General features: G+C 32.1%; 10 protein-coding genes, 2 long non-coding RNA genes and 1 other non-coding gene across 20 annotated transcripts; 8 read left to right on the top strand and 5 right to left on the bottom strand.

Moving 5' to 3' along the window:
- Positions 1-8781: 8781 nt before the first annotated feature.
- Naa15-16 (N-alpha-acetyltransferase 15/16) lies at positions 8782-102396 on the bottom strand. Its single transcript, XM_067278683.1, has 21 exons — positions 102214-102396; positions 62187-62271; positions 61982-62086; positions 60618-60706; positions 60462-60530; positions 53105-53239; positions 51046-51193; positions 49414-49533; positions 47654-47749; positions 45821-45927; positions 42730-42802; positions 38892-39067; positions 36715-36867; positions 34043-34171; positions 32550-32699; positions 28879-28942; positions 14862-15055; positions 13151-13358; positions 12206-12349; positions 11128-11225; positions 8782-10474 (listed from the first exon to the last, which is right to left on the bottom strand). The coding sequence occupies exons 1-21, from the start codon at positions 102268-102270 to the stop codon at positions 10253-10255; spliced, it is 2622 nt and encodes an 873-aa protein (XP_067134784.1). The 5' UTR covers positions 102271-102396; the 3' UTR covers positions 8782-10252.
- On the top strand, positions 18096-23596 carry LOC136982196 (uncharacterized). Its single transcript, XM_067278629.1, has 3 exons — positions 18096-18113; positions 18601-18664; positions 22745-23596. Exons 1-3 carry the CDS (start codon positions 18096-18098, stop codon positions 23512-23514), a joined length of 852 nt encoding a protein of 283 aa, XP_067134730.1. The 3' UTR covers positions 23515-23596.
- Positions 102397-123356: 20960 nt separating the features above from the next.
- On the top strand, positions 123357-171108 carry LOC136982234 (scavenger receptor class B member 1-like). 2 transcript variants are annotated; one of them, XM_067278692.1, is made up of 15 exons: positions 123357-123503; positions 131233-131297; positions 139179-139270; positions 147177-147334; positions 150849-150990; positions 153014-153220; positions 155750-155841; positions 162570-162616; positions 162893-162962; positions 164775-164947; positions 165029-165147; positions 167862-167935; positions 168093-168150; positions 169799-169954; positions 170035-171108. In XM_067278692.1, the coding sequence occupies exons 2-15, from the start codon at positions 131276-131278 to the stop codon at positions 170170-170172; spliced, it is 1548 nt and encodes a 515-aa protein (XP_067134793.1). In that variant the 5' UTR covers positions 123357-123503; positions 131233-131275; the 3' UTR covers positions 170173-171108. The 2 variants fall into 2 exon arrangements, with proteins under 2 accessions (XP_067134793.1, XP_067134791.1); XM_067278690.1 differs by lacking the exon at positions 123357-123503 and adding an exon at positions 124508-124633.
- Positions 171109-183971: 12863 nt separating this feature from the next.
- Positions 183972-184043, bottom strand: TRNAQ-CUG (transfer RNA glutamine (anticodon CUG)). Its single transcript has one exon. It is a non-coding gene; the product is annotated as a tRNA-Gln (tRNA).
- A 274-nt stretch (positions 184044-184317) lies between these two features.
- LOC136982229 (ecdysone-induced protein 74EF-like) lies at positions 184318-283506 on the top strand. 4 transcript variants are annotated; one of them, XM_067278681.1, is made up of 12 exons: positions 184319-184490; positions 195106-195207; positions 213175-213356; positions 227660-227761; positions 244643-245090; positions 276915-277100; positions 277179-277283; positions 277557-277664; positions 281130-281558; positions 281645-281707; positions 281783-281975; positions 282050-283506. In XM_067278681.1, the coding sequence occupies exons 3-12, from the start codon at positions 213309-213311 to the stop codon at positions 282156-282158; spliced, it is 1791 nt and encodes a 596-aa protein (XP_067134782.1). In that variant the 5' UTR covers positions 184319-184490; positions 195106-195207; positions 213175-213308; the 3' UTR covers positions 282159-283506. The 4 variants fall into 4 exon arrangements, with proteins under 4 accessions (XP_067134781.1, XP_067134782.1, XP_067134783.1 ...); XM_067278680.1 differs by lacking the exon at positions 195106-195207 and having other exon boundaries at positions 184318-184490; XM_067278682.1 differs by lacking the exons at positions 184319-184490; positions 195106-195207 and adding an exon at positions 198594-198701.
- An 848-nt stretch (positions 283507-284354) lies between these two features.
- Positions 284355-331798, bottom strand: Sgt1 (suppressor-of-G2-allele-of-skp1). The gene is made up of 12 exons (XM_067278697.1): positions 331740-331798; positions 318051-318099; positions 317842-317932; positions 317687-317756; positions 315237-315307; positions 313579-313643; positions 307180-307265; positions 303108-303204; positions 302911-303018; positions 290834-290921; positions 287132-287331; positions 284355-287068 (listed from the first exon to the last, which is right to left on the bottom strand). The coding sequence occupies exons 1-12, from the start codon at positions 331766-331768 to the stop codon at positions 286964-286966; spliced, it is 1059 nt and encodes a 352-aa protein (XP_067134798.1). The 5' UTR covers positions 331769-331798; the 3' UTR covers positions 284355-286963.
- A 157-nt stretch (positions 331799-331955) lies between these two features.
- cu (curled) lies at positions 331956-395163 on the top strand. 2 transcript variants are annotated; one of them, XM_067278695.1, is made up of 4 exons: positions 331956-332042; positions 366241-366305; positions 393093-393316; positions 393936-395163. In XM_067278695.1, exons 2-4 carry the CDS (start codon positions 366253-366255, stop codon positions 394754-394756), a joined length of 1098 nt encoding a protein of 365 aa, XP_067134796.1. In that variant the 5' UTR covers positions 331956-332042; positions 366241-366252; the 3' UTR covers positions 394757-395163. The 2 variants fall into 2 exon arrangements, with proteins under 2 accessions (XP_067134796.1, XP_067134795.1); XM_067278694.1 differs by lacking the exons at positions 331956-332042; positions 366241-366305 and adding an exon at positions 390495-390901.
- A 10834-nt stretch (positions 395164-405997) lies between these two features.
- LOC136982172 (uncharacterized) lies at positions 405998-407742 on the top strand. The gene is made up of 4 exons (XM_067278605.1): positions 405998-406142; positions 406218-406340; positions 407249-407368; positions 407439-407742. Exons 1-4 carry the CDS (start codon positions 406095-406097, stop codon positions 407631-407633), a joined length of 486 nt encoding a protein of 161 aa, XP_067134706.1. The 5' UTR covers positions 405998-406094; the 3' UTR covers positions 407634-407742.
- Positions 407743-409008: 1266 nt separating this feature from the next.
- On the bottom strand, positions 409009-429841 carry LOC136982242 (acid-sensing ion channel 4-A-like). Its single transcript, XM_067278703.1, has 10 exons — positions 429210-429841; positions 429024-429136; positions 421672-421835; positions 421457-421585; positions 421280-421388; positions 413710-413794; positions 411976-412155; positions 410610-410685; positions 410232-410539; positions 409009-409712 (listed from the first exon to the last, which is right to left on the bottom strand). The coding sequence occupies exons 1-10, from the start codon at positions 429815-429817 to the stop codon at positions 409604-409606; spliced, it is 1881 nt and encodes a 626-aa protein (XP_067134804.1). The 5' UTR covers positions 429818-429841; the 3' UTR covers positions 409009-409603.
- Positions 409658-412912, top strand: LOC136982244 (uncharacterized). The gene is made up of 3 exons (XR_010881863.1): positions 409658-409788; positions 412562-412724; positions 412897-412912. It is a non-coding gene; the product is annotated as an uncharacterized lncRNA (long non-coding RNA).
- Positions 425194-498036, top strand: LOC136982245 (uncharacterized). 2 transcript variants are annotated; one of them, XR_010881864.1, is made up of 3 exons: positions 425194-425299; positions 484880-484936; positions 497999-498036. It is a non-coding gene; the product is annotated as an uncharacterized lncRNA (long non-coding RNA). The 2 variants fall into 2 exon arrangements; XR_010881865.1 differs by lacking the exon at positions 497999-498036 and adding an exon at positions 485022-485132.
- LOC136982235 (scavenger receptor class B member 1-like) lies at positions 441824-500607 on the bottom strand. Its single transcript, XM_067278693.1, has 13 exons — positions 500256-500607; positions 475683-475843; positions 468300-468441; positions 465107-465313; positions 458375-458469; positions 457292-457338; positions 456662-456734; positions 454409-454581; positions 452071-452189; positions 451867-451940; positions 449487-449541; positions 444024-444179; positions 441824-442471 (listed from the first exon to the last, which is right to left on the bottom strand). Exons 1-13 carry the CDS (start codon positions 500373-500375, stop codon positions 442424-442426), a joined length of 1470 nt encoding a protein of 489 aa, XP_067134794.1. The 5' UTR covers positions 500376-500607; the 3' UTR covers positions 441824-442423.
- A 35246-nt stretch (positions 500608-535853) lies between these two features.
- LOC136982239 (adult-specific rigid cuticular protein 15.7-like) lies at positions 535854-536989 on the top strand. 2 transcript variants are annotated; one of them, XM_067278698.1, is made up of 3 exons: positions 535854-536173; positions 536269-536364; positions 536451-536989. In XM_067278698.1, exons 1-3 carry the CDS (start codon positions 536162-536164, stop codon positions 536871-536873), a joined length of 531 nt encoding a protein of 176 aa, XP_067134799.1. In that variant the 5' UTR covers positions 535854-536161; the 3' UTR covers positions 536874-536989. The 2 variants fall into 2 exon arrangements, with proteins under 2 accessions (XP_067134799.1, XP_067134801.1); XM_067278700.1 differs by having other exon boundaries at positions 535854-536177; positions 536273-536364.
- Positions 536990-540136: the final 3147 nt, after the last annotated feature.

Genomic DNA, 540136 nt, shown 5'->3' with positions numbered 1-540136 from the left:
CAAGAGTCTTTTCCGACTGTTCTCGCACAGAAAATATTATTTACTATAACTAAATTCTTTTATTATTTGTATGTTTATGTATTTTATATATATATATATATTGGTTATTTATAATGTACATTAATGTATTTAACTATTCTTAAAGCAAATTTAAGGCCTCAAATTTGCTTTAAGAATACAGAAACCTGCAGTAACTCCTAAATATCCTGCTCTTCTACATCTCCTAGTCCCGCTGTGTCGATTAGGCTCTTCTCACCGAGAATTCTTGGGTACCTTCAGCCATAACTTCTTCCACACTCCGTTCACGCATTTATCAGTAATTCTTGCCAAACCAAATCGATATTGTCCACGGATTCGCGATGGACTCGTTAACAAAGTAGGCTCGAAAATTCCGACGTCATTGCGTGATCTCGGAATATAAGCTTCGATAAATATAGTTCTAATAAAGATAGAACGTAAAAACATTTTTATTCCAAGGCTAAAAGACTCCTCTAAGTAATGACACGGTCAATATATAAAAATGTATTCGATAATTTTTACTTTCCCGGTTGTTATATATAACACAGGAAAAGTGTAGCGACGAGTCAAAATACGATCCCACCCTAAATTTTTACAATTTTGGACTCGGGACACTTCGAAACGTCGAGATATGCAAAACATTCGGGTCTTTTCCTGTACGTACGAATGTTAGACTGTATGGGGGCACGATTTTGAATCCGAGTCGGATGGTTTAACGCGGGAGTTATTAAGCTCGAAAGTGGTCGAACTAAATCGTTCGGTACACATTCTAAGGTCTACGAAATAAAACGATCTTAAAAAATTAATTAAACATTAAAATTTGACACATCTACCGAATATATAAGTTCGCATTTATTGACTCGTTCGAGGATGGAAATGGTATTCGGTAAGCGCGTATGAATAAAAATAGTAAATACATTCGTACACAAACAAATTAGTTTAATAAAAATGTCGTATATAATATACGAGTATATTGGACGCTCTACCGAAACTCGGTCGGTGGCAAAACTGTGACAATCGGTGCCGTATCTCGGGTCATGTCCGGATAGTGCAGCATTGCCATTTTAACATCTAAACTCGAGGAGTGGTCAATGAAATTTATTTTTTCCAGTGCATAGTAAAAATCATCTTCAAAGATTTCCTCTTCTGTCTGTACTCGTATTAGAACTCGGGCTTAATTCTGAGGGTAGAGACAAGTTTTATATATTAAAAAAAAAAAAAAAACTAGCAGTGAGCCCGGCGTTGCTCGGGCAAAAGGTAACGATAACGAAGATTAAAATTATTAGATTATAGCCGATTCTTACCCGTTTTCACCGGGTGCAAGAATTACGTCCTCTCTCTTTTGAGATTAACTAGAGAATTTTTAGATAGGTCTAAAATATGTCCGATTTTCCGCAAAAACGCAAAAAATCCCGCATCTAAAATAGTAGGGTAGAAGCGGAGTTCTTCGGGGTAATCCGTAATCCTCTTCCTCTTCCCCCGCCAGAGGAATTTCGAAAAATCCCTTCTTAGCGTACATTTTTATGATGTACCCTAACTGTGTACCAAATTTCAACTTTCAACTCCTAACCGTTTGGTCTCTCTAAGGCCGGATGGCCGAGCGGTCAAGGTTAGCAGCCTGCCGAACCTATCTCGATTATAAGAATGCGAATGCGAAAAACGAGTAAAATATTCATTAAGTCCGACCACTCTGTAGATATGACGCACGACCCCTTCCGTGTCTCTACCCTGTCGACCTTTAATTAAGAACCAACATTTAATAGAATTAATGCCCTTTATACACAAGCTGCCGGCCGGATGGCCGAGCGGTCGAGGTGGCAGCCTACCGCTCTGGGGGATCCGGGATCGAATCCGAACGGGTCGAATAATCCCCAGGAATTTTTCGGGGGGTGGTCCGTTCGGATATGTCGGGCCCCGTCCCTCACCACCCGGTCGCCCCATCGTGGGCCTGGCCGAACCCATAATGGGCCTACCAAACGAGGCCCTCTTAGTGCCGACAGGGCGGAAAGAGCTAAAAAAAATTAAATACACACGCTGCCGTGCCAAATTTCTTTTCTTAAACATTACTGATTCTGAGATATTGTTTGATATTTCAGAACGGAAAAAAGAAATTAAACAAATTTAAGCCTAAACTCGATCGGCGTTAGTGTTACGTAAGTGTTACGTTCCATTCGATCCACCATTGTGGAGCGTGCTATCGGATAGGCTCGACCAGTCTTGTTTTCGGTCGAAACACCTGTTTAAACCATCAATTATCTTTTGTCCATACTATTTTCAGCTTAATCCATAAATATTTAAATTAGATAAATTAAACCAAATGAATGTTTGAGTACGTGATTCAGACCCGCATTTTAGTTTCGCTTTCTATTTTAAATGTTTCGACCTTGTTTTTCATTCGTAATCTTCGGCGGCCGGTCGGATAGCCGAGATAATTAAGGTGTCGTCGGCCCGCCACTTCGGGGGATCCGGGATTAAATGCGGGCCGGCAACCTTTCCGAGAATTTTTCGTGGTCGGTCTCCGTCCTTCGTCATTCGGTTGCCTATACGTAAACTATCTCGCAATGGGTATGAAAAAACCCTCTTAGCGCCTACGGGACGGAAATAGCCCAGGAAAAATGACGAATGAATTTTCTGAGAATCTGTAAATAAAGGATAAACAATTTTGCGGGAAAGTCAGAAAGTCGAAACAGTAAAGACACTAATCTGGCAATTTTGGGAACTCTGGCTCACTCCGGGGCAATTCACAAATTTCGTAGACGGTTCTCTCTTATGTGTCGGCCCTAGATCCCCGGAATTTTTCGGGAGTGGTCTCTCCATATATGTTTGGTCCCGTCCCTCACCTTCCGACTGTCCCATTGTTGGCCGAAGCCGTAATGGGCTCGCTACCACGCTTCTCGAATAGTAAACTGTTGGCTAGTCTTACAATCCATGTCGGTCGTATAAAAAGGCTTTTTTTAATGCTCCCGGAAGGGAAAGTTGTAAGTAAAAAATTTCAATCGAGTATCAAATCGCTACTGTAAATTCGAAAGCAACTTTGTAGCTTACGAGAGAATCGCAACCCTTTGCAATTTTTAAGTCTGGTCATCCGAAAGAGCTCTTCGAGCCAATCACAATGGCAGTAGAATTTTGAAAATGTAATTCTGCTGTTGTCGAAAACTATAGCGAGATCGTATTTTTACATATTTGAATTTTTCAAAAGGCCGTGCGAAGGAAGCGGTTTCTGATCTCGAATTGGATTCGACGCGGTAGCTAACTCCCTGTCCATTGCACATAATTGGTTGAGGCTTTATAAAACAGCGTTTAGTAAAAAAAAAATTAAAATTTGGGAAAAACTTCGAAGTCTCTAACTCTACCGTATGTATATCTGGCAAAAATTCTTCCACCATTGTGATCTTTGCCGTCTAACGCGTAGGCACTTTCTTTGCCAAATTTAACACAAATTTCTCGACCGGTGTAGGCAGGCCCGGTGCGCTGCGCCTATAACGTCGTTAAGACGGTCCCAATTGTTATCGCCCGGAAGAACTCTTTCGAATGACCTCACCTCGACCAGATTTAAAATTGCAAAGGGTTGCATCGCCCTTGTTAAATCCTTTTAAATTTTTAACAATAATTTAACACGGCTAAATATTATTCATTTATTTCGCGCTTTGTTAAATATTTAACTTAACAATTAACAATAAATTTGCTTATTGTTTCTCCTTATTGTTGTTCGAAGGATTCGGATAAGCTGAGAAAAGATTTACTTCCCTGTGACCGATTTGTTGAATTAAGTTTAATCAGTTTTATTCTTATGGAATAAAGTACACCGCGATGAATCCGATGTGATTTTCATCAGTACGGCGACCATTTTCCCGATTTCTCGTCAAAAGAAAAAGATCTCGGATAAATAATGAAGTTGACTCAAAACTCGTTCTGAAAAATAATTTGAAAAATAGATACAAAGACAATTCGAGGACCGATGTTTTCAAAGATCATTGAATTAGCGACTTTTATTCGAGACAAAGGAAAGCCATTGTTAGTCATTCGGGAAACAGCCACAAAGATTTAGAGAGAACCGACATAACACCCAAAATAAGAAATTACTACATCTTTACGTTATTTTAGTGCTTTTGTTCGATACCGACCATCATAATCTACTCAATTCTCCTCTACTTAATTTTTCTTCGTAAGAGAAATTCTTCCAACAAAGAGAATTCCGATTTAGAAGAACTAACATCGCATTTATTGAAGCACGGAGTATCTAAAAGTTATCTACGTTGTCAAAGATTCCGATGAGACGATAACAAAACTTGTTACGAGATCATCGGAGGCACGACTCTAATCAAAATGGAGTCGTTAAGGTGGGGCATCGTACTACTCTGGGGGACCCGGAATCGAATCGGAATGGGTCGAAAAACTTCGGGAAATTTTCGAGGAGTGGTTCGTATGGAAGCGGTCCCTTCCCTTACCACCCATTATGGGTTCAGTCTGGCCCATTGTGGGCCAGACTGAACCCATAATGGGCTTGCTTAAAGAGGGCGGAGAGTTAAAAAAAAAATAATAATAATAATAATAACCGCTCGGCCATCCGGTCGATCTCGTACACTAAATCCCTCGCGTTGGTCCATGGTAGTTTTACCACCAATTCGGCGAATTGGAAACTCGATCGTCTCGTCGACTTGTCTTTGAAAACTACGTGTGAACGTCTCTCGCGGGCTATTGAAGCCTGCTCTGTATTTGAATAATCTTTAGCAAATATCAATTTGCTCATACTTCAGTAATGATTAATTTTGATTCCAGTTGTCCAATGTTCTTTCTTCCATTAATGGTCCTAAGAAACCAAAAATGACCGTATAATGTTGAAAGTGGTTGATTGTTGTAAAGCACAAATAGAAAACTAGAAAAGCAAATCAAATATTTTATTCGAGTAGAATCCTCACCGATAGAATTCGTTGTAGATCTATATCAAATATCAGAATCTGTATAATCACTTAAGAGAAACACGATTAAAAAATCCAGCAGCGAGTTGCATAACTTTCCCGTGCGAGACTTTTAATAAATAAATTGTGTGTAGCGCCATCTGTAATGTGGTTTTATTTAAAAAAAATTAATCAAAAAAGCCTATCGTGGGTTTGGCCAGGTCCACAATGCAAAATATCACTTCTCGTCACGCAAAATCAACACGCAACGGCGATATTTTGCACGAGAAGTCCATATTATCTTATGGTGTAATGCTTTCACTTTCTTCTCGGTATCATCGTCGCGCTTACATTAAAAATGGAGGGTGTGGGATTATGATACAAATCAAACTTCTTGGAGTGGTCGGCATTATTTGTGCGGTAATGCAATGAGCGCATCTCCACAAAACAGAAATCTCGTATACTTTTTATTCATTCTGCATCGAAAACAAAAAATCAAACGAAAACCACGTAGATGAACGTCAAAATTGTATGAAAGCGAGGAAGTATGCAGTGGTTCGAGCTCATTGGCCGACTCGAATTTTCAGCCTGTCACTAAATTGTACAAAAAAATTTACCATGATCCAATTGATTTTGAGTTTTTACCTGCAATCGAATCAAAAATTTCTAAACAAGATAACATTTTACAAAGCAATTCCTGCTCGGGAAAGGTTGACATTACTGCCTAAAAAACGTCAGTCTTCAGTACCTTTTCAAAATTTCAAAGCGAGCGATCAGCAGGATCAACGGCAATTATGGAAACACTGAAAAACTACATTCAGATGGAATGATAAATTCATTGATTAATCCCACTCACCGTTTTGTATTATTATTTTATTATTAGTTTTATCAAAAATGGCTTGGATTACTTTATTTCGACGAAGAATTTTGCAGTAACTACTGCAAAATTCTTCGTCGAAATAAAGTAATCCAAAGTCTTTTCTTTGTATCAGTACTTTTTTTTTAGCGTAATTTCCCCAGCATCCTAGAACAAGCACTTCAAAACCATGATTATTTAACATTCGCAATATATAAGACTGAAGATCAGACTGTCAGAACACTTGGCTGCTGTAAGGTTAAAAGTTAGTAATTCTCCTATCTTCCGACACTGTAATATTAATAATTTTCAGATCAATACTAACAAGTTAAAAATTGTCTTTAGGGAAAAGAACAATGTAAAACGGAAAGTAAAGGAACATTTTGCTATCGTTATGCAAAACAACAATGTAAATTTGAATACCGGAATGCTAACAGCGGAATGCTGGGAATTTTTTGTGAACTATGTAAGTGGTTTCTCCTAACAAGTTATTGTCGGAATATGAACTGTGTACGGTCGAACCTACTGAAGAAGCCTTTCGTAAGAGGCGAAATGCATTTGGGAAGTTTGTTAAAGTAAATAAAAAGTTTTTTCTCCGCAAGTTGATTTCCTTTTATCTTTTTAACACAATGTTTTAGAAAATTTTTTAGTTATACAATATCCATAAGTCAGAACTAGGAGAAAAATATAATTTTTTTCGTATACTTTAAGGTTAAAAAGTAAGAAGAATAGAAAGTCTGACTCCATCGTTTTTTACATTTATTTTGAAATTCACAATATAGTTTGAAGTGCTTTTCTGGCAAGTAAATTAGAACAGTTAAAAAAACTCCAGTCCCTCGAAGAAGCTCGTTCTCTCGAGTGACGTCCATCCGCCGAGGGACCTTCCTACAGAGGATGGCGATAAAATGACTTCCTACGCCTCTGGAGCATAAATTGATAATTTATGCCAAGATCATTCAGAAATAAATTGTACGAAAAAGCATAAAATACAAAAAATAATATATGTATGGAACTTTGAAATAAAATTTGCTCCAGTAAGATTTATTAATCTAAGCTCTTTTGTATTAAAATAAATTTATTTCCAAAGAGGAATAAAATAAATTTTTAGAGCATCAAAATACCAACACCCAAAAGAAAAATAGTCACAAAAACGCGATTATTTTATCTTTCCAGTGAAGAAGTTGAATTGATATGAAAATCGGCATTTGGCAATCATATAAACAGAGAAAAACAGAAGAAATTACAGCCAAATTATTTCACCACGATTGTATATGTACAGTACTATATTCGAAAGCTGTAGAGCAGCGATTCTCAAAGTGGGGGTCGCTGAAAAATTGATGCCAGATCAATTTTTTCAAATATTTTATAAATTTACTACGGATTCGTGTTTAGAAATAATAGAAATAAAAAATACATAAAATAATTTTTACTTAAATAAATTGCACATATAAATAATATTTAAATACGAGCCTAACCCCCTCCCTCCGGGATGTTTTTTGACACATACTTATTCTTCGGGGGTCCTTTGAAATTTTTTAGTGCATAAGGGGGGTCGCGGTCCAAAAAGTTTGAGAAACACTGCTATAGAGGAACCGAGTCACATATTAATCAGACGGATAGTAAAAACTGTACCATATTGCAAAAACTTTCACCAATGCCAGAATATCTTTGCACATTCACAAATGAATAAATGGACGAGCTGTAATGTTTTTTACAGTAAAAAACAGTAAATTCTTACCAGGAATGACTATGCTTAAGAAACGATATTTTCTGCACCGTAGAAACTTACAAGGGTATAATTTAAAACATTATTATTTTCTTTCGTGTACCGTACATTGAATGCTTGACTGCAGAAGAAATTATTGATTTAAAGCAACATTTCCCAACTTATCACTAAATCCTTTCAACTTTGATTTAAAAAAATTTACAAATAATCAAATACATCACTCGACTCAACAGATTTTATTTTTCACAAATGCAAGCTGCGTAGTCTTTGAATGGGTCCCTTCTCTCTGAGAGTTAATAACTTTTTAACCTAAATTTTCACACATATTTTAAACTTTGTTATAACTCAAATACTAATTTCGGATTAAAAGTGTAAACATTCTCATTTGCCCTTTGGGAAAATATAGCAAAAGTTGTGCGTTGTCAACGCACTTTGTGGAAAGTATGAACAGTTGAAGAGGCAAAGCGCAAATAAAAATTTAAGCATTTCTTTCTGGCAAGAGCAATACTTCTTGGGCACGTACTCCACGCAGAAGAGATGCATTTCAAATGTAAACAGCAGATCGGTTGGCAGTTTTAAGAGTTCTACAAGTTGCCAAAAATCTATTTCGTTACGGCTTGCACCCGTAACGATGTCTGTTTAAGTGCGACCTGTGAAGGAAAGAGTAAAAATTCGGTAATAAAGTTTACACGTAACGTCGTATTAGTCGGATTTTGATGTACCGCACCGTTTGTTTGCCTCTAAACGGCACCAAATCGACCGTGACCTCGAACGAGCGTCTCGAACTATAATTTATAGCGACGAGGTTCGTATCCAAATTTGTTTCGAAGACATTGTAATTTGCAGATAACGAAAGGATTCTCTTTTATGAGAAAGATCAGTTCACCAGCCTTAATTGGCATTGTAAACAAGGTATTTCTATAAGAAACAGATAAAACACACAATTCAATTCCCAAATCTATGAAATCTTACAGAAAACTTGCTTTATGTTGATTTGGGTATGTCCTAGTTTTCTTATTTCTTTTTGTAGTTTAAATTTGAAATCATCTTTTCCGATCGTAGTATTGAAACTAAAGAATTCAAATAGTAAGTTAACTGAAATGCGTATATTTAAGAACAGTTTAAAACTAGTTTTCAGCAGTTTCATTGGAACTAACACAATTACTATCGTCATGCAGCAGTCTGAAACCAATTTTAACTATTATCTCAGTAGGAGTGACTTTTTGGGACATTCTGTATACCTTTTATGCAAGCTATTTGTGTTAAATAAACATAGCATCGACACCCTTGACAAAACATTTTAATTTAGCATCCTTTACAACGCATTCAAACCCAATTTTGCATTTTTTTTTAGATTTTTATACATATGCGCACACATACTATCTTAATTTACTTACATCAGTTATCAGAAGGAAACAATTGTGAAGTTTATTTATTATTTTTTTTTTTCTTATTATTATTATCATTTGTTTTTTTGACATTAAAGTAACAATCTAAAAGTACGAAATGAAAAAAGGAGCAAAGTAACTGACTAAATTCATTTCGTTTCTGTATATCAATCATTATAGAAAATAAAATGCCAATTCGAATAATTAAAGTTGAGCGCGCACGCACACATGCAAAGAGCAATATTTTTCGTTAGTTTTCATTCTTGACATATGACAATTGTTCTAAAAACGATAATTCTTAGCAATACAACAAACAGAATTTGATTTTTTTTGTTTTCCATACATACTACAGTAATTTAAGGCAGCAAATTTTATGAGTTCAAGTTATCTATAGGGTAATCAATCCTATAGATCATAACAAGTGGATTGTGAAATAAGACCAATCATCCCTTGCTGATCTGGTATAAAATAAAAATGACTGATGACTTCAAAGATAATAGAAAAATCACATTGTTTGTTTATTTTTTTTTTTTGCCTTTTTTTGTTTTTGGATTATTTGTCTAATTTGCAAAGGGGGTAGGATTTCTTTAACATTCTTGCAAATCGACGATCCTGTAGGAAACTATTTGTTCTAAGTTTTAAACTAACCTGTGCAACTATCGTGACAAGTACAAATCCACTATATCTTCAAATAAAGTGCTTATCTGATTGATTTTTATTTATTTATTTATTTTTTTAATTTTCGTCTTAAGTCTATATCGTCAATCTTTACGAGAGAGAGAGAGAGACTAGCTTAAGAAAAAAATGAGCTGTTTTGGCTGCTGCTTGATTGTACTTGGAATATTCTTAAGATCCTTTTGAGTGTAGAAATGTTTTGTTGCACAAAAAGGAACAAATTGATTTTCCAAGAGTTCACTCCGTATGTCCAAAACTATGTAAAATTCGACAGCACAAGTAAGTTAAATAGCAAAGATTAGTTTCCTCTTCGAAGTTGCTCGGTAACTGATACAAGGTATATGTTTATTTTACGAACTCCATAAATGTCTCTCTTTTTTTTTTATTTTTCAATGTCTGGATGAAAAACAAAACAAGGAAAAAAATTTTTAAAATAATAATAATTATAATTAATAATCGATCACACGTCACTATTGTCATTCTCGAACTAGATCAGAGTTCAAAAATTGTCCAACACTCTCTAGGCAACAAATAAATCAACATTTTCACTTTTAGCTGTTTAACCTCAATATCATTCAACACAACAGTCATATTGGGAGATTTGAGGAACGACAGCTGGGAGTGTCCTGTGTTCGTTTTGAGACAAATATGATAATTGGAAGAAAACAATTGATTTAGATTAAAGGAATCATCATTCCTCTTTCGATAGCCCGTCCACGTGATTGGTGGTGGGAGTTTCGGGAGAACTTGCGACTTTGTCGGTTTCGTCCTTTTCTACCGAAGAGGGCTGAATTTGGAAAGCGGAGGCATTTGTGAAGAGTTCGTGACACTTATTCATGTATTTCCTAATTTCTTCGTCGGTGCAATTACCGAGATCGCCTCTCCTTAGCGAATTTAACACTTCGGTACATACCTGTAATTCAAAGAATACTCCGGTTTAGTATAATTCGGATAAATTTAATTGGTAGTTTGTTAAGAATTCAAAACACAAATAAAAATGCAAGATTTAAATTCATTTCCGAGTATAAAATGCATATAAACAAGTAAACTAACTTCAAAATTTGGGAAATTAAAATTGTTTTTCTTGATACAGATGCATTGTAAAGTAATATTGAAGTTGTAAGTAAATTATTATTAAACCCCTTTCCAAAATATGTAATAAACCCTCATTCTTTCAATCTGATTAATTTCTGAAAATTGTAATTATGCTGTAGCAGAATAAACTAGTTTTACATATGTTCAATGTCATAAAATGAGATTGCTTCCAGGAAACATTGTTTCGACTATGTTATAATAAATAACCGTCGCACTTCTGTTGGCCATCTTCAAGTACAACAACAAAAAACTTATAGTAATTGTGAAAGGAAGGAGTGTTAAAGTGAGCAGTTGTAAAATAGAGGAATCTAGTATACTTCAACTAGTGAAAACAAATAATCTGATCGATTTTAAAAAGTGTTTTTAATTTATCTTGTGATGTGACAATTACAGTATATTAGAATATTTTGTACTTTATAGGATATTTGATACAAATAAATAAGAAAAATGATAATTATTGGATTGACTTACCTTTATTCCAACAGATTCCATTTGATTGTTTAAGTTTGTTGCTAATTTCACAGCTTTTTCTTGAGATGAGTTATCAAGAAAATATAACATTCTTGCTCCTAATAAATAAAAAAATAAATAAATAATTAGTGAAGTATGATTGTGATTTAAAATATATTTTAACTCTGATTGTGCATGAACATTTTCATGTAAAATTTATCTTACAAAAATACTACTAATGTAAACATGAAATTTGATATAACTATCACCGACTAATTGAGTAAAACAACATCTGTCAGTTATTTTCAGCCAAGAAATATAAATAATTAAACAAGTGGATTTGAATCTATAGATGCAGGGCTCAAGAAAACACTGAGTTATGTAGTCGGGTTCAGTTTTTTGTCCTTTACAGATAGAGTCAACCAACATGGATTAGAATATTATTTGTTTCATTAACAAAGTATTTTATTTTTCAGTTTTTGTATCCAAGGCTCCATTCGATTAATCTAAATAAACCTGCCATTAAATGTTAAGCTACATGCAAAAGTAACACTGTTAAAGATGTTTCGTACTTGCTATTATTTTATAAACAATGTAAAGTAGGTAAAAATCTTCATTATTATGCTAACGTCCCGATCTGTTTATATTTATAACTCTCAATAAAGAGAAATTATTGATAATTCTCCTGGCAATGTCCAGCAATAACTAGTCTGGCAAGGAAGTTATTGATATACTTCACAATAAAATTGGTTTATAATCTAGTAATGTCATTATATAATGCATAGTTAACATCATTCTTGCCAGATGGTGCCAATACCCAACAATCATTGCAATGACATTCCCGACCTATTATACCGACAATACGTTTCGGAATTTATTTTAAATTACTTAAAACTAAACATATTTACTTTAAATAATTATTTACAATTTATATCAAATATTTGCTTAAGAAATGGCATTTATAAAAGAAAAGCAAAAGTTATTAACTTATAGATATTCACGTTAATTTCGACTACCATTTAAACCGGAAAGGAAGGTGTTCGGAAATTACTAATTAATTTACTTTGTTACGAAACATTACAAAATTATTTGCACAGACCTTCTAATATATGAGGCAAGGAATTTGCATGTTTTGTAAGAAAATCTTCGTTCAGTTGACAAGCATCTTTCTTTCCGTAGATTTTTTCTATTTCCTGCTTTAGGACGGTACTGACTGGTTCGGGCAAACCTACTTTTTGCGATACTGAAAATACAATGGGCAAATTAATAATTTACAAATTACAATTACTAAAAAGTCTTATCAATTAAACACTTACTAAAACAAACAATTTTATAAATTAGAACAAAGAAAAGAAGACCCCGGGTACATCCCAGCAAAACACTTTATGAAAAACTAGTACTATTTAGGTGTTAGACACGGGGGGGGACTTGAAAAATTCCAGCCCTTCAGACAGGCACAACCAACTACCAGCATTTGGTGGTTTTACTTACTTGGCCACCGGTTGGCATTAGGTCCTTAATAGTATTTAAATTACGTAAATTAGTATGTGTGTCATAAACTTAACATCAACAAATAAACAAATACAAAAGTATCAATTTCTAGGATTTAATAAATGACCGACCATCGATCAAATGCAATATAACAATACATCTGGGCTATACAAATAGTCGCAATTACACTCATTATGACCAGATCAGATCCTGGATAAAATCAGTCGGTACGTACAAGAGACCGAAAATGTGTGCCCAACTTGTACTGTGATAAAACTTCCAGAATTCGGGTTCAAAATCATTCTTTTAGAGCATCTTAGCACATGCAACTATCTAACCAATCAGATATTTAGAAAAAATTTGAAAACTTCTTATGTCTTACTTTTCCATGCACTTGTTTTTACAATTGTTGTAGCATTTTAGGTTTTTTTAAAAAATCCAACCTTCTTACAACAAAATCAAAAAAATATTGTAAGTATTTTAGTCACAAACTAAGCACGATTTGTTCAAATTACTTTGTTCTTACAAGAATATGGAGCAATTATTAACTTACCTCTAGCGTGGAAGCGCACTAAATTACAATGCACATTAGGATGTGTAGGATCAAGTGACCAGGCTCTTTTTATCGACTGTAACATTAATAATGGTTTATCTTTGCGATAGTATATTTCGAATGCTAACAGATGAGTTTCGAGCTTATCCGAAGCCAGGAGCTGAAGCGGCTTTAAGAACTTAATCGACTGTTCTAGCGGATCCTCCACCTGAAATAAAAAAACAACATATTTTGATTGAGTGTCATCTGTCGCCGTTTCCTCATTAATACTTTTATTATCATTTACTAATCAATAATTATCATCTTGATGAATGCTAAAATTAAATTAAAAATGACTAATTTTATCTGTTAAAAAAGTAATTTAATTTTTATCAAACTATGCTTTTAGAATATTACACTAAATGAGCAAAAGCATTATACATTTTTTTTTTAATTATTTTAATTTATTCATTTCAGAATATAGAAAAAAAACGTAACAATTCGAAGATTTCTTGAAATTTCAAGAGCTATTTGCAGCAGTCAAAGAGACTATTTCAAGATTTCAGACTCCTCACACTGCACTTTGTCTTCCAACTGTACCATTTTGTTTTTCACAAGCTGTCCGAAGTCTGCCTCCACTCTAACATTTCACGTCAACAAGAGAGCGAAGCAGCTTCACGTTATTAGATACTACAGACTGCCAAACCAGAAATATTAACTTTTTCTATTCTGACATCTTTAAGTTGTGGATCTAAAGCCTAAGGTTTATTCCCTTAAATCCGATATGCAAGAATGGTGTGAAAAAAAACAAATATGTTTCAAAGTAGAAAAAAACAAGGAAATAGTTTTTTACTGTAAAAAAAAAAAGACAAAGAAAATAAAATCAAGAAAGTGTTTACATTTTTGTACTTTATTAAAAAAATAACAAGAAAACCTAAAAATTTGAAGTATGACCAAATGCTTTTTACTATGGTAAAAAAGTGTGTCCACGGAAGAAATAGCAACGATATTAAATTTTGGCAAAATGTCGTAGCTTATTATAAAAATGAATTTAAAAAATATTTTTTTATATTAAATTTCTCAAAAGAGTAATTTTAAAAAACAAATAAAATGGCAGCTAAAGTTAATAACCTAAGTGACAATTTTTTGAATTTTTTAAAGAGTTATGAAAATATTTTCCTGTACTATATTTTACTTGAACAAACTGTAAAAAATGCAGGAATTTCATAAAACGCACGCATGCACATACATGAAGTTAAAGTAAATCTTAACCCATCCGCATTCTTAATTCAAATTAAATTAGAAGACTCGAATAACGATGCACGGTAATTTCCGAAGAGCCGACGTAAAGTACGAGCAATAGAATGGCTTAAATTCTGGAAGCTGCTCTAATGTAAACTTTGAAACAAGAGAGAACTCTGAGCTAAATTTTATATTATTTAAAGTAATTTTTATAAATAAGATAAAATATAGAGCTGGCCCAGATACAGAAAGTACTAATAGGACTATCGATCCATTTTGGAGATAAAAAGGACCCCAAAATTTTCATTTTTATATCTTTCTGAGGGGGTAGAGCCAATATCTGTGACTCGCTGCACCCGATCTAAAATAAACTGTTTAGAATACAGTCTTAAATAAAAATTTCTAAAAAAATAATTGAAAAAATTTAAAAATAAATACACAATAAGTAAATATTTTTTTGGATACGAAAGAAAGCATTAAACTTTTATACTCTGGCTAATTTTTCGGGGATTAATTCTTCTTCTTTCACCCCGTCTATTTCTCCGTCCTGCTGCTGTCGCGACTTAATATGCTGTTCCCTTTTCTCTTGAGCGGCCGTCTGTTTCTCTTTCTCGAGTTCGGCTTTTTTCCTGGCCTTTCGCTGTTTGTTTCGTAATTTTTTCAGCTCCGAAGGTGCCATGTTCGCTGCAAAGAGATAAATATTTTTAATTATTTAGAATAACGTACAATTATCCAGACAAATTTAATTTGCACGTTTGTTGCACGACTCGTTTTATATTTAATTTTTATCTCGTAACTATATGTTTTTTACGGCAGTCGCATCATTTTACTACTCGCGGTCGTAAATTTATTACACGACCGCGAGTTTTAAAGCGACGCAATCGTTTGCAAACCGCGTGCTTACGGCAGACGAAATCGGAAAAAGGTGCAGATTTCTTCTTCTAATCCGACATAATTTCAAACATTTATCAAAATAACCAACACCATTCTCAACAGAGTCTAGTGGAGACAATTTATGGATCCATTTTATTCCTAGTAGAAAGTAATTCAATTGTTTGGCGATCCATAAATTGTCACACGACACTTCTGACTTTAATGATCACAAAGGTATTATATTTCTTTCCACATCATTAAACTAAAAATCATTTTTAGATTTCTAACCCACAAAATGGGTTACATTTCAGATAAAAGACATTTTTTACCTTGCAAATAAAAATTAAGACAAAATCCATCAAATTCGAGCCGCTCGTTAACGCTTACTTTCGGTTCCGAGAATTCCACCACGACAACATCGACCTTTCTTTTTGTGCTACATTTGAAGATTTTAAGTAAAACTCTTCGTAAACTTTTTCGCCAGAGAATGCTTCGGAACTTTTCTTATTAACGGCACTTTCTAACCGGACAAAAAGTTTGAGATGCGCGTAACGGAGGCACGGCGCAACCTATTCTGCATCCATTTCACTTTTACAAAAAAACTCCGTTAGAAATTTGTTATTTTTTCATCGTTCGAAAGATAAATAGTCCAAAAAAGGAAAGGTCGGCGTCGTCGGGGTAGGAAGCGAATTAAAAGGGACCAAATTCGGCAGATCCGATCTTAATTTCCTAGCAACTTTTCACTCGACCAGAATAAAGAACAAAACACCTCAATTGTTAAAATACATCAAATTCCAGTCCGTATTAAAAAATGCCATTCGAGACTCGACTTTCCATTCCAAATGCGTAACTCTGCCCGCAAACCCGTCATCCGGCATAATCGAGCGCACGCGTCCGACACTTTACCTATTTGTCGACCGGACAGAAAAGTCCTATTTTCTCCAGCCGTTCGAAGCCTCCCCCGAGCAAACTAAACTCGTCTGTTGCAGTAAACGAAACGAGTACACTCGGCAATCGGCGCATCCGAGAAATCCGAACGTCCAGCCTACTCTAAGAATGATTTATTATTTTTTTTTTTTTAAATTTTAAAATAGCGCATAAAAATCGAAACTTTTGTTGTGCCCATTTACCCAATGGGCTACTTCCTAGCTTAAAAATTTCGCCCCCCCAAAAACAGAATTAATTTTGTTTTTAAATCTCTACACAGATTCCACTACCACGCGAGCACGACGTCGTAAATTACGCAAAATTGCAGTTTCTACATCGAAGTGTCGGACACTCCGCTGAAAATCAGGTTATCTTTCTTCCCCCTTCCTCTTTTTTAATTCGGATTTTATAACCCTTTCAATTATGTAACGTCTGAACCAGATCTAATAACTCTTATTTACTTTTTAACTATTTAAAATATGCAAAACGAAAAAACCGTTTCGAAACCGGAGAGTTAAAACCTTCGCGCGACTCTCGCCGGCGACACAGCGATAGCTTGATTTTTTTTTAAAGAGACGTGGCAAGCGCTCGAAATCCGATCTGAGAAAAAAACGCGCGCGCACAAAACACGAGAAAACAAAGAAAAAGAACCCTGGCAAACCGCATTTTTAACAGATAAACGCATTTTAATCCCGTCGCGGGAACGTCGTAGCCCAGTTTCGTCGGCGACGGCAGAGCCCGTTCTCGCGAGGTTTTTACGATTTCAATTACAATGCGCGAGCTCCACCCTTCCTCTACACGGATCAAGACTTTTTATTCTTCTCCCCTCTGAACTAGATACACTAGACGCTAAATTACGTATCTTTCTACGTAATAATACGGCAATTTTATGAGCGAGAATGCCCACAAAAGAAAAAAACGCGCAGATTACACTTCCCGCTTACAATGTTCCATTCGTTGCCGACAAAAGTTAACTAGAATACAAAACACACAAAATCCCGGTTTATCGCTTAACAATGTTATCAATTTTCACTTCCCGATACGGAAAACCGAACAATTTACTCCACACAATCGAGGGAAACCGCTTAGTTTTGCCATAAAATCAACGACACTCTGTGACGAAACAATGGGCTATTTGTAAATCCCGTCCGGGGTATTCACAGAGGATTTTTTTCCCGAAGGTGAAAGTGTGTCCGAACGTATATTACGAATTTTTTCGAGAAAGGAGGACACGCATCGCGCCGTAAAAATAAGTAGGTGGTAGTCACGTCGCTTCCATTGTTTAAACAAGGGAGATTCCACCGGGATCAAGACGGGTCGTGGGAGAATATACGACCTCAGCCAACAGTTACATCACACGAAAGTAGGACGCAAGAATGAGAAAAATGAAGAGGTGCCGAAAGTCTACTCTTCCTTTTTCCCCCTTAAGCTGTTCGATTAAAAAAAAAAAGGTGCCACGCACCCGATACGATTTGCGGAGGAAGAACGAAACCTTGACTTTCCTCGAACGAGTGGGGAATATTGTTTCTTGACCTTAATACGAAGAATTTCCCCCCTTAAGAATTTCGCGCCCGAACCCCGATTTTCACTAAATTTCGCGTGTTGAGATACAGAAAACTGGCACGCGAACCGTAACGGGAGCGTAAAAAGTAGAAGAATATCCGCCGTTTTCACATAGTTTTCCGCAGATCGATGATCGAACGGCGAATGATAAGCGCGATTTTGATTTATTGTCTGGCGAGTGAGTCATCTATGACCCAATTCCAAACAAATTCTAACAAAAAAAATAAATAAATTACACTTTTAAATAAACCGCACGCAATTTCGCTCGGATTTCTGCGCGCAGACTACACAAAATCGCCGTTATCTACTGAAAAGAACCGAATTGTATGTCACCCGACTCGCTTTTTTCCCCGCTTTCGAGATGTGGAATTTAGTTCCAGTAGGTCACGGTGGCTTTTAAAACCGATAAACTTGTAACAGGGTGTAGCCGCCAGTCGTACATATTGTTAGGCAGAAATATGTCAGCATAATGTAAAACCCTCTTCTGCAGCACCTCCGGAGTAAAAAAACAGAAGGAAAATCGAAGCCACGGACGAGGAGAGCCAAGCCAGTTTCTTCGCCAATTTACAATTGGAGGATTTTCGGGAGGGAAGAGCCGGGAGATTCCTCCAATAGGCACGGACATTGCATATCGCACGCGGCGCGTACACGCTCGAGTAATATACGCGACGACCCAGTTTTCCCTCTCCTTTCACGGCGCAGTCCAATCAGAAGCGGCACGGAAGATCGCAAACCTCTGACCTCGGGACCTCCATACGACCGGTAAGAGCCATATCGTCGGCATTAAACACACGCAACACGCAGCCAGTTCTCGAGTAACCGCCAATCGAAATGGAAAGTTGTGAACGGTAAACCGATCCCGACAGAGAGATGAAGCTGTAAAAACGACAGCCAGAGCGAGATCCTCGGCCCATCGTCGTCATGGCAAAGGTAAGTGCTCCACCATTTCTTAAAGTTAGTGCGAGCCGGCATTGTTAATTCGTTTACGCGTTTTTTTTCTTTTGCCTCCTTTCTTATAACGGGGTTTTCGAGATCCGGTTTCGTTTCGAAACGTTTTAACGAGATTTTGATGGACGATCGAACGGGTAGATCATCGGCGGCTCCGTTTCCTCGTGTGGAAATCGGTGTCACTTACCCACAGATAAGTTGTTACAAAAAACGGGAGTTTTCAGAAAATCCGAACATTTCGTGAGATTTCTGGCTTGGCCGCTCTTCTATTCGACCGGGGGGGAAGGGAGGAAATCGGGCGAAACTCGACACGGGTTTCGAATTTTAATTGTTCGGAAGTCGGACGACGGTACAGAACACGGCGGCGGCGCACTCTCGCACGCGTGACGCGATGGCCGTGCGACGCAATCGACGACGCACCAGTTACGCGCAAAGCGCGTAACAATTGCAAACCCGCAGCGCTAGCGATAAAAGCTCACGGGACGGATAAATCGTAACACGACCTAGGGGCAGCATCGAGAGAAAAAGTTATTTAGTACAGGAGAAACGTTGCGAAAATCGAAATTCGAATGGAAGAAAAAACGATTGTAGGTGAAATAAAAAACTAAAGCAGCCGCTAACTTGTCTCAGTCGCAACACTCGACGTGACCCCGAACCGGAGGGTTGGGGTTTTTATTAATACATTACTTCCGGGTCTGCTCATCACACGTACTTCGCATACGTGCATACTTAAGTAACGGCGGGACGACACCTTAATTGCCGCATCCGGGTGGGTTCGCACAATTAACTATTAACTAATTCTTCCGAAATAACAATAGTTCGAAGCGCGGGAATGCCGAAAAACAAAGCCGAGTATCCGAATAATTGGCCAAGAAAGGAAAAAGGTGTCGTAATTATCGCGTTACGTCGCGCTTAGCGATTTTTTTACGCCTCCGGTTAGAACACATTCGTAACGAGATGCAATTAGGATTCCCTCCCCATACAGAACTTGGAACGACCCTTTACGCGAACACTTCCCCCTTTCACAGACATCCGAACTTTCGTATTTAATGCTAAAAAATAACAAGAAGAGAAGTTTAACATTAAGTAGAGCCCTTCCTCCCCATCTACGAAACTGCACACGTTTATAACGGAATTTGGCTAGCGGGGTGCTTTCGATCGACGTTTCCCACGGCATCCGTATCGAAGATTCATTTTCTAACAATAGGCGGAACGTTTCAAATTGCATTTTAGTCGCTACCAGTGGAACAGGATCCGCAATTTCGCACGCTTCATCGACTCGTTTTCGGGACGGGAAGGAGAAGGGAGCGTAAACACAATATCTTCCCAGTGATACGGTTATACGACCGCACGTTCTCGCGGCGCATTACTCTCGAACACGCCCACTCGTACGCGTGCAATTAAATAGACGGTAAACGGTGTGACGAGGGGTTTTACGACGTCGCCTAGAAAGTACGCGAGCAAAGGGCGAATTTTCTTAGTCGTGTCGTCACGACCGGTTAGAGAAAATCCTCTCGTATCGCTTACGTCCTCGACCTTACGGCGACGCGTCACGTTCGTACTTAAAAATCCCTCATTAAATAGTTTCTCTCGTGACGTTCGTCTCCTCGCGGATCACCCCCGTTTACGTTTCGCCTTCGCTTTTGCCACGCGCAGAGCGCTACCTCGCGCTCCGATGCGGAAAACATACGTTTTACGTAGCGGCAGCGGCGGCGGCGCGCTCTCGCACGCGTAGCGCGATCGACAACACGCTAGTTAAATACAGAGAGCGCGACAATTGCACTTCCGCGAGTTTCACGCGGCGCAAGCTTATCGTGTTCGAAACCGTTCTAAAAAGGGAGCAAACGTTTTCGTCCCTCCCGAAAATTCTAATCTACTTTGCAGTCTACGCGCGGAACTTGGACAATCGTAAAAAAAAATCTTCGTACGAATCACGATCGAAGAATTTAGACACGAGACGATTCCTCTCCCCTTCTCTACAAGGTGCATTTCTAGGCAAGGGGTTAAGTCCTAAAAAGTTTACGAACGCTGCAAATCAGCATGTACAGGTACATACATTTAGTTCTTTACAAAACAAACAATACTCGGCCATACAATACAAAAAAACACGACTGTGTAAAGTACGAAAAGAACGAGTTTCTCTGGAGAATTCTACAACTATTATTGTTATTTTCGACCACAGATTTACCTTACAATCCGTGACAATTAATAAAACAAAATACGAATCGTCACACCGGAGACGAACGACCTTTGAATAAACAATTTGGCATTGTCCGGGAGACAGGCACTTCCAGTATTTAAATACGTCATCGATCGAGTGTGTCGATCGAGGTTAGTGTTCTATTCAAATTAAGACAATACCCGAAATTTTCGGCGGCGATACATCACTTCGTTAAGTCGCCACGCGACTCCGCGCGCCGTTTCATCACTCCACGGTTTGCGACGAGATTCCGTCGTATCGCGCGGAAACACGAAAGAGCCGAAGATTGCACCTCGTTGGCTCTGGTACGTCACGAAGAGAAATTCGACCTCCCCCCATTTCCGCAACGAGGATGTTTGTATTGCTCGACCGGCAGACGAGTTGTTAACAATTTAAGTCACGAAATCCAGTCAAAAGAAAGGACATTTCTATATTTAAAAATTCTCAGCACGCACAGCGGAAGCCGATTAGGGCGAACGGAGACATCCCCCCTTCTCTTCCCCCAATACTTTACCACCGAAAATTTCTTCTTCTTCGTTCAATTTTAAGCATTTTTTTTAATGGGGAATCTCTCTCGCTTTATCGACACTTCCATTAAATTCTGCGAGATTAAATCTCCGTTACTCGGATCGGTCCGGACAGAACGTAACTTTCCTTGCCCATTTTTAAAATTATTTTACAAAATTAAATAATTACATTCTTTTTGTTTTTAATAACTCGTCGCCGAGAGAATTTTCCTACATTCGCGACGTCGCCGGCGATTTTTTCGAAGCGTTTTTCGTCTCCTGTGGTCAGCCAGCCTAAAAAAGTATTTCGCGCTCGGTCGAATTCTTCCCAGAATCCTCCGAAAGCCGGCTTTGCCGACCTCTTAATCTTAACCCGGGTAGAAGACCGTGACGTCACCCGAGAGTTCGCGACCTCCGGTTTGGGAAATAGACTTCCTCCCCCCGTAATTGCGCGCGGCGAGTGAGCGAATGGCGTTTAATCGCCGCTGTTTTCGTACTCGAGTTCCTCCCCTTCGTGGCGTGTGGCAACCGTGAAATTAAATTAACTCCCGAGATTGCTAAACGCAGAAGACCTTGGGTGGATAAATGGTTTCCGGTCCTTTTACAAAGCGCGAGGATCTCCCACCGTACCCGATAATTTAAACTTTCGACAAATTTATGGCATCGCGAATCTCGTTTAACCACACGTTAAACACCGAGAGAGCCGGTCCGAAAACCACCGTTCTGGGTAAAACCGAGTCGAATTTTTGGGTTTCCCAAACATTAGAATGCCATCGTTTTCGGCAAACTTCGGCCAACAATTTAATTAAGCATCCTCCACCCCGGCCGAGTCTACGGGATCACGCGCACACAAATGGCTTCGTAAAACGAAATTGCTAAATTAGCCAAGCAGATCTCACGAAGAAATTAAGCATTCCGCACGTTCGTGGTTAAGCCATTAGAAAAATTAAAGGGGGAAGGAAGTGCCGAGATAAAGCGATAGCAAAGATCCTCGGAGCGTTTACGTTCTACTCACGTTCCCGAAAAATTATTTTAAAAATTGCCAGGTATTACTAGCGTTCCGGAAGAATTTTAACTGGAACGGTGGCGGCAACGGGACAGAACGATCGTCGACATAACTTTTAATTGCAATCGTACCTTATTTATTGCCAGATAAACACACAAATGCGGGGATGAACTCGTGAAAGATAAACCAGTCGAAACGGATGACGTCACAATTTAATTCCCCTAAAAACAGGTGAACGTCGACGGATTTTTTCGGACGTGTTTTTAACAGAGAATCCGTTACTCCGAAAACGCGAGAATTTCGAAAACGTAGTTTTGCAATAACCACTTAAATCTCGTTTAACATTTCAGGAAGGAATAAGGACCAAAGCCCTATTAATTTTGGTCGCCTTAAAACTGATTGCGGCCGGACCCTTACTACAGAACGAAACCGAAAACAAGAAGACCGAAATACAAAGCTCGGAGGACAGGATCCCCGACAAAGACCAGAGTTTCTACTTCGCCAACGTGGGCCTCACGGATTCGAGTACCACGCCGTCCTGGACCACGACCACAACAACCCCTTCAACCTGCGCAAACAGTTCGGATCCTTCTTCGAGGGGCTGCCGGGCTTCAGACAGTTCCCCAACTTGAACGCCTTCCCGGGAATAACCGAAATTTTGGTCAAACTGACGCCCACCACCCCCAGGCCGGTGTACAGGGACGTACAGGAAGTCGCCCCTCGGCCCACTCACTCACCGCGGGCGCGTTTCAAACCGGCGGAGGGTCCACCGCCCGTCAACGAACTGTTCCGCCGCAAGGACGGGATGCCCGCCCCCAAATCCCTCGGCAAAAACAAACTTCTGGCCGAGGAATACCCAAAAATCTTCAAGTTCAACGACGAAAGGATCAACATCATCGACTTCGACAGGAGCAAGAAGTACGGAAGCGATCACGCCAGTCTGAACAGGGGAGATTATCTGGATCCGGATAAGATCCTGCGTGACAAGTTCCTCATCTTGCACGGTGGAGTTTTCAAGATGGACGATTCGGGACCCGTCGAAAGGAGCGAGCCGTTAACTGGAAACCGCATCGAGTTCGAAAATCTGCCAAAACCTCATATACACTACTATTATACCTAGTAAGGACAATAGAATTCGTCGCCGTTTTACCAAATACTGTATATGTATATAATTATCTCTAATTAAAGTACCCGTCAATTAATCGTTATCCATTTATTTTCGGTAGAATCGTCTTAAAAACCGTGTCCTAATTTCAATTGCATTCACAACAACGCGTGTAACTTGCCGAGAAAGTAAATGGCTCGACAAATTCGCCATCTTGCAAAGCAGTGTAGTCTAGCCCCGTTTCTACCGGGCCATACGACATTCTCGAAGGCGATTCTTATCCATCTTTACATGTTAATTATACCCGAATAATTGTAAAGGAAATTGACTAGTAAAAGCTAGAACTAAAAGTCCTTTACTACGTCCTCACTCAACAGTAATAAACTAGCAACCAGTTGCTCAACTTTCGCGGCAATATTTATAATTTTGGTGGTGCCATCCATTATCCAACTTTACACTACTCGATACCTTTATATTTTTAACTATTATGAAATGTCAAAAACCTTAATTTGAGGCTAAGGACGGCTTTTATAAAGAAATTGTAAATGCTATTAACGACTAAAATCTTCATTAAGTCCGACCTTACCGGAGATACACACGATTCCCTATTATCTCCCTTTAACCACCAAAATTTAACAGCATCAGTCCGCCCGATACACAAATCTCCCTGCAAAATTTCAAAAATTTTCCACAAAAAGCACAGGAGTTAAGCTTCAAAGCGGGTGAACAATATCATGCCCAATTATAAATATCCGAAGAATGGACCGAAGTTACTCTCGCCTCTATATACTCGTTTCCTCCGAAATCGCTTATAACGTAACCTAAGACACGCGCATCATACCGCAATTTTCCCAACTGAACCCGTGTAAAAATAAATTCGTTAAATCGCGATAATGTGGCCCAAGATCACTAGCAACACACTACAGCTCAAAGAGCTGCTATATTGCTCCTTGTCAATGTAAAACAAAAAGCTGAACGAGAACCAAATTTTACGAACCAAACTAAGAATAAAGAACGAGTATTATCACACGTGGCACTGACTTAAATATCAGTGGCATGTGTGATAATCCTCATCCTTCTATATGCATGTTATTTAAAAGTATTAGAAGAACTAATTGCGTAAAAATGTTATTCGTGGGTGGGGAAAAAAACACACAGTTCTTAAACTTTAATTTCAACTGTTACTTCACTTCTTAGAATTTTAATAGAAATAATCATTAATTCTATTGGGTTACTAGCTGTTACCCGCGGCTTCGCCCGCTCGGATTTTGCAATTTGATAGAAATAACCCTCCCTCGGCACTTCACTAAGGTTCTCAATTATTAGTTGTTACTAATTTGGTAAAATTACTGATTTTTGTTTGTTTCAAACTATGGACTGCTAATGCACCTAAATTCGAGTTTCAAATATTATGAGATTCTAAGATACGATAAATCCGAGTTTAATTTTTTTCGAAACATAAATGACGTTATCTGAAACTTCCTTTTAAATAAATAATAAAATGTAAAAATACGGAGCATTCACAAAGACAAAACCTTTGTCGTTGCACACTGTTACGGTATGTACTGGTGGCGACACCAGCGGCGAAAGAGCATCGGTCGTCAGTCGTCCGTCATACAACTTACCGTGTGTGTGTCCACTCGTAACGTATTCAAGTTTATAATAAATAGTTCTTAAACGTTACTAGTCTTAAAGACAACCAAGATCCAACATTATAATACACACCATCAATAGTCCATCGGAAATAACTAGTGATGTAACGAATAGTATATTTGGCCTCGGCCGAATATTCGGCTAGAAGCGTGGCCGAATAGCCGAATATTCGGCCAAACTATTCGGCTCGATTAACGCGAGAACAAAAATTGGCGCGCAAACCGCATTATGGCAAGGATCGCGCACCGTGCTCTCTATCGGCCCGCTGTCACTACGATTTTTTCTTCCGGTAGGTCTAAATTATTTAAATTAATTAATTAAATTATAATTATTAAAGTTAATACGAGATGAAGCCTAACGTCTACCTCTCCTGCCAAATTGGTTTATAATTTATGTAATAGCCGTAAATAGCCCGCTATGATTCGGCAGTTGTTGGTATTTAGATGTAAGTTATAACTTACGAGTTATTTTATTTGCAATCGATCTCTAAAATTTTGTTTTTAATACGTATTTGTAGACTGAATAGTGCCCTAAGGATATACTTTAGTGGGGACATACGGTCTAGTTTCTCCCCAGTTGTGGAACAGTTCAAATATATTATTGGGGGTTTTCTATTTGTGAAGTTTTGTGATATTTTGTCGCTATTGTTTTTGTCAATATTTTTAAAATTTAACATGATTTCAAATGTTATCTTTTGTATATAATGAGAAACGCTCATTCTTTGTTTTATATATAAAATAAATTACATATTAGTTACTCGTCTTCTAGAAATAGATAAATAATTCTTTCATTAAATACGATAAGTTTCAATAAAACGTTTCGTAAATCATTTTAAAATATCGTAAAAAATATTAAAATATACGCGAATACGAATATAACATAATTAACTAAACAATAACATTAATGCCCGATACATTCTAACCTACGCGCCATCGATGCCGTAAGATATCGGGCTAGATAAAGGCTATAATATTATTTAACTACGAAATAATTTAATACTAGAGTTAGATGCTATTTCTTATTAACTGTAATAATTATAGTTTAATTTTCAGCATTAATAAAAGTTACCAAAATGATTAATTTACTGTGTTTTTGTTATTTCTTACTCCTGTTTTTAGGTATTCGGTATTCGGCCGAATAGGCCGAATACCGGGTAGTAACCGAATATTCGTTACAACACTAGAAATAACAAAAATTACGGAGACGACCTTCCCTTTTAGGCAACTGCCTGGCAACAAACATGCAAAAATGGTAAAACGTCCTCTGGCGTTTCGCCACTATCACAAGAATATTTTTTTTTAAATTAACAAAGTAAAATCGTGGCCGAGGTTATTTCAGACACCATAGTAATTATAACAATCTAAATTTATAAAATTCTCACACGCGCGACAATCAAACGCAGGTCGTATCAGCTTATACTAACTTATAACTTTCTTACAATTAAGGAAAATGGAAAAAAAGCAAAGGCGATAGGACACCACTTGGAAACTCTCTTTTATTCGTGACCCTCTTTTTGTCGTAGACCTTTCGTCTATTCCTGACTTCGTCGTTTGTCCTCGAGGTTTTTTGTCCGTAGTCTATTTTTTCTTTCTAACTTCTTTGGCACCTCTCGGTCTCGGATCGTCTTTCTCGAGGTCTGGAGCACTCTTTTTCCTTCCCTACTTCTTCGAAGTTTTCACCAAAAGCGACTCTTTCTCTATCCGTTTGGCCGCAGGACCCCACACCGTCTTTTGTTCTACTTATTTTCGTGGAATAGATAATCCTACCCAAGGGCAAAAGAGTTAGACGGCCACACTATAATCGAACAAATATGTAATAACATTTGGTTCAAAAATCGTAATACGTAAATATTGTACGTTTGGAAATTACGTTATTACCATCAGAAACAAAAAATCGCATCTGAAATAGTAGAGTGGAAGCCATTTTTCCGGTTAAGACTTAATGCTCTCTTCTCCCCCCCGCGGGGGAATTTCGAAAAATCCCTTCTTAGTGTGCGTTTCCATGACTTACCCTAACCGTGTACCAAATTTCACCACTTTAGGTTCAGCAGTTTGCTCTGGGCGATAGTGAATCAGTCAGTCAGTCAGGACAAATAGTTTTATATATATATAGATTATGCCCTATTCTTATGCTCAACCAAGCACCTTCCTTCCACTGCGGTTTTCAAAGAAGTGGAGCTCCGTCACGTCGATATATAAATTCAAAGTTTTCTCCCCATCTGCTGCCATAATAAAATTGTGCAGTTGGGATTATACACAAGCAGTGGCATTTGTTTCCTTTAAGAAAACACTACAGAATGTTCCATACACCGTTATACTTGGGAAAAATTTAATTTACTGGCTTAGCAAGCTGCACGATATTTTTAATCCGTCTGGCGAATAACTCGTCGACGGCCATCACCTATTAACGAAAAACACTCGCTACTAAACAAAAGTGTCTTCCACTGTTCTGTAGTCCGGTTTTTGTGTTCGGGTGCCCGACGCAAACGATGTGTTTCGTATGTTTTGTTGGAAGCAATTTATTTAATGCGGACGAGAAACCGGCCCTAATTCCGTTAAATGGCAGCTTGCAGCTTTAACGGACGTCTCTTTGACAGACTTGTGATTTGTGTCAGTGTCTTTTTATTGGCTCAACACTTCCTCGAGTACGTTTATCTTCATCTGAAGTTGTTTACTCTTCTTCCACGAGTTTATTTCACATTATGGCTTCCAGTTTACCTAAATTCTTTTGTAATTTTGCCTATTCAACTTTTATTTAAATGTAAATCAGTAGAGATATTTACTCACTTCAAACATTTTGCCTTTTATCAATAATTAAATAACAAACTTTTTGCAAAAGTTACATCAAAAAGTAGCAAATTTTATGTGAAATTATGGGAACAAAGATGGAAATTGTCTAGTACACATGATAACCGGTGCCATGTGGTGACATTTGATGATAGGAAAGCTGTGCCGGCCGTGGATAGAATCGTTGAATGTACTATACGATATTTTGGCGCGTAGCATCCATCGGCCAAACCACGTGAGGTTGGTGCTCTCTAAAGCAAATGCCCGTAATCTGGCTGCATTACACGATTTAAATAATTTCGCAGTGGAAGCCGTGCCGTATTCGACAATACGGTGCTTTCATTGGGAATATGCGTATACGAATTTATATTCGAATATACAATAGTAATCTTATCATTGTTTTCACATGTATAGAAATTTGTAATAAAACGCATAATGCAGTCATAGTAAAATATTAATTTTAAGTAATTCAATGTTAAAATGTGAAAATAATCATACAATATGTATTTATATTTTAGAAAATACAAGGAAAGTGATGCTTCCACAGCTTCATGGACAGCACACCACTGATAACTCACATTCACAAATTATGTAATGTTGGTTTAAAAAATAAAATTGCCATATTTTTGTATTGAATATGAATTTTGATTTTTATTAAAAAATTCTAGGAAATGAAATAAAAATTAGTTAAAAAAATAAAGCTTAAGAATTGTACTTCTTCTTCTATTAAATACTTTTTTTATACTTTCAAATTGCTGCAAGGAGTACTTTTAGAAAACTGAAAGTTTCCATAATTTTGTCAGCATAAATTTGCACATGACATCTTAGAAAAAAGAATTAACACCATCATCTACATTTAACTACATTTTCCCTATTTGACAGCTCTAGTATTATGACAAAATTTGATTCCTATAAAAGGCAAAACATGTTCTGAACTTACCTGTGTTAATTTCTTCCGTGGTCTCTCTTTCGGTGAGAGGTTTGTCGTGCAACCTGAGATAAACCTGAAAGTATTACAAACGACGTCGTCATAAATATTTACTCGAAACATATTTTAAAATAACTAACAATTTTATGTCACAAAATTTTAAGTGAAAAATGGTCTTAAACAGCAATAGTTGCAGTATAAAAGATAACTGTCGTAAATATGGTCAAAAATTCAAATAATAAATTACAAAATGAATAAAAATATTTTTTCTATTGGATTATTCTATTTTAATTCCAACACCTTTTCTCGTAGGCTACTGCTGGATCCAAGAGTTTCTCTCTCTCCGTAGTCCAGTTTCCAACAATAACATACAAGAGGTCTGTTGCTGCTCTGTGTATTTTAGTATTTAAGAAACTGTTTAATCCTAATTAATTCCAGAACATTCAAATTTTTGTTAGGAGAAAGCTGCATACAAAATTATTTCCATTTACTTTTAATGAAGCTTAAACTATTTATTTCACTAGATACGTATAGTCCATTTGCTATAACTTTGAGCATGTTTCCGCAAGAAATAATTCACGAAAAAGTTCTCTTTCTTATAAATTGCCTTCGAAACTAAATTTACAATAATTAATAAACGTTCATAATTTTATTAGGACACTGCTGTTGCTACTACAGTGAGAAAAATGATGAGGAGGATACATTTTGTAGCATACTGCAATGAGTAGGCCACTTTACTTCCTCGTTTCGTACACAAAGTTATGGTGAACTGACTATAGTTACTAACAATTAAACAACCTAAATACACTAGCAATGTGTTTAATACACAAACATTTTGAATCCCATCCACAATTACTCGAGGAAATTTAAAATATTTAAAGTGGAAAATCAAGCGAGTGCACAAACACGAGAGATGTGAAATATTCGTCCAACGCTCGGAAGTCCTTTTACGTAGACAAAACAATCCACTTTAGAAATTTGGAAGTTTAGAAACTTTATTTAGAAAGTTACAAATGTTTTGTACAATATAAGTCATTTGTACTGTTATATTTTATATGTTCTTATATTTAAATGATTTACATCTGCATAAATTGTAAACATGTGTGAAGATAATAGTTTTGTATTTAAATTTGTATCATCCAAAGTTAAAGGGATTTGCCAATAATCATTAAAAATAATTTATGTTTACTAAAACAATTGCATATGTAAACAAAATTTAGTCTGGTATCATCAGGGGCACGATGTTTTCAAGATTATAGATTTTCCCCAGACACATGGAGGATTGTGTGGTTTTATTTTAATTCAAATGGTATTTGCATTTATGTTTTAGCAACAAATTTTATAATTAATGAGTATAAGAAATAATAAAAAATGTAAACTATTACACTTAAAAATTTCAAACAAAAATTTAAACAAATTTAAGCCATTTCAAACTCCACACTCAAAGGAAATGAAGGCGACAAACACTTCAAAAAAAAAAAAAAAAAAAAGTTACTCTTGTTAACTAGATATAAATTTAACAACTCGAATAAAAGAAAATCCAGCAAAAAGTTGCATAACTTTCCCAGCTATTACGAGATCTTATTTAGAACATAACTTTTATACTTTTAATTACAATATAACTTACCAGATGGCACCATACACAATTTTATTATGAGATTTTGTTATAAAAAACTTTTTATATTTTTAATTACTATAAAAATGGCAAAAGGCTTAATTTTGAGGATAGGAATGCGTTTTATAAAAAATAGTATAAATGTTAATAATGAGTAAAATTGTCATTGACCCTATTGGAGATATGCACGACCCCCTTTATCTCCCCACCCCTTGACCTTTAACCTTTCAACAGTGGGATAGTCAGGTATGGTGCTACCCCAAAGTAGTGGAGAATAAACATGGAAAATTTTTAAAGTATTTTTTCACACATTTTTCTCATTACCGTTTCAGAAAAAAATTTTGTAAACAGTTATGTCTAGTAAAGAAAAGTCTGTTTTTATTGTTACATAATTCATTTTTTTATGTAAATATTTTTTTCACGGTAGTTTTTGGCAATACCCCCAAAACAATTTAACGGATATATCGTTCCCTCGCCACTGCCATACGATCACCCTTGCCGGATATATCCGTCGGTCACCGTAGGGTGGTTAATTGCCAAAATTTAATAGCATCAATACTTCATATACAAGCCAACATGCCAAATTTTGTTTCTTAATCTTTACTCCATCCTAAGATTTTAAGTGAAATAGATGCCAACCCACACAAATGGAAATTTTTGGCTGTTGTTCTGATTTTTTTAGATTCAGGGTCTCAAAACATGAAAATTTGCAAAAACATATGGAAATCCTGTCAAATTTGACACGATTCCCATACTCTCTCTTATGATACATAACAGCCAGAAAAGTAAAAATGCACTTTCAAAATCTCTGAACGTAATGGTTTTTTTCCCACATTTCTCAAAATTGTAACTCACAACTATGGCAAAATTATATGCCTAGCTTTAATTGTTAGAAAATTTTGTTATAACTGTTTTGTAGAAAGTATTATTGATTGATTAAAAAAATTTGTAAAATTGCAGCATAAATTCCTGCAATGAAAATTAATTAGATCGCTTTTCTTTTGTAACTGTGCTCGTAACCATTGATTATAATTTTTAATTATAAATTTCTTTTTAAATATCGGTAAACTATAAAACACAAGTTTACATTACAAAATAATCACTTAATGAAAAAGTGATAACATACAGATTTATTCTTGTAAGGTAGTAGAGGAGCTGTAAGTTTTACTCACCCTGTAGTTAAACTTCTACCATTAAATTACATGGCAGTAAATATTTACAATTATTGTAAAAAAAAAATTCTTGTAAAAATGTTCTGGTGAAATATAAACTAAGCAGTATCCTACAAAAAAAGAAAAAATCTGTTGCAAGTTGCTACCTTGCAATTAATTAAGAAACTATTCCATACCAAACACAAATTTGTTCTTATAATTTACTAAATTTTTTTAGTGTCGAAAACTGCAAACATCTTTTATACAACTTCTTTTTTTCTTTTACAATGTTTGTAAGTTTTTTTTAAAACAATTTTCTTTTAAACTATGAGAATAGTTATTCTCGGTTTCTTCATATTTCGATACGGCATCGAGCAAACAATGGTTCTATTCGAAACTACTAGTTGTTATGTCTGTCCAATATGCTCTCAACCAAAATGCCATAAATTGAGATGCTCTATATTAAATCTTATCGAGAAAGACGGTTATTTTCGATAAATAATTCTACATTCGAGAGTCTTCAAAAACATTTATCTGATTTGTTTTTTTCCACCAACATCTTTACTTTAATGAACATTTTTAGACCTAAAACGTTTTTGGGAGTATTGAACAGGACAGCTCAATTTAACTTTATAAGAAAACAATTGATTATAATAGCTTACAATCAAACCTACAAAGCAGAATCTTAAAATAAATCTAAACTTAAATATTTTCAAACAGTTCTGATTTAAACTCTACAAATGATCTGTATAAATAAATTTGTATTTTAGCTTGATAATATAACATGTAAGCAAAAATCTGTAAAAAAAATTCATTTCTGTAGATCCTTGCTTACTTTTGATATGTAATTACTTGAATATAAAGTGCAATTTTTAAAAATGATAATATTTTAAAAGTAAACTTGACATAAAACCAACCTCGATAGAAACTTTTGCTGCTTTAAAATAAAAGGGATGAGCACGGAGGACGTCTTCTAGCCTAAGCAATCCTACATATGCTCTTAATGTCATTTTCCTCATACAATATGTATGAAAATCAAACTGATCTTCTATGATTTCTGAAAAATGCTGAAAATTGAATTTCTTCCATTAGGCAATAACTACTATTAATCATATCTTGTTGTTATTCTACTAATCATAAAATAACATTATTAAAATTTAATATATTTATTTGTTTTAATATCTCTAAATAAATAAATTTCAATTTTTAACAACAAACTACTCAAATACATTCACTGCTTATTTCTAAATATTATAATTAAGTAAAATTAAACTTGCTGAAAATCTAAAATGGTGTAGGTCAATGATTGAAAATTAGTATGCTCCTTTGTCCTAGTTTAGAAGAACAATTTTTAAAACACTTTCTGCGGGTACTGTGATAGCCTTTGCTTGTATCTATAATAGATACAAACAAGGGCAAGGTGAGAGGGCATATCCAGTCGAGCGAACTGTTAAGATTTCTAAAGACGGATGCAAAATTTAAGTGACACCAAACATCAATGACTGGCACCACCAATTCTCTCTTTTGACCACAACAACTAAAATTATCAATTGGTCGAGCCTGTTGTCACCTTAATTTTGCTGTGATGTGCATCCAGTCTTTTAACTGGGTCCCATTCATTTGAATCTGTTCCACAGATAAACTTCAGCCATCCAAATGGGTACAGTTTCTCTTTATCTATACAAGTATTTTCTTAACATCAGAGTACTAAGGAAGCATCCATTAGTTCATCTGATTAGGCATGAAAACATTATCCTAATCTGTGTTACACTATAATTTCTAGATAGTAATCTATAAGTAATAGAAATTATACAATGATATAAATTAAAATGATGATAATAGAAAAATTTGCAAATCAATCAGCAATAACTGAACAACCATAGACTGCAAGATATTTGCATATCGTACCTTCCATAGTCATCCGGTCTGCAAATTGATATAAATGGGACATTAATTTTAGGATATATCAGTGTTTATGAAATTTTGTGCACATATTTTATTCAATTCTAGAATATTTTTAATAACATATAAGAAGTGAACTTACTGATGTTAATTTTCATTTTTAATTTGCATAATTATATTTAAAACAAATCAGTTTGCAAATATGTTTTTCCCTCAAACACTAAGGCCTCCTATTATAATACATCATCGAGTCCAAAGAGAAAGCTATAATGTCAAAAACTAAACAAGCACCTGATCACTCGCTGAGAGATATTTATTCTTAACACAAACGTTTGTGTTAAGAATAAATATCTCTCAGCGAGTGATCAGGTGCTTGTTTAGTTTTTGTATTATTTTCTGCTGAGCACGCTGTAGGTTGTTTATAATGTCAAATTTAATTACTTTTTAGTACTAGATCTCATATAAGAAAAAGTCAACAGCTTAATGAAAATGAAAAATTTTTCCTTACCCTGTCAATTTCGTGGCATTTCTTTAAGGAATCTCCCCATCTTTCTAACCTCTGATATGCCTGAGCACATTCCGTCTGAAACCACATACATTGCATTTCGTTCAAGTTTTCCATTGCAGAAACACCCTCCTGAAAATAAATTAAATATTACTCTTTTTATGTTTCAAATTAGTTCAAGACAGTAATAATCATTATTATATATATAATCCATTGAACGCGTGTCCGTCGTCCGTCCGTGTAACGGTATGCCAAAAACGGGCACTAGAGGCATCCCTATCGTGTGTCATATTTCAAACATTTTAATTAACAAAATAAATTATTATTTAAATTAACAATATAAATTATTATTATTCATTTGGCCAATAAATTATTATTTGGTCAATATAACAATCTATCTATATAACCCATTGAATGTGTGTCCGTCCATCCGTCAATGTGCCTCGTAGGAATTTGTAATGCTGCTAGAACACCCACTAGGGGACGTCCTGGGCTACTAGTAAACTGTATTTTATTAAAATGTTAGCTTTTCTTGTTAGCATCTTAAAATTACAGCTTTTTTATAAAATGTATAAAATGTGGATTCTTATTTATTCATTTCACAATTTATCCTTAATCCCGATTTGAACATAAATGCAAAGCATTACAATAACAGATTTTTCTATTCACGTTTTACTCTGTTACTATGAGGCTTGATTGGAAACAATACTCCCAACCCGTAAAGCCCCCAATAAATTAGCTGTAATTTTATTTTGAGAAGTGCAGACAATTACACAAAGCAAATAGCTAGGAGTGCATTTTTGCATTGGCACCTGAGAAAGAAAGTTACTTATTCTTTGTAAACACATCTATCTGACAATGTTATCAAGTGTTGTCGGTGAAGATCAATAAGATTGATCCTAGTATTAAGCTATAAAAGTAAAAATTAGATAATGTGTATTTCTTTTTTTGGACAACATGAAGTTTTACAGAATGTCAAGTTATCAAGAGCAGAGTTTCTGGGACTCTACTATACTAACCTTTTAACTTGGCATATTATTTATCTATTAATGCATTTAAACTATTTACAATAAAATTTATAACAAAATAAATCTGCAGAATCACAAATTTCCTATCTCTGCCAATATCTAAATATATAAAACAGGTCAACTTAATTAATATATTTTGAAAGGTTTAAATTCCGATAAAAAACATGATATGTGCAATAGTACGAAAAACAACACTGTAGCTAATAACAAGAGGTCATAGAGCCACAATAATTTTCAAGAGAATTTTATCATTGTCTTCAAAACTTAAACAAACAAACATTTCATGAATGGAGGTTCCTAACTTATCTAATACCCATATTAAATATAAAATGCATAAAGGAATGCATTTAAAAAAGTTTTTTGAGAGTGATTTGTATGCCAGACAGCATTGTTAGATAACAGCTGGAAATTTTTTTTATATCAGAAACTGCTTTGTTTAGCTTTCTTCTTTATTTTCAATTTGCAATATCCAAGATCAGAGCTTACTACCTTAAATAATAGAAAACAAAGGAAGGGACTTCACCAAACTGGCAGAAAGATTGGTTGCAGTTGTTTCAGAATATCTTATAGATTGATAAAGCAGTGTTTGTGTTGGCGGCTTTGTCAACAGATATAACTGTCACTGTTGGTCCAAAGAGTATCAAAAATCATAGCAAAAAAGTCACAGTTTGGGTTGGCATCACAATGACACATTGTTGAGTCTTCCATTTAGAAAGATAAGATGAATGCAAAGCATTACCTCAATATGATGGATATAGTCTGGGGCCTGTGACTATGCAACAAAACATTAAAGACGATCTTCACTTTCTGTAAGATGGTGCTTCGTCACATTGCATCCACCTGGCATACAAGTGGTTCAACAAAATAATCCGAGAAAAATGGATCGGAAGAGGAGGACCATATGAGTGGCTGGCTACAAGTCCAGATAAAACTTCCTATAATTTCTTCTTACAGGGATAAGCCAATGAAATGGTGTATCATATCAAACAACATATTGTAGATCAACCAGAGGGAAGAATACAAGTGTTACAAGTTTTCCATCTCCATTCCTGCAGGCAGCCATTGACATAATATATGCATGTTTTGCAATAGCTAGTGGAAAATGCAGGAGCATATGTTGAAATTTGATTATTTTATGTTATTTTCCCCATAATACTCTTACCATTAATTCTTGTTTTATTAAATTAGGTGAAATTTAAGAGTTTTATAGTATTAAAAAATTTACTAAATACTTATCAGACATCCTTCATAAACAACATAAAAGTTGTCTTTTATATATAATAACCTTCTTTAGTTTAAACTTATCTTGTCTACTAGTACTTTATCAATTAACAGAACTTATTATACTGGATTTATGGATGCAGCAATTAGGTCTTACAGATCAGAAATAATATTGTTTATTTAAATCACAGGTGATTTAGATAAACAATAATATTTCTGAAGTACTAGTAGATGAGATAAGTTTAAATTAAGATAAAGACACAAAGGCATATTAACTAAACCTTCTTTAGTTATGTAATTTATGAAAATATAAAATGAATTATAATTATTGCATTTTAAGTAATGCAACAATTATAGTTCAGTTTTCTAAACAATACATCCAATTCTTATTAAAAAAAATCAACAATTTATTAAATTAAAACATACCCTTGTGAACTTTGAACACATTTCTTCTGCTTCTTTGACCATATTAGCTCTTAACATGTACTTGGCACACTTGGAATTTATGTAACGGTCAGCTGTATCCAGTGCCTGAGCTTCATCTAAACACTTAACTGCTTCCTGAATGTTTCCTGCATGCTACGTAAAACAAAATTAATTTATCAGAGTGCTGATAAAATTTGCATAAAATGTTTTAAAACTAAGTTATAAATAAGCAGTTACAATTGAAAATCACTGCCGACTAGTACTTCAATAAACAGTTGTTGCGTGCTCAACGTAAGGCTACATGTCACAAGTAAATGTTTAGTATTCAACAGCAAACTGCTAGAAACATCTTACTGTATTATTCTTCAGGGCAATCTTCCAAACCAAAACAACAGTTGAATAATTACAAATATTTTATTTAGGGTAACATTCATTTTCCTTATTGTTTCCTAAGTTTTTGAAAGTGTTAATAAGATTAACCCTTTCAAAATATTTGAAGTAAGAAATATTGAAATAGCTGTCAAATTGATAGCTGGAAATTACATTTCAACCTACCAATTTAACTATACAAATAAATATTTAAACCTGAAGATGATCTCCATTTGTAACAATTTCCAAGATTATAACTAATAATTTTTAATAAATAAATAATTATTCATATATACAATAATATATAGTTATAAATTTGCATAACATTACTAGCTTATATATATATAAAACAAAGCCAATAAAGCACACTTTTAATTCAGGCCATGAACAACCCATGGCCTGCACTTAGCCATGAGATCCTATAGTGCTGTGGTTCCCAACCGGTGTTCCGCGGAACACTGGTGTTCCGTAAGCATCTTCCAAGTGTTCCGCAGTTTTAGTCGCAAATCGAAAAGTGTACAATCGTATTCGAGCCGCCGAATATAAAAAAATTAAAATCATAAAATTTTCATAAACTTAAATATATATGTAAGACTCGTACTTATAAAGTGTACTACTGTTTCGAATAAGGTAAAGGCAATGAAAAAAACTGAATGAAATATGTAAAAAACATCAGGCACAAGTTTCCCATTAAAGTTATTTAGGTATATTTTTTCCTGTCTTAGAATTGGCATTAATAATATGAGTAGAGATTTTGAATTATAACTGCTCAATTCTAATAAAATAACTGATGACAAGCTTATGTATTTCATATTAACTTAAGTAAGTGTTCCGCTAAAGAAAATTGCTCACGAAAGTGTTCCGCATCCTAGAAAAGGTTGGGAACCACTGCTATAGTGCAACCCTTGGGGCTTCGGTAACATTACCTTTCTGTTTATTGCCTCAACCCTACCTAAACCGATATTTGGTACATAGAACATCTGAACTAAACTCAACCATGGTCTAAAAAATTAGGAACAAACTATATATTATCAGTTTGCACATCATCAGCATGTATTATTTTAGTATCTAGTGTATTGACAGTTATGGATTATGTTAGTACTCAGTTGGCTTAACACTTGTAACTAAGAAAGAAATGCAAAAGTCCTGCTGGAAGCTTACAAAGTTTACTTTCAAATCCATACATTTGATAATGGAATGCTTGAATAGAACAATGACAAAAACAAAAAACACGTCATTTGTTCTATCTATTCAAGCATTCCATCATTGAATATACAAACCTGAAGATCTCCATTTGTAGATCAAAAACATTAGTCCAAAGTTCTATTTAGAATTAAATCTCTCTGGAATTCAATTAAGGTTCTTGAAAGACATATTTATTGATCAAACAATATAACGGTAAAGCAATCTCTCATCCGGAGATGCATAGAGTCAGTGAATATACCATATACAGCTAGAAAGAATTGGCATAAAGTAATGTAGTTATCACTACATCTCAGCTTTATTTTTATATTCTGCAATAAACTCCATCTTCAAATAAAAGTGCAGGTAAATAGTTGCAAAAATATATGCAATTGCAAAGAAAGCTAGATAAGTTCTCATCAAAATAACATTACATGCCTCGCTTCTGCATAGAGTACAGCAACCAGTCCAATATTGCTCATGCGCATTAGAGAATAATAAAATGAAATCACACTAAGCACTAAATAATATAAAATCAATTTGGATACTTTAATTTACAAATAATCTCATATAATCATTCCTTAGATTTAAGAGAAAGTATTAAAACATACACTAAAATTACTTACTTTATATATTCTGGCTTTAACTACAAATAATTCAATTAAGGTCGGGGTATGTTCAATTGCAGTATTTATATATTTAAGTGCTTTTTCTGTACAACCTAGATAATCATAATGTTGTGCTAGAAAATAATATGCCCATAGAAGAGCGGTTGCCGGTTCCTTTTCGCACGTGTCTTTATCTACAAAGAAACACAAATTACATTTTTTTAAATTAATAACTATTTCTAGAACTTAACAGAATTGTCATTGCATTCAATTTGGGAATGACTATGATATAATATAGTGATAATTTTACTTTTCTACTATTTAATCATTTAAAATATAAAGATTGTTAATGAGAAATTAAATTATGAAAATGTGAGCAAATACACAGATTTGTTTATTGAAATCAAGTGTGTGACATAAAAAAAATAAACTGCTATTTTATGTAGCATATTAAATTAATAGTTCTTTGAACTGTGATTAAAACAAGTACATACACCAACCTTTATTAACTCTTTGATGAGTGAGGTTTACTGATGACTCTCTCCCCTCCCAAAGTGAGTTTTAAAAAAATGTAACTTACAAAAAACATTAATTTCTCATCTAATTCATATTTTTTTTAATAAACTAGACAATATTTCTTCTTCCAATTTGATTGTGTTGAATAACTCCAACAAGTCAGGAGACAGCGAGTACTAACGACTACTAGATATCATGTATGAAAATTCTATGCTGAATCTTGACACCACGCAGAAAAAAATTTTCTAGACCAGTCAACAAATGTCACTAGCAGTTTGTAAAGATTCACATTTGCCCATAAATATACAAGCATACTACAATGAGATAAACTTGAAGAATGTATATTTGTGCGCTTACTCTGTAGAGCCCACCACTCATGCCACGTATATATACACAAGTATTTGTCAAAGGGTTAAATATGTGCAATACATTCTAAATTACGAAGACACGCTATACCGGTATTTTACATTACAATATTTAAAAAAAATGTAATGAATGTTTTTACTAATAAACAGCCACAGGCAATTCGCTTATGCCAACGATAGATCTGACACCTAGCAGTATTAGCGTGAACTACATAATAACGGCTGCTATGGGTATAAAGTAGTTTGTTAGAATAGAAAGTGTTCACCCTATCTAATATAGGCCATCGTCAGGTTTAATATTATAACTGTTTCAAAATGGAACGTAATGTTTTCGAATATTTTACATATTTAAAATTCAAAAAAATAATTTAACTTTAAAATAAATTGAAAGAAGTGTGTATATTAAATAAATAAATAAACAAATAAAACATAGAAAACAAAGCTAAGTAGAAAGAAATGATTTAAGGGTTTTTAAATGCCATTCTTTTTTCTATTATATATTTCCACGCTGTTGGAAGCGCATTAGCATCCATAGCATTTAGGCAATGGTTTTTCATTTTACTTTTATAAAGTTCCACCTTTTCCATCTCCAACACAATGGATGGAGAGTGCACGTTTAAATGACTAGGCTCTTCCCATTTAACAATCGTTCCTCCAGTCTGTGCTATAATTGATAATATTGTGTTGTTGTGTCGTTTGTCAACGTTGTATCAGATGCTCTTTTTTCTTATAAAAACCGAGAATGATCGATAAAAAAGCACCTAATATCTGTAGCTTGCTACGGAAGATAAAGACAACGTAAAAAAGGAAGATAAAGCTGGGGTATATAAAATTCCATTTGAAAATCAACAGTTAGGAATTGAAAAAGATTATGTGGGTGTGACTAGAAGAAACCTGGCGGTACGTCTGCGAGAACATACATACAATTTCGACAAAGGACATGACACTATTAGCAATTATGGCACAGACTGGAGAAACGATTGTAAAATGGGAAGAGGCTAAAGTCATTTAAACATGCACTCTCCATCCATTGTGTTGGAGATGGAAAAGGTGGAACTTTATAAAAGTAAAATGAAAAACCGTTACCTAAATGCTATGGATGCTAATGAGCTTCCAACAGCGTGGAAATATATACTGTAACTGTAAAAAAAAATGGCACTTAAAAACCCTTAAATCATTTCTTTCTACTTAGCTTTGTTTTCTGTTTTATTTGTTTATTTATTTATTTAATATACACAATTCTTTCAATTTATTTTAAAGTTAAATTATTTTTTTTGAATTTTAAATATGTAAAATATTCGAAAACGGTACGTTCCATTTTGAAACATTTATAATATTAAACCTGACGATGGCCTATATTAGATAGAGTGAAAACATTTGTATAAAAGAATTTTAAGCTCAGAAAAATTAGCTGTAGTGAAACTGAAGTGAATTGTTTGCTGAGAAAGAGCTGGATATATGTGAAGTTATCAGTTTTAGTATTTCCTCTCCTTCTGTAAGACATCTTTTTCGATCAGCAACATATTCTAAAATGTCACAAAGTGTAATGTCATCGTGACTTAAACAACTACGAAATCAACTAGGATTAATGTCGGATACAAATGCGAATAAAACGTGTTGGCTACAGAGATACAGAGAGAAAAGTTATTAAAAAGACAACACATAAGTAACTCTCGTACGTTGTCGAGCACGCTATACCCTTTGTGGCAGCCATTTTGGTCGACTCATACGCCACCTATATTTACTGGCACAAGCGAATAGACATACAGTAGTGAACCGAAAATTGGAATCAATTGGGGACTGGGGTTGTTCAGATTAGGGATTTGTTCCGATTATGGATTATGTACGAAAAAATATATTAACCTGTCCGATGTTCAAATTTTTCTCCGTCGCGCGTTGCTTCGTGTTGAATTTTCGTCGATTTTAAGCCTAAAGGAAAATTTTATAATAATAATCGAGGCTATCGTATTGTTAAAAATTATTTCTGCATTTTGTACAAACAAAATAAATATATTGAAGAATATAAAAACATGAAAATTATACTTTAGGAGTAAATTTAGTATCAAAAATGTTCGATTCAGCACGACACAGTCCGACTGAAAATCGTGCCGATTACCGGCGATTCCGATCACCGGGGTTCCGATTTACGAGTCTCTACTGTAGTTATTATAGTTGCCCTCTCAGAATCAGTTCGTTCATCATGCACGTATCCTCCTCTTCAGGCAACTTGTCAGTTAAGTGTAAACATTTTGTTTGAATTTTGTTGTAAGTTTATTTTCATGTGCTGTTTGTTATATGTAATTAATAATACTTATATCTTTTATTTAATTTATGCTTAAAACTATATTTTATGCAAATTACTTCATCATAAAATTTGTTAAAATAAAGTTTTTACTTTAATCTAAAACATGCATTTAATTAATTGCATATATTAAAATGACAATAAAATGTGTTGGCTGTAACTAAAGAGTAATTTTTATGATAAAAGTTATGCACTCCAGAAATCGAAAGTAGGAAATCGAGTCTCGGAAACCCTACCGACAATTAATGCTTGTAGTTACCTAATCCAGAATGTAATGTTCTCGTGTCACATAAGCATTGATTGAGCACTTCCCACATTATATTTGATAGAACGTTTTTAAGTAGTCAACCAATTTCTCTTCATGCAAAGAAATTAAATGTAGATTGGTGAAGATGATAATCTTAAAAATTTCTGAAATGACTTTACATGGGGCATCGAAAAACATATCAAGACTTTGCAATTACAAAGCCTACAATTACTTTCACCAATGTAATTAGTATTTTTTTTTTTTTATATTAAAATAACAAAATTAAACAATTTTCTAATTGATAAACAAATCAGAAACAGTTACACAGTTAATAACATTTTAATAACATTGATACTTTGAAAATTCATAATAAAAATATCAATTGTAGATAAAAACTGTAAGAGCAAAAGAAAAAACGAAAGTTACCTTCCTCACTAAAAACTTCCCACTTTGTCAAACATGCAACATAATTAAGAACGAGATCTTCTATAATTTTAACCTGGAAAAAAATTTATCTATCAATCAATGTATTATTTTCTATACGTAATCATCCAAAAATTATTGTACAGTGGAACCTTGCTTAACGAGCATAATTCGTTCCAGAGTCTTACTCATAATGCAAAACAGTCATTAAGCGAAACAATTTTTCCCATAGAAATTAATGTAAAATACGATAATGCATTCCACACCAAAAAATATACTCAAATATTTTATGTATAATGTTTATTCAAAGAAAATTATACGATAAACATCATTAAGGAGCGTGAATCATCATCTTTTCTTCTAGTATGGAATGAACCAACCTGAAATGCAAACTCGATTTGCAGGAAAAAAAAAAAAAAAAAAAATCACATATGTTTGATAAACACACCAAATCATATGCCAAATTCTTGGGCTATGTAAAGGCTATACTTAAATAATAGAAATTAATTAATCTGACTAAAGGTAGGCAGTTATGCTTCCATCTCATATTAAATTTAATAATTATAAATAGTTAATTTTTAATTCAGACATTTCTAAAATTTAATTTGGAATTGGTCATTAAATTTAATATGAAATGGCAGCATAACTGCCTACTTCTAGTCAAATTAATTAATTTATAATATTTAATTATAGCCTTTACGTAGCCAAAGAATTTGGCATATTGTTTAGAATGTTTATTTTATAATGGGCTAGGGTTGTTGATGTTTATACGTAATATGTGTTGGAAAAAGTTTGGAAAAATGTGTCATCACAAGCGACACTAAAATGTTAGCTAAACAAATGCTAGATGAAGCATGCACACAATCCGGGACTTCCCCTCTCCTAGCAACTCGTTATGTGAAAATTTGCTTGTTAAGCGAGCCATTTTTTCACAATTTATTTTGCTCGTTATACGAAACACTCGTTATGCAAGGTGCTCATTAAGCGAGATTTCACTGTATATTAAAATTTAACATAATAATACATCAACACTTATAATATCAAAAATATGTCTCCTCTTATCAAATACTTCTTCATTTACATACATACACACAAATAATTACATTATCACACTGCATATTGAGTAACATATATTAACATACATGCAATATATTATTTTTGATACATTCCATTAGAGACATATGGAGCTCAGAACAGACTTTAATAAAAGAACAGTAAATAGAAGACAGAGTAACTCCTTGATATATTATTGGTAATAGTAGTTTTCCTCTCAAGTAAAAAAAAAATCACCAAAATACATATCAAAATCTGTATTTTTTAAAAATTTTATTACATTAGTAACAAATTACTTTATATCAATCATTTAATTAGCCAATTTATAGCCCAATTTTTAAGGTGATTGTTGGTATTTCATTATTTTATTACATACAAGAAGCATTGAAAAAGTCCCTGGAAAATGTAAAATAAGCCCTTTATGTTTCAACATATGTTCCAATTAAATTAAAACACTTTTCTGTATGGCGTCACAGTCCTTCTGATTCTAGCCACGTCTGACTGTCAATTTACACAACAGATTGGATCTGCCAACATTTCAAATAAAATGGAATCAAGTAAATCAAGACTAGTATTATGGAAAATACAAAACTCTGGAACCCATCCTCCTATTACCCATATAAATGTTAGTTTCGAGTTATACAGTTCCAATTCACACAAAACTTTTGCAAATCAATCTACTGTATACGTTGAGGGGTTAGGTGTGTATGAAGGATTGAAAGCTAACAATAACTGTAGTGAAAAAGAATTATCATCATTAATTATTGATGCAGTTACAAAACAATGAGGTAATGTTGTTGGTGATAATAGCTATAAATCAAGGCTCACAAAGTTGCTAATTTGTGATCTAGTAACGTTAAATCAATGCTTCCTCGAGACATATTTCTAATTATAACTCACCTAGAGACCAACAAGAGGATATATTGTAACTAAGTGAAATATACCATTACATAATTTAAATTATAATCAGGGCTGGATTTACATAAGGGCATTTGAGGCCGGTGCCCAGGGACCCACAAAACTAAAAAAAATTGTTTAAACATAATTTTTTTTTTCTATTACCGCGATAGCCTAGTGTGGTCTAATCGTGAGGTTCACAGGCAGAGAAAACCAAACCCGGGAAAAAACCTATGAAACATCGGAAAATTTCGAGAAAAAATTTCACGTAGGTATTTTTCAATTAAATTAAAATAATTAGTTTTACACAATAAAATATATGTACTTATTGTAAACAAATATAAAATATATTTGTTTACAATAACCTTATTTTTAAATGAAATTTACAACTTCCTAGTTGAAATCTAATTGAAAGTACTGTACAGTATTTTGTGTAAATTTTCTAAATCATCAAATTTGCCTACTCTTAAAGGGGGCCCCCACCGTATCTGTGCCCAGGGCCCCCTGATTGTTAAATCTGGCACTGATTATAATTCACAAAGAAGTTTCAAAGATAAAATTTGAAGCCCAAACATGACAATTATTTAAACTTTGACAGAACAGTTTTCTTTTACTGTGAGAAATAATGATTTGATGAAAGTTGGATCACAGGTCATAAACAGCCAATTATATATGGATTTAAATCTATTCTAATTGTCAAAATATTCTAAAAATTTCATGAAAAAGTAACCATAGTAATCAAATCCATAAAAAAATAACTTCACTCCAAGTCCCATGAACATTTTTTGATATTTTAAGTACTGACTAGTTATATTTATTGTAATATATATATATATATAATATAATATTACTGTACATTACAAACATTATACGCATACACACAGCATATATATATTTTTTCTGTAATATTTCTATTCAAATATTTGATATTTTACAAATATTTTGATGCAAAAGGTGTATTTACAATGGGTAGATGATACTAGATAAAATATACAAGTCGTTTCTTGTCACGTGAAACATTTAGATATCTCGCAAGACTACACAGAGAAACACTTACAGTAGATTTTACTTCATCCTAATCTGTATTTATATTTATTTATTTCACCTTAACTACGCGGGTCTTTCTTCATGTAAGTCCTCTTACCTTTTTCGGATCAGAATATAACGATCTTAAGTCTACAAATAAGGGAGGAACACCTTTATGTAATGCTTTCCTCATGTATTGATCGACTAAACTACGAAACTGCTCGTCTGAAAATTTTAAAATTTTAATGTAATTAGAAATTTATATTATAAAAAAGTTAAGAAATTGAACAATTTAATATTGATAAATATCTAATTTTAAAAAATAGCAAAATATTAATCTGACTAGAACAACTTTAAAGAATTAACTACAATAAATTGCATAAATTTAATGTTAAATATAATTTGATAAGAATTATAATTAACATTAAATTTATGCAAAATTCTTTTAATAAAATTTTTTTATAAATTATCTGAAGCCAATATTAAATTCTGCCTTTTACCCAAACTAATCTATGAAAATTTTCTGTGCATATTGCAAACCTGTTTACTGTTCCAAAAAGAATGCTACCGTTTTAAATTATTCTAATTACTATCCAAGAACATTGTAATGCACATTACAACATTGGAAAATTGCCCAAGTGTCACATTTGCCCATTACGATTTCTTCGTGCATGCACCTCGTGTCACACAACGCACATCCAAACAATACCCAAATTCTTCCTATACCCAACTACAGTGTATCCATCGTCACTCTACCAAGGCAGCCACAATCCTACAGCTCCAGCAACTTACTTGTGTTGCACAATGACAAGCAATTCCAACTTTTCAAACTGAGGGAACACAAAACACCTTCTGTTGAAAAGTCGCCATTTTTGTTTGCAGTGTTTCCTAGATGCCGTAGACAACAAGACATTTAAATACAGACGGGAGACAAAACTCGAATGGTTACTCTATCGATTGATGTACATTACATACTTCTCGAATAGTAATTGATATAATTTTAATAATTTTAAAATGGTAGCATTCATTTTAGAAAACCCTGTATATTTATAGTTATAAACTGTAAGACATTAATTTAATTATATTTCAGTCTTAAAAAAATATATATTAAAATGAGTTGAAAAGCATTGGGATAAGTGAATATTTCTTCAAGCTCAGATTTTCAGTTTATAATTTCAATTATTGACCTTTATTCTAAATATATAAATGTCATTCAAAAATTTAAATAGAAACACTGCAAATTCTCTAAACAGATTGCACTCTCACTTCTCCAAACAAATTATTTTATAGAATTGTTTGAATTAATGGATTATACATAAAGAAAGAGTAAAAAAAGGTCTACAAATTAATGTATGCATTAAAATTGTATTCAGTGTGCATGGTTATGTAAAATGTGCAGAGCATATTAGTTTTACAAATCCCCCTTATTTTAAAAAGTAATGATTTAGTGCAAAAATAAAATTTGTTTAATTTCATGGAATTTGAGTTAGCAAGAACAATATAAAACAGAAAAATAAATTTTCTTTTAAAGTCTACCTGCCCCGTGGACACTAAGAGGGCCTTACTTTTTATAACAAGCCCAGTATGGATTCAACCAGACCAGATCCTATATATCTGGATGGACCACCCCAAAAAATTTCTGGGAGTTTTTGACCAGTCTGGATTAAATCCCAAAGTCCCCAGAGTGGTAGGCCGACACCCTAACTGCTCGGCCCTCCAGCCACAAAAAAATAAGTTAGGGTTCTTAGCTTTGCACAAAGTTACTTTAGAAATGCCACAATTAATTTTATCACCATCAAATTTAATTTTTCTACATGTAAAAAAAAAAAAAATAAATAGTAACAATTGCTAATGCATTTCTGTTTTTTTATCATTGATAATTTGATATTCATGAATGTAAAATCAAAAAATATATATATTTTTAATGAAATTTTATTCATAAAATACTTACCCATTGTAAAACTAATAGGAATTCTTCTAGGAGTTTGAGCTCTAGGATATTTTAATTGATATTCCCTATAAATTTTCAATCTATCTTCTATTAATTCTGAAAATATAAAGAATTTTCATGAAGTATAACCTGTCTTTAAAAATGAATCTTTAATGACAAAATTTGGTTAAACATAGCAATAATATACAATTAAAAATTTCTCAGTTTGACTAATCAAATAATCCAACTGAAGGAAAACATACAAAATGTTCCTTGATCTGTCTCAAAATTTTAACTTATAATCAATTAATTGTTTACTTCTAGATCTAGATTAATAAAATTTAATGTAAAATTTATTCACATCTTCCATTTATAAGTTTCATTTACAAATTAGAGATGTACCCCATAAGGTATCCACCAATTAATAGCTGCAATTAACATATGCAAAATATATTATACATAATAGCTATAAAAGTTTCATAAGCTAATGTTTTATGACAATTATGCCATAATACTTTCACTTATTAAACATAACTGTCAATATTTAGGCTTTAAAAACATAAAATATGTGTAAGATACAAAATGTTTTCACAAATTAGTCTTTCTCAATCACCAGTGACCACGGATCTACACGGATGATCTTTTTATTGATTAAAACAAATTTAAAATGAGAACTGGTTAAAACATCCTATGGTAACAATGCCATAATTAAAAATAAACAGTCAATTTGGCCAATTTTAATCAAATATTTGTTTTTTGTTACGACATTTTAACCAACTTGCATTTCTTCAGAGCATAACCTCTAATAAAAAGGTGGTTATACTTCCAATAAAATATAATAATCACAAACTGTTTTTACATTTTAAATTCTATTTAATATGAATACAATACAATTTTTTTTTTTTTACTCTTTTCATCATTTGGACATTGACACAGTCTTTTTATCAAGTTCCATTATGGATTCATCCAGATCTATAATGGGAAGATGAGGCCCAAACTATCCAAGATAAACCACTACCCCAAAAAAATTTGTGAGGTTTTTTTTGTCCTGTCTGGATTTGTTCCCAGGTTCCCTACAGCAAGAGGTCAATAGCTTAACTGCTTAGCCAGCTTCGTAAATTCTTAAAATTATACATGTTCCTTATTAATTAATTAATTAATTAATTATTCTACTTTTATTTCTGCAAGATCTTCACTATCAATCACGACTGTTACCAATAGTTTTAATTGCATCTATTCACGTTATTTGCGACTGTTATCAATATTCTTATCTATTCAAGTCATTCACATGATTACATTGCTTATTTGCAAATAAATAAATCTGCATTACTGTCTTAATTAAAACATTGTTTTCTAAATATTTATAACTCCTCTTTCTATTAGCTCTAGTATAACATGTACAAGTATTGCTATTTGCGCTGTGATTTTTATTTTAAAAAACCAATTTATTTTTTTTACAATTTATTGTTATTTTATTACCTAATAGTAAATGTATTAATCAATTTCATTCACACATTTATTAACATTTCAAACAATTTTCTCATTTATCAGAGTATGATTTGAATCAACAAATTAGGAATATATTCGATGAGCTTTTAATTAAAATTGAAGAATTTCCTAACTTCGATTAATAATCAAATTTTTAGTGAGAATTATAAAAATTACTTTTTACTCATTCCATTAAAAACCTGAGATGCAATTAAAATTTAAATTTAAGACAAATCCAGAAAAGTATTTTATTTATAGTAAGGTAAGAATAAATATAATCAAATCATTCTTACCTGGCCTTAAAGCGTTTTCTAGACCTTTATAATAAGCATGATTTTCTGGATTCCTGTTAATTAATTCTCTAAATACCTTCTCAGCTTCGTGATACTTGTGTAATTTTAGCAATAAATTGGCTAAAAAAATATAAAATATAAATTATTAGAGATAACTTATAAACACACCTTTCTTGCCTTAAAAAGAAAACTTACTGCAATTTCTTATACCTTTTATATGACACTGATTTCATAATAGTACATAAATTTATATAAATGCATTACAAAACTAGAAAATCATTTTGTAAATTGTACAAATGATTACTGCAGTGTTGGTCCTGGCCCATAGTCCAACCAGATGGATAAAATTGCAGGACGTTTTTTTGAAACCCACCCAACACTTTGGGACCAACCAAATGCCATTGGTATAGAAGAAAAAACAAGTAATTTGTTTCAGGAAAAGCATCAAACTGTGAAATGAAGCCAAATCCAACCACTTACTTACTACACACCTATACTAACAAACGACACGATATGTCAGCAGAATATAGAGTGATTAGTAGCAGTTATTAGTTAAAAATTATTACTTTATATAATGAAAATCAAATAAGAATTCATTAAATATTATAACTAATTCTATTAACTTTATAAAATTCTACAATATTCAAATGCAAAACACCCGAAGATATTTCTTACTAAACATTTACCGAATAACAGAACAGTTAACGTTTTCTTCTTCCCTGCTTAACAATTTCAATCCTGCTTTTTGTGTGGAATTTACTTGTCAGTTTATCAAATTTAACATCGATAAAGATAAACAGTTGTGTACAAAAACACTAAATTGCTGTAATGCATACAAACAAATGTAAATATTAATATGTTTGTATAAATACTTTTATACTGCAACTGTTGGTAATTTAATTTTTACGTTAAAATTGATTCTTTCATTATTAGGGATCTGAGCACTTTATGATATTTGTAGATTACTTTGAAAAATTACTAAGTTCAAAATTGTCATCATTAAATTTATATTAACAATGAAAATATAATTCGTTATTCTTTCGTCCAATGGTTCTTTTAATTTTTAACATTTTAAGACAAAGTTTGTACAAACAGAGACCACCATTTATTAGTTTTGTGTTCCAGACAATACATTTCTGGCGACTGACCTTTTAGCATTTTGGCAGCTAGTAGCCTAGAAAGGAAGGTTGGTCGCCAGGAATGTATTGTCTGGAACACAAAACTAATAAATGGTGGTCCCTGTATGGGCAAACTATGTCTTAAACTATTAAAAATGAAAGTATACTTAAAATTTAGTACCAAGTAACTAAGAGCCACAGTGAAATCTAAAACTTCTACATTTTAAATTAAAAGAATAAAAATGAAAGAGAAAATTCAAATGAAAAAATTTTATGATGTACAGTATTTCTATCAGTCATATATTAATGATTTTTCAAGCTTAAAATGCCAAACTTTTCTCAAGCTTAAAATGCCAATATATTTTCATTCTATATATTCTATTAACTGGACAATGTGATGTGACAGAATTTGTCGGCATCAAGTTGATCTATTATTATTAAATGTGTGTGCCATAAAACTGTTTTGGGTTGCCAATAAAAGAAAATAATCTCTGAAAAGTTATTGTTTAAATACCTTTGGTTTCCATAATAGTTAACCTATCACAAATTTGATCTTCATATTTTTCTAGATGTAGTAATGCTTCTTCTAAATTTCCAGCTTCTTGTAATACTGTGTTCTGATAGAGTAGTAATTCGCTGTGTTCGTAATCATACCCACGCTTCTATAAAAAGTAACACTAATTAGTTTAACTATATAAAATTTGAAATAGTTTATTAAAAAAATATTAAAACTATTTTCAAAGTTTACAACTTTAATTACTATATTCTACATAAATTTTATATGAAATTCAATTTGTTCAGAGGCAAATGGCTGAATACCATATTTTGCTACTATTTCTCAAAAGTACAACACTACAGCAAATCCACGAGATGAGATCTACAGTCGACCGATTGAGGGATGTACAAACTTAATCCCTTAACTATGGCAGAGACCCAAATCTGAGTCAGAACAGCATTAGCCGTTTGGAACATAAAGTCAAGACTTAGATCACATGCATAAAACCAGATAAGGAAAGGTCACAATCCCTTGCCTCATGAAAGCTTGGAATAGGAACTGATAATGTGAAATCAACACCAATAGCACAAGTAAGAAACACTGTTATCAAAACAGAATGGCTATCACATGGCTGATGGAACCATCTGGCCAAACTAGTTTTGCTCAGGTACCCTACTCTCAGACATAAATTTCTTTGGCAGTGAAGATTTCTCATTTAATAAACTGCTTTGCACTATGGTTACAAGTATCTCCTTTCATATCCACACCATTGTGTAATTTCACTACAAGAAATAAAATTTTTTAGTATTGAATTTTCAGTGTGTAAGGTCATGACATTACATTACAATTCTTAAGTTTGTTCCATAACAGAAAGAATCTAATATCAAGCTCATATTTATATACAGACTGCTCTCATTTTACGATTATTGACAGTAACACCGGTATCAAATTTTTCTTTCTAGTTCTCAACAAATTCTTCCACAATGCATAGAACATTTTTAGCAACTACTAAAGCAAATATTTTTTTTCTTATGCCTGATGGTAGCACTAGTAGCAACTTCACTTTAATAGCGATTCTAAACAGTTCTGGTTTCTTTATTATTCTAAAGTGTTTATTGTTCACACAGTATTTTACGATTCAAAAATAAAATTTTAACAATATCTTACTACTTTAAAATAGAAAAAGAACAGCCAAGTCAAATAAAAAGAATTTAGTAAACCTGAATGTTCAAGTCTGTTGTGTGAAATGAATCCTGACTGAGAACAAAGTGTCTTTGTGAAGAGGAGTTTAAATAAAGCCTTAACACCTTATTATGATATTCCCAAGAAGGAAAGATAGACACGGTTGGCAACTTTGGATTCGTATTTTACATGCACGATCCTCTGTCTAGCCCATTATCAATGGATGATCCTAAGCCAGTTCCATCCAGAACTGAACCAAAGTTTAACCCAGCAGCACTGTTATATGAGATCAACAGTGGCTGAATAAAAATTCATTGTTGATTTCAGCTATAAATAAATATGATTAAGACCTTATTTCTTTATAATTATTATTATTATTTTGTTTTAGTAAAATTTTGTTACTGATCATGTTTTTATTGAAAAATACATATATTCATCATGGACGCCCAAAATGCATCCCTATTTATTTCATTACAAAATGAATTTATTTTATGCAAATATTATGACTCTTTCTCCAAGAGAACATATTATTGGCATAAAATAATGGCAGTCATAAAACAATAACATAAAAGTTCTAAAACATTTAAATTTTAAACTAAATTACGAGAAACTATTTGTACACTTTGATTGATAACTTTTGTTTTTAAATTCTATTTAAGATACTTAAAATCAATATTCCATCTTAATTGGCCAGAAATTTTAATTCTTTTAATATTCAACTTTAACAAGTTGTACTAAAAACTTTTTTATTGGAACAAGTAATTTGTCATAAATTAATCTTATAAGTCTAAGTGAAAACAAATTATCATTATTAACTACACTCACAAAATTAATCAAAAATGCCTTGCAAAAGTTTTAATACAAAAAGTAATCATTCACAAATATAAATGTTTACCGTTTGTGTTTTTCGAAATTCTTCTAGAATTTTTAAAGCCATATCATAATCTTTTAGTAAATGATATGCCATTGCAAAACCAATCCATGATGCTCGTTGTGTCGGCCGCAACATGAAGAGCTGATATCTGGTATCCTAAATTACAAAAGAAAAAAAAATTTACAAGTGATTTCTTTAATTATTAAAATTTATTTATAGAAATATAATGCAACGCTAAAAAATTCACTTTCTGTTTACTTTATATTTTAAGTACAGTAGAGCATCGATTATCCGACTTAATTGGGGACTGGGGTTGGTCGGATAACCGAAAAGTATGAAAAAATACATTATTAGTATAGTGTATTAGGCCTGATTAAAATACTAGCCTCCCTTTCATGGTCGAGCCAGTGCTGCCAGCTAAAACATGCAAAAATTTAACAAAAATAATATTAAAGTAGACAAGACATAACCAAATATTGTAGCGCCACATCACTAGCGGACATTTGAATTTGCCGACTAGAACGCAGTCGGTTAATTGGGAGTCGGATAATCGATCCTCTACTGTATATATATAGTCTGTGTCTCAAAGATCAAAAAGCTGGAAATCCGAACCACTTCCAGTCTCAATCTTGTCAAATATTTGGTCCATAATGTACTTGTTTTTGTCTACTCTCCTCCTCATTATCATCATTAGATTGTTAAACTAAAATACTTTTTAAAGTTTCACCACTGCATTATCCAGAAAACTTAACATTACCTTTCCCTTCTGATTCATTTAATTTTTATTGTAACAACACAGAAATTAAATGAATCAGAAGGGAAAGGTAATGTTAAGTTTTCTGAATAATGCAGTGGTGAAACTTTAGAAAGTATTTTAGTTTACCCCTAAGACTACCCCTTCATAAAAAACAAAAATGAATACTGTAACTAAAAAATGTTTTTGAATTCTTGTAAACAGGGATATGGAAAAATGTGAACAAATTTTCTACTCTGATGTACTGTACTTTTAACTTTAGATGAAGAATGTAAATAATTTTGATACATGGATTTGTTTATTTCTGTAACTTTCAATAAATTTTATCATCATTTTTGTACATTTGTCTGAGAGATTTCTCTGAATCCAGAACAACTAGTGAGCCAAAGCTCTCAAAGAATTTACTTTTTTAAATTATGTTATTTATTTATTTTAGTGGAACAGAAAATATCCGAACTGTCAATTAACTAAATTCATTGTGACAGAAGAATGAAAGCTCAATCTTTAACGTACACTCTTCCACTTGTCAAGTCAGCCCAAGTAATTGTTATCCCCATCCATTTCATCTTAACTAGTCATTGTTGTTTGTAGTGTTGTAATCTGTTTGATTTTCTAACTCAACATTATTTTAATGTCCATAAAAATTAGAATAATGTTAACAGCAGAAAATAATTTGTTGAAAAGAGAAAACTGTAGAAATTCACTAAACACACAGTTTTATTAATATAATAGTGTTTTTCACAAATACAGATACTTTATCTGAATTTTCAATTATTTGAACCATCTTTTACAATGAATTAATTTGGATAATTAGTGTTCAACTGTAATTTTATTAATATTAGTTTTTCTTTTAGTAAAATGAATATTTATCATACCATCAGAAATAACAATTAAACATGTTAATTAAAGATTTAGTACAGTACAGTACATATAGTACAAGAGGGAGCAAGAAACCTAGATTGTCTTGACGTAAAGAATGTATTGTGCACCATATATAAAGGGCGCGCAGTAAAAGTCCTTATAGAGAGGTTTCGTGTCAACATCACGAGAGACGTCACGAGCACGCGCAATTGTCCAGCGCCATCTTTGTGACTTGTTTACGTTTTGTGTGTGTTCACGTGCGTTTTAGCTGGAGTTCTTGTGTTGTTTATTCTCCCGAATATCACTATGGTAATTTGTTGTGTAATTGAGTGTAATGCTAGTTCACTCAAGAACAAAGAAACATCATTTTTTAAAATTCCTGGCAATATTTGTCATCAAGGTCCCCTAACTGAGGAACTTTCACGATGAAGACAATCTGCATGGCTCTCAAGAATTAACTGGAAAAATTTCAATACGGATAAAGTGAATATCAATACAAGAGTTTGTCAGAAACATTTCATTTCAGGTAATCAACAATTCACATTACTAGTTATCAATAAATTAGATAAACTTTTGCATGAGTATCATAAAGTGCCTGCTTGTAGAGTTAATATTAAAGTGTTAAGCAAAGATAATCGCTTAGCAGATAAAGAATTAGAAATGCATTTGAGCCAATTGTTTTTCCAGTATAATTTACATAAATAAAAGCGGGCATTTTTTAAGATATAAACCAATAATTTCCATTGTTCATTTTACAAATAGCTAAGTTAGGTTAACTTGATAAGAAACATTAACATTTCTTTAAGATGCTACTTTTTACAATGATTTTTTACATTAGTAACAAATAATCATTATATAGTAACCTTCAACTTTTTCCCGACAAATTCTTATTTATTATTTATATACGGTATAACATACCATAATGATAAGTTCTTTTAATATTGTTTAATGTTAGTAATTTTACATACAGTATATTAATAATAATAATAATACAGTAGAGAGTCGAAAATCGGAATCAATTGGGGACTGGGGTTGTTCAGATTACCCATTATGTACGAAAAAATACATTAACCTGTCCGATGTTCAAATTTTTCTCCATTGCGTGTCGCTTCGTGTTGAATTTTTCTCCGTTGCGCGTCGCTTCGTGTTGAATTTTCGTCGATTTTAAGCCTAACGAAAATTTTTATAATAATAATCGAGGCTATCGTATCGTTAAAAATTATTTCTTTATTTTGTACAAACAAAATAAATATATTGAAGAATATAAAAACATGAAAATTATACTTTAGAAGTAAATCTAGTATCAAAAACGTTCGATTCAGCATGACACAGTCCGACTGAAAATCGTTCCGATTACCGCGTTCCGATTAACGACTCTCTACTGTAATTTAATATTAAATTGTCATAATATATTTTTTAAAAAGTTTTTTCACCCCAAAGGAAGACCTTCCTAATTGTACAATGAGTCATCACCAGACTGGGTGCCAACATTATACATGGGGTATGAGAGTGGCCACAACCCAACTGCAAAACAGGAGTGTTATGAAAAAGCACATAATCGCAAGAGACAATGAGTTGCCTTAGAACCTAAAACTTCTAAGGCAACTGAAGTTTGCTCCCAACCTACTCTACCAGCTCTACTGTTAAAGATGTAGAGATCACAACAACTGCAGAAGTGGAAGAAGCAGAGCGTTTAAAATCTAATGCATGGGTACAAACAATGACTTTAGTTGAAACTGTCACTTGCCAGACTGAATTTAAGGATAAGGGTTTAGAAAGCTTGCAAATGAGTGTACAAACTTAAAAACCGAAGTTTTATTATTAAAAAAAAACTGTTCTCGATGAAGAGTTTTTTGAGGGTGATGCCACAAGGTTCACTTTTTACTAGATTCAGCAATTTTAAATTGCTTTCATTGGTGCTGAACCTTTATTGCAAACAAATTGATCATCCAAATTCCAGAAAATTAACTCCTTTTCAAGAGATGATAGTATGTTTGATGAGACTTTGCTTAAATTTAAGTTTGGAAGATTTGTCTTACAGATTTAATATTTCAAAAACCACAACTCTTGATCTACAACAAAATCTGACAAGTTGGCTTCATATGGCTCACCATAATGAAATTTTCTCTTCCTGTAAAACTGCATCTTGTCTTGTTAGACTGCTACAATAGCTCACAAGAAAAGAATCTTTGGTTAATGTTACCTTAGGATCCAAAATGGCGGCCAGGGAAATTTTTCCATACTTTGGAGACTGCAACGGGGAAAAAATTTTTACTTAGAGTCGCGACGTCGACGACGTGGGGAATTTTTCCCCGTTCGGTTTCTACCCTGCGTTCGACGTTGCCGAGTATCCTGTAACCTCGAAATGGAGACGGTAGTGTGTAAATTTGCGACGGTAGAGGGAGCCTTTTCGTGAAGTCGTGCAAGAGTAAAATCGGCGAGAAATTCGTAGGTGTGTTACGAACGAATATGCAAATGCATGATCTGTGATGTGATTTCTGTTCATTTCTGGGCAATTTTATGCAAATCGACTAGTTTCCAGTTGGAATCGTTTACTGCTGTGTTGCGACGAATTGCGTATTGGATTAATTGCTTGTTTTTTTTTTTTCGTAACGATATTTCATTCGCACAAAAATTGCTATCGTTGAATATTTTATTATTATTATTTCCTCCAGTATTAGTAAGTACTGTTATTTCTTTTAAACAATTTAATCCTAAAAGTTAGAGAACCAAGTAATCAGAAATTAAGAAAAAAGCGTGTTTTTTCCCTATTCTTACCTCCCCTCGTCTAGTTTATTGCCAATTGTTCGATAATGACTAGTTTTGCCGATTTGAGTTGCAACGACGAATTTTGGTCGAGATGCACTTCCCGTGATTTCTACAAGTTGATGGAAGACGACTTTTCGAAGCTAGGTTTGCCTCCCCGTATCGATAACGCATCGAATTTTGCTGTAAAATTAGGCATACAGCCGACCGAGTCCGTTTGCATTCATTGCGATGAAGATAAGAATTACTTCATATGTCAGGTGAACGACAGATCAGAAAACACTGTGAATTGGATCGTTTATAAATACGTGAATTCCGGCAATACGATAATAACAGACGAATGGAAAGGATATATGCATATTGACGACATAGAAGGAGTAGTGGTCGAACATAGAACTGTCAACGATTCGAAAAATTTCGTCGACCCCAAACAGGAGATCATACTCAGAATATCGAACAATCGAAAAGTGAGTAAAAAACTCCTCTTTTTGTTGTTTTTTATTGTTTATTTCGGTGAAAAAATCCACGGAGTCTGCAGAGAAATTCAAGATGGCGGCCAGAACCGCAGCCATCTTGAATGGAGGGAAAAATTTTTTCCCCGTCGCAGTCTCCGAAGTAGGGAAAAATTTCCCTGGCCGCCATTTTGGATCCTAAGGTAACATTAACCAAATCTTTTTTCACTTTATCCATGATAATAGAACTGCAGTATTTTTATAAGTTTAAACCGAAAAAAAAGCACTACCAACCTGTCAAACAGCAAGCTAAGCAAGTGGAACCGACCACAAAAATGGCAAAGGGGCGGAGCAAACGTGTGTTTTATCACGTGACATGAGACCTTAAAACCTCTCTATACACAGATATATGTGAATGGTGCACAACATATGACATGTGGTAACGAATGCAGTACAAAGACATAGGAAAATGAAAAAATGTTACAAATAAACACACGAGAAATACACATTTCACTGTCTGTGCACAATGTACACATTAGCATTTCATGCTTTCTATTCACGTATGCAGTGTGTCTTTCGAACTGAAATCAGTTGTGCTCTACGACTTTGTAATTGACCTTATTTCTGTATCATGCAATGTTTTGAAAACGGGAGCACTAATTTCTGAGTTTTGCTACTAGTGGCTCTGTAAGAGGTCTTGTCTGGTAGTGACAGTCACTTTACATCATGTTCATCAGTTACATGGATGTATAAAATCTTTACTATGCATCCTGTATACAGATTATACATATACAATGAATTCTGTAAGTTCAAGTACATGTGGTTGTAGACTAAGAAGAAAACAATAGTATTAACAGCATGTCCAACATGATTTAATATAATTATGTTCAAAGAAAGTACTCAGGATGTCAAAAAAAGGGTGTTATTATAAAAGGTGCATATTGTCTGAGGACATGGTTGTACAAAAAATCCATAATACTTACTATAAACAATCCTGAGCATCATGTCAGTAAGGGATATGGCCACCGTGAAGTGCAATGCAACTTTGTACACAATGTGGCATACTCAAAACAATATGACCCAGAAGCTGTTGAGGCAAGTTGTCCCATTCCTCTTTCACTGCACGGATGAGGGTCTCCTTGTTTGTCAGTGGATATTGTCGACCAGCAATATGTCTCCCCAAGGCATCCCATACATTTTCAAATCGGATTCAGGTCAAGAGAACAGACTGACCAGACTATGTGATGAATATCCTCCTTGTCAAGACACTCCTCTACAGCTTGTGTGCGATGACAAAGGCATGTTATCATCCATAAAAGGAAACTTTTCACCAACAGCACCTTGGAAAAATCAAACATGTGGGAGAAGAACTTCATCAATGTACTGTTGGCCAGTCATGGTCCCTTGGTCAACCACATACAAGTCCATACGACTATTGATCATGATGCCTGCTCACACCACGATACTGCAAGTCGGATATTGATCCCTTTCCTGAATATCTTTGGGACAATAAGCACTGCTAACCTCACACCATATCAATTGTTGTCTAGAATCAGATGGTAGACTGAATTTACTCTCATCTGAGAAGAGCATGGTAACCCAGTCGTCATTAGTCTAATTGCGATGCGAACGGAACCATTGCAAATTATTGCTCGGTGAACTCTTGAGAGTGGGGACACACACAACAGGTCTTCGGACATATAGTCCTTTCTTTCGCAAACATCTTGCAACAGTTTTACGGGATATCTTAGTTTCTGTGGCTACCTGTAAATGCCAGTTACCAGCTGTGCTATGTTGGTTCCTTTTTGCTGAAAGAACAATATACTGATCTTCTTGGGGTGTCTTACTGTTAGGATGACTTCCCCCATTGCACCTGCTGCACATTCCGCTAGTTTGAAATGCTGCCCATAGTCTAGAAACGACACTGTGCGCAATGTTAAATTCATGCACAACAACTGGAAGACATGTCCAGAATTTAATATTGTAACTTCATTTCTTCCCATTCAAATTTCACATCCAATGAAAACTGACTGCACACGCAGATTGCCTGAAATCTGTTATATGTGCTGTCATGTGACCAACACATGTGAAACTCAAACATTTGCATAAGTTTTACATAACAGAGTACATCACATATTTCAGCAGGCTGCTGCAGTTCAGTTTCTAACTGTAATTGTTGAAAATAGCATTCATCCTTAGGTTTTGTCCACCAGTGTGTGTGTGTGTGTATATATCTAAATGTATGTAATGATCCATGTTTATGAATAATTTATAAACACAAATCCTTATATGTGTACATAAAAATATTACATACAAATAAACTGTACATAAATTTATGTAGAAAATAATGTAGTTACATTCTTAGATAAATAAATTCATTACTTGCTATTTACAATTCATACATTTCTCTTGCTATTATTCATATATTTATAAAATTACAGAGATAAATGTAAATGTTAACATTTTATTTTAAATAATGTATGTACACTTTTCTGCATAATTACAGAAACTGAGAATTTGAACAGACATACATATAAGAACTTACCCTGTAACCTTCTAGATCCCTCATCTGAATTTGTAAGAGAGATAAATCTCTTAAAATCTGTATATTATCCTAATAAAATTAGAAAAATTTGAAATGAGATGATATTAATAAGAAAGTATTTTACTTTAGATAAAGCAAAACAATTTTTTTTGTTACCTTATCCCATTTAAGCGCATTTCGATAACATTTAATGGCCTCGTCGTATTTTCTGTCAGACCTTTGAAGAAGACCATAAACGTGCCAACCTAAGAAAGCCGTTAAGGTTAACAAAGCCAGTTTTTGTCATAACAATTTTATTTTTAACCTGGACTGAAATGCCATAAAATGCAATTTAATAAAACATTTTAATAAATAAATAATAAACAGCAGTAGTAAAGTAATAATAAAAATTTAACAATAGCAGGAAAGGTGACATTCATAAACTCTTAACAATGTGTTAAGAATTACTCAAATAACTTTTGCTAATATGAAAATTATTTCCAGATTATTGAATAAAAAATAATTTTGGCCTGTCTCAAGCCAATTTCAGCTTATATATGGGATGCCAAATGTCGAAAGAGAAGAAAAATGAAGAACAACAACCAATTGAAGGAAGAAGCCTTGGAAAGAGTTGATCAAACACTTAGAAAACTGAAAAGAAAGTTCAAAATTTCATACCAACATAAGAGGAAAAAAAAGGAAAATATTAAACAACTTAAGAGCTTTTTAAATGAATACATGTGTAAATCTCCAATGTGGCGTCCACGGCTTTCTTGTTCATCAGGTAATATTTAAAAGTTTCAATAAAAGTTCTAATATGCTTAATAGTGAGATAGGGATGTAATAAACATATTAAAGAGGTTTCCTTTCAAAAAAAAAGTCCTACTTTAGAGGTCTTCTAACTGTGAAGACAAACCAAAATAAGAGAAACATTAAAGTTAACTAAACACTTTTAAGAACCCTCAAATACAAGTTTTTCTATAATAAAAACAATCAATTCATTTTTTTGACAGGATCTCATCAAATTAAATATTCTTGGTCGATTCTCATAACAGATTCCGTCACCAACCGATAGAGAAACAATCAAAAATATCAAACAACTGGAAGAAATGATCCTCGTAGTCAAAAATCCTTCAGTTAAACAACTGAATTTTTCTATTCTTTTATGTTTCAAACTTATTCGATATTTCATCAACCAAAGGAGGTTAATTTGGTCGAAAATGTTAATAAAATTTTTCAAAGTTATTAAGATGTGAAATTTTGACTACAGAAACAATGCAGTAATGAGTGAAGAGTCCATAAACTTCAACTAACAATGCAAAATAATCACAACTTTTGTCAATTTATTTACAAAATATTTAATTTTTACCAATCTAAATAGAAACATTAAAAAAATTATTTGCAATGCAACTATTTAAGATATTTTCAAAATAGTTTCCATTTTTTGTCAGACAGACATACAAAAATACTGAAATCATATATATACACACACACACACACACACACCATTTAATGATTTTAGTTTCATACAGAAAGGATACAGACATGACTTTTTAAATCATTTCTAAGACCTCTTCTGACATATTCATATGCTTCTTCTTTTCTTCCTAAACAATTAAGTGTAAGACCTTTCATAGCAAGGGTTTCTGTTTAAAAATTAAAATAAAATTTTAAATTGACATTGATTAAATTACAAAAGATTATCTGTTAAAATAATTAAAACTTAAATTATTTTTAATTACATACCTCCATGTTCTGCAAATTTTGGATTGGACAGAATCTGTTTGGCAAATTTAAGACCATTTTTGTATTGTTTCTGCTCGTAACATTTCTAAATGTAAAAAAGAATCATCGCATTAAAGCGCAAATGTATTAGGTTAAACTACAAATTAAAGTAACATATATTTATTCAAGAAGAGCATTATATGGTTAAATATTGGTGAGATGGCCAAGCAGTTAAGTTACCCCAGCCTATCACTTTAGGGGACACAAAAACAAATGCCGGCAGGCTGCTTGGGGAATTTTTCAGGGGGTGGACCATCCTGGCTATGTTAAGTCCCACCATCCCTCACTGCCCCATTGTGGGCCTGGCCAAACCAACAACGGATATGATTAAAAAGGACCCTCTTCATGCCCACATGAAGCAGAAAATATAAATAAATAAATATTGATTAGCCCTTTTGAGCTATCCATTCACTCATCTACAGATCAAATTTCTCAAACAATGGGTATTCAAGTTGTTGCCAAGCAACATTACAATACTATGACAATTATACAAATTATCATTAAGACTTAGTGTAATTCTATCCAGTTAAGCAGATGTTGATAAAATAATTTTCTTTCTGTTAACCACTTCTGTGGTTTAAGTAACAATTCACACTAATATTCTAGGCCGAAACTTCACTAGCATAAAAATCTTTGCCGTAATTATTTTTAATCGTGTGACCTGTTTGCATTTGTGCTTTGGATTGCAGTGGAGGTCTGGCTCCACTACTTCTTGTCATAGATATGAGAATATTTTTTAACATTTTCAATAAACCTAGGAAGGTTTATTGAAACTTCTTACGGCAGCAATTCTAATGCTAAAGCTAATTAAAGATTTCAGAAGCACCAAAACGGCAAGAGCAACAGATCAAATGGAGCAAATGTGCTAGTTTCCCACAAATATTCACCAGATGTCATAACAAGATAGAAGTCTGCTGACTTCTGACTGATCGACAGTACAGTTTTACAGACTCTTTTTTTTTACAAAAAAATGAATCAGACATATTCATGTCAAATACTGAACACTGTTCAACTTGCTTTATGTTTGTTTTATGCCCCGCTCCAATGTAAAATATCACAGTCACATGATTAAAAATAATTAGGTAAGGATTTTACACTCATTTTTATGCTAGTGGAGTCTCACCTTAAGAGTTAATTAGCAACAGCCTTGTTCGTTCATTGTTTGGAAATCATGAAACTAATCTGAAGACTAGCAATAGCTCAAAAGCACTTACTGTGTTATTTTATCATTATTTTACTTAAACAAAAACATTGGCATTTTGCATAATTTTTACTTTTAATATGAAGAAACAAAGTCAAAATGGTTCAATTCTAGATGAGTCCTCAAGAAGATTGCAGACTTCTAGAACCAAGCCAATTTTAACTTCATTTCTTCACTGAATGTCAGAGTTGGTAATAGTATTCAAGTTACGATAAATCAAAATTATAGTAACAACGATGTACAATTTATTGATGATAATTAACCTTCAATAAATGTAGCTATTAAACTCCAATAATATATTCGGATGTTAAAGTAATTCACACGGAGAAATAGTGACCGTAAATAAAATTACTTTTAAAATAATAGTGAACTTTTTTCATTTTTAACCTATTTCCAAATAGGTTTTTCATTTATTCCATTTTATTAATTATAATCAAGATAAAATTTAATTACTTTAATTGCATATTAAGTATTACACAAGCTAGACTTTTAACCTTTATATTATAGTTCGATAAAAAAAATCTAGTGTTAAATAAAGATAAGAATATTATATAAGCAACAACACTTGTATTTTTGAATTATTTACGTAAATAATAAGGGGGCAATAACTAGTTTCTGCTAAAGTAGCACACATTCTTGTCGTATCACCAAAGTTTAATAGCAATGAGCCTGAAGAATATTCCAATCAGAAACAACACAGAATTCTTAGGTGCTTTTTTTTTAAGCCTCCCAGAGTCTGATGGCTCTAAGGTGACCCCAAATTCAGAATGGAAAGATAGAAGAATGGCAACAAGAAGCTCAGAAAAAAAAAAAAGCAACCCCACAGAGAGTGGTAACTAATGATGCTACAGAAGGAGAAGGAACAGGAGAGAGTTTTGTAAATGATTCTTCATTTGATTATACAAATAAAAATTAAGACTCGCAATAAAAACATATTCACATATAATTACGAATATTTAAAAATTATACATAAGTCACTATAGTTACACATATAAAAATAAAATAAAAAAATTAAAAAGTTACACATTTTATTATTTCAAAAAAAAAATTTAGTTTTTAATCAAGTTTAACTACTGATAACTATAATCAAAGAAGATATTTATTATTAGCATTAGATTTAATTCTGTAAATAAGTGATAATTTATCATAAAAATACAATAAATAAAAGGATAAATTGATGTTTTTCAGTTTAATTAGGGAATAAAATACCTTTGACCATAGAAACATTCAGTGGCATTTCTAATTTATTTCTTAAAGCATAAACAGTATATTAAAACATTCTTCTTATAGCAAAAAGAACATTAGTTAAGTGCACTGTACAAATTTAAAAATCAATTACATTTAACTATAAATATAATTTCTGAATTTTCTACCCTGAAGACACTGCAAGAGCTTTCTCTCTTTTCATTTCCATCAAAGATTTAGCCAGTCCCATAATGGGAAAACTAAACCATGGCTGGACTCACAAAGATTTGAAAATTCAAGTTAATGGGGGACAGTGTCTGAATAAAAAGTAAATATTTTACATAGACTTTAAGTCTTTGAAAAATATTTACCTTTATTCAATTTATATTTCCAAAATGATAATCTCTTATTGGTTTATAAGTGCAAGTGTCTTAGGGGGCAAGAAAGTAGATATCCATTAATCTCTTTCTGATTTTTTAGTGTTTCAAACTTTTAAAAGTATTTTCCCCATGTTTTTAAGGAAATTTTTATCTTTACAGAACAGTGAAGCAACCTACAATAAAATATTATGCCAGAAAATATGATAAATTATAATAATCTTAGTAAAATTATTACCAATTAAAGACTAAATACTAAACATTTTGAAGTTTTCTTACAAATGCCCATTTGCAGCTATAAAAATATGATTAACATTAGCTTAGTGTGAATAAACATTTGTAAGAAACCATCAAAACTTTTTTTTACATTTTGCTTTCAATTTGTAATACAACGTGTCCAAAAAGTTATTGTGTGGCAAGAAATTTGTAACGACATTAAAGTTATATGTACGATATTGCATACAAAACCCATAAGTTGTCCTTTCGGTACCACTTGGCCAGTAATAAGTATACTGGTGCGGAAACAACTTACGGGCCTCTAAAGTTACGTGTAGTGTTGCATACGAGGCCCGTAATTTATAAGTAATACCATACTTATAACTGGTATCGAAAGAGCAACTTATATGTACAATATTGCAGCGAGACCTTTAATGTGATTACAAATTTCTCACTGCACAGTAACTTTTCAGAAACATGTATTTTTTTTTATTTTTTATTGAAACTTTTCTTATAGTAATCTTTGTCATATTAAATTATATAAGACACTCTGAAGAGATATTTTAACAAATGTCTAACTATACTCTGTTTCTCAACAGATTTATAAACATTCAAGTTGCACAATTCAAATGTAAACTCTTTAATTAGTCTCCACTAAACATAAATACATAAAAATCCAGCTTAAACTTTATCTTTTCTGATAATTTGACATGTATTAATCTCATTCAGATAAGACAGATTAAAATGCTAAATAATTTTTTGCCATATCCTATAAATATATCTTATTTAGATTAAAGCAAGAACTTGCGATAGAAAATAAGCAATTTGGGTGACAAAACTCAAGAAATAGATGACCGCTTGATAATTTCTAATGAACTGTACGTAAATTTGTTGGTTTTAGAATAGCAGCTTTAAAAACAATATAAAATTATATTTTATTAAAGAATACATTAAATGCTACTTCATTCTGGAGAATTAGCTTTCAGATTTCTCTATATTTAAAGGGCAATATCATTTATTTTCCTGTTAAATGTGCATATATATTAATCATCATGACTGGCATTATTTCTTACATACTATCTTTTAATACTGCAAAGTTTGCAATTAAAAATATACAATTACAATTAAAGTTTAGATCAGAAAAAATTGAAAATTCTTGCTATTTGATTAAGTTAAACAACATGTAAAAAAAGAAAAAATTCAAAATACAGGAAAAGTATACAATACAACTACATGGTTGTAAACACTGATAATATAATTTAAGCTATACAAGATAGCATACATAATTTAATAGATAGCTATATAGATAAATTATGTTTTTGTATCAAAAAATATGTAAGCTAAGATCTAAAATTCTAATATTTAATATTAAAATAAGCAATATTGTTGAATACACTGTTCTAAATTATTCTTCAGAGCTATTGACTCCATTTCTTTACATAAATAAAAACAAATCATAGCTTCAAGTTCGAGTCAAACATTTATTTGCAATTAGATGTTTTTCATGGTAATTTGTGCCTTGTCATGGATTGAAAAACCTCTGTTAACAATGTTATAGTGCAAGATGAACTGTATGTCCTATACTCCTGTTCCAAATTTTAATGTAACCTAGCATACTTATGTGAGATCTGGAAATCCTCCTGAAAGTAAAATTATGATAATTGTTCCCTATATTGAATTGAAAATTTTCCTATTATAAACATCCTGCCTAAAAAAGGTCCTGGACAAGAAAATATGCGTCCCCGGCCGTATAACTGTCAACTATCCGTTGTTCTTACGCTGAGTACAGATCATCTTGCAACTTAAGTTTACAGTTAGCGCCCAAATTCCCCGTATTGTTTCCAATCCCGGGAACACCTGTGACCTAAGCACATTCACGTGACCAACTTTCCCAGCAAAAAGCTATATAAGATGCTTCCTTCCCCCCTCAGGGGAGTCCATCATCGACCTAGATTGAGTCACGATCTAGTCTATTTTGTCCTTTGTGCCTAAGGGAATATTTCACTTTGTGCCTCAAGAGTTACCGATCCTTCCCTTTAAATGAATTATCGATCCTTGTGACCGACAGAATATTGGAAATACTGATTGTCTAAGAGGTATGGAACCCATTTATGTGAGCTCTCTCTCTCTCTCTTCGCGTGGTGGGGATATATAGCTTTTTATATATGTCACCCCTTTAATGTCAGATTTTGTAACGTATTTTTTTCATTAAATCGTTGTTATCCTGTTACATGGTGTCTTGTTTGCTCGAATATTCGCTTATCGCCTTACCACGACTCCACCTTCCCTCCTACACTCGACCGGATGAAAAAGTAGTCCTGTCCCTACGGGATCCCTACCGACAAATAAGCCATCTCTGACTCGTGGGCAAGTCCCTCCGACTTGTTAGCCGAAATTAGACAGAGGTCTGACCTCGTCGTCCCTCCTCGGTACCCACACTCATAATATTAGGAAACCTAAAAGATATGAACTGATGAGGGATGTGACACCCAAAATGCATTTTTGTAACACTTATTCCAATATAAAATCTAATTTTATTTCTGTCGTCTCCAATGCCTCGTGTATGGTAAGTCCATAAAAAAGTGACACTATGCTTAAGACCTTTCAATACTGATATTAAACGAAACAAAAAGCTAGATTATCAACATTTAATTTTGCGTTTTATATTATATATAAATTAGACATAATACAATACTGAATTCTGCCTTACAATCTGATGCATTCCCAGCTGGCATCGTAATAACCCGTCAATGGTTACAACGTAAGCTTATACATACCGGAAGAGGCAGTCAGACTGGAGTCCGGGTAGCGTAATCGGCAACACATCAATTTAAGGTGCCTTTCAAAACGAGGCACTAGAGAACTGTAGTTGTCTAGTTTGTCTACTTGTAGGAAAAAAAATTCAAACACACCTTGAATAAATTTATAAAAGTACAGAAAAAATTGCCAGATTTAAAAAAACCATTGCCAAAATCACCAACAAGCTTGAAATATTATCCAACTGGCAACATTGCTCTGGCATTGCCTATCTATCACTATGTTGCACTTCCACCAACTCAGCATCCTTCAAAAGCAACAAAAACTGTATCACCTGGCCATCACAGGCAAATCATGTACAGAGAGGACAGTGTATCTACTGTTAGTTAGTTTTACAGCACAATATATCCATTTCTGTATTTGAATGTTTGTCATAACAAAACAACACAAAAGAACGAATAGTATCTACAGTACGATTTTTATAGTATAAGAAATGGACGGACGTATACGTGGTCCACGATTCGTCTATGACTAAGTCGGGGGTCGCCAAACTTTTTTAACTATCGACCCTATCAAGAATTTCTCAACAATTTATCATCTTCCCTTTTTTGCTAATACAGTTAATAAATAAATAAATCTAATGTGCCGATATTAATGCACACACTGTTTTCATACAAAATATTTACTTACAACATTCTGAACTAATATTGACACAGCCCATTGCACTAATAACTTTTTATTACCCATTTCCAAACTGATTCCCAAAAATGCCTTGGGGACTGTGGTTTAAATGGTCCAAGAACTATGTTTAAAAACAGGCAAAAGAATGTTCTTTTCATCAGCTTATGATAAAATAATTATAATTATGATAAACTTTCCTTTCACAATTCATGTTTTTAATGAAATTATAAGCAATATTTTTTATATTTCAAAATCATCTGCTGCACTTGAAAAGCAAATTAGCAATTTAAATAGACTAACTTAGCATATTAAAAATCAAATAATGACACAGAATAAAGAACTAGCTTATAACAATATTTTAAATATAATTAAACATTACATTAATTTATTGCTAAACATTTACAAACAAAAACAGTGACTTTTTCATGCCTGAAAATATTTAAAATAATAATAATAAAAAAATTAATCAAAGAACTGTTTCATATTTATTACAATTACTTGTTAAATTTAATCACATTTTTTAGCAAGCTAATTTTATTACAAACAAAAATACAGGTAATTTTCAATGCATTATGCTCAAATAATAACTTCCATAATGAATGAAATTTAAAATCATGTGATATGAATGGTTTACTTCAACCTACAACTACTTCAAAAGTACTTCAAAGATAAAATTTCCTTAAATTATTAATGATATAAATTATAAAATACAAAAGGAAATATAAGTAGTTATTAATCATATACTAGCTATTTGAATGATTTCTCACTGAAATATATTCTAACCTTTCAAACTCAATATTATAAGAAAATTATACTTTTTGTGCTGCAATTTGAAAAAAATCATAGACCTATAAATTCCCACCGTCGTCCGTCCATCTGTCTGTCCTTTAATCTCGATAACAGAGTTAGATACGTGAAAGTCGAGACCAGATATAAAAAGCCGAGGGGGAGGAGGCCCTGATTAACTATACATGAACTTCTGACACAAACCAGAAGTCACATTATTTCAATTTAAAACTTTTCTCCCAAAAGAAATTAGATAGATGACCGGCACAATGTCGCTAACAGAAAAAAAGTATGATATACAAGGGCAAGACACTACTGGTTTGAGGTGGAGAGCATATATTTTAAATTAAGTAAATTAAAAAATACGATTAAAAATTAGCCCAGCCCAGCATTGTGACAATGTCACAATAAATAATTGCTGGTTTGAATTAAAAGCTTAAAATCTAAAATCCAAAATATTTTGTGTATTGCTGACATTGAACTGTCATCAGGGCATAGACTGTCAAACGTTCTAAAAAAATTTCAAAATTTTCAACTCTAATAAAACAAATTTCTTATAATTTTAGTTAATTAGACCTTTCGTAACGTAAATCCGAGGTTGGTGAAGTAGGAAACGACATTAACACATCTGAAATTCTATCACCAATTAAAGCTATTGAGTGCATAAGAAAGATACTACATTATTTACTGAACAGAAGACTGCAAGAAGACATAAATGACTCCTTAAATATTATACAGACAACTGGACAAAGGATGCTATGCAAAAATAAACTTCGATTATGTTGTACTTCACACCTCAACAGGTATGCATATTTGTATGATTTTTTCACATACTGTATGTGTATATATATATATATGTATATATATATATATATATGTATATCATAACTCATTACTTAGTAAACAAACAGTCAATATTTTAAAATTACAGTAAAGCTTATAGTATGTAAAATACAGTTTATATTATTTTCTAAACCTTGAAATATAACAATAAATTTTGACTATCATAATGTAATTTTGAAAAGTTGATTTTCTTTTAATGTTCTAAATGTAATTAAATTTTGAACTAGTTACAATACACTCCCTTAATAATCAGGCTTCTCGATTACCCGACAGTCCCCGTTACGATACGTTTCACTCTGTGTTTAAATTTAAAAGTTATTTATTTATAATAATTTATTTTATTGGTAAATTATTAAAAGTCTAGAATTAAACATTTTTATTATATGAGAGCAATTTATTCTGTTATAAATCTCCAACTGAAAAGCTATACACCTAGCTCCAAAAAGGAGTGCGCTTTGCATTTATTTATTATTAATGAATAAATACTGTGATCTGTTACAAAAGTAAAAATATATTAAATTTGTTCTAATTTCCTGAAGTTTATAATACATTAATAAACTGGAAAAATTAATTTAATTGGAAATTAATTTTTTTATTACACAATCAAAATTATTAAAACGACAAACAGTATCATCTAAATTTCTATCATTTATCACTTTCGGACGTTTCATTTTTAGACCGATTCATTAATAATAAGTCACACCTTCCACACTACTTCCAGCAAAACAGTTCAATAAAATTTAACTAAATGAACATGCGAGAGAATCGATTTCACTGTTAAATCCCAAAGTAGGCCACTTAATGTAGCTGAAAAGGTCTATTTAGTTAAATTTCATTAAACTGTTTTGCTGGAAATAGTGTGGAAGGTGTAACTTCTCAGTCACACCTTCCACGCTATTTAGTAGATTACACCTCACTGCATAAAGAATTAATTAACATCTACCATCAAACTGAATGTGTGAAGGATAAGGATGATGATAATAATAATCTAAATAAATAAAGACTAACCCGTTACAAAGCTATACATCCACAAGAGCCGAATTATCGGGCTAGAGTTGGCTATAATAAATAAATAATTAATAAGACAATTTGGCACTAGAGCTTGGCGTTAGGCGCCATCTCTTACTAAACTTAATAATTATAATTAAATTAAATAAATAATTTTAATAATTTGGAACTGGAGGAAAAGAAATCGGCCCGAAGCGGGACTCGAACCCGCAACTTCTGCTATCCGTGCAGACACGTTACCAGTTACGCTACCCGGACCTTCGGTCCGATCGCCTCCTCCAGTATATATAAGCTAACACGACGACCATCGACGGTCTTTTCCTCCAGTTCCAAATTATTAAAATTATTTATTTAATTTAATTATAATTATTAAGTTTAGTAAGAGATGGCGCCTAACGCCAAGCTCTAGTGCCAAATTGTCTTATTAATTATTTATTTATTATAGCCAACTCTAGCCCGATAATTCGGCTCTTGTGGATGTATAGATAATAATGATCATCAGAACTACTAAAACTAAACTTTACAACAATTTCTTACCAAAAATCAAATTTAAACAATGCAATAACTGATGATATTCTGCAGTACGTATCATCAGTTAGCATATCAAAAGTTTTAATATAATGTTGAAAGATAAATGATAAAAATAGCTACTTGAATTATGTGAAATTGTAATAAATATTTATGAATGATTTAATTGATTTTATAAAAAAAAATTAAAAAATTAATTTATATCTGAATGATTTAAAGACAAAACCTAAAACCACAAAAAAAATTAATAAATAATTCATAAAATTAGATTTCCTCGACTAATATGTTAACTTTTTTACGATAAGTATTTTACTTTATTTATTTATTAGTATATACATTAGTAATGACAGAAGAAAGTGATAACTAAACCCATATAAAAACCAAGAAAATTTGGTAAAAATATGATAAAACAATATGTAATTTAAAATACAGAAATACTACTTAATATTGTACAATTAAATCCTTATGTAAACATAAAGAACAAAGGAAATCTATTATTTACAAAAATATATTGATAGTTTTCTTATAAATTGTATATATAAATGGAGAGATAGTAGTATATATACTGCAACAGTCTGAAATGTATACTGTATACGAAGTTTCAAACAGTCTTAAGAAGTTGCATCTTTTCACATTAGTTCAGAAAATAATTTTGAACCAATGTAAAAGGATGTCTGCATCAGATGGGTCTATTTAAAACAAATGCTACAAATGTTATCTTATTGGTTTCACTCCAAGCTGCAAGTCAGTTATCTAAACTTTTACATTCAACTCCTTATCTAAAATGTAACTTTAATAGAAACAACTTAAGATGAAGAAATCAACAGTCTGGTCAGTTTCTACATTTTAAATTTTTTTTATTAATGTTGCAATCAATTATGCCATAAATAATTTCATAAACAAAATTGTAAGCATTAAGTTAACTTGGTAATAATGATTATTTACTGCAAAATCACCACACTTAAAATTAAAATGATATAGGAAGAGAACAAAAACTGAAATATAAACAGATACCATAAAATGGGAAAAGCAAAACAACTTATTTTAAATTATAAAACAATAACATTTAACATTGTTAAGAATAAATTAAACTATACTTTTGTAGAATGTTTATCTGTACAGAATGTCCCAAAAGTTGTAATACAAGAAAACTGGACCCATGGGCCACAACAACCAGTTTCATGAATGGTTGTTGTGGCCCATGAAGTGGCTCCCAAAGCTCCTCAGATTTAACACTTTTCACTTAACACTGAGTACTTCCACAGGTAAGAATTAAGAAAGTTAATACTCTTGGGTAGAAGTTTACCTAGGTAGTCCCAATGGCAGCACTTCTGGAATCTCAACAAAATATGTTTTGAAAGTTAATTTAGGTGTTGCTGTCTTTAGTTTACAACTTTTCTGAAGTCATTTCAGTACTAGAATAATTAAGAGTAATTTAAATTTTTAGGTTCAAAAAGTTATGTATTGTTGTATGAATCATTTTTTTCAAAGTTTATAATTCATATTTTGTCATTTATTGTTGTAATGGCAGAGCTTGGAGAACATCAACAATTTTTTTTGGCAAAAGTATGCTTCAAGGGATTTTTTTTTCATTTTATAATATTGGAATATTTGAAATTTAATTGTGACAAGAGAAACACATCAGTTGGTTGTTTGCCATAAAGTTTGGTATGCAACCTGCAGATGCAGCTTGTTCGAAATGTGATGGTTGTTGTAAATTAAATTATTGAAAGGATTGTGATTGTTTCTTTTTAATGTCACAAATGCAAAATGAACAGTTCGTCATTTGAAGTAATTTTTAAATGTAAATTTGGGAAAATTTCTTGGGGAACTACTTTTTTGTTTATTTGCATCTAAATTGCATAGAATGCATGTTGAGCATCAGCTGTTTGGCTGTGGGCACGAGTAGTTGAACAGCTGTTGAATGGGGGGAATTTCACACGACGCATTATGATTGTTTCGTCGTCTAATTTTACCAGAATGAAAATTGGATGAACCTTGAAAGGTTGTCAAAATCAACAAAATTGTTGTGAACAAAATGAAAAACTAGGAGAAAGGTTCGACCTATTTATTCGGCATATGAGTAAGTATTATCCGGGAGTGAGATGTGTTTTAGTTTGGAAAGAGCCAGACATTGTACCTTCAATCCTAAAAGTAAGTGCCAAGTAAATCCAAAAATCGTAAGAGGAAGAATGTAGATGTGTGTTAAGAATACGGAAAAAGTTTCTACGACGGAAAAGGACAAAGTTACTATAGCATCATCCGAACCATGTCTTTTACCGAATAAATTGGAGAAAAGGAATTAGAAATAAATACATCAATGGTAAGTGAAAGATTATTTCTTTAAATGCCGACGTAGTAAGTAGGGCTGGTCGCCATCTTGTCTGTGGACATTCACAAACAAAATGGCGACCGGGAGTGCTGCTGTTCGAACTACCTAGGTAAACTTCTACCCTCTCTTGATTTTTATCTATGGAAGTACTCAAAAGCTTCAATGTATCAGGAAAAGATTTGAACATAGATCTAAAAGAACAGATTCTATAAGGTGCATAATATCTGGTGTGTTAAAACAAATTCAGCTTGAGAAGGAAAAACAAATTTGTGTGTTTAGAAAGAAACGGCAAAAACAGAGATAGTTTTGTAAAGTCACATTTTTCTGAAAAGTGTTAAATTTTACTATATATTGCAACTTTTGAAGCATTCCAAACATACATAAGAATAAATTGATAGATAAAAACTTGCAAAAATTTAGCATGTTTTTCATTCTATGGCTTTCCATGATCAAAAACTCTGATATAGGTCTTAAAAAAAATACCATTATTATTTTCTGCCCTTTCATATGCAAAACAAATTTCTTAAATATTCTAATTTTTGCTTTTTTTAAAAGATTTTCTAATTTTCTTTTCTTTAAAACATATCTCAAACAGTAGCAATGAAATATAAATGAAAGTAATTTAATTAAATATAAATCCTACAAAATTCTATAAAAACAGTAACATTCAAGCAACATTCTAATTTTTTATAAATCCACAAGCAATCTAAACCTACTTTCTTAGAGCCACAGCTACTACTTCCATTCATAACTTCTTCTGAAAGTATCATTCTACAGCAACAACTTCCATTCTTAACCTCAGAATGTATTTTCAGAGTGAATAAGTACATCTTCAGGAAAACACATTAAAAATCTTTTTAAAGCACTAATTCAAAGCTATTGAATATACCACAGTACACTATCAACAAAAACAGGTAAAAATAACTTTCTAAGACCAATGCTTTCATCAATAAAAGTTTCAATCAACAAAACAGATTTCGTATGGATTTAAATATGATAAAATCAAAACTTTCAATATTAATGTAAGAGCTAAAACACCATTTTATACACAAAAAAATGATGCTTATCCCTAAGATGAGAATTCACAACTCATTATATTCAAAACAACTTTAGATAACACAAATATATCAGATTCAAAAACAACAAAATAAAAATAAATTTACATATTAAGCATTATAACAAAAAATTCTTGAAGTTCCCTGAGAAAAGAACAATAATCTTTCAAAAAAAAAGTCAAGCCAAGATGGCTTACATGCCAAGAATTTCAAATTTAAGTAATTCTGAATTCGGAGTCAAGGAATACCAATTTTCATTTAACTAAAAGTAATTAAATTATGAAAAACTCTTAATATACATGAAGCACAATGGTTTATTAATAAAATGTATTCCTGGAACACACTTATAAGTAATCACACACAATGTAATTACCATAAAGAAACAAATTAGTTAAAATTCAGCAGAACATGCTCTGTGAATGCACAAGTAGTCATTAATGTAAAAAATTTCTGAATATGTATGTATATATTTACACACACAAATTAAAATTTTATAGTTAATGCAACTTAGCAAAATTAAATGAAATTTTTTAATAAAAATTTGCAAATCTCAGGAAATTTCAAAATTATCTTTACAAGTACGAAGAGAAGTAGCCTATAAATATCATAATGACATTCTTTCTAAATCTTCTCCTTTACCAACAATACTTTTCTCTAATTTTGACTATGTTTTATTACAGGATGTCCTTCTTGTCCCCAACTTTCCCTTTTTTAATCTGGACTTGGGATCCACATAAAACACCAGGCTTTGGATTAATTAAGACACCCAACAATTCTATATCACATGTGATCAGAATATTATCTGAACCTATCATATTTTATTTCAGTGAAGTGAAAGGAACTGTTGTGTTTAACAAAGGCTAACCATTGTCCAACATTCTTTCCAAACTTGAGAAAATATCATTTAATTTTTCTTAAGATAGAGATTGATTTTCTAAACTTTGTTATAACCCCATATAAGTGTATTTTAATTTTTATGCATATAATTACAAACTATTATTATTATTACTTATAAGGGATGCATTATTTTGAAAAGTTACACAGAAGAATAACACATTGTACAATTTTCTTTACCATCAATATAACAATCTTGTCTATAAGGGGCTGTCTGTAAATGATGTTCACACTGAAGGGGAGGGAAGGGATTGAACTTCAGTGAATGTCTGTTTATTTCATAAAATGCATAAACTGTAAAAAATTTAATTACATTTGTTTCAAAATTTCTTAGCTACATGAGTAGAAATGAAACACACATCATTCATAAGGTAATAAGGTTTAAAGAGGGAGTCAAGTTTTGTTGGACATCGAAAGAAGAGAAGCAGTTACAGAAACTTCAACAAACTGGGGCAAGAGGAGAAGGGGAGTAAAAATTTCAAGAAAAATGCAGACAAAATTTATGAACAGCTCCTAATAGTCAATGAAAGTTCACTGTGAATTCAACAGATTAGACTAAACACTGATTGCATTTCTTTGGCCTATATTTAATTACAATAGAAAGTGTTTTCCAAAAATTAGACAATAATAGTAATTTAATTAATTGAATAAATGTTCATGAATAAATTTGTTAACTAATTTCCAAAGTTCTTAACTCTGCAAAAGTTAACATAGTGCATCTTGGATGCCATGACAAATATTTTGGAGTGTTTTTAAAAAAGAAATTGCAGTTTGACCTTCATTCTCAGAATATTTTTCTAAACACTCACTCTTCCTTATTCATTGTATTTATATCATTATTAACTTTTGATTGACAATAACTAAAAGCAATTTTTGATTCAAGCAGTCTAAAAGACATCGTGAGACCATTCCTGTAACAAACAAGGAATGTTTTATGCAGTAATTTCAATAAATTATTTAACTTTTTTAACTTAAGTAAATGTAATTTCTTAACTTTAAAGCAAATTACTGGTGATTTTAAAATTTTTAACTTCATTAGAATTCTGATTTGATTTTTTTTTTTACAGACATTCCTCAACTTACAATGTTTCAATGTATGATATCTCTCACACATGATGGCCAATGCGAGCGAAACAGAAGCACAGGAAAATGGTTAGAAATTGAATTCGAGCTGCTCTGCTCAAATGTGCTTTGTGTTAATACTCTTTCTTGAGACTTTTTATAAATAATACTTTATATCATCTTGTGTTTTACAGCATACTCATTATGTCTGCAAAATGCCTCGCTATGTCTCTGCTACTGGTAAGAAGAAGGCTATTACTCTCAATAAGAAATTTCAGATAATATCTGAACAAGGTAGTTATGGCAATCACTCCTGAGTTTGGGTTACTGAATCAATAATAGCCCAACACATGTTGGGGTATTATTGATGACCTAGTATTGTATGACCTTACATATAACCTACTTTTTATTTATTTATTTTTTCAACTTACGATACTTTTGATTTATAATGGGGTTATGTTCCGAAAAACAATGTAAGTCGTGGAGAGACTGTATACATCATTAAGTCAAAAGCATTGTCGATTTTTGGATGTTTTCTAGAAAAATGGTAATTCAATTCATGAATGACTGATGGAATATAAACCCTTATGTGACAATTTCAAAAACAATATATCAAATTCACTTGTTCCAATGCATGTTTTAAAGTGAAAATACAGAATTTGAGAGTATTAAACTGAGCCCTATGCATCTTGTAGACAGAAACTGTTTACATCCTGCTTGTAAGTGTAATGTTTATCATCATCACATTTACCACAATACATGTTGTCTCCATTATCATATCTTGTATAGTTTGTTTTGTAGCTGATTATGATATCATCAAATACAATAGACCAGAGGTGGCCAACAAGTCGATCGTGAAGCCAATTTTGGTCGATTGCTCGCGATGTCTTGACTTAATGTGTTACACTTGTAACTGAATGCAACACGTGAACGTAATGCACAAATGCAACAGTATGCATGCAGTTATGACTTGACTCAGAAAAACACAGCCATTTAGCTTGAATATTTGGTACTGTCATACAGTAGCTTCTTTTTTTTGGTTAATGTTATCTAAGGTAGCGAAACATGGTGGCCCTTCCGGTAATCTTGACATCACAGGCAATTAGAAATGAAATGTAGATGGTGCTCATGGTAATGATGATTTTGTATGCAAATTTTCAGCAAAACTATCCGAACTGGAAATATGAGGAATAATGTGAATATCGGTTTTGGTTATGATGTAGATGGATCGTGCATATTGTTAAGTTTTCTAAAGGTGTCTGTGTTTATTTAAAGTTTGTACAATTTTATCTATTTTTTTAAATTTAACAAGTAGGAAAATTTAGCTGATGTTAATTACCATTTTAAATGTGTCTTAAATGTGTTAAATGGGTGTTAAACATGTGTCAAACGTGTCATAACAAGGGATATGTTTCTCGTGAGTTCCGATGCCATGAGACAATGCAAATGACACATGGAAGGCGAGGAGTGCGTACATCGCAGATGCCAACCTCTGTAGAAACACTGCCTCTCGTAGTCGAAAAGGCAAGAGATGTGAATCACAAGGTTGCAGTTCCTTAGAGGCTAAACTTTTATGTACTTTCCAAGCAAATTATGTTTGAACCACTGATGTATCCATTCTCATAAATCACTACGTCCAGTTATCAATGGATTTGAGGTAGAATAATGAACTTTTTATTTTTCGTCTTCGATCCAAAAAAAAGGAAATGAAACCAAAGTCTCGGAAAAAAGTAAGTAGCAAATTTATGTTTTAAAAATGCTTTAGTTTAAAAAATAGTTAAAAAAAAAAGTTTAAATATACTGTAGTTGCGTATTGGTTAATGTTGACGGTCGCCATCTTGTTTGCACATATGCGTGCGCAAACAAGATGGCGACTAGAAGGGGCCACAATATTTTGCTACCAAAGGTAACATTAACCCTTTTTTTTATTATTAACAATATTATTATTATTAAGCAATATTATTTATCCACAGTGACAACGTTGAGTTTGAATTTTTCTTCTGTTTAAAATGTAAGTACTTTTTCTTTGTTTTAAATTAAATTGTGGCTTTTCGTACTCATCTATTTACTTGATAAGCGAGCTTTCTCGGCAACAGACCTATAAATTGCAGTCATTAATTATTAATTAATGGAATTAATTACCGCAGTTCATCAGTTTTTTAATTTTCTAGGAAAATATTTAATTCAATATTTATTCTTTAAATTGTCGTATTTCTTTCGCATTTTAGTATACCCACAAACACGAGTAGTAAACCAAAAAAATCAAAAAACTTATCATTTCAATAAAGAATGGGAACTCGATTACTTTTTTACAACGGCGAATGATAAATGTCGTTGCTTAATATGCCTTACCTCGATAGCCATTGCTAAAAAGGGTAATCTGGAGAGACATTTTTAGCTTTACATAACAAGTATGAAACAGATTATCCACCAAATTCCGAATTGAGAAAACATGAAGTTAGGGATCTTAAAACTCAATTTTGAAGTCACAAGCAGTAACTACTACATCATTCAAAGCTATCTCTTAGCAAAGTAAGCTATCTCTTAGCAAAAAAATGTAAACCATTTTTCCACGGTGAATTTGTGAAGGTTTTTTGGAAATGTCAGATTCACTTTTTAACTATTTTAAGAACAAGAGTGAAATTATTGCTGCAATTCATGATCTACAACTGTCTCGAAACACTGATGCGATGAATCGAGAAGATGAGTGGAAATGTAAGGAAAAAACAAAAAAAACAGTTATATAATGATATTAATAGATGTTCTTGTTTTTCCCTTCAGTTTGATGAATTGACAGATATAAGTGATACAGCACAATTACTTGTTTTCATTCATATGGTTTTAAAGGATTTTATATGTAAAGAATTGTTGGATATGATTTCTTTGAAAGAAAATACCAGAGGTGAAGATATATTCAAAGCCCTTAAAAAATTGCTCAATGATTTGAAAGTACACTTTTTAAATTAGTTTCAATAACAGCAGATGGTGCAGTTACAATGATAGGTCGCACAAATGGATTTATACCCCTACGTCAAAATAAAGATGAATTCCCAGCCGTTTCAGTTACCACTGCATAATTCACCAGCAAGTGTTAGTCAGCAAGAGACTAAACACAAAAGAGGTAATGGACGTATGTAATGTTTAATATTGTTAATTCAATTCGAGGAAGTTTCCTCAAATGACATCTCTTCCAACTGCAGCTCAACGAAGGCCAACCTGAATTATTACTACATACCAACGTAAGACGACTAAGCAGAGGTAAATTTCTGTAATGATTTCGTGATTAATTGCCTGAAATAATAGGTTTTCTTTACAAGCAAGATGGAAAAAGTGAAAATTTAAATGATGAAACTTGGCTTAGTGACTTAGCATTTCTTACCAATTTTACTTCAATATTAAGTCATTTAAATTTAGAATTACAAGGTAATAATAAAACAGTAATTGATATGATCAGCTGCATAGATGCATATAAAACAAAATTTATTTTGCTAATAGAAGATCTGCAACAATATAATCTGAATCATTTTCTAAATACGGCAGATAACCTACAAAAACATTAATTATAAGATCGACAAATACATCACAAAAATCCAAAAAGTAATTGAAGATTTTGAGGTAAGATTCCAAGATTTTAAAAAAATGAAAGAAATTGTGGAATCTATATCTTTTCCTTTTAAAAAAGATTTAAGTGTGAAATGCATTAGCCAAAAAATTTCAGACATATTTCATATTCAGAAAATTCTAGTCCAGCCTTTCCAAACTTTTTCAACTAAGAACCAGATATTTTCATTAATTTCTCTTGAAGTAACCTCTAATATATTAATATAAATAAGTTATATTTGCACAATAATTCTATCACAACTAGTATCTTACCACAATCATAATGGTTATGCAATATCATATAGTAAGATTTATTTAAATAATAATAAAATTTTAAAAGCATCAAATTATTTCAATTATAAATTTATTATTTTTTACTACTTTTTTCTAATTATTAAGCATTCAGCAGCCAGCTTTTTCCACATACCAGAAAACACTATTCTATTGCTTTAGACTATAAGCCAATCACTAGGAAACAACAAGAAAAAAATTAAGAGAAAACTTTATTTAGATTGATCCTATCAATCTTTATTTCCCTTGTGGACTCTATTGATGGGCATAAGGCCAAAAAGCACAAATTTTCCAAGTTTTCCAAGAAAACAGATTGAATTGTAAATTTGAAAAGCTTTGTTAACAAAATAGTTATTTTTCAAAATTTAAATATATAGTTTTTTGTATAAAGTTTTGATAATCACACTTTCATTAGACATTTATTCCATTTCATTATTTCTATTTATGGAGAGGGGAAAAAAGTTAATTCTACTATTCAATTATAAATATTAATCTTTCTGAATAAACAGCAGTTTGCTTCACAGTGATATTGTCATCAATATCAAAAGGTTAATAAATTGTCATCTTTGCATTTCATAATAGTCTTTTTTCTTATTTAGAAACAATAACTATTCTATTCTTCTAATAAATAAATACATACAGATATTCAAGAGCAAGTAATTTAATTATGATTCAAAAACATTTAAGATTATGAGCTCTAAACATTTGAACTTATATAAATTTTCAAACCTTACTCCATAAATTATTCTATTCTTGTTTAACAATTCAACTTTAAAATAATTGAAACAATTTTTAACACATTCAATCCTACATAATGAACCTTCTAAACAGCACCATCCTTGTAAAGACTCAATAATACTTTTGATTAGTCTTCCCTATAAATAATGAAAAACCCTTCAGTATCTATGAATTACTAAAAAAGATATAATTTTGCATTATAAACATTTTTATATCAAATTATGACTTTAAAACATTCAAATACATGTATACCTCATTACTATTATTATGCCACATACTTCAGTTTACAACACATGCTATTTCACATCAGTTTCATACATGAACAAACTACATCAAAGTTTACTATATTTTAAATAAAATTATTTATTTATATCTACAATAGAAACTGTCAATAAGCACAGATCTCCCCACAAGAGCAGCTAAAAGATTTTAATTTGATGCATAGTCTCTTCTCATTTAGTAGTGCACTTAACTTGTGGCTATTGTTGCATAGTTTGGCACATGTGATAGAGTCATTCCAATCACCCGTCCACAGCTCCACATCACTAATCATCATGTTTAGTCGACGTTCTTTTAAAATTCTTGATATCTGATAAACCATTTTAGAATCTGTAGAAGCCTATTACCCCTTTGGGTAATAGACTTCTACAGATTCTAAATGGTATGTAATCTTATAAATATCTTTCCATAGCGAACACCCATCAAAAGGTATTTAGATAAAAAATATCCAATGATCCTCCTGTTCCATTTCTTTCCACTAAAAAATAAGCTTTCCTTCTCCTTTATCTAAATGTAAAATTTTTCAGATTGACACCATTTTATAATGAACTATAATATCTAAAAGACTTATATGATAGATATGATATATATGACTGAAAAAAATTCATTTCTATCAGAGTATTTGTAGAGATGGAATTCAGCTCTGTTATACTTAACTGTCATGTTTTTAGGCAATGATTTAATAATAGTATAAGTGAATGCGCATTTTGGAAAATTTATGTTTACAGATAGATTGCATTATTGCACCAAGTTTTTAACTGGTTTGTGACCAAAGATGAGCCTATCTTTAACTTACTGACATCCATAATAAATTTACCATCTTCCTATTTAGACTATCTCAGCAACAAAGACATGCTCAGAAGAGCATTGTTATCATGACAGTGCTTCAAAAAGGGACCCCCCCATAGGTCCATACTTTATAATATAGCATCATTCATTCATCTGGTGACATCATTTAAAAAATATGCAAAAGGCAGTAGAAATGTCTCTCTTCATTTTTAGGCAATCATGTGTTATGTACTGTACAGTTAGTTATAAGTATATTATAACTTCTCACACAATCCCTGGAAAGGATAAATCAACAAAATAAAACCTTTTTTATATCCCAGTACAAACAGATTTAGAAACTAATGTTTTTGACCATTATCATGGTCTTCATCAGGCTATTGACCAGTATAAGATCTTATACTGGTCAATAGCCTGATGAAGACCATGATAATGGTCAAAAACATTAGTTTCTAAATCTGTTTGTACTGGGATATAAAAAAGGTTTTATTTTGTTGATATAAGTATATTATATTCACCTCTATCAGGTTATACATTAAAACACTTAACAAACAAGTGAATATCCTTTGCACCTCTCTTGCTCCTAATATATAGTTCCTGTAGCTGAAGATATGATTGAAAGGCCCAAACTACTTAAATTCATCACTTCCTCCAGTTTTAAGAATAATCCCTACCTATGGTAGGATTTTCAAGAACCATTATTACCAGAGATCCAAGGCTTTTCATCTTCTTTCTTAGGGTTTCCAAAGGTTTTAAATTTAATGTTTTAAAAATGTTCTGTTCTAGGCATTCCAATATTGGAATTTGATTGTTCTCTAACCTTAAGCAGACCTGGGGTAAGATCAAAAGCATTCACTGGATGTTTTATTAAACATTTTGTTACTGGATATAAAGATTCTTTACAGGTTGTCATTAGTACTAGTAACTGAGTTAGAAGATACCTTTATTCAAACTCCAACAAATTCTATTTGTCACTCTGGGGTAGGGCTACAGTTTGTTTTAAAGATCTATGCAAATATTCTTAAAATAGCTATCTTATTTAAATGCTCCAGTCATCTAGGATATTCTTCAAGTAAACTGAGTACATGATTAATTAATTAGCTTATTCTAATTCATCTCTACGACTGATAATTAATTAGCCTCAAGTAGCCCAATAACAATCCAACTATAATGTTCAATTAATCAAGTCGAATCAGCTCATAGTCCACATTTTAATCTCAGGAAGAAGTCCATATCTTCAGACCAATTAGGTCAAAACAAGAAGAGTTATAACTCCAAGCATTATTCTTTTGACAGATATAGGTTATCTCAAATTTGTCATCATATAGATATCTTCCTGATCATCCAGGTGATTCAGACAGATTGTACCATTTGTCTCTTGTTTAAAATTAATTAACTATAAAAAACAATCCCAGGATATTACTCTTTCTGTATATAATAATAGATATGATAGTATTTTGATAAAAAGTAATCTATGCTAACAACAGCTAGTAATTTAACATTAGTTCATACCATGTAACTAGAGTGCAAGTAATGTTCTAAATTTAATTATAGTACAGAGCTTTCAATTGATGTCTTAAATATATAATGCATTAAATTAATCTATTACAACAGAAGAAACTTCATAATGCGTAATAACATGTAAAAATAATACTTCTAGTACAAAATTATGCTAATTAATTATCAGTTAAAACTAGCCCTTTAGTTTTGGAAGGATATTAGAAAATATTTAATTTCATATCATAAACTCAACATTAACTACTGTAGTTAATATAAAAGCAGGAAGAACTAGTTTGATAAATTTATGTATTGAAACAAACATTACGAGCCACAACAAAAAAATTTTACAATAATTCACTTCATAATTCATTACAAATTTTAATAAGATTGCCACATAATTTACAAAGGAAATTATATAGTTATTTTATTGAAAATACAAAAATTAATTAAGAAACAGGAAGAATATTTTTATATATATAATCTATCAATACATAAATGCTCTTTGTTTTTGATCTCCTCTAATGTTGATATTGCTTGCTCTCTTCATACATTAGTCATGTGTAAAATTAATCGTAAATTAGGTCGTAGAAAATTGTGGTTGACCTAATTTAACTTTTTTAATTGAAATACACATATATTTACTTATACACTAAAGAGGAGTATATATTAAATGCATCTTGAAAAATATGTAAAACTAATTTATGCAACATAATAGAAAATTTGAAGTTTTTCATCTAGTACTCTACTAATTTAGTATTTTTTAATAAAGAATAAAGTATAAGAAACATAAGCATTTCAAAAATATAGTTTATATATATAAAAACTATTAAAATAAACAATTTTCATTTAATGTAATCAAATGATAATGCCAAATTCATGGAGCCTGTCAATACATTTATAAAATTTTGTTTTAAACCATAATTCACTGCAATAAATGAACTGCAAATAAAATTAAGTGTTTTATTGCATAATTTAGAAGTCATTAAATTATGCTCAATAAGTAAGTCTAATTTAAAAAAAGTACATTGTAACAGGTGCAGAACATTTTCAGGACCCAAAATTTCCCCCAAACATACACAATTTTCCTGAAAATTATTGCACACAATACAATTTTACAAATTTATTAATAATTATTACTATGTAGTTTGGAAAATACAAATTAAATTATACAAAGAAATAGGCCTACTCTATAATTTGCCACACAATGATATTCATTTTTTATGGAGATAAATTATTGTAAATATTAAATTAAAATGCACTATCAGATTACACACACCTGTCATATCTAATTAATATCTTTAATTGATACTGCCCAATATCTCATTATCTAGTGTGAAAAATCTTCTGAAATAGTTACAAATATTTTTCAAGCTAAATATTAGGTGGTTACAGAACCACAGTTTTGAAACCATGATTCCATAACAAGACCACAACTTCTTACTACAACTGCATAAGCATGTAAGTAGGCAGCAATATAATACACATGACTGACTGCTCAGAAACAAAGTAAAAAATGTGTCAATATCACTTTTAATTAAAACTTATGATCCCCACATTTTAATGATTTCCCCAGGCTTAGCCAAAACATTACATTTTTTTGCAGCTGCTGTCATAATAATTTTTCTACTGCAAATTTCCAAGATTGTTTTATTTTCCCGACTGTTTGCACAACTGGACACATTCTGTACCTCCGCATTGTAAATGTTAACGATACCGAATTGAGTTTATTTAATAATTTACGAAACATTGAATTATGAGTTTTTATTATCTGATCCTCATTCCATATTACCTTCAATAATCAACATTCTAAAACTGCTTCAAATGCCATTATTAACAAAAGTATGGGGATGTCTGATCAACTATGAGAAATATTTCAATGTTAATTACATGAGAAATTTTAGACTTACATATCTGTTCTGTAGACTTGATGTCATCCTTGCAACTTGTACTTTTATTTTTTTCATTGAAAAAACATGATTCAGAATCAGCAGTTGTCAGACATTCAAAAATACATTTAGTAAAGAAAAAGTTTTCTTTAACCGAATGTACTTCTGAATGCCTGAGACAATGCTGATAAAAATTATGTATACCGACAAATGAATACTCACCAATATCTTTCAAAATGCATGTAACGAGATCCAAATAGAAATAAATTAGAGTTATATTTGGACATATAATCTTCATTTTCTCATTGATAATTTAGAGTCTTGCTATGACTATCTTATTTTACTTAGCCTTGCAGAACATAAATCATTAATCACTAATGACTGTAAAAATTACTGATGTCAAAATCTGCTAAATTCAATCAATCACTTACTGTAACCCTAAACAGCAATTTTACTTCAAGTAAGTGATTAAAAAAGAACTTTTTAACTTGTAAAAATTACATAAAAACAGTCACCACTCATCAACAGCTTGTAACAAAAACTCAAAAGTACCTATTAAACATTAGGCTAAAATTTATCATTGGAAATATAAATTTATGACCTTTTTCAGAATAATAAAGATACTCATAAGGTTAGGTTTGATGATGATATTTTAATTTTCTGTTATTAATAAAAACATTAGTAATAGAAAATAAGCAAACAAAGTAAAGCATAATGAAAGCAAAATTTATTTTTAAACTTACTGGACACCAACTAGATAAATTAATAACACTAAAATGAGCCTTTGAGTCCAGAAACTAATTTTATTTTGTGCTAATGTTTACAGCCTTCTTTACTAGTTGTCTTCAGGCTGTTTTAGAATGATTAAAACATTTAAAATTTATTAACTCAAACAATAATTCAATGCCATCAATTAGAAAGTTTTTAATGTTCTATAGTTCAATTCCATTAGTGTAGACTTTTATGTTTGTTCTAAAGCTGCTCGAGGATGGCCAATAGATAGCCAAAAACATTAGTGTGGAATAAAATTAGTTGCTGGATTCAAAGACTCATTTTAGTATTATAATTTTTTTCAGTTTGCATAATATATTTTGAATAATACAGTATAAAATTCTATTCAGTAATGAAAATTAAAATGCCAAATTTAACCATTCTAAGATTTATTTTAAAAATATCTACTAAAACATCAATTTTATTAATGTTTACAAATTCAAGATACAGGTTTATATATCAGGGAAGTAGACTTAATTAGAAGCAAATTCCTTACTAAAGGAGTTGGAGTTTGTAAAAATGGACCAACTCCAACTCTTCTTTTTTCATTATGTACTTTACATTAAACTCTTAACAGGAGCATTAACCTCCTCTCATGTATTGTAGGAGCCAACTGTAATGCAAGATCTTATTTCATGATAATTTCATCATCTTTCTTTGCATATCATTAATAACTGTTGATTTTCTTTTCATAAATTTTTATTGTCGAAAGACCCATACAAAATAGCTAAGAAAACTCAGGTTTAATCTAACGTTTTTGACTAGGGACTATAACCACAGACAGAAAACATTTTGTGTGTCAATGTGTGGTTGAAGACGAAAATGATAGTGGTGATAATGAAAATCGCTGAAAAAAAATAAGTACTTTCAGTTTTCATAGGAATGCCTGATAGTTCACTTAAAAATTGCTTAAAAGTAGCTTGATGATTCACTTAGTAGGATAAAATAACTATTCTTGGATAATATAATGAATGTATATTTTAAATTATTATTTAGAGGTAGGTAGGTGGTCAGAACTAAAATTGTATGGTTGGAGTCAGTTAAGGGTTTGGTCTAAAGACTCCACAGCCCTGTTATACACATTATAAAATGATAGTGATAGCTTTTTTTGTAATGATTGAGGAAGATAAACTCCATTAAGATAAGATTAACTTTTTTCTAAATAACTCACCACACCGGAATTACTTCAAAAAATTACGCACACAGAACCTTTTACGGTGTGATAATGCATAAATATCGACAAACACGTTTTCGAATCCCTTCTGGGCTCTGCATCAGGTACCAAACCAACTTTTTTTTCTAAACTTTTTGATATTAAAACTGACTAACTTAATTTGAAAACATCTGTATAAAAACTAAAACTGATACAATCCTTAATTTATAATTCTTGATTACATAATATAAACAGTTATATTTACAGAACCATTCTAATTCTTAAAATTTCAAAGAAAGCGCCGAAAATAAACATAATGTTGGAAAATACTACAAAAATGAAAACTTAAAAGTAAATACAGCTTCACAAAATAAAGTAAATAAGAAACTATAAACAATAATATAACACTAATAATATGTAGTATCTTAACATACAACAGTTTTTACAGGATCTAAACAAAAATGAAAAACTAAGTTCAAATTAATTATTTTAAAGGATTAAAATGAATGAATTCAAAGTCAATTAAGTGTCAATATATTTATATGAAATCACACATACACAGGTAAGCATGACAAGTTTGCTTGCTGTGCAATATTATTTATAAATAAAAACTGATTAAAAATATTGGGTTGTTCGGAAAGTTCGTAGCGATTTTTGATAGCCGACAGTTGAGACACCGATTGACGCAAAAATGATTAAAATTGTACAAACCAATGAATATTACGATAAATGACCTTGAGACGTGTCCGTTACAAAAAAACCATTAAGATTATTCAAATAGCGTTTAATTTGGCTCATTGCAAAAATGGATGCGAACAACGTGCATTATCGACACTTGTTTCTTTTCTTTTTTCGTAAACGCAAAAATGCTGTACAAACAGCAAAAAAGATATGTGATGTTTATGGTGGGAGTGCTGTATCAGAATCAACTGTTCGAAAGTGGTTTGCAAAATTTAAAACGGGTAATTTCAGCCTTGAAGATGCTCCTCGCTCAGGAAGACCTCCTGTTATTGAAGAGGACCAAATCAAAGCATTATTGGATGAAAACCCTCATTACACAACTCGAGAGATTGCAGACATAGTAAAGTCATCAAACAGTACTGTATTTCAACATCTAAAGAAGCTCGGATACGTGAATCGTTATGACATTTGGATACCTCACGACTTAACGGAAAAAAACTTACTGGATCGCATCTCCATTTGTGATTCTCTTGAAAGACGAAATGAAAATGACCCTTTTCTGAAGCGTTTAGTGACAGGTGATGAAAAGTGGATCATTTATAACAACATCAGCCGAAAACGATCGTGGGGTAAGAAAAATGAATCACCATTAAAAACTCCAAAGGCCGGTCTTCATCCAAAGAAGGTCATGCTCACTGTCTGGTGGGATTGGAAAGGAATCCTGTACTATGAGCTGCTTCCACAGAATCAAACAATTGATTCTGATAAGTATTGTTCCCAATTGGATAAGCTGAACATGGCAATTAAAGAAAAACGTCCGGAACTGGCCAATAGAAAAGGCATTGTGTTTCACCAAGATAATGCCAGACCTCACACGTGTTTACGAACACGCCAAAAATTATTGGAACTAGGCTGGGATGTTTTACCCCACCCCCCCTTACTCACCCGACCTTGCCCCGTCGGACTACCATTTGTTCCGTTCTCTACAAAATTCCCTTCATGATAAAAACTTTGATACTTTGGAAGCTTGCAAAAACCACGTGGATCAGTTTTTCGCGGAAAAAACTGGAAAGTTCTACGAAGAGGGTATCATGAAGCTGCCCCATAGATGGCAACACGTCATTAAAAACAATGGCGCATACATAATGGAATAAAAGTATATTTTTAGTATTAAAACAATTTCTTTTATTTCTCTTAAAAATCGCTACGAACTTTCCGAACAACCCAATAACAATTTTACTATTCATTGTTTTAACACATCAACCACAACATATTTAAAATACACATTAAGAAAAAGGTTCACTAAAAGCAGAAAAGCTCCTTGTATGTATTTATATAGTTTTGGCTAAGTACCATATTTTCACAAATAATAATCCATGAGTTTTTTTGTTTTTAAAAGACCATTTGAAGGAGTGTAGGTTATGCAATAGAACAGGTTATATGCCAATTTTAAACTACAATTACAAACTCACACCTATGGAGCAATGGCTGTGCCACAGGTGTGGGTAAACAGGACATGTTATGCAAAATATCTTATTTTCATTACACTAATTTTCTGCAGATTATATGCATGAAAATGAAGAACGTGTAACTTCAATTTTATATAAATTAGCAAGAATCCGTTAAACATTCAGTTCGATCAGAATATGACTTTAGAATTAGTTCGAAGTCACGGTCATTAGACTTTTAAATTGTATTCATACCGAATGAAATCTCTAAACATTTTCATAAATGCTATTCATCTCATCTTCCTTAACTTTACAAAAATCAATTGTGAAAGGAATGAAAATTTTTGAAATTTTTTAAAATACAGGTTTTTCTTTTTATTTTAAAATCGGTTTATTATTTTTACATATTACGTTTTGAATATCACACTGTGTACAATATTTTTAATTGAAAACTTATTTCCATCCATTTTTGTGAATATTCAAATATTTATAAAAGATTTCACTATGAATAGAACTACTTCATAAAAGTATCTTCATGTATTCTCATACCTGTTTGATCAATTCCTTTCTATTATATAAAACCATTTTAATTCTTGTATATTCTACATTATTACTCATTTACAGGTACTTATTCTAGCATTTATTTCATTTACCATAACCCTGCCATTCTAAGATAAAAAAATTTTACAATTTCAAAATTGTTGTGTAAGAGGAAAAAACTTTCTAAATAATCAATTTTATTATTTTGTTGAGTAACAAGTGAAAAAATATTACATAAATGCCATGAAATAAGTAACATTTGCAATTCCAATTCCATGCTGTTCTGCATATGTAATTACTTTTAATCCTGTATCATAAACCCTCATTAGTAAAAAAGCTCATCTGAACTGAAACTGTTGTTTTTAGCTAGACTATGTGTAAATTATGTAAATTGTGATATTGTGTAAATTATAGGATAAAATAACATTGTTACATCTATTATTGGTGTGTAATGCATCATGTAATCTCTTATGATGACTGCTAATTTTTTATTTTATTTTAACGAAAGACAACGGCCATACAAAGTGTTTAGCTGGTGGAAGAGGGCAGGAAGACGAGATGGGAAGGAGGAGGGTGAGGAGATAGAGAGAAAAGGATTCCTCAGAGCAGTGTATATGAAGTTACTACTCCCCCTCTACAATTAATGACTGTGATTGCTGTTTGAACTGTGAACTTTAAGACACCATCAATTGTAAGAGGTATCTCTATTTTCAGACAAGTAAAAAAAAAAAAAACCAATTCTTAGAATCAAGAAAATACACTATTTAAATATGAATTTTTTAAAACATATTTATGGTCTTATCTTTATACCAATATGCAGTATATAGCAAAAAAACAGCAAATTTTCTTCCAAAAATAACAATGAATTTTAAAATCTTTATAACTTTCAAAAATGAAAATGCAATGTGCATATTTTGGCAACCATTTTTGTAAATGATTCTTGCAGTAGGTTACCTACAAATTAATGCATAATTAGCAACACGAAGACAGTAGTCAGTTAACATATGTTTCACCTGAGCTGTGCAATATAATAATGTTTTCTGCATATTAAATTTTATATATAGTGAATGGCCATAACAAACTAACAAAAATATTAACAAAAAAAACTAACAAAGTATTTTTTTAATACAAAAAATAAATACTTTTTATATCTATCAGATAGTGCTAAAAATTACAACACAGCTATATATATATATATACACACACACACACACACAGAAATCTTGATATAGTAATTAAAATTTTATATATTTTCTTTATAAAAGAATAATGAAACTAACTGTTTTTAAACAGTATTTTTTTTGTTTATGTTCAATTATTGATAAATACTATTTTTAAAGTAAAAGGAAAAGTTTTACTTTAAAATCAACAATTTTATTTTTTGATAATGATAATACTTTAGAAAAGTGGTGCCCAAATTTGCTAACAGGCTGGCCAGATTGTATTTAAATCATAGGTAGGCAGGCCACAGTATTTTTAAACATTCCAAGTATTTTTCATAGAACATTTGTCTTATCCAATCACCTCTATCTGTAAAAATATATAAAACTTTCCTTTATTTGACTTGGCATAACCAAGAGCAAGTATTACGAAATTATATAATTTTTTGTTTAAATTATGGCTGATGTTTTAATTATCTCTGCAAGCCAAGTACTCTATGAAACAGCAAGATCTGGCAATAGACCACAGTTTGAATATCACTGTTTTATGATAACAAAATTCTAGAAATCTTAATACCTGTCCTTATATATTCTCTCTACTTATTTCAATACGCTGTATAAATTTTATATTGTGTAAATAATGAATAATGCTCTGCAAATATTGTAAATAAGCATTTATATAACACAAAAATAGACTAATTAGATCAATAAATTATTTACTTAGTTAGGCTTATATCTACAAATAATTAGTTTCTTACCATATATTATTGATTTACATCTACATTTAATCTAATTAATTATTGGAAAGCAATTCTTGTTATAAGCATGTCTAACTTCTAAATTTGAATCAAGATTATTGTTATAAATAAATCTGTAATTTAAATTAAATTATAAATGTTAATTAAAAAAAAACACTAAAACTTAATTTAATAACTAATTTCATAGATTCAGTAAACACATTGACTAAAATGCATATTTTCATTTACAAAATGTATTCTAATAAATCAAAGTATTCAATAAAAACTGCTTTTTAATTATTATTATTAATTCATGATAAATAAATTATATCACAATTTAAAAAACAACAAGTCGATCGTCCAAAGTTAGTCTGTCATTCTCTGATGAAATTCAAAATTACCGGCACATACTTAGAATAATTAAACGTCAAACTGAATAGAATAAAATTCCATATTTTAGTTATAATGCATGTTCAGCAATATACCAAAAGATTTAATAATGTATAATCAGAGTTAAACAGTTTCTACCTTTATACTGAAGTTACTTATAAGAAGCTAAACTTTGAGAATGATTTACTTGCAAAAATAATTTTTGATTAGAAAATTAAACAAAATTTATTGGTAAATTACAAAATATAAATATTTATTCCTAACTGATCAAGCATGCATGATAGATTCTATATTGTATTTCTTTCCTTCTAAATAATCACTAATTCCTTCTAATAATCACTAATATTACAATCATGCTTTAAGTTAAATACAAAAAATAAGAAAACAATTTAATATACAAAAATCAACATTCCATTTTCAATCTAACACTAAATCAATTATACATAACTTTTTGGAAAGTTTTATGAGAATAATGATATACAGATTATTACAAATAGAACAATTACAGTATTGCTTAATTCTGAAAAATATTAAGCAATAAATTATAATTTAAGATAAATTATATACAAGTATCCTAAATACAGTCGTCAAAAAATTATTGACATGCCACAAATTTTTCACTTTTAACAGACAAAATGAATAAAAAGTACTGTTCTAAAACATATATTGTACACCACAAACCATATTCTACATTCATATACATTTATTTCTATGTTTTTAAATAAATACAATCTTCGAAAGATACTACTGAAAATTTTACAAAGTACAGTAGAGCATCGATTATCCGACTCAATTGGGGACTGGGGTTGGTCGGATAACTGAAAAAACGAATAACCGAAAAGTATGAAAAAATACATTATTAGTATGGTATATTAGTATATCCCATGTAATTAGTATATTGCTATTAACCTACTTCGCATTGAATGTTCATCGATGTTAAGCCTAACAAATTCTTTTTTAAAATAATAATCGTTGCTATTGTATTGTTAAAGATTATTTCTTTATTTTGCACAAAATAAATACAGTACTGTACTGTATATTGAAAAATATAAAACAAAAAAATATATAGTCTAGTTACATATTTTACATAAAGTAGGCCTATACATTAGAAAAAGAAGTCCAAAATTTTCTTTTTTCGCTGCCGTTTTTTTGCCGCTAAATCTCACACACGTTTTAAAACAGCAATTTGATAGTGTCATTGAATAAAATTAAGCCTCGTTTATGTACTGGCCTCCCTTTCATGGTCAATTCGTGTTGCCAGCTAAAACACGCAAAAATTTAACAAAAATAATATTAAAGTAGCCAAGACAGCCAAACATTGTAGTGCCACATCACTAGCGAACATTTGAATTTGCCGACTAGAACGCGGTCGGTTAACCGACGTGACGGTTGATTGGGGGTCGGATAATCGATGCTCTACTGTAATTATTGGCACAATACAGGTTTCTTCATTTTTATCTCCTGTAAAAATGGAACAGTGCAATTATTTGTATAAATAATGAAAGAAGAAAGATTGTTGAAAGGTAATTTATCCTTGGTAAAATTGGTAAGATATCGTTAACAAGTTTAAATCCACTAGAAAAGTAAAAAATAAAACAGGAAGAGGAATAAATTCACCACAGAACAGAGTAATAAAGAAATTGAGAAATTATGCTTTTGTAAGTAGTTAAAATAGCCAGTGAATTGAAAATAGAAGAGTGTCAGTGTTACACATCAGACTGTTCAAAACAAATTGCATGAGTCTGGTTATCATGCTGAAGTTGCTTGGAATAAACCATGGATAAGCAAATGAAACAAAAAACAACTTGAGTGGGTTAAAAAGTAATTATGAGTCCAATTACATTTTGGAATCGTTACTTGGCATGATAAAAGTAAGTCCAAAATGTATGGACACAATGGAGAAAAACAGGAGATAAAAAATTAATTGCATTTCATACCAAATAAAGATTTAGTACATTATATCATAACATTACACCATAACATTACACAAGGAGAAACATTTAATCAAATGTGTATTAGATCAATTGTAAAACATGGAGCTATCCTTAATGCACTAGCCTTAATGCATGGAGTGCTTCAGTGAAGCTGTTGGATGTACGAGCAGCAAAAGAATTGAAAAACTGATGTTAAATAGTATTAACACACTTCACGCCAACATAAAATAAAGAGTAATTAACACATTTGTGTTGTGGTGTTATTAACAGTTAATTGAAATGTTTCACATTTAAACGCAAGTACTTTCAACAACTTACTGTTGTCATCTTCAGACAAAATCGAATATTGTAGTTTTTGAATAAATTAGCTTTTTTAATGGACTATTTAAATTACGTAAAACGTCAATAAACATCAGTTTATTGATGTTTATTGATGAGACTAAAACATCCCATAAAACATGTGTTTATTTCAGCCATTAAATTAGAATTAGAATTTCTGTCTCCAAACACAACAATGACCCAACACATACAGCTACAATAGTAAAAATATTTGAAATGTCAGAATATTATCACTTTGAATTGGTGTGCTCAGTGACCAGATCTAACTCCCATTGAATGTCTGTAGGAAGAAATAATAAGAAAACTAGCCAATAGACATCCAAAAAAACAAAAGTAAGTTGAAACAGATGATACAATTGGCATGAAATAAAACTGATCCCTAAATTCTGTGAAAAACTAGTTACAAAGTATGCCTTGTCATGCAAAACAATTATTAAACCAAAAGGACCACTATGAAATACTAAAAGTTTCATTGTGACAAAATTCTATGTTTATATGACAAAGTTTGACAATAATCCAATCTTGTGCCAACAATTTCTTTTGCAAAGTTCTCAACAGTATTTTGTTTTGTGATATTTTTAAATTTTATTTACTTTAAAATAGAAATAAATGTATATAAACATATTTATCTTTATTTATTCCTGATTCTGCCAGAGCATAAATCGGGTTAAATACTGAGATATAATTAAAGCACAAGTAAATACATACATAATAACAGAGATAACGTACAAACAGTATGACAATAGAGAAGAGGTATGAACAGATGGTGAGGTGACCAATACAAATCAACCGATATGATACATAGCTTGAGAGTAGAACATGTACAGTAGCATTAAAAATAGACAATACTAATAGTAATAATAAAAATTACACAGATATATGTTGCAGCAGAACGAGTAATGATATGTACAATAATGTGCAGGAAGTAAATAGAGATAGTGCCCAATGACAGACATGACAAAGTTAATGAATGATGGAGCGTATGTGATACTTATGAATCAATTTTTTGAATGCTTTGTAGATGTCACTATCCTTAAGAAAGACAAGAAGTTCACAAGGCCAATTAATACCCCTCTGGCTAAGAGCAAGGGCAAGCTCATGCCTAGCATCCTCGGTCATTGAACACACGTATGTATAGTGCTCAACATCATCACGGCAAGTACAGATGTCCGTTGCAGATTTGCCAAACCTCTGAAAGTAGGCTCCAAATCTCCCATGCCCGGTGAAGAATTGGGTGGTTTCAAAGTCTGGACTAACCCAGTGGTGAAAAAGTTGGTCATGAATAGATGGGAAAAAGTTCCTGGCAAGGCAATTGTAGCTATCCCATCTCTGTTGCCAGAGATCCAAGCTGTAGTTCCAATGTTGGAGCTTAAGAAAAAAGGCAGGTAGCACTGAATACTTGAAAGGGCCAGAGATACTGGTTGTTGCAGCCCTCCTGGCAAGTAGATCTGCACGTTCATTACCTAGACTCCTGATGATCCCTCACCCATTCCAGGGAATAGGAGTTCTGAGCACAAGGTACTTACTACAAATCTTACTGGAAGTAGAATTACCATTTGCTCCGATAGTGCTTCAGCAATCAATGCACTTAGGAATCCCAACAACCTTCACCCTCTGGTTAGGAAGGTTTAGAACCTTCCTAACCAGAGGGTGAAGGTTGTTGGGATTCCTAAGTGCATTGATTGCTGAAGCACTATCGGAGCAAATGGTAACTCCACTTCCAGTAAGATTGGCTTCACACCATTGAACAGTCATGTAAATGGCACAGAGTTCTGCCTGGAATATAGAGCAGTCAGGATGAAGAGTGTCAGAGTTCTGATATATTTCCTCCTCATTGGCAAAAACGACGAAAGCCAAGCCCATGCCCACTGCATTCTTTGATCCATTTGTGAAGATTGTATAATCAGCAGCAACTGTAAAGGATAGGTTGAACCCACATCTCACTGCTAGATGAGGAAGGTGGGTAAATGGGATATCTGTCTCATAGGTGCCTTCAGCATTGGAGGTAGAGTTCAGAATGATGTCATGGCCTTTCCTAATAATAAGTACAAGCAATGTGCCTCAAATGAAGATCCAGAGGTGGTTTCCTATGGATGACCTGAAGAGAATTATTCGAGGCAGTAGAATACGCTCTTGTAAGCCTGAAAAGGGCCCTACGCCAAGCAGATTGAAGACGGCAGTAGTTGTGACTGAGAAAGACAGCGTTTTCCCAGACAGCCACAGCATACGAGATAATGGGAATGAAGACCCCATTGTAAATACAGTTTAAGGCAGCATGATTAAGCTCCCAGTATTTTTTAGCAATCCTTTGTAAGTTATTGAATACAAGAGTGGTTTTATCAGTAATCTAATGGATGTGGAGGCCCCAAGACAGTTTATGCTCCAGGACAACACCAAAAAACCTCAAGTGAGAGACAATGCGAATGGATCGACCATACATCTTAATGCATGGAGTGCGAGAGTAAAGATGTGGAGAGTATGGTTTAGTGAAGACGATAACTTTGATCTTGTTGGAATTAAACCGGAGTTTATTAAAACTGCCTCACTCACTGACCACAGGAAGGACAGCAGCAGCCCTAGTCTCAAGCTCACGCCTCAAGTTTCCAGGAATAACGAGGAAAGCATCATCAGCATAAGCCAGAGCACTAACATGCTCACCAAAGTCAGTGTAGAGAAATTCATTAAAAAGGACCATAAGCAGAACCCTGAGGACAGCCACGCTCCAAGTGATGGGAAAAAGTGTTAGGACCTGATCTTAAAGATGGCCTCCCTGTTGGAGAGGAAATCCCTGGTTAGCTGGTAGAGATTAGCTGGACACCTGCTCCCTTGCAGCAGCCTGTGTAGAATGAGAGAACACTGGGCAGAATTAAAAGCATTCTCCAGATCAAGACTAATACCTAGAACATATTTAAATGATGAAAAGAGTTCACATACTAAAAACATAGAATATGGTTTGCAATGTTCGTTTTAGAACATTTTAAACAGTACTTTTTGTTTCATCTATTAAAAGTGAAAAATTTATGGCATGCTAATAATTGTTTTGTTGACTGTGTGTATATATATAGCTCAGAAATGTATGAAAAACAAAATTATTACAAAAAGATAGAAATCTTATATTTCAGGGTAGGGGTGAGTTTTAAAAAAACTGTAAATGCCAATAACAAAGTTTTCATTAATTCTGACTCCACTTTATGTACAATGCAACCCCTCCCAACCCTCTTGACTTTTAACCATCAAAATTTAATATCATTACTGGTCACATATTGAAATAACCCTGATATTTCTCAAGATTACATGAACCAAATTTTATAAGCAGTTGTTTTTATATTTTTGAGCTTGTAGAGTGTCAAAACATTGAGATACAAAGAGAAACAGGAAGCCAAAATTTAACTGACCACCATACTTTCCTTACTTTATTCTATAAATAAATGGGAGAGTAATACATTATCACAAATGTAAACACAACTGTATTCAATTAAAATCTGTGTATTTTTTGATTAACCTCACAAATGATGACCAAATGCCACAGTAAACCATAAGATAATTAACATTTTCATAAACTATTTACAAAACCCGTAACAAAAGTATTTAGTAAAAATACATTGGAACAAATATTGTTAAAAATATAATTACAAAGAACAGTACATACGCAATAAATTATATTCATATACATACAGCCTTCACTTATTACACATCATAATGAAACAGTTTGTTTATTAATATTCATTGTAAAAAAATTAATAAACTGATATAAAGAAAATTTGATTTTTTAAAAGCTGCTTTTATAAAGTATCAACAGACAGTTAAACAGAAAAAAAATATGATACCGAATAATTTATTTTTTACATAATGCAAATATCCTACATACAATCTATCTGAAATAACAAAGAATTTGATATATTTATATTTGTACAGTATATAAACTTATCAAATTCCTTATATATCACTTCTAAGGGAATTACTTTTTTTATTAAATAATTAAAAAAACACTTGATATTTGCAAAGATTTAAAAACATATAAGCTTAACGTAACTGTTTTAATTGATTTAAGATGCTGATATCAGTATGAAATAATTATAACCATTAAAAAAAAGTTACTTTTTTTATATTAGGACACAAATTAAAAAATTAATTCAGTCAATTCCATATACATTATATCATATACAAAAATATTTTATACTACAAATCACTACACAATTTACTTTTTTATATTTGAATAAAGATATTCATTGATTATTTTCATTTTAAGCAGCTTATTTGTATCTGTTATTATATCAAAATATACCTTGACTTAAAATGTTATTGATTTGCATAGCTTAGTGAAATATTTAAAATTTTACTTCATTTTATCATTATGAACTTTAACATATAGCATAACTTGAACATTTAACATTGTACACTTTTAACCATTTTTAATATTTTAATACTAAAGATGCAGTGAAGTCCACGTCTTTACAAACATATCTCAATTATTTTGTGTGTGTGTGTGTGTGTGTGTGTGTGAATATCTGTTAGAATGTGGAATTCAGTAATCAAATCCAAAAAAATAGCATTGAAATTAATAAAATCATATATAAAAATAGAAATTTGATGGTAAACTTAATCAATATTCTCGTCTATTAACGCTTATATTTTGTTACAAATTATGTCACTAAATAGCAGCACAAATTTAATGAACATGTTTCTTTCAACATATATTTTACTAGATTTTTTTGATAAGCTTATATAATATGGATAATTATAGTTAATTAAGAAGTAATTTAAATTTTAAATTTTTTAATGTGTAATGTATAACAACTATAAATAGAAGCTTTTAATTAAGGTGACAAAATCAGATAAAAACAGAAATCTATTAGGTAACATAATATACATTGAAGTGGAAACTTTTGTTCTATCACATATTTACATTTATATTAAAAACAACTGGAGAAAATGTGCAAAGGTTTTAAATAAATGAATAATTCACTGACTTGAAAAACTGCTAAAATAATGCAAATATTGCTTATTTAAATCTTAATTCACAAAGAAAATAGAATTTATTTGATCTCATTTAATAACAACTCATTTAATTCAAAAAATAAATACATATATAAATAATAAGCTTATGCCAGAACTAAGTGTTGATATTTTAATCTATAAAAAAAATTTTAAAGACTAACATCTATTTAAAAAGTTCAGCTGTTTCCTCAAATACAAAAGTTAACATTCATTTCAATATAAAAATAACTTGAAAACAGAAAAAGCAGTATTTTAATTCTAATTTCAAATGTTTTCCTATAATTGATTAACTGATTGATTGATTAAACTAAATTCTATAAAATCAGTGATAAATGTTAAATCATATCTAACTATTAAATAAGATTTGAAAACAAATGACTAAAACAGAACATAACATTTAATAAATTTTTAAGAATTTTCAATTAATACTTTTAGTCCTTTTGATTTGAATCACATAAAATGCTGATTTAATATGTAATAACATTAAAATTATGAAAACGGAAAGAAAACACATGAGAATATAAAGATATAGAGTTAGAAATCGAAATAGTTTTAGATAAATTAAAAATTAATCTCATCGTATAGGTTTATTTATGATAAAAAGATATTCATAATCCAACTTTTCTCTTGTATAATCAATACTGTATGTATTTATTATTACTAAATTCTGATTATTATAAATATTGGGATATTTTAAATATATACTAAATTAAACACAATCTTTTACAGGTAATTACAATGTTTTTATAGTTAATCTTCAAATCAAAAAATGAAAATGTTCTCTTATATATTTTCTATTACTTAAACCAGTTTGAAATTCAAATAAAAGGTAACCTTCACTCTCTTGCATTGTTTTTACAAATAAACAATTATACTTTCTATTATAAAATATGGAAAAACTCTGTAAAACCTAAAAGCACTTTAATATTTACATTTATCAAAATAATATGAATTAAATTCCTCTGTTATTTAACCAGGTGAGTTCTTAATTCAAGAATTCTTATGTTTTATATCATATTACTCCTATAAATAATGATTTAGAAATACAACGTAAGAATCTATTATTATTTTGAATCATATAAACAAGAAGAAATATCATTGTGTAGGATTATTTAAGTTAAGAATATATTCATAATCCAACTGTTTTTCTTGTATAATCAATACTAAATGTATTCATTGTTATTACTACATTCTGATTATTATAAATATTTGGCTATTTTGAATATATACTAAATTAAACATAATTATAATGCTTTTAAAGTTAATCTTCGAATAAGAAAATGTTCTGTTTATTTTCTATCATTGATTCTTACTTAGACCAATTCAAATAAAAGCTAACTTTCATTCTCTTGTATTGTTTTGACTGATAAAGAATGTACTTTCCTATTAAAAACTATGCTACATAGTATACAATTTACTACATACATAATGCTACATGCATACACAACATACACACAGTAAAACCTAAAATCATTTTAATATTTACGTTTATTAAAACAATATGGATTGAATTCCTCTATTATTATTTAAACAGATAAATTATTAATTGAAGAATTCTTGAATTTTTAAAAATTCAAGAATTCTCATATCATATTACTCTTTTTATACAAATAATAATTTAGAAATCTAACACAAGAATCCATTATTATTTTGAATTCAAAACACAATACGAAATGGACGTTTACGTGTAAAAGAATAAACGTGTGTTTGTCTGTACGTAAGTAACGAATTGAAATATTTAAAAATTTCACGATTTTAAATTTCATTTTAATGTCTATATATCGTTAAGCCTCGAGTTAGGTGTAACTCTTTAGGTTACATTTATAACTTACCAAAATCCTCTTGAAAAGAGCATTTTCTTTTGGTGGTAAAGGTTGGCTAGGGGACATAATGAAACTAATTTTATACAATTTAATTATTTAGTACAAATTCCCTTTTGTACACGCTTCTCTATCAACCTCGTGGTTGATGTCCAATATGGCGGCAGTCGTTGCTTTTAATCCCGCATTTATAGTATATACAACATTTTATTAGCCTAAAATCGTATTATAAAGAATCTAATAAAATAAATAAAAATAAGAAAATAAACAAAAAATAATTTCTTGTTATATATTTGTAAGTTGTTTATTTAAATATTGATACGAATAAAAATTAAATTGTTATTTATTCCATAGTTCATCGAACTTGTGTATATCATCATAAATTAAACACGATAATAAAGTTTAAAATGTAAAATTCTTATTTAAGTAAATAAAATATTATTTAATATTTTAAATAAAAGTATTTTATCTAAAATCCACTTTTTAAGAACATTAATTTTTTTTTAAATTTTAACTAATTTTTTTTTTCTAAAAAGCCATTTTGCATTAAAACTTCACAGGTTATTTAATAATTTTTTAAAAAATTATTATTATTAATATTTTAAAATTCAAATATAATCAAAATATTTAAGAATTTAATTTATAAAATGAGGAGAAAAAATCTTGCATAGGAGGCGCTATTACACAAGACAAGAATTTGAAAGGAATTTTAGTGCCGACCAATGAGATAGAATAGTCGCGACCTTAGATACAGCGCTCTTAGTGGCTACGACGGGTACTATCGACCGCCATTTTATTTTAAGTCAAAACATTGAAGACTATACCACGTGTTGCGCAGAATTGTCACTTTAAAATCTATTTTCCTCATCTAAATCTAGTTTGTTTCGTTTCCGGCTAGATTTCAAATTTAAGCAATTAGATGGGTGATATAATTCTAGATTGTTTCATTCCAAATTTAGCTATTTTCTAGATTTTAATTGATTATTATAAAGAAGGTAAGATCAGATTATTATGCCTTTGTGTCCTTTTTAACTCTATTTAAAATTTATTTTGTATACTAGTACTTTCTATATATTAACAGGACTTATTATACTGGAAATTATGGATGCAGATATTTAGTCTTACAGATCAAAAATAATGTTCTTTATTTAGTTCACCCGAACACGTACACGTTAAACATGTGTTTCGGACTTGTTCGTCCCTCCTCAGCAGGCCTTTAAACGACACTTTCTACAATTAACAATAAAAACATTTCTTGGTACAATTACAACTAAAATTAGTTAAAAAAACAAACATTTTCCGACAATAAATTTTAAAATCCTTACAACTTCTGTATTTCCGATCTTCTCTACATTTCCACTTAAACTCACGATCCACAGCAACCATACAATTTTACACGTTCCTAATTTTTATACATTAAAATCAGTTTAAAACGATAAATTTAATTATTATTTAAAATATTATTATATCAATTAACTTACTTCTTTTTGTTTATTCGTTTCTACTTTTTTTTTAACTCTTCCCGCCCTGTGGGCACTAAGAGGGCCTCTTTTAGTAGGCCCATTATGGGTTCGGCCAGGCCCACAATGGGGCGACCGGGTGGTGAGGGACGGGGCCCGACATATCCGAACGGACCACCCCCCGAAAAATTCCTGGGGATTTTTCGACCCGTTCGGATTCGATCCCGGGTCCCCCAGAGCGGTAGGCTGCCACCTTGACCGGTCGGCCATCCGGCCTTCGTTTCTACTTAATTTCGATTCTAATACGTTCTCACCACGTAGGAACGTGTAAAATTGTATGGTTGCTGTGGATCGTGAGTTTAAGTGGAAATGTAGAGAAGATCGGAAATACAGAAGTTGTAAGGATTTTAAAATTTATTGTCGGAAAATGTTTGTTTTTTTAACTAATTTTAGTTGTAATTGTACCAAGAAATGTTTTTATTGTTAATTGTAGAAAGTGTCGTTTAAAGGCCTGCTGAGGAGGGACGAACAAGTCCGAAACACATGTTTAACGTGTACGTGTTCGGGTGAACTAAATAAAGAACATTATTTTTGATCTGTAAGACTAAATATCTGCATCCATAATTTCCAGTATAATAAGTCCTGTTAATATATAGAAAGTACTAGTATACAAAATAAATTTTAAAAAGGTAAGATCAGAGTTTAAACTGGTAAGTGTAGTTAAAATCCTTCTAAGAGTTAATAAGAAGTTAAACAAATATATCTTAATATATTTGTTTAACATTATTTACATTTAAAATTTTATACATTTTATTTTAACAAATAATAAAAGTAATAAAGACAATTATGTTTTCTTTTTCTTCTTAACTCTCATTCTACTAGCACTAAGAGCTTTTAACATTAAGAAAAATTTCAGACGGCCGATGGCCGAGCGATCATGGTGGCAGCCTACGGCTCTGGGGGACCCGGGTTCGAATCCGGACGGGTCGATAAATCCCCAGGAATATTTCTGGGATGTGGTTCGTCCAGATATGTCGGCCCCGACCTTGGCCACCGGCCGCCCCGTTGTGGGCCTGGCCGAACGTGTAACGGGCTTGCTAAAAAGAGGCGCACACGGCAGAAAATTTTTTTTAAAAAAACGGTCACTTCACTAATGGTCTACAAAAAAAATTTTAAAGGGCAGAACGAATAAAAACAAAGAACATAAATTATATAATTTATTATAAAAGAATTTTTTCTCTAATCCCAAAGTATTAACTATGTCTCTCTAATCATGCATTTAAAACCGTTGAAATAATCTTCAAACGCTTTCCCAGAAATGAAATTCTAAATAAAATGAAACTTCAGCAAATATTATTGAAAAAATAGAATTATGTGCATTAGTCTAATTTCAGCCAGATAATCGCGCGGTGAATACCTGTTCAAACCCACTCCAAAACTATAAAATTGATCATTGGCAATCAGGCACGCAGGCAAAGAGGAGGCTCCTGGGCTAAAATTTCCTTCGAATTTCGGTACAAGCCTACTACCAGTAGCAAAACGACTGCCGAAAGTTCGAGATGGTTAAGGTGTCAGCTATTAAATTCGAGGAATAAACCCCGCGAAAGAAAATTCTGGCTAAAGGCCTTTGGGCAATCTTTGCATGCCGGTCTATGCATGCCGGTCGACCCTCCGTAATGCGGGTAGCTGGTCATATAGCCTACAAAGTGCTACGTCAGTGCCGGATTAAAGGGCGGGCTGACTTATCAGAACATATTTGCCATCGACAATGGAGAGTGAGAGATTAAATTCTTTAGTCTCGTTATCTATTGAAAATGCCGTTGTTCGGAAAATAAACATTGGCCAATGAATAAAAGTTTTCGTAGATTTGAAATCAATAAAAAATATCTAACTTATAACTGATTAAATTAAAAAATCGCAGTTTAAAATCGATAATTTTTGTTTGTAACCATTTTTTGTATTTGCTATATGAGGTAATAAAAAATTAAATTAGAAATTTGGAAGTTATGAAATTAATAATAATTGGACTGCAATTTTCAAATTGGATCGATAGATTCCCGATGTCGTCCGTTTGTCGGTCTGTCCCTCCGTCTTTTTGCACGTGGAGTTTGCCCTGGTCGCGAAAATATGAACGATTTTTTTTTAGTTTAATAAAACATTTTTACCAATAAAATGCTTTATTAAACTAAAAGAAATCGTCATTTCTTAATGTAAACCCATAGACCACGTGATGACAGTCGACAGAAAATGGCGGCGATGACTCGTATGTCGCTACTCTGATATCTAGGTACTGTAACTTTGACTATTCACGAAAACGTCGTATGGGCTATTCTATTTTGTGGACATGCCCTACTCTCTACTACTGAATAATTACGGTTTGTCCGTTTTTTATAATGGTTTTAATTTATATAAATTTCAATCTAATTTTTTTTGTATCTGTCCTATAAGACGACTCCGGATTTTGGGGGCTTTTTTATGACTCAACTATCGTCTTATCTGCGGAAATATACGGTATTTATTATTGGGCTGTATTTGAATATTGTCTGGCAATTTCGAATTTCTAGAAGCCGGATATTTAGTCCGGTACTGTATAATAAATTTGGGTTGGAAGCCATACTTGTTAAGACGTGTCATTAACTCGTATCTTACTACAACGCGTTGTAGTAAGAAAAGGGTAAGAAATACGTTGTAAACGTCTTTTGGCTGCTTACAACGCATTCCACATTCTGAAAATATATTGTCTGATCGATCAGCTTTTCAAAGGAACTTGTAAACGTAAGTTTAACCATTTAAAAAAAAATTTTTATTAGATTTCTTGAGTAGATTAACGTTGCGCCAACATTTCTTCTAACGTCTATCGATACTTTTTGTAAATTTTATTAGCTTTTCATTTAGTTAATCGTGGTTTGCATTTGATAGAATTTTGAGTTCAAGAAAAACAGCGCCTGTTCTTGTTAAATTTTTGTATTTGTACAACAAATTCAAACAAATCAATAATTTTATTGAACAAGACGATTATAAAAATACCCCAGAATTATACCATTTTTTAAAACTCTCTCCGCCCTATGGGCACTAAGAGTATCTTTTTTAATAAGCCCATTATGGGTTCGGCCAGGCCCACGACGGGCAGGCTGATTGGTGAGGAATGGACCTGGACATATCCGGAAGGACCATCTCCAAACATTTCTGGGATTTTTCGACCCGTCCGGAATTCTCAAAGTGTTTAGTTAAGTTTTAAATGTTTAATTTTTTCTCGCTAATTAAATAAAATAAACCACTGTGCAATGGAATAATTTCATTTTTATTGTTTCAATTAAAATAGTATTACTATATTGGACTTTTTAAAAATTTATCATCGATACAGGCCCAAATGGCACTGCATTGCATTCGATGTCATACTGTCTAAAAGCAACAAGAGAAATTAGCCACAACTCAAACTTGAAAATACAATGAATCTAAAACAAAAAGAAAATTTAACGTTGCACAAAAAATAAGATTTAATAATAATATATTTAATTAATCAATTAACTATCGTAATTAAACTTTTATTGAAAAATTTGAAGTTAGCGTTAAAATAACATGGCAGACTCGCTCTTTAACGTAAAAATGCCAGCTGAGTTTATTTAACAATTAAGAATAATTTTGTAGAAATTATAATATATTTTAAATAAATATTTCATTTTTTACCGTTGCTAATTATTTCCTTTCTACTTTTGTTAAGAGATCTCCTGCGTGGGATAGGGTGACGTGCCACGAATCCAATTTGTTCTTAATAGGAGGATGTTCCTACTTTGCCACCTTGGGGGGCATACTTTATATAGAAACATCATTTAGTTTGAAAATTTTATGACTGTTTATGTAAATTATTTTAGTCTTTTTGTAATAATTATCATTAAAAATTAAATGCGAAACTTGCTCTGGTAAAATTACAACTGAGGAACTTATGGCAAGTAATAAAAGCATAAGCAAGCAGCTCTGGAGGAACGGATACGAGTTTAAATAAGAGTTCTAGAAATTTCTAGTTGTTTGATACGGATATGTTCTTTGCCATTCTATTATGCGCTTGACCTTATAGGCCTAAATAAAGATTTGGATTAATGGAATAAGGCGACTCAGCATGTGGATGCAATAAAAGAACGTAAAGATAGCTTCTTGTTTTGGTTAAGGAGGTATGTCTCCTTTTCTCTCCCCTGAATACGCCTGTTATTCTGGGTATTTATTCTCAAGTTTTGCAAGTAGCAACACGAACGTTTGAGAGTGTTACATGATTTCCTCAACACGTTCGTATTGCTTACTACGCGTATAATCGAGACTACACACTTTGATACTTTTTGAAAGTTACGCGAAAGGATCAATTTCGTTCCCACATGAAGAATGAGAGATTTTTCTGTTCTATTACATTACTACGACATTTAATTTCTTGTTTTATTTCCAGGTGCAGTAACGTTGGTGAAGTGGAACCTATTCTTTAGATGTGGTTCCGATTGATTGTTCATTCATACAGTGAAATTGACTAATTCATTATTATTAATTTTCATCCATTTTCTTTCTGTAATCAGAAATACCGTATTTTACAGACTATAAGACGCACCTTAATTTTTAAGCAATTTAAAAAAAAATACCTATAAGACGCTACGGACTATAAGACGCACCTAAATTTTAAAGGCAATTTTTCGAAGAAAAAAGTGCGTCTTATAGACCGTAAAATACGGTAATTAACGGCCGTATATGATATTTTATACCATTAATTAATGAATTCGATTCCAAGCAATTGGATACGCTCTTCAGTTTCATCCAAACGGGAGGATGAGAGCTTCAAAAATATACAGAATAATGTATTATGTTTAATGATAAACCAACTATTTTATGATTAGTTTCTTCAATCTGAATCAATAAATAAATCCACATTTGACTTTGACAGCGCAATTTTAGATTTTTTAGGTTACAAAATTTCTGTAACAAATGTTCAATCAGTTAGAAAATTGAAGAGGCTGCAAAATAATTCTCAATGAAGGTCAGCGATTCGTACAGTGACAGCAGTGGAGGATCCAAAAGTACCCAAAGAGGGATTAACTCAAAAATTTAAAATATTTATTAACACGTGCACGATGATTGTATACTGACGGCCCAATAAATCGTATTTGCCATCATTGTATGACGTTTTGATGTTCAAACAAATAAATTTTATATTTTGTGTGTCAATGGGCTTAACTTTACCTCTAGCCCCCCCCGTGGATCCGCTCCTGGGTGGCAGCATGGAAGCGTGAAGGATGAGAGATGGCAGCATGGAAGCGTAAATGGTTCCATCAAGAGAACCGGGATTCAAAACTCCTCGGGGCTGATTCCGCTCTGCTTCTTTCTTACAATTTTTCTTATTAATTCTAAAATAGAAGATAAGTTAAACAAAGATTATAAAGGATTGAGTTATTTTCTATTTTCTGTGTTTTACAGGAAAGAAAAAAGAAGTTTTGATGTAATTTATGTAGTTTACAATTAGCCGGTCGAATGAAAACAATGGCTGAAATTACAAAGGGTAAACTTTGTTCAGTGGTTGTTACGATGTAGGTAGATGCTTAGTGAGTGGATAATTCAATTGTGCTAATTACCGTATTTATTCAAGCGAAAGAGCTGGATTGTAGAACTAAATAGAAGACGCTTTACTACATACACAATTGAACTTTAACGCTCGATCCTTGGTTGAGTATACTGCCATTAGAGATTTTAATTCTAAAAAATTTACTTGAATAAATCAAATATAAATTAAATCATAAAATACAGGGTCTTCGAAAGTCATGTAAACCACGAGAAAATAGTTTAGTCATTTAATGCTCGTTCTCTGTTTCAGGTATTATTGATACCTGAGTGCCCACAGATCCTTAACTCAAGAGCACTCTCGGGAGGCTCGAGTCAAGCGATCTGTTCGACTTGAACCCACTTGACTTTTTCGTGGGGTTAGCCTACTTGAAGGGTAATAACAATCAAACTCACTCAATCACCCAACTTCAGGGTAACACTTAGAGCATTGTGAATGACATATCCATGGAGACCTTGAAGACCGTTTAATGAAATACGAAGATCAAAATGGTGGCCATTTTCAGCATTTCATATAAAAATAAACAATTACCCATGGGTTGCGTAACTTTTTGAAGATCCTGTATAATTCGTTGCTTAATTTGGATTAAGCTGGCAATAAATTTTTTACCTACGTAACAAAAATGATTTTATCATAAAAATAAACGTAACTGCGTGTCGTTCATCTAGTGTAACTTTAAGACCTAAATAGGGGCCAGTTTCCCCATAGAAAGTCCTACCGGGTGGCATCCCTCTCGGCAGATCTCCCACGTGTCGCGTTTACCGGTGGTTCCCAACTTTTTTTTTTGGCTATGCCCCACCTAAGCATCTATAAAATCCTGATGCTCCCTGTGACAAGGCCCTTCAACAATAATAAATGTATGTTCACACTATATACTTTTTTACTTTATTCTAAGATTGCCAGACTTATCGGTATACAATGGAGTCTCAAGCCATTAACTTGCTCCTTAGTAACAATGGAGAGGTAAGGAGTAAAAGTTATTTAAACAGAAAAGACACTGAGAAGAGGAAAGAGAAATTTTAAAAGACATCCTTAGATTAACTTATAAATAATAAGATATAAAAAGAATTAGCAGGCTTTCAAATTCACTGTTAATAACTCAATTTCGAATTGCCCCCTGTGAGGCGTGTACCCCACGTTGGGAACCAGGGCCGTATAAGGCTTCCAGACGTCGAGAATTGTCACAGCCTTTTCGAGGCCCTTCTAAAATTAGAAAAAGAAACTTTACAATGGAACGGATATGTGTAACAAGTGCTTTTTGGGCCGACGTAAATATGAGGCTTGAGCCAAATGACTCCGTTATTTAGGGCGTGCTTCTAGTAACACATGTAAGTCTCCATTTCCACGATATATAAAACTACTGAGACTTTTACAGTACTGTTTACGTGATAATATGCAATAAAATACGGTAAACACGAGAAAAGTAAATAAAGATATTAAACAATTGCGACACTTTGCGATTTTAAGGATAAATTTTGAAATGCTGTATTTATAACGAGAAAGAAAGTGGAGCGCGTCACAAGGTATGTACTTATTTCTGACCTCGATTCAAATTTTAAAACTTCCGGAAGTGATATTTTTGCGCTAATTTCATCGATAATGATGAGAATTTTTAATGAACTTTGATTAAAATTATCATAAAAATGCGTTATATAAATACATATAAAGAGAATGGCCTAAAAGTCAGTTAATAACTGAAAAGACTAAACTGCTGTCCTATTACTCATAAACTTAACAAAATATTGTTTAAAATGAGAGTCTTCTTGTTCAATACATAAAATAAAAAGCTTTAACACATGGTATACTGCCTTTTGGATCACTATAAGTATACACAATGACCCAAACGTTGGTTTACCAGATTTTTTTAATATTGGTCTCCCCTGTATATATATGAGGTGAATATAAAAAAGTATAAATAATTATTATATTTATTAATAAATTATACAATTATATAATGACTATACATTTATATTATTTTCATTATATATTAAATAAAAATAGGATTTTTAAGATTTAATATTTTAAAAAATAAATTATAAATATTGAGAAATATTTAATTATAATGAATATTTGTAAATTATCCTAAGGCATTTTTCTCTACTGGATTTAATGATAATTAATCCAAGGGTGTTAATCTACAAATAGTTAAATATTTGACCCCAATTTTCTATCAATTAAAATAGAAAATTAAATGTTTTTTTTAATTTTTTTTATTTATTTTTTGGAGTTATTGGCATAAACTTTTGCTTATTTTTATTTGATGAGACTGAAAACTGGAAAATAGATCATGTGATTGATGATAATGTTGTACAGCTGATATATTTTGATATATATCAGCTGTGTACAGAGTGTAAGCATTAGTTCTTGTGTCTCTTGGCTGTACACCATTCATATATTGTACAATATGCTGCCTCATATTGTACAATAGTTTATTTTGAATTTATCTTAGAAAGGTAGAGTTTTTTTATATTCATTTATTTTATTTTTTTAGTTACTGTAATGGTTTTAATTGTTTAATTATAAACATTTTTCTTTATTTATAATTTTAAAAATAAGCTTTTAAATTATATTTTATATTACATTTAAATTTTTTAAAGTTATTTTGAAGGTTAATGCCATATTTTATGATCTCTCCTGTTTTCTCTTAATTAAAATGACTTTTAATTACTTAATCACAAACATTATTTTTCCTAATTTATAACATAAAATGAATTAATTTTTAAAATTATTGTAATAGTTACTGATACATTTTTTATAAACTTTCCTGTACATACATTCATTATGATTATTTCAAATAAAATTATAATTAAAAGCAATTAATAAATTGTTTGCAATAAGAGTAATAATTATTTAACAAAAGCAATTAATTAACAATTAATTATATAATTATTTATTGTTTAATGCCCTTTAAATGCACGAAGCTTTTATAAATTAAACATTTTAATGCATTTTTCTCTTATGTCTTCTATAATCAAAGCCTTAGCCAGCTGAAATGGGCCTGGCTAGTCACAAATGTGGGGCCTCATCTCCTCCGAAAGGCATAAAATTATGTGAATATAATCAACAAGCAAAATAAGCTTCAATTTATATAACTTCACACGAAAGACTAAATTTTGGATTGTTTGTGTGTAGGGCCATGCCTGCCCTACACACAAACAACCCAAAATTTAGTCTTTCATGCCCACGATTAATCTTTCAATATTAGGTACTTAACTTCCAATAATTGGTCGAATGGATTCGCGATACTTCTTTATTTAAAAAAAAAATTCCATTGTAGAGATTTACAACTTTTGTACTCATCTGTGTGATAGTGTCAAAATAATATTAATAATAATAATAATAATAATAATAAGATAAATTTAAAATACAGTATTAATATTTATCATAAAATAATGTATGTTAGACAAAAATTCAAGATATACAGTTAATATTCAATTTAACTTGGTAATTCGTGTGCTTTGACAGAAATATAATACTAATATATTTAAACATTTATTTACTTAAATGAATCGTTTTTGTATTTAAATTTTTTAATTTTAATATTTCGTTCGGCCCGTGAAAAAAGTTTTCTTTCCAATTAGGCCCGGAAGCAATAACTGTTGGCCACGCCTGGTCTAGGACCTGGCTGAGTGGCCCTACTTGCCTCTATCTGATTATAAAGAGTCCTTCAATATAATTTTTAGATTTTTTTTTAGCTCTTTTAAGAATAATTAAGGTAAAAACTTGCGACAATAATTGATATATGCCCTTCTTGAGTACAGTACTTTATTAGATATTTAATAGCTACATTTATAAATATAACATGTTAAACACAAGTTTGAGTAGTATTGTTAAATTAATTATATATAACTAATGTAAAAATACATTAAAATTATTCGTAAATTGAGATTTATTTAGAAATTTTAGTTTAGATTCAAAGCCTTTCAGGTAGCCAGAGAGGTCCAAACTATTTACTTTTTTTGACTGCCTAACATACTCAAAAAACAATAAAACCTTTAGAAATTATATTCTATTTTTTAATTTTTATTTTTCTGATGTTTTGAGGTCCCTTAAATATGAGGCTTAAGCCAAATGGTCCCGTCAATATTATATAATTAATAAATAAAAAGGAGCGCAGTGGCCCTATGCTATGCTATAGAAGAATAAATATGGCGAATTTCTTAGAACGTGCAAAAATTAGTTCCTACAAGCAACACCGGTGTAAAAATAGCGCTGTGAATGACGTAATACTGTAATTAATCGGTTCGAATCGCTTTAAAGACACGAAACAGAGCCAAATAAAGGATATATGATGCTACAGTCAAACTTAGTATATAATACGAGATTGGCTTTCGAGCTTATTTATGTATTCATTTACAATATGATCGAGCAGAATTATTATAAATCTTATTGCAGAGACGGAAATACCTTATACAATAAGTACAGAAACCTTGAACATCCTATAAAGAGGTCGACGAACCGCAGGCTGCAAGAAGCGTTTTCTTAGTATCTTGAAAATAGCATTGCACAACACAAACACTTATACGCCCCATCTTTAATTAAACAATACAGTTACTAGGCTTGTGTTTCTGATACTTTTGATGACAATTCTTAAGTGTTTTAAGTCAATATAAACTTTGTTCGTGAGATACGTACCCACAAGATTTACAATAACCAATATTGATATGTTCTCATTGATATATAGTGTAAATATATTTGTATTTGTTTTATAATATAGTGATCTAAACAGCGCCAATTTTCCCCTAGGCATATTTATCGGAACTATTTTTGCGTAACACTTTTACCGTCTTCTTTGAACTTCCTTAACTAGGCAGCATTCTATATAGAAGTAGTTTAATTATAATCATGTAGTATTTTAAAATTCCGTAAATTTTAAGAAGTCGTTATCATTTTTGTATGCCCCACTTTCAAGATGTTTCCTCATAAAACTAGTGACGTTATATTTTACATCTTACAACGATGCAACAAACAAATATACAGTTTAAATGTAGTCAAAGCGTGATTATGAATGGACTATGCTGCCACGGATACAGGTATTTCATACATTGAATATTAAGTATAATTAATAAATAATTAAATATATTGAATTTGTATATTAAAAAGTTTAATTATATAAGCAATTGGATGAGGAACCACACGTGTTCTTTAAAATTAGCATGCATTTTGTTTCCTGGATAACATTATAACCTGATCTTTCTAACGTTTTAAATGTTATTTGTGTAAACGAAATCGCTGTATAAAACGTAAACACGAAATTAAAAATGCTGGTAAAAGAAATGGAAAGTTTCTATAATACAGGATCTTCCATTTTAAATTATTATCCCAAGACGTTGTAATGTAGATTAAGGCATTGATATCCATTAAATTTCTCAATGTTTGTAACTCGTGTCATATGGCACACACTTAACTGGCACTCAAATTCTTCCTACAGTCCCACAGCAGCCAAAATCCAAAAGCTCCAGCAGCTTTACACATTATTCGTGTTGCATAATTATGAGTGATTCTGACTTTGCAAACTGACAAAACGCCTCTATTGTGGAGCCGCCATTTTTTTGTTTAGGCGCTTCTTAGAGGTACAGTAGTAGACAACACGTTTGAATGCATATGGGAGATGAAACTCGGAGAGTTACTCTAGGTCACATACTTCTAGGATAATATTAAATCAATTTCAGTTATTTAAAATGGTAGCATCTGTTTTAAGTGGTTTGTTTATAACGGCATCCATTTTGGAAGACCCTGTATTTAAATTAAGCACAATAAATCTCTCTAGCAAGTGAAAGTACAAAGTTATAATAAGGCGGTAATCGTTATTATACTCCTTCAAACAAGGTTACAATATGCTATCTTCAAGTGCACATAATCTGGTTATTGTAGTGTTTTACACTGTGTACTGAGCAAACAGGTTAATTGGTTATTGTCTTATATTATAATGCCAAGGCCCTATTTATATGATTATAGTCACGTATTACGCACAGCAGGTTCTTGTGTGATTATAGTTATGTATTATTCCATCAAAATACAGGTTATTTGGTTATCTAGTTACCAGGTTATAGGTTCTTCTAGAAATAAATTGTTGTTTTGTATGTTATCAGCATATATTTTACATTATTTTATTGTTCTCACGAACATACAGTATCATTAAGATATTGATTATTATGATAAATACATTATCGATATTAAGGGTCCATCAATGGTTTCGTAGAAATTATTCCCAGAATACAAATACTAAAAATTAAATATTTAATCATTTTAATATAGAGGTCGAGAGGTAGAAACCATTGAACACCGCTAGAAGGCTGACCGCGTGAAATTTACCGGATTTTCTCACGTGTCTAATATACCTAAATAAGGGCTAGTTCCCGTAGAAAGTCCTGCTGGGGAACACCCCCTTTGCAAATCGCTAGTGTCGCACAAAGCGAGGAGATAAAAGGAACAAATTCCAAAGGGTATCATATAATGTCCCCGTTACCCTCTGGGCGGCCCTGCAGATCGCCCATAGTTGCGTACGAAAATTAAAATCCACTTACAAACTCAACGTGACTCATTCCACATCCAAAATAATTAAATTTATAAATTAATTTTTGAGCATAAATAAATTTAAAAATAATAACCAACTTGTTAATTATACACGTGTAATTAATTATTATTATAATAAGACGTAATATGTTAATTTAATTCTATGAATTAAATATAATCGTTACGTGTAATATAGCACATCCAAGACAACAGCTATTGTGTTACACGCAAAGATTTTTTTCCTCTTCTAACAATACACTTTTGTAAGTTGTAATATTGTAAAAATATATTTATGCAATTGTTTTTAGTAATTAAACGCTTATAGTTTATTATACTGAAGGGTAGAACCAAGGACGTTTAAAGAGTTTCCTCGTTTTTTGATCCAAACTGAAAACAGTGAAAGAAAGCTCATTCCAGGTAAGATTTTTTAATATATATCACATACTAAAATGTATTGTTTTATGAAAATCCCTGGTTGGATTTCATAAAACAATCAGAATTACCAGTTTTATGAAATCCAACAAGGGATTTTATAAAACTGGTAATTCTGGTGTCCTCAATTTATGCAAATTACTTATTAGAAATAATGATTTTGCATATGAAGGCCTTAAATATTAAAAAAAATTAATCAAAACATGTAAAATTATTTTAATATATTATTTTAAACTTTAAAGATGTTATTCTTAAAGGCCAAACATTAAAAATTGTTAAGTGCCCAATCTTATAGGCAGTGCCGTAACTAAGCAGGTGCAACAGGTGCACCCGCACAAAGCCCGATTGGAAGGTGGACCCAAAATGCATGTATTTGTTTTATTAATTTCCCAAACCTAATTAGTTAAGGGGCCTAAATGCAAATTCTTGCACAGAGCACAGGAATGGCTAGTTAAGGCACTGCTTATAGGTACTGTACGTGTTATAAATGCCTAATGTTATAATAAATGTTACAACTGAAATTAAGTTACTTTCGCTAAAAGATAACAATTTATATTACATATTTTAAGAGTTATCGACTCTAATTAAAATTTACCCACAGAGTTAGCAATCCCACTGAGAATTGAAATGAGTTCAAATCCCTCGCTTTCCTGGAGTTGGCTTTAATTATCTGAACTGTAGGACGAATTGTAAATTGTTAAACAATTGTTTTTGAATTTTAATTATTTTATTTTAATTAAATACTCACGGGTTCAAATTCCATTGAAATTTCCCTGTTTTTCCATAAGTAGTTTGTTTATTAATCAACGGATGGCATTGTGGCATTCTATGTTTCTCCATAGGATTTAATGGGGTTAGCTGTGTATTAAAAAAAAGCCCTTTACCGAACATCCGGCCATTGTGAGCCTTGGCCTGGAATCCTCGAGGAGCGAGCTAAAGGGCCCCTCTTCTGTCATATTGTTCTTGATCTCTAAATGATTGTGGATAATCATATTGAGCTTCTGCGTAACGTGAAATCATGGAAGAACAGAGTATCTAATGCAATGAGTAGGCCTAACTGTAGTTAGTAATAAACTCTAGCAAACTCTATAGATTGATACAGGACTTAAAGTGGCATGAAATTTAATTTTTAATTGATGTCAATAATAGGAAATTTTTAAACTCTTCGTCTGTGGGCACTTTTTTTTTGCAAGACTATTTATGGCTTGATAGTTTTGATACAATCAAGCCCAGATAGAACGAATGTCAGTAAGCAATGGTATAAAGGTATGCCCCAAAAATTAATATTTTACGTAGAAACCACAGTAAGAAAGTGATATAAATTAAAATTTATACTGATAAACGATGAAAAATCTATTTTTGTTTTATTAATTTTATCCATTTACTTCTAGGATTTTCGGAATGGGGAAAGCCCCCACAGTTGTAACTGGTCTTAGCCTTATCTTATTTTTTTTTCATGCTCTGGATATAACTTAACACCTTAAAATATTTCATATCTTAAACAGAGGTCATTGCTCTTTTATCTTATCTTTCACTATCGGCGTTAAAATGACGAAAAGCACACGCGAAATACTCAAATTTCCATATTCGTGAAATACTTTCTCGTCTAGTTCATTGATTTTATAAAATTCATTCATATTTAGTTACAAATTTAAATATTTTAGGGGTGTTTGGGGATGGACTCCACAGTATATTTTTGGGTGTCAAAAAATATTTATGTCAAATTTGATGAGGATACGTTAAACGGTATTGAACCCTTTGCTAAACAAACAAACATACATACATACATATTTATATTTATATATATATAAGATTTGCCCACTGGAGACTGAATGGATAAAAACCACTCAACATTCGTTGTCAGTCGTGAGTTCTCACCCGACCAACGGGCTGGTCCTGTGGAGTTTTCTGTGCTTATTTCACGTGTTTAACGAATTAAGATTGATGGAATAAGTCAACGTAACTCTTGAGAGATTACCATGGTCGGTGGCACCCGGGAGCACTTTCTTTGGGAAACTGGCCCTATTTAGATGTTAGACGCGTGAAAAAACCCGGAAAATTCTACAATGCCAGCCCGTTGGTCAGGCATAAATTAGCATCTAACCTACGAGTGTTTAGTGGTTTTATCCAGTAGCTAACTCTTTCCGCTCTGTTGGCACTAAGAGGGCCTCTTTTTGCAAGCCCATTATGGATTCGGCCAGGTCCACAATGGGGAGGCCGGGTGGTGAGGGACGGGGTCCGACATATCCGAACGGACCACCCCCGAAAAATTCGTGGGGATTATTTGACCCGTCCGGATTCGATCCAGGGTCCCCAGAGCAATAGGCCATCCCGCCGTCCGAATGGTGGAGGTTAGTAAAGGATACTATTTATTTTGATAAGCGACTTAGTTATCGTGTAATCCAAAGATAAGTGAATTTATTTTTAAACATATCAGTGTTACATTTAAGATATTTGAATAAGATAATGCATTCATTTAGTAAGTTATTCGTTCCTACCAATAGCCGAACGGATAATGCCACTGAACACTTATTTTGCCGTGGATTCGCGCCTCGCCAACGGGCTGGCCACGTGGAATTTTCTGGGTTTTCATATTACCAATACCTAAATAGAGGCCAGTTTCCCATAAAAGATTTTCGGCAGGCATTCCCCTTGGCCAACCGCCCAAGTGTCGCGTTGCTAAATCAAACAACAGGGAGATCATGAGGTAAATTTCCCGAGCCTGGGATTCAGGCGGACATCATCCCGCAATTTATTTTTATGCTTTATTGTAATGTAAAATGCTTAATAACTGTTCTTTAAAAAAATCAAAATAAATTTTCAAATAATATATTAGGATCTATGTAAATTTTTCCGTGGACCCAGCAACGTCTCTTGACATCTTTGATCACGAGTTCGCGGCTGATTAACGGACTGGCTACTTGTTTTCCGAGTTTTATTCAGGTATGTAGCAACTAAAGAGAGGTCATTTTTCCATGAAAAGTCTTTCTGCGGCACTCCCTTGGCTTGGATTGGTTTATTTGGTTACGCCACTCGACACATGGGCGATCTGCCGATAGGGGATGCACCTCGGGAGAACTTTTATGGTAACGTGGTCCCTTAGATGACCGGATGGCTGAGCGGTCAAGGTAACAGCCTATCATTCTGGTGTTCCGGACGGGTCGAAAAAGCCCTAGAAATTTTTCTATGTCGGGCCCTATCTCTCACCACCTGGCTGCCTGACCAAACCCATAATGGTCATGCTAAAAGAAGCCATTTTAGTGCTCAAGGGCGAAATAAATTTAAAAAAAAGAAGAAAAGAAAAGAAAGAAAAGGTAATCTGGCCCTTATTTAAGTGTTACAAACGTGAATAAAACCCGGAAAACTCCACGTATCCAACCCGTTTGAACCCACGACCAACTGTGAACGAGTGGATAAAACTCCGAACACGAACTAGTGTTCAGAGGTTTTTATCTACTCCGCCATTGATGGGCACCACTCCCTTGGCAGATCGTCCATGTGTTTAGTTACCTCATTCCATTAAACCAACTAAACGAAACCAAAACAAGAAGTAAACAGTATATATACGTGGGTTTCTTACATATTCCTAAGAAATAGTTTTAACGTTATCACAAACCACAATTTAACCTTGATTAAAATAAAAATAACTCTTATCTGAAAATTGTAGTACTTGACAAACGACTTTCAATTCAAAAGTATTTCGTGACTAACCGATATGGTTTTAATTGAAATAACTTATTTAAAAGATATACTGATATTTTTATGTTGACAGCCATTCTATTAATGCGCAATAAATCTTTCGTAGTAAATACAGATTGTTATGCAGGTGACCATTGAGAAATTAAAAATGAAAATAAAAGTCTATTAATAAAGTTACATAAAATTTTGCTTTCAGATATTAGCGTCAGACTTCCGCTCTGTGTAAGGTCGCCGACTTCCAGGGGAAAACAGTTAATCACGCGTCAGGAAAACCTAGGGTCGAAATCGTATGTGGGTGGTGGCGGTAGGAGACAAAGATGACCAGTGTCTTACACAAAACCGTTTATTCTAACAACTAAGTTAACTTACATAATACTGTTACACAATCCGATCTAGATCGACTCGGTGACAATGGTTTCGGGCAGTCCGTGTTTCGAAGATGCGTGCCCGGGGCTTGGGTGGCGAAAGGTCTGCTGCACTGGACGGGAGGCTCGGATGGTGTGGTCAGCTGGCGAACGTAGGGCCTGGCATCCGTGAGGTGACACTGGTCCAGAGGAGAACTGCCGCACTTTTTCCAAGAATGACCGAAGGAGGAGCGAACCCTCTGTCTGGAGGGGAGAACCGCCTGTCTGGAGGAGAACCGCCCTTCGACCCTGAGATCCGGGGGTTTTATAAGATTTTCCCGAAACCCGAGACCGATCCGGGTCGAGAGGGGTTGACGGAGCCTTCGAAGTTCGCGCTCGTATTTTACGCCGTTATGGATCCAAACAATCTTCCATATGTTCTGGCGGCTAATTTTCCCCCTTTGTTTCTCACTCCCGACACTTGTTTGCGACCACCTGGACAAAGCTCCTCTCTTGGTTGACATCCCCTCTGTCGTTCGTCATCGAGTCGCGTTTGTTTTAGGATAAGTTTTAAGAAAGTTTCTTTCGTGTCTGGTCTGCATCACCAACACGGTGTTCCTGACCCGAGTTGACTCTCGAAAAATCCGACTTTGGAACTTTATAATTATTCACCACTTCTACGCGTTTTTGCGACCCTTACACTCTGTGGGATTGTGGTTCGAGTGCAGCTGGAATTCTCAAAAAACTTCTCGTGAGTGATTTGATCTGGATATGTCGGGTTTCGTACCTCACTATCCGGCACCGGTATAGGGCTAATTGAACTCACAAAAACCTCTCCTACTGTTTGTAGGGTACAGAAAGGGTTGTAGGATTGATTGCGTAAGGCAATGCAATCTCCAAGTGAGACTGCCTTCTGGGTAGACTTTTTATGAGACTTACTATACAAATAAATCGAAAAAGAAATATCACATAACAACAAGACATGTAATTTTTGTTTTGAATTTTTTTAACGTTTTTTTTTCATCTGATTTTGATAAATTATCTGAATCAGAATCTGAATCTTCGTATTCTTCTTCACAGGGTTTCGTTAGTTCAAATAGTCCATGTTTTGTTAAATCTAATAGTTCTATCCGTAAACGTTTCTTTGTCACATTAGTTAGTAAATTTTTTACTTATGAAACCTTTTTTTTTTAACTCTCCGCCGTATGAGCACTACGAGTGCCTTTTTTTAGCAAGCTCATTATGGTTCGGCCAGGTCCCACAGTGCTACTGTATCTGACCGAACCTTATTGGACTTGCTAAATAAGGGTGAGACACGGGGCCCGACATATCCGGACGGGCCGAAAAATTCCTGTGGTTTTTCCACCCGTCCGATTCGATCCCGAGTTTCCCAGAGTGGTAGGCTGTCTCCTTAACCACTCGGCCATCTTATTAAATGCGCGTAGTCTGAAATGTATCAAATTGAATTTTATTACTATCGCATAACATTTTATAAAAAATTGTTCGATTCCAAGTAATAAAAATCATTATAAATGGCATTATTCATTAAGTATTAAAACTTTTTGTTACATGATCCACGATTACGTTAAGAACATTAATTCGAAAATTATGACAAACGTTTACCTTCTCGTTCCTTTTATTTTCTACAAAATCTTTGTTAACAATTTTTAATTTTTTCATTAACATCGCTTTCTCGGCCAGTATTCTTTGATTACCTGGCTCCCGATTGCTCTTCGGGGCTTTCACGTATATGGATTACACTTGTAGGGCTAATAGACGCATTGAAGAATCGTAGAGGAAGATTACGCTGATCAATTCTTTCAATAAACTTAAACATCAATTCAACATATTTTATGACATTAAGAATTGAAATTTTACAAGGTTTACGGATTGTGTCTTTACGCTGAGATACGAAATGCCCGTTGTACCAGATCAATCGAAAGTGACAGGCGAGGACCGACATATTCCTCAAACCCACCCACCTGGAAATCAACAGGAAATTTTATAAGGAAGTCTTTTTTCTGAATCACAATTTTGCTCGATAGTTTCCTACAAATATCTCCATTAGACAAACAGAAGGACACGTCGAAAAATTGACCGAGTCGTTAAAGAATCGATAAAATCGTGCAATTAAAACACGATAAATTTTTGCTCGAAGCGATTCCTTTTCAGCAATAGCTTGAACTGAACTTACATCAGGAAGATGTAATCCTAAAGTTAATTTTATTGAATTTGCCTGAAGGATAATAGTAATATAGGAATATCTATATATAGTATGTGTATTTATATACCCACAGAATAAAATTAAAATTAATAATAAAAAACTGTAGAGTAATATAATCACGGTTAAGGATATATAGGACACTTTTAGTTCCTATAAGTCGAGTAAGGAAACTTCGTAGGAGGCTTCTTACTCATCTCGTGGCACAGAATGAGTGTAGTGATCTGGATTTTTAAAATATTTTACAATATCTAAATGCTTCTACATACATAAAAATGTATTGTAGAAGTATTACATCTATGTACAGTACTTTAAAGTATGGATTTGTATAACTTCCATAAACTTAAATTGTAGTACAATTATTCCCTATATAAAAATTATAACAATTCAAAAGGTTATCTTAGTCATCTTACACCACATATTTTTCTGATTAAAGCAATATTAAATGTAAATACTGCTTTTTATATGCATTTTATTTCAAAATGCCTCTGGCATACATAACCTATATATCAACATGGTGAATTAAATGTGAGTTTATAGACCCTGCATTTAAATACAATAATTTTATATAAAACATTAATTTATGTAAGTTATAACAACTCAAGAATTGTCTAAAATTATACAAAATAAATAATATATGTCACACAAGTTCAGCTGATTGTTTGACACAAATTTGCCTGTTTGTTCCATAAATTATGGTGACAAATTAATACTTTCTTTTGTAGAAACATTTTATTTTATTGTTTGATTTTTCCTTATTTTATTTACTGGACAAACAGGTTTTAACTTCCTGTCATTTCTTCTACTAATAACTTTCTCTTTTTAAATGTTAGAAGAATTGCACATTTTAAACTGTACTTTTATAAATTTACTGCACATAAAAAAAAAGGATTGTTACTTGATGTATGTGACTACATGTTTAAGTCATAAGAATCTCGTGACTGTGACCTAATTCATTAACTAGTTTAAGAGTCAGATAGCCACCTTCTGTGTTGTTCTATTGTTGTTTGTGTTGAATTAAACTAAAAACAGTTCAAGTAAGTTAAATTACTTTTGTACTGAATGAGTTCATCCTAAAAATGTATTAATTAATCCGATTTACATGCAAACGTTACAAAACTATTACGTAATTTTCTGGTGTTACACAATTTTTCATGGCATATTGCGCGTCGCATCGCGCCACGATATAAACGTTTCGCTTAGCGTTTGCAGCAAACAATACTAATCTACTGTTTTTTTTTTTATTTTATAAAAATTCAAAAATATTTTCAGTCTTCGGCTGTATTAAGCGGATATATTATTAATTTTATAAGATAATTTTAGTAAAGCTGTCTGAAATTTGGCACCACACGATGAGAGTCGCGCGCGCGTATATTTTACCCATTATAATAAGTAATTACCATTTATTTAATCATATAATCGTACATTATTGAAGACAAAATGTAGGCCTGTAATTCTAAATGTATTGGCGTGACTAAGATAAAATCTCAATGAAATTGAAGGCGTATCTTCATAAGAATGACAATAAATTGATGTTTTCTGGGTCGAGAATTGTAAAAAAGTCTGATAAATATAACTGAACTATCATTAAATTACACAAAATATCTGAAGGGTTTGTTTTTAAACAAGAAACAAGAGAAAAAAATTAGCGTAGAATGTTAAGAGTGACGCGCGAAGCGACACAGCGCCGAAGAGTGACTCGTCGTGTGTCGCTTCGCGCCGAATGCGCGAATCCATTATCCATTTTTAAAAAACCCTTCCATGATGAATAAAAAACAAATAAATTAAGATTAAACGCGATTTACTCTCTCATTAGACACATTTGAATGAGTAAACGACTCGAACTAACGACCATAAATTCAATTTTATCTAGATTAATAATAATTGAAATGTTTATAATAACAATAAACATTTATCCGTTCGAATACACGTCATAGAAGATGAAATATTTGAGAAAAAGAGAACAAAAGATTATCTAAAAATATTCAACACGTCATGTTATTGTTTTTTTTAAAAAACGTGACTGTGACGTAAAGGAAATGACGTTCGTGCGCGGGAGTCTCGAGGATAGGGAAGGTTATGGATGGTATTTAATGTGTCTGTTTCACGTGTGTATAGAGTTTAGCATCTTTCCTATTTTAGAGATGGTATTGTCTCCGTGGATAAGGTATTGTTCAGTTTTCTGTTATATATTGTACGTTACACGTATCCAATTGTTATTGTTTATTAAATAATTTATAAGATTAAACCTCATTTGTAAGTAGATCTGTATTTGTGACTTTGCTGTATACCAAAATACATTAAGTTAAGTTAATAATAGTCTCAATGGCTTAAACTTCAAGTCATCACAAGATTTATATATGAGGCCAATTCACAAATACATTACATTATTATGTGATCTTGCTGTGCAACTTGTTTAATTTTTAATATGTTGATTAATTGGTTTCTGTTAATTCAATATTGTTTTTGAAATATTGAATTCAATGAAAGCAAAATCGTAATGTATAGGTGACTGGTTAGGTCGGGAATCTCCGACTCGATCACGGTGAAGGTCCGGTCAAATAGATGTATGTCGGATGTGGGATGTTTTCACTATTATTTGGTAAACCAAAATGTACCGTAAAGTAAAAAAAAAAGGTTCTAACAACGGCCACGTTGACCGTTGTTAGAACCTTTTTTTTTTACCGCTTGCATACCGGGCTTTTACCGCTTACATAAAAAGAAGTTTGAATGTTTTCTGTTTTAATCCCTTCAAGATGTTAGGCGTGTTGATTGTCTTTTAGAAAAGAAATCAAAGCTGTGAGTCGGATATCTGGTCCGTGGACCGCCGGTTTGTGACCTCCGATCTAGTTTAATCAAACTCGCCCATAATGTTTCAGTAGAAATTTTCATAAAATTATATGAAAATAAGCATCTTCAATTAACAACTGAGAACATCAAAGAAGAACAACACTTAAGTAGAAAGTAGTTTAAATTTCAAAATTTTTAAAATTCATCAAAATACAAAGCAATCAAACCATTACTTTTAAATTATCTTTACTCAGCAGTTTTTAGCTGTAGAATGAGTTTAATTAATATGAAATTCAAACTGTTTTCTATTGGAGCAGATTTTTTGTTCTAAGTTTGTTTTGTAAAGCCCATAGTTTAGGCAAAAATGCTCTTATGTATTATTAAAATTTCTATTGTTTAAAATTAACTTTTAATTAAGTGATGTCACTTATTTCAGCATTTCCCAAATTTCTTGGTAAAACAGAGCCCTTAAGCAAAGAGAACTTTTTTGTGGAACTTTCACAACTTGGCATTTTTTATTATAAATTTGTACAATTGATAGAGAAAGAATGAGGTCACCAGACCCTAATGTTTTATTTTTTATTATTATTTCATTAAATAATTAAATTAAAATATATGTAATTGTTTACAACTGTTCATTAATAAACAATGTACAGTATATTTTATCTTTACCATTCAATGAAATGTCGGTTGTAAGAGTAAATGGCAACTACAAATTGAGATGTATTGCCGACTGAAATAAATAACTGTTTGCTTAAAAATAGTTATAAAATAAACAAATAATGCATTTGATTCATTAATTTAAAAATGTTTTAAAAGATTTGTGAAGCCATAGGACTCTACAGAGCCCACTTTGGTAAATGCTAATTTAGTGGATGTCATCCTTGAAACTTTGATAGAATTGTTTATTCATCTAAGTTTTTGAAAAATAATTCTTCTAAATGAAGAATTATTATTAGAGTGATATAAATCACAAATAAATAACATACTTAATCTGGAGAGATTGTTTTTAATTTGGATAAAAGAAAAGGAAATGAAAAGAGATGTAACTAGTATGACTATCATTCAAGAGAAAGCTAGAGAAATTTTTGCAGAACTGAAGAAACAAACTCCATATTCATCACGAGGAGCTAGAATTCAAGGTTACCACTGGATGATTTGCAAAGTTTAGAAGATCTGGCATTAAACATGTAGAAATTCATGGTGAGTCTGCTAGTGCAGATAAAGAAGAAGCCAAAGAAAAATCCCAAAGAAGAGAGAAAAGCAATCGACGTTGGACAGATTCTTTAATTCCAACATACGGAAAAAAAACGACTGATAAAAATGCAAGACTTTGTATATGTGTATTTTTATTATTACATATAAAATAAAAAATTATATACTTTCTCACTATGTTTATTATTTTTTGGTGTCTCTAGAACAAATTAATCAAATTCCCATAAAAATCTATGGTAAATCAATAATCAGTTAACGAACAATTCGGGTAACGAATACCGTCTTGGAACGGATTATGTTTGTTAACCAATCACCCACTGTATATTAATACTGTAGTAACGTATGAGTAATTAATATATCTAACAGCGTAATATAATAATGATCAATTGTATATTCATAAACTAAACAGTTAAGTATTGATAAAAGTCAAAATCATTTGAACAAATTACTAGATTTATTATAAGAATTAAATGTTTCTAATCTTAAAAATGATGTTCCAAACATTTCTCAGTATAAAACTCAATGATAATCTTATAAAATAAGTGTTTTTGATTTTATGTTTATATTATTATGTTATTAAATCACTAGTTTATCTAAAACAATTTTAATTTCAAGTTAGAAAACATACTACATTTAAAGTTTCTATGAATCCTGTATTCTTTCTTTCTCAACTGTGATTTTTGTTACTCCTTTAGTTGCTTGAGTCTTCTTGATATCTTTCTTACCTAAGATTGTGCCTACTGTAGACCTGTTCAATCCATACTGCCTAATAACATCAGACATCTGCCCAATCTCTATCTTGGCTATTATCTCTTGCTTGGTTTCTATGTGAGCACGGTTCTTGACACTTTACTTTTTTTTTAGGCTCCATTATATTATCAATTTCTTTTTGAAATAAAAAGTTCAGAAAATCACTCACAAAAATTCAGAGAACAGAAATCAACTAGCACATGAAAGAATTATGTAAATGCGAGGCCCAAATGAAATTCAAAATTTTGGTGTTAAAACGTTAATGAATATCCGACAGGACATTCTCACCTTTTGAAAATAAAAACTGACGCAAAACTTAACGAGTACGCGACAGTCTTGCAAAGACTATAAAAAAATTATTTGTCAGAAAGGTAAACAAAAATGAGGGAAAGTTTCAAGTTTGAAGGAATACTATCCAATTGGTATTGGGTTGAGCATCGATGTCAACATCCCCATGCTCCAAAAGGTCTGAAATTGTCATCTGGAGACAAGGGAAAACCAATCAGTATTTGTTATTTTACCACGCTTCTTTTTGTGTTTGTTCTATGATGTGTTCATTATCTGAACATGTATTTGTTGTCCAAACATAAAAATCTTTCGCAAAAGTGCTCATTGTCCAATTTGTTCACAGTTTGAACTGTTCATTAACCGATCACCCAATGTATAACAAGTTATCTGAATGCTGTAAACAGCAGTTGAAATATTTATATAGAATGATTTGAAAAGGTCTTTAAAATTTTGTATGCTTTCAAAGTTTTAATCAGAAGACTTAACAGAATTGGTTGAGGCATAAATTTATAACAAAATGCATCAAGTTTATCTTGTACAATACAAAAACGTTGCATTGGATTGAGATAGACAATACATTCCTGGACGTTATCTTCAGTGATGAATCAACATTTTATCTCAATTACAAACAACTGCAAAATTTGAGGCTTTGAAAATCGATAAGCAACTATGGAACATGTTTTGTAAAAATCCAAAATTGAATATGCTTTTGAGCTCTTAGCAAAAATAGTGTACAGTCCTACTTTTTCCATAAGGAAACTATCAACAGTATTTTCTATTTGGATATGTTGGAAAATTTTCTCATTTCATAGTTAAACAATGCATCATAGAAGGATGCATATACAGTACTTTCAGCAAGATGGCACACCATTCCACAATCATACAGATGTCTCAGATTTATTCAATAAACATTTTCCAGGTTTGTGGATTGGTGGAGCTGGACAGATATGATGGATTATAAACAAACCATTATGGTAAAACTTGATGTGCTTTGCCATAAATTAACCTTAATTTCCACCTTTAACTATGCATGCTCGGTAACAACTTAACATGTTTTAACAAAACTTCATTTCAATTTATTAACAGATTAATTGATCAGCCAATGACAAAATAATATGCCATATATTGTTTAAAAGTGATCGGGCTAGAAACTTTTGAGCCTTACAACCTGTTTTTAACATATAAAATAAGTTACATCATAATATTTTAGTTATATAATAGCTTCAAGTATTGTTTTCCAAATAATTTGTTTTAGTAATTTCATATTTTATCAGAACTTACATTATTACATACTCATATAGGAAACCAAAACTTGAGTTACATATTAATTAATAATCAAATGGTAGAGCCAGATTTTGTCAGGTTATATATTGTGTTTCCCCGAAAATAAGACTGGGTCTTATATTAATTTTTTGTCTTAAAAAATGCATTAGGTCATATTTTCAGGGGACTTCTCATCCAAAGGTGCTTGCTTGGGTATTTACAAATACTTAATTTATATTATCATTTATTTTAAGTATTAATGTCAATAATAATATTTATTTATATTTATATTAATATTATTTTATAATTCATTTATATTCATATAATATTTATTTATATATATATTAATATTTTATAATTCAGTACATTTGTCGTGCATTGCAACAGACATAGCTTATTAAATACGACCATCTGGCTGATGATCTTAACTGGGTCTCATTTTAGGGGGAGGGCTTACATTACGAGCATCCTGTTATATCTTATTTTTGTGGAAATACAGTATTAATTAATTAAATATAAATTACATTAATTCAGACTAAAAGTAGACAATTAAGTTGCCATCTTGTATTAAATATGATAATTGAAATTGAATTTAGAATATTCTGAAATAACTTATCTGGAGCAGGGACTCACACTTCCAGCTTCTGCTTTTCATGCATATGCATTGCCATTTATGCCAGATAATTTAGAAGACAGCCATACAGGTAACTCCCTGCAGTAATATTATTTTAATGAAAAAAATATACATTTGCTTTAATTAAACCACAATAGATCACCTTCCTCACATTTTCCAGCAAATTTTTATTACAAAAATATTTTTGGCCTTTAGCAGGCTGCTTCACTCATAACTAACAGTTTGTATTAGCACTTTTCCAGTAAAGTAGTTTTTTTTTAATAAAATATAGATAATTTTACATGCCAAATATTATTTAGAAACAGGTAAGCCACACAACTGTCTATCGGCATTACAGAAAAAGATTTGATTTACAATTACTTTCGACAGGATTTAACTGTCCTCCGCAGGCAATATCGTTCATAGAGAAACATCGAAATATCAAAAGTACAGTGAAGCATATTCATTGTTGATGTTCTTTTAGCCATGCATTGTTGATTCTAACATTCATTCAAAATTCATAATTTGTTTTTTTTTTATTTTTGTTTAAATGTAATGATTCTGTAAATTTTATTTTTGAATCTTTGTATTTCTGTATTCCTTCTGAAATACTGGCTTGAACTTACAATGCCTAAACTCGACTTACGGTATGTTTGAAGTTTACGGCACTTAAAATGCTAATTTACACGTGTGTATTTGAAAATCCAGAGGAATATGGTTCCAGTTAGACTGGATTTTAAATGCTTTATTGTATTTAAGTAATTTTTATCTGTTTCGCTGATATACACTTACCAATATAATCACATATAGAAATTCATAAAAATTTCAATACTGAAACTATTTTTTAAGTTTATAAAATAATTTTAAATGTCTTAATAACATAATTTTAATTGAGTTTTGTCAAAATGAAAGTGTTAAAAATACTTTTATTATTGTTACTAGTTCATTTTGTAAAAAATATGACTTGCAATTATTTAAATTTAAATACTATACATTTATACTACAAATTTTGAAAGGAAAACAGTTATTACTATTGTTTTATTCATAACAATAACCACAATCATTTCATAAATCTGAAAAAATGCTGATTGTCCAGTCATTCTCATAATAAAATGAGGAATATTATAAATACTAGAGAAAAGGTTGTTTTCTTTTACTGCAACACTCGAATAGATAGGTGCAAGAAGGAAGTTTATACATGCATTCTCTTAGACAAATACATGCAATTTTTATTGATTCTATGCTATTTTTATTTTATTTTTTATGAATTTAACATACATCATCTTCCAAAGAAACTAACAAGTTTACCAGAACACATTTAAGATTACTTTTAATCTCAGATAAGCCATGTTAACTGTTCTTAAACATCTAGCATGGCTGGTATAATTGTATAGAGTAAATTTATTCTCTTTGTTTTTCCTTTACTTTTTTTTAACCATAGAATTTATAACAATAAAGATTTTTTTAAGACTTAGATACAAGTTTAAACTGTAATTATAGTTTTTTTCATTATATTTAGTATGTATAAAATTCAAATATGCTTTGATGAAAAAAAATTTCTACAAAAAGCTCTTGTTATAAGCTTTAAGAAAATAAAATATTCAAATTTCAAAGATTTAAATTCATTTTGTTTCTATAAAAACTGAGTAAAATTTTTAATAACATATATATTGAAGGAAGTGTTTTATATCATTTCGTAACTACAGTAATTTCCTTTTGCTAGTGATCAAATGTTATGTTTTTGTAACTTGCTCTTTTTTTTTGTTTTTTCTTTTAAATGTTTAATAAATATAAAAATTATTATAAATGATTGTATATATAATAATCTAAAATGTTGTTTTCAATAGTGTTGGCTATTAATGTATAGCTGAAATTTGATATCTTTGGAAAATGACTTTTTATAAATCAAGTGGTAAGTAAACATTTTATTTTATACTTGTACAAAATTATCTGTTGATTAAATAAATACTGAAAAAAAATTATCTTGTTTAAAATAAAAATGATAATGTTGCAGATTTTGGTGTTTAAAATTTGTGTTTTAAGAGAAAAAGGTTAATAATTTTCCACAACATTATTAAATATCACGTAAAAAAGGGGGTATACAATAACATATAACTTACATATTATATGATGGTACATCTTAAAATTATGTTTCTATGTTTTTTAAGATGCACCATCATATAATATGTAAGTTATATGTTATTGTATCCTCTTTTTTTATGTGATATTTAATAATGTCGTGAACCTTACTATGATTTGTATTTTTAACGGCACTGTAGAGGGGTTGGAAACATAAACCAATCTGAAATGCATTTGATTAAAAACCTTTTAAAATAAATTGTAAATTTTCTAACCATTGCTGTAAGGTCATCTACCAATAATAATTTCTTTAGATTATAAGGATGGTACACACAGAATCTGATAATGATCATTGAATAATGCTGAAAACATTAATAAAGATTTATGCTGCTATACAAGGATGTATGTGATTGAGTATCTGCTTAAGCAGTTATTGCACCTCTTAATTCATAAAATATTTTAAAAAATTATATGCAAAATAAGTTTTCTAATTTATTTTAAATTACAGCAATATCAATGATCAGAATCATATTTTTTTATTGAAATTGTTATAATATTATGAAGGGCCCCACTTCAGTTTCTTCCATCCATTCAGTACTTAATTCTTTTTATATACTTTATGGTCTTCCTTTTCTTTTTTATTATTATTGTTATCTATCAAAATTATTCAAATGAATCATTTATGGACTATTAAAAACTAAAAACAATATATTCTAATTTATTAAAATCAAAAAAACTTAATTATTTTAAAAATTTGCAACACCAACTGATTTCTACAAGAAATACAGACTTATTCTGGACAACAATACAGAAATTAAAGAAAGAAAAAAACTTGATCAACAAATAAACATAGAAATATCAGCTTGGAATCAATATTTTAATATATTTCCAAATATTGACAATCCATTAAATCTAAAAACTTTCACTTCAAATAATAGTTTGTACGATTTGCCGTTTACTTACGACGAACTCGAGGATTCAATTCGGAAAATGAAATTAAAATCGGCCCCTGGTATCGACTTGATAACATCCAAATTTGTCAAATTTTTACCTCCTTTGGGCAAACAAGTTATACTTGACTCATTCAATTACTTTTATAAAACATTAAAACATCCTGAAATTTGGAATACAGCTAAATTAGTCTGATCTATAAAAAAAGGACTTCGTACGGAACCCGAGAACTACCGACCGATTGCTCTTCTGCCGGTATCAAGGAAATGCTTTACATCTATTTTAGTAAACCATTTTCGACAATGGACTCGTGAAATTAACTTTAACTCTAAATTTCAATACGCTTTTATTAAATTCTTATTACAGAATTTGCTATTTTCTTATTATCTTCAATTATTCAAATATATTTGCAGAAAAAACATAGAAAAATATACGCTGCCTTTATTGATATCGCCAAAGCTTTTGACTCCGTTCATGTTCCAACATTGGTTAATAAATTAAAACAATATGGTGCAGGCCATAGATTTTCAGATTCGATTATGCACTTTTTTCTTCTTATGAACTTCATATTGTAAATGGTAACTTAAATAATCCAGAAATTATTACAAATCGAGGAATACTTCCGGGTGAACCTCTTTCTCCGTATCTTTTTAATTTCTACATAAATGACATAAATAATTTATTCGTTAAGGATAACGAAGGAATATATATTAGTGGACGTCGTTTCCATTATATTTTATACGCAGACGATTTAGTATTATTGGTGCCAACCCGTATAACGTTACAGCTTAAAATTGATAGAATAAATAAATATTTATCAACATTATATTTATCAATCAATGCATCAAAAACAAAAATAATTATTTTTAGAAAAAACATTAAATTAACTAATGAAGAAAAAGACTTCTATTTAGATGGCAGATCTCTTGAAATTGTTAACAATATAAAATACCTGGGTATTACTTTTAGTTGGAATGGATTATTTCAACAACATTTAAAAATCTTTACTGTAAAAATTAATACACTAATCGATAATACTATATATTTATGTTCTGCATTAAAGATTTCTGATTGAAAATTTTAATTTGGAGTTTTAAATGTTACAATTCTTTCTTCAATATTTTATGCCAGCCCAATCTGGGCTCTTGATCATTTTTACAAACTCAAAAAATTTCTTATTACTTACTTATGCAAATTATTTAAGCTTGAGAGGACTGTACCAGGTATTTCTATTAGAGCAAAAATAAACAGAATTATTTCCTTGGTTTTTAAAGAGATTAATAAGATTTTACTACTGACTTATAAATACAGATGATGAGAATATAAAATTTTTACACCAAATTATGTATTGAACTAATGTCTTAAATTCTACTAAACATACTTGGCAATATAAATTCAATAATATACTTCAAACATATGGAATTTTAAGTGCGTTATTCGATAAATGATTGTTATCTATAAATATTATTTATTTCTCGGATACTTCTCAACACACACAGTTTTGTTTTTCTATTTGTATGCAGACAATCAATCAGATAATCAAATAAGAAACATCATCAAAAATAAAAGGCATCTCAAAATTACAAGTCAAACTTGGTAACTTTTTAACTAACAAATTATGGCACTACATGAAAATTATAAGTGCATCTTCATTGTTTTCATTATTACAAATTGGTCTGTGATTGATCAAAGTCAATTTTTTCAGTTTCTTCTCTTTCTGCACTCAAAAGAGCAAGATCAATCTGCATTGACTCGTGGAGGTTTTCAAATACAAAACTATTAGTTTTAATTTAGTTTTAATTCCCGTCTTATGTGATTTATAATTCATAAATAGTATAGAAATAGAAGACACAACACAACATAAAAAAAAGAAGAATTTTAATTAGGAAAAGATTTTTGAACATTTTTCTAGTGTTTGTTTTTTTTTCTTTGCAGGGTGCAAATGCCCCTTGGCTCTCTTCTGGGTATGCCAGATAATTCAAAGATTGAGAAAGGTGCTCTCAATTCCATACTGAATATTCTGGCAGTTCATTTGGCATTAATAATCAAATTGGGTTGATATATGTAAATGTTGTTGTAGATTTTTAATTAAATTATTGGGATTTTCACAATTCTGTTAAATGACTGCAGGATGAATTGGCTCTATAAATACATTGGTACTATCTATAGATATCTCCTGACTAGAATCAAAAAGCATCAACATTCCATTATAAAGCCACACTACTGTCAAAGGTACTACTGCCTTTGTTACCTTATGCTTCAGACTGAGATATTGAAGTATTTTTTGTTAGAACTCATTTTCTCTATCGAGCCACAGTTTCATCACATCTTAAATGTTTGGATATACTTGAAATATATAAAACTATTACTAAAGGAACAACTATTGATAGTAGAGACACAGCACATATATTACATACTTGGAGGGTGTTATTTTAAATCAGATAATAACCTTCTACCTTTTACTGAGCAATTTAAATGATTTCAGCACAGAAAATTTTTAATTTTGTTTCAGAATGAAGAGAAGATTTTATAAGTTAAAATGTCTGTTGCTGTGTTGATTCATTACATACATTTTGTAATCAGTGATAATAGTTTATTACATAACTTTCAGATTTATATATATTATTATAAATATGCATTTTAATTAATTTTTTTATGTAAGATTGCCCAAAGGTCAGTCAGCTGAAACGACTTTTGTTACAACTTAGTTTTATATACATATACAAACATCTCGACACCCAGTAACCCAAACAACTACCAGATTACGTCAGGCTACTTTTTCACAATTATTTTTAATTAATTTCTAAATAATTTGCCATTAGAGGGAGGCGTCAGGCACCATATCTTATTAAAATAAATAATTTAGAATGTTTTGGAAGAAAAGAATCAACCCGGAGTGGAACTTGAACCCACAACTTTTGCTTATGGGATGGATACATTGCCAGTTAGCTTTAAGTTATACAACATACATATTATATAACTTGCAATGTTTTAATTCTATTATAATTTATGAAAGTGTACTTATTAATATGAACAAGTATTCTTGTCAGAAGTTAAAAAGAATTTAACTGTAACAGAAGATACAATTTGCTTGATCTACAATTAAATTTCCTGTTAAGTCTGGAGAAATCTTTTTAATTTTGGACTAAAGTACTTGTTCAGATTAAAAGTAAATCTTGAACTTTTATAATGATGATGTTTTTAATTTTATAATAATTTCTGTCCTAAATTTAAATAAAATTGAATCTCAAACAATAATCTGTTGTTATAATTTTGCTGTTTAGTTAAAGCATGAATTTGGCATAACAACATGCAGTTGTTCCTAACCAGTTTCAAATGTTCTTGAAATAATCTTAAAATAAATATGTTAACTGACTGTTGAATCATACTATAGATTAGTCTTGAAACTAAAACAATTGATCTAATATCATATAAAAATTATTCAGCATAATTTAAATGATATCTTTTATTAGGCATTGATTATAAATGTTTTACTGTACTGTTGACTACCATTGGTTATACAACAGTTGCAGTGATCTGCCCTGATGATAGTTTCAGGCAGGGAGTTTTTAACCAGGATGGTGTATCTGGCAAAGGGTAATGCAGGTGTCCTAAGGTGAGCCAAGAGCTAAGTGAGAACAGAAACTTTGTATAGAGCAAGAAAAGCAAAACCTGGCTTGATCTTCATGTACAGACCACGAAAGTGGGGCCAGAAAAGTTACCACAGGGACAACTGGCTTGTGGAGACCAAGCATTCATAATAACGTTGCTTTTGATCCTTCATTGTCTTCCTCTTCCTATCAATGTTTTAAACAAATAATAAAGAAGCAAGATCTACAAGTGATAACTTGAAAGATATTTCAGTGAAAGATTGATAATTATAATATCAAGTTCACATGGAAAGGTAGCATAAGTATAACAATAAATCATATCCTATACATGTTAAAATTATAATTCAATTATTTATTAAATAATTTAACACTGAGGCTATATCATGCTAAAAGTTCAGGGATACGAGATACATTAATAAAATCGACTTTTTACCATTAAGTGATATAAAATAAAAACTAAAAGTTTTTTAAAATGCAATTAATAAAACCTGAAAAGTTTATTAATGACTATTTCAATAAAGCTGAATTATTGCATGTAGTTCTACCATCCTGTGAAAAACTCATTTATCAATATGATTAGAATAAAATTTATTAGATGGTGGTAACATTGTCTATCCGTACTTCCAAGGGTCCACCAGTGGTTCCATTCCCGAACACTGGTAGTTCGGTCATGGGTTCGCACCTCACCGGGACAGGTTGGCCACATGGAGTTTTCTCCATGCCTGTAATGCCTAAATAGGGGCCAGTTACCCCTTAAAAAGATCTCCTGGAAGGCATCACCCTAGGAAAATTGCATTTTTTTATTTTTTTATTTTTTACTCTTTTCACCCTGTGGGCACTAAGAGGGCCTTCGTTAGCAAGCCCATTATGGATTTGGCCAGGCCACAATGAGGTGGCTGGGTAGTGAGGAACGGGTCCCAACATATCCGGTAGGATCACCCCCGAAAAATTCCTGGGGATTTTTGGACCTGTCTGGCTGAACCCCTTTGCCATCTGGCCATCAAACCAAGTGTTGTGTTGCTGTAACTTAACAAGACAAACAGTTTGTCCAAGTTATTGAATAAATTGATGTAAAAAAACTAAGTAAAAACAAACTAATTTTTCAGTTATTTAGTTGATGATGATAAAATTTGTTAGTTTGAGAAGTATATATGTTATCGCTAATCTAGTTTATAATTAATTTATTAGTTTTTGTTATCGGCTTTAGATAAATTTAACTTGTATTTACGTTTTGATTAATTTCTAATTGATAATCAGCAATGGATTATACATAGATTAAAATACAAAATAATTTTTATCTCAACTATTTACATATAAATATTTAATTTTTAAAATCTTTTTGAGCATTTACAGTAAATATGATAAACTAATGTACAGTACTGTACATATATATGATTTATGTATAATATAAATTTTGAAGTTCAGATTTATAAAAAAAAAATAAATGTTACTATAAGATACTATAGTAAAAAATATATTAATAGTCAAGTTGTAGCACAATAATTATTAAAATTGTTTATGTATTAAGGATATTTTTTATGTTACATTTATGATAAGTTATAAATAATTTAATTAAATATGGTAAATACTGTTATTACTCCGGAGTCAGCATCTTTGGCTACTTTTACAACTGGTTTCTATATCTCTGCTATACTTTCTTTTTATACTGGCCAGTTTTTCATCTTAATACAATTTTTTAATGTTAAAGTCATTTGTCACTTTTCTCTTAGTATCTGTTTAATGTATTTGTTAAGCTTGCAAGCTTCAAATCAACCCAAACTTTTAATTCAGCATAAAGAAGAAAAAACTATTACAGGAAATTCTTGTAAGTGTGAAATTCAAGGGAGGAAATAATTGTCACTTCAAATTATTGAGTTCCAAAATCCCGCCGTATTCTGATAAGAGAAAAATAGTATTTCTTTGGTAAGGTGACACCCAAAAATGTGTTACTAAAAGCAAAACCCTGTTGACCAGATTAGAGTTGTTCTTGGTCTATTATTCTTCTACAGCATGGAGGCACTTTGATCTAAATGAACAAGTTAACATACGCGTATCACAGTTCGGACAGAATTTTCGCTTCCAATTTCGAACTAACCAAATTCCTTAACTTGTAATCTCTATATCTCCAGACAAGACAAATAGTACAGTTATGAACTAATGGGATTTTGAACTATTCAAGTTTCAATTAACAAGGATTTTCTGTAATATAATTACTATGTTTTTACATTATTTTGATAATAGTCTAAAATTTTTTAATAATAAATCAATGTAAAAACATTGAAAACACAAAAGATATGTTAAATACATGATAAATATTAAAAAAATAAAATTAATGATTGTCAGGATTGTCTTTTTTCTGACTTAAATATATATGGAACACATACTTATTTTAATATGTACACTTTTTCTGTGTTCTTATCAAATATTTAATAAACTATTAAGCAAAATTGTTTAATTACTCATTATTGTCAATGGAATGTATCTACTCAACTTATACCAGTATGTAGTGCTATGCTGGACCAAACTTAAGCTATTATTTCGTTTATGTGTTGTTAGTGTATCTGTGTTTAAGAATTTCCTGACTGACGTGTGTTTAGTATGGCAGCTTTCTGTAGTGTGATGTATGCGCTATTGTGAAGCCCTAATGTTTCTATACTTGTGTAGTTTAGTGGTATGGCATCGGTACAAGAAATATAGGCATAAGTACCTTATCCATTATCCTCTGCTGCTTTACTTTCTGTGTGAGTTCTGTGTAGTTACTTATTTTTTCAGTGTACCTATTTTGTATAATGTGGGTGTTTTGATATAGCTATGTCTATGGTGTATGTGATTTTGTTTTGTTTGTTAATGAATGCAATGGATTGTTCTGTCTGTAATTATGGCTTGATTATGGTCTCATTTGTGTGTGTTATTTTCTATGATTGTGTGAAGTGTGTATTTGTATTATGATTGCTGTAGTAGTTTTGTTTGTGTGCAAGCTTTTCATGTGTTGTATTTGCTATTTGGTTATGACAATGTAGGTAGTAAGTTTGTGTTAAATGCTTGCAACCCGATGTGATGTTCGGATAGTTTTGTGCATGATATTTTAATTTTACGATTCTATAATTCTTAAAATCAGTGTTTAATAATTTATTTTTCCATTTTATTTTCAGCCATATTACTTGGATTGTCCCTATTTTTATTGTGTATAGGCATAATTTTGTTGTTTTGCATTCCAACTATTGTTCATCTCTTATTAAGCAAGGTAATTTTTTTAATTAGGAAACTAGTCATTTTGAATTTTAATTAATGTTTTTAGTAAATTGTAATGATTGATTTGATTTAATGAAGATGCATTTTTATAGTTTATTAAAGAGTGCTTTCTTTTACTAATGTTTACATAGTTTATAAGTATTTTTATTTTACATTCTTACAATATTATATAATTCTTACATAAGTTACACTTAGATAATATTTCCCAGAATTGAATAAATATATCAGTATGTTAGATATTACATGAATGTAGAGTATTAACAATTTTTTTTTATAACTGTTAATGTTATATTGAATGTTATACATATAAAAATGAAAACAGAGACAATTTAAGTTAATAAGAAATTACAGGATGGCCATAATTAAAGTTTCTCTATTTAGACCATTTTTTTAGCTATAAGGGGCCATCCATAAATTACGTAAAGTGTTTTGAGGTGGGTGGGGGTCAAAGATTTCTTACGATTTCTTACTTAAGGGTGGGGGGGTAATAGATTTCTTCTTACATAATATTCTTATTATTTTTTGATCTTGTTGAGTGGTGCAGTTTTGAATTTGGCTTCAATTTGGTGGTTTTGATTAAGAATACTTGTTGTACTAATGCCATCTCGTGTGACGTGATAGAATAATAACTCTAGCAGACACATTTTTTATCATGGGGGAAGGGCCACGTAGTGGTTTCGCTTTGTTTTTTTTTAATATTAGAATAAGTGCACCCATATTTATGCAAACGCTGAGAATACATAAACCAAATACATGATACAAAGTAAACATAAAATTAGTATTTGGCTTTTAGTGAAAACTAAAATGTAAAACTAGAAATTAGAAATTATAAATAGTTTTTCTTCCATGTTTTTTGAACATAATTGTAAAATGCATCAAACAGTGGCTTCTGAACAAGCTTATTAAGTGGACATGGCCACCTGAAACGAAGCATAAAGATTTCTAATTTTAGAATAAGTCTATGTTGATTGTAAATTGGACAATGATAGATCATATAGTTGAGGGTGTCCAGGTTTTCTGTAGAGCAAAAGCAAGAGGCAGTTTCTACCCAGTTATACATTCCCATGTAACTTCTAAAATTATCATACTCAGTAAGTAGTTGAGCAGTAGCAAATGTTAAATCTCTAAGTGGTGATGAGACCTGCATTCAACACTAGGAAAATAAAGTCTTGTTGTTCTACTAGTTTTTACTGCTCAACTATTGTTGATTCCACTTTTGCATAACGTTGTCATGAATATAATTTTTAAGACTGCTACGTGAGAGGATGTGAGTGTAGTCCAAGTCAGTTTCCTTTGCTGCTGACCTAGCCTCAAAGTTGGCTTTTTCATTTCCAAGCATGCCAGTATGGCTAGGAACAAATATAAAAGTTATCTTATTTACAAGATTTTTAATATGGTGCTTGATATATGTGATTTTATTGCTATTGCAGTTGGGATTTAATAGAGCTTTTAGGACAGACTGAGTATCACTGTAGGGCAGGGATGGCAAACCTTTTTGAGTCTGCATGCCATATTGTAAGCATACTTAAATTTAAAGATATTAATGCATGCCAAAGTCTTAGACTTCGAATAATGATATTTTAAACAAATATGCTTTAATTCGAATAAATGTAAAAAATCTGATTGAAACAAGAATGATCAGGTGATAAACAGAAAGGATGATTGGAAAGGACAGAAATCATATGATACATTACGTGTCAGATGATTTCTCTTACGTGCCACAGATTTGCCACCCCTGCTGTAGGGGAACCCGGGGCGGAATGGGAAAGATGATACATATGAAAGATAGGTGAAGGTTGTTGTTTGTGTGTCGCATGCAAAAAATGGGCTTGTACGTCTTGTGCAGGTTTAGACAGCGACGATGACAATTCTGTGCTGGTTTGCGAGTTTTGTAAGCAACAAGACTAATATTTTTTTTCTAATATTTGAGCACTAATCTCATAACCCATTCTGTCCCAAGTGCAGGGCAAATGGGATGTGGGCAAAGCTTTTTTTTAATGATTTATTTTTCATACAAAATAATTGATTCTTTTAATCTAATTTAAATAATTATGTACCAAATATAATAAATAAAGGATATAATGTAATATTTTTGTTATTTCTCTTTTATTGTTGACATAATTTTAACTTCTTCATTGGCTACCCCATTCTGCTCCAGGTTCCCCTAAATGTTGATAGACAGAGTTTTGTTTAATATTAAAGTGGTCCACTGAAGCAGTCCCTTGGTAGTCAACATCATCTTCAGCTTGACAGATGGAGGTATGTGGGAGGTATCTGTACCGTCTAACATATTTTGGGTGAAATATGTCAGTTTGGATGAAGATACAGATACTTGAGCCAACGTGAAGGAAGCTTTTAGACCCATCTGTGTAGATATTAATGTCTGCATAGTTATCCATGGAGGAAGCAGATGACACCAAATGTACCCTGGGTGTAAAGTACTATTTTAGTTTACAACGATTATCGACTCTACCGTGGCTGGAAATAACCGTTAACCTACCGGGTACTTTACTTGGATTCGCGTTAGCGTGCCAGGCCTGGACTTTAAGCGTGCACCGAATTAAATAATGACAAGATTTGTCAATAGAAAAAAATCAATGATTTAATTAGTCGTTTAGCAATAACTATGTACAATATTTAGCAACAAATCAAACAATAAATTTATTCAATGAAATTCAACAAAATCAACCCGACAATACTCAATTCAATCTATTTCTAACTTAATTCTATTCCCCTTGGGAATCCGACAAAACCAAGCCTTAACTTATAACAATAATTCTTATAAACTATAGATCCTAATCGTCACCTCAATATACTCGGAACCTATTTCATCAATTCTCAAGACTTCCTATCGTCGATCAAATATTCGAATCACTTCAAAATCACCTTGGAACTATTCAATCCTATCGGACACCTCTCTCTTACTGCTACGAAGCTCACCAAGCTCGTTGCTATCCGGAATTCACCTCTCCGTCTTCACTTGCGATTCGTGATTTATAGTGTGAGGTGACGTCACAATTCTGAATGCGATCACTCCCCTCATTTACATACTTAATGCTAACAAGAACTTTTTTCGTTGTCTGGCAGCCTATTTTCCGACAATTACTCACTAACCTTTTACATTATTTGTTTTTACAATTTTTCCGGGACGTTTTTATTACTTAAGGTCTAGCGAGTTTATCTCGTGCTTGTGGGGTTCCCCCCCTCTTTCTCGGTGCGGACTTTATACTTTTAGCCGCTCGGGAAGCGCAAATGTGCGCGAGTCCTATGGCGCTTTTCTTTCGTCGGTGAGTTGGGTTTTATTTCTTCTCTTTTTAAATACTTAAGGTGATTGGTGAGGAAACCTTCGTCCTAACAAAACATAAGCCCCCAAACAAAAATAGAATAATAAGCAAAATAAAAGTAAAATAAAAATAACGCTCGGACTTGGTTCCTTACATGGGGATAACCTTGTTTACAGGATGATGATCACAGATAGTAGGGTAATTGCAAGGTGGTAGCATATGAACAACCATAGATAGGAGTAGAGACTGTTGTTGAGCCTTTGATGTTTGTAGTTCTGATGTAGTAGTTTAGAACCTTTTTTACAATACATAGTGGCAAAGGAAGTAGCTCTGCTAGTATCAGAGAGGCATTAGTACAAACAGTTCTGCAGCACTTCGAAATTCTGATGACACTGTCTTTGAAGAGAGAGTAATTTACTTGCTACTGAATTTTTACTAGTTACATGATCCCAGCTAGAGGCTGCATAAAGTAGCATTGGTAGTATTGCCCCATTATATAGAGTTTTACAAGCTTTATGATTTAGTCTTCAGGTGCACCTAGCATATTTTATCAGCATGTAGTTTATTTTCTTGTCTTTAGCCAAGATGTAATCAATGCAGCAACAGAATGTGGTTTCTATTCTCTCTCGTTTTATTTTGTATGATGTTTCTGTTAAAGTCGATCTTCCAAAGTTTTTCCGTCCTTTTGTGAAAATTAAAATTAATATAAAAATGAATATTATGATGTTGATTAATGATAATAAAAACATTGTTAATAATTAAATAATAAAGTTCTTATAACAAATTGTTCATTTGAATTCATTAAATTTTTATATTTTTAAATTTGTTCACATAAAGTGCTTAATAAATAATAGTACATATTAATTAACTAATTAATAATTATATATTTTGGACCTAAGGTTTTTAGGGTTTCATAAAAAAAAATTTTTTGTTAAAATCTTCCTATAAAATCATGCCTAAATATTATGTAAGATAGAAAGGGGGAGGGGAGGATCAAAGAAAATATTACGGTTTCTTACACGGGGGCGGGTGGGGGTCTAGAATGGCCGAAATCATCCTTACGTGATTATGGATGGCCCCTAACCAATAAGCAGATTGACACCAAAATTTGTATAAAAAGACTATGCAAAGGATGTGGAAAAGGATTTTTCAAAAAAAAAAAAAAAAAAATAGATCAAAAACTTCCACTTCAGCTTTATAGGAAAATACATGTCACAATAAATAATTGCTTGTTTCATCGCCACAATGCCCAGTTGCAGGCTTTAATCATAATTTTAATTTATTTAGTTTTAAATATATGTTCTCCATCTAAAATTAGTAGTGACTTGCCCCTGTACATTATACTTGTCCTTTAGCAATAGAGTCATGCTGGTCATCTATCTAACTTCATTTGAGGGGAAAATTTTGAATTGAAATAACATGAACATGACTTCCAGTTTGCAATGGAAGTTCATATGTAGTTAATTGGGGTCTCCTGCCCCTAAGGTTTCCATATCTGGTCTCGTCTTTCATCTAATGCCATTTTTGAGATGACGGATGGACAGATGACAGTGGGAATATAGGTCTACAATTTTTTCAAATTGCAGCCCAACAAAACAACCAAAACATATTTATTCTTTTTACATGGGACATGCTTTCTGCAGAAGCTGTATGTAAGGAATGTAGCTCAATGTGTGTCCTATTGTTCAGGTGTAAAATTTAGAGGAAATTAAACAACTGACTTCATTTGTAATATTTAAAATAACGGATTAAAATGTCACTTTAAAGTTGGTTTTCATTATTTACTGTATTTTATGTAAAGTGCTCTCTAGCAGAAGTTTTTAGACTAAATTTTGTTTTCGAAAAAATCCTTTTCTACATCCTTTGCATCATAATCTGTACATAAATTTTAGTGTCAATCTGTTTATGAATGTGTTCTGAATAGGGAGGCTTTTATTATTCAGCTCTGAATGATGATAACCATAAAATCAATTTTAAATTATTTCAAGTGGCATTGCATTGTTAATATTTAAAATGTAAAATAACAACAAACTTTTCAAACCTGTTACCGGTGCATTCTCCAACTTGTACACAACTGCAACCAACTTAAATATCTCCTTACTAACATTTTCAAACCACAATGACTGTTCTTTCCCAGGTAATTTTTTAGGTATATTTAAGTTGGTTGCAGTTGTGTACAAGTAGGAGGATGCACCGGTAACAGGTTTGAAGATAACGAAGTATGTAAAATAACAGTTCAGTGTATTTAAAGAGATTTAAGAAAGTATCATAATATGAAGCTGTTCAAAATAACTTGTATTTTGTAATATGTAATTGTAATTGATGATGAATTAGCTTTGAATATATTTTTATTTGAATAAAATTTTAGATCTTAAAACTTTCTTTTTATGTAAAATTATTTTTAGAATAATAATAATCTTGCTAGTTGCCATTTTGTTGAGATGAGAGAAGAACAGTAGCACCAATAAACCATAGAGCAAATAGCTTCCAGTAGAGTCACTCATGTCAGTAAAGTATATGGAAGAAATGACAGAGAATGACCCACAAGTAGATCTGATCTGGAATAGGCAGCTAATAAATGGCATGTTTCTCATATTATCAATGGCTGATTTATCAGCCATTGATGATATGGGCATAACTACTAATGCAGAGAATAGATAGTTGACATGTTCTCTGCTTACTACTGATTTGGACGTCACTCAGGTTAACAAGTATTCATGGATAAGGGAGATGCTTATGTTTAATAAATCTGTTAGTCTTTATTGGCCATCAATGGTGAAGGCAGCACTGGATTACGTATGGTTACTGCGTCATACACATTCACCATCTCACTCTTGCACACAAGGAATAACGTACAACAGTGGCATGCCGTCCATGGAAACTGTGGAAGTGCTGCTTCCCTTGTATTTTCTAAAATATAAATACATATTGTGCTATTATTTTCATATTTTAACATGCTTTGAATTAATTAAAATTAATACTTTATTATAACCGCATTATGTATTTTATTACAAATTTCTATACATGTGAAATTGCTATACATAAGATTGCTATTGTATATTCAAATATAAATTTATATGCATATTTCCAACGGAAGCACTGTATTGTCGAATACAGCACGGCTTCCACGGCAAAAATATTTAAATTGTGTAATGCAGCCAGATTACAGGCATGCATTTTACAGAGCACCAACCTCACGCGGTTTAGCTGATGAATGCCACATACCAAAATATCGTATAATGCTTCCTATGATTCTATCCAGGGCCGGCATAGCTTCCCTATCGTCAAATGTCGTCGCACGCCACTGACATACACTAATCTAACCAGTGTTTCAGCAACAATCCAGTCCATGCTAACAGATGAATAGACTGAAGACATGAATGAATTCATTGTCTGTACCTACTACACCATCACAAAACTGGAAAGTGGTATGACAAACTCACACAAAAATATCCACTAAGCAAAGGATTATTGTTGATCAGAAAATAACAATTTATATCCAACAACTTTATTTCATAAACAGAGCTTTAACATATCAAACAAGAAGTTTATCAACAGATACATCAACACACATGGAACATAATCAAATCACTGTTAGAATATATTTTAAAAACTTCTAGGAAAGAAGTGAAGATACAGTCATAAATGATAAATCTACAAGGTTGATTTGGAAATCACCCTCTTGTGAGCAGTTAGATAATTCAGAAAGGAAGAAAACAATTTTATTATGTATAGTGCTTAGCTGTATGTTGAGGATACTTCTCATCATAATCTCTCTGTAAAATCAGGTACTTGTGTCAGCTTGGGATGAGTATATGTATCCCCTCCTCAAAGAAAGTTGTTACTTGGTAGCTGAGTCAGTCATTTACACTAACCATCAGCTTCTCATTTATGTGGAAATGTTGCATTTCCAGCCAGACCTCCATCTGTGGGAAACAAAAGTCGTCCGAGTGAGAGCTGGGCTATTCAATGGGTGTGGAAATAGGTCCAATGAAACTGCTTGCACATCTTTTGTGCAAGCATCTGTGTACGAGCTTGCATTGTTGTTCAAAAATGCAATGCCTGTCAACATTCCTCTCCATTTAAAAATCTGCTTATAGTCATTCAAAAGTTTCACAGAATGTTTATGAAATTATGTCCTAGGCAGAAAATGTTTTTTTCTGAGGAATGATGAGGAGGTGCAGAAATGAAGGAACTCAATTCAAACTATTTTAAGTGTCTGAATATACAGGATGATTACATTGAGAAATAGGCTCTACATATATCAATAGCTAACTTTTGTACATAATAAAATTATTTTCTTCCTTTCCTGTTTTTTGTAACTTCTCACCGGAGATTGATTTCTGAATAGCCCTCATGTAATTTCCTCATAATAAAAGAATAATTTTTTTTAATACTAAATTTAAATTAGAATTTAAAATTTGAATATTGAAAGCCATGGAGCTATGCCAGATTATTTTCTAATATTTTCTAAATTATCATTTTCAACAGTTGTATTATGCAATAACTAATTATAATATATATTACAATTATCTGCATTGTTTTTAAAAATATGATTATAAATTTATAATTATTTTATTTTGATTTAATTAATTCTTTTTATTTTTATATTAGAATTTGCCACTTTCAAATGGTTCGTTAACATTTAAAATATGGAGCGACATTCCTATTCCAGTATATCAAAAAATTTATTTCTTTAATATAACGAATCCGGATGATATTTTAAAGGGTGAAAAACCAATTTTTAAAGAAGTTGGACCTTATATTTACAAGTATTTTGAAATTATTATTATTATTATTATTACTTTAAATATTAGTTAAAGAAATATCTGTAGAATTGAAGCAACTAATTATGAAAAAGAATTAGGTTTTAATAATAGATGATGTCTGTAAAGAAAGTAACACTTTCAGAAGTTTATTAATAAAATATGATACATTAGCTGATGTTTTATGAGTTTCATCATGCACATTGCGGCCAGGCTTTGTTTCACAATGTTCACATTACAGTGACTATACGAGGGCCTGTTTGATGTGACAAACACTGACGTGAATGTGGTATTCAAATTCTGTCACACTTTTTGGATATCATGTCAGATGTTCCTATAACTACAGAATCTTCAATTCTCATTTCCAGTTTGCACAAGCCATGTGAAAGAAGAGGTACAAAGTCTTTGTCTGTCCTTAATGTAACCCTGTAAGAAAAAATTGCATGGATCATGGGGTCCTTGACACAAAGGCATTGTCATTGCAGTACTTGTGACCAGTTAGAGTAACTAAATTGGGAGGGAGATAAAAGTAAGAAAACCATCTGGAATGTTATTTTGCCTTATACCTTATGCATTCTGATGTAATGTACTAAAAGTTACTGGAAGTGGAACTTTCTTGGTTAATGTTACCCTAGGTTCTGAGATGGCAACGGGGGAAATTTTTCCCTACGTTGGAGACTGCGGCGGGAAAAAATTTTTCCCTCGATTCAAGATGGCCGCGTTTCCGGCCGCCATCTTGAATTTCTCTGCAGACTCCGCGGACGTTAACCGAAATAACCAAAAAAAAAAAAAAAAAAAAAAAAGGATATTTTTACTCACTTTTTGATGGTGGTTGCCTACTTCTTCCTACTTTTTTTTTTTCCTTTCCGATCCATTCTTTTTTCGGTTTTGCCAGCTTGGATACTTTCCTTTTCTCTTGGTGCGGCTCTTTACTTTCCTGTTCTTTTTGATTCGGCTGCTCTTTTATTGGTCGATTGGCGTTTCCCTCTGTTTGATTTATTACTACTTGGCCATATAAACGACAGAATGCAACCCCAAGAAATGTGGCCAAATTTACTTTTAAATGTTCCTTCAAAGGCAGAAGTCTTCGTTCCGCACTTACTACATCGCAAGAAACAGCTTTCTCTATTACTCCGATGACATAATTTGCATTTAGAATCGCACGGAATGCAAACGGACTCGGTCGGCTGTATGCCTAATTTTACAGCAAATTTCGGAAATCTCAATGTGTTATCGATAAGGGGAGGCAAACCTAGCTCCAAAAAGTCGTCTTCCATTAACTTGTAGAAATCACGTGTGGTGCAACTCGACCGAAATTCGTCGTTGAAACTCAAATCGGCAAAACTACTCATTATCGAATAATTGGCAATAAACTAAACGCAGGGAGGTGGTGAGGGAAAAAAATGAAATATCGTAACCAGAAAAATAAACAGCAAATATTCCAATACGCAATTCATCGCAACACTGCCGTAAACGATTCCAAATGGAAACTAGTCGATTTGCATAAAATTGCATTGAAATGAACAGAAATCACGTCACAGATCGAGCATTTGCATATTCATTCGTAACACAACTACGAACTTCCCGCCGATATTACTCTCGCACGACGTCACGAAAAGGCTCCCTCTACCGTCGCAAATTTACACACGACCGTCGCCGTTTCGAGGTTACAGGATACTCGGCAACGTCGATCTCAGGGTCGAAACCGAACGGGGAAAAATTCTCAACGGCGTCGACGTCACGACTCTAGGGAAAAAATTTTTCCCCGCCGCAGTCGCCAAGATAGGGAAAAATTCCCACTACCGCCATCTCGGAACCTAAGGTAACATTAACCACTTTCTTTATAGACACTCTGCATAATTTTTAGTAATTCAAACAATAATTAGAAGTTGAACACTGTTTTAAACATTTACACATAATTTGAAAAGTTTGGTATCAAAAATTTGCATTTTTAGCAGATAACTACACTGACATCAATTTTATTTTGAATGTATGGCTCAATAAGAATGATTGGCCAGGTGGCTGCTAATGAAGATATCAGGTTATTACTATTAGAGATTTAGATTTGAAAACAATCTACACAACTGTGAATAATGTAGATTAGGTGGGTTAAGGTTTCATTTTGCTTCTTTTACCTATGTTGGCCAACCTATTGCACATCATGCCTATCTGAAATTAACAAAATTGTGATAGCCATATAATCTTAATACAAAATACGAACACTTTCCACACTTTTCCAGCACTGTTTTAATTCTCCAACAAACATTTTCTGCTCAATTCATAAGCTCGCATCAATTATTGGAGATATTATTATAACTTATGTTAAAATTTGTCCTATTACATGAGTCTGATTTTGAAAGTATTTGGACACTTGAAGCCTGGACATGCCATCTTTTAAATTTTATTTAAAAAAATGTTATGGAACAAGTTAACATTCCAATTTAAAATGTTGGAAGATTGAATTCGGATGTAGACCTGATACTGGCTTGTGTATTGTGTATTGAATCAAAAGCATTTTGTTGAAGAATTAAAACAGTGCTGGAAAAGTGTGGAAGATGCTTGTATCTGGTGTTGAACTCTCTAGTTTTGATGCATTTAGTTTAATGTTAATATGTTAGTTTCTTATGTTAGTGTAGAAATATTTTACTAATATGGCAGGTTAGGTTTTAGGCTATTCCTGTAAAATGAATTATAGCCTTTTTCATTTGTTAATGCCTATAAAAATCTAAAAATGTATTTACACTATCAATAGCACTTGGTCTAAAAAAAGATGAAAAAGTAGTAAATAAAAATAATCAAATATTCCCTTAAGAGCAAGACAGGCATTAAAAATAATATAATGTACTACATATTAGTATAAATTACTGAAGATAATATACAGATATACAGGGTATGCTACAAACTATACAGCACGATAGATCTTATTGAGAGGAACATTTTATGTACAGAAACCCATGTTCCCTGTCATTTAGGAGCTACGCAACTATGCAGACAGGCTGTAAGTGACAGGCAATACAATAAGGAAATGAAACATGCATTTATTGTTACAAGTACACTAGTAGACAATTTACAGGTGCCTATTCTGAACCCCAATCTCCAGAACACCTGTGGTGCGAAACTCGTCATGTACGATAAACTTCTGACAGATGGTGTAGTTCCTAAACAATGCATTGGGAATCATGGTTGCCATACACAAAATGTTTCTCTGAGAGGTCTGTCATGCTGCAGAGTTTGTTGTATGGCTTTCAAATCACTCTGTATATTTTCAGTAAGATTGTACCAGTATTATTGAATTTTTCTATAAAATTAATATTTAAAAATCTATCTCAAAGTCTAAAATTTGAAATTAGTCATTGAAACTTGATGTATCAATTTATCATATAAATTTTAATTATCTGTATTTTTTTAAAAGATTTAATAAATTAAATTAACATCTTTCTAATTTAACAAAAAACAGGAAATATTAATTACTATTGCATTTTTAAAAATAAATTATACATTTAAATTTTTAATTATTTAGGGCACATTGGTATAAAGAAAATATAACTTTCCATGAAAACAGCACTATTAGTTATAGGGAAATTAAAACTTACAAATTTATGAGAAATCTTTCAAATGGTGATACTGATGATATCATATCAACAATAAATGCTCCTATGGTGGTAAGTATGAAAATTTTTATTTAAATTTTACACATGGTAATATTCTTTCAGTACTAAGTAATTTAAATTATTAGTCATAAATAATTTTTTTTATAAGAACCATATCAGCACTTGCCTTGTCAAACATCTTTATTAGGCAAGCATTGTTATGTACTAATATTTGTTCTTGTGGAAAATTAGTAAATTAAGCACTACAGTGTGATTCCAGGACTGATTTGGTTAATTTAAACCTTAAAAGATAAAATTCCTAAAACAAACTCGTACAAATGTTTTCATTTATTTAAAAATGTACAGAAAATATTATATTGTGAGCTTGAACTAAGTTTTTAGTTGACAAGCTTTGTGACATTTTTTAAATTATGGCATGTGTGGAGTTTCTGCTGCTGAAAATTTTTTGATTTGAATTCTATTCTATTCAATGAATTTTGTTTTGTTCTGTGTTCACCTGATTTGTGTTTTAAATGGATAAAAACATTCATATGCATAGTAGTTGGAATTTTAACTGGTCTTGGTGTTTTTGAATGCTTTTATTGAATTTAAGCAGTTAACGCAGTAGTAGATGTTATGAGTATTCTGGTGAAGCCATCTTTTATTTTATACTTTGAGGAACAAAGTTTAAAATGTTAAATTTTTTCTAAAAGTTTTTTAAGGCCGTTATTTTTTCACCCGATTCTTATAACTAATACTTATGCTTTTGACACGAAGGATACAGCCGTTTCTCCTACAGTGTTGTATGCGTGTTCCTAAAAATTACTGAATTGTGGAATTTCATGTAATTTATCTATTTATTCCTCTTTATCTATTGCACATGAACAAATCTGTGCATTAGAAACATGTGTTAAAAGAAAAGAGATTGTACTTAAATTAATTACATTTGAATGATGTTTAAATACATTACACTGTATTCCTTTAACATACTATGATGTAGAACAAAACTGTTTAGGGGTTGCAAATTGGCTTTTCCATTACTGGAAAAATAGTAATTTTTAAATTTTGATTCCAAATTTAAAAATTAGCACACTTAGTAATTGTTTAGTTGCATACTCACTGATTAGTCATTTAGTGACTTTAGTGCTCTATGACTAATCCCTTTCATCTGTTTTAAAATGCAAAAGTTTCATTGGTGAAAAATAGAGCATCCTGTAATTTTTTAGTTGCCGTGACTAAAAGATGCCAGTTTACATTCAGATAAACATATTCCATCTATCTTTACTGTTTTAAATAAAAAAAATCATTTGATGCTTCTGTCTTTGCCATATATTTATATTTTTTATATATTAAAGTGTATACAAATAAATATTTGGCTTCAAAAAATTATGTAACTGGCTATTTTTTACTAAATTTATCAGTAAAAAATATGAAATTACTAGTATATTTACTGATGAATTTTTTAAATTATATTTATTGCATACCTGATTACTGGTAAATTGATAAACTGTTCCAAAACTGACAGGCATTGATGCCACAATGCCTGTCAGTTTTGGAAAACACTGTGAAATGCTACACCTTACATCAAGTTTTGATAAATAAGTAATTTGTATGTAAATTTTGATCCTTTCTTAGCTTTGAAGTAGTCTTAAAATGTATGTGATAATACCCTTTCCATTTTAAAAAGTGAGCTTGCTGTGCATTGTGCATATTGTTCAATATATAGCAAACCCACTTTTAATACTGAATCCAAATACTCAAAATGCCACCAATTTGTGAGTGGCATATTTGGATTCGGCATTAAACATTGTGAAGGGATACTTTCGGCGGGGATTTATTAAGCCGACAGACATTTTTGGCTCGTTTCGTAAGCCCTACGAAATGAACTAAAAATGTTCGTCCACTTAATAAATCCCTGCTGGGAAAGTGTGGATGGCTTTTACTTTTTTCACATTCATCTCTGTTTCAGCTTCATTCATGTGTTTTTAAAAAATTAATTAAAAACAATGCAATTTCAATTAAAATATCATTTTATATTAATTTATTATAACTTTTATTAAATTAAAATTCAGTTTATTTCAAATTCTTTTTGCAGGTAGCAGCTACTTTAGTAGAAAATTCTAGTTTATGGGTTAAACTTGCACTGAATGCTGTATTTTGGGCTACAAGAGAGAGACTTTTTATTAAGAAGACAGTTAAAGAGTTAACATACACTGGTTACAGGGACCCTTTAATGGTTTTAGCACCCGTTATTAATCCAAAAGTTCCTAATCATAATGGTTACTTTGCCTGGTTGTTTGGGGTAAGGACAAATATAAATGTTTTTATTTAAATTTATGTAAGATTAATTGTTTATAATTAGCTGATCTTATCTATAAGTAGATTGAGAAGTTTTGATTAATTTTATATTGATTTAATCACTAATTTACACAAATTGCATGGCTGTTAATTATTTTTATGGAGCCAGAAATTATTAATAGAAATTTAGATTATGATAAATTTCTCACAAGTGAGTGTAGTTATTTTAAAGATTGAGAATTTATGATTTTAATAAAATATCATTTTTTATGAACATAAATTTTTATTTTTAGTTTTTAAATGATAAAAATCTTGGTGGAATTAAGTAGTGGAAATGAATGTGAGAATGTAATTCAAATATAGTATCATCATTATTAATTATAATTATAGTTAACACATTAAATATTAGTCAGATCTACAGGGTGAGTGGAAAGTAAGTAACTAGGTATTGAAAAATTGCTGTAATTTCTATATTTCTAACTCCAAGATGATAATTATTTGACAAGTACCTTATTAAATGGAAATAGGGATGAATACATTAAAATTCAGTGTAGGCGTCGGTGCTATCCACCGACGATACATTTTCCTCAGATTGTGAAGTAGATGAACGGCTAGTTTTCTGTGCACCCAGTGAAACCTGCAGTCATCTTAGCTTTGAATGTTTATTAGTTTTCAGACAGATTGTGGTATGATGTCCCTTTACCATACATCACTATCTCTGCACAGTAACTATTGATTTCCAAATCTTGTAGTGTATGGCCTCTCTCAGCTGCTGTCCACACCACCAATTTGAAAATTATAAAATTCCATTAATTAAGTGTGCACACAAACTTTATTATGATTGCAGTATTATTACAAGAATTATAACAATTTCTCAATGCCTAGTTATTTTCCACCCACCCTGTATTTGAATTCATCTCATAGCCTAAAGATTGATAATTTATTGGTATTGGTCAATGCAAACAGTGCTTTTTAGTAAAAATATTTTTCAACATTTGGATCTGAAACTTTTCATATTTTGCATATTTGGTGTTTTATTATTTATTAACATTATCATAATAATCATTCTTATTCATAATAGTCTTACCTTATGACACTAGTGTTTCTAGCTTTTATGCTATCTAAGATTGATATGTTAAATTTGTTATATAATGCATGTTTCAGAGGTAAGATATAATCTTTTATAACAACTTAATAACAAATTATTTAAAAATTAAATTAGGCATTTGAAAGTACAGATTTTTTTCTAAACACTTTTTCCAGAGTATTTTATAAAGGAATTTTAAGCCCTTGTCTCCCTTTGGAAGAGTATTTTGAAAAGAATTGTGACTATGCAGAAAAATAGCTTAGACTGTATACCTTCAAATGGCTTTGTTATTAAGTTATTTTATAAATGATTGTACCTTACATTTGGACACATTCCATGTTTAAAAGTATATTATTATTTTTTCATAAATATTTATATAAGAGTAATGTTATTAAAACAGATATTCTGTATAATAAAATCATAAGTTTAAAAACTTCAACATTTAACAAACTTTTAATTGATTTTTGGGTTATCAAAGATCTTCTTAGCACCTGTGGGTGCTAAGAGGGTCTTTTTATCAAGCCTGTTATGGGTTTGATCAGACCGTCAATAGGATGGCGAGGGACAGGGCGTGACGTATCCAAGATGGACCACCCCCAAAAAATTTCTAGGGTTAATTAAACCAACAATACCAGATTATATTGCAATTATTTTAATTAATTACCAAATAATTTGTCACTAGAGGGAAGCATTAGGTGTCATTTCTTATTAGATTTAATAATTATAATTAAATTAAATTAAATAATTTAGAAAATTCTGGAAGAAAAGAATCGACCCAGGGTGGGACTCAAACCCACAACTACCACTTACTGTGCGAATGCATCGCCAGTTATGCTACCTGAGCCTCCAGTCTGATCTCCACTTCCAGATATATTTAAACATGAGATAACCATTGTCGGTTACACACAGCACTGGCTGGAGATGCATTCAGCATCCACATCCGGTAAACACTTACCTGTTGCTCTCAGCCGGCTATCACACAACCCTTGCATGATATATATACATAAACCATTTACAAACTTGATGTATATACATAATAAGTCAAAAACTACTGCATTATATTGGGCTATTACATCACAATTATTTTAAATTAATTACTAAATAATTTATCACTAGAGGGAGACATTAGGTGCCTCTGCCTCCCTCTAGTGCATGTATTTCTAGGTTTTTTGACCTGCTCAAATTTGTTCCCATGTTACCAGAGAGATAGACCTTATCTGCTTGGTCATTCAATTGTCGACATTAATGCATTTTGACCTTGTGTTTGAAATAAGCATCTTTTTATTTCAGAGTATTAGCTTTGGTTTTTGTTTTTCTCCATGAAACACGGCATTGAAAAAAACAATGCTATGTTTTATTTTATTTTGTCAATTTTAAATTAATAAAAACAAAACTAAAAATTCAGATTAAAAAGTTATTTAAAATAATTACTTTTGTACTTTCCAGAAAAACGATACGGACGACGGATTATATAACGTGTTTACGGGAAAAAGCACATTAGAAAAGTTAAATATTATTGATAAGTTAAATGATAAAAAGTAAGTATTTTTACATTTTTAAATCATATTAAAAAACAGGGAAATTTTTTAGATTTTTTTAACATTTGAAATTTGTATAAATGCATATTCAATATATTTTTATAATTTTAGAAGCTAAATTATATTTGAAATGTTTAATTCCAGTTACATAATTAAATATTTTTTTTCTGTGAAATTATATTCAGGAAGAACAATTTCTCAATCGTTAGATTACAGAAATAAAATTGAAAAATTAGATTATTGATTCAATATAGAAACAGTTCAACTTTATTAAGTTGTACTGCTGTATAATGTGTTAATAACTTGGGCATTATTTAGTCTGTCTACAGGCTAATAATGTCTTTGAGCAAAGAATAAATCCAGATAATTCTACTCAGAATCCCGATTTTCTGTCTGATGCCAGTTCGAAGGACTATACACAGAAATTATATTGATATTGTGTTTTGAATATTTGAGGCAGTGAGTTATCAATGGATATAACTGTTACTTCTGATATCATTATACACTTTTTATTAACTTTCTCTCTCTCCAAAGAAAGAGAGAGAATAAGTTAATAAATTTTTGCATACATGTGTATCCCCTATCACAATACACTTTTTTAGAGTTTGCAAATAGTTTTAGCAATTAGCAAACAATTAAACTTTGTAAATAAAATCTGATAATAGATGGTGTTACATGTCGTTATGCCTTACAGTGACTTTAATACAGATATTAAAGTTACTGTACTATGCCCCTTTTTAGTCTTAATGTCTAGATAAAACTGTATAACTTCTATTTTCATCCATGTCTCAAATTAAATGTTAAATCAAGACAAATTTCAATAATTGTGTTTCACATATAATACTAAAAAGTAGGGAAAAAAATTATAACAAAAATGATTGCCATTAAGGTTTGGTAAATGTGCCATCAAAGGATTAATTTTTGTAGCTTAAACTGAACAACTATAAACTGCATCTTAAAGTAATGTAGTAGTATTATTATTGTAGGTAGATTATACTTTGCTGATATTTAACACCTCTATTAATGTAGAGAAACTTCGATACCTTACGAATAAAACAACCATAATTTATCTCTGCTACTGCTAAAATTGTCATCTCCAAATAATAATAATGATACAGATACTGCTTAGTATGTAATGAATTTTAATTAATTATTATAGAAACTTTCAAGAATTAATTCCTGTAGAATAATATAAATTTGTATTTAATCATAATATACTGTAAGTTGTGAAGTTCTCGGCACTATTGTTTATCCTCTTTTTCTGTAGGAGAAAAGGCAAGCATATTTCACAAAATGCATTTTGACTTATTCCTTTAAGAATGGTCCACTTTAGTTTAACATTGGTTTGTGTGATACAGATTGTGGTTTTTGCATGTATAGTCAAGACCCATTAATACATAGTTTGAAGGGACTTAATGTAAACCTTGTTAAGACAAAGTGCTAATTTTTAAAACTTGAACTTTTACTTTACAACTCTCTTTTGGTTTACAAAAAGTCAATGGTTGCACCATCAAATGGCAAAAGCCAGATTTTCTCCTAATTATTTCACTGTTTTATCTTGTTTGGATATGTTAAAGTTAATTTTTTCTTTGTATATGTGTATAAGTATTGCTCCAAACATACACTTTATTGAGATACAGTGACTTGAAGAAAGAATTAATTCTTGTTTTTCAACATCAGTTTGAGTTGGTAGAACAATGATTAAAACTACTGGATATAACAAGCTGGTCTAGTTGCTAATTTGAAACTGGGAGCTGGATAAATGTAAAACATTACAAATTACAATATTGTTTTATTATTTTCATTATTAAAAACAATTAATAATAATAACTGTTTCATAAAACGGTTAATGTGAGCCTAGGTGTACAAAATGGCGACTCTTCCGGTAACCTCGATGGCAAGTGTTTTTAGAAAAGAAATGTAGATGGCGCTGATAGTAATGATGCCTTCGTATGCAAATATCCATCAAAAATTCCGTTCGGGAAACATGAGGAATAATGTGAATTTCGAATTTTGGTTACGATGTAGACGGATTATGCACGTTGTTAATTTTTTAAAAGTGTCTGTGTTTTTTTAAAGTTTGTACAATTTACTCGAAATCTAAAGTTATCGAGGAGGAAAGTTTGTCAATGGTAATTAACATGTTAAACGTGTCCTTAATGTGTTTAATGCATGTTAAATGTCATAAAAGTGTATTAAAGGTGTGTTAACATTGTGTAAGTGAGGTAAAAATTTTGTAAAGGGTTTATATGTGGTTCAAATTTGCGTTTAAAGTGTGTAAATGTGTTAAATGTGTGCAAATGTGTGTTAAACGTGTTAAATTTGTCATAACCAAGAATATGTAATAGTAATTTCTGACCCGAAAGACGACGTGAACGACACATGCAAGGCTAGGTGGCCGTGGATCGCAGGTGCCAACCTCTATGGAGACGCTGCCTATCGTAGATGAAAAGGCGAGGGATGTGAATCGTAAGACTGCAGTTCTTAAGAGGAATAAAATTTATGTACAATACAGGCAAATTTTGTTCGAACCACTGATGTATAGAATCTCGTAATTCACTTCGTCCATGCATCGATTGAATTTATAGGTAGTATGATGACTTTTTTATTTTTCGTTTCTGGTCCAAGAGTAGGAAAAGTAACCAAAAGCAGGGGAAAAAGTAAGTAGCAAATTTACGTTTTAAAAAAGTTTAAATATAGGTGCGTTTAGGTTATTGTCGACGGTCGCCATTTTATATACCTAGGCTCACATTAACCCATAAAACTACAGATTTTTAATTGAAAATCTTCCAATCTTGTTAACTTTTGTTTTCCAATGTGCTTGTCAACTGTCTTAACTAATCATTTAGAGTTATCTTGGCATATAAAGTGTCAAATGTAAGAGAGAGTGCAATGTTTTGAGTTAAATTTACATATAAGTGTGTGGCATATACTTGCATTGTCTGTAACAATGATAGCATTTATATCATGTGCTAAGGTCAATGTTAAAGTCAAAAAATGTGTCCCTGATGATGATGATTGTACAGTGTAGGGCCATTAAGCCACGGGCCAGTAATCTGCAAGTTTGCTTAAGCCATGCAAAAAGCTTGGATCCCAATTTTTTGACACTATGGATCATACGGACCTGGACGTGGCCTCTCAAACACTCGAGACAGGTGTTGACAACTGTCATTTTGGCATTTCAAATGTCTATGATTGACGTGCTATGCCCTATCGCAGATTAAATATTTAAATGCTGGCTTATAACTTCAAAGAGGTATTTATAGAAAATTAGTCTTTTATTTATCAATAAACAATAAAATAACTTACAATGAAATTCAAATACAGTATTAATCTGTTTTATCCACGCTGAGTGTCAGCATTATGGAGGCTGCCATTGTAACCGATTCACACCTTACAATGCTACAAAGTTAATCTGCGGTAAATCCACGAAAAAATCAGCATAAATCATTTCAGTTTTTGAATCTATAGCGTGCACATCATATTTGCTTTAAAAATTTTTATGCTATGAGTAATAATCATAAACACGCTTCATATGATATTCAGCAGAAGCTGGATGTCATCGAAAGAATATGAAATGGCAAAACTCGCATTAAAGTAAGCAGAGTTAGGAGTACCTGAGTCAACACTACGCAGATGGATCAAAGATGAAAACAAATTAAGAACATTTCTTGATGAGCTTGATGAAGGTGGTTTAGACACAAAAGAGCCAGAACAGCAAAAGATCCAGAATTAGACAAAGCAACTTTTAATGCATTTTGTGAGGCTAGAAACAATGGTATCCCTATTTCTGGTCCAGTCATCTAAGCGCAGGCAGAAAAATTATACAAGGAAATTTGGTCCCGATGCAGATTCTGAGTTTACAGTTTCAAATGGCTGGTTGACAAGGTGGAAACAGCAACACAGCATTTCACAAGTAAAGATCAATGACGAGATTAAGTCAGCAGACACTGTAGCAGCAAAAGAGTTCATTCCCAAATTTCAACAATTCATAGAAGAACAGCAGCTAACAGAAGAGATGATTTACAACACTGATGAAATGGGCCTTTACTACAAAATACTGTCTGATAGGACTTTAGCCATGAAGAAAGACAAGACCAGCAAAGAAGGTTATAAACAGATCAAAGACAGGATGATGATGATATTTTGCTGTATCTGGACGGGTCATCACAAGCTAACACCTCTTTGTATTGGAAAGTTTGGATCTCCAAGATGTTTCCACAACATCAATATGTCATCATTACCACTGGACTACAATCACAGCAAGAATGCCTGGATGACAGCAGCAATTTTTGAGAAGTGGTTTCACCAGACATTTATCCCTGAGTCCGTAGGCACCTTATAGAAGCAAGGGAATGGAACCACGAGGATGCCTACCTCTAGACAGTTGTCCAGCCCACCCCCTGCAGAGACATTTGAAGTCCAGAGATGGCAAGACTTTCATTTATTACCTTCCAAAGAATACAACGTCCAAGATTCAGCCCCTAGATCAAGGCATCGTTTCTGTGTTCAAGGCCAATTATAAACAGATGATGATAAAGTCCATGGTTGAAGAAGATAAGAGTGTCCTTATGTTTCTGAAGACTGTAAGAATTAAAGAAGCATTGTATTTGTCTGAGTCAGCCTGGGTAGCAATCAAGCCTAAAACAATTCAAAATTGTTGGACTAAAGCACTTGGAGGTCCCATCACAGAGAACCCTACTACTGTTGAAGAAGACAAAGATGAAGACTTCCTAGGTTTCAGCCCAGAAGAAGTATGGGAGGCAGAACAGAAGTTGATGTCAGCTGTCCACTCAAAGGTACCAGTACAAGAAGTCTTTGCAGCATGGTCCACCATAGATGATGATGTCCCAATCGCATCCCTCATTTTAGCTGAAGAAAACTACAATGAAGATGAAGAAGATGATGATCCTGTCCCAGTACCTCCAACTAGAACTACTGATGATGCTGTTAAAGGACTTGAAGTGGCCTTAGAATACTACGAGTGTGTGGGGGATAAAGACACTACAGCTGAAGTCTCTCATAAGAGATACCAAGATGAGAGCTTCTAGGAACAAGAAGCAAGCTGACATCATTTTGTATTTTACTAAAAAATAAAGACTGTTTTTAACTTATTATTGTGTAATAATAACTATTATATTACAGTACTGTATGTTTAATTTTATATTGAAAATAAAAAAAATTTTAATTTTATTAAAATTTATTATAATGTATTAATGTGTGATGGTAATAAAAGTGCTTGCATGTGATTTTGTTCATATGCCAAATAATTACTACAGTATTTTAATACTGTATTGTGCCATGCAATGTTATGAATAAATATTTAGTAATTTTTTATGAAAAGATGTGAAATAAAATGTTTTAAATGTATTTGATATGTTTTGTTATTCTTTAATAATTTATTATTAATTTCAAGACCGTTAATCAAAAAACATTTATTTTTTCATTATTTATTTTAATTTATACATTATTAAAAAATATTTAAGCTGCGGATCATCTAGGCCACAGTTAAGCAGTTTGGACCCCAATCTCTGCGGATTAATGGCCCTACACCGTATTGTCATTTTGGCTTGTTGACTTGGAAAGCTGGAAATTGGGAGCCTCATAGGAGGGTGTGGGTTTGGATCCCACTCTTGACACTAGTGTGAGATAAGCAGGGGGCCACTGGGACGATCCCTAATGACCACTTACAGTGCACAGGTTGTTAAACCCGATCTCCTTGTTGGTTGGATGGCGTAGGAGGGCAAAAAGTGAGTGGAGAGGTCGCGAGCACGTGGACAGGTGTCTTCACGGGAAAAGGATCGACAGGTTAACAAACAGAACATTTATTGGTTAACTAAAGTTAACATACAAAATTCAGTTACAAGTTTATCTGACTAAACGCTACTCGATTAAATGCAATTAAATGCTACTAGGGGGAGAGACAGTTCACAAAGTTCTAACAAATACCTCTATGTGTGAGATTGGAGGGGATGGCCGAAGTATGGCGGTTGCCAACAATATGGAAGATCGGCCATTGAGAGTCTTCTCTGACGGGATTCAAGTCCGAAGCATGGAGGTTGACTGGCACAAGTACAATAATAACTTCTGTGTGCCGATGCACACTGAGCTTCTGGTAGCTCGCACTTTTATAGCATTAGTGTGGGAAAGCAGTCTGTTGTTGACGACGACTTGCAGTTCTCGACAGCTAAGTGTCAACTTTCCCACCTAACCGTTGATAGTTGAAGGAGGATGTTTACAATAATTTGGAACAATGAAAAAAAGGAAAGTTTCCTTTCATTTAAAAATTTCCTCTCTAAAATCTGCAGTCTCACACTTATATATAATAGTTATTGAATTTGTGGGGCCATAATACACTTCATATTACCAGTACGAATTAACTGATATTTTGTATTAACCAAATTCATTAATGTTAAATCCATATTCTCGTCCATGTAACCACAAATTTACTTCACATTAATGCAGACTTTGTATAAACTGATAACATAATAATGGGTTTTGACTGTATTTTGTGGAAATTTTTTAATTAATGAGTGAACTATTCTTGAATAAGTTGAGATGCATTTTATGAGATGAAGGATAGAAATTGCCTCCATTGTCATTTTTCCATGAAAAAGGGTAAAAAGTAGTGTACAGAATTACACTGTCCACAATATGTTAAATTTAGGATTATCTTCCCATCTTTGTTGTATTTAGCTGAATTTAATTTTTTGATGTATTTATTTCAGCAAATTTTTTGCATGGAATTCAACTTGTTCAATGATGAATGGAACGAGTGAGTATAATTTAATTATTATATGTATTAAATAGAAATTTGCTACATATTTTTATTCAAATTTCATTTTAAATGTATTGAGAGTTAAGAATAAGAAGCAAGTTCTTTGGCACTAAATTTTTTAAAGTATTTAGCTAATGGGTCAAACATCATACTTTTGCCAGTATCAAGTTAAATTTTTGTTGATTTTTAAATATTGATATTAATAAAATAACATAATTAAAATTATTTATTATTGTTAAACAAAGTGATTTATATATTTTAATTCATGTTTAGATGGTGAGTTTAATCCACCTCTTTTGAAAAATCAGCAGGAGATACATATATTTCAGACAGATATTTGTAGGTAAGTAATATAAATATAAATTGACTGATGATAGAAAATTATTTTGCATTTACATACTGTTCATTTCTGTTGCAAATGATAAATGTCGTTAAACCATTAACCATTTATCTTTCTTTTTTTCATTATTATACAAGATGTTTCCCTTTAACATCCCTAGTTTTAAACTGTTCTGTAAAATCCATTGTTCAGATATGCAAGAAAATTGTGTTGTAGAATGTTAGTCAATACTGTTCAAGTTCATATGCCTGAATGGGCTGCTACTGCCACGTGATGGTGTTTGGACCTCCACTGTCGTACGATCTAGATCACTGGGACTCTATTTCTTGGTCTACCCGATTACCCATCATTGTCTCTCTGAACTTTTTTTCTTTGTGAGCATGTGAAGAATTGTGTGTATGCTATAAAAGTGCCAGACATAACAGCTCTGCATAAAAGAATCACAGATGCCATTAACTCATCTAGAATACCTCATCCTAATTTACTCGTCATGTCAGAATGTGGAAATTTACTGATTTAATGTAGTAACTAGCTTTTTCAGATGCACTTTCTATTACCATTGTCTACAATACTATATTTATATTTCTTTTCTCAAAATTAATACACAAAACTAGGGGCATTTGAGGGGAACACCTTGTGTGTTCAACTGACACTTAAGTGTATTTGTATTGTCAAAACTTATTCATTCATTATTATATTTATACCAAAATTTTTTATTGCATTTGTTTTATTCACATTAACAGTCATTAAGTCACATATTAATGTAAACTAGGCATCATTTAATGTGGCTAGAATATATATATATATATATATAACTAATACATAGTATTTTCCTTATATCCTCAATCTTTGGATCAAATAATATATATATACAATTATATAATGCCTGAAAAAATTAAAAGTTATTGAGAATACAAATTTAGGGTGCCTGAAAAGTTGCTGTGCAGTGAGAAATTTATAATGACATTAAAGTTACGCATATGGCATCGTGTACGAGACTTGTAGGTTGTATGCCTCGTGTTTTTACTTTGCAGTAAATTGCATTACTGCTCACTCACAGATGTTCCAGTTTTTGGAAGACTTCTTTGCCAATCGCAAGGAATATGACCCACTAATTCTCTGCTTCCCAAATTTTGGGTTTCCAGGGCACATTTCTGGCATTTTCTGTAGGAGAAACTGTAACACCATACATAAAATTGACTTAAATCCTTTTCATTGCACAATAACTTTTTGAACATCTTACATTATAATTTCCTGCCTATAATTTGCAGATTGTGTATTAAAAAAAATGCACACTGTGATTTATATGCTGTTGCATAGAAACTACAACAATTTTTTTTAACATGAAAACAATACTCTAAAATTATTTTTGATCATGTTAAAGAAGTCTTTGGGACAAAATATGGTGGAGAATTGTCTTGTTTTTGTGTGTCAGGAAGAGGCAAAAAGAGAGAGAGATTCCAAATGGAATGCAGTATTCATCTATCAGTTCACTAGACTTGATAGCTAATACTTTAGAAAAAAGCAGTAACATTAATTGACCAATAAAGTCACCTGCAGATACTAAGATCAGTTAAAATCCCACAGACTTTAAACAGATGAAACCATATGTATGAGTAAAATGGATGAAAATGTTCATATGAGTAAAGTTTGTTGGGATTTTAACTGGTCTTGATGTTTGTGAGTGTATTTATTACATTTTACCAGTTAGTAAGGTAGTAAGGATCTTGATTGACCAATATTTCTTCCAGTAATGTTTAGCTTTATTTAAATTTATCATAAATTTTCCAATTTTAATGGCTTTATTTTTTGCAGATCTTGGTATTTAGATTATAAAGAAGATTCCGAATTATTTAAAATACCATCGAAACGTTTTGAGGCGGGTATTTCGGTCCTTCAGAATGCAAGCGAAAATCCTGCTAATGCTTGTTTTAATGTAGGGAAAAATTTGCCTTCAGGAGCAATGGATATCAGTCCTTGTCAATTTGGTATTTTATTTTCTTATTTTTTTATATAAGAAAATGAACATTATTTTACAATTTGTTTAATATATTATTTAAATTTTGAAGGTGCGCCTGTTGTTCTTTCGTATCCTCATTTTTACTTGGCCGATCCTTCGTATTTACGTGCCGTGAAAGGGTTATCCCCAGAACCATTGAAACATAAATGGTTTATGGATTTAGAACCTGTAAGTAAATGCCCTTTATACATAAAAATGACAGTTTCAGTTATTAAAAACAATACATATTATTATTATTATTATTATTTTTATCATCATCATTATTTTAAATCATCTTCCACATAAAAAGTGATAGTAAAATATTAGACTATATAATTTATCAAATAACACCATCCATTGTGAACATAAATAATTAAGATATATTTTACAGAAAATAATTTTTGGCATTGTTTGTAATACAATTTCTATTTTTTTTTATTTTTGTCAAAGTACAAGTGTTTCAAAATGACTGCTACTGTTTTAAATTATTGTAATTATGTTAATTATTATCCAAGAAGTACACAATGTACACCAGTCAATAGAGTAACCATCATAGTTTCATATCTCAACTGCATTCAAACGTCTTTTTGTCTACTATGTGTAGGAAGTACCGTAAACAAAAATGGTGACTGCATTTTGAAGGTGAAAACCTATCCTAGAAACTCATAATCACTCATCATTGTGCAACATGAGTAATCTGTAGGAGCTGTAGATTTGTGGCTTCTGTAAGAGGAGTGACAATGGATAGCTGTTGCAAGTGTGAGAAGAATTTTAGTATGTTAGATGTGTAAGGTCAGCAGCAGGCTGAACTCATCTAACATACTAAAATTACGTACAGCCAGACAGTCATTGCATGTATGATTTAGGTGTAGATTCATTTTTGAAAGGATTAAGTATTGGAATCATAAATTACAGTTCAGATATCACGAACGTGTTAAAGCTATTTAAAGTATACTACGGAACAGTTATTTTCTATCCGATGTTACTATAGACAGCTCTCACTTCCAATACACTTGGGCATTTGAAGATAACATAAACATTGTTTATCAATATTTAACATCAATTAATTTTATAAATTAAATCCATTAAATTTGGACTTATTCTTTCTTTGTAATTAGTATATATGCTCAATAAGAATGCATTGTTAAGCATTTTTTAACTACAAAAAAAGAAATAATTCAAAATTTAATAACTTTAATTTATAAAATTAATTAACGTAAAGGTTATTTACTAATATTTATCTTTAAATGCCCGACTACATTTATTGGAAGTGATAGCTGTCTATAGTAACAACAGATAGAAAATAATTATTTTATAGTTCTTTAATTTGTTTTAATACAGTCTTGACATTTGAACTGTAATTTTGTGATTCCAATTTGATGCTTGAATGATTCCAATGTTTTGTTTTTTAATACTTTAGCCTTTCAAAAATGAATCTGTAACTAAATTATACATACAACAACCAGATGAATCAGTAGGAATCAGTACATGTTAATAAAACAAATAGTTATTTTATATTAATGACATTGATTGGCCATTTTATTTCTGTTGGTCTTGAAAATTGATACCCCATCTGTAACGTGAAAGCCCTATATGAATCCCGATAATGTTGTGGAGCTTTGTGTACATCAGCTATATTAGTTTTTGAATGTTTTTAATTTGAAGACATCCAGAAAATTTACTTCAAACAAATTTTAAAATTAAAATAAAATGGCTCTGTGATGAAACAGGATTCACTTATACTGTCTAGAATAGAAATAATTTTCATCTCAAACAATTATAAACATGAAATTAATTAAAAGAGTGATGCATATACAAGATATGCCAGCAACTACCAGATTACTTATGTACGTTGAGTTTGCCGACGTTGGTTTATGTACATACACAAGATATTGTAAAAAAGCGTCCTTTCTGGAAATGGATGAATTTGTCAAGATAAGCAAAAAATGTACACTAACATATTTGCAAATTTGCGATAGTTACCAAAATATTTGACGTTAAAGTTTTGCCAAATGACACTTAGACCTGCCAGCTGTTGGCCTATGACTGAAAACGGGAGCTGATGAATTGTATCGGCAAAAAGTAGTCACGTGTAATCTTGGCAATACAGCTAGTAATTTATTAAATAAAATTCAAGAATTATTAAACTTCAATGTAGTAATTGGTAAAAAGATTTTTTAAAGTAATTAATTTTGAACTTTTGCAAAGATTCTTTGGAAGGATGGATTGAAAATCAATCACAAAAAACTTGTCATCGCATTTATTTGTTTTTTCCTTTAAACTGGGATTCTAAAATAAGTAATTTTTATTGCAATTTTAACCTCGAATATTTTGATAACTCTCTGGAATTTGCAAATACATTACTCTACATTTTTTGCTTATCTTGACGAGTTCTATCACCTACTTCCAGAAGAACACTTCCTGTGACACCCTGTATAACTACTATCAAAATATATGCAGATTATGATTAACTTTTAGATCAAAAGGCACTGTAATGACTAAAAATCCTTGATTAAATCTTTGAAGCAAGAGATGAATAATGGCAGCACTTCCAGTTTGTTGTATTGTGAAGTTATACTTGTACAACTAGCAGAATATAGATTGTGCATTGTACATAAAACCAATTCTGATTGGCTATGTATGACATTATCCAATGCTTAATCATAAATATAATCTAGATTACCATTTCATTGATTTTTTTTTCCTTCTCTTCAAGCAATCATTTGTTGAAAACAAAAAATTATTAATTAAATAGTTAAGCCAATTGTGAATTTAAAAATTTAAAAAAGATACGTACAATGTAAGCTAGGTTTTTCTTATTTAATCAAAAACATTTTAAAATAAAAATATTGAGATGACAGAAGATTATTATTAGCTAACGAAAGCGAAATTTATTATTTCAGATTACGGGATTAACTGTTAATGCATCGGTTCGTTTACAAATCAATTTATATCTCAAAAAAATTAATTTTATCTGGTACGTAAAACTGATTTTAATTTGAATAATAATCTGTTTTTATTGATAATTTTCTCTGGATTTATGAAAATATACTGAATGAAATTCTTTTATATTTATTATTATGTTGAAATATAAATATCATTTTTATAAGTAGTTTCTATGATTTTTTTTCTAGGCCATTTTATAAGCTTTCTCCTGCTCCATTGGTATTTCCTGTACTTTGGCAAGAAGTGGTAATTAATAATTTTGTGTTTTAATTTTTTAAAATTTAGTATATTAGAACAAAGACTATTAAGATTCCTTTAGAGAAAACTTTTAATTTGACAAAGGTCTCTGTGCTGTTTGTTTTGAATTGATCCTCAATTTTTGAAGTATTGTCATCTGAAATTTTCTTTATTCAAGACAATACTCATCCTTACGTTGCATATCCATCAGTGGCTGGGTGGATAAAACCACTGTTAGTCGATCATGTGTTTGTGCCCCTATAACAGGCTGGTCAAGTGGAGTTTTCTGGGTTTTCTTCACATTTGTAATACTTGAATAGGGAAAAGTTTCCAAAGAAGTCCTCCTGGGGAAAAAATCATCCACACATTGTGTTGCTGTAAACGAATAAATCAAACGCATAATACACTGCAAATTACACCAAAGATATTCTTAAGAAGTGTTTGATTATCCACCAAACAGTCCAGTTCTTGTATCTAGTAATTGGGCTGCAATTTGAAAAAATTGTAGACCTATAAATTCCCACTGTCATCTGTTTGTCTGTCTTCTATCTTTCTTTAATCTCGAGAACAGTTATATACGTGAAAGTCAAGACCAGATATAGAAGCCTTAGGTACAGGATGCCCCAATTAACTATATTAGAACTTCCAATGCAAACTGGAAGTTACGTCAATTCAATTCAAAAAATTTTTTCCCCGAAGGGTGTTAGATAGACGACCGACATGTCACTATTGTTAAAGGAAAAGTATAATGTACAGAGGGCAAGCCACTACTAATTTGAGATTGAGAGCATATATTTTAAACTAAATAAATTAAAAATATGATTAAAAATTGCAGCCCGGCAATACAACGATGTCACAATAATTGCTCATTGTCAGGTTAATTTGAATTGCCCAATAAATAAAATTAGTGGACTTTCAATTAACTGGGATGCCAAAAGTCCCTATGGACGAGTCATTAAGTTATGACAAATTGTTGTATGACTCATTTGCTTTTCAGTCTGTTAGCAGGAAGAAGGGGAAGGAAAGCAATGCTGTAGTGTCCATTTTATAGTGAATAACTATGTGAGGTGGTTGTAGTGTTGTTTTCTCTGCTTCTTTGAAAACTTAAACATTATCAGATTTAAAACAGGTGAAATTTTTCCCATTTATCATGGGTATTTGAGAGTCTACTATGTAATCAATGATGTATTTTACTCTTAAACTCCTATATTGATATTCACTTCAAAAAATTCTTTACAATGTTGTTATTTTTTCTAAGGCTGTTTAAATTTATTATTTTTATGATCTTTTTTATTTGTTGATTATAATTACTATAGTCTATTCACTGTTATTTTGTGCATGAAATGAAGCAAAGTGGCCACCTCATCAGTATACACTACAAAATACATTAATCTACATTACCTGTCTTATTGTAGAAGCAACAACACTGTCTTAATTCAATATATTAACATTGTTAATCGTTATAAATTTAGTCCCAGACACGATTGTTGGCAAAGAGTATTGTTTTTGCAAATTACTACTTGCAGAAGCATGCTTGAAGTTATAGCAAATCAATCAATAATAATAAATACCCAATAAACTAGTTAATAAGTCTTATTTATTTTATATTTAATATTTTGAAAGGCAAAACACTTCATCTACAGTATTTTTGTTGCAGACGTTTTATGTAACTGAAGATTTAGCAGAAGTTTTAAAGTCAAAGATCTTTAAACCACAGTTATATGCCAAAATTAGCAGTTATTTATCTATTGGTTTAGCAGTACTATTGATTTTAAGTGCCTTTATAATTCACATTTTACTCAACAAAAAACAGGTAAAAACATTTTTCAAATTATAAAAGCATATAATTTATATAATTAGCATTTAATTAAGTCTTCTGTATTTTATAAACAGAAGTCGGCAGACGACGATCCTCTGCTGGGTTGCGGAAGTTCGGACGATAACATATACAGTCACACAAACGATATTCTAAAGGAAAACGGGAGAATAAATCACGACGACGACGACGAGCCGGCGATCAGAGACGTTTAAATAATTAAGAAGTCGAGAGAAAATATATATATTACACAAATGTAACTGTTATACAAAGCGCATAAAAAGTGTGGGACCAAATATCAAAGGAAATGTTGGATACGAAGATGTCAGAGTTAAGTAAAAAAGTAGAATATAGCAACATGTAATTACAAGAATCTCAAATTGCATTCGGTAGAAAGTGATTTGAGACTGCTAACAGAAAATTTTTCATAAATTTCGTGCACTTCCGATAAAATTTCTTGTCTGAAGGAATTTTAAGAAAAATCGAAGACATAAAACATTCGACTCGAGGCAAGGACACATTTTCAAAACCAACAAGAGCCATACAAAGCCATTTTAAATTTTTTTATAAGTTGTTAGTAGATAAGAGATTAAGACTAGTCCAATTGTTTATTATATGATTTTTATATAAATATTCTTTGTTGGCATTGTATTTCTTTGTTGGTAAATTGTAAATATGTTACATTTAATTCTTTTGAAAACTTTTGAAGTTTTGATATATATATCCAGTCATTTGTTTTTATAAAAAAATGTTTTTTTTCAATTACTTCCTTTCTCAATAGACAATTTATTATAACGAAACTGCCATATTGAAACACAATATTTAGAAATTGAGTAAAGATAATTTTATATACGTTTATTAGCCTTCCGAGGAGATTTTTGCCAAATTTTCACATTCTAAAGAAATATTTTTGGGTAAGTTAAGTGTATATTTTCTTGTCTGTGGCTGAATAAAATGTTAAAATGAATGCTGTTATTAAAATTATATGGTTAATTACAAGTCAAATGATTGCCATATTAAATTGGGTTCATTTTTGTAGTGGAAAACTAGCCAGATTCAATTACCATATTTTACGGACTATAAGACGCACTTTTTTCTTCGAAAAATTGCCTCCAAAATTCAGGTGCGCCTTATACTCCATAGCATCTTATAGTCTGTAAAATATGGTATTTCGCTTATTATTAAACAGTGGGCTTTGAGATGTAGACGGTTATTTGATTTATGTTCTAAAATTTACATCTAGAATGCCATTTATTTATTAACAGATCAGTAACACGATTATTTTGTGAATATAAAATTAATTATTTTGAAGATAAAATTGAGAATTTTATTATAAAAGAGGAGAAATCTTAATAGTTTGTGTATTTGGGGACACACACTTTTGGTATATTTGATGGGTTTTGGAAAAGATGGGCCTGTTACTAGACTTTGACATAAACATAGTTTACTTCAATTTATAAATATTTATTAATATTCAAACGATATTTTACGCAAAACGATTGCTAGATACATGTCATGTCAATGTCAATTTAACAAATGATTTTCATTGAAACATGTACCGGAGACTATCTGTTTGTACTGTATTAGTCTGGAAATTTTACATTCTGTATTTTGTTATTTGTTACATGACATTGAAAGAATAATAAATGAAAATTTCAATTTAATTTAGAAATTAAAATTTTATTTCAAATTTTTATATTCTGATTTCTGGTGAGAAAAAATTAAGGTTTATATTCAAATATTCAAAAGGCTGTTTCAAGAATATTTAGACAAGTAAATAGACTCAGAAGTGCATTAGAGTTTGATTTAAAGAATCGTACTTTAGCGTACGGCACTAGGTAGTTTGTTTAATTACTATTAAGTTTGTAAAATGTAACTTTCTTTTTAAAATTTTAATTATTATAAATCAGCTTTAAGTGTGATTATCTTGAAATAAATATGTTCAGATCTTACTCTAGAAACATTTCTGACAAATTTGGCAGAAATCTCCATCTTCTCAATGAAACTACATTCATCATAGTGAATAATTTTCTTAAAAATCGTTCAAAGTGAAGAGGTTTTTAATAAGTCTGTAGCGTAAAATGACTTTTTATCCTCGTTAATCTGATTCGGGTTTTGTTTGAAACAAAAAATACAGTGAACAACCTAAAATCTGATTAGTTAGAAAGATTAGAATCTGATTTTGATTTTAAAAAATAAAAATGCATTATTAATTCTCTTAATGATTAAATGAAACAATTGCTATCAATTGCTGCTAGAAAACCCAAGTTCAAACAGAATATAATCACTCAACATATCAGGAACTGCTAATATAAATTTTTAAAGATTTCACAAAATAAATTATAGAGAGGTATCCCAAAATATCCGAGCAGATCGGTTCTCGGTGATAAATTGAGATTTTAATTGCTCGGCTGTACGGCCGGCAATTCTTTCAATACTTGGAATGTTTGAATTGCTGCTCTTAGATTTATGTTTTTGTCATTACATAAGTAACATGCAAAATCTAGTTCACTTCTCTCTTTCACATTTAGAACAATATGTAAGACAATATTTCCTCTTCTCTCATTTAGAAAAATCCATAAATTTGGCATAACAACTATAAGATAATTCCTGACAACCTTACAAATTATGATTTTGTTAAGTTTACAATTAATTGCTAATTTCCAAACTAAATTTCAAACAACACACAAAACCCTTATTGGAGTCAAAACAGAAGGAAACTGCAGTTCTCTCATACCTAAGTTCACCATTGGAAAAAGCACAAAAGAACTTAGATTTTGAAAACAGCCAAGCTAAACATTGTCGAATGCTTTTTTATACTTAAAAGCAGATGATAAATTCGATTTCCTCCAGAGCACCTTTTACAAATATCTATAGTTCGGTCGTTTTTAAATTTTATGTAAGTTTATTAGTTTGCTTTTGTCCCCCGATGATGGACTTGAAAAACGACGAACAGGATGAGGGAAAAAATGGTGATGGATGTAAGAGTAATGGGACATTAATTAATTTCTTTGACTCCAATAATACATTGTTTTATAAATTCTTTAGTATATAAAACTCTTAGATAATTGAGGTGGAAAAAAACAGATAAAAGAATACTTTAGTTAATTAATTACACATTTTAAAAGTCTATTGTTAGACTACATTGATGTAGATTTAAATTCTGTGTGTATTTTTCTCAATACTACTAGAATATTGACCCAAAAAATTTTATTGTAATTCAAAATCTAATTGCGGGAAAAATTTGGGAATTTTTGAGTGATACGTAGTAGTTTCTTATTTTACAACCCCCATGTTTACATTAGGACTATGAAATATATTTTCTGTGTGGTATTATATAGTTGAATCTATTGTTTCTGGACACGCAATCTTAATTTATGATGCAGAATCTAGGATTGTGGAGGAAATTGTAAGGATTATATCAAATTTTTAAAATTGAAAATGTAGTCAGAATTTAGGTTATTCACTGAATTCTATAAAGTATTTTAAATTATGGTAGACTAAATTAATAAAAAATTTAAACAAAATCTATAGATTCATTGACTTCTAATTAAAAAAAGAAATACACTTTCCAATAGGTACGAAAGTCTCGTCGAAGCATATCTTAATAATAGCACTGTGATGAATTAGATTTATTCATAAAACAGTACTATAGTTACAATATTTTTGATGATAACCTACCTCATGTAGTTAGAATTTCTAGTTTTTTAAGAATTTTTGTGTATTTGTATAGAGAAATAAGCATTAGAATACATGTTTACTCTGAGAGAATATTGCAAAATTTTTAGAAAAACTTTTTTTTAATCAATTGTAAATGTTCCTCCTGTTTTACCAATTGTAAATTGAATTGTATTCATTTTAAAAATCTTTATGAGTTAAATTAGTTTATGTAATATTAAGCCAACCATTTATAGCTTTGATCTGATTAGGACTCGTGATTTTCGCCAGTGGATTTTCTTTTGTATCCCTCATTCTAACCCCGTTACAGACGATGCCGATTATTTGATTGATCTGTGATTACGTATTATCTTACGTAAGGACCTAATTACTGTTATTGATCAGAATCATCTATAAAGCTAGGTTCAAAATGGTGTATGCTAACATAGAGAGGTGCTGTTTGCATTATACTGTGCCACCAAATTAGAACGCAATTGATTGAAAAGCTTTTGTTTACAATTGCCAATTTTAAGGAAAAGGTTTGGTAAAAGTCAAGATACTTTTGACTCTTAATAAACTGGTCAAGCTGTCATTGTATTGGCACGTACTGGTAATTTGTATCTGTATTGCAGTAGTCAGTATGCCCATGTGAACCTACCTTAACAGATAACAAGGGTAAAGATGAGATAAAAATGTAACGATCCTGGTCCGTAATGACGATTAAGTCATTAGATGGTCTTAACCGTAATTATCAATCAGTCCCGATCGTTTTTATAGACTGAAACCTGTAAGAATGAATCAGATCCGTAATGATTGTCGTTACGTAGATCCAATTAGGTCACTCCAAAAGGAACAAAATTAAGGTTGGCAGCATACGAAATTAAACCGTTTCAAAGTGCTAACTCGTGAAGATTTTTTAAATTCTTTAATCACTTACTTCATCTTTATAGATTAATATAAATTTGATTTCTGTTTGGATCTTTCTGACAATCGTTACTACTTTATTAAAGTTAGTTTGTTTTTCAGACTTAGATAAAAGATAAAATAGTGTATTAAAACATCAAAGTATGTTTTGATATACATAAAAGAATAAATATTTTTGATAGGTCCTTAAGATTGATATATATACATAGAAAATTTATTAATTATATTTGTTAATATTGTATCAAGCTAGAAAGGAAATATTTGAAAATCGGAAATAATTGTTTTTATCGTTGTTTAACAATTGTTTAGTGTGTTATCTGATACTGTGCGGATGGCTGCATTGTACGTATTGTTTGGATGTTATAAATGTTACGGAAATAACGAGCTCGTACGGAGTCCGAAAGGGTACCGTACGGCGAGAAATTTGTAACGACATTAACTTTATACGTACGGTATTGCACAAGAGACCTGTAAGTTGTCTGTTCGGTATCAATTGTCCAGTTACGTACAATATTGCATTCGGTTTATGGGTCTCGTGCAATATTGTACGTATAACTGTTGTTACAGATTTTTCACTACGTGGTAACTTTATGGACACCCCACAGCTTTAAATTTTGTTGTCCCAATCCTTCTCATAAAGAAACTTATTAAAGAAGAGCGTGACATAAATCTCTTCTGTCCTTTGTAATGTTTTTGAGTAGTTACGAGAGACGAAAAAAAATGTCCCGATCTTAAGTCCTGCCCCATTCTAAATCGTTTAATTAGTAAAGCTGGAGCTACATATCCTGGGATCGGGCTACGGGCAATTACAGACCTTCGAAGTCCCTTTTATTTAAGTTCTTATAATGTGAAATCCATATCAAATGAAACTTAATATTGTTAAAAGGTTTTAGTAGTACTGGATTCTGAGTACCGAACTAAGACAGAGTATTGATAATCACATATTTGTGTGCATAAAGTGAGATCGTAAACAAAGCTTTTGCTTTAAAGATGCTGTTGGTAGTACTGTTGTCAGGCTGTAGCATCTCATCATCTCATTGCTATACTTTCTCTCCTTCAATTTCCTTACTCTTCATCCCTCTCATCTTCTAATATATACTCAAGTGAAATCATGTCTGTTTTCTTTCATTGTTTGTGTATGATTACTAATAATTTGACCTTCATTAAGTGTTAACTCATTCAAAAGTAAGTGATGCCAAGTATGCAGGAGATTTGGAATGTGTATCGGATAAGTATTCCGGACTTTTTGCTTTTACTATTTCTGCCCTTTGGGCACTAAAAGGGCCATCTTGGGTTTGGCTAATCACGCAATAAGATAATTTTACTGCTGGATTTGGATTTGGTTCTTATTGAGACCTTCCTATTTTTTGTAGAACAGAGAGCAATGTATCTTGTTTGTTAATGTTTTATGTATATAAGTCCTAATTACCTCTATTTTTCTAGACTTTTATATCATTGAACATTCTAAATAAAGTGCAAACATAGTGAATTTATCTTCACCACGAATAAATTTGTATCCTATACTTAAGCACAGTATCAACTAACTTCCCACGCATGCTATCATGTGACAATAGATAACACTCTAAACGATTAGCCATTATTTGTATTATTACTATTATTGTCTTCAAAGGAAAGTTATTAAAATTGTTAAACAATTAATCAAATTTATTTAGCACAATTACAGTATGTTATTACAATGTATTATGTATACTATAATTGCTAAATAATTATTTATTACTAATATTTTGAACTGTACGAGTGTTAATTAATATTTGTTTGATTTTTTTGTATCATGTTTTGTTATTATTATTATTATTATTAGAATTATTATAAAAACACCAAAAGTCTTCTCAACAGTCATCCATATAGCTAGATTGCCATAGAGATAATATTCCTTTCTACATCCTACAGTTGTATAAAGGAATATATTTTGTGAAATTTTACGATTTCTGTTATTAAAATAAGTATAACTCGTTTACAAATCGTGCAACAGCCTCGAAGTTTAACAGAATCGGATTCGAAATTTATAGACGGGGACTTATGGGACTCGAGCAAAGCGCAAAACACAAATTTAAGATTTAACGCAACCCTCCGTTACGATTTGCCCATTTCTTTTCGTTCGTTCCATTTGAAAATAGTTTATCTACGCTTCAGATTTGCAAACAAAACAATGAAGTCCGATCAGTTTTTAGTCGTGGCAGACGAAGTATTCTTGTCAGTATAAGAAAAGAAGATAGCTGCTCTTCTAATTGAGATCTCATTGTTCATATTAAAATTATCAAAAAGAAATGACTATTTAAAGGCTTCTCTACAGTAGATAGATAAATAAATAGGAACAAAAAAAATCATTTTTCTTCTAATAAAGAGAAAGAAACCAGAATTTTACTTGTATTTTCCATAGTTTTCAGATAGAATACTATTCTGTCAACTAAACATTCATCCGCTGTGTCTGCTGAAAATTATGGAAAAAATTCTTAAAGAAACAGAATTAGACATTAATTGAAATTATCTATACCACGAATTCTAACGTTTGAAAATTAGAAAATCAAATTTGAGTATTGAACAAATGGCTAACAGGGCAAGAAATTTAAGTCTGAGGTATCAAATTTGGATCCTTACTCTGACAAAAGTTTTGAATTTAAATCAGTTTGGACACTTAATATTTCACAAACGGTTTAGTTAGGACATTATTCACCGGTGCTGCCACACATTGTTACTTCTCGTTTTGGAAAATCCAATCCCATCAAAATTGGGAAAACCGTGCCGAATCGACTCGGACGTCTCGCTCCGGCGGCCCGGGTTCGAGTCCCGTCCCTCGGCCCCTGCCTAACATCCTAGTCGACGGGCATTTATCTTTGAGCTGTTGCACGTTTTGTATTATTGAATTTGTTATAATTTTCTAAAATTTATATTTTTATCTTTTATTTTAAAAAAATTAAATATTTTAATTTAAAAAAAGCAGTAAAACAAAGGAAATGAATTAATTTTAAAACTTTGCCAAAATGTAAGAGTTTTGGAAGTTTAATTTTGTTTCGCCTTTATTATGCCAAATGACAAAACTTCCAAAATTCATTTTGACTGTATGCCAATGTATGGAATTCCCAATGTAATTTGTTATTTACTATAATGTTAATTTTATTATTATAATTAATAATCTAGGAATTTTTAAATTAGTGCCTTTTGAAATTTGCCTTGAATTTATTAGTAATTTACAATACCAATTCCTTATATTGTTAGTTTGATTACTGTGATGAGAAAATTGTTATCCGGTTTCGAAGGCGTGACTAGCATTACTCTATCGCACGGGGCCCGAATTTTCGGAATTTCGGCCTCCTAGATCCCGTTACGCCCGCTCAAGACAATTTTTTTAAATTCTTCATACATTGTATATATTTTATAGATAATTATATTAATAAAAAAAAAACATATTAAATTTGCGAGTCTCGTTTTTCCATCCGACATACTTTAACGGTTGTTTACTCGACCCCCTCCTTCTCGGAAATTTTTGATAATGGAAAGTAGAATACTTTTTATAAGCAATTACTCTATAATTCTCTCCATAATTCCTGAAAAATTCTCTTTAAGAACTATGGGGGTGCCTGCTTATAAAAGGAGTTATAAAGAGAATTTTCAGGAATTGAGAATTATCGAGTGCTTGCTTATAAAATTTTCTACAGATTTCTCCTCGCGAGGTTCCCGTTTATAAAAATGGTGCCTTATTTCGGGAGAGTTTTGTAGGAATTATAGATAATTACAGGCGCTCGCTTATAAAACTTCCTACAAAAGTCTCCTTATAAATAAATATCGCATAATTTACATTGTAGTTCCTATATATAATTTATACCAAGTGAATTATGCCACATTTAATCTCTTACTTTGCAAAAATTTTCATTTTAAAATAGTAAAATTACACAATACATTATAACTCGTATTTACTGGTAGGATGTTTTTTTAATACAATAAAAAAAAATTATTAAGATATATTTTCAGAATGTTCACTTAACCGATATACCGATTAACCGGAACACGAAATTCAAGATATTACTGGGGATTTTTCCTTTGGCTCGGAGAAAGTTAAAGGCTCGTAGGGCTACTCCAGGTCCCACACAAATCTCGTGGAGATAAGTGATTATTCTATTGAATTAATGGAGAATGTAAGTCGTCATTGTAGAAGATGTATTCAAACTATTAATTCATTTTTTGATGATGAAGTGATGAAATGGTACTTCCATTTTTATTCAGTTCTGCATAATTTTATTTTAAGAATTTACTTGATACTGAAAATTGAGGTAGCTGGATTGGTAACCTTCCAAAAAAAATTGTTTTAAGGAGAATAAAACAATTTTTAGAAACAGACACTAGAAAAAAAGGTAAACTTTCCTCTCCATTTTTTAGAGGCAATCTTTAGAAGAGTTTGTCTTTATCTTTGCAGTTTTTATAGGTAAATTCTACCTGAAAGTACTGTACTTGCAGGTAGAGTCTACTTTAATTACCTTTATGTAGAGTTAGATAAGCTTAATTTCACTCGAAAAGTAGTTTTACAGGTAGAGAAACCCCCAAAATCTAAATGGCAAAGGAAGACGAAGCTCTAAGTTAAATTTTAGATGGATTTTTGCAAGGGTACAAATGAAAACGTGACTTTTAACAGGTACTGTACGGGTTAAGAAAAAAATAATACATTAAAGAGCCGTACAGATTATTAAATTATATTTATACGCATTGAAAATCTAGTTTAAACAGTTATCATTAATTTTATTTTATTAAAATTTAAAAAAAATCCAGGCATTATATGAAAAAACGAGGAAAAAAACTCGAATGTCGCATTCCCCCAACGTTGTATAGAAAGTGAATGGGTCATAAATGGCGGCCGCGCAGCGATATATTTTTAGAAAACTCGTTTTCCTTATTAAAACAATTTGAGATATTCTTAACCGGACAAGTGACCTACCTTACATTTGAAATTAAAATTAGAGAGGGGAAAAAACAACCCTACATATTGAAACTAGGCGAGAAGTCTGACATTTAGGAGGGGTTTTCCCATTATCAAATTTCACCAAATTCTTTCATTTATGTTACAATAATTGCTAAACTTAGTTTTAAGGTTTCCGATGAAATTCTTAATTCCGATACCTTCCATATTTTTAATACATTTAACTAAAAACGCCAAGTCCTGCAAAGACGAGCCTTTTGCTACGCCATAAAAGGCACGAATTCTTAAATTCCGGCCGAATATTTAATTACACGTTAAAATACTAAACGGAACAGCGAAATACTCAATAATTTTCAAATTTTTTTGGAATTTCATGAAATAAATTTGTATTTTATTCGCTTACAGAAAGGACCCACTGTACTTTCGTATCACCCAAGCCACGCGTAAAATAATATTAAAACAATAAAATTAATGAAAATCTCGATATAAATTTCACGAAAATTTACTCCTATAATAAACCGTTATAATGAAATTTAAATGGTAAAAAAAAAAACCTTTCTATAGCGACGGAAGTCGCTTCCTTGCCGAAATCGCGGATGAAGTTCAAGCGTGAAATTTCCGACAAATTTTCACTCTCGAATTAAATAAAATTAAATTTTGAACGCCTCATCAAACTAAAACTATAAAATTACCATTAAAGCATTCGAGATGATTGCTGACTAATGAGGGAGGGAGATTCTTAACGGAAGAATGGATAACGCGTCACGTTTCGCGTCACGTTTGGAATGCCAAAAACATATTCAATCTCCGAAAAAAAATTAATAGAAAATATCTCGAGATCAAAGATTTAAGAGAGACTTCCGCCATTTTCTATTTTCTGCTTACGAAAATTGGTTTATTTCGATGTCGCCTGGCGATAGCGATAGCGATTGCTATCTCGCGATGCCGATTGATTAATAAACTTAGATTTTTTTTTTAGTCTTTTATTTCGGACAATCTTTGATCTTTAAATGAAGTGGAAAGTTATAGAAATTATCTATTTATGGAATCGGTTTTTCTTTATTTAGATCCTGACATAAGAATTAAATAGCCTGCTTTATTGGGTCAATAATGGAAGATCTGTATCGGTTGTATACAGATTTAACCGGGTCGCATAGGGCAATTCCCAAGTATTTTTGACTTTTACTTCCGGAAACAATTTTTTTTTTTTTTTTTTCTTGTTACGTGGAATTTTTATCCTTTTTTGGATGTCTTTTGTCTTAAATTCTAGAAAGGAGATTGATATTTTACCGTTGCTTAATCGAAAATAAAGAATTTTTATAAATGGTCACTGATCTATAACGTGTTTTGGAAGCCATGTTTAAGCGGAATGCGATTAAATCGTCGTGACGTATCTCGCGCCAATATGAAACCGAACGATGATTAAGATCGGTATTTTTAATCTTTACCGACGTTGATATAATATATATATATATATATATATATTATATCAAGTCTGGAAGCTAAAATTTTATTTAAAAAAGATCTGTTTTTAAATTTCTAAATCATGTTTTAAAGCGAAACAATTTTAGAAATGATTCATTCTCGTGTAGATGTGACCCAAGTAGGCGAGACCCGAGGACTCGGCAATAGGCTCTGAAGAGCGTATCACGAGCAATTATACCTTTTCGCTCCAAGAATTTACGCTGTAGCAGTTTCATTTATACTGTAAAAGCTTCTTTTTTTAAGCGCCGTACTTAAAATAAAATAAAATATAATGTTCCATAAATTTATTTTATTTTAATTCAAATGATGGATTCTCGCAGTTCTTTTATAATTTGTAGTGGTTATTTAAGAATCTGCATTGCTCTTGCGTGAATTTAAATAGTGAATTCTCGCAGTGGCGAATTATCCTATGGGCAAAAAGGACAATTGCCTGGGCGCTCACCAACAGGGGGTCCCAACAAATCTTTTATAAGAGAATCTCCCCCCAAAATTTCCCCCGAAGAAAAATGTCTGTATTCGACACCGTGCATGAGGCTGTAACGGGCCATTGAATTCTCGTGCTACGTGGCTCTTGTATATTTATACGAAGAGCCACGCGAATTTAAAAATTAAAATTATACGGGAGCCACGAGTACACGCGATTTATGTTTATACGAGTCACATAGATCCTTACCATTTTTCCTGTATCGATTTAAATTACGGATCCACGTCTCTTGTCGTATAAAAGTAAGGAGCCACGTCAATCTACAGTTTAAATTTAAATGCGAGAGCCATACAGATATGAGGTATCGATCATATAGTACTATACCTTACTTCATCTCTACGATGGTAAGGATTTGTATGGATCTACAATTTAAATTTATATACAAGAGCCATACAGATCCTTGCCAACTACGGTACGGCTCTTGTATACATTTAAATTGTAAGTTTACCTTGGCTATTTGTAATTAAATACGAAAGATTCACGTAAAAGCAAGATACATAGACTGGTATCTATTGATACATACCAAGATAGGGTATCAATCATATCCTTACCTTGTTAAGTATGTATGTAACAAACTTTAACAATAATAAAGTAACATTTATAAAGAATATTTATATATATTTAATCTTAAAAAAAAAATTTCTATAAGAATTGCATCCACATAAAAAAGAAGACGAATCAAGTCTAGATCAAGAATCTAACTATAAACCTACAACATACTAAAGCAGTTACAAACAACTCTAATTATAGAAAAATATTATTTTAGGATATAAAATATCCCTAAAATAATATTGCTAACTATTTATAAAACATAAATAAACTTAAAGAAATGTCCGATAAACATCAAAGAAGAAGTACAGCATAACAAGTATCGAGCATACTATATTTATGCAACTGGTATGGAAGAAACTGTATTGTTAGAGGGGATGGAATTTTAATTTTATATTCAAGAAAAATATAATTTCGAGCGATTATCGAAGTGGAGGAATGGGTAAATAAAAAAATTTCAGGAAAATTTTTCTTAATAATTTATCCATCTCAGACAAGGAAATATATTTCGAAAAGAATAAATCGAATCAGGCCATGTCATGAATGTCTGGCTAAAATTATATTTTTGCCATAAAGGGGTCGACTGAAAGAATTGAGAGTGGACATTAAAGAGTAGAAGTCATTCTCTCCATTCTTTGTTTTGCTTCGATTATAAGATAAAGCGTTTATTTATAAATGACCGATTTTTATTAAGTACTGTACAGTACGGGAAAAATAATAATCGATATTAATAATATGCATTATTATAATCTAGTTTCGTGTAAAATAATTAATTTCGTTTGTGTTTTTTTTTCTTTAATTAAGTAAACGGCTTCAGAAAAACCTAACCTAGTTAAGGTAATTAATTGTGTAAATATATATATATATATATATATGTGTGTGTGTGTGTGTGTGTGTGTGTGTACTGCATTTTTTTGATAACAGAGGGAGGCACCGTATTCCGGAAGTCGTTATGTGACGTAAGTGAATTGTCGATTACGTCACACCGGAATTATAGAAGAATTTGAAATTTTGTGTTAATATCTCGTGTTTGTGGAATTTATTATTATTATTTTGTTTTCAGTCAGGTTTTAAATTTTAATTAGATAAAATATTAAATTATTTTTAAACGGAAGTTTTATTGTTTATTTAAAATTTTAAACAATCGAATTAAAGATGAATTTTTTAAACGCGACGCGATGCGGCAATTACTGAGTTTGAATAATCTCGGTGATTGCCGCATCGCGTCGCGTTTGAGATGTTCTAAATCTCGCAGTACATCTTCCGTTTTAAAAATTCAAATATTAATTAAAACTCTTAAATTTTAATATTTTAGAATAGGATTTTTAAAAGGAAAAATTAAAATTAAGCGAGATAACATCGGCGCGCGCGACATGGCGACGCGATACGCGGGAGATTGAAACGGGGGGAAAGAGAGAGAGAGAGAGAGAGAGGGGGGAGTAAAGATAAAATTAAATTACACATTAAGATTAATAAATAAATATTTTAAAAGAATGGAAGAGTAAAAATAAGTAAAAAAAAATCGATGGAAAATCGCGAAATTTGATCGATCGCCCTCTTCCGGGACTCGTTAAATCCTTTAGGATTATGTTTAATTAAGGGTGGATCCAACATTTATCGTCATCGCTTAACAAATATCGAACAAGTGGAAGTGCCGTGTCAATAGGAACCGATCGTAGATAGTGTCACTGTCATTGTGCCGTGTGTCAGCGACCTTTCAATGCAACAGGAATCATCCCATTCATGAACTTTTACACAATTTTCGATGCCTTTCCTACCGAATAAATTTGATTAATAATAATAATAACAACAACAACAACAACAACAACAACAACAATACAAAAGTAGACACGTCGAGTTTTGACCATTTTCGGCTGGAAAAAAATTTTTAAAAATTTAATTATTTTACTCTAACATTCGTCACGCAGTAGAGGAATCATTTTTCCAAATTTTCATGCCAAAAAAATAAGGAAAAAAAATTTAGCAGGTCCCACCGAGATTTGAACTCGGATCGCTGGATTCAGAGTCCAGAGTGCTAACCATTACACCATGGGACCACTACATCAACCGCTTTCTTTTAAGTATATATAAACTTTACCCGAAGCACGTGACATGTTTAAAATGTGACGTGTTTGAGCGGAGACGCGAATATAGGGACCCGAATCGAAAAACTCGATTCGTTAACCGATTCCATTTAGCAATATGACGTCGGCGCTGACGTCACGCCGACACAACGCCACCTCACGTCGACCGGCCGGAACGAGTCGAGCCTATCCATGTGTAAATGCTTGGTCGAAGGTGCAGGACAGTCTTCTCCTCCGGGATGCCGAACGAAGGATGTTAGAGACGTGGTTTTAGTGATAAGTGCACTACAGTCGGAAGAGTTGGATTTTTTTTATTATATTTTTCTTTCGTAAATCAAAATCTTAAAAGGACTCGAATGAAACCCGAACGGATATAATAATCTTTGCATGGAAAGAGTCAAGAGAGCATCTAGATGTTGGGTAAGTCACTTTGTGTCAACGACCTTGTGTTAAAACTTAATTGCAACCCCTCGAAACGTCTGTCAAACTGTACCTTTAGTGTGTGGCAGGGGATTAAACGGTTTAAATCCCCCTAAAAAATATTTTAAAAGATGAAATTTCGGGATTTTTTCGGAGTCACCCCCCTGCAGAATCGCGCGTTAAAACTCCACACATATCACACCCTTGTTATAAGTTTTTACGCGTGTGTATAAATATACCAAATGTTTTATTTGTGTAATGCAATACGTAAACACATATATTTTTTATTTATTTATTTATTTTGTTTTTATTTTTAAAGGGGGGAAGGTTTGCATGTTAATTGCTTCGTTCGTTCATGCCTTTCGCTAGCGGCATCGGTCATTGAACTCGTTCGTATGTTTGTTGTATCGTACATAGAACGTAACGGTTTCGTAGCTACAGATAATGCATCGTCTTAGGAACTTTCACTAGACCGAGAGAGCGTGGATATTCGACAAAACACGTAAAAATCACACGTAAAAGAGTGAGGAATAAACTCTTATACGGTTTTGAATAGATGCTCGACCCGTCATTTGTCATTTGAGAATGTCACATATCGCGGCGAAGATAAATAAACAACCATTTTATAAACGCACCCTGAATAACCAACAGTGGCTTTTTGGGGATCGGTTTTATATGTGGATTTATTGAGTAACTCGGAGGATTTATAAGGGTTTTTTTTCTTCCTCTTGTTTTTTCTTGTTTTTTTAAGTCCCTAAATGATCTAGTGAGATGGAAAATGAGGCGGCGAGATCACACAACATCCACAGAACCCCATCCGAAGGTGAATGGCCGAGGTTAGTCCCTCCTAGCAGCCGTGACTTTAACCGACGATGTTGGGTCATTGGTGAGGATCTGCCAGTGCTAGGACTACGATATCGGATTCTTGACATTCCTGGCCGGTGACGTAACTCTCCGTGTTACAAATAAACAGCGTAACTATCGAATGTCGCAATTAATTCATTTGTAGATTTGTAGGATGGCGTATGACGCGCGCCGCGCTTCCATGAGTGCCGCGTTAACGCCACCATCTCTTTTTATATATTTATAAACGTGAAGTTATATAATAAATTTCGTGGCTTTTCGGACCCTCTATTTTGTTTTTTACCGCCTAAAAAATTCTGTGTCAGTTTTTGGACCATAATTCTTGAGATCGTTGCACACACGTAGGTCAATGACATCTTTCGCGTAGTGTCATCTTTCCGGATCTTCTAGACTCGTACAAAGGGGTACGCGAGGGGTGCTTCTTAAGATTGTCGTTAGGTCGCATTGCCTTTGGTGTATCGAGAAGAATGTTAATTTAGTTCGTCCGACTTCTTTAATTGGCGGGCTTATTACACAGGTGATGACGCCCCGTTCCACCTTTGGAATTTTAGCAGGTGATTCAGTGAAATATATATATATATAAAGAATTCCTTTCTGAGAGATAGGTCAGGTTATGCGCAACCTCGTCGCTAAGGTCACGGGCAGGTCTAGGTCATATCGTGCGAGGTCGCATTTAACGATGGGTGTCACTTTATTGCCTAAACTGTTAGACTTCCTAATCAAGTCCGCGCGCGCTGACGAGCTTTCAAGTTCGTTATTCAAGGACGTTTACCTCGAAGGACACATTATGCAAGGCTTCGACACTAAATAAATATTTGTCGTGGGAGGGGGCTGAGGGTTTTAAATGTCATTTAACACTCCCAAAACCGGAAAAACTATTGGTTTTCTGTTAAAGGTCGCGCTCTCATCTCTTCAGTAAGAATCGTATTGTGTTGGTTGAATCGTTTCCGATGCGATGGGCGACGCGATCGCTCGCATCTAAATAAACTAGTCGATGCGATCGATGTTCGCATCGATCGCGTCGCGATGTGTCGCATCCCCATTAAGATAAAATACTGTATTTTCTAGTTTTAAAATAGAACAAATGCTTATAACAATGAAATGCTATAAAATAGAACAAATGTTTTTAAGAAATTTATAAGTTTTTAGTGTGCGAAATTAATAAAAATAATGAAATATAACAATTCATTTAGTGTTGTATAGTCGCGAGCGATTGATCGTTTCGTACTTGAGATCTCCCGTTTGTTAATTGGTCTTTTAAAAATTTTTATTTATTACTTAAACTTTTAAATTCTTTACAAATATTTCTTTTTAAAAAAGTAAATTTTTTAAATATAACTATATTAATGGGTTTATTCATAAAGAAACGACGATTAGTTAAAATTCGTGAGTGCGTCGCGTCGCTTCGCTCGGCGCGCCGCACCGACTTCAATTCAATTCTTTTTCTATCGAAACATAAATATTTAATATTCTAAACGTAAAAAGATGTAGTTTTAAACAAAAAAGAATCAATAAAATTTGAGATTTTATCAAAAAACCCTCCTTTTTACGAAACTCTTAGCCTTTTAGTAAGCGCAGCGCGACTGAAGCGCGTCCGACGATGCGGAACTACGAACACGTGCGTTCATTGATTTGCTTGATCGAATTGAGAATTTTATATATTCCACCTGTGCAATGGAATTCTACAGCTGCGAGGCGAAGATTCGGGTTCGATCCCCCATTAAAAAAAAAAAAAAAAGGTATTTTTGCGATTTTTAAAAGGTTCTACCCCATCTGAAGCCCCCAGAAGTTGACATTCAACTCTATACTTTGCGCATTTATTGGAGCAATCGTGAGCTACTCAGACAATAGACTTGTGAGAGGTGCACCTGCTCGATCGACTATCATCATCCGGTTGCATAGGAGCATGAAATTAAATAGGAAAAAAAAAACAGGGCCACCTTCATTTAAGGAAGAAGAAGACGAAAGAAAAAATGTATATACAACTTTTGTAAGTAGTAAAAAAGGTGAGGACCATCTCTGGGGTAAGGAGGGTGGAGAGCAGGTGCTCGCTCTGTGACCAGTTAATAAGGATATTTATTGGCAGAGCGATTTTTAGTGGGTTCAATGTACTCTTGCCCTTTCTACATAGACACAAGAGGTATTTTTCTGTATTATTCGTACGACAGTATGTGTTACGTAACCATTTGTTTACACGGGTTTAAACGGGGGGGTGTAAAGTAGATATTCAATAAGTATAATGTACTTTTATACATTTTGTTACGATGGTATGCGTTACGTAACATCGTTTTTGTTTACAAGCCTTTAAACAGGGGGTGTAAAGTAGATCCATCCCTTTCTAAATAGACACAAGAGGTATTTTTCTATATTTTTCGTTACGACAATGCGTTTCGTAACGATGTTACGTCTATCTTTCGTTTTTGTTTACACTCACGCGTTTAGGAGGGTAGATTCAATGAAGGGGTGCGTTACGATTAATGATTTAGCGTTCGATTAGATTAATAATTCATAAATTTTATTAATTATTAGCTATAAATTAACAGATCGAAACAATTTATAGGGATGTAATTAGCTGTAATTTAGTTAAAATGAATTAATTAGGGGGATCGTATGTGTTCTATGTCAGTCAGTAGTTTAGTAAATTCTAATGGAGAAATAAGGTTAATGAATACTTAAATAGATAAATTTAATAATTTAGGATTAATTAAGTTACTTAATAAACCCTTCTTTTAAAAAAATGTCACGATCGACGAGTGTTTTTATATATAAAAATAACTTATGTGTATGTATATTTATATATAGCTTAAGAATTATCAACCGTACAGCGACGATATAAAAACGGAATAAAAATAAAAAAATTTTATATAAAAATGCAGTAAAATTTTTAAAAAATGCAGGCAATTTTATATAAAAAACAAATTCAAAAAATATATTGTATTGTTACGAATATAAAATACACCCTGACGTTTATAAAGGGACTTTTTTAGGATGATAATTATAATTAAAACAAATTAATTTAAGGGCAAAAATGTTAATGATGTATTTAAAATAAAGTATAATTAATAGAAAGTAGGATAAAGACTTGGAATGTACCCCGAATTTAGAAACAATCTACTCTCAAAGAGCGATTTTCAAGAAAAAACTGGATGATTTTTAACCTTATAGACCCTAGCAGGCCTTTTATAAAATAATTCTATCACAGGTTCGATGGGGTGGCTGGTTAATAAGGAATGTAAGGAACGACACCTGACGTATCCAGTTCAGACCGGGACGAAAATTCCTGACGTTACGACTAGAACTCGAACTCGGACCCCTCAGAAAGGATCTCAGATCGAGTCGTGCCATCGTCCTACCCTAAGAAGTGTAGAATGACACCTTTATCACGTGTCTACCCGCGTGACAGGGTATAGAACGGTGACGTATTCAAGAAGCTCCCCGACTAAAAATATAGAAATTATATTTAAAAAAAACATTATTATTATTTCGATTTTCGATGCATTTTTTGACTCGAAATTTGCGCGTAAATATATAAATAAATTTAAAGATTATTTTTAGAATAAATATATTAAAAATGAATGCATAATTTCCTATTTTAGAACACGCAAAAAATAATTTTTTAGATTAAAAATTAGATTTTTTCCGGTCGCATCCATTGTGATAACAATAAAAAAAATGTCTTATCTCGAAAAGTAAATGCGATGTTTTTCCTTAATATTTTCATTATTATTCATTGCTGCTTCTCGTTCTTTTATGAAGTCGAAGAGAAGAAAAACCCGTTCAATTATTTCATTTCAAGTAATAACAATTCGGCACGATCCTAGTTTATTATCTAAGCGATCGCGTCGTGTCGCGTCGCATGGCGCGTACATGCTACATACTTTTCCCCCCCTACATTTTTTAAATTAAAATACTTAAAATATATTACACATTTCCGAATTTAATTAGTTTGTTTGTGTTTTAGAAACTATATATTTTTCTCGTGTTATCTGAATGGTTGGGGAGTAGCTTAACGCGCGCGCTACGCGACACGATGTTACGCCCGCGGACAGGCATCAATAATTTAACAATTGGTTAAGTTACGAATGGATTAAGCCGTCGAGTAAGAGTAAATAAACAATTCTTAACGAAATGGGTGTATAATGTCGTCCGTCTGACGTGTCTGCCCGTATTAAGATAACCGTATCTTAACGAAGTTGCGGTCATCGTGACGCAACGCCTATCTTAACGTGGCGAGAAAGCAGTATGAAACGAATAGAGATAAGTCTAAAAAAAAGTGGGTGGCTCGAGCGAACAAGAAGGAAAGAGGCAAAAGTGAAGGAGAAAGGATTTTGACGTCACGATATAGGACAAAGAGGAAATTAGAATTTGGAACGGAAAATAGTTGATCTAACCTGTGGTCTATCTAAAAATAAACGAGTGACCGATTCAATTCTGCCCCCCCCTTTCTCTTTCTTTCAAACACTGATATAGGGACATGCACGTGCTCCTTCTGCACGGGTCTTGCCCAATCGTTTTTTTTTTCTTCCTATCCCCTACTTTTCCTTTATGTTTCCGCTTTTGTTTTTTTTATTTTTAAATATAAATATACATTTATATTTATGATAACACCAACAGAAATAATCATAAGTTACTATAATAAATTTCCTATTATTAGATTCATTTCTAGGCCGGTTTTATCTAACCTTCCATCCTAGCGCCTGCCCATTTTAAGTTACGTATAACGAGTTGCACACCTCGTAACTTCGCTATTATACTTACTACAAAGGACAGGTGCATAAAAAAATGCAGTGTTTATTTATGGAAAGGTTAGTACACCACCCCTGGAAGAAGGTTGCGAAGAGAAGACGTCCCGAATGTCTGTACACCGTTAAGGTGTAACGATCTGTGATAAGGTTTCGCTTTTATTAAAGTTTGAAGCGATGTGGAGTTGCTGAAAATTCGGTTTTTGTAGTGTTAAAAAGGGTTACATAATCAAGGAGAGTGGTTAAACAGTTTACGTGTCTGCAGACAAAGATATTGTGGCAGATATAGAATCGAGATATCTAAATATAACTATCCATTTGGTGCACATAATGCCCACAGGTAAATTCGTAGACGTCCTATTTTCATTTCTTCCGTATTGCTACTCATTGCTTGTTGTCAACCTGTTTTCTTTGGAGTACTTCCGCCAACTGCATTACTTAACCTTACTTCGTGTAAGGCTTTTAAGTCGATCGGGCTCAATTCACTTTCGTTTAGGTCTCGCAACGTTTTATTTTTAACTTAATTACGGCATGCAAATAATTTTTTTTCTTGTTTTTTCAGTCTGTCGAAATCGTTACGACTTCCTCGTGAGTAACTAAACGAGGAAAAATGGCATTAAAGAAGATTTTAATTAAAATTGCTCCGATTAATTGAATGCTTCCTTCGTTGCAATGGGGATTTTGACAGTGTTTTCTGGACTTTATGTAAAGTAATTGCTAAAATATCGAGGTTTTATTAGTTAGGAACCTAAATTATATGTGAATTTTAAAGATTAGAAACTTGAAAGCATCCGTCTCCATTACTTGACTGAATGCCCCCTCGCTGCAATGGGGAATAGCTGTTTTGTTATTTGGTTTTGTGACCCGTATACCATCTCCCGATGCAAAATAATTGCTGAATTACAGAAAATTGTATTGTGAGATTTAAAGCCGAATCTCTATTAATGAAGTGTTTAAAATATAAGTAAAATTTAATATTCGATATCCATTATTCACTGAATGTTCTTTGTTGTGATGGAGAATAATCATGTTGTTGCTTAGTACTGATTTAAGAGAATCGCCAAGTCTAAAAAATGTCGAAATTTTTGTTAATTAAACGTTTAAAATTTAAGATTTCGGCTTGATCTTCATTATTTACTGAATGTTCCTTCATTGCAATAGGGAATATTTGTTTTAGTACTCGGTTTTATGACCTGTAGCTCATCTCTGCTTATTCAATGATGTAAAATAATTTTAAAAATCTAAAATTTAGTACCGAGTTTTTATTAATTAAAGAGTTTGAAAGTAAGATTTATAATTTGATTTCCATTCCTGACTGAACATTCCTTTATTGCGATGAGATGTATTCACTATTCACTTAAATCATTGAAGATGTAACCATAGACGTTCTGTAGATGTAATTTATCGACAAAACTTTGAAAATATGCTCTTATATCCAGGAAAATGCTTCGTTATAACGCAGGATTATCATTTAATTCACGATCTTAACTTTCGTATACATTAAAATATAATTAAAATAATCGAACTGCTGTTCTTTTGAATCGGAGTACCAATCAAAATCTTGAAAGTCTTTCAGAATTTTGATTGTTTTTTAGTAATTACAGCTGAAAACTTTATTAAATCATGGAATTTGAAGCCCAAATTTAGCAGAAATCACGCGATTGGTTGAATATTTCTTAATTGCAATGTGGGTACATTAACGTATTAATTTGGTGAGGGCGTATGTGCCACGCGAAAGAGCTTTCAAAATTGCAACCTGAAAGACTAATATCGGCTAAAATTCTCTCGTGTTTTCTTATTAAAGACGAAAATACTTTCTCACTTTCAGTCAAAAATAGTTTAACACTTACGTAAGATTCTAAATCACACGTCGTGCGTGTCTGTACGTAAAACGAAATGCCACCAATAACTATATAAATTATTGTAAAATTGGCAGATGATTTCATAAATTTTAAGCATTTTTAATCGCAAATTTAAGAAAGAAAAAAAAAAACAATTTAAAATTCGTCTTGTCTATTGATTCCATTCTTATCAATAGTCATAAAGAGGAATAGCGCACATGCACGAGACATTAAAGGCACGTGCTTGGTATTCAAGGTCGTCTGTCACGTGATTGTCGCTGCAAGCTGCCATCCATTCTCCCTCCCGTTCAATGTACAGCGATTATTTACAAGATTTGTGTAAGGTTTCGCTAAACATATGACCCAGTGAAAAATATTTCACGTGCGATGCTTAATAAAATTAACACCTCAGAGTTAGAAAAAAACTCTCCCATTTGTTGGGAATTTGTATATTTTTGTGGTTCCCTGGCTAATTTTTAATTAATTTTCATCCATTTTCGATCAGGCGAGCAGCGCGACTTTACCAGGCAAATGGCGCTTCGCTCGGAGCCACGATTATATTTTATTAAAAGTAAATGCATTAAAATAATAATAATAATAATAATAATAAAATAAAATTAGTACATAAGAGGATGACATCATCGGGAGATAAGCGGGCATGCGTAAACCCGAATCTCGATTCGAATAATGAAGTGTCATCGACGAAGTGGTCTCAACACCAGATCCAACCAAACAACATAAGAGTTCGAGGAACCTCGCTGGGAAGTGGGTTCGTTGACCTTTCTCTGCCTAGTTCTATCTTCTAGGAAAAACTACCCAATGTTCGTCATGCCCCCTACCAGTTAGGATTAGGTTCCAGGTGACGAGAATAGAGGATTGCTTACTACGTGCGATAAGTGGCTGATAATTGCGCGTGCATTGCTTAATTATGCATATCGGGGGGGGGATTAATATTGTCGCATGGATTTATCGGACGCCTTTTTATTTATTTATTTTTTTCTTCTTCTCCTCTCAATCATTTGTTAATAGTTGACAATTTGGCGCTGCCAGCTTCCTCGCGATTATTCTTCTCACCTCTAATCCAATTTAATACAGCAGAACTAGCTGTTTGAATAATTATTATCGATTATTATTTTTGTTTTTTCATCGATTTAGTAAAAATAATTGCGTTTTTTTCCACGTTTAATTGCGTTAAAAAATAAATAAACTTGATTTAAGTCCCGTTTAATTGCGTTTTTTAAAACACTGTTTTAATTTCATTTACGTTTTTTTAAATATACGTTTACGTTTAAAATGTTGCATATTTTTAAAAAATGCACCTGAATCTTAATAACTGCAATTTTATATATTTTTAATTCGTTTTTATATGTTTAGTATTAGGCTTTAATTACCTTTCTGTACTGAATTAATTGCGTTTTTAACGCGTTTAACATTGTAAAATTGCATTTTTTAAGAAAATTCAAATGAATCTTAACGATTTTAATTGAAATTGTATAAGCGCTATCCCCCTTAATTGCACTTTTTCTTGTAAGAATTTCCATTTAATTGCGTTTTTTTCAGACTTGTCTTCTCTCTCGACTGAATTTTTACGTGTATTTTTCCTTCTAACCATTATGAAAACCCAATTAAACTCATTAATTGCGTTCTTATTCATATTTTTATCAATCTGTTTCCCGAAGACGCTGCGTTATTATTATTATTTATTATTTTTCTGCATCCCGAAATAGAATTTTAAATAGAAAATTAAGAAAAGAAAAATATTTTAAAGGAAATGAGTAAGAAATAAAAAGTATTTTAACTGATTTTTTTTTATATTTTGTGTAGAATCAAAGCAGCGTAGTAAATTTGCAATTTATTTTCTCACAATCGTTTAATGGCGGTTAAACGAGCTTCCAGATGTCGTCTAATGACAATTAAATAAAGATATTTTGTCTTTAAATTAGCCTCTAATCGCCTAAAATTGAGTATTGTTTTTTCTGTATTTTTTAAAATAAAAAATATCATTTAGAATTATCTAATTTGACTTTTTTCCCCGTGCAAATGATACATATTTTCATTTCCATTAAGTAGCCTTCCGACGTGACGTCACGTAATCGTGTAAACTTATCCACCGACATCGATTACATCCAATTGAAAAAAATAATAATAAATAAATAAATAAATCAGACTTATAAATAACCCTTCTATATTAAATACGATGATTATAATTAAAAAATAGAATTTCGTATTCATTCTACTGGAAGATGGCCTCCTGGAGTCACATGATCGACGATAAAACTAGGCCAATGTCCTGAAGATCCCTCTCGATGTTCCATTCACCTCGTCCTCTTGCGTTCGTTGACACCGACTGTTTCTGCAGGGATTCGATTCGTGTATGAAACACAAATGATCGCTAGACTGCACCATATTGCAATATATATATGTGTGTTCGCCTTATTTAAGGGAATATAAAATTGGGCTTTTAATGGCTTTATTTTAAATTAAATCACCCCCTTGCCACAATTCCTGGCTCCGCTGTAGCGATTGCAATTAAGTATCGAAGCACCATACCAAAAATTTACGTTTTTTTTAAAGCTCGTTTGCATAAAAATTGCGTGTTTAAATTTACGTTTTCGCGCGTTTTCTTACGTATTTATTGTGTTTACGTGGCATAAATTTTGTACATAATTATCAGGGCCTCTCGGAGTCGAGAGATGCCGGGTTACTTATCATATTGAGGCCCCGGTATACTGGAAGAAAGGTTACGCAAGATTTTTACACAAGCACAAAATACACAAGAAATACAATGGAATAAATGATTTGCAACAAATATTTTCGAGGCCTCGCGAATGTGAGGCCCGCATCGAATTGCTCTCTTGGCCCCCCGCGATAGGGCCTGATTGTTATGTTTTGTGCGTGTTTATTTGTGTATTTTTGCATATAGTTTCTAAAAATTCACCTGTTTTCGCGAGCGTTTTAATTATCAGAACACAAAGTGCCGCTCGCGAAAGCAAATGTAATTCGAAAGATCATCGAACTTTGTAGTGTTAACTTAGGCTTTGTTGTTGCATATACACGTATAATTAAGAACGATATTCTACACTTATATTTATAAGAAAATATACTTTTATAAGACCATTAAAGGCGAGATTTTGATGTGTTTTCTTTTTTATGTGATTGTCGTTTCAGGTGTTGTGTTACGACATTTCGTCAAATCTTCAATCAAGATTTTATTCAGATTCTGATATTTTTGCTACTACTTTCAAGCAGAAGCGAACGATGCTCAACAAAGTAAGTGTTTTTCGAAGCACTTTTCTACCATTTATCAATCGTATCGGGGTAATGTTTTGATACCAAAGCTGAGCATTGAACTTTCACAAACCGTCAGGTTTTAGCAAAGGTACACTGACCCCAGCCCCCAATGACCGCTCTGTTGCCGTCACATGTCACTGACGTCATGCCTCGCGCGCTTACACAGTCTTAGTTATTAACAAAGTTCGAAAATGTCTTCGAATTAATGCGGAGCGCGCGCGCGTGTTTGAACGTGCCAGGTGTTAATTACACGCGTAGTCTTTTCGTCGTAAAGATTTGGATAAGGGCATGTGCCGTTATGTGTCTTAAAGCTGCACTCTTTTAAGTACAGTGGGCTCTTACTTTAGTACAGAGACCACCCGACTTAGTGAATAGTTTTGTTTGGCCCATTATAGTGCATGATTTAGCCCAATCCTTTGAGAGTTCAGTGTATGATTTATGTCCTCTGGAGGCCCAGAGAGTGCATTCGGTCTTAGAAAAATTCGCTTTGTATTTTCGAGGGGGTCAATAACCGTGGGGATTCTTCAGGGGGACCATCTTTCTTGTTACGCACGCAAAGAGAAAGTGAGATAAAATGGGTCAATGGAGAACGATTTTAAACTTCCTCAATCGTCTCGGTTTGTTTTGAGAGAAGGACGAATTACTCCGAACAATCGATCCCCTCTCGCGCGCGCTTTCCCTCACGCCATCTATCGGCTTTACGGCCAACTAACGGTGGCGGGTGACGTTACCCCCAATGTGGATGAGCAACTTTTAACTTCTTTACCATTTAATAATTACGCTCGGCAGCCGAAGTACATCGACCCGTTTGTTTAGGAAGAGGAGGATGACACAATATGGGCAGTAAAGCGCCTCCTGGTGGAGAGACGCTGTCATGGGTTTTTTAGTTTCTCCTCATCCGTGACGTCATTAGTGCCAATGGGAAATAATAAAAGGCACTTTTAATGCTCCATTCTGTCCGGATCCTGCTTAATATTAACGACACTTAAATTCGTCTTGAAAGAATCGTGTGCTTTGTATTTGTGTGTGTCTGTATAAAAAGAATAAATACATATCGGGCTTTTTGATGGGTGTGCCTTAACTGATGTGAATCATTTATAAATTAACCATTCTAAGCTCAAACGTTGTCGCATTTGTGAAATCGAGCAGGTGATGGCATACACCTGTCCGAGCAAATTTTCCTTATCCGACAGGTGTATACGTTGTCAGCTGTATACAATTAATCAGATTATTATTGTTCCAGATTGAATATTTAAAAGTCTTTACTAAACTTATTTTTCAAAATTGTTTTTAAGGTTAAAATATGTATCAACTGTATGTGATTATGTAACAATTACGGTTTGTTTTAATTTAACGAAGGCGATACTTAAAACTTTATACGCGGGATTTAATTATGTAATTTTGTATCTTAAATAGGTTTATTGTGTGTTAAAACGTGTTAGAAACTATAGTTGTGCCGGTGTTTAGTATACAATTATGAGACGCACATCATAAAATGTAGTTTGAGTGTTTAAGAGCAACAGCTGTATTTCCTAAATGCATACTAGTATACTTGCAACGGATTCTTGGTGCTAGTAGTCTTTAAAATCGCGTAGTAACAGGGTATTTAGGAGCTGAAATTGGCCCGGTGTGGCATAGTTAATGTAACTATGTACTTATATTTAATCTAAATTCAAAAGTTTGTATGTATGAATTAAGAAAAGCACTTGTAACCAGTGTCGGCTCACACTATTGTTTGATAGCAATAATTTGAGGGAATTTCCTCAGTGGCTTGCCTTGGGGCACACTATCCGGCTCCAGGTATAGTCTAAATATCTAGGGCTTAGCAGATGAAGCTCAGTACGCATCAGGTATTTAGGATTTAGAGCAGTAGCGTATCCAAGGAGGTGCTTATGGTTCTGCAGCACTCTATTGATACCAGATAAATCAGTTTTTAAAATAAAAATAAGTATAATAACCCACATCTCATGACTTCAGTTAGGTAACTAAAGTAGTTCTAAGATCTAAGTTCTAAATTGAATGACATTCTCCAAAAAACAACAGGGATACGTGTCTTGCAACCCGAATATTTTCTGATAAACGTCTATATTCTCAAAATCCTGGATACCAGCCACGTTTAGAGTGTGTTTCATGATAATTAATGCCTAATAATGTAGTGTATAAGCTGTATCTTAGAGGTCTTTACAGTGTTTTTATACGACAATATAATAAGGATTAATTTTACTAAGACTTAATCTATAAATAGTATTTAGGGGCATAACAAACTAAAATTATCTACAATAAATCTTATTTTCAGCGTTAATCAAGATCAATAACCGCATGTAAAGATAAATAAAGGGCCTGCAGTTATTCTACATGAAGTGTTTTACATGTAATGTGTCGAATTAATTTACATTTAATCTAGTCCAACGCAATTAAAATGCGGGATAATCTTAGCATCGTTATGGGATGCCGACTAATGTAATTAACATCATAATCTGCATTTAATGCTCGTTACATTGCATAAGTGTGTATCCATTCGTGAATATGCTGAACACAGACACGTGTCGATCATCGTCCTTGAAATATTGATAAAATTCTACCGGCAAACATTATTGTGAAATGATTTATCAATTATTCTTCTACATAACTCCAACATCATGTTTAGAATTAAATAAATATCATTTGCTGATAAATGGATTTCGGATTTTAAAATGTGTAGAAATTGTATTGAAGATTCGTATATTTTATTGTTTGAATAATAATGTAATGGTACAATCGCGTGATTTCACTTCGGATCGACTCTTATATAAAACAATCTTCAACATGCGATAACACTGTGTAGATTACTTGCGAATTGACGTTGATCCATTGAAGTAAGACCTAAAATTAATGGGTTTTTTAAAGGTAAATAAATAAATTCCGACTAAATAAGGCGAAAATTACGTAAGTAAGGTATGTATCTCTCTAACTATAACATAAATATTAAGGCAAAAAAGTGTTTTGGGGTGAAATTACGAGGTTGAAACATCGACCATGCCATCGAAACCGTGACATATAAAAGCATTGACTGTGAATTGCAAACCAAAATAGCGAATTATGTTTAAATCGAATGAAAAAAAAGAAATAATACTTTTCTCGACCGTCCAAATATAGAAAAAAAGAATAAAAGATTTTCTATTTACAACATTCATTCGAAAATTTTAGGTCGATATACACCAATGGAGATCAGTTGCCACCATTTATAACTTGGAGCGGGTGACGCCCATAACGTGTTCATTTACTAAATTTAACTTTGGAACTTGTTTTTCGTAAGAGGTGCCTATACAATGCGGTCAAAATTAGGAGTTTGTTTCATAATTCTATCCATTTTTATGGGTCCTGCCTCCCTTTTATGGAGAAATTTAACCATTCGTTTCGAAGGTACCGTTTTGCTCCCGTTTACTTGAGGTTCTGCAAACGGTAGGAGTTGGATGCAAAATACCCTCTTCAACGTAGGTAGACCAGTTTTATTTTATTATTTAAACTTATAATTAATATATACATATATATATATATTTAAAAGATGCGCTTATTTTTTTTCTGTTCTATGGTTTATTATTATTCAATTATTAATTTGGAGCGGCGTGTAAACTGCATCCATCACAGTTTTTAAGATATGCGGATTGGATTAGTGACTAGGGAATTAATTCAAAATTTGGATGTTAGTTTGCTCTTCTCTCGCTAGATGGCGATGTTCTAGTGTGACGTCTTCAGTCGTTAACGTGATGAAGACGTTGGTAATGTCAACAATCGATTCTTGTGTTTTCCTCTTAGGCGCTTCGCCACGTGTGTTTATTGTTAATTCACCTGCGCTATAAAAATTCCTATTGCAGGTTCCTAAAATAACTAAATGAAAAGCAAATTAATTTTCTTTTAATAATTAAACTCTTCTATGGGCACTAAGAGAGCCTTTTTTCCCCAGGGTCATCATGGATTCAGTTAGGCCCACAATGAGGACAGACCATCCAAGTTTAGTCTGTTGTATTGACCAAATTCGTGTGCTTTAAGTTTATTTTAGGTTTATTTAAATATTTTTGACCTATAATATGAGCCGAAATTCATTTAGGAAATTTTTATTGCCCATCGAATTGTGTCTTGGGAGGGAGGAGAAAATATTGCTGTAAAATTATCCAAAATTAAAGATAATGCCAAATAAATGTATGTATTTTTAGCATTGTGAATGCTTGAAAAACGTGAAAATGAAACAAAAATATATTCCAGAGCCAAAAATATGAAAAATTTGGTGTGGTTACCATACAACTTTCAACGTGATGTAGCTGAATTGTGTAACCATCTATAAATATGGAAAATGACATTGATCTACCTTGATTAGCAGGAATTAAGCATTAAAAACTTGATTTTAAAATTCAATTTTATAGATTTTTAGTAGTTGAGAATATTTTATAATACATTTAAAGTGCAAGCATGACGTGATGAGAAGGATGCAACGTGCGCTCTCGAGAGAAAATATTTAACTTCCGTTTCCGGTATAGGATCGTACTGTTTCGTGAGACGAATATGATGGGTATTTTCCTATTAAAATTGCTCTTAATATGAAAAAGCTCTTATTTTTTAGTTTTAGAAATGGAAAATTAGAGGCATGGATACAGAAATTAACTAAAAATTCGAATTTAAATCGCTCACAGGGCACTCGAAACGTGAGTACTCCGATGCCAAAATTTATGTATCCAACGCGAATTTTTCAGAAATACAAGGAAAAAAACGTATTATTGAGGGAGAAATACCGAATAAAGTAGAAATTACGTGACCTAGAACATTATTATAGTTATAAAATAAAAAAATAATAAAAAACGAAAGTGGTACGAGCTGGAATTTATGTATCATAACGTTATTGCAATTAAAAAAAAATGTGTGATATAAAACAGCAACGATACGGAAGGATATTGTTAAGCGGCGTCAACATATCGATTCTACTTAGTAGTACAGTATTTGTAATGTATCGTACAGTGTTGCTAGACATTCGCCCATCCGACAGCGAAGAGTGGAGAAACGAAAGCGCGCAACAGGGAACTCGTCAGGAGAACGTCCTCTTTATAAAACGAAACACGGGATAAAATCGACCGGAAACCAACCCCCTCCAACATTATCGTGAACGTTCACACGAGTATCGTCAAATTTCTAACATTTGCCGATGTGTTGCCGTGTACGGTGTCGAACTCCGCATCATCGTCTCCGTCAAAGGGTTAGTTAGGCCTAATGGCGCGACCTTGGATGCTGATGCCATACTCCAACCCGTACTTGGTCAGTCAGTTAAGCCTAACACCTGATGCATATCTTCCGCGGGACCCCGGAAGTGATCGTTGTGTATGTGAGAAATTGTGTTTATCGAAGAGTGATTGATGCAGCTAATAGGTAGGACGGTTTTATCAGTTTTTTTAGAATCTCTCTCTAAAAATACGGGATTGTTTATACTTAATCGCTTCGTGTATCGTTAAGCAATGGGTGACGCTAAGAGGTTGTTTCTAAAGTTAAGTTTACAGCGCGCCATTGGCGATTTTCTTCACCCGGTCGTCGACGTGAAGATCCCTTTGCAAATCTCGAAATATGGCTTAAATTTAACGTATTTGAGTCGAATTTTTTAAAAATTATTTTAAAAATAGGATTTATTATTTATTTATTTACTGTAGAATTTTTGTTATTATTAATTTTAACTTTTTTTTTTTTTGGCGTGTTTCGTTATAACGCTAACTCGCTCGTTACTTAGATTATTTGGTCGTCGCAGAAGCGTTACGATATATTGTATTGCCAACCAAGTTGAAGGTCGTGAAAACCAGTCTGTTCCGCACGCAACTTCAAAAGAATGTTGCTTCCTTGTTTTGATAGCATCGTCGAAAGAATCCAGACGTCCATAATGAGCATTTTCGTTAAGAGATAGTTTTCGTGTCGATTTTTCTTCCTTCTTTTTGTTTCGGATCATATAGATAGACGGAGGGGAGTTTGTTCAAATTTTTGTGTATTAAACACGCAGGGAATTAAATTTTATTTATCTTTGATAAATTTAAAATTATATTATTTAATAATATATTCATTGTAAATTGCTCTGGAAAATCAGAATGTTTGTTGCTCTGTTGTAACAAGGAGCGTGTCGATTGTCAAACTATATAATAATTTCATTATATTATATATGTAATTACAGATGTTTAAATCTTTGTTTTAGTAGTTAAAGTTTTTTTTCTTTTATTTATTTAAATTGTTTTTTTTTTGTTTGGAGTCCATCAGTGTCTTGTGGTAGATGAACCCACTGAACACTGGTAGTCTTGGGTTCGCGCCATGCCAGCCGGCCACGTGTAAATTTTAAGGATTTTCTTTACATGTAACACACCTAAATAGGGGCCAGCATCGACAGGTCGTCCACTTGTTGCGTTGCCTTATTCCGAAGGTTCAATTTTTTTTTTGAGGGAGTAGTTTATACTTTTTTGGCACGCCACTTATAATATATTTATTAAATAAGTTTTTCAATTATAATTTACATTTTAAAACCTCAATTTAGCGCCACTCTCTCATAAATATTAAACAGACAAAAACTTCGGTGTCGGTGCATTGCGAACGGCAGTAGCCTCACCAAATCACGTGACTTCGAGATACTTCGGTTTAGCGCCAAACTCCATACAACAGAGCCAAAAAAAAAATGATAGCGCTAAATCGGGATACGATCGTTATTTCATTAATCCCATTATGAGCGTATCTATCGAAGAGAAAAAAGAAAAGTTTTAAGGTATGGTACTAAACCTTATTTTTATGGTATTTTATTTTGCTGATTATCGTATGAAAATTCCAAATTTTGCTAGGTACTTTGCTGTACTTAGCAAAATTTGGGATTTGCATACGAAATGCCGATGTCAGATTTTAAATAGATGTTTCGATTTCGATATTAAAGTTAAAAATACAGTCAAACTTCGATTTAGCGCTATCCATTGGCTTCTGGAATTGGCACTAAGTAGCAGTGCGGCGCTAAACTGGAGTGTGTGAAACAAGAATTACAGTCGAACCTCGATATAGCGCCACCCCCGGAAATTGATAACAACGGATCTTACCCATATTGAATAGAAATCTTTCAATGCCTGTGAATTATTAAACGAACGTCATTGTTTTAAGTACTTCAATTTAGCGCTATACTCCATTTTTATACCAATTTCAGTGGCGAATGATAGTGGCACTAAATCGAGGTTTGGTTATATGTGGCAATGATGTTAAACACGAATTGGTAGTCACGTAATTTGGCTATAACGATTCCATTTGAAATGCAAAATTAAGCATTTGATAATTCGCAGATACCCGTTTAATATTTAAGAGACATACCTATTGACGTTACATCGAGGTTTGACTGCAGTTCATAGATATTTGGGTTTAGATTAATTCACAGATAATGCTCTATTTAATATTTATAAGGAAGATCTGCTCATAAATGTTCATTGGCGCTATATCGAAATTTATCTGTATTCGATATTATGAAGTATTTTTTAAACCAGAGAGATACGTTAAAACAAAGTAATTTACTTTTTAAATATTTAAATTTAAAAATTCTTTATTGTCAATGAAGATGTCCTTGTGTTATATCGTCATCTTGCTACAACTGGGCCCTACTATCAATTAATTTCCCTTTTGTCTTTAGTTGTCTCCTTCTTGTTTCACTTGATTTTATTCTTAAAATTTAATTAATTAAACATTGAAATGTTTTTTTAAAAATAAAACTATAGTTAAACCTCGATGTAGCGCCCTCTTAAATAGTGCCACCTTCGTAAAGCATCAGGTCTTTCAGAGAAAGATTCTCTTTAATATTTATAGGAAGGATCCGTTCACGAGCATTCTCTGGCGCTTTACGAGGGTGGCGCTGTATCGAAGTTTTATCTTTAATTTTTATTTCAGATACTTCAATTTAGCGCTACGTTTGATTTAGCGTCAGTTTTGGAGTGGCGTTAAATCGAGGTTCGACTGTATATATTATATTTTCCATTGTAAATTTTCAATATTTTCATATGAAATTTATTTAATTTTTGCTACTTAATTATGGAGAGATGATTTTAAAAACTCTTTGGCAAATTGAAATGATCACCACCATCATCCGCATGACGTAGGCATGAATAATAATAATAATGATAGATGTAAATAAATTATCGCTTGTAAACAATTTATTAATAATAAAGTTATTTATTAACATTTAGTAAATAATAATTAATTTTTAAGTTATGATCCTCCATAAATTATAAGGCATCTGTTTATCATCGATTTTTCCTCTTCAAGATCCATTCATCATCCTGACAAGATCAATACTCTACTTATCTTGATCGGTTAGAATAAAATTATATGTCTAAACAGTGGGTGATTTAAGGCATGAAGAGCCTTCTCACTGCCCAATAATGGGCCTTCGAGATTCACTGATCATCCTGACAAGATCAATTGTTTACTTAGTTTGATCAATTAAAACAAAATTATATCTAAACAGTGGCGGAATTGTGGATTTTCTTAGTGCCCGATAATGGGCCTTCGAGATCCATTAATCATCCTGACAAGATCAGCAGTCTTCTCGCTTTGATTAGATAGAATAAAATCATGTGATAAGATAAAATTTTGATATTTCCTAGAGTTTTTATCCACATTTTTACATACAACTGCCCATAAAATTCAATTTTTTTTTAAATAGAGAAAAACTCATTTTCTATACATGGTAAAGGATGAGAGATGCTCAGTAGGGTGATGTATGTGAGACAGCTTACAGATTTTATTTTTTAGTGATGCTACAGCAATACTACATATCACATAGACACTGCACATTTGCAGCATCAGCTAAAAAGGAAATAAAAAAAAAAAACACTATATTTTCATAGGACATCCTTCCACATTTCACCCTTCATGCTCTTTATGAACAGATCATTTTTGTTTTGTTTAATGTTTTTCTATCAAAACATATGTTCAACACTTCACTTTTATAAATTATCATCGCATTTATTTATTTATGGTGCCATTTTATAATTGAATAGAAGTACTTCTGTAAGCAATTTCTTAGCCAAAAGTATTCATTACATAACAATAAAATTAAACTGTGTATATAGGTTAACCAATTATCATCCTTGATACTTGTTTTTGTTTATAAGTTATATATATATATATGAACCTCATGATTATGAGAAGATATTTGTAATCTGTTTAGTTAAATCTTTGATTATTGGACCACATAGTGTTTAAAGAATACAAAAATTATTGTTACTTTATTGACAGTAGCCTTAAAAATGGAATTATTTGCTTAGTGTTTTGTATGTTCGCAAGTAACAAGATCCGCTCCTTCTTCTTCTTCTCCTCAATAATAATAATAGTAATAATAATAATAACAACATTAAAAAATGTGTCTCGTTGGCTTTGTAACTCGAGTAACTCGTGTATTTTAAGCGATTATCAACTGTCTATAAATCTCCTGACTGCATTTACATTGATCACGTGAATGTCGTGTTATTGATCATGTGATACACCCCTTCTTTCCCGCGGTGCACGACCTTCGACCGGAACAGAATACACTGTCTGCTAGACTGTATACAACTGTACACTCCTTCAGTTGCGTAACCTCCGTTTCCTCTATTAGCGATTTAGGTCAAGGTTGTTTCTTCCGCTGTTTACACCGGACAGTCGACCGTCAACAAATTGACCTTCCTACAGATGAGTTTTAGAAATTGTTTTACACACAAAATCATGTTAGGCACGGAAGAATTGTACCATTTTAAATAAGATTTTTCCATATTTAATGGAAAGAAGAAAAAAAAACCACTATATTACGTCTTTGTTTTTGTAACGCTTATTGTTGTTTTAAATGAGTAACAAAAGCGAAATTTATGACACGGGGACTCGATTTATCGTTTTCTACCAGGTATCAAGGTTAAATCAGTTTCAATTTTATAGTTTTCTATGGCATTATTCATACTACTTATCTGTTGTTAGTGAATGGAGAGTAGCTTTAACTTATATACCAAGACAGAATTTAATTTTACAAGTATAACTACTGTAGAAAATTAAAACTCATTGAGCATACAAGATGAATAAGACTTATATAAAGTCCTTGATTCGCCAACGCTTTTCCTGAAAATTCTCAAAGACCTTGTCTTCCACCCAAAAGTTTAACTTTTGTCTCGTTGCATTGGCACAAAAATAATTTAATAATTTAATTACTATACAGGGATAAAAGTTCTATAAACATCAGATATGGTGGATATACATGTTAAGGGATGCAATCCACACACACAAACAAAAAAAATAAATAACAATAGTAAAAAAATAGACTGCATGTTTGTTAAGATAAACTTTAGTGATCTATTAATGTAACTATTGCAAGTTCTAAAAAAATAGTGGAGATCAACGTTCAAGGCACTTCTTAAAAAGTAATTTATCAATGACATAAGAGAAAACAATGTCCCTTTGATGGCTGATAAAAAAAATCGAGTCTACTAAATTTAATTTATTTTTTTTTAAATGGCTTAGCTTATAATATATTTAAACTACAAAAAAATAAATAAAATACAATTAAAAGTTGACCATTCCTTAATGCTCTTAAGTCTAAAGTTACATTAACTGTCTGTTTAGTAGTGCTGTTTGTTAATTCCCTATGGAATAAAATTAGTAAAAGGCCTGTTATAATTTTATAATTATTAAGAAAATATTTATTTGATCAATTAAACAATTTATATACTTTTTGGATTGTTTAAAAATTCTGTAAATTCCTAAAAATTAACTTTTCTTTAGACATTTAATCTTAAAAAATACATTTTCTTATCAGTTAGCTTCATAAAAATTCTATATTATAGCATACAGATGGCCCAAAAGTCATTTAACCAAGTTACACTTTTAAACATTAATACCAAATTGAGTTCAGGACATGTTTTTCTATTACAGAATTGGTAGAAATATCATAAAATATAATTAAGTATTTAAATAATACAGCAATTTAGTCTTTACAATGGTTAACTGACCTTTGAGCACCCTAAATATATGAATATTTGTAAAATAAATATTTAAATTTTTGCTTATTTATATTAGAAATTTGTTTAAAATTTTAATGTTTACTTTTTTGTAATTGGAATTTTTAAATTAAACATTTTCTTTATGTAAATTTAATTAACTTAATTCAATATTGAGCTTTACCTTATGAGTTGCTTACTTTAAAGGGCTGTAGTATATATTGTATATACCAACAGCAGTGCTAAAGTTATATCGCGGGCACTTCCAGATGGGGCAAACGGAGCACTCGCCTCCCGGAAGAGAGTAAAATATTCCACAAACTGTAATTGTAAAAGTGATTTGAAATGCATAGCCTTACACCCTCAACCATGGGATGCTTTGTCTGTCATTTTGTATTGATACAATACTGCATTCTATAATTTAACTGTTAAAAAAACACCCCAAAAATTAAATAATTAAATAAAAATTTATTGATGTAATTATTTAACTCCAAGCTTTACCCCCCTGGAAAATTTTCTGTGGATACCCATGCTTTATACTATGTTAAAATATATTTTTTATATATAAAATAATTAATTTAATTCCTATATAGTTTACAAGTAAGTTTCTCTACAGGAAATTAAATAAATTTTCTTCATACTTTTCATATTTATTCATTTTTCTCTGTTAGAAAATTAATTATTAAATATATTTATTCAGTATATTTAATTATTAATATGAGTAATTAAATTAAATTTATAGATGTATTTCTAACAGAAAATGAGGTAAAAAGCTTTAATTTCTAAAGTATATTTTGTAAATTTAATTAATACCTTAATTATATTTACAAAAATAATAATAATTAATTAATTACTTTAAAATTATAGTATAATTGTCAATACATAAGATATTCTTGTTCTATTTAATCTTTTTTCAGTCAAATTTATTTATTTATTCAGCAGTTTAAAAAAGTTAGGCAATAAAAAACATTGTACTTAAGCAAATATTATTAAATTTTATAGAAAAATTTCAAATTTGCTTCATTCTAACTGAGATATATAAACTTTATAAAAATTGGGTTTATGTATTTTTATTTATTCATTCATTCCAATTATTCTTAAATTAATTAATATGTATATTATATAATCATTTTCCTAATTTTGGAAAAATTTGAAATACAGTATCTTAATCATGCTTAGTGATGAATATCCTGCTGATGGATACAATTAACAATTGAAACATGCATTAATAATATATAAAATGTTATATTGTATTTTGTATTCTTGTACATAAAATAATTGCACGAACAATTGCAAGTTTACATGTTTGTATGTTAATTTATTAACCATATTCTGTTACATGTAAACAGCATAAGATTGCCGTAAATACGTAGTTTAATGTAATATTTATTAAACATTTATGCCTGTTTTATCAATATTTAATATATATAGATTTTTATAACCAATTTTGTAAGTAAAATTAGTGGGTTTTTTTTGTGTCTGATTGCCTGTAAACAGTAGTTAATTTCGTAATTAAGCATCCAAACAGTAAGTTTTTTGTGCCAGAAATTGGCTAAATTCATAATTTCTAATGTAAAGAAAATTATGTAGTGATACACGCCATTTTTATTTTAAAAAGTCCAATTTATCAGCCTTCTTGCTTAAGAAAAAACTGATATAAAACGTTTAATTGTTCGTAAAGGGAGAATTGCATGATGTTTTGTGGATTTTACAGCCTTTATTTTAACTTTGAACTTAAGTAATGGTTTAATTTAGATAATTTACCTTCATAATTTATTAGCAGTTGACGATAAATGATGACGTTCGTTAATCCAAACAAGTTCCAGACACGTGATATGTATTATAAAATAGGTAGTGTTTATAAGTATGACGTCGTTGCATTACGGTTCTGATTGGCTGCACGAACATTTCGAACGGTTGCGTAATCAGAAGGCCATTTTGAAATTAAAATATGCTGCCTTTTATTATTATAAAAAGGTTTTCATGTTTTTTAGATGAAAATAATGATTCACATTTCATTTGATGATAAAGTGATGATGAAGTCAACGGAAAGTGATTTTTCTAAGATGCTAAATCTTCATTCATACTTTGTAATCAGATAATTTCAGTTGCTTGAAATTCAGTGGCGCGTTTTTTCTTCATGGGGCCCAGGCGAATTTGAATTAGGAGGCCCCATGTATAGTGTTGACTTCATGCATTTTTCTTCGCAGGAATATTTTGGTGGAAATATTTTCTTATTTTCTTCTGTGAGAACCACGGGCAATTGCCCTTTTTTTCTATAGAATAACGCGCCACTGCTGAAAACCATCTACTCCAAAAAGGATACACGAATAACGTGAAAACCAGATGATTTTCAACTCATGCCATTCTCATATTCTTATGATTCTCAAAATCATGGGATGAGAATCTGATTAGCATGATGATTCTTATTTAAAAATATATTTTAAATAAATTTTTCACGAGAAAAGTCCATGATTTAGACTTTTGTTTGGTTAATTAATGTAAAAAAACTGAAAAAATTTAGTGAAATTTTAAGTGTTTAAATATCCTTTTTATCTATAAAAAAATCGGATAATTTTAATATGTTTTTTTAAAAGCTTTGGAGATATGATAGAGCAAAGTTTATCAAGAATTAGATTTACTTTTTTACTTATTTAATTACTTTTTATCAGTAATTTTCATGCCAAATTTCATCAAAATCTTTATCATGTATTCGGTATTGTAGCGTTAGCAAATGGTTATTTTACCAGACAGATAGGTAAACAGGCGCTAGAAAAAAAAAAAAAAGAGAGAAAACTACTTTATTAATTCTAGAAACGTGTTAAAAAATAATTTACAATATAATGCTTTTAGTTTAATCGATAAATCACGTTTATTCAAAAAACTCGAGATAAAACTGTTACTATAAAATTAATTGCTATAATAAAATTTCAGTTAATTTAATTAAATGATTGAAAAACAATTTAAATATCATCCTGTAATAAAAATTCTAATGAAATTCTAAATTATAGAACTTGAAATCTTTTTCTTGTACACCTTTCTATGTTTTTATTGAGGTTACGGCAGTCGTATAGAAGTTTTATTCAACACTTTTACGCGCTTTCTGTAAAAATTTGAGTTGTTAAATCAATTTTTATAATTAATAATGTCATTAATGTAGAATTTTCTATTAAATTCTGAATGTGTTACGCGAAAAAATCGAACGAAATGAAGCGAAAGTGCATATCTTATCAATAGGAAATGGTAATTTAGATAGTAGTTTTGAACAAATGAATGGGATCGTTCATGTGAGAGAAGCTCAATTTTCAATTGATTGAATAAGTTTATTCACCTTTACGAATAAAAGCTGTTGCATAAAAATATAATAATCCCAGGTGAATAACCGGAATTTACATTTACCAACTGAGATTATCACTCAATAATTTATTCAGATGCGAAAAAAATGTATTTTATTTTTTCAACAAAAATTAATTCCGAATTTATTTATTATTTCCTGAAAGGATACAACTTTTAAGCATTTTCTATCATCAAATTAATTAACTAGAACTGGTTTTTCGTATTTTCCATTAAAATTATTTTCCTTAATGTCTCGTCACGTTAAAAGTATAGTAGTAAACTACGATAATTATGTTATAAATCCGAACGAATTTGTTAATATATATGGCAAAATGTGTGTATTTATTATCAATACAAGATATTTATTAATTTTATAAGCTTTCACGAATTCAAAATGAATTAAAGACGTTTCGTATTATTATTACAGGCAGTCCTCTGCGTAATAAGAAAGATATAGTGAAATGATCGGTTAGCGATACGATTTTCTTATCAGTGATTGGACAAAAATATAGGTAATTAAATTCTTACGTCAATTTGACGTCGTCTCTTCACTTTTAAATGAGAAATTCTAAAGAACTACGTCAATTTGACGTAAAAATATACGTTTTTCTATCCAGACGAACAGATCCTTTTATGATTGTATCTTTAAAGATCTTATTTTATCATCATCAAATAGTGTATTAGTCAATAATAATGATGACGAAATGTTTCTTGAATATGGTAGTGGATTATAAAAAGAAAAACGAGGAATTATTTATGTGACATCGTCAAAATGCCAGGCTGCAATTTTTAATCATATTTTTAATTTATTTAATTTAAAATATACGCTCTCCACCTCAAATTAGTAGTGGCTTGCCCGTGTACAGTATTGTACATCATATTTTTCCTTTAACAGAGTCGGCCGGTCATCTATCTAACACCTTTGGGGGGGGGAGTTTTTGAACTGGAATAACATTACTTCCGATTTGCATTGGAAGTTCTTATATACTTAATTGGGGCATCCTGCCCTTAAGGTTTCCATATCTGATCTCGTCTTTCATCTATCCAACTCAGTTCTGGAGATTAAAGAAAGACAGACAAAGGACTACAGTGGGAATTTACGATCTACAATTTTTTCAAACTGCAGCCCAATTAAGACTGATTAATATTTTTAAACATTATCTTTATTTATCATGAAATATCATATTTATTACAGAGAATCTTTTTCTACAGTGCTAGAAGGAATCAACTTATTTATATAGAATTATAATTCAATTAATATTACTTTGCAAAATGTAATGCAGCAATTCTTTAATATTTTGACTAATGAAAATATTATGTAGCATGTTGCACTATTTTCATTCTTATATCATGTTGTTGAGGCCATTGTAATAGCATTCAAAAGTATATTACAAAAATCATGTAGAGTGCCAATATTTCTTGTTTCTTTCCTTAGTTTATATCCCAATTAGGATATAAGAACTATTAGGCTAATACTTGCTATTATTTCTATGTAAACACTTAAAATATGCAAATTAGCTAAAAAATAAACCATTGAAAGAATTTTACATCAGAAATTAAGCTTTAAACTATAAACTTTTATTGTATTGTCCTTCTGACAAAATATTACATTAGCAAATTATTATTTATATTTTTTCCATTTAAATGATTAAGTTTGAATATTTATATGAAACAAAACAAACGTTTTATTATGGCATTTGAATCAATTCTTCAGTAATATAAATGTAACAATAAATTATAATTATGTAGAAATATAAATTATAATGTATTGTTACATGTTTAAAGATATTTGTTGATACAGATGCAAAGGCAGATCTGTAGGATAATTGGGATAATTAGCGTTTTTGTAGTATTGAAATTGCAATATAAACAAATTATTTCTTATATTTATAAAGTAACGATAAAAACTTATATATTAAATAATAATTTTCTTTTTACTTTTTTCTATTTCTATTTTTTGTAATGGATTTTGAATGCTTAGAAAATTAAAATGTTTGCTTAAAAATAATGTTGTTGCTGATATAAACTTGAATTTTATGAAAGTAGATAAATTATTTAATTATCCAATTATTTAAAATTGCTTTTGTTTTAAGCCATAATGTTTTAAAGTAGTTGTTACTATTTAATTTTCTAGTTATGATTCTTCTAAAATGAGTTTACCATTATATAGTATACACAGTGATTGTTTTATGTTGTGGGAGGGTCTTAGGAAGCATACTTATAAAACCCTTTGTTACAAGTTTATAATTTATAATGCAAAGCAGTATAATTATGCAATATTTTAATGTTTTAAAAGCTCTATAATCCTTACTGACAAATATATATTTATATGGGTGAAACACCTCTCAAAATATTAAGTTTTATATAGTCCTGGACTTAAGGATCCTTTGATAAAAGTTTATATAATGTAAAGCCTTGTCACAGAACTTTTGATATTGTATAGAACATAGGATATTGACTAGTATTGAATTCCAAGTATTGAACTAAGATTGAGTATTGACAAGTGTATATTTATGTATATCTACGATGGGTCCTAGACAAAAGCCCCAGGCAAAAGCTTAGGTTGCTTACTTCTTACACTTCAACTAAGTGGATATAACTTAATTAAATATACTCCAGAGACCAAATTACATTTTTTACACGAAAGACTAATATTTTCATTTTGCATCCTTTAAATAAATTTTATTTAATCAGTTTTACTTTATTCGGCTTTCTTGTCTATATTATGTATAGTCAGAGAAAATTTCTTTTCTGTGTAGCACTGCACAATAATATTTTTATATTATTTAAAGATAAGTTAATTGAATGTTATTAAGCAATTTTGTTCTTGCACAATAATTATCCTCTCGTTAATTAATTAAATATTATCTACAATTAAATAATTGAAAAAATATACTTTTTCTCTAGTGTCTTTTAAAGTTTGAATATTTATTTTAGATTTCAAAATATTGCTGTGGTACATGTATGTGTATTATTCTTGAATGTGCATGCCTGTATGTCTGTCTGTATTTTTACTTTTCAAAGTTTTGCAAGTTATAAACCCAGATATAATTGTTATGTAGGCATAACAATGATTTTGAACTGCACATTAAGTTAATATTAAGTTTGATTGCGTATATTTATTAATATTAAGTTTAGTGACGCATCATACTACAAATAAAGACTATAGCTATGACAATTTTAGATTGTGCTAGGTCCTAGGTAAGAGCTCAGATTATCTGTGCCATACTACTGAGTTATAGAGAACTCTGTACAGTTTATATAATGCAAATACAGTGTTTTAATTGGCTATACAAATATAGGCTACAGATAAGTAAGTGCCAGATGCAAAGGCATAAAAATTCTATTAAATTTATCTACATCAAATTATCTGAAGCAAAAAGATGTACCTGTATGCCAATATAAATTATACAGGTCATGTTATTCTATTAAAGTACTGTATTTAACATAAGTCCATAAAAATGATTAAATTGCTTATTATCTATGTAAATAACAAGTTTTTAAAAGTTTGTGTGCTCAAATGGAAAATGATTGTTAATAAATAAAAGCTATAAAGTATAAAAACTGACATATTATTTAAATATTTTAGATGAATTTTGAAATGATTTAACAATTGAAATTTTTATAGAAGTGGATTCATCATTGACATGTGAGGAAGGGCTGTCTAACTGTCGGTTCACAAACGTCCATAAAAGTATTCTCGACGACCAAAAACTGTCAGATTTATGTAATCGAAACGGAGTGGACCCAACAGTAAGCCTAATGTGCGGTGCAGTGATGGAATTTACTATTTATAAAAACGCAGTAAAGGTTAGTGAAATCGGTAGCCTTTTATAAATTCTATTATAATTATAATTTATGTTAGATTTTCTATAATTATTGTTTAAAATACTCTATTTTAATTTGTTTCTTAGTATCATTTTTAATAATTGAATAATAGTATATACACAGTAATTTATTAAAGTTGAATAGAGGAAAGTCAGCAGAGTTATTTTACTCAGGCAACAAATGTAAAAACATGATACAAGTATGATATAGACAAGTGGTTCCCAAACTTTTTTGATCTTCGGCACCCTTGCTAAATGCAGATTTTCCCAAGACACCATATGTCAAATTCTAACAAGTATATTATACAAATTCTAGCAAGTACATTAAATTCTAACATTATAAAAATTTTATAACATTTTGTGAAGAAGCTCTTGTGAGGAAGCTGCGGCACCCTAAGGGTGCTGTCGCTTCCTCACAGGGGCACCCAAAGTGTGGGAACCACCGATATAGACCAAATTTATTTTAATAAATAGTGAAAGATCAGTTTTTATTAATTTTGTTTACATATTTTTATGACTGATGTGGAATAAGGCCTCATATTTCTGACCAGTTTCTCTCAGAGAGCATAAAAATATAAATAAAATTGATAAAAAAAACAGGTTTTTTAAAAACATTTATAAAAAAAAGAAAGCTTTAAATTTTGGATCCTCCTCCTGTCTTGGTATCAATAAAAATATCCAGTTGCTCCTCTCTATGTGTACTGGACAAACTAAATTGTTATATATGAATTATTAAATATAATAATTTTAGAGTAAACTATTTCAATTAAAATTGAACAAAATTGCAATATAAAAAACATAAAACTTCAGCCATTTTAACTTGTTATACAACAATTATTATTTTTCTACTTAATATAACTTCAAATAAAATATTTTTTCATAATTAGTTTTCAGATCAATTTAAGGTAAGTTTTATAAATAAACAAGCTTAAAAAGACATTTAAGCACAAAATTTTATAAATTTTTTAATATTTTCCAGCAGTTACTGGCATACATCATTACCTAAAATTTATTTTTAGTATTATTAGAAAATATTAAAAAATATTATTATTATTTTTTAATATTTTCTAACTGAATATGTCTTAATGATTTATATAAGTTTTTCCTTTTTATATATAAATGTAAACATAATAAAACAATTTGAATTTGAAATTTTTCATAAAACAAACATTTTTCTTGATTTTTCATAACAGATCCATGTAATATTTATAAAGTAAAGTTTGAACCCATTTTTCTACTTTTAAAAATTAAAATAAACAAACAACCCTTAGTTTAAACATGATTAAATATTCCATTACATAAAGTAACCATAAAGCAATTCAAGGAAGTTAAACAAAATAAACTTTGTTTTTAAATAATAAATTCATGAAGTTAAATGTTCAGGTTTAAGCTCTTTCTTAAAGTCTGTAAATGATTTTGGGATTATAATACAGGAAAGTAAAAAAAGAATTAATTAATTAATATTCGCGCACTTCGCTTCGCGCCTCAGTCGCGACGTGACGCGTGCTAAACCAATATGGCCGTCGATTATTATTTATATAGTCTACGTTCAATTTTATATTAAAAAAAATTATACGTGTTTGTTTCATTTGATATTTCAGTGTAAAAAATCGCTTTAAAGTTTTATTATGTTGTTATTATTTTCAGACCTTCACCACACTAAATACCGTAAACATAATCGGTAAATTAAGCGTTTGTTCAAGGTCGTTTAACTATAGTGTAACATAGTCGTGTTTAACTACTTCGTGGACAAGTCATGACTTACTCATTGACATCATCACTGCCCAAGGTTTAAAATATAATTTTAAATACTTTCCCATTACGCAAAACGTATCGATTTAATATTATATAATTTATGTAAAAATTTAAGAATTTATTATATATTTATAGAAAAATCAATTCTCCATTTGCAAAATTACTTATTTATAATATATATGAAATACAATTAGTATTTTCAAGTGTTTAAATTTAAGTAAGATAATCCGGTGATTTTATTGGCCAATTTTATAGAAATTGTGTGACGCAATGCAACCACGTGTCTGTCGCTTCGAATCTTCGACAGCTACAATGTATTAAACACTTTAATTTTACAAATCGAATATTTTTTTAAGCCCACAATGTAAAATATACAGGAAAAATCCAGTCATTTATCAGAAAATTAATATAAAAATCGTTATAGTAAAGCTAATTGCAGATCTGAAAGAATGGTGGTTTGAACGTAGAAAAATATTTTATTAACTAAAATTTCTTTAATATGTACTGTATTAATTACAAACTTGTAATTTAATATTATAATTTATTGATTTTTCTGTTTGATAACAAATACAAAATGGCTTGACGACGAATAAACGTTACCTAATTTGCTAGTGCTGCCATCTACCTGGCTTCAATACTATTAGATTATAACTAACTACACAACTGAATGAATTAATAATATAATTTAAGTTAAATAATAATAAAATATTTAATTATGCAAATCAAACATTCATTGACATGATACATTAAGATTTTGACTTGGATATTTGTCAAAATAAATGATTTAATTAAAAAAAAGAGTTACTTCTTATAAATCAAGTGACATTAAATATGTTTCTGATGAATATTCAAGTGATTATAAGCATAAATAATAAAATTTATATTTTGATTAGGCATTTACAGTAGGCCCAAATATATTCATTAAATTAAATGAAATAGAAGGAGCTATTGATTCTTCATTATAATTAAAATTTATAGTGTTTGAAGGATTTATCATATATCCATATAGTTGCAGGCTTGTAGGATACATTATTATATCATATAAAAATAATATGATGTGATGATGTGTCTTAAGTTCCATGCATTTGATATTTGCTGTATAATTGCCTATTTGTTCCCTTTTATTTGGCACAATACATCAATAAGGAGTAGGAAACGATGAATGCCAAATATTAGTTATGAGTAAATACATCTATGCTACTTGGTATCGGCCAAATGTTTGCTTTGCAAACGGTAAATATGAATGTGTGGAGTCGGCTTTACGAGGCTTTAGTGTTTTGGAAAATACAGACTTTATGGCCAGTATGTGTATAAGATTGCATCAAGTTAATGATGATGCTGATAATAAATTCAGTAGACAGCAGATTATGTATGATGTGCATACTTGATCACATGAGGCCTACTTGAAACATGAGGTAGCAATTTGTATGGGGCTTTGCAAAAGAAAATTTCTCACTTTTGGTCTCATAACAATTGAAGATGTAAAGTAGTCCTAGATAGTTTATTATAATGACATTCAGCTGTCAACATGGAAGAAGAAATTTATAAGAATGTGAAAATAATTACTTTTTTCAAAGAATGGAAGAGAACATTTAGGTAATTTGTAGCTGGCATGATACTAGAGATTTTGCACACAATATTGTATCATGTATCAATAACAATTGTTAATATAAATTTCAGTATTTCTGCATATACTAAAATTGCATATGGGTTGAATCATAACTGTTTTTAATAAAAGCATAGGTGTATTCTATATCTAAAAACTAAATGTCCCAATAAATGTAGATCTTAAAACTCATAAGAAAGAAGTTAATTTATTTAATTTAAAATATATGCTCTCCACCTCAAATTAATAGTGTCTTGCTCCTGTATATCATACTTTATCTGTTAGTGATAGAGTTATGCTAGTCATCTTTCTGACTCTTTTCAGGGGGAAATTTTTGAATTAAAATAATGTGACTTCTAGTTTGCTTCAGAAGTTCATTTATAGTTAGTTAGTGCCTCCTGTCCCTAAGCTTTCCATGATTTTCATCTATCTAACTCTGTTCTCAAGATTAAGGAAGGACAGACATACAGGCAGATGGATGACTGGAAATTTATAGGTCTACAAGTTTTTCAAATTGCAGCCCAAATAGGCTATAACTCTTTTTCTATGGATTTTATGGTCTATGTTTATTGAGACAACTTTAATTTTTAGGGTGTAGAATACATATATATGCATTTATTACCAGGCCCACCCTGTATACAAAAGTTTATTTGGAAATTTGGGAGATCAGTTAAAAATATATTTAAAAAGGTATATATATATATATATTTTTTTAAACAGAAGTTTATTTTTACAGAATACAAGGTAAGTTCATCAAACTAAAACAGTCTTATATGGAACTATTTTCCTAATATATAATTAGTAATGACAAATTACAATTGAGTATAAAGTTCACAAAAATACAATTAGTTTTAATAATTAATCTATTAAGGATGAAAAAGAACCTGGAAAAAAAATCTTTAAGTCAACACTAATAACTTACAACACTTCCAAGTTATCACTTGCAACTGATGAGCCCAATTAAAACATATTTTAATAGCTTTGCACTTTTCTTATGTAATACATTACTGACAATCGGGGGATTAAGTTTTTCGGGGCCTAGGGCTTATTGAAGTCCAATGGGGCTCCATTTTTACCAAACCTAACCTAACCTATTAACTATTTTTTACTATACAATAAGTGCTCATTGTTAATGAAAAAGTATTAAAAATTTATGATGATAATTCAATTTTTATGGGTCCTTGACACTTGGGGCCCAGGACTTAAGCCCTATTAGTCCCTATGTAGACCCACCCCAGCTGATAATTTATAAATTTATAATGAACAAACTTTTAATATTACTTTATGATAAATATTGAATTCGTAAGAAGTTTATTAATAATATTTTAAAATTAGTGACTCTTTCTGCATTATGGGCACAGAGACCTTTCAATCAAGCTTATCACAGGCCTTCAATAAGACAGCCAGATATGAGCAATAAGACCTGATGTAGCTGGAATGGATTATTCCCAAAAATTAACCTGTTGTTTTCCAACTCATTTGGATTTGTTCCCAGGTTCCCAGAGCAGAAGGCTGATATCTTAATCGCTCAGCCATCTGGCTGCCAAAAAGTTTATGTAAAATTTTATTATTATGTGAAATATCATTTTTGTTTATAATCAGTTTAATTATTCAGATTAATTACTAAGATGGGAAGCATTGAGATAGCAGTAAAATCAATTCCTGAAACCTCAGATAATAATAAAAATAATTAAATGTAGTTACATAAAAGTCTTGCAGTAATTCACAAGAATACACTGAATGTATAAATGTGTATACCAGTATAATATATATAAACACACTGATATATACATTTATATACTGTATATATATAGTATATTCTATGCTATGGAAAAAGCATATCAATAAGAAGTTCATTAAAAATTTAAGTTTCTTTGTCTTCAGAAAAAATTATATCAATCAAAAACTACCAGATTTTTCTACATCAATTTAACATGTACAGTATTCTACTAAATTTAATAAATGCTAGAAGGTAAGCAGATGGCTACTACTGTATATATTCATTATATTAAACAAATATAAATAAATTGTTTGCATTCAATGATCATTCCAATCTTAATTATTAAATTTGTTAATTTATTAATTAAATTGAATGATATAATGAAAAATATATTGCAATTTGATTATTTTGCATGTAAGTTAAAAGCGTTTATCATGAATGTATGTATGACACTTATTTTCATTAGTGATTACTATGCATTCATATAGAAGTTCTGCATATAAAAAAGTATCATATTATTGATAAATTCTTGTATTAAGCTTTTAATGGGAAATATTGTAATTAATTAATATACTACCAAAACATTTAATTACTTAAATGATAATTTGGATAACTATTAGTTAAATTTCAAATTTGTGTCAGTGTTTGTTATTAAATTAAATTTGAATAAATTCCAAAAATTTATCAGCTAAATTTAAATGTTTTACAATAAATATACATGGCAAAGAAGTTGATTCATCCTTTTTTATTTAGAGTAGCATCCATCCTAAATTCCATCCAGTCTCTTAAGTTTTCAAATTATTCTGTCCTTTGTTGGTTTCTCTCTCTTCCTACTCTTCCTTTAGTGTTAGTTTAAACAACTATCTTTAATCTAACTATTAATAATAATATAAACATTTTTATCTGCATTTATAGGCCATCTTTAGATCTAAAGTATAGAACAAAAATAGAATAAGTGGTTACAAAAACACAATATCATGTGTATAAATTCAAATAAAAATAAATATACATTTAAATCAAAAATTTACATAGGTTATTTAATTAAATTAATCACTGAATTAAAATTATTGTTTTATTCTATTCTAGAGTTGCCAACTTTCTTGTACAAAAAAAAAAAGGCATTGCATGGACACTGTACAACAGATGACAAAGTAATTTGGGTTAATGTTTCCCATGGTAGCGAACATGGTGGCTCATCTCTGAAACAGTGGGTACGTTCTAATCTAATCTAACTTATTCTAATAAATCACCCCTATTCTAATAATTTGATTGGCAATAATTATGGTAATTTATTAGAATAGGTTAGGTTAGTTTAGAATGTGCGTCCCCACTGTTTCAGAGACGAGCTGCCATGTTCGCTACCGTAGGTAACATTAACCGTAATTTGTTATAAACATTTGTTGATTAACTATAACATCATAAAACATTAAATAGATAATAAATAAGAATTTAAACTCAATGTTTGAATTATTATCAACTATTTGCACAAAACTATACTAATTGAATCCCTGAATTTTATTTGATTGTTTCACTCTAATAGCAGTGCTTTTCTCTTTGTTATTATGGTGAGTGATAAAGACAAAACTATTATTTTAAAATAAAAAATGAGATATTGGAACATTATCTGCTGGGAATATTTCAGAGATAATGAAGTAAAATTAAATAAAAAACAAACAACTAAAATTGTACTCAAAAGGAAGATGGGAGGACAACACAGTTTAATGGAGAACAGTTAGTAACCTTACTCTATTCTAATGATCTAATCAATCAGATCTTGACATTTCTACTGTCATCCATCTGTCTGTCCTTTGTTAATCTTAAGAAAGGAGTTAGATAGATGAAAATTAAGACCAGATATGAAAAGCATAGGGGCTGGAGGCCCCAATTAACCATATATAAACTTCTAGTCTGGACTGGAAGTCATGTGATTTTTTAAATTAAGCGATGATTAAAAATTTCATCACAATAATTCAATTTTAGTCTTCAGCAGTCCTGTTGTATTAAAGTAGTGTTGATAACTCTCAAAGATTCCTTCAGCTACATTTGGCAAAACTTGTTTCTTTTAACCCTTTCAAAGCACACTAAACTGAGGTGACCAGACATCCCACTTTTGGTGGGACAGTCCTGATTTTTAACAATTTGTCCCACATTTTGCAGCATTTTAAAAAAGTCCAGAGTTTTGGAAAGATTAAGTTTTGTCAATTATGTGTCATAAACTTTTGTCTTATGTTTAAGGTTTGTAAAGATCATTTTGTATCACACGTACCAGTACCAAGGTGTGCATTAGCAGAAAAGTGAGAAGAGGTATGAATAATATTTTTTATAAATTAAACGAAAACCTTAATCAAAACATTATTGGCATTTGTTGTGCAGTGCACATAACACATAATGCTATTCAAACAACTGCCGACTTGTTGCCCATGGATGTGGAAAATATTGTTATTAAAATGTATTCATATTTCTATATATACACTGTGCACATTGTTTGCCTTAAAGAATTTTGTGAAACTGCAAAAGTTGAATATTAGAAAATACTTGGATATAGTAAAACGTGCTGTTAGCTGTTTTGCCAGCTCTTTTGTTGAACGAATTTTGAAAATACATGATCCTTTGAAATCCTACTTTCTATCACAGGGTAAATGTCCTAGAATTTTGAAGAGTTTATTGAAAGAGAATCTTCAAAAATTTGACTAGAGTTTGTACACAATCAAGCAGCTCTTTTTCAAAATGCTGTAAAATTTATTGAAGGTGACAAAATTTTGGTAATCAAAGTAGCAAACAAAATTAAAAATTTAAAATTTCAGTGTCAAAAGTGGTTAAAAAATAATTTTTTCCATTAACCCTCCGTAATAGTATAAGTCAGTTAGAAGAACAAGATTCAATAAATTGCGCAGATTTCATGAAACACGTCGAAAAGTTCTATAGTAACTGCTTAGATTATTTAGAAGAGTGGATGGTACATTACAATAATATTGAACATTTTCATTGGGTTATATTAAAACAAGAACTTAATTAGGATGATGTGCAAAAATCATTCGATCACATTAGTCAACATTTTCCAGATAGTAATATTTCCAAAAATGATCTTTTTAATGAGTAATCATTATTAAAAAACAATTATATTGATAAGGAAAAAGTTAAATCTTGGACATCAGCAAAAATCTCAACACAGAACAAATGGTTAGAAATATTTCATCATTTCGAAACAAACTATGTTCCATACAATAATGCATTAAAAATTGTGCAATACACGAAGTCCTTACCAGGAACTAATGCCGCAACTGAATGCAGTTTTTCTACCATAAATAAAGTGTGGACATCTGATAAATCACAGTTAAATGTTGAGAAATCCATACTGTATGCGAAATATAATTTAAAAAGCTCTTGCAAAAAATTTCATGACATTTTAAATAACAGCAATCTACTAAAAAAATTAACTCAACTGAGAAATATGCAAAAGAATAGTTTTTAAAAATTTATAATAGTATGTAAAATTTACAAATATAATAAATATATATGTTATGGACAAAGTGATTAATATGGGCATTATGAATAATGACCAACAAAATCGGGCATTGTAATAAATTTCAATAATTTATCAAATTGACCGGTCATTATGAATACTGCTATCACCTAGTCGGGCAAAGTGATAATAATGAGTTGAGGAATGATCATCCGACATACGCTAGCTAATCGGCACTCAGTTGCGCGTGCATATTGCGTTTAGTACCGAATTTGGCAGCAGTCGCGACTGTTTGTGCTCTCGACAGATTCCTCCCGGAGGGGAGCCGCCGGCAGGCAGCCGATTGTTTAACGTCACTAGTTATTGATCCACGGTAGTTCTTGAACACACGTATCAATAACTAGTATGTATCAATATCTAGTAACGTTAAACAATTGGCGGCCTGCCGGCAGCTCCCCTCTTGGAGAAATCCGTCGAGAGCACAAACAGTCGCGACCACCGCCAAGATGGTGCACGTAGGTAAAATTTTGCCATTTAATTAATATAGTTAATAGTACTTAGTTTTAAAAGATTACATGTTCTTTTTAAAATACTTTGAAATAATTCACAAAAAAATAAATATTTCTAAATGAAATGAGTGGAGGTTTTTTTAATAAAATTTTAAATTCGGTACTAAACACGATACGCACACGCAACTGAGTGCTGATTAGCTAGCGTATGTCGGATGATCATTCCTCAACTCATTATTATCACTTTGCCAGAACTAGGTTATAGCAGTATTCATAATGACCGGTCAATTTGATAAATTAATCAATATTTATCACACTGCCCACCCTTTTTGGTCATTATTCATAATGACTGGGCATTGTGAATAATGCCCGATTGATTAATCACTTTGTCCATAACATATATATGTTGAAATTTAAAAAAAAGGTATAATACAATACAGTTTTTGCATTTTTTGATGATAAAATTTTGTTGCTCTAGAACAATTTTTTTTCAACGAGACAACCACTCCCCCATCAATTTTGTGCCGCTTCATCAATGTTAAAATCTGGTTACCTTACACTAAACACAAAATTATAAGCTTGTTCTATTAAAGATGTCAATGATATTAACAAATTTAATTTTAAAATCAATTCTCTATAATTAATAGGTAGCTAGTACTAATAATTATTATTAATTTAATAATAATATAGTTTATTGACAACAGTATTTAAATAATATGGATTAAATTAAGTACAAATTGATAATTACTAAAGTTATGGTGTTCTGTCATTGTTTAAATTAGTTTCAGTAATAGGTGAATTAAAATGTTATGCTGTGGATAAGTGCAATGTTATTTATTTATTTACTTTACAATTTAATCAGTTAATTTAAAATCAACTAAAAAGTCACACCCACCCTACTTTTAAATTTCTATTTCTTCATTCCTCTTCAATTCCGCTTGAAATAAACAGTAGTAATTTTGTTGTATTATATATTGTGTTAATTCTATACAATATAAAATTAACTCAATATATAATACAATAATATAGAATTATAATATAGAAACACATTATAATATAGAATTAACATTCTATATAATACACTGTTCAAATCACATTAATGTTTTAATAGTGTGAGGTATGGTCAGTTCAACACATTAGCATTTTTGGGCCACATGCTCATTGTGAGGATTGAGGAGTTAGTGGGTTTGATCTCTTACTAACTATAGTTAGCACATAGCATGAAAGCATTGAAGTTTTCCAAATACAAATTTTTCATTCCAAAAGTAAATTTAAATTGAATAAACAAAGAAAAATTTAGTAGAAATCATTTGTCTTTTTTGATTATTCTACTTAAATTCTCATCTGTAACAACAAATGATACATCTTCCACTGAAATTAATTTAAAATCAAAATCATCAGATATCTTCTTGTTTTAATTGAATGTATTAAAAACTTTTTAATATTCTTTAAAAATTTTAGCATATAGGCTATATTTTTTTAATCAAGTTTGAAAATAAGAATGATTAATGATAGTATAGTCGTGATGGCAATGAAACATTTAAAAATCTATCAGTATGTTGATAAATAGAATATTTTAAAATAAAAGTGAGTCAGGGTCAGAATTTATAAAGTTTTTATGGGCAGCTTGATCTGGATACATTAGTTTCCTTCTTTTGTCAGACTATTCCCTTATTCAACTGTGTGAAAGAAAAGAAAAAGGATAAATTTCCTATCAGTGTCTATAGGATGGGGTAAATTTAATGCAAAGAGTCTAAAGAAACCACCATAGCTTCAAATAAATAAGAAGACTAAAGAACTTTAGTGAAAGATTCTTCAAGATATTTTTTTAATTATTTGAATTACCTACTTGCCAGTCCAATGCTAATGTTTGACTTTTTATCCCAATAGTAATGATATTATATTTTGTAAATAATTGTAAAGCTGATGAACAAATGCAAATAATCTTAACCATTCAGAGAGGACAGACCCAACAAAAGGAAAACTTTAGCTACTACAGTATTAAGATATCACTCACAACTGACCGGTACTGTTAAAGGTATACCTTGTTGGCTTAATATGTCATTTTTTATACACATTAATTTACATAAACTCATTAAGAATTCTTCAACATTGAACTGGATCCGTAATAGTAAAATCTCTACCAACCTCAAAACATAAAGTCTTACAAATTTATAAAGTTTTCACATACTGTATCTATATATATATATATATAATCGAGACGAGTTGATAATAATAATAATAATAATCAGTGCAGAGCCCAAACGGTTAGGAGTTGAAAGTTGAAATTTGGTACACAGTTAGGGTACGTCACGAGAAGGCACACTAAGAAGGGATTTTTCAAAATTCCTCCCCACAGGGGAGAGGGACGGGATTAAGGCTTAACACTTCCATCAACAATGGAAGTGTTACGTAACAACGGAATTGTTACGTAACACTTCCATGCAGTTTTTTTCGTTTTTGCGGGAAATCGAACATAGTTTTAGACCCATCTAAAAATTCTCTAATTAGTTTGGAAATGGGGGCCCAATTCTTGCATTCTGTGAAAATGGGTAAAGTTGACTATAATGCAATAATCTTAATCTTCGCTATTGTTACTTTTGCCCGAGCAACGCTTGGCCTACCTGCTAGTTCATAAATAATGCGTTAATGATAAAAATTCATTTATTTATATATTAAAATCTTTATTTATAATTTTGAAATTTCTGTCAAATGAAATTTCAATACTATTACAACCATTATGTAAATTTGTTAGAATTGGGTGGTAAGCTGGGAAGTGTTGAGATTTAACAAAACCTACTAAACTTAAGGTAACAGAAATAAAAAGATATAATATATAAAAAATTATTTACATTTGCGGTTTGATATGCATAATTTTTGTTTAATTTTCTAAAATTCTGATTGTTTCATTCTCTCACTTAAGGCTTTAACTGGCCTGAATAAGCTACTGTTTTCAAGCAATTTTGGTCTACATTCCTGAACTTTTTATAGCATATATTTATATCTTTTTTAAATTTAAAATTCAAATATTGCATTACATTATTCAGAATTTATCAGTATTATAATTTAATATCAAACTTTTCTCTCTTACTTATAATAATTTCAAATTACTAACCTCTCTCTTACTCTCCATAAATAATTTATTTTTATGATTTATTCATAAAATTGTTATCTTTTACATTTAGAATATTGTTCTTTTTGCTTATTGTATATATAAATAATTAATTAATTCTCCATTCTAATCTCTGTCAAGTTATAATTTGATGCAGATTCTTGTTGTTTGATTTATATCTGATCTACATATATGAAAATAAAGTAAAAAATAATATGAAATATTAATTTAGAAGTATTTGTTCAGTTATGCAATAACAATTTAATGTGTATTTTATGTTAATGAAACAAAATAAACTAAAGAACCATAAAAAATAAACTCCAGTATGTACTTTATTGATGGAATATGGACTAACATTTTTGATTATTGTTCTGGATCTTCTTCAGGTCCTATATTTTTGAAATGGAACACATAAAGAAACTTCTTTTTACCTGTTTCAAATACTTAATCTCTGAAATGCAATTTAAAATTTAAAAATCAGTTTGGCACATCTAAAACATAATAGATGAACTATACAGACTATGGTAAAATTAACATTATTAATATTTTCATGTAAATTTTACCATAGTTTGTATATTCCCTCTATTAATATTTGGTTAAATTTCAGATGTGTATACTGTCATGATGGCACTTCCTGTTGTGACTAGCTTTGCTCCCGACGCAATCGGTTTGGAGCGAATTATTATCATGTGACAACCCTACCAGCCTGGATCACATGATAGACTAACATAACTTATACTAATATATAATAACAACTAACTATACTAGAATACCACATGAAATACTAATACAAACAATAGCATAGAGATAAATATGGTTAATGTTACCTATGGTAGCGAACATGACGGCTCGTCTCTGAATTACCCCTATTCTAATAATCTGGTTAGAATAATTATGGTAATTTATTAGAATAGGTTAGGTTAGGTTAGAACGTGCATTCCCACTTTTTCAGAGACTTGCATAAAAATTACCTTGTTTTTGCATTTTTGAAATACTGTCCTGTTTAATACAAGTGCAACTCTGAATGAGGTACTTGGAATATTATCAGAACAGTAGACCATGCCCAAAGGAGTAAAAAAGTCAAAGGAATCAATGGTCTTTGGCAATTATTAGAATATTGGTGATTACTACAGGAATCGTGGTTGTTTAGGCAATTTAAATCAGTGATTTCAACTTTACAATGGTCAATGGTGAGAAATTAATACACTTACTATTGGAAGACCAGAATTTTGATATTCATAAGTCTTCAATAGTTGTCTTAGGAATGAGAAGAAGACTGAAATTTTAATATTTAAAATTTAGTATATATTTTTTTTCAATGAGTGTAAAATAAAATAATTTTAAAATATTAATAGTTTGTTATTTTTAATAAGAACATTTAATTTCTCACGAATAAAACTAGTACATAAAGACTACAAGTTGCATTACATAACTAAAATCTCATTATTGATGAAATAAATTGTTAGGTCTTTGTCAGTTTGTATTACTCCCAAATTCATGGACTTTGAGTTTCATTGATTGATTGATGTTAGTCATTTCTAATGACAATTACATATAGTTACTAAAGGGATTCTGCATAAGAAACTGAGTAACAAGCTGGATCTGGCCTGCAGACCATCAATGATCTTTGCATTGCAGAAAGCACTGTGGAAGACAATAATAGATAGGTTTGTATATTCAACTCTGAATCATTACATCTTCTTTTTCTAGGGTAATATAATGGTATCTCCAGAATATAATGTTTTGATTTGGAGGAGTATGGAAATCTTTCTGTTTCAGGAAAAACTTCAAAGGGTGGTGATAAATTTTGGGATAAGATTGTGGGAGGTCAAGATTGAAGTTGAGAAGAAATATATTAAACACATTATCATATAAATAGTGTAAAATGCTAATTTGAACAATATTTGAGTAAGATTTGTATATCTTGTCATTCAGTTGTAATAAACTTGGTAGGTGGGTTTTGGACCTCCCGACGTTAGTTGATCTTTAAGAAAAAGTTGTAAATATAAAAAATATTATTTTAGCATAAAAATATTTTATAATAAATTGTTTTTCTAGATAATAGTTATTTTACATTTTATATGTTTTCATAATTATTCTAAAATTATATTTTTATTTCAGGTGAAAAGACAGGATGACACCAATTTGGAGATGCCATTTATACCTGATGATTCACTCTGGTGTCAAGATGCCTCAGGGAAAATAGTGGATTTATCATGGCTGGTAAGAAAATTTAAAAGCTGAAATAATAAAATTTAGATTATATAAGATTATACTATCATTACAAGCTGAAAGAAAACAATTTAAAGTACAAACCACACCGTTTTTTTACATTTTTAGCAGATAAATTAGGTTTTAATACCATACATTAGAAAATTTCTTTTGGTTATTAGATTTTTGGCCTTCCTAAGGCATCAGCAGAAAAAAATTGAACTTCCTGTTTCAGTTTAGTATATATAAAGTACAGAAATAATTTACATAAAATAATTAACTTTTTAAATGATATATTGTTTATGAAAAAACTTAGGAAATAAAAACTAAAATGTACATGGTGTTCACTTAAACATCTTTCCAGCATTGCACAAGTATATGCATATGATACATGCTTGTTCCAGTGCTGAAAAAATAGTCATGTAATTCTCTATCCAGAGGCAAAATATTAATTCATTTAAAAAACCATAATGATAATAAATTAATACATTCAGTAAAATAAAATATAATGATTCAACAAAAGGGTCATGTTGCAATTGCACAGTAATTCAGCAACAGTATGTAAATTTTTCAAACATTAGACCAAGATGCAAATCACAAAAGCAATCTTGATTAATCATATTGCAAGACATAATGCCAATGTTTCTTTAAGAGCCAATATGATGCTGTTTGAGTAGGTGATAGAGTTCAGCAGCAATGCTTTATACTCATAAATAGTGCTGTGAAGTGGTTATTCTATGTTTGGGAATGAGACAAAATGCAAGAGAAGCAGCATGTAGATTTAATGAGCATTTTCCACCTTCTCCAAGCCATGCATACAGTTATTTTGAGTGTTATTAGTCACTTGATGCAGACTAGTAGTGGACCATGTTGTGGAGGTGTTGGCACACTTACATTCATATCTATATTCAAAGTTATGTGAAAGTAGCAGGTCTATGTGGACTGCAGTGTTCAAAACTGGATATTATGGTGCCATGACATGCACCTATTCCACTGCTATTTGCAACCAATACAACGTGCAAAGGATGCCAAATAGCAATTTGAGCAGTGCAACATGATGTTAAATTTACAGCATAACAAATCACAATGTCTTCAGCACATTTTATGGACTAATGAGGAACTGTGTTTTCAAAATGACTTGTATAACTGTGAGATGTGAAAAGGTTTTTGTTGACTCACTAAAGCAAGCAAACATCCAACAAACCAAACACACTGTAGATACAAAAAAGGATATTTTCTTTATGCATGATATAACTATATACAGGTACCATAAAAGATGTGTGGTGATCTGCGAAGATCCGTGGTGTTAAAAATCGCAGGTAGTGAGTGATTCGGATTACCACAAGGAGAGAAAAGCAAGACAGTCACTTAAAACTAATCTTTATGTACAAAATTATATATACAGATATACACATTATCCAATACACACTAGGATACACAGCACGTGGCGGTTCACAACGAGTCCTTTGGCAAAGAGTAAATCAAAACAAAAAAATTCCAACAAATGAAAAAATGTCCACTCAGTGATATTGCAAAACGGGCACTTATCTCACGTGTACAAATTCTATCCCATGTTTCACTATTTCTTTTACTGATGGAAACGGATTTCAAGATCACTAATCTCCACCATAACGAACAAAGAAAATTTACCAGTTACATATACAACTCCCAAAGGACGACACACTCCTAACAGCTGAAAGTCTGGAACCAGAATGCCTCGTTACCAGTCCTGCACCCCATACATATCAACCCCACCACCAACACAATGCTGCCATGCAAAACCCGCCCAAAAGTAAACAAAAATAAAATATTTTTTTTTTTTACAATTATCGATTACAAATAAAACCGCGCATACATTAAAGGAGATGATAATTTACAATAATAACATTAAAGAAATCAAAAGAAAACAATTTATTTTTATAACAACAATATAGGCCGGCAATATATAAGGACGACACAGATACCAACTCTAGGATGGTTACTCTGGCTATAACCTGAAACTTGATTGCCAGCAGAACAATTACAAAATTAAAAATGACCATGACACACTGAATTGTGATAATTCTAATCTGCAAATAAACAAGAATAATTATTACAAAAATAAAATTATAACTAACCCTTAATACTAAACTTACGCTAATAGGGAAAAATGAAAACAGGGGTAAGAAGTAATGAAGAATGCAGATGGGACAGAACAAATATACTTGGGTCCTGCAAACATCTTTCAGTCCTCATTGTTTTGAGGGACCATGTGAAACTTCTTCTCTTTTTCCTCAGTTGATGAGAGCTATTATAACCAAGTCATCAGTTATTAGAAGATCACAACTGGTCAAGTTCAATACCGAAATCAGCACATTAACTTTGGCCAGGAATACCTACAGTTCCCTCTTGAAGCTACGACTTAACTCATATACTCTGATACTGAACAATTCCACACACTTCTTCAGTTCATCCTCTCTCTTTGAACACCAGCTCAAAAGTGATTCTTCTTCACCTTGTATGCCCTCAGATAACCTCTCACATATTATACTGGTTATTCCAGGAAGGGGCCTCACCTCCAAGAAGGAAGAATTACAGAAATTAGAAAGTTCTAGAAAGGAGAAAGAACAAGAGGAGGGGAAAAAATTTTAAGAACAAAAAGACAAAAACAGACATACTGTGTTACATACAGCCACATAATCATCATTATGGGCAGTGTGTGCTCCACAATGAATGCAACATATGCAATATTAAGTGCATTTTACCCTAAATGTCTGGTGCAGAATTTGGAGTAAGCAGCTTCTTGGTTCCATAGTCATTGATATGCTATGATCCTAAATCATAGCAATGATTTAGGATCATAGCAGTCAATGACTATGGAATGATTTAGGATCATAGCAGTCAATGACATAGGATCATAAGTCAATGATGCCTAAATAGTAAGTGACTGATATCTGAACTTCCTGGACATGACAGTGAATGAATGATTTGATGACTTGCCATTGGCATAACTATACTAGGTTTGGTATCAGCACAATAGTGTGCCATCTCATTTCTGGACAGATATGTCAGTGGCCTGAAGAGCAGTTTGGCAATTGCAGGATAGGATGGCAATATCTTATTCCACCACTACCACATTTCTCAGACTTGACTGACTCCTCTTGACTTTTTTCCTGTGGGTCACCCAAATGTATTAGTATATGATGCATACCCAGATATGATGTTAGCAAACTAGAGAAATGCTTATGAGAAGACTGCTTATGAAATAGTGACATCAGGAATGATGTGTTTCATCCATAATAATGTACTTTGACCATTTACATCTTTATATTGGCACTAAAGGCAGTTGTTTTAAATGTGTTCTCTAACAAAATAAAGCTCACTTTTTTTATCAATTTCTACAATGTTGTCTTTACCTTTTACAGTCAGAGATTATTTTTATGTTATGCTAAATTGTCTTAAATTAATTTCCTTTGATTATTTTAGTGCTAGAGCAAGCATGCGCCATATACATACACTTGTGCAATGCTGGAAAGATCTCTTTTACTCTCAAATGGGTGTTTAAGACATCCCTGTATTATATCCAAGAAATTTATCGAAAGATACTAGGAAAATTTATTAATTCAAGTATTCAAATAATGGTAATAAAAATATTTTAAAAAATTCATCTCACATTTTGCAATAATATTTTGTGAGATAGCCAGATGATTAATGACCATGTCCAGGTTAGAACTTCAAAAATTTTCCTGGGAAATTTAATGTGAATATCATGTGTTGGTCATCTTTCTCACAATGTGGCCATCATCCCTGTTGTGAGCTTGGCCAAATCAAGTTAGATATGAAAGAAGAGTTCTTAACATCAATGACTAGAAAGAGTTTAAAAAGCATAATAATGGTACTATTTTATAAATAAAAAATTGAAAAATACATAATGCAAGACCATTTAATGGATTTGATTTTGTAAATTATTTTAATGTTGTTGTCAAAATATTTTACTAAAGAAATGAAATTGTCATTAATGATGCTATAAGCATATTAATTTAATATTTTTACACTATGTGTATTGACTTCTTTACATTTGATATTAAATTTTAAAAGATTTATATTTCTTTAGAAACCTTAAAAATTATTCTATTATATAGTATTGTCTCCAATTTCACCAGTTATTTTCATTTCATTTCATTTCATTTGTGCTTCTGCTTGTGAAATGTCTTGTTAAACTAAGAACATATACACAAACTAAACTTAAATAATTAATAATTTACATGAATAATAATAATACTAAACACGAAACATAAATTAGTATAATATAAAATTAATATAACATTAAAAATAATTTATATTAAATAAATATGAGGGCAGTTTTTTCAAGCTCTAATGGTCCATAAAACAAAAACAAGTGAAAATGACAAAATGAATTTATTACTAAAAGTTAGGTACAAACATGGTTGCTTTTTGACATAATCACTTTGAAGATTGATGAATTTGTCATATCTGTGGACGATATCATCTCAATTCACTGGTGGCAACATCCCCTTGTCGTTTTGAATGTTGCCGCCAGGGAATTGAGATGGCCTTAACAACGTTGTTTTAGATTGTCATTAGTCTCAAATCTCTGCCCTGCTAGCCACGTTCTCAGTTCAGAAAAGAGGTGGAAGTCTTCGCACATTAAAAAAGTTTCAAGCTGGGTGGACGTCTTAAACATCCAGTGTATAGCCCCGATTTAGCACCGAGCGACTTCCACCTCTTTCCCGAACAGAAAATGTGGCTAGGAGGGCAGAGGTTCGAGACTAATTATGATCTTCAAAACAACATTGTTAAGGCCATCTCAATTCACTGGCAGCAACATTCTATGACAAGGGGATGGAAAAGCTCATCCACAGATATGACAAATTCCTCAATCTTCACAGTGATTTTGTCAAAAATAACCATGTTTGTACCTAACTTTTGGTAATTCATTTTGTTATTTACACTTGTTGTTTTTTTCTTTTATGGACCATCAGAGGTTGGAAATAAACAGTCTATGTACATCTCACAATTATTTTTTAATATTATTTCACAATTATTTTTTAATATTATCTCACAATTATTTTTTAATATTTATATGTTTTTTATTAACAAGATGAAGAAGGAACAAATTTATTATATTCAAAAATAGAATATATAAATTAATATTATTTAATTTAATAAAGGTAGAACTTATATTTCCAGTTGAAAAATTATAAAATATATTCCATATTTTATGATAAATATAAAACTTGAAAAGCCGCTTATTTATTTAATGATAAAATTTGTTGTGTTCTATTTCAGTACATTCAAAAAAGATTTCACACAAATATACACATAAATATATATTGCAAACTGAGATATCATTTTTCCTTTATTTTGGCTCACTCCAATGATTTATACAACTACAAGCTGGAACTCTCTAGCATTAGTCAAATAGGCTTTCACTCACTGCACAATTGTGTTAAATACTTTAGAGAACCTTGTAGAATCTTGCTTTAATTAATGGATTGTGGAATAACAGATTTTTTCCAGGTCCTGCCAAATCAATGCAATTTCTTCCTCTTAGCATAACTGTAACTCAGAATAACAGATTTTTTTCTAGACCCATCTATTGAAACTTTGTTGTTTCAATTTTTAGTTAATATTTGGATGTTTCTGGGAATTTATAGAGTTTGATGGTGCACTTGTTACATCTGGAATATGTACAATTGAAGAATTGTACAAAGAGAGTCAGCAGGCTGATATGTTTGAGGAGAAGCTACCTACTGAACATTCTGATGCAGTTTCAAATGTAGTGCCAAAATTTTGTGAGGCTGTCAAGTCTTTTCAATTTATGAGGACCTTCCTGATAAGTTTCAGCATAAATTAGCAGGCTGTACATGACATTGCTAATTTCAAGCAGTTGTATTTAATAAGCAGAAAAGAGGCATCGATAGAAACCAAGGTTCGCGAGTTTTTTTAACAAATCACGAAGTCAAGTGAAGTGCTAATGAGCACACATAATTTGCCACTTTTTGTGCTTACAATATATACAATTTATGGGAGTTTATACATTATATGGGAGTTCACTGTATTGAATATAGGATGATGTATAGTCAAATGTTTTTTAAATACACTCTATAGTGTTTATAAAAGAAACATTGTTATATTAAATAAGAAAAGCAATTAAAAAGTATATTTAGTTTAATAATGGAGTTAGTTTTGTGTTAAATCATTTTTAATTTTCTTTAATTTCATCATTTATAATATTCAACTTTAAAAATAACTGATTAGATTCTGCTTTTCTTGGTTAACTGGCTTCTGACAATTTATTGCCTCTGTCTTCAAAATCAAATAATGTAATTAAAGTTGAGATTTAACAAATCTTTTTTATGACTCTATGACTAGCATTATAATTATGTTTATAAATGTGGTAATTATATTATAAAAATAATTTTTTTGAAGAAAGTTATTATGATATGTGTTGTCCTGCTATATGGAGTGGAATAGATTCAAAGCTTTGATGAGCTAAACTTTCTGTGAATGGCATGGATTTTATAACTTTGAGAAACATTTCATTTCCTTTCCTGTCTTTTCCTTCATAGTTATATCTAAATATTTAGAGGTGATATTAAAAGAAAAGATAGCTAGGGCAACAATTTGGTCACATGCAGATCTTTGCTTTTTGCTTATTTTCCACACTGAATAATTATAGCACCATTGTGTCCATAGGAAATTCATAAAATTTATTTATTGTCACTGGGAATGATTGGTTTATTCACTATGATAAAGCAGAGGAAAATATTGATCTTTATTATGGTGTAATTACAATTCCACAAATCAGTATAATTAGATTTTTTGTTTACGTAGATAAGTTTCATTAGCACATGCAGTAGTTACAAATATTTAAAATAATTTTTATGAAAAATATGTCTTAATTTCTATAGTAGAGTGGTTACACCTTGTCTGATAGGAGTCATATATCCCTACCCCTGCAGTTCAACCACTGTGGTTCAACAGTCTTCATTAAAATTATAAAGTTTTAAAACAAAATATTGGTAGAATATTCAACAAAGATGTCATATTATGTTGCATATACTATGCTGTGTTATAGCATAAAAAATATTTTTTACTTTAGGTTTTATTAAAAATATGAAATAATTTCTTTCCATCATTAACTTATTCATCAAATAAACTGACAGAATATAAATCTTAAAAGCCAACGATTTTAATTCATGTAATGAATAGTGCATATTGATTATGTGCCAGAAATGCAATATTTTAATTCTTTTAAATAAAGAATAAAATTTTTTTGGGAGAATCCCTAGTATTCTTGTTTGTTTTTTAACACAATCTTTGGAGGGTAATTAAGTTTTGTACTGAACCTGTGCCAACACTGGCAATCTAGGGTCTCCAGATATGGCCTAAATTTGAATTCCGATATTCTTACTACAGTAATGAGTTTATAAAAGATTGGTTTGGGACCCCCTATTTGATGGGATCCCCAGGCAATTGCTCTTTTTGCCTATAGGATAATGCACCACTGTATATCAGTGGTTCTCAACCTTTTTGAGCTATGTCACACTCACAAATTTTGATGGTACACCAATGAGCCAATGTCAAAGATGCCCTTATATATAGGTAAGTTATAAATGAAACACAACACTGAAGACTGCTGGTTGTTATATAAAAAAATATATAAATAATAATAATGTAGTAGACAAAAATTAACATTTTGAAATTTTGTCACACCCCTATGAGAAGTTCCTATCAATTGCTGAAGCAGTGATTGAGAACCATTGTTCTATTTGTTTATCAGTGTACAAAGTAACATTACTTGTCAATGATATTAATTACTTCATTTTAAATTAGTTATCAATTGCTTTTAATTTGAATTTTAGTAATGGAAATAATTGTAAGCATTTTAACTTATTAAAATGGATTTCAGTATAAACTTAAATTTCTAAACTTAATTAGCATTTGATAATTCTGGGTTACTCTCTTCTGTTTATTGTATCTTCAGGTTCCAAAATGTTGAATGTAGAGTTTACCAGTGAAACAGGCAAGTTTTAATCATTATAAAATACTGAATACAAAAATTCCTGCATATTTCATATTTTCAAACTTTTTATTTTTTTGCATGATTATATATCCGTAATTGATTAGATTTTTGAATTTGTTTGTCTGTAATTATATATTTTCTTTTTAATTTATTGCATTTTATTTTAAAAGCATGCTTTAAATTTTTACACATAACTAGATTGGTCTTTATAATGCTTTCATTATTCTATATATTTATTAAAGTATTATCATATATATCTGAGAAAATAAAACACTTCATAAATTTGAATTATATGGATAATTGCTTTAATTGAAACTGTATAGCAGATGTAGCCAAATGTTGTTATGATAAGAGCCATGTACTGCATATCAGAAATGTGTAAGAGCTGCATCCTATATTGGAACAGTATTTTATATATTAGCTATACAGTATATCATTATCATCCATTGTCAGTCCACTGCTGGATAAAGGTCACCTCTAATATTTTCCATTTTTCCCCATAATAGACTTTGGTTTTTCGATTTACATCAATTACTGTATTTTATCACTCTATCATACTTGGGGTCTTTGTCTTTGGTGTTTGATCCCTTTTGGGTATTAGTCTAGGATATTTGTAGTCTATCTGTTGTCTTGTCTTCTAGCAATGTGCTTTCCCATTGCCATTTTGAATGTTTGATTTTCTCAATGATATATATTTTTGTTTGATTTCTTAGCCACATGATTCGCTTTCTATTTTTATAATTCCCAGCATGCATTTTTCCATACTTTTTTGTGTTGTCTTTAGTCTCTGTATTGATTTGTTTGTTATTGTGTATGTTTCTGCTTTGTAGATAATTTCTGGTAGAACAACATAGGTTGAATAATTTTTTTTAAGGCACATTAACAGGTTGCTTTTTAGAATTATTCTATTGTTGCCAAATATATATATATGTAGATGAATGCCACAACCAATACTTCTAAATAATAATGGTTGGAGATCTGATATACAGGAGCTGCAATAAGTGTCTATAAGAGCTGCAGTTTGGCCACTGTAGCTATATAGGAAAAAAAAACCTATAGAAATCATCTTCAACCTTCACATCTTTGAGCATATTGAAAAAGTATAATTTGTAACAAATGCCATTTTATTCTTCAATTATTCCTTTTTTGGTAAATCTGAAAGTCAAAAACATATCCAAGTATGTTGCAGACATGATAATGCATTTTAAAAAAAATTCAACTATTTCATATAGTGGCATCTAGAGATGTAATGGCATAGAATGTGAAGTAAGCATTAGTCTTATTTAAGTTGTGTGTCTGTGTGTATCCACTAATAGAATAGTTATAAATGTTGTTACATATCTTATCATCAAGAAATATTTAGATTAGGTTTGTAACATAATAAAACAACACCTTAAATGTCCACCAGTGCTGTTATTTTATTGTATTATGAAAATTTTCCAATTGGACACGAGATGATTAGGTTTACAGATAAAAATGTCTGTAAATTGATCAAAGAAAATTTATACATGTGTTGAAGGGAAGCATATGGTCTGTCTGTTTCTTCTTTAATATATTTCTATTGATGATGATATAATAGCCAGAAATACTTGTATAGTTACAGATTGAGTCCTGTTATATTGTAGTTTCAGTTAAGACAGTTAATCGTATATCTTCACATATAGATTCTATATGAAAAACTTTTTATAAATATAACAGGATTATTCAGATACAAATAAATTAATTAACCAATACAGTGTTCACCAATATACATAAATGTTCTACTCAACAAACCAATACTCAAGTTGTATTTTACCTAAGTTGAAAATATCTTGGTAATTAATAGCTACCGATATAAGTTAGTTTGGTAGAAAGTACAATTAGAAAACAAATAAGAAAATCAGAAATATAAATAATGAGTTTGTTTATAATTTGAAAATACTGTAAAAATAAATTATTTAAAAAATCTCATATCTAAGTTTTGTGAAAGACAAATTCATTAATTATCATCCATTGACATCATGAATATATATATATATATATCTGATGTTGTTAAAGAAATATCTTTCATCCTGTTTAGTTGCTTTATAATTTGTTGTTATTAACAAGCAGCCTAAGAAAGTAAATATATTATTTAACACACTTATACAATTAATTTAAAGATGTATTATTTGTTTTATTAACAGTGCATAATGATAATTTGCAGAAATATGAATGTTTTCAATTCAGTTTACAGACCATCTGCAAGTATAAAAAGACAAGAGAAATTATAATTGCCTTACAGTCCTTATTTCTAAAGTTATTTTTAATTGTTTACATGGACATTACTAGGACTTTACACTGGTTTTTAGATATTGACACAAGAATGAGAATTAGTTCAGAAAAAACAAATTTTCTTTATTATATCACCTGTAGTGTCAATATTTAAACACCAGTGTAAAGTCCTAATAATGAGTAATGTTCATGTAGACAATTAAAAATAACTTTAGACAAGAGAAATGTTTCCTCTTATATTTTTTTACACATGAAGAATCTACATTCTTTTATTGGATCAGATCAGACCAAATTATTGTTGCCAGATTGTTACTGGACATTTTTATATTTTTACAAAATTCAATAAATTATGTGATCTGAACATTGTAAACATTGCTGTTCATTTAGTAGCAGTGCATGCTGCTATAAGCTTCTGATTTGTTTATGAACACTTTAATTGGTCTGAAGATGGTAAAATGCATGACTAATCTGAAAAAATATTAATGAATATGTTATTGCACAAAATAAATATTTATAATGATTTATGTGTGTATAAATGATTCACGTATTTATTTTCCAGACATGCATACACTATATACAGGTTTCATAAAAGCTACACATGCTCCAAGTATAAAAATTTGTTTAGTTGTGCTACCTCTGTAGGGAAGAAAATATGTTAGTCATATACATTAGTGAATATAAAACACATGCTAGTTTTAAAGAAGCAATGCTCATTTGGCATAATATAAAGTAGACTGTATAGTTTACTGTCTGCTTTGTTAGGAGGACCTGAAATGACTGCAAAGGCATTTGAGGTCCTCCTAACTATTCTTGAGATAGTGATGATTCCAGATCATCACAATTCTGGACTATTTGCTACACTTCAGAGGATGCTGGATTAGTGGAGGTTATACACATGGTTAGTGGCAGTTTCAGAAGATCTCAAAGGAGGGACTGACAAAAAATTTAGCAATATTTGAATAATTATAAATACCTTTTATTAACCATGTGCGAGATAACTGTATTGAGGATGATTCAATAAACTATATTTGCCATTATAAATGTTTTGAAGTTTGAACAAATAAATTAAAATTTTATTTGTCAATGGAGGGGGCTTAAGACAAAAACTCCAGCAATAAAAAAAATTTTGTTTGAATTACATTCTGCTATCAAATTTATTAAAATTTTAACCTGAGGATAATTGGTTAAAATGGATGAAGACGTTTGTTTACGAATTAAAGGGCTTAAGCCTCTGTATCCTCCCATATATTTGTCCCTGCCAAGTGTGGGTTATATCCAGTAAATTATTGGAATAATTGGAATAACATTAATTTAGCATTATTAGCATTGTTAATTTAGCATTATAAAACAATTTTTATACAAATGAGCAAATTAAGATTTACACATTTGTTCAAGCATGTTATGTATTGTGCCTTATTAATTGCCTAATACAATATTTGCATAATAAGGATTTATTATTTGAAAGTCTCGTTATAATTAAAAACATAATAAACTTAAATAATAATATAAAAACAATGGGCTAAATTTACATACGTACTGTGGATGTCACGCCAACAATTGTTTAGCTCAAGCAAAAATTCACACCAAAGGCATTAAGGAGCATTTTAAATAACTTTTTATTTCCGGCTAGTGCTTTTGACATAGATAAGAACATCGTTTTTAATTACTGCCTGAGGACGATGTTCTTATTTACGTCGAAAGCACCAGCTGGAAATAAAAAGTTATTTAAAATGCTCCTTAATGCCTTTGGTGTGAATTTCTGCTTGAGAAAAACAATGGGCATCATAATGATATCTAAAAGGATATTATTATTCTTTAATCAAGCATAAAAACATATAAAGTAGACTATTGTAATTAAAAGAACTTCCTAAAATTTTACATATAAGTTGCAGCATCATTTTTTTTGATATTTATGGCATTTAATTCATAAAAATATAAGAAATTAATTTAGCAGATCTAATAATATTGATGGTATTTCTGTAAGTGTGTGATGATTTTCCTTCATGCTGCATATTAATAGAACAATTACAATAATACTGAAATTCCAATGTTAAAAAGCATACATTTAATTAATACTGGTTCAATTGAACCAGCAAGCATGGAACTGGAAGTGGCCCAGATCTTTTGATTTTCTGGACAGGGTAAATATATACCTAAAATAAATAAACAATAGAAATTAAAAAGTGAAATTTTGTTTAACAGATACCAATAAATAAGCAGGATATGTATGATCATTATTAAACCTCTTAAAATATAAAATATAATAATAATATTATTATTTGTAGTAAGACGAGCTTCATTACAGGGGGTTAGTATTAACACAGTTTAAAAATTTACATTTGTTTGTCAGCCGTTATTCCATTATACATTTAAAATATAAAATATCGTGTATAGTGAAATATATAGGATGAAAATTAAATGAAGAGAAGAACAAAATGGAACTGGTATTATGTTACATGTATGCCACAGAAACAAAAATAAGCAGCATGGTAAACTACCAGCTATGCTAAAGCCTACAAAATTTGAAACTAGTTTCGAAACAAGCATCAATATTCTAAAAGTCAGATAATTGGACAAAATTGTATATGCTTTTATTAAATGCATAGTTTTTAGCATTTTAATTTGAATGTTATTGTAGCTATTAGATTGCTCTGAGTAAGAAACAAACATATTTTAAGCAATGTCCCTTAGTAACTGGATGAGATATATCTTCACAAACATCAGAAAATCTAGCAAATATATAATTTAGTAACACATTTGTTTTTAAAGGACTTTTTTAAAATTTTAATAAAATAAATGACAACATTTATGTAATATATAATTATTATAATAAACTACAAAATGAAAAGATAAAATTTTGAAAAAAGAAACCCTATTGTATTCATTTTGTTCACCATCTTAGAAGTGTAATAACTCCTGTGCTTTTTGTCGAAAATTCTGAAATTTTACAGGGAGGTTTGTGTATTACGGGATTGATGCTATTAAATTTTGGTGGTTACAGATTGACAAGGTGGGGAGATAAAGGGAGTCAGATTTAATGAAAATTTTTCTCATTGTTAGCATTTAAAATTTATAAAACCCATCCCTACCCTCAAAATTAAGCTTTTTGCCATTTTATAGTAATTATTATTATTTATTATTTATTTAGCATACTGGATTTTATTCCATGATGCGGGGAGCCAAACCATCTCCCAAAACAAAACACTTAAATACAATAAACATAATCAAACAAAATTATACAATGATAGATAACAATTTAGTTGTAAAATAAATTATATAAAATTTACAAAATCAAATACAGTAATGAAATAAAGTTTAAAGTTAAAGTTCGGGAGCATCTGTCAATATAATACAAAATACCAAAAAATAGAAACCAAAAAGGCAAATTGCTTACCTATAAATAGAAAAAAATTAGTATCGAAGACACAGCACTGACAGATGCTCCCAAACAGCACCAACAACAAGGCTAGATTTATAGTAGAGGAATCACGCCCCCTGGTAAGAACTTCGCAACCAAAGATTTCTTTACGTAACACTTTAAGACGCCCACATTTAGCCAGAATATGCCAGGCATCCACAATTTCTTTCTCAACACAAAAGTTACACAATTCTCTCGAGTAATTATTTAAAAAGTTTAACGAATTACACCTAGCCTATAAATAGAAAAAAATTAGTATCGAAGACACAGCACTGACAGATGCTCCCCTATAGTAATTAAATAAAAAGTTTTTAATAATAAAATATTATAAAAGATGGTGCTACATACACAGTTTTAAATGTTGCTGGGAAAGTTAAGCAACTTGTTGCAGGATTATTTTTAAAGAAAGTATCACAAAATTTAACAAGGGCATTGTCTTCAGAACACTGGGGTGTGCAACCATAATGGTCATTGCTCCAAAACTTTCCATTAGGTGATTATGGAAAGTTTTTGATCAATCAATATGAAATTTTTGAATTCAGAAATGATTTAAAATTATATTTAAAAACTTTTGAATTTAAATTTAATATAAAGTTTTTTCTTGGAACAAATACTTTTTAGAAAGCTGACTTTTGCATTATATATCAATTAAGAATAAAGAATAATCAGCAAGAATCTTGTTTATTTTTGAATCTTGATCAAGAATCAACAAGAGAAATAAAGATTGAAATAATATGCCAGTAATATGTTATCTTTTATCAATCTTTATTTTTCTTGTTAGCTTAGTATTGCCTATGTTAATCTCTTCTTCTCATTTACTAGGTCTTGTAAAGATTAGCCATTGTCTTTTCTGAATAAATCATTAGCTGGTGTTTGCTGAATGCACTTGTTTCCATCAGACTATCAAAATTAAACACAATAGAGTCCCACTAGTTCGAACTAATTGGGACCGAGCTCAGTTCGAATTAGCAGATTTTTGGATTAGCTGAATAATCAAGCAGTAAAACAGGTCTGGTTTATATAGATCCAACACTATTAATGATATCAGTGCCCCACCCTGGACAAGGGCAAAAGTGAAATGAAATTGTCAGTAGAGTTTGAGTAGGCAAGGCCACAATAACCGACTGGAAAAAGTCGTGCAAAGATTGAGCAGTTTTGAGCAGTTTTGGTACTTCAGAAAAATCAGTTGAAAATTGACAAACTGCAAGGCCCTCAACGTTTGACAAGCTTGATGAAGCCTTATTCACATGGTTCACTCAGGAAAGAGAAAGAGGAACACCCCTAAGTGAACCTCTTGTTAGAGAAAATTTCCTGTTTACAACCGAAACATGTTCGGATTAGGCAGATGTTTGGATTAGCAGTGTTTGGACTAGCAGGACTCTACTTAGTGAGGAGTTTGGACAGCACTCTAGTTGGAATAAATTACGAAATGCTAATCCCTTCTAGAATCTGATGGCTCTCATCATAATCAGATAATATCACTTGGAAATTAGGATTAAAAATTCCAAGTCCGTATTAAAGCAGAAAGGGTTGATACTTGAACTGCATCTGGCTGTAAAAACAAATTAGGAAAAAATGGCAGCTTCACAGAAAGTAGAAGTAATAACAGCGAAAGCAATGCCAGATTACTATTACATACCCCACGTAGTATAAAGAGACAAAGACGTTACCTTAACAAAAGGTTTTATTTGTGTCTAAAGCACACGACTGTTACAAATTCAAATGCAACGAGAAACAGTGCTCCCAGTCCAAGAGACTAACTACTGTGGGGAGAAGTGTTGCCACACTGTGACACTACTACACTCGACACCAAGGGAAGCATAAATAAGTAAAATAAAGACATATCTTTGTACCCTCTTCCCTATTATATACAGGGTGTCTCAGTTAAATGTTTCAGAACTTCTAAGAAGGATAGGGTGCATCCCAAAGACTCGGAATCATATAGCAATGCAGGGTCGGAAATGCTTTCCCGAAGCGGTAATGTACACAGAAACATCATAAAGAAGAAGACTGTAAGTGAATATTTGTTTTAATAATAAATGTACAAAAACGAAAGGAACATGGATCAAAGAAAGTGTTTGAAGTTTCTTCCACTGACTGCAATGCAGACCTCACATCTACAGCGCATGGAATTCCAAACATTCTGGAATAATCCAAGCTCATCTCGAATTTCTCTGGCAGCTATTTGATTCTTGCAACCAGCTCCTCAGCATTGTCAATGGAGGTGTCATAAACCAGTGTTTTCATATGCCCCCAGAAATAAAAATCAAGACATGATAGGTCTGGTGACCGAGCAGACCAACGCACGGGACCACCGCGTCCAATCTACTGTTGGCCAAATATTGTTCTACGTGCAAGCGCTGTGCAGCTGGCCCACTACAATCTGCAGCCCTGTACACCAAATGCATATCAGCTAACTCTGCATTCGTATAATAAGCCATCCTACTAACTCTGCATCCTTGTGCGAAATGACAATTCCCTGCAAGAACGCTCAGAACTTTTGCGCAACGCCATCTACCGCATCAGGAAAGCATTTCCGACCCCACATTGCTATATGATTCCAAGTCATCGGGATGCACCCTACCCCTCTTAGAAGTTTTGAAACATTTAACTAAGACACCCTGTATATGGGAAAGTCACTATGTACAATAAGCACTATAATATATATATTGATACAGAATAACTAGATAGGAAAGCACTTGAATTTCTAAGTGTTTTTTCTTCAAAAAACTAAATTGAATTGAATTTATCTTTGATGAGTTCTCTTAACAAGTTGTTCTCCGATTTAGTTCTAATAATAGTAAGTTTGTCTATTTAATTAATTGAATATGTGTATAATATATAATTTTCAACATGATAAAGATTTTAGGAATATAGGCTATAGTTATTTCAAAAATTATTAAACTGAACTTTACTTTCTTTATATATAAAAATTCAATAAGAAGCAAAATAAATTGAAAGATCTCAGTAAAATTGAATAAATTTACAAAAAAACTTTATTAAAAAACTTTGTTACAGAATTTTAATGTTTTTTTTTATTACAAAAGTCATTTTTAATATAAAAGAATATATTGTTTAATAGTAATTTGAGTTTAAAAATAGTTATTTAAGAATAAGTTAAATTATAATGCATTTATGATTTAAACTTTATTTAAATGAAACCCATAATCAAGGATTGTTTTTATTTATTCAGGATAGTGGACCCAACGTTGTGGTCGAACAACAGTCAGACGTTTTAGTTGAATTAACACACAGAGATCTTCATGGTCTTGTACCAGAAGCTGATGAAGAAGAAGAAATTCTTCAGCAGCTATCTGTTCCAGATTTTGAATTAGATAGTATTTTCACAAATTCTGAAGAGAAGTTAGAAGAAAATTGTTTATTCAGTCAAACATCCTGTTATAAAACAAATAATGAAGATCAAGAATATAGGACAGAAAAAGGTATTAAAGAAGAACCAAGTGTATCAGACTGTATGTATAGTAATGGGTCACACTTATTAACATCTGGTAGTGTAAATGAAAATCATTCAACCCAAAACTTACTTCCTGCATTAACTTCCTGTCATGCATCCATCACTGTGTCTAGCCCAATCACTTCATCTTGTGCTCTATCATCTGATACCCAATTATCATTAAATGGTAAGTTTTTAAATTTAGCATGTAGATCAGTTTCAGAATAACACTAATTTGCTTTAATTTTTGTTGTAAATGCAATATATGATGTTTCTGCTACCTTTTTCAGATTTCAGTTATGTTATTTAATGCATTATTACTCATTTTGGCTAAGCTAAAATGTATCATACTAATAAACTTTTCATATTCAGCTATCTTCATTAGAATGCAATAGAAGATACTTGGGTGCCTTCTATTCTATCAGTTGCATCTTAATGAACACAATTAGAATGCAAGTAGAAGGTAATTGCATGCTGAAATATGTTTAACTGAAACATTTAAAACAAATGTTACATACATTGAGTATTTATCCACCAACCAAAGCCGAATATAATCGGGCGAGAAATGGCTATAATATTAATAATTAATAGACAATAATGTTTGATTAATTGTTTGATTATTGAGTATTTATATTAAATAACATCAATGATACTCCTTATACATACATACAAGAATAATTTAATAATTTCCAAATCTTCAAGAAGTTAAAAAGTTTTTAATTGGAATGTTTTCAGGATTTAACATCCCATCTTTCCTTAAATTTCTGTCTTAATACTTCATAGTCATTAGATAAATGCTATCCTATATTCAGACAAGATAAATCTCATTTATAATGCATTGATTAATGGATATCAAGTTACCAATATCCAAAAGAACAGTTATATTCGGTAACTAATGCTATTGGAATGAGCTGTATCTGATTTTTGTGTACAAGATAAAATTACCTAATGATTGTGAAGGATTAAAACATAGATTTATGAAGATATTTGTTTATGATGAGACATTAGATCCCAAAAATGTTCCAATTAAAAAATTTTGTAAATTCTTGTTGTATTGAAGTATGAAATCATTGTTTTCTTACATAAAAAATAAAGTATCCACTTTTTATTTCATACCTTATTACTTTCCTGGCTGTTACAGAATATAATGTATGGAAAGTCAGATTGGTCAACTTTTGATCTTCCTATTTTGTCATTTCTCAATGTTCTGAAACTCCAGGAACTCAAAAGTGTAAAAAATCCTAAAAAACTGCATATGAAATTGCATGTGTATGTGCGTACTGTACATGTGTGTTACCATCTGTTTTGCATTATATTTGAGGACTGGATGAACCAAAAATTTTGAAACTTTGCAAGATTATTTCTATATATGGGGCATTGATGCCAGTTACTCACTCAGGATTTAATCTTGGGAAGCCAAGTCAAACAGATAAAAAAAAACTTTTTAATGTGAATTCAATAAAATTCTCACCTCATGTGATCACTAATTCACAAGTAGTATAGAAATAAAAGACACATTGCAATATAAAAATGAATTTAATTAGGAAAAGATTTTTGGAAAACTTTCTAGAATTTTTCTTTTTCCTTTGGAGGGTGCCGGGACCTCTTGTTTCCCTCTGGGTACATCACTGATTGTTGGTATTAAATTTTGGAGTTTATAGTCAAGGAGAGAGAATAAGAAGGTTGTGTCATATCTTGCGTGGGATCTGACTTAACTAGAACTTTACTTGTTATTGGCATTTATAATTCATTTAAAAACTTACACCTATCCTTCAAAATAAGGCTTTTGCCTTTTTTTAAAATAAGAATTAACAATATAAAACAACAATAATTTTTCTTTAATGGAACATAAAACTTTATAAGAAAAAAAAGAAAACATGAGTTCAAGCATTTTATGAATAGTTTTATCCTTTTTTTTATAAATCATACTGATATTTGTATCTTAATGCTGTTATATGAGAGTGATATGTATTAAGGTATTTAAATGTTTCTATTTAAAAATTTAATAAGGATTTTGAAATTTTGTTTATATATTATGTGCAGGGCCATTGAGTGGGAACTGGGGACTTTTCCTTGCATGAAATAAAATCTTAGAGACCTGTAGTGATTCCAACTCCTTTAAAATTAACATTGTTTGCTAACAGAAAATAAAATCTTTAAGATTGCTTTTTATTAATAGAAAAACACTCTACATATTTCATTTATTCAAAAAACAAAAGGTTAAAGGAGCCCACTCTACTGTTTGACTCCATACAAGCTTTCAATAGCTCTGATTGTGTTAAATATATTAAACATTATTTAAATAAAAAATATTTTCTACCCTTCTGCATAATTGTATGTATAACATTAAGTATTTGTAGTGCTTATGCTTTTTATAAAATATTAATTACTTTAAGTAGTACTGGCAGTGGCGTAGCTAGCATGGGTGACACTCGGTGCGGATATCGTGGTGTCACCCTTTTTAACTCTTTTATAAAACACTGTTGAACTGTAATATCTTCGCACTCGAGCAACTTGCACGATATAATGGATATGCAATGTCGCAACGTACGAGTTTAGATTTATAGAATAAATCACAGTAAGATTTTCAGCTGGTGCGAGCTCTCGTGGCATCTCCTCATAGTGAAGAAACTGTCATGTCAGGCGAGCCGTTTACCTTTTTTTCTTTTTTTTTTTGTTCTCTTAGGTACAGGACTACGGGGTGTCATCCCTACACGGGTGACACCGGGGCGGACCGCCGCCACCGCCCCGCCCTAGCTACGCCTCCGAGTACTGGATGACTGGATGGGTAAGATCATTGAGGCATTACCCTATTGCTCTGGTGGACTTTGGATGAAGTCCATGAGGTCAAAAGATCCCAGGAATTTTTTAGGTGATGGTCTGTCCCAGATATGTTGGTCCCCCATCCCTCACTCCATTGTGGGCCTTACAAAACTCATGATAGATATGATTAAAAGGCTCTCTTAATGCCTACAGGGTGGAGAGTCAAAAGTGAAGGAGAGAAAATATTACTGATACTATATAAAGCAAAAAGTGTTTATTGTGAAATATCAAATGTATTTAGCTTGATTTTCAAACTAAAAATCAAACTGTCCTGAATGTTTCAGGAGTCATTCATTTTTAAACAGAAACAAAATAAATTTCGTTTTAAATTTCTTCGTATTATAAAACAAAAAAAAAATATTAATTTAAAACAAAAAGTTTCTATAGTTTGTTTTGCACTTTTTTCATAGAAAGGTAATATTATAGTTAATACAATAATAAATAATTATTAAATAGAAAATCTATTATCATCATTTTAAAAATATTTTTAAAAATAACAACAAAATATGATCCTAGATAATGTTTTATCTAAATTGAAAGTCTATGTTGTTATCATTGTAATTCTAAAAATATATGACTGATATAATATTGTATATAATGTTAATAAATCAGTCTATGCCAGGGCTTCTTAAACTTTTTTTATTCACGACCCCATTTATGATTGTGATTTTTTTTGCGACCCCAAAAAAAATATAAAATAAAGATATATAAATATTTTCTGATAATTTATTGATTAGGTAACAATATATATACATATGAAAAAATATAGTTTTAGAATTTGTTTAAAAACATACAAAAATATAAAATTAAAAATTGCACAAAAAGTTGTAAAATTGTATTTATTATAGTTACAAAAATTATATACCCTATTTTTCATCAAAACTGCATTTTTTGCAATAACATAAATAAAAGAGAATATTGGGCAAAATATATCGTCGCCGGCATATATTCGAGCCCGGGCATTTTGGCCGTCTTGGATCGTTTGAATATATTCGAGTGCAGCCGTTAAATGGTTAAGTATACAAAAATTAAAGGAAAATTTTTTTTTAATGAGATGGATGTGCTTGCTTTTTACTGCGTAACAAACTAAATCTTGGTGCAATGTTTGACACTATTGGATGTAAAATCTCTTCAACATTTTTTAGTGATGAACGATATTGGGATTTGATGTGTGTTAACGCTGTAAAAGTAATTTCACATAAATATGTGGTGTTGAATGGCAGAAGAACATTTTCAAACTCTCACAAATTATTTTCAATATTTTGCATTAAAATCTCGCGACCCCAAGATTTCACTAAGCGACCCCAAACGAGGTTGCGACCCGTAGTTTAAGAAGCCTTGGTCTATGCTAAATTTGTCTTAATGAATAGTTTGTTCCTGTTTAAAATCTCCTGTTGATTTTACTTGTATATTACACATATGAGGATATAGAGTCTTTTCCATTAGCTATTATCAATATTAATACTTTTTTTCAATTCTTTTTGCCCTTTGGGCACTAAGAGGGCCTTTTTTCAGGCCTATGGGTTTAGCAGACCCATAATGGGTCTGCTGGGTGGTGATGGAAAGGGTCCAATATATGTGGAATGGACACTCCTTGAAAAATTCTTGGAGCACTAAGAGGGCTTTTTTTTAAGCCCCATTTTTATAATCACTTATTTCAACCTCTGTATCTTTATGGTTCTCAAAGCCTGCGGTTCAGCTTTTCCTTAAGTATTGAGTGCTATACATGTTGCCTTCTTCCAGTCATTCACTTCACTGTAGTTAATGTGATTTTTTTTCCATATCAAAAGTGCATATCCATTCTTTTAATGCTTTTTATTTATTAGTAAGTACAACTTGTTATTAATAATATCACAGGATATTACATCAATCTTTTTGTAAATTGCATTGGAAAGTGAAACTATATAGAAACTCAATGATAAGGATGGCCATGAGAATATTATATTTAATTTATTAAATATAATAATTTGATAATAAAAGAAAGACTTTGAAATAAAAATATACGAAATATCAATTTTCTAATCTTATTAATACTGATATCTAATGTAAACTATATTCTAAATTTATCATTTATCAAATTATTACATCTTTGTTTGGCTTAAACATTTTAGATTTATTTATTATTTATCAATAGTCAGTTATATTTTCAACATAATTTTATTTGTTAGAATATTGAAAGAATTCATGCTATGAATTAAAGGTATAAAACCTTTAATTCATAGCATGAATTCTTGCAAACAGATTGTAATGAACTACAGCAATTGTAAAATATCAATCTTTTCAGAACAATTCAGTGTAAACAACTTCCAAAAAATACACAACAAATCTTACAATTGAAGGATAGATATAATATGTTTAATTTGTTTTAAAATTAAAATTTTTATTGTAACATTCTGAAAAGAGACAAGATATTTTTATAGATTATATGAATTATAGTTTGAATGTGTAGAATATTGATACATGTGTAATATATTTCTAACTATTTGTAACATAATTTGCTATTTCAATACTGTTTAAAAACAGAAAATAAGTAATGAATAATCTATCAGCTGAATGAATGCAAATAATCCGTAAGGGAAATTTACATATCTTAAACACCAGTCCTATAGCCAGGAATAAATTGTTGGGGGGCTAGAGGGACAAACTGAAAAAATTTTGACTGGCATTTTTCATTTTTCAGTCATCACTAGGTATATTAGCTACAGTTTATGTGTAAAAATAAGTAACAGCAGTTTACGTGATGAAAGTGAAAGCATATATTATGTATGTTGCATATGGGGTCGATTGACTAAGCCGAGGGAGCTCGGTTACCTCGTAGACCCCATACCTACGGGTTGTCTTTCGTAGGGCATCGTGACCAAAGTTTCGTACTAAAACCTACACTATAGCAGGGATTGCCAAATCTTGTCATGACAAGCCCTATATCACCTATCAGAAATATAATGGAACTTCATCCTCTATTAGAATGATATTTTATATTATATCTTGTTAAAATACTATTGTAATCACTGTTCTATTGTAAATGTTACTGTTTCTTTACTGATACTGTGTGACTGAGTAAACATTTGTTTAATTCCTTTGATTTTATGAACATAGGCCTACAGCTTTCAGTTGCCCATTCAAGGTTAAGTTGCTTGTTATGCTTACAGTCTATATGTATATCACATTACATAAGTCAGTAAACTTACAAAAATATTACATATATGTAAATAGTACGTGCCAAGTTTATAAAAAGTTTATACAGGAACCGCACGTGGCTCGTCGGCCACAGTTTGTCATCATTGTTATGTGAAAGCCCGGTCAAACACCACTGATCCAATCAATACATATTTTTAATTTAAGTTGTTTTTAAAACAGTTTTAGAAATGCATCATTAAGAAATTGTAATCAGATTACTCTAAATGCAAGATTATAATGATCAGATGCCAATATAAAAGATAAAAACTGAATAAATAAGTGTTTCTTGCTGGATATGTAAGATTTCAGAGTTGAGTTTTGATATGATGATGGTTCTTTATTAAGAAATCAAATACAGGCAAACTTTCATGCCATTTAGCATCTCTGTTTGTTTCTGAAATTGAAAGAGACGAGATATTTTTTATAGATCATACGAATTATAATTTGATTGTGTAGAATATTGATACATGTGTAATGTTATTAATAATATCACAGGATATTACATCAATCTTATGCTGATGAAAAGATCATGATGCTAAACCTGAGGAATTTCAAACAATAATAATTATATTTAGTAGCAAGATATACACACAGGTTAGAGTTTCAGTTTGAAAGTTGTATGATTTGATGATGATGCAATGCAAAATATATTTATTAATTCACAGATACCAAATAGAGAAAATTTGAAAAGTTGGATATTGACAGTGAAGATATGTTCACAGGTGTTAGTGCTTTATGATGGTGGCACCAGTTAGAAGGGCACTATACAAAGATTTAAATGTAAATTGCATGTACAGAAGTATATGTGAATATATTTTATGATTTCCTACTTTAAGAATACTTTGAAAATTAGTAATTATGCCAATTATTTTGATTTTATCATGGATTTTAATTTGACTTGAACTTTTATTTTAAATGTCAACACAGTTTTAAATAAATAATTTATTAATTTGCATACATATTTACTTGAAGGATTACCTATACATTATCCCATTATTACAGTCTGTAACCACTAGTAAATTGGCATTCAGATGAAATATTTAAATTTAATCGTTTCCAATCATAACGTTCCAATGATCTAAAGTCACTCCAATGGTTTTTGTGGGCTTAAATAAATTTTAATTCATTAGAATCGCAGTTAGAAATGTGCTTAATTGTATCAAATATTATCAATATATGTGAGGAGAAATGTTATGTAGTTCTACAATGTAGAACTACATATTACTCCGTACAGCTCCGTATTGCCCCTATAGAGATGTAGGGACAATATGCAGCTCTAAAATTGCTAAACTCCCATTGCCAATGCAAAATTCTGTTTCCCGGTATGTGAATTATAGAAAACCCTCCCTTTACGACCGATATAAATTTTCTTTTGTGAAATTTTCATATTATTACTTATGAAATGCTGTAACTTTATTATATTTTTATATTATATGGTATGGTATAGTTAAGACTGGTGTTTTCAGGAATATAATCGCAGTTTATGACGCTAAGATAGGAGAGGTAAGATGGCTCGCTTAACGACGCGGCAGTTTTTCAGTAATTAATTAGTTAATAAAATCCATTTGTATTTAGTTGCCTAACTGTAGCATTGATTGGATAAAGCAATGCAACCCACAGATGATTTACCAAGGAGGGATACTTCCTCTCTATGGAGAAATTTAGATGTTAGACATCTGAAAATCCGGAAAACTCCACATGGCCAGCCGTTGGTCAGGCGCGAACCCGCAATCAACTACCAGTGTTCAGTGGTTTTTTTAAGCCTATACTCGATACTCGACTACTAGTGGGCCAGTTGCATAACTGATACATATTGATTTACAAAGTGATAGTTTTATGCAGAGGTATTTCAGGGCTCTTCACTTTTAGGACTCGCACTACACATTTACAGTAGTTTTTGATCATGGCCTAGTTCTGGGAAACCAGTACTGCATATGGTACAAGGTCTAAGATTCTATTAAATATCATGTGATACGGGCGTTATATAATGTAAGTTTATGTATAAAGTGCTTACACAAGTCTTTTGCTTAGGACCTCGCCCCTTTTGAATACCTATACACGCTCAAATACATGTTTGCCGATACTCTGTCTTGGTCCAATACCCCGAATTAGGAACCTAGGTTTTGTACAAAATCAAATATCGTGTAATACGTGGTTTTGCATAATATAAAGTTACATAAAAGGTCCTCTCAAGCCATTCTGAAGGCCCAAGTCCATGATTATCTAGGAGCTCTCACAACCTAGACTCGCACCAGATTTACATATTTATGAGAAAAGTGTGAGGGGAAAACAGTAGAAAAATGATTTATAGACTTTCCTTTCGAAAATTTCGAAAATTTTAGGAAAATTTTACGAGAAAACGAAAAATGCAATGCTTTCATTATTCATTATATCTTTTACAAACGCCCTATTTATATACACTAAGTTTAATTAATGTAAGTTGTCAAGAGATAAATATATTTTGAAAATAAATGTCGAATCCTATAAATAATGTAAAAATTCGTACAGTACAACAATAAAAAATTGCCAAATTATTCCGTTTAATTTAACTCAGTAGGGAGTGAGAAGTCAGTTATTGAATAGACCAATAAGGAGAATCGAATTTGCATATTATAAAACCGATTAATATTTTGTTTACTCCATTCTTAAAAATATCACAGACTTTGTTTTGAAAGAAACGTTCAATGTGACCTTGTTTGTACAATGTACTTTAGAATATTTCAAGTTATTCCTTTTGTTACGCTCCATTATCACCAGATGGCGACACAGAACCCTTGTTACTTAATAATTGGAGATTACTAATGTCTTTTATTTATATTTTTAATTACTTAAATTAATGACTTTGTAATGTTTTCCTTAATTTAAATATTTAATTAGCGTAAAAATAAATTTTTTAAGTGAACAAATTTAAGGAGAAAGGAGTCTTTATCCACCAAAGTGGAAGATTTGTTTTAATGATTATTAATTGTAGTTAAATTATACATTAATTAGGCTTTTATATGTATATATATATAAAGGATGTTTTAAGTTATGAAAACTGTGCTTGAAATGTTATAATAAGCATAAAATCTGTTTTTCTATATAAAAATTACGGTTAAAAAATTCCCCTATAAAAAATTGAATAAAATTTGACTAAAAATTCATAAATAGTTGTTAATTTACAGGTTAAAAATTATTTTTAAATGTCGTTTAATTAAATAACAATTAAATTATTTAAGGCTCGCTTTTATTACAATGAATATTTATTTATTTATTTATTTATATGTTAGTGAATTACACCTGTTACCATTAATTTTATATCTCATATTTTATCATTGGTTTTATATTTATTAAATAATAAATAATTTAAAAATTAATATAAAAACTAAATTATTATTCATTTTTTCTTAAATTTTTGAATTATCTAAATATATTTTTATCTTGTATAATCTTCACAAAAGTAGAAAACATTTAAGACAAATCAGGAGCATTTTAAAGGTTTCATTATCATTTTGTAACATTACTTTTTATATTTTAAAAACATTGTTTATTAAATGAACATGTTGAACCTTCTAGCAAAGGCATAAGTGTGTTAAAAAGTGATTACTAAAGACACATTTCAGTTTTTCCCTTGTCTATGGGGAAGTTAACTTCACGCAATATTCAAAGTAAAGTGACATTTAATTACGTTTATATGGGTAATTTGAGGTAATTTTGAATTGTTTCCTGTACTGTTTTTGTTTCTTTATCAATTAAATTAAATCCACTATTTATAAAGCTTTTTTAAATGTTACTATAACACATTTCTGATGGATTCTCATCAGATGAGCATCCATAAAAGGCTCTGGATGCACTCTATTGATTAATATACTTAAAATTTCTTCATTTTTATAAGATTATAAAGACTTTTGTTGATGAGGCAACGTTACAGAATAGGTTTATAAAGGTAAATATTGCATGCATGTCTTCGGAACTTTTTTTTTTTTTGTATTAGGCCCTATACCTCATTCTAATTTTTAGCTGTAGAGCTGCTGATGTAAATCCTGCTTTATTGCATTCATAAACCCGTAAATATGTCGTCTCGAAAGGCACAAACAAACGATTTATGTACAAATTGACTCGATTTTAGTTGCGAAATCGATCTTTGTGAATCTCCTTCACCTCATTAGCCGCGGGATTTCGGTAGAAATGTTTTAATTAGTTCATTTAAACAGTCAAAATGCACTTTTATCAAGCTTTAAATTGCATAATTCTAAGCTTTGAATATACAATAAACAAAAATATTAATTTTAAAAAACCGATATTTATCACTCTACATTGGATGCGACCTATATATATACATTTGCGCAAGGAAATGGAAGTTATTTGTAGAAGTATTAAATATTCTAGAATAATTCAAGAAAACGAAAGTTATTTGTAGAATTATAAACTATTGTAGATGACAATAGTCCAGAATAATTGAAGAAAACGCGAGTTATTTAGTATAACAATTAAATATTGTAGAAGATTTGAGGCTAAATATTAAGTATTCTAGAAGAATGGTTGCCCCTTCTTCTATTATTCTTAATGATATTTTAACGATAGGATCTTTTACATACTTAAAAAGAAAGGATCGGATAGAAAGGTATGTTGCGAAAAACGTCAGGCGATATTGTGAGGGCCTCATAACTGGTTTGGGTGATAAGATCCGTCTCATAATATAAACGGAGGGAATGAATGGCCTTGCAACTGGTTTCGTTTCTTGTAATTAAAAAATAAACGTTATGTTTAAAGATTGCAAATTAAACTACTTGAGAACAATCGGGAGCAGTAGGTCTGGATAGATTAATAGCAGGAAAGACCTATATATAAATGGAACATTTCCTGTTTTGTTCCGATTGGAGAATCTTTCCGGGTGAAGTCTTCAGTTTCCGGCCCAGTTCCCGGATGTTGACGGAACTGGACGGAAATCGTGACCGGAAAAAGGAAAGTTTGAAAGTGTCAATTTCGATTTCGTTCGACTTTTTAGGGAATTTCAAACAAGGGAAGCGATTTTTTCTCTCTTAATTTTCGCATTTTTCCCTTTTTTTGGAGGGAGCGGAACGAAGAAATTGAAGCGACACTTGAGAACATACCTACACGCGCCTTACAAGTAGGAAATTATACAATGAATCTTCTATATTTTATTTTTAAAAAAGCTGAATTTCTAAATAAAACAATAGATTTGTATGTGTTCGTCTATGCTCTAGGTATGTTAAAATGCTTAAAATTTAATTAAACATGCTGAAATATGTAAGTGATAATAAGTATTATCGTTAAATTACTTCAAAAAAAGCATTATCTCCTCAAAACAATGATTTAAATGGTTTGATTTATTTGCATTTAAAAAAAATGTTTCTAAACAAATACAATGATTGACATTCTAGATAAATCAATTTACTTAAAATATAATTAAAACCGACTGAAAAATGCAAATTAAGTTTATTAATATTAATATTTTGAAAGTTTTACTCCTCAAGACAAGGCTGATACATTTACACTTATAAATTCCCCTAATAACAAACACTTACTTACACGCATTGTGGATAAATTAAAAGTGCTTAAAAGTGAATTTAATACACATAAAAGCGATAAGAATTATCTTTAGAATTGTTTAAAATTTAAAATTAAAAAAAAAAAAAAAACAGGTCTTTATCACCAATTCTTATCACTAACGAGCTAAAATTCCACTTATTGCTGTACTTATTACATTGTTGACAAGAAAATAATCAGTATAACACAAACCGAAGGGTGGATTTTTGACATGGAAATGATCTTCCCCTTTGTCACCTCTTTAAGAAACGACAATAGAAACTCTCTCACTCGCACTCTAAACGGAAATGCCCCAGGGATAGGATGTTCCATTGCTACAGCTGACAAATTTTGAAAAATTGAAGATGAGTAATCGATAATTCTTACATAATAAAATATGTTTTTATTTATTTATGGTTAGAAAATGTTAAAGAAATTAAGTAAAAACTCTATTGTTACAGTCATGTAATTGTTCGTTGTGTGTTTATGCATGTGTAATTAACTGTAATGCTAACATTCTAAGATAATGTATTTGATGATATAAATTTTATATTAAAATATTTTTATATTCTATTTTATTATATTATTTATTAATATTATATATAAATATTTTTGAATTTTAAATTAATTAATTTATAAATTTTATAAATTGTTAACAAAAAAAAAATTTTTAAATGATTAACTTTCTAATTAAAAAATTAAATTACTTTTTTATTTTTTATGTTAATAAAAATTTATTAATTATAAAATTAATTAATAAACTCGTAATTAGTGAGATTTGAGCTTATAAAAATTCAATTTTTGAATTAATTTACACATAAAAATGGCTTGGAAAGTAATTTTTTAAGCTCCGAGGGTGTTTTTATGTATTAATTCTTAACTTCCCTTTATTGTTTGATTAATTTTATTAGTGAAAATCGTTTCTTTTAAACTCTAATTAAGCAATAAAGCGAATTACAAAGAGCAAAAGCCATTGTTTAGACATAAATATAAACAATTATCGGCACATTATATAACTATCCGTCTGCCAATTATGGAGTCTTTATCGAACTGTGTGTTGCCCTCTAGTGATAGGAGCGCGTAACAAAGAGGAAAGTTTTACAAAATCAAGAGTACATTGTACAAACAAGGTCACTCTGATAGCTCCTTTATAAAGGAAAGTGTTACGTTTATCATTTTATTTTTACTTAATACAAGCCCGAAATAAACAATCAACACACGCAACTAACTGCTTCGCCGCTTCTTCATCCATGCTTCACTCGTGCTTCACTTTTGCTTCAACTCTTCTTCACCACTGCTTTATCCCTTCTTCGTCCTTCTCGCTCCCGATTAATCAGGAGTGAGAAGGGGGTAAACAAGGAACGAAGAGGGGCTAAAGCAGAAGTGAAGAAGAGGTGAAGAGGGAGTGAAGCGGACTGAAGATGGGGTGAAGAACCACTTCCTCACCCCATCTTCAGTCCGCTTCACCGTTTCACGTGCTTAAATTTCGAACATATTTAACAGTTTTAATTAACGATTTAACGATGTTTAGTATTAATTTTTAATTATTAATTTCATTTTTAAATATAAAAAATATATATATTTTCTGTAGTAGTTTACATAAGAGGGGTGGTTGCGTTATCCGTAATGTTACTTAAATAATAATTGCTTTATTTATGCAAGTAATATTTACGTTTTAATAATAAATTTCTGACGGTTTCCACTGTAATGCGGCAGTTTACATCCTTATTTTTGTATTATTTTACATAATAAAATAGACTTTTTAATGCAAGAACAAATCAAAATACTGAAGAAATCTTTTTGTTTGTTTCCTTTTTCTTAAACAAAACAGAATTTTCCTGTTTAATATCGTTGAAAAATCGATATATTCAAAAAAAACGACGCAAATTAAATAATTTAACCAGCTTAAATTTCTAATCTGATTAAAAATCTGTTGAATAATTATCCAGATAAGTGGGATAAGTAGAAAACTGATAATTGTTTATATTGTTTTAGGCTAATTTTTGTAGGTGGGCTCCGTATTTAATGTTTAAAAAACACTTTTATATATAATAATTTATAGTTTTTTTTCATCTTTCCGTTTGTCTGTCCGCCGTTCACTTACCAAACTGTTTAATCGCTCGATTTTCCAGGATAATTTCTGGAAAATATTGTTTCGTAATAAATTCTGGCTTATAAAAATGATAAAGTTTCTACAATTTATGGCCAAATTTAATTGGTTTTTTAAAATATTTTATGTAAAACTTATTGCGAAAACACTTACTCTCGTTATATTTGAAGGCCTTTCTTTAATTTTTAACATTATGTATACGAAATTTTAAGAGATTTGAGAGTTTAGGCCCTTGCCTGTAGCTTGAAATCACTCTTTTTACGTAAATCAATTGGAGATCTTTAACACATTTCTGCAAAATTTAATAGAAGAATGCTTGTTTATATGTATATATTCTATATATATATATATTGTAAACAGTTTTAAATAGATTAAAATAAGTACAATTATTATTAGTGTAATTTATAGCCTTTCCCCATTATATAAATAGATTGTGTAGATGTGAAAAGCTGTATTAAAATTCTGATCTTATTAGTGAGTGAATTTATAAATGCTTATTTGGTTTATATATCAATTTTATAGGATGAAAGTTGAAAGGTCACGATGATTTACTAAAAATAATCGAAAATAATTTATGTTGATTGCTTGGAGGATGATGTAAATTAGCTGGAAGATGAAGATGGCAAATTGAACACACAATAAGCATGTGGATCACAAGATGAAAATGTGGCTCTTTAGCTTAAATATGCGAGTATTTAAGCTAAAGATCCTTAATGATCTACATATTTATATTTTCTAAATAATAGGAAGTATGCATGTAATTCGTGTTACCTTCAGCTTGAGAATGTAGCTAATTCACTTTTTTTTTAATGATGAATTTGTGAATATTGCTTTATATTACTTATAAAATAATAAATGCCAATCATGTGGATCATTGTTTCAGTCTTATAAGCAATCTTAAGAGTAGGAGTAATCCACACGCTCAAGATCCGTGTATTTAAATTGAAGCTTAATTTTACTAATTCCTTCACTAGTAAAGCTGTTAAATTTATAATTTATATTAAATTCTATTGATTATTCAGCAAAAATTGTACTATACTCTGTACATTTACAGACTAATTAACATATAATAATAATAGTTTAACTCAGAAAATAATAATTATATATTTTAATATATTCAAATTTTCAAATGCGACCAATCACACACACTGCTTCGACGTCACCTCGAGGAACACACACACACACACACACACACACACACACACACACACACCTATTTTGAGGTCAATTCGTTTTGTTGAGAAAGTATACAACTCTGACGTCACTTGACATAATTTTCATGTTTGTTATTAATAAACATGGGATGTGTGACGTCAGGTTGACGTAATTGCGGGCATTACCTCAATGAACCGTTCCCTTTTTTTTAACTTCTCACCGCGGGTGTCGATCTTTAAGTTTTTTTATTGTTATTTTTTATGAAATTGCATTCTTATTTAACTGCGTTTTTTAATGACAAACCGAAATTTTTTCTTCGTGTGGATTGAGTAAAATGGTCGAACGTAATCGTTGTATCATCCGCTATTCGGAAATAATCGTTAAGATGCGATTTTCCGTCACCTCTTAAACAACTTGTCATGCTAAATAATTAAATTATTATTCATTATTATTATTATTATTATTATTATTTGTTTTCAAAATAGGAAACTGTTCGAAAATTTTTCACACTCAGACCTCGATTTAGTGCCGAAATTGGCGCTAAGTCGAGTTAACTCAAACGTTAAAACGGAGGTCGTTTTAGACCGTGATAACGAAAAGGTCACGATGATATTATCATTCATCATTTACAATTCGTGCATTTAGTAATTTACACATACCTCTAAATTACGTCTGTGTTTAATATTTACGGGAAAGGTTCGTTTACGAGTATTTATTAGCGCTTTATCGAGGGCGATACAACTTTATTTTACTAAAACTACACGTATATAAGGACCAAAACCAAAAAACAAACTCAGAAACGTGACTAAAACAACGCTATCTAGAGGTGCGCTACTTCGAGGTTTGACTATATTTAAAGGGCTACACTGTCAATGTATGCGTACTTACATATACAGGGTGATCCAAAAATCACTTAATCACGCTTCAATTTCGCGTATTTCAGGAGCATTTACGAATACGAACCGTAAAATGAATTTAAAGAACGTATTTTACTTACCTAAAATGCGCGGGAACATGCTAAAAATACAATCGAAATAATTAATTGTGTTATTACAGTATTATTATTAATTTTTACTTGATTTAGCTAATTGCAGTTTAGTCCTCGAAATGGTCAACTGACTTTTGAGCCACCCTGTACTTTTTTAAAGTACAGGGTGGCTCAAAAGTCAGTTAACCCTTGCAAAGACTACATTGAAAACTTTAGATTATAAACGTCGATTCAACTAATAATAATAATTATTATTATTTTTTTTATTATTTTAATGTTGTTTTAAACATAAATATATCTGTTAGATCACACAAGTACTGTACAGTACATTGTTATGCGCCTGTTACGTTGCGCCGCATTAATTATCGCAAAAAAAAAACAAGAAAAATACAGAAGCGTTGTATTTATTTTCGAATATTTAAATTTTTAAAAATATAATAAAAATAAAAATTACGAAAGATAATATTTTCCTTTTAAAACCTGTCTGCTTTTATTATTTGTTTATATATTTATAAGCTTTATTTACTTTTTCAAAATGTTTATCTCAAAACAAAATCGATCATCTGTATGCGTTGTTTGGGTTTGGAGTTAGTGATTAATACAGCAAAACCTACATATGCCGGACCCACACGGTACCGAATGATTTTTGTTTCCGGTTTGGCAGGCTTCGTTTCGAACAGGTTTTTCTGTTTTTTAACGTACAAAATCGCTCCGTTTCGAAGAATTTTTCCCGTTTAGGCAAGTTCCGTTTTGGACAGGTTTTACTGTATTTGTATGATTTGCTAACGTATAAAATTTACTCCAGCTCTAGAAATATCCCTGTATCTGTCCATGTTTTCAGTCAGGAGTTTAGAGAAATATGTGTATTGCTCGGCTTAAATTATTAGAATAGTGTATAATGTAACATCTGATTAATTTATTTTTGATTTACTATACAGATAATATTTTAGGAACATTAAATGACATATTTTAAATTACAAATCGTATAATTTTATGCTATATACAGTATATACAGTATATAAAACTATATAAAACTAGATGCTTGGGTCTGGTATTTCCAGGATAATTTCTGGAAAATATTGTTTCGTAATAAATTCTGGCTTATAAAAATGATAAAATTTCTACAATTTATGGCCAAATTTAATTGGTTTTTTTTAAAATATTTTATATAAAACTTATTGCGAAAACACTTACTCTCATTACATTTGAAGGCCTTTCTTTAATTTTTAACATTTTATATACGAAATTTTATGAGATTTGAGAGTTTAGGCCCTTGCCTATAGCTTGAAATCACTCTTTTTACGTAAATCAACTGGAGATCTTTAATTAATACATTTCTGCAAAATTTAATAGAAGAATGCTTGTTTATATATATATATATATATATATATATATATATTGTAAACAGTTGTAAATAGATTAATAATAATTTTACTTATTTTTAGTGTAATTTATTGCCTTTTCCATAAAATAAGTACCCGAAGAAATATAGACTTAATTGTAATTTAGATAGAGAAATGCATTCATTGTGGGGGCCCCAGGCAAATTTTTTTTGAAGGGGCCCCTAAAACAATATATATATATATTTTTCATTAGCGTGTGTAATTCATTTTTTTTTTTTGACGCGTCGCGCCTGGGGCCCCTGGCTTTCGGAGGCCCCTGGCCAGTGCCCCATTCGCCCGTGGCCCTGCATTTATCACATTTAAAATCTTAAACAATTTGATTTTATCTCTGGTGGTTTTATTTTTTTATTTATTTAATTACATTTCTATTATCTTCAATTCGATACTGTATCACTCGATCGGAATGTTTACGTTAATTTATAAACACGAGCTAGATATATACATTTTTAATTCATGAAATATGAATTAATTGCATTTATAATTTATATATATATATTTTTTAAATAAAATTTTACAGGTTTAAATTATTAAAAGTTTGCGTGTCGCGCCGCTCGAGGTGTGACGCCGTGTGCGCACTTTCCGACGATGCGACGCGACATGGCATCACTTCTTATATCACAAATGTATCTAATATTTTTCTATATTTTTATGCTTGTAAAGAATAATAATAATAATAATATAAATATTATATTAAATTCAGATAAAACTTAAATATAATAATTATAATTATTATTATATTTAAGTTTTATCTGAATTTCGCGCGATGCGACTGAACACGCGCGCGTCAGATAACACTCACTTTCCCGGCTTTTATACATAAAAGAGTGAAAGTATGGCAATCGGTCAAAAAGTGGCCCCAAGACTAACATTTTTGAACTCGGGGACCTTGAAAAGTTGAGAAATGTAAAATTTTGAGGGTTTTTTCTGTATGTTTGGATGTTTGTGTGGGGGGCACGATCTTGTTCACCCACTTTAAAGCTTAATAACTCCCGTGCTTTTTGTCGAAAATTTCTGAAATTTTGCAGAGAGATTTGTGTATTAGTGGAATTGATGTTATTAAATTTTGGAGTTTAAAGGTCGAGGAGGTGGGGAGATAGAGGGAGGTCACGTGTCGTATCTGGAATGGGGTCGGACCTAATGAAGATTTTACTCGTATTAGCAATTACAATTTAAAAAAAAAATAAAACTCGTCTTTACCCTCAAAATTAAGCTTTTTGCTATTTTATAACAGTTTATAATATAAAATTATTTTAAATAAATCTCGTAACAGATGGCGCCACACTCAATTTTAACTTTTTAGCCGGAAAAGTTACTCAACTCGTTGCTTGATGATTTTATTGCTGATTAGATTTTAAATATTTATTTGTAGACTATACAAGGTTTTAAAATTTGATTCCTATGCCGATCTTCTTATGAAATGTTAAAAAAATTTGATAATTGTAAATGGAAGAGCAAGGCTTCTTAATAAAAGATGCGCATTGAAAGCAAGATAGTACTGCTTAATAATTGATAAATAATTAGAGCTGCCTTTATGAATTACGGTTCACCTGATATATTTTGATACTATAGTGGAGGCTCGTAATCCAGGGCCCGTGAAGTTTTTCTCTTATTAAAGACTCTATGAAACCAAGAGCTCGAATCTCTTGGCATTGTTGCCCTCGACGAACCTCCTTGCATCGTGCTCTCCTGAGATTACGGGCCTTCTAATATAATGGTGCTCCTGACGTGTCCTCCCTGTCTCCTCTATGGACGATAATGGGTCTGATGTTTTACTATAAATTTGAAATACTATATCTCAGAATAGAAAAGTAATAAGCTCAGAAATGGAGCAGATAATTTATGGTTTGTGTCAGATAACGTACACTTTGCCAAATTTAAGAGCTTTAAGGACAGATCTAGATGACATTCGGAAAAACTCTAGAAATGTAGGATACTGTTAACTACCTAAAATATAACCCACTTACTTTGTAAACTAGAGCGATCGTAATATTTATATAATCAATATGGAGACATTCTTAACAGTTTTGGCTGAAAAATTAGTCTTTTTGATCCCCGTACCTGATATAACGCTACGCAGTTCGGTTTATTCTAAAATAATTGACAACGTGAACTCGATTTTTACATAAAATTTGCACATATATATTTTTTATTATTCATAAATTACAATTATAATTTCCTTCTGTGATGCTGTAAATTATAATTCTACGTGTATAAACAAGGAAGATCGGCAATAAAAAAAAGGTGAAAACTTCAAAAAACATATCTGTAAATAGTAAAAAAAATTGATAAATTTTAAGAAATTCCCAAAAGATGAAGTGGAAAATCAGTTATTACTTAGGAGATCGTGCGTTACGTCACAAGGCAAAGTTTCTCACTGCTTTGTGACATAACGCACGCTTAAAAAGTTAATTTTGTTTAATTGTAAATTTAAAATGCTTTCCAAATAATAATTATTATTTTTAGAAAAAGAGAAGCGAATTTATTTAAAATTCGGGATTTTTTTCTGAATTTTTATTTAGAAATTATAAAAATCGATTTAAATTTTATTTTAGAAAAAGGTCTGAAAATTCGTCTTTTTGATGCGTTGTTACCTACTTCATTCTATTCCATTTCATCCAATACTACTTCATTTAGAAATCTCCGTTTAAACGCTAATTGTTTAGTAAAATAATTGAGATTTATTCATAAACTTCAACGCTAATTGCTAGAGAGAACGCGATAAGCGCTCTATTATTGCGTCAGTTGTGACGTCAGACGAGTCTCACCGCGAGTCAAATTGCGATTAGGGTCAGTTGTGACGCCATCGTTGGCGTAACTTTCGATTACTTTCATATTCGCGTTTAAAGCGAATCAACTTTTCACAATTTCTCATTGAGGAGATTGGATTCCGAAACACGGAAACGACTGTTCCATTTCCGTATTGTCTGGCATCTCCCCATTTTTAAGATATACGTGTAATGGCTAACAAAGATGAGGGGAAGACGGGAAGGCCATTTGGCCCGCTCTTTGCATTCACGGGGCGCCCTCGAGTTTAGATTATTCTTTGGCCATTTTTGGAATTTTTAACGAGTGAGGATTCTCGAAACACGCGCTCTTCTCTTCTGGCACTGAATAATTTGGTTTATTTCCTGAATTTTCATACGCTTTAGTCACTCAGACACGTCGCTGTCATCATTAAACAACTTTTTTAAGTACTTAGACGAAAGCTACTGGGAGTGACCGACTCGTCAGTCGAGCAGGAAGAAAGTTTGATGATTCTTCAAATAAAATTTTACATAATTTTCGAAACTAATTGCGTAAACTCGTTGTGGCAAATAAAAATGCTCGCGAGAAACGAAAAAGGTAAAAAGGATTATTGTAATTTGTGTAGTTATTCCTTTCTGCAAAGTAATGTACATCTACGGGTCTTGGAGGATCGGAGGATCTCTTGGAGGATCGAGGGTGCTTCAGGAATCAGAGTTGTTTGTTAATATGCTTGCAAATTTCTAAACTATTCTTAATAAATACGTCAAAATCCAAGATTATGTCAAAGAAATCCTTAAAAAATTACTTTAAATGGCACATTTTAATGAATTTTTAACTCGAAAATGTACCGAAGAAAAGCTTGGCGCTCTTTTTTTTAAATAACTTATCAATCAAATTCGAATTCGAAAATTTGAATAATTTATATTAATAAACATGCGACTGTATGCTTCTTCTACCAATTGCTAATTGATGTGTCCTAGTTTACAAAATTCATTATTAAGTAACAGAAGCTGTGAAGCCTGGCCAGTTTGTTTAGCGACCGGCCGAGTAGGATAGCTTTTATATCGCTCGCCAATCAGAAAAGTAATTTTTATTTTCCTTCCCCCCTTCGCCGAGTCTTCTTTTAGTCGATTCGATATACATTTCGCCACATACCAACAACGTAATTAAGATTCAAAATGGAGATACACGGCGAAGATTTTCAATTGTTCGTAGGGGCATCGTCCCCTTTCTACGAAGGATCCACCAGTTTGTGTCGGTACTGTTGCCTAGGTGATGGTACTGTAGGTGACAGGACGTGATTCACGTGACCGAGGGACACTGTGTCCTTGTCAGGACCAGGTTAACGCCATCTATCGGACAGTGCAACTCTAGGTTCCGAGAATTAAGTAAGACCCGTTCCTGGTTGGATTTTTTGGCTTATTTCCAAGTCAGTTCTCTTTGTCTCGATATTTTCACGAAAATATATATATGTATATATAAATATATTTGAGGTCGTGACTCTCTGTGTCCGTGATTTCGAAAAAATAAAAGGAAATGTAGGATAAAAATAAATAAAAAATATATAGTAATCAATAGAGAAATGTATTGTTTTAGAACCGCATCGATGATGATTGCAATGGAGATCTTCTGTTGTGAACTTCGCAGAAAAAAATGATTAAAGTAAATAATTTTAAATAAATTAAGAGACTATTGGCATCTAATTTGCATTTATTTAACAAAAAATTTTTTTGTTTTTAGTACGAAATAAACAGCCTGTAGGCTGCCAACTATTTTTTTTTAGAGCATCTTTAGTCCATAATTACGCTTTGTTTTGATATAATAAACAGTTTTAAAGCACTTTATCCCTTCTTAATATTAAGTTCAGCTCATTGTGCTGATGAAGAAGAACGTAAAGATGATTAAAACATAAGATCATGATGATGATGATGATCCAAAATTCAATTTTAAGAAACCACTCAATATTAATACTTCACGTAGAGTATTTTAGAGTATTTAGAAGTATTTTTCTTGTTTTTATGGGTATGAGGGCGTATACAAATTTCTGAACTTCCAATTAAAAATCTTGCGTGAAAAAAAATTGATTTGAAAAATGTTTATTGAATTTTTACGAGTATTTTTTTAATGTTTTGGTTTTTAAAGTTCAGATTATGTAAAAAATTCTTTAAATAATGAAAAGAAAGTCATTTTATGTTTTCCTGATGGTTAAATATGGTTGGCACGATTTGAGTTAAAGAGGAAAAGTAACCTATATATTTTCTGTAAGAATCGAAGGAGGAAGTTTCTGTTTGTTCTGTCTGGAACTTGGATTTAAATTAATATTATACATTACATAGTCCAAAATACCAATTTTTAGATCGGCGAAACCATTAAAATTGGCTCGTTAAGTAATTGATGGCCTGGTTCAATTAGCAATCGATTATTGAAGTTGCCACGATGTGGTTTGTGTTCTCTGATTCTCTTCCTGTTGTCTGCTCTTTAGAACTGGATTAAAAAAATGGAATTTTCATGCGGTGATTCGTGACAAGAAATGCAATCGACTCATTCGACCCTCGATGAATTTAAACGTTAAAGGACCAAACCGAAGCTGTGGATCTTAGATAGAAGATCGGGCGACCACGAATACAAAGAGATCGGGCATTATTAATTTTGTAATCGGGGATTTAAAAATGCAAAGTGAGGGCCCGGCTTCTGGCAGAGAAACCCGAAATCTCGATTTTTGTACGAAGGATGCGATGTAAATTAAAATTCATTTTTGTAAGCGGTGAAAAATTTGGCAGGAGGCCTTCTCATTTGTTACTCTGACTGGCCCCATTCTCTTCTCTCGGGGACTTCTCCGGGGTCCTGTTTCTTTTAAGTTGGAATTTTTCTTGATAATTTACAAAGTTTGCGAAGAAAACATTTGTGGTGATTCCATAAAAAAGTTAAACCTTTTTTAAACTCTTGCACCAACTCCACGAACGTTCTTTAATTTATAAATTGCGAGATCCTTCACCAGGTTCATAATTTGGAAGCTTGTTTAATTAATTTTTAATTGAAAAAAACAAATAAATAATTTAAAGATGCGCTCATTTTCCGCTAGACGAAACGGATTTGTAACGGTTTTCACCATTTCAACGAATGGGAAGAGACAACGAATCAACATAAATATATAAAATGTAGGTCTGTACACTGAGCGCATTATTATAACAGTGTTTTGAAAGATTGTTTTTACTTATCGAGTTTGTTATTTTAGACCACGATAAGAAACAAGGAAGCAGTTGCTAGGAGAGTCTAACCGATAATGCTTGTCAGTTTTTTTTCTTCCTTTCCTATTTGTTGGTGTGATGAAAGTGGGTCAAGACTAGTTGTGCAAGAGCCGGAGAAAAATGTCAAACAATTACATCGATCACTTTTCTCGGTGCTTTAATAATGATTTAACGCGTTGGCCTTTCGAATAATATATTAAATAACACCGGCAACGGGGCAAAATTCTTTTAATAACATTTACATTGTGGATGGCCTCCGAAAACACTAGCGAATCCACCTCTTCTCGCGGACACGATGGTGATTTGTGAATAAATGGCGTTACTTAACGTATAGAAGTAATCGTTATAAAATGAATTTTTCGAATTATGTCAAATTTATGTAATGCTCATTGTCCACGAAATGGGCCATTTCACCTCGGGGGCTCGACCTTATCGATTTTTATATAGCCGCTTGACGTTTGTTGATCAACAAGATGCGCTTCTTTTCAGTTGTAGAAGATGTAACATTTCGTTTCGGTGACGTTGACGAACCGTACCCCGCCGCGTATTTCTGTATCCAAGTCGAGAGGTGGTCCAGATGGGTGCGACGGTGCTTGCTTTTTATATAATTCTTTACCTCGTGCGTCATCGATATTCACATAATATTTTTCGGATTATGATTGTTATCTTACTTATTGTTTCATATCTTTTCCAAGGGGTTAAAGGGAGCTTCGCGGTTAAAACCCATAAAGCAGCATACTGTCGTGTATATAAATATTTAGAGGAAGCTTTTGTGCCATACGAGCGGTCTTGTAAAATTATTAAAGCCACGTAACGTTAAGTAATTCTTATCTCTCGAATAGTAGTTGTGTTTGCCGTTCGATTTTCCGCGCTCTTCCACGGAATTCAATGAAAAATGCACGATTATACTGGCGCGTAATTACGTTGCAACGAGGGAAAAATCGCTAAAAACACACAAAAATAGCTTGTCAATACGTGAAAAAATCGCTAAGTGGCACTACGCGGTTCTCGTGAAAATTTTCGTCGGCTTAATTGACTTCAGATAAAATCTGAAACGAGAATAGATTTTTCGTTAACTGCGAAGATCTTAATCGGTTCCATCGAAAGCAATTAGCCTGTTGCTATTATAATCGTCTTTTGAAGATCGGATCTTCAGAAGTTAATCAAAGAATCGAGCATCTCGTCGATTGTCTTAAGTCGCTGAAGATTTTCAAAATTAACGGAAATCAGATTACAACTAACTTAATTAATTACCCCGTAATGAACAAGATATCATTAATTAATCATCGAATTATCACCCATCGATTTCCATTTATCAAAATCTATCGAAAATAAATAAATTTATGGGGTGTTCTTTAATCGAGTGGCATTCAACTCGCGAGGGGCGCCCAAAAATATCCTCCTCGCATTAAATTCCATTAATTAACGTACATAAAAATTTTTACATTTCTTAAACCCACGTATAAAGATCCCCCATATTAATGTAGACGTTTCTTTATTTGGTCTCCGGAGATTGTTTGTTACTTGTCAAACTGGTTTTTGAATTTATATAAATCAAATTTTTATAGATGAGTCATACAAGAGGAGAAAGAGAGAGTGAAAAGTGAAAGTTTTCACGTCATTCCAAAATTGCCCCTCTCCCGGCTCTCCCCTCTTCGCATTCTCTTTACTGCTGGCCAAGTTATGTATCCTTAACTAGATTCAGCGGTACCGATCCAAACATTTCTGCTCGAGAATCAATTTTGCAGTCCAACTGACGTCCGAAACGAAAACAGATATGGCCTATTTTTGAAGATCGTTTAGAAAACGAGGGCAGTGAACCCGGCATCTCCAATTAACTCCTGCGACTAAATCGCACGCGAATATTGTATTCTAGATAATTTTATTAACATTATTACTAAGTTAAACGAAGAAACGTTCGAGTTTAATGGATAAAAAATTGAAAAAAGTGGTTTAAATTAATTCTTTTTTTTATACTGAATTGCCCCGTTTCAGAATGGATTCGAAGAGGAAGGTCTTCAGGTTTTTCTGTACTTTTAAATTCGGGATTTATTTTATAATTTTTTAAAAAGAAAGAAAGAAAAAACAGAAAGTTACGCAGTTATATTTAAAATTTTCCTGTCCTTGACTTTCCTCAAGATTCCCCACGAAAGCTCCCACCGACCCAGTTTTCGAACCATAGTGAAACAACTACTATTTTTGTTTTTTTTAAATATTATTATTATTATTATTCTTTCCCTTCCAGCAGGTCATACAGGTATACGCGTACAGGTGATAGAGTCGACTTCCGTCGTCGCTAGTGACATCACCGAGGGAGAAACAGTAAATTTTGAAATCCCCCAACGCGTCCAATCGGTGTAACATACACGAAACGGTTCCCGGCCTCCCATTGGTTGTTTTTGTGTGTATTTATTTTCCGTTCGAAATTGTTAATAAACGGTTATAAGTTTGTTTGGCATGTCGGCGATTCGGCGCAATTCGCTAATATTCAATTGACCTTGATACAACAGATGGTCTCCGTAGGGTCAACATACCGCACGTGTACCGAGTTTTATAATGCTGCCGGCGCGCACAATCCGAGTAGTGGTATTAAAACACGGTCAATGTCACCCTCGCAACCGATACGTTCGTGAGAAAAAACGTGACGTGGCAGCTTATTGTTTTAAATGCTCCTAATTGCGGCATTACCGAGTCTGGAGGTGGGTGGGTTTGGCGGCGACGGATTCGACATTCCTCCGTATCTTAAAAATTCCGCGGGCCACTCCTGACCACTTTCTTCACCTTCGACTCTTCTGGAAGATGACACCGGAAACACTAGCATCTCTTTCCTGTCTCGTGCAGTCGGGAAGAGGAGAAAAAAAAATTCCCACCCGCAAAGTCGCTGCTCTCCCGCAGCCTTCATCGATCTGCCATTTAAAGCGATAATTGTCACATCGTCCATAATCTTATCGGGGAAAAAATACGTTTAAAATTAGGGATATATTTTTGTTACGGGTTTCGTAACGCGTAAAAGAATCCCATTATTTGCATGTAGATATAGGGAAATGTACTTTAGGACGGATGTGGAAACAGATTTATTTTGGTAGATTAGCTACGTACGTTGCGGCAAACAAACATGCCAACTCTTCCCTTCTTTCTTTTGGACGTACAGAATGGATTTTTAGTAGAAGAGAAAGGCGCCTTAAGATTCTCACGTGGCACACAGAACCTGTTGCGAAACCAACCCTTTGCATCCCGCACCGTTGGTTGCTATATTAATTCAGACGGCAGTTGTATCGAATGCTAGCGAACTTTCCGCTATTTTCTTCTTTTAGTTATATATATTTTCTACTTGTACATTCCACTCGCTATTGCGTCACCGTGTACGCTTTCACATTGCTTGGATTCGCCCAATCGCGAACGTCCGTCCAATGTCAAGGTAGTAGAACGGACGTTCGGTTTCAAGGGCAATCGTTACGGACATTGGTCTGAAATTGCTTCTCCTCTCGGCCGCCAGGAGGCGGAGGGTTGGTTAGCGCGTCACCACGTCGCTCACTGCGCGTGCTGTGTGTATGTGACACCATTCAGTGGCTGTAAACAGCATCGCTCAGACTAAACTCCATGGTCTGTGTCAAGGCTGAATTACGTTGATCGGTGACTTTCCTACTAAATGTTCATCATGTTCGACTGGCAACGCGTCTAGGGATACCAAAAACTAGTGTTTTTCTAACAAGGACTCGTAGTTTTAAACAATTTCAAAATCGTTAAAAATGCCAGAAGAGGTGTTGATAGATGTGGAGGAATGTCGAGGCGGATCGAAGAAGTACACTTTTAAGAAATCTCTCATGAAAAGATATCGTAAGTAGTTTGACGTTGCTCGTCGCCTGCATTTTTTATTACATATTTATTTGTTTTTTCCTAACTTTTTTACTTGTGTCAGTCGGGTTGGTCTCATGACCCAGTCGGAAGACTTTCACTGCACGTGACTAGCGTGCGGCGTGGAAAGTCAATTCTAGTTTAGTGTATCGTTCTAGTGACGTAATTAAGTGTCGTCTTCGATCTTTTTTTTTTTTTTTTTTTGTTACGTTTGATATCGGGTTCGATTTCTGTCGGGTTCTGTATTTTTATATCCCTCTTCCTCTGAGTCACCTTTCGCTCCCGTCCTAAATACCGTTGGGGCAACGGAGAGAGTGTACAGAGAGAGAGCGAGAGAAAAAAAGCCCCCAACGCGTGTCTGGTTTTCCCCCTTCGAATCCTTTTACTCTCTTTTGAGCTCCTTAACCCGCGGGGTATCTTGCGTCACCCCGAAAAGAAAAGATAAAAAAAAAGCTGCCATCCTGACCCACTTCTGACGGAGACGGAGGGATAAGGGGTGTCCTTTTCTTTGTCGCTCCTTCGATCCAGTTGGTAAAGGAGGTCGCGCTCGGACGACAACACCTCCCGATCTTTCACCCCTCCGCCCTCCAGATGTCGGCCCCCTTTCGCTTTAATATCGAAAGCGAGCCGCGCCACGGGGTTTGAAAAGTTGCCATCGTGTGTGTGCCGACGTAACGGGGAATGCAGTTGGATGTCGTCCGCCATCTTTCTAACCTTCGCTAGGTCGTTGGCTTAGTGGCTCAAGGCCATAGTAGTCTGTTCGAGCTGCGCGTGCGGCTAAAGGCCAAGGAGAAACGCTTGCAACTCAGGAAATTGCTTTTATGTTGGAAAGTATAAGGTGCGTTTCCTGCGAGATGATTAAAGAAAAGGTTCGCCTTTCCCTCTTTCTTTCTTTTTTATTATTATTATTCTTTTCTTTAATGAAGACGGGAGGAAGCTGCAGTTTTATTTCCGTTTCGGAAGACATTTACAGTAATGGAAGCGTGGGTTAAATTCGGGTCCTTTGTTCGTATCCATTTTATTTTATTCTTTTCGCACGGAGATGGGACGTTTTTGTTTATCTCCCGAACAGATGTTTAAGTTTACATCTGTGAAGAATGATTAATTAAAGAGTAGGAAAAGTTCCGTGCCTAGTTGACCTAGATCATCCCTCTCTAGTGAAATGATCGGTGCCGATTTAGGTCACTTATCATCCAGATGATCTAAGAGATTACGTACACGACGAACTTGAAACTGTTTTGTTTACGTGTGTATGTATTTATAGAAACAATACATTTATAAAAGAAAAAAAAACAAAAGTCAGGCCGGTGGTTTTCTCAATGGGATCGAAAATCGCTTGGTGGAGGAGTCGAAAAAACAGAAAAAGTCGCTCGTCATTGAGGACGGACAGAAATAGAAAATGTAGTTTCTGTAAGGGATGACTTTTACGCGATCAGGGTCGACCACCTCGCGAAAGACACGTGTACGGCGATCGATATCGTCGATCGCAGATAGCAACAGCCATCTTGCAAGGAGGATTTATTACGGTGAGGGAATTTGCAAAGGAAGAGCGGCCATCGCCTCCCGGAGGACTGGAAGTGAATTAAAATTTCCCTCTTACACGTGTTGTCCCGGGCTACCTGCAGTAACGGTAAAAATTCTGTGGGTGGGGGGAGAGAGAAAACGACAGCTGGTTCCTTCCGCTCTCTTACCCCACTAAATGTCCGGCGGGGTTGAGGTCAAGAGCCTCTTTCCCTTTCATTCTGGCCATTCATTCGGTATAATTACGGATAGGAAACGGTAGCCGCTGCGGAATGGCCAAATGTTCCATCTTTTATTTGTTCCTTCCTCGATACGTGGCCATTTTTTTAAAACATTTTTCAAACCTTTCCGCGCTCTTTCTCGCGTGTTTCCGCCCGGAGATGCCACATCCAACGTTCCTACAGTCGAAGCTACCTGGGTTACTTAAGTAATCCCTATCGTATACGTCCTGTTTTGACAGATAACGGTAATTCCCTATCGGGAGCCGCTTGTAAGAAAAAAGAGGTAGCTTGCTAAACAGCTGGTAGAAGGAGTTTTGTGGTTTAAATTTCTACATCTGCCCGCGGGGGGAGGTGGCTACTCCTGGCCCGTGAATAGGGTAAGTGGGGAGGCCATTTGTCATTTCCTTCCCTAGAAATCCCCATTGCCAGTCTAACCCTCTCCCAACGGAGTTCTGACAAAAACGACAGCTGCTGTGGTCCCACTAACCTACAGCAGTCTGTTCTGTGTTCCCGCCCCCTCGTCTGAAGCTCTCTCTGGGAGAAAGACGGCAGCCTATTTTTTTTTTTTACTTCTTTTAACCTTCCTCCCTCTCCGGTAGCGGTACCTGGAACAGCCGGTCTCTCTCCCACACTTCCGTTATATTCGGCTCCATTGTGTTAGCCACTTTAATTCTAATTCTGGAGACGTTTCCTCTTCGCACCCCCTCCGAAAACTTCGGATTGTAGTTTTGCGGAACGTCAAAACGTTCCGATTCCCCGAACTCATCCCCCTCAGGAAAGCACTCGAAACATTTGAAACTATCCACCGGCGCTAACCGTTTTAGGAAGTCTCTTTTTGTTTTTTTATTCTAAAAAAACGTTTACGCGTTCGGTCAACCATTAACGCCTAAGAGACCCGTCCGATTGTGCAACCATCCGCCAGCATTCGACATACGAGAGCGAAAGTGGAGAAAGTGGGTCACATCGCACCCCAAATTGTCCCTCCGGAGTATCTAGGAGGTCCCGTTTGGGAAAGAGTGAAAGTGGCAGATCTAGGACGCCAAATTCGTCCTAGATCTGCCTCTGTCATCATTGACCCTCTCCTAACAGCCACATCCGGGATGATCGCTTTTCGATTGAACTGAAATTCTGCCCTCCCTCTTACGCGTATCGCTCCCGGTTACGAAACACGCCGAAAAAATTTCAAAAATACATTAATTTGCCGCGTACAAAATGGCTACAGGAGTCATATTTTAGGAAGTTGTAACTCGATACGTCATATTGTAAATTGCGTAGATTTACAGAGGGGGAGGACTCCTGTACGCTCTTCATTGTCGTCGTAAGAGTAGGAAACAATTACGTAAGCACGGAACGAATTAGAGAGGAATTAAATTACCGTTTTCGGCAAAAATTCGAGGGCATGCGACGATATTTTTGTAGTGAAAAAGTTATGCAAGATTCTAATCTTACAAGAGAGAAGGGGAGAGAGAGAGAAAGAAAGAAAAAAAGGCATCCAACTTTCTCCAATAAATCTGACCTACTTCAAGTGCAATTTTCATCAGCAATTTTCGGCGCAGGAGTAAACACTAGAGGGAAAAAACATCACCAAAAATTCGATAATTAAAACACTGATACGTTTTATCTGGCAGCTTATCGTGTTACAATTACTTTTATTATTATTATTTTTTTTATCACTAGTGTGATAAAAAAAGTTTCTCAATTATGTAGCGGCGTCGCAGAAAAAAACGTCGCTCCTCTGCTTTATTTTATTTATTAGTGCTTTCTCTGCCTTTGCGTGGAAGACTTTCTCTGTTCTGAGGCCCCCTCCCCCTCACCTCACTGTCCTACTTACCACAGATTATACATACAAGTATAATCTGTGCCACTTACCTAGACCGAAGTGTGCATTCGAAGCACGTCTCTGCTATGCTCTACCACACACGACTTCTCTCTCTTTCTGCAAGCTTGGTAACTACACTTCCTTCCTCGTCAGTGGCCATCTCCCGCTGGGGGTGAGGACACTTCTTCACTTTTTTCTTCTTTTTTCTAAACATCGGCAGCACACAAACTCGGTTGCGTAACAGTTGCGCAACACTGGGAACGGCCGAATGCTTTTACGACCCTTAATTGCGACCGGGAGAAAGAAGAGGAGGACGATTTATTAATGGCAACCGTATTGATAAACAAGTGTCCCAATAGGACGAAAACATTTCGAAAATGCCACCGTAAATAAAATTTTTGCAGGTACTACGACTTTCTATGGGGGGAGAAAGCGTGAGTTACGGGGGCGAACGCCGAAACGAAGAGTAAATTTCAGGCAAATCTAAAAAAAGCAGCAGCAGCAGCAGCACAGATTGAAATGTCCTCGAATAGCGGACAAATAAGAAGTTGCTCGGTAAATAATCTAACCTTGAGCATTGTACGGCCGTTCACCCTCTGAGTCGAGCTTCTACCTAGCCTTGACTGTCTGTGTAATCCGTGCTGATTGGTGGAACGGGGATGCGCGCGCCTCACACCGTGGCATTGCCATTGGGTTTATTTGTTCCCTGCCTTGACCCCGATATTGTCGTCCCCCCTCCTCTACACTCGAGCAACCATTATTCAACTGTCTCGACTGTTGTGTTACGTCGGTAGCTTTCACTGACCCATATGTCCACGAGACCTCCTTTCGATTCGATGGACTCGTGGCTTTTGAGGAAACGTTATACTCGAAACGCACTCGATGTGGCCAAATCGATTGATGCGTGTTTTGACTCTCGAAAAATGGAAAGATAACCATCGCGGATGTAATAATAGTAATAATAATAATAATAAAGATGAACGCTTTCCTCCCCCGTGGGGGTACTTCTTAAACTCGATTAATCCCGTTTTTATCTGAGCTGCATCATTTTTTTCCTCCTCCTGGTTACCTTGACTGTGGCATTTTCCTAAGAATCCGTCAGATGACCGCCATTTGGGTCACGGACGTATCTGCGAATTTTTATTGTTTGCGTCACTGCATACTTTAATTCGTAAGTTTGTTTTCGGTTCGTGCGGTTACCAAATCGAATCTAAAAATAGTTTTTTTGTTGTTGTTTGTTATTTTTTTTACTCTTCTTGGCGGTAAACTCCTCCGTTCTTTAATGGCATGGCTCCGATGCCATTAAAACTGAAAAAATGGCGGCGTAATATTTATTTATTTATTTATATTTTTTCGGGAACTGTGTTTACAGCCATCGATGTTGTATTAAAAATAGAACAAATTGGGCTATTTTCAGTTGACGGAAGAGGGGACGCACGAATAGAATCTCGAGAGAGAAGCCGACACATCCCTTCGGGACTTCAAGCCAGCAGGGATTCGAAGACGCTTCTTCAAAACATTCTTCAGGAAGTACCCCATCATCTGCAATATTCTTTACACTCGATCGCCACACCGCCCGTTTCCTATAGCGGAAGCAGCACCGGTAAGGAAGGAATCGTTAAAAGGGGCTTCAATAAACTCGTTAACACCGCGTTAACGGCCAATTTCTACTCCCTTGTAGGTTCTCTACCCCCCAGTCCGGCCGACAGCGGAGTGTCCGACGTCGACAGCAGCAGCGGACACGTCAGCAACGACGAATCTCGTTCCAGACTGCAAACGACGCCTGGTAATTAAAAAATTAATAATAAATTAATTAATTAACGGCCGATATATTTATCTTACTCGTAAATGACGTCACATTCCGCAATTCAAATTGGCAGCACAGCTAACGAATTATGAGACGGACGAATACGATTGGTCGTGTACGTGATTACGTAACGTGTCGTATTTGACGTCATTTATCGAGCGATAAGATGCCGGCGGAGAAAGTTTCGTATTTTTTTTATTTTTTTAAAATTTTTTTTGGGGTCGACGCTAACTTTTTTCTTCCTTTTTTCAGGGCCTCCTCCTCCTACCCCCGAATCGCCCAGCCCCACCGGTCTGTCGTATCCGTCATACTGTCTGCATCCTTCCCTGCAAACTCAGTACCCTCACAATAACGGATGGCGTAAGTTGTTTACTAATTAACTTCTAGCGAACATGCGCGCGAGAGGGAATCTGGGGGAGGAAAATTAGGTCATCGGCACCGTTCCTCTTCGCGGGAATCGATATTTCTGGGTCAGTGTATCGCGCTTTTCGTTACCATAACAACGTCGACAAAGAAAACTCGGCCCGTGATTGGTCGACGTAACTTCCAAGCGTCACTTGCAGCAGCGAAAGTGACCAGTCATCCGGAGCCGTTGCTATGCCCGGCCGTAATGGCATTTTTTACCCCCCCCTTTCCTTTTTTTGTACGGAGCTACCGGAAAGGCGGTGAGTTCACTGACACCGCAAAGGAGGCCAAGGTCGCCGGGCCAGACTTAAAATAATGGATATTTTTGGCAGGTTATTTCGGCAACCGAAATCTGCCGGGTTGACGACTCGTATGCTACGCGTCCATTTTTTTTTTGTTGTTGCGTAGGAACGCGTAATCGCCGCGATGTTTGAACAACACAAAGCGACGGTCGCTTCTATGCGCTCGGGCGTAAATAACTGATTCTATTACGCGTTCTGCATTCGGATAATTGTTACTGGACTAAGGCCGAGTGTCCGACAGAAATTTCGATCTGACGGCCACGCGCTCCATTTTTCTTGTAGAATTGCCATTTCCTTTCGATGTGGCAATGAGATGTAATTGTTTTGGTGGTGGAGCGGGGAAATCCCTACAAAATTTGTTGGCATTTTCTAGGGATATTTCAGAATTTTTGGGATCGTTTAAGGCTATTCGCGTAGAGATCTTATCGGATCATTTAGACTTTTTCGGAAGATTTTCGGGAATTTCTCGAGCGTTTTTTTAGGAACCCCGGTGGTAGTTTGTTAGACGTCTTGCGGGACCGATTAATCTCCAAATCCCGTTTGGCGAGATTGCCTTCGGGCGGCCCGCAGCGGCGGAAACAGCGAATGAAGAGGAAAGGAAACTCATTGTCTATCTAACGAAACAATTTCCTCTGTTCGGAGAATCACCCCACGAATAGAAACTCATCTTCCTCTTGCCTATCGATCGATTCGGAAACAGATATAGGGCGCATCTCGAGAATTGCGCGCCAGCCTTCAGGTGACGCTTCCCCATTGGTGGAAAGTTTTGATAATCGCGTATGACGCCGCGTCTCGCGCTCGGTCCCGACCTTGAAAGCGGATAGGAAAGTCGGCGTGTCGTTGAACCGAACACGCAATCGACCGAGCGCTACTGATGGCCGACTGACTGAATTGCGCGCTTTGCTTCCCTTTCGGACGTCTTCTCTTTTCCCTCCTCCCCCGCTCTAATGGCCGCTAGTAATCTCGGGCGTTCTTTTAATTGCATGGCCGATCCGGACCGAGATTATTTCTCACGCGCCTCTTTACGAGGTCAGTAGGCCTCTGGGCCGAGGAACCCAAGGTCGGACATCCCTGCCCGGGCCCCCGGCTCGCTCCGTTTCCGACAACACCTGGGATGGCGGCGACCGGCTTCCGTTTACCGAGACTCCTCTACCGTTATGAAAAATTCCCAAAAGCGGGGGACGGCGTTGCCAATTTTGTGCCAGGCCGATGACGTAACGGTTAGCCACCTTTTCGGGGTGTTACACGGGATGCCCTTGGATTTCTTGGAAACACCGGCTTCACCTCTCAGCGTTTCTAGATTGGCAAGCTTTTTGTCGCCGCCTACTCTTGTTTCCGGCAGGTTGGGGAGTTTTATCTACCCGTACTTTGCTTGGGTAAAGATATAATTTACTAGATTGGCGAGTGCCTTTTTCCTCCTCGCTCCACGCGAATAAATCGTCTGGAAATTAAAAATCACGTACCGCGCGCATTTTTTATTTTTTGGCATTTTTAAAAAATGAAATCAGCCCGCGTGGCGACTGCCATTTATAAAAAAATAATTATTTTTAAATCGCCCAAAACCCGCACGTTAAAAAAAGTGTTATATATTCGAAAAGTGTGCGCTAGTTTTGGACGATTTTTAAAAATTTTATATACATAAACACTAAATAAATAAATAAACCAAACGATCATCGTAATTAATCGGGCGATTTTTTGGTTACTATTAATAATTAGATACTAAGTAATTTGGTATTGTATACTTAAAAATCGCCCAAAACTCGTTATTTACGAAAAATACGCGCGAGTTTTGGGCTATATTTCTCTCGTTTACGAAATAATCCGTCATAACAAACAAAAAAAATAGTTAAACTTTTTTTTTCGAAAGATCCGTTTCCACGGCGACAAGTAAACGAGTTTTATAAATTTCGACAATAGCCGCATAACGACATAGCTGACCTACATTTTAGCGCGTTTATCGGCTTTTGTGTCGCAACTTCGATAATTCAAAACGGGAGGAGGTTGTGTTTATAAACTTAACACGAGTTCGACTTCTGCCACATATTACGTATCTGCGGCGTATTATATAAAGAAGGGCCGCCGTCGTCACGTATTTAACGGAGGTGCGCAAATACGGTGGCGCTCCACCCATAATATACCTGTCATCCTTCAACCAGGGTCGTCGACTCGATTTAAAAAAAAAAAAGCAATTATCTCGTTTGGCATTCGACGTCGCATTATCGAGAATTTAAAAATAAACGTTACGTAGTCGCGATTCCTAAAGGATTCGTTCTTGCTTTGACCTTCCGATCGGATTGAATGAGGCGGTCAGCGATCTCTTCGAATCGATCGCCATTTTTCAAGGACGTCGCCGTGGCGACTCGTCTGCGATGCGCAAGTCTCGGGCAACCTGTTCAAACACGACCGAATACTCGGTATGGAAATTTCTTGTTTTTTTTTTTTCTTAAATCATTCTTTAATTCATTAAATAATCGGCACGCGAAGAGGGAAAGTCGTCGTCGTAGTCGTCGCGGACGACGAGCGAAGGGTAAAAAGTAGATAAACTGGTAAGCAGGACGAGTTTGGACCGAGGGGGGTGTAACGGTAAGTTCCCGGATGTGGTACTTCCTCTCCGGGTCACGTGATCCACCTGTACACCTGGCACGCCAGCCGCCGTGTCAATACACTTCCCAAGGTTACCGTTACTCCGGCGCGGCCAGCGGCCCGTTCCGAGCCGGGCGCCATCTGGAGGCGCGAGCGGAGACTTTACGTAATCTTTTTTTATTTATTTATTTTTTAACTATTCGATTTTTATAAGTTTGACGGACGGTCTCGTCGGTTCGATTACGTCTCGCGAGAACGTCCTCTACGTCACCGGCCGGTCCAATAGAACGGCGGATAGCATCTGGTCGAATTCCGCCGTCAAGGTCTCGGTTGCTAAGCGACGGGTGCTATGAACTCGGTCCAGACAGATTTAGTCGTCTGCTTTCTCCCGTCTTCGCGTGCGCATTTATGGAGAAGGCTAAAAATAACTTTTATTATATCGTAATTATTACCACTATTATTATTATCATCATTATTTTTTAATCGTAGTAATGGTTTTTGAGCCTGTGCGTAATTACACCCGATATTATTTCAGATGCAGACATCCACCACATGTACGGAGCCAAGAACCATTTTCGGCCGGGCCAACTTCCCTACCTGGTGTCGTCCAAATCGCAGAACGGCATGGGCCCCTCCCAGCACCACCATCCCTCCGTTCAGTCGCCTCCTCCTCCGCATCACCTGGTCTCTCACCTGCCCCCTCCGTCCTCCAGACCTCAGTATCCAGGCGGACAAACGGCCGGACTCTCGCCTCAGCACCCCAAAAATTACCCGGGACTGCTCCCTCTGGCCCTCGCTCATTCGCCCTCCTCTCCCTTTTCGGTGTCTCCGGGGTTGCAGTCTCCGTCGTCCATCCCCACGTCGGTCATCACGGCCGCGCACGGTCTGGGCCCCGACGACTGCGAGGACGATCTGTCCTGTTACGCCGAAGACTTGTCCTTTCAGTCCAGAGCCAAGAAGAAAGGTGATTGCATGCAATTTCACTCTACCTTAATTAATGACGTAGACGATTCATTTACCTGATAATTAACGGATTTTACCCGTCGACAGGGAGAAAACCCAGAATCTCGGATGGAGGTACGCCGACGGCGGTGAAGAGGAAGAGCAGAGAAGGTAACGTCCCCCTCCTCTAGGCTTTTTTTTAATAAATCGTTCTTTTCCATTAAGTTTTCTCTCGTTACCTGGCAGGTACCACGACTTACCTATGGGAATTTCTCCTGAAACTGCTCCAAGACAAGGAGTACTGTCCGCGCTACATCAAGTGGACCCACAGGGAGAAGGGCATCTTCAAGCTGGTCGACTCCAAAGCCGTCTCTCGCCTGTGGGGTCTTCACAAGAACAAACCGGACATGAACTACGAAACGATGGGAAGAGCACTCAGGTGGGTGGTGTGCGTGGCGCCGGAAGTGCCGTTCGAATCCGCTGGGTACTAACCCGGAAATTCTCTGTGCGCAGGTACTACTATCAGAGGGGCATCCTGGCCAAGGTGGACGGACAGAGGCTGGTGTACCAGTTCGTGGACGTGCCGAAAGACATCGTGGAAATAGACTGCACGGGAACATGATATCCACTTTTCCCCGCCATCCGAAGAGGGGGACGGAGTGCGAGATCTCGAAATGGTCGGAAGGAAGAAGAAACAGATGGCCCGTTCTATATTTTTTATATATTTACATAAAGGACTAGTTTGTTTAAAAAAAAAGGTAATCCACTTAATCCGCGTTCCGACCGGACGGAGCGCCCAGCGTATTATATCGAAGATATTTATTTTTTCACGTACTAAAAACACGTTGTTGACTCTCTCTCATATTCTCTCTCGATGCGAGAACTTTCGAATCGACGACGACAGAGAAGAAAGAAAGAAAGAAAAACTTCCAAGTTCTGTCTTCTAGAAAGCACCCCGCAGAGACTCGGAAGTCTCTGCTCCGCCGGGTGGTACTTTCGCAGCCTTGCATTTGTGTGATATGTATCAATATTTTTGTTGGTAACAGGACTAAAAAATCTCCGAAAAGTGATCTTTTCGATGCCTTAAAGCACAATTTCCGGTCGAAGAAAACCGGTTATTTAAGACGTTTTTTCTTCTGTTTTTTTTTAATTGTTCGAAGAAACAAAGTAGCCCTCAGTTTCCGCTAGACGGCGTTACAAAAAAAATTCAAAAAGAAAAAAATGGTAGTGACGAGGGAGGTGTTTTGATATTTATCGGTCTGTGATCAGGAAAGCAAATTGTTGACTCGTATTTACCGGAGACCGCGTTCCTAGTTGGGTCTCGAACTTAAGACACTACTAAAAACACCGGTAATTCCGCCAGGTACCTGATGCGCGCGCGCGCGATCGCAGCGCGCGTGTCTTGTTTTTTTTGGATCTCAAATTTTGGGAGCGTTTAGGGCTTAGTACCGAAAATCGTTTTAACACTTATAGAAATCTTATATATTAAAACGTTTGAAAAGAGAAATTTACCGTTTCGGAAATATTTTTATTGTAAATAGGACTAACCGGCTCCGGGCGCGCGCTGGCGCGTCGAGGCGGGAAGGGGAGAAAAATAAATGTATATTTGTAATACACTAGCTACTGTATATTGCAGAGGAAAAAAAAATTAAATAAATGTGGATGTTGGAATTTATATCGATACGTGTTGCGTCGATATCGTTTTTTTTGCACGTTACGTCGAACTATTTTATTACGTCAGAGAATATATCCTGGCCGTTTGTGTTTTGGTATAACCTGTACACAATAAATAAACAAAAGAAAATAAAAACTGTCGGTGAGAATCGTCGCACTACTGGCGAGACCACGAAACGGTTAGTGCTTTTTCTTTTTTATGTTGTTCTTTATTTACTGTATGCAGTTGTTGTGAAAAACTCTAAAAAATCATGCTTGTAAATATTCCAAATAATAAAAATGGTCATCAATTATTATTATTATTATTTTGTTTGTTATAAAAATCTTTAAAATCTAATTTTTTAAATAAATGATATATGTATAAAAAACTAAATCAATTACAATTGTCTTCTTAAACATTTAGTGATAAACCTACACTTTAATCTATGGGATGTCCCAAAAGTTTCCGTATGGCGACCGGCTTGCAGGTTGCCGGATAAATAAACCTAATTTATGGTAGTCGGTGGTTCTTGCCCGACCGACGGGCTGGCTGCCGTGCAGTGTTCTGGGTTATCTTTGCGTGTCTAACACCCTATGTGGAAACTGGATTCTGTTTAGAAGTCCCACTGGGAGTTAACCCGTCGGCAGATTGCCCTTGTGTTCCGTTGCCTTACTTTGTCGAATCCACCGACACAAATCTTTATTCGCAAAACGTTAAAATGTTGGCATTAAGTTACGTTTTGCCTTCGTACGTATGGAAACTTCTGGGATGCCCCGTATTGTTATCGCAGAGAATTCGCTGCCGTGCCGGTATCCTATTTACCGAAAAGCACGGATCGATAAATATTGTCGGTTAACGTGCCACGAACCGACCGCGTGCCGCGTACGGTCGTATAGTAAGGAGTGTCGTCCGTATTGTAACGAGTGTCGTCTATATTATTAATGTCACTCACCTCTCGTGCGATGCCTCCTCTATAATCGAAGGGTTGCGAGTTGCGAGGACGGTGGCGGCCCGGCACGTTTCTCCCGTACCTCGTCGCTCCGTGAGACGACTTTTCGTAATCGTTTAAGCTTCCGGCGTGCCGTCCGGTTCCCGTTTGGCATTCCGTACGGACGTGTTACGGTTCGTGAACCCCGTATAAGAAACGAAGCCGAGCTTAGACGCTTAGGTAGCAAAAAACAAAAATACTTTATTTGGCAACACTTAATTACAGATCGTATAAAATCCAAATTAGTTAAGAGTCGAAAGTCGTCGTACGAAATACGTAAATATTTTAAATAATGCAGTGTCGTATTGTGGGAAACGACGAGATATCCATTGTCAAATCTCCGGTAGAAGATACGTGAGAACAGAATTACCCAATACAAATATATATATGCACACTGACAGAATAGAACGAGAGGAAAAGTAATGCCACTGCTCACAGAATATTATGCTTGTGACCAGAAAAGAATTAAATTAACTGGAGTCAAAATAGAGAATAGGAAATTCTCTGAATACAGGAAGCAGAAAAGAATTTGATGATGTAATACAAGTAAGAAAATAATAAAATTTCTGTATCCGAGCCAACGGTACATTGTCGGAAAGAATTAATTATATTAATTCTTTCTGACAAAGTACAGAATTAATGCAACTTTTGTATTATTTGGCAATACGAGTATATAGTTGTTGAAAACCTTACGTGCCGACAATTTGACACTTAATTTGCGACGGTGCCTTTGATCGTAAAGTGTTTTTGTGGATAAATAGAGAAAATTTAGTTTTCCTACAAATTTTGTGCATAAATTGCAACAAAGATAGTGCTTGTTCCGATTTATGCACAAAATTTGTTGGCAAACTGTGATTTAGACTCGGTACATTTCTGTATTTAGAGGACCTGTCACGGGAAATTAAAATAAATTTTTAATTGTGTACAACATTTGTTTAGTAAATTAAATTTTCTGCACAAGCAGTAATGTTTAAAAATGAAACAACCAAAGACAATTTGTTCTTTGAGTCTTAAAATGCAAAGGATAGAATTTTATATAGAATACCGTCGACTGCCGAGAAAGCAAGACGTTCGTCTCTCTCGCTGTTAAATTAGTATTCGTAAACTCTCGTTAATTTTTTGAAATGGAAGAGATGAGAACGCTCTTCTGATCACAAGCAAAAATTATTTATATTTTAATAAATAATTTTTAAAATATTTTAGGATATAATATTTGGAGAAAATATGCAATAGGCTATTCTTTCAAAAAAAATGCAAAATGGCAGAATTTCACACAATGTGTAAATTAGAGAAAGAGAGCAAAGACGTCCCCATACTCTTTCACGAGTTCCCAGCCTCCACACTCTTTAATGTGAAATGTCTAAATTCGACAAAATCCATTTTGCATTATCGTAGAGTGCAAGGTAAAATAATTAGTGTAACAATGTCAGTGAAGTAAATTTTTTTTGAGTTGTTGCAACACGTTAAAATTTGTTTCAACTTTGCTGACCCTGTTATGCTTATCATTCCACATTACACATTATTCTAAAATTAATTTCTATTTAGTTTTAGAAATATTAAATGAAATACTAAAACTAAATATTGTATTGTAAGCGATTAGCGATGTGTTGGCAGCAAAAGAAATTAAAAGTTATATTTTTGTACAGATGGTCTAATGGATTGCCCATTTCTAAAGCATGCAAATGACATTATTCTACAATAATCACAATGATATTATTCTATGTCATTGTGGTTAATTTGCACACTGTCTTTAGAAGATGTAAATAGTATATTTTAAAGAATGAATATAGAAATGAATAACAACAATCTAAATACAGAGTTTTCCTAAATTAGCAAGATCGGCAAGTTTCTCGATACTTGGGTCTTTGTGTACTCGTCTGCAAACTAACAGCTGTAGAAAGTGCTTTTTAAAAATTGACTCCATCCCGAGGTTCGGAATATACTCTGTCAGACTTCTGAATGTACCAGATCGGGATTGACAACGGATGCTACCCACAATTTTCGGTTAAAATTTGTCGGCAGCATCCTTCTGGATTCAAAAACAATCGGACGGGTTAAAACAATTCTCTGTGAACAGATGCGTAATGTACCATTGACCTGGATAAAGATGTGGGTGAACAATACATTGAGTTCAAGAAGTGCATCATGTACATTTTTTCCACAAGGATATGCAAAGGACACCGTCTACATTTCTCCCCTTTGATTCACATGGGAACTGAAATCCAGAATCGAAGCCACCATGCAGCAGATATGGCCGTCGACATCGAGAAAATGTAGAAGGAAATAATTATTATGTGAATACATTGCAAAATAAAGATGTTAACTCCTGGTTACAAAATATGTAATTTAGAAAAACTCTGTATTTACTATCGACAATAACAACAAAGTAATTTTTAAAAATATACCAGTTTGGAGTTCTGGAGATTTGCAAAGAGTTACGCTCGTATTCACAGGTTACTCCTTCTGCCACCGGCATGTTAAACAAATTCAATCTTAAAAAATATAACAAAATTGTTAGAATTGAAAGAATATTTAAAATATTCACAGTAGTTATTTTTATCTACAGTTTTGTTTAATAAAAAAAATAATAACAATGAATTGAGTCATAAATTAGTAATTTAATTTATGATTATTGTTATCCACAGAAATATGCTGTACAATGATATGAATTTCAAAATTATGAATTCGGTTCAAAAATGAATTAACAATCCGTAAAGAAAAGCTGCTCATAATTTAATTATTTAAATCACAAAATATATATATTCTTTATAATTATTTTATAATGTTAATTCCACTTCTTCCACTCCATTCCATCCGGTGGCTTGACTTCCACTTTCTTCTCAGATACTTCGTTCCAATTCGTACTCAAGACCGTTCCGCTAGACTCCATCTGCATTAAAATTTGCAAATTAATTTCATTTTTATCATGTAAACTCACAAATAATATACTAACGAAAGATTTGTTCATGGCCTTCTTGACTTCGTCGGATCCTTCAGAGTAAATTTTCTGAAACAACTGGTTGAGTGCAGCCTCTCCCTCTAATTTTTCTTCGGCTTCTTCTTTCTTGATGTCTACGACAATTTTGTCCCAGTCCTTCTTTTCTGGACGTGACGAAGGATACTTGCTGGTGTCGCACTTGATATTCAATGAGTCTATTAAATAAATATATTTTATCAAATGAAACCTTTTGACTGCGTAACCCTAAATCAATTCAATTCGTTTTTAACATTATTTATGAATGGAGAAAAAGTTCTAATTATGCTGTAGGTATTTTTCTTTCTGCCATATATTAAAAAAAAATTTTTTTTCACAGAATACACATCCAGTTTATAACTATAGACAAGAGAAATGATGTTAACTCCTCTAAAAAATCTTACTCCACATGGATATTTATCCATGTGGAATAAAATTTTTTAGAGGAGTGTTCGCCATATTGTAAAATCATGTGTTCACCATATTTGCCACACAGAGGTTGAAAATAAATAAATAAATGAAGACTTTTCTAGGTTTTTACTTTGTCTATTTTCAAACATGGCTCATATTAGGTATGGTTCTATCTGAATTTTTTTGTAAAAGGCTCATCTGGCCTAAACAGAACGGCAGTAACTGAGATTCACACACAAATAAATTTCAATGATAAAAGAAGTGTTAACTATGTCTTATAATTGTAAACAATAAAATTAACAATGGATAATTATTTTAGAAAACTACAAGGGGCTCTAAATTGTTTGCACACAATGGCAGATGCTCCCCAATAATTTTTGTAACGTTCTTCATATTTGCATTGCAGTTCGTAATAATTCTCTTCACATACACAATATTAGTTCCACATGTATTGAGTAAATAATATTAAAACATTTAATAAAAAGTAGTTGATGGTAAGGTAAGACAAAAGAAAAAGCTGAAATTTAAAAATATGAAGTAAATTAATAAAATAAATTGCTTTCTAGTCATTGATGATTCCATTTGGATCACTACAAAAAGGAATAAATTGTGTCAGACAGTGAACAATAGAAAAATGGCTATAATAAAGACACAGTGCACTTCTGCTAATACAAACTAAATACTGTATGGGGTAGTTCAGGTTAGTGAAGTATTTCGATCGGAAGAGTCATACAAAATACAAAGTCTAAGCCACTGAAGTGCCAACCAGATAGAAAGATTTTACATTTGAGTAAAAAATTACCATTCACTTAAATTCTCAAGCCTCTAGTATGGGCAAATAAGATTGAATAACAAAACTTATTTTTCACAATTGTGTTTATTTTACTATTGAATCAAAGAAGTTATACAAAAAACTGCAGGCAGCCTCACTGTGGCAGGTATCCTTTATGTTCACCCTATGAAGTGTTTATCAGTATTTTTAAATATATGTACAAGTCTTTGTGGAAGTGATGATAGAGTCTTCCTGTTGTTTCTGTGGATATTTTGACCCATTTGTTCTCAATTACAGCCTCTAATCAATGTATGGATGTTGTCATTGCATATTTCTTTTCAAAATTCTCCAAAAATTTTTCTATCAATGATAAAAGGTGGCCAAGGAAAAACATCTACATTGTGTTGTTTGCCATTCAGTAGTTATTTTCACCATATGAGGCCTGGCATTGTCCCATTGAAGTATCAACCATTTTGTCCCTTTTTGGCACAAAACACCAAGATTTCTTTTAGAATTTTAATATAACTTTGATTTATTGTTATCATATATGTAATTTGCAATGTCACTGGCTGAAATATAGCCCCACCATTACTGAAGACACTTTCTGCATTGATTGTAAATTATATATTAGCATGCCAAATTGCATTCTTTTATTTTAGTTCAGACAACTTTCCTTCCAATGCTTAAACTTGTCATAACAAACACTAAATATGGATTTGTAGCATAAGACCTTTTTCCATTGTTCATTAAATCACTTCATATATTCTCTTGCCCACAACACCCTTCATCACCTTTTGAGAAATGGTTCTTTCTAGCTGCATAGAACTTAAACTACAATCTTTTGATGCAACAGCACATACTTGACAGTGAAATGTCTACTTGTAGATGTGTCTTCATCCAAACTTACATCTGTCGTCTCAAGTGTCAATTTTTAGAAACATGACATTTCAAGACAAAGATGTAATTCTCTTCTGAGCAGATCCTTACCCTGGGTAAATATCACCAGTATTTTTATCTCTATTAGGTTATCTTTTTGTCCCTGGAAATTGCAATTCCTGGAAAATTTTCTGCTCAGAGAAGTTATTTCTGTATCTGGTTACCACCTGTGGATGCAGCTCTAAACTCCAGACTTACAGCCAGCATTTTCCTAAAATGCAACTAATCAAAACATATTTCTATTGATTTCTATTTTTTTTTACATAAAACAGCCATATTTAGACTTTTACATCTGGTTAAAGTTCTGTGCTTAGACTTTGTATACAGAAAAAGAAGCCTAAAAGGCACAAATACATCTACTTTTAAATGAAAATTTGACACACATATTTATATTAAAATGTGTAGCACATTCATGTTACAAATTTATCATTTTTAAAAGTATCTGCCATTTTTATTTGTTTATGAGTGGAACATTGCTAAAGAACAAACAAAACTGGTGCAGATTAAGAGAAGTCCAAATTAGCAAGACAAATACCTTATATCATCATCAGTGGCATGTGGTGACATTTGATGATAGGGAAGCTGTGCTGGCCCTGGATGGAATCATTGGAAGTGTTATACAATATTTTGCTGTGTAGCATCCACGAGCTAAACTGTGAGAGGTTGGTGCTCTGCAAAGCAAATGTGCAAATGCGTATAATTTGGCTACTTTACACGATTCAAATATTTTTGCTGTGGAAGTTGTCCCATATTCAATGATACAGCACTTCCATTAAGAATATGCATGTACAGATTTATATTCAAATATACAATGGCAATCTTATCATTTTTTCACGTATAGTATAGAAATTTGTAATAAGATACACAGTGGGGTTATAATAAAATATTAATTTTAATTAATTCAAAGTATGTTAAAATATGAAAAGAATCACACAATATGTATTTATATTTTAGAAAATACAAGGGAAGCGGCGCTTCCACAGCTTCCACGGACGGCACACCACTGATGAATATCCAGTATTAAGGAACTTATCAATAAATGTTCTCATTGTTAGAGTTGTTGGAGTACTTAGAGTGCTTGGTCATGTCTGAATACAATATCAACATGAAATGATTTACAAAGAAAATGCTTGTCCAAATGTGTAAAATATAATAGAACTATGTATGTAATTTTTCATTTTAACTGATTTTGCTTTAATTTTAATAAAAGTTATTTTCCATTGAAAATTTTACAAAAATGTTCTTTCTAAGATAAGAAACCCCAGACCAAAAAGTTGCTTTAATAGAAAACAGAGAAAACTAAAAACTGCTCTATTAAATTCCTAAAACACTTAGTAATTAAATAATTTGAATCTGATTTTTATAACTATCAATTACAAAAATGTATTCATAATAATTTTTAGTACACAAGTTGTTCTGTTAACTGAATATTGATTAATTAAATTTACATTTAATCTATATACATAAAAATTAATTTCTTTTTTATTTAAAAAAAAATTTGCATCTGTAATAAATTTTAATTAATTAAGCTAGTAATGAATGAAACAATATTAAATTATTACCTCCAACGAACTGCTTCACTTGAGGACCCGAATCACCTTCTAAAGAGGTCCATCTTATACTTTCGGATTTTTGTAATTTTATTTCAATCTGAAAATAAAAATAAAACAATAAATCTAAAATTAGATGCAAAAATGCATGAATGTTTTAAATGACATTAAGTATTTTCTATAAGATTTTCATAATTTTTAAAAACGATTTTTCATTTATAAAATAATTTAACGATTTATATCACTTTCAATTTCCTATAGTATCCAAAATATGGATGTGAACAGAGACTTAGAAAATTTTCAAGGCCTTATACCTGCATTCGAGTTGCTGTGTCAAGACTGAAGTGGTCATACAGACTTCTTTGAAATTACGACAGGAGTCAGGCAGTAGGGTTGTGTCCTGTCCACTTTCCTCTTCCTTATTGCCCTTGATTATGTCATGTGGTAGGCAAAAGAGTCCAGTTCGCACATTGGAGCTGGCATCCACTGATTTGACCAGGACTATCTTGGATATTTAGTTTTTGCTGATGATATCATCTTATTAGAGGAAAGTGAGACAATGCTACAGCATGCCAAGACTGCATTGGGTCGGGAGGCACACAAAATTGGCCTTGGGATAAACACCGTGAAGACAAAAATTATGCATATATGTAACACTGCCCAAATGCGGGGCATAATTGTCAGAGCATGATTGGAGGAGGCGGAGAGATTTACCTACTTGGGTAGTGTTATTTCCCAAACTGGTGATGTGAAAATGGATGTGATGTGACTCATTAGAAAAGTGACGAGAGACTTCTGATGGATGAACAAACTCTGGTCTTCACCATCCATCTCATCGACAAGCAAATTCCACCTGTTCACATCCATCGCAATTCCGATAGTGCTAGAGTCCTGGAAGACATTGGGAAACATCAATAGAAGGCTTGATGTCTTCCAACAGAGATGCCTACAATGAATCCTAAAGATCTAATATTTAGATCATATCACCAATGAAGAGGTTCTCTGAAGGAGTGGGATGTGTAAACTTCATAACATTGTCACCCATAGAAGAGTCCAACTGGCCAGCCACATTTTTCATATGGAGAACAATAGGATCTCTAAGATAGCTACAAAATAGGTTCTCCCTGGTGCCAAATAACCACAAGGACACCCCAGGAATACTTGGTGTAGAACTTTTCAAGATTTGAAGATGCTCAATATGACTTGGGAGGAAGCTGAAGCCCTTGCCCATGATCAAAATCGATGGAAGATAATTGCTACCTGGTATGCTACATAGCATTGGAGGAACTACTACCACCCAAAATGTGGATGTGAACAAAGACTTAGAAATAACAGTTGCTTACCTAACAAAACATAGAATAAATAATATATCAATAAAAATTAAGATCCAAACACTTAATCAATTCAAATGTATTCATAATAAATTTTTAGTACACAAGTTGCATAGTACATAGTTGCAAGTAGGTATGTGGGACAGTTGTATTTAAGAAAAATAACAGTTTCCACAATATGGTGAAAAATGAAAAAGATCCTTTTGAGAATGTGCAACAGTATATATGGTAAGAATTTTTTAAATTAAAATGAGAGTTTTTTATGTACACATTTAGAAATTATTATTAACCAGTAGATAACTTTGATTCTGACATTATCATCAGGACTCATTTTATTAAGGAATACCAAACGAAAGGAGTATAATTTAAAATACAGCAGAGCATCGATTATCCGACCCCCGATCAACCGTCACATCGGTTAACCGATTGCGTTCTAGTCCACGAATTCAAATGTCCACTAGTGATGTGACGCTACAATATTTGGCTGTCTTGGCTACTTTAATATTATTTTTGTTAAATTTTTGCGTGTTTTAGCTGGCAACACTGGCTCGACCATGAAAGGGAGGCCAGTATTTAAACCAGGCTTAATTTTCTCTTTTGTCTTTATTTTTGTATTTAATTTGTGCAAAGTTAAAATAATTTTTAATGATACAATAGCAATGATTATTATTTTAAAAAAAATTTTGTTAGGCTTAATATCGATGATAATTCAACACGAAGTAGGTCAATAGCAATATACTAATATACTAATTACATGGGATATACTAATAAACTATACTAATAATGTATTTTTTCATACTTTTTGGTTATCCGTTTTTTCAGTTATCTGACCAACCCCAGTCCCCAATTGAGTCGGATAATCGATACTCTACTGTACTGACATAACTTTCAAGCAAATATAAAATAGTCTGCAAGGTAAATTTGAAATAAAGTATTTTAAGTGTATATTGTCATGCAAATTTCTAATTGCTGATTTTCAAATATTGATAGATGGTGACAATAAGCTTCTTAAATAAATAAACGTGTTGATAAGCAAAAATTAGAAATCATAGCATCATAATCATTTAGTTTAGCTATTTCGTAACTCTTTAATAACATACAGTTAAAACAAAATGTTTTATTAACTAAATATTTAAATTTTATTAACATTTGGTTAAATTGCTTAGTGACATCTGTTTGACATGGGACAAGCAGAAAGTGTTATAAAAATTCTGTATGAAAGAATGAATGAAAAATATTCTGAATAATTTTTTGGGCTGAATCTTATAATTTGGATGAGAGTTGTTTTAAAATTTAATTCCATCTTTGATGTGTGTTTGATATATACGATAATATAAAAAGACACACAATATTCAGGATGACTCCAATGTCTACATTAACTCAAACAATACCAAATTTACTCAGTCTACAAAAATTTTCTTCACATACCTAGTATGTAAGTTACAGGTATTTTGGCCATTGCTTTGTAGTGTGTTGTATGATTCTGCTGAAGATGTGAGGAATGCATGTCAGAAAAATTCTGAAAGTAATTCTGACATGCATTCCTCACATCTTCAGCAGAATCATACAACACACTACAAAGCAATGGCCAAAATACCTGTAACTTACATAGTAGGTATGTGAAGAAATATAATGAAAGAGTTGTATTTAAGAAAAATAAGTTTTCACAATATGGTGAGGAATGAGAAAGACCCTTTTGAGAATGTGCAACAGTATATATAATATATATATATGGTAAGAATGGAGAGAGGTAGTAGAGGTGATGTATTGTACATAGAATCTATTGGGTTGTTCGGAAAGTTCGTAGCGATTTTTAAGAGAAATAAAAGAAATTGTTTTAATACTAAAAATATACTTTTATTCCACTATGTATGCGCCATTGTTTTTAATGACGTGTTGCCATCTATGGGGCAGCTTCATGATACCCTCTTCGTAGAACTTTCCAGTTTTTTCCGCGAAAAACTGATCCACGTGGTTTTTGCAAGCTTCCAAACTATCAAAGTTTTTATCATGAAGGGAATTTTGTAGAGAACGGAACAAATGGTAGTCCGACGGGGCAAGGTCGGGTGAGTAAGGGGGGTGGGGTAAAACATCCCAGCCTAGTTCCAATAATTTTTGGCGTGTTCGTAAAGACGTGTGAGGTCTGGCATTATCTTGGTGAAACACAATGCCTTTTCTATTGGCCAGTTCCGGACGTTTTTCTTTAATTGCCATGTTCAGCTTATCCAATTGGGAACAATACTTATCAGAATCAATTGTTTGATTCTGTGGAAGCAGCTCATAGTACAGGATTCCTTTCCAATCCCACCAGACAGTGAGCATGACCTTCTTTGGATGAAGACCGGCCTTTGGAGTTTTTAATGGTGATTCATTTTTCTTACCCCACGATCGTTTTCGGCTGATGTTGTTATAAATGATCCACTTTTCATCACCTGTCACTAAACGCTTCAAAAAAGGGTCATTTTCATTTCGTTTTTCAAGAGAATCACAAATGGAGATGCGATCCAGTAAGTTTTTTTCCGTTAAGTCGTGAGGTATCCAAATGTCATAACGATTCACGTATCCGAGCTTCTTTAGATGTTGAAATACAGTACTGTTTGATGACTTCACTATGTCTGCAATCTCTCGAGTTGTGTAATGAGGGTTTTCATCCAATAATGCTTTGATTTGGTCCTCTTCAATAACAGGAGGTCTTCCTGAGCGAGGAGCATCTTCAAGGCTGAAATTACCCGTTTTAAATTTTGCAAACCACTTTCGAACAGTTGATTCTGATACAGCACTCTCACCATAAACATCACATATCTTTTTTGCTGTTTGTACAGCATTTTTGCGTTTACGAAAAAAGAAAAGAAACAAGTGTCGATAATGCACGTTGTTCGCATCCATTTTTGCAATGAGCCAAATTAAACGCTATTTGAATAATCTTAACGGTTTTTTTGTAACGGACGCGTCTCAAGGTCATTTATCGTAATATTCATTGGTTTGTACAATTCTAATCATTTTTGCATCAATCGGTGTCTCAACTGTCGGCTATCAAAAATCGCTACGAACTTTCCGAACAACCCAATACTTTGAGGAACTTAAGAGAGATTTGAACATACAATAGATGTATGTAAGGGTAAAGCAAGCACAAGTTTAGCACAAGATGCATATAACAAGGAAGTTAGTTGGTATGATGTAAACTCATATGATATTATGGGCCACATGATCTATTTTGTATTAAGTCGGGGGCCGCATGTTTTCCATGTTCAAAAAATTAATAAAATACAATTTTTAGAATGATTATATTATGTATTATGTATTTATTAGACTCAATGTATTATATATTATACATACATAGACATTTTATATTTCATGTTATTTTTTACACTTAAACTATAAATATTTTATATTTTTTATAAAAAACAAAAATAAAAGTTATAATAAGAAATAAACAAAATTACAGTTTAATATTAATATTTCATTAGAATTAAAAGTTTAATATTACTTTTTAGAAGATATTTGACGACGTTTCTCACAAAGCAAGCCATCAAAATTTGGTTGTATATATTCAGCTGATAAAATTTTTAAAATTGATGATAAATGTTGATTGGTTAATCTTGATCTTTCTGAATTTTTGTTATTTTTCATTAAAGAAAATAGTTGCTCGCATAAATAAGTGCTTCCAAACATAGCCAGAATACGTGTAACAAACGATAACATTTTAGGAAACCGATCTACAGATAAATATGTATTAAAATCTGGAATTCCAACTTCCATACATTTTTGCTTTAGCAAATTATCACATTGGATTTCAATTAATTCCATTTGTAAGTTTTCATCAACAATTTCTAGAACAGTTAAGGAGAATGCACACATGCGGCACGGCAAAGAAAAGTGGTGTCGCAAACGCATCTTCGCCACGCGGCAGCACAACCACACAAGCGGCAATCCGTTTACATTTCGGCGCACGCGTTCAGTATTCAAGATGGCGAACAATACCGACACTATCGCTATCCACGTGTTTACAAATTTTGTTTTGTATGGCTTGCTTTATTTAGCTAGAAGATTTTGTCGAAGATTTGAACGAAGATATTTTCTGGATCGAGAAAGAACTGGTGTACAAAATACACTTATTCCTCGATTAAGGTCTCTCGATACAGAATACTATTTTGAGTAAGATTCGGTTGTTTTGTTCTTTGAATTAAATTATAAATGATTATTTGTGTAGAATTTGTGTTAAATTTATTATCCTTTCCTCTTTATTCTGATGTTAGTTATCTCAGTTAACTGCGTCGAACTTTTTGTCATTAAAACACCACGTAATTGTATTTTCTCACGTGACTACCAGATGAACTGTCATTGGCTGATAGAAATGCGTCTTGGCGGCGGTCACCGCAAAAAATAAAATTAGACCAACTTTTGCGGAATGAGAAAAGTGGCACAAAATGACTTCTGCAGCGAGAAAAAGTGACGTCATTCTGCCGCTTTTTGTTGCTGCGCCGCATGTGTGCATCCGCCTTTATAACAAAGAACAAAGAAAGTTTCCTAAGCCTAACATAATATAATAAAATATGTACAAATATACAAATATCAGTATGGCTGATGGCAACACAAACATGTGTTGTGTGTCGAATTAGATCGCTCTGCATTCTATCATGTTTCTAATTGTCTTGTGTTTTTATCTCTGTTCGGCTTCGGCTGCCGCTTTTCATTTGACGCCTCGTGCCAGCACGTAGCGTCCCAAGTGATCACGCAATCACACGCGACGCCAGCGTCAACCAAAAAGTTCAAACTTTCCAACTTCAAACGTCAAAGCTTGATATTTAAAAATTTTTTAAAAGTCTTGGCAGGCCGCAACCTATGTATTGGCGGGCCGTGTGTTTGATATGCCTGGTTTACATGGAAAACATGTTTATAAATTTGAGAATGGTTGAGCAGATCTGTATTTATTTATTAAACATAGTGAACAATGTTGTAAATAAGAATGATGCTAATATGTCTTTTGTAAAAAAGGGGCTGACGAATTTACACTTTATAATAAAAAATACATAAAAGAAACTAAAAATGTCGGGGAGACTATCCGATTTTCTTTTGAACAATTGGTTTGAATTGCTGTTTTTTTCTTTTTCTAGAAGGGACATTTGCATATGTGGTGTGGCGGACTTACCATTGGATGCATTTCATATTATTGCTGTTTGTTCTCTTTTGTCAAAATTACGTGAGGAGACTTTTGGGGTTCCCAATTTTTCATTTAATCAGTTTAAAAAAGTTATTTCTGATTTTGATTTATTCTTTAAGGCTTAAAGCGAAAGCTGTGCTTATTTATGTAAATTACGTTTTGGGGCGTGGTCTGCCTACTATTTAATCTGTGGCTGCTTGGACTGCTTGGGAGACTATCCGATTTTCTTTTGAACAATTGGTTTGAATTGCTGTTTTTTTCTTCTTTCTAGGTAAGTCTAGTTTATAATTATGTCCCAAGCTCGGAAGAGGAAGACCTTTTCTCCAACCGTTCCTGAAAGATCAACAGCTAGGTTTAGGGGTGAGACTTCTTCTGGTGAAGAGGATATTGCGAATTTATTACAGGACTCAAATTTTGATGTGGCAGAGGGAGTTAGGCTTTTATTGCGATTGCATGTTTCGCTGAACGGTAAGGTTGATGAATTTATCAGAAGACTGGATCATCTGACAGAGTGGCTTCAGAATGTAGATGAGGCGTTGATTGACTTCGAGATGAGGTTGGGGGAGGTTGAGTCAAAGGTTGGAGGGGAGGTAACTGGTGTTGGGCATTCGTTGGATATGGATAAAATTTTCACGAAATTTTCTTTTTTTGAGAGAGAACTGGATGTTATGGATAATCAGAGAAGGATGAACAATGTTGTTATCCACGGATTGGAAGAGAGGAAAGAGGAGACTTCTTTGGAAATATTTGACACTGTTAATTCTTTTGCGGTTAATACATTAAATTTATCCTCGCTGCATATTGTAAACGCGTATCGGGTTGGGAAGAGAGTTGGAGATAAACCCAGACCAGTGATTTGCCAATTTGGGTCTTTTAGTGATAAATTGAGGTTTAAAAAGACTGTATTTGAGAATCGGAATCTTAATGTTTCTGTGTATGATGATTTTTCTAAACGTTTGCGAGATATCAGATACAACCTAAGGGTATTTGGGAAGAAAAAAAGGGAAGAAGGAGCAAGAAGTGTTCGGTTAAGTTATGATAAGTTACTGGTAGATGGAGTTCGGTATAAAGTCGATGAAGTATCAGCTAAGGTGGTGCCGATCTCATAGCAACCAGTAATGTCTTCTGTGTTTTCTATTATGGCGTGGAATTGTGCTGGGATTGGTAATAAACCGCGGTCTTTTTGGAGTTATTTATTGAAGTATGATGTGGTCTTTTTATCGGAAACTTGGTTTATTAAGGGTGGGAGCAGATGCTATTGGGAGGAATTAAGAGAATATCATTGTATTGTTGGTGATGCTTTGAGGGCTCACAGTAGGGGTAGACCTATGGCTGGTTGGTTGCTTTGCATTAAATCATCTTTGAAATTTAATATTATTTATAGGGATAGTTACATTGTATTGATTAATATTCTGCTACCATTAGGAGAGTTTAATATTGGTTTTGTTTATATGCAGGAACAAAGGTGGCAAGAAATTTTTGATGTACTGTCCAGGTTTGAGGTCGACGAATCGAATTGGATTTGGTTGGGTGATTTTAATGCACGGACTGGGAACGATAATGTGATTTCGACAAATATATGTGATAGTAGTGGTATTGCTGTTAATAAGAGAAGTAGAGCCTCCAAAGATGTAAATATGAATGTGAGAGGACTGAAAGTTCTTGAGTATTGTGCAGATAATGATCTAATAATCTTAAATGGTCGTGCTTCTGGTGATGAAGCGGGAGAGTTTACTTTTGTTTCCAACCGAGGGTCCTCAGTAATTGATTTGGGAATGGTTACTCCTTCTGTGTGGAACTGTATTAAATGTTTTAGAGTAGAGAGTTGTTTTTGGTCCGATCACTGCCCGATAGTACTTTATTTGGAAGATCGTGCCATAGATTCTTTGGGCGGTTCTGGTACTTGTTACCAGAGGATTTTCTGGGACAGTGGTCAGCTGGAGTCGTTGTCCGCTGATTTGTGGCGTTGCTTGGAGCAGACTCCCAATTTATCTTTGTTGGAGCTAAGTAAGGTGATATTGGATTTTGCCAAAGTGAAAGGATTGACTCAAAGGAAAAAGACTATGGTTGGAATTAATGATTGGTTTGACTTGGATTGTCGATTAATGGTTAGAGCCAGAAATAGAGCTTGGTTAGAGTTCAAGAAAAATGGTTTGCCGGCTCAGAGGAGAGTTTTTGTGTTATACCGAAGTTTGGTAAAAAAATTATGTTTAGCAAAGAAGAAAGAATTTTGTAAAAGGTTACAAAATGTTAAAAATTTTTATAAAAATAATAGATTATTTTGGAATTTATGTAAAGCAAGGGGAAATTATGCTAAGGTTAATATTAGTTTATTTGATTGGTTCAGTTATTTTTTCTCCCTTTATGGCTCTGAAAGTCCATATGATGTTGATTTAGTGGTTTTTAATGATTGTGTGACTTGGTCAAACGAAATATTGGATTCTTACATCTCGGAGGAGGAATTTAGAGTCGTTTTAAGTAAGTCGACTGTTGGCGGTGCTCCGGGAATAGATGGTATTCCTACTGAATTTTGGAAAATTGATAGTGTTTTTCTCTGTTTATTAGATAATTTTAATAAGGTTCTGAGAACTGGTGTTATTCCAGATGAATGGAAGAGTTCTTTATTGGTTCCGGTGCCTAAGGGTGGCTCAAGGTCGGTGCTTACTAATTACAGAGGTATTTCGTTGTTGTGCTGCGTCTCTAAGATTTTTTGTAGAGTTTTGTATTACAGGTTAATAAGTTGGTTGAATTTGAGAGATATTCTGTCAGAGAGTCAGGCTGGTTTCCGTGCAGGTTACTCTACTGTTGATAATATTTTTATTCTGTATACTGTTATCTCTAAGACACTAAGTAGGAAACGGCGTAAGGTTTATGCTTTTTTTATAGATTTAGCATCAGCATTTGATTCTGTTGATAGGGATTTATTATGGAGGAAATTATTAAAGTTTGGATTAAGCTTTAAGTTTGTATCTTTATTGGCAGAGTTATATAGTGGTTCGAATGTTAGGATTAAATGGAGGAATTTTTGTTCTCAGCCTTTCTTTTCTGATAAGGGTGTTAAACAGGGTTGTATCTTAAGCCCTATTCTTTTTAGTTTATTTTTAAATGATTTATTAAATTGTATTGATGATTCCGGCGGAGATGGTATAGTTGTCGGTGGTGTGTCTGTTAAAGTATTAGCGTATGCGGATGATGTGGTAATTGTGGCGGATTCTCCGAGGTCATTACAGAGGTCGATTGACCTTCTGGATAATTATTTAAGCGATAATAGTTTACAATTGAATCTTGCTAAATCAAAAATTGTGGTCTTTCGAAATGGTGGTAAGGCTTCTAAGGCTGACAAATGGTGGTTTCGAGGTGTTCCAATTTCGGTTGTATCTCAATATAAGTATTTAGGTGTAATTTTTAAAAGTAATGGTTATTTTAATACTCATGTGAGGTCTTGTCAAGTTAATGCTGAGATAAAAATGGACAAAGTTATTCATATGTGTCAGTCTGCTAAGTTGTGTAATTTGAAGGATCGGTTAAGGTTATTTAATGCCGTGGTGGGCTCATCTCTCCTTTATGCTTCGGAGGTGTGGGGGTTTCAGGCGGAGAGTTTGGATACGGTATTAACTACTTTTGTTAAGAGAATGTACGGGCTTCCAAGGTGTACTCCTAGTTATCTAGTGTCTATGGAATGTTCATTGATTCCTTTGTCTTGTTTGATCCTGAACAAATCTGTTAATTGGATTTTTAGAACGTTGAGTTTAAATGAAGAACGCCTTAGTAAGATTTGTTTGCGTTATGTTGTGAAACATGTTCAGTTGCCTTTGTCGAAGTATTGGTGGGCTAGTTGTTCAAGGAACGGAATCGATTTTGATAATCTGTTACAAGATTTTAATAGTGTTTATTTACTAAAGTTAAATAATTTTGATAATTATATTTTGAAGTTGAATCATGGCATATTATTAAGTTCTTATTGTGAATGGTATAAGAGTTTGAATAAACCTTTTTTTGATTGTTCTATTTATAATAGTAATTTTTCTTCTAATGTTATGGCCGTATTAATGCAAATAAGATGTAATTCATTAAGTTTTTTATGTAATTACAGAAGGGACATTTGCATATGTGGTGTGGCGGACTTACCATTGGATGCATTTCATATTATTGCTGTTTGTTCTCTTTTGTCAAAATTACGTGAGGAGACTTTTGGGGTTCCCAATTTTTCATTTAATCAGTTTAAAAAAGTTATTTCTGATTTTGATTTATTCTTTAAGGTATTTATTTTCATAAAGAGGGTTAAATTGATTATTTCATAATGTTTATTGTATATTTGATTTTCGATTTCTTTTTCATTGTTTTTTTTTAGGCTTAAAGCGAAAGCTGTGCTTATTTATGTAAATTACGTTTTGGGGCGTGGTCTGCCTACTATTTAATCTGTGGCTGCTTGGACTGCTTGGGAGACTATCCGATTTTCTTTTGAACAATTGGTTTGAATTGCTGTTTTTTTTCTTTTTCTAGGTAAGTTTTAGCTCTGTTGGTTGTTAATTTCTTTCGGATAGTTCTCCCAAGTAGTTCTTTAAGTTTTATTTTCTGATTTGGATTTAGTTTATAAATTTTGCAATTATAATTTTAAATTATTAATGTTATTACAATTGATGAATATATCTGTGAAATATGTTTTGTTATTTTATAAGATTATGTATACTTTGTTTTGTTTTATCCCCGCATCAGGGTCTTTGTACCAGAATGCTTAAAATAAATAAATAAAAATAAAATAAATAAACTAAAAATGTCTTCAACATGGCAAAAAGTAAAGACATTTTTAATCTCTTTTACATATTTTTATTAAAAGTGTAAATTTATCAGCTTTTTTTTTACAAATTTTATATTTTTATTTGTTCTGGGATTGTCACCGGTGAACTTTTAGACTGTTTTGCATGTTTTTGCAGAGGAGTAGCCTCAAAGAAAAGTCGTCTCTACTGTGGAAGACTGTTGTTCCTGGTAATTGGACATGGCAAAAAGTGAAGACATTTTTAGTCTCTTTTACGTATTTTTATTAAAGATGCTAATATGTATTCAGAGATTTGGAAGGCTGTAATTAGTAAGAGGAAGGAAATAAGAAATAATGAAGAATTTAAGACATTGTTAGAATGAAGTAGAATATGAAGGAGTGACATAGATGTTGATGAGAGATAGTGATGTTAATAATGTAATAATGAATGTAATAATAGTGATGTTGATACACTGAAATATTATTAGTTGGAGAATCAAAATTTTAGTGTACTATAAAGAATTCAGAAAAAAAAACATTTGAAAATGATGTGAAGGTTAACTGATTTTTATTTTCAGTTTTTGAATGTTTCTGTGGTTGGTTGGAAAGTTTGAATTCACATTACTATGAAAATAGAAAGAACTATTTCAAACATTTGAAGGTTTTTGGAAAAACAAAGCTTTGGAAGTTTATGATTTTGGCAGATAAAAAATAATTTATTTTTGAGTTTAACTCTTACATATTATTTTGTTTGAACTGAATGGAATTTAAGTTTGTATGGCTATAAATTTTATATCTTTAAATTTAATTTATAAATACATAGAAAGTATGTTTTTCTTACCTTTGATGGTAAAATCCTGTGTGTACTGCGTTCAGGAACTATCGGATATGCGAGATCCAATTCTATGTTATATTCAGAACTGCATGGAAGTTTAGCAGAAAAACTTAACTAAAAATTTTTTTTTCAAAATAAATAAATAAATTTATTTATTTATTTATAAAAACAATTCTCTCGACATGAAAAACAAAAATACTTACACTGGACTCAGTTAGTTCTACTTTAACAGCATCTTCTTTCATATTTTTGAGTAGAATGGTAATAACAACAAAAGCTTCTGTTTGATACCAGTCATATCTATGTTATAATTAAATTTCTTTTAAATATTTTCAAAGTTTTAAATGACAAATTTGATAGAAAAATTTTAAGTTTTTATTATATAGATTAGTATTTTAATTCTATTAAATGGTGATCTAAATGATTTTTGCTAAACAAGTGTGCATAAAAAAAACTCTGTAAAAAGTCAAACTTGTTTATTTTTACAATATGATCCTTCAAGAACACAAAATTTTCAATTAGTTTCTTGTCTCTAAATTATGGAATATGATCCACAGTTGACAACTTTTCTGATTTTAGTCTTGATGCTGGTCATCAGAAATTTGAAAGTGTTCGGAATTAAATTGGTAGAGTTTGGCCTTGCTAATTGTTTCAGTTTTCCTTCATTTTCAGCAGACCATCTTTTTTCATGCATCTTCTGTTTCAGATGGTGCCACAATTTGTTGAATGGTGTCACAATTCAGTTTGTCAAAGCTAAGAAATATTTGCAACATTGTTCTTTTTGCTGAAGTAATGGACTCTGTAATCCTCTAGCATGGAGATTGTATCTGTTGCATAATGTGCAGCAATGTCTGCAGGCCCTTCTTAATATTATTTTTTGTTGATGCAGATGCAAGAGGTGGTATAAATGCTTCAAAACTTCCTTTTGGACCAACTGCTACCTAAATCAACATTTTTTGAGATTTTGCATGATGTTTAAATTTTATCTGTTGATTAACCTCAATCCAATCCTTATAATAGTATGTATTGTTCACAAAGCAGCCCTTACCATCAAAGGTAGAATATGACTCTTCGTCCACAACAATGCCCTGTCCATTTGAACTTGAAAACTGTCCTTGTGCATTTTTCACAGCAGCATCTTTCGCAATTCAAGTTTTGTTTTTTTTTTCTATATTTGGCTGACTTTTGCTTCCAAAGGATGTTTTCCTTGACTAAAATGTTTTCAATATACTGATAAGCTATTTTAAACTTCCAAGTTTCCTTATGACTGTCAAACTTTTCCAATTGCCTTTCTTTCCAAAGACTCCCTTTTGCTATCTCTCATTTTCCACCAATTTCTGGACATCTACCAACAGTCTTACCATTTTCTAGTCTTTCTATGATGTTGTAAACTGTCTTCATTGCCGATTCCATATCCACAAGACACACAACTGTAAAACTTCTCTCCATTTTCTCATGTTATTTGTGGAATTTATAAACTACAATTCTTCTTTGCTCTTCATCAAGCTGTTCTGTTTCATTTACATTTGTAATATTATTGCCATGACAACATGAATTTAAATGCATGAAATCTGAGCAACAATCTATGCTAGTAAATACTAAAATTTATTTTAGTATATACTAGCATAGATTGTTACTTGATACTTGATCATTAGTTGATACTTTTATACAAAGTTTTTAACTATATATTAGATTTCTAATTTTTACTTAATATTTTTAATTACATATATTCATACTTAATAACAGGCATCATTTGCTTAACCATATATTAGTAGAATGTACTGTACTTTAAAAAATAATAGAGGATGATGATAAAAGATAATAAGTAATTCATACAAATAATATTTTATTGGGTTGTTTGGAAAGTTCGTAGCGATTTTTAAGAGAAATAAAAGAAATTGTTTTAATACTAAAAATATACTTTTATTCCATTATGTATGCGCCATTGTTTTTAATGACGTGTTGCCATCTATGGGGCAGCTTCATGATACCCTCTTCGTAGAACTTTCCAGTTTTTTCCGCGAAAAACTGATCCACGTGGTTTTTGCAAGCTTCCAAAGTATCAAAGTTTTTATCATGAAGGGAATTTTGTAGAGAACGAAACAAATGGTAGTCCGACGGGACAAGGTCGGGTGAGTAAGGGGGGTGGGGTAAAACATCCCAGCCTAGTTCCAATAATTTTTGGCGTGTTCGTAAAGACGTGTGAGGTCTGGCATTATCTTGGTGAAACACAATGCCTTTTCTATTGGCCAGTTCTGGACGTTTTTCTTTAATTGCCATGTTCAGCTTATCCAATTGGGAACAATACTTATCAGAATCAATTGTTTGATTCTGTGGAAGCAGCTCGTAGAACAGGATTCCTTTCCAATCCCACCAGACAGTGAGCATGACCTTCTTTGGATGAAGACCGGCCTTTGGAGTTTTTAATGGTGATTCATTTTTCTTACCCCACGATCGTTTTCGGCTGATGTTGTTATAAATGATCCACTTTTCATCACCTGTTACTAAACGCTTCAGAAAAGGGTCATTTTCATTTCGTCTTTCAAGAGAATCACAAAGGAGATGAATCCAAAGATTTACTGAAGTCGGAGTATCCAATTCTCTTGAATGGAGATGCGATCCAGTAAGTTTTTTTCCGTTAAGTCGTGAGGTATCCAAATGTCATAACGATTCACGTATCCGAGCTTCTTTAGATGTTGAAATACAGTACTGTTTGATGACTTCACTATGTCTGCAATCTCTCGAGTTGTGTAATGAGGGTTTTCATCCAATAATGCTTTGATTTGGTCCTCTTCAATAACTGGAGGTCTTCCTGAGCGAGGAGCATCTTCAAGGCTGAAATTACCTGTTTTAAATTTTGCAAACCACTTTCGAACAGTTGATTCTGATACAGCACTCCCACCATAAACATCACATATCTTTTTTGCTGTTTGTACAGCATTTTTGCGTTTACGAAAAAAGAAAAGAAACAAGTGTCAATAATGCACGTTGTTCGCATCCATTTTTGCAATGAGCCAAATTAAATGCTATTTGAATAATCTTAACGGTTTTTTTGTAACAGACGCGTCTCAAGGTCATTTATCGTAATATTCATTGGTTTGTACAATTCTAATCATTTTTGCGTCAATCGGTGTCTCAACTGTCGGCTATCAAAAATCGCTACGAACTTTCCGAACAACCCAATATTATATTGAAGCTTTTTTTTATTTAACTATTACAAATAATTATTATTGTAATATCAATAAAGTTATCATGTTTCAGTGAAAAATTGAAAGCATTATTGAAAGTTTACTGGAAATATTCTAATTTGTATATTTGTTATAATAGCATGCAAATAAATTAATGTTACAAAACACAGATTTTATTTTATGAATTTTTATTCAAACATGAAGTAATTCTACTTAGTAATGTTTTTCTCTATTCTGTAAAGAAAATGTAATCATTTGCTATCTAATGCTGCCAGCAGTTTTATTATATTAGTTTATATACAATTGCTGGCAATACTAGATAGCAAATGATTACATTGCTGTAATGTAAGATTTGGAAATGATCTGATCTGTTTTACACAATTTCTTTAATTGTATGGAATGAATAAACTTGAATATTAACCAATAGCATCAGTCACTGATCACTTAGTTGTGGCAAGTTACTTCAGGTTTCTTCCTCATTTGTTAAACACGTCACCACCATTATAAACAGTGTTATGAAGCTTCACATTCTGGTATTGGAATATGAGGAAGTTCACTACAGTAATTATTAAATGCATGTTTCTTTACAATTAATATATGCTATAAAAATTAGCATAATTAATGGAAAAGTCATTCTGCCACCTAGCAAGAAAAAATAAAATAAAAAAATTCACATACTGCCTGACATATTAAGTGAAAACTGCTGACATCATTAGGGAAAGTGTCGATTGGTTTAACTGAAGTGACATCATGCGTGAAATTACTCTCAAGTCAATTCTTTCCACAGACAGACTGTAATTAATTAAGGTCAAGTGTAACTATCCCTCTAATGTTTAAAACTTAGAATCATCAGTCATATATAGATTCATGTTTTCACAGGTTGTGAATGGGATGGTTACCTCATATTACTCTATGGATGCACAGAGTAATTCTGATTACTGATATTAATGCACACACTGACTATGTTTATTAGAAAATTATGGGAATAATAGTATAAAAATTAGAAGTAATTTTCTAATATTTAAAATTCCTTATTATATATAATGTAAATTTAAAAATTATTTAATAATTATTTTTATAATTTTACCGTAATTTAGACTTTGAAGTAGAATCATTTATTTTAGATGCTGCTTCTTCTGATCTGACATTGGAAATCTCAGATGCATTTTCTTTCTGGATATATATGTATGAAAAAAAAGGAAAACAAATTATATTAATATTAATATAAATTTTTATAATATGAAAAGCTATAATTTAGCAATTTTATCTTTTCGTATTTTAATTTTCAATAAATATTAAAACAATTTAACATCACTATGTAACAATAAACAGGCTACAGACTTTGATGATTCTGATAAAATATATTAATAATTTTAATAACTAAACTTGACTAGTTACAATGATTACGACCCATCAACTTGAAATTAAAATTGTTTACAAATATATTAAGAAGGAAAATAATGGAAATAATATAATTTTAGCAATATCTTTAATTAAAACCCTTTTCCATTCATTTAAATTATTATAAGCAAAAAGTTTCAAATTTTGCAAATTTATTATCATTTTAATTTTTAAAATATAATTTAAAAGTAATGTACAGTGGTGCCTCACTCTTCAAATTTAATTCATTCCAGGAGGCTGCTTGAACCCAAAATCAATTTTTTCCATTAGAAATGATGGAAAGTGAATTAATTTATTCCCTGGCCCCAAACGATATCCATTTTGATAAACTTAAAATAGCAAATATACATAATTTACGGTAAAAAATAATAACAATAAATGCCATAATAATAAATAAAAAATGAAAACAATAGATAAAATGCACAAATATTTCTTAATAAAACTTCATTTACTGATCACACACTGCTGACTTTGGCATCTTAAACATGGCTGCCAGATCTGTCACAAATGTAACACTTTCATGCTTCATGATAGGTTCCTTTTTCACCTCAATTGTCAATACAAGCTTTCTTGCAGGCTTCAATGCTTTCACACACACTTCTCAGATGCCATTTTTAATAGGTAGGGATCATATGGGTCGAACAGAAAGCTTTTGTTTATTTTTAACAACTATCATTACTTAACATAAATGGGTAATTTAATTAAAATAATTATGAACTTTAATGCATTATTGCTAATATGAGATTATAATCTTTGTTTAAAGGCTTATTTTAAACTTTTTACAAAATTAAGTTAAAATGTCTTCAAATAAAAAGCATATCATGCATATTAATTAGAGTTTATGTAACAAGGTTCCTACTCAAATGTTTGTTAAATTCCCTTGCATTCCCTGACCAATTTTGCACAAATTTCCTTCCTTTACAGTATGGCACACTAACAAATCCCATATAGTCTGTTTACAAAAATATAAATTTATTAAATTTGTCCCTTAATAAATTTCTCAAACTTTATAAAATATTAATAAACTGGCAAAAGTTCAGAAACTGTTTTGTTACACAATCAAAATTATTAAAATGAAAAATGATAAAATAATTTAAATTAATAGTATTATTTATTTATCATTTTTTCATCAGTTCATTTACATTGGCTCTAAAATTTGAGTGTAAATTATAATTGTGAGGAATTTGGAGAGAGTTAAAATATTAAAAAAATTTTTTTTTACCAATGCTAGATTATTAAGAGTATTACAGATTTTGCTCTCAAATTCATAATACTCCATAATTAATACAGCAGTTTTAAAATTTAAAAATGATAGCTGATTTTTGTACTTGACTTAAACAATTAATATTAGTTTTAAAATTAATCCACACTATCAATAAATGTCTGGAATAATTCCCTGAACATAAAGAAAAAATACACAATATGATCACAATATAATTCAAATTCAAAGTTTATTAGTGTAATTTGGAAGAAAATTCCAGTTACAAGGGGGTGCATTGACTTACAAGTATTAGTAAAGTAATATAATATATCTTCTGACAATAAATATATTTGTTATGAATATTATCTTCTATTCATACATTTCTTCAATTAAGTAACATAATATAAAAGTAAAAATAACAGTAAAAATAAAATTAGAATCATTCGTTAAGGCTCTCAGCTCTTAATATATTTAATAAAGAAATGGTATACAGTACTCTGGTAATCATAATTGGACCCATCTGGAATAATTTTTAGCAGAATTCTTGCATAGTTTTACTGACTGACAAGGTGGAAATAGGTGATCCATTATCACCCTATCTATTCAACTTTATGATCCATGACTTAGATAATCAATTTACGAAAGAGGAGGACGGGATTATTGTGGACAATCTGGTAGTTCATTCAATACAATACGCAGATGATGTGGTATTGGTTTCACCGACCAAAATAGGTCTTCAAAGATAATTAAATCTAATTCAGAGATACTTTTCGCAGATGGGATTGAAGATCAACCCGAATAAAAACCATATTATTGTGTTTCGAAAGGAAGGTAAGCTGGCGAGGCAAGATCATGACTTTTATCTGTTAAACGAAAAGTTGAAAGTAGCTGAGGAAATATTATATTTGGATGTTCTTATTACCTCAACGTTGTCATTTGGAAAACACGTTCAACGGATGAAAGTCAAAACATATAGAATAATAAATAATTTAATTAGTTTGTTAGTAAAACTGAAAACCAACTCTATTCAAATGCAGTTTCAACTCTTTTCAGCGCTGGTTTTTAACTCGATTTGCTATGCTCTTCCACTATGGGGGCTGGACTGGTTATCCTACTTTAAAAAAATTCAATTGTTATTCGTAAGAAAAATCTATAGACTAGATAAGGCAGTGCCGGAATATGCGATTCGCCATGATACCAATAAGATGTTATTAGAACCCTACTTGGTAATTAGGACCATGAAATATGATCACAATATATATAAGGTCTGATTTTGAGTGATTTTAAAATATGATCTTACAATGCATTAGAAAAAAAAGTTGTGTGTGTTAAATTTGACTTACTTATTACAGCTAAAACTGTAAAAAAAGTGTAAAAACTAAAATTAGCTCATTTGATATGGTTGTGCAAGATTTAACTGCTTAAAAACTTGGTCTTTAGGTATAGTAAAATAAAGCTGATAAATAATATTTGCATATTCTTTACATTTCTATCAGATACACCCCAGTTATTAAGTCAACATTTCACTAATACTTTTAATATTCTATTATCAACAGTGTATCTTTATTTAAATTGTAAGAGAGAAACTTAAATTAATACAACTTTTGATAAATTTGAAGAGCTACATGCGTTTAAGGACAAAATACCCCAATGGTATGCATTATCTCTTTCTCCGGTAGACACTTTAATAAAAGAAAACTTTTGGCAGACTCCCCAGAGTAGAATTTAATTAATATATATATTAATTAAATTCTACTGGAGAAACACAGATATATATATAAAATATTAAGTGTTTCTTAAAATAATGTCTTTGTTTTATATATTTTCATTTAATTTAAATGATTTTATATGTTTTTAATTTAAACTTTAATGTGTGTTTTAATAAATATAACTATTACAAAAACTTTTTTTAATTTGTACAATATAATATACAATAGAGTTTATAAAAGAACAATACTTCTTGTTCTTTTATAAAGTCAAAAATTTCTGTTAACACATTTGCAGACCTGTAGAGATCTGTGGACCATACGTTGAGAAATCTGCTATCCAAATTAACTCAAATACTTGAATATGAAAATTTCTATTGTTCAGCACCCAGATTGTGAAAAAATTTTCAGTGTTTTCAGTTTAATGTTTCCAATGACATCAGATAAGGAAAGCAATTAAGTATCTCAGGATGGATAGATCAATGGGAGAAGCAGTGTTACATTTGGATAATTTGCCAAGGATTTTCTACAGGAAACTGACCCTATTTGGGTGTTAGATATGTGAAGATAGCTCCAGAAAACTCCATGTGACCAGCTCATTGGTGAGATCCGAGCCTGCAACCAACTACCAATGTTTTGTCCACTCAGCCATTGATGGGGAAAGCACATAAGGGAGCCAATATTAATTACAGCCCCATACCCAGCTTACATTACTTTAAAATTCCATGTAATTTAAAAAAATATAATGTTTTAATCAAATCATTAAAATTATAAATGTATGTAATTTTTTCCTATGAACTTGTTAACTTAATTTAACTTAAATAGTTTAAAGGAGTGCTTTAGAGAAGTTAGACACAATGGCATGTTGGGAAAATAATTTCAATAATATGAAAATTTTCTTGCTAAATCTGAAATTTTCCATTTAAAAATATTTTTTGGCATTTATTACTGGAAGTTCATCCTTAACTGAAATATTTGAGTCTTATAAAAATTTGTTCTGAAGTCATTGTAATTTTGCATTTTTGATGTCAAAAAAGTCTGTTAATCACTGCCTGTGCTAATAACAATAATAATAATAATTCATGACATTGACTTCAATTTTATTTCTATTAATCAATGCATTACATCAAGTTTATAATTGTGTAGACCAGGGATAGTGAACCATTTTGATTCTGCCTACCATATAGAAATATACTTATCTTTAAAAATGTTTATGCATGCCAAAGTTTTCGAGTTTGAATACCGATATTCAAAGAAATGAGATGATCTGTTTTAATTAGAATAAATGTAAAGAAGTTGGTTGGAGAAAGATGATCAGGTGATAAACTGAAAGGATGATTAAAAAAGAAAAGTGATGAAATGAAATTGCATGATAAGTTGCATGCCAGATGATTTCTGATGTGCCACTTTGGGTGTGCGTGCCACAGATTTGCCATTCCTGGTATATACCGTATTTTACAAACTATAAGACGCTAGGGACTATAAGACGCACCTGAATTTTGGAGGCAATTTTTCGAAGAAAAAAGTGCGTCTTATAGTCCATAAAATATGATACTATCCTATGACGACGATATGTGCTTAAATTAAAAGATAACATTTTTTCAAATGTTTTAAATTAAAAGAATTCTTTTAATCTAAAATATTTTTATGTTAACTTATCAGTTTGCAGTTGCATGGCAAATTGTATTATTAGCGTATTTAATTATTCATATGATTTAATTCAAATTTTCCAAACTATGTAGTAATAATTATTAATTGGTTCATAAATTATGATTTTATTTTGTGTGCAATAATTTTGGGAAAATTTTGTGTATGTTTAGAAGTAAGATTTTGGTCCTGAAAATATTCTGCAACCCTGCTTGTAAGGTGCATTGCACCACTTCTTACTGCTGGCAGACAGCTACACTTGGTCAGCCATATTGTCAGCAAACAAAATCAACACGATAGCCAAGAAACAAATTCCCTGACTTTTTGCAACTTTCCTGATTTTCCATAACTTTTTCCAAACACTAATGAAGATCCCTGACTTTCCAGGTGGGTAGAGACCCAGTTTATGAGTTTCAGAAAGTATATAATACCATTCAAAAAGTAAACAAAAATTCATAATATAATGAAGAAAATGTTTTGAACATGTCAAATGTGGTTTAAAAAGTTCTGTTGAGGAAAATTTTGAACTAAAGAATACAAAACATATGAGGTAACCAAAAGCTGTCAGCAAAGAAAAACTGCAGAAAGATATTGTTAAAAATTGATGAACAAATTACAATATACATAACCAAACACATCAAAAATATAGCAAAAAATCACTGAAAATATACAAGCATAATGCAAGAATGAGATGACTTCGACCCATAACAGATTGTATTTACACTTTCAGCACAATTTATCATTGCTTGCACAATCAAACTTTTTGAAGCAGTTTGAACTTTAAAGCATTTGAAATACAAGGTACCACTGTATTCACTTTTCTAATAATTAGGAATACCACAAACAGCACATTTTTAATCCTAATATTTTTTATTTTACAATAAAAAAATATACATACAATGAATCCAAAATGCTGTCCATTATATGAAAAATATACAGGGTATATAATAAAGACCTTATAAACCCAAATAACTGATGAATGCAGATAGCTACAGTTATGAATGGGATTTATAGTTATAGTAAAGTGACTATATGCTACAACATAAGACCACTTACAGTGCCTCTAGCAGCACAGTTTAGAAGTTAGCACTCTTATCTCAAAAATAATGCATGATATGGAAAATAAATCAATTACAAAGTTGTAGAGCATCTAGTATAAAAAGGCATCCTGTGTACACAAGAACTGTGAATAGAAAGCATGAAATGCTAATGCACATCAAAGCAAAGACAGTAAAATATGTATTTCTCATTTTCATATGTCTTTTTTGCTGCATTCATTACTGTGTGTTATATCATACACTGATGTGTGAGTGATGTGTGCATCACTCACAAATCAGTATATAAGGACTACTATGCACCCTATATAATCAAAATCAAAAATTGACTATGTTATTTAATATGTTAAATGCACATTATTCCACTCTTAAGAATATGTATCAAAATATACTAAAATATTTTCCACTTTCCATTACAATTTATAAATTAATTTCAAGTAAAATCATAATTAAAATATTTAAATTTGGTACTTTACCAAAGCTCCATTTTGTTCTTTCAATTTTTTTTCACACTTTTGAATCCATTCATTGCATTCTTTCTCTGAAAAAGTAAGTAAAACATAAATTTATTTTTCTCTAGTAATAATTATGGTAAAATATTATAACAAATAATAATTTAATTTTAAAATTTCTTTTGTATGTATATATAATAAAACATTCTAAATAAAAATATCTTATTTAAAATACACAATTCATATTAATGAAGCAATATTGCATCAAAATATAATTTAAAATTTTTACTAGCAGGTGAAAGTAGAATTATAAAATGCACAGTTACTTCGGACATTACATCACATGTACTGATTTATAAAATCTATTTGGTTGTTCAATCAAATTGATTTTAAAAACTAATAATTGATTTGATAAATAATAAGAGTTTAATAACTTGAAACAAAATGTAAAATATATGTAGTTAAGTCAATAAATCCTTAGACTCACATAGTTGAAGAAACAAAACTATTAAAGGTTTTTCTAATAAAATACTTTATTATATACACATTTATTTTTCATTGTACAAGCCATTTTGCTCTACACACTTTCTCCAGGAGCAGACTAGATTTTCAAACACCTTTTTGAAGAAAGTTAGAAATTTGGTCACTTCTTTCATTTCATCAACCGATGAAAAGTATCTTTCAGTCAGGTGTTTTTCCAGCTCTCAAAATAGAATAAAATTGCTTGGAGTGAGATCTGGGCTGTTTGGGATATAGGCGCTCTTCTAATATGCATTCTTAACTGTCATTTTTGTGACAATTAGGGTGGACAAGTGCACTGTCATGATGGGAGGGGAAAAAAAGAAAAACTACTTTTGATTTCTAACCAGTATGCATACTTCACTAGTTCTGAGGATTAGCTACTGTTCATTGTGTTTTGTAAAGGAAATCAGGCCACAAAGGTAGAGTTTGATTTTTCTTAAAACTTGTGCAGTTTTACAGGGGAATTTCAAGAGTAGCTAAATAAGCAAGATGGCCACAAAGCAAGGTTTTACAGTATATTTCAATAATGATCTTACTTATTCTTACTCTTACTATTTTATATAATATAAATTAAAACATTATGTATTATCATTGTAATTTTCCAAATGAAATTAATTTATTTATGTTATCTATAAAAAAACATTTGTCATTATAGCATAGATATAACGTCTGAAATTTTTAACAAATTATATTTCTGAATTCTAAAACTCAAGAACAAAAGTATATATTTTCATCATTTTACAGTTTTACAAAAATTTATAATTCATTAAAAGAAATTAGTTGTAATCTAGGAACATATTAAATAATTAAATAAAAGAACAAGGCAGGAGCGAAGAAAAAGAGAAAATTACAGCTTATATTAATAATAATTTAAAACTACTTTTTAAACATAATATAGAATAATTATTATAATCTTGTTATAAAGAGCAAAAAACAATTTCCAAACCACTCACACAGAGTTTAAATATAAAAAATCAACTTTAAATTTAACATTAAAATTTTAATATACTAAAATATGAATTGTTGTTATATTAAATTCTAAATTTTTTTAAAATTCTCTTTTTAAAGAAAAAATGATTTTTTAAAAGTTTTATAACTCACACTCACACAAATATAATATCTAATCAATCTTATTTAATAACATAAAAATAAACTTTTACCATTAAGCCTTTGACAATTTGTAAATGAATCTATAGCTTCCTGGTATTGTTGCAAATGAAAACAAGCTATTCTGAAATAAAAATAAAATACATAGTATAATATCTGTGTGTATATTATATATATTATTGGTTTGCTTTAGTAGTACATAATTTAAAAAATTTTAATTTTACAAGGGAAGCTTTTAAAAATTCTAATTGTCTATCAGTTGAATATGATTGATGACATACACATGATCTCTGATGGTACCCAATAGGGGTAGAGATATGCCATTTTACATGATAAAGTAAACCTTAATAAGTTTATTAATGCAAAAAAAAAATCAAAATCAGTTTTTTTGTTGCGCCACTATCAAAGCAAAGCAGCAATATATCTGTACATATATACAGGAGGATGCAAAAGTAGGTATACAGTTGAGAATCTGAGAAATACAAATGTTTGGTTTTCATTATTATTATGTGTTTTATTATTTTGTATTACTTAAATTTGTACATAAAAATAAATGTTTTTTCTTCCTATTTTCTCCCTCTATGTTTTTTCCATAACAACTGTATTCAAACACCTTTTTGAATCTACTTTTGCACCCCCTGTATATCATTTAAATTGTGTAAGTTTAAATATTTAAAGTAAATGTATTATATTTTTTATTTATAATTTATTTTTCTATTATTGAGCTTCCTTATGTCTATTCATTACAAAAAGCTATACTTCTAAGACATAAATTGAAAATATAAACAGATATTAGTAATTATTTATGTAAGCAGACATTATTATAAAACAATTGGTATTTGGCGGTGGTCCCCAATGGACCTCACACTGAATGAGGTTCCACAGCTGTTTTATGGGTGAGAAATCCAGTATGATCCACTCCATCTTCAGCATGTTTGCATCCATTGTTTCATACATTGCTGGATGGTACTCATGTCATGCCCAACACACATGGCAACTACAAGAATTGACAAACCAAGGTCATACAGCTCCAGGATATGGTATCATTCCTCAGCCATTAACTGATGGTATTCTGCTTGTTGTCATCTTCAAGGCATTTTCTATACTTCTTCAAAAGTTTGGCTACTTTGAACCATTGTTGATAGCATGTACGGCCCAAGCCAGCTACTGGTCTTTAGAGCCTAAAACTTGATATCGCTTGACCTATGTGTACACAAACAATCATTTGCCTACCTTTATCATTTCTGCATGTCCAGCAATTTGCACATGGCTATGTGCATTCCTTTGTGGTGTTGCAATTTCACTTTTGAGGAGTCTATGTATTTTCACCTCTAACAGAAATTTGTCAATGTCTACAGAATGTGCATGGCAGTATGTACACAAGTTCCAGCAAAGGAAATAGGTAGGAGAAGCATTTTAGAAATAAGAGCAACATTACTGATAAGCTCAAAGTAGGCAGACCAAGAACAGCTGCCAAGAGTATTAATGAGGTATTTATCTGAGAGGATCTGAGAGGACTAACAAATAATTGTAAGGAAAATAATACTACAGTTATGCATAAGATACAGTGCTATAGAGACATAGATAGGCAATCATAGGTATCATAACATTTGTTCACCATGGTTTCCATGTCATCTGACAGTAGAATACAAACACATCTGAAGCTATGCTCAGAGTTACTAGCAGTGCATTAAAACTAACAAAGCAGATTTTCTGAATAATATTGTGACTGATAATGAGGCTTAGTTCCATCACTTTAACCTGGAAATGAAACACCAGAGTACAATGGTGATACACACTTAGCCAGGCTAAAAAAGCCAAAAACAATTCTTTTGACTGGTAAAGTTATGGGAACCATGTTCTGTGATGACAGGGAATGCATGTTAATTAATTTTCTTTCTAAAGGCAAAACTATTCTCTTGTTTTATGCAGTTGTTGAAGAAACTGCACATAATGAGATCAAAACAAATGCACCATTATCTTGCAATATGACAATACACATCCTCCCACAGTAGGCCATATAAAATGCAGAAATGAAAAGATGGATGGAAAGGTGTTGTCTCAGGCACCAATACAGAGCAGAGTCAGGGCTTTATGAAGGATAACTCCATACAGCCCCAACTTCATCCTGCTGGACATTATCTGTTTGATCCATTACAGGATATTAGGTTTGAGGACAATGACACTGTCAAAATGGAGGTTTGTAGATGGTTACAATGTAATGGATAAACTTTCATTGCAGTGGATTCTTCAAATAGCAGAAATGTGTAATCTGTTCAACCAGTTATTTCAAAAAGTAAAATTATGTGATATGTATTTATCATTACAAACAGCATTAAATTTAGTATACAATTCACATAATTAAAAATAGCTGAAGTCTTATGTTGCATATTTTGTGTTTCAAATATTTTACAACAAATTGCATTAGGATTCTTTAAACAATTGATAGAAAAAATACAAAGCTTCACATATTCAAGATTATAAAATGAAAAACTAAATTTACCCTTTTCTAAAATTTTCTCTTGCAGTGCATGATCCAAGTTCCATTGCTTTACAAATATCACTCTTTACCTCTAAATAATAAAAATAAATTTAAAATTACAAAAATTTATTGAATAAAACTTATTAAAAACAACATATTCAAAAATTTTATCTTACCATTATATTTTTTCATTTCAAGATATATACCAGATCTTTCGTAAAAATAGTCGGGATTTTGTGAATCATTTTCTATTGCCTTTGTACATAACTATACAAAATAAAACAAAGAAGAGTGTAATTTATTAAATACATAATCATATATTTCATAATTTAATATTTATAAAATAATTATCTGAGTATATTTAAAAACTAAGTTTAATAATTACATCTAAGGCTTCCTGATAATGTTTTTCTCTACTTGCTTCATTTTCTTTCCTACAATAAAATAAAAATGTTGTAGCAATCATTTTATATAAATAATCTAAAAAATTACCTTTGACTGTTAGAGTAGAAACTGAAAACTATTAGAGTAAGTAGACTTTAAATTATTGGATTAGCTAGCAATTAACAATTAATTTACCAAATATTATTTATTTCAAATTTTTTTTCCTTACAAACTGTAATGATTTTTTTTACAGAAGAACACAAGTTTCCAATGATTCACTTGACTGCTGTTTTCTTTCAACTGTCATATATATCTTTTTATGATGATATAAAATTTGGTTTAGGAAAATATCAAATATTCATAATTACATAATTTATAAATATGAATTAATATATGTCTGGATTTGTATTTAAACACCAAACAAACTAAACTGCCAAACCATAGTTCTCTACTTTTATTATAAGTTTCAGTCAAACCAATGTTTGCACTTTGTCTAGTACGAATAAAAGATTATTATTTTCATATATAGGGGAAACACAAGAACCAGTTACTTCTTATGAAGTAGTATTGAAAAAAAAATCCTGTTCATTCGCTCTCTCTCATATGTATTATTTGTAAACTGTGTGTGTATATATAAGTGCATGTTTGTGATTATATTTATACTATATATATAATATTTGGGGGTATTACATGTGTTTCTACACAGTTCATCTTTCCTCAACCTCGGAAAGTATAAAATTTGGACATTTCTTTTATAGTGGTTAAAATTTTATTAGATTATCAAGCAAATATTTAAGAAATGATGTATGCAAACCCTAATACTGTTTCAGTTTCATTTCATAATAATAGATGAGAAGTGAAAAGAGAATAATCACGATTTATCCTTTTTTTTGCTTCTATTCCATTTTTTAAAGTCTCAATATATAATTTGTTCAAACACCATTATTTTCTAGTCACAGAATTGGTTTTTGACCAATAGGAAGCAGGAGAGAAAGCAATCCATTTGCAGTGGGCATGTTGGTGAGGAAAGTAGTGGAATAGGAAAGCAACGATTGAAGGATTAGGCAGCAAGGATAATGAAGTATGATTAACAAAAAAAAAAAAAAAAAACACATTAAAAATATTTTTTTCTATGAAAGTAGTCAAAATTGTGGGAAAATTGAAAAATTGTGAGAGAGCATCGAAAAAGTATTTGTGCCTTGTTTAACTTGTATGAAAGAAAATCCACCGAGGAGGGAAATATTGTAATTTCTAAAATGCATCTGAGTGAAATAAAGTTGTTGATTGGCTAGTAATTTTTGGAGTCCGTGGATGTGGATGTGAGAATTCCTGGAAAATAATGGTGTTTGAACCAATTACATATCGAGAGAATAATCAATATGTTTTGGCAATAATTACTTGAATTCTATAATTTTTTCTATAATACAGTGATGACTTAATATACCAGACCTCGAATCCAATAAATTTAATCATGATGCTAGGACTTTCTGCCACACATACAAACAACCCACATAATATGGCAACCATTATTTGTCAACTTACTGTTATCTTACTCAGACACACCTATTTTGTTCTGGCTTTTTCTCAAAGATTAAGCTGTGTTTACATAATGGCAAGAAAAAAGTATACAACTGAGGGAAAAAGTCCTGTAACAAATGATCTTTTTGAGCTTCAGTACAGGAGCTCTCCTACTTATGAATGTTCAACTTACAATCAATTTAACATCTAAAATTTACATTTCATGCAGATTCTGAGGGTCTCTTGCTGGTTGTGGGATGACATGCACCACATGCATACACTCGTGCAATGCTGGAAATATTTCTTTTTCCCCTGGAGAAATGTTTAAGTGGTCATCTTGTATATGTTACAGTCAAAACTTGTTTTAAGTTAGAATGCGTTTTAACTAGTTGAAACTAGTTTATACTGGATGTCTTTGTTAAAAACCCGTTTTGTCTAGTTAAAACTAGTTTTAACTCAAATTCATTTTTGACTAGCAGTAAATTCTAGTTTTAACTAGACAAAACGGATTTTAACAAAGACATCCAGTATAAACTAGTTTCAACTAGTTAAAATGCATTCTAACTAAAAACTGGTTTTGACTGCAACATTTAGAGTGATTCGGGGTAAGATGCCCACTTTTTGATATTTTCAAACGGTGATGTCAGATATTGTCATGTGTTTGTATGATAAATCGTTGGGCCAATATTGAGTGCGGAAAGCTGTAGTTGGCTACTGATACCTCATTTTCTACATCCAAGAAGAATAAAAGCAAGATAAGAATGAAGTTTTTGTTGTGAAATGTTTCTAGAATCATTTTAAAACTAAAAGTTAAAATAGAATTTATTAAAAATTGCGGAATTAATGTGTGATGTAGTTAAGGTTCTAAAGTTTCCATTGTGAGTTACCGCCGATCCCGATCAGACACGCTAGAACACGTGACTCCACTAGGCATCTTACCCTGACAAATGGAAAAGATGCCACATTTTTCATGGGGTAACATGCCTATTTTTGTTAATTGAATTCCAATATGCCTATTTTTAATAAATTTTTGTTTTCTCATTTTATTGCAGGATATGCATAGAAATTATATAAGGACTTTTCAAAAAGGTTTTTGGACTGAAAAAAAGCTTTCAGCTAGCTATAGAGCATGTTAGAACTAGGGGAAACTTAACAATACTTATACTGTGCTGTTATACTTACTATGAAGTACTTTGTACTACATATGCAATAAATTAAATTTGGTTAAGATATTCGAAAATTAATTTTATGCAATTATATTTGTGATCTTACCCTAATGGCATTTGGCATCTCACCCGGATACTTAGGGTGAGATGCCTAAAATGCCAGACAGTAAAAAAGTCGTCATTGCAAACACAATATACAATTATTTTTCATATACTCCAAAGTTTTATTTGAAAAACATACTCAAGAATATGATATTTTCGTTAGAGGCCTCCAAAACCCAAATTATCGCTATAATTTCCTTCATAAGCAAAATGTTAGGCATCTTCCCCGAATCACTATACATAACTATTATTTCCTCCAAACATATTTATGTAGCTAAAATTAGTTTTAACTAATGTTAAAAGTTAAAACTAGTTTTCTCTAAAATTAAAACATGTACAGCAGTAAATTAACTAGACAAAACAGGTTTTGTCTAGAATTATTGCAAACCCTTTTGCAGTTAAAACTAGAATTTACTGCTAGTCAAAAATGAATTTGAGTTAAAACTAGTTTTAGCTAGACAAAACGGGTTTTAACAAAGACATCCAGTATAAACTAGTTTCAACTAGTTAAAATGTGTTCTAACTAAAAACAGGTTTTGACTGTAACATATATATGACCTTTGTAACTACCACTTATATTGACTTACAATTTATAGACTTATGTATCTGGTGCATTGCTTGTTTAGTTTAGTTTGAATAATCCGTAAATTCAATTTATAGATAATCATCACAGTGATGATATCAAAAATAACATAAGGAATTTTTCACAAAACATTTAAATTTTACATATTTTGTATGATTTAATGTTTATGTCATATCGATGTAAAAAGTGACATCTGTCATAGAATTCCTTATTTTCTTAGCGAAAGAAGATAATTTGCATTAAGATAATAGTACATATATTGCATCAACATACATACTACAGTTAGTGATAAAATTGATTTACGAGAAAGATGTTAATACAACTAATCGATAATTTGAATAAGTAACCAAATGTTTGAAATACACACAAAAAGTTGTTACAAAATAATGATTCACAGAATAAGAAATAAACACATGAAAGAAAGTCAATACAGATGAAGTTTTTTCAAGCTGGAAAGCAATATACAGTTGAGTCTGCATAAGTCAACACCCCCAAGGGGAAGTGAAAATGTGTCCAATTATCCAATATGATGACTAAAGCAAAGTTGAAAAAAACCACAATACTACAATTAGGAAAATACAGTAGTGCATTGTACCTCTCTGACCATCCATCATTGGCACTAAAGTTGGTTTCTACTCCAAGTACGTCAGCAATTTCCATTGCCTTTTGTTTCAGTATCGGTCCCAAAACGGGAAGATTTGATGAACGAATTTTCTTTAGCCAACATACGAGAGCATCTTCGACATCTTTGTATAGTGACTTTCTCTGGCATTTTTGAGACAGCCACGACGAAAATCCAAGAAAAAGTTTCTTAATTTCCTCTATTTTCTTCAGTATTCCCACCAATGTTGTTTTTGGAAGTTTTTTTTGTTTTGCAAATTTGGCTTGCGAAGTTTTCTTACATTCAAATTCAGACACAAGTTTGTATTTTTCCTTCAGCATAAGCGTTGTTAGCTTTCGGACACTCATTTCTAACAGAAATGTGAAACACGTGCTACAAATAACGCTTGACGTGAGAAAATCCAAAATCAGATTCTGCTGTGATGTTGATATAGATTGTATATTTTCTTTTTGTTTATCTGTTATTATTTTATACATAAAAATACATAAAATGTATTTTCCATTAATATGTATATATTAATAAGTAAGTCGACTCCCTCCTGAAAAAAATGAGTTCACACGCACTGTGTGGTGTGAACTCATTTTTTTCAGGAGGGGAGTCGACTTATCAGACGTCTAAACCAGTGTGGGACAGCAAAAGTATGTTGATTTATACAGTGGTGACGAGTTAAACGGTGTCAAGTAAACCAGAGTTTTTTAATATTAATGCTATGTAAGTCGGCCGGAATCACAGAAAACTGACTACTTAACCGACAGTGTCGAGTTATACCTATAATGACTTATGAAGACTTGACTGTACATTCAATATATGCTTTGTCGTCTATGTGATGTTTGCTTTTACTTTCCCAATTCTGTTTTATAAACAGAGGGAAGTATGGCAATCAGTCAAAAAATGACTCCCTAATATTTTTACATGTTTGGAATCAGGAGGCTGTGAAACATCGAGAAATGCAAAATCATTCAGGGGTTTTTTTCTTATATGGATGTTAGTGTTTGTGTGAGGGGCATGATTTTGTTCACCCTCTTTCAATCTTAATAATTCCTGTGCACTTTGTCAAAAATTTCTGAAAATTTGCAGGGAGATTTGTGTATTAGAGGAATTGATGCTGTTAAATTCTGGTGGTTGAAGATCAACAGGGTATGGAGATAAAGGGGATTGTATGTCATATCTTCAGTAGGATTGGACGTAATGAAGATTTTACTCATTATTAACATTAACAATTTTTTATAAAACCCATCTCTACCCTGAAAATTAAACTTTTTGCCATTTTATAATAATTAAAAATATATAAAGTTTTTTAAAATAAAATACCATAACAAATAGCAAATACCATAACAAAATTTTAATGTTTCTGGGAAAGTTAAGCAACATGTTGCTGGATATTTTAGCATAGAAAAAATAAATAAAAATTGTAGAAATAGTTTAAAATTCAATTTCTTTAAAAAAAAATCTTTCTTTCTTAAAAATAATTAATGAAACTTCACAGTTAAGAACAATAATGGCATAGCATGGCAATGGCATGGAGATTGACAAAGTATGGGAGGAAATGGGAGGGACTAAAAAAAGCAAGTAAACTGACAGAAAGGCTGTTAGAAATGCCTTAGGGGACAAAACATCAACACCTCATACCTGAATGTATAAATGTAAAAAAAGGTTAGTTCACTATAATGTTAATAATAATATAATTTGTAATAACTTCTTGTAACATGTAAAAAAATTGTAATAACTTCGTGTAACTTGTAAAAATTCCACTACAATAATTAATGTAATAAATGTGTTTTCTACCACTTATAGAAATGTAACATCTGATGAGGGGTGCAAGTTAGACCAAAAGATTGCACCTGAAATGCATAGTAAAATAAAGAATAACAAAGATAAAACCCAGTAGTCTTTGTCTCTGATGAAATGCAGTCCAGATAAAATAATAACAGTTAAACTTATCGTTCTTAACTGTGAAGTTTCATCAATTATTTTTAAGAAAGATAGACCTTTTTTTCACAGAAATTGAATTTTAAACAATATAAAGAAGCCGCACCATTGATATTACATATCTGTTACTTATTGTAGAAATAGTGTTATGAAGTATTTTGATAAACATTAAAAAAAATTTCAAAAAACAAGCAAGTAACTAAGCATTATCAAATAATAGCTCCTTTGAAAAGATTTGTTTAAACATTAACTTTTTCTGCATTCCATTAATTACCTTCTGTAAAATATATTGACGAAAAGTGTTTGAAGATATAAAAATATAATGTAAACATACTTTTATCTTCATATTTTCACAAACTGAAACAAATTTGAAACCATAAAAAAAAAAATATACTATATATATATTAGTTAACAATCAGTCAAAGTAAAAATTTAGTATGTTACAACCTATTTTGTTCTCATTAATTAAAGATATATGCAATTTAACATTTTCTTTCTAGTAAGATGATAGTATATTCATCAAGATCTAAGTAAACTCCATATGATTTTGATTAAAGCAAACTGTATAAATATGAAAAATTAGCATCTTTAAGCACTTTTAAGAATATTTATGTAAGTTCATTTCTTACGGAAACTAAACAAAGATAATGGAAAATTATTGCTTCGGAAAGAGATCACAAGTCACTTTTATACTGATAACTTTTTCACTATGCAAATAAGGATATAGAAGACATAGAAATATCTTGTAACTGGTACTATCTGTGAGAGAAAAGTGTAATAACAATGATCAAAAGGCATCATATTACAAAGCCACATAGCCAAGAACAGCAACATCTTACAACTATTAATAAATGCTGAATATATAACAGAAAAGAAAAAAAAAGTTTCTACTTCCAGCCTAAAGTTACTATTGAATACAATAAATGAGGATTTATTTATTTATTATGTACACAGGATGAAACGTCAAACAAAAATTGATCTTCAGCCCCATTAACAATTAAAATGATAATCCCAATAAAATACATTATATAAAATATACTGGCGTATTATATACAGCCACAAATAAACTGTAATATAAATGTAAATACTCACAAAAACATTCACACAAATAAATAATAAAAATGTAGAGTTGGAAAAGAATTGTACATTATAGAGAAGAAAATTTAAACCCAAATTACTAGATTAGGGTTTTTTGGCTACATTAAAGTCAATATTAATTAATTATATATATCCAAAATTTGATAAATTTGCATATACATAAATTATAGAAAAGTAAAAACTGTCAGGTTTTGTCCACAAATATAATTGATAATATTGTCAATCGATACAAATTTATAGGTCTATTTATAATTTAATAATTAAAATTTAGATCTCAAATAACAGTAATACTGTTACTCACTATAAGAATAAGAGCAGGATAAAAATAATCAACTGGAAAAATGAGGAGATTGGTAATTATCAAATTATGATCATATATTAAAATATATATATATGTGTGTGTGTGTCTGTCTGTGTGTCTGTGTGTGTGTGTGTGTGTGTATCAGTAATACACTTCATGTTATTACCAAAGGAAATGAATAAGGATATCAAAGATGTAATAATCACTGAGGATAACAAAAGAATACATTAATACCTCGGTTTTTGTTGACTTCGATTATCATTGGTTTCAGTTTTCATCGATTTTTTTCGCAAAAACTTTGTCTTGGTTTTTGTCAGCATGCCCAAGCGATCTTGCTGCTAATTTTGTGAAAACAAAGGGCGACCCATGCGTTTTACAGCTCAGTATGACATTATTTCTCGTTGTGTGAGCATTACCCCGCGACTGCCCACCACTGGCTAACATGTTCTGTTCCCTAAACACTAGGAGTTTGATTGTAGGTTTGTGCTTCCCCAGGATGGGCTGGCCAAGTGAAGTTTTCTGGGTTTTCTCCACGTCTGTAACGCCTGAATAGGGGCCAATTACCCTTAAACAGATCCCGGGAGGACATTATTCCCCTTGATACGACCATCATAAACGCATACAACCACTATTACATAACAATTATGTCACACTTTACCACGGGGTGATATAGGCTAGAAGCTCATGTCCAACTAGCTTCTACAAGACATTACCCAGTACGTCTGGTCAAACAATTCCATTGCTTTCCTTTATATTAGTCTTTTATATTAATTTCTTATTCCTTTTGGTATTTAACGCTCTATAAAATGTGTTTTTGGTAGGAATTTTGGAGTATCTAGAACAAATTAATTGGATTTACATTGATTCATATGGAAATAATTGCCTCGGTTTTCGTTGGTTTCGGATTTTGCCATGTGATTTCGAATGGATTATCGACGAAAACCAAGGTATCACTGTACAAGAATACACAAGAATATGATTTATATGTACTGGAAATGTCAAGTTAATCATCACTCATACTGTTTTATAAATTTTCAAAATGAAATAATTAAATATATTAAGTTGGACAAGATTTTATCTGACAGAGATTACCAATATTGTTCTAGGAATAAAAATCTCAAAATTAACTATAGATTTAAGAGTACTGTAATCCTTAATACAATATTCTTGTCAACACTTTTCCATATAGTGTTACATACGACACCTCCAGATAGTGATCCTGTTTTAAAGTTCCACTTTGTTCACTGAAGGAACCTTATAATCTATATTTTATATAGATTTAGTACATACTTTTAGTTTGTTAAAATATATCATAGAACATTGATTACATGCCCAAGTGTATGTCAGTGAATAACTATGTCAGTAATACATCTTATGTCATATAGGCATTTTTATTCTACCTTATTGTAAAGAGGAAGTATACTAATTTTAAAAACTGTTTTAAGATATTCTTCCAAATTTTTTGACTTTGAGCAAGATTTTATTTCTGTCAGAGATCACTGACACAAAGCTAGGATTCTTCCAAAACTTGCCTCCTATAGTGTTGAATGACTTGCAAAGTTTCATATAGGAAACGTTTTTCATTGCGATATGCTAGAAATATTTTTGTTTTAAAAAATGCATTCTATACATTTCACATAGCAATGTTTAACCATTCTATAAACTTTAATTCAAATGAAATTAAAACAGATTTAAGTACAAAAGTAAGAAATTTATTTTATAAGAAACATTTTCTAATCTCCTAATCTAATCTAACATTAGTGTCTTTTTTATGGTTTAAAACCTATTTTATTTGTTCTCAGTAAACAGTTTAATTATAATCATGTATTTAGTTAAAAAAGGTAGTAAGTTAGACTAGAAACACTGCATATAAAAAATTTCTGATGCTTATTTCTAAGTTTTTTTTTCATTTTATTTATTCTATGAGGTATTATTTTTAAGTGTTTAAATTTAAAATATTACAAAATAAAGACTAAATACAAATAAAAATATTTAAATTTAAATTATTTTTATGTTCTTGATCCTTAATGGTAACAAAGAAATAACGTAATATTTAACTTTAATATTTAACTTTAATATTTAAAGAAAAAGTAATAATATTCAGATTCTCATTGAATTGTTTTAAAATTGAATAGTAATGAATATTTTTATAATCTTGGAAAGAATGACAGTCTCTATCAGCTTAACAAATTTAGAATTACCATATTTCCTTGATTAAGTCCCAGGATTCAAATAAACCCTGGGTTGAAAAGCTTGGGAAACACGCAGAAGCACTGAACTGTAAAGAGTAATGTAGTTTAGAGTAATAGCTAAGAAACTTAACAGAAATTCTACCTCTTTAAATTGTCTAGAGTAGAACAGCACTTCCTATTCCATAGTTCATAGAAATATTTTTTTAAATAATATATATATTGTCAAATATTGTAATCAAGTTCATAAGTGAAGAACTTATCAGCCTAAAAGTAATTAGGAAAACGTCTAGTTTAAACTGGAAGATAGATGTCAAGATTTTGATTCCTATAATGACATTGAAGTAGACATGAATGGCAACATAGCCAAACTGGATGATGATAAATTGAGTTAACTATAAAAACAGTAATTATTTCAATTGTTGTAGCCATAATTCTTAAATACAGTCAATATATGGTTTTAATAGTTCAGAAAATGTACAATTAAGAAATTTCTTTCAAATTTACCCACTCATCTCCTGTTGCAAGGTAATAAATCATTCCCTCAAAAACCCAAGTCTTCAAATAAACCCTAAGGGGGACACATTTTAAAAATAAATTCTCTTGGGTTTAATCAAGAAAATATGGTAATTTAGTTTAGTTTGATGATAGTAAATACAGATACACTCAATTTATTAAATAAACGTCAAGTTAAATATTTTTATCATCATAGAAAAAATCATGACTTCCAGTATCTTCAATAAATTCAGAAAAAGTTTACGCTATACACTGATATCACATAAATAAATAGTTTTATTGAAATTGTTATATATATCTTCATTTACACTATGCAGAATGTTTTGATTTCCTAACAATAATCAATAGCTGACAAGTCTGATATAAAATAAAATGAATTTAATAAAGTCTTATTTATTTTGCATAAATGCCTTTGAAGCTACTTCAGATGTTTTTGGTTGTTCTTGCTTAGCTATGTCTTGATTTACTAAATAATCTTAATTCTTGATTTGTTCATTAACCTTTAACATTGTAGGTTATTGATAAAATCATTCAGTAAAGCAAGACAAAATGACAAGTTTAATGTGTTTATGCTAACTAAGTATCAAACTATAAACTAAATTAAAGTTTAAGTTTATTGAAGATGTTAAAAGATACAATTCTTTAATATAAAGAAATTGCTTTTAGCACTTGGTATAATTAAATTAATTAAAACTCTACTAATGTGAGGTAGATAAGTAGTGTGATAAGTCCTTATTATCTACCTCACATTAAAAGATTTTTAATTAATTTAATACAATTCTTCACTTTTAACATTGTCAAAAAAGCTGGCAAGGATTTCTGCATGACATTACTAGTAATTAAACAAGATGATAAGGAGACCAGCAAGGAAATCCAACAACTTTCAGTTATAATTTCTAAAAATTAGGGCAAAAAAGGCAAAAGCCTTATTTTGTAAGTAGAGTGAATTTTTAAAAAAATTTTAAATGCCAATAATAAGTTACATTTTCCTTAAGTCTGATCCCATTCAAGGTATGACCTCCACCTCTCTCTGCTCATCTCAACTTATATCGCCAGCTTCAATGCCCCATACATGAAGAAATATGCCTGCCAAATTCCAAAATTTTTGGTCTATGGGGTCCTGACACAAATAGGCCAGTGCACATACAGGGCAAGTACTGTAAATCAGGACCTTAACAACCCAGAGGGTCAAAATTTGACCAATTACAATACTTTCTCTCCGTCAGCCAGGAAAAAACTTAAATTTAATTTAGTTTATGGTTTGATACTTAAGTAAGAACATGCATATTCAAATTGGTAGCCATATCAGTAAAACTTACAGCTCTGAATCAGGTAGTTGGGATGCTATTAGAGCTATGAAGATTTCAGTCATGTAGGCTATTTTCTCCGAGGAAGCGCCATCTAGTGGCTACTGAAAGCGGCCTGTTTGGCGAATATATGTCTCTAGCACTGCCGCATGCTTTCTGGGAGACAAGGCAGCGTGCAGCCAATATATTGGAGTGAGGTCATGTACTAAGGGCGGATCAATGGTCAGAGTCAAGCTAAAGCAAACCAACGACATAGACAGTTTCATATAAAACAAACGTCATCCGCTCGCTTAGCTGCTCAACAAGGAAACACACCCGCAGACCATCAGTTCCTTCCAACCTTTTTGCTCCTATAAGCATGGCCCACAGTTCCAATAAGGTCTGAACTGCCTTGTTCAAAGCTGCATTTTTACCTTTTTACCAACAGGAAAACAACATGGCTTCTAATATTCAGAAAATTTCAAAAACAATGAATTTAATTTGGTATACTGGCACAATGAAGTGACCGTTAATCAACACTTGGAAAGTTTTCCATCTTTATTTAGTTAGCTTGGAAAACTTGCCAAGTGTTGATTAAGGGTCACTTCATTGTGCCAGTATACCAAATACAAATAACAACACGGTTTCGATAGTACCAAACAATGAATTTAAGTTGTACATCCAACTGGCACAAGTTACCTGTAGGTCATTTACTTATGCATTTATGGTTAATGTAACCCTTGGTGCCAAGATGGCGGCGCTTCCGGTAATCTCCAATCCAGGTGTCGTGAGGTAATGGTGATAGAGGAAGCTATCATGTAATTTACTGACGTAATACGTAATGATGTTTAATGTGATGTAAAAAAAGAATGTGAAAGATTATGCAAATTTGTAAAATATGATGTGGTAGATGGTAGTTTTTTGTGGAAATATGCAAATTAACCAGTAGGTAGACGATACTGACAGTGTCACATTGTATCTATAGTGGAATTTTTTATTTTTATTTTTTCAATAGTTTTTCCAAAAGAAGTTAAAAAGGTAAATATATTGTTCTTAAACGATAGTATTTGTGAATTTGATATAAATAACAACTAAAAATGTGTTAATTTTCAATTTTTTTATTTTTTTTGATAATTTGTGTCTAGTAGTTATGCAGAAATTAGGTCCGGTGAATTTTTGTTAGGTCGAACTCTCGTAAATTCTAATAGATAGATGAAAATGAATATTTGAAATTAGCGTGGGACAATGATATTAATAATGGCTTTAAATTTGCTTTAAAATTAGGACTACAACAAACTCATGCAAGGTGCAACTCGTGTGCTAAAACATGTAAATTATACTATAGAAGCGACTTAAAATCATGTTTTCTAAGATTTGTAAAAGTAGTAATAAGTATTCAGCATACGAAGGAAACATTCAAAAGCATATTTGGCAATGTCCATTTTGGTCGTATTTTGTCTTTCGGTTTGCCCTCAAATTATTTGAAATGTACGGCAAAATGGAATTACAGCATTCAGCACTGTCCGAAGCATATATCTGATTGAATAAGTATAAAGAAAACCTGGAGACAGTTTCCAATTTTTCGCAAAACAATTGGTTGCGATGTGTCCAGGGACTGGGAAAACTCCAAAATGGTTTGATCTACAATATGTTCCATCTGCACTACTTCTGACTTTAATACTTTAATAAGCAGCAAATACTGAAAATAGAGAAGGAATAGGAAAAGGCAACAGCAAATGTGAATAAAAAGGCAGCCAAACACTTTTCTAAGGTTGTAGCAGAAACGACATTAGGAAAGAAAGGACATGCAAAAATTGAAATTGGAATCTACCAAGCTAGGGAAAAAAAGTAGGATCGAATATAAAAAAGGAATCGTTAACGTGAGTATGTTTTTTTTTATTATCAATATTTTATCTTAGATTATTATATTTTCGGAGACACGTGATCTCCGATCAAAATAGCGCTAAACGCGCAGTCTCCAGGCCAACCCAAAATGGCGACCGGAAGCGCCGCCATCTTGGCACCAAGGGTTACATTAACCGTATTTATAATTTTATATATGAACCAAGTACAGTACCTAAAAGTAACCTCCACTCTTCAAGTCATATTAGAAAAATCTTAAAGAAATAATTTAATTTAAATTAATTTTAACTTTTCTCAATTATTTCTGAGTATTTTATGAATGAATTTCTTAGTAATTTATTAAAGAATATTCTACTTGAACTAATTTAAATTTTAGAAAATAATATCCATTTTAAACAAAATATTTGAGATTTAAAGCATTAAAACGCTGCTAAAATCACTTATAAACGAAAAAATAATAAAAAATAATCAAATAAATCGTTTTTATTGAAATTTTCATTAAAAAATATAAACTCACAGAACAGACGATTCAGCTGTTTCCGCCATTTTGAAAATTTCATAAAACTTACAACGACGTCACCGATAAATTACTTAACTTTTTATATCGCGTATTAAAATTTATATATTAATAATTTATTTATTTTAATTAATATTTTTGTTTGTTATTATAATTTAAATTTTATTATTAAAAAAAATATGGAAGAATCTATTTCACCAGAGGGTGTGCGGGTTTGTGATGTTTATGTAGCAGCTGATTTCGTTAATATAATTTATAGAAGGAAGTGTATAATAATTATTTAAAATTAAAGAAGGCAAACGGGTAAGATTTTTATTATTTTTATATCAGTCGAAGTATATTTTATGTATTATAACGTTTTATTCGTGGATTTGGATTTAAAAATAGTAATAATTCATCGATTTCGTGGTTAAACACGTGTAAATTTAGAATTTGAACATGTGTTGTTATTGATTATTAGGTATATAAACGATTCTAACTATTTTTACAGTAAAATTATATAATTAATTGTATAATTTTGCTTTAATTAAGTAGTGTTTTATATTTATTACAATTAATAATTAAAAAGTGTTACCATTTTTAATTCAATTAGACATAAAAAAATGAGTACAAGTGTCTTAAAGCTCATGTACACAGTTTACTACACACTTGCCTAAGGCCTGCAACTGTAGACCTCATGGGGTCTTTCTTACTCTATAATCATTTTTAAGGCTTTTTATATTGTGAAAAACATTTAAAATAATTGTTTCCTTAAGTTCAGCATTTAAATTTGCCTTTTCATTAGTCATTGCACTTATAAATTTTCCTTAGTTGGGCCCTTCCATATGTAGGGCCCAACTAAGGAAAATTAGGGCCTTAGACAATTACCTGTTTTACCTATGATTTTAGTCATGGGGCTGTCGGAAGGGACAAACGGGACACTTTCCTCTCCTGGATGAAATAAAAAATTTCACAAATTATAATTGTAAAGTGATATATGTAATCTTACACCTTTTGACATTGTATTTTTGTATAGATGCAATACTGTATTCTATTATCTACTTGTGAGAAAAAAAAACAAGAAATTAAATAGTGCCTCCCCTGAAAAATTTTCTGTGTATGTCCATGATTAGAGTCATCATTATTATACATATATACAAACTTTATTACAGCAAACTTACACAAGTAATTGCATATATTTGCTTTAATAAATTGATATTTTATATTTAATGAATGTTGAAAAGAACAGTTATCTTGTTATTCTGGTGTAAGTTATAATAAAAAGGAAGTAGAAATTAATAAAATGATTATAATTTATATATTAAACTGATATGTAATAATATCTGCTATGTTATACTTTAAATTATACTGAGTCATTTAATAAAAGAATTGATGGAATTTTTATCAAGTGTTGTAAATCTGAATTTCATGGATTTTTTTTCTTTTGAAATGTAAATTCTTTTATTTCACTTTAAAATTATTTTTTTATTTAAAACTCAATGTATAAATTTATTATAAACAATTTTTTTTAATGAATGTAGTTGGATTTTTTGTGTATAATATAATTTCAATGTATTCCATATGATTCATAGTAATTTCTACATAAAATCTGTTTGCTGTTGCAGATTCATAAAATTTTAATAAGCTATTCTATTTTGCCAGTATTTTAAATGATATTAAATAGTTAATTATGGTATGATACATAATGATTCTAAATAATGGAATAATAGTGTATTGCATGTTTAATAACAAATATCCTCATAAGCATTAAAGCTTTATACAAATAAATATTATCTAAGTAATTAATCATTTTTTTATGAATGAATTTGGTTCAGTACATTATTTTAATTATACTGTATTTCAATATTCTATTATAATTAATTTATTTTATTTTTGTTTTTTAGATAATTAATGAAAAGATACATATATATTTACTTTTCTATATTTTAAAATATTGCTTTTATATACCATATATCTCGGCGGATAAGATGACCTTCAGATAAGACGACGTATAAATTTTCGTCGAAGTTTTATAGTTTTAGCATATATCCGTCCTGTAAGACGACCACCAAACTATCAACGGCCTATGAATTTAGTTTAGATTAGCAATCATTATCTGAATAATAATACTGTATAGTGTATATGGAATTATGTCCTATTTGTAACTTTTCGAATGAACAAATTTTATTTTCTTGCATCTGGTGATTTTTGCAAACATTCGCACTAATTCGGGCATTCAGGTAATGACCTTGACTATTTACAAAAACATCCTATGGGCTATTCTATTTTGTGCACATATCCTACTCTCTTCTAATAAATAATTACGGTTTGTCTGTCTTTTTATAATGGTTTTAATTTATGTAAATTTCAATCTAATTTTTTTTGTATCTGTCCTATAAGACGACCCCAGATTTTCGGGGCCATTTTTTATGGTTCAACTATCGTCTTATCCACCGAGATATACAGTATTTATCTTTTATTACTAAATGTAATTAGTTGCATACTGGATATATCTTTTCTAGTTTGTAGACATTTTAGAACCAATTTAATAGTTGATTCTCTGCTAAAAATTGATATTAATTACTACATATAAGCAATTTATTAAACTGAGAGGAGTTTTGTATGATGATTCTATGTAACGTTGATTATAATAAGCATAAATCTGATCAAACAAAAAGTTTACTTGCAAATGTGTAAACTTGACAATCCTGTAAGCTGGCTATTCTTCTTGCTATAATATTACACATTATAAGAAATAATTAAATCATGAACATTTATTTATAATGGACTTGAAGAATAATATTTAAATTCTTTGCCAGCATCACCAAATCTACTATAGATTGATACTCACACCAAATATTGTATAGCAGGACAGCGGTACAGCATAGACTCCTGATTTCTCAATGCTGTACTGCTGGAGAATCTCACAACGGGAATAAATATGAAGTACATTGGGGCCACGACAAGAATGCTTGCTAGCTGCCTAGTGAAGGGAAGGCACGCCACAGATCATGGGGAAGAGATTTATGGGGGAAAAATTAGTTGAAATTTTTACCATTAGGAAAATGTGGTGCTGCAAGAATGACAATTATAAGACAAGTGGACAAAATTTTATTAGAAGAATGTGCTCAATGTAAGATCCTTCTCTGTCAACCACAAGTTGCAATCATAAATGGGAGGAATCTGTGAAACACAGTTGACATAGAAACTATATAAGGGGCAATCAAAAAGTTTTCATTTAAGGATGTGGCTGCAGCATGTGTGCAAATTAGCGCATCGCCGATTTTGATATATAAGCACCGACAGCGAGGCGTGGGATTATTGTGTGGAAAACGCTGAAATGTCAACAATGGCAACGTTAATACCACATGCATCCAAACAGGACCAACGTTGCTGTGATTATTTTTTCGGCTGCCAAAGGAAACACACCAGTAGACATTCATTGGAGAATGAAAAATATGTATTGAGAAGCATGCCTGTCGAAAACCACTGTAGTGGAATGGTGCACAAAGTTCAGAGCTTGTTGAGATTTGACCCAAGATGCAGGTTGATCTGGGAGGCCAGCCACATCTAATACAGACAACAACAAGTGGGCAGCAGATGATGCGATTAGGGCGGATCATCTCATATCCATACGTGCATTTTCAAAAGATCTCGACATAAGCTTCGGTAGCATGCAACACATAATCTAGCAAGAGTTAGGCTACTATAAGGTCTGCAGCCAGTGGATATCCCTGGCATTAAATTCCAAACAACAATCAAACTGGATGGCTGTTTCCCTGAAGCACCTGATGTGTTTCAATGTTGAAGGCAACACGTTCCTTGAGCACATTGTTGCTGGCGATGAAAGCTTGTGCCACCACTGGGAACCTGAGTTGAAATCGGCGACCATGCAGTGGTGTCATCCTTCGTCCTGTTGTCCCCTCGTCCCAAGAAGTTCAAGAGCCAGTCATCTGCTGGAAAAGTGATGCTTACCCTGTTTTTCAATCACCACGGCCCATTGCTTATCAATTTCAAGGAACCAAGTGTATCCATCACTGGGGCATGGTACTGCGAAACACTGGAGAGATTACAATGTGCGATTAAGGCGAAACATCCAGGAAAACTGTGAAATGGGGTGATTCTGCTTCATGATAACGCACGGCGCACGTCCCCATACCGCAAATGTCGTAATGCAGAAGTTACATGCACTAAAGTGGGAGACACTTGAGCACCCGCCTTACAGTCCTGATCTCTCCCCATGTGATTTTCACGCTTTTGGTCCCTTAAAGAAGACCTTAAAAGGTTGGCGGTTCCAGTTGGATGTAGAAGTGAAGCAGGCAGTTTCAGACTTCAAGTAGCAGAAACAGGAGTTTTACCAACGGGGTATATTTAACCTGGTGAAACGGTGGGATGCTTGCCTAAATGGTCATGGCACTTTTGCATGACTGGCATACCAAATCTGGACTGTACAGCCTTCGAATGGAAACTTTTTGATCATACTTTATATGATATAAGTTACATATATGTTTTATTTCATTTGTGTTTGTCACATCACAGTAAAACAGTATAAAAGATAAAATTTTTGCAAATAGTTTAAATACTTATAAACCCAAATAAATAAATAGACAAAAATATAAAAAGAAAATTTTAATATGTTGATGATTCATAAAGATCTTAAAAATGAACAAAGTATACTCTATTTCCTCAATTAAACTCAAGGAATCAAACATATCCAAGGGAATGAAGGTGCTGTTAAAAATAAACCCTGCATTGAAAAGAATGGGAAGCATTTCAAATACTACATCATGTAAGATAAATAGTTTAGAGTGATAGGCAGGGAGTTTAACCTTAAATTCTACCTCCTCTTCAAATTGTGTAGAATCAGACAGCACTTTCTATTCCAAAGTTCATGGAAACATTTAAAAAAAAAAAAAAATTTAAATATTGTCAAATATTGAGTGTGGGAAAATTTAAATTGAGTTTGTAAGTCAAATGCTTATAAGCCAAAAGGTAATTCGGAAAACTGGTTCAAACTGTAACTACAACTGAACAAATTGTTGTAAACTTGATGACAATGAAATTTTCTTTTAAGTAGAAGATTGCATATGATGAGCAGCTCTACTCTGTCCATCTAGTACAGCATTCATTCAAAAATCCTGTTAAATCTCATGTCTTTGAACCATTCTCTTCTGCTTTTCTTCTCTGCTTTTCCTTGTATCATTTATTAGTTTCAGTAATTCTCCAAAAGTTTATCATATCTAGTAAAACTTAATTATTTTTCATAATTAATGGAAAATAAAGTTTGAATGTGGACACTGAAATAAAATAATTTACAAACTGAATAAATCAGTAGCAAAATAATAAGTAAAAATATTACTTATTTAACAGACTTCAATTAATTTTTTTTAAAATGGTAATAATGTTTTAATATTTAGAGCTTCAGAGATATTAACAAAAAGAATAATGATAAAATTACTGTAATTATTTTCTTGTGTAATTCTTGGATTGTGATAAAAAGTTGTTTGCTAGCCAAGTGACTTGCATTCTCAACTTATATAAGCAATAGTTCGGTGCTTGATTTTATCTCATAAATTTAAGATGAATTCCTGTTGAACAGGAAATATATTCTATATTTAGTAATGTTTTTTTTCAGGAAGACAAATTTTAATGAAGTAAAAAATCTAGTTTTATATAAAAAATATTGAAATTTCTATACAATTTTTTAAGATGTTATGTTGTTTAAAATTTATTTTGAATTATGCAGTATAATTTAAATAGTTATTGGGCTGCAATTTGAAAAAAATTGTAGACCTACAAATTCCCATTGTTGTCTGTCTGTCCTTTTGTAATCTCGAGAATGGTGTTAGATAGATGAAAGTTGAGATCAGAAATGGAAAGCTTAGGGGCAGGAGACTCCAATTAACTATGTGAACTACTGATCTAGTTCATATATAGTTATGAGATTTCAATTCAAAAATTTTTCCATAAATAGAGTTAGATATATGACTAGCATGACTCTGTTGTTATCAGGAAAAGTATGATGCACAGGGGCAAGACACTACTAATTTGAGATTGAGAACTTCTAAGTTATTTTAAATTGAATAAATTAAGAATATGATTAAAAATTGCAGCCCAGCATTGTGATGATGTCACAATAATTTTTGCTCGTTGTGTGGGAACGCCGAGAGGTAGGACGGAGTCGTACCTCCTTTTTGTCGGCGAACAGGTCGGTAAGACCCACCCCACTGTCAAGGATGGCTAATTTTTCTGATATCCCGACTTGTCGGGATCGGGTGATTAATTGTCAGGTCGAGTGGAGGAAGTGTGTGGGGTCATCAATAAGGTTAAGGCGATATTCGAATAAACGGACCCAGGATGAAAACACATGACGATTTATTTTGATGGACAAACAAAATACAGAAATCTACCGCGTCCTTTCCCTAATCGCGGGAGAGAGAGAGTTCACAATTGTGGGGGGGTTCATACCTCTCAGAGATCGACAAAGATTGCTGAAGGTTCTTTGGCTCTGGCGGCTTCTCTGATGGTGGGCGGCAGGATCCGGCGTCCTCAGAATGGTCTTCGTATGGGACTCTAAATTGCCGGGACGTTTGTCTTCTTCGGACGTTCAGCCACCCCGTTCTCAGATATCTCCCCCCTATTTATACTCCCGATTGCGTCCGTTACGATCACCAATCGCGACGGCGGGTGACGATTCGGGCTCCGTGACTCAGAAGTCGGGTCCGGAGAGGAGGGAAGTGAGTTTGACGGTGGAAGACTGTACATCCTTTGACTTGTGATTGTTATCTCTGATTGTGATCGTTATCTCCCGAGGGGATTTGAAACAATGAAATTTTAAAATCGGACCGGCTTAATTCGGTCCTCACAGTTGTTACTTCATTGTTTTTATAAATGTTCTATAGTTTACTTAGTCTAAGACATTTGTACATTTTGTTAAAATGATTAAAATACAGGGTGTTTCAGAAATGTTTGGCAAAATTTCACAGGTTTGTAGAGGGATAAACCTGAATAAAAAAGTTAAGGATAGTTTTTTGATCTGAAGCTGAATTAGTGAGTTATGAAACATCAAAGCATGATGATGTCATTTCTATTTTTGAAGTCTAACTATACAATTTATTAATAATATTGCTTTGTCTGTTAAAAACACATTCTTGAATAAACAAAAGTATGTATTCCTTTGCTGACATCATTGACAAAATTGTACTCGTGGAGAAAAGTTGCATTGTGCAAGTGCCTGCACAACTATACATTTCAACATCAGAATTTGTAGAAAAAATGAAAAATATGTTACAGACACTTGTGTCTGTAACATATTCAATAGTTCTTTTTCAATTGTTTGAAAAATTCAAAGTTATTTGGAATGTCATATCATGACAAATTTCTGAAATGTAGTCTTGAAAAATGTTTAAATTTCAGCTTAAAAAATTAGATTCCTTAATCCTTTCTAGCATCAAATGTTTCTTAGTTTCTCATGGAGTTGTTATGGAGTTATTAATTTGTGAAACTGTGCATGTATTAATAAAAGATAATTAGTAATTATTCAAATATTTTTAACTTTTGAGTTAGCCTTCCTTTGGGTACTTCTGGATCCACTACTGTTCTGAAGAATCAAATAAGATTTTATATCATAATATTTCTTTCAAATCTAAAAACAAAAATATTTATTACAAAAAGTCTGATTTGCTTGCTGAGATTATTTAACATGTATTCTTAGGAAACTGGATATATCAATAATAATTGTTTATTTAATTCAGACGTGATGTTGAGTATGCATCATAAACTATGGAATGTTATACTATTTATAAACAAAGTATTTAGGAACAGTCATATCCTTCAAAAATTTAAAGGATATGACTGTTTCTAAATAGATTATTATTTTCTGACATACATTTTCAGCATTATATCAAAATAAATATTTGTTTCTTTGGTATGATTGATTTCTTTCTCTTTGTAAAGTTTTAGCAGGCTTTTTGACTTTAGGTGCAGCATTTTATTATGATTCTTACACTTCAAATGTGATAGTATAATCTCTTATACTGCTAAAGTGTAACTGTCTTCTTTTTTTCTTGATCTGTCCTTCCTTTTTCTTCTTTTCCCTAAGTGAAGAAGGATTCTGTTGCTGTCAATAGTGGATCCAGAAATCTCTAGAGAGGTGCAGAAAGAAACAATATGCCTTACAAAAATTTTTTACTACCTGAGGTAAAAACACTTAAGCTTTACTTGGGAAAAACTCCAGAAAAGGGATTCAGCTGCACCCTGCACACCCCCAAATTGTTCCTGAATGTTATGAGAGTTTACATGTCTTCCATCCAGATCAAACCATCTACACTGATGATTTTTTTTTCCATAAGAACAAACTGTTTATTCACTGTTACTTTCTGCATATGGTGATACATTCCCATAGCTAGTCCATTTTGATCATTCTGACACTATACTAATTTTCTTTACAGTTGGAATGTTGGGAACAGATACTTGTGTTTGTCAATTTTTAATGAGAGATTGTGTGAAGGAAATATATTATAGCTACTGAACTTTAAGCAATTGCATTTAAATTGAAATAAATATAAATAAATTATATATGATTAATTAAGGCATAAACAACAATATAAAATTCATTCTTAAATAAAGTATTTGACTTCATATATACACTGTATTCATATAAATTTTGTTTGGTTCTTAAACTAGCCTACATGTAATATTGTAATGTTGTAATTTAATAAACTAAGTGTAAATAACTCAAATTCCTAGTACACTTTTGCTATTATTAATCAGTTTTTATATGCTAGTGAAAATTTGCACATATTATTAACAATAATTACAATTTAAAATAAACAAAATTTTCTAATCTGTAAAATAAATTAACAAAGAAATAATGTATATTAAGCATTAAGAAATGAAAGGTTAACCATAGCAAACAAGGCTGTTGAAAGCTAGTTATAGGGCCCAGGTAGAACAGATTCCACTTTTGCCCTTTTTTTTAACAGATGAAATATGTAGAATGTCTATTGGTAAATAGCAACTTAAAGATTTTATTTTTGTTAGTAAAGATAACATGAATTTAGAGGGATACTGGGCCCTAAGTTTTCTCTGGGCTCAGAAAAATCCCCAGTTTTACCCTTGACCCCAGATGTGTTATATTTATTTTGTATTTGTTTCAGTTTTCTATTCAGAAATCATTTGTTTCTGTTTTGTTCCTAAAACCACTGAACTGGTTGTTGGTTGAAAGTTTGCACCTGATCAACAGATTGGTTATGTGGAATTTTCTGGTTTTTCAATGTCTAACATCTAAATAGGGACCTGTTTCCTATGGAACATGTTGCTTTCTTGGCAGATTGCCTAAATGTTGCATTGCCTTATCTCAACAATCCAAACTATTTTGATCCTTGATAATGGAATTCACAATGAAATTGTGGCTGGCTTTGCATAAAAATAAAGTACTGAAGTCTGATGGACTTTGGAGAACAGATTAATCTAAATTGAAAATTTATAGTTGTTATATATTGATTTTCCTTCAATATAATTATTAGTATAATTTGTTGCTGTAATTTATAATGTCCATATCATCAGTATGACATTCGGATGACTGACTGATAAAAAGTTCGTAATTTAATTCTTTAATTTTTCTTATATATTAAAAAGAAATTGTTTATTTCATAACTTTTAACATTAAATAGCTGTTACTAGAAATTTTAGTTTTTTTTCTTGTCTGGCATTTAGTTTATTCCCCTCAATTTTGTGTTGCAATAGCTTGTTTTCCTCATAATTTACATGGATATAGTAAAATGTAATTTTCCTTCAAGTCTGATTTATGAAATTTTTACTAGAAAAAATAATTACACTACCCAAATTACTGTATTTCATTTTATTTTTGACAGTTTTTAATTTTTGTAGGAGCGAGATTAAAAAATCATAAAATATGCAATTTACGTTTCAAATCATTGCAGTTCTCCAATAAATATGGTATGTTCTTACTGATAATTAAAATTCTGAGAGTTGGACATGTAATTGCATCAGAAATCAGTGGTCCCACAGGTATAGATAGGGGACCTCCAATAAATCAATAAGAATGATATATGTTAATTAGATTTATACGTAAACCCGAACATTTGAAAGTTACGTGGTAACAATGCTATATACCAGGGGTGGCCAACTTTTGTGCACATAAGATCTACTTTTTATCTTAAAAATGTGTTGTGATCGACTTGTTGTCATAGGCATAGTCTAAGTGGGGAGGGGGAGGTGTGAAATGCATACTATGTTTATACACTGTGTTTCGGTACGAGGTGCACTGCTTATGAGCCGAGTCATAACTGCACGCATACTGTTGCGTTTGGTTACAAATATAATACATTAAGTCAAGACATCACGAGCGATCGACCAAAATTGGCTTGGTGATCGACTTGTTGGCCACCTCTGCTATATACAATGAAAAATTGTATGTTTAGCTAGATGTGACTTATGGCAACTCGCAAGGAACAGCTTTACTGAAGTGTTTGATCCTTGTTCAATATTTGTGAAGATCCATTCTCGTTTATGAGTACCCTGTATCGAGATTTGACTGTACAGTACATAAATCTCCATCCCTTGTTTAGTGCCAATGAATACTTGTGAACAATCTTTCTTAGGAGCATTAAATAGGAAACACTGAAGTTAAGTCTTTTCCCTAGTGTTGCCACTTTTACAAAAACGCTGACCCAGATGGTAGGTCAGGTTTGTTCGAACAGAAGTTCCTGATGCAGGCGCGATGTCATTTTACAATGCAAAAAATAATGTGTGTGTGCTGGTTGTAAATCAGTTACAGTTAGGGACTAGGGACTTCCATAGGAGTAACATACAAGCAAAAAAAAAAAATGGTTGACAGGTAGGTTGCGTGTCACCTGTTAGCATAGAGTAACATGGTGGAATGGCAGATGAGTTTCAGTGAGTGTGAGGTCTTTCATTGTTCAAATGGTGTAAATTTATAACAATATTTGCAAGAACTTTGTTTCATCGTAATTTCATAATTTCTATGAAATTCCTGGACAAAATTAATAGTTCACCCAGACAATGAGTCAATTCTACAAGATTTTTTTTTTTTTTTTTGTCTGTTATAGCGGAGGGACAGAGTAGTGATTGGAAGGACTAAAATAAACCTTAAGTTCCTTGCATTGGAGTCATAGAGTGTGTGATTTATTCCTGTTTCTTTTTGTTTTGTTCCTGCACGGGGAATACTCTCAAGATCGAGTACTTCCTCATAACATTCAATTATTTCTGAACAAGTTAAAATGTATGTTTGAGACCTCAAAAATTATAACTCATGCTATCTGCAATGTATTGTATATGTCTTGCACCCCGTATTTCATTCAATTATAATTCATTAATTACTTAAATTATCATACTCTACATATACTGTATTTAAACTGTGCTTATAAATACAAGATGGCCCAAAAGTCAATTAACCATTCAAATATACACAAGGCAAAAAACATTTAACCGAATTTCGTTAATCCTCTATTTACAGAATTTGAATCTCAATATCATATGGGAACATAGGACGTTTCACTTTACGACGGCGTTCGACCATAACCAATCGGGTCGTAAAAGCGAGGGGGTCTAATCGCGCCATCTTTTAAAAAATAGGAGAAGTTATACTTCTCTACGTTTTCAACAGATGGCGCGAGTTATATAACTAGTAAGATATTTTGCTTTGTATCCGCCATTTTGAATATTTTTCACGCGATTAATTTACACTTTTGTTTATAATTAACAAGTTAAATATCATAATATGTAATCGTATAAATTAGAACTGGTACTGAAGATTTAAATTTTAAAGAATGATATTATACAAACACTGGTGTAGACAAGAAAATAGAACATTTATATGTATTGTAATGTATTAGTTGGTCCCTAAGAAATTTAATTCATGTTTAACGCACTTACATATATATATATCATCAACTCACTGAGTATTTTCTCTATCCCTCAATAGATACATCTCTCTACATTATATTTAATTTTATTCCCTAGATCTATATTTTTCTTCTAGGAGTAATGAAATAATAATATTTTAATAGTTAATTCGATCAATATTGTGACTAATAATGCTGAAGAAGGAGAAATTTAATTTAAAACGTTCAAAATTTTTATTAGCGTCCACTTTCCCGATGCAATCCTAATCAAATTTATCTGATTTACCATGAAGATTTCATCTCACTTCAAATAGTTTTCAGCATATAAGGCTGTGTGTATGACGAAACTGAATCTTTTTATGCTGATGTATTCATAATTATAGGTTTTTATATCGACAGAAGTTTTCGAAGCTTGCATCCTGTGTGCTTTGGTGTGTGAAACTCACTTTAAGGAATCGTGTTGCAACACAGATGTCGCGAAAGCCTCGTTGAAAGCCACTTATTTACAGGCATCAACAGGGCCTTTTTTTTATCAAGCCCGTTATGGGTTAGGCCAGGCGCACAATGGGGCGGTTGGGTGGTGAGAGACGGGACCCGACATATACGAACGGACCGATCCCTCAGAGTCGATCCTGGTACCCTAGAACGGGAGTTTTTTTTCTATATGTATAGACATTACTATGTATGGGAGCTGGATTTTGTTCAGCTTTGGAAGATAATAACTCCTGTGTCTTCTATCGAAAATTTCTGAAATTTTGTGGGAAAGTTTGTGTATTAGGAGGATTGGTGCTATTAAATTTTTGTGGTAAAGGTCGAGGGGGTGGTGAGTACAGGGGTCATGTATCATATCTCGAGTGGGATCGGACTTAATGACGATTTTACTAGTTATTAGCATTTACAATTTTTTTTATAAAACTCATCTCTACTTTTGCTACTTTATAATAATTGATAATACGATATTTTATTTTAAAACTTTTTATAACAGATGTGGCCACACGCAGTTGTAAATGTTTCCCTGGAAAGTTAAGCAACTCGTTACTGGAATTTTTTTTTTTTTTTCTAAATGTATATTATAATAAAATTTTAATAGATTACTCTTTCATAGCTTATACAGCTTATATTTAACCAATAGTTAAATATGAAGTGATATGTGGTAGAGGGCATATAAATCAGTATAATTTGCCGCTCGATTTCCATTCAACTTCATTACACATATATACTTTTCCCCTGTTTTAAGCACTCGATAATCCCTGCTGCAAAACATTACAAATATGTTTTATTTTTTTAAAAAGGCTTAATTTTGTTTACAGGTAGAATTTCTGGAGAGGTAATTTTTTCCTTCATTTTTTTTTCTGTCGCCAATCGAGCATGTTATACGACTTTATACAGTAGTATATCGCGTATGTAATTTTACTGATGTGAAAACCACTAAATAAAGAAGTTCCATCGCTCTTTATTATATAAAAATATTAATTTCGTAAGCGTAATTTAAATTTAACTGGAACCTAACCTTTCATCCCTTTCATCTGACATAGACTCTTCCAGCTCAGGCTGATTCGTGTCTACTCTTTCGAAGCGCGGACTATATTCAAATTAAGAGCGAAAAATCTCAAAATATGTATTTTAATAAAGTTCTTTACTTCATTTATTAATTTTTCATTTTTGGTTTTTAAAATTTATTAATATTTTTGAGAATATAAATTATTTCACATTAAAGAGAATTTCAGATTGTTCAAAATTTATTCCAAAGTCCTTGTTTCTTTGTTACACATAAAACACTCAAAAGTAATAATTATAGAACTTTCTAATAGTAATTTCAGAAATTCTTCGAAAACGTGCGGATAAACAAGCAAACGGATGAAATTTTAATTATAAATTCCTTACTTATTATTTGTAAGTTTGAGTAATTTTGAGTATTTTAAGGTTTTCTGTAAGCTTAGTTTTGTATGTTTAAAAGGATGTGAAGTCCTCATTAACCATACATCTTATGCTGACGTAACACGTGGTTCATTAGAAGAACGAAACACGTGCACCAGCGAGAACAATGCCCGGATTAACCTTATACCTGATAATTCTTGTATTGGAAAGGAAGAGGGAGAAGGTGCCAGATGTTAAGGCTATTTGTTTTGCTTACATAATGGATCTATAATTTTCGTCTAAGTGTACGTGCGTGCATCAGAACATTATAATGTTCTCGTGCGTTCAATCAGGCGAGCACATCCTTGCACGTGGCAGGTGTATTCCGCAAGGTTAATTATAACGACACGGAACATGGAATAAGTGAAAACCTTATATCTTTATAGAATAACTATAGTTAATGCTGTGATAAGTTATAACTCAATTCTTACGGTCATAAAGGGAAGTCTGTATACAAAACGGCCACAAAATCCTTTCATAAAAGAGAAATGTATGGTGGAATAATTAAAATTTGTGCAAAAATGGAGGGAAGCCACGTTGTTCTGAAAGTTTTCTTCCATGTCGATAGTTGCAAGTCATTAAAAACTGCTCCTTATATTGGATTTAACTCTTTAACTCTTGTAAGGCCGAGCTGAGAAACTCACAATATGTTTGCACGTGTTAAATCTCAACTTGGAAGAGGCCACTCCATAGGAGGCCCACATCTAACTGGTTCATCCAAAATTCAGTAATTATATTCTATATTTATTAATTATTGGAACATTGCTGTGGAAGGTCAGACAAACAGAACAGTGAAAACGTCACGTCATTAAAAACAATGATATAAGCTACTGAGGAAATCGACACATATGTAATAATATTAAGAGCCCAATAAAATTAGGATGTAAATATCAAATTGGAGTTTACAGGAAACGAGAAGATATTAAAAATATTTCAAAAAAAAGCTGCAAATTTCCGAGAAACATTTTAAAAAAATCTTTAGGAATGATGCCATTAAATGGACGTTCTGCATCTCATATATTCAGGGCGCACTCTTTGAGAGTTAGAGGAGGTCCCACGCTTGATTATTGCTGACCCTCTGCGCCTCGGAAGGGCTCACATTTAAATTTTGTATTACTAAATATGGAGCCGGTGTTTGGTATAATTATAATAGAGTTATCTCAGCTTCAAAGATCGCTCTTATCGTTAGATATGAACGCTTATCTCTCAACTGTAACGAATAATCTCAAATCACCTTGTGTAAATCGAATTTCTCTTTTTTTTTTTTTTTTTTTTTTTATTTCTCCACTCTTTCTTCAAAGGATTTTTGAATAATCGTGAATAGTTTGGCATCAATTTGTAATTTACAAAATTAAAATGCCTGGTTTCCTGATTTTCACCTCCGAATCTAGTATTCAAGCATGGTTTTTTTGTATCATGACTGGATCAGGTGATTTTATCAGGGTAAACTGATAAACAGAATAAATATTTAAGTGATATTGTTTACAAACTTTTATTTTAAAATATATCTTAGCTATCTTATAATCCCGTTCTGATAATTCAATTATCAGAAGGGATTATAAGGTTAGAGTTTAAGGTTACATCAGAATATTGTATACCAAAACATCAATGTATTATTTATTCTCTCGTAAATAATCCTATGCAACACATTCAGAGAGCCTAACGGTTAGGTCCTAACTAGATTGTGGCCGAGTGGATAAAACTAATTGGTCGTGGGTTCGCATCTCGGCCACATGGAGTTTTTCGGGTTTTCTTCACGTTTGTAACATCTAAATAGGAGCCAGTTTCCCTCAGAAAGTCTTCCCGAGAGACACCCCCTCGGCAGATCGTCCACGTGTCGCTTTGCCGTAAACAAATAAACCAAACTCTCTGGCAAATTAGGGCCCTCTGGCAAATTACGAATCGGACCCGTCACGGTGCCTAGTCCCATTTGTATTTTACCAACACGTCCGTTATCGACCATCACTACGGGTCTTGGACCTTTCAAATATGGACAGAGGGTTGGACCGTTTACTTTTTTGGGGCTTGGTTTAGATTTGTTATGGCTCTAGATCAGTGGTCCCCAACCCTATGCCCGCGGGCACCATGGCGCCCGCCAATCGTTTTACGTGTGCCCGCCACTGTGCGACCACGATAAAAATAAAAGTATTTCGGTTTTCGATAAAATGCTATGTAAAAGTTTTTTCACTTTGAATGATTAACCATTCAAAAGTAGAAATGGCGTCCAACACAGATGAAAGCATAAAGTGAAATGCGACCGATCTCTTTTTCCCCTCCGCCAAATCTGCACCAATTCAATTTCCCATACCTGAAATGAAGTAAATCGGTCCGTTCTGAATACCATAAAATCAAAGTAGGGAAACGTGTATGGCCCGTAACTTGGAGTGACCTAGAAATTTCAGCAGTCGTTAACTAAAAAAAAAAAAATAAAAAAAAATAAAAAAAAAGGTCAACAGCCATCCGTGTGTCAGAAGTAATCTCTGCCACGATATCTATCGCACCATCTAGAAATATTCCTGGGTGACACCACGATATCCGCACCGGGTGTCACCCATGCTAATGTCACATTATATAAGATTTGTTTAGATGCAACTTATTTAAATGGGGCCCAATTTAAATTTTGTCTAGGGCCCGCTAGAGGCTTAATCCGGCGCTGTTAACTATGCCCAAATATAAATTCACCTTGAAAAAATAAATGGTGCCCGTCGTCCAGCCGGTATTCTAGAATGTGCTCTTAGGTACAAAAAGGTTGGGGACCCCTGCTCTTATATGAGACCCTCTCCTCCATCAAATAATAATAAATTTCGAAGCGTCGTGCCCTAAACTACGTGCGCTGCGTAAGAGGCCTAAGCTGTAGTATGTTTAACTTATGTGGTCCGAACTAGGCTTCTCTTCCCTAAGAAAGAGAACAGGTACGGCGCCCCTGAGATCACAGAGTAAAAATATGAGGCCTAGACCAAATATCTCTGGCTTTCTATAAGTCTCCCTTTCTTAGGTGTGTCCCCCTGTGTGCAGCCAAGTGTTTAAGTTATTTTTAATATCCCCTTCACAGATCATGCCATTAGTTTCTCTTTCATTTAGAGACGTGCAAAGATTAAGATAAAGAACCTTTGGTTATTGCACCGTAGATGAACTGAATTTTGTTTAATAATAATAAGAATGCTTATTGTGCGATTACAAAGCATACATTATTATTGTTTTCATTCGAAAGGCGCATATCTACATCATTAAAACGCCTTGAAAAGAGTTTCGTATTGATTAATTAACATGGAAACTAGTTTTGAATTTCTTGCAAAGTGCAATCCCTCCTCACCATTCTCCATTTTCCAACAGGCACTCAGCGATGAGAAATTATTTAATTTAACTTTATCTCAGATGGATATCTCCGGCTCCGTATTTCGTGGGGCCTTTCAAGGACCCCGATAACCAAGCTGAAGGCCCCCCTAAGCGCGGGATCCATGCACATCTGGATGTCGACATTATTGTCTTGGTGTAAAAACTGTCTCCATATTTTTCCAAGCTCGGTACAAAATATAAATGTAGGGCCTTTCCAGGAGGCCGAATTTACTAACCAACTGAAAGGGGCCCTGAGCGAATACACAGGCAACACACACTAACTATCGACATCACTGTCTCGATGTAAGAACCTCCTCCAATATGTTACCGAGCACGGCGCAAAATATAAATGTAGTGCCTTTCCGGGAAGTCGACTGCATTAACTAAGCGAGAGGGCCCTCTAATGGCGGGTGCCTTTGCGAATACACATATCGACTAGATATCGACGTCATTGTCTTCATATAAGAACTTGCAGAGTTCGGTTCGAAATATGTGGGACCTTTCCAGGAGGCCGACTGCATAAACCAAGCGAGAGGGCCCTCTAAGCTCGTGGCCCCTAGCCAGCACAAGCCTCGACGTAATCAAGAGCCACATTTCACGAGCTTAACTCAATTAGACAATTAATACATCCGTGTTTTTTGTGTGTGTGTGGAAAAAATCAATCATTTCCACCCGGGCATCGATTTTTCCACGCGCAAAAATTCTTTACTTATAGTTTCACACAGTAGTTTTATAATTGATTTCTTTTTCTTTTTTTTCTGATTTTCAAGTATTAAATTTCGGTTACGTAAGGGATGTCATGCGAACAGAACGTTTGTCAAAGATGGGAAGCAGGTGTAGACTAGATAAAAAAAAATGTCGGAAATTTGTAACGTCCATGCAGACAGGAAACGTCCATCCCGCTGCGAAGGTTAGTTATTCAGTTGCATTGTGTGAAGCATGCACGTCCTGTTCCCGCGTGTTTAAAGTATGCGTGTGTCGTCTGAACCTTTTCATTGGCGTACACTGTACACCGGTTAATAGTTCGAGCGCCATCTGTCTCGTAGTTTTCATAACAATTAGTAGTTGACATCACGACTTTTTAAAGTGTCATCATCAATGGTAAGTGAGAGTTTGCACTTTCTTCTTCTGGTATTAACCACTTAAAAACGTTCGTTACTCTAATACCACGGCGGTTTCGTTCGTATTGTTACAGTAACGTGGCGTAGGCGGAACGGTGTGGTAACACAGCGATATTGGCACTGAAAATAAAAAAGTCCTTGCCCTTCGTTGGCCTTGATTTCTGCTGTAAAAAATGGTGAGATACGCAAAATTGTACGGTGTTTTCGATTCTTACACTCCTGTTCGGTGTATAAGTAACAATGATAAAAGTGTTATCGGTGTTATGGATGATTTTTTTTATTGATTGGCGTCCGTCTAACGGATCTATCTATGTTAGTTGCCTAGTTACCGAGTCTTAGTCACTTCTAGCTTCGTGAAACAGTATTTAGGAATGTAGATCCTCGAATGCCCCGTTCCGAAAATGATCCTCGTAAGTAACACTATGAAAAACTTTCAATTTTTTTGCTTTTATCGATTAAAATCTATAGTTTTTTAAAAGAAAAGAAGAAAATTTCTCTTAACCCATTTAGGAGGATTTAATCGTTCCAAAGATCCCATTTTTATGGCCTTTACTTTTTCCTCCAGGAACTAATTTAAAATATTTTACGATTTCGGAATTGGGACATTATCCGCGCGTGCTTTCGAAAACCATTAAAAAATCCGAGCGCGTAAACGCGTACGACACTACTGACGTCACTGTTTCTCTGTTTTCAGACGGGTCCAATATATCCTAGAACGGTTCGATGCTCCTTCTCGGAGGACAGGAGAAAGTTGCAAGAAGTCAAACACGAAGTGGGTGTCATACGCGACAACATACGCTTGGCTCAAAGGCTCTTTGCTGAAGTAGAGAAAGGACTCGAAGATTACAAATGGGAAGCTTTGGATAGAGAAACATGGAACGATCTCCTCTATCCCAACCTTATCAACTCGCCAATGTCGCCGCCACCCCTACATCCTTATCACTGTAATCACCTATTCGTAGAACAGATGAAGTTTCATTTCAAGTGGAACCATGGTTTATTGATATGAAGAATAAAAAAAGAAATTTATATATACATGAAGAACTAACTTTGTGATTCATGTCACATATGTTTCGTGACGTCACTCCGGGCGTTTCCAATCACTATGGTAACACCTGCTCGAGCACCTGCCTTCCCCCCTCTTAGTACAACATCTGGTCGACGTTCGTTAATGGACAGATGAAATGTTTTGACTTTTTTTATGATGATTATTCTGTATTTCGATTTTAAATTTAACAATACCCGAAGGCTTGTGACTTAAAAAAAAAAACAGTGGATTAATCAACAATGGGGTATTTTCTTATTTAATATACATCAAACTTTTAAAGAAGATTTTTTGGAATAAATGTATTTTTTAGATAGATAGATGTAGTATATTTTGACGAGAGTTTTTAAATAGAAGAATTAAATTTTTATTTATTCATTTATCGTATTCTTCGTGTAATGGTTTAAAGTTGTGTTAATTTTGCGGTGAATTTTTATCCTCTGTTACTACACGGGTTATTTTTCTTTGTTCCTACCTAACTGCGGGTCATTTTCCTCTGTTCAGTGGAGTATTTCCTTCTGTTACTTTCTATATTTTCCCTGTTAATCAGTAGTGTGACCGTGGAGGTCCCTGGTTACACTACTGATACATTCTGGAGCCAAAAGTACACAAAGAAGGTCCCATTATCTTTGCAAATACTGTATATGAATTTTTTTCGAAATAGGAGAGGATTCTTCGTCCAAGTCACTAATAGTGTGAGGTGAATACAGGTTTGCACTGTCTAATTCGGACATCCAACACTACTGTTAATGCTCGACCAACAGATCGGTTTCCCATTGTTTAATGTCTTTTCGCATGTGTGTATTTGTATGTTGCTTATATACCAAGTACTCGAGTATAGTTTATATGCAAATTTGCTGATACCATTGATGAAATAACACTAAAATTAATGTAAATCCATTGAAAGACACTGAGAGAGATACAGACAGAAGCCATGACTAATTAGATTAATTCGTTTGACATGTACAAATACGTGGGTTCAGGTCTCACTTAGAATAAAATCGCATTTTTCTTTCTGTGAACGGACAAAGGTTTGTATACGGGGTGGCTCAAAAATTGGTTAACTGAGAATGATTGCAGAAGTTTTTGTGCACTTCGATAACAATACAGCTTCATAGCAGACAATACGTAGAAACGTTTTAGAGAGGGTGGAAGGTGTTTAAATCACCCTCTCTATCGAACACAGAGGGTGTCATATTAAGCAATTTATGAATAAAATTTGTTAGTAGAGACTGCAGTAAGAGTGGTTAAATGAGTTTTGGGCCACACTATACTATGCTTGCTTTCATTGATAGAGAGTACAGTACAAGTGAAAGTGCTGTACTTTCACTTGTACTCCTACTCAATTCCACTTACTGAGGGCTATACTAAGACCTGTGGCCCTAACTTATACAGGCCCTTTTCCTCTACCAATGATACATGTAAAATGCGAGACCCTAGGCCTCAGATTTTTTAGCTTAGATAAAAATCCGGATCTTTACTTTAAAAATGGAGAAAACAATTTATATATAATTCCAATTCTTATATTTTCTAACCTTATTTTAGGGCATAGTAAAACACAGTTCATTTCTCCACACAAGAATCACTAACACTGCCATATCCTGTTCGTTTAATTATTAATTAAAAATTTCTAATAAAATATTGTATTATAATTAGTCTAATTATTAATTGTTGTTGAGTAGAATTAACCGAAAATTTGATCAATTTTCAGTAATATTAATTAAATGTGCCATTAAATAACTTTTTAGATACACTTTCTAGTTGCAGATGGCGTTACTTGTTCATCTTCAGAGTAATTTGAACCTTACTCGACCTTAAAATTTATATTTTAAGGTCGAGTAAGGTTCAAATTATCATCGCCATTGTATTAAATGTTTTTCATATTTGATAAGATCGGGATTAGATGTAGGAGGCCCTAGACACGGATAAGGCCCCAAAATTTTGATTTGCACAATAAAAAGCTACGAAAGTTGATACGAATGAAGGTTTGGTAAGGCTTGATAAGAGGTGAAGAGAGTATTTTTGGTTTTATTTATATAAAGTCGAACCTCCAACGACGGCCACCTCTAAAAGGCGGCCATTTTTTCAGGGACGTTTCTTTTGAAATGCCAAAATAACCTCCAAGCAACGACCACCTCCGAACACGGACATTTTATTTTTATTTTTCCGAATCAGTGGCCGTTGTTCAGAGGTTGTTTGTATTCATGGTTTTCTAAGGGGGTAGGCACTACATTTGTGACTAACCCCGGTATCATCGTAATTCTCTTATGCCCTGGGATAATACAGTAATTGCGTGTCATCGTGTTAATCATTATTAGTAACTCCAATATCTAAAGTATAACACAGGGTGGCCCAGAAGTCGAGCTTTCTTTCCTTGAATTTCAAATACTGTTTCAATTGCGGATGTTTAGAACGTGGATTTTCTTTTACAAAGTGATTAACTGACTTTTGAACCATTTCATGGAATTACACGTGAAAATTTGCATGGCGTGACGTTTCTTAAATTGTTTCGTGCCGGTTGCATTGATATGTTGAAAAAAATTCAAAAAAAAAAATGTTGGAAATGTTTGTTGAATGATGGAAAAATAGTAATTATCTGAAGATATACACAGAAATTTGGTGCAATGTGAAAGAAACCAAGACTTAAACCAGTGGTTTTTAATCTTTTATTGAGGCACACTAGTAGCCGAATGGCTAAACCACTGAGTACCCGTATTTGGTCGTGGGTTCACGTCTCACCGTGCGGAGTTTTCCGGGTTTTCTTCGCGTGTTTGACATCTAAATATGGGCCAGTTACCCATAGAGCATGTGTCTAGTATCTAAATAGAAAGTCTTGGGAGACACCCACATGTTTCTTTGCCGTATCCTAATTTGTGAGACATGCTGATATCCTAGGATCCTCCAACGAGATTTAGTTTGGTATCATGTAAAGGTTGAAAGCAATTGATTTCGAAGGGAGGAATTCAGAGTAGGATTAGAATTCACACCTTTAAATAAAATTCCGATTGATATAATTAAGCCGTAGAATACATCTGATGGAATTGTTACCTTTATTCTACTAGTATTTAGCTTTAATTATATGATACGTTAGTGAAATTAAATAATTTGTATGCTGTGAAAGCGCGTGGATTATTTCTCAACCGGAACTAATTATTTTTTTCCCATACTGGATCGTTAATTGCGTATTTATACTTCCAAAAATATTGCTTTAAAATTGATTCACGGTGTCTTACAGTCGTGTAGACAGTGCCCAGGCATAGACGATTCTTTATACAATGTTTTTGTGATAAAGTTTTTAAGGGGCCTAATAGGGCTTTTTTAAATCACGTCTATAAGTCTGAAAGACCCAAGTTGGAGTTGGTTTGCGGCGCGGGAGAGAAACCGACTCGAACTCGGATCCTTCACTTCAGCTATTTTATTGATTTTTTTTTTTTTATGCCTTTCAGAGAGGGTTGAAGGCCCCACTTCTATTAATTGTTTCTGCCCCTATCTCGTTTCTTATCTTTCAATGTTCAACTGGAAACCAAAGAATAAAAGGTTTCCCGGGAATGTTAGATTCCTTGAAGGACTTCAAACAGACAAGACAGTTAAAGGAAGGATTATTGGCGTCACGGGTCGTGGATTTGCGCCTGACCAACGAGCTACCCACCTGGAGTTTTCTTCTTGCGTCTAACACCAGTTTCCCGTAGAGAGTCTTCCCGGAGGCATCCCTTGACATGTCCCACGTGTTGCATTGTCTTATCCCATCAATCAAATCCTACAGGTATCACAAACTTAAAATGTTCCCTTGCTGTCATAATCCTTCTTTGATATTTTATGTCTAGTATTTTTATCTCTGTTTCCTACTGTATTTTTTTTTCAAAATAATTCCTGGTCCACAAGTGGCAGAGTGTATAAAATCACTGAACACTGGATCAGGGGTTCGCACCCGACCAAAAGCCTAGCCTTATGGATTTTTCTGGGTTTTTATCACGCATGTAACACACAAATAGGGGCTAGTTTTCCATATAAAATTCTCACGAATGGGGCATCCCTGTGTCAAAAACCCATTAAATCAATGCCTTATCCTTCCTTCATCCATGATAGGGTATTGGGATCAAATTTTCTCGTGATTGTTAAGGCCCGTTGAGATTCAAACTCATCCGTAATGGGCAAAATTGAACCCCTGAATTCCAATATTGCTGTACACAGATCAAAACTAGAAAGGACTCGTTTGGCTCATGCTCTGCACTCAGAAAGGCCTCCAAAGAGTCCCTTTTTGTATCCAGAGTTTGAATCATATTATGATATGAAAGTGATATACATTAAGAGATCGAAGACCCCAAAAAAATTATTTTATTCGTACATTTGTATGGCTTTCTGATTGGATGAAGCCCTATATTAGTGCCTTAAACGGGGATATTTATATTTAACCTCCTCGGCCCGTGGCTCTGCTGCAAGCATATTTGTTAAAACGAGGGCACATTATTTATTTATTTTTATTATAATTTAAAAATCAAGGCCCTAAAGAAGCGAAATGGGGCTCGGCACGTCATAAGTCTCCAAAAGCCATAAAATTATAAATTACATTGATATAAACAAAAAAAGGCTTTTTCAGCTGTTATCAAAATCGGAAATTTTGGGATCCCCTCTGTGTTCTGGGTCTCACAAGCTAAATGATTCTGCTAGTCTTCTATGGTACCCGGGGAAACTCCCCAGAAAGGGATGCAGCTGCGACCTGCGATTCCCCTAAATCTGCCTGTGGTAGTAGTCGAATTTAGGATTTATGGAATAAGCGGACCGTCCAGAGAGTAATAGGGCCTGGGGCAAAATATGTATTGGAACTCTACAACAAATTAAATTATTAAAGTAAATGAAGTAAACGAGAAAAAAATATTGTAATTCCTCGGGGTTAAGTGTGATTTGCACCTTTATCCTCCTCTTCTGGCGTTCCTGGGAATAAGACCAAGGGGTGCCTCCCAGGAGGACTTTTACTAGAAGCTATGTAAGGGAAGATAAAGGATAGGAATAGGTGATAGGTGGGGTAAAGAATGCGTGGAAGGATAAAGGAATATACAGCTCTATGTATCATAATTGGAAACATCAAGTGTAAGAATAGCGAAGAGCAAGTTTAGTGGAAGCGCAAGCAATTGTTCAATTCCATTTAGCTATTGTTAAAAATTGAAAACTTTCGTAATCAAGGTTAAAGCAGAAAATATAAATATATCCTAAACGAAAATTCAATCTCATAAACAACAATATTCAATCTATCATTTGTCATTTACTTTGTAGCCATTCATCACATTAGCTAATTACACGGCTTCAACATATTATTTTTCAAATCACAATGAAGTTATTTCTGTTACTTAGTTATTAACTCGAATGATTGATTGGCTGATTTTTTTTATTTCTAATTTTTTTGGGATACGGATAATCGAGGTCGGTTCGTTTACCTTATTTCGAAAGTTTGACGTATTTAAAATAGAAATTATTGCTACAGAATTGTTTGTTTTGTCTGCACGCTCTTCGATCGTGTGTTCTTTTTTCTGTCTTCTCTATAAATAAATCCATTTAATTGTTTTACTCTTGTATAGGTTTATAATTAGGTGACGAGATTTTATTCTTCGTATTTACTTGTGTTTATACTTATAAAGTCTGTCACGTGTTAAAAATGTCACACGAGGCATTTTAAAGGAGGCATCGTGCACAATAAAACCTGTGTAAACCGGACTCGCACGGTACCGAATCTTTTTCTCTTTGAACAGGTTTTAAACACCGAAAATCGCGAAGAATAATTCCCATTTAGGCAGGTTTCCGTTCTATTAAGGTACGTTTTGAATAGGTTTTACCGTGTTTAAAATTGCCCCACGCCCTGTGATGTTGGTTTAGTTTGATTTAAAGGAAGAGTCTCGTGCTCTTCACGCAAGGTATTTTCAACACGTATCTACAATAAACAAATACACGGATCGACATTAAGATAAGTTTATTGTATTACCAGACCAAAAATATGCATTTTAATACATCAATCTGTTTACAATTTAATATTTTTAAGTACATCAAAAACTACAATGTAACCGGCACTAGACAGAGCCGAACCCACGTCTCCTCGAATGTACAGAAAGATATTCCGTGTTAATTTAATAAAATTTGCTGTTTGGAAATAATTGTTTACATTAAAAATCGCTCAATCTGTGACCTTTATTTGCTTTGATAAATCTAAATTAACCCCTTAGTGTCAATGTTACCCAATTTTTACAGTAAACAACATTATATCACGAGGGGTAAAGTGTACGACGAATGGAATTCGTCACACTTAAGAAAAATATATGCCACGATTCAAGGTAGCCGAAAACATGAATTCGTAACATTACAATTGTTTATTTTGTTATTTTAAGGTGAGCGAGTGTGGGTGGAAGCGATTGTTTTCGAAGGAAAGTGCCGTAATCGATCCGAGGTCGGTCACTGTACACACGAACAATCAAACTGGATCAAGTACTTCCGACTGATGTAACGGAAGGGGGATTACGAAAAATAAAATAAGAAAAAACAAGACAAATTTTAAAGGACGATAATTAAAGATTGTTTAGAAATCTATTAATTTCGAGCCGGTAGTTTCGTCCCACTGCCCTCTAAACGTCCTTGACCCACATGCCGAGGAGGAAGATGCTACGAACCTCTCGTGAAGTTTTGAAATTTTCGATTTGCATTTGATGCCATTGTAATAATGTCCGTCTTTGTTAATTCTGAATGCTAATGCCTGACCGTATTTAGGCATGTAGTCATGCGAAATTTGATCGATAATTTTTGCTAAAATAGTGTATTTGTGTGTCTGTGTGCGAGAGTTATGCAATGTGCAATACGGAAACGTCGTTTAAATATACGGCAGACTTTGTAATGAAATATGTAGAAACTGTACAAGAGTGTGATGTTCGATTAATTTAATGGAAGATGCTTTCGTTATTTTGAGGTGTAATTATAATATCTCTCAAACAGCCATAATTTTGAGTCTTATACTGTAAAAGAAACATAGTTTCTGAGGTGTAATCTTGCAAAAAGCAATAGTTTCTGAGGTGTAATCTGCAAAAAAGCAATAGTTTTTGATGTGTAATCTGTAATAAAGCCATAATTTTGACATGTAATTTCTAAAACACTCCATAATTTTTAATCTTTCAGTTTGTAGTTTATAGTTATTCCGTTAAGACCCTTAAAAATAATGAATTATAGAGTTATATTATGTTTAATCTCTTAATCCATAATTTAGTCCCTTTGAGGGATTAAGAATGATCGATTTTCAACCCTATAATCCTCATAATGTGCATTATTTTTGTAGATAACGTCTATGTAACAGAGTTATCATCTTTAGAATAATTTAAAATTCTGGAATTGTTTATGAGAGTTAATAATATATGGATTAAAAGTTTATATTTTAGAATTATAATTAAAAATTTAAGGGAATTGGATTATTAAAACATTTATAATACAAATTAAAATATATTCTCTCCATCACAAGTTAGTAGTGGCTTGCCCCTGTACATCATGCTTTTCCTTTAACAATAGAATTGTGCCATCATCTATCTAACACTTTTCGGGGAAACATTTTTGAATTGAAATAACATGACTTCCAATTTATATCAGAAGTTCGTATATAGTCAATCGGGGTCTCCTGACCCCAAGGTTTCCATATCTGGTATCCTCTTTCGTCTATCTAACTCCGTTCGTGAGATTAAGGAAAGACAGACATAACGGAAGACGGTGGGAATTTATAAGTGTACAATTTTTCAAATTGTAGCCCAATTATAGAAAAATATTCCATAAACGAATGAACACCTCTACTAAAATTAGCGGGCACGCAAACAAGCAGCACACGCAAGCCAAGTAGGCACGTAGACGTGTATTCAGATACAAATCAAACATACAAGCAAGCATTACCTAAATTAGCCAGCAAGTATGTGCAGACATTAGGTAGAAGGGTGGGCACGGGATTTTTTTTTGTTAACTCTTTCCGCCCTATGGGCACTAAGAGGGCCTGTTTTTGCAAGCCCATTATGGGTTCGGCCAGGCCCACAATGGAGCGGCCGGGTGGTGAGGGACGGGGCCCGACATATCCGAACGGACCACCCTCCCCCAACGAGAACGGTCGAACCCTCGACTACTTACATAAAAGGTACTCTACTACAATGATCGATGACATACATACTGGCAAGAGCGCTGGACTCAAAGTACAGTAGGTAGGTCAACTTCTGCCTTTAGGCCTAAGGTCGGCCGTACTCCAGGTCTGTTGTGATTAGCTTACGACGCAAATACTGACCGGACACGGGAGGTTTCCCCGCTTCAAGTCTAAGTTCGGACAAGGAGATTGTAGCTGCTCCTGTGGGTGCCCTCGCGGCGACGCGAGGCACTATGTACTTGACTGTCTTCTTACTGAGGATTTCCGCCGAGGGGCTGACCAAGTCGACTGGTCTAAGCCTTCTGAACAAGTACTCCGAACGCTAGCAGCTAGTAAAGGAAACTTAAAGAAACTAAAGGAATTGATGGAAAAAGTAATAGGTCTCTTCGACCTATAAGCTCAATGGACGCACTGGGCAGGGTCTCCTTTTTTAGGGGAGGGGACCCCGCTGACGTTATTGTGAGCTATCTCACATTGATAGAGAACTCTATGTGCAGTACAAGCTGCACCAAAACGTATGTTCATGTAAGAGGGTTGGACTTGAGAGCGAGGAAGGCGATGAAGGTTGGTGGTCCCACTTGGGTCACACCGGAACTGGAGCCAGAGCCCGAGCATTTATCTCACGTTCGACTTAAAAGAGTCCAGGACACCCAGTAGCTGCTAAGTATCAGACCAAGCCTATGATTAAGACATAGTCTCTTTGTACTTTGTAGTGCCACTTGGCGGAGCAGAGGCAAATTACTTAGAGTTTGTTATATGAGGACCACCTCCCGAAAAATTCCTGGGGATTATTTGACCCATCTGGACCCGATCTCGGGTCCCCCAGAGCGGTAGGTTGCCACCTTGACCGCTCGGCAGTCGGGCACGGATATTAGACAGCAAGATGGGCACGGACATTAGGTAGGCAGGCATATATCCACGTAGGCAAGCGCATAGAAATAAAAAACTGATGTGCACGCATACACACTGTACACAGATAAATGAATACACAGACAGCCACAGGCACGTACATTACTTACATACTGCATAGTAAGACTGAAAATATAATTATAATATTAATATTTTCTTAAAAATTATTTTAAGACGTAGTTCGCTCCAACATGGACCACCATTAATTTTCTGTGATTTAGACAATACAATCCTGGCGACCGACCTTTGTAGGCTACTAGCCGCCAAAATGACAAAAAGGCCTTTAAAAAACACACAAATTTTCCAGTTAAAAATATAAATTTTTAAAATAGGAACTGGTGATATACGAACGTCTTCACTGGCACCATCTAACCTTCCTGGGGTGTTTCGGCTTTTTATCCACGAAAATTAAGCGCTGGGGAATGTAGATTTTGAAATGATGGCTTCTTAATTTTTAAAAATTAAGAAGCCATCGGACGAAAGAATTACAAAATATTAATATTTTCTATTAAATTTAATAATTATACTCTATACTTAAACCCGAAATAATACACAATAAGCTCACAGACGAGATCAGAGTTGCATAAACTCGACAGGATGATTAATACGTGTGTATGTACTGTACAGTACATCCATTAGTCCCTCCGGTGTTCGATTATAAAATTTTCCCACGTATTTCAAGTAGTAATGTTTTCGTGATTCTACTGGAAATATTCGAATTAAATTATGTAACGCTTAAACTCGAACCCGAAAGGGAAAAATACGAACGAGATGTAACGATGACATTTATACTGAAAGACGTCAATAATTCATTTTCGTTACGTGAAAGAAATCTTGAGAAACTCCCTCGAAATTTATGAGAAATATTTAGCCGTTTGGTTGTTTCTTCCGACATTTTCATAAGCTTCTTTTATATTTTTTATGTTTTGTAAGTTCGTGTTCTGTTTAATTGTACACTAAATATTATATCTTAACACCTTGATAAACACCCCTAACACGCTTTAAGAATATACTTTAAAAGAGTTTAATTATAAGATGTTTGCAGGTATAGAGTATTTTGTTTAGACTTACGAGAACACTATCCTTAATAATGAGCAGTTGTAGGCTAAATGGCGGAATTATAAAACTTTGTTCTTAAAATAATAATGGGAAATATATAAGGTATTCAAATAAACTTAACAGTACTTCTATATTATGGAGTGGAGTGATGGGATAACACAATGCAACACACGGATGATCAATGTGAAAGTGGTCCTTATTTAGGTATTAAACGTGTGAAGAAACTCGGAATAACTTCACGTGACCAGTTCGTTGGTCAGGCGAGAAACTGCGACTAAATACCGTATTCAGTGGTTTTATCCACTCGGTTACTGGTGGACACTATTCTATACATAATTATCCCTACAATAGCCTATCACTGGCCGAGTAGATAAAACCACTCAACACTGATAGTCGCGGGTTCGCTTCCTACCGACGGGTGACCGAGTAAAGGTTTTCCAGTTTTCTTTAAATATCTAACACCAAAATAGGGAACAGTTTTCCATAGGGTGCCTCACGAGAGGACTTTCTAATTGGCATGTGTTACATTGCGTTATTCCATCAATTAGTCAATTTGTTTTTCCATGCCTACTAATGGCCGAGTAGATAAAATCACCGAACACCGTTGGTCGCAGGTTCTTGCCACACAAATGGCAGGAACCCGCATATAACGTGGGGAGTTTTTCGGGTTTTCTTTGCGGCCTCCTCGGCGGAGAGCCCACAGGTCGCTTTGAGTAACCAAATAAACCAAATTTGTTTGTCACTTATATAACCTTTTCGAACACATTGTCTTTTCATGTGCAAACCCCTCGTTTCGTGCCTTTTCTGTGGAATGGATCGCTAAAGAACAGTTTCTATTCTTTAGCGGTCAGGTTCTTCAAGTCCTAAATTCATGTTCGCTCTTTTCGTGGAGGAGCTACACTGCACGTTCATATGAACTAAATTAAGTATTGATATGCATTGCTCGATAATTAATTCAAGAGTATTTCATAGAATGATTTAGATATGGGAAAAAGTTATGGTTTTTTAGTAGTTAATTGTGTTGAAATGACCGAAAAACAAATGTATTCACTATTTTTCTTTTCGTAACAGCGATCAGTTTCGAATTTCGAAAAGAAACCATGTGAAGAAACCATGTTGAAGAAATTAGTATGTTATTTTTCATTAAAAGATGATAATACATGAATTTCTTCACGATTTATTGCTTTCGATGAAATATTTACATGGCTTACTTCGCTCTGAGTGTAATTTATTAGCATTTGTTTTTTGATTCCCACATTGTCCGTCAGTTAACATTGTTTGGATTGGTTGTATGCGAGCGACACGTTGGCGATCGCGTTGCCGCACCTGCCGAGGGGTGCCTTCTGGCAGGGGAAACTGGCTCGTGAAGAAAATCTGGAAAACTCCAAGTGAACAGGCCGTTGACCAGGCGCGAACCCGTGACCAACTACCAATATTAAATCGTGTTATTCACTCGTTCTTCCATGAGCCGGATCCTATAGGTAGAAGATCGCTCAAAATAGACCTAACGTAGAAGATATTCATGATGATAAGTTACCATAAATTCCAAAAGGTACTTCGAAAGTCAGTTAACTATTGTAAAGAATAAATTGCTATTTTATTGAAATACATTTTGTTAATAATTAAGTTGGAGCGGAGAAAACCACCGAAAACTAATAGTTGGTCGCGGGTTCGCGCCTGATCGACAGACTGGTCACGTGAAATTTTCCGGGTTTTATTCACGTGCCTAACACCTAAATAGGGCCAGTTTTCCATAGAAATAAGCTAAGGCTTAGTTATAATGATAGTTTAGGTTATACAGTGGTTAACTGACTTTTGGTCCACCCTGCAGTTAAAATATAATTTGTTAATTATAGTCATTTTTACACAGTATCATTCAGTATATAACTTGAAAAAAATCACCCTGCAGATGATATAACGAGCAAATATATATTATTTAAAAGATTTAGTTTCACATAAGATTTCGAAATTTCATATTAATAATTTATTTACATACTTCTCATTACGAATTTACCTGTTTTCGTGAAAAAATGGACAAGTTTAATACCTTGAAAACATGGTAATGTCTGCGGAAATGGCATTAATGTATTGTTAAGTGCTAGAAGTTTTATAGATTAATGGAGTAATTCCACGATGGAATCGCTTTTGTGGATAATTTATTCGTAAAAGATCACTTATATAATTTCATTATTTTTTTTTGTTTTAAATATTTTTCTTGATCAAGAAACAAATAAAACCATGCGTGCCGATTGGTATCAAGTTTAAATAGATTCAATCATGGAAGTTTTGTCATTGTTCGATTCATTTCTCTTCTCACTGGTAAATTACTTGGTCGCGGGTTCGTGCTTCATCAATTGACTGGCCACGTGAAGTTTCCCGGATTTTCTTCGCTTGTATATGTTTGTTTGTTTGATAAGTTATGGCATATTAATACTTCGCTGATTTGCCTAGGTAGAATGCCTTCCGGGAGGACTTTTTAAGGGAAACTGACCCCTATTTAGGCGTTACAGACGTGGAAAAACCCCGGAAAACTCCACATGGCCAGCCCGTCCTGACGATGCGCGAACCCACATTCTAACTCCCAGTGTTCAGGGAACGGAGCCGCTTGGCAATGGTGGGCCCTTCGCGTGTATAGCACTTAAATAGGGGCAGGAAAAAAATCCTCTCCCCTTGACATTCCAAAATCATCTTGTGAAGAAACCTCCAAAAATTATTGATATAATTATTTGTTTCAAAGCTTCGCCCCCTAAAAACTTTTCTGCAGGTGCCCATGATATCGCCCATGTCTTGCTTATTAATCCTAAGCGTGGGCCTACCAATTATGGTGGGCCTAATCCATATAAATGTCATGTCGTTAGAGAGTACAAATCCGTTTCTTATATCAAGCATCATTGTAATTTTCTCACTTCCCCAATTTTGTTAAATTAACTATCACAAGTTCATCAGTATTTTTAATTAATTTATTTTATAATAAGGTTCAGTTCATTTCGGGTTTACGGGGAGGCATAAATAAGAATAATTTCCTTTCTATCTTGAACTTGAAAAGGAAATTAATACAATGAGTAAATATTTTAAAAAAAATCACTCCTGTAAATTACATTATATTAATGCTTAGACTAGAGAAGGACAGCGAGGCTATTTGGTACGGACCACGGATACAGAGGGGATCCTAAAGTTTAACCTCTCGATTATCCGGCGCACCACCAGTGTGATCGCTTACGTGCTTCCATTTCCTTGAAACTGTTACTCATGCCACACCGCCCGTATCCCAGTTTACTCGGATTTTATTTGTATACAGTGCATGCATGTCGGCGCTCCTGATTATTCTCCTTATTTCCTCCAAAAAAGAATCGGTACCGAAGGGCCACGGGTCACGTCATACGTTGCAAGCATTATGCCTATAATACTCGCGGTAATCCGGCAGTATCGCTAATCCCGGCATCGCTACATGCGAGGAATGGCCGGATTATCAAACGATATAAATTAAAGTTTCTTTTGTTTCAAAAGAAACTAAGTGGGCCTTCAGAGGGCCTGTTGAATCTAAGAGAATTTACATTTAGACGTATATATTTTCCTAGATTTCTGAGAGCCTGGATCCACATTCGTGCCTAACCAGGCCTCATCTCATCTCTCTTAGGCCCTAACTATATCAAAACGTAACTTTATACCAGGTTTAATTATTAAAACTTACTAAAGTCTTTAATAAGTGCAATTACACTTAATATCCCGGCTGTTTTATATACGTAACACTTACATTCCTATTGTCGTCCGTCTGTTTGTCTATCCTTCCTTAATCTTGTGAACCGAGTTAAATAGGTGAAAATCGAGACCGGATATGGAAACCTTAAGGTCTGAAGCCCCGATTATATACGAATTTCCGGTCCGGACCGGAAATCACGTGACTTTTTAAAATTAAAAAGATGATTAAAAATTACAAATCAGCATTGTGACGATGTCGCAATAAATAATCGCTTGTTCTTATTTTAAAATTCCTTTCAAGTTGATGAGTAACCTTTATTTATGTCGGATAGTCTGGATGTCTGTCAGTAGTAAATGTAGCTATTTTAAAATATGGATTTTTTTCCATTTTAAAATATATTTAAACGTAAAATATGATAAATATATAGACTTTATATAGATTTTTTTGAGCTTCTGTATGTCTGTCCGTAGAATTACCATAAAGATTTCATAATCATTTGACGTGAGGATCGATTTTGTAGCGATTTTAACTCGATGTATGAATCTAATTTTTTAAATATTTGAAAAAATTAAAATAATATTGTTTGGAGTGTTTTATAATGCTATAGATATTTCTATAGTATAATAAAATAAAATACTTAATTTGTCGTTTATTTTATGTACAGTACAACGAGTGTGCTCAGACTGAATGGGGCCTCAAAACTTTGGTTCGGGTTACGGACGGAGTCAAAATTTTGTTTTATTCTTTACAGACTAAGGGCCCACCAGTGTCCGAGTGGATAAAACCAGCGAACACTGATAGTTGTTGGTCGTGGGTTCGTACCTGACAAACGGGCAGATCACGTGAAGTTTTTTGGGGTTTCTTCACGTTAGTAACACCTAAATAGGGGGCATCCCCTTCGCAGATCGCCCACCTGTCGCGTTTCAGTAAACAAATAAACCAAACCTGCAGATTAAGGAGGGCCTCAAACCATGGCTTGGACTCCAGAAGACCCAAAATTTATTTTTTAGGAGCGAGGGATTTTAGCTAAATGGCTTACAAGTTCAGATAGAAAGGGACATGTATCAGACAGAGGTTCTCTTCTTCTGATGCCTTCCGGGAAGACTTTTTACGAAAAACTGATCCCTATTTAGGTGTTAGACAAGTGAAGAAAACCCGGAAAACTCCACGTGGCCAGGCTCGAACCCACGACCAGTGTTCGGTGGTTTTATCCGCTCGGCTACTGGTGGGCTACAGACAATAATATACGAGCTTTGCAATGACGATTGCGTCTAAAATATTATTTGTTTAGGCCAATTTGATATATTTTTATCTGATAATTAATAATAATTTTAATATTATAAAGTTTTAAAAATTATTATATAAATATAGAATGATACCTGTAATTTTATTTTTATATAGGAGCAGAAGGCTATGAGTTATTGGGATCTATGTAAAAATTGCATCTATAGATTATTAATGAGTAGGTAAGTAGTTTTGCGTTTTTTAATGTAAAATTGTCGCAAATTTGGGTTAAATAAATAAATTATTATTATTAGGTTTTTATTTTGGTTTGGTTTATTTGTTTATGACAACGCGATTCCTCCCGGATGGTCTATATATTTGAAAATGGCTCCTATTTAAGTGTTATAAACATGAAGAAAACCGGAAAACTCCACGTGGCCAGCCCGTTGGTCAGGTGCGAACCCACCACCTAGTACCTAATTCGATGGTCTTGGCCATAAGGTTTTAATAATTAAGAATCCACAAGCTTGTGACAGTCCAAAAGTGAATACGGGTAGTTTGGCTCTTAGCAAAGATAGAGTAAAGCCTATTTTTGTTCTCGGGGAAACATCGAAGATATCTTGTATCTAGATATGTTCTTTCACAATTAAGCGACGATGACACAAAAGGACCCCGCGCACTTTTAGCAGGATGGCACGGCACTCCACTACCGTACAGATTCCCGAAATTTCATCAATAAACGTTTGTCAATTTGGTGGATTGGTAGAGGCCGCTTACCTCTTATCACAAATATAACACCTATCGATTTTTGGGGGTTTTATTACAGATCTAGTGTTTAGTCCTTTCCTGCAAGACTGGAATCACCTGTTACTGTTAACGAAGTGACAACAGATACTCTGCATCGAGCAACATTGAATTCGGGTGGAATATCTGTGGTATCAACAAAATGGCATTTGTTGGCTCGTGATTCGAAAGTCAAATTTGATATGATTTCTCGTTCCCTGTCTGCAAAGGAGGCCAAAAATTCTTTCTTATGTAAAAGTACGAGACAAAAGAAGCAGTTTTTATTTTTAATTCTATTCGTACGTTCGAAAGGATGAGGCCCCTACATTTATGACAGACTCGTTGTCTCCTTCTACTATGAGAAGGGTAATATTGTATTACTTGACTATTTCAGATATTTATTTGAATAATCAAGAGTTCTGTCAAGATAATGTCATTCAATTCCCTCCCCCCGTCGAAATGACTAAGAGCACGTTCGTGGGTGTTTATTTGTTGTGTAGATAGACGAAGTAGGCCTGTGCAGTCTTAATCACAGGAAGGAAATTAGAGGCCAGATTTCCTTTAAAATTTCATCAACGTTACTGATTTTCTACCGTTTATAATTGATAAATGTGTAGATTATTATGTCTACTATAACAGGATATTGTGAATATGTCCGTTTTTGTGGGAAGAAATTAGAAACTTGGCAGATCTTGAAGGGTCATCACCAAATTTCTCCACAAACAGCTGGTCTTCAGTTTATCTCGATAAAATTAAGTTCTTCATTACTTGATACACACCGAATCGACAAGTTTAGAGAAGTGTATCCAGTTTAGCTTAGAACTATTTTGTGATTTAACAATGAATAGGGCGATTGGTGTTTATGTTTTAACTCAATACACTTACACGAATGCGTTTATCCTTCTCGTCATTACATATTAATTATTATTTTCTGTAGTTGTAACCTTTCACTATTTAGAAATCTAAATAATAATAATACAGAGTGGCTCGTAACTCAGTTAACCAAGACTGTTACGCCCACTAGTGGCCGAATGGGTAAAACCACTAACACTACTCGTAGGTTCATTCCTGGCTAGCGACGGGGAGTTTTCTGGGTTTCCTCTGTGTCTAATTTCGAAATAGGGAGAAGTTTCCCCATAGCTTCACAGATGGGATGGCCACGTGGAGTTTTCTGGATTTTCTTTGCGTCTAACACTTAAGTAAGGGCCAGTTTTCTATAAAAAAAAAGTCCTTCGAGAATGCATCCCCTCTTGGCAGATCGCCCGTGTTGAGTTGCCTTTTTCTATCCATCCAATCCAATGCAAGACCATTGTTTCTGACAGCCAAAAATATAATCGAAAATTCTTCTTGATAGTACATGTGTAGGGAACCTGTGCTGCGAATTGTTTATTAAACACGGGACCTCCTATTTGAAACAATTTCTGTTTAATTTTGTCACTAAAAACTACAACAAAACTCTTATTTTAAACCTGTTATCTGATTTTTGGGCCCTTCTAGACCCGCGTTGTATCTATTTTTCTATTTTGTTTTATACGATATTTATTGAGCTGTTAAATAAATTAATTCGCAGACATTCTAGCGAATAATTTAGCAAAAAAACAAGAAAAAAGTTAATAACTTTTCGCTTTACTAGAAAGATTATAATTGTTTATTTGTATAATTTCTTTAAGTAAGGTTAATTATGGTTTTTAATCTCCTTTACGTTCAAAATTATTTGTTTATAAATTTGAAAAGGCAATTTTAATCAAATGATACTTTATCTTCAAGAAAAACAAAATTTTTTAAAGACTCAAATAATCTTATAATAAGACAACTAATTATATATATATATATAATTATTTTCTTAAGTGGTTTAAATGTACAATTGAATGTACACCATGTAATGTAGAATAATACAATTTATGTATAAAGTAACTTGTTTCAAAGTTTATTTACTGCCCTCCTGAGTTCAAGGTCTTGTATTTTACTTGTTTTTTGTTTTCTTCTAAGAATTTTATATTTACTTTAAGTTTTTTTTTTCCATATCTTGAGGATTTTACTGATTACATTAAATATAATAATTAGGGGCTAAGAAAACAGTGTGTTGTCAGTCGCGAATGTGGGCTTCACCTCTTTCCGAAAGTCCTACATGTTGAACAGAACCCAGAGCAGAAGGGTTGTTAGCCAAAATTGCCTTTCTAATACTTTCATCTATTTACTCGTGGATCTGGACTTAGCTCTGTCTCCTCTCTAAGTCTGCGATTACTATTGCCTTGTATTTGGTTTAGAGGCCTCTTTCTGGCTTCTAAGGCCGATATGGGAATGATGCTCATTTAGAGGATGATAGTAATTTAGGTTCACATAAAGGAGAATAACAATCTCAGATTTCAGATAGAAGAAAATAAACATTCCTAGCCCAAATAGAGAGGACAGTAATCCAGTTCCAGATAGAGAGGGCAGTATTTCAGCACTAGATACAGAGGGTATTAATCCAGCTACAGAAGAAGGAAATAAATTTTATATTGTTGCAATTAATTATTTCAGATACACAACTAATGCTTGCAGTACTTACATAAATCCTTGTTAATTAAGTTAAAATTATCAAAGTATGTTGTAAGAAATTTAAAAATGGCAAAATTCCGATAGTTTTTTTACATAAATTAATTTTATCTATTCCTTGCGATTTTTGTAATAATAGATCTTTCATATCAGCATTAATTGAATCTAATTAAACTTTAGCAAAGTAGAAATATTAAATCTTAACTAATTTTAGAAGAATATTCTACGAATAATAGAAATGAAATAGTAGATAAGTGAAATTTGATATTGTTCAATTAATTGGAATTTTCCAGATTATTACAAAATTCGAATGAATCAATGATGCAAATATTTAAAAAGAAATAATGATTCACTTCGTGAAATAATAAAAATGAAAAACAATTAAATAGAGAAAGGGGGAAAATATAGAGGGGAAGAGGGAGGAAATATAGAAGGGAAGAGTGGGAGGAATATCTAGAAGGGAAGAGAGTACTAATACGGATTTAAGTGAATCGTTTTCAATTGTTTTGTATAATTTTCAATAAAAAACAACCTTGTTTTATTTGAAATATTTCATACAAAATGTTTTTAAAAACATGTTATTAACAAAGTTTTCATTTATAATTACTTGCAGAAAGTATGTAATATTTTGAAAATATTAAACGCCAGAAGACGTTTTTTAACCTTTCTAATTGGTGATCCTCATCATCAATGAAGTAGTTTTATATATATATAATATATATTCTTGGGAGGTCCGCGAACTACCGAACTATCGGTTGGAAACCGGGATCGGCATTTATGTTAAACATTAAATTACAAATGTAAGAAACCTTTGATTTAAATATATATATATGTTACTCAAATTTTGGTCTATCACAGTAACATATATATATTATTTTGTGCAATACCGTAAAAAATTGAAGGGATTTGTTTCCTTGGGTAAGTCCTGAAAATACATATTACTGTATGGATGGATGGCGTTAAATTGTGGCTCTTATACAAAGACGATCATGGGATCTTTCGCCACATTTATTGTACGCTTACATTTAAGTAATATATTTCTGTTTGATCGACAGAGAAAATCCTGTTCTACTTTATTTGACTAATTATAGATTTGCTTTTGTAATTGGTCAATCAGCGTTACAGAATATAATAAAATATCTTTTCTCTTTATTACTTGATTCCGATTCAGATGATCGATTGCTGGCGAAACAATCAAACAGCCTTGATGCAAGAAACTTATTTTATCTCTCTTCCCCTCTTTCCCTTTTTCCCTCCTTTTCCTTTTCGCTCTCTCTTTCGACTCTCTATCCCCCTCTTTCCCTTCATTTCTTCTTTTCTCTCCATCTTTCCTTCTTTCCTCTTCTTTCCTTTCTTTCCGTTTCTTTTACTTCCCTGTCTCTCTCTCTCTCTCTTCCCTCTTTCTCTCTCTTCCCTCTCTCTCTCTCTTCCCTCTTTCTCTCTCTTCCCTCTCTCTCTCTCTTTCCTCTTCTTTCTTTTCGTCTCCCTCCATCTCCTTTTCCCTCTCTTTCTCTCTTTTCCTTTTTCCCTGTCTCTCTTCTCCACCTTTCTTACCCCTCTCCCAGTCTTTCTCTCTCCTCCCTTCTAATTATTTTTCATTCTGTTGCCCTTTACTTTCGACAAAAGGCGTAAAATTTTATATATAATAGTGAAGTATAGGCTGAAGTCTGAAATATGTTTTTAAGGTCTTCGTTTGTGCTCTTGAATAAATGGGTAAAACTATCATCACAGTTAATTCGATACCGTTCAAATCTTGTATCCAGTAAACGGAACAGGTAAATTTTCAAAGAAACGTGAAGATAACCTCATCACATATTTACTCTTAAAGCGCATCATATCCTTTCGCTCCTCCAGAGTAACCTACAAATGGCAATTTGTGATGACTTAATAATTCTTCCACGGGCATTATTGGCATCTCGGATAATCGAGAGTCAACAATATTTATATTCTGTTTATTTTTTGTGCATGCATGTTTTTGCTCTTGTAAATATAGTACAATCTCGTTAATCCTAGCTGATTTAATGTAAGGGTTGCTCAGATTAGCAGAGTTATACGTGAAGAACTGGTACTGTACTATACAGTACATATTGTACAGTAATGTCTGCAACGTTCGCATATAACTTAACGGAGTTTATGAAAATACTCCCGGTAATCTAGCACCACTCTGGTATTGTGTACAAATAACGCTTTAAATAATTATTAAGAACAGTGGAAGATCGTTAATCCGGCGCACACGACACTAGGCACCCTGGTGTCGTATGTGCCGGATTAACGAATGTCTACTATATTTAAATTATTTTTCTACAAGTTAATAGTTAATACGAGCTTTTTTTTACATTAACTAGTACAATCTATGGATTAATATGCTATATTCCTAAATAGAGGGAGCCATTTGGCACCTTTTATCTAAAATGTGTTGCAAGGATGTTTAGATGTTTAATCTAGTCGTTTCATTCCATTATGGTCCGATTATAATTGTTAAGACCCATATTTTTCTACCTAAAAGACTAAATTTTTGGTATCGGAAGGGGGTTTTTTTTTATTACTTTTATCCCGTATTCCCATATCTATAGGCCTATATTAATTGAAAGAGGATTTAAGTTTGTTCGACTTAGTTTGAGTAAACGGCTGGGTTTAAAAATACAATTGAAGTATCAAATTAAAGCTTTTATTGTGTAGACGATGCCACCAATGAGAAAGATACAATGGTAATCGGGCGTGGTGAAGTGGCAAGGGTACCAATGTTAAGTCTATGGGACAAACGTGTCGGGGTCCATCTCCCTGTTAACTTTAGTCCCAGCAATACTTTTGTGTTTTACAGCTTTATAATTGTAAATACTGAAGTCGTTAATTATTAATACAACATTTTTATCCTAAATAAGTTGTTCTGTCCTGAAATGGAGGCATCTTATAAGCCTTAAAATAATACATATATTAATATATACATATACAGTAAAACCTGTGAAAACCGGAATTCCTAATATTTCTTCCTTGTATTCAGGTTTGTTTTGGACAAGTTTTACTGTATATAAGACTAATTATATTATAGATTCAAAAGGTGTGTGTTTGGTTGTGTACAGTAAAACTTGTTAAAAACGGAACCTGCCTAAACAGGAAAAAAATTTCTGTACCGTACGATTCCGATTTACTCAGGTTTTACTGAATACACACATACACAAACTGTGGAATCTAGAACCACGATGGACACGGGCGAAAGGCCTTCTTAGTGCCCATTGCAAGTAGAATAAAATGTAATTAATCAACGCAACGTTTTAATCCTGCCAACAGAAATTAAATTAAGAATTTATTTAAATCGATTTAGTATACTAGTACAAGACGTTTTATGTAGATGATGATCTCATAAATTAGAGATAAATTTGATATAAAAACTTATAAACGAAACATGTGTTTTGTTTATAAGTTTAACTGCTTAAAATTCGAAGGATAAATTGGTTATTTAAATTCATTGATTTGTCCTTAATTTATTCATGTATTTTACTTGTTTTCTTTCCTGCATGTAAAATCTCATTGAACGGATATTAATAAATTTAAATAAATAAATACATTTCTTCGTTATGGACTGTAAGATGACGTTTGTTCGTGTTCATCGTGGATTTGACCGGCCCAGAGTGGGGCGGTTCGGATGGCAAAGGATGGGGCCCACATATCTGGGATAAACTGCTGCTGAAAAATTCCTGCAATTTGGGACTTGTGTGTTTTCCCCAAACAAACAGATTTCATCTCGGGCCTGTATGTTTGTTTGTATTTGTGCGTTTTAATTTGCGCGAAAGCAGAGTGAATGTGGAGCGAGGCAAAATTATTAACGTCTAACTGTTGCATGCGGAGAAGTTATCTTTCATTATTAAACATTCTCCTTGATGAATTTATTTATATTATTTATCAAATAATTAGCAATACACACACAAGTCAGATATCTGTTTAATAATTTGATAATTTAATTTTTATCCTTCATTTTTTTAGTGTTTTCTTCCGATTTTAGAAAATTGGAGACGGTTCTTGGGCTATGATTTTTATAACATATTATTGATTTTAAATTGATTTATTTATTTTATTGTTTTCCTTTGGAAAATTTTTTAAAATTTCTTTTAATAATAGTAGGCCTAATAATTAATTTGAAAAAATCATTCTTCACTTGTCTTTCGTCGTTGCGAAATACCATACCTATATCATTACAGCTTTCAGTACTCACTTTCCATCTTAGCCATTCCTCTTCCATCTCCTCTGAATCCATTCCTTTCTGTATTACTCTTGGGTTCACCAGCGGCCGAGTGGATAAAACCACTGAATAGTCGCGGGTTCGCTCCCGACCAACGGGTTGCTGGCTGGCCAAGTGAAGTTTTCCGATTTTTCTACACGTGTCTAACACCTAAATAAGGACCAGTTCTCTATAGAACGTTCTCCCGGGAGGCACCCTACTTGGCTTTCCATTAATCAGTCCATTTGTTTTTATTCTCACTAGTGGTCGAATGGGTCAAACCATCACCATTTTAACACTTGTAGTTGCTCGTGAGTTCGCGCCCATGACCAACTTCCAGGGCTAGCCACATGGCGATTTTCGGATTTTCTTCACGTTATAACACCCAAATAGGAGCCAGTTTCCCATAGAAAGTCCTCCTGGTTGGCATTCCTCTCGGCAGATCGCCCAAGTGTCGCGCTGTGTATACAAATAAACAGACTAATACAGCGAATAGTCTAAATAACTTTTTGATTAGCTTGCTTTAAATTCACTTGTTTTCGAATAGAATCAAGGCTGGATTTATGCATCACGTAAACAACTTTTACAGGTCAGGGCGTCGCACAACGAAAGATCCCTCTTCACCCTCAAAACAGAAATTAATGCATATATAATTCATTATTATTATGGTAGAATGGGAAAGGGTTTCTTATAGCTTAGGGCCCTAGAAGTCTAATTTCAGCCCTGAATAGAATCATCATTAAGAATGATATCGAAGTTAATGAATTGATATGCTGTAGTACTGTACATAAATAAATTTAGTGTAGTTTCACACGATTATATTCCATGTATAAAAAATAAGCATAAAAAATATATTTAAGATATGCATATTTGGATATATTAACATATTTTACAAGGTTTTTATAGAAATAATTACGATAATTTGCTAATTTGTCGAGTCGCTGGGAGGCAAACCCATCTGGGTGTCACTCAGCTTATTGGAAAACCCATTCATTAACCTTCGTATGTATTTCCGCCTAACGAACAAATATCTTATCTTCATTACACTATAGAATAGTGAATAATGTGATTATTTTCAATATAGTTATTGTAAAATTGTATTAAAAAAAAGATAAGAACCTTTGGTTTATTTGCTTATGGCAACGAGACACGGTGGACGATGCCTCCCGGGAGGATTTTTACTGTACAAACTTGGAAAAAAGAACCCTGAAAACTCCACGTGGCCAGTCCGTTGGCGAGGTCCGAACCCACGACCAGTGGTTTTAATTCACTCGGCCACTAGTGGACTTAAGAATCTTTCATAATACAAAGACACATTAATCCACTTCAATGAACAATTTCAATAAGGCGTTATGAATAACATTATATTTTGCGTTTATTTTATTGTATCGAGTTATAAATTCATTAAATCGAGTAAAATCATCTTTATTTTCTAAAGACTAACGTGTCAAACAAACTGTATGAATAATTCTATATTATACCCATTGAAAACTTAAAATTGTTCAATTAATTCTAAATATGGAGTAAAAACCTGTCTAAGAAGAACCCTCTACAAGACAAGACAAGCTTATCTAAATGGAAAGCGAGTCAATGAAGCGATTTGCCTGAAATCTGTCTAAGACGGAAACGGAATCGATTGTTTTATACAAGCAAAACCTCTACAAAACGGAAAATTCTGGCCATCGCGTATCGTTTTAAACAGATTTTACTGTATATTAAGGATTTTTATCCTTATTATTATTTTTCTAAATTATACAAATTAACTATTAAGTAACGAGATAATATCTGTGTGACGTAATATTTAATATACGGTTATCGTGGTTTTAAACTTTCAATGACGGCTTAAGTAGGGCATTATGGAACATCTTAAGGTATAATGCAACACCGTGTATAATGAGTTGTTTGCATGTAGTAATAATATGTATAGTGTAAGGGACTTGTCAAGGGTTTCTAATTTCATAAGAGTTCTGGATCGTCTTGATCAGGGATGGGCAACCTGCGGCCCTCGGGCCGCATTCATATATTTTGCGGCCCGAGACGCATAAAATGTGAATAAATATATCAATATCCCAGCTTAAGAAAGTATGCAGCAAAAATTCAAACGTTATTTTTACAACTTATGTATGTGAATAGTTTTTCTTGCAATGAATTTAGTAAAAATTAAAACAAGAAACCGGCTAACAGACACATCGAAACTAATTTAAAACTAGCAGTGACGAATATTTAACCAAATATTTCCAATATATTACGTTTACATCAGTTCCAGAAGCTAAATTAAGTATACCTATGCTAATTTATAATTATATATGAATAAATAATTCTGATTTACCAACATTTTTTTCTCTTTCTCTTGTATGCGGCTCGCATCAGTTCAAGTCTTAAAATGCGGCCCTTACATAGAAAAAGGTTGCCCATCTCTGGTCTTGATCATCCCAATGCTGGATAAGCTGCTTAATAGCTAAAATAATTTTAATAATCCTCTAAATAACGCCATACGCTCACTATATTCAACGTAGTAAAGTACAGTCAAACTTCGATTTAGCGTCAACATTTGTATACCTCGGAGATTGGCGCTAAATCGAGTGTGACGTTATTTAGAGGGATACTACAGCGAAGTTTATACATATACAAGTTTGTTCAAAACCTGTTTACACAGATTTTTTATTTTATTATTTGATATAGTGTATTCCTTATTTTAAATTATTCGAAAAATTATTTGGTTAACTATCTTTTGGGCTACCCTCTTTTTGGTATATGAGTCGTAAATTACGTTTAGAGCAGCAACTTTTGCATATACAGTATTTTTTATCACTAATTCTGTAACAGAAACTTGTTAGTCTTTACAATGGTTAACTGAGTTTTGGGCCATCCTGTATGTTTAACAAAATAAAAAAAAAACTTGGTTTAACAGTTAGTGTGTTTCTATACCCCAAGTATATTAAAGTTTAATATATAAATCAGATTTTTAAGAAAATGTGAGAGTTAGTTTATAGAGAAGGGCCTGAGGCCTCAGAGATTCCCCGAAATTTAGTGTTTTATATAAACTACATGCTACGAAAACAATGTAAATTTAATATTTCTTTTACTAAACAATGAAAAATCCACTTTTTGTTTTGCTGTATTAACTTTTTATTTATATATTTTATGGCTTTCGGGAAGGAGTAGAGCCTCACATTTGTGAGATTTCTCTCAAAACCCCCAGATTTAGTGTCGTCATTTGTTCGCGTCTGAAATTTCAATAAAATCGAGTTGTGGCGCTAAAACGAAATACCTCAAACAGTAAGAATTATACGTAATAGTAAGATCTGGACACGAGTTCGAATCGGGGGGGATTGAAAATCACGTGCTTTGACGATAACAATGTGATTTAAAATTCAAAATTCGCAGACATTGAAAAATTCTTTGTTTAGGTTAATGTTTATAAGGAAGATCGCTTTACGAGAGTAGCACTATTTACGAGGGTGTTATATCGAGGCGTTATATAGTAATGAGGTCTGTATACAAGTCTGATTTTTGAGTTTGGAATGAACGTGACTTGATAATAAGAATGTCGGTTTTAATGAAAAATCGTTCATTTAATAGGCTAATTCACAGAGGATAATCACAATGGGAAAGGAGTAAAAGAGAGGATAATCACAATGGGAAAGGAATAAAAGAGAGTATAATCACAATGGGAAAGGAGTAAAAGAGAGGATAATCACAATGGGAAAGGAGTAAAAGAGAGGATAATCACAATGGGAAAGGAGTAAAAGAGAGGATAATCACAATGGGAAAGGAGTAAAAGAGAGGATAATCACAATGGGAAAGGAGTAAAAGAGAGTATAATCACAATGGGAAAGGAGTAAAAGAGAGGATAATCACAATGGGAAAGGAGTAAAAGAGAGGATAATCACAATGGGAAAGGAGTAAAAGAGAGGATAATCACAATGGGAAAGGAGTAAAAGAGAGGATAATCACAATGGAAGAGAGGATGAGTGATAATCACAATAGGAAAGAAGGTAAGACAGAGGATAATCATATTTTGAAAGGGGTAAGAGAAAAGATAATCATAATGAGAGAGAGGGAAATTACTAAAATGTTTTTTGGCAGTTTGTTTAAGTATTTCAAAAATACTTTATAAATGTTTATATAAAGCAAAAACTGCATTTCATAACAAGTAACTATATCACTTTATTTAAGAAAAATTCAGAAGAGAGGCGCGTGAGTAATTAAACTTTAACCTCTTTTCACTCCCCGTTTTCCTAATCCTGGATATTAAACAATCTTTAAAAAAATTCCAGCGTTATTAGCGGCTTTTAATGATGCAGAAACGACTCTATTTTTTTTTAAATTGTAAAGTTATTTTAATAAATGAGGGCATACCTTATAACTGCTTACTTGAAGTCGTAGAGAATGAAAGTGTACGTCGTAGATGTCAACGTAAGGAAAATGTTGAATTAATTTGCGAAAAAAAAATAACTAACATATAAAGTATCATATTTGCATATATATAACGCGTTACAGCAAAAAATGTAATTTTAATTTACTATTAAATCTTGGTTATGGGCAGCCCTCACTATAAAAACTACAGAAGCGGAAAAGTCTCGATTCACACTGATTTTATCAGTTTCTGAAAGAGGAAATATGGCTCTCGTGATATTTAAACAGGGGTGCTCTTCCTAACGGAAATATCTTACCCGAAATTGTTATGAAATCGAATAATGGTTGGGTAAATGCCAAAATTAGGGAACAGTGGATGCGGGAAACACTGTGTAAGCGTAAATCGACATTTTTTAAGAAGACAAAGCTAGAATAACTTCTAATCTACTATAGATGCAGGGCACATTTACAAGATGAAGTGTTTGTATAGGGCAACACAACACGTGGGCGATTTGCCAAGGGGTTGCCTCCCAGGAGGACTTTCTATGGGAGATTTGCCCCTAATTAGGTGTTACAAACGTGAATTCCATGTGAACAGCCCACGACAGTGGTCAGGTCTAGTGGGCTCACAAGATGAAGTGAAAACAAAAGTTCAGAAATATACTCAGCTGACAGTCATTACAGGAGGACCAACCAAAATACTACAACCTCTCGATAATGCAGTCAACAAATCTTACAATGGATCCGTGCGTAAGTGTTAGGACTATTGGATAAGTGAGGACATGGCGTCATTTAATCAGGAAATCATCGACGTGCATTACGCAAAGAAGTTTCTCAGCGGGTGATGAAATCCTGGAGAGAAGTATCAGAATCTGCTCTAAAACCTAGGGCTCAATGAAATTACTGACCAACAGGATAACGATTATTCTGTTAACCTGTAAATTAGCCAAATAAATTTTATGAAAACAAAAGTTCCAGTTTATGTGGAAATCTGCTGAATTTTATTACATTTTTCTTTTATTTACCAGTAATCAGGTTTTTATGTAGTAGTCAAGCATAAGTCGCACGCGATGAATTTTACGAATATTAATTACCTTGCATACGCCGCAACCTGTAGCCAAAGTTTTAGAGTATATAAATTATTCAAAACTGAAGATATGTGAATAATTAAAAAGCATATTCTGTAACTTTGGAGAGTTGAAGATTGAGAGTTGGGAAATGACACCGTCATTGTTATTTGTGGCTATTCAAAGCCCCATTTTATCTTTCCACCCTCTCCCTGAAAGATGCCCATTGCCCATTCTCTCATCCAGGATCCATTTCATCCCACTTCTAAATCCATTTTCCCCATCCAAACTCCATAAAAATATAGGAATAAAATCAATGAAAGTGGATTTTCTAACCACTTTTGAGGATCACTTTTAAAATTTTGAGGCCCTTCTGCGTTCGAGTTCATGTGAAAAGGTCCTGCTGGTCCTCTATCTGATGCTGACGATGAGAAATTAGATTGTAGCTGTCGATAAATATAAATGAAAATAAACTTCTTAGACGTGGAACTTGCATCTTACGTTATTATAATACAGTTGAATCTCCAATAAGGGCCATTTCTAAACAGCGATCTCCTCAGGAGCTTTCTTTAAACAAAAATGCATACAAAATAACCTCCAAACAACGGTCACTTTATGTGTTCCCGATAGTGGCCGTTATTCAGAGGTTTGATTTTGTATTTAATAAATATAACATTCAGTAAGGAAAATTTATTGTAGTAACTAAAGTACAAATTTAACTTACACTTTCATATTTCTTATATATATATTTTCCCCCTGTGTAGGCCTATATGTTTATAATTTATGCATAAGCCTACATTTTGATGATATTTACAAAATCTACTCTTGCTGTAAGTGAAATTTTGAAAGCTCAAATATTTTTTCACAACTAAATGAGTAGAAATGATAACAACAGAATTTCATAAGCTCAGATAATGTTGTTAAGAATGTGTGGGGAAACATAACTCATACCATTTGGTATTTGTAAAAGTATACTTGTGGTTACATACGTAACTTTGGTAACATGATTGAAATTTCAAATATTTTTCTCTGAATCCCTCCCACACGCACGTGCGTACACACTGAAAGTACTATTTGATATATATGTTACAGTCAAAACCCTTTTTTAGTTAGAACGCGTTTTAACTAGTTGAAACTAGTTTATACTGGATGTCTTTGTTAAAACCCGTTTTGTCTTCATTTTTGACTAGCAGTAAATTCTAGTTTTAACTAAACAAAACGGGTTTTAACAAAGACATCCAGTATAAACTAGTTAAAACGCATCCTAACTAAAAACTGGTTTTGACTGCAAAATATAGAGTGATTCGGGGTAAGATGGTAAACGGGGAAAGATGCCTACTTTTTGATATTTTCAAACGGTGACGTCAGATATTGTCACGTGTTTGCACGATGAATCGTTGGGCCAATATCGAGTGCGGAAAGCTGTAGTTGGCTACCGTTACCTCATTTTCTACATCCGAGAAGAATAAAAGCGAGATAAGAACGAAGTTTTTGTTGTGAAATGTTTCTAGAATCATTTTAAAACTAAAAGTTAAAATAGAATTTATTAAAAATTGCGGAATTAATGTGTGATGTAGTTAAGGTTCTAAATCCATTATGAGCTACCGCCGATCCCGATCAGACATGATAGAACACGTACAACGTAGGCATCTTACCCCGATAAATGGAAAAGATGCCACATTTTTCATGGGGTAACATGCCTATTTTTTTGTCAATTGAATTCCAATATGCCTATTTTTAATAAATTTTTGTTTTCTCGTTTTATTGCAGGATATGCATAGACATTATATAAGGACTTCTCAAAAAGGTTTTTGGACTGAAAAAAGCTTTCGGCTAGCTATAGAGCACGTTAGAACGGGTGGAAACTTAACAATACTTATACTGCGCTGTTATACTTACTACGAAGTACTTTGTACTACATATGCAATAAATTAAATTTGGTTAAGATATTCGAAAATTAATTTTATGCAATTATATTTGTTATCTTACCCTAATGGCATTTGGCATCTCACCGGATACTTAGGGTGAGATGCCTAAAATGCCAGACAGTAAAAAAGTCGTCATTGCAAACACAATATGCAATTATTTTTCATATACTCCAAAGTTTTATTTGAAAAACATGCTTAACAATATATTTTCGTTAGAGGCCTCCAAAACCCAAATTAAACGACCTTAACAAGTTACATGACCTTCCTTTATAAGCATAATGTTAGGCATCTTCCCCTGAATCACTATACATAACTTTATTTCCCCCAAACATATTTATGCAGCTAAAATTAGTTTTAACTAATGTTAAAAGTTGAAACTAGTTTCATCTAAAATCAAAACATGTACAGCAGTAAAATCAGTAAAATCAAACGGGTTTTGTCTAGTTAATTTACTGCTAAACCCGTTTTGTCAAGTTAAAACTAGAATTTACTGCTAGTCAAAAATGAATTTGAGTTAAAACTAGTTTTAACTAGACAAAACGGGTTTTAACAAAGACATCCAGTATAAACTAGTTTCAACTAGTTAAAACGCGTTCTAACTAAAAACGGGTTTTGACTGTAACATATATATTTGTGTGTGGGCGCGCACACGAACATACATAGTATATCAAATGAAACCTCGATAGAGCTCTTTTATAAATATCACTCACTGTTGATGATGGCCGACTGGATAAAACCGTTGAACGCTGGTAGTTCGTGCCTCGCCAACGGGCTGGCCATGTGGAGTCTTCCGGGTTTTCTTCACTTATGTTACACCTAAATATGGGCCAGTTTCCCATAGAAGGTCCCCTTCGACAGATCGCCCACGTGTCGCGTTTCCGTATGCAAACAAACCAATCATTTCCCAATGAATATTAGAAAATCCTTCGATATCTCTAAATTACTAAACAATTTTACATTACAAACGACATTGTCGCGTGACTTTCAAACTCTTAAACTTGAACTTATACGTAATAATGAGGTCTACGTATAACTTTTATTGTTTGAAATACTTCTGTTAAGTGCCGTACTCGATTTAGTGTCATTTTTAGAAGCAAACACGTAGAGTTTTCCGAAAATGAAGTTCCTCAATATTTTAAAATCATTTGTATATAAATGTCTGAAGTTTGTAGCTGTTCTACCCAATATAAGTATATATAAATATACTTGATAACACACTAAACCTCGCTTTTAGGACTTAATTTGCTTTCAGAAAACCACCACGAAGGTAACACGTCATAAGGCAAACTTTTAACGTTCGGTGTCATAAAGCGAGATTGCAACCCTAGAAATAAAGTTATAGCCCTATAATGAAACTTTATATCATATTTTTCGCGCAAAAAATAAAATTCTCGAGGTCCCACCGACTAAACCTGTTGACATTAATTATCCTTAGACGTGTTCAATAACCCTAGTTTAACGTCATTACGTTTTCTGCCTACACGAAAATACCATTGAGATGATCAAATCATAGGAAATACTATTACGTCATAATGGTTTCTTTTATCGTGTGTAATCATTTCCCGAAGATAATTAATACAATTACAAAATAAGGTAATATTATATAGTGCATTACACCTGCGTGTTTTCTTGGAATAAAACGCTTTAAAACGCAAACAATTCATATGCTAAAACTAAAACGTAAATTAGAAATCAGAAACAAAATGAATTACAAAGCTGTTTCAGTATGATTTAATTTAACGATTTGTTTCATAATTAATACAGTAAAATAAATTACAGAAAGAATGTAATATGAAAAATTATAACGAATTTAATTAAATCGAGAAAATAGGTTTAAATATTACAGCTTAAAATTTTAATATTAAATATATTTTATATTTATACGGAATATATTTTAATATTAATTACTTTTTTTTATTTATATTTTTTCTGATATATTTATACTGTATTTATTAATAATAATAATTATCAAATTAATTATTAAATTTCATTAATGTTTTCATTTAATTATTATAATTATGATTATTATTTTTTAATTAAAATAATCCAGATTTACTACAAAACACGATTTAATTTATTAAAAAAAAATTTAAGTAATTTAATAAATTATAAACTTTATAATTATAATTATTAATTTTTAAATATTTTAATATGTTTTTAAGTGTTATTTTTGTAATTTAATTTGTAACTTTATAAATTAAGCAATTGTGTTCATTATATTATTGCTCAATAATGAGGAAGTTTTATATTTTATTAATATTGAAAAACCTAAATTTTATATTTTTAAAGATTAATTTTAAGAAAAAGTCTATTAAAATAAAATAAAATTGCAATTTTTGCATTCTGGACACGAAAACAATACATTTTCCAGCTGAAAACACAGGTTAAAATGTCGAGTAGCGCTAGAGAAGGGTGGCCAAAAGTGGTTTAAGATATTTTCATTAAAGAAAACAGAAGAAAGCATTAAAAATAAAAATGGGTTAATGAACAAAGTCCATCTCGATGGCAAATGTGATACTTATTTTTTCCAACCCACAAAGCCCTTAAGGTTCCATCTCGATTGCATCATGTCTTATGGACATGCTTTCGTTTCAAGGTAACTTGCACCTGTATTCGGGTCAAGTACGGTTATATTTTGGACAACAAATGGGTCGAAATGTTTCTCTCTCCCCTCTCTTAATCCCATTGTTACCAAAAAAACATTGCACAATCGAAAAAATACTAGAATTTCCATCCGGGCGAAGATATTTACACAGAATTATTGGTGTCCACTCTTCCACGTGTAATTTAGTCGCTACGACGCGAAAAACTGGGTTACCCCCGACCTAATCTGGGTCAATAGTGTGTTTGATGACCTTTTCTTTTGCTTGAAATGATCGGTATATTTACAGTACCCGCGTAAGGGGGATTACTTGTCAAGTAACTTCACTTTCACCGTCAAGGTCGAATTCGTAATAATCTGGGTCGTAATCAACATTTTGAACTCTGACCCCGGACATGTCTCGCGGCCTGATTTTCGACAAAGGGTGAAGGCCAATTCGGATTTTCTGATCGTTTAGGGGCGGTACTTGTTTTGGTTCGATTGAACGCGCACACTCTGGGGAGGAAGGATTTTGTTTCAAAAACAAGATGGCGATTCTGAGAACTCGTAAAATAAATGATATAAAAGATTGGAGATGAGTTCATTTAAAAAGAAATTAAAGCATCTTAAATATAGTAATTGACTTTTTTTCTGTGTCTGAATGTCTGACTGTTTGTTGGCTAAATATTATCTTCGAGCCTTGGCTTGGCATTTTGAAAAATATTTTGTAGAATTTTGTTCATGTTTTTTATATTTAATTTTGTTTTTCTATCGTTATAAGTTTATACTTAAATATGTTTAATATAGTTTTGTTTTTTTTTACATGCAAAGTATAAGTTGATCTTTTACTGTAATATGGCAAAATAGTTTATGTGAATTGATGTAAATCTATGAATTTTGATGGAATTTAAGTAATATATTTATGTTACGTCGATAGGCACGTGAAATTCTGTTTTAACTATTATAAAATAACACTGCGTCATCTAAATGAAAGTCATATTTCAGTGGCGCGTTATAGACTCATGGGGAGGAGTTCCAGGAAAATTTGAATTAGGGGCCCCATGTACAGTGTTGACTTGATACATTTTTCGGAGAATTTTGAGGGGTATCCTCGTTTGTTTTTTAACGCGACCTCTGCGCTGTGCTAGTGCACCCTGCACCTGCACCACACCGGCAATCTAAAGTTTTCAGTTATGGCCCAAATTTAAATTCCGATATTATTAGTACGGTAATGAGTTCATAAAAGATTGGTTTGAGATTCCTGTTGGTGGGGACTTCGGGCAATTGCCCTTTTTGCCTATAGGATAAAGCGTCGCTGCCATATTGATAAAGTATCAGACTGTCGCCTAGGGATTCGGCTCAACAGTGGGTGAGTGGTTGACACACACCACTGGTCGTGGGTTCGAGTCGACCAGTGGGCTGGCAGAGTGGAGATTACCGGGATTTTTTTTTACGTTTCTAACACTTAAACAGGGACCATTTTCCTCATAGAAGTCCTCGCTTGTGGCACTCTCTTTGCCAGACTGCCCATGTGTTACATTGCTTTATTCCATCAATTCAGTTCTGGAGATGGGAGTTCGAATTCGATTCAGTTATTGATAATGCGAGGGAGGCAATACTCCCGCTCTTTGCAACGTTGGTTGCCCACCACTGGCCAGGTTATCAGTCCAGTGGCTCGTTATCCTATGGGCAAAAAGGCACTCGCCGGGTGCTCCCTTCTGGTGGGGTCCCGAATCTTTTGCAAGAAAATCTTTTCCTCAAAAAGTTCCCATAAAGAAAAATGTATGAAGTCAACACTGTACTGTACATGGGATCCCCTAATTCAAATTTGCTTGGGACCCATGAAGCTGTAACAGGCCGTTCTAACGGAAGAAATTATGACCCTAATGTGCTGGTACTTCGCATTAACAAATAAAAAATATCAAGTAAATTAATTATGATGTTGTTTATAAAATAATTATCCTTAATTTCACATTATAAAACTCCAACACAAGATATTGATTTTATAATTATTTTAATTGTAATTTTTTATTTCAAAAATTCGGATCTTTTCATATTCGTGAAATATATTTTATAAACCTATTAAATATATTTGATATAGATTTTATTAATAATTTGTTTAATATATTAAATTTTGTAGAATGTAAAATTTAAGTATATTACTTAAAGTAAATGATTAATAGTTTTATAAACATCTTAACTGAAATTTTACAATGGAAAGACTTAGATTTAGTTTGAACACTTAAGTTTTTCAAGCTAAGTAATGAAAGTGCTGGCTAGTTGAAGAAAACTAATGAATAATATAATTATTCATTAGTTTCACCAGTAATTCAAGAATAATAATTACAAGTAGTTTCAGTACTTAGTTACAACTTTTAATACTTTCACTAATTATTAGTAAAAACCAAGTATTGAAATATGTAACTAAGTTACTGAAACTACTAGGCTATTCCTATTTGTAAATATTGAATCTAAGTAACGAAACTAAGTTATTTGATTTTTAATTCTTAATTTTCTAACAAAATTAAGTCCTTGACAACATTTTAAAATAAATAAATATATGAATAAATTTAAATTCTAAAGGAAATTCAATAAATATAATATTTTAAAGAATTTCCTTCATAAAATTAAATTTAAACAATGTAAAATGCGTTTTTAAAACTAAACATTAGTTTTATTTCATTTTATATTTGATATTTTTAGAGTAATTTGTAAACAAAAAGTTCATTGTATGCATTCAGATAAGTAAAATATTATTAAAAATGAGGTAACCTTCGAGAACCACAAAAAAATAAAATAAATAAATTTAAAAAATATTCTTAAAAATGATTATAAAATTATTCTAGGAATATATTTTGATATTTGTTTACTTTCCTTAAAGATTTATAAATAATTGTTTAAAATAAATCTTGTATTCTTTACTGTACAGAAGGCTACTCTAGGCTATTTAACACAGTACAGAAGACCACTGTAGGCTACTTCACAGTTCAGAAGGCTACTGTAAGTTATTAAACACTACTATTGCAAGCTATTTACTACTTTACAGAGGATATTGTAGGCTATTTATTGCTGTACAGAGGGCTATTGCAGGCTATTTAAACAATATGCAGAAAGATTTTTATGCACCGAATTACTTTAAAATTTGACGAAAAAAATGGTTCTTCCTCTCACCCGTTTCTTATTCTAGAATCATAAACAACATAACAATTATTGTTCAGATCACATACTTAGTCAAGGACGAGAGGTCATGGACAGTAAAATGCTATATAATGGGAAATTACAAGCAAAGAACACGAAACGATGCTCATTTAAATTCATCACTCGAGTTTGATTTTGAAATAAATGCGTGTTTTTCTTCATATAGTTCCATTTTTGTCTACTGAAATGAAACGTTTTTGTATTTATTTTCGTTTAAATAAATATATTAAAAAAATAGTAAATAATTTTAATAATTTAAGTAATAAGCTTCTTGAGAACTTTTAAATAAGTAACTGTTTTATCATGCTCTTTGGTTTATTTATTAAAAATAGATTATAAATTTTAACGAGAACAAACATTCAGACGGACTAAAAAAGCAAATATTCAAATTTCTAGACTAGTTTATTTTAATTTTTGAGAAATTTTATCAGACAGACACGTGGGCATCGAATATAAATGCAATAATAATAAATACGTTAGATTTGTTTTCATGTCGTATGTCGACTTGTCTGTCTGCTGGATTTTCTGAAAATTAGACTGAATAAAATGAATATTCTTTAGTTTAATTTTTATGAAATTCAGCAGACAGACAATAGACACACAAATGAATATAAAAGATATATACAGATATATAAATGGGTAAATATAATACAAATCAAAACATCAGTCTGAAAAAAAAAAAAAAAAAAAAATGAATATTCAGTTGTGTGTCTGTCTGTCTCCGAAAAATATTCGAATTAACATTTATAGATATATTTGTCCATTTATCTGTGTGCTTTTGTATTTCATTTTATACGTCCGTTTGTCTGTGTTCAGTTTTTCACTCTATTTACTTGTCAGTTCTCAACATTTATCCTTAAGATGATATGGTGATGATTTCCATCCATTATCGTCGATCTCAATTAGTCTGGTTTGGTGTTTTCAAATTATTTTGAGGCTTGATTGATAGATTATCGACTAAATAAATATAACGTTTTAATTTCAGCTGTTGTAAACAGACAAACAGACAGACAGCAATAAACAAATATGTGTACTGTACTTATAAAGTCTTCGATAAATAAATCTATCAAAAAATTTAAGTTAATGATGTGAATTACTTGATCAAAGCACTGATAAAAACTTATATAACTGATTGACTGTTTTGTACAGACTTCATTTAAGGCTATAAAATAAAATACAATAAAATCAGGCTAAAGCAGACTGATTCATTGTCTTCATACAAAACTAAACTTTACTACCATAAATTATTGTCTTGATACAAGCACTAAACTTTACTAACATGCCTTAGTTACACACATTAAATTTCTGTAGCCTGATTTATTTATACCTTGGATATACATATGAAATTTCACTAGCCTTATTTATTACCTTGAATACACATGCTAAATTCTGGCAGCTTGAATGACTGTCTTGATAAAAAGGTTAAATTTCAGAAGCTTAATTCATTGTCTCAATACAAACATTATACTTGACTATCATGATTCATTGCCTTACTTACAAACACTAAATTTCAGTAGCCTGATTTATTACCTTGGATGTACGCGTAAATTTCAGTAGCCTGATTTATTACCTTGGATGTACGCGTAAATTTCAGTAGTCTGATTCTTTATCTCGATAACAAATGCTAGACTAAGTCTTGGTAGTCTTATTTAAGTATAAACCAGACAAAAATACAACAGAAAACTTAATATTTATCGATACAGCAGTGTTTATTTCTTTTTTTTCTGTTACTGATAACGCATAATAGTTAACCTAGATTTATTTATATTCGCATAAGTTGCGAGGCAATTTCAAAACAGATTTATTATTATTATTTGTTATTAAACTGACCAATTGAGATCACTTTATTTGACCTTAATAACTTTCCCGTTTTTTTTTTTTATTTTTATTAATACAAAATATTGTAATTCTCCTAATCTTGATATAAGACTTAGCCTTAAGTAATTTACTTTCGTTGGCATTTATTATTAAATTTTACCTTTGAAATAATTAATATACAAGCTTAAACATTATTAAAATTAAGAGATTTTATTATACAATTTCTTATTGTTTTTTAATCGAATTTTATTTACAAAATGTCTTATCATTTTTTTTTTTGTTTATTTACCATATATTCAAATTACTCTCATTAATTTTTGAATTTATAAATAATTTTTTTTTAAATTTACTTTCAATTTTTAAATGAAAGAATTTAATTTTGATTGAATTGGAAAGATGTTCCAGAGAAAGTAGGTTTCCCATTGTGTCTGCAAGATGTAGCCTTGACACGGTGATTAATGCTCTGTTTTAAGTGATATCGGCCAAGAATAAAGTTTAAAATCATATTGTTGAAATAAAAAAGACGATTTGCATATTATTAAATATCTTATTTCCAAAATAAATAAATAAAAATTGTGTGTATATGAAGCAACCGCGTAAAACTGCAGCCGTGCGCAACACGAAATTGACTTTAAATACAGTGGAACCTGTTTAAAACGGAAACCGAGTAAAAAGAAAATCTGCCTAAACATCCAAACCGTTAAAAAAAAAAAAAAAGAATCGTCCAAATTGGAAATCGAGTAAAACGGAAACCTCCCGAACCGGAAAAAAACATGCAATTCCGGGTTACACAGGTTTTAGTATACTTTCAAATTGTATTTTTATACTAGCGAAAGGTTATTTTAACGTTGTTTTCGAGTTTTTGATGTCTAAATATACTACGGCTCCGACAGAGACGCGTCGGAAGGATCATTAGTTAGGGGTCCAGACACAGGAGGACCACAAAACTTACTCCTTTATATGAAAACACGGTTTTAAAATAAAGTATCTATTTCTTATTTATTTTATTGATTTCATTTTTTTCATTTCTATACTTTTATGCCTTTCGGATGGGCGAGGCCCATATTTATCAATGGGACCTATTCTCAAATCCTGTATAGAACTCGTGGATGGATTTACACGTAAATTACGGACCTCGTAATAGAAGCTGCGAGGGTACAAATTAGGGCCTCGCGCTTTTATGTTTATTATTGAATGCAGGGGTTGGCCCCTTATACATTATATCTAAGTCTAAGATCTGCCCCTGGAACTATTGATTACATAAAATAAGGAAAGATATGAATTAAGGAAAACTGATTTTAAATCAGATTCATAAATTAATTCAGCAGATTTTCCTGATTTTTGTTTCTAAAGAAAAAAAAAATACAAGTTTTTCCTTAAATTTCATAAGAAATTCCTTTAATTTCCAAGAGTTTTCAACCGAAATTTTTAGAAAAGAATTTAATTCGAATAAAATTTTTAAAATAGTTTTATAAAATCTTTATGCAACTTTTTATGATTTTTATGCAGCTTTATTTGATTTTTATACAAATTTTATACGGTTTTATATGATTTTTATGTCATTTTTATGCAGTTTTATATAATGTTTATGCCGTTTTATATGATTTTTATACGGTTTAATTTAATTTCGATATAGTTTTATGGTTTTATACAGACTTTATACAGAAAAAAAAATGTGAATAAAAGAATCTTTCATACGATTTTCATATATAAACATACAGGATAAAATTGTTTATTGTAATTACACAGTTTTGCATAATTTCTATACGATTTTACACAGGAAAAATAAATAAATAAATATAATTTTTCTCGATAAAACTTTCCACTCAATCGATTAACCTTACAACCTTTAATTAAAACTGAAACCAGGAGCAAACTACGCATAAACGAATACTGTTTGTCGGTCGACGAAACCCCCGAAACGACTTGTAACAAAGGGAAAAGACAATAGAAATTCGGGCCTTTATGTAATTCTTCCATTGTTAGCGATCGTAAAAGTAGCGCTAGGTGGCGAACGTGTTTAGAGATTGGTCATTACACAAGGCCGTCCTCTATCAGGCAGTCATAGTGGAATGGAACCGGTGTTAAGTTTGAGTTACTCCTATACTTCCTCCAATTACGTGACGAATTGGAAGGGTGAGAATGTAATTGGACGTCTCCCATCCGTCCAACGTAATAAAAGTCAGACTATATTTGGTAGGCTGTTGTTTTCTAACCATTACACGCAAGACATGATGTCGAATAAGTCACCTAACCACGTAACTGCTCCCATAACTGACTTGAGAATGGCACAGGCAGCCGCTAATTGTGACATGCCACCACCAAAATCTTTGCTTATGTATCTAGTCAGGTAATATTGTCTTTTCTTGTTTTGTTTTATATTACTACGTTAAGTTGTTTTTTTTTTTTTATTTAATTTTCTGGCATACTTGACACGTTTCGAAACTCTCCCCTTTGCCTATTTTTGGATCGGGTCCTGGGATGCTGCCAAATAAATCCAGTTGTTTATCGCATAGTTTAGTAAACACGAGTTAATTTTGGTTTCGGTTCGGAGCCAGATTTGCGTACAGGCCTCGTATTTTTCTTATGTTTGAAAGGAAAAACCATTTAGGGCCTCGTTAAGCGTGAATCTCGCCTTTTAATTTCGATTACTGTAGAAGAAAATTGACAAGTATCAAGACATATTGAACGAAGGTCGATAAAATCAAGAATTTTTCTTCGTTTTAACAACCTTTAAACCTGTTATTTCATTCGAATTTCTCATTATTTATACGGAATTAAATTAAATTTATTAGAAACTAAATAAAATTTTTAAAATTAAGCTAGCTTAAGTGCCTATAATTTAAATAAATTCGAGTGTTTTATATCAAACAGTTTCCTTATAAGGTTATTAATTAATTATAGAGACTTATAATAAGTAAATAAAAAAGGAATTTTTGAAGAATTCTACAAGTACATGAATGACGAGTTTTAGTGATAAAATCATCATTCTTACTACCCTAGTAGCAAGTAGCCAATTAACCATTCACACTAAAATGACGTCAAACACTACGTAAGCTTCCCATTCATCTAAGGAAACCCTCCATAAGTAAAAAAGGTTGCTTGATAACTGAGCTCACAATAAATTAATTTTTCTCGAGAAGTGTGTAATTAATTCTCTAAATTCTTTCCTTTTTTAAAAATAATCGAATTCTTTGTGTTTTTTTTCTGTAATGATGGGTGGGATATTGAATATATATAGGCCTATACAAAGTAGGTCGTCGAAGAAATGGCCCATTTTGATCGGGTGAACGATTTCTTTATTCATAATTATTATTTCCTGATTGATAATTTAACACTTCGGAAGTAAAACCGTATCGGACTTTAGGACTTTGGATAAAGAATAATTCGTCCTTGATCCGTTTTTTAAAGTGGAAAAATGGCAAATTTAATAAGAAATTAGATACGATGCCCTATTTTAGTCAACATTTCCTCCCCCTCCACCCTCTTCTATCTTTCTTGCTTTCATACCAGATTTAAATGGCTTTATCGACAGAATTATGCGACTTTTAACGAAGTAAATTTGCTATTTATGCACCAGTTTTAACATGAAATTGGTGTTTTATCCTATTTTAATAATCAGCATTTGACTCTTCCTCTTCTCCTCACTTTTTCTGTTTCTTTTCTCTTGTTTTAATTCGTGTTTAAATTACTCCAGCGACGAAAAATATGTAACTTTCAGTGAATTAAAATCATTATTTGATAGTGAGTTTAATATGAAATTAGACCCAACGCCCTATTTTAGTCAAAATAGTCTTTCCCTCTTCTCTTCATCTCACTCCTCTTATTTTAATTTAAGAAAATAATATTTAAAGGATTCTATTGACAAAAACATATGATTATTAAAGAAGAACGATCTTTTTTTAATGTAAAATATTTATTTTTAGCTCCGTATTATCCTCTTATAAACTTTAAACTAAGAACCTACATCTCTTTCCGTGATGTTATCATTTTTGTACGTGGCCCTACAGCATTAGTCGCTTCGAGAATGGATTCATTGTTGGGCATTCAACTCAGATTTTATTTTAAAAAAGTCATTAAAATTTTTTAAAAAATGTTTTAAAACGAAAAACCTTATTTAAAAGGTGTCTGATGCATATTCATACGAAGTTATCAAACTGGATTTATCTAGAAATTTATACGTTGACATTCACTATATTTGTTCGTCTGTTTGTCTATCCGTACGATTTCTAAGAAACTGAACATTAAATCCATAGAACTAGTGCTGTATTTCCATTATATCATAGTTTACTTAAAATGTTTATTTAAATTTAAAAATTATAGCTTCTAACTTTAAGTCACTCTGCAATTTAATTATTTTAACGAGGTTTTTCGCTTTGCTTATTGGGAAAATTCCTTAATTTTTCTATCAAACTTTTAGAAATGCTTCTGAAAATATTCAGCTAAAATTCAGCTGAAATATTTATTAAATTATTCAGTTTATTTTACAATAATGAAGTGAAGAATAGAGTTAATTAATTTTGTGAAATTTCTCTTTGCAGAATGGGCAGCTTCACTTCGTCTCCAAAGTACTTGAACGAGGACACTGCTGACGACGATTTAGACGATTCTTTAGATAGAGATTATTTAATCGAGAGATGTAGACAAGAACTTAAAAGATTACCAAATAAAATAATCAGACATTGGGTTGTCGTCGATGGACATCACAATGATCCTCCTCAAGACGATTTGATTCGAGTTATGCAATGGAATATGCTCTCACAAGGTAAGCCACATTTAAATTTATCATAAATGATGTTGCAAAGGCATTAAATTTTTCTTTTATAAAAAAATTTGAACTCTAAATTAGTCAATTTGGTGCTCAGGGCCGGATTTACTTATGACTAGGAAGCTTCAAGGTACGAACGCCTCGCAATTTGCAATTTATGATTGTTTAGTAGAGAGCATTGTCTCTTACATATTATAACTTAGGACTACAATAAGTTTAAGGCCCTAAGCTATAATATATGAAAGGCCCTTCTCGTTTTTATAAGGCCCTGTAGTTGACCATTCCTTCGATTCTACTAGACCATCGCACCATTTCTCTTTGCTGCAACAAACTATTTAACGTTAAGAGGCATCAATTTTAACTATTTACGTGCCAGGAAAAGTATTATTTCCTTTAATTTATTATTTAATTAATTGAAAGCGAAAGGAATGGCAAGATTGCTGACTCATTGTCATTGTGGCTATTGTGAAATGTCTTGTAACATGATCGTATCGCGTCGAAACTTAAAAATACATAATTATGTAAATTGATATTAATGGTTCTAGATTTAAATTTAGAAAATAAAATATTTTCTAAATTTAATATTAACAAATGAGATTTTTTTCTATGTATTCAGCTCTTGGAGAAAAAACCGACAATTTCGTGTCTTGCCCATTAAGTGCCTTGGATTGGAAGCTGCGGAGATGGAGGATACTAGAGGAGATTTTAACGTACCGTCCCGATATAATATGCCTGCAGGAGGTGGACCATTTTAATTTTTTGAAGAAAACACTGGGTGTTCTAGGTTATTTAGGTTTCTTCTTCCCTAAGCCCGATTCCCCTTGTTACTACATCAAAGGAAACAACGGGCCAGACGGGTGCGCGTTATTCTACAACGCCGAAAAATTCAGGCACGTAAAAACGTGTAGCCGAATTCTAGAAGTGTGGACCTGTCAATCCAATCAGGTAGCATTGCTGACGTTACTAAAAAGGAAAAAAGACGGAAGAGAAATCTGCGTGGTCACAACTCATCTGAAAGCTCGTCAAGGTACACTGCTGCCCACACTCAGAAACGAACAAGGAAAGGACCTCTTAGATTTTATACGTATGCACTTTAATAAAAGGTCGGTCGTTATATGTGGTGATTTTAATGCCGAACCGACCGAACCAGTCTATAGGACAATGTTATCATCCCAGGAAGTGAAACTAGATAGTGTCTACCGCCATTTAAGTAATCACGGTGTGGAACCACCTTACACAACGTGGAAGATTCGCGAAGAGGGTGAAGTTTGTCAGACTCTAGATTATATATTTTACACGCCACAATTACTACAGGTACATTCCGTGTTACAGTTACCAACGGGTGACGATATAGGTGTCAATAGGGTGCCATCTTTCACTTATCCTTCGGATCACTTCTCTTTAGTATGTGACGTTCGATTTCGAGAAGCCAGTTGAATAATTCTTTAAATTTTAAGCAGAAACATTTATTTTCTTAAATTCCCACCGCTTTTTTTTTATAAGAAACATTCGAGAATTTCGTGTGTACGTGGTGTCAATGTTCCTTATCTTTACTCCTGTTGTGTACACGTTGACATATTCGAATGGGATTTTTAAGTTAGTTTGTGTAATTTAAGCTTAAAACTGAAAATTTTTTGTACTAATGTTAATAAAATTCACGATAAAAAAAATGCAAAGAAAAAGTACAGCAGCAACTATAGAAAATAAGTGCCTTGACTGCATTTTACTTTTTTTAATGTTGCTTAATGTTGTTAAGTCACTCGTAGTTGCATAAATGCTTTGTATATAAAGTGTAAAAATATATATAATTATAAAAAAGTAATAAAAAATTTAAAGTAAACGTACTTAATTAATTTATTTAAATTTAGTTAAAATTCCTCCCCAAAAAATAATTTTTTGTCACTAGATGGCGGTTTTATCTTCTATTCGATCATCATTATCATATGCAAATTAGGGGTTATTATTTGAAGTTTTTAGGCGAATTTTTTCAAATTAAATTAGAAAGTTTACGTAAAAGATATTAGAAATAATTTGTTTATATTATTAAAATTTGTTAAATTAGATAAATTAAATAATAAAAAACTTTTGAAAACAAACTTACTCCTATTTTTTGTTAGAAACAAAGTTAAATATACACACGGATAAATATAGTAATGGTAATTATGCATGTCCATCTCAATAGACGTCACAGATTTTTACCTCCAAGGACAAGTTACGGTTTTATGACATGCATACCGGATATGACCAAGTATTAAAGTTCAAGATCGTATTTTCTAACTTATGTCATTCAATTTAATGTAAATAATTCGTTATTTCTTTACAATATTTTATTATAAAACTTTGATTTTGTATATAAGCATCATGCTACAAGAATTATTTTTCCGTTATTTTATATAATTTAATGAAATTCATTACTCGTGTAGATGCTTGAACATAACTACAAATACATATTACTATGTACCCAGATATGCATTTAAATTCTTTTTATGTGTATAATTTCTTTGTAAAGGTGTTTATTAGTTAAATTAATCAAAAATTTTCCTCTGATTTTGAGGTATTCGATGTAGTTATGTACGACTTGAACACGTTTTACTGTTCACATTTCTTAATCAGAAGGCCACAGTCTGTCATGTATTGCAAGTTGTATAAGATTGATTTGGCATACAAGCCCAAAAGTTACTCACAAATTATATTTATTGAAAAATAATAAAATACATATTCTTAATTCAAAATACTTGATAGAAAAGCTATACTTGTAACCATCTTTGATGGCTTAAAACAGTGTTTCCCAAACTTTTCGGGTTACTGCTACCTATGTGTGTTATATATATTTGTTCAAAATGAACTTTTATCCCCGTTGCCTTTCAGTGTGTCCTTCAGACTTGTACAGCTTTGAAGGGAGCGGTAGTGCTCACTTTCAAAATCACTGGTTTAAGACTTAAATCATCACAGTTTTCACGGTTTAGATGTTAATTAACCGTCAAAACCTTGATAGTTTACATGGTAAACCAGCAGAACTTAATAATAATTTAGCGATTAATATTTAAGACTAAATAAATTTAAAATAATTGAATTACCTTTTAAGTATATCCCTTTAAGCATTATGAGGAATAATTTATCAAAGGAAATGTTAATGTTATAAATAGAAAACACTTTCATTTTCATGGAAACGATTAAATGATAATGAATTATAACGTTATATTTAGTGAAAATTTGTGAAAAAAATTATCTGTACGAATGTATAATTTATCTAGTTTTTCATTGAAACTTGTTTATAATTACGATATCTCTGAGCGGTGACCTTAAAAATATTTCTTTTAATTCAGATTAAAAAATAAATAAATAAAAATTATCGTTCAACCTTCGGTGAAAGTTATTTTTAATATTAAAAAATTAATTAGTATATTGAATTTGTTTGTAATTAAAAGTGCTCGTACTGACAGACAACTGGTACAATATCAACGTGAAGAAATTCAAATATAACTGGAATCTGAAAAGCACACGTGCCGTAAAGACTTTTTTTTGAATCATTAATCATGTGTCAACAGAAAATATGCAGATCAGGGCCGGATTTAGGCCTAAACAAACTAGGCAATTACTTATGGCCCATATCTGTTAATCTGTTTGTAAATGTGTAATAAGGGGCCCACCGGTGGCCAAGCGGTCTTCGTACCCTGACCGAACTCCCAGTGTTCAGGGAACGGAACCGATTGGTTCGGGCTCCCATAGCTATAGGCTGCCATCTTAACCGCTCGGCCATCCGGCCTTCCGGATATTTACTTATACAGATTAAACGGTTTTCAAAAACAAAAACCGGAATGCGTAGTGTCGTATATACCACAGATATAACATAGACACCAAACTCTCCATGTAACTGGAAATCATTACGTCATCTGTCGATTGTAGCGCCGCGAAACTAGGTCATATGTAGAAAATCTAACATTACGTTAGATTTTGACTAAATTTATCTTCAAATACAATAATTAAATAACAGTATTTATTGTTCGTAGACTTTTAAAGGCACAGTGCTTAGTGTACCCAAAAAACGAAACAAAAAAGGGGATTTCTGGTTTATCCGAAAGACCTCTAGTGAGAAACTTTATAACTTATAAATGCAATAAATATACGTAGATGTAGGGCAAAATATATAAAAATACGGTCCAATTTCGATTTAGTGTTTTGAAATTGGCGCTAAACCGGAAGCAATAAGAATTATAGCAATGCAAAATCGTACACTTTGTCACTAACGAATAATAGGAAATTTTCTGCTTAATATTTAAGAGAAATATTCGTTGGCGCTTTATGAAGGTGGCAATGTTTAGGAAACCGCTATGTTGAGGTATGATTATGTGAATAGAACCAATAAAACACGAATGAAAATAGATTTTTTTCAATTATTCTAAACAGAAACTTATGCATATATAAGTTAATTTTACATAAAAGACTAAGTTTGGGGGGGTCTTTGAGCGTACAATAAAACTGAAGCGAAATATATTTGAATAAACATGGAACTTTTCATAATAAAATAATCAGTTTTCCATTTCTAATTATCTCCTTTCTTATCCACGTTTTATCGGGGTATATGGAAACATTCTAGTAATAAAATTATGAAAATTTCAAATATGAATTTCATAGTCAAAATAAAAAAATCGATAATTACTTTAATCTTTTAAAGTGACCTTCGGCTTTAGACATTATCAACGCGAACAAACTTTAAAATGTCAATTTGAAACTCTCGCTTTGCGATCGCTGGCATTAAAACCACGCTATTGCAGTCTTTGTTTGTTTTGTTTTGTTCAATTATGGCAACGCAACACTTGGGCGATGCCTTCCGGGAGGCTTTTTTAAGGATAACTGTTCCCTATTTAGGTGTTACAGACGTGGAGAAAACCCGGAAAACTCCACGTGGCCAGGCGAGGCGCGAACCCACGACCGAACTCCCAGTGTTCAGGGAACGGCCCACCGTTTGGCCACTGGTGGGCCGTTCGATGGGTCTAAATGTTATATATTATAGTTGTATGAAATGTAATGCCCACCAGTGACCGAGTAGATAAAATCGCTGAACACTGGTCGTGGGTTCGTGCGCTCTCCTCGTGGAGTTTTCCAGGTTTCACGTATGTAACACCTAATTAGGGCCCGTTTCCTATAGAAAATCTTTCCGGTAGGCATTTCTCTCAGCAGATCGTCCTCGTCCTGCTTTGCCTTATTTCATGAAACAATTTGTTGCGGATATATTAAGTTCCGTCCTTCACCACTATTGTTAGCCTGGCCTAACCATAATGGGTGTAATATATAAAAGGACCCTCTTAGCTCCCACGGAACGGAAACAACTAAATTAAAAAGTGAAACCTGCTGTACTGAGAGTTGTTTTCTGGTTCAAGTCGGATCATCTGACATTTTTGCGGATGAGTTGACCTCGATATGTCGGGTCCTATTTCTCGATAGTTGAGTAGTCTCATTGTTAGCTTTGTTGACTTTATGTTGGGAACTTAAAAGAGGCCTCTTACATCCATTAAAAGTTATAAAAAATAATAAAATCGCTAAAACGTTAGCCTTTTAATGTTGTTTTTATTTTTTATATAAAATAAATACAAATTTCATAGAAATTATTATTAATTAACAAAAGAAATTCTACAAATAAAAATAAATGGAAATTGAAACGCGAACTATTGAATGGATAATTGATTATTTGTTTTATTTGCTTGACCAATCAGCATTCACTCAACCGTATCTACAACCAATCACCGTTAAAATATATTTTAATTTCCGTCTAATATATGTTTCAAAGGACTACTTATGTTCGAATAAATGTTTTAAGTCATTTAATTGCAAATGATTGTTGCATTTAATTGCATACAATTATTTATGTAATATATTTCTTAAAATGTAGAATATGTGCATTGTTTTCGCATTAAAATAACATAAATAACACCAAATATTACATGAAATTTTAATTGAAATATAATGAATTTTATATAAAATTTTATCATTAATTGTAAGAAATTTGTAATTTTATGAAATATTGTGGCTTCTATCACGTTAATATTTGTAATTCTTTCTTGAATATGCCAAGAAAGGAGACATCCTTATCGCATATCGCCCACGTGTTTCATTGCCGCATCCCATTTAAACAAGCCAACCAATCAAATAAAACTTAAAAATTAAATACTGACAAAAGAGTAAGCGAGAAAGCTGTAAAGCTGAAACTCTTTTCATTCCTCTTTCTGTATACGAGGTGGCTCAAGAATCGATTAACCGCACTTTGTTTATACATGTTCACATGTTCCAGCTACACTCGTGAATAGGAACTAAATTTAGTTTAATGTATTTTCCTTTCACAAAATAACACAGAATTTCAGTCTTAAGAATAGTTAACTGACTTTTGGTTCACTCTGTGTTTAAACATTTATTTGTCTGTCTAATAAGAGTAAATTTTTCAAACTCCTGACTCCAAATTTTGTAGCAAGGGTCTCAATGAAAACTAATATGCAATTATCTCGGAAAGATCGTCTAATGCTTGTATCTTTGTCCTATTAAGTATAAAAATTTGAGACTGGGATATTAATACTTCTAAAATCTTCACTTTTGCATGCTATTTTGATATTTGAACCTTTGACCTTTAAAATTCAAAACGATTGTGATTATTATAAAGACGAATCGTCTGAAGGTATTTTTTCAGTACAATTTCCGAATGGTTCATCCGATTTCAAAAACGATTACACAATTGAATTCAGCATTAAAAGCCCTTTAAAATGATATGTCACATGATATGGAATACTGTTTGAAATTCTAAACTTACAATCTTTATAACCGGTAAAGGTTTCCGGTAAATCTTTATAACCGGTAAAAAGAGCAGAACCATTCCCACTTACTTCACCCAAACGTTCAAATTTCTATAATTACTAAAACCAAAGACGTAACTCGAAGTAGTGTTACTAGACTACACTACAATTGTCTATTATATTCTTAAAAAGTCACGAACTTTCCTTAAAATTTTACGCTTGGAGAGTTAAAGAAAAGTGTTTCTTTACTAGGGCATCGCGCGATTTTGTCGTATCGCAGTAGAATTGAGTTAGACCCAGATAGAAACAGGTGATCCTTGCATCTGCTGGGCACGGAAGAGGCGATCCTTGCACTTGCCGACACGTAGACATGATCCTTGAATTTGCAAACCATGGAACAGAAAACACACAGGGTCTTGTGTTTTGTTCGTTTTTGCTGCCAAATTTCCGTTAGGCGCACTCAGTCTCATCGGGAAACACGGACGTCGTCACTTTGACCCCAACGTATCTCGAAAACGAGTCAAGAACCCCATTTTAAATACATTTTTGGATTTCTCGTCGCAATTAATAGAAAATGGCAAGGTTTTATCAAAATCGGCCCATCAAATTTGGAGAACGAACTCAATTCGTGAGGCTTATAGCCACACAGAAGACGTGCTAGCGACCTCGGGACATCGCGCGGTGTCGCTTTGTCTCCAGCACTGGTGTTACGATCTTGTATCTTGAAAACAAAGTCATGGATCCCCATTTTTTAAATTAAATTATTGGATACCTCACCGCAATTCATGGAAAGCGGCAACGCTCCGCCCAATATAATAGCATATTTGGTCCTTAAACACTCTTATCCAAGGATAAGTATTCAAATAGTCTAAAGGTCAAATGTTAACGAACAAGAGATCAAATTAGAGATGGGTTAACCAATCGCTTACGTTAACAACGATCGACCTTATCCTATATTTATATAATGGCGATTTAAAAGGGAGATAATTCCAAAAATAAATTAATTATACGGCCGCCATTTCCTGTAAATGTAATTAAAAGAGATGACAGATCCGGGTGTTGCTCTAATGATTACAAAAGAGAAACATCAACTGTTTACTAAACAAAGTTCAAAATATAAGATTCCGTCAATGTATGTGTTTCGCGAGATAACAATATTGATAAAAAAAATATTGTTTTGGGCGAGTGTAGAGTAGAATACAAACAAAGACGAGTTTAAGTCTTACGCTATGAAAATCTTTGCTTTTATCTTTTGTTATCGTGAAGTAATTTCGTGTTTAAATAATAAGATTTAAACGTTTTGAAAATACGTTATATCCGGGACGTCACGCTGTCATAAATCCATTATTATATTTTCGTTCCTGGAAGATATGGCGCAAAGAATTTCAGAGTACCTGAGTGCGGTGAGGTCCTTATCAGTTACAAATGTGGGGCTCTTCTTCTCTCCAAATGGCGTAACTTCGAGTTAGTTGGCCAGGATGCAAATTATAGATTTTTGAATATTACTCTTGGTAAGGGATCCTCCGCTAATGTGAATAGCTCCTGTTTTAGGGGGATCCAATCGGTTAATCGAAAGAAAAATTTAGGTAAAATCGTGGTAAGCCCCTCAGCCCGATGGACTCGGTGGCAAATGCCTCCTCTGCCTCCCTGTAGTTACGTCCTTGCCAAAAGCCATAAAAATATATACATAAAAAATTTTTAAACAGATTTTTTTTTTAAATTTGCACCCACTGAAGACCAAGTGAAAAAACCATTAGTTGCTTGTCGCAGGTTCGCGCCCGATCAACGGACCGACCACGTGAAGTTTTCCGGGTTTTCTTTATGTCTTTAGGAGCCACTTACCATAGAAAATCCTCTTGGGAGGCATCTTTCCCTAGAGGATAGCTCATGCGTTGCCTTCTCTCATCAATCCAATCCAAAAAAAGTTACAAGAGGCTGTACTGAAGCCATGATTAATTTGATTTATTTGTATAGGGCAATGCGACACGTCGGCGATCTGCCAAAGGGAGGGAAGATGTTACAAACGTGAAGAAAACACACGTGGCCATCCCGTTGACGAACGCGAACCCACAACCAGTATTCAACTAGGCCACAGAAGCAATGATGGTTCCTCTCTATTTAAATTTTGAATTATGTTAATTCATGCTTTGTTTTCTTCATAATACTCAGTAAAAAAATAGTGGTTCTGCAATGAAAAAATATGAAAATAATATTTACATTTATCTTTATTTGTCAGTTCTCTAATATCACTAAGCAGTTTATGAAGGATTGAGATCCAATGATTGTAAAACGTGGATTGATATGATCGAAACTAGATGCTTCAATATGCAATGAGAAAGTATACTTTATAAACAATATTGAAGCATACGTCTTCGCATTGTATCACTACGTTTTTTTCGTTTATAAATGAGGCACAGGAAAACTAAAAGGATCTGAATTCCAGACACAGAGAAGCCTGCAAAATTACGTATATAAATACAATGTATGAAAGTTTTATTTACATGAACTTTTAAAATGCTCTAAAACATAAATTAGTCACTGTAGGTCATTGAAACTACAGGCTAAAAGTCGACCAGATGATGATTTTACATTATCTGACAAGAGATAACTCCCCTGTTGCATCATTATGAAAATACTTGTGATTTTGTTAAGGGTTTGATTCGTGCCACTTAATATCTTTCATACTTTGTAGCAGATAGAACTGATATTGCAACACGAGAACCTATCTTTACTTTTGTTTTTTAATTCATTGTAAATAACATTGTTATATGTTAGTTTTTGCCGGCCAGTGCCCGAGTGGATAAAACAACCGAACACTGGTAGTTGGTCTTGGATTCGCGCCTGGCCAACGAGTTGGTCACGTGGAGTTTTCCGGGTTTGCTTCACATTTGTAACAATTCCTAAATAGGGGTCAGCTCCCCATAGAAAGTCCTCCCATGAGGTATCCCTTCTGGGCAGATCACACACGTGACTCGTTGCTGTATACAAACAAACAAACTATATATTAATTTTAAAATACTGTGCATAAAGTAAATTTCTCTTCAATTTATTGGGTTTCTGGTGGAATTACTAACAATTCGGAGTTTACGTTAACAAATACGTCATTTTTGCATAACTATGTAAACAATGCTAATGTACTGAACATACATTGGCACTGTTTGTTGGTTTACACTGTGTTTTCCCGTAATATTTTAATTAATAGGATAATTATAGAACTACAAAATTCACTATTTACTGAATTTAGCGTAGTTAAAATGACACAGTCAATAAGAAAGAGGACTTTATTTTAAATTTACAATTGTAAAATACAAAACAATGAAACGTATATTTCAATAATGAGGGTGGTGATGAGTCAAGACGTCTATCTATTGCTTTGAGAGCTCCTAATTCGAATCCAGATAGGATTCTCAAGTTTCAATGAGTAACTTGAACTGGGTACGTATTGGAATTGTATCTAGCTTTCAGATACTTACATGGCAATACGGTAACATTCGCGCAATTCGAAACTAGATTTCAGGCTCAACACACGTTGGGTATATTCACCTTCGTTCCTCACTACTATCTCCAATCACACGCCTTTTTGAGGGCGTACAGGTATGAGATAACGTACATTTGGCGATGACTGGATGAGCAAGGCGAGTAACGCTTCTGATAGACTTCAACTCCAGCAACCCCAAGAATTTTTCATGGGTGTACCTTGTCACCCGACCTCCACGTCATGGGTATGATTCGGAAGGAGATCCACAGGGTGGAAATAATTTAAAGAAAACCTATATCTATGCTGTCTGTCACTATCTAAGAGTAAACTTATTCAGTGACATCGTTTAACCATGCGTATCGTTTTTAACAGGATAGTAGTGTTTTCTTTAGTTAGTATAACTTTTTAGTGAAAGTTTAAAAAAAAAAAAAAAAATTATTTGTTCTCCGGTTTTTACATTAAGTACTTTTAACGAAGTTAAAGAACATATTGCGCGAATAGAAATAGATGAAATTCGGTTATTCCATCAAAGGGCACTAATGAGGACAATAATAGCCAAATACTCGGAGAAATGAAAAAGAAAAATATTGACAATGTAGCTGATAGCAGGATCGTGACATTTGACATTAAGGGCAAACTTAGATATGGCGCCTTTGGATAGGCTTTTCATTAGTCCGCTACAAATTTAAAAGCCTACCACTTAACACTAGTAATCGTGCGTACGTTCGCGCCTGGCCAACGGACTGACCACGTGGAGTTTTCCGGATTTTTTTTAAGTCAGAGTACAACTAAATAGGGGCCAGTTTCCCATAGAAAATCCTCTCTGAAGGCATCCCCGTTCGGCAGATCGCCCAAGTTTTTATCAATTTATTAATTTAAGTTTACCCATGGAACAATTTTGGAATTTTGGCGCCCCATCGTCTCGGCGCCTAAGGCACGTGTCCTCTCTGCCCCCGTCTTTCCACGGTCCTGACTGACAGGCGGGTCAAAATATTTAATCAAATGCAAGAAAAGGATCTTGAATTCCAAATTTCAATAATTCTATTGAATTAACCCTTTACAGTATTTATCAGGAACTGCAGCTCCAGTAGAAAGAACCTATTCATTTACTAATTTCCCGTGGTGAAAATAGAAGTCGAGATTAATTATTGAAACCACAAAAGCAATATTAATTGTAAAGTTTGGTTTCATTCGTATAAGGCAACGCGTCATACGGGCAATCCGTCTAGGAGGATACCTCCAGAGAGGTCTTTTATGGGAAACTGTCACAGTTTAGGTATTAAAAACGAAGAAAACCCGGAAAACTCCACGTGACAAGGCCGTTGGCGAGACGTGAACACACGACCAGTATTTATCCACTCGGACACACATTAATTGTATAGCAAACCTACGAATTACAACGCTCTGTTTTATGATAAAATTGCGAGTGACCAGAGCTTGAACAACAAAAAAAAATGTTTATTAAATAATAACAACGGCAGATGATATTTATTTACAGTATTTAAATAACATTTTTAAAATTATTTCGAGCGTGGCGCAATCGAGGCGTCGCGACGCGACGTCGCGCATTACTTCCCGGAAAGAAAATAATCAAAATAATCGAGATAAGTAAAAATTAATGAATATTACATAAAACAAAAGCTACAGTTTTATAACATGCACAAATCCTAGCGACGGAAATTCGAAAAACTTTCTTAGAAATTTTATTTAAATTTATGATAACTCGTTGCTTCGAGACGCGACGATGCGCAAAGATTGATATTTTTAAGAATTCTTTTTAAATTCTATTAAATAAACTTTTTAAAATTTCTTCTTATTGACCATATTAATTTTTCCATTTTTCTTCTATCAAAAGATGTTAATAGATATTTAAACGTGAAAAAAAAGACACTTAAAAGTGTCGGCGCCGCGACGCGTGTATTTCACACGCGTCGCGGCGCGTTACCCTTTACCCGACGCGTGTGATATTTATATTATAATTACCTCACGCGTCACGACGTAACCACTAAATATGCCCGCATTAATTATAATTATAACATTTTAAATAAAATTATAAAACAATTAAAACACGCATTAACGACACAAGGCTCTGCTTAACGCCATTAAGTTATTTATTTACACGACTTTCAGTTTGAATTACGAATACCAAACAATGACGTAACTCAAACAAACCCCCCTTTGATCGTTTAATTAATTAAATTAATAATGCGTCTATCGATATGTATTTGACAACGGCAACGACTTTAAAATATGTCAAACAAGTGATTACTCAAGATGGACGACGATAATTCCAGACAAAAGATTAAGAAAGAAATAAAAAAAAAAAATTATAATTTATTTTACGGTTTCCCTAGACTCGGATAAGGATAAAGTTTTATCTTCTCTAGTTGTATACAATGCAGATAAGATAGAAGCGTTGAGAAATGGTTTGTTTTCTATATAAAGGACAGGGCAAACGACCATGATCAGTATCCCTTCAGCCAGCGGATTTTATAAATATATAAAACTTTAAACCATGAAGTACGTTCTGTTTGTCGCTGTGATTTTTGCATGCGTTTTAGCGGTAAGTTTCTTTCTTTATTTCATGAATTTTCTGGTAGATTTTGTTAATTTCGACCTTATTTTTTTTAAATGGAAGCTGCAAGGTCAAAGATGTGAGAGTGGTAAGGATTGTAAAGAAGGACAATGTTGCATTACTTACGTACCAAGTGGATTCTTCTTCCGGTTAGGGCAGTGTAAGAGACTGTTGAAAGAAGGTGAGGTTAATTCATTTTTAGTCATTTAAAACTCCTTGAAAAATTTTAAATATTTCAAATTATACTGAATGTAACTAAATAATCTGTAAAAGAAACTGGCGAGAGGCTAAAACGTACATTTAGGGCACCATTTGGTCTCTCTTCATTCAGGAAACTATAAATTTATACAATGGCGCGTTATCCTATGGGGAAAAAAGCAATTTGGCTGGGATTCCATCAACGGGGAAGCCCAAGCCAATTTATTATAAGAAAATATTCCCTCAAACAAAGAAAATCCCGAAGAAAAACGTCTGAACTCGACAATGTAGATGGGGTCCGCTAATTCAAATTTGACTGGACTCTATGAAGCTATAACGCTCCACTGAGTTTATAAAACACTACAAAGAAGGAAGTGGGTAAGGAATATCGAATCTTGATCTTAGTTGCAAGGTAATATTAGTGAAGGATGGCCATTTTGTTTGATCCTTTCACCATTTATACTCTACTATCTCCTTCGAATTTATTCCCCCTCTCTCACTCTCACTCTATCTAAATATGTATCTCGCTCTCTGAAGCACTCCCTCCTTGGCTCTCTTCCTCTAATTTTTATCTATGCGAATCTCTCTCGACGATCACTCGTAATATTCTTTCTTCATCTTTCATCCCTTTAAGATGACCAAATCGCCCTATCTCTTTTTATTCAATAGTATCTTCTACCCGGTATCTCTTCCTTTCTAATCTTATCTGTTGTAGTATTTCTCAGAAACTTTATCCCTATTCTAAGCCTTATCTGTAAATGAAAATCTGTATTTTCGTACATCTGGATATTCATTGTATATTTTAGAAGAGTCAAAATACCCTCTTAATCTTCAAAATGCTATATTTTGAATTAATATATATTTTAAGAATAAACGGATTTTTCTGTTTAGGTGAGAAATGTATGCCAGATTTTTTACACGGCTTGGCCGGAAAGGGACGTTATTTCGTTAAATGCCCGTGCCAAGAAGGTTTAGAGTGTATGTCCGAGAACGAAGACGACGACGACCATTCTCACGTATGTAATAAAGATTAACATCATTTCCTTCGATAAGAACTTAATTTCTAATGGGAGAATTTGTTTTTAGTCTTCCAATTCTCGTGGTTTGAGATGTATGAATCCAGATGCAACAGAGGCACCGACTACCCAAGAACCAACTGTATCCGAAGAGGTCAAAAGTTCAGCTGCATGGGAACAGTCTACTACTGATGCAGAACACCAAAGCACAGTTAATTTACTCCCAGGAGAAGAAGATAATGATGACAATAAAGAAAATTCTTAAATATCCACAAAAGTAAACGATTTAATGTCAATTACCACGATTTAAGGGTTATAATATATATGTAAATTCGAGAATGCATTTTCAATATAATTAAAATTATTCAATTATATTTTTTGTGTGTTGAAACATTTATTTAATTAGAATTTACACGTGTCTCTATAACGGTGGACCACCAGCGTCTGAGTGGATAACGCCACTGATTACTGGTCACGGGTTCAAGCCTGACCAACGGGCAGGCCACGTTGAGTTTTCTGGGTTTTCTTCACGTTAGTAACATCTAAATAGGGGCCAGTTTTCCATTAAGATCCCCAGGAGGCATTCCTCCCTCGGCAGAATGGCCATGTGTCACGTTTCCATATACAAATAAAACCACCAGAACCCTTCCACTTCTATAAAACAATAATGAGGCCTCACGTTACGAGGGGCTCGTAACGTAAGGCCTTATGCTTTAATCCTGACCTGCAATTTATCGTGTTTTAACGTATATTCAGTGTTTTGTACTTAATAATAGATTTTTGAGTAACGTCAATGCACAAATAATGAGTGGCCGATAGAGCCAGCCACTCATTGTGGATCTGGCTGAACTCCTAATGGGCTTGCTAAGAAAGGTCCTCTTGTGACCACAGGACGGAAAGAGTTAAAAAAAGACCAATAGATGACATCAGTGTCAAATCTGAGACTAATCTCCATCTCCCGAGTGCAGATTTTAAACGCATGCTCAATAGGAAAACTGGTACAGCGAACATATTCGGAACCAATGCGGCTAGCCTCATCTGTAAATGAAAATCTGTATTTTCGTACATCTGGATATTTATTGTATATTTTAGAAGAGTCAAAATACCCTCTTAATCTTCAAAATGCTTTATTTTACTGCTTTATTGGAGAATATTAAAAGATAAAGTATCCACAGATCCCAAGTACTTCTTCCTTTGCGTTTCGATTCATCATTAGAGGAATCTCAGATGATACATTTTTTTAACAAGACAGAATCCAGAAGGTCTTTCTAAGGGCAACTGGCCCCTATTCAGGCGTTACAGACGTGGAAAAAAACCCGGAAAACTCCACGTGGCCAGCCAGTCTTGGCGAGGCGCGAAATCAAGACCGAACTCTCAATGTTCAGGGAATGGAACCGCTTGGCCACTGGTAGGCCGGGGAAGGATACAGATAACTCTATAGGGATTTTCTGCCCACTCTACTCCGAAAAATTAAATATTTTATATTATCATTTTTAACAATCACTAGACACTTTTCATTTTTATAAAATAAGATTTTTAATCGAAGCTCTTTCAATAATTTATCAGAATTTATGTATACAAAATACTATAATTTATAAATTAAAATTGTTGGAAGTGTTATATATATATATGGCAAGACTATTCGTTATTTTGTATTGTTACCACACTAATCCAGACTGTTGCAAAACTGTTTTAACTAAGAACAAAACAAAAACATATAAAAATACAAATCACAATATTTAACAATCTTTATCTCAAATTATTATCACAAATAAATAATAATAATAACAATATTTGTTATCTCTTTATAGCCTATACATAACTTAGATACCTATTTACAATAAAGATCCCGGATATACACGAAGGTATACACAGTAAATCCGGATTATGAACGACAATAAAACATTAATTAATGTTGAAAGAATGAATACAAAGCATATGTTACACCGACACATCCGTATCAAGAAGTATAAACATTTTTCCAATCTGGAAAAGAAATTAATTTCGTTCGAGGAGTGAAACCATTCAGGAAAAAGAGTCTTATGCAATTCTTTTTTTGAATCTTTCACGAAATAAAAATATTTTACAATTGTTCTTTTCGTATTTCATTCTGTGTTTTATAAAATATTCGGTATAGTTCGAAATTCTACTTGTATATGGAAGATATCACTTGGCTTGTTAAATGCTTTTGAGCACATTCAACTGTGTTATATTGATGTACTGTGATGGCTGACATTACCATTTCGAATCGAGACTGTCGTCGGTTAGATGAGGATACCTCCTGAATAATTGTTCATTGATGGGATACAACGTCTTGCAATTCCCTGGAGTTTCTGTTATGCCCCTAAAATTTAAATACAAAGATATACAGTATATACATTCAGATATCCCGTACGTACATGTAAAAGTCTGTAACTGAGGTAAGTGCTCTTAATTCCATTATCTTCGATTTAACTTCAATTCAATTACATTAAAGTTAGACATTTAACAACATAAAATTACAGTCAAACCTCTGAACAACGGCAACTGACAGAACATTAAAAAATGGCAATTGCTTGTTTCGAAACGTTCCTGAAAAAAATAGCCGCCGTTTAAAGATGGCCGCTTTGAGGTTCGACTGCATTAAAATATCTCATTTTAATGCGGTCGAACATATATATCATATCTTAAACATTGGACTACTCCCCAATTATCAGGGCAAAATTTACACATTAGTTAAGAAAACTTTAGCTTAAGGCCTCACCCTGCGAGGGTACAATTAAGGGTACAACATTTTGGGAGGATCTCATAAATTATAGATTAGTGGCACGAGTCTAAATCCGGCAATGCCAATTTCCTGCTACTTTTGTCAAATAAAACTTACCCTGTTCGTCGATGAGTATCTCTTGGAAAGTATGCTCTAAGATGCTTTATATTTTTTGCTAAATCTCGTTTTTGAATAGAGTAAGGTTCCGGAAACTGTGTTGGAACATGACGCGTTACGACTGCACTTTTCCGATTGCTGATGGCCATTCGATGAATGGGATCCCGTGTTTGAGAATTTCGTTTTCTCTTCACGTATAGAAATGCAAAAACGCTGAACACGTGTTCGATTATCTCAACAACAGTTATAGCCGATACTCCAATGTACAAACCCAAGCATCCTCCCAAATCAGCAAACAGTTGAGGAAGCTGTAAGAAAAAAGATGGTTCTAGTTATTTGTAGTTACATATTATAATGTATAATGTAAAATATGATTACCGTATATCCTGGAATATCTTTAACGGATAGATAATTCATTTCTTGAATATATACGTGAACTCTCAAGAAATTTTTCCTGAAAATAAAATTCAAGTAGTTCTGTAATGTATAATATAAAATTCTCAAGTGTAACTCATGTCGGAAAACTTTTATAATGACGTATTAATTTTTGAATTTTTGACACGATTGCAAGTATTCATGTGACAGTACATAAATGAGTCGCGCTTCCAGAATAGTCATGGTTCGTGCGTACAGAGTACTCAACTCTTCTAACTCTTGGATGGCTTCCTTTATAAGACACAGAGAACAGTGGCGCGTTATAGATTCGAGGGCCCTCAGGCAAATTTGAATAAGGGGGCCCCATGTACAGTATTGACTTCAAACATTTTTGTTTGGAGAATTTTGAGGATCCTCCGGTATCCTCGTTCGTGTTTTAAAGTGACCTCTGCGCTGTGCCAGTGCATACTGCGCCTGCACTACACAGGCAATCTGGAGTCTCTAGTATGGCCCAAATTTAAATTTCGATATTTTTAGTACAGTAATGAGTTTACAAAAGTTTTGTTTAGGGCTCCCTGTTGGAGGGGGCCCCAGGCAATTGCTCTTTTTGGCCATAGGATAACGCGTCACTGATAGAGAGGTGTCAATATAGACTGATGTTGCTTTTGTATCAGTACAAAATGGAGACTATGTGTATGCTGTACTGCTCGACCTTATCATCGCTATGTAAAGCATATCTGTACCCTACTCAAGCCTTTCTGTAACTCTTACTACTGTATTAGATAACAAGGCTAGAAATAAAATAGATGTTTTCCAATTCCATCTTCACTTCCTTCTATGATTTTTGTTCTTATTTTGATATTGCATTGCATAATGTAATATTATATAGGGTAGGGGGTTAATGGGTTAAGGCAAAGCAACACATGAACGACTTGCCAAGGAGAGTTCCTTCCGGAAAAATTTTCTATGGAAAAATGACCTGTATTTAGGTGTTAGACACGTGAAGAAATCCGGAAATCATGTGGACAGCCCGTTGGTGAGGTGTGACCAACTACCAGTGTTCAATGGTTTTATCCACTCTCCATAATATGACATTAGGCGCCTTATATTTTGTAATATAAAAGTAGTCGTATTAAGTGGCAAACCGTAGTAGATTTAAGTGGTATATTTACTCGTACAATTAAATTGAAAGTAAATCTAATTTTAAGCCCAATAATCAATGAAATTGTAAGATAACTTTATCGATTTTCGTAAAAATCGATGAACTTATTTCTGATTAATGTGTACCCCCTTTGTTACGTAACTAAACTAAATCAGATCGACTAAATCTATGTCAAAGAAATACTTACCATTCGTATCAATAGCTCACCTGAAATATTTTCTGTTAATTTGTATTTCTTCTTTGGTATCGGTAGTGTTATTGGAGTTGGAAGAAGATAAAGACTGTCCTAATCTCTTATTGAGATTGGGCCAACGTTTTAAAGCGTATTGTTGCTGTTGAACGTTTGGCCATTCCGACTGAGACACCGTTAGATCGTATCGAATGTCACTGAAAAATAAGAAAATACTTTTTATCTTAATTAAATTAAATGGTATAATAAGTTTTATTAATAAGATTTAAGTAAATAATAAATATTTGGACAAAATATCTAGAGTATGTTCGGAAGAAGTGTTCCATGTTTGTAATTTGTATTGAAGAAATGTCTGTATTCAAGCCTTAGCACAGGGATATTAGCCAAAGTTATCACAGGGATAAACACCTCTTCATATTTACGGGAGCAGCCTCAAAAATGTATGTGGGCTGTCTTGATCTGTGAAGGACCTTATCTACTTTTGAATAATTGCCAATATTTAAGCATTTATTTGGAAGAGATGTTCCATATTTATTACTAAGCGACAAATGATATTTCAGTATTTTCCAGAGAAATGTCAATAATTGAATATTTGTTCTGCAGGTATTCCAAGTAAGGTGGCAGCCTATTGCTCTGCAGGACCGGGCTCGATCATGACGAATCGAAAAACCCCAGCAGGACTTTCTCGAAGGCGATCCGTCTGGATGTCACATCCCTCATCACTCAGCCACTGCATTATGGACCTGGCCGAACCCAGATGCGTATGGTAAAAAGGCCCTATTGATGATGACAGGGCTGAAATTAATATATATATTTAAATAACAATTTAGAAAACCATACAATTTGCATAAAAGAATATAGTACAGGGTGCAAAAGATATAACCAATGTTTGAATTTCTAATAAAATATTTTTTATGGCTTTATTCTTGATATTTTAGATATCTACTGCTAACTGTAAGAGGTAAAAGAAAAATTTGACATCACAAACGTCATGGTTACCGAAGCCCGATACCCCACTAAGAACGTGAAGCACAAGAGCTCCGAATCTTCGGGTGCCCGAAAATTGAAAATAATAATAATAATAATAATGAAGCAATTTTATCATTGCAATTGTAAATTAAAATTTATATATATTTGGATATTAGTCTAAGGGCCCCAATCTTCTATGCCTTGGCTCCGGAAGGTCTTAAGCCGCCACTGATAGTTACAGAGCCTGGCAGTGGACTTCAATGACATCTAATCACTTGTTTAAAGTGACCGATAAGAGGCAAACATGGACAATGATGGTGGCCAAGATCCATCTAGGAAGGCACAAGAAGAAGAAAGAAAAGAATTATGCAAGTTTGCAACTTATTTAAAAAAATATTGTAAAAGTAAGCATTATGCATCCACCAAGAATTTATATAAAATGTGCAAAATTATTCATTTTTCTTCAATTAATTTCGAGATGTTTTATAGAACTAAGTCAGGAAACTGTTAAAGGCTTGAACTATATATATTGGAGCAATAAAAACGGTTAATTCAAGGGAAAATCGCAATAAAATTGTTTACTAACGGCTTTCGTAGCATGCGCAATGTACAGGTCAGTTAACCGGTCATTCCCTTATCGCCGTTAGTACAATGATCCCATTCAATTCTTTGTTTGTTCACTAAATGGACAAGTCGTATAAGTCCCGTCAATCATTTCATTCGTCTAAATAGTATCTCAGACTGGAGAGAAAAGTCGAAAAAAGCTAAAAGTTCTTACTTACGTACAAGCTGGTTTGCACAGTTTCTGGCATTCGTGAGTACTGGAAGCTCGAGTGAAAGATCGATAAAATCCACTTCTACATCGAGCTATGGCAAAAAACAATATGAAAAGATAGTTCATAAATAAATTAATAAGATTAATTTTGTAATTTCAATAAATAAAGAGCTATCAAACTTGCTAAAAACATTAGTTTCTTCATAAATTCCGATTTTGTGTTTACGGGTCTTAGAAAAACTGAACTCGAACCTTTTCTTTAAAAGGTTTAGGTAAAAGGATTTTGTGAAATTAACGCTTAATTTCTTTAGCTGATTTCGAGCCCTCTAAACCTAAAGAAGACGGGTCATTTCCCCGTTTTGCCTAAGCGTAAAAATGATTACTAAGAATGTTCGTCCCTCTATAAATACAGTAAATGCATGTTTGCTACAGACAAAAACGTCTAGCGGGATCATTTAACCTAGAATCTGAATAAAAAATTTACACTTTCACATAAAAATTTGCGAATTTGTTTATTTAGCTTTATTTACTTTGTTTGTATTTATGGCATTCAAGTTCGTAGGCGTCACTTAAGAGCTTACGAGAGAACGATATGTATCTATGTGTGTGTGTGTAACACTACAGATACAGCCACACAAAGAACAAAAACAAAGTTTTAATATCAAAAATTTATCGCGTGATGGCATCATATTTTTTCATAAAGTTGATACGACGTGGAAAGAAAAAAAACAAATCTGTCGCGACGTTCTATAATGCGTCGGGAGCGCCATTCTAAACCTTAAGTAACAGCGAATTTATCAAGTTGTCCATCTTCAATATCACATTTTCTCTGTTTTATTATTATTTATCACTCTATATTTAAGCACCATTAGTTTTAAAAACACCAACTAAACGAAACGAATGGATTAAAAATGGCGCACTTTTGTAACTGTTATGAAGATAACGAAAGCGGATTTTGTGAAAATAAAATTACGAGATAAATTTTAAGACAAATCTGATTTAATTATATCCCAAAATAACAGAACGCGATTCGGGTTTATTACTTTTTTTTTCCTTCGTCGATTGCCGAAGTTCGTTATCTAGTTACTTAGAAAGTTGTTAATTGTGCGTAACGGAACGCTGTTCCTTTATTTGTCTTGTTTTTTTACAGAATCGCAAAAATCGATAGTTGTTCTTCGTGATGACCTACATAACCACACGCTATTTGGTGATTGACGCCATACTTAATAAATAAAAAAAACCAAAGAGGCGATAATGACGAATATTTTTTCTATTTCGTTACGTAAAAAAATTTTTAAACTAATTTTTTAATGACGTTTCATAATCTCGTACGCTTAAATTCTTTTAAAATAGAAACAGATATTTTAATTTCTAAATAAATTAAAATATATTTTAAAAAAATAAATATTTTATTTACGTTAATTAATCGAATCGAGAATGAAATAAATTTTTAATAAATTTAAATGTTTATAATCTCGTTAACTTGTTTGAACTTGTTCAAAATGGCGGATAATTTTTTGTAAGTGAAATTAAAAATGATTCATTTTAAAAATAAAAAAATCAAATTTAATAATTTCTTTAATTATTATTTAATATTAAATATAATAATTAAATTTTGTATCGGTTGTTTAAATATATTATAGCCTTAATTAATTAATATCGAATGTATTTCGCGTGGTCGATCCGTTTGTCTGTTTACATAAATTTCCAATAATCTGAGTAATTTTTAATTAAGTTTGTTTACAGATAAATTCTACGTGAGAGCCACGAGAAGCTTGAATTAATTATCCTGAAACCGAATATGCTGGTTTATTTCGAATATGAAAGATAATTTCTAATGAAGTAAGTACTATGCATATTTTTATCTTATATTAATATAATTATTATAAGTATTAAATATATATACCGGCCTAAAAGGAAAGGCCAAACATATACACAGAGGGGTCCCAAATTTAATATGAAAGTGATAGAAATTGACTTTACTTCTGATAAAATTTTGTTTTTATTTGTTTTATTTATATATTTTTAAAGCTTTTGGAAACAGATGGGCTAGCCTTGCCACATGATAAATTATGAATGATGGACAAATTGTTCTGTTAAGAGTAGTGTTGCCTGAATAGAAGGACACTTAAAAATGATTAAGCCCACCATTAACCAAGTAGATTTTTACCACTGAGTGGGTTCGGGTCACGTGGTGTTTTTCAAATTTTCTCCCCGTTTATAACACCTAAATAGGGTCCAGTCCCTAGAGGCATCCCCCTCAGCATTCTGTTTATATTTTTTAAGTTTTGATTTTAAAATTTTAGTTTTCATGTTGAATATAAATACATTTTCGAATTTTAGTTTAATTTAGAACATAAAATATTTAATGGTAAACCATAAATTTCTATGGGGAAGGACTTGGATTGTTATATAAGGCACTTGGATTGTTATATATTCGTAATGATAGTGCCTGTGCACTATCATTACGAAATACGGAGATTGAAAAACGAAAATAAAGGACTAGTTCTGGTTTCAATAAAGGACAAGGACAGTTTAGCTGAAATAAAGGAAAAAAAAAAAAAACAAAAAAATAAAAAAAAGAAAAAAAAAAAAATAAATAAAAAAAAAAAAAAAAATAGAAAAATAAAAATAATGAAAAAAAAATAACAAAAAGAAATAAAAAACAAAAAAAAACAACAAAGAAAAAAAAAAAAAATAAAGAATATATAAAAATAAGAAAAAAAAAGAAAATATAAAAAAATAAGAAAAGATTTAAAAAAAAATAAAAAAAAAATAAAATAAAATGCAAAAAAGAAAAAAACAAAAAAAATATATAAAAAAAAAAGAAAAAAAATAAAAATAAAAAAAAAAAAAAAAAAAAAAAAAAAAAAAAGGAAAAAAAAAAAAGAAAAATAAAAAAAACAAAACAAGGAAAAAAAAAAAAAAAAAAAAAAAAAAAAAAAAAAACAAAAAAAAAAAAATAAAAATAAACATAAAATAAAAATAGAAAAAATAAATAAAAAAGAAAAAAAAAATTAAAATTTAAAAAAGAAAAAAAAAAAAAAAACACACAGTCACAGTATTAATATATTTTAAATTAATAAATAATTTCAAAAAAAAAAAAAAAAAAAAAAAAAAAAAAAGAAAAAATAAAAAAGAAAAAAACAAAAAAAAATAAAAGAAAAAAAAAAAATAAAAAAAAAAAAAAAAAAAAAAAACATAAAAAAAAAAAAAAAAAAAAAATAAAAAAAAAATAAAAAAAAAAAAAAAAAAAAAACAATAACAAATTAAAAAAAAAAAAAATACAAAAAAAAAGGGAAAAAGAAAAAACGAAAATAAAGGACTAGTTCTGGTTTCAATAAAGGACAAGGACAGTTTAGCTGAAATAAAGGACGTCATTACGGGTGTGTTTGAATAGAGGGGGGAGGGGGGTCATTTTTTAATGTTGAAATGGAGGACATGTCCTCTGTAAATTTACAAAAGGAAGACACATCATTTTGGAGGACATGCTCTGCTTTTGGATATCATATAGTTACGATAGGTAATGCATACATTTATGATCGATTCGAACTCCATTTCATCTCACATCTCTCTAAGATCCCACTGTTAAGTTCATACTTATATAGGGGATGCAAAGGTAGGTAGACAGTTTTAATTATGGAAAAACGTAGAAAAAACATTAATTCTTATGCGTAAATCCCAAAAGGTAATTAAAGATTTGAAAAGAGGGGCCTAAGAGGGCCTAAATTCCCTCTTAACCAAAAATTGTATTGTAAATACATAAATAAAACCTGTGATAATTGCTTAATGTGATCACATAAAGATAAATAAACCAAACTTTATATGTTACAAGTCTTACTAGATTTATCTACAAAGGTAGTTTTGTGTACACACCTATTTCTGCCGTCTTCGTTTCGATGACACGTCACTGTGTGTTTTTATGTGTGTCTTATGTATTGTAGTTTATAATTATTTTAAATATTTTTAACATTACTCTTAAACCAATAATATGTTTTTTTACTTAAGAATTTTAAAAATTTCCGTTATTTTTAATTTTCCACTTCTGTTTTATCAGTCCAAATTACGAAAAAAGGATTAAACGTAAACAGATTATTTTCATACTTATCATAATTATTCTAAAAGTAAGTAAAAATGACATTATTTAAAGAAAATTGATATTAATTAAAACTGTTAGATAGTAATTTTATAATTAACTCATACATTAATTAATTTAATCGAAGTAATTAGTCCAATTTTCATATTTAAATTGTTATTATTGCATTATTTAATAAATAAATGATTAACGATTACATGCATCTACATACAACTTCAAAATATGTATATTTATACCTAAAATATGTTGACTAAATGAAATAATAAAGTACGGTACATTTATGCTTATGACCTAAATATAAACACATAATTATACAAGTTCTTCGATAGGCGGGAATATCTGCCATACTTCAAGCAATAAATTAAAGAGAAAATATGGATAAGTAGTTAAACAACATCTTAAAATATATTTCTTACACTATAATTTCTTAAGTTAAAAATGACAAGTAAAAATGTTTCAACTAGTGAATTATAGGCTACAAAGTAATTTGTTTAGATGATTTACTCGATGATATATAGAACCGGATTATACATAAGCTTAAACAAGCTTAGGGCCTCGCACTTTTAAATTTATTATTATTTAGTGAAGGCCTTATAACTTAGTGATGCAACAAAACTAATTCCTGTCCTGAATGATATATATTTTAAAATATTGAATGAAATAAAATAACTTAATGAAAAACGTGGTGGACGTGGTATTACTGAAAACAGGTGGCAAATTTTTTGTTGTGTTCTGTTTTTTAAAGCTGTTTCTCGACACATATCAAGGGAAAAAATAAGTTTTCGTCACGTTAATAAGTAACAACAGGAACAGTAATTTTTTTCTACAAATAAACAGTAAAATCTGAAAAAATAAATAATAAATAAATGCACTCCGTAAGCATCTTCGCCTCATAGTTGATGTAATAATATTATAGAACATGTTACAGAACAGAATATATCTTACCAGTGTGTACAGATGTATGTATATATATATGTGTGTGTGTGTACAGAGCCTATACACATTCGCATATTCTGTTATATTACTGCATATGTATACACAATCATAAATGTATCAATATTATATGTGTTTGTGCGAGATACTCACTCCTGGATTTGAACTTTAACCTCGTTTAAACGATTTTTCGAATATAAAATTTATTAATAATTGCATCATAGCAAAAATTATCTAAATTTCTTCCCTTTCTTCTATTTTTTTTTCTTTTTTTCTTTTGACGGTACACATTTACACAAATATCACCAGTACTTTCTGTTCCTTAATTTAATGTCATCATATAAACTATAAGTTAATTTCTGCTAGTCTCGTTATTTTCTAACACCCTACTTAATACTTTGTTTCTGTTTTCATTAATTTAATTTCCCGTCAGAACCTTTGACCTTCCTCTTTTCACTTTGTATTGACCTAAATCGGCCTGTGTATCGATTAAAGTCAGACGGTTATGCTTTCAGTTTATCAGAAAATATATACTGTATTTTTTTCTGCTTTATAATTTACACTTGAAATGTATTATACAGCATCTTATTTTGTCAGTTGATGTAAATCTATTTAAAACGTTTTATGCGAAACTGTTTTAAAAACAGAAGCGAACTTCTCTATTAAAAGTGTATAATTTACCGAAAAACATAAGTAGAATTCAATAGTTTGATGGAACTTCTAGAATTTTGATAGTTCTGGAAATATAACCCGAAAAAATCGATTGGAAAAATCTCTTAACATGCATTAACGTTCGAATTAGTTTACATAATCGATTCAGAATTGATCCAAATTGATTCTATACGGGGTTCAAAATGACATATTCTAAGTTATCTAACCAATAGTTTACGTCCTTAAAGCTATTGCAAATTATATTTCTAGGTCAGAGCTGCCCAACATACGGCCTGCGAGCGAAGATCCGGCCCGCATTACAACGAATCTGATTACTTTTAGGAGAAATAAAAATATTCATGAAAAACAAGACAAAATGATGCTACTTATCTAGAAGGATCAGAATGCATTTGACAAGGGAAAATGCAATGATAAATATTGAAAAATATTCACACTCACTAGAATATTTTATAAAATGAATCTGCGGCCCACTATTAATTCGATTGGGCATCATTGTTCTTACAATTACAATGATGTCACACAGCCAAATACAGCTCAATGATGTCACAGTTCTTACAGAGATAGAATACTAGCAGTCCTCTGACAAAGTCCAAGGCTATTACACTGCTCCAGAGGCCCTGAATCATTAACAAAACAATTTATTGAACATAATTCATTTCATTATATTTCTTGTGTATTCAAATTTTACTATTTAAGAAATGTAACACAATTTTTTAACGCTGTATTGTGTTTTTATTATGCTAGGACCTTAAAAAGATACATGACTCGGGCCTCTCTCCACCTCTGTGAGGCTCTCGTGTTTTATAAAATGAAAGAGAAGGGCGAAAGATTTGAAAGAACTTACTCTAAGGTATTTAAATGAATATGAACATTGCACTAAAAATATGCATATAAGAAATTCTAGTATGTCCCAGTTATTATCCATTGAAACGTTCTTAGAACTGGTTTTGAGTCATTAACCAAATTATAAAAAAGAGAAAGAAACAAAGAATTCCGAAATGATATTTGCTAACATTTTGATATAATAATCATTCTTACACTAAAGTTTCTTAATGAATAAAAATATATACAGGGGAAGCATTCAACAAGGGAGGACCTATTACAAGGGAAACCAACAAGGCTATTAGTGCAGGCCATAAAAGGCTACAATAAATAATGCAAACCTCAAAAGCAGCCTTTCAAGTACAGCCCACTCACAGGCTTCAAGGCTATTTATTCCATTTCATTTCTCGTATATTAAGAAAAACTTTTATTTTTATAAGGTTTTATTATTTAAGAAAGTTTATAGATGTTTAAGGTTGTTTTGAGTACACCAGAGTCTCTCAAAAATGTAATTGCCCCTGGCTTCTCACGACCTTTTAAAGATTATGTATACATACATACAATGCACTTTTAAATTTCCTTATTAAAAATTTGCCTATTTGATTTTTATTTTGCATCTTTTAATAATTTGAATTTACGATTCAAAAATTAAGCTTTCAAATATATTTCGGGGATAGTTTAAAAACAATAAAATTAGTTTTAAAGTGAAATAGTTTGAACTCCTTGGTTCCGTTTAGAATAGTGAGAGGAGAGAGGAGATCACGTGATCATCACCATAACTACAAAAAAGAGAAACGGAAGTGGGCGATGTACTTACTAAGTGGGCAGCGCACGTTATAATGGGGGATAGGTTTTCTTTCCTGTTTTCCCCCTTTATTTTTCTTTTTATGTAAGTTCAGTTTCTTGTTTGTTGTATTGTTAATATTCTCTAAAACACGTTAATGGGATATTAACAATAATCGATCGTTTCAGTCCGACGAAAAGCGCAAATTCTTACAATGATTTTTTAATTAAAATATTTTACAAGATTTTCATTAAAAGACCAGCAACTCACCTTGTGTTCCATTGCAAGGGTCGCAAGATCTGTTTCCTTCTAGTGCCAACTCTTCTAGACACCCGCACAGATTTAGCAGATGGGCCTCTCGACACAGTGTCTGACAGTACTAAAAATTACAGGGAAACGTACGTGAAAAAACGGAATAAATTAATTAAAACAATTCCGAAAATTTACCTCATAAGTGTACACTTGATGATGTAACAAAAATTCTTGCCCCGTCTTTTTTAAATATTTGGCAAGTAGTGTCTTTTGAAAATCATCGCTGCATCCTCTGTAAGGTTCTGGAAGTCTTTCTATCTTCCTCTAAATAAATATATAATAAATATATCACCTCTTTAGAATTTTTTTTTGTTTTTGACGGTTACTTTTGTATGTGGAACGTTCTTTACCATTCTGACGCTAACATAAGTCTTGGTTCCTGGTTGTAGAATAACTCCTCCTCTTTGCAATGTCGGGAATGTACCTTGAGGATGTACTAGAAGTCTAGCTCCGTATTCGGGTGATATCAGATCCAAATACTCCTCTCTTTCAATATTTAGCGTTAGTCTCAAACCTGTTAACGATAAAAAAAATTGATTACGTACTCACAATAAAGTTATGTGAAGGTGGCGAATTAAACCTTATTAGTGCGAACGTATTGACAATGGCATTAAGTGATTACAATAGCATATTAAAATAACAATTTCCAGTGAAACAATTGTACAATTTAAAGGACCTTCAGTACCTGGTAGGACCTCTTGCTTGGATACGTACGGAGATACGATTGGACATAAAGGCACAGTATGCCGTCCTGCAAAGATTTGCCCACGTGTTGCAACTACCACTCCAGGTATCTCACATTCTTAGAGAGCCAAAACCGGCGTCCATGGCGTATGGGATTTGTTGAAGCAACCCGGTATATATATGGACTATAGCCTCTAGAAATCTCGAGTCCTCGATGACTCATCCACCCCTGCTGACGTTCCATCTGTTCCAGAAATGCGTAGAGCATTTGGCATTTGGAGACCAGATAGACGAAGAAAGTGCGGCAATATGAGGGCGACATTGTTGATGAATCTATCTGTGTGCAGCCGAGCATTATCTTGCTGGAAAATAGCTGTTTACAGTCATACCACGAAAGTCAACAGGAAGGTACGGGAGTTTTCTGAACGTCCCGCTATTCCGTCAATGTCTTTAGTACCTCTACTAGGAATAACCTTACGAGATGACTCTCCAGACCAGCACGCCAGCAATGGAGGCAGTTGTACTACAAAACAGTAAAGAAAGAGATTGAAGCAGTCATCAGTATTCTTCCACACTCTGACATGGTGGTCGTCTATTCCTGAGTACTAATGGCAAGACGCTAAGCAGTTGCCTCTGCTGGTTGCATGTCAATCTGTCTGAACGAATCCATTGCAGCTGTTCATGCTTGTTTAACAATCAGACGATCATCTCTCCTGATCGCAGGTCTACCCCTCCATGTCGTATTCCCTCACGTGTCCATTATTCCAATACTTCCTCACATTCAGATCAGAACGCCTAGGTGGTGGGCAGTTTGGTGAAACGACCATCCTACTTCCCTCATCTCGATGATACAGCCTTTTTCAAGCTCCGTCAGCTCTACTTAAAGTCTTTGTGTTGTACAGGTATGCCTGCCATCTGAATACTCCAAACAATAGGTACAATAAAAATTCTGAACACAGCGAACAATGTCGGATGGTGACAAATAATAAAATGAGGCAAACTTTGCGAATGCCTTGCCAGTCTATATGAAAATACAGAGAAATAACGGGAATAAAAACTTATATTGTTGCTCCTTCACAAGTTACAATCCTTTATGCCTTAGCAGCCTCGTACTTTTTTGTTTCTATCATAAAATATTCAAAGTACTTTTAAGCAGGATTTATTAGGGAAAATTCCGCCTGAGGTCGTCTGCTAGCCGCCTCATTCTACCATCGATACTGATAGTAAGCCTCTGCAAGCCTTTTTATAGGATTATGGGGCATTCTGAATTACATGGCATGCAATTGGACTACCAACTGTAATCATTCACTTATCTGTTTTACAGACAACTCTATCAGGATGCATAATATTTTACCTTTCCGGTTGTTATATATAAAACGGGAATGTATAGATCAAAAAATGACCCCCCAAGACTTTTTACATTTTTGGATTCAGGACATCTTGAAATGTCGAGAATTGTTTATATTCAAACTAACAAACACAAGCATGTCTATGCATACATGCACATTCTTCACTTTAAATATATAAAATTATGTAAGATTATGTAATTTATATAGTTACGTTATAGTTATTACTATTGACGATACTGAAAACATCGATGTCTATCATCATCCAGTTCAGTTCGTAGAACCTTATGATGAGAAGGAGAACGACGAAAAAGAGAAATATTTTCAATTTTAAGCATCGGCTCAAGAGAAAATGCTTAAATTTTCAACACAACAGATGTAATTTTTTCCACATTTAGTAGTGTTTATGGCTTTTAAAGTTTTCGACTATTTTTACTTATCTAATGGTAAGTGATTTTAACTGCTATAACTGTATGTAAAAGTATATACAGTATATAAATGCATCAACTAAGTGCTGTGTTAGATAATTCCACGAAGGAAAGGTCTGTCAGGTGATGTAAAGAAAAAAAATGATACTTTTTAGATTACCGGAAACTCATACATTTACAGATCCACGTGGCACAATTATATATTTTAAATATGTAATTGTGCCACGTGGATCTAGTTGCATCGATCCATTCTCTGATGGAAGAAGAAACGATGCTGATTGTTTAATGTTTGTCTACTGCTAGTGGAAAGATGTTATATTGATAATAATATACGAAAAAATATATAATCAGAAAAAGATGATAATAAAATGTTGTAGAGCTTGAACAACAAGAAAAATAGCAGAATTACTTGTTAATATGTACCCTTTAAGTTTCATTATTAGGAAAATTACAGCAGAGTGGTCATTAAATTGAAAAAAATAGTGTTTATATTTCTAAAATGTAATGCTGAATGACGAAATTATATTTAATTTTTTTGCTATAAACATAGAAATCATTAAACTCGTCATGCGAGAGATATAAAGACGTTGATCTTCCTCTTGTTTTATCAAAATTAAGACATATACACAGAAATAAAATAAATATTTCATGAATAATTTCTGTGCATAACTTATTATCGTATCTTACAACAGTGGCTCTTAACCTGAGGTGCACGCACCCAGAACCGATTCCATATTTTGATGGGTCGAGTGGAAAATGAGAGCCTTTTCGAGACTCATATTAAGCCTGGTGTTTTTTCTGTTGTAAATTCCTAACCGAGATCTAAATGTTTGTATATTGCTGAACAGATGTATATGAATGTTTATATTTAATAGCTTAAACTGTATCTAAAGTCAGGCTAAAACATACACGAGAAACGAGATGATCTGGCTCAGTGTATCTCAAACTTTTCGGACTGGTGTCCCCTTTTAGTGCATATATACATTGTTCTTATAAGTTCTTATGGGAGACAAGGGAAACAAAAATTTTTCCTTGTCTTCCAATATCCCCTTGTGTCTTTTACCACCCTCAGGGGCGATAACTTTGGGAATCATTGATCTAGCCCTTAACTCATTTTAAAAGTTCAAGGAGTGTGGGCAGAAGAAAAGATTAAGAAACATTCTCATCCTATAATTATAGAATGCTTAACATAATTATTTTTAAAAAGATCATTTTTATTTATTTAATAAAGTTTATTTTCTTACTTTTTGTTTCAAGTTTTGCATCTTAATATTAACGTAAAATTACTGAATATTTCCTCAAAAATCCTAATTATAACTTTCTTCATGAAGTGAAATTTGTTTTAAATAAATTCTATATGCTGTATTTATATTCTGTGTAGTATTAGTAATGTTTGTTTCCAGATCCAGTTAGAAGAGGTCAATGGAGCCATTTGAATCCGGACACAGAGGGGACCCAAGATCAATTCTTTATGTAAAAAAAAAAGGACACGAAGCTGATATAAATCGAAGTTTATTTTGGTAAATGGTGAAAAGTCTATTTTTATTTGTTTTATTCATGTACTTTTATGACTTAGCGAAGGTTGAACTACTGTTTGTTACTGGCTAGGGACCCATGTCACCTCTCCCAGGCGCTCTTTATTTCTATTGGCAGCAATGATTCATACCGACATTGTTTGATTGGCTAATTCCTACGTGTAGGATTTACAGAACAAAGAAAATATTTTAAGTAATAACATTCCTTGAACAGTTTTGATCAGTTAAAAGCAATTTTAAACTAGGATGCCCTCTGTAGAATTTTTCATTTTTTGTTAAACAAGTTCATCTAGAAGTAATTTATCTGAATTCAGACTAAATTAATTTATCTTGAATCTAGTATTAAATTTATCTAGAATTAATTAATCTAGAATCTGAAAATTATTTATCTGGAATATATTATTAATTTATATAGAATCTGGAATTAATTTATCTGGAATTTAAATTCAATTTATCATAATGTAGATTTTTGAATTTATCTAGAATCTCGAAATACTTTAGATAGAATTTATAATTAATTTAATTAGTTAATCTAGAAGCAATTTATAGAATTTTGTATAGTGATAAATTGAGAATTTACTAAGATTAGATGACATCTAATAAGATATTTTTTTTAACCGTTCCGGTTAAAAAAATAATAAAAATTTTGATTTTTTTCACAAAAATATTACAAGAAAAGCTTTAAACTATAATATTTAATGGATACTGCAGTAATTTTATTGCTACTAAACTTAATTTCTTCCTGATTCTTCAAGTAAAATGAGATAAAACAATCCCTAAGATGCCATACATCAATGTTAATCCTTTGGTTTTTTTTTATGTCAGTTGTCTTATGTAACAACGACTTAAGCCCTAACTAGAACGAAACAAGTATTTTTTTCTTATATTCGAAATATTGATTTATTACATACGGAATTAATTTATGGTCTATAATATATGGTCTATAATAACTATAAAATATTAGTAAATTTTTCTTCTATAATTAAAAAACTATTTGGATTAGAGAAAGTACAAGAATGTCTAAAAATTCCTTAATTTTGTGCAATTATATTTAACATCACATAAAATTCATTATCATTAATTTAATTAGAATGATTCATTATCAATAACTTGAAGATTCCAGATAAATTCAAAATTCCAAATGAATTAGATCTAGATTACAGATAAATTAATTCTAGATTCTGAATCCTACAGCTATTTAATATATAATAGAGAATCACATGATTTTATATTAATTTATTATAGAACATTAATTTATCTATTTACTCAAACGATTTCATTCTTTTATCCAAACATAATTATTTTTCAGATAGTTGTAACATAACTTATGAAAGGTTAAAGTAAAAAAGAAAATCTCTAGTTTCTAGAGTTATTTAATAAAAACGAATCTCCATAATATCGATAAGTACTTTTTTAATGTGTATATATATATATATAGAACATTAATTTATCTATTTATTCCTAATTGATTCTATTCTTCATCCATTCAAACGGAATTATTTTCTGAAAATATCTCGTGCTTTTCAGTAAGAAAAATCTATAATTTTTACTTAATTTTAATCGATTTATAGTTAAAAATTGAAAATAAATAATACTCAAACAGTTACGATGGATGTAAGCTTAAAATAATTCTATAAAGAACGGCAAAAGTAGAATAATCACGTTATATCGATCGCCTTTATATAGGCTAAATGGTTGTTTAACATCGAGCATTACTCAGTGTTTGTTAACGTGTCCGACTTTATTGACCCTCGATGCAAGGTTAAGCTCATTTCTTTTTATCTTTACAATGGTTTCGACGTCATTCACTCACCCGTTACTCTTCTTTTAACATATAATCACATTGATTTGCCTTCATTGTACTCAGCATCTTTGCAACCAATTATGCATGAAATTACCATTACATAAGCGATAAAAAAAATACGTACGTAGGGTAAAAAGGGAATATAATTTATATTTTATAACTTTAAATGTCTAGATATGTCATTGTCCTCTCTTCATTATCTTCCATTCGTGTCAATCAGTTCAATTTATGAAAAATTCTTTCCGTTTGATACGGAGGAAGCCATATAATTCTTTATATATAAGAAAAATAAGAAAGTATCTGGTGTCATCTTTCAAAATTTGATATGAGATATGTTTCTCTCACCTTTATTTTCTTTTATGTGTGAAAGCTGAAATGAAACGAGCGTGGCCAAATATAGAAATAAATCTAGTTTCTCGAGACTCTTAAGGGAGTAAACTTTATAAAGTTGGTCATTGGATTAAAGGAAAATGCGTTCTTTACGCGTTGACAATTTTCTTGCTTTATTGGAGTTAAAATAAACTAACAATATAATTGGGAATGGTTTTAATGGTTGCTCGTTGTGACTCTCACTCACAATCATATTTACGTGTTTTACACTTTAGATTATTAAATTTTTCGAATTATTTTGGTGTGAAATTTAAGAAAAATGATTTTTATTTTTATAAATTTATTGTTGAACGTTGCAATTGTTTATATATTAAGCGAACGCGCCGCAACGATTATGGATTAAATTGTTATATTTTTAAAAATCATGCAGAAATTCATTGTAAGAACAGCTGCGACAAACCTGGCATTGAACCCTCTTTGTTGTACACAGCCGTTTTTAAAATGTTCTAGCACTTTAAAAACCTTAGGCTATAGGTTTCTCTTCTAGTTATCTTCCGCACAAACGGAACGTATTAATTGCATTACATGCGTTAAATCACGTAAAATCTCAGTCGAATTTGAAGTAAAGGGTGGTCCAAAAGTCAGTTAACCGAGATATATGTAAGAATTACGAGTGATGACATGCAACTATTCTTGAAATAATCTCCGACTTATTCTCCGTTAGCTAACTTTTGGATCACCTTTTTACAATTTATGTTACACGTTCTTTGGAGAAATGGGGGATTGAAATTGCATGTTAGATGAACAACTTAATAATAAAATTTTAATAAGCGTAAAATTTAAGAATAAGTCATTTTTAAAGGATTGGCTTAGTTCTTAAATTAATACTTTTACTTTGTTTGGATTATTTGGATTATAATTTTCTTCTTAATATAGTAAAAATACCTTAAAAAAGAAATATATATATAAATTCAATTGTAAAGTAAAAATGTGTTCAAGCAGTAATTTTTGCACCCACTTGCACTTTGATAGGTCTTTAAGATTTACTTGGATCCTTTCACAGGGACATTTGGTCCAGTCCTCATTTTAAGGCGACCTCAAAAAATATTTATTATTGATTCCGTTGTATTTTTTTATGTATGAAGAAAAACATCCTTTGTGTTTCTTATGCCAGATTGGTTATTTAAACAATACATAATAGTTTTTAAACACAGCAGTGAAGGCCTTAAAAAAGTAAGTGAACAGAGCATCTCCCAATACCCGAAAGGTCAAGAATATATTATATAATGTAAAAAAGCTTTTTGTATTTTTTTAATTTCGAGAATATTCTCGAACTCGACGCAACGTCGTAATTCAGATCGTTTCTAAAAATAATTATTTTAGAATGGCGAAAGAACACGAAAATATACGTATTCTTACGCGTATAAATATAATAGTATCAAATATAATTACATATAATTAATTGTCTTTTATATATAAGGCGTGACAGACAGACTGTAGAAAGTTTTATATATAAACTAATGAGAACTTTTAATTCAGAGCCGGTTAAATTTAATTTATATTATAATTACTCACCTAAAGCCGAACCAGTCTTTATGACCTTCCTGAGGGATTCTTGTCTAACAATAATTGTATGGCAAAGCCCGTAACGTGGAGAAGGATAACTGTCGACGTCAATGATAGAATAACTGAAATTTGGACAAAATTATTTACAAAATACCAGAAATAACAAATGTAAGAGAAAAAATTCAAAATGTTTACCTGGTATTAAAGCAGTTCCTAGCATTATAGGTGCATTGGACCACTAAATCCTTGGACTGGTGCCCAAATTTGCTTAGATTTTCCTTAGTGGCTATGACGCTCATCCACATATCGCTAAGATCCATGGTTCTACTGCGTTGAAGGAACTCTTCCACCGAGCGAAAACATATCCCACCCCCTCCAAAATCACCATGATCGTCGGAAGATGGTGACGTTAAGAATTCTAGCAAGTCGTCGCTTTGCGTATCTTCCGTAGATCGCGGCGTAGAAGTAGATATTTCTGCTAGATAATCCGCGAAGTAGCTCTTCTTCAAGGGATTCAAGTTGCAAACAGTGACGTATGGGAAATCTATCTGATCGGCATGTATCTCTTCGGTAGTAGTCATCCGAGGGTAAGATAAGTAAGTCAGAATTAAGTATATGCTGTGATAAGCGAAACCGGCAACAGCCACCAAGAACACGATTATCCACATGAATCTCCTGAAACGGTTTTGAGAACTGGCAATCCTGGGGATGCCATGTGCCGAAGAACGATATGCAAATGCCTGACACAGGCCGCATAGTGTATTGATGCTGTGGATATCCGGATCTTTGATGTATGGCCTCATGGCGACGAGAAAGAACAACGTTTTGTCTTGACGTCTATCGAACTTCTGCCACTCGGATGTTTCCAAAGGAGTGTTGACTTCGCGTCTCGATCCAATGAGCTGTGTTACGCTATAATCCACGCACCTGCGTGACAGCTCCCACCGTCTGAAATGTGTGGATAGGAACGTTTACCTATTTTTTCATAATTTCCGTCTGTTGTCGATGATCGGAAATTGATTATTACCAATAATTATTCTGCAATGCTTTCTGTCAAATGTTTAAATGTACGAATCGACCCTTAATGATTCATTTTTTCTTAAAATTTATTTCTAATTAATTGAGAAATCATTTTTATGCGTTATTATATATTCAAGTTTTCTTCGTTCCTTTAATAAAAATTGGAACAGAAAATTTATTAAACATTATTTACTTGTTACAAGTCTATTAATGCATATTCGTTTGTTTGTCTATCCACACGTATAGAATGTACGATTCTCTTCCATTGCAACTGTTTAAAGCATAACATTAAAACGAATTTGACTGATTTCTTAATTATTTTTCTTTTACAAAAAAAAATAATTCCTATCTTCTTCATTTCGATTATTTATTTTAAATGTTAATCAATTTTACTTAATTTGAATTTGGAGGAGTAACAATCTTAAACAATCGATTTGTTGAAGACTTCTTTATTATTTATAACAGTCGCGAAAATAAAAACACGCTGTTATATCGTTCTGTGCGTTATTGATTTCTCTGAAGATTCTTGAAGTAATAATTAGACAACTAAGTAATATTTGGTTTAGTTATAAGTAATTTTTATTTAAAAAATTGACTCTAGATGACCTAAATTCCGCATGGAAACATGCAACATAATTCATCAAAGGATGGATTGGATTAAATTGGTTTGATGGAACAACACTTTGGCAATCTGTAAACGAGATGCCTCCCCAGAGGCAAACTAGTTTTCATGGGAAACATTTGAAGAAAACCGGGAAACACCGTGTGGCAGCCCGGTTAGGGACGCACCCGTGATCAGTGTTTTGTAGTTTTATTCACTCAGCCACTGATCAGCTTTATTAAGGAATTTTTTCCTATGTGAGGACATCAGACTCTCTTTGGGGATCCAGATGCGGATCAGTGTCCTCTCAGAAATTTTCCTATAAGAATTGATTTGTCAACACGTGGATGCTCTCCCTCATTGTGGATCTGGTCCAACCACTGTAGACTTGGTGGAAAAAGTCCTTTTAATATCCGTAGATTAAAAAAAAAAAAAAAAAATACTAAAAGCCAAATTGTTGTAAATAAATACATTGAAATAGTTTTTAAATGTTAAATAAAACTATTTTCAAATTAATATCAACACATAATTATTCACCATTTCTAACTTTCTATCTATAACATAATTTTGGTTTATTTTGTTAATTCCTTTAAACAAAATATAACCTACACCGGTGTTCATGAATTAAGGGGAAAAGTTGCAATAAATCACGAAATGATGTGGTAAAACATTTCTTACAAACGATAGTGCACACAGATCCGGATCAAAAGTGAGATTAAAAAATGAAATAGCCACAATACAGGTATACCTCGAGTTACGTCGTTTCGAGTTACGTCGTTCTCGATTATACGTCATTTGTCAAAAAAGTATATGGAAAAATAAAAATCAAGTTTAAGTCATTTTATTCGACTTTACATCCGTCCGCCACAAATATTGAAGTCGTAATATCACTAGAAAAGCGTTAAATCACATAAAATCATATTAAAATATGTACATTTATAGTAAATGTTAATATAATCATCATAAATCCTAGAGAACGAAACATGAAAACATCTGTGTTTCTGTGTTGTCTTATTTAGCGGTCTTTAAGTGCTTATTATTGGCGTTTTCCACCGTAGTTTCGACTTACGTCGTAACTACACAAGTAAATTCGACTTACGTCGCCTTTCCTGGAACCAATTACCGACGTAAGGCGAGGTATACCTGTATATAAATATGGAATGTGTCTACTACTTGCAGCATTGCAGACTTCACACAAAGCAACATTGTATGCTATAGAATGTATAGATGATGGTGTTTAGTAGTTCAGTAGGTAGCAAACACTTGTTTTTCAAAAGATTTTCCAAGTGCCTGCAGATTTTGGAATGGGTTTGAGGGCAGCAATACGTCTTCTGAGAGAATCCCAATATGCTCTATGTAGTTAATATCTGGAGATCTCTCTGGCTAATCTATATATACAATTCCCACGCCTTCAAAATAATAAACTAACAGACTAGTTCAGTGTGGGTGAGCATTACTGTTTTGTAGAATTAACCTAATTAACCTATGGCCTATTGCACCTGTATAACGGCAATAGTGTTCGCAACTTCATCCTATAAGTACTGGCAACCATGGTTCCACTTGAAAGCACATAGAAGTCTATGTATCCGAGTAACGAGATACCATCTTAAACAACAACATTGCATTTACCATAGATATCGTTTTCATTGTTAGAGAGCTACAGTACCAATAGCTTTGAATCGCTCTGCAATGTACCATATCTCGACCATCTGTGCTATAATAGCACTGCTATCTATTTATTTTTAGTCCAATTAGCATAAAGTTATGCCCAGTTCAAACATTCCCTTCTTTGATAGGCCCACCAGTAACCGAACGGATAACACCATTGAACACTGGTCGGCATCGCACCTCACCAACGGACTGTCAATGTGGAGTTTTCTGGGTTTTCTTCATGTGTCTAATACTTAAACAGAGCTAGTTTTCCATAGAAAGTTCTCTCGAGAGACACAACCTTGACGGATTTCCCAAGTGTTGCGTTGCCGTATCTCACCAAACCAAACCAAAGCTTCTGTGATGGAGTTAATGCATTTTTGGTGTATTGTTTTAAAATTTATCATGCATTTCTTATGATAGACTCAAGAAACACTACGGCTGCATAAGTTTCGTCCAATACTGGATGTATAATTGTAATGTTTTAGTTATTGGGTACAATCTCGTAAATAATCGAAACACGACTACGAAGTAACAGACACGGTAACGTAACAAATATTACTATCCAAGCACTCTACACTCTACACACTACAACAACTGCCCCTTATCTTACTACAATTCTTTTGTTCATCCGCAAATCACGTTCTGGTCTCTTGGGGATCTTGCTCTCGGTGCCAGCTTGCTCCGTCCACTATAATACAAACTTTTACTTATGATTCTTTAAACGTAACTATCTTTAAATAAATCTTTTATATAATCCTCTTTATATAAGCAGTTCTTTTCGTGATATACTTTATGTGTGCCTGGCCGAACCACTACTCACTATGGGTTTAGTAATGTCCTTAATGAGCAGGAGAAGAGCGGTGACGGCGGGAAGGACCATGTCCGACGTATCTGGATTAACCCATTTTTGAAAATTTCTGAGTCTCAATCCAGATTTGAGCCTGTTTGCACAAATTGTTAATTTATTACCTCGGCTTACAGTTGGATAACTATCCATTAAAGTGTTATCTAATAAAAATCGAACCTGCATCAGCCTTAATTATCATCCTTTAGTGTACTACTATCAGTATATATAATTACAGATGATGTTTGATGCTTATTAGACGCAATGTTCTGCTTTCAACGATATGTTCAGAGGCCGGAGAGCGATCACGAATCCTGGGTCCTATCTCTTGACCTAGCGATCTTAGTTTATTATTTTTCTTTCCCCCAATACTCTTGAAATTATATAGATCGATTTTCTAGATTATATAATCAAATTTGGAGTACAGATTTTGATCATATTGCAGCTCTGGATCATGACGTATATGGGGCATACATAGATCTGTAGCGTCGTCTTCCCTTCTCTCTCGTCGATTTGAGTGCCACTATGTTTAACAATACTTGCGATACTAACGATCAAATGGCGACGTGGAAACGTGTAGTGTTTCCACCAGGAAGGTACAGTACGAGTTATGTTCTCGATCCAAATGGATTCTGGCATTTTCACTATTAATGTTATCAATAAGAACAATAACAAAATTACTCAAAATGACAATAATAGACATATGTAACAAGTAATAACTTAATTGCATTATTTTGAAGAGTAACACGATATACAGAGGGGGCGCAAAAGTAGTTATACAGTTGTTATTATGGAAAAACATAGAGGAAAAAACATTTATTACTTTCCCGGCTGTTATATATAACAAAGGGAAAGTAGGACGATTGGTCAAAAAATGACCCCCAAGATTTTTACATTTTTGGACTCGTCGAGAAATGTAAAAAAAACTCGGAGGGTTTTTCTGAATGTATAGATGTTAGTGTGTGTGGGAGGTACGATTTTGTTTACTCTCTTTTAAGCTTAATAACTCCTGTGCTTTTGTCGAAAATTTCTGAAATTTTGCAGGAAGGTTTGCTTTTTAAGGGATTGATACTATTAAATTTTGATGATTAAAGGTCGAGGGAGTGGGGAGATAAAGAGGGTCGTGTGTATCTCCACTAGGGTCGGACTTAATGAGAATTTCACTTGTTATTAATATTTACAATTTTTTATAAATCCCTACCGTCAAAATTAAGCTTCTTGCCATTTTATAACAGTAAAAAATATTAAAAAATTTAAAATGAAACACGATAACAGATGGCGCCACCAAACTTGCCGGAAAAGTTAAGCAATTCGTTGCTGGATTTTTTTATGAATAAATTAAATCACAAACAAGGAATACGAAATAATAATAATGAGCGCCTAACATCTATATTTCTCAGATTTACAACTGTATAGGTCTACCTACTTTTGCACACTCGTTGTGTGCACATACATTCATTGTAGAACGGTAACAGCATGAGATGTTTCCTTTCTGTTTCTCTTGATACAAATTCAAATAAAAAATAAATGTAACATTTTTCGGGAATTTGTGTTCTAAACAGAAAATAACGAAGATGCATTGTAATCGTAATCATTTTATTTAACGGTTCTTTTGGAGATAAACAACGAATAGTAAAAAAGATCACTCAACATCGACCTTGACTAAGAGAATTTCTCTTCATAAACAACTCTGTTTTGTTTCGTAAGCATTTTACTTGTTTCTCTTATTTAACGTGTACACTCTTTGCATTTTAATTGTATCTTATATAACGTTTTCGTTGTAATCGCGGCCATATAATGGGCTGCAATTTGAAAAAATTGTAGACGTATAAATTCCCACTGTCGTCCGTTTGTCCGTCTTTCATTAATCTCGAAAATGGACAGAGATAGACGAAAGACGATACCAAATATGGAAACCTTGGGGCAGGAGACCCCCCGATAACTATATAAGAACTTCTGATGCAAGCCAGGAGTCACGTTATTTCAATTCAAAAATCCCCCCCCCGAAAGGTGTTAGATAGATGATCGGTACGACTCTATTGTTAAAGGAAAAGTATGATGTACAGGGTCACGGCCACTACTAATTTAAGGTGGAGAGCATATATTTTAAATTAAATAAATTTAAAAAATGTGATTAAAAATTGCAGTCCGGCATTGTGACCATGTCACAATAATAATTAATTGCTCGTGACATTTTGGCTTTTTATTTAAATAATTTCTCTCACGAAAAGTGAAAAACATATCATAGGAATTATAATTAAAATAAAATCTATGTAGGCCTGCCTTCTAACAGATATATATATATATATATATATATATCTAATTAATCGCCCGTCTGACTCTGTACGTACGATGTCCAAAAGTCAGTTAACTGTTTTTTGCAAAATAGTCAATACTTCGTGAAATGTCAAAACGCTATAATTTGAGTATTAAACAAAAAAAGGATGCCATTTTGAACAATTTTTGCAAAGTAACTAAGTGCTTGAATAAGACATCAAAGTAATATTTACAATGGTTAACTCTTTGACCCACGCTGTACGTTAGCAAATATGTATGTTTCCTATAGGAATAAGCAAAATTCCATTTAATTTAATAAACAAAGAGAACAGTAACAATTGATAGTTATAGGCACAGTAAATAAAAACAGTTCATAAATGAAAGAAAACATAGTTGATGAGCCTCGTCTTAATAAACATGGCATCCGTCCTTGAGTCCTCTTTCCTCTCCTCTTAGTGCTCCCCACGAGGATCCACTTTTTCAGACTACAAATCTTATTCGTGTAAACTGCCCCTACTTAACCCCAAAACTTATGACACGAAACCCTTTAGGCTATAGACACATTGCGATATTTTGTTGAAATACACTATGGCCGGCAACAATTCAGGGACAATGTTATTGTGCCCTAGTATTTTTCTTAAATATACATATACAGAGTGTGTCTGAATTTTCTACGTATGCTACTTATTAATTACCTGTATGCTCGCTTCATCTATTACCAAGTTCTTTCATGTTGATAGCTGGAAATTATTAATTAAAGCAATTCCTGAGAATTTTTTCTTCGATCTTTGACTCTTCATAAGCAGACCTCAGGAATTTCCTCTTGTAGCAATTTATTTTCGGGCATTGTAAATGTTATTTAAAGTCCACATCATAACAGATCCATATCTAATCATCATCATACACTGAATTTGTTTCTGAGCTATTCTCTAACTGCAAGATGTAGTATATAATCTGATGAATATAAACTTTGTAGTTATTTTGTATACAGCAATATCAATTATGATGCTAGACAAACTAATAAAATAACAACATAATTTGGAGAATTTGATTTTTTCAATTAGTAATTAAATCGAAATACAAGAGCAAACTGTTAATTGTCTTATGCTTTAAATTGAAATTTTATTTAAGCATTCTTGATAATTTACTTAATTACATATTTTTTATACTATAACTTAATACTTTTTAAATGTAATTAGAGTTTGCCAAAGCTCAGCTCATGTGGTAGAATTCTAAATATAATTTTTAACCTTTAATATTTGAACTTTCAACTGTATATATATATATATATATATATATATATATATATCAGTTTTTCTTTTCTTGGTTTACTATTTTTAATTTTTATATTGAATTTTTGATAAAATTTAATTAATTAATAAATTTAAAAATTACAATACAATGTTTTTACAAATATACAAATTCAGACCAAAGAAATTCATTTTAACATTTTTTATAATTCTCAAAGCATTTCCAGTACAAAATATAATTATTTCCTTTAACAAATATTTACATTCATGATTCATTTCCACAAAGTTGATATGTATGTAACAAAGTTTTCATGGAAAATTGCTTCGAAAATTTTATTACAAATCATATAATATTGGAATACAAAAAAATTATTCAATGATCAATGAATACAATGATATGGGAATGTTTAAGTGATCACACATCACATACAATTTACAGCATTATCTCAAGGGGGAAAAAATAACAAAAAATAATTATATATTTATATATATTGCTATCTATCAATTAAATTTCTTACAATTACAATTACAATTACAATAACATAATTAAAACATTTTATCATCTAGATTTAATTAGAAAATTTTGCACTAACAAAAATGGCTTAGAATAATTCATTTCTCAGTTTCTGTTCATTAAACTTTTAAACTGAAAGAAATTAAACTGTAAACTCCATTAGATTTATTTTAAAAGTAGCGTTAATGACTGCCTTAATCAATCGTCTCCAGATTTGGAAACAAAGTTCTAAGGTACTGATGTTTATATTCTAGAATATGTAATAATTAAACAAGAATATACAAGATTTGCACACACATTTCTAAATGTTATGCCTTCCGGAATGTAACATTCATATCTTTGAACTTTGTTTCCGAATCCGAAGACGCATTTAAGGGGTAGTCTATAATATTATTTTTTAAAAAATAAATCAGACAGTTCAAAGTTTTCAATATTGCTTTAACCAAATTTCTTTATTAGAAATTATTCGGGGTTCTTTGATTTAAAGATAAAATTTCGTACTTCAATATTTTAAGTGTTAGATGAATAAGGTAATGCAGGATAACATGCCAACTTTATACTTTAAGAGAAGATAAAATTATTTCATTGAAATTGCAAGAGCTATTTTATTCTAAGCCATTTAGTTATATCCTGAGTAAACAATTTTATAAATCTTTATAAAAACTTGAGCAAGTATTATAACGGGTGGTCTAGCTCCATTGACTATAAACAATTTCAATACAGCATTTATACAACTAAAAAATTTTATGAAAAAACTTTTGGTTTAGAAAATATAATTTGGCAGCTGCACACAGCTCACTATACAAAAAATAACATTAAAACATATCACAGAGATATTTCAACTCTCCTATTATTACATATATATATTTTAAAATTTACATCTTGTGAGCCAATACTTCAATTAATAAGAATATTTATGTCTATGGGGATTTATGTGTGACTAGAAGATAACTTATTATATCAAATATTTATAAAGTGTTATTGGCATGTGAGATAATTCTATATGCCATAGTCAAAAATATAATTTCTAAAAACTGCTGGCAAAATTTATAGAAGTTTGTTAGAAGTTTTATTTTATGTATTTACAATAGCTGCTTGTTAACTAAATAGATAATAATGAAGAAGTATTTAATTTAGCTAGGTTAAATAATTCATTTTACTTGCAACAATTATATTTTTAAGCATGTTGATCTTTTCAGAAATTTCTGTCAATTTTATATCTAAGATCTTGCTTTTAAAGACTAAACAAGGGAAGTTTGTGTTAGGTGTGTATGTATGTATGTATATGTTGTGTTTTTCTGTTGGCTGCATACTTAGTGATTTGCAAAAAGATGTTTGATAATAAAAATAGGACTGCATTAAAAAGGTTTGGATTAAGTAATCAGTAAATGAAGAAAGCTGTCTCAGAAATGGCTTGCAAGTAAATTACACTTCTGTAAGAATAGCTAGAGTTTGCATGTATTTAACATTAATCTAAATGTTAAACCCCATAAAATAATGTTGATGCATTTTCTTTTACTGGAGTTTGAAGCATCTACAGAGCATAATACTTAAAGATCAATTTCAACTTGAAGACCTCAGCTGAGAAGCCTCTACAATAATATAATATGATATGGACCCACTAGAATACTAAAACTCTGTTAAACTGACCATTATTATGATTAAACTCTAGACCAATAGAAAATAATTCTTTAGTATTGAATTCTTAGATTCATTAGAAGAGAACTTTGATTGTCAATGAGATTTCCTATGTTTTGATTGTCAACATGTTGCCTATGTAAGAAATTAATGGAACAGAATGACAAATGAAGATTAAAAGCATATCTTACCTTAAATAGCCCAAGTTTGAAAAATATTGCTTACATGCAAGTATTTATTTACATGTATGAAAGTTATGTTTTGATATAATGCAGTAAAAAAGTTCAAAATAAAAAAACACTATGGTTGTTAGATGGCTTTACTTTTATTATATAGAAGTGAATTAAACTAGCATTACAAATGCCTGAAATTGTATAACTTACAAAATCTTAGTCCTTAAAATTTGGATCTAACAATGTTAGAAGTTTGTTTATCTCACGTTTAGTAATTAATTCTGCCAATAAATTCATTCAATTTATAAAGATATGATAATTCATGAAATTCAAAACAAATAATTTGGCACAAATGATAATCAAATAAAATAAATTTGAGAATATTTTATTGCACATTATTAACTTTGATTAATACTGACTCTAGGTGTATTAAGGCACATTGTGAATTTTCTTCCTACTTCTTAACATAACTTTGATAACAACTGATAAATAATTTTACTATTTCTTCTGTATTTGATATAAAAATTTATCCATTTTTAAGATGAAATATTAAAATATATCAAAAATACAGTTAAAAAATTGTAATATCCCTCCTAAGTTTATAATATTGCTTTTTTAAATATTTTTATTTTATATTCTACATTTTATTGAAAGAGATGACATAATTATTGCTAAATTTTGTATTAAACTAAGTATTCTGCAGAAAAAATTATAGTAGATATTGCTTATTGTAATTATTTTGAGACTAGCCTACACTGATAACAATAATTAAGCAATAATGAGAAGTGAATGTAATTAGGCCACAGTTAGTGAAAATTCTAGTTTCATTGAATCAGATAATTAATTCTAATAATAATTACTTGATTATTCATTCAATGTTATTTTTGGGCTAGTTTTTTGGCAATATTTTATCAATACATGTTCATAAGGAAATGCAATATATCTGTACTGTACACCATTTACAAGTATTGCATAAAGAAATATTATTTTAGTGTTTTTTTTTTAATGACAAGTTATTAACATATGAATGTGTTGTATAATTGTCTACTAATAAAATAACTTTTTGTTTCAACTTTATACCTCAATTAACTAACCAGTTGTTAAAAATGCCAGTTGTAATCAAGGTATTTGCATTTGAACATTTCATACCATTAAAACACTTTGAATTTGCACTGTTTTCCAGTCACTTCTAGTGACTGGAAAACAGTCTTTGTTTCTAGTCTTGTATATTGCACTGCAGAGAACTATAATATGCTCCTTCAGTGATATAAATCCTTAGCACTTTCATATTTAAACCTATAAGTAAGACTAGGTATTGCATAAAAATAAAATGCTGTTTTATCAACATTGCAGATGAAATAGCATATATTATTACAGCATTCTCTTATATTGAAATTTATGAAGTCCTGATGAGCTTGATTCTGATATTAGATAACTGATGATAATATCTACAATTACAATAAGCAGCATCTACTGTATATGAATATATCATAGAGTGTTTGCACATCTAGTATCTAAATATAATTGTTTTCATTATAAAAATATCTATTTTAATGAACTGTGCTTTTATCATTAATTTAATAAGAAAATGGTTAAAATGTTTATGTATTATAGACTGTACAGTCCCAGGATGTTGTAACATGATTATCAAATTTTTATATTTGTTATAAAATGCAGAAAGTTAAATGATTGGCTACAGTCCAGTAACAGGAAGTATGGCAATTACAATGAAATCCAATAAAATAAGTTATATTTCAACTGCACTATATAGCCTAGCATTTCTATCCAATGTCACTGTTTTGAGAAGTTAGTGTCATGTGAAAATAAGCCTTTACTGCACAATATTATTTGGTATGTCCAATGATAGGTACATTACTATTTTGTGTATTTAATTATACACATAATATTTGGATAATTAAAAACATTTTGCAATATTCAACTTCAGTGTCAACTTGATATCAAATCAATGTCTAGTTATACATTTCTGTTTAATTATGTTGCCCCATGTATATTTATTTTATCTTAAATATATTCTCACTGCATTAGCTTCATTTAACAAAAGATTAAAATTTTAATTTATAAAAAATGTTTTGCTTAGATCTTAGTTGAAATTACATTACATATAAAAGTGCATAATGACAACATTTGATTTTAAAATATATTATTGTAATAATGTCTTAATAAATGAGAAAAATACTGTAATCATTAACTAAAATTTGAAACAAAGGGTATTACTGATAAATTATTAAGTTATACTTATGTTAAGTCATCACTGTAATAGTTTTCATACTATAAACATAGGAATTTATTTTTATATTATTTTATCTATAATTTAATATAAATGTTTTGCTGTATAGTAGATATTATTACGAATTTAGTCCCTGTAATCCAAAAAACTATTGGTAGACCAATCTATTGCTATGATATTGCTGTGAGATTGGTCTACCAATAGTTTTTGGATTACAGAGACTAAATTGGTAATAAAATATTTATTTTATCTAATCAGAAAGTTTTTAAACTCCATTCCAAATTAATTAATACAATATCACTTTAAATTTAAGATATTTCTAAACTTAGAATAGCTCTTGAATCAGGTATGTTTCGTAAGTCCATGATGTTAAGGTTAATAGTCCAAAATGAAAAATTCTTTAATGGAGAAAGTAAGTGTATAAAAAGAGTTCAAGCACTTCTGAGTACTGATGATGAGTACTAGTACTTGAAAGCACTTGAATTCTTTGTGTGCTTGCTATCTTGCTCCATTAAAGCATTTCTTATAATCTAGAATAACTTTATCACTTCTCTGTGTGTGTAATGAAAATTTTTTTAATGTTTCCTGTTTAAAATAATTTTCTGTTAATTTCAGTCTTAAAATAGTTATTAACATTTTACTCTTTAATAAATTATTCTAAGTATTTTTCTGAAAACCTCTTTAAAAATATCAAGAGCACATCTTAAATTCAAAGCCATACAACATTTCATTATTTTGGAATTCAGTTTAAATAAAAACTAGTAGTGATAACATAAAACATGAAATCAAGACGCATAAAAGTACAGATAATTGCCTAAAACACACATTGTATAATACATAATGATAAACATGATGAATATGATTATAAAATAGTTTAATTTTATCAAACTGTATGACCTGTAACATTTGATAATACTGACTGTTAAAAATATAAAATTTGAAAATTTTCCAAATGTACAGCACCTCTTGATAACTATCAAATGTTATGGACGGTAACATAGCTGATATACATATCAAAAATATTTTGGGAAGTTGTTGATTTATTTCTTTTTTCTTTTGGCTGTTTTTGAGTGGTAGTAGTTTTAAACTTATAATTTACCTGTAAAAAAATGATATTGCAATTTAAAATTTCTTGTGTCTTTTTCTGCATTATTCATCTGTAGTAATTGAAACTATTTTCAGTCTGTGGTGTTACGACTTTACAACTCTGATGGCTTTGTAGACACCTTTCTTCTCTTTCTGTAAAATTAAAAGATTTAAATAAAATTATTTAAATCTTTTATTGTAAAGTAATATCAATCTGAAAATTCATGTAAATCATGCTTTTCCAGATAAATCAATCATACTAACTTATGAGTTTCAACATACTAATTTTATGAACTTTTTCCTAGTACTTTTCCAACTGCAGATGTTATTTCTAGAACATTATACACCTGAAGATGACTGGAAGACCCAAAAGTACTGAGGAAAGTTCACAACACATGTTAAGATGGAACTAGACACATTAACAGTGGATAATTATATTTAAACAAATGTTCTTGAATTCTTTAATAAATCATCAGAGTTACAAGTTTAAATTATTATAACATTAGAACAAATTACAAAAATGTGAATAGGAAACTTTTTAACATGTTTTATTCTTTATTCTTTTCCATATTGTAAGCTTTGAATATCTTGGACTTGTAAGCTAATGCGTGCTTGTTAAGCAAGTCAAAAATATTTGTGTAATATAATTATTCACTTATTGTGTCTAGTTCTGTTTATTTATACCAGTGAAAGTTTTTTCTTGCTGATGTGTTTTTTTAACTCTTTCCACCCTGTGGATACTAAATGGGCCTCTTTTAGCAAGTCCATTATGGGTTGGCCAGGCCCACAATGGGGCAGCCAGGTAGTGAGAGACAGAGCCCAACATATCTGGATGGACCACCACCTGAAAAATTCCTAGGGTTTACTTTTACCCAACCAGATTTGATCCCAGGTTCCCATAGCGGTAGGTTTCCACCTAGACCACTCAGCCATCCAGCCATTGATGGAAAAGTTTCCATGCCAGGAATTTTCTGATGTGTTATGATATTTGACTGTACCAAACAAGCATGAAATACGTTAATGTCTTTTTATATTTTTCTATGAACATTTGATGTATAATATAAAAATAATGATTATGTATTTGTAAAAACCATATAGTAAAATACTGCTTATGAATTGAATTTCTTTACAATCCATTATGGTTTGTGAATGATATAAATCATTTATTATAATTGTATTAAATGTCTTTGTTAGTCATTGTAATAAGATATTACACAAATTCTAACTATGGTTTCTATGAATGTTAACTCAGTTTACGATATTGAGTCTATAAGAAATATAATGATAACAATAAAGACTGTTCACCATGCCAAAAAAATATAATCCACTTAAAAAATGAGAATGATAACCACTGTTTATTAACATTAAATTATTTTTATTACTTATATCAGTGCAAGCACTTTCATCATTTTATAAATGTCACCTTCAGGAGAAGAAGAGAAAGTAGTTTTTATGCTCTTTAATAATTATTTAGTTCCTATATTGATAATAAATAATAGAGTTGAAGTCAGACTCAAAACTTTTGATTACAGATTCCATAACCCTAATTTAATCTAGCTTTTCATCGACATTTTATTAAATTAAGTGCTTTTCTTATTGCTTGTACAGTACATTATATTTTCTGTTAGGAAAAACTATTTTAAAAATTTAACATTAGCAGTAGAAAATTTCGCCTATATTTACAAAATATGAAAAACATGATTACCTTTTTCCTAAGAACTTGACAAGAGAAAGCAATTGCACATAAGAGTGCTACCACACCCACACATATTGACAGAAATGAAGCAACGTTAACATAGTATGGTATATCTTGAGTTACCATTTGTAGTTTCTTGATAAGAGGTTCATTTATTGTAAAACTCTGTGGAAAAAATATAGTATATTTTTAAAAGATCATTACAAGAAAACATTAATGAATATATTAATTAATAAAAAATTTAAGCACCCACATATAACTGTCTTACTAAAAAACTCAGCTTACAGATGTGTCTAAAATAGGCATATAAATGATTATAGTTGTAGTCTGATTGCATGCCAGGTAATGCCACAGAATGCCTCCAAATTGCTAATCCAATATCCCATAAAAAGATTGGCAAAAATCTCCCTATATTTAGAATTTTTAGAATATCTGTTGTTTTGAGGTCTCTGAATGCTAGGCATACCTGTAAGATGCAGTCAAAGACATTATCTACTGAGAAGGACATGTATGTCATTGAGCCAATGGAAGCAGGATGGTTATTCTGCCAAATCATTCACCATTTGGGCCATTCTGTCCTGATTGTGAGGAGGTGTTGGTGGCTACAGAAACATGAGGGTACACATTCATGGTAGACAAGCTCTGGATGTCCCAGACAGACCAACAGAAGAAATGATCATCTGATCTTGAGATTAGTACAAATAGCTGTAATGGCTCCTTTGTCCACCATCCAGAATAGGTGAAAGCATTGCTACAGAATTCTGTCCCTTCCTGTATTATTGGCAAGAGACTAACAGAGACAAATTTGCATTCATAGTGACCACTACATACTCTGCCATAAGCACTCCACCATTGTCAGCTTTGTTTGAAATGGTGCTGTGAAAGAGAAGCAGAGACTGCTATAAAGTGGCAGCATATTATCTTTAGAGATGAACAATGGTTATGTTTAGAAATTGACAACCACAATGTTAATGTGGACTGAGTGCTTTAATTCTCTCTTTACTGCTGAGAGGTACAATGCCCCACTGCTGGCATGCTGATTTCGAGAGAATAAATTAATGCACTGTAGATCTGTTTTACAGAAATGGCTGATTTTAATATCAGGAGTGGCAGATCAAGTGTAACATTAGCCATGAGGCTTATCTAAGTTGGTGACAAAATGTAATAGGGAGGGTACCTCCTCCCTATTACATTTTGTCAAAAAGACTTAAAAAGGTAGTCAAAAAGGTCTTAAAATTGGGGAAATCATATTTGAATAACTCTTTGGTGGAGACTGAGAGCCAAACTTCAATCTATCTGTCACATTTTGTCCCTTATGCTAATATGAAAACATCCCATCAGGAGAAGAGAAAAAGAACTTTTAGAACAACCATATTCTTTTCATTGTAATGTTCTAGAATATGAACATTGATATTCAAAAGTGTTGGAACATAACTATTAAAACTCCAGAAAAGCAAGTTTATTGTGGTTTAATTTTAGTTTGGGAAGGAAATATATTTCATAATAACAAGAGGGTGCAACTAGGAAAGTGTTGATACAAACAAAACTCATTTTTATAATTCCAGCAACATATTTATTAAAAGTAAGAATGTTTTTGATCAGTTTGACTGACCTTCTTTAGTTAACAGAAGCTTCAAATAAAATAATAGAATTTAAAAAAAGAACACAATGTTTGAATTAAAATAGGAACAAGAAAATTTTAAAACAACATAAAAAACAATAAATATATAAATAAAATTAATAAAGGAAAAGGATAAATAATTAAATCTAAAAATGTGACTGCCATGTATTAGAAAGGGTGTTGGCATCACAATGATTAATGCATGTAGATTTTCTATGAGCTTTATAAATTCCCTAGGTAAGAAAGAGTGTGAATATTAGAGGTAGGCTTGTTGATTTTTGCCTCTTCCCAATTTATCTGTATGTTGTGTTGATATGAATAGACTGCCAATGCTGTCTTACAGAGGTTCTTGTCGATTGTATATTTATGTTCCTAGATTCTTTGTTATAGATTACATTCTGTGGCAGCTATGTATACAAGCTTTGTTATAAAATGTTGTCATCTATTAGGATTGAGTAGATGCCTGGTGCAGAGTTGTAATCATATGGAGCCTTATCATTTCTTAAAATTTTGAAAATGACTGAATCTTCTTGAAACCTTTTAACCGGTGCGGTATGCTCAAAGTTTGTAAGCGAACGTTTTCGGCTCCCTCAATGGGTCCTTTCTCAAGCTATATTCTCTTTGTCGACCGTTATAACGAAGATTATCCACTTTCCAGATAATTTTATCTGGAAAGTGGATAATCTTCGTTATAACGGTCGACAAAGAGAATATAGCTTGAGAAAGGACCCATTGAGGGAGCCGAAAACGTTCGCTTACAAACTTTGAGCATACCGCACCGGTTAAAAGGTTTCAAGAAGATTCAGTGGTTCTACCCCGGTGTGTATAGGTGGATTGTCATTTTGAAAATGGTCAGATTACATCAGTAAACCAATGTAAGATTGTTAGAGTTGGCTGCTTCTTTATGTATATCTCTTGAAGTTGAAAAATAATTTAAGACAATCCCTTTTTTTCTGGTTATTGGTATCAAGGTAGCTTTTGTGGTTTGAAAGGTCAAAATTAATCATTTTATCAATTGAATTGGATACCCATGTGGTGCCACTATCTTTAATATGTACCTGAGCTCTGCTATCATATCCAGGATGTTAGTTCAATGGGTATATACTCTTCTTATCAATGATTTGAATGTGGAGAGCTTAAAGTGCCATAGATCCACAGAATTGCAGAGGATTGATATAGGTTAAAGAGTAGGCTTTCTGTATACCTTAGTAATTATTTGCCCAAACTTGGATGAGATGGTAAGGTCCAAGAAATTTACCAGTGTATCACTTCCTTGCTCTAACTGCAGATGTAAACCATAAGAGTTGTTCTTAAACACTTGGAGAAACTGTTCTAGGTGGAGTTTTTTCCACCACAAGATAATGTCATCTAAGTATCTTGTACAGAAGAGGATAAGATCTTGAAAGATGGTTAAAACAATATTTTCTTGTTCCTATTTTAATTCAAACATTATATTCTATTTTTTACTATTATATTTATCTATATTCTTTTATTCAAAGTTTCTGTTAACTGAAGAAGGTCAGTCAAACTGATTGAAAATATTCTTACTTTTAATAAATATGTTGTTGGGATTACAAAGGTAATTTTTGTTTTTGTAATAGCATATAGCTATTCTAAACTTTCTTAAAAGTACTGTAATACACTTCTTGTCTAGTCTTGTATTCAATTTATGAGCTCTATGATGGCTTTTCTTTTCTGCTAGACTTATTACACCATCATTCAGAAACAGGACAAGCTTTAGAAAATCACATTTTACTTCCTAGAGAATGCATTTCGGACTTTGAGTCCCTTATCAACTCTTTGTGATGTAAATGGTTATGAGAAGAAAATAAATGGTGACAATTGATAAAATATGGATGACAATTATTATTTTACAGGTATTTGATTAGATATGACGGTGCGATACATAAAGTAGTATTAGCAGTGTATTGCACCATCATATCTAATCTAATACCTGTAAAATAATAATTGTCATCCATATTTTATCAATCGTCACCATTTATTTTCTTCTCATAACCATTTACATCACAAAGAGTTGATAAAGGACTCAAAGTCCGAAATGCATTCTCTAGGAAATAAAATGTGATTTTCTAAAGCTTGTCGTATTTCTGAATGATGGTGTAATAAGTCTAGTGGAAAAGCTGTCATAAAGCTCATAAATTGAATTTTTTAAAAGAAAATCTAAGTTAACTGATTTTTATTCATTTCATGGCATAAGTTTTCTATTGATAAGTGACTTCATATTTATATCATATCTAAGACAAAATGCTAATAATTTTGAAGAAGTCAGTTTATTTCTTGACAATGTTTTTTAGAACTATCAGATCAGTCCGTAAGTTCATGCGTATTTTTATCTACAAAAAAAGCAGCAAAAAATTTTAATTAAATTTTATTTCAATCTATAATGTATTCACCATTATTTTGTACAATTTCTTGCCATCTTGATGGTAGCTTTTTAATTCCGTCTTTGTAAAATGATTTCGGTTTTGAATCAAAATATTCAGAAATAGCCTTTTTTACATTGTTCTCATCCTCAAAAGTTTTCCCTTTTAAAAAATTCCGCAAACTGCGAAAAAGAGGATAATCACTGGGAGCAATATCTGGCGAATATGGTGGATGAGGTAAAATTTCCCAGTTGTAGCTTTCAAGTTTCTGTACAGTTATTTTTGCAGCGTGTGGTCTGGCATTGTTATGCTGCAAGAGAACCTGCTTTCTGTTCACTAATGACGGTCGATTTTTTTTTCAATTTTTCATTTAAACGCTCTAATTGCTCACAATACATTTGAGCTGTAATTGTTTGATTAGGTTCTAACAGTGGAATTACACCTGACATATCCCACCAAACAAACAAAAGAATTTTTTTTGGATGCAACCCACCTTTTGCAGTCGGTTTTGGCTGCTTGTCGCAATCCATCCATTGTCTTTTTCTCGTCATATTATTATAGAGGATCCATTTTTCGTCTCCAGTAACCAGCCTACCAAGAAAAGGTTCTAAAGCAATACGGGATAAAAGAGACGTGCAAATGTTTACACGTTGTCGGTTAGCTATTGACAGTTCGCGCGGTATCCATTTTCCTAGCTTTGAAACTTTTCCGATTTGTTGTAGGTGTCTATGAACGGTTCTGTGGGATGAATTTAAACGTTCCACAATTCATCAACTGTTAAAGATAGTTCTGCTTCAACTAGTGCAGAGAGAGCATCATCGTCAAAGTTGACAGGTCTTCCAGTAAGAGCCTTATCCTCCACACTAAAATCATTGTTTCTAAATCTTTCAAACCACTTCTGCGCAGTCCTTGCACTAATTACAATTTGATTATGTACAGTATTTATTTTTTTGGCTGCATTTGTAGCATTCTCACCACTTAAAAAGTATAAAACATGTCTTTTGTATTCCTCGGTTACTTCCATTTTAACGAAAATAAACAACTGAAATGTTCACAATTCTGAACAGTATTATATGAATGAGATCCAATTTAACACTTTGGTGTAAAAATTATCACATTAGACTGACATTTTTAACAGCAAAACAAGATCTTTCTCAAGGTCATAAAAATGAGCATGGACTTATGGACTGACCTGATATTATATTTTATTGCGAGATTCATACTTAATAACAACTTTAAAATCACACATACAACAGTTACCACTTGAATAAAAACTTTTAAAATAAATTATAATCTTGTGCTGATTTAGAAAAAGTAGCTATTCTACATTCTTTCAATGATTTGAAGATTGGATATAATTGTTTCAAAAAAACGTTTTATCAAGTAATAAACTGACCCCATAAAAATGAGTGTCAATGCAAGATGCCAATATTTAATTAATCATTATATAAAATAAAAGTTACTTACTTGAGTAAACCACAAGGCAGGAAAATAAGTTCTTCCAGTAATGTTTGCAAACTGCCTAAAAGATATTTTTATTAAAGTTAATTTTTTATGTTTAATTTAAAAATTAGGATTGTCTTAATATTAAAAATTTTGTCTTATGCAATTTTATCACTCAAATAAGAATTGAAAGAAAAATATAAATTTAGTATTAATAAACAAATAGAATACAAAAAATAAATCCTAATGTATAAATCATAAAACTACCTAAAGAACGAAATTCCCAAATGAAGTTTATTTGTCCATAGCCAAAATTTGAAACATCTTTTATTAATATAGTTGAAGTTATAAAGATTAATAAAAGTCAAAGATGAAGATCCTCCTTCAAAAGTTATATACAACAATTATTCTACAGTTAATGAAATAAGGTGATGTTTACAAGGTTGATGGCACATAGATGATTATAATGTGTAAGTAACCACATCATCGTTATCTTATTTTCTTCAAATATACTGTATATACTGACTGTATCTTTTGACTTACAAGACACTGAGAAAAAATAATGTATTTATCTATTTTATAATGTCTTAGCACCTAAGGTCATTTATCTAATATGGTAAATAAATTAATGAAATGATATTACATTTTTGTTAGTTTAATTTAAAGCTTTTTTACAATAAATACATTTATTTAAGCTGATCTTATACATTAAAAATATTAATATCTTTCTCAATATTATGAGAATTTGAGCTTTTCAATAATACTTTGCAGGCTGAACAAACAAGAAGTATATTTGTAGGGAGCAAACTTGGCAATGCTAACAAGAAGTTTTAAATGTTATCTTTCAAGTCTATAATGAATAAATGTTCAAGATGTCGGTGTGGTTACGATGCAGAGCAAGGCAATAACATAGTTGGTTTATGATATCATCAAGTCTGCTCTTTACTACTTTCATTTGAGAAGTAAACTTTTCGTTTGATTGTCCAGTACATATTTATTTCTGCTATACTGAAATAAACAATGTATAGCATGAATATGTCGATTAAAACAATTTGAATGGAATTGTTTTACTTATCATGACAACTATCAAATGACAGAATCCTGTTTTGAATTTTTTGCATTTGTTAGATAAAGTTCAATGTTTTTCATGAGTTTCATTGAAACTCATGAAAAACATTGAACTTTATCTAACAAACTCATTAACAATGTTTTTCAATTAACAATGTTTTTCATTGAAACTCATGAAAAACATTGAAAATTTATAAGGTGATTTTAAAAACAGTATGATTGAATCTTCTTTCATGATATAAAGAAAAATAAACAAATACAAATTTGATTTTTCAATTAAATGATAATTGAGTTAATTATTTATTGTAAATTGATTAAAAACTTTGTTAACTTGTACTGTTTAAGACTGTCATAAAATTACAATCACTGTGTTTCAGTTTACTGTCAAAGTTGAAAAAATGAAATTGTTAAATAAATTCAAAATGCAAATTTTTGAAGAAGTAGGATAAAAATTACTGGTTGGGCCAATTATCAGTTATTGGTAATTTTGATTAAATCTTTAATCGATGTCAATGTTGAAAGTACATACTTTGTACATCACATATCAAAAGTTAGGCTTATTTAAATTCATCAAACTCATTAATACTACTAAATCTTGTTAGTGGAACAAATTTTGGGTTAGTTCTTCAGAGATTAATGATTTTAATCTGTCATTTGGCAGTTGATTTCTTCACATTCAATTGTTTTTAATTCATAAACCTCTGAACCTTAAAAGTATAATTTCAGAATAGTTTAATGCATATTAAACACAAATGTTTTCAATCAACATAGGAGATCTTCTTCAGGTTAAAGCATTCTAAAATGAAATGCAGAAAATGGAACATTCTTAAGATTATTTGAAAAACATATAAACAAGAATTTTTAAAAACTCTTTGAATACAACACTGCCCTAGCCAGGTACACCATAGACAATGATGTTCACGCGTATCTAGACAAAGCTTCCATTATACAGCAAACTAAGCATGACGGCCAAATCAGGACACTAGAAGCTCTTGAGATATTCAAATCTGAAAAGTTGCATCAATTTCAAAGATGAAGAACAATTATCTTATGCCTGGCGATCTTTATACCAACAGGAACAGTCAATTTAAAAAAATTATTTAAAAAATTTTAAAAATAATTTTTTAGATTCTCGTTTATACCTTTTTTTCAAATAATCTTAAGAATGTTCCATTTTCCGCATTCCATTTGAGAACACTTTAACCTGAAGATCTCCTATGTAAATCGAAAATAAAATGTTGTACTCTATATAAGTTATTTATATTCATGCTATATTTAAAAAATAAATACAAAGTTAAAAGAACATCAACACTTGCGTAATTTTTATTATACTTACATTATTCCTTCTATTTTTTCTATAATTACATTAATTTGCATTTTAGCTCCAACATTTACAGGTACTCCCATTTGCTGTTAAATATAGGAAATAAAACTATATTATTATAATTAATTAAATTTGTAAGATTATTATAATACGTAATGAAAAAAATTTTTATTTTAAAAAGTTACAGGAAAGTTTTTACATAAGATAACTGCTTACCGGTTGTAAATCTATATGAAATAAATGACGTTGAGGATCTGGTTTCAAACCCATTACAGACTGAGTATATGCTACATCACCATATAAAAAGTGAGGGGCTGACATTACGATGGGTGCTCCTAAAAAAAAAAACATTCGCTTATTTTATAAATGATTGCCCTGATACTTTGACTATAGACTCTGGGCTATACAAGGCTATATTTGCAAAATTTAATGAATGCAGCATATGTGCAAGGGTGACTAATACATGAAAAACCTAAGTATCATAATGAACCAACTAAATGTGTGTGAAGGATATAGATTTACCAGATATTTTCAATCAGCAGTTGACAAAAGCACTTCAAAAATAGTCAAAAATTACCAAATGCTTGTCAAAAAAGCCAAAAAGTTTCCAATTTTTGTCTTAAATAGTCTAACTGATATGAGATAAAATTAAGGGTGCATATTCTCATTACATTGTTTTTCTGTGATATAGAAGTAATAATATCTTCAAAGCATTTGTGAACACTGGCAAAAGTGATCAACAAAATGGCATAAATTAACTGTAGTACATAGCTCAGGGAGATTTATATAAATTATATTATTCCTGATGCTGTTTCCTTTCTATAGCTTTCTATTCTGGAGTCATACCTAAAATCTTGGGATATGAGGTTGCAGAATATGTACAAGAGTATCTTATCCACAAAAAGAGTCAACACTCCTTTACAACTTTCACCTTTGAAGTCATGAAACAGAAGGGAAGCCTGTAGCAAAAGTTTCAGGAAACTTTAATCATTATGCAAATATTACTTATTCTATTTGTTAATATTAAATTCATAACTGATTACCAACAACTTAGTTGTGAGATTCAGAATAAATAAAAAGTTATTATTATTCTCTTTCTAAATATTCAACTCCATTTTGATTAAATTCAATCAAATTAATCAAATAATCAAATTAAATCAGCTTTATTTTATAGAAGTCAAAAATTGTTATAACGGCATTAAACATCTTTTGGAGTTGCTCTGCTTCATAATTCAAATCTGAAGGTATCTGAAACTGAACATAGAACAGAACGGCTCCAAAAATATTCAATCTAGAAATAAAATATTTTGACATTTATAAATTATAATCAGATTTATTTGAATATAATACTCTTCCAAGTTGTAAAATATTATTATTTAAATTATTTATGTAAATGAAATTTTACTGCCTAATACATTTTCTGGTTGCATTGATAATGATAGAGATCATGTATAAAGATGAAAATTATATAGATTATATTTTAGACTTCCATTAGAAGATTCTGCATATGATTGACGAGTGTATCATTAACTACAATAAAAGAAATAATCTGATAATTTATAGTTACAAAATGTAATTTTTAATCTTTAATTACTATGATTATGTGTAAAATTGTATAATAAATAAACCTTGAAATTTTAGTAGAATATGCTATTTAGATAAAAGATATTCAACTAATAAAATAGCCACTTTACATTATGTTCTGTTAAAGCCAATGCCCATGAGCAATAAAATTAGCATACCAATAAGCATTAACAACAGTTTCAACCAATTGTCTCTGATGATTGTCAAGATCAAAAGAGATGATTGGTGGAATGAATTGTTGATAACAGTTATCATCTTAATTTCACTGTTCGTGTGTATCAAAACATAAGTTCCACAGTAATCACAAAATTCCTGTATAGAGAGTCCAAGTTAGAGATATATTAATGACAAATTTAGTCAATAATGGATTGGACATGGATCTGACTTCCTAAAATCTAGATTTAATTCTTTAAACTTTGAAAATTTCTTCTTTCTCTTCACCTGGAGACAAAATTATTTTTTCTCTTAAGGTTAGAAGGGTCACTTGTATAGCAAAACCAGTCAGACAACTTTTATGTTGGCCGATTTTGTCTTGAACTGATGAAGTCGATTTTGGCTGATTTCATGTTTAAAGAACTAACGAATGTAAATGTATTTTGGAAAATTCTGTGAATAAAAAAGTGACAACTCAAATATAATATGCTTATTTGAGAGCAGAAGACTGCATTTATTAAAGACTATGCAGTCTTTAATAAAATAATGAATAAATGTTTTTAAAAAAGCGGAAAAGTAAGATTAAATAAAAACACATCTAACAGAAATTATATCATAAAGAGTTTATGAATAGAATTTACAAGAGCCAGAATACATGGCATTTATTTTAACAGAAATTTTTCATTTTTTCATATAAATAAAATTTATCTGATTTGTATCTTTCTCTATCCATTATCTGACTCTAACAATATTTCAATAATTTTATAAATTATATACATTCAGTGATTAAGGTTAATATAATAAATTAATAACAAACCTTTTTGGCACATGGAAACATCTAATCCACCAGCAGGAAGACAATCGTTAATGCAGTAACATCGATTCGTAGGATCGTACTTTCCGTTATCAAATGTAGTGTGGTCCATTATGTACCGATATGCTTCTACACCTTCCAATTCTACATCTGATAGATAATTCAGTGAGATCGTTCTGCAAAAAATTATAAATAATATATTGATCATGATATTACCAATTAAATTTTAGAACTAAGTTTACTATATATTTTATTTATATATAAATGACATGGAAATTAGACTTTGCATGTTCTTAATAGATGGCATTCTCTAAGGAAAGTCATTAAATGAAGAGGAATTTTATAACAATTTTTTTACAAGGATATTTAAAGAAATTGTTTGTGCCTTACTTTTCAACATAGTCACCCTGCTTTACAACACAGTCTGCCAGATACAAGTTTCCAGATGTCTTCAAGAAAAAAGCTTTTTAGTGTGACCTTTCATCAACTTTGCTGTACCTCTGTTACCATGGTGTCATCAGCAAACTTCTGACTTTGCAAATGTTCTTTCAAAGATCCAATAAATGAAAATTTGATGGCATGAAGTCCAGACTGTATGGAGGACGTTTTATTACTTGAAATTTCTGATCACTTTGTGTGTTCATTGTATGCACATTTGTATGGAGTCAGATGTCATTAAGCAGCAAAACTCCTTTTGAGAGAAGTCCCTGACATTTTATTTTTATAGTGAGCTTCAACTTGCTCACCAGCATGTCAATGTATCAAGCACTAGTCACAGTTTCACCCTTTTCCTGCAATATACCAATATAGGGCCATTGACATCACAAAATATTGTCAGCTTGACTTTCCCAGCAGAATCTTATCTTGAATTTTTTGTTGACATGCTTCCACTGCATTCATTGTCTCTTACTCTCTGGTTGATGATACTGATGCATCCAGGACTCATCTCCTGTCATAATTCAATGGAGAAAAGCATCTCCTTCACGAGAATAATAACTCAAGTGCTCCTGATAAATTTCCTGCTGTGCATGCTTATGGTCAATGGCAAGCTGACTTGCAACCCATGTGCTATATACTTTTCTATACCTGAGGTCATCATGCAGTATTATATACAGAGCCATGACTCATGTTGAATTCTACAGCAATTTCATCAATAGTAACTTACCTGTAGTCATGGATTTACTGCCTCGGTTGCTATACAAACTGATCTCTCACTCCCGTGTTCATCACTGACATTTTGTTTTCTGTTTTTAAATCTTTCACCCCCCATTCATATTCTCTCCCAACTCAAACAACTGTCTCCACACTGAACCTTCATTCTACTGTACATTTCAGAAGGTTTTACTACTTCTGACCATAAAAAACAAATGACACTTTATTGCTCTTCCATTGTGCAATTTGACAGTGGAACATGAGCTATTGTCCAGGCACATACTGTTCAATTATCACGACCCCTATATGGTATATTGCTAAGGAATCATTTTGTGTCCTGCAATAAGATTTTTCACAGTGCATGCATCTCCATCAGTTTTAGATTAAAACTCCTGTTATTTAATGACTTTCTTTCATAAGTGCTTTCCTCCATTCAGTCATCATTTATTACTGTCAAATATTTGTAATGTATATATTTGATAATTGTTTACTTTTATAAAAATACCAAAAAAACCAAAAATATAAAAAAAATATATTAATAAAAATATTTAAAAAACAATGTATTTAAAACCAAGAAAATAAAAAATAATTTTTATTTTTTTGGTTTTGTGATGAACATGTATGCATTTAAATTTATGGAATGCTGTTAGATCAAAATCTATAAAAAAAACATTTGTTTTCCAGAATATCTTCAGATTTGCACCTTTTTGTATGCTTCAAGCTTTCATTTTCCATTAAATAACATGCTGATCAAATATAGTGTGTTTATTTTGTCATTTTATCTAACAATTTGAGTTAATTATACTTGGTAATTTATTGTTTGGTTTAAAATGTAGCCAATATTGTATTTTTTTTTCCTGTTTCTGCCTAAGAGGACTTCTTAATTAAGCCCATCATAGCCACAAAAACAAATGGATGGAATCCAACATAATTCAGGACAGATCACTTCCTGAAAATCTGGGGTTTTTCACCCCTCCCAGATTTGTTCTTCAGTCTCCCATAGTGGAAGCTGACACCTTAATCATTCAGCTATCTGGCCATCTGTACAGTACATATTATTACATAATTAATTAAAGTTTATTTTATAAAGAATTGTTATTATACCTGCAAATATCTGGAATAAATAAATCCAATTTTTCATATCTCGATTTCCTAAAAGGGGGCCACATTTCTCCCACTATTTAAAATATAAAATTCATAAAAATTACTGATTACATTTCAATAATAAAAAATAATTATATATTCTGCAATTATATTTTCTTATTATTATTACACTTTGCAAGAGCTATATTAAGTTTAATAAATTTCAATAATAAAATCAAATTATCATAATCTAATATTTAAAATAATTAATTGCAAATCAATAGTTATATAAAGTAATTTTGAAACATTCTGTGTTTCAAAATTACTCTAAGGTTAATTATATTATTTTAAAAGTGAATTTTACAACTCTTGCATTGTATATGCAGGTATAGAACAGGTATTTAATTTTTTTACTTCATGAAAATAACAACTGACTAGAATTTATCTATATTCTGACATGCAAATTTAGCATTCTATATTAAATTCTTTCTATAATAATGATCTCAATTTCTATGAACAAATATTTTTATTATAAGAATAATAGTTGAGAAAATTAATTTTAACAGTTTTAGCAATTAACATATTTTATTTGATTTTTCATATTTTAAAAAGACATACAATGTACTGAAAATTTAGTAATATGTAACTTACTTGATCCATCAATTTGATTGCAAGGTGTCTGCCACATTGTAATATTACTAAAATGTAAAAAAGACAATTATTTTCTTTCAATACAATTATAATTTCGAAAAATATTAAAATTCAATTTTCCATTTGATTCACAAGGCATTTTAGGATTATCTTAAAGCAGAAACCTTTCAAAATGTAGCTAATTTGAATCAGACATTAGAGTTGAATTTATGGACAAGAAATTATATATGAAAAGTCGCTTATATTTTACATTACTTGGTTAAAGATAATTCACAACACAGGAATCATCCAAAAACTACATAATGCTATATTTTTACTTTCAACTATCATCCCACCTCCTGTAATGCTCCACAATTGGCTCCATTGTGGATGTGTAGTAGAATCAGTATCCTGCATAGCCACACAATTTGTGATCACATTTTTAATTTGTATTTTGTTCTTATGTTTGAAAAATTTACAATTTACATATGGTTTTTTTGAAAGAATTAATTCATTTTAGTGTAAACATCACAGAGAGACTAAGGCACCATAAACTATGAATATACTCATGCAATGCTGGAAACATTTATCCAAATACAAGAGATCCTTTCTGCACTTGGATAAATGTTTAAGTGAATATCCTATATATTTTTTCTATAGTAGAAAACTATGACGGTAGTTCCTGTTTTGATAGGAATTTATCTGTGTAGGATTTTTTAAATGCATTTTCACCTATTTTGAACCAATGTTCTAGAATTCGATGGTCATGTTGTGGGTTGAACTTGATTATAGCTAGTTAAACTAGCTGAAAATATTTACTTACCTAAAATTGGATGCTGGATTATAAAGGCTTTATGATTTTAATGTTTTATTTCTTAATCCAACAGTAATTATGGTAATGAACTAATGAATATGTGCAACTACTGAGAAATGCAACGCTTAACAATAAAACACTTCACATTAACCAGCATTAAACTGTTTAATGCATGTTTTAATATATTTGTGGAGTGTTTTACTACAAATATTGGCATACTAAAATATGTTAAATAACTATTAAAAATAAAATTTATTTAAGAATATATAAATATAAAAAAATGAACATACTTGTCACCATTCCAATTATCTACAGATCCATAATTTTGAATTCCTTTTTCACCAGTAAAGATATTAAAAGTAAAATTTCCATCAGATTCATTTTTCTAAAGAAATTTTAAAATATTAATAATTTGCTCTGCGTTTTAAGTTATTAAATAGAATATTTTGATATCTAATATAAAAAAATCCTATTAAAAAGATTAATTTTAACTATTTAAGAAAAGGCTCTAAAAATCAGACAAATACATTAAGTTTTGCATCTGCTCACTCTATAGACACAGCTATAAAAATTACTATATCTTATTTTGATTAATATTTGTTTCTAATCTTTTAATTAATCTATCATTTAGTATTTCAATAATTTACTTAATCTATATTCTTGCATGTTATATTGAAGGGGTTGGATATTTCATATTAGCTGTGTTGTCTACCCAATAATTTTAAAAACATTCTGTAAAATTTTGCTTTCATTTGAACAAAGCATCTTCCTTAAATATGAGTTTTGTTTCTTTTCTTTTCTCTGTGTGGGCACTGAGAGGTTCTTTCTCTATAATCATCATTGGTTTGACCAGATTCACAATAGGGCAGTTAAATGTTGAAGGATGAGTACCAACATATTCTGGACAGACCCACCCATCTGTGAAAAGTTCCTGGGAGCTTTTGCCTGATCAGATTTGATTCCAGGGAAGACCATTCCCAGAGAGGTAGGCTGACACTTTAACCTATCGGCTATGTAGCCGAGGGGATTATGTGTTTAGAGAACTCTTAATCCTCAGATTTATCATTTGAAAAATGATGTTTGAAGATAAAGCTTAAAGCCTTAAAAAATATTTATATAATGTTAGTAAGTATGGTTACTTGTTTTTGAATTATTATATATCTTATGTAATTAGAGTATTCAGTCTTGTTTGTCTTTTTTTTACTTTTATCAATAACTTTATTAGTTCTGGAATTAATATTGCTACACTTCTGTTTCATTGGTAATAAGTCATTGACATTTTGCTCTTTATACAGATAAATATTGTTAGGAAAAAAACATACTATTGTTAAAGTAATCAACATTATTCCATTTCATTAATGTATTTACAGATCATAATATGTACAAATATGAAATATTTGTATATATAAAATGTCATACCAGTAGGAAATTTAATTTATTTTTTTTAATGGTGTGATTTCAAGTTTACAAAATTGTTTTCACTTGAGAGCAGTAGCTTTTTGAATATGATAATAATATAAGTACTTTATAATAGTTAAAATGCTATATTCGGTTCTGTTTTAATCAAATTATTTTTTTTCAGTTTGAAATGATTTTTCATCTGTTTTAGTGCGTAAATAGAACATTTTCATTAACAACTACATACAGATTAAAAATTATTATCTCAGCTGATATCTGTTATACAGGCTACAAGCATCCACAACTTCGGTAATCCATTCCTGAAAATCAGACGTTCTGTAAGAAAATATTAACTGGGAGCTATTTTCTATAATTTTAAATAGGAAAAATTACATAAACCAACATCTATAAACTTGATGTACGGTACATACATAATACACCAACAACTACTGGATTATATTGGACTATTATATCGCGATTATTATTTTAAAATTAATTACTAAATAATTTGTCAGTAGAGAGGAGTGTTAAAGGAAAAATTACCATCTATAAGACAAAATGCTAATAATTTTTAAGGAGTCAGTTTATTATTTGATAAAACATTTTTTTGAGATTACTTTATCACATTGTCAGATCCAAACTTAATAAAATTAAAAATTAAATGTAAAATCAAAGACCTACCATCAGTTAAATAACAAAAACTTTTAAAAGTTTTTTCTTATTAAACTGGTACTTATCCACAAAAATATTAAATGAGATGTTGTGCAGGATATGCCTATATTAGTATTTAAGAACTTGTCAGATACTTGTCTAATAAAAATAGCTCATTTGGCAGTTAATTTTGCATTGAGATCTAATATCAGCAATATTAACAAACTATTGTATGCTACTATTTATCATTTACATACTTCTACAGTATTATTCTGAAGAAGATTAGTAAATATAGCAACAATAAGGTTATTAGTACTTAAGGCAAATTTGTGAAAACAAACAATGAATAATATAAGTCAAGGAATATATCAGACTTGGCCCATAAACCACAAATAAACAATTTTTCCAGTCATTTTCAAAGGATATACAATAAATAAAATTAATTTGAATTTTTATGTTGCTTATCTTATTAATAATAAAATAATATATGTATGTATATATTAAGGTGACCAGATGTCCCGCTTCTGGCAGGACAGTCCTAATTTTTAATAATTTGTCTCGCATCCCGTGGCATTTTAAAAAAGTCCAGAGTTTTGGAAAAATTAAGTTTTTGTCAATTATGTGTCATAAACTTATGTCTTATGTTTAAGATTCATAAAGATCATTTTAATTCATAATTAAAACATCATCCACAATGGAAACATTTTTTGAGAATATTTTAAATGCTTTAGAGGTGAGTAAAAATTCTTGTGTGTTCTCTATTTACCCAATATAATGTATAGTTTTATAACATGATTTACAAATGATTTACTGAATACAATTAAAGATGAAGTAGCTGAGATGGTAAGTGTTGGAACAGGGCATGTGTCTACTGAGCAGGTGAGCAGCAGTAATAGCTTAGGATGGACAGATTATAGTTGACAGTTGTTAAACTATCATGTATAGTGAGACAATCTTATAATTGATGATTGAACTTTACTCATCAATCGCACACTGCGTTAAATAAACAGTTTGTGAAAAATTGTAATTACATCTGATAACGCACCGTTGTTGGTTTTTTGGTGAGAAGTTACTGTTTATTTAACGCGGTGTGCAATTGATGAGTAAAGTTTAGTAGCGATGCCGGCTACTCCGTATTATAGATCGCTCGTAAAGCTACTTAAAGCTAGGGCAAAGTTCGATTTTTTAAAAGAGTGTAAAGATATGGGAGTACTCCCGATGTCGTTTTATAGAATTCGACTCCCACCGGGAAGTGAGCCTCTCCTTAATAAAGTGAAGCAAATGTGCCTAAATAGGGCTATTCGTGCCACACGGAAAAGGGTCTATTCCATTCTAAAAGAGCTGGTAGACATCGAAACAGAATTATTCAGCAGGCATCCCAATGTGTTAGCACAAGAAAACGCCAAGCTGGTTCCGTATTATGATCGTATAAATGGTAAATGTAAAGAGCGGTACCACAAAAAGATCCAATGGATACTCAGATTCCAAACACCAAAACGTCGGGTACACCCTACCTTCCCGTTTGTCTTGTGGGATGATATCCAACTGCCGGAGTTTGTCGTTGAGGTTTTACAGTACGGTCCGAAGTTCGCACCACCACCGCCAACTGAGAACTTGGGCTTCGTCCCGGATTTAGAATTCCTACTGCAAGGCCTTCCGGATAGGACTAAAGAATACTACAGATGGATGGCAGTAAACAAGATTTTAAGAGCTAAAACCACGGTGGACTCAAAGCATTTACAAATGAAGTTAACACGAGCCAGCAGGTGGATGAAGAACAATGGGGTCACGCTAGTCAGGGCCGACAAGGCGAAAACTATGGTACTGATGAAACGGCATACTTATAACCAGTTATTAATGGAGTACATCAATGTTACCCAGTGTGAAAAGGTAGATACTAACACAGTAGAAAAGCTACATGCAAGGCTGAAGAGGTTCTCCAACACTAAATTGGCTAAGAGGTTGGCAATTAAGAACATTGTAATGGACTCGCCTGACACACCCAGGCTATTCGGTTTCGCCAAAACACATAAACAAGACCAACAGATTCGCCCGGTAGTTGATAAAGTGAGAGCACCAACACGTAAATTAGAGGAATTCACGCACTATCTGATCGCTCCACACTTAGAAGACTACCAGTTCACCGTAACCAATAGTCAATGCCTCATAGAGCTCCTCAAGCAGATTGACACCCCCCCGCAATTTATTACGGTGCTCGACTTTAAGTCATTATATCCGTCGATCCTTCTACCACCGGCATTTTGTGCCATCTGAGACCTACTATTAGAATAGTCGATGATGCTAACCTCCACCGGCAAATATTAGAGATGGCCCACCTGCTGTGCTACAACTCATTCTTTCAATTTAGAGGTACAGTCTACAAACAAGGAAGGGGTGTACCAATGGGGAGCCTGGTAGCAGGGGATTTGTGCGAGCTGGTAATACGGCAACTCGAAGAGAAAATCCTTCCTAACCACCTCCACAACGTACAGCTATATAAGAGATACGTGGATGACATACTCATCTTATGGAAGAGCAAGCCGGACATAGCGGCGTTCGTCGACTCATTTAATAACAACAGCTACGGCGTAACTCTGGGCCTGGAACAGGCGAATGACACGCATGTTCATTTTCTTGATGTTAGTATCATGGTTAAAGGAACCTCCATCCTCACAGAAGTGTACAGGAAACCGCTTGCAGACCAATTGTACATCCCCATAGGCTCCTGTGACCCCATACCATACAAACTAGCAGCATTCAACACCTTAGTGAAACGGGCGTACACCCATTCCTCAACAAGACACGCTCTGCAGAAAGAGATTAACACGTTACGCAGTATTGCTCAAAGCCATGGGTACTGCAACCTTATAAGTAAATTAACCAAAAAATGGGGGAATTACCAACTGTCAATGCAGCATGAGCAAGTAACAACAGAGCATAAAGACAGCATACCGCTCACCTACAATCCATATTTAAGGAAGCTATATTTGGAAGTTGCCAAGAAGAAACAAGTCAGCATCACCTATAAAAGATGCCCGAATATATATCAGATGCTACGGAATGCCAAAGATCCCCCCAATCAAGACAAGCTACCGGGGGTGTATGCCATCCCGCTGACAGACCACAGGTGTGACGAAGACTTATGGTACATCGGCTCCACTAAAAGATCGCTAGGAGCGAGAATTAAAGAACATAAAGCAGACATCCATCATCAAAGATGTACAACCGCTTTGGCACGTTACGCCACAGATCCTGATATACAGCCAAGGTTTGACGAGGCCAGGATTATCCACATCACACCCCTTATACACCGTTTGAGATGGATGGAGGCGGTACACATACATAAAACCGCCCGAGATAAAAAATGTATCAACGGCAAAGAGGAGTTATCGTTATCCGTCGCATGGCAAATGCTCATTTATGACGGATGACATTACAGGAAAGTTTTCACTTCCGCCCATGCGCAGCGGTGACGACAACCGCACGAGTAATATTTCGAATCTTGCGCACGGCTCTTTCGAAAATCTGTTCCATCGAACGTTTTTTGTATAAGTTGTCCGTTTTTTCACCTGATGAAGAACTTTTATGTTCGAAAACGTTTGTGAAAAATTGTAATTACATCTGATAACGCACCGTTGTTGGTTTTTTGGTGAGAAGTTACAATTGATGATTGATTCGCACAAGGCAAGGTCAAGTGATTTTTATATATCTTACTCTTTTGTCTGGAACTGTTACATGGTTGATGATCAGTGGTTTTCTTTCTTGAAGCTTCATACTATACAATTCATAGTTGTTCATGCTTTGTCTACAAAGATGAGGCAAAGTTCTTTATAGAAATTTGATTCATTTCATTTGCTTAAGGAGAGCGGTACAATAATTTTAAACTACATACTTTCTATGTAGTTACTACTGAAGATAAGTTAGTATTTCACACCCATTTATGTTAATTATTAATAAAGCATTAAAATATTTATTTATGAAAATTTTGATTTTTAAAACAAATTATACTTGAAATGGCAACTTCTATTTTTTTTTATAATGAATATTAATTTCTGTATTTTAGTAATAAGAAAATTGTTAAAAAGTATGCTTACTACATTGTACATTTAAGATACAGTATTTCATTTTCTATTTAAGTTTATTTGTTAAATAATTAAATTTGGTATCTACTTACAATAGTTTACCATATTTATCAATTTTACATTGTAAACTCAACGAATAACCTTTATAAACAGAACAAAAAACTTTTAATCACTAATGTTTTCAGCCATTTTTAATGACTTTTTTCAGGAAACAGACTTTTTGTGTTGCTTATACAGGTTATTTATTGAGTTTATCATCTTACATAACAGTATTTAATTATTTTTAAATTGTTTTCCTAAGTTTTCGGGAGAGCAGTTATTATTTCAAGCTTTACAGACAAGATGTGGTTATTATTTGAATAAAACTGGTATATTATAAAATTGAACAAATCAAATTTATTAATGTAAAAATTTTAATTTTATTACATAATACAGAATTTTCTAAAAAAAATTTGTAATCAATCATAAATACATAAAATAATTTTTAAAAAAGTTATTTTCTGCACTTTAAATATTATTCATTATGCAAAACTGTGTAAGTAGTTCACGAATATGCTTTTTATTTTAATAGTATAAACTTAAATTTCATTAGATTCTTTCTTCATAATAATTAATATATCATTATATGCATCTAAAGAATTTTATGTATTAAATATATATATACAGGGTGTCCCAAAAAGATGTACTCACTCTTTGATAGACAATTAATAATATGTTTTTTAAATTTAGTAATAGGTTTTAAATTAATGTATTTATTTATTTGTTTATTGATTTAACTTCTTAGGACTGTGTGTTTGTCAAGACACGTCTATTTACAAAAAAATATTTATATATTTGACAATCAAAGAGTGAGTACATCTTTTTGGGACACTCTGTATATATAAATCTTACCTTGTAAAACCACCCAAATTTTGTGAAAGGCACTAGTTGTGGAAACATTTCTTTCATAACAGCAAGAATTGTGTCATTATAACCATCAAATAATAATTCACGTGGCGTTTTTGAAATAAATACTGTACTATTTATATGATGAAAGAATTCACTCATGAAAGTGTTAACGACTGTGTTGTTCATTTTATGAGCTCCGACAGCAGCAGTCTAAATAAAAGTTAAAATATTATCTCTTAACTTTATGACTAATTTATGATAAGTCTTTGCCAGCAAAGCCATATTACAACTACTGACAAATGCAATGTTGAATAGCAAAAAACACTCCAAAAAATCTTAAAAATTGCATTAACCACTTTAATTCTAAGAATTTCGGCATTGTACCAATCTTCTAAATGAAAAACGCTTATAAATTGAATGACAGTTGCATTTGAATAGAAAAAAAGATTTTAAATATTCTGGAATAAACACTTTTTAATGTTAGTAGTTTGTAACCAGACCTTGTAAGTTACAAAAATAGAATATAAGTTTACAAATCAAATGCAACCATCATTCGAATAGTAAACTTCGCCCGAGGAAGGTCGGTAAAATACGGCCAAAAACGTTAAAAATTAAAGTGGTTAATGCAATTTTTACAGATTTTTGGGGTCTTTCTTACTTCATATTATTACTTAAGAATTTATTTTTAATTAAGTGAAAAAATTAAATTTTAAAATTTTAATACATAAATAAATAAATTTCATCAAAATATTAACATTTTTACATTAGAATATCATTATATTACGAAAAATGTTATTGTTATTTGAAAGGTTCAGATCTAAAGTGAATCAATTTCAAATTAAAATTTGTTTTATTACATTACTTGTTACCCTTGTTACCATTGTTTTTAGTGTTAAAGGACGCCGAATCCTCAAATAAAAGGTTGGCGTTCCGATCAATTTTAACTCTGTGTGTTAGTTTTTTATAACTTACCATCTGTCCTAATGAAGTTAATTCAAGCCATTATACTGTGATTCTCTGAGGTGTAAGATAGACTGGAAAATTTAATAATTTTTGTAAATAGTCATAATTCAAATTTAATTTATTACATGTGTTGTATTTAAGTTATTTGTAATATTTTTTGCATTTTATTTTCGGAAAGATGATGCATTATAAATTGCATTAAGTATACATAGTAACTACAAATGTATTTTGATTTATTTTTAAGATACAATAATAATCCCTAAATAACTCACTATCTCTAAATTAGTTTGCCTTGGTTCACTTTAGAATTTGAACCCTCCACATATAAGGTAGCTCAAAAGTCAGTAAATTATTGTAACTACTACATTGTTTTCTTTAAAAAGTACTTAATAAAATTGTTTAAAATATGATTCTTCTTGTTAAATATATAAATTAAATAATAACTTTTAACTAACTTTTGGCTATCCTGCGAAATATTAATATTATAATTTGTGTAACTTAACATAATAAGAAATGCTTCTTATAGTGTGGCTGTATGCCATGTATTTGTATACAATTTATATATTTTATTTTTTAGTTTTATTTCGCTTTACGTGCTTTTCTCCCCTTTCTTTTCTTTATTTATTATCTTCCCTCTTTGGAATGTCTCTGAAATTCCTTTCCTTATATGGCCATCGGATATCCCCTAAAACAAAGAAAGGGTGCGCAACCCCCGAGGGGACAAGTACGATACTAGAGGGCAGGAGGGTCGTGAACCTGGGACAGATGGAATTCGGACTCGAGAGAGAAAGGAGGGAGACCAGCTTCCGGTGCATTGTTGGCAGCGTGCAGAAGAAAAAAAGGTAGAGCTTCAGAGACTGACTAAGGATCTCTGTGATAGATTCAAGGAGTTAACGGTAAATTATCGAATCCGAACTGTCGACGAGTGATTGAACTGAAAGAAACAAAGGAAATACCCTCGTTCCTTTGCTACGGACATTACAAAGAAAAGGGCCGTTTTTCAAAGATCTCAAGAACCAACACTGGGTACCCCCTATCTAATTTCTTACTTTTCCTTCCTGTCCCCTATTCTCCTACTATAGTTTAATATTAGTCTTAGTTTTTATCTTTATTCGTATTTTTGATAGTTTAATATTAGCGTAAGATTAATTTTAATTATTTCTCTTTTGTCGAATAACATATATATTCGGGATTTTGTACGTACCACCTTGTTCTTTCATATGATTGTTTCCATCTGTTGGGATAGAAAATATTCTGGCATCCTAGAAAAGAACCTGTAGATATTTTTTTGCCGTAATTAAAGTTTCCACTTTGGTTTTTTTGTTACACATGTTTTTCTTTTGACAAAGAAAAAAGCATTTTTTTCACAATAGCTTAAAATTTATAATATTGGTGGTTAAATAGGAAAACCATTTCAAAGAAAAAGTATGTCTGTTATATATTAAATAAGTCTTTACATAGAATTGTTAGAATAGATAGGAAACTGATTAGTACACTAATAAAGAAAACTGTGAAGGATGTAAAAATCATAGTTTATTTCAACTATTTTTCTTTAAAATTATCAAAAATTGATAAATGCTAAAATAGATTTAAAATACTATTGGGAAAATAGACATGGTTCTACATTAATTTTAATTTCAACATATTCTCATATAAAGTGTCTTAGGTTTTACAAATTCATCTTAGTATTTACTAATTCAGGGGGCCCAAAACAGGCTTTGCCATGACATCTTTTGACATGTATTTTTTTGTTTGATCATATCAATAAATACTATTATTATTATTATTACAAAACATAGGATTATAAGATAACTGGGAAAAAAATCAGCTGTCTGAACTAAATAGGAACATATAATTCTATTTGTATTGAACAAAATTTAATATGAAATAATTTTGTAGAATTATGAATTTTATATTTCATCTATTTCTTCCAGAAAATTGATTTGGACTTTGAGCAATCCGGGGTTTGCACGGCCTCTTGGAATGAACTAAATTCAAACTACAAGGCACTACTGCACTGAATTATCACTAATATTATCCGTATATATGAGAAAAAAGTTATTAAAAAATGGAAAAATTATAAGATCAAAAGAATTACAATAGGAATTAAAAATTCGACTCATCAAAACCACACACTTATAATGTGTGATTTTGAATCATCCAAACATTTGAATTTATGTTTATGGAGATTTGTGTTGAAAACATTTAATATTAATATTGAATTTATACTTACAATCATTGGAACATTAACTGTAATGATATGGTCATCTAAAGAACCATTAGTCCTATCTGGTTGAAAATACCAAGTTTTTACTAATCTATAGGAAACTGTTCCATTTTCATTCCATGTTATATTTTCTTTTGTCCTTTTCTCCCTGTTATTTAAAATAAATTTATTAAATTAATTATAAAATAAATAAAATTGCTAAATTATTAATATTTATATTGCTTATTTAACCAAATTACTACTTTAAAAATTTCATTTATATTTTCTGTTCACTTCTATTTATATAAATGTAAATATTCAATTGTTGAATTTTACTGTAAATTTTCTGAAGATAAATTTTATTTTAAAAAAGATTCATTAATTTAAAGGAGATATTTAGGATACCATTAAAGGATTAGGATAAAGAAGTTTAAAGAATCAGAGATATTTAAGATAACATGTGTTTTTAGCTATTGGCAGTAGAAATATTATAGCAAGACCTACATACACTTCACTGAACTATTACTAAAGTACCATTCTACAAGATTTGTCACAAATCTCCAAATATGAGATTATCTCCTCTGTTATGTATTTCAAACCTACCAATCTGCTACATAAAGAAAAAGCTGGCACCAAATGAAAATTGCTAACACACAATAAAATTGGATCATACATTCCTCTATGCTTTTATTTCTGCTTATGCTAATGATTATACAACATAATAGATTTTTCACTTTAGCATTTCTAGATTAATTCATTAATTGAACATCTACTCATATAAAAAAATAACAACAAAAACAATGTTGTCCTTTTCAATCAAATGTTTGTTATATTAAAAATAATGAATGGTGTCTTGGATTGTAACTGGAACTCAATACTTTTGCTATCCAATAGACAGTGGTTTTACATAAAAATTTAGATCTAATAGAACCATGCAAAATTTCCATGTAAAACTAATGGAAAACTTTTTGGCAATTGTGTACTTTATTAACTATTATGTTACACATTAATCTTTGACTTAATAGCATATTATCACAGTAAACAATATTAACATAGTAAACTTGTTAAAGTATACTTTGTTATTTATTTTGTTATGTCTTTTTATAATTTTGCATTTAACATTTCAATTGTTACTATTTTTTAAAAATCCTTTCCCAAAAACTCATGTCTCTTTTCTTTTTATTTAATCCCCAAAAGGAAACTCTTTCCATGAATCATTATTGGAGAAAATGGTTTAAAACAGAGGTGTAGTTATAAATTAAAAAGTGCTAGGGAGCTAACCAATGTCCTGATTTTGAATTTCTATGGAGTTTTGTAAAGGCAAAGCACAACTTGGTGGTGTAATATCTTAAATGTGCCAACAATAATCTATATATTTGTGATCAGTGCAAAAAACTGTGCAAGAAGTATTTTCTTAGTTTTTTGGCTGAGGTACAGTACATAGCCAAAAGTCCACTATAGATATTTACAAAGCTTTGTCTTGCTTGAAAAATGTACAGGGTGCCACCTTGGTATGCCTGGCATGACAACAGCACTGTTTTAAAACTTTTTATTTTGTACATGTAGACATGTAATGAAACCTAAATTGAGCATATGAAATATCCCTTGAGTCACATGGCACAAAATAGTTTTATAACATCTTTATTATATGAGAGACCTACTATTATTATGCATAGCAGGAGAATAGTTCCAAACTTTTGTAATTGAGTATAATGTAATATTTTGCTCCTTTCTATAATTGTTATTTGTAACTGATCTATATACCCTTATTTTATTTTGTATTTTCATTTTTTTGAAGGGGAGATTACAAAAGAATCTTTCCCTATTCTCCTAACTAGTGTTTAAATTTAAAATTAAAATAAAAGTAAGTATTTGCGTGTCCAGAGGACCAATTCTGAGCTCTTCCGATAACTCAACAAAAGTTTTAAACAGACATTCAGTATGGCTCCTTAGTGAAAGGCAGTTAACAAACCTTAGACAAATTGCTATCCTCTGTTCCATGTTAAGTAGTTTCATTATGGGTAATTGGTTGAAATGCATCTGGGTTCCATGTAATCGATAGCTGTTACACTTTAATCAATTACATTATAGTTAACATTGGCTTTTTGTCACTTGATTGCAATCTGCTGTTTACCAAGCAAAGCACATTCTTTTAGTATCATCATGAATTAGCATTAGCCAAATCTTTTTTGTGTTAAAATGTCATCAAAGAAGGGATAACACAACCAGCAACTGCAAGTTGTCAGTTTAAGATATTAGTTAAAATACTTTGACTCTAGCTTTTCTCATAATGCATAAATGTAATAGTAATGACTTCATAAGATGATAAAGTTCTTTAAAGCACGTATCATTCAGCCGAAAAGCATTATCTCAAAGACAAAACTGAGATTTACGTCGAATGCTAATTTTTTCTCTCTCCCAATTGCTCGAGAAGTAATAGCATCCTTATAACTAAAGTTGCCATGTTCTTTTTATTTTTGTTATGTTCCTAATGGAACCTCGAGAATGATCGATAAGAAAAGCTTAGTTACTGCACATGGCTGTCAGAACCAAAAACGAAACATACCGCACAGAATAGCATTTTCACAGTTGATTAAATGCCAATCACATGGTTCTGACAGCAATTGGTTTTTATTGTATTCATTAGTTTAACAATACAACTCAGAATAGGTCCCCAGCTTCCTTAGACTATGTGATTTTAAGAATGGTGATCATTTGTCTGTCCACAGATTCACCAGGACAGGAGTGGGCTAAAATTTGCAAAATATTGGACTACATGGTTTGTGAACATTTCCATACACTGGAAGTAATAATTTAATGTATAGATAAAATACAAAGACAATTTTAAAACACAAATTAAATATTACCTAAATGAAATTTTCATTTGCTAATTATGTTGGAAAAATTTATTGATTTAAACTGCCATATTTCTTAATGCTTTTAATGAATAATTGATTTCCACCATAAATTAATAGCAATGCTATCTTTTAATAAGAAAAGTAAAAAGAAATCTAATATTTGTTAATTCTAAATAAAGTTTTTAAAATTAAAAAAAAAAAAAAAAAAGGTGTAGGATGTTCCTTTAAGAGATTTAAGCTACAATTAAAAATTTAAATAAATTGGATAAATTAAATCTCCAAATTCAGCCAAATTAAATTTATTTAATTAATTAAGTTGAGTTTGAAAGACTTAAAAAGCTTTTAAGAAACATAATTTAATCAAATTAGTTTTAGAAATTACAAAAATGATTAAGTCAAGTCAGTTTTAATTAATTAATTAATGAAATTTTATGAGCCAAAATGCCAAAAACAAGACTATTTTTTGTTAGTTGAAGAATAAATATGTCTTAAAAATTGGAATTTCTTGGATAAAATCACAAAACACACCTTTTGTACTTTTCCGGCAATACCTTTAATCTCAGAACAAACATTTCTGACCCTATTTACAGGCCAATTTCAGGTTAGAAAGTTATTGCTGAAAAGGTACAAAAGATGATTTGTGACTTTATGCAGAAATTAAAAGAGCAAGTTTCATCAGAATGAGCAATATTAACATAATGTAATAACATAAGTATTATTTATTAAATATAAAATATTTTTAATTTTATATGTGTGCTTTGCAACCATAAATATATTTAAAAAATTCAGTAAAATTAACACCTCAATTAATTAATGTTTCTCTAACAATAACTATGTACTAATAAATGCCTTTAACCTGAAGGTGACAATTTAAAAATCGTCAAAAATGTTTGTTTTTTCATTATTTTTAGTAAGTACAATTTGTGCTGGATATTTCTGGTATATTTACATGTGATGGACTTAATATTTCTCTTTCTGTAGTTCTTTAATATGTTGTCAACATAAAAATTTTCAGTGTGTGTTATAAAACTTTAAAAGATAAAGGTAAAGATGTCACCTCTATACATTAGAATTGACATCTGAATTGATTTTTGTCAGATTGGAAAACAACAATTCAAAATATGTTATTTTTAAATTCCTATTTTTGTCAATACATGAATCATTAATAAGTATAATCATACAATAATATGATCTGAAAAGCAAAACATATTTAAAAGCTGATTATTTTTAGTCATAAATAAGCAAGATTAGATAATGGTCCAGATAGAGTAATTTGGTAAATGCATCTGCACAATAACGCTGAGCCACACTGATTAGTCAAAATGGCTTAAGTATTCTTAGACAGAAATAACTAGAACTGGTTTCTACATATTTACCTGATACTACTAAAGCAAGATAGACAAGAAAAAACTATCGCCAGTAGTTTTTGTCTGAATGAGATGATAATATTATTTGTATTATCTCAAAGTGGTCAGTAGAGAGAAGTAAGCAAGAGAGAAATTTTTGGGTTATCTGTAACTAATGAAAACTTAGGTAATCTTCACTCTGCCTCACTGGCAGAAACTTTCAAATTCCAGAACTGAGGATGCACTTACCCCACTAACCTTATAGCATATATATCACTTAATCATCTAGCAGGATTAGTTGGAAGTTCAATTTGGAAACAGATACAAAGTTTGTTAAATTCTTCACATAAGTCTTTTATTTCAATGCTCTTTCATATTAAAATTATGTAATGTTTTCTAGCATCAGTTAAAAGAAGTTTTTCAGTTTCACAATACATTTTTTGTGAGCTGATTTAGACATAATAGATAAAACATAGGAAGATGATTATTCCCTCTGTTTCAGACAAATTTAAGATCAGCTTATTTAGTGTAAGTTAATCCAAATAATCCTTTATCTTTAATGATCTTAAGACTGACTAAATATACTTTAAATATACTTTTTTTTTGTTTGTTTAATCAGTGTGGCCTCACTCTAAGCAATAAGTTGCAAATTACTCCTATTCCATGTCAATCTTTTCTTCTAGGATTTTCTAAATTAATTATCTTTACACAAAATGACATCTTAATTGTCATCTTTAATTCCAAATTCTATAACTTAATTAATCAAAAATAAGTTTAATTATAGACTGAAAATAGTCTCATTTTTAGATATTTTGGTTAATAACAAAATAATAATAATAGAATTTATACTCCATTTTGCATCAAAATAAATTTAATTTACATAATTTAATCTGGAAGACAATAATTCTCCATGCAACAAATATGTCATAAACTATAACTTTATCAAGGTATCATTACTAACTATATATAGTTTATCATTAAAATATTAAGTAGGAATACTGTATAATTTAAAGCAATTGTACTGTTAGACTACAGAAAAAATATCTGCATAAAAATTAAAGTCAGCATCGAAATAATGATGACACAGAAGTTTAAGTTGTATAAAGTAAATATTTGATTTTATTCTATTTCCAAATTATATAATGTCAAACCTGACCTGTTCATTATAAGCAGCATGTAAATATGAAATTCAAATATAAACTATTTCTAAAATTAAATTTTTTCTTCTCTCATTAAAAAATTGTTTAATAAATAAACAAATGTATATTTGACATTGCCACATTTTGAAAGCTTCAAAGTAGGACATAAAGGTCAAAAACATAAATAAAATGCATGGTTGTTTACAAAATTTAATCTCATTACAATAAATCTGCACTGTCCATATACTTTTGTTGGTGTATAGACAAATATAGCAGATGTACACAGTATGACACAGTATAGACCTTTATATGACCATATATCTTTATTTTATGACCATATATCAGGGACAGTTAATTCAAATGATTGTGTAGATTATATATTTGCATTTTTTGATTTTAAAGTCCTAACTGTAAAAGTAGGACTTTGGGCATATATGTAGGACATAGGACACATATGTGCAATTGTAAAGACTTTCATAGAACAGTCTTGAGCAATTCTATCCATACCATACATAGATTTATTTAAAAGAAAATACTTTCACATATATTTTATACAATGTTTATAATGTGTAAAATAGGCTGGAAAAAGCTGATAAATTTTATTTATCTAATTCTGCATTGGAGGTTGTGCTATCTTATAAATATTTACATACTTTATTTTTCTCCACAGGACTCATTTCTCTTCACTTGGGGTCCATCCTTTGTTGATGGGTTGGAGAAGACTCAATTGAGGTTCATTAAACTGATTTTCCATCTTAATTGCTGAACAATTAAGATGGAAAATCAGTTCCTGGACCTGTTTTGAGATTAGAATTGGATAGACCATCATTGACTATAGGTTTAGCCATGATTATTTTTTATTATTGTTTTAAGTTTAGAGTTGCCAGAATTCAACTTTAAGAAGTTGGTTTATAACAAGTTAAAATTAATAAGCACTAATTTTTTGGTCATAACTTGGTCTTCCTTAGATGAGTGCTTATTGTCTGATTTGGGATTTTCATCTGCTTTTTATGCTTAGTTTCTTGATAAAAGGCATTTTTTAGCTGAACTTCTTCAGTCTTTAAGAGAGAAATATTGGACTCAAGATAGTCTCTATATAGATCAGGAGCATATTTTCTTGAAAACTTCCCAATCCTTTCTATGAACATCTCACAGTTCTGTTATCAAAGATCATATTCCTGATAGTCTAGTTAGGTTTTAATAAATTTACTGTTTTTTTTAATGGTTGCAGACTTGATATATTGGCCTATTCTAATTGTCCTTTTTGTAACTTAAAAATGTTAAAAATCATCTGTTTGTATCTTGTGAATTTATTGAAAATTTAATATTGAATATTTAAAGGCTACTTTTTTGTCAATTAACTTTACTATGATTTATTTCCATGATGAAAATTTAAAGTTTATAATGTTATTTAAACATTTGGTAACAAAACATTTATAAAAATATATTATTTATTGAAAACGTTAAAATAGTTTTACTAATTCCAATATATATAATTGTTACCTGTGTAATAAGAAATATTAAGTTATATTGTAAATAATGTTTGTTGTTTTTGTTTTTTACTGTCTTTGTAAAGCTGGAAGCCATATCAAATAAATTACGATTTGATTTGATTTAATTAATTAAAATAACAGATTGATCATCACTAATCAGGCATCATTGGGAACTGTAGGGTAACAGATTAATGATTTACCAGATCACAGAGTTGTTAGGATAGAATACACTTAACCTAACAACTAACCACTTCATATCCTGTAAATCAGTACAATGTGGTTAATAAAGAAAAAAGAAGCATTAAATGAAAATCCTTGTCAAATTATCATAGAAGTATTATGGTGTATCACACTTAATGAGATACTATTGCATAAAAAAGATAATTAATTACCATATATCTGGCAACTTAAGCACTACCAAACAATAGCAGCAACTAGCAAATTTGAAATTATGTTATCCCAAATTATTGTCGGATTATTGATGGAACTGCATTATTGATCGATGGATTAGCAGTGGTTGATCCGTATCATAAAAAAATATCATAAACTTTATTTGATCTAAAAAAATTTTTACCTGAATGAAAATGGTCCAACTTCTTCAACAATTGGTTTACTAATATTAGCTTCTACATCTTCAGGATTAGTAATATTAAACAAGTATATTTCCAAATAAATAGGTAATGATGGTTCTTTCCACTGTTCATACATCTCAGACTCTTCAGATAATATTAATCTCTAAAATAAAAATTAAAAATTTTTCTTTAATTTAATGTAACTGCAAAAGATTTTTGTTTTATATAAAAGAAATAAAGAATGTCTTTTTTCACAGTTTTTTTTTTTATTGAGGATTAGTGAATGCATAACCACATCCATGTATGGCCAACATTAAAGTCATGATTTATCCAATTTTAAACTCCATAATCATACAAGACAGTTAATTGAAGAGATTGTATGGCTCTGAAATCAGAGGTATAGACACTGAAAAAATCCAATACTTAGTGATTGGCCCAGTCGCAGTTCGGTGAATTCTTGCATCTTATTGTAAGGATAGAAGTTGTCTTTGTATAAAATTCTTCTCACACTCTGATCAGACATTTCTTTAAGGGGAACACGTGTAACAGATGAATGTCATGGAAAATTAGTAACAGCCTGTCTTATTGCTTTAATATTTTATGATGTTCAAATGTTATAAAGTCTACCAGTCAAAGCTGAACCTGTGTGTCTGAAATTTCTAATCCATAACAATGTGGTTTTCCTATCAGGAACCTTTTCATTTCAATAGAGCCTAAAATGTATACAAAATAATTGCTGTGTTGCAATGACACAGCCACCATTTTTGTAAAAGGTCTCAATAATAAAAGAAAGAAATAATTAATTTTTTACACCAGATTCTTATCAGATAAAAGTTTAAGAACACTGTCTATTGGCATTAATGAGGTTTTGATGAGTAAAATACAAAATAAATATAAAAATTTTGTACTTATTTTGTCTTTTACTCATCAAAACCTTATTAATGCTGATAGACAGTGCTCTTAAACTTTTATCAGTAACAAGTGCATGACGCTTTCCATTCCATGCCATGATGACAACTGAATGGTATGCTACTCAAAGACAACTCCATTCTTATAACTTTTTTTAGTATCTCAGTACATTGTTGACAGTCATGGTTGAAGAAATAAAATGGTAAACATTGCTATTTCTGATTGTATAGTAAAAGTTTCAATAGAATCTATAATGCCTTTCTCATTTATTTTTCAGAACTGGGAGATTATTCTGCTAAGTTAAAATTGTAAATTGTAAATATCACAATTTTGTAATCAAGAGTGATTTACTAAACACCATATAAAGAATGTAAGACCATCACATGTCAAAAATTTTGAAAAATAAACAAACAAATTCATTAAAAGTTTTTAAAATTTATACAATATTTGTTGTTTAAAAATAATTTAATTGTTAAATTACTACGATAACTTTTTACTGAGAGGTTTTGATTTGAATCAGAATAGATTCTTTCCTTCCTTTCATAAGGATAAAATCAAAATTTAATGATAAAGTTATATTAAAATTATATGTTATTAGTTTATAGTTATATAAATATGTATTATATAGTTATTAGTTGGAGGCAGGAAATTCAGACAATAGGAAATTTGATTGCTACACACAAAGCACTAGTTTTTTGTTGACTATGAACACAATATAGTGCTTACGACGATCACTTGGCTTTTCTTCTCCCTGTTATTTAGTTGAAGTTTCTCAAGCATTGCACGATAAACAGTTGTAACATTGATCAAAATAACATAAAAATTTTACATAAAGAACCTAAAGCATATTAATAGGAAGCTTAAAGAAAGTGTGGAAATTTTTAAGAGTCAGAACAGCATTAATAAATATCCAGGTGTTAAGATAAATGGAAATTGGTTTAAAATATTATAGAACATATTATAAGAATTAATATACACTAAAATCTTCATTCATAGTCACGAAAATCCAACTCCGCATCAGTTAACCTCGGACACGGAAGAATATGCTAACGAGCACGACAGTTGAAGTGCCGTGAAGCAACAGTCTGATTTTAGTCGAAGTTTTAAAGTCGGAAGCTTTAAAGTTAAAAAGTTTTTAAAACCAACGTTTTTAACATTAGTTGTAAAATGCCATTGCCTGAAATATTGGTTGTTAAGTGTCATCGTCCTAATATTTAGTTGACTGAAGAGGGACATATTAGGCCCGAAACGAGCTACATACGCACGTAATGCTTGTCTCAACTAAATAACAGGGAGAAGAAAAGCCAAGTGATCGTCGTAAGCACTATATTGTGTTCATAGTCAACAGGAATGAAGCACGACACGGTTTCAAGTCATTAATTTAACACAAAGCACTAGTTCATGACTCAAAGAATGCAAGAAATTTTTTCTATTCAGCTTTTAAGTCCTTCATTCTCTTTCAAGTAAATATGTAAAAGAGATCTCGGAAAAGTAAATGTGATTAAGATATGGTCATATAATTCTCTCTTTTCACACTAATGTCTGTAAATAAATGGAATCATACTCTTTTATCCCTGCATCACCAAATTCCTATCACTGTTTGCCAGTCTTAGTTGTAAAATTGAAATTATTTTATTTTTTACATAAATTGTTTTATATTTAGTGAATTATATGCTGTTTGCTAGTTAAAGAATTGATTTACAGGATTAGTTTAATTAAATATGTTAAGATTTACAAAAAAAGCAATACTTTAGTGCTACAAACATACAAGAATCAAGTTTAATAGTGCAGGAAACAGTACAATACAAATATGAAATTGTGAAGAAAAAGTTTAGTGAAAAATGACAAATTAATTAAATTAAATTAATTGTAAAATATACTGAAATATAATAAAAATATTGATTAACTTATTCTTTAATAATAGAGGACTAATTCCATAGAACGATTCCATATTTACTATCTACGCAGATTATTTCAGTTAGAACAGACAATACCCGGATATGCACTACGTCATGAAACCAATCGTATATGGTCCTTCCCGTTCATATTAAAACGAATCATTAAATTTTATTACAGACTCAAATTCAATAGTGACAACAATTTGATTGCTCTATATCATGAAAACATCAAGCAAAGTAAACTTCAAAAAAATAAACAGCTATGGCATAACAAATTAAAAACTATCTTCAACTCTTTTGGAGTATCAGAACTACTATTTCAAGATAACATTCAAGATTGGAAAACAGGCTACTCACTACTTTTAAACTCAGCTATGGCACAATCCATAAACAAAGATCAGTTCTCATTACATAGCAGTAAATATCATCCGTGGTACTTAGATATATTTAAAATACCATCAGTTCAATCATATATGTTGTATTCGGTAAACTTGAATGTAAAACGCTTTATAGCACAACTTCGTTTAAATAAATATTCGCTGTATGTTAACAACACTTACATAAGCTTATCAACAAAATGTTTCTTATGTAACTCCGATGATTCAACACCTTATCATTTAATATTAAAATGTCCAAAATTAAATGATATTCGTGAACACTATGACATAACTCGAACTTATAAATGCAACTCGCTAATAGAATTGTTAAAAAACTTCAACAAAATGGGTAAAAAAGACTTATATAAAATTTATAACTATTTTTGTAAAATAATCGACATTTATAAAAACAAAACAAACTAACACTAATGAAGTATTAAAACATGTTATTATTAATGAAATAGAACAATAAAATTGTAAGATTCAAATTAAAAATGTTTGGAATGTATTCGCGGAAAAATAGGTGTAAATTAAAATCAAAAGTATTGTAAAATAAAAAACAAGTAAACAATGTAAATGTAACCCCCTTGTAATAGGGAAGAAATTTCCAATAGACAATAAATGATGATGATGATGATAATAGAGAACTAATTGAAATGAGACTATTTTTATTATCAACTTATAAATAGATAATCATACTTAAACAGATAATAACACATTAATTAATATTAATATTAAACTATCAGCACTTGTGTACATATTAAAAATAGTTGTGTGATCAATAAATTAGCTTCTTCATTAACTTACTTTTTAACAGAATTAAATATAAATAAATGATATGAAATATTCTAAACAATTTGTATTAACCTTTTTGTTTAGAACTTGATGATGACTGTTCAAAACAGTCAAAAACATTTGTTTTTAAATAAATTCTGCTGATTGAAACATTTATTTATTTTACTTGATTAAATCTAGGTATGTCTGCAGTGTTGGGCACTTTTTTTAGTATAAAATAATATTTTTTTGACCTTTCAGTTTTATAGTACTCAGCTCATTGCTACTTGATCTTATACTAAACAAGTTATGCCATTGGCTGAATATTAGTATATCATGATAACAAAGTTATGGACATTTCTACATATTCATATGAAATAATATTTCTAGATCATCAGATTATCAAAAGCAATTTATTAATTGATGGCATTAGATATATTGTTATCTAATCATTCTAATTTATAGGACATTAGATATGGTATTCAGTTTATACAACAGATGTGTCTGCTATATTAAATACATAGTAAGTTTTTCTACTTGGATATTCAGATGACCAAGGAAGTGTCACAATATATTGGAGACTCTACATTAAGCTCCTACAGAAGGTTGATTGCGTTCCATAATGCCAATTTGCATATCACCCATAGTTCCAGTTGTAGGAAGTAGAATAAAAGCAATCTGTCCACATGCTGTATCTTCTGAGTTTTACTTTTGATAAGTAAGGTTTTGTCTATTGCAAATAAGCCACCTAAAATTTCAGACTTTTGGGCAGGTTATGTAACTGCGCTTTCCAACACAAAATATTCGCGAACTCAAATTATTAAAATGTGTAAAAATCGTGGTTTTAATGTTTTACGATATGGGATACAGTCAGTTCTCAAAAGAAATTATTTGCAAGAGCCAGGACCGTCGTCAAATGTTTCAATTTGGCTCAGAAAAAGGAACGCCCCAAGCCGCACACTGGAGGTGATAGCAAAAGTGCGACGACTGACCAGTGGTTCAAATCCAAAATCCGAACGAAGTATTGCCCAGAGTGTTGGAATAGCCCAGTCCACAGTTTATGCCATCGTTCACAAGAAATTGAAACTGGAGAAACACCATAAAGGTCGAGTTCACAAGCTGCTGTCTCGTCACATCCAAAAACGAAAGACCAAGTGCCGAAAACTGTATGAAAAGTATCTTTCGGTATACAAGTGGCAGTTTGTAGTCACACAAGATGAAGCATGGGTGTACATGGACAATTGTAACAAATAGCAGGCAATTTACCACAGACTATCAGATGGAGACCATACCAAAAATGGTTCAAGGAATGTTGCAAAAGTTTTCCATCGGGTTTTATGGTCATTGCGGGTTATTATTATCGTGGTAAACTAAACATCAGAAAAATTGAAAAAAAACATTAAAATTAATTTGACATACTACCAGACTAACATTATGGAACCTCTATACTGTGATGAGATCCCTGCTTTGTATGGAAATGACCAAACAAATGTATGGGTGCATCAAGACAAAGCTTCCAGTCATATCTCCAAATCAACCCGAGATATTGAAACAGGAATCCATACCAACCTTTTTGATGACATTCCCACGAAGTCACCCGACGCGGCTTCCAATGGACTACTGTGTGTTTGGCCTATCGAAACGAGCTCTGGGAAGTCATCATCCAAAAACAATGGCAGGCTTATGGAAAGCCTATATGGAGGAATGTGACCGTTTGGACACGAATGTTCTTCAAAGAAGTCTTCTACAGTGGAAACTTTGATGTAGGGCTATAGAGTTTCACAGCATAGCCATCAGACTGAGCATAATCTTTATAGGCCTCTTAATTCGGCATTATGTAACACAATCAACCCTCTGTAATAGGAGCATTAACCTCCCGTTTTGTATTACCGTATTTTATGGACTATAAGACGCACCTTAATTTTTAAGCAATTTTTAAAAAAAAAATACCTATAAGACGCTACGGACTATATGCGCACCTGAATTTTGGAGGCAATTTTTCGAAGAAAAAAGTGCATCTTATAGTCCGTAAAATACGGTATACGAGCCCCTTGTAATGCAAGATATTTCATGATGGTTTCCCTGCTTCACGATCTTTCTTTACATACCACTAATTACTTTTGATTTTCTTTTTAGAAATTTATATATGAATACATTTTATGTCAGCTCATTCTAAATTTTGATTGTCAAAAGACATATAAAATGGCTAAGTATATTTGGGTTAAATCTAGTGTTTTAGAATACTTTACCATAACCATAACTGAAAAATATTTTGTATGCAATGTGTTGTTGAAGATGAAAATGATAACGGTAATAGTGAAAACATATGTACTTTCAGTTTCAACAGGAATGCATGATTATTCACTTAAACGCATTGAAAAAGTGGCTCTACGATTCACTCGGTAGTGATGAAATACGCTTTCGAGTTAATGTAATCAAAGTATATTTTAAATTATTATTTAGAGACAGAAATTGGAGATGGGCTTTCTAAAATTCTACAAGTCAGGGCTCAGTCTACCAACTCCACAGTCCTGGCTGAGGACATCAAAAATCTCAAGTTTTACAAACAAGATTTTAACTTTTATAAAAGACAGCTAAATAACCCAGACAGCAGAAGTACCAGACTGAAACTCTAATATACTCAGATTCAATTCAGGGTCAGGCACTTAAAAAGTCTAGGTGCACAAATGAAAATTTGTGCACCTAGATGTATTAAACACTTCATTCCTCATCAGCTAGCATTGTTGAACCCATGTTGGTCATACAAAAATTCTTCTTATTGCTCACATAATGGAAAGAATGTTAATAACATAAAATGTATTCACGATACAGAGTTTGGCAATTAATAATATACTGTATATATTTCATTGTATATATTCAGAATAGATCCTTCCACATTTATATACCTTTTAGACTCACACAGCAACAATAATTCTTTTATTCATGGTTTGCATTTATGTTATATGTGGTATATTATATAAAACTAAACACTATAGATTTTATATTTTACTCCATTAATGTATTACTATTCATAGTATTACAGTAGTATTTATGAACATCAAATAAGTACAGTCATATTGTCCTCAATATAAAAGAACTATATCATCTTTAGAATGATGAATTAATGCATTTATTGTGCTTTACCATAATTTTAAGGGTGAATTTGACAGAGATTGCTGCATTGTGAAAGGGATAAATAAAAATAAAAGCATGATAAGACAGATTAAGAATCTTAGATTCAAATGTTTTTTAATCCTAGAATATGTTTTACTTTGTGGTCAAAACGTGTATGAAGGTTTAAAAAGTCTGAATTTTATTTTAATTATCTTAATCCCTAAGAAATGCAGATTAAGAATCTGTCCGTCACGTTCTACAGTAGCGCGTGCGTTTCAAAAACTGTTCACCCCGAAAATTGCTGAGGTGCATTTTATTTAAAGACGTGAGACATTCGTTTAAAAAGTTATTTTGTGCGTTCGTAATTTGTAAACAAAATGATAAATACGCTCGCGACGCGATGCGATTCGCATCGCGCCCTTAATCAAGCGAAATAAAATGGGTTGATTAAATTTGTCAACACGTTGAATTAAGAAATGTTTTGATTTGATAAAAGTAATGCACGAACAAAGGAACGAATGAAAAAAAATCGAAATAAATATTAATATATTTATTTTTCAGCTAAGCGACGCGCTGGGGGGGGGGTACGGGCGAAGCGAAAACGGTGATATTTATAAGAATTTTTACTTTAAAAAATCTCACTGTTAAAATTATATATTTTAGATTACTAATAAATTTTCCTATCACTTAATTTTTATATAAAAACAGAACTAAAATTTCTATTTAAGAGATATGAATCAACCACATCGTCGCGTCGCATCTCTTACACTGACGCGTGCGTCTTAACAACACGAATGCAGTTTTAAAATCTAAAACAGTACTTTAACACGAATAAAATAAATTTAAAAAACACGTTATCTGAAGATAATAAAACATATTTATTTATTTTCAAAAAAACAATAATAATAATACTCCAAACTGACATCATCATCTTACGTAACATCCGCATCATCTGTCTACATTTAAAAAGGCGAAAGAGGAGAGTTCCGGGAATTCTATCACATTTATGAATTAAGTTAAGGTTTATTTTCTTTAATGAACATAATTAGATTAAAAAGACTCAAGGACGAATATAAAAAAAAATATATATATTCACAATAAAACTATCTCCAGCATCCACAAAGGGCGATAAAAATCATAATTCTTTGTAGCAGTTTCTCTAACACTCCAAACTTAATTCCTCCTTAATCATGATAGGTCAACAAACGCAACTTTATACTTTACGTCCCTCTCAAACGTTTCCTCCCTTCTATAAAGTGGACGGATCGCACAATATTATCTTATAATTGTCAATTCAATTTTCACATTCAACATTACTGATGTTATACCAGACAGAAAGTTTTTTTATTGTGGAATTAATAATAAATATTACAATATTTTTCAGTTTTAAATTAAAATATAACCATTTCAAGAAGTTAAGAACTTTATTTAACTCGAGACAAGTCCTTCTACACTTGTATCGAGTTAAATACAGTTCTTAAGTTCCTAAACATTATCTTTTAATATTTATTAAACTTTCAATTAATTTTTTAAAATTTTTATATTTTAATATATATATTTTTTCAGTAGATACTTAAGAAATATGCCACTTGTCAATTGAATTTTGACATATCAAAATTCAATTGACATACAATAAATCTGTAAAATTATACCAGAGAGAATTTTTTTAATGAAATTATTTACAAATATAAAAATATTTTCGAGTTTTTAAATTAAAATATAATAATTTTGGGGATTAAAAACTGTATTTAACTGTATGCAAGTCTTTCTGCCTTTCTTAGTCTTGAACTGGACACAAGTCTTTTTATACTGATACCAAGTTAAATGTAGCTCTTATCTTCTTAAAATAATTATTATATTTTAAATAATTCTTCTAATTTTTTTATATATATAAATGCAAATTTTAATATATTTTTTCACAAATAATTTTAATAAAAATAGAAAAAGAATTAATATGTTACCAAAGTCATTAATTTCATACAAGTCTTTCTGGATTCATACCAAAGATAAATAAATGCAGTTCTAAGCTCCTAAAATAATAATTACTTTTTATTGTTAAAGTTTTAATTCTTGAAATATTTCCACAATTTTTATATTTTGAACATAATTTTTTATTTTTATTATTAGATACTTGAGAAGAACACCCTCCTACAGATGAAAAATGATCTGTTAGCAACAAGAAATGTAATTTGTATAACTTTTATATAGCTTTAATCATAATTAACTGTTGTAAACTTAAAATTTAATTAATATATTTAACAAATTTTAGGTAAAAAATAAAATTTACTGGATTTAAATAGATAAAATTTTAAAAAATCACAAGAGGAATTACAGATTGTTCTTTGGCAAAGGAAAGTTTACATATCATAATTTAAACTACGAAACAAAGATAAAAATTAGTTTTAAAAATATTTTAACAATTTCATATTCAAATTTTTATATTTTTTCACAATAAAAGTAATAAAATGATTAGAGAAACAAGTAATTAACATCTTATCAAAGCCATTTCCTTATCCTTAAACCTTGTGCCACAGCTAAACCAGAAAAAACAATTTTTTAATCTTTAACAAAGCACATTTAATAATATTTTCGTCTAATAAAACTCATAAGAGTTCAAAAATAATTTTTTAAAAGAAAGTCAGAATTATTCATATTCAAATAGAAAAAAAATTACTAAAGTCATTAAATAATTTTTACAAATTTTTAATATAAAATTCTTTTATATTAAATTTTCAATATTATTATATAAAAATCTACTTTTTATGGATAATAGAACTATTAAAAAAACGCCTACATTCTATAGAAGTAGACCTTGTATTTCTCAATAGATGGTACGTGGTGTGTATGAGAGCCACTTCCGTAATAAAATACTGTAATAGAGCTTTGTATGGATAAAATAATCGATCGTAGCATCGATGCTTTTATCTATACAAGCTCTATAAATCATATTAAAAAGATTCAAATAAACATCATTTACGATGTATTAAGAACACAATTTATAAGTTAATTAACGCTATAAATAACGATAATCATTTAACTACGATTTACAGGGGTGCACGTAATGGTCCCAAGATTTGTTTTATTAACTCCTTGTTAATAAAATCTTTATTTAAATTACAATAGCAGAAAGCGTTGTATGGAGATTTATCCTTTGTGTTTCAAATGTTTGATGACCATTCGTGAGACAGCTTCAACACGAACTGTATCTTCGAGTGAACAATTGATAAATAATCATCCAGGCCTGTACTTGTTACGGGCGTTGCTCTCAGTTGCATTATTGTTTGCAGTTGTTTCTGAAAAAATCTTTTTCCTTTAGGAATCCTCCCACAAAGTAACCACGTGGGTTTAAAGATGGACAATCAATACTTCTCAAATTCGAATACTTTATGGTTTTATACGTCTACGGCAACGCGACACGTGGGCGATCTGCAGAAGGGAAATTCCTCCCTGGATGTCTTTCTAAGGGAAATTGGCCCGGGTCCCTGTTTATGTGTTAATGAAGATCTTACTTATTAGCACTTAAAAGTTTTCTTATAAAACTCATCTCTACCCTCAACATTAAGGTTTTTGCTACTTTATAATAATTAATAATATAAAAAGATTTAAAAAAAAATCCCGTAACAGATGGCGCCATAGGCAATTTTAAATGTTTTTGCCAGGAAAGTTACGAAACTCGTTGCTGGAAATTAAACAAGTGGTTCTGAAGAAGCGCTGTCTATACGTATGGTGCGATATTGTAGGTAATACAGTAGTAGTATTCGAGGAAGGTATTTGCCCATCTTTAGTTTAAATTGAGAATATCGGGCACCAGAAAAGCGTCGTGCAGAAGGTCCAAAACAATATTTGCTGTATGCGGCCTGGTTCCAGCCATGCAGCATACAAGCCTTCTTTTATACGTCATTTTCTGCTATTGTAATTTAAATAAAGATTTTGGCCTAATACAACTAATATGTATGGATAATTTCGTGCGCCATTCTGTGTATTGATCACGTAATATAGATTATACTATAGAAGGATAATATAATACTGTGTTTAATAATTCCTTCTAATAAAAATCGATACTTTCTGATGTTTTCTCGAATTTATGTAATGCTTAGATTCTAAATTTAGGTGGAAATATTACAGAATGCCTTATTTCAGACGTATATGTGATCAATACGATAAAGCTGCTGCTCAAACCTACAGGATGATCACTAGTCACTGTGAATCTTCAACATATCTTTTGTAATACAGGTTTTTTGATCACCATGTATTATAAATCTAACATAAAATTAACCCGACGTTTTCTACCTGTATTAATGTTTTCACGTGGAACCAAACCAAAATCTCGTAATTTGGTGATAACAATGTCATATATATTGCAGGATTTTGTAATTCATATACCGAAGGGTTCTTTTATTTAATATTTACGAGAAATATCCGTTTACAAGCAAGCTATTCTTTGGCGCTTTAAGAAGGTGGCGCTATATCGAGTCTAACCGTAGACGTTTAGTTCAATTTCACGTTATTCCAGCAGTTTTTGTATTGAAAAAAGTGTAAAGTCACGTCAAATTGACAGAAATGTGCACATCGTTGACAACCGAACACACTAGAATGTAAAGAGAGCGTGTTTATGAATATCGTTGATAATTTAAAAATTAAAATTCATTGAAAAATCGATATCCTTCACACATTCTTGTTAAAATTATCGATTTAATTGGATCAAAGCTTTTAATTTTTTGGATTTTTCAATTTTCTTTACAAACGAATTTAATAAGTTAAAACAGGATTTATCCATGATTTAAATTAAATATTCTTAATATATAAATGCCTATTGATATTAAGTAAATAATTATAATAAATGTACAAAGCGTAAATACTTTATTATCAATAGTAATAAATTTTCAATTCATTTTAAGTATAAAAGGAAAACCACGATTTACTTCCTTCATTTCTGAATTAATGCCATTTTAGAATGAAAACAAGAAAATATTTTTGTTGATTTTATCTTATTCTTTTATTAATAATTCTTCTGAACGAGTGATTATGTAAAAAACGAACCTGCTCAAAACGGAAAGTTGCCAAATACGAAAAAAAATATTCGGTACTCTGCGATTCCGGTTTACACAGGTTTTACAATACTTTACAGGGTACTATTGTTTGTTTGATTGTTTAGTTAAGTTACGCAACGCAACACTTGGGATAGGCAAATCGCCTAGGGGGACCTAGGCGATATGCCTTCCGGGAGGTCTTATAAGGGTACTCCGGGTTTTCCGGGTTTTCTCCGCCTAAATAAGGGCACCCTTATTTAGGCGGAGAAAACCCGGAAAACTCCACGTCCTGGCGAAGCGCGAACCCGGGATACCATAACCGCGTAAAAATTGAGTAAAATGCATGGAGTAACATGTTAAGGGCACCTATCTTTTTGGCACTTAATATATAATTCCTCCATGCCCTTTATGCACATCAAATAATATGTTTTTTTTTACGTATAAATGGTACGTAACGTTATCCTATGGTCAAACAGAGTAACTGCCTGGAGCCCCCACCAAGTGGCCCAAACCAATCTTTTATAAGAAAATATTTCCCCCGGAAGAAAAATATCTGAAGTCAACACTGTATGTGGGGCCCCTTAATTCGAATTTGCCTGGACTCCGTGAAGCTGTAACGCGCCATTGATTTTAACTGTACGTTTTTATATACAGTATTAGTTATGCAAATAATGCATCTGTTTAATCGCTAAGTGCATTTGAAGATCTCTGGATAGATGCCTTTTTTGTAGAGTCACGCAAATGGCTTTGTATTATCTTTTCGTAGATGAAATATTATATGGAATATTACTTCCAATTGCAAATAAAAGATTCCATTATGTAAAGTTAAAAATAGATACAATAAAAAATTCTAATTCATTATTCTCAGCTATAGTCTATATTTTCATGTTTAATTAAAATAGCTTTAATTTAACTCGAAATTTGTAATTAATTAAACAACAAATTGGCAAAAATGGCCAACAGAAAGCAATTGTAAAGCAGAAAGCAGTTCACTTTTTGTTATTTTTAGAATTTTATGAATCTTCAACCGAGACTATACAAATCGCAATTTATTATTGTATTATGAAATATAATCAAAAATTAAAATTGAAATTTAACACTGTTTCTTAACATCTTTAAACATGCGATATTGTCACTAATTTAAATATTTTTCTGTGAGATCAAAAGGAAATAATTTTCAATGGTTCAACCATTGAATATTACAAAGCAATGTACACCAGTGACCGAGTAGATAAAAACCAATAAACAATAGAAGTGGGTCGTGGGTTCGTGTCTCACCATCCGGCTGGCCACGTGAAGTTTTCGGAATATCCCTCACGTGTCTAATTTAGCACTTAAATAGGGGCCAGTTTTCCATTAAAAAAAACTATCTCCTCCTTGGCAGATCGCCCCATGTGTTGCTTTGCCACATCCCATCAAACCAACTAATTATTATAAAATATGGATAGCAGCAGTGACTCTTAAGAAGTTGTGAAGCCCAGCTATCCATTTTCTGTAAATGGAATAGTTTGAAACATTCCACTTATCCTCGTACATTCAGTCTATCAAAAAATGTATTATATTTTTTAATAAATAAAGAAATGCAAAGGGAATGAATAATTTGTAACAAGCGCTTCTGAGGCCTCTGTAAATGCCAGGACACGTTCTCAGTATTTTGTAATACGAACTATATCGCCATAAGAGTATCATGACTAATATGTGTCATTTGATAACAGATGAACGTACAGTACAACTGATGATAACTATATCGTATAAAATTAATTATAATCTAATTCACCATCTTTACGCAAAGGAAAATTAATTCTGTTGCCTCGATTTTATCATCTGCATTCACGAAGAAGTTCATTATCATTGTTGAATGCGTTATCTTTTAAAATTATTTTCCATGGTCATTCTTGATTACTCAAAAACGTACTTATTATCTTTGAGCATTTTTATCTGCTTTATTTTACTTTTTCAATATGAAAATTTTCAATATGGTCAAGAGAAACGGACTATTCGAGAACATTTAAAGGTTGTAGGTCACGTTTTGTTCAAATAGTTTCGAAAATTCGTAAGTTAGTAATGTATATAAAGGGTTTTACAAAAATTTATTAAGCAAAGTGGCGTGGCACCCTGTCGCTCTGAGCAAAAATACCCAGGAATTTTTTGGGGTGGTTCGTACTTCACCACCCGGCCGCCCTATTGTGGGCCTGGTTTGTTTGTTTTGTTAAGTTGCGACAACGCAACACTTGGGCGATCTGCCTAGCGGGTGCCTTCCGAGAAGTCTTTTTAAGGATTACTGGCCCCTATTCAGGCTGTGGAGAAAACCTGGAAAACTCCACGTGGCCAGCCCGTCCTGGCAAAGCACGAACCCATGACCGAACTCCCAGTGTTCAGGGAACGGAACCGTTTGGACAATCGTGGACTTGTGGGCCTGGCCAAACCCGTCCTAAAAAGAGGCGTCCACAGGGCGGAAAGTATGGAGAAAAAATTAGCGTGATGTAACTTCCTGAAATGAGGGACGATATTTTTATTATAATTTGCAGTTGCCGGATAAAAGAAAAATGTGAAAAGTAAAATTTTGCAACTGTTATATTAATTCTGATATGAAACAATGTATTAAAACTATAAAAAAGTTATATAGATATTGTAAAATAAGACATTAAAACACTTTAAATACTGTTTGAGATATTTGTAATGTTATTTTTAATATATAAAGTACTGTATTATATAATTCTTGCACCAAAATAAAAATACCTTTTTACTTTATATATATATATATCGACGTTACTCCGTGACGAGGTAAGAATCGAGAGATAAAGCCTCTTAGGAAGCATAACTTACAATTACATGTAACATATGACAATGTTCCCAACGGTACAGTCGCTGCTGGTACCACGTTGTAAACATGATTTATCAATTTATATATGTATATATAGAAACTAGACGTTATATCAAGCGAAATTTATAACTACTATGCAATATTGTTTTTTGTATTCTTAATATTTATGTAAGTTATAACATTTAAAACAGAAAAAAATGCTCGTTTCCTTTAGAAGTAAACGTAATAAGTTTAATGAGTAAAAAAGTTGGTTCTTCTATGATTAAATCCTTTAAATCACCTACAGATATTAAAATTTCGTATTGAGTCATTTCCTACGAAGTTCTTCTAATTGCAATGTGATTCTAGCAAACAGTTGCTTGCTTACTACCATTGTCACCAATGATATAATCTGTATTGGCTTTCCACTTTGGCTGCTTGCCACCTAGAAACACTATCAAATTTACTATTTCAGAAGATATCTACAATATACTGAAATTTAAAACTCATGTTTGCCATTTCTTACAAAATTGACAAAAATTATCAATAGCATATTGCAATATCCCTCGGGTACTTCGTGGCACGAACTGTATTGTCACAACGCATCGCAGTTGTTATCACCTGCCAATTGATAACAGATGCGCGTAGAACAGAATTACCAAATACATCCTGTTATGAAAACAGAACGAAATAACATTTTTTTTCTTTAATACGAAAATATAAATATTTAATTAATTTAATGTGACAAATTGCCAAAGACTGTAACAAATCGCAACCTTTGTTACTGTGAGGGCAAGTAAATATCAGCATTACATTATCTGATTGCAATCAGCTGATTCTAATCACAAGATCGTTTTATAAATAATTAAATTTAGTGTTAAAGTGAGTTGATAACAATGATTTTAAGAAGGAAATTGCAATTAAATCCTTTGTATGAAGTAGCATACCTAAGTTATTTATGTAGAGATGATGTAAAGTATTAATTTTATAAAGTTACAACTGTATGGAATTTAGGGTAGAGATAGTATAGGGTTTAGTATATATTGTAGTTTTATAGGGATAAATCATATCTGTATGTGTTTTTAATGTTAAATGTCGTGTACGTTCGAATAAAAATGTTGACACGATATTTTTTGCCCACATCTTTCGAACTCTTCTATCAAATTTTACGAGTTGAAAAACGGTTTTTCGAAAGCAATTACAGTGGATTCTTATTATAGTGAACTTTCGTACTGTAACGAACTATTTTGTTGTTCTCTGTCATTCTCTTAAGTACACAGTGAAATCCTGATATACTAAATGGTTTAGTTCAGTCCGTTCACGGTTCACTGTATCGAGAGTTCGTTGTATTAGGTGATATTTTATCAACAAATAAACTCACCATTTTCTTACCTGTTTTACCCATTTCTGTTATATTTTTTATACTTCAGATTGTGAACGTGTTCAGTTTTTCAGTGTGTCGCCGTTAGGTCATTTTTAAATTTTCTCACTGAAATAATATAAAAATGACGCCAAAGTGACGTAACAATGGTGTACATTTTAATTCATTTGACGTCAATTTATGTACAGTTTAATGATAAAACGAATTCCCTTAAAGGTTCATTCGTTTTATCAAGATTATGAACACTTTTGTGTCACAATATATAAAAATAGTAAGAAAACAATACATATTTTTATATTTCTTATACTTTTTTCCCTAACTTCACATTTAAAGACAATCCAGCAACGAGTTGCGTAACTTTCCCGGTAAAAAGTTAAAATTGTGTGTGGCGCCATCTGTTACTAGATTTGATTTTAATATCTTTTTATATTATTAATTACTAGCTGTTACCCGCGGCTTTGCTCGCGCGGATTTTGCAAGCAAACCCTATTTACATTCCATATTTCAATAACCATAGTACAGTGGTACCTCGACATACGAGTGCCCTAATATACGAGTGTTTTGAGATACGAGCCGCCGAGCGAGCGATATTTTGCTTTGAGATGAGAGCAAGATTTGAGATACGAGGAATCGCACACTACACCACTGCACACGACCCCAACATGCGCCCCGCATGTTGGGGTCGTGTGCAGCGTCTAACGGTTTCTCCCACCTCAGACTAGACCTCAGTCTGTGTGCTTGTTTCCCTCGTTTTCGAAGAATTTTTGATAAATTGGGTTCGCGTTTTACGCTTTTTGTACATTTACAAAACATTATCACATTTATTTTTATAACCATGGGTCCGAAGAAGATGATGATGTCTATTGAATTAAAGCGTGAAATCATAGAAAAACATGAGCAAGGTGTGCAAGTAATTGACTTGGCGAGGATGTACGGGCGTAGCACATCAATGTGCTTAAACAGAAGGAGTTGATAAAGCGTATAATGCCAGCTAAGGGCGTTACAATAATTTCTAAGCTCCGGACGTCTCTCCATGAAAAGATGGAGAAACTACTGATGGTGTGGGTGACAGAGAAGCAGCTTCAAGGAGAACCTTAACACAAAGCATCATACGTGAGAAGGCACGAGCGATTTACGGTGATTTGCTGAAGCAGATTCCACACACTTCCACAAACGAGGAATCGGAGGACTCGTTTAAAGCCAGTCAGGGCTGGTTTGACAACTTTAGGAAAAGGACCGGCATTCACTCCGTCGTCAAGCATGGTGAGGGAGCAAGTTCGGATGTGAAGGCAGCTGAGGTTTAAATCAAAACGTTTTCCGAACTGATAGAAGCCAAAGGATACATCCCCCAGCAAGTCTTTAACTGTGACGAGACAGGGCTTTTCTGGAAAAGGATGCCAAATAGGACTTACATAACGGCAGAGGAGAAGACGATGCCAGGTCACAAACCCATGAAGGATGGATTAACTCTAGCACTTTGCGCCAATGCGAGTGGCGACTGCAAAATTAAGCCTCTGCTAGTATACCATTCGGAAAATCCCAGAGCCTTTAAGTCACATAAGATTTTAAAAGAAAAACTGCAAGTTATGTGGAGGGCAAATCCGAAGGCGTAGGTCACCAGGAAATTCTTTGTGGAGTGGATAAACCCGGTGTTTGGCCTTTGTTAAAAAATATCTACAGGAAAACAACCTACCCATGCAAGCCCTTCTCGTCCTCGACAATGCCCCTGCTCATCCACCAAATCTCGAAGATGATTTACTCGAAGAGTTCAAGTTTATAAAGGTTCTCTACCTACCACCCAACACCATTCCTATCCTGCAGCCCATGGATCAGCAGGTGATTTCTAATTTTAAGAAGTTGTACACCAAGCACATTTTTCGGCGCTGCTTTGAGGTGACGGAGAACACAAACCTTACCCTTCGAGAGTTCTGGAAGGACCACTTTAACATCGTGATATGCCTAAGAATTATTGATCAGGCCTGGCTGGGTGTTACAACGAGGACCTTAACCTCTGCATGGAAGCTGTGACCTGAGGCTGTAGCTGAAAGAGCCTTCGAAGGATTGGAACCCGAAGTGTCAGTGGTAGAGGAGATTGTTTCTCTGGGAAAATCTATGGGTCTGGAGATGGATAAGAGAGATGTGAACGAACTCGTCGAGGAACAGTCTCAGGAGCTGACAACCGAGGAGTTACACGATCTACATTCGCAGCAGCATACGGTGGTTCAACGAAAAATTAGTTCTGAAGAGAAGCCAGAGATGGAGGAGGTTATCTCTACAAGAGATATAAAGGAGATCTTGGACATGTGGGAGAAAGTTGTGGAGTTCGTGGATAAAAATCACCCCGAAAAAGTTGCAACTGGTCGTGCATCGGAGTTGTTCAACGAAACTTGCCTAACTCATTTCCGCAATATCCTGAAAGGGAGGAAGAAACAAACCTCCTTGGACAGTTTTTTTAAACGATCTGCAAGTGAAAATGAGCAAAGCGTGACGAAAAAAGCGAAGACCAGTAACAAAAATTAAGCGCATCTGTAAGCACTTCACTTTTTCTTTTATTATGTTTTTATAGAATATGTATTTGTTATTTATAAACAAATGTTTCTTCTTGTAAATACATTTTTCTTATTCAAAAACACTTAACAAAAACAACTGAGGTGGTGTTTTGGGAGCTGGAACGGATTAATGGCATTTCAATTAATTTCAATAGGGAAAATTGCTTTGAGATACGAGCAATTTGAGATACGAGCAAGGTTACGGAACGAATTAAACTCGTATGTCGAGGTACCACTGTAATTGTTTCAATAAATCATCCTTCCTGTCATATTTCTACTTTGTGTGATGGGAATTGCTGAGAATCAAACGAACTGTTTTTAATTTGATTTTTAGCTGCAAGTACCCGTTTCGTTCTATAATCGAACCAATATGAAAAAATAAATTCGAATTTAAAACGGTTCGAATATTTGGTTAAAAAATCGAAATATATAAAAAAATATTTATAACAATGTCTGAAATGTTATCAATTTAATACCCCTAAGTACTCAATCAAAACTAAACATAATTAAAAACAAAAAATCACATCTAAAATAGTACAGTAGAAGCCGTTCTTCAGGTTAATGCTCTCCCTCACCCCCGAGGGGAGAATTTCGAAAAATCCCTTCTTATTGTGCGTTTTCATGACGTACTCCAACTGTGTACCAAATTTCACCTCTAGGTTCTGGAACTTTCTAGAAAAAACTGAAACATTCTTATTGAAGCGTCACACATTTTCGAAGTCAACCACTTTCAACCCCCATATCTCCCACACCCTTATAGCTATCGAGACGCAACCACCATAGTGCACGATGGGAGACTCGGGGCTACTACCACACACAAACACCATTCATGTGCGATGTGTAGTTTCGGCTGCAGAGTGAAATATGTATGTATGTATGTATATGCATATATATATTATAAAATGGCAAATAAAACTTAATTTTGAGGGTTTTATTTAGAAAAAATTGTAAATGCTATTAACGAGTAAAATCTTAATCAAGGTCTCTACCTCTACCTCTCCACTCTTTCTACCTTTTACCACCAAAATTTAATAACAGCAATGCCCCTAACGCACGAACCTCCCTGAAAATTTTCACAAATTTTCGACAAAAGACACGGGAGTTATTAAGCTTCAAAGAGGATGAACAAAATCCTGCCCCCAAACACAATACAAACATTCATATATACAGAAAAACCCTTATTTTCTCATAAATTTATTGTTAATTTAAGTATTGACACTAAAAAATTCATGTAAAGACGAACGTTAAACGTTATGGCGTGTTATTAACTATTTAAGGTTTAATCATTAAGAAGGAATTTATAAAGTAACTAATAAACTTATTGCAAAGATACCAAGAAACTTTCAGGAAGTAGTGGCTAATTCTATAAATTTAGCAATTAAATTTTGGTAATAAAAGATGATATTAAAAAATTCAATGCACCATCGATCGGAGTCGCCGTCAATCGTGTTACTTTCATCAGTTAAATGCACGAAAATCTCCTTTGTTTGCCACTTTCCTGTGACGAAACACTTTTGATACCTGTACAAAACGGAACCTGCCAAAGAGGAAAAAATATTCGGTACCTTGAGATTCCGCTTTACACAGGTGTTACTGTATTAAACGTCGGTAAAAGTAAGTCATTAAATCGTGTAAATCGGGACAGACCTCGGCTTTACGATCTCTTTCTTTACAATCCCGCTTTTAGCGTCATCCAATTCGGTCGTAAAAGCGGGGTTTTGTTGTAGTACATTTTGCTGAATGTTTAAAATATATAAAATTATTATTAAGCGTTAAATTATATATTAATTCGAATCGAGTGAATCGTTAAATATCGACTTCCCTTCGTTACGAAAGACATTTCGATTTATGGATTCGTTTAAATAGTCGATAACAAAATAAAGGGGAGTTCGAAGTATATTGACACTAAATTGATGTAGAAAAATCAATATTTTCGCCTCATTTAACTTCATAAATTGAACTGTGAATCCAACTTCGACCCTCTACTTGTAGCCCTCATTTATTTGACAAAATAATCGAATAATAACGTATTTAAATTGGATTCGTGAGCATATTCAATATCGTCAGTGGCGCGTTATTCTATGGGCAAACAGGGAAATTGTCTGGAGCCCTAAACTAATCTATCACAAGAAAATATTTCCCCGAAGAAAAATGTCTTAAATCGACACTGTACATGGGACCCCTAATTCAAATTCGCCTGTGCCCCATGAAGCTATAACCCGCCACTGTATCATGTATTAGTTACATACAGGTTAAATGCATTCAAAATTCGCGTGGGGGAAAAGACGCGACATCCACCGGCGGATAAATGGATAAAACCACCGAATACAGTTGGTCGTGGATTCGTGCCTTGCCACGTGGAATTTTCCGGGTTTTCTTCACGTTTAACACCTAAATAAGGGCCAGTTTCCCTTAGAAAATCCTCTCGGGGGCATCCACTCTCAGACAGATCGCCCACTTGTCGCGTTGCCCTATACAAATAACCAAAAAAAAAACATGCGACTGTGGGTGCAGGAGGGAACCACCTTCCTAAAACCAAAAACATATAGGAATGGAATTAATTAAAGAAAATTTTTTGCCACCATTTATTGAAAGAAACGTTAATTTTCCATAAGATTCTGCATGAGGTACTAACTTTTGTGGGCTGGGCCCTCTGCCAGAGAGTATTTTGGGGCCTCTCTGCTGGAGTTAGTAGGAATCATGATAGAAGAAATGCTGTAGAAGTTACTAGCAGAAATTACAGAAGGTGAATCCCTGTATCTTGAACGCTTCTTCTGTATCTCCTCTTGCTAGCTAGTGTTGTACATAATTACTAGAGAAAAGTCTTTATAACTAAATACATGCTTGATGTAGAAAAGAACTAAACAAGAGACAGTCTAATAACACTTGAAAGTAGTGCAGTTAATGTAAACAACCTTAAATCGAAGGTCGAATAATCGAAAGTAGTTTGGTTTCGACCTTCGATCTCTGCATTATTAATAATTAATGGGCCTTTCTATAATATTTGCATAAATATTTCCATAGATATGTCAGACTTGACTTTAATCTCATATATTTTTATCAGAACTTTTCAAAATTCTTAAAATTTTCAAAATTATCTTTACTCAACATCAAAACAGGACAATCTCTGAACCATATTTTAAGAATAGGATATTATATATCACTATAATAGACTTTAATCTACTAAAACTTCATTCTAACTTATCAAATTTTAACAAAATATTCTCTTATATAGAATTAAAGTTTCTTATTTTAAATTTTACTAATTATAATTAATGTTTTAATCATAATTTTACCATTATAGTCCCGTATAGTCTGTATCTTTAAAGGTTTTATAATTAAATGAATCATTAGATCCTCATTTATCAAAAAATTATAATAAAGGTTTACTAAACTTTCCTTAAAACAAGAAAAAATATATTTATAATAATAAATGATTAAAATATTTTATAAGAATTTAATAAAATGCATGTCTTTTGTAAGGATTTTATATAGAATACAAGAGTCAACTTTCTATATATATATATATATATATATATATATATATATATATATGAGTTTCCTGATCAAGGATCAATTTTAATATGGAAATCCTCTTCAAATTACTTTATTCATATTATATGAAGCATCCTCGGAGACTTTTTGAGTCTAGGAAACCGATCGGGAGATGCCATAAAAGGTATGCAATCTTCTCCGATTTACGACACGAGCATCGGGGATTCAATTTTCTATTATTACAATCGAGTTAAATTAAATAATATTTAATATTTTAAATAATGCAGAACTTCTGAATCTATTTTTTACAATGTTCAAAGCAAATTTTTTGCCTTAAACATTCTAAAAATATAACTGAAAATTCACGATGCTCATTAATATTAAAAAAAAATTAAATCAAAGTAAACCGTTTATTGGGGAATTTTCATAATGAATTCTATTAAAAATTTAAAATTTTTAATGTGTTATTCTGGTTATAATTTGATTAATCAACAATAATTTAAATTTTTAAAGATGATAAATCTTTAAAATGATTGTTGAGGATGATGATGATAAGTTCTTTTTAATTTTACAAGAAATATTTTAATTTAAGTGATTAAAAGCAAGTTTTGAACAGTTAATTTCAATTAGTTTAAATTGAAATTAAGGTAAAATTCAGATTTGATTAAAAACCCCAAATTTTGATGAATTAATTTAATTTTAATTAAAAATACTGAAATTTGAAACTTTACAAATGAGTTTTAAGTAGCATTTAATCTTTAAATAATTATTTTAAAATTATTTCATGTAAATTTCCAAGTTGTTTTTCTATTTGGGAGTATAGAAAGTTTCTTAATTTAATAATTTTTATTGATATAATAAAAAGTAATGAAGAGAAATTGAAGAATCACTTCAAAGTATTTTTCAATTGTCTGGAGTTATCTAAAATGACTCACAGTATCAAGAAGTTATTGACTTTTTGCCAGTTTCTTTAGTTTTACAGGCTTATAAATGTTTTAAGTCTGTTACTTTATGTAATATTTTTTAAATTAACAACATTCGCATTGTCTCCTATTACATGCAACATTAAATTAATATATGTATACATAGTGTTAATATAAACTAGGCTTGTTCCCTAAGCAATAACATTTAACAGGCCCTTCCCCTCCGCTAAATAATGATATATACAGAAGTGTGAGGCCCTAATCTGCAACTTGTTTGGCTTATATATCAAAATCCAGCTGTAAAACTATGTAGAATAATAATAATGCACGTTACAACTGTATGTACAAAATACATCAGAACATAGTTTGCGGGTGTCGGTTTAAAATATAAACACGGTATCCTTTCGGGACATTAAAATGGTAAGTAATAACAAACCGGCATAAGGCCCCACAAGAATGCACACTCAAGAACACAATCGGGTGTATATTGCATCCATAAACTATGTCAGTGCATACATGGCAGACATGTTAAAACATACTAAAAATCTATATTTACAACAAAAATCCCCATACACAATATATGAGAACATACTTTAAAGTCTGTAGGTGTCAGTTTAAAATATAAACATGGTATATTTCAAGACACTAATGGCAAGCATTAACAAAGTGTGGGCCCCTCTAAGCATAGGGCCTCCCATGAGAATTCATCAATTCTGTTTGTAATGCATACATAAACTATGCTGAAGGTACGCCGACGGTTAAACTTCTAAAAATCTATAATATTTACATGAAAAATCCGCGTTATTCCACGAGAATTGTATCAAAGGCATTTTTATATACGGCACCATCCATATCTTTGAGATTTGTCTAGGTACATATAATTTCGATAGTCCACTATTTGAAAAGCTTACGATTAGATAATTTATCGCTACCGATCAATATAATATGTACTTTGAACGTTCGGTAATCTTAAGATAATGTCAAATCAGCTCCATTCTTCCATACAAATTTTTAAGCAGAAAAAAGTTTCAAAAGTTTGCTTAAAAATCCGAATAAATCAATGAACAAATCTCGGTGAATTATAACTGTGTGTATTTTGTATGAGGTTAAAGTTATAAAGTAGGAGAAAAAATATCGTTCAAGGTCTACCACCCGTAGTTTTGAATAAGCATTGAAAACAAGGACGTGGATGGGATGGTCCATTTTTCACAAGTGAAAAGGTCAGTTTAGAAAGGGAGAGGGGACAGAAATATTGGCAGTTTTTATAATTATTCTCCGAATTTTAAAGCATTTATAAATGAATTTTTAAAAAGTTCACTTACCTTTTCTATTTGCCATTTTAGTATATTTGGAAATAGAACGTAAAATAGAAGACCCGCTAGAGCGAACAAAGCTCCGAAAGTCACCAGGACTCCAGTTTTAGCAACTGGTGATAGCGTCATTGTCCCGAAGATTCCTGTAAAATCAGCTGACGGCTTACAGAAAAAAATAAAATAAAATATTATTTAATTACGAGTCGATCTGCAGTTTGGCACAATAGAAAACAATTGGTAATTATACACGCATGACAAAACGGTCCGCAATACTTTTCCTTTCTTCCTTTATTGTTTAAATTGTGAATAAGAACAGTAAACAAAGCGAATCGACAACAACACGTCCATCCCACAAAGTAGAACTAATAATAGAAGAGGCATATAGTTTGGCACGTGATGGCGGGTGACGCCTGCCTAATTGGTTGTACGGAAGCGAGGCCGCAGAACACGCGCGTAAGTCCTCGTGTTTATTTCGTGTACTGTGCTCTTTATCAGCTGTTTTCGACAGTTTTAAATTCTTTTCGAAATTCCTCGAGGATTTAAACACGTTTTAAAGTATAGAAATCGAACTTTTTAAACGTTAAACTATTTTTTTATCTGGTGTATTTGTGTACACATACCACACCAAATAACGATACGTGTTTAAAATGCCAGGCCCTAAGCTGCAGCTTGTTTAGCTGGGAAAATCCAGCTCCTAAACTACGCTGTTGTATAATATTGCATAATGCTATGTTACAACTGTATTATATACAATATACCATAACAGTTAACATACATATGTGGGTGTCTGTTTAAAATATAAACATGGTGCATTCTCAAGGCACTAATGGCAAGTACTAACAAAGTTTGGGGTTCTCTAGGGACTGTCCATAAATTACGTTTTTTCTCTTTAAATTTTTAATCTCCCTCTCACCCCTTGTCAGTAGCGTGTTATAGCTGAATGGGGCCTAAAGCAAATTTGAATTAGAGGGCCTCAAGGTTGACTTCAGACATTTTTCGGAGAAATATTTTCTTATAAAAGATTAGTTTGGGGCCCTTTTTGCTCGTAGGATAATACACCACTGTTTGTCCCAATTTGTCCAAGTTAAACTCCCTGTCCTCTTAGGACGTCCAAAAAAAAACTCGACCTCCCTTGAAACCTTGAACACTTTATGAATGATAAACACCCTAAGTAGAAACCAAACATACAAGAAATTTTGAAATACCACGTATAGTAAAATCTATAAACTGTATAAAATTTAATGAAATGAAACGGACGTCCACGAACCCCTTCCCTTCCTTCCAATATGGACGCCATTTATGGACAACCTCCTAAACACAGGGCTCTGAGAATTCGTAAGTTGCACACTCGTGAAGATAATACGTTTAAATATATATACTACATATATATCAATTAAGGATTAGCAATGGCTAACTAACTTTTGGGCCACTCCCTGTGTGAGGGTGTATATACATACACACCCAAACTCACAGGGTGGTCCAAAAGTCAGTTAGCCGTAGTAAGGAATAAATTGCTGTCTTACTCAAACTCTTAAAATATCTAATTGCGTTTTTATCGTGTTTCCATAGAAGTTATGTAGACACGTTATCAACGTCATTGTTGTTTCCATGATTTTTATGTTGAGCACCCTAATTTAAGTTATATCTCGTATCAAGAAGACCATGTTGTTAAACATAGTTAACCATTTATATTAGTAAATGTATCCGGGAACACACAACGCACGTTGACTGACTTTTGGGCCACCCCGTATGTGCAAGTGTATATTGTACAGTGTTTTAAGTAGTATATTTAATAAATTTAGCTTCTGTATAATGGAATTTTGGTATATGGAACAATTTTGTATATTTTAGAAGATATAAATTAACAAAGTATACACTTATTAACTAAGCTAATTTTCTTTTGTTGAGACGAGTTTATTGCATTATTTGAACTTGGACAAGCTAATTCTTATCAATAAGTTATACAATGTATTTCTCTGTATAATATTAAATATATCTTTAATTATTAAATCAATATTGATAAAAAAAATATTCATGACTATAGAAATTTTTACAATAATCTTCGTGTTTTACAATAGGGATAAGATAAAATTCGATCAAAGTCTACCATTAAACTATCAAGAACGGTTTAATTAAAGTTTTAAATTCATAAATGTATAGGCCTATATATATATATATATATATATATATATATTAAAATATACTAAAAAATAAACAAATCTAGCAGACGAAATTCTAGAATAAATCTGAAAAGTTAATGATATGGGAATGGCCCAAAAGTCAATTAACGGATAGAATTGACACGCTTAACATTTCGGTTAACTAACTTTCGGGCCACTCAATATATAAATGAATTGGTTTTTTAAATAACTTATATAAAGTTAATCATTACTTTTAGGCTGGTAGATGTTTATTTTTCATAAATACAAGTTTACTTTTCTGCTGTTTAGTCATGTATTTGCTCAGGTTTCATTTGTTTGAGTAATTTATAATTTTACTTCTTTCGGTAATTTTGCATAAATGTTATGGTATATTTTTATGTAAAATGCTGTATCTTTTTTAATTTAAAATTTTTGTAATCTTTTCGAACTTTTTCATGTGTTTTAAGAATGATTCAGGTATTTTTCGGCTTGTATGAGTCAACTATTAATATTTAAGTTCAAAAACATTTAAAATGTATTATTTGCAAGCGCTAATAAATTAAATTTGCAGTTTTGCAGATGGACATTTTATAAATGAGAAAAAGTACTTGTAAATTCACGGGGCCTCGAAAATTGCACGTTATCCTACGGATTAAAAGGGCAATTGCCTGGGACCCTACCAGCAAGGTAATAAATTATTTTCCGAAGAAAACTGCCTGAAATCAACACTGTAAATGGGACCCTCTAATTCAAAATTTCCTGGGACCCATTAAGCATAACGCGCCACCAAAAGCCATCATTTATCCAATGAATGAGGAGAATTATACATAAATTTGTAAATTGATTCCAATTTTATGTGTATAACGTTATATGTAGGACTGAGAAAGGTGAATTGGGGCCCCCACTCCTTTGCAAATGCTATAAAAATCGATTTTTTACCGCTTATATATCGCTTTGATATTAGGTTTTTGGGACGTTCAAGGGGGGGTTGAGAAAAACACATTATTATACACGAGGGGCATTGTCTACTCGGGCTTTTTTTCTATTGATATCAGTAGCATACGAATTTGTTCAAGCAAACTATATCAGAAAATATATTTCACATAATTTTTCACTCATTTCTTTAATGTTAGGGGATACATGAACTATTGTACACGTATTTAAAGGGGAGGCAGTTTGCCAAAGGTACATCATTGTACACATCGAATTTGTCATCACAATCATTGTCACGGCGAAGGAGGGAGGTCAAAAGTGACTCAAAAACTGTACACACAATTAATGTAACGTGCCCTTTTTACATAAAAGACTAATCTTGGGGACACGGAGGACCCTAAAGTATAGTTTTTGATGTAAAAGATATGATTTAAAAGTGGTACTATATTTAAAAAAAAAAAAAACTTGTGATTAAACTGCAATTAGCCTTATTGACGCCTCTCTGAGGACTGCTCGCGCCAACAGCAGGGCCCTCTTCTGAAGGGCCCCGCCTGCTTTCGTTTAAGAGGGCTCTATTGGGGTTATTTCTTACATAAAACCTGAGACAAAGTAAAACTTAGATGGCTAAACGTGGCCTGATTTTATTGATTTCATAAGTAAAATTAAAGTAGAATTTATTTTTTTTAACTCAGTTAGACAATACTTAAGTTCAATTTTAGATTTTATTCCACTTTTTACCCTAATTTTTTCCTCCCCAAGTGACGCAACTTTGATGTCGTAAGGAACAAAATTCTGCTGACGCGACGTCGCAGCGCGTCGCACAGAAAATAATTCTGTTTCAAATTAACTACAAAATGTAAAAAAAAAATGTGGAATCGAATAAATATACATAAATAAGGAGATTAAAATATTTTTACTGTTTTTTGTAACTTAAATAAAAATATTGATAATAACTTAAAAAGTTAGTAGCCGTTCACGTCGTCGCGAAGGTGAGATGGCGATCGGTGCTCGGCGCGCGACACTCACCTTCGCCTGATAAAAAGCGTAGAAAATAGTTTAAATAGCAATAATGTAGTAAATATGTCTTTAAATATTAAATTCTGAGAAAAATGCTCTTTATTTGACGAACAAGCAGAGATTTATACACATTTACAGATGAATACAAATCAGACACGTGTTGAGGCATACGTATGCACATTTTTTTGCCATAACAGTAATAATATTGCAGGCCCAACTTTGATCCTAAAATACAGATTTTCAGTTCACATCTCAATCTTTCAAGCTGAAAAGGGGGAAATATATCAAGCAGTAGCCTGAGCATGCAAGTTACAGGATAAGGGAAAGCGAGTGAATATATATATAGTAATCTAGATCTGTTCTTATGGCAGTTCTTAACAGTAAGATAAAGAATGAACAGATTAAAGAAGATCAATCTCTTTTATCTATTCATGCAGATAGATTAAAACTTATGTATGTAACTGGTATAGAATCATTCAAATCAGCAGATTTATTTCTGTAAGCCTGTAGGCTTACAGGGAAATGAATGCTGATTTGAAAGCAAAGAAAGCTTGCTGTTGGAGGTAACCTGTTTACTTGCCTCTGGACACTATCTGAAGTAAATGCTGACAGAATACTTTACTCAGCTTTGGAAAGAAACTCAAAAAGGCCACACAACTATAGATGTCAGAGTTCTCCTGTCAATCATTACAGTTTTAAGTTAGCAAAATTACTGACAGGTCAAGGCAATTTTAATGCTTATCTGGCAGCATTTAACTTGGCAGAAACTTTCTTTTGCTCCTGTGACTCAGGTAAACAAGAAACAGTAACACATCTTGTTTACTAATGTCCCAGATTCATGTTAAGAATGGAATTAGTCTCTTGGGCTTGAGTGACAAAGTCCACTCTTTATCCTAATACAGAAGCCATACTATTTATTATTATCTTTTTTTTTGTATTTTATACTTTGTCTTATGCTATATTGTAAGTACAGTACACGCAGTGTTACACTCCTATAGAGTGGGTACTTAATAAAGTTGTTCTGTTCTGTTCTGAGATAAATGGGTGTGTTGCTGTTATTTTTTGCCTGGGCAACGCCGGGCTCATCTGCTAGTACTATATATAAATGAAACCTCGATATTTCGACCTTCTAAATAGCGCCAACGAATCTCTTAAATAGAGAGACCATTACTGGAATGCACTCTTTTTCATTGCAAATCATAGTGTTATTGGCAAACCAAGTGACTTTCAGATACCCAAACTCAAACTTGTGTGTAGACCTCACCATCGAAGCGTAACTAGTCGGAAAAAAAGGCGCAAGTTTGTTTTGCGAGTTGCATTTTAGTTGATTTTATTATATTATGTACTTATAGAGATAAGAAAGCCCGGGCCCCCCTAATTGTATCATTTGAAGTACCTCGGTGTAGTGCCACACTCGATTCTATGTCAATTTCGAAAGGGAACGAATGGTAGCACTAAACCGAAATTTGCATATACTGTAATTAAATTAACGGAAAAGATATAGAAATTTTCTTCTTTTAAAGACTTTAAATATGAAATAAAATCTTTAATTTCTGATACTTAACATTCATAAAAGTCAATTTTGTAATCACATACAAAGACTACTTTAACAAAATAAACTGAAAGGAAACAGGTTTTCGAGTCTTTGAACCCAGCAAAACTTAGGCAACTTTCCAAGTATTATATGAATACTGTAAATTAATTTTATTATTATAATAAATAATGTGAGAAATTACAAAGAATATTAATTTAGCCTTCAAAACTTCGAATAAAAAAAGTAATTCTTTCGGCTCGAACTTAGACGAAATTCGAGATTCAATCGCTCTCTCCGTTTATTATTTAATTTGTTTATAATTAATTATACATAAATTTAAATAAACATAAGAATTTCATTGTCTATATCTTCTTCTAATTTAATTTTTTAAAGTTTATAACCAAGAAGTTACCTATATTTAATGAATTAATTAAAATTTCTTGCTTAAGTACGGACCTAGACCTAATTATATTTGCAAAAGGCCTTGACTATGTTATCGATAAAATAATTTTATTCTGATCATTGACGAAAATATCAGTTTCCTACATCATATGTTTCTTTTTAACATATAATTAAACGAATATTTATAATTAGAACCAGAGTTAGACTCGTGGCTCTAAGTTGTAACATATGAGAGGGCCTTCCTCCTATAATAAATAATAGATTTAAAAGTATAAGGCTGTCAGGTTTACAAGTAAGCTTAAGAACTTGGGACCTCATATTATGCGGCTTTAGTTTAGGGCCTCAGATAACAAATCTACAAATTAGAAACATTGCGAGATTACAGCTTAAGACCTCACCATACAAGAGAGATGTAGCTTAGGTCGTCAATTATGAGGCTACAGGCTGTAGCTGTGCCTCAACTTATAAATGCCCTAAGCTGTAGGAAGGCTGTTATGTGTGTGAGGTTGTAATTTTAGATTTTCTATCTGTAGCCTCATATTATTACTACTGACTTTTTTATAGCTCGTGATCGTTGTTGACCTCTACTTCAACCCCAGGCTATAATTATTTATAGTAACAATTTATTTTCGTTTATTTTAACAATTTAATCGATAAAATGTGAAGTTTTTAAGCTGGCAGTCTTAAATTTTACGTCATTCTGATAATGATAAGATATTTTTTCCGATACTTAAGTTACAGTTATCGATATTCGCTGAAGTTGAAAGCATTTAAAGCACAGAAAAAAGTACTTTCATTTTGAAATAGATAAGCTTTAAAAATTGCCAAATACTCATTTCATAACTGAGAATTATTAAGCACTGTTTTGTGAATTAGTTCTGAAGATATTATTTTTTAAAAAATAAGCCAAGGTCGGGACATAAGTCAATATGCGATAGCCTTGATTTCTAAACGAATGATCTAATTTCGTATTAAAATATTAACATAATATAAATTTTAATGTGTTTAAGTAATAAAATATGCTTTTTATTACGTAAACGAATTATTAATTTATGCTACATTTGTATAATAGCGGAAGAATATATTGTCCTCGCTTTACGACCGCTCGCTTTTACAACTGGTGAATACGAACTCCCATATACAGTGCTTGTTATATCTTTGGGTATTATAATTTTTAGGAACATAATAGTAAAATTGTAACAAATTTTGACTCGTTTTAAGATGTTTTTAGTGGAATCAAGTAGGTCGTAAGAGCGGGGATGCACTATTGTAAACATGAGATACTTTATGATGCCCATGATCAGAACCATTCTTTGCCACGTAATCAATATACATAAGGAAAATCAAAGATAAATCCTATCTGTAGAGCTGTTATGCTCAATATAAATGAAGTACATTGACTCGAGAACATTTTAAAATAATTTTGATAGGATTATATACAAGTTATTCTATTTGAATCAAATTATATATACGGGGCTCAATTGTTAGACAAGTTGCCATTTGGATGAGTCCATGGAATAACAATGTAGAGATATTTCCCAGGAAAACATTAGCAAGATTAATAGCATTTAGGTGTCCACTCGGATTATTTCAGCCCTCACCTGACCTTGAATGAGTGGCTTTGGTCATGGAAGACTCTAGGCTAGTGTTAACTAATGGCGTCTTTTATATAGTGTAATGTATCAGATTATATGTAATATTTATACAAGATTTAGCAGCTACATGGCGGGCCTACAGCGAATATCGACAGGTATATGTTTATATATTTCTCATGTCTTAAAAGGGCGCAGCACTAGGAGAAAGTTCAGAATCCTGTACAGAAAATCGACGTTGAAGAATGCCGACGATAATGAAATAAGCCACCCTCTCAAAATAATTTATGTCTTTCTTTCGAAAAGAAGATTTAAGAAGATAGAGTGGAATAATTTTTCATCGCATACGGTTTGAGCTATGTAAAAAGGAAGAAACAGAAAATACAGTGATACCTGATTAAACGGGAAAAACTCTGAAACTGGACGATTTTTCATGTTAAATAAAAAAAAACCTATTCAAAATGGAAACTTGTCGAACCAGAAAAATATTCGATACCGTGCGATTCCGATTTACACAGGTTTTACTGTGTTTAACTCTCTGCCGTGGGGACTAAAGAGGGTCCTTTCCTATGGATTCGGTCACGCCTACAATGTGGTGATGGACGAGTCCTGATAAATGTCGGACAGACCATCCCCGAAAATTCCCTGAGATTTTTCGACTCGTCCAGATTCGATTATGGGTCCCCAGAGCGGTAGGCTGACACCTTAACTGCTCTGCCATCCAGCCGTAAGGTGAAAAATAAAGAAGTGCTGCACAGTTCTTAATTTTTATACTGTGATTCTTAAAATACATTTTAATATATGGATTATTTTTCCAATTAAATTGTAAATAAATTAAATTACCAAATAATTCAGTACACACTTTCAAAGATTAAAAATAAATCACAATAGAAACAGCACATCAAAATTCTTATTTCAGCAAGATTAAAGAATAAAAGACAGTATCTTTAGCAGTATAAGCGAATACTATTGTTATTCACTACTATTCTTATCAGTCTTCTCCAATATGATAATTTATTCAAATTACAGACGTCATTTTTTGACCTTTAATCTATATCTGTAGAGATAAAGAAAAGTTATTTCCTCTTATTTATTTTTCAACCTGATTGCTGCTTATCCGATATCTCGACACTCGAATTTAAACGTATTGACATAGATTTAACGTTTCGACATCGAAACATTTGTATATTTCTCTGCTATTAATTAAATTCGAGGAATGATTTCCGAAAGAAAATTTTGACTCCGGGCCTGGTTGCATGTAAGACCGGGTTCGAATCCCTCCTGAAGCGAATTTTATTTTCTGCCTTAGTGATTCTCTTATCATTCCTATAGCCAAATATCCCAAAGAACAGGGTTTAAATTCGTTTATTTTACATAAATTTATCCATGTTTCATAACCAGTAAATTGTATCCCGTTATTTATTATTAGTCCGACCTTATTACGCTTGGATTAGTGGTGTAGTGTTGCTAAATGAGGGCGAATTTTACCATTACAAGTACAGTTTTGTTCGTTGAGTTCCTCTGAAGCCGGAGGGATGATAACCCATAATGTACTAACATTATGGGTTATCATCCCTCCGGCTTCAGAGGAACTCAACGCTTTACTCCTTATAATTAATCTTAATATTGTTAGAATGCAATAAAACTTATCTGGCAACACTTAAAATACGTTTTGTTGTCCTTTTCTCGTGTATCGCGCACACCTGCCGCACCATTTTGATAATAAGAGATCAAAGTCAATAAATGGCATTTATTGACGATCATTAACGCATCCAATTCTGTTTACACTGCTAATTGCTGCGTATGATTTTAGTAAACTGTCATGTTACATACCATTAACACGTATAATCAATATCATCACATACAATATCAATACATGTACTGTACAGTACCATTACGCATATAATCAACCGCACCATTACATAGAGTAAGTAGGTTAAGTTGATATATTAAAAACATCATCTGAAGTGCTGTATTTTCCATTTTCGGTTTCTTCTTACTGTTTCCATTTTTTTTTTTTTTAATTTTTTCCGCCCTGTGGGCACTAAGAGGGCCCATTTTAGCAAGCCCATTACGGGTTCGGCTAGACCCACTTGGGGAAACCGGGTGGTGAGGGACGGGGATCGACACTGTTTCCATTCTATTGGCACTAAAAAGGCTTTTTCTAAATATCAAACTCATTGTGGGTTCGGCCAGGCCCACAGTGAGGCGAAAGACGGGAACACACCACCCTCGAAAAATATTTTGGGGATTTATCACCCTTTCCGGATTAATTTCAGGGTTCCTTAGAGTGGTAGGCTGACATCTTACCGCTCGGCTCTCCGGCCTTCTCCATAATTCAGTTTGATTGTATTGAATTTTTTATAAGAAACACAAGAGCACAATAGATTTTATAAACTAATTGGTTTCGTCCATATCAAATCTATTTGTAGCTGGCCAGTATGTTTGAAGATGAAAACAATTCACCGATCCTAACTACTGTACATGGAAAATAAGGACTTGGGTTTGAATCCGGATCTTTGGTCACCATAAGATAATTGACTACACAAAGAGTGTAGTCAATTATCGAGTTGTGTTATTATTATCGAGTATTATTCGAGTTGTGTCGTCTAGACTAATTGTCCCCGACCGCCCACAACTCGAAATAAATCATTACTTCACTTTATATTCTTACGTGAATCAGAAAGCTGAGATGACAAAGGTACCAGCCTACTGTTCTGAAATTCTTTAGATCCTTTAAATGCCTGCAAGACAGGGTTTAAAAAAATCCAGCAACGATTTGCCTAACTTTCCCGACTGTGATGAGGTTTTACTTAAAAAATAACTTTTATATTATTAATCATAATAAGTAAAATTGTGTGGCGACATCTGTTATGAGGTTTTATTATAAATGGTCATAAAATGGCAAAAAACTTAATATTGAAAGGAGAACGAGTTTTATTTTTAAAAAATGTAAGTGCTAATAACGAGTAAAATTTTCATTAAATCCTACCCGAGATGCGATACATGACTTCTAATCCCCACCCCTAGACCTTTAACCTCCAAAATATAATGGTTTCAATACCCGCTAAGAAGTACACAAGGCGAATATCAGGTTTAAGGGCTTCGCATTGAAAATAGAGCAGGTGTAACCTTTAAGGAAACGAAACACGATAATACTCTCATTTATAAGAGTACAATAGGATGTGCAATTCTCGAAGTTTCGAGTATTTCCTGTTATATTATTTTACAATTTAAATAATATTTACAGTTATTATTATTTACGTCATCGTAATTCAAAAAATCCAGGACGAAAAGTATTAAAATATTACAAAATATATTTGAAAAAAATACAATTGAAGATAAATACAAAGTAAAGTATTTTAAAATAGGCCCTTTTGAAGAATAGTAAGACAATATTAGCAGAGATGAGTTCCTCTTGAAGGTCCTTCCATAATATCACAGGGTTTTTCTATATACCGTAAGATAGGGAAACCAGATAGTCTCTTAGTAAGGTGTTAGTTATTGCCACTATGGATCTGGATTCAAACCCCATTCGAAAACATATAGCAGTTTATCATTGATGTACTATTCGTGATAAATTAGTACTTGTTTGGGCATTGTTCTCCATTCTTTATTCACGTGGAGTCCATTACGGAAAGGAATGACCCGCAAAGAAGTCAGTCCTTTCCGTAAATTGCCAATTTAATAGATTTTTTCACTAAATCTGATGAAATGGGCATTGCGTTTAGTGAATGAAATAAATGAGTCAAAAGATTTTCTGGCTGCGTGTCACTCAGTTTCAGACAATCTCCTCGTTTTTCACTTCTTACGCCCACCAGTGGCCGAGTAGATAAAAACCACCAAATACTGGTCGTGGGTTTGCGCCTGGCCAACGGACCGAACACGTGGAGTTTCCCGTGTATTTTTTCATGTTACTAACACCTAAATGGCCCACCAGTGGCCGAGCAGTTCAGTTCCCTGAACACTGGGAGTTCGGTCGTGGGTTCTGTGGGTTCTGTGGGCAGTTTCCCATAGAAAGTCTTTCCGGGTGCCAGATCGGTCCCATGCGTCACGTTGTCGTATACGAATAAACCTAAACAATCAAATTGATTAACGTAAAGTGAAAATGGACACATTTCATTTTATTTATTTACATACATCAATTATTTTACTGCAAAAATAGAATTTATACTTTAAACGAAGAATAAATTTTACTAAATATCAGAAAATACAAGAAATATTTATTTTAGTTTCCATTTGCTTAACAGGAAATGTATAGTCTAATCAACAATACTTTACAGTGATATAAACATTAAGTACAGCTGTACTTAAAGGCTATAAGAATTTAATTTGTGTAAACAATGCTTTCTATTAAAAATAATAAAAACATTTTTAATTCACGGAGAAAATAAAATTTTATTGGGCTACAATTTTAAAAAATTGTAGAAATTCCCAAATGTCCGTTCGTCTTTCTGTCTTTCCTTAATCTCGAGAACGGAGTTATATAGATGAAAGCCGAGACCAGATATGGAAAACTTATGTGCAGGAGGTTTGAACCGGAAGTCACATTATTTCAATTCGAAATTTTCTCCCGAAAGGTGTTAGATAGATGACCGACAAACGACTCTATTGTTAAAGGAAAAGTATGATGTACAGGGGCAAGACACTACTAGTTTGAGGTGGAGGGCATACATTTTTAATTTTAAAAAATTATTTTAAATATGATTAAAAATTGCAGCCCGGTATCGTGACGATATTACGATAAATAATTGCTCGTACATTTATTTTAATAGGTGGTTGTCTCTTTAATCCGAAAACATTCGGTAGACTAACTTACAGCTGAACAGGCTTAAAACTTTTTTATTGGTTCTTCATCAAATGCATTTCGGACCAGTTTTATGAGTCCTGGTCCCTCATCAGTGCTTTTTCGTATACTCTTTATTAACAATACATTGCTTACTGGTATCTGTTTTCATATTCGTTTTTTAATTCCTATTTTCCCTTGTATTTACAGTAGTATATATTTTTCGGATGTATTTCAAACATTTTACAGCAAATTTTGGTCCTATAAATATACACTTAAGGTTGTTCGCAAAGCATTGCGCTTTTTACAATACTTAGGATTGGGGGATCGGATTGATGGGATAAGGCGATGCAACACTTGGGCGATTTGCCAAGGGAGTGCCTGCCTCCCTGAAGGACTTTCTACAGGAAACTGGTCCCTATTCACGTGCCAGACACGTGAAGAATATCCGGAAAACTCCACGTGGCCAGCCGTTGATGAGACCCGAAACCGCGACCAACTACCGAAAGAGTGCTTTCTCGGACTTCTATGGGAAACTGGCTCTTATTCAGGTCTTAGATACTAAAGAATACCCAGAAAACTCCACTCCGTTAACAATGCCCAGTGTTCTGTGGTTTTATCCATTCGGCTACTGGTGGTCGTGGCTTTGTTCTAGCAAAATATGATTTGAATTACATATCAAATGCCGAGATGGTTAACAAAAGATAATATATTTTATAATTAGGACAGAAATTTATACCAGGCGCTAAACGGAGAGTAGTCGTAAATCGGGTTGCACTGTGTTTACGTTAGTGCAACTGTACTCAGTGTTTATAACCTAATTATTGTCGTTAGAGGTAATATGAAATCTAAACTCTGTGATATGATTCATTTCACATGACTAAATAGAACTATTTAAAAATAACGTATCAATAAACAAGAATCATCTAGTAACAGTATTTTAAATTCATTATTCTTCTTATACAGAACAATATGAATTCTTACTACCGAACCGCGTTGCGTCGCATTTCGTGACGCGCGTAGATCGCGTCAAGATGCGACGCGAAAATAAATTGTAATTACATTATCCATTTTGAAGTAATTTTAAAGTTTTTAGTAACTATTTTAACATAACAATGATACGTTTACCTAAATTTTCGCATCAAATTTCTATAAGGTAAAAGTACAATAATTGATACTTGTTTGTTTGTATGAGGCAACACGACCCGTCTGCTATCTGCCGAGAGCGGATGTCTCCCAGAGGACTTTCTAGGAAAACTGGCTCCTTTTAGGTGTTACAAACATGAATAAAACCCGAAAACTCCACGTGATCGGTCCTTTGGGCAGGCACGAACCTATCATCAACTATCAGTGTTAGGTGGTTTTATCCTCTCGGACACTGGAGGGCTAATTGGTACTTGTACCTTTACTTTGTACACTTTTGTAATTACAGAAATATTTGATTATTTATGCGATTTTGTTATTATATTTACTGTACAGTAAATTGTATAAGTGATTAAATATATTCTTTCTGTTTGAATGAAGATACCTTGTGTTTTTGAAAGTATCTCTTGAAGTTCATACAAATTTCAAGAATTTTGGGATTGGTATGAAGGATGATTTATGCTTAAAGAGTCATTTTATACATGAAAACGTTCTATCATTTACTTCTACAGCAGATAACAGTATATTTAAGAGACAGCACTCACGGCATGAATGTTTATCCTTTTTTTGTGCTAAGAATCTCTCTGGCAATATAGTGAAGCCTTACGAGTGAACAAAATCCTGGTCCCCACACACTATCATTTATACATACAGAAAAAACTCAGGGGAATGATGATGCCTCCTGGGTGTCTTTTATGAGAAACTGACTTTTACTTAGGTGTTACTAACCTTAAATAGTAAACCCCGTAAACTCAACGTGGCCAGCCCGTGCGAACCCACGATCAATGTTCAGTGGTTTAATCTACTTGGCCACTACCGGGCTGTTTACAGTGCCGTCTTTAGAACGTAAGGAGCCTTGGGCCAGAACCAAAATGGGTCCCCCTTAAGGAAACAGAAACAATAGTATATTATAGACCTAGGGATGCATTATTTGTTTCCTCCTGTGAAGTATATAGGATTTTTCACCTCCCCCGGCCAAGAAGTTGAATTTTCTTTCCGCGCAGCAGGAAAAAAGTACTGTTTTCGGCCGAGGTGTGGCGAATAAAAAATATCAAACATTTTTTAAAGTTTTCTTACTCTAAAAATAACAAAAATTATTATTTTAAAAATTAAGTTAATAGATGAATCATTGAGTTTTTAATTTTAATCAAACTTTTTAATCAAACTTCAATTAACCTATTTTTTATTTGTAACTTTATTACTTTCGGATTAGGGGGTCCCTACGGCCTGGGGGCCCTGGCCCGGGGCCCCGTAGGCCCTGCCCTAAAGACGGCACAGGCTGTTTACTCAAACAAGTAGGAAGTAAAAATGCCAATAATACTCAATTCCAATTATTCTTAAGCTAATTTATTATTATTTGCCATTTATTTACGATTGACTTTATCTTTACCAATCTTATGAGTAAGCATAAAATAGCTTGAGAGAACGGATCATACTGGAACACAAATAAGATGGAAACACAGGCTTTTGTTATTCCTCAGAAACCAATAAATTATATATTAAGAAGAAGCTTATTGTTATTTAAGGATTGTATTGTCTTTTTAATATAAAAACCTACTTTTACATAAAGGGTCTTATGATCCATTTTTATTAAATTAAGGACCTTATGACGACAGTCTGCCGAGGGATCTCTGGGCAGATCGCTCACATGGCGCGTAACCAAATAAACCAAACCATAAAGGGCCTTATAAAATTGCGCCTAGGGCCTCAAAGAACATAATTTGCTACTCTTGTAGTTAACAAACTTTAGCACAGTGACTTAGTGTTTTGTAACCTTCTCCCCATTCTTCCTTTGTTCTTGATGCATCTGTATTGCCCATCCATTCTATTGACGTTATGGGTATAGCGCAATGACTAAACCTAATAACTAAATTAAAAGTACATATTTAATTAAAAATTAAACTTGTTTAATTGATTTCAATTACATTTAATCTTCCCGAATTACAAAGGAGGAAATTAGCTCCGTCCTCTTCCGATGGAAGTAGCATTTAACATTCTTAACTAATGGATGAATCTTTACATAGTCTGTGATTACGTCATTGAATATTCTACACACAAAGAAATTATTTTGAAAATATAAATTTAAATACTAAATTTATAAAATAAGTTTTTCTAACTTTTTCACTAGTTTTTTAATCTATAATAGGCTAAAAGAAGTATAAAATATTAAATGATAATTAATTTAGTTCAATTTCCATTCCACAGATGGCGTAAGCGATGCTAGGCTGAACTATTATTATTATTATTAACTAATTTTAATTAATTTATTTATTGGTTTATCGATAATATAATTCAGTTAAACGCTACACGTTACATAATTATTCACTCAACTGAATAAATATAATGTTAATAACAGATGGCGCTGTACACTGGATGAAGAAGTACTGTACAGTACATACGCTTTACCCAAGGTCCTAGAATATAAGGTTGCCTCATAGAGAAGAAACGCTTCTCATTGGTTGCTTATTTGACGTCACATGGATTTCAAAACGAAAGATCTTACTACGTCCTTATGGTAAAAACATTACCGATCAGAGGCCTGTAGCTTTAATTACACGCTAATATTTCATTAATTACGGTTATTCTTAATTAAATGTAAATAAAAATGGATTATAAACAAGAAAATTCCGGAATATCGAGCAAATCTTCGTAATTTCTTCGTGTAACGTTGAAATTAAAATGCGTTTTTCTACTTATTTGTCAGATAAAATCGATTTCATTTACAATTTTATGATATTATAATAACAATAGTTTCTTAAAAGATTAATTTTGGTAAATTCTACGTAGGTGATTTATATATAAGTAAATTAATTTAATTCGTATCGTCAAACGACTTCTTTTTTTAAAACCAAAAATTATATCGGTCTAGTTTTTAATTTTTAATACTCGTGTGCCGAAAACGATATTATTTACTCATACATATAGAAAAATAACTTTGTCAAAAGAACAATTTTCTATGTTATAAACATATTTTTAATATCAATATAGCCTGTACAAATTAAGTGTTACATAGAAACAGAATTGAAAGAAATCAGGTACAAACTTTTTAAAATTTTCTATTGTTATTACAGTTTTTAAAATAGAATTTTCATTTTAATTTAAATTAAAATCTAAAGTTTTACAATCATTACATTTAAGGCATTCTTCTGGTTTATCCTGTTTATTTACACCTAAAAGTTTTCCTGTCAGGATTTTTTCTATTTCTTTTTTAATAAACGATTCCTTCTTCGAATCGACCGATTAATATTTTCATTTTCTGTATTTCCTAAATTTACTGTCGGTGGTTTAGGTTTTGCCAATAAATCTAATAATTCGGCTTTTAAATTTCTCTCAAAATCGTTTTCTGTGAAATGATCGGGATTGAATTTGTCTTTTCTTTTACAATTAGGAATCCATTTTCTTCTTATTATTAGATCTTTAGGAAATCGAAAATAACCAACTTTCCTGTTTAATAACTTTGTGTTACGATAGCTGTTATTACAAGTTGCAACAGCACAAGATGCTCCTGACATCTAATAAAAATAATAATAATAATAAAATTTAGTCCATTTTTTTATTTTCCCAAATAAATCGAATCAAGATATAATATTCTGAAATGGTAAAAAGTAGTACAGTATTAACATTTCTTACATAAATATTATTATACAAATAAATAACACTACAATAAATTTATACTATGTATAAAACATTTTTATATTTTGCATTTCTATGCATTTTACGCAAATATGCATATTTTAAAAAGTTATATTAATTAATAATAAACAATATTTCTTTTTTATATCTAAAAAAAGGAACAAAAATAGTGAAATTCCAAAATGTTCTTCTTTCGCCTTAAAGATGCGGGACACAGGGAGCCTTCTCCGCCTCTCGTCGGATCGGGCCTTAAAGATGCGGGACACAAAGAGTGAGTTTGAGTAAAGAGTAAAGAATAACCCGAGTAAAAAGGCCGACGGGAGCGGGCCTAAGAGAAAGGCGACACGGAGAGCCCTTTCTGCCTCCCGTACATTACCGAAGTTTACTTAATCACAATTTTTTCTCAAAATCTCAAAGAAACGCGGAACTTTCGAACAAATTTACGCTTAACAATGGCCACCTACAGTAGAAAAAACCAACAATACATTCTAACAATTTGTTACGTATTGTTAGAATGTATTGTAATGTATTGTAATGTAGAACGCGTGACGTATTACGATCTCGTCATATTTTTACGTCACGCGTTACGTAAAAACATTAATCGGTTTGAAATATTTCAGAAAGGATTATTTTATTAAAATAATATTCATTAGAAACAGGATTATTTTATGTTTTTTTTTTTAAATAATGCTTTCTATTTTCTAATAAATAAAATTATAGAAATGTCGAATCATTCATTTATTCTAAAGTAATGTAACCTGTATTTTTGAAAATCCAAAGAGTGATTTGTAATGACTGTGGCTCTTTGCATGCCAGGAACTGCTATCAGAATTCACGAATTTCAGAAGTTTTCGACAAAAGGTGCTTAAGCTTCAAAGTGGGTGAACAAAATTTCTGAAATTTTGCAGGGTGGTTTGATTATTAGGGTAATCGATGATATGAAATTTTGGCGGTTAAAGGTCGAGAGGGTGGAAAGATAATGGGGGTCGTGTGAATCTCCGGTGAGGTCAGACTTAGCGACGATTTTACTCATTTGCATTTACAATTTTTTTTTTTTTTTTTTTTTTTTCATAAAACTCGTCTGTACCCAAAAATTAACTCTTTTGCCATTTTATAATAGTTAAAAATATAACAAATTTTAATAAAAATGATAACAAATGGCGCCACCAAACTTTTTAATGTAGCCGAGAAATTGAGCAACTCGTTGATGGTTTGTTTTTCAATGAAGAAAGTTAATGAAATTAAAAGTATTAAAATTCCAACAACAAAGGAAATCTTTAATTTAAAATAAAGCCTTTCAAACACAATATATACAATACATGGTGTTTCCATCATACATATAGGCTAAGTATAATATTTAACTTTTCAACATGGACAGTATAAATAGAAAAATGTCTAAAAATTTTTACAGGAATGCTCTCAATATCAATGGGTAAAGAATCTACAGCATATTGAATACAACAGCACTGTATGTAGTACATCCGCTACTTTCTAAATCAGGGGTGTCATACTCAAACTGCTTAAGTGCCAATTTTTTGTCTCGAGTATGACAGCGGGCCAGATGTTTTTACCTTTTGTAGCCAAAACTTTTCTAAAAAGTAGCCCAAAAGTAGCCGACTCAAAAAATTCCTTCTTAATAACCCGACATTTCACAATAAAATAAAAAAAAGCATTTGTACTTTTCCAGCAACAACTTTAACCATAAAACAAACATTTTCGGCAAATTTACAGGCCTGAAGCGGGTCTGTAAACTGATCCGGAAATAAGGATGGCAAAAATCAAAATACAAGCATAAACTGTAATTTACTAATATATCGAAAACACGCATTTTATATGCAAAATAGTGAGAATTATGTAAATGATCTTGCCAAGACGGACTTTAATTTGAAATTCAAAAGATGAAATAGAGAAAATATAATGTAAACAAGAAATTAAACACAAAAATAAATCAAATAAAATAAATATCACTAAGTAATAAAAATAAATAAAAATAAAAACAATAATAATTGAGTTCAACAATTTTGTTTATTAAATACTATTTGCTTGAATATAAAATATCACATTTTCTTTGGTATAAAGATAATAAAAAATAAACAAATAGTCATTATTGAATTTATGTCGCGGGCCGTATCTTTGACATGCCCGTTCTAAATGCTTAATGTCCTGTCTTAGCAATGCAAACACATTATTTTTTTCGACATGTCCACATGACCCACAGTTGTCTCCTTCAAAAGCAAACACATTTTTGAGAACAATTAATTTTTCGCAGTGTATTTGTTAACAAGCCTTAATGGTAGCTGCTTTTTTCTGTGAGACTGATGCCATCTGGACAAGTCTAATTCAATTCAGTAGCAGAAACCTTCTCTAATTTGGAATTGTGTGGTGCAATACATTTCTCGATTCGAACATTGCTTCCAGTTGATGGAATATTTTTCTTATGACGATCTGTTTCCAGATGTTGCTCTAATGATGTCTTCTCTTTATAAGCAATATTCAAAGTTTGGTTACAAATTGGACAAAATACTTCATCATCCTTGTGCAAAGGTCTAGGGGCCCTGGTAAATCTTAGTTATAAATTATGCCGCTATGGCGAACAGCACCAGTCGCGGGAACTGGATTTGTCAGTTTCGGGTCGTGGTTACACGTGGGTCTTGTGTTTGTTCAGTCTTGGTTAATAATGGAATACAGTATATTCTTATCATTTGTTTGTCATACTGTCAACGTTGTTGAACTCGTTACACGTTAAATATAATGGAATGTAGTTCGTGTGGTAAATATACCGGTACAATACTTGTGTTATTAAGAATTAGCCTATCCAAGTTCAAGCAATAAAATAAACTTGTCTCAACTACTTTTTAACAAAGAATATTAGCTAACAGATGTAAAATTTGCTAATTTATAACTTATAAAATATACAAATTTGTTCCCTATACCAAAATTTCACTATATAGAAGCAAAATTCTGTGCGTATATAAATTAGGTATTACTAATATAAAAAGGGGAAAACAAATTTTAGATCTAAAAGAATTACAATTGAGACCCCTGAAGGCCGTGAAGTCCGACTTGAGCAATATCAAATAAGAAAGGCTTTGTCAATGGCTGCAGAAACAGCGCCATAGCGTCAAGCTCGAGTATAAACTACTTAATTTATAGAAATATTAGCAACACCTCTTGAATTTCTTGAAATTTCTACTCTTTTCAATTCTTCAATCTCTACTTTCTCATAAAACGTATTCCGTCATGCTTGACTGGAGCATTTCTAGTTATATCCATTATATTATATATAATACCTAAATCATTGTACAATATACACTTGCACATAGTATAAGGGGCAGTCTCAAGGTCAGTAAGTTGTGTTTTGCGTGTTCCAGATAAAATGGTTAACTAATTTTAGAACATGCTTTCTTTTACACGATACAAACTTAAGAGAAATGCAATGTAACTAGCCAATTAATAATGAGCAATTAATTATTATTGTGACATGGTCACAATACCGGACTGAAATTTTTAATCATATATTTAATTTACTGAATTTAAAATAAATGCTCTCCACTTCAAATTACTAGTGTCTTGCCCCTGTACATCGTACTTTTCTTATTAGCAAGAAAGTCATGCCAGTCATCTATCGGAAAATTTTTGAGTTGAAAAAACGCGACTTTCGTTTAAAACCGGAAGTCGTATATACTTAATCGGGCTTCTGCCTCTAAGGTTTACATATCTGGTCTCGGATTCCATCTATCTAATCCGTTCTCTAGATTAAGAAAAGACGGACAGACGGACGGACGACAGTGATAATTTATAGATCTACAATTTTTTCAATTTGCAACCTAATAAATTACGGTGCTCAAAACCGTTATCATGCTTCCAAAATTTCTATGAGAACACGATAAAAACATAATTAAATATTTAAGTATTTGAATAAGACTAATTTAGTCCTTACAGTGACTAGCTGACTTGTGGACCACCCTGTGAGTTTGAGTGTATACATATATACGTGGTGCATTCAAGTTATAACACCTCCGATTTTTTTTTTGTCAGGACTGGAAACAGTTAGAAACATGCAGTTTGTTTTAAAATACGCGTGCACTCGTTGTGAATGCATGACAGAGATGGCATAACTGTACGGCACACAGAACCCTAGCGGCAGCGGCGAGAGTGTAGACTGTTTTTGATACTTAAAATGGGGACGTTTTCATTACAAGAACAGCGTGTAATCATTCGTTTTCTCCATTTGAGTGGTGTGACACCGATTGAAATTCATCGCCAGTTGAGTGAGACATGTGGTTATGGTGTCATGGATGTGTTTAATGTGCGTTCGTGGGTACGACAGTTCAAAGAAGACAACGTCGTGTGACAACAAACCAAGACAATCTCGGCCTCGCACCAGCCGGTCTGACGACATGATCGAGCGAGTGGAGAAAATTGTTTTGGAGGATCGCCGAATAAGTGTGGAACACATAGCCTCCAAAGTTGGCATTTCCGTGGGATCTGTGTACACAATTCTGCATGATGACCTGAAAATGCGAAAAGTGTCCTCCGGGTGGGTGCCATGAATGATTACGGACGACCACAAGGCTGCACACGTGGCACATTGTCGGGCAATGTTGACACCATCACATGTCTCACTCAACTGGCGAGGAATTTCAATCGGTGTCACACCACTCAAATGGAAAAAAACGAATGAGTACACACTGTTCTTGTAATGAAAATGTTGCTATTTTAAGTATAAAAAACAGTCTACACTCTCACCGCTGCCACTAGAGTTGTGTGTGCCGTACAGTTATGCCATCTCTGTCATGCATTCACAACGAGTGCATGCGTATTTTAAAACAAACTGCATGTTTCTAACTGTTTCCAGTTTTGACAAAAAAAATCGGAGGTGTTATAACTTGAATGCACCAAGTACACCCTCCATACACAGAATGCTCTAAGAGTTAGTTAGCCATTGATGATCTTTAATTGGTTTTTATTTATATATGTTTAAACATTGTCTTCATGAGTGTGCAACTTGTGCATTCTTGCAGGGTCCTGCGCTTCGAAGGACTCCACACTTTGTTAATACTTGTCATTAGTGTCTCGAAAAGTTACCGCGTTTATATTTTAAATGTATACCCCCAAACTTTAAAGTATGTTTGATATATTGTATATACATCATTATACACCTTCAACATAGTTTTGGGCTGGATTTGGGCACATAAGCTAAACAAGCTGATTAATGTTTAAAAATTCTGTTTTTATACGTGCTAATAATAAGTAAAATCGTCATTAAGTCCGACCCTACTGGAGATACACACCACATCCATTAACTCTCCAACTACTCGACCTTTAACCATTAAAAGGTCACTTCATCACACGATGTCTTTGCTCAACTGTGTCCATGCTGTCTGCATCCTGAAGTACACATTTGTTTCTCTAGATTGTCAAGAGACTAATATTTTTTATATGCATTGCACCTAGAGCAAAACTAGGGGGCACTTGTTTCAGTTTTTAGAGGAACTCTGTTAGTTTTAGGGAAAATTTCAGGTCTGTTTAGGTTAGGGGTTTTACAACAAAAAGTTGGCATCATGTTTGTCTCATAGCAAACACACCAGTTTGGCTTATATTAATATATTTCGTCTATCCCTACCCTGTTTCTAATATTCTACTTTACTTTGAGAGCATACTCTGTATGAGCAATTCATTGATTTATTTGGATTTTTAAGCAAACTTTTGAAACATTTTTCTGCTTAAAAATTTATATGGAAGAATGGATCTGATTTGACGTTATCTTATCGAACGCGTTCAATGTACAAAATTATATTGATCGGTAGCAATAAATTATCTAATTGTAAGCTTTTCAAATAGTGGACTATCAAAATTATATGTACCTAGACAAATTTCAAAGATATGGTGCCATACATAACCAATACCTTTGAACTTTCTTTCCTAAAAGTGATTTTTGATATCAAACTTCAAACAATACAATTCTCATACAATATCAGAATTTTTTGCATTTACAGATTTGACATAGTTTATGTATGCATTACACGCAGAATTGTCTTGAGTATGCAACTTGTGAATTCTCATGAGTTTCTTTGTTTAGAGGGGTACCAACTTTGTTAATGCTTGCCAATAGTGTCTTGAAAAGGCACAGCGTTTATATTTTAAACTGACACCCACAGACTTTAAAGTATGTTCCGAGATATTGTGTATTGGAATTTTCATTGTAAATATAAATTTTTAGCATATTTAACTGTTGAAATGGCTTCAACGTAGTTTGGATGCATTGGGTGTGCATTTACAGATTTAACATATTTTATGTATGCATTAGACTCTGAATTGTCTTCAACATTGCAAGCCATATGGCTCACATTGTGTCTGAAAAACTGGAACTTTTTGAATGATAGGTTCTGGATCACTGACCCTATGGCCCTGACTTTGCTCCATTTGATTACTGTCTCTTTGGGCATGAAGACATTGCTTGCAGAAAGGAGATTTCATGATGATCAGGAGGATCAGATTGAAGTGCTGCATTGGTTTGCTCTTAAATAAGCCAAGTTTATAAAGAGAGTATTTTCAAACTTGTGAAGCAATGGGACAAATGGTTAATGAATCATATGTCAAAAAATAGTCTATTATATTTTCTTTCATTTGTACATTTCCTTTGGGGTTATTTCTTTTGTGCATTGTCAAAAAAATCAAGGACAAAACTTTCTGATGTACCCTCACATATTAATTTCTTAAACTTTCCTAAACACTTTTTAAAAAAAAATTTTTCTTGACTTTAGCATATTCATTAAATAATACAGTCAGCCTTAGATAAGGTTTCAATCTGCAATTCCCTTATCTAGTGTGCAAATGTTTATTACACTGCCTAGCCATTCTAAGTCAAATATCTCCAGATACACATGAATTTAGTGTAGTACACAGCATTATCTTTATTTATCACCAAGTGAGTTGGAAATTCTCTCCATCTGGGAGCATTAACAGTAAAATCACTTACTATAATCACTCATTTACCAGTTTCTTGGAACATATCCTTATATAAAATATGTGTTGTTTGTATCCTGATATAATTTTTATTGTAGCATTTCAAAATTACTTTATATAACTATTGCTTTGCAGTTAATTATTTTAAATGTTTGATGATGATAATTATATTTTATTATTAAAATTTATTAAAGATAATATTTCTCTTGTGACGTATAATAATAATAATAAAGTATAATTGCAGAATATATAATAATTTCTTATAAAATTCATTTAATTTCAATAGATATCTTAGTGTGGAAAGTGTAACCTCCTTTCAGTAAATCAAGATATGAAAAATTGGATTTATTTATTCCAGATATTTGCAGGTATAATAATAATTGTTTATAAAATAAAATAAATTTATAATATATAAGGTAATAATATATAAAGATGGCCAGATGGATGAGCAGTTACAGCGTTGGTCTATTGCTCTGGGAAACCCGAGAATGATTCTGGGAAGGGAGGGTGAAAAACTCTGTAATTTATTCAGGGATGGCCTCTTCTGAATATGTTGACTCATCTTTCTGTGAGGTCCGCCAACCATCTGCATTAGTCAGGATGTTGCGCTGTCACGACTAACGTGTGGGAGTAGGAAAAACTCTCAGAGATGGGTTCCCCATTATCAAACCGTTTAATAGTAATAAAAATTCTTTACAACTAAGCTGACAAAGAGGCGTAATGCCAATCCAACGGAGGAATGAGTCCTACACAAATAAAAAAGGTCCAAATATCCTGACGGTCGTTAGGTTCCTCCGGCGAAAGTGAAGCGGAGAACGATGATTCTGGGTCCCACAGTACAATTTGTAGTGATGACCATTGATGACCATTGATGACCAGGTGCACCTGGGTTGGTTCTTGACAGGAAGGGGAAAACAAATTCCGGGACGTCGAACAAGCCTTTGGTGTGTACAGACAGGAGCACAAAAATTCCGTGAGAGGAGCACTATGAACCAAGAACTAATGACCGAGAACGTCACATCCTTTTTTCGGACAGTTTTTATAAGTTTCTCCTGGGTCCTAGATCAAACATTCCGATAGGTTGATGCCGACTTGCCCCCACTCTCTAGTTGGTCCCCCTCCTCGTTCCGAATTGTAACAAGATTGGATCACGTGACGAGTCAACATCGAGTGACAATTTGATTCTTATCAAAGATGTTCGATCTAAGTACTCAAATTCATCTATTGTTTTAATATGAGTAGTTCGATTTTTCTCCAAAATTTCTACAAACATGTCCTTATATGGACATAAAACATTCGTGTTTCATTTGATAGTTTCTTTTTACAACATTAAAATAATTATTATCATTATTTTCTTCTATACAAAAAAAATTTTCCCTTTTTCTTTTTGTACAAATTCTAGGCCCACTTCCAAGCTTCACATTTCCCCCCATTGTGGGCTTGACTGAATGCCAACAATTTGACAAAAAAGATCCTGTTAGTGTCTATAGGGTAGAAAGAATAAAAAGAGAAAAAAAAATACTATGCTGCATTTTAAACCAATCAGAAAATTAGCAAATCCAAATTTACTCAAACTGGTATGTAAAAAACAAAGAAACACACCATTTTCAATCAGTAAGTTATTTAATGGAAAACACAGGCTTGAAGCATACAAAATGGTAATACCAAAGCCAACCACTGCCATATGCTATTGGACTATTTTTACAAAATGGTACCAAGTCTTAAGATATTTTGGAAAACAAATGATTTTTATAGATTCTGTTTCTAACATTTCATAAATTTCCATAAACAACAACATTCCAAACATTGAAATGCATATAACATATTCATGACATAACTGAGAAAATAAATATAAGCAATAATCAAATATACACATTAAAAATATTTCCCAATGACAAATGAATAGAGGAAAGTTGTTAGAATGCCATCTGTCAAGAATATGTCAGATGTAATTTCTACATCTTCATTTATACATAGTTCTAAAATTTAATTAGTAATATCATGATCAATACATGATTTATAATGTTTTGCTGAACAGTCTAACTGAATTATTTATCAGATGTACAATTGGAAGGTATAGAAGCATATCAACTATACTACATTTGATAACGAAAAGTATGATCCTACAAATCGACGTTACTGCATTAACGATTGTCTTCCTGCCGGTGGATTAGATGCTTCTGTGTTCCAAAAAGGTTTGTTATTAAATTTATTATATTAGCCTTATGCTTCACTGAATGTGTAGAATGTATAAAGTTACTGACATATTGTTATACTCAGATAATGAATAGAGAAAGATACAAATTAGATCATTTTACTTATATGCAGAAATGAAAGATTTCTATTGAAATAAATGCCACGTATGCTGGCTCTTTTAAATTCTATTTAAGATATTTCTAAAGACAATTTCCAAAGACATTTTATTTTTTCTAAAGACAATTATTCATTATTTATTAAATTTGACTGTATAGTCTACTCTCAAATAAACATATTATATTTGAGTTGTCATCTTTTTATTTACAAAATTTTCCAAAATAGATTTACATTTGTTAAATCTGGATTTTATAGTCAGATCCATCCATGTACAATTGATTATTGACCAAATTTGTCATTAATTTATCTCTAACTTGGACTCTGTACTGGAATTTTGTGGTCACCATAGAGCTTATGTTTTAATACAGTTTTGAACTATATATGCTAATATAGTCAGTGAAATTAAGATAATAACTGACATCAATGACTCATTTTGCTGATATTTCATTTGATCCTGAAAACCATCAGAGATAATTGGTTCAAAAAACTGTTGTTAATGCTTATTGACATCCTAATTTCACTACCTGTGTGCATTGGCTTTAACAGAATATAGTGTAAGGTGACTTTGATTAGTTGAATATCTTTTATCTAAATAACATATTCTACTAAAATTTCAAGGTTTATTCATTATGTAATTTTACACAGTTATAGTAATTTAAGATCAAAAATTACATAGTGTAACTATAAAATATTATCAGATTATTTCAAAATTTTGTGCTAAAATGTTAACAAATATCCGACAGGACTCTCACCTTTTGAATATAAAAATGACACGAAAACTAAACAATAACATAGCAAAAAGATGAGCAAAGATGTTTCACTCGGTAGCTGTTACATAGTTACATCTACCGAACAATGAGTGATGTATGCATTGGAACAAAAAGCAGCCATCATTGGTCGGTAGTAGCTAGTAATAGGTAGCATAAATGAAATATGCAGCAGAAAAATACTCAATAACTCCAGAACTGTTGAATCTGTGGATGCAGCCATTGGTTTATTTCTGTCAATGTGTGGATGTGGTAGTGCTCCAATGTGCAATCGCTTTCCCTTGCCAGGTTCTTAGAAAAAAGGTAATCGTGTTTATCAAATTTAGTAAATGTAATTGAAGGTTTACTGCTAAATTTGAAATTATTAAAATAGTTTTTCCTGGCAGAAAATATTATGAACAAGCAATAAGAAAAGCACTCGATTTAATAAAATGACGATAAAGAGATATATTGAACCGGAGCTGCGGAATCTTTACACAAAACTTTCACTCCAACTCCCCAGTTTACGATACCTCTGACTCCAATCAATTCTTTATCGATATACCAATATAGGAACTGTATAATAAATATGCTAATTATATATTTTTTATATTGATCGAAAGCATATAATGTATATTTCACAGCATTTCATTACTGTCAACATCAGTCATCAGACTACTATTTAGAACTATAACCTGTTAAAGTTTGAGTCTAAAGGCTACAGCTAAACCATGTTTTTACTCCATTTATTTAAAAAAATTACAAATATTCCATAATGTTAAAGCTTTAAGAAAAGAAAAAACTTAGGAACCAAAAACAATGTTGTTATGCTTTTATTAAAATGCTATAAAGTAATAGGATATAACAGAAAGAAACTATAAAAGCAAATCACATTTTTCTCTATCATTTTCCTACTTTTCAAAATTAAAAAATTTTTTGAATATAAAATATAACCTGAAAAAATAGGTCAATCAAATTATTTTCTGTAAAATAAGAAATTTTAACATATTATTTATATTATAAATTTAAATTTATTAGGAGTCGGTCCATTTTTTATCAACATCACCTCTGATTCCAGTACTCAAGAATTGCTTTTAACTCTTACTCCAACTCCACAGCCCTGAATTGAAACATTACAAATTATAGAAAAAAACTCAAAATTAACATTGATGATTAAATGAATAAACAATTGAGTGACATTCGTAACATTTATGTAATTTAATTGATATTTTTTTTATACAAAACAATCTTATATATGCTAACATTTCCAAAGAAAATAAGATATAAAACATCCACATAAATTCAGAGTTTCTGCATTATTGGACCACAAACATTTTAAATAAGTCCCTACTGATTTCAAGTCTTTGCAGCTCTTTACAATTTTACTTTGTGCTTCAATAATGTAAAATTGTATGTGAATGTTATTTGGTTAGAATTTGAGATTAATATTGGATCCGTATATATTTACAGACGTCGAAAACATTTACATTTCTTAATTGCTACTTCTGTAGAAATAAGTGGATACTTTTTGATTCTTAAGATGATTACGTCCAGTTGAATATAATCAAATATCTGATGAAATATTTTCAGACAAAACTATAAATAATATAAAATTAGCTAATAAGTATGTTTTTTGTTAGTTCAATTTATTTTTACATACTGTGTAAAATATTAATTCTCTCTTTAAAGTATTTATAATTCATTTCTTTTGGAATATCTTACAACCTGAAGAAAACTTTTTGTTTATATAAGTTTACAAAATAAGAATTGTTATAAAGTAATTCATATTATATAATAATTTTTAAATTTATCTTGAGAAGGGTATTTGTAAATTTGGTAAGGGAAAAAAAGCATTAAAAAATGCAAGGTTGCTGTTAATGTATGGAAGCTTACTTTATTAAAAGTATGGAAGTATTAAAATTTTCTTACAAAAATAGTATATTTTATTGTCTTTATAAAATAAATTTTAATATTTTTCTTGTATGTTTATGCTAACTTACATAAACTGAAATATAGTTTGGTTTTTTGCTGTTTTATGGCACAATGATCTCATGGGCCATGCTGTATCAACTGAAATACAACACTGAAAACAACTCGCAACATCAGATTAGCAGTGTAAGAGAATTGATAGTTTAATTTAATAACTAGATAGATAATGGAAAGAAAAAAGTTTGCTAAATTCGCTGTAAAAATTTTATTAAATGTAATGCCATGCACGTTCTTGTGACATCTAACATTAATAAAACAGTAAGCATGGAAAAATCAAGCTATTAAGTAGTGACTAGCATAACAGATCATAAAGAATTAAAATCACATTGATAACATTGATTCTGCTATATAATAAAGCTAATATTGCAATATTTTTTAATTGCTTTGATTAACATAATTTCTATATTTTGCATAATTAAATACAGTAAACTTTTGCTTCCTAAAAATCTATCATAAATGAGCTGTCATCTGTGAGTCATTATGTTTCTCATAGACTCAATATTGTAAATTGAATTAACATTCATGGAAACAGTGACTTACCCAATAAAGCACAATTTAAATGAATTTTCAGATTGATATTTCTTTACAATAAACTATTTCATGTAAATTTTTTAATTTTACAGAAAGAGACGAAAGGTATCTACAAAGCCATCAGAGTTGTAAAGTCCTAACAATGACACAGACTGAAAATAGTTTCAATTACTACAGATTATGTAAGAAAAGACTAGAAATTCTAAATTGCAATATTATTTTTACAGGTAAATTATAAGATTAAAAATATTACCACTAATAGACAGCCAAAAAAAAGAAACAAATAAACAACTTTCAAAAATATTTTTTAATATGTATATCACCTATGTCCATAACATCTGATACATGTTATAGATTTATGAGGCCGAGGCAAATTTGAATTAGAAGTGTCCATGTACAGTGTTGACTTCGGACGTTTTTCTTTGAAGGAAATGTCTTTCTATAAGAGATTGATTTGGGGCCTCCACCGAGGGCCCTAGGCAATTGCCCTTTTGCCCATAGGATAAAGTGTCACTGATTTGATAGTTATCAGGAGATGCTGTACATTTAGAAAATTTTCAAATTTTATATTTTTAAAAGTCAGTATTATCAAATTTTACAGGTTATATAGTTTGATACAATTAAGCTATTTTATAATCATATTCATCATGTGTAAGAAATATTATTTTGTATTATACAATGTGTGTTTAGGCTGTACTTTTATGCATCTTGATTTCATGTTTTATATTATCACTAGTTTTTATAATAAAGTCTGCATTATCTTGTTTCATCAGAGTGTGTAATGATTTATTAACTCCACAAAAATTACAAGCTCCATCTGTCGCGAGAGCGAAACAATTTTTAATATCAATACCTATATCACTAAAAAATCTCAGTACAATATCATGAAGTGCTTCAGCTGTTGTTACAGGAATTAATCCAAGAAAATCAGACATAATCTTTATTTTTTCTTTCACTGTAGTATCTAATACAAAGACACAAATGTTTTGCACAAGCAATATCTGTAAATTCATCTATAATAACGGAAAATTTGCTATTAATTATTTCTTCAATTTGGTCTGCAAATATAGCTGGAGCTATGACACTCCGTAAAGAAATTATAAACTCAAGTAAAAATTTTCTGTGTTTTAATTTCTTTTCATCTACAGTCAATTGTTACTATATGAGATGATTTTAATTAGTCTTAAGAATATATAATGAAATAAACAAGTCTTTGTATTGTATCATTTTAATAAACAATCAAAAATTTGAATTGTTATAATTTTTTGTTGTAAACAATTTATAAACTCAAGGGTGAAAACTGATTATTACCGTTGAATGGAACAATCCACTATGCATGAATTTATGTAAATTAGTATGTGTAACATTTAGGGTGAGTCTAAGAATTCAAACTAAAAAAGTGACAAAAATGCCAATGCCACCTTAACTGAAAGTGAAATACGAAAAATCTATTTCTTTAAGAGAAAAGGGTGGCCAACTCGTAAAATTGCTTCAAAACTTGGAAGATCTCAAACTGCAGTACAAAATGTACTAAAAAAGGGTGATAATTATAGCAAAATTAAACGTACAGGACGAAAACCAAGTCTGCAGCCTCGTGATCATCGCCGCATTGCTAGTCTTGCAACAAATGAATCATTGTCTACTCGTGAGATAGGTGCAGTTTTACCAACTCCAATGTCCCACCAAACTGTGGAAAAGCTTGAGAAAGAATAAAACAATAAACTTTATGAAAGTGAAGTTCAAACCAAAGCTAACAGAGTTACATCGGTCAACAAGACTGCAATGGGCAAAAGATCATGTTACCTGGACAACTGAATGAATCCAGATTAAACGTTTTCTCAGATGAGAAAAAGTTTAACCTGGATGGCCCGGATGGCCAAGCATATTATTGGCACGATACAAGAAAGAATCCCAGGGTCAAATCCAGTAGACAACAAGGTGGAGGTTCAGTAATGATCTGGGCAGCAATCGGATATGAAGGGAAAACAGATTTGGCATTTATTAATGGGCGAATGAATTCTGAGACCAAGCTATGTTATATGAACATCTAATCCCATTTGGTCCTCTCATTGGTGGTCAAGACTGGATCTATCAACAGGACAATGCATCTGTTCACAAATCAGCCAGTACTACAAAGTGGTTTTCACGTGAAAAAATTGAAATGATGGTTTGGCCAGCACATAGTCTAGACCTTAATCCCATTGAAAACCTTTGGAGTCAACTTGTGGCATTAGTTTATCGCCACGGAAAACAATACAACACATCCGACGAGCTTACAGTTGCATTGTATAATGCCTGGGACAAAATTAAACTAAGTGACATTCAAAACCTGCTTGATTCAATGCCTAAACGAGCTGTGGAGGTAATTGAAAACAAGGGAGGGTCCACAAAGTATTAAAAACTTACTAAATCACCCTTGAGTTTATAAATTGTTTACAACAAAAAATTATAACAATTCAAATTTTTGATTGTTTATTAAAATGATACAATACAAAGACTTGTTTATTTCATTATATATTCTTAAGACTAATTAAAATCATCTCATATAGCAACAATTGACTGTGATGAAAAGAAATTAAAACAGAAAATTTTCACTCGAGTTTATAATTTCTTTACGGACTGTAATAAGAGCCGTACATTTTGTTCTATGTAATTTCAAATCAATTGCTTTTGATGAGAATGGCATTTCTTGTTTAATCAGCCTCGCCTAAATGATCAACACTGGAAACTTTTGTATGACAAGCTACAAATGCTACTAACTTTAATTCAAATTTATTTATTTTGTTTTTTGCGAAAAAAGTTCCTTTAGATCACTTTTTGAATGTAAAACTTAATTTACTATTTTTCACATGTTTGGAGGATGAAGCATGTTTATTTAAATCACTAGCATGAACTCGTAATTTTACATTACATACCTTACACAAGGCTTTCTTTTTACCTCTTTAATCCATTTGGAAAATTTAGAAGCCAAGGTGTTTTTTAAAACTTTTTTGGATGCTGTTTTGCTAACAATCTCACAACTGGAGTAAGTCGAACCGCCGCAAGTCTAACCCACAATGGGCTTGAAAAAAGGCTCCTCGTGCGATGATGGAGGGAACCCGACATATTCAAGACATACCATTCCCGGAAAATTTCTGGGATTTTATCGCTTAATCGAGAATTGACTACTCTATTATTGGCATTAATCTAATTATGGGCATTCTCAATGTTGGATTACAGGTATCACGTATTAGCTTCGAGGATCCGGGATTCGAATCCTGACGAGTCAAAAAATCTCAGGAATTTTTCGGGTGGTAGTCTGTCTCACACCATCCGTTTGGCCCATTGTGGGCCTACCTGAATCTATTACGCGCTTGCTGAAAAAATCCCCTTAGTGCTCACAAAACGGAAAGAGTTTCAACTAAAATTTGCATTAAATAAAATACTTAATGCAAATTTTAGTTGTAATTTCTTCCTCTAGATGACGCTCGTATATTATGGAATGAGTTTTCCAAGTCCTATTTACGACTAACTTCTGCTCATTGTTATATCGACCTCTCTAAACAGCGTCATCTTTTGATAGAAACTGTAACTGAAGTTTGCACGGTAAACTAACTATTGGGTACGATTATAAAATTTATTTGGTTACGGCAACACGAAGAAAACGGAAAAGTTCACGTGGCCAGGCGCGAACCCACGACTAGTGTTAGTAGTTTTATCCACTCGGCCGCTGGTGGGCCTTTAATTAAAGGGTGACATCGAGGAAAATGTGAAAAACTCGTTCCTGCTGAGATTTGCTTTATTGTTTTCTTTCTCCTTTACATTTTTTTTTCTAACAACAATTTTATAAAACAATAGTAAAAATTTAATACGATCGGTAAAACATGACTCTCCACGATTTTCACATTTTTTGACTCGGGGACATTGAATCGTGGAGAAATGCAAAAAAGAAATGAGTTCTTTATGTATGGATGTTAGTGTGTGGGAGAGCAAGATTTTATTTATCAAATTTGAAGCTTAATAACTCCTGTGCCTTTTGTCGAAAATTTTACAGGGAGGTTTGTGTATCAGGAGGGTTGTTACTATTAAATTTTGATGGTTAAATGTCGAAGGTGTGGGGAGATAGAGAATGTCACACGTCATATTTCGAATGGGATCGAACTTAATGAAGCCTTTACTCGTTATTAGCATTAACAATTTTTTACGAAACTCGTCTCGACCCTCAAAATTAATCCTTTTGCCATTTTTATAATAAAGATTTTACTAAAATATCATAACAGATCGCGCCACACGAAATTCTAAATGTTGCCGGGAAAGTTAAACAACTCGTTGCTGAAATTTTTTTTTTTTTTTTTTTTTTTTTTAATAGTTGTTACTGTAAAGTAACTAAAAAAATCCCTCGTGCGAAGAGAGTTTACTTTAAAGCCACACGCAGGAGCTGTACTATTTGGCTCTAAAAATGTTGGTATTGGGAGGATTCTATAATTGCTTAGAAGTATATTTCATTCATTATTAATAGATTATTTTATAATTGTACTTAGGCTAAATAATAGACTAAGGTATAAATTCATTTAGATCTAGCACGTAACTCATTTGATTTTCATATTTAACTGATCAATTATGTGTTTTTATGTGCTTATTCTTTGTCTTTTTGAACCAAAAACATTTTCAATTATAAACACGAGGAAGATTAGTGATAAATGCTCAAACACATAGGAAATCATCTATGATATATTATTCCATTGGAAATTTTAATGCTCATCATCGGGAATGGAATAGTGGGATAAGGCAATGCAACACTTAGGTGATCTGCTAAGGGGGATGATTCCCGGGAAGACTGGCCCCTATTTAGGTGTTAGACGAGTGAAGAAAATCCGGAAAATTTCACGTGACCAGGCGCGAATCCGCGATCGAGTACCTTTCAGTGGTTTTATTCACTCGGCCAGCTCATCATCTACAGGAGTTCAGGGATCGGAGGGACCATACCCAGTGGCGTAGCGTGGGTGTCAGCCGCCCGGGGCAGAAGAAAATTTCGTCGCCTCCTTAAAATTCCCCCCCCTTAAATAAAATATGGGGAATCCCTACAAGTCAGTACAGACGGTGTTGTCAGTCGCTACAATGAGTAAGACGTCGTTATTATACATTCATTTAAAGAAAGGGGATTCCCCAGTTTCGTCACAGAATAAGTAATGAAAAATTCCGTGCTCGTTTCAATCGGTCCGAATCGTAGGTGCGACAAAAATATGAAATGAAATGGTTCAAATTTTTACAAGATATTATTATTATTTATCGTGAAAAAATGCCGCCCCCTGAAAGTGCCGCCCGGGGCGTGCCGCCCCTGCCGCCCCACTACGCTACGCCACTGACCATACCCACTTTTTCCTCTGCTAAAAATCAGAGCCTTAAAATGTATATCAGAAATACAATCCTAAACATGTTATATACTACGTACAATTAAATCTGTGTAAACGATATCAATTATTCTTTCCGTTAGGCAGGTTCCGTTCTGGACAGGTTATGCCGTATGTATTTACGTTTTCTATGTGGGAAAAATATAGGGGGCTGTTTCGGAGCTTAATAAATAGATAAATTTAATTTAGTACCACTTTATCACGCTGGCCTCTCACTAGAAGTTTCTTCCTTATCCCTTGTTTAAATGAATAATCTTTAGTATCTAACAGTACACAAACCGTTAATTCCCACATTAAACTTTAATTTTGTTACTTTTCTGGATAATTAAGTATGATTTGCTGTTCTATTGAAATCTTAAATTAAAATATAATTTTATTCCTGTTAAAATTTAATTAAATTAATGTAATTTGATACTGATTAGATGTACTAAAACTCACGTTAACAATGTATCATTCCTATAATCGTTACACTATTATTACTCTATTTCGAGTTGCGAACCCAAATACCTTTATCCTCATTCCAATCAAGTTTTACAAGAAAATATTTTATAAATACATTAAATAAATATAAATTTAGAACCCAGCATCGCTTCGAATAGCTACAATCAAGTATAAACGACCTAGAAAATGGGAGAATAGACCTATCTATCACATACCAATAACCAGTTTTCCTTCTGGAGCAGGATCAACATCCAAGGTCTTTGGATATATTTCGGGTTTTTTTCATTCGAAAAATTGCTATAAAAGAAGAAATTTTGCAGGAGTAAAGTACAATTCACCAATAAATCAAAGCAAAATGTTCACCAAGGCAAGTATCCTCATAGAATGGTGTCTTTGGATACGTGGATTAACCATCTCGTGAAGTACCTTTAGTAGTTAATCTTTGGCAATTCTTTGTTGCAGGTAGCTGTACTCTTCGCTATTGTCGCCGCCGTGTCTGCAGGAATCGTTCCCGGAGCAGCTGTAGGAGGCCACAGTGTTAGTTCTCGCAAACAAGACGTAAGTAGAGGATCCAAACGAAACGAATCCTCCGAAATTCCTTCGGAGTTATAGCAATTTAGCTCATGCGCATTGCTTCATTCTAGGATTTCGGAAACTACGCCTTTAACTACCAGATTGTCAATGGAGTGGGTGCCACCAACGGACGCAGCGAAGTCGGTGACGGCTGGGGCAACAAGAGAGGATCTTACGTCATCGGTGACATTGACGGACGTGCCAGAAGAGTGGAATACGTAGCCGATGCTGCCGGATTCAGAGCCGTAGTCAAAACTAACGAACCAGGAACCGCCTTGAGCGCCCCAGCAGCCGCTGCCGTCGCATCCCCCTACACTGGACCCATTTCTGGAAGTCCAGCTGTCGTCGCTCACGCAGCGGTCGCCCCCGTGGCGGCGGTGGCAGCCCCCGTAGCCGCCGTAGGATACAAGGGCGTTGTTGGAGCCCCCTTTGGTGCATACGGTGCATACGGTGCTTACGGTGCCCCAGTAGCCGCTTTGGGTTACAAAGGCTAAATCTGTAAATTACATAATTTATTTTCTTTTATAAATTACGTGGATCGCTGAAATCTAAGGCTGTTTCAATGTTACTACGAGAGATAATCGAAATAAAATTTAATATATTTATCACACGTTTGTCGAGTTTATTGGTATTGAATGTTGAGACTATCATGGAAGCGTCAATATTCATTTTCATTGTATTTAAAGAATCGTAGTGACATTTCGTTCATTGCTTCGAGCATTACATCAATTAGCCTACAAGAAAAAAAGTCGAAAACACGAAATTCCAGGCTATTTTGATCATTAGAAATCAATTAGTCTATTTTTTTCAGGGTGATAATGGTTTTTGAATGGCTTCTTTATATACATATCAAACTTTTTATACTCTCTATAGACACATATAAAATAAAGCGGCTGTCTGTATGTTCCCTACAAACTTCTAAACGCTATGACCGATCTGCACCAAATTTTTCGGAGTTACTCTCTAAGATTTTTCTGGTTGCTGGGGAACAACTCTCGAAGTCAAGAGCCTCGCCATTTCAGATCCTGCTTTCCTTTTGCCTTCTTTCTTTACATAGTGAGATGTTAGTCTCTCGGCAAACCTCCAACTTCAGTGTCTAGTCTCGAGTTATGTAACAACACGAACATGTTGAGAATATCACGTAGACCATTCATTGAGACCATTCACTGAATGAGTTTGTGACACTCCCAACACATTCGTGTTACTCACGTAACTGAAGACTAAGCACCCTGGAAAACCAGTGATCCCTGTTTAGTCTGACTCTATTCTCTGACCTGTTCAGCATGTCGGTAGCAAAGCAGCCGTTGACATAGCTGACAGGGTCTAGAGGGCACGCGAACCTCTGCTCACCACATCAAGATGGGGATCTTACTGTTAGAGCAGAGAATCTGAGGAAGTGTCTGAAGTAAAAGAGGTATGTCTGGACAGGAAGGTGTGAAGTTGCTGAATGGATGATTTGTAAAATTGTAGTCTCCTTTCACCTGCTGCTCACTGTTTTTGGATTATGAGCATGAGTATATGCATATACAGTATGTAGGTACTCTCTAAGACCCTGAGGAAAATATAGGCTACCACGAAACCTGGGAATCTCGCATTTCATCCCCTTGATAGTAAGATTTTTTTTTAGTTTAATACTGTACAAGTAAACATTGTGTGATAATGAAGGCACACACGGTCATATTTCTAGTGATGATTATGGGGAGGAGATTCGAAGAAGGTGACATTTTTGTTGATGGAAGTACTTCCGGATCAGAACCGGTTCCGGACTCGGAACTACTAGAACAGTTTTACACCGAGACCACGAAAAAGAAAATTTTCCAGGGGGGGGGAGACAAAGCTTGGAGGCAATTACATCAATAAATTTTTATTTAATTATTCAATTTTGGGGGTTTTCTCTCGTAAGTAGATTATAGAATACAAAACGTCCCATGGTCGAGGGCGGAAGGTTACGTATCTCAATCACTTTTACGTTATAATCACCACTTTTTACTCGATTTCAAGTGGACGTTTGACCGGGGATGGGGAGTCGACGGAAAAATACACAACTCCTGATTCTCGAGTGGTTATTTTTAAAAATCGACTCCCATAAAAAGATTCGATTAGGCGACTCCCGACTCTCCATCCCCGCGGTTTGACCTCTTCTGCAGAATCCCGTCGTCGAGACAATGCTGGAACTAATACTTTTATGAATACGGCTTTTCTTGGCCGGAATATAAGAAGAATAAACGTTAAAATGAAAAGAATATTACAAGTTTGGTTATTTTAGCCTACCCGTTCTTATGTTTATCACGAAAGGTTGAGGAAATTAAATCAAGGACAAAGTATGGAAATTATTTTTAAATTCTTTGATTTCTGGGTATTTTTATAATACATTTGCTGCATATTTATACTTTAAATAATATAATAGAAGAACATCTATATTATGCTAACTACGATGCTGTAAACTCAATTGATGAATCGAACACAAAATTCCTGTATCTTATTCTTCTTCTATCGATATAAGGCCTCGTAAGGCCTTTTTTTCAAGTCCACAACAGCTGAGTGGTGAAAGACAAGGGGCAGACTCATAAAAATATTCTTCAAATTCCTGAACCGGACTCGAACCCGGTCTCGGAGTAACGAATTGATAATGCCTTTACAGGCCAATATTCTACAACTAATCCACGGTCGTCAGGCCACACGGCCTGACGACCGTCGTTTAGTTATAGAATATTGGCAACAGTTTGTAAGCAATGTCTGAGAAAATCCAGATTACAACGCGCAAACATGAGTGATCGAGAAACATTAATACAAATGTTTAAGGCTAAAAATAAAGTTTAAAATTTAAAAAATGCTTCTTAAAAAATTCAGAATTTGATCAACCAGAAAGAAAATTTGATTGCTCGATTAGTGCGTGGCATTTATTTATTTTTCGTAATTCTTTCCTCTTACGGCCACTAAGAGGGGCCTTTTTTTGCAGGCTTATTATCACTTGGGCCAGGCCAACAGTGGGGCGGGCGTGTAGTGAGGGACTGGGCCCGACGTACGCGGACGAACCAACCCCCGAAAAATTCTTAGGTTTTTCGAAGCTCGTAGTATTAGTATATAAGGTGCTCATTATACCTATCAAGATGTCCGTATTATACTGAGCAGGGCCGTCCCTAATGAGCCTGACTCGCAATGGGATCCCATTCTCCCAACATAGATCCCAATCTAAACTGCGCCATTTTTTTTTCGGGAAGAGACAGCCTCCAAACAACGGCCGTTATTTATATTTCCGTTAGTGTCCGTTGTTAAGAGGTTTTACCGAATGTAAATGATAATTGTAAATTATTTATTTTTTATCTTGTATTAAACTTTAGCATCGCGCTAATTAATTTTTTAAAAGTAATTTTAATTAAGAACATCTGATGAAGTAATATTATTTAAATCGGTTGGAATGTATCTGTAAAATTACATTAAAAAAATTATCAGTATAATTATTTAATAAACAGGAACGCGTGTGTAAAGTGATAATGAAGATCCAAGCCGAGGAAGGATTATTGAAGTGACCCCATTCTTCAAAAAGGTCAATATACTCTCTTGTTTTTATGTTTATCGTTAAAATGCTCGAAGGAAAACATTATTAAGTTAATTAAAATGATTTAAAACAAATTAATTAATTAATTTGTGAGTATATTTTATGAAAAAATATCCGAAATTTCTTTATAAATTGCTTTTATACTTGTGAGGGTCTCGTGTGGCGTGTTTCTGCTTTCTTGGACGCACTTATATAAAA

This window comes from Centruroides vittatus, unplaced genomic scaffold (assembly GCF_030686945.1).
Source record: "Centruroides vittatus isolate TY-2023 unplaced genomic scaffold, ASM3068694v2 contig_817, whole genome shotgun sequence".
In the NCBI taxonomy this organism is placed as follows: Eukaryota; Metazoa; Arthropoda; class Arachnida; order Scorpiones; family Buthidae; genus Centruroides; species Centruroides vittatus.
Note: the sequence above shows the minus strand (reverse complement) of the source record. Positions and strands in the feature narration are given on the sequence as shown.

Coding starts and splice junctions, on each gene's coding strand:
- LOC136982242 (XM_067278703.1), bottom strand. CDS start 429,817: ATGAGGCCATACATCAAAGATCCGGATATCCACAGCATCAATACACTA. Junction 421,586..421,671: donor CTTATGTTAGCGTCAGAATG/GTAAAGAACGTT, acceptor ATATTTATTTAG/AGGAAGATAGAAAGACTTCC. Junction 410,686..411,975: donor ATTAACAGAAAATATTTCAG/GTGAGCTATTGA, acceptor TTTTATTTTCAG/GAAAAATTTCTTGAGAGTTC.
- LOC136982235 (XM_067278693.1), bottom strand. CDS start 500,375: ATGACGCTATCACCAGTTGCTAAAACTGGAGTCCTGGTGACTTTCGGA. Junction 451,941..452,070: donor TTCATATAGATTTACAACCG/GTAAGCAGTTAT, acceptor TATATTTAACAG/CAAATGGGAGTACCTGTAAA. Junction 449,542..451,866: donor GAAAAAATAGAAGGAATAAT/GTAAGTATAATA, acceptor AATATCTTTTAG/GCAGTTTGCAAACATTACTG.
- LOC136982239 (XM_067278698.1), top strand. Junction 536,365..536,450: donor TTAGTTCTCGCAAACAAGAC/GTAAGTAGAGGA, acceptor GCTTCATTCTAG/GATTTCGGAAACTACGCCTT.
- cu (XM_067278694.1), top strand. CDS start 390,624: ATGGAACCGGTGTTAAGTTTGAGTTACTCCTATACTTCCTCCAATTAC. Junction 390,902..393,092: donor TTGCTTATGTATCTAGTCAG/GTAATATTGTCT, acceptor TTCTCTTTGCAG/AATGGGCAGCTTCACTTCGT. Junction 393,317..393,935: donor ATGGAATATGCTCTCACAAG/GTAAGCCACATT, acceptor CTATGTATTCAG/CTCTTGGAGAAAAAACCGAC.
- LOC136982229 (XM_067278679.1), top strand. Junction 277,665..281,129: donor CCCTCACAATAACGGATGGC/GTAAGTTGTTTA, acceptor ATATTATTTCAG/ATGCAGACATCCACCACATG. Junction 281,708..281,782: donor GAAGAGGAAGAGCAGAGAAG/GTAACGTCCCCC, acceptor GTTACCTGGCAG/GTACCACGACTTACCTATGG.
- LOC136982172 (XM_067278605.1), top strand. CDS start 406,095: ATGAAGTACGTTCTGTTTGTCGCTGTGATTTTTGCATGCGTTTTAGCG. Junction 406,341..407,248: donor GACTGTTGAAAGAAGGTGAG/GTTAATTCATTT, acceptor TGTTTAGGTGAG/AAATGTATGCCAGATTTTTT. Junction 407,369..407,438: donor ACGACGACGACCATTCTCAC/GTATGTAATAAA, acceptor ATTTGTTTTTAG/TCTTCCAATTCTCGTGGTTT.
- Sgt1 (XM_067278697.1), bottom strand. CDS start 331,768: ATGGCGGAAACAGCTGAATCGTCTGTTCT. Junction 317,757..317,841: donor TGAAATGAAAAAATATAATG/GTAAGATAAAAT, acceptor TTTATTATTTAG/AGGTAAAGAGTGATATTTGT. Junction 315,308..317,686: donor AGAGAAAATTTTAGAAAAGG/GTAAATTTAGTT, acceptor TTTTTATTTCAG/AATAGCTTGTTTTCATTTGC.
- LOC136982234 (XM_067278692.1), top strand. CDS start 131,276: ATGACTTTTTATAAATCAAGTG. Junction 139,271..147,176: donor TTCATCTCTTATTAAGCAAG/GTAATTTTTTTA, acceptor TTTTTATATTAG/AATTTGCCACTTTCAAATGG. Junction 153,221..155,749: donor ACTTTGCCTGGTTGTTTGGG/GTAAGGACAAAT, acceptor TGTACTTTCCAG/AAAAACGATACGGACGACGG.
- LOC136982196 (XM_067278629.1), top strand. Junction 18,665..22,744: donor CCATCGTCGTCATGGCAAAG/GTAAGTGCTCCA, acceptor TTAACATTTCAG/GAAGGAATAAGGACCAAAGC.
- Naa15-16 (XM_067278683.1), bottom strand. CDS start 102,270: ATGTCCCCTAGCCAACCTTTACCACCAAAAGAAAATGCTCTTTTCAAG. Junction 53,240..60,461: donor GGGATCTAGAAGGTTACAGG/GTAAGTTCTTAT, acceptor TTTGTAATTTAG/GATACCAGATATCAGCTCTT. Junction 10,475..11,127: donor TGGAATCTGTTGGAATAAAG/GTAAGTCAATCC, acceptor TTTGAATTACAG/GTATGTACCGAAGTGTTAAA.